This window comes from Lepisma saccharinum, chromosome 6, assembly GCF_977018435.1.
Source record: "Lepisma saccharinum chromosome 6, izLepSacc3.1, whole genome shotgun sequence".
Lineage (NCBI taxonomy): Eukaryota > Metazoa > Arthropoda > Insecta > Zygentoma > Lepismatidae > Lepisma > Lepisma saccharinum.
In genome coordinates this window covers 36952910-37467907 of record NC_139234.1, presented here as the reverse complement: position 1 = coordinate 37467907, position 514998 = coordinate 36952910, and the positions used below count along the sequence as shown (strand labels likewise).

Here is a 514998-nt window from a genome sequence, read left to right as displayed (position 1 = left end):
TCTCCGCCAGAGATTAACGAACAATACCATGGACCGCCCAGGGGCTGAGAATTCTACAGATGCAGGCGCTTCGTCAGCCGGAAACGTTGATAAGGATCTAGGGAAAGATCAGTCGGCAACAGGGTTGCCAGTTCCAGAAAATATGGACGTACAGGCCATGTTCTCTCAGCTAATCAGTTATCTCCAAGCCAGAGATGAAGAAAGAGAACAGAAGAGGAAGAGAGAAGAAGAAGAAAGGCGGAAGATAGAGGCTGCCGAAAGGAGAGAAGAAGAAGAAAGATTGGATCGCCGTTTCCAAGCACTGCTATCCAAAATTGACCCAATGGAGGAGAAAGTACTTCAGTCGGAGAAGGATTGCGAAAAGGGGCATCAAGAGACTAGCAACAAGGTAGTCACAATGGAGACGACGTCCAGTGATGCGAACCCAACCCCTTTGCTCGTCGCAGCAGACGTGACCGACCAGCTGACCTGTCAATCAGCACCAACTTCCTTGGATCGCCAAGCAGCGCGTGATGTCATCGGCCGGAGCGGGAGCTCGCCGAGCTTGAACGCTTTCGCCCAGCAGGAGACACGCAGTGTTTCCAACCCGGAGTCTAATACTCGCGGAATCTTCTCAAAGGTCAGCCTAGATCATTTTCAAACGTACAACCCCGATCACGACGAGACTTTACCGTCAATGTTCATAAGGGACTTCAAGGAAGATTGTTTATTGTACGGTGTCGATAGCCCAGACTGCTTGAGGCTAATGCGAAAATTACTCAAAGGGAGTGCAAGGATCTGGCTCGAGCACCGGAATCCACTATTTAATAGCTTTGAAGAGTTTGAACAAGCATTTCTGCAACAATTTCAAGGTCGCCAGCTAGTAGAACGCAAAATCACTTTGCTTAGAAATCGCAGGTTTGATGAGAGCCAGAAAATCACCTATAAACAATTCTTTTGGCAGCGAGTGAGTGATTTCCACGCCCTGAAGCCCGGAATTGAGCCAGTTGAAATGTTAGCCGCAATACGCGCAATGTTTCCGCATTATGTGCAACGTCAGCTAACCGGAGACGCACTTTCCAACCTGGACACGATGTCGATGATTCTTTGCGATTTGGACGCGCTGGAGCAAGAGAAACGAGCATCCTGGGAAAACAAGAATCAGAGAAGAAAGTTTGTAGATTTTGATGAAGGAAGGCAAGGGGGATTCCCAAAAGTAAACTTGGCGACAAACAATAGTCGGAGACAGAACTCTGGGAGGAACAATAGAGAAGCTTATCCCCAGCGAGGCCAGTACAGCAATCACCGCCCACAACAACAACACTTCAGAGATGATAGAGATGGAGAAAACGCGAGATGGCAACACTGCCGGGGTCAAAACAACCCGAGTCAAGTTGAGAGGAATCGTGCTGTGAATGCGGTTAGAACAGTCGTGTCCCCACAGACTGGTGCTAATTTACTCGAATGGAATAGACCGTCTACTAGCCGTAACTTGGACTCACTCCCCCCGGATTACCAACCCGGACGAAGTAGACTGAGGCAAGAACAGCGATGTCTGGAGCAGACAACCGATATTCAAGGCCCGACGGGAGACTAGAAGACTCCTTTGTCAGTCCGGCTCATGTCAAAGGAGACACTGAAGAAAATATTGCACTAGAGCCACCCCGATTGTAAAGTAAACAATAGGAAAATTAGAGATTATTTTTTATATATTAAAAGGCAAAAAATGTAGACCTTTCTTATATTTAATGCAAGAAGTATGCAAACATATGTGTGAGAGGGAACAAATTGCAAATCAAATATTTACTTATATCTTATTTAGATTATTATTCAGTATTCATTTATTATGTATAAAACTACAGGGTGTATCCAAAGTTAGTAGGTATGTGGTAATATACGTTGAGATTTCCATGTTAAAATGTACTTTATATTGTATTCTTGTATACTTTATCATATTCGTTTATATTCTCATAATTATAGTACAATTGCAGAAAGTATAACTTCATTCTAATGTTGAGTTAAAAGTCATACAGTCCAGGGTTCGAGTCCCTATTCAGACGCCTAAGTGTGCGGTCACTAACAAATATCATTAATATGTGGTATGAATTTTTTCCTGTCACTCGCAAGTTCGCTCTGAAAAAAATTCATAATTAAAAGCAGGGGAATGTTATAACGGTCAAATATTGAGTGACAAGTAATTAATCTAATTGCCCGTTAGTAGGAATTAATTGCAATTGGTATTATTAATATCCGTCGCGAATACAGGTGTCTAGCGAACTGTCTTAGCCAACACTAGATTGCTCAACCACCGTTTTTCGCCCGAATTCGGATTTACATGCATTCTTATGGGAATAACAAGAAAAATGCAACTTCTAAACCAATGGACCGAATTTGATGAGATTTCAACCAGCGGAAGACCACATCATGAAAGTACTGATTCCAAGATTTGAGCCTAATCAGAACAGAACTACGGGAGTTATGAATTATTAAAGATTCATCGCTGAATTGAAAGGGAGAAGCTACCCTACTGAGATGCCTTTGCTTTTCGTGACTGACTACAATGGAGGAAGAGTTAGCCTAATCTCTGCGCGAGGGGCTGCTACCAAAGGTTAAGGACCGGAGTGAGCATTGACCAGGATAGGAGGACAACGGTCAAAGCACCAGAAACAATAAACAAGCACCTGATCATAGAGGGTAGCGCGTCACTACGTTCAAATCTGGAATAAAAGGGATGATTTGAAACAGTTTTACACAGTTTGCCTACAATCGCCACCGGAGTGTGAGCTACGCGCGACCGAGCTGCGAGTTGCAAGCAGACTCGAGGTCTGGATTTGTTTTTCCTCGAGTGAGTGTTTCAGAGCCATGGAGTAGAGCAGAATAGAACCAGGGGGTCCTTCTCCCCCTCGCCGTCAACGCATCCGTGCACATACGTGTGGTTATGTGAGAATAACGCCAGACACGTCCACCTGTGTCAATCGTCCGAAACAACGTCTAAAGTAGTGAAAGTTGATAATATTTGATATCCATGTGAAACCGCGAATGGCTCATCGCGTATGTTCGTCTCATCGTCCAAGTCACGTATCTGTACTTACGAGTGACCGCGAAGAACTGACCTATTATTGCGCAAGTTGTCGTATGGAGTCGACAGTGTGCGTGTACCGTCCTGGACGTCCCTGCGAAGTGAACGAGTGAAGCCAGGATCCGATGAGGCCAGATGGAGCTGCCGACTGATCCACTTTCGCCAACCAGGATAACCGCGAGGTGCAACAATGGAGCGTGGAGGCCTTCCAAAACTGTAGGACCACTTTCACCCAACCCAGGTCAGAGGGAATGCAGCGAAGGTAAGATCCAACCATGTGCGTGTGAGAGAAAGATGACGACTATCTACCGCGAATCTGCGTAAATCAAATCATTGCATAACTTAAATCAGTGCTATGGCAACCCTAGACATCTGTTTTCCGGCGGAGTAATCAAATGTTAAAGATGAGAGTTTATGTTAACAGCAAACAATAGCTCATTGAATTATATTTATACCTTCAGAAAAGATAGAAGGGGTTCGCACAAGGAACAATTATTCAATTTATACTTAAAATCCTAAACGATAAATTGTAAAAGGCAATGTAGCCAAGACATAGCAAGAGTATGATCAAAGTAGTAATTAATCTAACCTTTGTAATTGTCATATTGTCGCCATATGCCATGGAATGAGAGTATGAATGTGAGATCGAGTGAAAGAGGGCAAGATGTAATGTGTATTTATCTGTGCTTTAATATATGTGTATATTCAGAAACACCGTAGTATTATGTAACGTCATTTCAGGTATTTAAAATCATATCCTCCTAGGTTTATTCTCGGTAACTCCGACTGTTAGGCACTTATCCTGACCGTATTATATTTCATGTAATGTTTAATTCGCCCAGCAGGTGAGGCGAGAGATTCTTCGTTGTTGCGTTGCTAAGCTCAGCTCAGTTGAGTTAGTTGAGTTAATTAGTTTATTTATTAAATTAGCAGACCGTGACAAAATAGTTGATGACCATTTTTGTGGCTCCAAGAGTTCTTACCTTTGTAAAAGAAATTATATACTATTAGAAAGAGAGTTGTACAAGGGGGGGTTTCGACGTGTGGTGCTTGCCTGGGCGCTAAGTACAAATTGGGTGCCGAACAAACAAAACAGATAAAAATAGAAAAGCATTAACGTCGTGGTGCCCTGTGAAATTACTGGCACCCTATTAAATTAAAGTTATTGTCAGTTTGTAAACATATAGCTTTAGTAAAAAAAAATATTTCTCTTTGTATCTAGTCGGTTCCCTGACATAATGACATGTTTAATTTTATTCAACTTTTCAGAGGAAGCAAAGGAAGTGTAAGCAGGCCCGTAGCTAGAGGGGGCAGGGGGCAACTGCCCCCTGAGAACCTGCTTTGCCCCCTGTGAAAAATACAGAACAACTGGAATTCTCACTAATCTTTACAATTACTCTAGCAACATAAAGACACTTATTGATTTTGTGATTTATGAAGGTGTGGGGGATTCAGTATAATGTCGTATCAGGATTGGGGAGCAAAAATTTCCTTTCTAGTAATAGTGATTCATGTGGTAAAGAGAGGGAGTGGATATTTGATTTTTGTTACTTAGCGTTGCTTTTCTGCCACTTATAGCTAATCGCAACAATGAATGATGACGTGAAATTGATGAAGAGACACTCGTAATCAGTGCTGCAACCAACGGGCCGCAAAGGGCATTGTCCCCCCCCACCACCACCATCCCGACCTTGGGCGGAAGTCCATTCTAGGGGAAGCAAACATGAAGTAAAAAAAAACAAGACTACGAGAATCTAAGAATAGCAGGACAATTGGATACTCATGATGGAATTAGTTTTTACGAGTTCCTTGCATTTTTCTTCGAGACGGCCAAGGGCATTTGCAAGGGGCAATTGCCCCCTTCTCGATTTCAAATTTTATGCAAATAAAAATACATTTCGTAAAATTTTCTTGCTCGCTTCGCTCGCAATTTCTTCTATGCTTATAGTCCAAGTTCAGAGCCATAGCTATGGGGCGGTGGGAGTCGGCCCTGGGAGCCAAACGATCTATATGAAAAAAAAATGTTAAAGAGAATGCCATGGCGCCCCGTAAAATTATTTTCGCCCTATTAAAACAATTTCTTTCTATGAAACTTAATATGAAATATTAATGATGACACTGTAATCCAAGAAGTCATTGAACAATCAAGGTATTCCTATTTATTTGGCAGGTTTGATTGATTGATTTAGTGTTTTAAGTCCACTTTATGCACAGTAAGGCTAATTGGGACTGGACCTACAGTTTAAAGTTGGATCCGAACCACTATGTGCCTCTACCGGGTATCGAACCCGGGACCCCTTGATTACAAGGCGACGATGCTACCACTGCGCCATCGGGGAGGCCCTATTGTTTGGCAGGTGTCAAAACATGTATTCAACTCAGTAGCGGCTCGTGCCTAAAATAACAGGTGATGAAGTACATTTATAGGCAATGAAAAACAAATAGTAAGTGTCAGTGCCCCCCCCCCACAATTTAAAACGTCTTTTTTCTCTTCATCCGTCCATCTGGAAAATGGTGTCTGCAACAAACTACACACCAAGTCATTTACTGGGTTCATTGTACAAACCACAGCTCAACACATGAACACAACACACGATAGGAAACGCGAAACACACACGCGGAAGAAGATCTCGCGAGAACGCAACGATTTTGCCACAACCACTAGATGCAATGTTTTCTGTCGACGAGAGAACTGCTGCACCTAGATGGCGACACCCGTTCAATTCCAACGCTAGGTGACGTCACCGTTGCCATGACAACCGGCTAAAGTCTTCCGCAACCTGGCGGCGTCTGCTCTTGGTTTGTTTATGCTACGACGAACTCTTCACGTGCGTAGCGCCGAGCGGCGTATTATTTGAGTATTATCGTGTGCGTTCTGCTGGGAAATAGTTTAATTTAACAAGCAAATAAAAAATGTCAATATTAATTTGAAAATTAGGTGAAAATATCTGCACTTGTTGCACTTGGCCAGCCGCCACTGATTCAACTATAATATAATACAATTCACACAGTATTTTGCAAAATGGTTAACGTAACCATTAGGCAAACATTGTCTGTAGTGATGCAAGAGTCTCCCCTTTGAAGGAAATAGAGTCCGTTGTGGACTAAGGGACCCATGTTTTAGCAAGTACAAAAAAAAAAATGTATTACAAATTTTTACACAATTCATCAAAGTGTAGATAAAATGTAACCATTATTATTTAATTAATTCGATTTTTCTTGCATAACACAACACAATGGTGTTGTTGGATTCTCGTTAGATTCCTTTGTGCGGAAAAATCTTGCATACTGGAAACTAGAGGAGTAGATGGTATCCGCGCCAAGGACAATTAGTGCATGGGTGTTAATTAATTTGCATATAATTAAGAACTAATTTGCATAATATGAATAAATTAGCATATCATTAGAATACTTTACATTTATGTATTTGCATGTTTATAACTTTTTATGAATATATAATTATTTATTTTATGAAAAATATGTATATAGAAGGTAATTAGAGGTACTAAACGCTATGCATATGGTTTTATATTCATTACTGCAAAGTATGTAATGTATCAATCGATAATAATTAATGTTTATAATATTGAAAATAAGTTTTCTATGGTTTATGTACCGCTATGAACGGTGGTAATGGCTGTAGGTACAGGTTCAATTACGATTGGGGACGGTCCCGGTACTCGAACCCGCGATATGTAACGTTATTAATTAGTACTATGTAATAATGTATGTTATTATGGTATGAAACACGGTGGTGCAACACGCTAGACAGAAGACGGTGAACTCCGCGCTCCGCGCTGAGGGTAGACGAGAAAGGAATTTGGGAGATGTGCGGTCAAGGTCAAATGACGTCACAACGTCAGGACAAAGAAGGAACCCGATTGACCAATCAGAGAACGCGTCGGTAGATTTTCAGAACCGGTTTTTTCAAGGTTAACCAGTACGCAAGAACAGGGGAAAGCTATGCAATGCTGTAGGGCAGGGGAGGGATTCAACCAGACAACAAAGGATGTCTGGAAATACGCAGCAAGGGTCAAATCTCTGAAGCTATGCGGTTTCCGCCGCCAATTAATATTCCGCTCAGGTTTGCCTTCAAGGCACAGGACGCTTTAGCGCAGGTTTTTTTATCTGTACTATGAAGAAGGGAGAGCTATTAGGGACGGGGCCTACAGTTTTCACCATTTTCTTTTATCACGGGGTAACGAACCTAGGACCCTTTGATTATTGATTTAGGTAGTAAATGTATGTTACTGTGTGCTATTTAACTTAATTTTGAGTTTATTTTTTACCAAACTTTGACTTTATGTCAAACATTTTCACAGCTTATCCTTATTTTTACAAAACTAACACTGTTTGTAATATTCAGGCAACATTTTTTATTAAATGTTGGACTCGCAAAGAGATTTTTTCAACTTTTAACTTATTATTTTACAATTTTATGTTAATTTTTTACCAAAATAACACTATTTGTACTATTCAGGCAACATTTTTTCATTAAATTTTGGATTCACAAAGACATTTTTTTCAACTTTTAACTTATTATTTTACAACTTTATGTTAATTTTTTACCAAAATAACACTATTTATACTATTCAGGCAACATTTTTTCATTAATTTTGGATTCACAAAGACATTTTTTATACGTTTAACTTATTATTTTACAACTTTATATTAATTTTTTACCAAAATAACACTATTTGTACTATTCAAGCAACATTTTTTATTAAATTTTGGACTCACAGACATTTTTTTTTCTACGTTTAACTTATTATTTTACAACTTTATATTAATTTTTTACCAAAATAACACTATTTGTACTAATCAGGCAACATTTTTTATTAAATTTTGGACTCACAAAGACATTTTTTTCTACGTTTAACTTATTATTTTACAACTTTATATTAATTTTTTACCAAAATAACACTATTTGTACTAATCAGGCAACATTTTTTATTAAATTTTGTATTTACAAAGAGATTTTTTCAACTTTTAATTTATTATTTACAAGTTTAGGCTTATTTTTTATCAAAATAACACAATTCTATCTGTTCAGGAAAGACTTTTAAGTTACATTTTCGACACACAAAGTGTGTGTTCTCAACTTCTATCTGTTTATTTCACAAGTTTAGGCTTATTATTACCAAAATAATACAATTCATTCTGTTCAGGAAAGACTTTTAGTCGCATTTTCGACACACAGAGTGTGTGATCTCAACTTCTATCTGTTTATTTCACAAGTTTAGGCTTATTATTACCAAAATAATACAATTCAATCTGTTCAGGAAAGACTTTTAGTCGCATTTTCGACACACAAAGTGTGTGTTCTCAACTTCTATCTGTTTATTTCACAAGTTTAGGCTTATTATTACTCAAATAACACAATTCTATCTGTTCAGGAAAGATTTTTAGTTACATTTTCGACACACAAAGTGTGTGTTCTCAACTTTTATCTGTTTATTTTACAAGTTTAGCCTAATATTTACTCAAATGACACGATTTGAACGTGTTTTTTATTACATTTTGGACTCTCAAAAACACACACACACACACACACACACACACACACACACACACACACACACACACACACACACACACACACACACACACACACACAGAGAGAGAGAGAGAGAGAGAAAGAGAGAGAGAGAGAGAGAGAGAGAGAGATTTTTTCCAAGTTTAGGTTTCTTTCCACTCAAATAACACAATTTAGATGTGTTTTGAATTATATTTTGGATGCAAAAGTATGTTTTGACAAGTTCTACCCTTTTATTTTACAAGTTTAGGATTTTTATTACTCAAATAACACAATTTAATCCAGTCAGGAAGGATTTGTTATTATATTTTGGATGCACAAAGAGATGTTTTCAACTTTTTTACTGATTTTTTGCAGGGTATGTATTAATTTGTATTTATTTTGTTTCGTATCATATATACATTTACAAATTTTTAATTTAGAGTTTAGTATTTATTTAATTTTTTTTTCAAAAACACTAAAGAAAAAGTACTTTTAGCTAAAATGTAAGCCACAGAATATATTATTATTATTATTATTATTATTATTATTAGGGTTTACTGATTTCCACTATGCTATTTTTGGTTCTGTATTTCTATATGTATTTATTTAGGTCAGGTTACGCCTGCTACGTAGGAAAGTTTGTTTATTTTAGAGTTTGCTGAGTATTTTGTTACTTTTATACTAGGTAAAGTTTTCTAAATATATCAGGAAGGGCTCCATCCATATACTTTTGTTTTTGCTGTTTGGAGATGATGTGATCAGCATCACTCTCCATCTGCTTTTTATTTTATGTACCCAATATTATTTTGAGGCTTAGTGAATTCTAGAGCCTATTTATGCAGGAGAGAGGGCTTGAAAATTTTCATTTCAGATAACCCACAACTATTTGTCAGAGTATTTTAAAGGATATTTTATATTTATTATGTGCTACTAGAATATCAAAGCTTGCTTAATTTTTATGTCTGTAACGCTGTTATTGTATTTCTAGCTAAGCCTTACTGGATAAAGTACACGAAATGTTTATCATTTCGACTATTTACTTTTATACGAGGCCAAATTTTTAGTGTAACGAAAATTATTGTGTGTCTATAAAGACTGAAATCCCTTTACCGAGGGGTCCATAACTGGACGTTTACCAACATTGTTTTTTTTAAAAAATATATATATAACCATTTATCAATATATTCTCAATTCACAGGACAAGACGAAGTTCACAGACGACTGACTATATGGACCATAGGTCCACTTGCTAAACTTTTTTTCTATGCTAGAAGAATAATTTAGCCTTATAGCCTTTTTCAAGGTATTTTTGAAGTATTACTGGTGTTTTGGGTGCATCAACACTTGGGTTATTTCCATTTGGTTTATTATACGAGGCTACAATCACTATCTGAACACTGAAATCCTCAGATTGAAACTAAAAGCTTAGGCTGTAACTAGGGACTTAGTATGTATATCGACAATTTATAGGACAACACGAACCTTACAAAGGATGGTAGGTGACGTAGGACCAGACGCCAGAGCTTTGTTAATCTGCAAGAAGCATTTACAGCTAATATTACGAGGAAATGAGGTTGATTTTTACTGTTTCACAAGGAGGCTATTTTTTACACAACCAATATTTGCTTTTTCAAGTAACTACATGTACCAGAAGTACTTACAGGCCAACTCTAACTAGACTTCGATTTATTCTATATCAGGTGCTAAATTTATAAAGAACTATGATTGTGTATATTTCTGAGGAAGTACGCAAAAGCAGATTACCCGATTAAAGTATCTGAAAAACAGATTTTTCTATGTAAGTATATTTTTATTGACAGATCAAACAGGAGGACTGCAAAATTCATTAAATGTAGTTCTATAGTATAGGTGGTTTCAGAGATATAAAAAAAACAAATATAAGATTTCGCTTTTTTTTGCTTCTGAGGCTAATCGCGACGCTAAGGGTAAATGGCGAGGAAATGTAACGGAGGAGAAACAGTCCCAAAAGTTATGGGCTGCATGTAAGTTAATACCACAGAGATATTACAGTAGGTGTAGGTTCTACCACCAGAACTTTTCTATCATAATAATAATGGTTATGCTGTACTGTTAGCTAAAGATGCTGATATTTGAGAAACTTAAAAGCTTATTTGCAAAATTTTAAGATAAATAATAATCTGTTAGACTGTAAACATATTTTATATCCATTCTGCGCAAGATCCGAAGACAAAATTTAAAAATTGTAATCGCCCAGACAGGGACTCGAACCCTGGACAGATAGGTTAAAAGCCTAACGCTATACCAACTAAGCTATCTGGGCACAAGGTATTCTTTTTTTGAAAAGTTAGTTATGTTAAGAAATATATTGAAACATTTGAGAACTCTTTTGGTCTGGTTCAACAGAGAAGGAGACAACATTTCCAAATTTTTACAGACTGGGTGTATTTTTCCACTATAGAGGCCTTCACTATATGTAATTCGAAACGCTAAAGTTCAGCTAGCTTCCAAAATTGAGGCAAAGATTGTGTTTGACGAGATTAACAAGTTACAATTATATCCAGTTACGGACAAATAAAGCTAAAACTCTCAGATTTACTGTACTAGCCAAGTTTTAGTAACATTTTCTTCACTTTAGTACAAATACCAAAGAAATAGGTATATTTTATTTATAATTTGACAAAATGTACTAGTATTTAATTCACAAAGTTAGGTAAAAACAGTATTTTTTAAAAAATATTGTTACTGCCTTCAAATTTTATGTTATTTAGCTACTAACAACTGGTTTACACTGTTTGGCATCCTTTAAATAGGAAAATAAGGAATTATTTGTTTAGTATTTTTACTACTTTATATTTATTTAAGAAAACAATTCTACAGTTTAACTTAATTTTTAACAAATTGTTACTAATTTATATATCAAAGTTATGTTATTTAGAGTGTATGAAGGCGTATAAAGTTAATATTTGCACTTATCAGCGCAACTAACAATTATATTTTACACACAAAAGATAATGTTTACAGTTAAATTACTTGAATCAGAGAATAATATTTTACAGTAATTGATTCATTCAGCACTAGTCAGTACTTTTATGCATCAGAAAGTTTTCTTAATTTTCTATTATGCATGCTATTTTGTGCTATTCTTAAAATGTATTTCTAAGGCAAACTGGTTTAAGTTTCTGCTTATAATGGAAAGTTGACATAGTTTTCGCACAATGCTTTGTACATTTGTTATATTCACTACTTACAATTCAAATATTATGCTTATTTAATGTATAACTAACTAACTCCCTAGCCTTCTTAAACCCGAAGGTTCATGGCTGCAGCAACACATGCCTCTCATCTGTTCCTGTCCTAAGCAAGATCTATATACTCCTTTCCATCCCTACCAATTTCCTTTAGGTCCATCTCTACATTATCCCTACATTTTGTTTTGGTCTTCCTATTGGTCTTTTACCATCAGGTTTCCCAACAAGAATCCTGTATATTTTTTTCCTCTCCCATTTGTACCACATGATCTACACATCTAAGTCTTCTTGATTTAATCATTCTAATAATATCTGGACATGAATACAAATTATGTACTTCCAAATTATGTAACCTTCTCCACTCATCTGTCTCCTCATCTGTTTTAGGTCCAAATATTTTCCTAAGGATTTTATTTTCAAATACTCTCAATTTATGTTCCTTTTTCAATGTAAGGGACCAAGTTTATTTACTGTATTTAACTTTTATTTTTTGTAATTAACAAAAATTAAAAGCTTATACTGTAGTTATTATATCTTTTTCTATCAGCTTATTTTGAAATTAATATTATTAGGTATAGTCTTTGATTTATAACTATATTGCTTTTTTTATCAATTTATCTAAGAGTACACGCAGACAAACACATGTGTACACACGTTTATGTAAATAGATATGCCTTTTTTCAATATTTTAGTATGAAGATTGCACTTTAGTTATTTAAGCAAGGGTAGGAAAGGTAGGATTTCTGAGAATTTGTTGCAGGATTTTGTTGTCCAAGTATAGATGAGAACTGAGCTGGGAGACTGTTTTGAACCTTTTCATGGTAGTTTGCATGTGAACTGTATGCAAATTGAGCACTATTGACTGTGCATGCTTCTAAGTTTTGCTGTTATTTTACATCAAGTCTGTGAGACTGTAGTCAGTTTTCCCTTTTCAAGTAGTTTTTATTGATTGTATTTGTATATGGTTTTGGGACTTAGCAGTTTTATGTTATGAGTCAGTTTGTTGTAGAATATTTTTACATGATTGTTTTGAGATATTGAGTGTCTGCTGTTTTACTTGTAATTATTTTCCTTCTTGTGTTGTGTATTTGACTATATTTTGTCCAAGTTCGTAGTATTTAGAATAATTGTTATTGACTTGTAGATGTAGGGAGTAATAATCCTTTGCAAGATGCCCTATACTTTAGTCTGAATATTATTCTTAGTGTTCACTTTTGAAGCCTTAGTATTCTGGTAGTATTATTAATGTAGAGGTAAATTAGGCTGAAACGTAGGCATTTTTTCTGATAAATTATACTCACTTAGTTGTTTCAGCAGGTAGAAGTTGCATGATGGTTTACTGCTGATGATGTTAATTTGCTCTTCTTATGTACTACGTATGATGTAGCTTACTTGAGTAACTGGAATTTTCTACTTATAAAAGGGTTGCTTGTCTATTTTATTCCTATGTTGTTGAGTTTGTCCATAAGCAAGCCATGTTTTTACTCTTGCCTTGGAAGAATCTAGATATATTGTGTTTGCAGTTTTATGTTTCTCTAAGGTTTCAGCTATGTAGTTTCTTAAACTGTGCTATGGGTGTGACTATTGATTTCTCTTTCTGGATGCCATGTTGGTTTCTGTGTATTCCTCTTGCTGCTTGAATTTGACTTAGGTTGTTTGCTTTTTTTCTTAGATCTTTATTTGTTCAGTATTTTTTATTTTTTAAATTTTCTTTTACATAAAAAAATTCAAAGTACATTGTTAAAGTCAAAGTGTGTTAAAATTCAATTTTTCAAAGTTAAAGTTTTAAAAATACAATTTTCTAAAATTAAAAGTTATAATACTATATTTTTGTTAGTAGAAGTTTTTATACTAGGGCAAATTATTTTGTTGTTAATGTAAAATTTGTTAGTTAATGTAAAATTAAGGTAATTAAAAATCAATTTTTCAAATTTAAAGTTTTAAAAATACAATTTTCTAAAATTAAAAGTTATAATAGTACATTTTTGTTTGTAGAAGTTTTTATACTAGAGTTAATTCATTTGTTGTTAACAATAAAAAATAAAAAATAATGAACAAATAAAGATCTAAGAAAAAAAGCAAACAACCTAAGTCAAATTCAAGCAGCAAGAGGAATACACAGAAACCAACATGGCATCCAGAAAGAGAAATCAATAGTCACACCCATAGCACAGTTTAAGAAACTACATAGCTGAAACCTTAGAGAAACATAAAACTGCAAACACAATATATCTAGATTCTTCCAAGGCATAGGATAGAGTAAAAACATGGCTTGCTTATGGACAAACTCAACAACATAGGAATAAAATAGACAAGCAACCCTTTTATAAGTAGAAAATTCCAGTTACTCAAGTAAGCTACATCATACTTAGTACATAAGAAGAGCAAATTAACATCATCAGCAGTAAACCATCATGCAACTTCTACCTGCTGAAACAACTAAGTGAGTATAATTTATCAGAAAAAATGCCTACGTTTCAGCCTAATTTACCTCTACATTAATAATACTACCAGAATACTAAGGCTTCAAAAGTGAACACTAAGAATAATATTCAGACTAAAGTATAGGGCATCTTGCAAAGGATTATTACTCCCTACATCTACAAGTCAATAACAATTATTCTAAATACTACGAACTTGGACAAAATATAGTCAAATACACAACACAAGAAGGAAAATAATTACAAGTAAAACAGCAGACACTCAATATCTCAAAACAATCATGTAAAAATATTCTACAACAAACTGACTCATAACATAAAACTGCTAAGTCCCAAAACCATATACAAATACAATCAATAAAAACTACTTGAAAAGGGAAAACTGACTACAGTCTCACAGACTTGATGTAAAATAACAGCAAAACTTAGAAGCATGCACAGTCAATAGTGCTCAATTTGCATACAGTTCACATGCAAACTACCATGAAAAGGTTCAAAACAGTCTCCCAGCTCAGTTCTCATCTATACTTGGACAACAAAATCCTGCAACAAATTCTCAGAAATCCTACCTTTCCTACCCTTGCTTAAATAACTAAAGTGCAATCTTCATACTAAAATATTGAAAAAAGGCATATCTATTTACATAAACGTGTGTACACATGTGTTTGTCTGCGTGTACTCTTAGATAAATTGATAAAAAAAGCAATATAGTTATAAATCAAAGACTATACCTAATAATATTAATTTCAAAATAAGCTGATAGAAAAAGATATAATAACTACAGTATAAGCTTTTAATTTTTGTTAATTACAAAAAATAAAAGTTAAATACAGTAAATAAACTTGGTCCCTTACATTGAAAAAGGAAAATTAAATTGAGAGTATTTGAAAATAAAATCCTTAGGAAAATATTTGGACCTAAAACAGATGAGGAGACAGATGAGTGGAGAAGGTTACATAATTTGGAAGTACATAATTTGTATTCATGTCCAGATATTATTAGAATGATTAAATCAAGAAGACTTAGATGTGTAGATCATGTGGTACAAATGGGAGAGGAAAAAAATATACAGGATTCTTGTTGGGAAACCTGATGGTAAAAGACCAATAGGAAGACCAAAACAAAATGTAGGGATAATGTAGAGATGGACCTAAAGGAAATTGGTAGGGATGGAAAGGAGTATATAGATCTTGCTTAGGACAGGAACAGATGAGAGGCATGTGTTGCTGCAGCCATGAACCTTCGGGTTTAAGAAGGCTAGAGAGTTAGTTAGTTATACATTAAATAAGCATAATATTTGAATTGTAAGTAGTGAATATAACAAATGTACAAAGCATTGTGCGAAAACTATGTCAACTTTCCATTATAAGCAGAAACTTAAACCAGTTTGCCTTAGAAATACATTTTAAGAATAGCACAAAATAGCATGCATAATAGAAAATTAAGAAAACTTTCTGATGCATAAAAGTACTGACTAGTGCTGAATGAATCAATTACTGTAAAATATTATTCTCTGATTCAAGTAATTTAACTGTAAACATTATCTTTTGTGTGTAAAATATAATTGTTAGTTGCGCTGATAAGTGCAAATATTAACTTTATACGCCTTCATACACTCTAAATAACATAACTTTGATATATAAATTAGTAACAATTTGTTAAAAATTAAGTTAAACTGTAGAATTGTTTTCTTAAATAAATATAAAGTAGTAAAAATACTAAACAAATAATTCCTTATTTTCCTATTTAAAGGATGCCAAACAGTGTAAACCAGTTGTTAGTGGCTAAATAACATAAAATTTGAAGGCAGTAACAATATTTTTTAAAAAATACTGTTTTTACCTAACTTTGTGAATTAAATACTAGTACATTTTGTCAAATTATAAATAAAATATACCTATTTCTTTGGTATTTGTACTAAAGTGAAGAAAATGTTACTAAAACTTGGCTAGTACAGTAAATCTGAGAGTTTTAGCTTTATTTGTCCGTAACTGGATATAATTGTAACTTGTTAATCTCGTCAAACACAATCTTTGCCTCAATTTTGGAAGCTAGCTGAACTTTAGCGTTTCGAATTACATATAGTGAAGGCCTCTATAGTGGAAAAATACACCCAGTCTGTAAAAATTTGGAAATGTTGTCTCCTTCTCTGTTGAACCAGACCAAAAGAGTTCTCAAATGTTTCAATATATTTCTTAACATAACTAACTTTTCAAAAAAAGAATACCTTGTGCCCAGATAGCTTAGTTGGTATAGCGTTAGGCTTTTAACCTATCTGTCCAGGGTTCGAGTCCCTGTCTGGGCGATTACAATTTTTAAATTTTGTCTTCGGATCTTGCGCAGAATGGATATAAAATATGTTTACAGTCTAACAGATTATTATTTATCTTAAAATTTTGCAAATAAGCTTTTAAGTTTCTCAAATATCAGCATCTTTAGCTAACAGTACAGCATAACCATTATTATTATGATAGAAAAGTTCTGGTGGTAGAACCTACACCTACTGTAATATCTCTGTGGTATTAACTTACATGCAGCCCATAACTTTTGGGACTGTTTCTCCTCCGTTACATTTCCTCGCCATTTACCCTTAGCGTCGCGATTAGCCTCAGAAGCAAAAAAAAGCGAAATCTTATATTTGTTTTTTTTATATCTCTGAAACCACCTATACTATAGAACTACATTTAATGAATTTTGCAGTCCTCCTGTTTGATCTGTCAATAAAAATATACTTACATAGAAAAATCTGTTTTTCAGATACTTTAATCGGGTAATCTGCTTTTGCGTACTTCCTCAGAAATATACACAATCATAGTTCTTTATAAATTTAGCACCTGATATAGAATAAATCGAAGTCTAGTTAGAGTTGGCCTGTAAGTACTTCTGGTACATGTAGTTACTTGAAAAAGCAAATATTGGTTGTGTAAAAAATAGCCTCCTTGTGAAACAGTAAAAATCAACCTCATTTCCTCGTAATATTAGCTGTAAATGCTTCTTGCAGATTAACAAAGCTCTGGCGTCTGGTCCTACGTCACCTACCATCCTTTGTAAGGTTCGTGTTGTCCTATAAATTGTCGATATACATACTAAGTCCCTAGTTACAGCCTAAGCTTTTAGTTTCAATCTGAGGATTTCAGTGTTCAGATAGTGATTGTAGCCTCGTATAATAAACCAAATGGAAATAACCCAAGTGTTGATGCACCCAAAACACCAGTAATACTTCAAAAATACCTTGAAAAAGGCTATAAGGCTAAATTATTCTTCTAGCATAGAAAAAAAGTTTAGCAAGTGGACCTATGGTCCATATAGTCAGTCGTCTGTGAACTTCGTCTTGTCCTGTGAATTGAGAATATATTGATAAATGGTTATATATATATTTTTTAAAAAAAACAATGTTGGTAAACGTCCAGTTATGGACCCCTCGGTAAAGGGATTTCAGTCTTTATAGACACACAATAATTTTCGTTACACTAAAAATTTGGCCTCGTATAAAAGTAAATAGTCGAAATGATAAACATTTCGTGTACTTTATCCAGTAAGGCTTAGCTAGAAATACAATAACAGCGTTACAGACATAAAAATTAAGCAAGCTTTGATATTCTAGTAGCACATAATAAATATAAAATATCCTTTAAAATACTCTGACAAATAGTTGTGGGTTATCTGAAATGAAAATTTTCAAGCCCTCTCTCCTGCATAAATAGGCTCTAGAATTCACTAAGCCTCAAAATAATATTGGGTACATAAAATAAAAAGCAGATGGAGAGTGATGCTGATCACATCATCTCCAAACAGCAAAAACAAAAGTATATGGATGGAGCCCTTCCTGATATATTTAGAAAACTTTACCTAGTATAAAAGTAACAAAATACTCAGCAAACTCTAAAATAAACAAACTTTCCTACGTAGCAGGCGTAACCTGACCTAAATAAATACATATAGAAATACAGAACCAAAAATAGCATAGTGGAAATCAGTAAACCCTAATAATAATAATAATAATAATAATAATAATAATAATAATAATAATAATAATATATTCTGTGGCTTACATTTTAGCTAAAAGTACTTTTTCTTTAGTGTTTTTGAAAAAAAAATTAAATAAATACTAAACTCTAAATTAAAAATTTGTAAATGTATATATGATACGAAACAAAATAAATACAAATTAATACATACCCTGCAAAAAATCAGTAAAAAAGTTGAAAACATCTCTTTGTGCATCCAAAATATAATAACAAATCCTTCCTGACTGGATTAAATTGTGTTATTTGAGTAATAAAAATCCTAAACTTGTAAAATAAAAGGGTAGAACTTGTCAAAACATACTTTTGCATCCAAAATATAATTCAAAACACATCTAAATTGTGTTATTTGAGTGGAAAGAAACCTAAACTTGGAAAAAATCTCTCTCTCTCTCTCTCTCTCTCTCTCTTTCTCTCTCTCTCTCTCTCTGTGTGTGTGTGTGTGTGTGTGTGTGTGTGTGTGTGTGTGTGTGTGTGTGTGTGTGTTTTTGAGAGTCCAAAATGTAATAAAAAACACGTTCAAATCGTGTCATTTGAGTAAATATTAGGCTAAACTTGTAAAATAAACAGATAAAAGTTGAGAACACACACTTTGTGTGTCGAAAATGTAACTAAAAATCTTTCCTGAACAGATAGAATTGTGTTATTTGAGTAATAATAAGCCTAAACTTGTGAAATAAACAGATAGAAGTTGAGAACACACACTTTGTGTGTCGAAAATGCGACTAAAAGTCTTTCCTGAACAGATTGAATTGTATTATTTTGGTAATAATAAGCCTAAACTTGTGAAATAAACAGATAGAAGTTGAGATCACACACTCTGTGTGTCGAAAATGCGACTAAAAGTCTTTCCTGAACAGAATGAATTGTATTATTTTGGTAATAATAAGCCTAAACTTGTGAAATAAACAGATAGAAGTTGAGAACACACACTTTGTGTGTCGAAAATGTAACTTAAAAGTCTTTCCTGAACAGATAGAATTGTGTTATTTTGATAAAAAATAAGCCTAAACTTGTAAATAATAAATTAAAAGTTGAAAAAATCTCTTTGTAAATACAAAATTTAATAAAAAATGTTGCCTGATTAGTACAAATAGTGTTATTTTGGTAAAAAATTAATATAAAGTTGTAAAATAATAAGTTAAACGTAGAAAAAAATGTCTTTGTGAGTCCAAAATTTAATAAAAAATGTTGCCTGATTAGTACAAATAGTGTTATTTTGGTAAAAAATTAATATAAAGTTGTAAAATAATAAGTTAAACGTAGAAAAAAAAATGTCTGTGAGTCCAAAATTTAATAAAAAATGTTGCTTGAATAGTACAAATAGTGTTATTTTGGTAAAAAATTAACTTAAAGTTGTAAAATAATAAGTTAAAAGTTGAAAAAATGTCTTTGTGAGTCCAAAATTTAATAAAAAATGTTGCCTGATTAGTACAAATAGTGTTATTTTGGTAAAAAATTAATATAAAGTTGTAAAATAATAAGTTAAACGTATAAAAAATGTCTTTGTGAATCCAAAATTAATGAAAAAATGTTGCCTGAATAGTATAAATAGTGTTATTTTGGTAAAAAATTAACATAAAGTTGTAAAATAATAAGTTAAAAGTTGAAAAAAATGTCTTTGTGAATCCAAAATTTAATGAAAAAATGTTGCCTGAATAGTACAAATAGTGTTATTTTGGTAAAAAATTAACATAAAATTGTAAAATAATAAGTTAAAAGTTGAAAAAATCTCTTTGCGAGTCCAACATTTAATAAAAAATGTTGCCTGAATATTACAAATAGTGTTATTTTTGTAAAAATAAGGATAAGCTGTGAAAATGTTTGACATAAAGTCAAAGTTTGGTAAAAAATAAACTCAAAATTAAGTTAAATAGCACACAGTAACATACATTTACTACCTAAATCAATAATCAAAGGGTCCTAGGTTCGTTACCCCGTGATAAAAGAAAATGGTGAAAACTGTAGGCCCCGTCCCTAATAGCTCTCCCTTCTTCATAGTACAGATAAAAAAACCTGCGCTAAAGCGTCCTGTGCCTTGAAGGCAAACCTGAGCGGAATATTAATTGGCGGCGGAAACCGCATAGCTTCAGAGATTTGACCCTTGCTGCGTATTTCCAGACATCCTTTGTTGTCTGGTTGAATCCCTCCCCTGCCCTACAGCATTGCATAGCTTTCCCCTGTTCTTGCGTACTGGTTAACCTTGAAAAAACCGGTTCTGAAAATCTACCGACGCGTTCTCTGATTGGTCAATCGGGTTCCTTCTTTGTCCTGACGTTGTGACGTCATTTGACCTTGACCGCACATCTCCCAAATTCCTTTCTCGTCTACCCTCAGCGCGGAGCGCGGAGTTCACCGTCTTCTGTCTAGCGTGTTGCACCACCGTGTTTCATACCATAATAACATACATTATTACATAGTACTAATTAATAACGTTACATATCGCGGGTTCGAGTACCGGGACCGTCCCCAATCGTAATTGAACCTGTACCTACAGCCATTACCACCGTTCATAGCGGTACATAAACCATAGAAAACTTATTTTCAATATTATAAACATTAATTATTATCGATTGATACATTACATACTTTGCAGTAATGAATATAAAACCATATGCATAGCGTTTAGTACCTCTAATTACCTTCTATATACATATTTTTCATAAAATAAATAATTATATATTCATAAAAAGTTATAAACATGCAAATACATAAATGTAAAGTATTCTAATGATATGCTAATTTATTCATATTATGCAAATTAGTTCTTAATTATATGCAAATTAATTAACACCCATGCACTAATTGTCCTTGGCGCGGATACCATCTACTTAGAGGAAATCATTATGCAGCATTATTTATAAAGGGCTCCCTTAATCAGTTCTGCAGAGAGGCCCATTAATCGTCTATTAACATTATCAACCTGTAAATATCAAGTAGATACAGTCCCTATTAGCCTATTTATGTTAAACTTTATATTCTTTGGCAATCTGGAAAGGTCATTATCGAAAAAATGCCATTTGATGTTGCTCGAAGTTGTTTTTTTGTCCGTTACAGTTTCAAGATATCATCCCATTTCTGTTACTTATCTCTTTTGGGGGAGGGGGCAAGTACCTCTGTGTACCCTGCTATATCTGCCAATGCGGCACAATATATTAAAAATGTGCCCCCTCTAGGATTGACTTTGCCCTCCCCCCTACAAAGAATTCCTGGCTACGGGCCTGAGTGTAACGAATTAAACATAAAATAAATTTAATTTACATTAAGTCATCTGACCATAGGCGCACCAGTGAGGGCACGACGGCGCTTAACACTGCCTGCTGGAAAACGTGGAGAGAGAAAATTTGTTTGGTTCATTGTGCTCTTTGTGTTGGATAGTGAAATAAATGCTATTCAATTTTTAAATAATTGAAAATAAAGCATTGCCTCAATTTAGAAGTGAAAAATTCCTTGCCTTCCTTTTGCAGTTAACATGCCATGCGTTTATTTGCACATGTTATTTCGTTTTCTTTTAAGGCAAAGGGGCACGTGACTCCTAATTCCCTAGTCTCTCTCATTTAGTATTTGAAAGATAAACTCTCAAAAGCGCCAAGCATATTTTTCAAAGTTTTGTAAGGGTATAATGCATATGCATATTATTAATTAAACATGCCGACAGTATCCCATGATGTCTACTCTTTACAATCTTGCTTTGCTCGTTCGGCGTCCTCTTTACCTCACCACATGCCCCCTGCCCCCTCCTGTTCTAACAGTTAAAAAATATGCATGTATAATTTTTAATAGTTCTATGTAGCGAGTGCGTTCCAAATTCTGCCGGTGTTTTCAAATCTCTGTTTAAACGATGATTCAAAAACTGAAATAAAGTAATGAAACTCGATATACGTATTTAGAGCATGGCCATGAAGACGTTAAAATATAGTGGGAAGTTGGGATGCACGTTTGATAGATACCTGATATTGCTTTTGAATGAAATCAGTCAAGGAATTTCACATTGAAGTCTTCAACGAACGAGCAAAGCAAGATTGTAAAGAGTAAACATCATGGGATACTGTCGCTATGTTTAACTAATAATATGCATAATCAGTTTGCAAAGAAATAGTTCTAAAAATTTCCTTGCTCGCTTCGTTGGCAGTGTCATAATTTACTTAAGTCATATTATATCTGTATTTATTACTACTACTTCAGACAGGCAAGTGTGCGCACACCAATGCAATGCATCCTCACTGATATTTCAATTGGGCACCCCCAAGTTGAACTCCGAGTTACACCTACGGCAAGAACGATACAAATACAGTTAAAATATTGCGCAAGTGTTCCTAATTTCTTTATAACTAGCTTAAGAATTGCATGAAATGATTCCTGGTAATAATATGTTAAAATTTTGTGTTTTTTAATGCCATTCCTTGTGTTTTGTCTAACGATTGATTAAATCAAGTCCTGAACATTATCAGAAGGAAAGCAATACTCGAAACGTTAAACGGAAATGTTAACATTAATCTATTTTCCATCTTTTTTCTTCTGAAATGTTACGTGAAGAGAAGGGAGGGGGGTTTTAATCTCTAGAAACATCCATGAACAAATTGAATTAGGTAAAGGTAAAGTGCTCCCCTGTGCATAGCACCACGCCATGAAGGCGGGCGAACATTTTTAAAACGGTCCAAAATATGCACTTAACTTCCCCAAACTTACACCCCCCCAAAATTTTCCAACACCCCCCCCCCAAGGGAAAAATCCTGGATAAACTCCTGGTCCACTCTCCCCCCCCCCCTATTCGCGGGGGTAAGGTGCACAGGAGCCGCGGGTTCCACTTATAGTAAGATGTTAGAAGTCACAAGGGCTGCGAACTTTAATAAACGTTGAGAGATGGCAGCACAAGTCTATAGAAATTTTGAGATGAAGCAACTGAACAAAAATATTGGGAAATGAGGTTATTAAAATTAGAAACAACTAACTCATCATAGTTTACTGTGGTATATCGAACAAATGATGCAAGGTAAGTGACGAGTGAGGGGTATAATTAAGAGTGCAAACATGAAAAAAGAAAAAAAAAACGTTGGTAGTTTACATTAAGTTTCTTCCGCCTTTAGGAGTTTCAATTTGGAAAATGATAGTACAGTCAACGGCAAAGATACTGGTAAGCAAATTGTCCACCGCTGTTTTCATTACTTTTTTTCTACATCCTGTGTTGTTTTAAGGAATGAAACTATGTTGGTTCGAAGCAGGAATTGTTCTCTGCTTATTGACGTCTTTATTTCAATTCATTGTCAACACATTGTGTAATTCAGACCGAATGAAAATGGTGGTGGACAATTCACCTACTGTTTCTTTCGCCGTTGGGCGTACATTTCCGTTGAGCGTGGGAAGCATAACAAAAAAATTACTTTTTACAATAAAATTAAACAAGAAATGCAAAAAAAATAATGGACAGTTGCAAGACGCTCGTGTAAAATAAAATCTTACAGAGTGTGTGTGTGTGCGTAAGTACTGCAGCACAATTCCAGAATATCTCAGAGTTCCAGTACAGTGTTGCCAGACCGGATCCGCATAAAAGAGCTAAGTTGCACCTTAAATGGAGCTAAAAATGACCGGGGGATATTACCATTAACTTTAAAGATTACAATCATTGTCATGCGTTTTCAACGTCTAGAATGTGCGCGGTACCAGCTTCTCAATAATCCACAGATGTTCGTATGAAATCGAAACTAAAGAATTCTTGAGAATAAATATTATGTCATCTTCACATCAGTCACGGGGCTAGAAAAAAGTGGCTGGGGAGGCAGGAGGGTTACAACGCAGCAAATATACTTCTAAATATTACATGTAAAATGTATATTCAGGGCAAAAGTTCATTGAATTATCTCCTCCTTCTTCTTGGACTCTGGAGGCCGGAGCCAGAGATGGCGCCATGGGGGGTGGGCGCTTCCAGTTCACAAGTTATTCTTGAATACTTGATTGATTGATTGAATTGGTGTTTTATTGTAAGTCCACTTTATGCACAGTAAGGCTAATCAGGACTGGACCTACAGTTTAATGTGGGATCCGAACTTCTATGTGCCTCCACCGGGTATCGAACCTGGGTCCCCTTGACCCTACCACTGCACCATGCACTTTTCAATACTTCAATTTGTATAGACACATTTTAAAACCAATAACATACATTGCATTATAGATCGTAAATTACATTAGACATCTCGTCACAAGTTAGCCACGAGATAGAAAAGCGACGTATAATAACCAAAGCAGCAGTGAAGGCGATTAGGGGGCAGTTGCCCCTCCTACTTTGTGCCACTTTCCCCCCGCATTATGCTAAACCTTATCTACAACAGTGGCGGATTAAAGACGTTCTCTTGGAGGGGCGGACACCCATTTCGGCGCCCCACTTCCGCCCCCTGAACTTTCGACGCCTAACACACTTTCTTCACAAACTACGGTCCTATCGCAACTATATAAAACGTTGGAGGCCCAGCCGTGTATCATGTTCTTGCGCCCCCCAACCAGCCATAGTATTTCTTGCGGTATGAGGGCTACAATTATGAATTGCAGGCTTATAATATTTTTAACTCAGAAAATCCACATCGTGTGGCTGGTGTTTATTGAAAGAAGTTTGTATTTTATAGCAAAACATGTAATGAATGTGTAGTTAACACATATCGAACAATCAAGATTCAAGAAATATGTATCGATATTAAATTCAGCGTATATTTGAAAAACTAAAACATTCGTTTGCGTGCTTTGGCATCGTAAAATTGTTACACAGTGTGTTCAACGTTTAGCCTGTGCTCATTGTTCAAAACGGATATGTTTGTTTATTTTTGCTGAGCAGCTGAGGAGTACTATTCCGCAGATAATATTTTATTGGCTGAAATTTGGAAAGCGCGCGTTTTGCAGAGGCCAAAGTCACGGGTAAAGTAAGGAAAATCAAACAAGCAGTAAATAAATCCGGAAAAGAGTGTAATAGTCATGTTCTAGGATGAAAGTAGTTTTGTTAATAGAGGCGTGCCAAAGGGTGCTTGATAGGAGTCATAACACCCCTTTGACCGAGTATTTCGAAAAAAAAGTACATACACCCTCTTTCGAAAATCCAGGGCACGCCACTGTTTAATATCTTCCATTGTATAGTGTCTGAATGTATTGGGTGTAAAAGATTAGAACTAACGTCGCTGGCAATGGCGGCGATTGGGTTCCAAAACTAGGGGGGGCAAGGTGCCAAAACTGGGGGCCAAGGACAGTACTGCATGACAAAGAAACGATTTTGTTAAAGCCCGCAAAGTCTCTATTCTGTCTTGCGGCACGTACGTTTAGTACAAGCCTGTGTTACTTAATAAGTGATATATTACTGATTTCTCCAATTTCATCTTTATTTAACTCTAGAACAAAAAAAGAAACGAATATTCATTCTAAATTTAAATTTTAAAAAAATCTGGATGGGGACCTGCGACCCAAAAGATTGAAGCACCGCTTGCATCTCCGGTTGTTATAGCATTGCATAAAATACTACAACGTTTCCTGAGCACACAAATCATTCTAAGTTGTTTAACTTCAATAAAATAAATACTGTAATAGATTTCTCCAAAATCACAATAAATTGATTTTTCATTACAATAGATGTGACTGTCGGGAACAGTGGGACAGCTTAACTTATGTCTTGTCCCAACAGGCAAGAAGAGCACTGGTGTGTCACCTTCCATGGATGATAATTTTTAGCTCTTGGGCATGTCATAAAAATGTCACAATGTTTGGTGTATTTCACTGCAACTTTGAAAAATTATCAATATCTTTAAAAAGAAGCCCTTGTGAGGGGAGCAGGAGAAGAATGATGGCCCCTCAAGCCTTTAATTTGCCCTTGCAGCAAGGTACTAAGTTTTATAGTTGTACTTCGCCTAAATATTTTTCATCATCGTCCCAGTGGCGCTGGGGGTACATGTCAGCTCCTAGTAATATTACACTAGTCATTCCATGCGAAATCAACACATATGTGCAATTACCAACCTGACCATCTCCGATTTTCATTAAATTTGGGGAGTTGAAACTATACATGGAACTTAGTAACTATGAAAATTTTTAGTTTCGTTTGTCTTGTAATTGTTAAATTATTCAAGGTGAAAGTTCGCATAAATTGCTCTTTTTGAGCGCGCTTAGTTATACAAAATGTGCTGTACCTCCGCCCCTATTTCACGTAGGAAGCTCAAATAAAGCTTATTGTACAGGGAATTGAACAATCTTTCCAGTGATATATAACAAGCCTATCTTTGGATACAAATATAATGTTGTCAAGTGACCTTGACCTTTGACCTTGAATATCTCAAAACATGCCATCACCAAAAATCGTAAGAAAAATATATTTGGTCCCTCATGCCATACTACAAAACATATCAAAAATAATTCTTGGACTGCGATGGGATCAGAAGATACAAAATAATATGTGTAACCTTGTGACTGATAAAAGCCTCATTACATGAACTATGACGAGTCAAAAGTCCTTTAACATCCCCTACAAAATGTAAAGGAGTTATCCTGGTCATGAAAGAAATAGGTTAGGCACAGGGAGATCTCTAGCTGTGTATGTCAAGCGCAGGTCCGGAATAATGTTGACCGCCATACTGAATTCAACGCAAAAATTTCAAAGGAAAGGGGGTGTCGCAACTGTCATTTGTCGCCCCAATTTTAGTCACTCGCTGCACTCGCCGTTAAGCTTCCTGCTACCCCATAACAGTAGTTCTTTGTAAAATACCACAATATTAGTTTTCTTTCATTTCAACCGTGCATTTTATTGAAGAAATAAAATAAGGCCATTGAGGGTCTGTCGCCCCTCGATTAGTGGGGCATCCTCTCCGTCCCCCTTTATTTCGCTCTTGTATGTTTCTTACTTGACACTGTGTGTGTTATATTTCATCCCAACTGTGTAAATTATTTATCAATATATGAAAGAATAAATTAAGTCCTCCGTGGAAGTCGCTCTCGACGCCCCCTCAAGGGCCTCGGATGGAGCGGTCGCTCCCTCCGCTCACCTTTAATTCACCCTTGATCTACAAAGGGAGGTAAAATGTCCTTGGTCCCCCAATTTTGGCACCTTGCCCTCGCAGTTTTGGAACCCAATCGCTGCCACTACCAAATTGTCATTATGAACACAAAAACCTGGCCGAATAGCTGGGAACGTAAGTAACCCGCCATAGTTATTCGTGTGGGAGTCAGATTAACTACACTCTTGACAACAATGATGTCTAAATCAGTCGACAGCAGAAACGTCGCGTTTTAAAGGACACGACAGCATGTTTTCCAAAACGCACGCCAATGCATAAAATGGTCCATTCGTTTCTATTGATTTACAAAACGGAATCTCTATCTTTTGCCGTCGACTGCAGAACTCGCGTGCATAAAAGGCAAGGAATTCCAGCAAGGGGGCAGCAGTATACTGTCCACCCAGGTAGAGTGAGATTATTTCCGTAACAGCTCTGGCCGTTCTGCGGTTGCACCTTGGGAGAGAGTCGTAACTCCCGACGCCTCCAATCAAGAAGTGAACCGCTGACGTCATCTCTACTCTGCGCCTATAGCTAACTCTATTGCTTACGCTATGCACTGCTCGTAGACTTGCTGGCTAGACTCGCGCAGTCAGCTGGAGATGTTCCGAATGCACTCGGACTATAAGAAAATTCTCACAAAGATTATAATTTGCATAGGTGTCCTCCGCCCACTGCATTTTTTCCATCCATACACGTATTCCCAACCTTTCCCCAAAATGGGCAAAGCACCCCCCCCAGCTAGGAATTTCCACTTGGAGCACTGGGGGGGAGTAAGATATCACATATTGCCCTTCAGTCATAAAACTCATATATTTACCTTTTTATCATTATTATTGTTATTTACAAATCACTAAATTGAAACTGAATTGAAAATACATTGGTGTTGTTAAGTTTAGATAGATAAATAGAATAGAAACTGGATTCCACTTGATTCCTTTCCATAAACATCTTGATGAACACTTCTTGGTCTTTTTGTACACTTCTCGATGCACAGATATCAAACAAGAATTATACTGCTGTCTTTCATGACACCCTTCATCCATATTTTCACGCTAGAATTTCACAATTCGAATTATATGAAGTTGTCCAGATATCTCAGGGGGGCACGCTCCCCCTGAGGTCTTTCTTGATAAAAGGGGTCGTACAGGGTGTCACCGCACAAATTGTCACAGAATAAACGTCATTAGGACAATAACTTTTCTTAATAAAGATTTTCTATTTGACGAGTCGTTTTAGATGCTACGAAGCCTCAAGAAAGCTAATTTCAAATGTACTGTATATGTAACCATGCAGTACAGGCTCACGAATGTTACTAATGAATTGATTTTGCAATTACGATAAACAAAATACAGGACTTGTCTGCAAATAATCAGGTAGATATTCGTTTGGTATGTCTGAATAAGCCCCATAGTAAAATAAATTCCGTTTAGGTAAATTTCTCAAATCAAAGTCTTGGACACAAAGTCTCGGTTCTACTGAAGTCTGTCTCGTATCGACAAGTCTCCAAAGCCCTGATCTCGTTCTCGTTTGATTCTTACAAGATCGTCTCGATCTTGTCTCCGTACCATCCTTAGTCATTCGTCTTTTGAGATATGAATGTCCCCGTGGGAATGTTTCCTATTTACTTCCCCACACGTTGTCACGAGACTCCCAAGGCCAGTGCGAACCGTAAGTGTCTTTACGCTCTATGCGGATGCAACGCGCAAGGTCATCGTTACAGAATGAAACAAAACACTTCCTTTTTCTGCTTGCTTTTGATTTGTTCTCAATATTGTCAAGAAGATTAAGACTGTGTCCGAAAGGTACAAAGTACAGACTTGAAATATGGTCTTGACGGAAGTGACGTCACCTAGTACAGTTCGAAAGCACCAAGTACAGTCATGGAAAAAAGTTCTTCCCCACAAGGCTTCAATAGGAGCAAGTAATGCAGGAGGGTAGGCAACACATATTGCACACTTCGATGATCGGGTGATTTTGCCTGTCTTAACACCGAGAAATGTGTTCCACGATTAGGTCAACATGACAGGAAAGCAAAGAGGGTCACGTGAGTATTGGTTACGTGGAGTGTTGTGCTTCTCCACGTCCCCAGTTCTTGATCCACATTGCAGAAAAAGTAGAGCTGCATGCAATATATGAAAATAGGTTGTTTTCAACTACACGCTTAATTATGATTTTTCCAATTGTAAATCTATCAGACGTGTCTCCCGATTTAGTCGGGACAGTCTTTTACTTTGAATTCCTGTTTGTCATAGGCGTAACTTGACGGGAGCAGAAAGGGCATTTGTAAATCCCCCCCAAAAAATCAGGTTTCTTAAAGCTGCTAAAACAGGAATTAAATACTATGATTTGACGCGTCCAAAAGAAGTATTATATTGAAAGATTTTTCCCAAATACGTAGATAGCAATTTAATACTTTGAAAGTGTCTCAGATTTGTTTATTGTCACAACTTAGTGTGGCACAGGTCTACTACAAAAGTGGAATTTCGTAACAGAAATATGAACCCACTCCTTTTATTTCGTAGCCGATTTCATCTTGAAACTGAAATTAAGAATATTAGTTAACAATGTCATTGGTAAACAATAAAAAAATGTGTTAGACCCAATTCTTTAATACCTTATCATAATCTTTATCGCAAGTTTAAATTTTGTTGTAAGTCCACTTTATGCAAAAAAAAAAAAAAGGTACAGTTCTCACCTGTGCTTGGCGCTACGCCATGAAGGCGTATAGGGGGTGTGGGGGTAACGCCCCACACTTTCTTGATTCGTTCGTGAGTGGGGGTGATGTGATCAGCATCACGCCGCCCCACACTTTCTTGATTCGTTTGTGAGTGGGGGTGATGTGATCAGCATCACGCCCCTGACCGCCTTTACCCCCAGGGTTTCCCCCAGGTACCCATGTCATTCGACGCTGGGTGGGCTCTGGGGCCGCTTCCAACGTTAGAAAAGTTCCCGGGCTTGAACCGGCCGGGAATCGAACCCGGGGCCTATAGCATGGTAGTCAGACGCGTTACCGACTGAGTCACCGGCACAGATAGACTAATCTGAAGTGCATGCAGTGTAAAGTGGGATCCGAACCACTATGTGCGATCACCTGGTATCGTACCCCAGACCCTTTGATTACAAGGCCTTACCACTACGCCATCAGTGAGGCGCACACAATCTTTGTATTTCGACCTTTTTTAAACCTATATGTATCATATAAGAGGTTGTTTAAAGTTGCTATGCCTCTATGGATTATATTTAGCCAGTATTCGAGCACATAGCGTCAGGTTTCATAGAATATAAGCTTATCTTCAATGTTTATGGTTTCCTGTCTGCAGTAGAAAAACTGGCAGGTTCCCATAGCTTTTCTTTCAATAGTCTTCCAATGGTTGCATATTCACTCACTCAAATTTGATTCATTCGTTTCGAACACAATCCCCGATGGCGCAGTGGGATCGTGGCCGCCTTGTAATTAAGGGATCCCGGGTTCGATACTCGGTGGAGGAACATAGTGGTTCGGATCCCCCTTTAAACTATAGGTCCATTCACGATTAGCCTAACAGGACATAAAGTGGACTTAAGACACCAAATCAAGCAACCAACACAATCCCGTTATTGTCCAGATTATCGAATCCAGAACCTTCGTCGCGAATAACATAAGCAGGAAGACAACGTGAAATAACCGAACAGAAACAGAACCTAAAACCTACATCGGATAGATTGAATTAAGTCGACGATACAGCACGGGTTCTGTAATGAAAAAGAATACGAAAGTTGAAGGACCTCTATACGCACCCACTTTTCCTCCACTCAATGGGGAAGATATCCTTCTAGCTGAGAAGCCTTTACGTAGGAGTGCCCTGAGGGAACTTCAAGGCCACGACGATAAAGTGTTCTACGTGCAATGACGGGACCAAAACATACGTCAGATAGCTGTGTTCCTCCTTATTTCGTACGCCATTGATAACAGGAACACGTGACCTCGTCTTTGGTAGAGCAGACGCCTGCTTGCTTGCCACCACCCTTTGGTTCAGTGACCTTCGCCCGTAGTCAGCAAGAGCGAATGACTCACAAGATACTTGTTCTCTGTGAGGCTACACGAGAATAGATATTTCGTTAGTGGCTGTAAGTATTGTTTCATCTGCAGTTATATCAGTTAACATTTCAATAGTTTCCTAATGGTTACGTTAGTAATAAACATGTAAATTAGTTCTCGAGAGTGAACGTTTTATCTATTTGGACGGGGGATTTTTATACAGCCTGCATGTATTATTTTTTCCTGAAACAAGAAGAAATTCGAAGACGCAAAAAGAGTTGTATAAGAGTAGTTAACAAAAGGAAAAAAGAAGAAGAAAACGAAAATGTAAATCCTGAAATAAATTATGGTAGAGATCGAGTGAATAACATTTTGTCATGGGGCCTCCTCGATGGCGTAATGATAACGTCGTCGCCTTGTAATCAGTGGATCTCGGGTTTGATACACGGTGGATGCACATAGTGGTTAGTATCCCACTTTAAACTGAAGGTCGAGTCCAGATTGGCATATCTGTGAACCAAACCAAAACTAAGAAAGAAATTGTCACAGTGTAAGAAAATTTCATGTTCAACCAGATACGAAACAAAAGGGAATAATATATTGCAGGTTGGAGTTCACATCTGTAGCATCTAACCAGCACAATGGACATTTCCACTCAATTTTTTTTACAACATTTTTAAAAACTACACCCTGGAAAAATGACCCCTGCAAGTTTTCGCGTTTCTCTGCGTCCAGTTTAAGGCAGAAACGAGACTTCCAAAGTTGAGAGGCTAGCGTTGCGCTGAAAACACGCCGCCGCCATGTTACTACGTCACTCCTTAGGGAGAGCTCATTTGTCGTCTGCTTCGAGCGTTCAGTTCCGGATGGGTAGCCCACGGTGAGCAAACACGTGCAGCAGTTTTACAAATCTGTACCGATTTAAAAATGGAAGAAGAACCGATAGGAGAAAGGAAAGCTATGCTTTGTAATGATCATTCTTCTATGAAATATCCGTGTTGCTCACGTGCAAGATAAATGAAAGGGTTCAGCTGCGCGTGTGTTCTCAGGCCATGCGAAAAATATTGCTTATAAAATTGGTTGCTGACCAGACACTCAAAACTATTTTTTAAACTTATATTTATTGATATTTACCGTAACCTATGTAGTGCAAAATAGGAATTTTCACATTCTTCACTTTATTTATAAAGCCTATTTAACTTTCTTTTCCATAAAGCAATTTCAGTTTGTGTTCCATTTCTGTTGCGCAAATTATGATCAAATATTTTTGTGCAGATAAGAGAAAATACACTGAGAAGATTACATTAGTTGCACAGTACATATCTATACTTAGTTTATGTATAATTATTACAAGGAAATAATGTATATAACCATGGGCTTATTTAAGTAGGATTCAACGGGTCCAACCCCCCTCTTTTTTTGGTTCACTAAAATTACCAGTTTCCTTGTTCTATCCGCTTGTTCATAAAAAATTCCTTCTGACTTATTTCATTCTCTTAAATTAGAGACGTATAGGACGGGATACGTATGGGAAGGAAATTTCGTAATTCCACACACCAGATGGGACTGCAGACCAATATCTGCAATTTCCTGATAGTTTCGGAATTTCTGCGGTAAGACACTGCATTGGGACTGTCAAATCAGTTATTTTCCCCCCTCGAATCATATTAAAGGAATTTGGTTCTTATAAACGTAGTGACACAACAGAAAAGTATCAATACTTCGTGACTACAAACACACAACTTTGTCAACTCAACATCCCCTCCCCCCATGCTCCCCAACAAGCTTCCGGCCAGCAGTGTCCTGGATTTTCACTTACGAAATGAAGCAACCCTAATCATTCCAAAAGTTGATCCATCCCCCCCCCCCGTGAACTATATATACGCCCATATGTATAACAATATCCCATACTGAAATGGTACGATATAATTATTTTGAATTTTGTACTGCGAAAAAAGCCGCCTCATCTCGTTACCCCGAACGCATTAATTGGTTGGTTCACAACTTCACCACTAAGGATCCTATCGAGACGAGACATGGCAGCCTTGGTCTCGTTCTCGTTGAGAGTTGTAAATGTCTGTCTCGTGTTTATTTGTAAATGTCTCATTGACAGTCTCGTCTCAATTTATAAACATCCGTCTCCGTTTGGGAGGGCAATTCTCGTTCTCGTCTCAAGTCTAGAAAAATATAGAATTAAAAACGTATGCAAAGACTTGTCATTATAAATACAAAAAAAAAACATTCTTAATATGTTTTTTATTAATTTTTTTTTGACTCCTCGTTTCGACGGTACAGCCCTCGGAAACTAAATATTATCCTGCTTATATATGCAAACCAAACTGCAGATTCAGAATTACCAGGAATGAACTGGCGTTGTAATTATTATACACAAAATTCATGATTTATCTGAGGAAGTCGCATGTTCCAGGTTTGACTCTCGACCTGGGCATGACTGTTTCCTTGTAAGAGACATTTCATTGAACTGGAAATTGTTACATGGGAGGATGTTTGCTCGAGACTTTGGGGACAGCTAGGGGGATGCTTCTATTGTTAATGTTAGTGTTGCTCACGAGACGAGACATGTTCCGTCTCGTCTCATAAAAGGAGATGGGACAAGTGAATGTTTTCGAAATGAGATGGGACAGAAGAAAAAGTTCGTCTCTTATCATGGCAGGTTGGGTGATACTTAGATTGTGCAGTTGGTGGTAGTGTGTGTGGGGGGTACTCCTGCACCCCGACTTCGAATACTGCTTGTAGTTATTTATCTTCATTGTAGCGATTAGCCAAAAGTTGGAAGAAATGTGATGTTAGAGATGATACATAATAAATTAACCATGCGTTCTCATCGTTCCGGTTAAACAAAGTGAACGGAAAAGTGACGTAAAAGTAGGCTAAATACAAAAATTTGCAATATATATATTAACTGAAGAAAACTGTCATTTACTGCAGGAGATTTAAAAACTCACCGTACTTTTTTATACCGTATCACCTCTTATATTGCAGAAATTGGCGTGTAAACCAGTGTGTTCTAAAAGTATTATCTTAAAATTTGGGAAGAAAATATTATGACGAAAATAATTGTAATTCCAGAAAAGGTATTCCTATAACATTAAGTTCTTGCCAGTCAGAACTAACCTATGTTATTCGCAATGAACAAGGCTGTTCACGTGTTCAGCCATTGACTGTTACAAGGTTTGCTTTGTCACCCTAATGGGAAAACCCTCTACCGAGTGGCTGAATTATAGTAAATACTACTATACTGCTAGGGCATAATTCATCTCCAAGAAATGGAGCACAGATTCTTGCACTGGAAGTTACAAGATACTTGTTTTACGCAGTAACAAGTGGCTTCGCTGTCGCTTTCGCGGCTCATGCTAAGTTGACGGGAGGAGCAGAAGCCCCGCCTGCACGCATTTCTAAGTGATGACGTCAGAGGACCTCCTGTCTGTGGAGAGAACGTTTTCAAATCCGTGACGTAGTAGGTGAATTTCAGCGGTGTTTGAAGGCGTGTTTCTCGAGAACCGAAACAAATATCGCCGAGATATTTTGCACATCTCATGTTTGTGTCATTATCTGTAAAATGAATGGATTTAAAACGTTTTTCATGTCAAAGTGGAAATGTCCATTATGAATCGCAACATATCGTATCAGATCCATTTTTATTATACATGTATGATAATATAAGAGAAGTAGAGGAAAGAGAAAACCAAGCGAAACACGGACGCCTTCTCCAGAATTTCAAATCTCGTTACATAAGGTTCTGGGTTGGAGTCCCGAACAGGCATGACTTTCTTGTTCTTGCCCTTTTATCTGCTTCATTTCATCATAATTCATCGTTATGGTTCACCTGCAGGGGAAGAATAATGACAATAATTGCCAATACAAAGCCAATGACAAACAGAACAACTCGATTACGGAGGTGCCAAGAAGATACGAGACTTGATAGTGTCTCCGTCTCTCGGTTTATCGAATTGAAAATTGCTCTCCCGTTCTCGGTCTCGATTAGTTAAATAAAGAAATCGAAAATGTATGTGAATGAATATACATGTATTTTATATATTCCGGTTTTGTAGGAGATTTCGTGAGAGATGAAATAAGTACTCTTCCATCGTATTTATTAGGGCCTCCCCGATGGCGCAGTGGTAGCGTCGTCGCCTTGTAATCCCGGGTTCGATACCTGGTGGAGGCACAAGTGGTTCGGATCCCACTTGAAACTGTAGGTCCAGTCTCGATTAGTCTTACTGTGCATAAAGTGGACTTAAAAAACACCAACTCAACAACCATCGTATTTATTTTTATAATTTTTATTCCCTGTTCGATGATCGCGACGATAAGGACGAGTGACCATTACATGAAATGGATGACGAAATAGTCAAACACCCCCGACAAGGACGGTACTCAAACCCGGAAACTTTGGCGACGATATCGAATGTCAATCACTTAATGAGCTTGACCACCGAACCTGCTTAATGTTGTTTCTGTCAGGTAATTCGTAATAATATCCCACATTCACTTCATGCTTCATAATTTATCTTATTGTTGTGATTAACCTGAATTCAAAGAATTAGTTGAAAGGCAAAAATGCAAGATTGAATGTCTCTGATGTTACTTCGTGCCGAATAATATGACGTGGTATTATGATATGAATTTATTAATCATATAATATGCCTATTCATTCCATTGGTTGATCCCAATTGAGCACACAAAATATGGTATAATGTCCACTCCATGGAGGAGTGGTTAGCACAGCGCGCTACGATGCCATGGGTTCCTGGTTAGAATCTCGACTTGGGCGTGGGTGTCCTTGGTAAGTGTCCCTTCACCAATTTCATCATAGCATCACTCATCTTCATCGTCGCTATTTGCCAAAAGTGAAAGAATAGCAAATCTAAATAACAAACATCCAATCAAATCGGACATCTCTACCGATTTAATTCTATACGGTACCGAATTCCCACTTTATTACTGCATCTTAAGTCATTTTACAGCATCTCAATTGTTTTCCGATTCGAAAACATTTGGAATGTTGTTTTGTGCAGTTGATTGTGCATTGTTTCGTTGTTTGGATTGTTTAATTAACGTCGCATTAATTAGTTTTAGACCAATCGTGACAGGGGGAAGCAAGAGCACAAAGGAAGCGAAAAAGACAAGGAAGAGACCACGGCTTTCTTTAAAGATAGCATCCCGTGAATACAACTCAAGTGACTGCAGAATATTATGAATAAAATTTATTTCGCTTTTTCCTTTTATTTCTGTTTCAGTTATTTTACTTCGCTTTTCTTCTACCACTCGCGTTACTCGTGTCGGTGAGGAAGAATTATAAACTCGTGAAATGGACGATGGTACAAAAAAATATATGCCTCTCCCGCGGTTCGAAACTGTCAGTACAAAATATTGTCTTATTTTTAAAATTTACGGTCAAATATGGTTTGTCACGTAGCAATTTTCGCTTATCTCTTTCTCAAGGGGTTCCATTGCCTCTCTGATGTCGTAGTGGTAACGTCTTCGCCATGTAATGAAAGGCTTCCGAATTCAATACCAAATAGAGAGGCATTTGGTTCGGATCCCATTTTAATCTGTAGGTCCAGTGCATGAACTGGACATAAAAATTAACGTGTGGCATGTGGTCTGTGATGAGAACCATCATTTCAGCGAACCTTCTTGACAATGACTCTAATATCACTTGAAAGAATAGTATTTCCTTACGAGTAGCTCTTGTCAAGAAACCAGTTCCTGAAATTTTCTTCTGGAGGCATCGTAGCACCCAGCTGTTTGTTGTGGCTGGGGCACGAGTCATGTGACTCATGCTATCAAAGCTCAATCCTTCCCGAGAACTCAGAATCACCAGGCAAACTTAAGCGAATATTTTGTTATTTGGGTTGCATAAACAACAGGCTTTAAGACGTTACGAAATTCTACGTCCCGTGGCCCAGGTATTTTTTTCTAAGACTGTACACAAGCAATCGAGACCACACCTCAGAGCACGGATCGTTGCAGACTTGGTCACGTGATTTCTGAACTCTTTATTCATTTGTGTGAAATCACGGCGGTAGAAATCCAGCAACATAGGTTGGAGTTCTTCTAATGTGTGGATATGTATGTATAAGAACATTTGAAAATGCTATGTGATTTCTATGGTGGAACAAGTGTTTAAAACGCGGGGAAAGCAACGTGTCCTCAGTTTTATCTACTAATCGTATTTGGCACTGCAGTTGAAGTGCAATTCGAAAGACTTTCAGTTCCAGTCCACGACTTTAAGACCGTTCTCGGAGGATGCTCGCTTCAAGTACGGTTTTGCACCTTTCGGACACGACCTTAGTAGATGTCTACAGCGCATTAACCGCGCCAAGTGCATTCTCCGAAGTTTGGTTATCCCGTATCCGAAAGTAATCCGGTTCCTGGCCATAAGTCCCGCAAAACTTTTGAGGTGGACGAGTTTTCTCTTTTGATTCTGTTAGGGCATGCCTAAAGAAATGAAAAAAAATCTTGGGTAGACATCTGGCATACCGGGTCCAAGTTTTCTAGGGGCCCATAAATTGAAGATGGCCCACGCTTCACACACCAACAAAAGAAATCGATCATAACTCCTTTAAAATTGGTTTTTGACAATTTTGCATAGAGAGATAATTTGTTCAGAATTGAAGACGGCGCAAAGTGCACGTACTTGAAGGCAGGCACGTAGCCAGGAGGGAGGGCTAAGGGGGCTGAAGCACCCTCCGAAATCAAAAAATGTCTCATTTAAATAGTGCATAGTGGTAATTAATTTTACTTCCCAAGCAGGACTAAACATCTTGTATAATAAGTTGTAATATACTGGGAAATTCATTTTTAAGACGTCTACCCAGGGGCGATTCCTCCATGTAGGAAATGAGGAACTTCCTACAGTTCATTTGTACTGATTTCCAGTTCTCTACATTTTAGGAGATTTTAATGTTCATTAAAAGTTAAGAGCGCAATGTGCGTACACTTGGTTTGTTATCATTCACTTGCTCCAGCTGCCGCTACTGAGGAACCTCGATCTTCCATCTACAGAGGGATGGGTAAGGGGTGTGGAACGGAGTGGAGGGGGTTGCTCGCTTATATGGTCCAGCGAGGAAGAAGCAGTCGCTTCCTCATTCAGTGATGCCAACCATCGAATTATGGTTCTAAACCTAGCATAATTTGAACTTCGTTACCACCTAGCACCCTGTGTTTGGCATAAGGGTAAAATCTAGCATCCTCTCTAAATGCGGGTTCCTGGGACACAGGTAAACCGAATTCAATTGATTGATTGATTGACTTGGTGTTTTAAGTCAACTCTATGCACAGTAAGGCTAATCGGGATTGGACCTACAGTTTTAAAGTGGGATCCGAACCACTGTGTGCCTCCACCAGGTATCGAACCCGGGACTCCGAATTCAGTGAAAGATACTTTGAGGAAATATATTTTTTAAAGTTATATCTTATTTGTAATTCTCCAACGGACTTGTTTGAAACAAAAGGAAGTATGACGACCAAAGGACAAGCTTATACAACCACATCCCGTTACATCCTCTTCCTTTCATCTTCTCTTTACCCCCTCCGATTTACCAAATGAACATTTTATGAATTGAAATCGGTAGAAAGTTGGAGGTCACAAATGAAATACGAGCCGCCGTTCCCAATCGTGAATTTTCTTTTTCAAGCACTATACTAGAATCCATTCAATTGGTTGGTTGATCCATTGCAATTCGTTTGATGTGCGAAATTCTCACATGTTGCTTAACTATAGTAAATAATGGATAAACCAAGTTCACAACACCAAAATAGCTCCATAAATTGAACTTAAAACTACATAATTAGTTGCGTTTAGCATAATTTAAGAGTTGAAAAAACAATATTCTTATCACAGGATTGACAAAACACACGGCAGGCTGGGACGACTCCACAAACGTCGAACCGCTGATAAACGTATTTATTGTACGTAATACGTTTATCTGTGGTTGATCCAATCAGCTTGGTCCACTCAAAAGTGGGTACAGTGTTGCAGCTAAATGCAATGGATAGTACAAGTGATACGTGTGACTTTTTAATTGAACACATTTTCAGTCTTCCCTCTGTCTGTTTACCATAACTTCCTACACCAAAAGCCACGAGTCGGCACTGCTTCTACCCCCACGTTTTCGCCTTTAGATGACAACTGCTCATAAGGGATGAGCCCTTCTCCCCACCGAAATAAAATTCTGGCTACGGGTCTGCTTGAAGTGAACATACTTCGAGAACAGTGGCGAAGTCTCATAAGAGACCCGGAGGCCAGGCATACCCTTGGTTTCTAAAGTGGGTGCCGTGACTAGCTTGCAGGTGCACCGCGAAATGTTCCAATATTTTCACTAAAATTATATGATTGTTTCAAATATGTGCTTATTTAGTAAAGTGTTTCCGGCTTGAACCGAGAGGCTGGCCTCATCTTGTCTATTATAGGCGTGTGCACCCCTGAAATTATATTTCCCCACATGATTCACACAGGATGTTATGGGACCAGCTGAGGCCCTCTCAGATGCCTCGCCTCACTGCATGCGAGTTACCGGGCAGGGATGGAAATTTGCTGTAATTATTGTAAGACCTAGATTTTCAGTTTTCTTGTATTAAGCGTCGTTTTAAGGAAACTGTAAATAGTAAAAGAGTCCGTAATGGACAAATGTAGGGCAGGGGTTCCCAAACTTTTTCGTCTCACGGCGTCGTTAGTGTTTCAAGATTTTCCCACGGTGCCCAAGTCAGAATTTATTTAACATTTGCAACGCTCTGTTAGTGTGTTTAGTTTGCTTGTCTTAAGTAAAAAATATATTTCAAATTCAGAAACATTTTATGTATGTTTTCATACATGAAAAGCTTGTTTCAAGCATGAATCATCAGTTATCAGTAGAGTATCACAATATGCTATCAGTAGGGTAACCAACTTTTGCAGTTGGTCATGAATTTAAGGGGGATTTCCAACTTTCAGCATTGAATTTACGGGAGACTTTGTAGTGAAAAATTGTATGCAGTGTGGCATCACTCCAGGAAATGTTCATGGATTGGATAATATTAAACAAAATAATTTACATTTTATGTAACAGGTCATAATACAGAATAAAAATTTACAAGTTTGCATGTTTCTTATTCCTAACCTATATGTATTTGTCCACTGATGCTGCAGAACCAAGCATCAATCAACTACTGCAAGATATGATATCACTTCCACCCATCAAAGGCTAAACGTGCAAGATTTTGCAGTCGATTTGAAGTCTTGTCTCTCCGAACTCATATTATATTGCAAAGGATTTAAATTTTGCAATCTTGATTGTTAATGAAATATGCAGGAGAAACAGAACCCAAGTAACCAAAAGTGGTTGGTAAAACGTTGGGCCAACCATACTGAAAATGGTTGGCCCAACATAAAAACATACCATTGGGCAATGGTAATTTTGGCCGTGGTTCCAACGTTGGCCCAATGAGTGGTTTTTACTTTGGGCCGACATATGGTTTTACGTTGGCCCAACATACTGAAAACTAAAGAATAGATTGGTTTGTGTTCTGATATATACATAATTTATTGTGTGGCCAAATGTAAACAATAGTACAAATTATTTATGAAAATAAAAATACACAGCACTTTCTCAGTCACATGGTATCATTGTTTTCAAGGCACCATACCTTCAAGTGGAAGCCCAAAAACTTTCTAGAGTTTACTTAGTTTTCCACTTTTCATGGAATTTAGTCTGCACATAGCATTGTTTAACCACTTTCACAATAGTACCTGTAAGAATGTTCTTGTTCTACTACAGCTAAAGAGACAAACGATAAGCAATCTTTCATCCATGGTGGCTGACAAAGGACTGGTGAGTGACTGCAAGTTAAAAATGGCTTCTACTTTCATTAAAAGTATATTATATTTCCAGTATGTGCTGTGACTGAAATATTTGAAAAGAAACACTGTTACATGTCACTTATTTTACACTACAATTTACAGCATACTCCTGAAAGATGTCTTAGCATGAAAACATTGTTTTTAAAACTGATTTTGACTCACTTTTCTATGGTTAGGCAAACGTTGGCAACTGCCGTTGGCCCAACGCAAGATCAACGTCCATTTGCCAACCTTTCCCACGTAAAAACTGACATTGGCCCAACGCTCATAGTTACTTGGGTAAGATGTCTCCAGACAAGATGTATGTGTAGCGTTGCAACGTTTTCTCGTTCTAGGAATTTTCAGGTGTTGTTCGGATGAGGGTGAAAGCGTGCTTTTGAAATCTTTCGATTTGTTGCTATCGCGGTATTCTGTGTTTTTGTTAGTTTCTCGATTTACTCGATGTTGCATTGTTGTTTTATTCTTGTATTTTATATATATTTTTCTTTTCGTTCATTCATTTATTATTTATTGTTGTGACCGTGCGTGAAGTGTATTTCTCTGGAATGCTACAAGAACAAGAATAAAAAAGGCAAATGTTTGCCCTAGGGTGAACAGAAAATTGTGTTAAATATGTATGCCTATTTCCGAGCACAGGAAGCAAGAGAGGGCATCGACTGCCACTTGAATGCTGTCTGAAGCGTTAAATTACATTAAAAACACCAAAGACGATTTAGGAGTTAACACACTTCAAGACTAACTTTTCAGGTATGTTGACAGATGCAAGAATATGTTACGTTTAAAAAATAACATTAAAGGTTACTGTACATTTTTTTTTTAAATGTGAAATTTTAATTCATATTCTTCATAAATCAGATGAAGGAAGGCCCGAAAAAAATTTCCCTCGTCTCCTCCATTTAGTTCAACAAGGCTGTTTAAAGGCCCACTTTATCCCCAGGTATGCTAATTGAGACTGCAGTGGAATCAGAACCATTGTCAATATGCTTCCATGGGAAATCAAATGTTCTACTCCTTGATTACAAGGTGACAAGTGTTAATCACTGCATTGTACTTTCTTTCTAATCCCTGTCCAAACTGCTTTGAACGTCAGTTGTGATGTGAAAATACCCTGATTGCTTGGTTAACTCACATTGAGGGATATTCTCTTTCACTATTAAGAATCATTCCTAATAGATATCATTTAATTAATAAATCTAGATGTGTGCATTTATAAAAAAAAGCAAATATTATCTATTGACCAAGTAAATTATAAAGACATGGGAGATTTGGTCCCTTTATTTGTCATCAGACAACTGCTTTATTTTTCTAATGTCTGTATCAGAAAGAAATAACGTCACGTAAATCAACCTATCCATACAGGAAAGTATCTGATAATGTGTTTTCCAAAAATAACATCAATAGATAGATCCTGTTCATCAAATGATCTCTAAAGTATGCAAAAATAGCTTTCTTCTAAGTACATTTGCCGTTATGCTCCAAAACATAATTTCTATGTCTAAATTAGAAAGTACATGCAACTATACGTAGAACCTTCTAAATGCACAGCACCTTGTACATTTTTAATTTACCGATTTTATTATCAGTGTTTTATACGAGGTGCAGCATAAATGAGTTGGCAACTTTAATTATATGTTAATACACTTTTTTTTTTTTTTTTACAGTAGACACAATTAGGTGCCAAAACTAGAGGGGAAAAAGGACAGTTTACTTTCTCTTGGTAGACATGGCTTAGCATTAAGAGGCCATAGTGCACAGGCAAAAGGTGGAGAGCCACTGCACCCTATACCTCCCCTAATCAGCAGCACTGATTTTTTGTAGTAAGATTGAAGCAATAGTATCTTATATTTTAGGAGCTATATTTTTCATATTTTAACAAAAACACATTGCTGCTTCTAAAAAAAAATCAGCCATAACAATATGAAACTCACCTCCCCCACTCTTATTCACATGTCTATGCCTAACCTTCCAGCGACACCATGTTTTGCCATTGTTCAAGAATGGTCAGTCCTGAAAACTTGGGACTGATCAAAATCTTTTAAATTACACTTCAACTACAGCAAATAATATGATCGCTAGATAAAACTTCAGAATGCATTGTTTTTCCCACGTTCTAAACACTTATTTTTCACCATAGAAATCACAGCATTTTAAAAAGGCCTTATACTTACATTTGCACAAACAATAGAAGAACTACAACCAACATCTGGCTTATATTTTAAAGGTGGTTTCAATTTCTATATTTATTTGTTAGAAATAGATCACTACAGTATCAACTGTTCGACTCCAATGGGCACACCGGCAGGCAGATAAACCAAGATATTTTATAGTTTGTTTACGGAAACTTGGCACTTCATTTCGTTCATACATATTTTGTGGTATCAAATGTTTCAATTGTTAACCCCTAATGGAGTATTGTGTGTGAATGGTCCCAGTTCAGAATACTTGGAAGGCATTGCAATTTATTTGTATCTTTGGTTGATTCTGAAATACCAGTGGTTCAAGAATCAAGATGTATATCGACTATTTGCTCTGTTGACGATTCTCGCACCATGACCATGCAGTCTAAGGCATCATGCTTTGGACTCTGGGTACAGAACATGCACAGGTTTGAGTCTGCTGCGGGAAGCGTAACAACTTTTCTCCTGAGATTTTCGGCCTGTGTGGGGCTACCCACCATCTTGAGGAAATTGCGGAGCCATGAAAGCAAATTAATACATTAAAAGAAAAGTACTCGCTTATCCGCAAAACTTGATTATTGATTTACATAATTGCAACCGTCATGGAGGTTCCATCATGCTGGTTGGTAGATCTCCCCTCTTGGCACATAGGAGTGAGCCCAGCAGTTGGTAGATAGGCCCTGATCCTCACAGGCTGTTTGACTTCTATTTGCAAATGGGTCTGCTGACCAAGATTATTCATATTGCAGGAAAATAGTACTAGATAGATTTTTGAGTTCACTAAATTATATATTTGAATTTCTAGTAGTTCCTGAGTAACCGTTAGGAATGAATTGTATTTCATTGTTTACTAGAAGTTATATTAATACACTAAGAGCAAGTACTCCTATACCTGATTTTTATTTTTTTCAGGAACCTGTGCTTTTGCTTGATGAGTTTTCATTGGGTATAGTTTTGTGGACAGCTGCTAGGTATTGTCATCTGCTTGTCTCCTGCTTCTGGGTACTAGCTGCTACAACAGAGTGTTCCTGATGCCAACCAAGAGGAACACATGATGTCCAAACAACAAAGGCTCGACAAGCAATAGCACAAGTTCCCAGGAGTATGGTGGCAGAGGCCACAGAATTATAGTAAATTGATAAATAAGTTTTGTGCATGAATGAGTACTTTTCTTTTAATCATGTCTTTTATACACTGAAAAAGATATACATTGACATGCCAATTGTGACGATGGATATCACATGTTCTTTCAACTTACACAACTTCATATTTACATTTTGAATACTTTGAAGATATCTCAAAATAAAAAAAATAATAATTGATTGTTGACACTGACTTATTTTACTGCAATAGACAAGACAGGCAGGCAAATTTGTATAATTTATAATCATTTAAATTAGCATGCGATATGTCTTGAAATTTATGGAAATGAAGAATTTCACATTAGCTGGTTTCCTGAGACATCGACAGGCAAATTCAGATCAATTGAAGCATTGCGGCAGTGGCGGTGCCAGGATTAATCATCTGGGGGTGCGGAATAAAATTTAGGGGGTGATGTTGAAAATAAAGAAAACTTAAAATATGCATGTATGTTTTAGCAGAGGCGCAACCACGAATTTTTGTCGGGGGGGGGGGGGGACAAGTACCAAGATAAACGTGCCAATAATAATAATGACATTATTATTATTACCAGTAGTAGTAGTAGTAGTATTAAATAAAGACGTTATTATCCTCGTAAATCACACAAAAAGGGGAGAAGTTGGTGCTAAAGCATTTGTGTTGGACAAACGAATTTAAATATTTTTTCGCACGTTCAATTTCACATTAACTAATAATTGAAAACAAGCACACAAACTGTATTTTTGAAAGACAGAAAATGCATGACGAATATAATTCTTTTTGTACATATGACATGTATAACTTTCATGTACAACATATGTTATACCAGTGATCAGAATGCTACATTTTTAAAGTAGCTTCACTACAACTACTCTTCCGAAATGTAGCTTCGCTACAGCTACATTTACCTAAAAGTATGTCGCTACGCTACTCCTCTTCGCTACTTTTGCATAAAAAAAAATGAAAACAACCATATGGGTATTAAAAAATCCCCTACTACTGGTAAATAGATTCTGTTATTTATTATCATGATTCCAGTCATTCGATAATTTTGATAGCAGTGTTACTTCAGTTACTTATTTTTACTATAGTTTTTGAGAATACCATACCTATGCAAGTGGCATATCAATTCAAATTTGATATTTGAATATTGCAATTAGGGTGTTACCCAAATTAATGATTACAACTATACACAAATAAAATTTGGTAGGATTACGTATTCATGTTCACATCAACATATTTTTCTTGAGAATAAATATTTCATTTTTTATAGACTGATATGAAGTCAGCATTTTGAATGAAAAGTACCTGGAGCTCTTTGACTTCAAAAAGGCCCCAGGTTCGATACCCAGTGGAGGCACATAGTGGTTAGGATCCAGTCTCGATCAGCTTATCTATGCATAAAATGGACTCAAAACAAAAACTAGGAAAGACGCCAAGTTGGGAGGATGAGATCCTCCTGCTCCTCTATTCCCCACACTGCTCATCATTCATCATTCTTCCTCGTTCTCACAATTAGCCGAAAGTGGCAGAAAGCGACTATAGATAAGAGAATAAATAAATAAACCATTCATCCTCATTGTCATGATTCAGAGAAGTGGAAGAATAGATGAGGACGTAAACAGAAGAGGACGAATGGGTGGTGGACTATATCAAAGCGTTTGAAGATTAATATGGAACAGGGATGTACCTATGAAATGCAAGAAGGTAATATATAACACATACTATGTGCCAATAATTATATATGGAGCAGAGACTTGAACAATGACATAGAGAGACAAAAAAAAAAAAAAAAAAGACGCAGGCAGTGGAGATGAAATTTTTAAGGAGTCTTTTGAGGAAGACTAGAAGGGATAGAATAAGAAATGAGGAGATCCGACAGACAGTGGGTGTAGTGAAGCTTCAGGAGAGAATAGATCAGGCACAGATGAGATGGTTCGGACACATGAAGAGGATGGATGCAGAAAGACTACCAGTAAGAGCTTACAATGCACAATGAGTGAGATTAAGGCCAAGGGGAAGACCAAGATGTCGGTGGAAAGAGCAGATAGTGGAGAGTGTTAGGAGAAGAGGACAAGATTGGAACACCTTGGAAAAAGAGGAGTGGGGAAAGACCAGGAAAAAATGGAGAGGCCTGACTTCTATGCCAATCCAGCCAGAGGCAGGAAATGGCGAAGGATGATGATGATGTCATGCTTAGCAAAAGTTACAGAAAAGTGATGCAAAAGTAGGAGAAATACATAAATTTGAAAACTATGTACATTAACTAAAGAAAATTGTCGTTTCTGCAGGAAAGTCAATAACTTGTACATACTTTTTGCAATATGATAAAATTATTGAGGAAACTGTCATGTAAACTTGAGTGTTCTAAACATATTGTAATTTTAAAATTTGTGAACAAATACTACCGCAAAAATAATTGTAATTCCAGAAACTCTATCATTCTTGTAACAATAATTTCTTGCTGGTGAGATCATGATCAATGCTGTTAACGTACTGAGCCATTTATTGATGGCACTATTCCCTTGTCAGTGAGGTGGAAAATCCATCGCTCGTTTTTGCACTGCAAGTTGTGTCTTACACAGCAATTAATGACATTTTGGTGTCTTCTTACACCATGACTATCCACAGGATTTGTTCCGGAGGTGACGCAAACGAGGAACTTTTTTCCAGTGGTGCAGCAAGCAAGGCATGTTTCTCCCCAAAATTGCGATGCAGGTAAAAAAACATAGCTATTATCAGGAATATATTCATATATGTCAGTTAGTTATCTGGATATCTGAATTATTCAGATACTAATTAAATAAATTATGCAGATATCTATAATCTACAATGTAGATAATCTGTATCTCCATGTAATACTAGAATGTCTTTATGAACCTCCTGCAAAATTAAGGGTTAGTGTCGATTTTTTCTGACGCTGTTGCCACATTCAAAATCCACCTCAAAATGCTGAGAAAAAATGTAGCTGTAGCGAAATTTTCGCTACAACTACAGGAATTTTGTAGCTCCGCTACCGCTACAACTACAATTTTCAAAATGTAGCGTCACTACAGCTACAGCTACAAATTTTGTAGCTAGCTCCAGTAGCGACACTACAAGTAGCTCGCTACTTCTGACCACTGTGTTTTACACATATGCAACATGGAGCGACAACAAAATAAGAGAATGCATATGCGACATGTTAACACTGTATTCAAAGTTTCTTTAATACACATATATAAAATATTATTTAAATGCATTACATAAGCAATTCATCTGCCTCGTAACAAACGAACAGCAAAAATGATATAAATCTCACAAATGGGCACGCTTCTTTTCATCCAAACAATTGTTCATGGATTTAAGACCAAACTGCTTAGCAATAACAGTGTGAAGTACATAGTTAGGCTCACTTCTCTCCCTGGTAATTTACAATCTATTACAGAATAGAATGATGATATTGTTCGCTTCGCTAGCAAGAAAATTTTTAGATCCATATTATTGCAAACTGAAAACAATATTAATTTAATATGTACCGCATTCTCTCTTTATAACGCTTTAATTTAGATTGTTCACCGCCCCTAGCTACCACTGTGAACTTTCACGAAATTACGAAAAATAAATTACTAAATGTATTCTTTATTTGCATAAAATTTGAAATCGAGGATGGCAATTGCCTCTCTGTGCCCCACCCCCTCTTTTGCCTTGAGGTGTCTTCCAGACGAAAAAATAAATACATGAAAAGTTGAACAATAATTCCATCTTGAGTATCATTTTGTCATGTACTCTTAAATTCTGCTAGCCTTGCCTTTTTTTTTTACATCAATTTTTGGCCCCTTGTCCCCCATAGAATTTTAATTTTGGACAAAGTTTGAGACCAACTTCATCTTTGTTAAAATCCCCTTCTGCCACGCTATCTATCCCCATCAACGAACTGTAACTTTGGGCTCCTCGGCCAAGCATGAAATGATACTTTACTAAACATGTTACGTGGAACATAGAGAATGTAAACGTACTAACAGGTAAATTACCCGTCACGATACAACTCGCATTAAATAGTTTCTCGAGTACGACCTGAAGAGTGATGATATCTTGAAAGCATCTGAAATTTTTACTCCAGTGCGACTTGGAGTAAAAAGGAACAGCAAGTAGGCGGACAATAAAACCGTTTAACAACAATGCCAAAAAAGAACTCACTGAGCTGTGGGCATATATCGGAAAACACAAAGGCTGCTTAAAACAAAAGAAGAAACCATTCTTAACAACAATACTGACGAAAGAAAAGACAACGGCCTCTGATCTTTATAGATTGCTGACAGTACAGGAAAATATATGCGGCTTCTCTTTCAATGCTTGGCTGTTGTATACAATAACAGTGGTCTCACTACAATACCTAACATTCAAGAGCTCAATATAACTATGACATATGACACTGCAAGAATTAATGTTTCAAACATAGATTTTGAATAGAGGGTGCAGAAGAAATTTAGGGGGTGTACATGCACCCCCTCGTGCCCCCCTGCATTGCGGATATTAGGGGCAAAGTCAACAAAGGTCGATTTTTCTTTTATCATTGTGTCACATACATTGGAGACTGAAGGAATTCATGCAACGTATGACAGGAGTCTGCCTTGCATATAATCTAATACACTGAAATTTGCTTGTGACAAGAACAGTGCATGATCTTTAGAATAGGACCGACATTTGGAAAACAGCAGATTCCTGCTACCCGAGTTTTGCAAGTTTGCCCTTAATATCAGCAACCTGTTAATTGTTCTCTCTCATGACAGACCAACTTGAAGGGGTGGACCAGTCATGTTAATTTATGTTGCTCTGATCTACATTTTTGAAGGGTTCTTTTACCCTCATTTTTTTTAGTTGTGTTGACTAGTGCTCTTAAATTAACCTGTGCATAAAGTAACACTTTTCTTCTACCTAGTGTAACAATATGTTTGCCAATTGAACTTTATATTTTAGCCAGCACAAGGTACTGTTCTATTATATCCTACAGAAGCATAATGATTTATGCTACAGGTGAGTGAGTGTGTACACATAAATACTTAAACAGTTCTGTCAAGTGCGTTCAGCACGTATGTTCAAAAAGAAAGATGAGATATTCTATGAAAGCAAGAAACTAACACCTGTACAAAGAAAAACACACAAGATTGTATGAAAACATAATATTATTAAGTTCATGTTCTGCTACATTGTTGTAAGAATCTGTAGCTACAATCTAGTTCCTATGAAGAATGGTATACAAAAAATCGAAATAGGATTGACTTCATTTGTAAATAAATATCAAAGAACTGCATGAATTGACTTAATTCCATATGTACATATTATCAACGTAGGCTGGGGAGAGTAGATTCAAGGGAATTTCACATTATTTTTCGTACTGTTTCAGTCTCATATCCAACACTTCTGGGAGTATTCTGAAGCTTCCCACAAAACGACCTTCCAAGAACACAACAGGAATTTTATGTTTGTACAAGTCAAAGTACTTTTGATTTTCTGGATGATCAATGTTAACCTCTTTTAGTTGAAATCTGTGTGCAAATGGAGCAAGAGAGATCTTTAATTCTTCACACAAGTGACAATCCGCTTTCGTATAGACGGTCAGGGTAGGTAATGTTTTCCATTTGGGTTCACCCCTACATAAAAGAAATATTCTTCAGTGTTATGCAACATGTTTATTATATATAATGTACAGCTGGTTAACAATTGTATACATAGAACTATTTAAAAAAACATCTCATCAGTCTTTCTATTGCCCACATTTTACAATATGAAGCAATTTACGGTTAAGCTATTATATGTACATAAGCAATTCTATGATAGAATTGGGAGATTCAATTGCACAGTGTACAAAATTAAAAAATCTATTAACAACAAATTCTCAAAAATATTTCATTCTTAACTTGGCAGTTAGAAAATTTCATTGAGCCCAAATATTACTTAAAATTTGTATAATTACCAACAAACAAACCATTCTGTATGAGTTACAAAAGTGGATTGAAACCTTAGCATTATCTTCGCAAGAACAAGTATATGGTACAAAGAAGCAGGAGTAACGTAACACGAGGCAGTAGTATGATGGGTATGAACAGGAAAAAAAATTACAAAAAACAAAATGTTATCACAAGAAGTACAGTTCTGCCACCGTTTATTGTGGATTTGCCATTTTTTTAAAAAAATATTCTGTCAAAACAAATACAAGCTTGCTCTTGTGCCTGTGCCTGACGGTTTCATACTTACAACTTTTCAATGACGACCGACGATGCGCCTCCTCCTCCATTGCAGATGGATGCCAATCCTTTCTCTCCAGGCTTCAAGGCATATACCAAGTGCACTAGGAGACGGGCCCCCGACATGCTGCGAAAAAGAATTCTTGAGTACTAAAGGGTGACATTTACTTCTCTCCGAAACACACATTCAATATCTAAGAGATCTCAGCCGGGTCGGTTCCAGATTATGCTTCGAAGCTTCCGAGAGCCACAGGGATACACTTTAATCACTGAAGATGAGAGTTATGGTAGTTCTCTAAAGTTCAGAAGCACATCCAGAACTGTCCTGTCTGATATGTCGAGAGAATCACTTCCATTATTGGTACCAGGAAAGCTTCCAAGAATTATTTCATACCTTCAATTTTTACTAAGGTGGTCAGACTGCAAATATGCATGGGCCCCTTCAGTCTAAAGTAAAACATTCATCGTGTGTGCACAAGGATCAGTCCAAGATGACACAATGAACGCCATTCAGAAAATGGCCCAGTTTGAGTGGAAAGTGTCGCTTCAATCTGAAAGCTCCCATAGAGCGTGAGACGTTGATATCATCTGGTTGGTTTACACTTTGGTGTGAAATCTTCCTGAGTGAGTAAGTAAGAGGTAGTAAAAATAAACATTGTACACCAATAATAGAATATGCACAGAACAGAAACTGACACCCTGTGTATCCGACACCCATGTCCAGATCAGGATTAGAACCTGGGACCCCTGGCATCACACCATGGCATGCTAACCACTCCACCACAGAGGTTGGTTTCTACATGAAGTTTCAGGCATAAATCGTAGGTTGAAGGTGTGCGAAGTGATTTTACCAAGGAAAAAAGGATTGTTAAGAATCAGAAATAGTACACTACAAGGTCCGCTGACCTGTGTTTCCAGCTTGCTTTGGATGGTCCGTTCATATCGTGCCTTTTGAGCAAGCCAAGGTGGTTGTAAAACCGTGACATCATACAAATGACAGATCGCTGGAAAAAGTTTCGAATACGCTAGTTTTAGCAAGGGAAACTTGTTTCTGTGTTCTTTCATTGCTCTTGTATTTGTGTCTATTTTTAGCCATTTTGTTGTGTTTTTCATATTGTAGTGTGAGTGATAATAATAATGTCTGATTGTGCTGTGAGTACATGTCGAAACTATCTCAGGAAAACTAAAAAATTTGATACTGTTTACCATAAATTTCTTCCAGACGAGAAGTTCCGAAAAATCTGGGAGAGCAAATGTTATCAAAAAGACAAATTTCAGGTTGCTAACTTGAGAATTTGTCCTTCACATTTTTCACCAGAATGTTACGAACGTGATTTAAAATCGGAATTATTAGGAATTACACCAAAGAAGAGACTGAAGAAAAATGCCATTCCTACATTGTTACTTCCAGTCACACATGTGCAGGTCAGTGACGACAACAGCATTCGTGCAAGACATGCAACGGCAAGATTTGCTAGGAAAAGGGTTCTATTTGAGGTAAGTGAACAATTATTTGTGAACAGTAGCGTGTCATCTCAAGAACAAAAGCCTTTATCTGTGTGTGTTGTCATTCGTTTGTTCAATAGAAAGTGAAGATATCGAAAACGCAAAACAACTGGAAGTCCTTCATGGGGAAAACGAAAAGCTAAAGACAGATATAAATAATTGTCACGAGGAAATCAAAAACCTTAACATCAATTTGCAAAAATGGCAAGAATGGCAAGCAAGGTATAAGAAGGTATTGCAGTCAAAAGTGGCTTTAAAAACAAGGGAGCGGAAGAAAGTGAAAACTATCGTGAACAAAAAAGTGAGACAAATTTTGAGCAAAACCTTTACTCCAGGGCAAATCAACATGTTAATTAAGGGGAAAAGAAAGCAGAGGTGGAAACAGGAAGATATAATTGAAATTTGTGCATCAAATTCATCGGGTGGAGGATGGATAGAAACTTTGTCACGGGGTGGCCTTGTGTCTCCTTCTCCTAATTGGATGCAAGTTATAAAAGAGTGTGAGGGAATATTCCGGCAGTTCCACGGAAAAACAATAAATCGGGGAGCAAAAGCAATAAGCAGTCTGTTGGAAATTCTGAAAAATAGGTTTCCCCATGAAGATCCAAATATGTTCAAGTTGTTTTCTAGAGAAATAAAATTTTTCCGAGTTCTATATCTGAACTGCAAGACACAAGAAATAAAAAGGAGAAATGCCATGAAAAGAGCGTTGCATGCTTTACAGTGCTGAAAATAGCAGACACGCAGAGAGTATCACCCTGATGAAGTCACAGAAACCCTGCCGAGGTTGTAAACACAGGGACTGACAAAAAGGCCTGTTATGACCAGAGATGTCCAGCCTCCAGATGCCCGGCCTCGGCCTCAGCCATGGCCTCCAGGAGCCTTGCGAGGCTGAGGCCATGTGAGGCCAAATGCCGACCTTGAGCTTGGGGGGTTGATGCCGTGCGAGGTCGGAGGTTGAGGCCGTGTGAGGCTGGAGGCCAACCTTGAGCTTGGAGGCTGAGGCCATGTGAGGCCGGAGGCAGAGTTGGAGGTCGGAGGTTGAGGCCATGTGAGGCTGAGTTGGAGGTCGGAGGCTGAGGCCATGTGAGGCCGAGATGGGAGTTCAGAGGCTGAGGGTGTGTGAGGTTGGAGGTGGGGCCTCGCAAGCAAATCAAATGAACAGCTCTCCCTACACGATAGCAGAATCCGATCTGCATTTCGCTTCCAATGAATTGTACTACGGGAATTTTTAAGAATTTTGTACTTTGTGAAACTGTCTTTGTCCTTCAGAAAGGAAGCCCGCCTTCTACCAGTTGTTGATATGAGCCATGCCAGAGGTGATTTTTGGCCTCGAGGGTAGGTTGCATTCCTTTATTTGGCATCTCGCTTGGCTCTCGGTGGCGTAGGGTGCAGTCTGTTCCTTTTTCTCTGTTTTACTTTTGTCAGATGTTATCTCGAGTCTATTCTGGAAAGAGTGTCCGTAACTTCTGGACTATCTAAAAACCACATCCAGATATTATACAGTCGTTGTCTCGTGTCTCCTGGAAAGGAAAGTATGCTCCTGCCCCCCCCCCCCCCCCCCCTCGGTAAGGAAACACGAGGATAGCAAGCAGACCATAACTGAGGTGCTTATGTTCTGAAAAAAGTGAAAATATAGTCATGTTCCATACCTCGTAAAATTCTATGTTAAATCTAACATGTTTATTAATATTGTGTAATCATTAGCCCCTTCTCTTAAAACACACAGGATTTCCCACGAACTGTAGAAGAAATTGACCAACTTTTTGTCAGTTCAGACCAGAAATGTCTAGCCTCATGAGGCCTGGCCACAATCTCAGCCTCGACCTCCATAAGCCTTGTGAGGCTGAGGCAATGTGTGAGGCTAGAGGCCAAGATGGAGATCGGAGGCTGAGGCCATGTGAGTCCGAGGCTTAGTTGGAGTTTGGAGGCTGCGGCCCTGTGAGGCCGAGTTGGAGGTCGGAGGCTATGGCCATGTAAGGCCGGAGGCCAAGATGGATCTCAGAGGCTGAGGCCATGTGAGGCCGGAGGCTGAAATGGAATTTGGAGGCTGAGTTGGAGGTTGGAGGCTGAGGCAGTGTGAGGTCAGAGGCCAACCTTTAACTCGGAGGTTGGGCCTCGTGAGGCCGAAGTCAAATGGCCATCTCTGGTTATGACCAGACATTCTAGAGTGGGGGAAAGTGGGCTTTGACAGACCTTGGTACACTATACATCAATATCTCTCCCACACCTTCCACCTCTCTTCTTACTAACATTATTTTAGAGCTGTACTTGGGTGTGTATGAACACACTTGAATAATTACAAGTATTTCAGGTCTTGCATGATTTTGTATTTTTTAATATTTTTTTTTATTCTAATATCAAAACACCTATTCCTGGAATGGAACTGAGAGCATACTAAATAGATTACTAAATTGGTCTCTGGTATAAATATGTTGAAAATTTGGTGGGGACAGGTTCAAATATGTCAATGGGTCCTCCATGGCCACACTTATGAAAGTACAAAATTTAACACAGACATGGGTTTGAATGTAGATTTTTAATGATTTCAATTCAATTAAATTTTTGGCCAAATATGGAATGATTGATTGATTTATTTTACTTTGCTTTTCTGCAATTTGTGGTTAATTGCCATGCCAAGACAAGGATGAATGGTGATAATATGAAATGTATGAAGGGAACATCACAAACACAAATGGACAGCACAGAGGGTTATACAGGCCGTGAGTGCAGACACCCAGAGTCCATATATGCCATGAATGGCTAATCAGGACTGGACCTACAGTTTAAAGTGAGGTTTGAACAACTATGTGCCTCCACCGGGTATTGAAACCAGTACTCCTTGATTCCAGCTAAATATTGGAAACTAACTTTGTCACATACACACGAAATATGCATCAGTGCATGCATGATGCATTACAGTAATCCTCTCACCAGAAAATACTTACCCTATTGGGTGTCCCAAACTGACAGCTCCTCCATGAACATTCACCTTGTTTGGATCCAGGCTGAGTTTCTTCATGATGGCCAATGCTACAACACTGAAGGCCTCATTGAACTCCCACAATGCAATGTCTTCCTTTTTTATGGCATAGAACTGCAGCAACTGTGCAAAATCATGAAAGAGGTATTTCAATCACTGAAGTTATGTAAGCAACATGCTTGCATCAAAATACATCAATGTACATTATGACATAAGATCAGAAAAATTATTTTTGTCGTTTCTTTCACAATACTTTATTGTCACTCACGAAGTTGCAAATTTAAGGTAGAGTAATTTACACTTAACCCCCTCTTCCCTCTCATGGACATGGCACTTGCCTAATGCTATATCCACTTGGGTGCTATATGCTTGGTAATGCAATGAACAAAAATATGTTTAGGCTAGGCAAGTTTACATATCCTGGCAACAACTTTCAGTCCAAGGTCTGAAGCATAACTCATGGTAACTATATTTTTTCTCAACATAAAACTATGGTACCACAATATTATTGGAATGTTCCAGAACATGACACCAGTAGGTTAGGTTTTTGTACGATAAATTTCAAATCTTTTCTTTCATCTGAACATTGCTTGAGTAACATAGCCTGGCGTCGGGCACACAATATGACCTATGTTGCCTCTACACCTCTTAACATAAAAAAACATGCTTCTTTGTGAACATGTCACAATTAACCCCATAAATCGATAAATACCCACACAGAACAGCGATACATATAAAAAATTATTGCAAGCGACTCCATAGAAGTCTTTTTTTATTGATGTTTCTATTTTACTTCACAAAAATAACTTTTATAAACTTTAGTAATTTTTACCCCGTACTAGTGTTCATGTAAAGGATCATTTTCTTGTTTAATGTTTAAAAAATATCTACAGGGACAAAGTTAATACCAAGTACCAAGTGCAAGGTTCGTGTCTTCTCGGATACCCTGTACATAATGTGTGATGGCTTTTCTTTTTCAACCCATTGCCTGCCACTAGCTGAGGAATGCTAATTTTTGTGTTGAAACTCTTTTATTTAACTAATTTCTGATTGGAAAAGAAATATTTATTACAAAAATCGAATTTCATATTATAGTAATTATTTTGTTGCTTGTTCCCATTACGGGAGCATTGGCGTGATATAGGACTAACACTAGACCATTACATTTCTAATAGGTTTACAGAGTTAACGAGATGTCTACAGAGGAATGATACTATACATAATGTACATACATGATATATGTAAAATGGTACTACACAGTTCACAAAATTGTACATAAGTCAAAATGTAATCTATTTATGAGAATGGAAACACCCAGAGCACATTTTATGTAACATCACGTTACACTTGATACATTTTGTTCTTGTGTTCTTTTTACACAATTTGCATCTGGATTGTTTATTTGCCGGGATCGGTGCAGTCTCCAAGCTGCAACAACAGCCATATTTAAAGTGTTGCTAAAGAAAGGCCACCAACACTTCTTTCCCTTGATTTTGACTCAGATAATGATCTAAGGAATCCACTCCTCCCATATGTTTGTTATAGGAATCTACCAAATGTGGCTGCTGAACATCAATTTTCTTATGCTGAGACTTGCAGTATCGTTTAGCAAACCCTACTGGATTTGTCGTATCATAATTTGATGCAAGGCATACTACATGATTATCATGCCACTTTATGACACAAATGTCTCCAGTAGAACACACATCAGAGGTTCCTCTTTCCTTTTTCTTCATTTCTTTAGTGTCAAGTAAAGGACACTCTCCCAAACGATTTTCTCTTGACTGTACCCGAAGCTCTGAAACATTTTGACTTCAGTCCCAATAATAGTTATGGGGATGTGAAGAAGTTATCGAAGAACAGTTGGTTGCACTCCTGTTTCTCAATGCACTCAATTAATTTCAACACAACCCTTGTGCCCAATGGAACATCACTTCTGTCTTCCTTTCCAACGTATGGCTGGAAATTGAAAGGATAACCATCTGATGAAGCCAAAACCCACAGTTTATATCCAAAACGGACAGGTTTCCCATGCGTAAACATTTTTGCTGAATATCATCCAGGGTAAGGTATCATTTCTTCATCTACACAAATATATTCTGAGAATGTGCCAAACTGTTGAAGTTTCTTGCGAAACAAATCCAAAAACATTCTCACTTTTGATAATTTGTCACTTTTATCAATACAATCATTGTTTGAAAGATGAAGATATTATTTTACATCACGAAATCTACCTCTTGACATACTATTGTGCACTAATGGAATTTTGCAGTCATCAGCTTTGCTCCAGTATAAATCTTCTTGTGGTATAGCGAGTGGTATCCACTGAAAAGAATGATCCCCAAAAACTTCTTCAGTTCACGAGCATCAATCTGAAAGTTGACATTGTTCTTTTGTTGTGCATATCGTAAGGTTTCATCTTGAAGATTTCGCAAAATTTCATCATCAAAATATCTCTTGAATAATTGATATGGTGTTTCGCAGCTTAGTTCCGGATGATTATCATTCAAATTTGGGTGACTTGCACCAGGAATGTGTAACACTTCACTTGCTTTTGTCCAATTTAGTTTCAGTTTCTTTCACCTTGGTACGTAGTCTTCATTTTCGAAACTTGTAATTTCATCTTCGGTGGTATGAACTAGAACTTCACCGGCAATGTCTGCAGGAACAGTGTCCAAAAGTTCATTATCATCAATGTCCTCTTCATCCGAAACAACTGCAGGCTCAGGAGGCAAACACACAATGTCTACATTAGATCCAACTTTATCACTGTCTAAAGAGTCCAAGTAGTCCAAGGCCTCTTGCGTAGTAAGAAACTTTCGAGGCATTGTCAAATTCAATCAACGCACAACAAACAAAAGTGCACTCGTCAAGAGTGGACAACAGAACAAAACAAGTCAGTCTGACACGAGAGAGCAACTTCTAGTGCCACAGGTTGGCGGTTCCAGTAAATTCACAATTCAAGCCAAAGCTCCCACTTTGGGAACAGGAAGGGAAAATGCTGCTTATAGCACATTACGCCAATGCTCCCATTCTGGGAACGATAGACAAATAGTCCCCCTTCTTTTACAATGGAATATTTTAGGAAATGTTTTCATTAAATAATGAAAATATGGATATATTGCTACAATTTCACTGACATAAGCAAAATGTGACGATACTATGGTTTAGTGGATTATTTTTTAAAAAATCAATGTGAAAAACAACTTTTCCCCAAAATTGAAAAAATATTATTTTTTAACCACAAGGACTTAAGAAGGTAATACAATTTTAATAGTTTATTTACTTCATATACAGTTGATATAAAATGAAAAAAATACATATTTCAATGCGTGTGAGAGAAAAAAAAATAAAATATGTTCCCATAATGGGAACATTGGCACCTAATGGGTTAAAGGTTTCTTCGGTAGCCTCTCCTTTGTTAAATAAAATTAAATCTTAAAAAGTTCAATGAAAATATAATGGAGGTCAGATGCCCCACAGTCTGAATGTGCTTCTTACTAAATTAAATGTTAGTTTTTAAATTAATACACACATTTTATTTATATAAATGCATTAGTGCAGACTGTAGACTGTACATGAACAGTGAACTTATTGGATTTTTTGAACTTATTGGATTTTTTTTATCCATTGTATAACTGATTCTTTTATGTTAATTTTTTTTTAACCATTGTTATAACTCTATCTTTAATCAAACAAAAAATAAATGTCTGATGAAAGGAGCATGTGTTCTCCTGCAATATGACAATACAAAAGTGTTTTTATGCTTGATAACCGTAGACTACAAGAGAAATAAGACTAGCAATTTTGGTCACCCAATTCTGAGAAATGGAGTTCATGCAACTTTCATTACATTTCACACAGGGTGAGGCATTTTTAAAACTAGTCAGTCACTGAGGCTTTTTGTGTGGTTTATGTTGAGCAACTTTTTTTTAAAAAGTATGAATTAATTAAAATTAGAAACAAAAGGACAGGTGTAATGGTTTATAAGTAACTTTAATTGTGTAACTACATTCACAAGATTTTATGTAGTGAAAATAATGAAAAAATAAGAGTATTCTTGCATCCATGTTAGTAACCAACATGGTCAGATGTATTATCTAAGAACAAACTTTCTTCACTTGCCTCAACACCAGATGTCCTGGGTTTGAAAACCAGTCTGGGCACAGGTATTCTTTGTAAGTGTCCCTTTATCAATTTCCCCATTCTTAAAGAAAAAGTTTCAATAAGTTAAAAATGTGTGACCTAGCAACACCTGAATATACCTTTTCAGAGTTCTTGATGTCTGTGAGAGGGATGCCACTGTACAACAGTGATGTCTGTGAGATATTTTCTGTTGTTTACATTGATTGTTATAACAGGCAATGTTTCCCAAACTTCTTATTTGCATTGTCAAAACAAATGAAGTAGGAAGAAAAACACTTGTACATTACATAGTTTGAGAATTCAGTTCTGAGATGTTTTAACAATAATTTGGCATAAAAACAATTAACCATCTCGAAATTGATTCAACAAACTGTGTAACTCACAATACAATCTACCTTCCAATTCATTTGGTCTGATAATGCGCAAAAGAAATTTGTGTAACTTACCTGTTATCAAATATTCAACTTGCTGTTTATGAATATACTGGATAATACAGTCAACTCTCAAGTCTACGACCTTTCCTATTTCCAAGGAAAAGAGTTGTTATATTGAAGGGGCTGTTAGTGGAATTTGGATCAATTTTGATATATATGCAAAAACTACATTAAAATTGTACATAGGTCATTTTTGAATGTCTCTCATGGTAAAATTACACATTACAATAATTAAATAATAATTTATTTTAATAGATAGACCTCTTGTGCTTCAAATGATATCTCATGGGTGCATATATGTTCAATTTGACAAAAATTTTCAAAAAACCTTAGCATCGATTGGTCTAATATGACAGCTGCACACTGGAAAATGATAAGTTCTTCTTAAATAAAACCATTATTTTAAGGGCATGCGGAACAGTCTCCACGGGGCTCCCCCCCCCCATGGCAGTGTTGCCAACTTAGCTCTCTTGGAGCCAGATCTGGCTCATTTGTGCACTCGTTTGGCTGTGAACTGGGGTGCCTGCGCTCGTGCCCCACTATGATGCCATCACTGGTTCCAGTCCACATAGACCAACTTTTGCCATGATTATACATTTTGCACGTGACGTGATATTGTTATATTGGCTGTGTATCCCCACACCCTCTTATATCCCCAGCTTTTTTTATAGTGCCGTGTTGACGTGAAATTGACATAATATTGTTATCAGGGAATACTTTATTTTGGATTTCATAAGACCATCCATGGATAATTGAGATGGTGAAAACTAAGAATAAATTGTCATCACTTTAGAGTTAACGTAGCAGCACCCCACCCCTTTGACAACTAACATTACCCTAGCAAGCACTTTATCCAGACTTAGTAAATCTAGCACCTTGATAATCAGTTTTAACGCCATTTAAGGTGAAATTTAGCTCTTTTATGCACATCAGGTTTTGCAAAACTGTCAGGATGGTCATAGAAGGAACGCATTGGGCTTATGGGAGTATTATTTTATTTGTTCTCTTGAGAATATCAAGCTTCCGATGGAATAGAAAAAGATATCAACGGGAAGAGAGCAGTTCGAAGATTCATTTCACCAGCGAAAAAGTCAAAACTTTCATTTGATTAGCCATAACTTGAAATTGAGGTTGATTCCCCAGAAGGAATACATGGGATTCCAAAAATTCTTATTCATCATATTTTTCAAACATCGTGTCCAGCTTAATAATCAACATAAAAAATGCTTCCACTTGCAACATGGAGAGAAATTCATGCTCTTGGATATAGCCAGGGTTTATTCTTTAGTAGTAGTGCCCATTCAGGTGATATTGAAATAAATGCACAATGGGTATATCTCCTCCCCTTAACAGTGAGTATCATCCCAATTATAATATCCCGCTTGTGCAGTTACGACCACTGATAACAGTCAAACTTTTCAGAAAAAAGGGACCACACATTATCCTAACATGACACTGGAGCAAATAACAAATGGCCAGTACATGGCCCAGGACCTATGTGGTTTGCCCAGCAAGCAAAGCCTTGGCTGCAAATGAGGTCGGAGATAGCATACATAAATATAGTATTCGGCAAATTTCCTTCAAATTTTTCATGGTTCCTGGGAAAAGGGCTGCTATTCACGGGCCCATAGGAGACAGAATCGACTGAATGTATTTGCTATAGCCTGACAAGTTAAGTCCCGATATGTGCAGATTGCTGTGGAGCACTTCCTATTACGTCAACCTCCTCACCACTCTTCTACTTACTGGAGTAGTGTAAAAGTATATAGGATAAATTCGAGAAAGTATGAGCCCCTCTCAGGCAGATTTGGCTACACTTTTAAAACTAGCTCAAGATGTGCATATGAGCTTATTGCTCAAGTGTGGTACTCTGTCTAACCTAAGATTTTTGTAAAAATGCCCTCGGGAATTTCCTGTGAAAGTATGACCCCCCTCAGATTAATTTGCCTACACTTACAAAAGCTACATCTGTGAGATTGTTGTCCATAAGCTTGTTAAAAATATGGCCCTTCTTGATATTGTTTTTGCTACACTTAAAACTAAGCCAAGATGCTCATAAGAGCTTATTGCCTCTAGTGTAATACTCTGTAAAGTGTAATCTTATTAGCTACATCTACACCCACACCCAAACACATACATATTTACTTCCGGTCCACTTCCGGTTTAAGTTCAGAGAATTAATGTTAACTCGAATATTTTAATTGGGCACCAGGCTCAACTTGTATATCTAGTATTAAGATAATGTAATTCTTCTAGAATTGCTCTGTGACTCTCTCATTTCTTACATCATAAACATATGATTTTTCACCTATAAGAATAACACTACATATAGTGTCATCATGGAATTCACAGATAATTTTAATGTTTGTCCTGTCATTAACCACAACTTGTTTTCTTTTTGAAGTGTTGATGACAAACATGGGTCTCTGTGCTTTGAATTCATCTGGTGTGTAATACATGTCAGTATTGCCAGTAGTGACCCTTTTGTATGCTGTAAATGCTTCATATAATTTAAGAAAATCATCCTTGGACATGTTTAAATTATAATTTTCTCTAGGAAACACCTCATTTCTGCCATTTTTAAGATATATGTTCTTGATGTTGCAGTTATCAAATTTACTTGAATTTTTTCCTGATTATTGTGTCTTCCAGTCTGAAACAGTACCACCACAAAATCTGGCATGTCATATTGTATACTGGAGAATGAGTTTGTAGCATCAAACTCATAATAGCTACCAGTGGCAGGCTTCTGCACACATTGATATGTATAAAATTGTAAAGGCACCTGTGGATTTTTTAGGATATCTGCTTTATATTTAAGAGCATAACTGGCTTCATATTCAACTACTGGCATTCTTAGCTCCATAGTCTGAATAAGGCACTTGCCCTCATCAGGTAGGGTATTAGGCAGAGCTTCCCCTGTAGAGTTTAATGTACTGTACCTCATCAAAGCATTATTATCATTGGCAGCTCTTCTAAATGTGATTCTTAAACCACCCTTCCACATAATATCTTTGTAATCTGAGAAGAATCCTGGCAACAGGCGCATGGGGAACAATAGTGTGTGGCTCTTGGATAATATTCTATCACCAGCCTCAAATCCACCTATTTTGTAGTAAGAAGCCTCGGTCTTGGATAATTTTAGTGTGGCCAAAGCTGTAGAGGTAATACCAGGGTAATCCACTCTGTTTATAACAACACCATGTTTTCTGATCTCAATTTCAGAGAACAGATGTGGCACAAAATTGTCTACCAATCTTATATTTGAATTTGCAGGATAATCTGTACCATCGAGCTTTACAACATCAAACTTGATGTATAGATCTGCTCTGTGGGGGTGTATAAAGCCATCCCCTACATCAAGATCAAACTCAATCTCTGTGTTGGGTTGATTTAAATTTGCAAAGGTCCTCCTGTTTGGGGGGAATGATTGTAGCTCATAACTCTCAATATTTTCCATTTTTTTTTGTATGTATTTTTATTTAAATATTAATCTCTATGATAGCAGTTGTTGTGGCTCCAGCAAAATCAACTAATTCTTCTTTTTCATTAGTGACCATCAATTCAATGTTATCTATTCTATTATGGCACACAGGAAAATATAATGTTGGTGATGGAGTGTAGATGATTGGCTCCATAAATTCAGAGTTAGGTTTGAATGTTGCAATGATGCGAGTTTGTTTGTGAGTGCCTATGCCATTTGATTTGGTGATCATACCCTCGGCCATATTACAGTGAATATTCAGAGTCTTTATGGCTAAGAATTTAGGTATATTAATAGCAGTGTGTTTAATGGCTGATTCAAGTTTTGTGTTGTTCTCAAAGCCTAACAGCTCTCCTATAGTACCCAGATCTACTGTCTCTGTAGCAGACACAATCTCTACTCTGTGAGTGACAGAATTTTGAGTTAACACTATACCTCTGGGTAACTGAGCATTTAGAGTAGACAGATTATATTGCCCTGGAGTGATAACAATTTTTTGATCACCAATTGCAATCTTGTTGTTGTGGTGTGTAATATTAGGGATCAAGTACATGCCATAAAATGCTCTGAGAGCTATTGTTTTGGGATACACTATATCATCATGTAATCTGAGCTTCAATATTGAATTTTGGCTGGTGAGATGGAATACTCCCATGATGCTTCAGATACCACAGGGCCTTTTGAAAATCTTCAATTGATGGTTTATTTATTTGAGACAGATATCTAAGAACATATAAACACAGATGTCCACAATTAACATCTTTGAAATTTTGAACACGGGCATTATTGTAATAAAGATTAGTTGATTTTAGATATTTTACTAAATTTTCAGGTGGAATACCTCCAAATGAATCAAACACAAATGCCTCATTGTTTAAATATTTAAGGTAACAAATCCAGTGAGTGCCCTGATTTTTGTACTTATCCAAATTAACTATGCCACACTCTTTGTTGAGTGGTTGTTCTGGCAAAGAATCAGACATGTACACACCTCTAAAATTTTTGATGCCCAGTGGCTTGATTAAAGCTTCAATATCTTGGTTTGTAAGCGGCTCTTGTTTTTTTTAAACTTATTCATGGCTCTCTTAACACCTTTGCCTTGTTTTTCCATAGCCAGATTATGGCGCTTCAATTCATCTAATTCTGCCTTATTCTTTTTGGCATCTATTACTGTTTTTGCTATAGCAGCTGATCCCCTAGCCAAGCTCCCAACAGCACCAAGTGCTGCTAAGATGGCCGGGATAGTAAATATGAAGCCACCCACATGTGATTTTTTTCTAGATTGCTGTAATTTTTTTAATTGAGGGGTACTAAGTAATAATTTCATACCATGGCCCTTGGCAAGACAAGAATTTTTTTAATTCCGCTGCTTTTTGGTTAAAAGACTATCAATAGTTTTAAGAGATTTAAGACCTGCATAAGGTATCTGATACATAACACCCTTGGCCTTCATCCTAGGTTTATTATATATATATTCACAACCCCCACCCCAGTTTTTGTTTGGTGTTCATAGCTATGGTGGTCTCCAATGCTGCTATTCTCTCACTTAAAGAAGCATCTTTGCTTACAAATCTACCAAATGCAGCCTCTTCTAATTTCTTGTCTGCAACATGTCGCCTATCAAGATCAGAATGTGTGTTGTATGCTATGTCATGGTCTCTACAAGCAGCATCTAGGGGATTAACACCAGGGTCCCCTCTCTTTAATCTATGGTCCAATTTTGTGCCTGGACCACAATACTGATAGCCTGGAATGTGTAGTTCAAAGGGCAGCTTGTTTATGATGTCATTAACCAGCCCCCGACCCTCAGAGATATTCCAAAATTTAGGTGGTAGAGTATTAATAATTTTTATAAGATATCCAATGCCCTTAGTGTCATTCACTATAAAATTAGACAATTTGGTGCTTATCATGTCCATAATTCCAACCTTTTCATTGTAAAAATTGTGGTTGCCAGCATTTTCTTTCCCAGCTATGACCAGCAACCTATCTACAAGTTTCCTGACGTCATCAACCCAGACAAATTCTTTAGGCAGGGTGTTGTATTGTTTGATTCCACTACCTGTCTTGATCTGTGACCATATGGGCTTGATTAAGTTGTTGTATTTTGCTCCACTGCTAGACTTGACTCTTTTTTGTGTGGGATCATTGTTCTGGTATAGAGCATCTGATTTTATTAATATTTCTTTGTAATGCTCATAATCTTGATCTGTATAGCTGCCAGGTCTCTTCCTAGTCATCAGTTCCCACAATCCAGGTGTGCCAGGGTACTTAACAAAAGCACCTCTTTCTCCAAGATGAGATTCTGAATATACAATTAGATCATCTCCCATAAATGTTACTCTAAAATTGCCAATTCTATGTATGATGCTACCATCACGCTCTGTGTCAGCATATAAGCCAAAGACCTCATCTTTGTTGTCTTTAGGTGTGCTTAAATATTTTTGAGCAAGAAGACCCAATTCAATAGGATCCTGAGTAGCTTCAATTCTTCGAGGAGCAACAGGACTAGGTGTATGAATACTAGAAAGTGGGGTGATTGGATAATCTAATATGTTCCTAGCAGCTACAGGTACAAGCTCTGTGATCAAATTTTGATTTTGCTCTGTAACAGTTTTGATATTTTTACCTAATTCACTAATAGCATCAATAATAGGCTGTTCTGTTTGCTTGTGTTGTTCATAGATTCCTCGGTTCTCTGATTTCCATCCTTTAAATCTTTTTACAAGATAATCTCTTAATTTAAGATCATCAATGATTGGCCTTTTCATGGTTATTTATATATGTTTCAATGTCTAGAAAATTGTTAATTTTATTTCTGTATTTACCACTATTGGGTTTCCTTGTCATATCAATTGTGACAAACCCATAGCTGTCCTGGTTCCAGCACCTACTGCAAAACTTGGAAAAATCATTGTAGCTCAAGTCCCCACCTACATATTCATCATGTATGTGTTTGAGGTTGGTATGATCTTGATGAAACACACATATGAAATTGCTGTTGTCTCGGATCAGCTGCTTCGGTATTTTAGAAAAAGTCTGTGCCAGGTAGAAGCAATCAATGTTTTTGTGTCGGTCCTGTGTAAAGAAATTTCTAACCTTGTTTTGATTATCCAGTATAATGTCATCAAACACAACAACAGAGTTATCAAGACATTCATGGAGTGGATTAACATCTAGTTCAAAAGTGGCTATATCCAGTCCATCATATAGCTTCATCAGCTGCTGATATTTTAATTGTTCCAAGCTCTTAGAGAAGACATACAAGTGCCTGTTTTCCCAGTCTAAGCAGTTGGGTGCCAATAAAAAATTATCAATCATTAGTGTAGTTTTACCACAAGCCGATGGCCCAACAATAAGACATCTAATATTATCAGGCAGCAGCTTGCCATTTCTCTTAATCTGCTGTTCAGGATCTGGCAGTCTCTTTATAACATCCCAGGTGTTCATAGTATCACTTTGTCTGCCTCGATCCGGCTGTGTTCTGGGAGTCCTAGCCATTTGACAAGTATCTTGTTGCCTTTTCTGCGGATGATTTTTTCTATAAGATATGTGTCAGGCTGCTTAGTTTTGTCGAGTTCTTCTTCATAAAACCTGCCTTTGAGAATTTCTCCTCGGTGATCTTTTATTATATATGTGTATCGGTTCCCAGGTTTAACTTGAACCACTGTAAATAATTCAGTGCTCCAGTTTCTTGTAAAGCCTCTTTTGAATAAGTGCTTATATTTGCTGATTCTTACTTGATCACCTACCTTGTATTTGGCTTTTCTTGTTCTTGGCCGGTATCTAGGATAATAAACAGTACTGATCAATTTTTGCTCATCAGATGAAGTTACCTCAGAGGGTTTCATGTTGATTGTGGAATGGACCGAGTTGTTATATCTATCTAAAAGTTCTGGTAGGATTGTAAGCCATTTATAATTACCCTGCAGTGTAAATTGTTTATACATATGATTTTTTAGGGTTTTGTTGAATCTTTCAACAATAGAGGCCTTGAGATCACTGTAACTCGAGTAATGTTGTATTGACTGGCTTTTAATAAATTGTTGGAACACAGAATTATAGAATTCTTTGCCATTATCTGTTTGCAAATAGCGCGGTGATCTTCCACTCTGATAGATGATTGTCCTGAAGGCTTCTGTAACACATTTTCCAGTCTTGGATTTGAGTGGCACAGCCCAGGCAAATTTTGAAAATGTATCTATGACAGTGAGTAGATACTTGTAGCCCTTGTTGATCTTGTCTAAGTTTTTCAGCTGTCCACTTGCCATTTCAACCAAGTCACACTGCCATAAATCATCTATGCCTTTTGTAACCACTGGCAGTCTCTTATAATTATGTCTGGCTTGTCTGTGTAATTCATCAACAATAATTTGTCTAGACATAGTATGTAAACAAGAATATTGCAACTATGGGGTGTTCAGCAGCTGATACTACAGGATTTTCTAAATATAATTTGTCCCCTATTTGTATATTAAATTCCAGAGAACCATCATCTTCAGCATAAGATGTTTCTAATGTATCGGGGCCTGTAAAATCCTCTAACTCTACACTGGTGACCTTTGCTTTGTTTTCAGCATTTGTTATTGATAAGGTAGGGTAGTGGTGTGCCTGTGGTTGTAGCCAATATTTGATCTTGATTGGTCTCAGTGTGCCCCCGACAAAAAACTGGTAATAAAATTGTGCAGGGGACAGCATATATATTTTGCCACCTGGTGTAAATGGTGAATCATATTCTTTGTTGGGGATACTTTACAATTCAAGAATTACTGTATGTTTAGGATTCTCGATTAGGCCAGTTATTTCTCTTTCTGCTGTAAGCAATCTACTTGTTACAGATTCAAGGTGCCCATTGATAGTACTAACAACATCATCATGGCCTGGCTTGATTTTTATGTCCACAGCAAATTTTTTGTATTGTTGGACAATCTCTTGAAGCTGTGTGGCAAAAACAGACAGAGCATTTGCTTGGTTGCATTCTATGCTTCCTAGCTGTTGCTTGATATTAGCTACAATTTGCTGTAAATTTTCAACAACTGCCAATTTTGAATTTTGAGCTGTAAGATCATGGACTTGTCTTCTGATATCCTCAAACAAGGCATGCAATTCATTAATATGTTGATTAGTTGGTAGAGTGGCCACTGTCTGAGTGAGTTGTTTGATCTCTGTCTGGATATTCTTGATATCTTCTGATTTCAATATGCGATTCACAGCTCTCTTAATATTTTTAAGTTCCTGTGATGTAGGCAGATTTGATACAGTATTCTGCAAAGATTCAAGTGCCAACTTCACATTATTTAATTCAGAAGCATCAGCCACACTTTGCATAGCATCTTGAAGCAGAGCTATGTCTGCCTGAGTAGGTGTTGATTGTTGTAAAATTTCAAGCTTTATTTGGATATCATCGATCAAGTGATGAAAATGAGATAGCTCAGATTCAGTGTTGAGGTTTTCAAGTTTGGTGATTTGTTGCTGGACACTGACAAGAGTGTCTACAATACCAGGCAGGCGAGATTCTTGTACATTTGTCAGATCAATTTGCACTGCTGCTATGGTACCTTCAAGATGAGTTATGGTACTCTGAATTTTTCCAAAATCTTCATATGTTTCAAGTTGCAGCTTGATGTTGGCAACACTCAGAGTTATAGCACTCAAAGCATCAGAAGATGGTAGGTTGTTCATAAAATTTTCAAGTGTCTCAATTTTTTCTTTAACCTCAGCTATGGCATTGTTCAGAGGGTCCAGATTAGGTATCTGTAGTGATTGAATCTGTTCCTTTAGAGTGGAAATTACTAGATCAAAATCTTCTTGTGATTTTATGCTTTTGACAATTGTTTGGAACTGTGTCTGGACATTATTAATCTGTTCTTCTAATTGTTGTTTCAATTGCTCAGAGTTGTTAGCCTGAGTCTTACATTTGGCTTGAAGAGCTGCTACAGCTTCCTCTAAACTTTGAAAATTATCCAATGTTGCTAAGTCAGTATATTTCTGAAGCAGCAATTTGAGTTCTGAATCAATTTTAAGAAGAGGGTCCATGCATTGTGATTGTAAATTTGTAATTTCTAGTTGAAGACTGGCATTCAGTGTGGTTTGTAAAGCTTGTAAATCACTTCTTAATTTTTTGACTCTGAAATCAAGCATCAGAATCTCATCACTGTGATCTTCATGCCTTGTATGGCCAAATATATCATTAGGCATTTTGATTTAGTGGTTATTTATTATTGAATATCTAATTCTTAATTCTATAAAAAAAGGTATAAGCTTGTCATAGAATCCTGGGACCTCAATATATAAACAATCACCAGCAGAAACAGTATATACAGTGCCAGAAACCATGTTTCAGTGCTTAATTCTATAAATATTTCTCCCTACTGAAATCTTGACATTACCCTTGGGAGTTGTAATAAATTGTAATTGACCACCTACAGGTAATTGGTAATGATTTAAATTATTGTTAAATATGTACAATGTTTTACCTGTTTCATCATCAACATCTGTAAGTATGCTGTTCAGATGAATAATTAACAAAGCACTTAGTTTAGATATTATATCAGAAGAGGGTGCTGGTGTTGGCAGGTCCATAATAGCCTGTTTTTTGAACCCAAATAAGTTCATAGGCATGTTTATTTATTTCAAATCATGCTCTGTAATTGGGCATTGATTACCACTTTTCAAATCACAATGACCCCATCGTAGAGTATGTATGCCACATGATAAAATGCATCTCTTATCATCATGTGGGTCCAGAGCCACTTTTCTTACAACATTTGTAGTCAACAAGTGATCCTCACTCTGAATTCTGTTTTCCGATGTTCTGATTAAACTCTGGGTTTTGAGACAATTTTTGTAATCTTTAAATTGGAGCTCTTTGTCAACAGTTACTCTGCCAATGCCCTTGGCCTTTTTGGCAACAACACCACTACATGTTTCAAAACTATACATCTTGGCCCTTAACCCAGCAAATGCCACAATAACATCACCAAGTGTCTCATCTTTTAACTTGCCAGGCACCTTTTTGTTGTGGGGTTGAATCTTTGTATGTTCACTGGTATCAAAATATTCAAGCAATGCAGGCTGGGACATATCTTGATAAACATCTTCTGTCTGAATATCAAGAATAAAGCTATCTGTGTCCATGTACATCAGTTTTACACAATCACCATAAAAAGGCTTGAGCACATCATAATAGAGCTCCAGCATGTGTAATTTGGCCAATTCTAATATCACAGCCCCTACATAAATAGGCTTATCAAACTTAATCTTTGTTTTTTTCATGTTGAAAAGTGCCATATTCTCATCATAAATTCTTCTATAATTGAAATTAGGCTTTGCAATCAATTTTTTGCTCCGGCTGGGGTCAGTAATTAATTTAACATCAATATGTTTTCTGACATTTTCTATGGTTTTGCCATACACTGAATTTACCATCAATTTAAACAAGGTCTTATCAAATTGGCTCATTGCAGATGTTCGAAGCTCTGTGTTTGTATCAATATATGGCTTCAACCATCTTGAGTGCCTGAACCTCAAAACTTTGCCAACTTTGGTCACTTGAACACCATGTTTCATCAGGAACTGGAGGTTTTTATAATATATGACATAACCCTGTTTTGGCTCTAGAGTCATCATTAGCTGCTTCTGTTTAGAGCCAGGTGAGCACTCAACCTCAGGAATTGGGGGCAGATCAGAAAATGTTGTGCAAATTATCAGGAATTGTCAGATCAACCTCTAAGAACAGGCCATAGTTACTGTCATCAAAATCCTTAAGATCTTCAATATTGAAATCTTCAACCCACTCAAGCCCTGCATATGGCAGTTTATCCATCATAGCATAACCATACAGGCTGTTGGCATCTACATACAGTATATAATTTGATGGCAGTGCTGGATCATAATTGAGAATATACTTGTTATTTGCTCTGGCATATCTCTGAGAACATTGCACCATGCCTCCTCTTATACATTGTTCCATAAACAGATACATATCTTGATCTTGGATCAGATCCAATTGCATTTTAGTGTTTAAAAACATTGCAGACCATGCTAGGCCTGGAGCACTGTAGAAATACATTGGATCCAGCTTATAATTTTCCATGGAAGATTTTCTAAATGCCTGAAGTATATCAGCTAAGAGAGTGACATCAAGTTTTAAATATGCCTTGTGATAATCACCAAATGTCTGGCATTTTAAATTGTTCCACATCAACTGGGCATGGTGATAATCATCATCAGTGATTCCAGATGCCCTGAGTTTGCTGTAGAACTCTTGTTGTGGTGGCAGAGAACACTCATCAAATTTAGAAAAACCTGTAACATAATCATATGGGTATACACCCTTCCGCCTACTTAATTTCAGGTCCTGATTTGGAAACAAAGCACATGTGATTTTGAATTGATCATCAGATAATTGACTGGCCAGTGTAGCCAGGCTAGCGGACAGAATTCTGTAGGAATCAAGAAATCTTAAGTGAATGGGAACACTATTAACTTTAATTATCTTGCTAATAGCAATATATTTCTCATCATTTTCTGCTAAAATATTTAAATTCTGCTTGTCAAACCCCTCGTACCTGATCAAATGATGAAAATCATAATTGGATGCACCATGGCAAAATATAGGGACAAATTTTGGTCTCTGGATCTTAATATTACAGCTATTACACAGGGCCATTTTGAATTTACCATCTGTATGAGAATGGTGTTTCACCTTGATATTTGTATCTGAAAATTCAGAATCACATGCCGGGCATTTTTCTGCATTGTTGAAATCTTCAATCTGATCCTCTGTTAAAGGCAACATGGGTTTTGATTTTAATAAGACATTAGATGCTATGTTATGGCACTCATTTTCTATTCTATGTGCAAATTCTTTGATGGCATCTGGTCCCATGTATAAATATTCTTCACTAACAACACCATCCTGTACAACAACATAATAAAAACTAGAAGGTTCATGTAACTGGTATGATGTAATTGAAGATTCATCAGGATCTGGGCTGCAGAATGCAAGGGGTTTGAGGTTTGATTCAAAATCACAGACTATATATGCTGGGTGTTCCAACAAGGCTTCAAATTTTTTGAATTTGGCATTTTCACTTGGATTAGGCATCACCATATGAACAGGTTTATGATTGCCACAATATTTCAGATGCTCAATTAACTTGTTTTTAGCAATTTCTGCATTCACTTCACTAATCCCATTTATTATTTTTTTACCATCAAATACAGTCAAACATCTTCTACACAACTTGAATATTGTATTAGATTTGTCTAGTTGTTTTCTGACTAAAGCTTCAAGACTGTGTATCAGAGTGTAATGGTGTGTGCCATCCTCTTCAATTAAGAGCAGATCAATCGGAACAGCAGAATCATCATCAAGTGTACTGATTCTGAGAGGTGCTATCAAGCAATTGCCACGGCCAGTAGAACAAATAAATACATTAATAGATAATTGTTTACCATTGATATCCCTGGCCTTTTTTTCAAATTTATCAATATTCTGAACAGACATTGGATATTCTAAGCCCTCCATAGCTTCATCAAAATTGTGTTCATATTGTTTATAATAAGTTATTCTTTGAGGATTCCTTAAAACTGGATACAAAGCAGCTAAAATACACCACAGAAAACATTTCTCATCATTATTTTCTATGTTAACCACGGCTCTTTTGTTTTTAATATTGGTAGGTAATGGCAGATATGTAGATCCTTGTAATGGGTTGAATTCAGAAATATTAACATAGAGCTTGTGTGGAGATCCGCATAGGCTCCATCCTGATTCTTTTGCTGCAAATTCAGAGTGTTTAATATTCAATTGCTCTATCAAACTGCTTATTATTTTGTCTAAATTTGCATTTGAATATACAGCTACAGTTTCTGTTATGTGGGGTTGTGTACATTTTGTGCCAGTTGGTTTCTTATATTGTGTAAACAATTTGAGGGACAGCTTATAAGAGCCATTTTGTGCATTTAGAATTGCCTGCACATTAGAATTTATACTGTTCAAAAAATTCTTAATGTCACATCTTGGCTCTGATACAAAACAGTGATCCCTAAGTTGGCCATTAAAACTGCTATGGATGGGTTCATAGCGTGGCTGCTTTGCCGGTCTAGCATTAACAGGTGTTTCAAGCCTCCTTTTCAGACCAGATGTAGATGGTTGTGGGGGCAATGTTGATGACTGTGCAGAACAAGTACCCATATGTTTATATTCCATGCTATATTTTCTATGGCATTTAGAGCATATTTTAGTGGGAGTTCTGCATTTGTCTGGATTACAATTCTTTTGGTGCTTAGCCCAATTGGGGCTGGATATATTCTTATTGCATTGATTACAATATTTTTGATTTGGCATTTTTGTTGTTTATTACATAAAATTTCTTGGGATTCAAATCAAAACTCTATGCTTAATAAAAAATATTAGTTGGGTTCAGCAGTGTGCTTTGTATATTTAGTGTATATACTTAGTGTCTTAATATTTTTGGCTTTGTTGTTGGTTTATTATATACAATTTCTTGGGGTTCAAATCAAAACTCTATACTTAATAAACCTATGATAGGTTGTAAAGCTGATAGCCTACATGCACAAACGTAGAATAAGTATTGATCTACTGAAGCACTGACCTATCACAATTGCATGTCTGCACAGGCATATCGTGGTGTGCATGGAAAGGCAATGACCTAATACCATGTGTCATGTATTGATCTTGTATAACAAACTAGGGCAGATATAAACCCTTTGTTCAATATATTAGAAAATTCTGTATATTAAATCAAACAAACCTATAATTCAATTTATACAAATCTGCTATATTTTTCTGTTTTTTAAAAAAATAAGAGGAGCACTGCAACAACACATCTGTACTCCTCAGTCACTCTCACAATACTAACTGATATGTAATGCAAAAGCTCTTGCATCATAATTTGTTGCACAACATAATGCAAAAGCTCTTGCATCATAATTTGTTGTATAATATTGGGTAATAATTTGTTGTACAACATGATACAATGGCTTAGTTTTAAGTGTAGGCAAAACAATATCAAGAGGGCCATATTTTTAACAAGCTTATGGACAACAATCTCACAGATGTAGCTTTTGTAAGTGTCGGCAAATTAATCTGAGGGGGGTCATACTTTCACAGGAAATTCCCGAGGGCATTTTTACAAAAATCTTGGGTTAGACAGAGTACCACACTTGAGCAATAAGCTCATATGCACATCTTGAGCTAGTTTTAAGTGTAGCCAAATCTGCCTGAGAGGGGCTCATACTTTCTCGAGTTTATCCTATATACTTTTACACTACTTACTGGTAGTGAGAGTACCAGTGGTGCCAACTCAGCAAAATTAAGCTAAAACAAATATGACAAACGATTTTCACTGTTTAGCGTGACGGTGCATGCAGGCTCCTATTATATCAGTGGTTCATTTTATTTCATCCGGCCTTTGAAAATGCGTGCCGTGCGCCGATCGTAAACTGTAGTATTTTTTATGCACGTGCGTGAAGGTTTATAACAAAGAGAAACTACAGGGCGAATGACTTGATTTTCTGAATGCGACATCCAGGGAGTCGTAACGTACCCAATTTGCGATACACGGTACGTTCCATTTTGTAGGAGGAAGAGTATGGTTCAGCTGCTGGTACCCATGTAATGTAACGAAATGCAATATGTTATAGACTGACGTTACAGAGAACGTAACAAAATGTATTATGGTAGATATTAACGTTATAAAGGAACGGAACGAAATGAGCACATTGGAACATAACGTAATATGCAATATGGTATATACTACCGTTACAAGGAGCGTAGTAACGAAATGCAATATGGCATATACTAGCGTTACAAAAACGTAACGAAATACAACATGGTAGTAAATAACGGTACATAGGAACGTAATGAATGCAATCCTCTGTAACGGAATGAAGTGAAAGGCAATATGGTTAATTAACGTTACATAGGAATGTAGCAAAATGGAAACCACTGTAGCGGAACGGAACAAAATGCAGTTGGGTACATACCATCTGCATAAGGAACATAAATAAATTCAGTATGGTAGATGTTAACGTTACAAGGAAAGAACAATTCACAAATGTTAGCTAGTAACGTTATAGGTGCGTGACGAATATAATCTATTTAACATCAAGGAAGAAAAAGGAATAGCCCAAATCTCTTACCTTTCTTTTGAACATTGCGAAAAATAACTCAGTATATCGTATGGGATTAATGTGAAATAGCCGTTAAAAATATGGTTGTTTGTAAAAAAATGAATTTCAACCAGGGTTGTTAAAGGGTCAGGAATTTTAAATCATTTCAATTCCGATTCAGCAGGGAATATTAGCAAGCATAAATGGATCTGGACCGTAAAGAGCCTTTTTATGTTTGAAGTATTTCAATTCGTTCCAGGAACCTCTTCTCCGGATCAATTGAAATACGGCACAGGGACCTTCTTTCCGGATCAATTTAAAGACGGTCTAAGTTCCACATTGAAATGAAAGAATACGCAACTTGGACCAAATTTAAATTGTGCGATAAAAATGATCCCGGTCTTGTTGCAGAACCCAATAGAAGAACCCATTAGAATTTATGGGTTCGTGGACGTTTAACAACCCAGATTTGATATTAAATTACATTTTTGGCTCGAAATTGAATAAAGCTTCCAACTAGAGTAGAAATGAGTAGCAATAAGCGTGCGAACGAGGTGCAAGGGGGGGAATGCCCCCCCCTAAGCATGGTCATCTGTCGATATTTTAGAAGCAGGGAAATATGCCATGGGGCATATTAACCTGATAATAGTGTTTCCCCCTCAAGAAACACCACTTGTATTCGAAATTATCTCATTCCTGGATCCTCATTATAATAATTAATGTAAATTACTTTGACAAATCAAATTATACGTGTGAAATATATACTTTTAGCTGACATTCGTTTTCTAAAGGGGAGAGGTGGCCATCCTCGCCCCCCTTCCAGATTTCCATGCCCCTTTATTATTATACTTTAATCCAGAAATTTATGGTAGAGGAATCATATCGCCGGTTATTAAACGATATTGTACTCTTGAAGAAAATAAAGTATTTTGAAGCCGATGAAAGTTCACAAAGCAACAACGGTCCGCCGTTGCAGTGGCACAACCACAGGGGGCAGGGGAGATTATCCCTCAAACTTGTACAGAAATCGATTCTAGGAGGTAAGGAAGGCAAACATTGGACTATAGAAAGAAAGGTTGTAGAATCTAAGAGTAGCAAGACAAAAGGATACTCAAGATGGATTTAGTTTTCACGTCTTTCGTGCACTATTTCTTCCAGACGGCCAAGAGCACCTGCAAGGGGGCACAGAGGGGCAATTGCCCCCTCTCGATTTCTATCTTTATACAAATTTAAATAAAGTTATATATACTTGGACAGTTGCTGCTGCTTACGGTGTAAGTTTTGCTCGTGTAAGATAATAAATAGATTTATTATTATTTTTTGAAGCCGCACCGTTCATTTATAAACACACTGTATATGAGTCATTGTGAATTCGAGTTAATTTAAACATTTTGCTTTGTTGCGAGATTATCTATTAGGATAAAATTTGGATATAAATAATCTAAGTAGAGAAAATGCAACTTGTATATCAAAATTGCCTTGTCCATCTGATCTCCGAAAGTAGTGTTAGCACGTCACATTTCAAGTATGTGATTGATTGATTTGGTGTTTTGAGTCCACTTTATGCACAGTAAGGCTAATCAGGACTGGACCTACAGTTTGAAGTGGAATCTGAACCACTTGTGCCTCCACTGGGTATCGAACCCGGGACCCCTTGATTACTAGGCGGCGACGATGCAACCACTGCGCCATCGGGGAGGCCATTTCAAGTATAGTCCATGATTGTATTTAGTATATGAACGAGATGTGTCCCTCTTCTCAAACAATACGTGGCTTGTCCCCACCGAACGAAGTGTGTCACTTATAAATTAAGTTTCCGAAAGCAGGCATTATGCATGAACAGAATAAAAAATATAAGTCAGTTCGTGGCCGGGAGTTATTGACGCCCCCCCCAACCTATCCGCTTTAGGTTCCGGGTTCGAGTCTTGGTCTGTAAATATCTTTTTTAGGTGTCTCTTCATCAATTTAATCTATTTATCATCCATCTTCATAGTTTCGATTAATTATAAAAGTGACATCAAAGCAAAGCAAAATAAGAACAAATAAAAATAATTGCAAAATGACTACAATGTCAGAACTACATTTGAATAATAAAATGTGAGCAAACAGGTATTTGGGTAGAATTGTGTAGACAGACAGCATGCTCCCGAAAGTTGTCAATCCACGTGTAGGTAGCATGACCTTCGATACCGGGGTTGCGCTTTTCCAGGAAAGTTTTCTCGACCCTACTCAAGCGTCTTATCAAGAATGCCTCGGTGTTCTCAGCATTGCCAACTTATTTTCCGTCGGAAAAATCTTTTTCCTCCTATTTAATCTGCGGTTGGCTGTACAATACAGCATATTAAACAAGATACAACAACTGAATTACGGCGAAGTAGGTTATAAACCCTGCGTGCTCAAGAGATGCTTCGATAAGGCACCTGAATTGTTTCGAGCTGAACCAGGCAATGGGCGATGTTTATTCCCCAAGGCCATTCCGTAAAACCAATGCCACAAGAAGTTTTCTGTGTGGATTTGAGAGCATGAAATGGTAGGTCGATGATAGTACTACAAGACGTCAAGTGGATTTTTTTTTCTGTTTTGTTATTTTATATAGCTTTACTACGTATATAGTTTGAATAACTAATCAATCATTTGATGAGCAGACAAACACGAAGAAGCCGATCCCGTGGCAAATTAGTTAGCGTAATACACTGCGAAGTCTAATGTCGGATTAGAAAATATGGATGGGTCATTTGTCTTTATACCACTTCCATCACCTATCACATCCTTTATCATCGCGGTTAACCGAAAGTGGTAGACGCGAAATAAAAATAGAACCTTTGCATGAATGTCCGAAAGAGAGGCAAGGGCACGACCCACCTGGAAAATGAAAGTCAACCAAAAATTATATATATCGCGCAATTGCATTTTAGCTATAATAATATATGTTAATTATTGCATGAACATGATAACTTCAAATTAAAGCAATGGTTTTTGAGGAGACAACACTGTTATGGGGGAACATGCACCTTGTTTGCCCCCCTGAAAAAAACTACCTTGCTTGCCCCTCCCTAGAAAAAAAACCCTGCAGACGTCCATGAACCTTTAGTATCGACTTCGGAGTATAATGTATAGCGCGGCAATAGACCGCGACAGCCTCTTATTTGCCAGGAAATATCAACACGAGAACAGGGATAGGAATTCCTCTTATTTTAGATTTTCTCAAACTAATTTCAAGTATGTGGTGAAAATGCCTTCTATTTAGTATGAAAATCGTGGTTTTTAGTTTGAATGTTTTTTTCCTAGAGACGATATGAGGCGTTGCGGATACCAAGGGCGAACTCAACAAACGTACATTGTGAGGGAAATGCGTTTTAAGTTGTCAGGCACAGTTCGAGCTCCACAAAAACTTGGTAACAGTAGATCGGAATGTTTCATGCGTGATTTTCAAAGTTTTCATGGAGTTCGCACTGTGTCTGGCAACTTGAAATTCATTTCCCTCACAATGCACTTTGTTGAGTTCGCCCTTCGTATCCGCAACGCCTCATATTTTAAATTACTTTGAAGCATTTTGGACCATTTTTATTTTTATAAGCAACTGCATTAATTATACATATGGTAGAATGATTTAAACATGAAACTCATTGTTTCTTCCAATGATTAACTGTTCTCTTTGCCTTTCATTACGCTAGGTCACTCAGCCGCTATCTTTGTTGTGAGCCTAGATTAAGTGTGACTGTAGCTTATCCTCTATGCTTTCTTCATACAGCATGGTTGTGGACTACATGTTTCACATCTTAACACAACTTCTTTCAAACATCGCTCATGAAATGTATTTCAGCTATCGTCCTACTGGAATCAGAGGAACGTAACTACAAAAATGCTGTTTTCAGTTTTGTTAGAAAAAATCCTCTGAAGAATATTTGGAGTAAATCGACATTTTTCCACTTTTAATTCTTATCTGTAAGGCGGAGTCACGTTTAAGAGTCATATTGCTAAGAATACATTATATCCTCTCCTATAAATTTGATAAATTGGAGTTAAGTCCCTCTGGTCCTCACACACGCTATCAGCTCCTATTTTCCAAAATTTGGCACGTTAGGTATTACGCCAGATGTGTCATTTGGGTATGATACATACTTATTATATGCCTGTGGAGATTCGAACAGTGTTCTCGGCTTGCGAGCCAGGTTATATCGGCGTCAGCGTCCAACGTTTGGAGCGCGTACATTGATTGCTCTAAGCAGGATGCTCTCTACCTTATGATGGGAGCAATGGATGCGCTCAAAACATTGGACGCTAACGCCGATTTAAACTGGCTCGCAAGCCGAGCGAGAACACTTCGCCAGGAAAGCTAAATTTTACCCATGAAGATTATTGTCCGTGGCCTGCAAGCAAGGTTCTTGTATGTGTGACTTTTCTGTTTCTCAGACTACGTGTGACTACCTACAAATTATGTGAAACAATAACAAACAACTTCCCGACCGATTTCCAAGGCTCGTTCCACCCTAGCTACAAACTACCACTTAGATCACTGCATGCACGAGTGAGTAGTGGTATTCGCGTGTCTTCCCTTTAATGCAAAACCACAATTTGCTCCACAGCATGCTAAGATATTCGAAAGCAATACTTGTGTGTTAATTTAAATTTTGCCCTGTTCATTCATCTACGTATACAGTATTTACTACTTCCAAATTTGTGTGTCTGTCTTGAGTTTGCATTCTCGTGGCTGCTGCCATATTGCGTAGATGAAAGAAAAACACACTCAATATACCAAAATTGCTTGTATGTAGACATCAGACGATAAGAGATGAAACAATTGCAGCCTACAATTTCCCTCAACCAACTACAATTACTATCTGAGTATGAGAAACAACTTGCATTCTAGCCGGGTTCGATTCCTGGTGGAGGTACAATGGTTCATTTCCCACTTTAAACTGTAGGTTCACTCCCAATTAGCCTATCTGTGCATACAAATGAACTTAAAACAAGACAAACTTTCATTCTAACCTCAGGCACTTGTGGGAGCTGCTTAGAAGTAGTAGTGTTGCTGGCATGGTGGACTTCGGTTCTTACTTTTGCTTTTAACAGATAGATATGACAAAGTTATAATGGAATTGTGTTATCTCCATTACAGAACAACTACCTAATCTCATTCAATTCCAGTGTTCTATCTGGTAGATAGATATATCAACCTTTGCAATGATGTAAACTTTCAGTGCAATGGCGACAAAGGTCCAATAACTATAATGTCAAACATAAAAGGTTTCCTGACAAAATGAAAAACGGACAGATCATTTACATTTTCAATGGACATGTTGAAAAAAGACTAATATTCATTTTTTTCATTTCTTTTTTAGCGTAGATAAAAGGAAGTCATTTGAAAAAAAAGTGGGAATATAATCAAGATGTCCATCAGCTATTCATTGATTTCAAAAAAGCATATGATTCGGTCAAAAGAGATAAATTATATAATATATTAGTCGAGTTTGGAATACCTAAGAAGCTTGTTAATATGATAAAAGTATGCAACAGTGAAACAGAAAGTAAAATTCGTGTGGGTATTAATGTGTCTGACAAATTTACAATTCATGATGGGTTAAAACAAGCAGATGCATTATATCCATTGCTCTTTAATTTTGCCTTAGAATACGCTGTTAGGAAGGTAAAAGAAACTAATGAAGGACTAAAATTAAATGTTGTGACTCAGTTGTTAGCATATGCAGATGATGTAGACTTATTAGGGGATGATATAAATACAATTAAGAATAATGCTAAAATATTTTTCAAAACTGCTAAAGAGATAGGTTTGGAAGTTAACAAAGAGAAAACTAAATATATGCTTACAGGCCGAAACCAAGTGTTAGGTAATAATCTAAATCTAATTATTGATAACAACTCGTTTGAACCAGTTTCCAAATTCAAATACTTAGGAGTAATACTAACAAATGAAAATTATATTAATATAATAAAAAGTAGGCTTAATTCAGGAAATGAATGTTACTTCTCTCTTCATAAACTTTTGTCTTCTCATTTAATAACTAAGAAACTAAAAGTTAAAATATTCCAAACATTAATTTTGCCTGTAGTATTATATGGGTGTGAAACTTGGTCCCTTATATTGAAAGAGGAACATAAATTGAGAGTATTTGAAAATAAGATTCTTAGGAAAATATTTGGACCTAAAAGAGATGAAGACACAGGTAAGTGGAGAAGGTTACATAATTTAGAACTACATAATTTGTATTCATGTCCAGATGTTATTAGAATAATTAAATCAAGAAGACTTAGGTGGGCAGGCCATATGGCACGAATGGGAGAGGAAAGAGGAGTTTACAGGATTCTTGTTGGGAAACCTGATGGTAAGAGACCTATAGGAAGGTCAAGACGAAGATGGAGGAACAACGTTGAGATGGACCTAAAGGAAATCGGTAGGGATGGAAAAGAAGAAGGCCTGTGTTGCTGCAGCCATGAACCTTCGGGTTTAAGAAGGCTAGAGAGTTAGTTAGTTTAAAAGGAAGTAGCTAAAAATGAGTAAATAAAAAAAATATTACGTGGCACAGTGGTTAGCACAGCGCGCTACGACGCCAGGGGTCCAGGTTTCGAATCCCGACCTGCACATGAGTGTTCTCTTTGAGAGTCCCTTCATCAGTTTCAGCATTCGTCGCTCATACTCATCTTCGCTTTCTGAACCACCAGATTACCATTTCGGGTGTACAACACATGGCGTAGCGTATCGCGTCCGAATTCCAGGAACAGGCAGCTTACGGTTACCTGACCAAGTAGCGTTTCGTCCAAGGGCTACCATCCTAATAGTGTTTAATGAAGCAAACTCTTGCTAACACTCTTAAATGCTCCATCCAAGAATTTTTTTTTGTTGTTTTAATATTTCTTTCCCTCTGGAAATTGCAAATCTCACCTTCATACTTGTCAGATAGTAAGAAAGTGTTGCCATCTGCCATGACTAAATAGATCCAAGTTCACTTCCTCTCGACGATTTGTTTTGATTTGATTTGATTTGTTGTTTTAAGTCCACTTTATGCACATTAAGGCTAATCAGGATTGGACCTACAGTTTAAAGTTGGATCCGAACCACTTGTGCCTCTACCAGGTATCGAACCCGGGACCTCTCTCTCGACAATTTGTCTCAGTCTGCACTCCCTGCGCTGCACTCCGCTGTCTATGCAATGTAGTTTTAAAAGTTGTAAACTGAGGTATCCTTGTCACCAATTCCACCGCTGCCACCGGTTAGTCAAGGTGTGACTCATCATCAGCCAGGCTCGGACGAAACGCAACTCATTAAACCGTCGCGGACGAACTGTAGCATGTTTCTACGAATTTCGCTTTCGGACAAACTACAACTCGGACGAAACGCTACTGCGACGCTGCATGTGCCGGGGACAAAATTGCCCCAAACGATTAAGACGCACAACATGCGCCACGGACAATAGAAACAGCCTGCAGCAAGTTCCTGGGGCATGCGCACTAGAGTAGAAACAGACGACGCGACTACAATCTGTGGTCCAACAAGATTTAATAACAATGCAAAATCACTTGCAGTCATTCTTACAAAGTTTTCGTATCTACTTTGAAGACGTAAGTCTCTCATTAACGAGTTATACGCTCCTTCCGAATTTCTTTTCGCTAGAAAACTTCTAATCCACCATCTAGGTCATTTTCGCCTCTTTTTTTTTTTTTTTAGAAGTTCATGGTACGCGCCTGCCATAACCACAAAACCCGCCATAGTTGTATTGTTCATGTTTACACAATTTAAATCACCACCAAATTATTACAATACAAGAGAAGAAACACTGACTACTCTAAAGCACAATGGAACAACGCTACAATCAAGTCCTGCACTCCGGTGTTGTTGCGGGCGTATTTTGCAGAAGTAGTTTTGAATTGGAAACAGTGCACTAAATGATGCGCAACATGCGCCGGCACATGTTGCGCGTCGTGGGTCTGGAACTTGTCAGAATGGAAACCTAGATTAACAGAAACAGAAGGCTTTCACGATTTGTCTGAATATTAAAGTGATCTCATTTTTCACATCCAAACATAAATAACTATTTTCAGATTTGAAAACGTAACAGGGGTGTAAGGGATGACCTTCCACATATTACACCCAATCCTCCACTTCATTCCACGTAGTACACTCAATCCTCAACTTCATTCCACGTAGTACACCCTGGACTGCTTTTTGCAGACTAACGAGACTCTGGCGACTGGCCCTATGGCCAGTATAATTCTGTGTGTTCCCCTGCTATCTGTCATGTGTGCTGAGTGCCTCTTTACAGCCTCAGCTTTTAACCTAAGTCAGAATATTTTAATATTTCAGTTATGCGACATTACAGTTATGTTATTTGTTATGGTAAGGGGCTGCACCCCGTATAACGTGGCGGGTGCAAAATAGCCTAAGTGCTGACGCACCTAAAATTTAAAAAAAGTTACATATAACTTTAAGAAATGCGTATAAATATTTCACCATCATTTATATTTATGTACATGTTGTTATTTTTCAAATATTGTGAAGAAATGCAGCAAAATGCTACGTATTCGATTACTAATGTGAGCCACTGTATATGTTATGTTTTTATTTCATGAACAATGTATGGTCAAACATTACTTTGCAGAGCTCCGTGGCGGAGTGGTTAGCACAGTGCAATACGACGCCACAGGTCACGAGTTCGGATCCCAGCCTGTGCATTATTTTCTTTGTGATGTCCTTTCATCAATTTTGTCATTTCATCACCCATCCTCGTCTTCGCGATTAGCCAAAAGTGGCATAAAACCAAAGTTAAATATAACAAATCAAAATCAAACATTACTTGGCATGACAAGAATGGATAGATTATTTTGAAGCTGCTGTTATTAAAAGCAAATTGTATGTAGCTTTCCTAGACAGAAGTTTCACACACAGAAACTGATTGATTGGATAACGGCTGCGGATTCCTACTCGAGCAGAAAATATATATATTTCCATTTATTACTTACAACAATAGCAGACTGATTTCCTGCTAAATCAAAGAAAACTTGCATTCACAGTTACAAATTGACGTGTTGAATGAACTTAACTACAGATTTCTCTCACTCCAATTCTGATTAATCAAACAGCATACCACAACGTGGGTCATTATATATTTCCAACTTACTCTCGAGTTCCTCAACTAAAAATAAATTGACTGCGAGACAAAAACTCCTCTCCGATAACACATTATGTGCAGATTATACGTAAGCTGAAATTCCATCATAATAATAATTTGAATTCTTCAAGTAGTAGCTACAAATATAAATTTTCATACATATTTTCTTAGCAAAATATGAAGTTCCTCACTTCACAAGGATAACATATACACAGTATTTCACAAGAGTTTTTAGTTCAAGCTAGTCGCAGGCCTAATATGAATATAAACATCACTTCATTACTTAGTTAAAAGAAAAGTGCCAGGCAATCAGAATTCGAGGGTATGCCTGAAATTATTTGTAGTATCTCATGTATCAAGGGGGCTTTTTAAGAAAAATGAAGGATACATACCACATGCTTTGGTCAATTCATAGTAGAAACGTAATTATACTGCATGTTGCAACTGAAACCGTAGCCTCGAAGGCCGAAGTCGTTTAGTGATCCACTCATACACTCGGTACCAAACATTTCAAGTTCGAGTAGACATCTGGGCATGGCTGTTTTTTTTTTTTTTTTTTTTTTTTTTTTTTTTTTTTTTTTTTTTGTAAGCATCCCTTCATAGATTTAATATGATCATCATTCACCTTCATCGTCGCGATTATCTACAAGTGGCAGAAAAGCTATATAAAACATGAATAATACAACAGTATAACAAACAAAATAGGATAAAAGGATGAACTGAGTTAATGATAGGAAGTTTTATAAAATTACTGTTTCTTGAAGAATCTTGTCCTTTGTTCCGATTGTATTTCTCAGTCACACGTTGCTAAATGTCCATGTCGACTGCCATTCTTGCGTTCTTGAAAATTACTTTCTTGTCTGTCTATGCTCTTCTTTCAAACGTGGTAGGTAGGTGGGCGTTCTGTCTGTTTCTACACCAAAAAGTTTAATGCACCTCCTGTCCAAGAAGACAAGAATTACTCAAAGTAATTTTCAAAATTGTAAGTGGATGAGGGCCTTTGTAAATGATAAAATATACTGTCCTTTTATTAACTTAGATTTGAGAATCACTTTCCATACAATTCTTGCCTTCTTGAGAGTCCAATGGCCCTGTCTAGCTACAGACCAGTTGCACAAACGCGGTTTCGTTTGTTTCGTACAACAATTCCATCTAACATTTCGTTTCTACGTATTTTCTACTTGCCAAAAGTGCCTTTCATATCGCCCCAAGGCGTTGTCTACTCGGATGCTTTGTGTTCGAAGGTCACGTGTACAAAGTTTCAGTATTCAGATTTTCCGTGGTGCTGCTGCTATCAGTTCTGTTCGCCTTCTCAAGGTCGCACAGCAAGCAATTATTTTTCGTCTTCCGATAGGAGAAAGCTTGCCTCTCGATTAGGTAGACGAACGCGTGGTACGGATGATTTTTTGGCTCGACCATGGTTGGTCCTTTATGTTTCGTCCTTCAGCAGCTTAATCTAAGCACGAATCATTCTCATCGCCAAACAACTGTATTTTTTTTAAAAAAAATGATGTAACACATGTAAACAGAGAGAGATAGATAGATAGATATAAACGCTTTCCCTCAACAAACGATTGTTTTTTCTATCGTATAAAGTGAACGCACATGTTAAAATTCATCTTGCATAAATAATCAAATTAGAACAAATTCACATAACGCGATTAAGTATGCAGAAAATAAATATATGTGTGATAAATACATAGTTAATAAGTAAATTCCAATAACCAGAACTTTTGTCACGCCAAATCTTGTTTACGGATGTTTTCAAACGTTTTGTTTTACAATTTAATTTTTTCACTGACATCCAAAACGAAAATACGTATTATAACTTAGTGACTTTCAAGGGGTCAAAATACTGTAATGTTAGTATGCTGCCGATCGTAATTATGAGGCTTCTTCGAAAATGCCTTCGATAACGGTATTTACTATTCGTAACGGATATGTGTATCACTTTTCCGAAACAGACTTTTGTGGAGGAAAAGAACTGTAACGTTACAAAAGTAACGAGCACAATTATACGAGAGACCTATGTTATTCTCTCTGGAACACGGCATCGGACACGGTATTTAACATCGGAACGTCTGTATGATACCAGCTATAAATAACGTTGTTGCTTTGAAAAAAAGAAGTGTAACGTTTTTACAGTCGTGACGTCAATTAAGTTACTGGTTAATTGTAACGTTACTATCACTTTCCACATACACTAAAGTTACTAGTTAATACGTGATGAACCTCTTTCTTACCCTGTAACGTTACTGGTTGCCGGCAATGGATGTAACGTTAAAGTGTCACGTGAAGACCTACTCCTTTAGAGATCAGTTATGGTTCGGTACCGTTATGCACCCCTGTAACGTAATGTTCATATACCTGAGGTAACGTTTCTGTTCACGAAAAAAGTTATTCTGTTTCTGGTTGTAACGTAACGGAAACCGTAATTGAAAATACCGTTCCATTTCGTTACGTTACGACTCCCTGGCGACATTGAGCAGTGGTCTGTTTTGTTTTTTTTTAAACGTGGGGTGGTGGTTCATTTGTTTATCGTACAAAAATCACTACGAGAAGGCAATCTGATAACACGCTTGCCTGTGTTCTTTTCTAAAGCATTGAAATGTTCATGCTTTTTACTCTTGGCTGAAAGATTCTTACTTTGAAAGAGATGGACTTATGGACGAGCGTGTAGATGAACTCATAATTAGACTTGGTGAAGCCGATTCAGACACGGACACAGATTCATCGGTAGACACAGACTCGGATGAGTGGGAAAGTGAAACTGAAGAAGGAGAACTGGAAAACATTTAGGAGGTGAGCTCAGTTCTATCGTTTATATATTTTTCATTTTTCTATCGTTTTATTTTATACATTTCTTATGCTGGTAAGAAATATATCCCTAATACAACTTAATTCATTTAAGGTTTAAAGGGAAAATATCAAAATGTATTTAGAATTTAGCATAATCAATAGGTAGCTTAGGTGAGGGGATACTAATTCATGCCTTTCACATTCAAATTTCGTTGAAAATTCTCAGACGATTCCACTCCCTCCAGGTTGCAACACTGCAAACCAACGTCCCTGCAGACAATGGAGTGGGGAAATGTGATGTGAGGTGCGCAAACAATGGATTGCAGCGTCTTGTTTTTAAACTTGTCAAGTTAAAGTACAGGAGTCAAGACAGTTTCTTGAGTCAAAAAATTAATGTCAACTTACTTGTTCGACTGAAACAGCTGGTGCAATTGGAAAATCTATTGGATCCACAGCGGCATCATTGAAGGCTACTATTCGAGCTAAAGGTATGAGATTGTGTGCTCTAATGCTGGAGCCAGTCATCAAGACCAAAGCTGCAGCCCCGTCATTCAGTGTAGATGCATTTCCTGCTGTGATTGTGCCTTCTTTCTGCAAATAAAGGTTACATGAAGCAAATACTTCTACGAGAAACACTTAATTTTGTACAAAGAATGTTAACACACATGCTATCATGACACTTATTTTTTTCTGTAAAGCTTGATGAAATAAAGAACGCTGAATTCCATGCACAACAATTTGTTAACGGTAATGAGTATCCGTTAACAAATTGTGGCCGCGGTGGCTCAGTCGGTAACGCGTCTGACTACCATGCTCAAGGTCCCGGGTTCGATCCCCGGCCGGTTCAAATCCGGGAACTTTTCTAACGGTGAAAGCGGCCCCGGCGCCCACCCAGCGTCGAATAACATGGGTACCTGGGGGAAACCCTGGGGGGTAAAGGCGGTCAGGGGCGTGATGCTGATCACATCACCCCCACTCACGACCGGATCAAGAAAGTGTGGGGCGTTACCCCCACACCCCCTATACGCCTTCATGGCGTGGTGCTATGCACAGGGGAACACTTTACCTTTTACCTTTAATGAGTATCACAGAAATTCTTACATTGGGTGTCGTGTGGTCCATCAGTGTCTCTACATTTTCGTAAAAGCACAATTTCCTGACTTTTCCAGGTTTTCCATATCAAGAACCAAACATTTCCAGACTAAAGCTATTAGAGTAATTCATGCACAGGGTCTCCGAGAATGAATGATTTCATAGGGTCTCTGTGAAGTATGTGCTATGTGCAATGGATTGAAAGTGCTTCTATTTTGTCCAGTCTCTCAAAAATATCAAAAATATTACAAACAAGATTAGTATCAGCTTCGCGGATAAAAGTGAGTACTAGTTTCTCCGTATTTATATACTACCGCGTGTCTCTCTTTCCCCAATTATGAATAAGATTAGTAAGTTTCAATATGTGCCATTAACAACACGACACGCATCATAGCGATATTCAGTCTTTCTCCACACTTTGGCAAGAACGTCTGGAGTAACATTTGAAATTGCTTGCCTGATTCTTTCCTTGAGATGGTCAAGATTATCAATTTTCATTTTTGAGAATGGGTCCACTTCTGCCAATCTACCGTTCTGGGAATCGACGATTCAACTCTTCTCGCACATCTTGTTGACAAGAGGATCTGTTACTCGAATCTTTCATTTCCATTTTCTCAATTTGAGGAAACACAACGTTCTGTAGCATGTTGATGTACGCAGTGGAGTTGATGTTAGTTTCAACAAAAAAGAAAGCGCCAAAAATCTTGCTGAAAATTAGGCTGCACCAGACGTTGACCTTAAGAAAATCTCAAATGTGTTTGTGTGTTCCATGTCAATATTCAGAGCCCCAAATTTGGCAATTGTGCAGATTTACACAACTGCTCACATGGAATGTGACATCATCCGAGAAGATGATATTTTCAAGAAATTCTGGTTCATCGTCAAGTCTCTGTAGCATGCTAACAGCGAATTTAATGATAAATTTAAGAACAGTGACTATTATGAAGACAACAATGACAGAAAATAAAAATGCATGAAAGCAATCTCTTTCAGTGCCTGAATAAAATAAAAGCACTTTCAATGCATTACACACAATATATACTTCACAGAGATCCCATGAAACCCCACCATTCATTTTCGGTGACCCTGTATTTAAACATTGTGTAAGAAGTCACTGTCTTTTTGCTAACACCACATTTATAATTCCACTTAGCCAAGTTTTTAGAATATTCACTTCACATGTAAAAGTGATAACAAGAAGGGAACCTGAACAACAATTGACTGTTGGGAAGGAGTACCAGGGGCGAACTTTTACGTAATACTTGCTTCGCACATATTGACTTATGGTTAACATTTTCTTTTAAATAAAAAAAATAACAATTCTGCCATAAATAATGCATAATTATAGTAAAATTTAGTAATAGTGTCTGTATTAATCCTAATAATCAAACACAACTCAAAATTGCAAAAGGAAGTGGGCAATTCTAATAGCCATATACTGTAGTGCATGAAAATAGTTCAAAACATGACCCCATTGCTTCTACCAGCAATACTCAGTATAGTGTACTACTACAAAATGTTGATTTTTCCAAACAGACATTTCCAGAAAAAGTAAATTCCTTGACATTTCCAGATTTTCCAGACCGGTAAACACCCTGTCAATGCATCAAGTACATTAACACAGTTGTTACCTGGCTTTCTACACCTGGTCTGTTACTACTACTTTGTGTATCCTCAAGATGCTGAGTCACCATCAAAATTTTGGAGCTCGCATTAGAGATGGAACCTATGAGTTTTCTAAACGTGAGACTACTAACCAATCAGCTATGCAGAAGCCCTAACACGAAATAAACAATATTCTAATTAACTTGGACAGGATGGCCACTTTAGGACCATGATAAAATCCAAGTATAATTACCAGTTTTCAAGGTGAACTTTCCAAAAATTCAAGGGTACAAGCAGATTTTTTTTTTATATATTTCAACACCTTCGGTATTACTGCCTCTCACCACCCACACACAAATATATTAACAATATAAAGGGTCTGCGAGATTTCAATGCATTCAGAAATTCTAATTCAATTAAACAGTACATATATTTACAATATTTAATTCAAGGTACGGAGTTTACATTTGCCATTTCAAATACTCAAGACTCCAAATACATCTTCAAACACAAATCAGAAACGTTACGGAATATACTAATCTACGAAAAATTGTTAGTGGTATCAACATTTCAAGCTCGAATTTACCTATTCAACTTCAAGACATCTCTCAATAATCTTCTGTCTGTTAGATAGATTGTTCTGGAAAGAACATTAACAAAGTAAATGGATTGAGAGAATTCAGTTTTATTTTCCACAAGGCTTCTTCTTTTATTTTCCTTTCTTGATAAAAATAAAAGCTAAACTGTGAAACACTTGCCTCGAAGCACTTGTAAATGTACAAGTTCATTTGGATTAATAAAAGTTGTAGTTTTTCAGGTCTACGGAGAAAAATTAACATAGAATCCACGCGTAATTTCCGGAATGCAAGGAATTTCCGGTGAGTAGTCAACCTCTTGGAAGATTTGCTTTCAATTTAATATGATCCACACTGCATAGAAACAAATTCTAGCTTGTTCTGTTTAGATATGGTTCTAACTAAAGTGAAACTGACTACTATCAGATTTAGCATTGACTTCAAGGTGCAGAAAAAAAGATGATTTGTCATCAGCTTCCTAGCCCTAGTAATAAGAGATGTATGAATTGCATTAATTCCACAAGAAATCAAATACAACATATAACGAGCATACACACCTGAAAAACTGGTTGCAGTTGTGGAAATTTATTAAAGTCAACTCTTTTATATTCTTCATCCTCCTTCACAACAACTTCCTTTCCTGAAAAAAAATCCAATACGGTAACCGTCTGTTATTACAATACAGGATACAAATTTTTGGTTAGATCAATGTAACTCTCATATTTAAACACTTGGGCAACATTTATGTAAATATAGTGGAATGCCAACTTTACATTCCCCAGTTTAACATAACATTTTCCTGCATTATACATTCATGGTCCCAGTAGAGCAAAATGATATACAATTTTCCCAGATTTCATTTCCCTGCATTTTAAGTTCTTTGAATTTGGCACCCTGAAAAAAAGCAAAATCAAGGTTCCACTGGAATTTATAAGAATGTACCAATTCAGAATTTTTAGACAGCATGCATATTTATGAATGCGTTTTATGAAATTATTTACAAACTTTTTGATGAATATGTCCCTCTAAAGCAAAATAGCAAAAGGAAATATCCATGCTGGTTTAATAAAAGTATTATCAAAATGATTAACACCAAGCAGTACCACCATAAGAAATGGAAACAACAGATAGGAAATAGGTAATATCATTACCATAAATTTAGTGAATTACGTGCAGAAATTAGGGAAGAAATAGATTATGCTTATAAGTGATACATTGCGAACTTCGAGCTAAGCATTCAAAAACATAGCTTCCTGTTTTGGTTATATATTAAAAACAAAAGGTGAAATATTAAGTTTTTGCGCAGTCCTTTCAATCAGTATATAAGAATTCCCCACCGAAAAATACTCCAATAAACATGGCACACGAGACCTTGAACATTCTAAATCTTACAGAAATCAGTATTTTGGACGTAGAAAATGCAATTAAGAAATTAAAACCTAAGAAATCGGTAGGACCCGATAAATTACCATCCTATGTGATCAAAGGATGTGAAGAAATTATAAAATACCCACTCTTTTTAATTTTTAAACCTACGCTCGAATATGCATCCGTGGTATGGAATACAGACACGATAAAACATATTAAGGGGATCGAGAGAGTTCAGAAGAAATTTCTTCGCTACATAAACTTCAAAATACAGAAAATATATCCTACATTTGAGCACAATCTTGTTTCAGAGTTTCGCTTCACAAAGATACAAGAACAATGAACACTTCATGCAAATATACTCCTGTGGAAATTAATAAATAACGACACTGACGCAACGAATCTCTTATCAAAAGTCGGACTTTGGGTTCCCTTACTGAGAACGACACACAAAAATGATATATTTTTAACAAATCAGGCTAGAACAGACATACTAAAAAATTTACCCATACATAGGATGTGCAAAAGTTATAACAGTCTAGTAGCTAGGAACAAAAACATAGACATATTTTCTATGAACCTAAAGGAATTTCGATGAATATCCTCAATACATTTAATGATTTAAGACAGTAGACGTAATCAGTTACAAAACTATATAGTAATCAATTTATATCCTTGTACTTATTCTATTTTATATCTACATTATTTTATATTGTATTGTATCTTGCATCTTTACCGAATGTATTGTATTGAACAATTATATCAGCTAAGTTTATTATAATTATTATGAATCAGTACAATGCCAGATTTAAAGAATGCTGTAATTGGGCTTCTGCCTGTTGTTGTTCTCAATAAATAAATAAATAAATAAATAAATATTACAGCTTATTGTTACTAATATGACAGTATAATATTCTGTAAGAAAAAGATAAACATTCTGAATAGTCATGAAATAATACACTCACTTCTGTATGACATGTTGATTTTTCTTTTAAAAAGGATATTATGTATTCATTTTTTTAAATAAAAAGTTTACATGAATCATAAAAACAATATCAAATAAATGACAAGTGTCAATCTGCTACAGACAGACAATCTAAATTAAACTTCAAAACTAAGGCAGCCATGTTAAACATACAGCCCTAAACAGTTTTTATTGGTCCCATGTACATTATGTATCTTATGAGCTAGCTTGCAATAATGCTTTTTAATGACTATTATTGAAGAAAGCCATGACTAAACAGGATATTCCCTGAAGATGAGAGCAACGTATGCGCTCGAAACGTTGGAAGCTAACGCTGATTTAACCTGGCTGGTAACACAAGAACACCTGTTCAAATCACGTCGCCAGGAAAGCTACACTTCCTAGTTTAGGACACATTAGTAGTCTATTTCTGTTCACAATAGTAAGGCTTATAATTAGAATTACATGTTAAGCCTATTTCAAATCTAGCCTCATGGTGGTTTGACTAACCACCTCCAGCATCTCCACTATTCCAACTCACACTCCTACCCCACCAAAAAAGCCATCCCATTTTCCCTAGCTCTCAGAGGCCAACGCCTCAACTCATCCCCCCATCCTACCAAAACTACAACCTATGTCTGCACCAAGCCCTAACCAACCGTGATTACCCCTCTACCCTCAACAACAAACAAATTACAAGAGCCACCTCCCACAACTGCACCAAACAACCCAAAACCAACCCTCCAGCTCTGATCACCCAATACCACCCCCACATTACGAAAATCACATACCCTCCACTCCCTCCCTCCCATCCTGCACAGTAATCCTGACACCAGGGACATCTTTCGGGATAAACCTTGGGTCATATTCGGTCGCACCCCTTCTCATCACCTTCCCCATCATCCTGATTCCCACCACTGCAGGTGAGTTCACCCTAAAGGCACCTACCATTCATCCAACCTCATTTACAAATATATATATTTGGTCTAGGAATTAATTCGTGCGCCTGAACAAGAGATGGCGTAACGAGCGTATCGCCCCACAGTTCCGTGTAGCCACACATGCGTTGAAAACTCCTGTCAGCACGCATCGTTCGTAGTATAGGGCAGTTGATTGACGTGTCAACAACAGCATTTTGTAGTCAACTGAACATGGCGCAGTTCGTGCCAGATAAAGTGTTTTTGCGGGGTGTTCTGCTTCATTACTTTAACATGCAGAAAAGTGCTACCGAAAGTCATCGTATTTTGGTGGAAGTGTATGGTGACCATGCGCTAGCTGAGCGAACGTGTCAGAAGTGGTTTGCACGGTTTAGAAGTGGTGATTTCGGCCTGGAAGACCAAGAGCGACCTGGACAGCCAAAAAAATTTGAAGACGAAGAATGGAGAGCATTGCTCGATCAGGATTCGTGTCAAACGCAGGAAGAACTTGCAGAAGCATTAGGCGTTGATCAAACAACAGTTTCTAAATGCCTCAAAGCCATGGGAATGATTTAAAAGATGTCACATTGGGTTCCACATGAATTGAAAGACAGAGAATTGAAAGACAGAGACGTTGAAAGACGAAAAACCATTTGCGAATTGCTGCTTCAAAGACAGAAAAGAAAGGGGTTTTTGCATCGCATTGTTACTGGCAATGAGAAGTGGATCCATTACGAGAACCCGAAACGAAAAAAGGCCTGGGTGAAGCCAGGTGAACCAGGTCCGTCACAACCGAAACGAGATATTCACTGTGCAAAGGTTATGCTGTGCATATGGTGGAATATGAAAGGTGTGGTGTACTATGAGCTGCTGCAACCGGGTAAAACTATTAATGGAGAATGTTATCGACGACAATTAATGTGTTTGAAGCAAGCTCTGGCCAGGAAACTACCAGAATGGGAGAACAGACATGATAAACTTATTTTTCAACATGATAACGCTCGCCCACATGTCGCAAAACCGGTCAAAACCTATTTAGAAAATGTCGGATGGGAAGTTTTACCCCACCCGCTGTATTCACCAGACGTTGCTCCTTCGGACTACTACTTGTTTGATTGCATGAATAACGATTTGATTGGACAGCGGTTCACTTCTTCAGAAGATATCAAAAAATGGGTCTCTGACTGGATCGCTTCAAAGGATGAGGACTTCTTTCGCCACGGAATCCGTAACTTGCCTGACAGATGGGCGAAAGTGGTGGCTCGCGATGGACAATATTTTTCTTAAGTATTTATGTATTTTGTGTTTGAACTGCAGCTTCAATGTGTGCGTGACAACCTCACGAATTAATTCCTAGACTAAATATATATATATATATATATATATATATATATATATATACACACACACACACACACACAAATAATGAAGGAGACAGTAAACACTTAGTGTGGTAAGTGTTTACTGTCTCCTTCATTATTTGTATTTATCCGCCCTTCTGGCACCATTTCAACCCTATTGCTGTGTTATATATATATATATATATATATATATATATATATATATATATATATATAATGGATAAAAGCAAGGAGGGCCAAAAGGGCTAAGTAAAAATCAAAGAAGGTAAAAGGAAACACTCACCGGACAGTAGAAAAATTCAAAATATTCGCTAATTTCATAGCATCATCGGTGTGAGGAGAAATAGACGGAACCGGAAGTTGGGGCACTGCAGAGTTGCCAGGTCCCCATTGAAGAAGAAGCGGTGCGTAGAACGAAAAAACAACAACACTGTTTCGTCACCAGGCTCGTCATAAACTGTGAGTGTGTAGGAAGAGTTGGGAGGGCGGGAGGGACGGGATGGTTTGGGAGGGAAGGTGGGTGAGGGATGGGCATTACTGGGTGGCCTTGTTCAGGCCAGGTGGAGTGATTGCACTCATGGCCGATATATAGGCCCTCTCCCATCTTTTGCGAACAGAGGTGTTGGCTGGTTTGGGTAGGAGATGGATGATCGCTACCCGGAAGCAGTCATTGAAACTGATGTTGTGGTGGTTGGTGTGGACGGTGACAGTGAAGTCCAGGTTGTGGGTGGAGGAGCGGTGGTTACTGATGCGGAGGTTGAGGGCCGTTGATGTTTCCCCCAGGTAAAATCAACACAGATGTTGCAGGTGAGGATGTAGATAAGGTTGGAGGCATGGCGGCAGGTCCCTTTGGAATGGATGGTAAATTTGCCAGTGGCCGTGTGCACCTGGAGGGTGTGAGAAGTGATGAGGATGAGGCAGGTCTTGCACCTGGGGCGGTTGCATTTATGGGCGGGGGGTTGTTGGATGTGTGGTGAAGGAGTGTTGTGGACCAGGATGTTTTGGTATGTATGTGTGTGTGTGTGTGTGTGTGTATATATATATATATATATATATATATATATATATATATATATATATATATATATATATAAAATACAAAATAGTTGAAGTGATTTTATTAAGTGTCAGATTTTATTTAATTATTGCTTTCTATTAACAATGATCAATAAGATTTCACACTTTATTAGTGCTGTATTCGAGTTTTATCTTCATTTTGTACATGTTACTATAAGGCTCGTATTTAGAATTATTTTTAAGGGGAGGGGGTAGATCAGAATATGTGGAAGACAGAGAAGATCAGAAATGATGTGAAGTTTACTGAATTAGGTTATTTTACATTGTTTTTCAGCAAAGCTGGTCTAATCGTAACGATGAGTATGAGCGATGATATGATGAAATTGATACTGCTGGTAGCCTTGAATCAATGGTTATACAACTGAAACTACTCAATATTGCAAACTGCAGACTTCTCGAACCTGCCTCTTTACACAAAAAACCCATTCATTTATGCAAGAACAAAATTGATTTTTTTACAAATTTGAAAAAATCATTGATGCTATGTTTTGTGGCTTCTTATAGATTTACATTTAAATATTTCATGGTTCGAGGGGGGGAGCCATGCCCCCCCCCCCACGGGTATGGGCCTGACCGAGTCACGGTATGTTCCCAAAGTCAATTACATATATCCCAGAAGCCATTAAAGGGAAAAGAAAAAGCTACACAGTAAATAGAAACCTCTCCTACATGTAACATTCTCTTGCATATTTTCAGATTTACCTTTCTTTGATAATTTCACTTCCACGAGTTCGTCATTAATAGCTTTACTTCCATACGCTTCTGCACTTCTTTTGTAGCTCTGAACAGCGTAAGTATCTTGATCTGCACGTGTTAGTCCAAACTTTTTAGCTGTATTCTCTGCACATATACCCATGTGAATATTGTTGTACACATCTGTCAGCCCATCGGCAACAATGCCATCCTGAAAATTACATTATCATACATTAGAATATAGATCACATTGAATTTCAAAATGTAAGTTACACACAGTCATGGAAATATTACCAACACTAATACAAGTTTTGCTTATATGACTAACATACATTATACTGCCCATTTACTACACAACTACAATCAAATACACTAATTGACATTCTAAAGCAACATATGAAATAATAGTAATTGGGGAAAATAAACTGCTAAAGCTTCCTTAGTTTACGTGCCATGTTGATTTCCATAGTGCTATATATTATCTGCAATCACTAATATCAGTCATGGATAATGACTCCAGGGTGGAAAGCTCAGGACCAATGTTAGTAACTTCATTTATCATGCCATTTTTATGTTGTAAATTGTTTTTGGACAAAATCATGTTCATCGTGTGTTTGTTTTTACTAAAGGAATATGTTTCTTGATGATTTGTTTTTTATGAGCATTGAGTCTTTTGTTATTTCTAACATTATTCTGCCATGTACTATTGTATCGATATTGTTCAAATAATTCAAGGCCAAACACACAATTGGAAAAACTTGAAAATGGTTAGTGAAAATGTTTTTTGTATACTTGTCAGATTTAAGCGAGATTTAAAGGCAAAAATGAATATAAAAGAAGTTATGTACATCTATCCATTTGATCCATGCTTTTCCAGTTGTTACAATAAATAATAGCATCACTAGATAAGATTTTCACAAACCATCTGCAAAATTTTGTCCACAGGGCCACTCTTAATGCAACATGTATGTTATAGCACGGTAGCGTGAGTTGCCTGTGCACCACGAGGCTCCCAAAGTAAAGAAACATGTGAATTAAATATGCTTCACAAGGTCCTGGGAGTACAACTAGCATGAGTTAAATATAACTCACGTGGCAGTTAACATGTTAAATGCGTAATGAAAAAAAAAACTTTACTTGAGCAAATTAGAGAGAAGGATGTAAAACTTACATTTACTGACTTTACCAATCATTTTCAACCCCTGAACAATGAAAAACTGTATTGTGTTTTAATGTAAGTACAGTATATTGCTTTTACACAGTTCACATATATTTGCTATTCAATTCAATTTATCTGCAGCACAAGTTGCTAAGTGAAAAAAAAAGGTATATGAGTAAATCTAAATATTCCAACATATTACTTTATGTATATAAAGGTAATAAGACACAAATTATTAACAACTGGTTTTTACTAGCAACCAGTGCACACATTGAAAGAAAAAGAGGGCACAAATAAATAAAATAAAAACATTAACTCACTGAAGGAATGTATAAAACATTCAAACTCAATGCAATTAGTTGCCATCATCTTAACAACAGACTTCATGTCTGATCAACCTGTAATTGTGGAAGGGTGCTCTCATACAGCGGAGAGATAAGTGGTACTGTAGCATGCTAAGAGGGACAGAAAGGATGGATCAAGTGATGCAGGAGGCTTCACCGATAGCACGGATGCATTAAGCTTGCACCACACAGGATCACTTGCTGCATCCACAAATGCGAGTTGGTGTACCTCCCCACATTCTTTACTGTTTGCATAAGACAGTAACTATTTTGGTTTGAAAACATTTGATGTTATCAACTTACCACGTCTTGAAAATGTATTATTCTATCCATAATTATGAAAATTAAACAATGCGAGACATTTTAGATGCTGTGTCTGCCTTGGATGAATGAAGGGAAAAACGAATGTCTTCAATCGGTGGAAAAAAAATATGAGGGGCATACTGAAAGTAATGCGCAACAATTTTTAAAAAAACAGAATTCATCAATACATGCAAACAAAGTAAATCACCACAAAATATAGACTTTACTGAACGCGTCGAGGTAGTGTGACATCATTAGCTTTGATCACGTGAGCTCAGTCAGTTGTTTAAAAATGGCCGACAGTGATGTTTCATTTCGATAACATGAGGAGATTGAATTCCTTGTTAAAGAGGGAATTCCTGCTGCTAAAATTCAGAATAGATTTCAGCGTGACTCCACAGAATGCAACATGGAAAGCCGAGGGGTGCATTCTGGTTGAATTTCTTGAAACTGGACAAACCATAAATTCTTGCCGTTACATCTAAACACTTCACAAGCTCCGCCGTGCATTGCGGAATAAACATCCTGGAAAGTAAATAATTCACACCCGCACTCTGCAGTGTATGCGAGCAGCTGGAACGGAGTTCTATCATAAGGGTATTTTGAAGCTTCCACAAAGGTGGGGAAAATGCATGCAAAGAAATGGAGACTGTTGGAAAGTAATGAAAAGTCTGTAGATTGTGATGAAGCATGTTTATCTTTAATAAAACCAAAACTTGGTTCATGAAAAATTGTTGCTCATTACCTTCAGCATGACCCTTGTAGATACGTAGATATTATCACATTTCACTTCATTTACATTTTGAGAAAAAATAACAAACTTTATCACTACTCTAATTTCAACATATTACTATTTACTGATGAAATAATATGTAGCATGATTACACCATACAAGACTGCGAGTTGTTCTATCTAGTCAAAATTTTATGATTCTATGAAGAAATACAATGTGTTGATACATATACTATAGTGCATACCACATAAAATAGAAGTTTGTTGAGGAAAAATACATGAGATTGCTAAACATGCATGGAATAAAATCCCTCCAAAAATATGAAAGTAGAAAGCCTTTGTAGCTCTCACACAAGCAGAATATGGGGTTCCTGTAAATATTCCAGCACCTACTCAAGAAATAGGTGGCTCATACTAAAACATGGCCATAAAGAGAGGTAAATCTACAAAGATGTGATCCTAAACTGAGCAGATGAAATGTTTTATTAATTTTCTTTATTTTACTTTGCTTTTTCCCACTTTTGGCTAATTGCAAAGGTCAAAATGAGTGATGATGTAATGAAGGGTCACTCCCAAAGAACACCCATGCCCAGGCCAGGATTCAAACCTGAGACTCCTGCTGTTATAGCATGCTGTGCTAACACTGCACCACGGAGGTCGCTACATCATGTTTGGGTTTTACTGGAACACTGCTTACATCAAGATGAAGCTGCTAAAATATTGGTGTATCAGGGTGCCTTTTTTTGGTGACCATTTACATTACAATTCATTACCAAAAAACTGGAAATATAGATATTTCCTGTGCAATGCATTTAAGTATATTTTAATAAGAATTCAGGAAAGTATACTTCTATAGATAATAACCTCATGCATAAGCCAACAGAAGCTTTCCTGCAAGGAAATTCTGACATCTACTTTACCATACTGCGATCCTGTCTAGCGGAACCTACTGGCAACAAGATCCCTACTTAAATTATAATATTTGTTTTACCACGGAGGAGTCCTGTGAGGTAGAACCTACAGATAAGCCGACGCCTCCGTAGGGGGTTGCGCCACGTTTCAAGTAGTATGGAACGTTGGACATTGATTCCATTCCCCCTGCCACCATCACTTGCTGATGGCCACACATCAAGCTCTGGGCTGCCATCATCACCGCTTTCATTCCCGAGGCGCAAACTTTGTTTACTGTCGTGCAAGGAGTTGAGTTGGACAGACCTGAAATTAAAAGAGAGAGAAATTTGCTTCAACAGGAAAGGAAGGGTCTAAAATTACTGACAAAAAAAATCAAATACTGACAAATTTATTTGTAACCTAGTGATAAATTAGTACCAAAAACCCTCCGATACCATTTAAAGATATGTTATCTGGCCTCCATATCTTTTTAGTCAGTCTTTACATTTTGAACATAAAACTGTTCTTTATACAGGGTTATTCAATTCATGTTAGTTGTCATCCTCCGTGGCCGTGCGATCTAAGGCACCTTGCTTTGGACGGTGGCTGCAGGACGGCATGGGTTCGATCCCGGATTCAGGCTCCGGGAATTTTCAGCCTGTGTATAGGGCCGGTGGCAACCCACCCATGTGAGGAAATTGGGGAGCTGGGGATACGTCGGGCAGACTCCACTGACTATTCCAATCCTGGTTGAAGATCTCCACTCTTCGAGGTGACGAAGGAAAGCGTGGGAGGGAGACTGGTACATAAGCCAAGGCCCTTCATGGGCTGTTACGCACAGGATTATTTTTTTTATATTCAAATTTAGTTACCTACAAATAAAGCTGATTAACTCAAAGTATTATTCCATTTGATTCAAATGGGGTTCTAAATATGCACCATGCCATGAAGTTTCATTTCTATGCTGCCAGAGGTCAGACTCTGTTACAGGTGACTACGTGACCAATAAACTAGTTGACATGAGTCTTACAGTGGTGCACAATTTATATTCGGTCCACATTGGGCACTGTTTAATTTCAATACCAAATTTGGACAGTATTTAAATTGATCCGGAAAAAAGGTTGCGGGTCCAAATTGGAATACTTTAATGATAAAAAGTTATTTGCAGTCCAGAAACAATTTACGCTTTCTGATTTTCTCTCCTGCACCGGAATTGAATTTATTTACAATTCCTGAACCTTTAACAACCCAGATTTTAAGCTAGCTAGGCTACCTGTGAAGTGTGAAAACCAGAAAATGCAATATAAAGTAAAATCAAAAGTCTATTAAGACATGTGATTAAAACAGGCCATTACAGTGAGAAGTATGGTGATTCACAGCTGTCGGCAAACCTGCTAAGTCATCTATGACAGATAATGAACACTTTCTACACTATGAAGCAGAAAAGTGAGTTGATGGGGTGGGTGTGCATATTTTATACACCCTTTGGGGAAATGCAAGCCGTACACCGGGGTGCCTACTTTTACCAAGCTGGATTGGTTGATGGGGGAGAAAAAGAGGCAGTGTGTTCGAGTGGTAGCTACCGAACAGTGTCTCCAACTTGTACAGTTTGTTGCCACATTGAGGATAGTCAACGGTTAAAAACCCATGGCCTTGCTTGTTGTATGGATTGGGATGCTAATGCCTACTATGTATCAAGCTAAATGTTATAAGAATTGTATGCTAACATAAGCATAACATAAAGATAATCATGTTATTTTTTTAAGCAGACGAAGTCTAAATCATTTATACCCAATTTTTTCCTGTTAATAGATAAAATATTGAGAAAAATTGCAAATGTAATATGTAATTCATAGGAAAATACATATCTTGGAAAGTATGTAATTAAAAATATTTTTTCAAGAGGAAAAGTTTTCTAAATCATTCCATTCTAACACTGCCATATAAAAAAAAGGATTTTTACTAATCAACGTACATCAGCACATCTGGTCTGTACATGAAAATATTGAGGTGTGAATTAGGAGTTCTGGGGTAGGTTACAGGAAATCAAATAATTCTGAATGTTTATAATTGTGGACCCAATGCTTTTCTCTATTCAGTCATGGCAATATTTAGAAGGGTTTTTTTAGGGTCCAACCCCACCACCCCGAAATTTCTGGCATGTTGGATTAATAGTAGTTCAGAAACCAAAATTTGTAACACATTTTCAAAAATTTTTTTAAAGCTTCAAAAAAATACAACTGGAAGACAATTCTAAGACAATCGGGCTAGAATTTTCCAACATTTGCAATTCCTGAAACTTGAGCAAAAACCAGTTCATCATTTATTGCAAGTTACAAAATAGCAGAACGTTTGATATTTTTTATTGTTAAGAACAGAAATAAAGATCATCTAGTTAGTATTGAATAATGAAATAAAAACTGCCTCAAGATTGAAAAATTCAGGTTACAGCACAAGCACCAGGTTATGTTCTTTCTTTTTTAATTTTTTACCATTTAATTCAAAGAATAACTGGTTGCACAGTTTTAAAAATGAAAAAATAAGTTTTATATGACTGGTCAAACAACAAACTTTATGACTAAAATTTCCCTCCAACTTTTTAAGCTTTTTGTTGAAAGTGCCAAAAATTTAATGACAAAATAACTATGCATTTCAGTACACACTGCATGAAACATAAAGAAAGAAAAAAAATTGCTGCATATTCACTCATCTGATAGACCGAGTAGGAAAGTCCCTTCATGGACAAAATAACAGCAATAATGATAATTAATTTTGGAATAAATTGTTTTATTATGAAATTTTATAATTGTTAAATTTTTCCTGGCTACGGCCATGTGTTCAACCATTTAGTATGTTGACATTACAATTCAATCTACATACCAGCAAACAATGCAGCTTGTCGGGCTGGAGCTTGACCTGCACCTGCCTGTAACACATTCCCCATGTAAACTTCTTCGATGTGTTTCTTCGGAAGTCCAGATCTTTGAACTGCTGCCTGTCGTAAAAAAATATATTTCATTATTCTTGTATTGACACTAGAGTTAAAAAGACAAATCTATTTTAAACACAGAGTACTGCCAATACTCTTACCAATGCAGACACTTAGATATTGTAAGAAATTTATACAGGGTGTCATTTTAATGGCACCCACGGACTACGGAAATGTGTAAAGGACATCAAAACAAACAACTTTTCTCAGTAACATTTTTCTCGGTGGTGCGTCGTTTCGGCGCTACAGTCGTTAAAAAAAGCCTGTTTTGCTGCCTGAATGCTGGCAACCACACACAACATTTGATTGCATTTGTGACGTCATATCCCGTCGTGAAGCGATGCGTTAAAGGGTTGCCAGGAACACACATATTCTGTGAAAAATGGCATAGCTACAATCAGCCACATTATGTACTGTAAAACAAAACGAGAAAACACGTTCTGTAACCTAACAGGAAGTAAACAAACGATACGAAAAATGGTAGAAAGATAATAGAATACAAGTGCAAGTGGTCATATCGAATTTTGTCTCAGCTTACATGTCAAATATTTGCAAATTTAGTTACCAAGTTGTCATCTACAATTTAGTCTTATCCACTTTGTCCTTTTGATACTAGTTGTCTGTGACACACTGAACAGATGACAAAATAGAAATGAAAGAACTCAAAATTTCAAAGGCAAGCAACACATAGGTTAATATAATGTATATTCAGGGTATTATGAGGCAAGTGGCAAAAATGGTTGAAAATACAGGGATATAAGTAGTAGTAATACAAGCTCTCCGACGACTGTGTTTATCTATGCACGGGATACACATGTAATAGTTTGCAACTGTGAACAGGACAGTATATTCGCTAGTGATTCATCATTAGATTGTTACTGTGGCTGTACAGCGGGATCCAAAAGTATTGCTCAGCAAATTGTCCATGACTATTTTCGTTGGTTTTTATCCTCATCCCACGTATTTTTAAGGACTATATTTTTACGTATACTGGTTCAGAGGTTGTAACCAGATTGTTTGGTGTTTTGTGTCAGTACTTGAAGCTCTCATGGCATAAAACAAAGGGAGTAAACGGGGTGATGGACAATTTGCTTGGTAATACTTAATGACCCCACTGTACGTGTCTTAGCCGTAATGTAACAACGTAAACCTCGGATACTTCTCTTATCAGCACAAACGTACCACATGGCATCTGGACACAAACCTGTAGATATCAACCTTGCAACGAGATTTGTAAATATTTGCCATGTAACTGGGCGTAAACAGCCACATGTAAGCTGTAAGTCCAATGAAATGTATTGTTGTTGATATTTGATATGTAGGTTGAGACAAAATCCAATATTGACACTTCATTTTCAATACGTATTTTTACCATTCTCATATCGTTGGTTCACTTCCCCCTTCCCCGGAGATGACTGCTGATCTTCTGACTGGTAGGCTATGATGTTCGGTCTTCTGGACGGGTTTCTCGCTTCGTTTTACAGCTAATAATGTGGTTGGTAGTTTGTCATTTTTCACAAAATTTGCGTGTTACTTGCAACCCTTCCGTATGCTGTTTCGCAGCAGGAAATGACGTCACAGATGCGATCAAATGTTGTGTTGGGTTGCCAGCATCCAGGCGGCAAAACGGTCTTTTTTGAATGGCTGTGGCGTTGAATCGACGCACCAACGAGAAAAATGTTACTGAGAAAAGTTGTTTGTTTTGATGTCCTCTATACGAATCTGTGGTCCGTGGGCGCCATTAAAATGACACCCTGTATAATTTACTTCCATTTTCAATAACCCCAACCATCTGAAATTTGCCTTCATTCAATCAGAAGTAAACAGACTCTGTATGTTGTAAACTTTTCAATTCATAACTGGCATGTATTTCTAAGTTAAGACCAGGGGTAGAAAATTTTCACGTCGCCCTCCCCCCCCCCTCCCCAATTTTCAAATTCACATCCAAATTATTATGGAAATTTCCATACTTTTTCTAAATAAAGAGTACAGTAGTGTTTTGTGTTTTCTGGATCACATGTATCATACAATCAGAATAATAAATTTTTTCCCTGTTGATAGCAGAATTTGAAAATCTGCAGCGATATGGTAGAGTCAGTCATATATTAGAATGTCTTGCATAGTTATTCATGCTGTCCTGTTTCTAGGGTAAAGGTATCTAGGTATATTTACACATTTGCTGAACTTCAAGTGTATTTTAAGGACTGCAATCAGCACTTCCGTCCCACACCGTGCGTTCTAAGGTGCCATGCTTTGGGCTTGCATAGGCATGAGTGTCCTGGGGAAGCGCAACAACTTCTCCTGAGATTTCGGCCTGTGTATGAAACCGGTTACAGCCCACCATCGTTAGGAAATTTGGGAGCTACAAATGAGTAGCATAACCCGGTCATGAAAACCTATCCCCGCGTTCATGTTGGAACGCTACACTCGATGGCATTACAATCTCCTGGTAATCGAGGTGTTCCGTGTTTGATTTTCGATACACAAAGGTTCAGATACCAGTTTATACAATAAGTCAGTTCCAATTAGACTGTCTGAGCATAAAGTAGGCTTTGGTGGCATTTAGGGTTAGGCACAAGACTCATATTTTAACAGTTTGATTAAAGCAAATAAAAAAATATACCAGGTGTATAAGCTTAAATCTGCTGTTTGCTCATAGATGGCGTTAGTGAGCGTATGAAGCTACCATGAGCACGCCATACCTGGTGTTTTTATGAGTTGGACATCTGCCAACACAAATCAGTGCACATCGTTAGCACGTGCAGACAACAACAGACAGTGTTCCTGTGGTAAGCATGTCTAGTTTTGTGCCAGAAAAAGAGCATATGCGGGAAGCTCTGCTTTTCTGCTTCCATTTGAAGAAATCGGCTGCCGAATCGCATCGAATGCTTGTGGAGGCCTATGGTGACAGTGCTGTATCGGAAACAACGTGCAGGGATTGGTTTCGTCGGTTCAAAGACGGCAATTTTGACCTGAGCGACAAGAAGCGTGAAAATCGGCCCAGGAAGGTTGAGGACCATCAATTGCAGGCTCTTTTGGACGAGGACGATACCCAAACGCAAAAGATGCTTGCCGAGCAATTGGGTGTTACTCAAGCAGCCATTTCCATGCGTCTACGTGCCATGGGAAAGGTTCAAAAGATCGGAAAATGGGTGCCGCATGAATTGACCGATCGGCAGCTGGAGAGACGCCAAAACACATGCGAAATCTTGCTTGCCAGACAAAAAAGAAAGTCTTTCCTGCATCGGATTGTGACTGGTGATGAAAAGTGGATATATTTCGAGAATCCTAAACGCAAGAAATCGTGGGTTGATCCCGGCCAACCATCAACATCTTCCTCGAGACCAAATCGCTTCGGCCGGAAGACGATGCTGTGTGTTTGGTGGGATCAACAGGGCATCGTCTACTTTGAGCTGTTGAAACCTGGTGAAACTGTCACTGCCCACCGCTACCACCAACAACTGATCAAATTGCACCGTGCTCTGTGTGACAAAAGACCGGATTATCAAGAAAGACATGACAAGCTGATTTTCCTCCACGACAACGCCCCATCACACACGTCAAGACTGGTCCAAAACTACTTGGAGACACGCAACTGGGAGGTGCTACCCCATCCCGCCTATTCACCAGACCTGGCCCCTTCCGACTACCATCTGTTTTCGTCGATGGGCCACGCCCTCGCTGAGCAGCACTTCGATTCGTATGCAGACGTCCGAAAATGGCTTGATGAGTGGTTTGCCTCGAAAGAGAAGGACTTTTTTTGGCGTGGTATCCACAAATTGCCCGAGAGATGGGCAAAATGTGTAGCTCGCGAGGGCAAGTACTTTGAATAAATTTCTTGTTGCTTTCTATGAACAAACCATGTGTTTTTCTGACTACAAAACAGCAGATTTAAGCTTATACACCTGGTATGTAAATATACATTTTTCAGTTTCTAATACTGCATATATGAACCTACTATGGAAATGTTTATTGAGTTTGTTAATGAAACTATAATACAACATTTCAGTAACTTTTCTTCCAGTGGAAATGAAACATTTTGTATGTACTCTATAATTGTAACTTAAAATATCAGCTGTCATGTTTATTTACAGTTTAATGATAATGACACTATTTATGGTTTAACATGATTAGTGTTTTGTATATTTTTCTACACAAATTGCTTACACTTTTTGCCTATAAAAATTATTGAATTTTAAATCAAGAAAAATTTAACTGTGTTTACAGTTTACATATTCATGTGAGCTTCACCCCATCATTACATATATTTTGTTCCTTTCTTAGAGCCTAATAAACAGTATTAAATGATTATGAGATTAATATATTTTCACTAAAAGTGATTCTGATATCTACAAAATCCTGATGTACGTACATTATTCTATAAATTATTTATTTCAAGTGATTTAAATCAACCCATCTTGCTTAACACTGTTGATTAAATATAACTACCCTTAAAATACGAGGGGGTACCAAAAAAAAAAAAAAACGGAATGGTGCTGCGCTGGGTGGAGCATCCATAGTACGAATTTTTCCCGCTAGGCAAGCATCGAGCAACTCATTGTGAGTTCAGTACACTCAGTGGCTTCGCGGGGGAAGGTTGTCTCTGGTCACGGTAATTGTTTTTCGTAAAAGCAGTTTAGCTCGCACCTCGTTTTTTGTGATGGCAGATGTAAGACAACAGCATGCGGCTGTGAAATTTTGTTTCCTGCTCGGGCAAAAAGGTGGCAGAAACTGTTGTGATATTGAACACAGCTTACAAGGACAGCGCTATGGGGAAAACTCAAGTGTACGAGTAGTTTTCTCGCTTCAAAAAAGGTGACATGTTGATTGTTGACAAACCTCGTTCTGGACGTCCGTCAACTTCCAGAACGGGCGAAAATGTCGACAAAATTTGTGAACTTCTGCTCAAAGACGGACGATGGACCATTGAAAAGCTGGGGACGTTATCTGGACAATCTTGGAGCTCGGTTCAGCAAATTTTAACAGAAGATTTGGGAATGAGAAGGGTCGCTGCGAAATTTGTGCCACCACGACAATGCACCTGTGCTACTCACCTGACCTCAATCTGTGCGACTGTTTTTTGTTTCCCCGAATGAAGAGGGACATGAAGGGACAGCAATTTGACAACATAGAAGAGGTGAAGAAAAAACTAGGAAGGAGCTGTCAGCCATCACAACAGATGAGTTTCCAAGAATGGAATCACAGATTGGACAAATGTATTAAGTGTCATGGAGAGTACTTTGAAGGTGATAAGGTTGTTTTGTAAAAAAAACATGGCTTTTAAAAAAAAATCTGGTTTCTTTTGGGTACACCCTCGTACTTTCCCAGATTTATAGCTATAAGTGAACAATTTTGTGTCAAGGGTAGGACAGACGAAACACTGCCTGTTTACTTAATCTCTGTGAATTGTCAAATGATGAAAAATAAATTATTTAACACAAAGAAAGAAGGTAATTGACCTTTGAATATTCTAGTTGAGGGGGAATTTATTTGTTCTTTGGTGTCACGGGTGGGACACAATTGAAAAAAAAAATAAAGGAAATCAAAAAGTTATAATAAACGAACAATATGTAAAATACCTTCTACCCTAATTATGTATAATACTCGAATTTTTATGTAAATGACAAATTTAGATTCTTCACCCACAAGATACGATAAGTTATAACATTGCATTTAATTTCAAAACTGAGATTCAGGGACATTTTGAATGACCCACATATATGCACATATTTTGTTTCTTTTTTAGTACATAATTATCCGTGCCCTATTAATAACAGAACACCAAATGTCAACAGTATCAGTGATGCAAATGCAGCACATCACTTACGGCATGAATAACTCGCTGTCAAAGTTACTTACATCTATGGCAATGGAACCAAGACGAGGAGCCGAGACGGTAGCAAGAGAGCCACAGAAGGAACCAATAGGTGTACGAGCTGCTCCAACAACGTAAACATCATCCTTTTGTATACTGCTGCTGTAACCTCTAATATACAGGCACAAAACCTACAAATACAGAAATGTTTCATCAACCAACCAACAAACTACAAACTCATATTTTCAGGAATGTTCAACTACAAATCTACTCTTCATGGCATTTTGTAGGTTTGGTTCGTATTACTCACAATTCCAGAATATAAAGGACGTTAAAAAATTTAATGTTAAAAACTGTACTTACGTATGCGAGTATGTTGTTCCTATTTTCCTTTCTTTAGAACTACGTTTGGGAGACTAACTATCCCCTTCTTCAGGTTCGTATGAAAAAAAACTAGGTACTTAACATAGTACCACGTCGAAATGTAATATAAGGATTGTGGACAATGGTTGGTGTGGATACATCAAAATATTATATCCCCGCCCCAGATGTATTTTAAAAAGCTCGTCGTTCACTAAAAACTTGCACAATTAACCTATTCTCATGTTAAAAACATTAAAAAACTAAAAACAAGTGTGTATCACTATATACAGTTGAGAAGAAAAAGCCATACCTGCAAGTTGTATATAGTGATACACACAGGTTTTTTAAAGTTTTTTAACGTTTTTAACATGAGAATACGTCAATTGTGCAAGTTTTTAGTGAATGACAAGCTTTTGAAAATACGTCTGGGGCGTAATGTATCCACACCAACCATTGTCCACGATCCTTTTATTACATTTCGACGTGGTACTATGTTAAGAACCTAGTTTTTTCATTTGAATCTGAAGAAGGGGATAGTTAGTCTCCGAAATGTAGTTCTAAAGAAAAGAAAATAGGAACAACATACTTGCATACGTAAGTACAGTTTTTAACATTAATTTTTTTAACATCCTTTATATTCTACTCTTCATCCACCATAATAATGAAGTCAATGGAAATAAATACAGGTGGCCTGTAAGAGACCCACTGGCTAATCCAAAAGCACCTATTGCATAGGCATACTACTTCACTAAACTACTATAGTGAAGTAATGCAGCCAGGGCCGGATTAAGGTGGGTGCTATTGATGCTGCAGCATTAGGCCCATTCCTGAAATAGGCCCAGATGAAAACAGACGAGAATTTTCTGAAAGCTGAACAGTTTTCTTTTGTTATATTAACCTAAAAATAAACCTTAGAATGAAATTTGAGCCTCAATTTCGGACGCCTAGACACACAGTTACTCTTATTCTTTGCGCTGTGACATAACTATAACGTCGTTGTGTTTATTGTTCACTGAAGATTTCAAGCATCAGGCCCAATTTCGTCTTAATCCGGCCCTGAATGCAGCCTTACTTTAGAACCACATGTGGACATTCAATATGAATAAGCTATATTGCTGACAGAGTATGTCACACGTGCTTTTTTTCCTTCCCTAACTTTTGTCAAAAATTCATTTCTAAAGCACATTACATGCATTTAAAATCAACACATACCATGTAAAAATTTCTATATTTGAGCACACATCATTCTTCAACGTGACAATGTAAACTTCCAACTAGTTTTGTGTTGGACTACTTCTAATGAAGCTAGATTGATTTCTCTCAAAGATAGAACACAACATGCTATCTTCTGGAAATATTGAATTGGTGTTTTAAGTCCACCTTATGCACAGAAAGGCTAATCGGGACTCGACCTACAGTTTAAAGTGGGAACCACTATGTGCTTCCACCAGGTATTGAACCTGGGACACCTAGTCTACAAGGAAATAATGTTACCACTATGCCATCGGGGAGGCACCTTCCAGAAATAATGGTCTGGTAATCTTCCTAAGTCAATTGGTGCTGGTGCCCCTTCATACACTCTCAACAATGTGGAAAATGTAACTTAGATCATAAAGATAAAGTCCCATACGAATTTTGTGTTGTTTTTAGATTGCTGAGAGTTATAGTGAGGTAATAAATACTTTTATGTGACAGTATTTATACCACCATGACTTGTTGCCAACCCTGTGCAATATGAGCTACATGTGGAGAATTATATATTATGTCCTGGGAATTTATTGGAAAGCAAGTTTTACATAGTTATGTTCCAGTTCATATTATACAAGAATCAGGTGTTGAAAGGTGCATCTTGCTGTGAAGTCAATGATCATACTATTGCATCAAATTTTCCTAGTGTCGTGTTGCTACTCTCCCATGTTACCTGGTAGACTGGCGGTAAACCAACTTTTATCATGTGCCAAAAAATTTGAAGTAGTCAGACTTTGCTTGCATTGCTGTTTTATTTGTATTATATCTAATTAATATGTAATAAATATAAAAAAGGAAAGTTAAAAATTTGTACTTACGTATGTGAGTATAGTGCTCTTATTGTAGAACGACGTTTCAGAGATTGACTATCTCTTTCCTCAGGTTCGTATAAAAACTAAGTACTTGGCATAGTACTGCGTCAAAAATGTAAAATGAGGATTGTGGTTAAGGGTTGGTTAGGGTACATTTAAAATATTAAGTTTTTGCTATTAGAAGTACGTAAAAACCAAGCCGTTCCCTAATAAAACTTGTACAGTAGACCTATTCACAGGTAAAAAAGTTAAAAAAGTTAAAAATCTAAAAAACCTGCATAAATCGCAATGCAACCTGCAGGTTTGGCCTTTCCTACCCAACGTCGTTCTACAATAAGAGCACTATACTCACATACGTAAGTACAAATTTTTAACTTTCCTTTTTTATATTCTGGATTTGTGAGTAACACGCGACAAACCTATAAAAAATAATATGTAATAAATATACACACTAAAAAGTTACAGTAAACCAGGTCAAATTTTCAGGATACGCTACTGGTTTCTACCATTCCAGCAGGTGATTTCCATGTGTGCTTGTCTGGTAGTGTACAGAACTGGAATCTGCAGTGAGAAGTGACTGCAAAAGTACCAGATTGTTCGTAGTTTTATGAAATTTAGTTAGGAGTGTTATGTTGGTGGTATTTCTACATGCATTTCAGCTCATATATGTGCACACAACAGTAATTAATTTTAAAAAGTGATGAACGTATTCTGATATGAGGAATATCATATGCACAGGGCACAGTTTCAGACTAAAATATCCTGGGCCCAAGTCCTGATTGTTTAATCCAAATTAATCATGGTGCACAGGCATTTTATGCCTGGTTTGACTTCTATTTATATCTGTCAACAAATACTTGGAGCAGGGCTCGATATTGAAACTTTCACGAAACTGAATGCTTTGAATGAAATTCCTTTCTTTAGAGTTCATACAGATAGGAGTAGCTAATTCTACAAGATGTTTCCTATTCTCATTCAATTTTTTGAGTGTAAAGCAAGAGGTATACAGAACAAATTTAGTGAACTAAAAACCACCTCAGATAAAACTTCCGGAACCATTTCAAGTTATGTCAAGGATATTATGTTTCATGTTATTTCAAGCTATGTTAACTGCTGAATATTTGTTTGCCACTCCAGGCCATAATGCAAATGTTGAGCGAGTATTTTCATTAATATCTGTACAATGGACTCATGAGAGTAATATATTTATCATAGAGTCAACTGATTTATTATGATGTTAAAGCGATTGACTGTTCACAGTTTAGTGACTAAATTTTGAGAATAATTGGTTCCTCTGAGCAGAACAACTGGAAACATGTGTAGTAAGAAGTGTATTGTTTAGTATTCATTACAAGTTTAGGCATTTTGTATGTAAGAAATCATGAAACAATCATTTAGAAAAAGAACAACTGAAAATGTGTCAATTTTACATCATTTGCAAACATGTAAAGTTATGTGTATTATTATTTACTGCAAACGATTTGTGCCTACATTTTAGGACAGCATGTGCTACTTTTCCCCTATAGCAGTGGTTCCTAAAATCTGCGCCATGGTGCCCTGCCTGGCTTACAGGGGTGCCACAAAATGTTCGGTACTAATTTACTATTCCACAAACAGATTTCTTCATTTTTACACAAGAAACTACTTACGGTAATAAGTTCCTGTAGCATTGTCTAACATCTGGAAGGTGTTTTCTGTCATGTGGGAATGTATCATAGCGGAAATTCATTATTTTTGTTGAAAATCAATTCTCCGACGCACACTAGCCTTTGGCGCGTACACTTTCATAGATTATCGCATGTCCAGCTCGTGTTTTGTCTATTGCAGGGTTTCCAAACATGACATTGTTTTCCGAAAAGATGACACGTCGTGGATGCATGGTGAAATTCATACCGGGTGTGGAAGATCCAGTGGATTTTGTAATTGGGTACTTGAAAAATGGGTAGCCCCACAAACCATTGACGGATAGCCCCACGAACCATTTCTGGCAAGGTTAGGTTAGGTTAGGCAAGCATAGTTCGTAAAATAATGCGAAGCAGCTTAAAAAAATCCACTTGAGTATTTTTTGGGTTACGAAGGTTGGAAACACTGCATCAACACAACACAAGCACAACGATCTACGAAGATGTACGCGCCATACTGTGTCTTACGGAAGCGAAAACAATTTATTAAACACTCAGAACTGTTACCATCTATTGGTTATATGTGCTTTCCAAAAATTCAAATAATATCTGCTAATATAATTTTTCTTTGAAAAAAAAAGGACATATTTTTTTGTGTACAGCTAACCACATACCCCAGTCGATTCTTACGGGAACCCAAGTGATAATCATGCAAAGGTAATTATGGAGCTATTTAAAATGTGTTGTGGTGTATTTTATTTATGATCATCCATCTATCTTTCGTTAAAACAAACTCTTATTAGATTATATTTTCGGTTATTATTAATAAAAAAAATGGGAAAGACTTAATATGACCGGACCCCTCGACGATTTTCTTCATATTTGACATACTCACTAATTGAGGCCTCCTAATCACGAATCTGAAATTAAAAGTTTTCAACGTTTAGAAATTGCAAAATAAGCGAAAATAAGGCATTAGTTTTCGGAATGGTAACCTTGATTTTCGCGAAATTTTTTGTTTCACAAAGAAATATATATATTCCTGATACTACCATGACACCAAATTTTAACTATGTTTGCCTAACCTAACCACACGTCAATGGTTCATGGGGCTAGTGCCAATGGTTCGTGGGCCTAGCGTCAATGGTTCGCAATTATTTTGCAATTTCTAGATCCTGGTACTACCACGACACCAAATTTTGGTAACAGTTCGTTATATTGGAGATACGTTAAAATTGGATATTTTGTGTTTCTCATGGTTTGTACTTACGAATTGTGTATTGCGGAACATAGTTCAAGGTGCCATTATGCTTATTACACGAAAACAAACTCAATTTGTCACATTCAGAGTGCTTTCTTTTTTTTGTTCCTTTCTTCGCTTCCGGAACACACAATATGGTGGGCACATCTTGACTCACGTTGTGGGTATGCAGTGTTTCAACCTTTTTCACCAAAAAATACCTACTATCGTGTTGGTCACCGGTGGAAATTATACACTATGCACGGTAGCTAACGGACAGCCCCACGAACCAATCACAGGTAGCCCCATGAACCATTTCCATAAGGTTAGGTTAAGTTAAGTTGGGTTAGGCAAGCATAGTAAAAAAAAAAAAGGAGTTTGAAACACTGACAGTGGGTTACGTCATCGAAAGTGCAGAGCATGCAGTTCACGTAGTGAAAGCAATGGCAATTGTGAGTCGGTGAGTTATATTTCTTGAAAAATACATGATTTCCCGGTCAAATAGATTCCACGATGAAAGAAAATACCTCGATGAACGTTAGAAACCTTAGAGAAACTCATTTCCGTGAGTAGTTCCTTGTGTAAAAATGAAGAAATGTGTCTCTGATATAACGAACTGTTACCCAAATATTAACTATATTTGCCAAACCTATCCAAAACTAACCTAACCACACGTCAATGGTTCGCAATTATTTTGCAACTTCTAGACGTTTCCGACAAATTTTAACTTCAGATTCGTCATTTGCAGGCCTCATTTAGTAAGTATGTCAAATATGAAGAAAATCGGAGAGGGGTCCGGCCATCTTAAGTCATACCAAAAAATGCCACTACACTTGCATACAGTAAAGAACAAAAAGGCTGGTTATAACATAGGCCTTGAAGCATTACAACCCCCTTTCTTAGCTCCATGATTACAACAGAGTAACTAAATTGGGTATGGCAATTAATTTTGTTAGAATTCCCCAATATCGGAAATAATTTATTATTGTCCTCACATCAAAATATTAACTTTTGTTCCAGGTAGTATGGTGTGAAGTACAAATGTTATTCTTCCATTTTCCCAAAGGTTTAAGGGACTCTGTTCCAGGTAACAGGATGTGAAGTAGAAAATTATATTTTTCACGGCAAGACGTGTGGCGTACTTGGTTTTGTAAAAACGCATTAACCTGAGAGCACACGACATTTTAAAGTGCAAGGCTACGAAGCAGAAATAAAGTAATTTCAGTTCTTCAAAAAACGTGTTGTTACTATTATACATGAAAATTAACAAACTTAAAGATAAAAAAAAAAGAAGTAAAGTGCGCTACTGTGCTTAGCACCACGGCATGAAAGCGTATAGGGGGTGTGGGGGTAACGCACCACACTTTCTTGATCCGGTCTTGAGTGGGGGTGATGTGATCAGCATCACGCCCCTGACCGCCATTACCCCCTAGGGTTTCCCCCAGGTACGCATGTAATTCGACGATGGGTGGGCGGCGGGGCCGCTCCCAACGTTCCCCCATACTATAATAGTACCTTAGAACAGTTCCCGGATTTGAACCGGCCGGGGATCGAACCTGGGACCTTTAGCATGGTTGTCAGACGTGCGTTACCGACTGAGCCACCGCGCCCACTTAAAGATAGAATACAAAAATCAGCAAATGTGTACATGGAAAAAAAGAATTCAAAGCTGTATTACAAATGTACAGTTTCTTCTAATGACGCGCCATGAAATTTGAAACACAGTAGAAACTTATGGCATACTAGCAACATTATAAATATTACCTTATTTACCCTTTTCCTCCTAAATAACATCACTACCCCCTTCATTTTGTTCTCGCTCCTAAACTTCTGTGATCTACCCTTAGCTCTGCCCCTTCGTTTCGTTGGTCCCGACACGTGAATTTCGATAGTTTCTCAATCCCTGACCTTGACTTGAATGCACCAGTGTTGCCACAATATGAGGGCACAATTTCCCTTTCCAAGGGGCAAACTTTCCCTTTTTGGACCAAATTTTCCCTTCACCTAAGCAAATTATATAATAATAATAATAATTAGTAGTAGTAGTAGTAGTAGTAGTAGCGGCATTATAAGTAGTGGTGGTGAAAGCAGAAGTAGTACGTAGTACAAGTATTCTGTTGAATTCGTTATTCTTTTGAATAAAATATATTTTTTAAAAATTTCAAATTTCAGTTTCATCACTTCCTGACCAGATATCCTGGTCAGGAATCCATTTAATAATAATAATAATAATAATAATAATAATAATAATAATAATAATAAAAATTCTTTATTCAGCGGGCGAGGTTCAGCCAAGGGCTGCTCTGCCACTTAACCCTTGTCAATATGATAATACATATGAGATGATATAAACTTATGGAGCAGTAAGCTAAACGTAAAATAATAATAATAAAAAATGAAGAAAGAAAAAAATACATAGGAATTAGTTGGATACAAAAAAAAGTGTAACTAGAAATACAAAAGACAATAGTAATAATAATACAACAATACAATTCCTCATAGTGAGTGACTTGATACCTTTAGTATGTGCCCCGACTCTGCCATTGTTCCATTAACAGCAGATCTTTTATTTTACCTTTGAAATATAACGGGTTGTTTACACTAGCGATATTTGCAGGCAATGCATTCCATGCTTTGGGGGCCGAAAAGGAGAAGGATGATTTGTAGGCCGTGGTAGAGTGATGGGGTAAATCGAAGTTGTTCCGCTTACAGGTAACATACTGATGAATTTCCCTACGGGAATGCATCTTCTCAAACAGGTACTGCGGTTTACCTTCTGTCAGTATGCGGCGTATAAAACAGAGATAGTGCAACTTCCTTCTGTTTGCCATGGTAAGAACCTGATTACTATTTAAGAATGGAAGAATATGATCGGATCTTTTGGCTTGAAAAATGTATCGGAAGCACGCATTTTGCACCATTTGTATTTTTTACTGAGCTTTTGCGAGAGTTGCGGGCCGTAAACATTATCACAATAGTCGAACAATGGGTAGATTAACGCTTGGATGAGTCTTAGTTTGCATTCCGCAGGGAGGAAGTCACGGAAACGATTCAGATTCCTAAGTGTTCCATAAGCTTTCTTACATTGCGTCTTTACATGTTCTGCCCAATCAAATATTTCGTCAAAAATCAGACCAAGATTTTTAGCAGTGTTATTCCTGACAATGGACAAATTGTTTATTTTGAGCTCGATCTTAATGGGCCCGTTCCGAAAGTCGCACGAGTTTAACGCGTTAAACGAGTTATGGTAACTGGCCGTTCCATAAGTGCTTCCGTGCGTTTCGTGAGTTTCATTATGCTGTCCCAAAAGTCGCATTCCGTGCGTTTCGTGCAAGAACGAGATTCACCAAACGCACGGGCCAGGATGCTGGTTTGTTCCGTGAAAATCGTCTGCTCCTTGCAGACAAAGCGCGTGCTGATGGATTCAAACTGCACTACTTCGGAAAATGTATTATAATTTTAACAGATAGCGATATGAAGCAACATGCACAAGATAAGTATGCCTTGACCGTTCTTAGAATGTGATTAAAATGAGTAACAGTGGCCATAATAAGAGTTTATTTTTGCCATAAGGACATCCCTTCCGCTGACGCCATGCGGAAACTTTCTCTAAACAAAACGCTGCGCCTGCGCTTTCGCCTAGCGTGTCCCATAAGTCTGTTAAATAATTGGTTTCACCAGATTCACGAGCCCAGTTATTTTCGTTGAATGCGTTCGTTTCGTTAAGACTTTCGGAACGCACCCAATATTTTTAATTAACGACCTTGAATAATTTGAACCAATGATCATGAAAGTGGATTTTTCTGGATTTATTTTAAGACCGTTAGATACACACCAGTTACTGACGATGTTCAAGTCAGAATTTAGTGACTGAAGCTTATGTTCCAACGAATCGTAATGATCTGAGAAATATAACTGGGTATCGTCTGCGTAAAAATGTGGAGTGAAGAATCTTATGACTTGGTGCAAATCTGCAGTGTAAAGGGTGAAGAGGAGGGGGCCTAATATCGATCCTTGCGGCACGCCTGCTTTCAGCGTTATAGGTTGAGACACGTGAGATGGTGAATTATGTAATACGACCCTTTGACGTCTGTTAAATAGATATGTTTGAAACCAGTTTAATGTTGAAGGAGAAAACTTGTAATATTTAAGTTTGGCTAATAATAAATCATGCTGCACAGTGTCAAAAGCCTTACTGAGATCCAGAAGTACTAAAATAGTGACTTGCTGTTTATCAATGGCATAGAGAATATCATCCACAACTTTAGCAAGAGCAGTGGCTGTGCTGTGTTTCTCACGAAATCCGGATTGCAGCGGGGGCAGTAAATTATTCGTGTTAACGTAGTTTAACGTCTGCGAATGTACTATTTTCTCGAGTACTTTAGATAGCACAGGCAAAAGACTGATAGGCCTAAAGTCATTGTAAGAAGTGACGATCTGCTTTTTCTGAAGTGGCAGGATTCGTGCTTCTTTCCACATTTCAGGAAAGACGCCACTGGAAAGAGAGGAGTTAATGACATGCGTTAGCGGAGATAAAACATAAGGCAAAGAAAGTTTGAGCATTTTAGTGCTGATACCATCTACTCCAAAACTATTTGAACGTATGCTATAAATAGTTTTATGTACATCTTTTTCAGTTACCTCAGTAAACTTAAAATATTGTTCAGCGGTGGAACAGGTTTTGTTCTCGAAATGCTTTATTTGCTGAGCCTTAAGTGGAGGAGGAATTTCAGATTCATTGCAAATTTTACCAAAATGGTCATTAACAGCATCTAAATCTTCAGTGGTACTTATGAGCGAGAATGTATTATCGTGAGACTTTTTGTTGTTAACAATACCCAATTGTTTCAACTCATTCCATGTTTCTCTCCGGTTTAAATTTTTTCCGCCAAATTTGAAGGTAAGGTAACATTTCTTTTCTTGTCTTATGACAGTTGTTGTAAAGTTCCGGAGTTCTTTATATTGTTGCCAGTCGCTTGGATTGTTCGAACGTTTGAACTTTCGTAGCGCGTTATCTCTGATTCACATCGTTAATCCTCATCCTTACTATTTATCCAAAGATGCATAAAAGCAACGTACAATACACTTAAGGGAGCAGAAGCAAGTAGGAATAGCAAAATAAATAAATAACATAAAAATGTGGATATCAAAATCGAAATTAACACAAACTGTAACAATGCAGTCAGATGACCTTAAAATTTCCCTGCAACTGTGGTATTTTTCATCGAAATTCCCTTTTCCCTTTTGGGTCAAATTTCGGTCCGAATTTCCCTGCAAAATAGAAATTTCCCTTCATGTGTAAACACTGGAATGCAAACAGATGTAATCATGCAGTGTTACCATCTCTAGTGGTTTTGGCACGGTTGCCACACTGTCTAGTTCAAGATCCAGCGTCGACTGCCAAATCAACACAGATATGTGCAATTTCCAACCTGACCATTTCCGATATTCATAAAATTTGGGGAGTTGAAACTATGCATGGAACTTAGTAACTATGAAAATTTTGAGTCAAGTGAGTCTTGTAACTTTAAAATTATTCAAGATCAAAGTTCGCATAAATTGCCCTTTTTGAGCCCGCTTAGCTATATTAAATGTGCTGTACCTCCACCCATATTACGCCTAGCAAGCTCAAATAAAGCTTATTGTACAGGGAATTGAACAATCTTTCCAGTGATATGTAACAAGCCTGCCAGTAGTGCAGGTGCACGGGTTGAACGTCCTCTTGTGGTGAGCTGAAGTGGTGAGCTCGCCTTAATGGATTTCTCTTGTAAGGCACGAGCTCTATTTGATGGTGCAGTGTTGCCAGCTTCTTACTTGAAAAAATCACCAAGGTTTTTGGGGCAACCTAACCTAAAACAAGGAGCTGGCAACTTTTTTCTCGCAGTGTTACCAGCTTCTCACTCAAAAAAAAATCACCAAGGTTTTTGGGGTAACCTAACCTAAAGCAAGGAGCAGGCAACTTTTTTCTCGCAGTGTTGGCAACACTACACCCGAAAGTAAAGCTCTGTGGGGCTTGCTTTAATGGTTTGCTCTTGTAAGGCATAACCCCCCCACCTATTTTCGGACACAGTATTACCAACATCTTACTCAAAAAAAATCACCAAGGTTTTTGGTCTAACGTAACCTAAAGCAAGGTTGCCAACCTACTGGTATTTTTGCCATAGCTTTTTACAAAAAAGAGAGAGAAGAGAGGGAGGGAAGAGTTAAACAACCGACAGCCTACCTACAGCTTTTTTTTGTCTAACCTAGCCTAAAGCAAGGGGCTGGCAACTTTGCTTGAGGCTTGCCTTACAGCGCATAAAGCAATTTTTGCCAACCTACATATACTAAACAAGGAAAGCGGGCACTGCCGTAAAAGAGAGAGAGGGATGGATGGATGGTAGCGCAGTATGTGTGTGCGTGTGTGTGTGTATAATATGTAGCATTATTAACTAGAGTGTGTTGGCAACTCGCTTATAACTAAAAAAATAGAGATGCCAATATTGCTGTAAGATAAAGAGAGAGACTAAGCTGGCAACAGTGGTGAGCGAATACGTATTATTTCCAAGTCCCGAGCGCCAATGTATATCATGATTTTTGCAAACCTCTCTCGCGGCAACGATGCGCCACACACACACGTACGTACTTTTTTTTATTTCTGTATTTTTATCTACTGAAGTCACTGAAGGGCAAGCTGAAAATCTGTAGTCAACTCAACCATGTAAAAACTTTGGGTGGGTGACTGCGGGAAGCCATCAATCACAGCCTATCTACAATTTTCATCGACTGTTGGGGGTGACTGACAGGATAAGCTGAAAATCTGTGGTCAACTCAACTGTGTTGTGTGGAAACTTGGGCGGGTAACTATGGGAAACCATCAATCACACAACAGGAAGCTGTCAATCGCCTGGGGTGTGACTGCAGGAAGCTGTCCATCGAGTTGATGGTATCATTACTCGACAAAAATCAAGATTATTTGTTACTGCCGGAAACTGTGCAAATTCTCAGCTTTTGCGACGGCTATGTGATTGACAGCTTCCTGCAGTCGCACCCAGACTGTGCGATAAACTCAACGATATTTTTTTTCCTGGATTGCACTAAAGGGCACACAAGATTCAAATCTACTGGGTGACTACAGGAAGCAATCACTCACACAGCTGTCATAAATTGTGCACGAAACAAGTTCTACTTGTTTCCGGTAGAATACAGCTGGGCGTCAACGATTTTTTTTCTAGGAAAGGGCGTTCACGCATAGCTCGAACCAACCTTGAAAGTTTAGCTGCCGGCAGGTATAAGTTTCTATTAGAAACCTCGCGCACATCAGTTGCAGTCGAGTATTGCTACTAGATAGTCGTATAAAAGTGTTTGCTATATCAAGTGGAATATCAAGTGTAATAGAAACCGAATTAGTTTGGTCTGTCAGGTGAGTACCATATCAGCATAAGTTATATACACACAAGTAGCTTGACCAGCTATAAAACTAAAATTTACGCAATTATACTACTGTTTCGTGTGTGTTAAATTGCTAGCAGCTTTTTGTAGGTAAGTTTTGTTTTTTTTTTATTATTTTTTACATGTGTGTGTGTTAATAATAATTGCAAGTGGTGTCAGTGAACAGAAAGTGTTGTCTTCATTAAACAACGAAATTATGCTAAACAAAAAATATGAGCATATATAACATGCGCTTAAAAAAACTATTCTTCATTGCGAATAACATAACTGTTAGTTATGATCATGTTAGTTTACTTATAGTGGATAGTATTGACGCGTGTACACTGGGTTGGATTTGATGTTTTAAGTCTATTTTATGTACAGTAAGGTTAATCGGGACTGGACCTACAGTTTCAAAAAACCACTTATACGGATATTAAACTTTCAATTACAAAACTATTACAGTACTATTGCAGAGGCTAGTGGAAGTACTGATAGATTTGATGTTTTAAGTCTATTTTATGCACGTAAGGTTAATCGGGACTGGACCTACAGTTTCAAAACCACTTGTGCGGATATCAAACTTTCAATTACAAAACTATTACAGTACTATTGCAGAGGCTAGTGGAAGTACTGATAGATTTGATGTTTTAAGTCCATTTTATGCACGTAAGGTTAATCGGGACTGGACCTACAGTTTCAAAAACCACTTGTGCGGATATCAAACTTTCAATTACAAAACTATTACAGTACTATTGCAGAGGCTAGTGGAAGTACTGATAGATTTGATGTTTTAAGTCTATTTTATGCACGTAAGGTTAATCGGGACTGGACCTACAGTTTCAAAAACCACTTGTGCGGATATCGAACTTTTGATTACAATGCTACCACTACACCATTGCAAAAACTAATGGAAGTACATAGTTATTCGAATCTAATTTATTTAAAATATTTAGTTTTTTTTTTTTTATGCAGGCTTATTAATTTTTAAACCTAATGTTAAATAAAATCCGACAATTATATCCAAATATACTTATGGCTACAACGAGCATTCGCAAAAAATGGCTTGAGATTTTTTTTGCTACGTAAACAAAATGGTCGACATGCCAAATATGAACAGGCTATATAGATTTGAGAGATGGATAGGAAGAAATTAATTAAAATTTAATTTCATGATTACAACACGAACTTAATGATTGATTGATTTAGTTTATTTTAACTTCGCATTTTGTGCCTCTTAGCTAATTTGCGAAGATTGGGGATGAGTGATGAAATGGACATTCACAAACAACCAAGCCCGACCAGGATTCGAACCCGGGACTCCTGGCGTCGCAGCGCGATGTGCTAACTACTCGGCCACAGGGTCGAACAAATGTTGGTATATACATAGACCAAAGTTACATGGTTCTAGGCCCCACAGGAGCCGAGAAAATCAATGTCTTGGAAAATGTCTTAAGACAAATATCTCAATCTTTAAGAAAGTCGACTTCCGGTATCTCAAGATGTTACTTCCGGTCTGTCAAGAAAATTTTCTTAAGACAAAAATCTTAAGACGTTTTCCAAGACATTGATTTTCTCGGCTCCTAATTGAGCTAGGATGATGATTTTAGGTTTGTTGGATAGGATTCGACGAGAACTATTCGACTAGCAAATAAAATCGTTTCTACCCCCTCAAGTTTCGGAAATACAGACAATTTTCTATTTTTTTGAGAAACTTGATTTGCTGGCTTAGTTTTTACTCTAATTCGAAAATTTTAATAGCATTCGATACAAAATTAGAAGTACTCTACAACTTATTGGAGGGATGATGACTACTGCCTGCTGTTTTCGAGTTATTTTGGATTAAAATTTCAAGATGTAATTTCTAAGATGTTTTGTAATTTATCAACTATGGGTTGTAGGAAAACGATTCTTGCTCTATCTGCTATCGCTCGACGAATACTATAAACATAAATAATGCTTATGGTTTGATTTTTTAAAATGTCGAGCGGAAAATAACCATGTTTTCTGAAATTATGATTTATACTTCATACGCCAAGAGGGCTGAGGGTTAGAAAAAAAGATTGTTTGGTAGAATTATGCACACATAATATTTTCGTGATTTCTATACACAAGCTTAACTATTTTTTTTTCAATTATTTACAGGATTCATTAAGAAGCAAGAAGTAGCATAAATAGCACACTCCCATCAAACCCAACACTATTGTGAATTATTGCACAGTATTTATTTTGTGGCACTCCACTATATATATATAATAACATACCCACAAATATTTTCAACAAGATGCAATCTGAGAAAAGTTGCCCTGTGTGCAAGATAGCCATATCAAGCGCACATTTTGCAAGACATTGTCGTACCTGCGCACCTGGTAAGCGTGTAACCGCTAAAAAACCATGTCCCAGGTGCGGTATACCTATTACCATTAATAATTTGAAGAGGCATATAACATCATGCAAAGTTGTCGTCGGAGCACCTGTTCCCCAACCGTCGACCAGCTCGACCAAGAGGAAAGCGGAAGCCGACTCGCCACCATCCGCCAAACGCGTCAAGCCTGTGGCGAAAGCTAACCAGACTGCTTTCGAGCGGTTGTTAGAGGACTTTGTCATCACTTCGGAGGGCTCATGCGACGTGCGTAGCTTTTTGGAGAACGTGCAAGCCAAAATCATTTCCATCCTCGGCGATGCACTGGCTACGTACTCCACCAAATTCTACGCATCGCTACGTTGCCAGTACAAGAAGCCGTCTGATGAAATTTACAGCTTCTGCCACAACACTAAGGCGAAGACGCTGCATCTGGCGGATGTTGACAACCTCGAGGTCATCTACAACCAGTTTGCCGATGAGCTGGTGGCAAAACAAGAAGAACATCAAGCTAAAGGCTCGGGGGGTTCGCTGTGTGGCGAGCCTCACGAACTGTGCGTCAAACTTTGCAAGTTCATACCTCTCTCCGCCTCCAGCTACGTCCCCTTACCACCAACCATTGCGGCAAAGAAGGCTGTCCTGAACATTCAAAACAGTGACGCCAAGTGCTTTCTCTGGTCGGTGCTTGCAGCGTTGCACCCAGTTGAGCCAAAAAATAATCCAAAACGTGTTGGCCACTACCTACCCTATGAGGCAGAGCTGGAAGTTGCGATGGCTGGGATCGACTACCCGGTAGAGGTCCCGGATATTCGAAAGTTTGAGGCCCGTACACACAACCCTCGGTTGGCCATCAATGTTTACGGTCTCACTGACGAAAATGCGGTGTACCCCATCCGGGTGAGTGACGTAAACGTTGATGGTGCGCAGGAAATCCATCTCCTACTTATCAAGGACGAGACCCATCACCACTACACTCTTATCCGTTCCCTCTCCCGGTTGGTGTCGAGCCAGCGGAGCAAAGACAAAACCCACGTCGAGGTGTGTCGCAGGTGCTTGTCAACTTTTGGCAATCAAAAACAGCAGGACTACCAGCGCATCAGAGGTCCCAACATCGCTGCAGAGAAGCTCGCCAGCCACAAGATCTACTGCAATGCCAACGAGCCGGGTGTGACAGTCTTGCCCAAACCTGGCACCGTGGAGCGTTTCCACATGCACGGTGCCATGGTGGAGCACCCCGCTATCATCATCGCGGATTTCGAGGCCTTCCTCAAACCCCTGTCCACTTGCGATCCCGACCCTGAAGTTTCTTCCACCACCCCTTACCAACTCCACGAGGCTTCGAGTTATGCATACGTTGTGGTGCGACGTGACCAGCACATTGCCCCCGAGCCCTACGTGTATCGCGGTCCCGACGCAGCCAAACACTTCCTCGAGAGGATGGTTGTCGAGGCCAACGAGATAGGGAAGGTACTGTTGGCCCCCAAATCTATACTCCCACTGTCCCCCGACGATCAACGTAGACACGACGAGGCCATCGCTTGCCCTGTCTGCGTCAAGGAGTACACCACCAACAACCGTAAAGTCCAACACCATGATCACTTTAACGGTAGGTATGTTGGTCCTTGGTGCAACGGATGCAACCTCATGGCCCGGGACCCGCGATTTATCCCTGTGTTTTTTCACAATGGCTCGGGATACGACTTCCACCACCTCGTCAAGCATCTTGGGTACGACGACATGCGAATCAACGTCCTGGCGCAGAACGAGGAGCGTTACATTAGCTTGAGCAAGTGGGTGCGAATTTCAGGATCACACTCCACCGTCGAGCTTCGCTTCCTCGACTCCCTGAGGTTCCTCCCGGCCAGCCTCGATGCTCTCGCAGGGAAGCTTAGCGACGAGCAAATGTTCATTACCTCCGGAAATTTTCCGAACTTGGACGCCGGCCTCTTCAAGCGTAAGGGAGTCTATCCCTACGAATACGTCACAGACCCTTCCAAGTTCGCGGAGACGACGCTACCTCCCCAGGCGAAGTTCTACAGTCAGCTGCGAGGGTCGAACATCACCGACGAGGAATATCACCACGCCCAGTCCATGTGGCGCGAGCTGGGCTGTCGAACTCTCGGGGACTACCACGACGCCTACCTCAGACTTGACGTGACGCTCCTCGCCGACGTGTTCCAGACGTTCCGTGCGACCGCAATGAAGATCTACAAGCTGGACCCCGCCTACTTCTACAGTCTCCCCGGACTGGCGTGGTCAGCCATGTTTCTGGTGACGAAGATCAAGCTGGAGCTTCTTTCGAACGTGGACATGATGCTGTTTGTGGAACGCGCCGTGCGGGGTGGAATGGTCCAGGTGTCGCAGCGACACTCGCGCGCCAACAATCACCACATGGCCACCGGCTACGACCCCTCACAACCGTCCAGCTACATCATGTACACGGACGTCAATAACCTCTACGGACACTCCATGATGCAGCCACTCCCTTTTAGAGGCTTCGAGTGGGCTGACCCTTCCAACTTCGACGTCGAAAGCTTCGACGATTCGGAACATGGGTTCTTCGCCGAGGTGGACCTTGAGTTCTCCGAGAAGCTGCAGGATTTGTTCTGCGATCTTCCCCCTGCACCCGAGTTCAAGTGTCCACCCGATTCCAACCAGAAGAAGCTCGTCATGGATTTCGAGCCCAAAGAGCGTTATGTCCTGCACTACCAGAATCTCCGGTGGTTGATGCAGCGAGGGGTCACGGTCCGCGCAGTTCACCGCATCCTCAAGTTCGAGCATTCTCCATGGTTGAAGCCATATATTGAAGTCAACACCAAACACCGCACCGCAGCCACGTCCGAGCTTGATAAGGATTTCTTCAAGCTTATGAACAATGCGGTGTTTGGCAAAACTATGGAGAATGTACGGAATCGCATGGACATAAAATTGGTAACGAGGAAAGCACAATGTCGCAGGCTCGTAGCGAACCCGTTATTCAAATCGAGGACCATTTATAACGAGCAGCTTGCTCTGGTGCATATGAGGAAGGGTGAGGTAAAACTCGACAAGCCAATTTATGTTGGTGCCTCAGTATTAGACCTGAGCAAGCTGCACATGTTCGAGACGTACTACGACATATTACGTCCACATTATAGCCACAACATCTCGCTTCTCTACACGGACACGGACAGCTTGGTGTACCACGTCCACTCAGCCGATGCATACGGGGATATAGTCACGGCACCAGCTTTGCTTAACCTCTTCGACACCTCGGGCTATCCCCAGCCGAACCAGTACGGCATCCTGCCCCGAAACAAAAAAGTGCCTGGCAAACTCAAAGACGAGAAGAACGGTGATGTAATTCTCGAGTTTGCAGGTCTTCGCGCCAAGGCCTATGCCATCAAAGCCGAGGGCAGCGTTACCAAGAAGGCCAAGGGTGTCGGCAGACAGGTGGTTCGGGAGCATCTCGCATTCGAGGACTTCGTCGATTGCCTCAAGACCAGGTCGTCGGTTCTAAGAGAAGAACAGCGCATCCAGAGCGTCGACCATATCATCACCACAAACAAAGTTAGAAAAATTGCCCTGGATCCCGATGACGATAAGAGGTGCGTCCTCGAGTGTGGTATTCACACATTGCCGTGGGGGCACTATCGCTTAGCAGAAAGCAAAACCTGCAACATATGTCCATCTTCAACAGAAGATTCATAAAACAAAACAAAACAAAAAAAAAACACTTTGACTGTCATTACAAAAAACTTTGACCGTATTCTTAAATAACCAGCATGCCTATGAATTTGTTCGGTTTCAAAAAACAGATCATTATGGAAACCATACCAGATCATGAAGTCTTACCTTCCGTGTTACCTAAACTCAACGGTCTGTTGATCATTCACCTCAACAGCATTTGGACGAAACTGAATGACGATGTGGGCAAGATGTTTTATGTTTTTAATAACAATTTACATTTCTACGAAATTCCGATCGACGGGAAACTTCAAATCACCGTGAATCCGGAAAACGCAGGCGAAATCAAAATTTCTACCGGCAAGAACATTTTTCGAATCAAGCACGACAAGATGCTTTCTAACATTACGTACGATGTGTCCGCAGGAGATTATCTTTACATGGAACTTCTCGGAGATTACGACAAACTTATTCCTCTCTTCGTAGAATTACGAATCGTCTATCCTATTATAAATAACCGTTAACAAAATGCCTAACGACATTTTCGGCAACACCAAGCGTGTAGACCACGCAGAAGAGATTCTCATGTTGGACATTCGAGTTAAGAAGTTGAGGACCGATTTGATTGCTTTGCAGGAAACCTTAAACAAAAGTTTAGAGTCGGAAATCGCTACGCTCCAAACGCAATGTCTCGACCCCATTCTGAAAATCGATTCCGAACTGAAAACGCTCATAAAAAATTATGTCGACGTACCTTCTTACGACAGCGTTCAAAATATACAGTTGAGCGTGGATTCGCTTCAAAATGATTTGGCCAAATTACAGCAATTTCAATCGAAAAATGAAGATTTGGAAAAATTGAAACTCGAAATCGAAGAACGAACTTCCGCAATAGAAAAGAATTTCTCTGAACTTCAAACCGTGGTGAACGATATAGACGCAGAACGCTTGCATGTCGTCGTTTCCAAATTACAAGAAGAATTCACCAGCACGTTGGAAGAAATTAAATCCAAGTTGCAGACTTTGGAAGATACAATGACGAACCTACCATCGTCGGACGAACTGCAGGTCATCGGTAAAAGCGTCGCGAACATAAAAATTCAATTGGAGGCCTATCAAGATTTCGAACACATTCAAACCACCATCGCTACGCTTCAGGCGTCCTTGGAGTTGATCAACGAAGAAATTAAAAATATTCACGCTGAAGCGAGCGCGTTGACGAGTATTCAGGACACGTTAAGCACAGTTCAGCATAAAATCGAATATTTGGAAAATTTGAACGTCGAAACGAATCTCGCTCATTTTCATCACGTACTGGACAACATACAGGGTGACTTGGAATCGTTACGGACGAGCGTGCCTTCGAGCGAAGATTTGGAAAAATTGAAAACGGCGGTGACGGCACTATCCGATTCGAGCGACATCAAAAGTTCATTGAGCGATCTCGAGAGTAAAGTGGCCAATCTCCCCACCTCCAAAGAATTACACGCTTTGAAAAGAAACATATCTCGAATGCTGAAACGACTGGAAACGGAAACGGCGAACGTGGAACAGATTCGAGACGAAATTAGTTCGCTGGTGTCGACGCTGCCCACTTCGCAGAGCGTCGCCGACCTTCACACGCAGTTTACAGAGATGCGAAGCATCGTGAACGATCTTACCGAGAAGAGCTCGAAATTGAATCAAGTCGAGAACCTTCAGAACATTGTCGTCAACATCAGAGATCAAGTTGGAGTGCTGGAATCCACGCAGGAATCGACGCTGGCCTCTTTCGGTGCCAAGTTGCAAGAACTCAACGAAAACTACAAGCAGTTGAACGTGGAAGTGAAAATCAAACCATCGTTTTCTACCGTAACGGATACCATAGTCGAGCATTTGCTCCCCATCGAAAATAAACTCGGGCAAGTTCACAGTAATCTGCTCGGCGTCGACACTAAATTCGCTAAACTGCATTTTCTGCAAGCCATCGAAATCAACAGCGTACCCAATCAACAGAGAATCTCCACGTTCGTCGAAGGTAACAAACTGTACATGTTGCATCCTTATCATCCGTACTACAAGTTTCTCCTCGATGGCACGATTCAGATAAACGAATTTTCGTACTGGTCTCACGGTAGAAAAGCTAGCGTTCCTACCATGACTTTGATATCGAATCGTGGTGTCCAGAAAGCAGGAAACATTCCTCTGGCACGTTGGAACGAAACGCGCAACATATATGAAATACACGAAGACGAAGATCTCACCGTTTTCGACGTGAGTGCCGGCGATAAGCTGATCATTCAAAACACGAGCGAAGTGCCACCCTCTTTGAATCCCATCACGCTGGTGCTTCTCTTGAAACGTAATCTCTAAAAAATGTCTAGGCAAGCCATCGTTGAAGAATTGCATAAACCTGCACGCCGTAACTACGAACGTTTGGCTGTGGTAACCAAGGGCATCGACGACCTCTGGCAAAGCGACCTCGTGGAGATGAGTAGCGGCAATTTGAAAAACGTGCATAAATTGAACAAGGGCAACAAGTATCTTCTCACCGTCATAGACACGTTTTCGAAATTCGCATGGGCTCTACCTTTGAAGGCGAAAACGGGAACATGCGTCACGGAAGCATTCAAGACAATTTTTCGCGAAAGCGGCGGCAGACGACCACGGTTTTTGCAAACGGACAACGGTAAAGAATTTTACAACGCCGTATTCCAAAAGTTTATTCAAAAACACAAGATTCGACATTATTCGAGCTTCAGTCATATCAAAGCCAGCATCGTGGAAAGATTCAATCGAACCTTGAAAACACACATGTGGAAACGATTCACGCTTCGGGGAAATTACAAATGGGTCGACATCCTGCCGGAACTCGTCGACACCTATAATGATACAGTACACAGAACGATAGGCATGAAGCCAGCCGACGTTACGAAATCTGACGAGCAGCGTTTAATTTCTACCGTTTACTGTCCAAAGTACACACCCACGACAAAAAAAGCTAAATACAAAATTGGAGACCAGGTGAGGGTCAGCAAATTCAAACGCACCTTCGAGAAGGGATTCACAAAAAATTGGAGCACGGAACTTTTTACGGTGGTTCGAGTTTTACCCGGAAACCGACACACGTATATAATAAAAGATAGTAGCGGCGAGATTTTGAAAGGAAGATTTTACGAAGAGGAACTCTCTAAAACGAAACACCCCGACACGTACCTCATCGAGAAAGTATTGCGTAGGAAAGGTGACAAACTGTTTGTCAAATGGCTGGGACTTCCGGAAAAGAGTTGGATCGACGCGGACGAAGTGATCTTGTGAGTACGTGGAACGTGGTGAAGCGTCTACCGGATCCGGAAAGTCAAACGAAGAAAAAGAACGGCGAGTTGCTTCCCGACAGCATCCGCTGTCTGATCGTAGGTCCTTCGGGGTGTGGGAAAACGACACTGCTCGTGGACAATTTTCTCCTCGCACCGAATTGGTTAAATTGGAAGAACAGGCACCTGTACGTGTTCTCGAAAAGTTTGGAGCAATCCAAATACCAGCAACTGATGAAACTGTACGATGGTCTGGACATTGCAACGTTCGCCTCGGAAATAAAACCACTCGACGATTGTCGTGAAAATTCAGTCGTTGTGTTCGACGACGCCATCCTGGAAAATCAAAATGAAATTCGCAACTTTTTCACGCAAGGTCGTCACAAAGGAATGGATTGCTTCTACCTAGCTCAAACGTTTTCCAAAATTCCAAAACAGTTAGTGCGCGACAACGCCAATTTCATATGTTTGTTTCGTCAAGATCACACCAACCTCAAGCACGCGTACGATGACTACGTAGGCGGAGACATGAACTACAATCAATTTTCGGAAGGCTGCTCTACTTGCTGGAACGGTGACGATTTCGGATTTGCGACGATCGACATGACGAGAAAACCCAACGACGGAAAATACAGAAACAAAATCAACGACTTTCTAAACGTTGCAACGTTGTGAGAAACGACGTGTATAAATAACGTCATGACGAAACGAAAAATCGAAGACGAAAATCTCAAGCTTCGCGATTACCTCGCGAAACGCTTCAAAGGTTGGAAATCCGAGAATCGCGGATTCTACGAAGAGAAGAAACGTCAGGATCAACCTGTGATCGATGCCATCAGCAGTCTAGGTAAAGAAATTAAAAGTGTCACGGAACAAAATAAAAATTTGATTAATGAACTCGTACCGCTCGCAGCTAAAAGTTACGCCGTACCCACGCCCATTTCGAGCATTCCTTCGACGCCGTTCGAACTGAAGGATGCACCGGCACGACGTCGAGCCATAGGCAGCACGTCGTCGTCTTCGGATAAAATCGAGTTGGGACCTTTGGCACGAGACTACCTGAGCACGGGGAAATTCGACAAGGATGAAGTGTTCGGATTGTATCCCAGCATGGAAACCAGCGAAGGCGGCGGTGTGGTGTGGAAGATTGGGAAATCGAAGGTGACCTTCGAAGGCAACGACATTAAAGTCAATTTAGGCGACAAGGATAGTTGGAACAGGTATCCGGGTACGGTGGGACTGTGGGAACTCGTCGCCAAAAAGCAGCCGAAAGATTACACCGACGAAGATTACCAGAGTTACAAGGAAATTCTGATCATGACGGATGCCTTGTACCAGAACAACGACGCCTCGCAGAATAGGGTGAAATCGAGCAGCGGCGAGAAGTACAGGAATCTCATCAAACCGATTTGGAACCAGGTCAAAACAGGCAGCGGCGTCAAACGCTACAACACGCTACCCAAAGAATTCGTTTGGGTGGACGACGTTAGGAAACTCGTGGACCGATTGTTGGTGATAGCCGGCGAAGAGAATGCAGGCAACCGTAATTTCTACAACGAGAAGGTTGGCATCGTGGACATGATCAGCACGAAACTTTCCAACTTCATCGTGAACGACGACAAGGGCATAGGTTACCTGATCAAAATCATCAACACGCTGCCTCCGAAATTCTGGAACGTGGCCGAAGGAAAGGGACTCGTGAACGACATCATCAACAAGTTACCTTTCGAGATGCATCTACCTGGCTACCAGTACTGCGGACCGGGTACCAAACTCGAGAAAAGATTGGAGAGAGGAGACATGGGTGTGAATCCGTTTGACGCGGCATGCAAATATCACGACATCGCCTACAACACCACGCAGACGGATCTGGACGCACGTCACGAAGCAGACAAAAAATTGGAACATGCAGCTTTCGAAAGGTTCGTGAGCAGAGACGCATCGTTGGGTGAACGGGTCGCCGCACTGGGTACCTCCATCGCCATGAACACAAAACAAAAATTGGGGTGGGGTATATAAATAACATCCAGTAAAAAAAACAACATGGCTTGCATAACTGATTTGCCGCACGAACTACTATCTAAAATATTCAAAAAGGTAGTTAACGGAGATGTTAATAAACTTGTGATCATAGCTAAAACGACGCCGGCATTTCACATGGGATGCGAAATAGTTCTCAAGGACCGTCTTCGGGAGATCAGTGGAATGAGGTGCGGTGATCTCGACACTCTTCTGTCGGCCGCGGGGGAGAAATTGAACGAGAGGTTGGACGAACTGTACGAGGCGAGGCAGGGGAGAAGACGGGACACCGATGATTGGAGAAAATCTAAGCAGGAGACGGAAGAAATCATCACGCACATCATCGCGTTTTCGGAAGCACGAACTTTCTTCCTCTGTTAAAAAAATATTCGATACAAAAAAAAATCTCGTGAAAATATATATATATAAATAACACACATCGTGAATAAAAATTAAATTTCTCTCTAACACCCTGAAAATTTTTCTTTGATATGACGAGTGAAAAAATGAGTGACCTCCAAGCATTAAAACAAATGCTAAATTTATCAGTCGAGTATGTAAAAATTCTGGAATTGGAAGTCGACAAACCTTACACGATAACTTCCGGTTCAATCGTTTCTACCCAGTATGGTCCCAAGGTGCGTCTGTTGCTCAACGGACAATACAGCCTATTTTTACCAGATCGATACGCTATCATGTTATCCGACGAGAAGCTAGCTATCTTAATCGAGAACAAAACTCGAATCGTGTACAAGGGGACAAAGGAACTTCTTGGTAAGAAAACAAAGCATGTAAGAGAATTTGTGAAACGGGGCTACGCGGAGTATATATAAAATAACATCCATTGAAAAAAAATCTCAGAACATTTATATATAAATAACATACCGTGAAAAAATAACACATAGAGCATCAACATGAAGCCCAAGGGTGTCGTGTACCAGATACCATATTCGAATCTAAAAAATCTAGGTGCCCTCGATGGGTTACTCACCAAGAAACAACGCGAGAAGAAACGTTCTTGCTTGTCGAAAGGACACGGAATGAAATTGCTGCCCAGCACACCTCAATTGAGACGCTTGCAGCGTTCGCGGAAACAGCAAAAGATCGGAGGTTTCATATTCAGCATCCCGGCCATACTGGCAGCATTGGGGGCCGTTGGAAGTTTGGCTGGCGGAAGTGCCGCCATCGCGAAAACCGTCATCGACTCGAAGAAGAACAAGGCGGAATTGGAAGAACAGAAACGTCACAACCTGGCCATGGAGAAGAAAGGGGGCAAGGGCGTGATGAAGAAATATAAAAAAAAGAAACAAAAGCACTCACCAACCGAGACATTGAATCTCTGATCGAACCGTTACAAATCAAACACTTCAGAGGAGTTTTCATGTCCGACTCGTTACCTTCAACCGCTAAAAGAAGAGAATGCGGAGTAGTCAACTTGGACGGTCAAGAAAATCCAGGCACGCATTGGATATGTTACCACAAAAACGATAATGATAAAGCATTCGTTTTCGATTCTTTCGGAGGTGTTCCACCTGCAAATTTAGTTCATTATCTGAAAACAAACAAAACCTCCATATACTACAACGACGAACGCATTCAAGATTTCGGAGACGTGAACTGCGGTCATCTCTGCCTCTCCGTGCTCGCGTTTCTCTCTAAAATAAATAACCCTACGGTCGAAGATTTCCAGAAAGCATTGTGGAACCTCAAACAGCATCACTAGGATGGGCGTGTTCCATCTCACGAGCGAATCTTCAATCTTGAAACTCACGCTGCACGACGACATCGTCTATCCTAAATCCGTGGCTCTGCGTGCATTCTACAGCATGTACCTCATACCTAATGTTACGCAGCACAACAACAAAATTAGCGTCGGAAGCGAACACATCGTCGTCACGCCAGGACAATACAATCTTTCCACTTTGCAAGCTCAATTACCCAAAGGCACATACCTTTCTCAAAATTCGGTCACGCACAGAGTGGAAATCCTATCCGCGACGGAGACCGTGGACCTGGGCACCATGGGAGAACTTTTAGGTTTCGAGAACAACACCAAACTCGAAGCTGGCATCAAGCACGTAGCAACCAACATTCCTAAATTTTTGGCCATAGAGACTCTGAACGTACACTGTAACGTGGCCGAAGGTATGATCACGAAATCTTCGGACGGATTGTTAGGAAGTCACAAGCAGACGGGAATCATAGCCACTTTCAAACCAAGTTCCGAGTTCATGGAACCGATCATCTACACGCCCTCTTCGCCGATCTATTTTCCAGTATGTCGCAACCGCATAGACGACATAGAGTTGGTGGTGACGAACGAGAAAGGAGACGTGGTGGATTTCGCAGGTGCAACAACTACTGCCATCGTGGAGATCAACGTATAATAAATAACCATACATGTAAAATGGAGCAAATCGAAAGTTACGAATTGCAATCTTTCCCTCCCAACCGTCGCACGTTCGCCAATCTCAACGAGGCGAACAGGGAGATCGAATACGACGTGGACGTAGGCGATGGGTTCGTTCATCCTCACAGAGCGGACCTCTACCTTCAATTCGACGTGGTGAAGAAGGAAAGCGGAGACGCGTTTCCCGCAGCAGCAAACTTGATACTCGTGGACAACTTCGTGCCTCACCTGTTCTCGCAGGTGGAGGTGAGGAAACACAACACCGTCATCGACAGAATAGATTATCCAGGCATCACGTCGACGGCAGTGGGAACGTTGAAATTATCCAAAACGGACGCAGCGTACTACCAGGCCGGGGGATTCGAAGCCGGGACCAAAATATCGACGAAAAGTCACACGGTGCTCTTTCCCATGCGTCTGCTGCCTGGTTTCTTCTCGGACTACAAGGAGATCATGTGGAAGGGAGGACTGAGGGTCACGTTTCGAAGAGCGGCCAACGACAACGACGCACTGATGCGATACGCTACTTTGGGTCCGGACGGCACCACGCCGATAGCCAACACTTTACCCGAAGCGGCGAAATGCGTCATCCGGAGCATGGAATTGAGAATGCCGGTGGTGGAATACGAAACGAACTACGCCCTCAAGTACAAAGCGGAGATCTTGAAAAGTCCGCAGGTGTTGATTCACTTTCACGGTTACCAGTGCGTGCAGAAGATGGCGTCGGGAAGTCACATGGAATTCGACGTGACGACGCAGTTCAACAACATACAGTTCGACATGCCAGATTTCGTCGTAGTGCTTTTTCAGACCGGGCGCGATAACAATCAGGAGAAAGATTCCAGCAAGTTCGACGACTGCAAAATCAAGAACGTTTATCTGAAGAATGGACGTAACGAAGTGTTCCCGCGCGAGAATTACAACCTCGACGTGACCAAAGACGATTACCTCAAACTTTACGAAGCGTTTTCGGCTTACAAACGCGTGACCGAGGGAAGCGTGGACATGTACTACACGCCCAGCGAATTCAAAGCCCGGAGACCCATGACCGTCATCAACACATCTAAGAGGAAGAAGGTTGTGGTCAACGATCGAACCAACATCAAGGTCGTCTGCGAGTTCCACGATGCCTTGCCCGAGGATACCCTATGCAGTGTCATCCTGATTGCAGAGAAGTCCTTCGCCTACGACGTGAAGAACAAGAGGGTCACAGAGCAGTTTTAACAAGTTTTTTAACATCTTTTCTTGCATAATAAGAAATTTTCTGCACTAGCACAATCAGTTACAATAGCACAATACGAATTTCACTAGTTCAGATCAGTTACAAATCTCAATTTCATTAGCTATCAGCTACAATATCTTTTTGCACTATAGCACGAGACAATCAGAAAATTTGCACAAAAAAATTTGTTGTTTTTTACACGTGAAAATTAACAATAAAATTTTTTTTATCGTTTCAGATGCTGTCGAAACATCAAAAACATATACACACACACTAGAAAATAAGCATGCAACTTTATTTGTAACACACACACATACATTCTCCATCTTCATCAAGAAAATATTATAATAAACATAATTATTTTTATCTATCTCATAATAAAACTCTATATCCAAAAAATATCACAACATCAAATAACACTAGAGTCGTTAGTACACGTTGCATGCATTACGGAGGTCCTCTGTAGGGTTTCATGGAAGTTTGGGGGAAAAAAAAAACACGTGAAACTCTACAGAGGTGCGGTAATCTATAACCGCAGCCATTAGAAAACTTTTACATTTTTGGTTGGGCACCACGCACCCTGGCGAGGTTATAGGGGCCAGGCATCCTAAAAACAACAATTATTATTTGTTTGTTTGTTTGTGTTACAATACATATGCGCGCGCGTGCGCGTGTGTATGTGTGTGCGTGCGTGTGTGTGTGTGTGTGCGCGGCACGTCGTTCCACCGAGAGAGAGAGGTTTACAAAGGTCGCGATATACGGAGTTGGAAAATTACGATATGGCGCATTCGCTCGTTACTGTTGCCAGCCATAAATCTCTCTCTCTCTCTCTCTTTATCTTACAGCAATATTGGCATCTCTATTTTTTTAGTTATAAGCGAGTTGCCAACACACTCTAGTTAATAATGCTACATATTATACACACACACACGCACACACATACTGCGCTACCATCCATCCATCCCTCTCTCTCTTTTACGGCAGTGCCCGCTTTCCTTGTTTAGTATATGTAGGTTGGCAAAAATTGCTTTATGCGCTGTAAGGCAAGCCTCAAGCAAAGTTGCCAGCCCCTTGCTTTAGGCTAGGTTAGACAAAAAAAAGCTGTAGGTAGGCTGTCGGTTGTTTAACTCTTCCCTCCCTCTCTTCTCTCTCTTTTTTGTAAAAAGCTATGGCAAAAATACCAGTAGGTTGGCAACCTTGCTTTAGGTTACGTTAGACCAAAAACCTTGGTGATTTTTTTTTGAGTAAGATGTTGGTAATACTGTGTCCGAAAATAGGGGGGGGGGGTTATGCCTTACAAGAGCAAACCATTAAAGCAAGCCCCACAGAGCTTTACTTTCGGGTGTAGTGTTGCCAACACTGCGAGAAAAAAGTTGCCTGCTCCTTGCTTTAGGTTAGGTTACCCCAAAAACCTTGGTGATTTTTTTTTGAGTGAGAAGCTGGTAACACTGCGAGAAAAAAGTTGCCAGCTCCTTGTTTTAGGTTAGGTTGCCCCAAAAACCTTGGTGATTTTTTCAAGTAAGAAGCTAGCAACACTGCACCATCAAATAGAGCTCGTGCCTTACAAGAGAAATCCATTAAGGCGAGCTCACCACTTCAGCTCACCACAAGAGGACGTTCAACCCGTGCACCTGCACTACTCCTGCCGTTGGATAAAAATATAATTTTGTCACGTGACGTTGACCTTTGACCTTGAATATCTCAAAACTTGGAAAAACTTTCGCCGCTTCATTTCTCGTGAAATTCTAGCCTGATTTGATATATCACATCACCCCCTTCCCTTTGAAATTTTTGCGTTGAATTCACTATGGCGGTCAACAATATGCTGGACCTGTGCTTGACACACACAGCTAGCGATCTCCCTGTGCCTAACCTATTTCTTTTATGAAAAGGATAACTCCTTTATATTTTGTAGGGGGTGTTAACGGACTTTTGACTCGTCATAGTTCATGTAATGAGGCTTTTATCAGTCACATAGTTACACACATTATTGTGTATCTTCTGATCCCATTGCAGTCCCAGAATGATTTTTCGATATATTTTAGAGTATGGCATGAGGAACCAGAGGAACCAAATATATTATTTTCACGATTTTTGATGATGAGATGTTTTGAGATATTCAAGGTCAAAGGTCAAGGTCACGTGACAAAATTATATTTTTATCCAATGGTAGGCTTATTATATATCACTGGAAAACTTGTTCAATTCCCTGTACAATAAGCTTGATTTGAGCTTCCTAGGCGAAATAGGGGCGGAGTTACAGCATATTTAGTATAGCTAAGCGGGCTCTACAAGACGCACTTGACTCAAAATTTTCATAGTTACTAAGTTCCATGCATAGTTTCACTTCCCCAAATTTCATGAAAATCGGAATTGGTCAGGTTGTGGGCTGTGTTGATTTCACATGGAATGACTCATAGGTGATTTTTCTGTCATTACTCATTCTGTCCTGTAATGGTCGCGATTAACATAAGTTTTAACCAGTTTTAAAACCATAAAAAAAGGTCAAATGGAACAGATTTCTATTTTTTAATAGTGGATCTTCAGCTAATTAGTAAAGAATATTCAAAGGTGGTTCAAGAAAACTGACACTACAACATGTCAGTTGTTGTCAGTGGTGTTGTGCCTAAGGTGGAGGGGTTGGTCGGGGCAGCCGGGTGCCCATGATGCACTCCGCCGAAAAAAGGTAGACCATTCCCCCCCGCTCCCTTAATGCCGAATTATTTACTCAAATTATTATGTTCAGACAAAATTTGCGGAACAATATAATACAGACATATATAAACAATATATGTTTACTTTAGGTATTGCTTACAATGTAGACATTTAGATAGGTATGGGCCTCCCCGATGGCGCAGTGGTAGCGTCGTCGCCTTGTAATCAAGGGGTCCCGGGTTCGATCCCTGTGGAGTTACATAGTGCTTCGGATCCCACTTTAAACTGTAGCTCCAGGAAGTGGCGCAGGAACGTTTTTCATTTGGAGAGGTACAAAATTCATCCTCCCCTCCCATATATATATACACACTCACATACTACTTCACAGGTACGTATCTAGAAATACATTTCAGGGGGTCCAACCAAGTGTCGTAATAATAATAAATAATTATATTAAATTAAAATATTAATTAATTAAATATGTACATTAATGAATATTGTATTGTTATTAATACATGAATAGGTAAAAGATAGTAAAAGAATACAAATATAACATCACGTATTCATTATCTAGCTTACGTGTAGTTAAAAAAGATCGCCAAGATTTGCATACAAACGACTGCCCTGGCAGGGAATTTAATGTCAAATAGAAAAAGAATTGAATATTTATTGAATAACAAGAAAGGAGTTATAGATCCAATTATCAAAAAGTAAAATTCCTGAATAATATTGTATGGATATTATCATTAGTAGTGTGTGTGCATAAATCTTTGTAACCCTTCAAAGCCGTATGAGCCAAATTCCTTGCCTTTCAATAAGTTCAGCGGAAATAACCATCGATCATATAACAAATGCTAAACAATAATATTTTGATAATTTACATTTACTACTTGTTAAGTCTTTCGGGGGCGAGGACCGGACCCCCTGGACACCCCCCCCTCCAATACGTCCTTGATACCTAGGTATAATGTGAAGCCATGAGAAATATTCTATTTTAGAACAGAACACACGAATGTCCTGTTATTTAATGTAAAATTTGCATAAATATTTTTTATTTTTTTCTTAGGATTTGTTTTTTTTAAAGACAGATTTTAAAATCAGATAACAATTTTGAAACATATAAAGCCCTGGACCTCATTCTGGGCTTATTTGGATTTCAGTGAACGGGAAATCAGAAGCTCGAAATGTGAAAATTGCGAACAAAGATACATCTATTCATTTTAATGCAGATTGAGATTAAAAGGCGTGAGGAGAATCTTGAGCCACCTCAACCAGGAATAATCATCTCCCACCCACTGGATATAGAAACCACATTATTGAATATATCATATTTATAGAGTTCCACTTCAGTTCAGTTCATGCTAATTTTAAAAGTCCCATAGATACGCATAAAAATATCTTTAAACAATTTATGGCAGATGTGTACCACATCCAATGCCTTTTAGAAGCCATGTATTTGGTATTTTCTCAGACATCTATATGGCGTTGTATTAAAAAAGAAAAGAAAAAACTGAGTTGAGATGGTTCCCGATCAACTCGGTAAGAAGTCTAACTTTGAAATATCTGTGAAATATTTGACAAAGCATTTATTTCTTAAATAATTAGCTGTACGTAATGACGCTCTTCATTCAAGTGCTGAAAGTAATATCATTCGGTAAATTTACAAAACCGAAATCCTTCACATATCATAGGAAGCAAGGAAAGCCATACGCTCAAAAGTTTTTTGTTTGTTTGTTTGTTTGCAATCTTTGGTGGACAATATGAAGAGCCGGCCAAGGTTTCTTTTCGTATGTAGTGGTATTAAATGCAGATTAGTATGTTTATGCACAAAGAGCACTAAATTTGGCGTAATGTTGGTTGTTCCTAGCTGTCATGGGTCTATAGTATAAAAATTTAGATATTTACACCACGCTCGTATGTGTCCTCTTGTTGCTACTTGCGAGTAGGTGTAATTCAACGCCGGGAGTTGGAATCGGAAAAACTCACCAACTTTCAAAGAAGAAAACATGCGAGTGAGCGCATTATATTTATTATTATACACTATGGCCTATCCGATAACCTACTATTAACATATGTTTTCTTTGTATTAAGCAGACCCCCCCCGTATTTTTGTTCTTTTTGTTTTGTGTTACAACGATTTTAAATTATAATTCCTGCAAATAAAAAAAAGCTGGAAGTTGCGAGAGATGAAACAGAATATAGGCTAAAATATTTTTTGTAATAACTATTCTTCTCGATAAATGTGTATGTATAAAATAGAGAACTATATTTACTAGCCATGAGGAAAAGTATGATATATCGCATAAAAAAAGGAGTCAGTTATTAATAACAACTAGGTCATTCCACGTTTGATCGACCAAGGCCTCCAGGTCATAGTTTTTTTGATTTGGATGAAATTTGGCATGATGATTCAACCATGTCTGGAAGGCTTATATTCCAAACATTAGGTTCCTCGGAGAAATAGTTATAGAGTTATAGCCTGTGGAAGAAGGTGGTGCGCAAAAGAAAATGACACAAATCTGAGAAATGAGCCTCAGAGCTAACTTCAGGACTCAATAACTTTGGAACTATTGATCACAGCCTAGTGATCTTTACACACCAAACAAACTTCAAACCAAGGAACTCACGTATTGTATCGAAATACCCTCAGCTTTTTACGTTAGCAATTAGAATACTCCAAAATATGCCTCAAAAAGCCTTACATGTCAAAATATGCATATTTTGTGTGCCTGCTGTTTACAACTGAGTAGTTGTATTTGTGGTGGGATAAACCCGAGAAAGTATGAACCCCCCCTCAAGCAGATTTGCTATACTTAAAACAAGCTTAACATGAGCATATGAGCTTTTTGCTCAAGTGTGAAACCCCGTATAATCCAAGATTTTTGTGAAAATGCCCTCGGGAATTTCTCAGAAAGTATGACCCCCTCAGATTGATTTGTTTATACTTACAAAAGGCACTTCTGAGAGATTGTTGTCCATAAATTTGTTAAAAATATGCCCCTCTTGTGGCCACACTTAAAACTAGGCCACCCACACACACACACACACACACACACACATACACACACACACACACACACACACACACACACATATTTATTTCTGGTTTAAGTTCAATTGAGCACCAGGCTCAATTTGCATATCTAGTATTAAAACAATGTAATTCTTCTAGAATTGCTCTGTGACTCTCTCATTTCTTACATCATAAACATATGATTTTTCCCCTATGAGAATGACACTACATATGGTGTCATCGGGTAATGTCTCGTGGAATTCACAGATAATTTTAATGTTTGTTCTGTCATTAACCACAACTTGTTTTCTTTTTGAAGTGTTGATTACAAACATGGGTCTCTGTGTCTTGAATTCATCTGGTGTGTAATACATGTCTGTACTGCCAGTAGTGACCCTCTTGAAAGCCGAAAATGCCTCATATAATTTGAGGAAATCATCCTTGGAAATGTCTAAATTATAATTTTCTCTAGGAAAGACCTCATTTCTGCCATTTTTAAGATATATGTTCTTGATGTTGCAGTTATCAAATTTACTTGAATTTTTTTCCTGATTGTTGTGTCTTCCAGTCTGAAACAGTACCACCACAAAATCAGGCATGTCATATTGAATACTGGAGAATGAATTTGTAGCATCAAATTCATAATATGTGCCAGATGCGGGCTTCTGTACACATTGATATGTATAAAATTGCAGAGGAATCTGTGGATTTTTTATTATATCAGCTTTGTATTTAAGAGCGTAACTGGCCTCATATTCAACAACAGGGATTCTTAGCTCCATAGTCTGAATAATGCACTTGCCTGCATCTGGTAAGGTATTAGGCAGAGCTTCTCCTGTAGAGTTTAATGTGCTGTACCTCATCAATGCATTATTATCATTTGCAGCTCTTCTAAATGTGATTCTTAACCCGCCCTTCCACATAATATCTTTGTAATCTGAGAAGAATCCTGGCAACAGGCGCATAGGGAACAGCACTGTATGATTCTTAGATAATATCTTATCACCAGCTTCAAATCCACCGATTTTGTAGTATGATGCTTCGGTTTTGGATAATTTTAGTGTGGCCAAAGCTGTGGAGGTAATGCCGGGATAATCCACTCTGTTTATAACAACACCATGTTTTCTGATCTCAATTTCAGAGAACAGATGCGGCACAAAATTGTCCACCAATCTTATATTTGAATTTGCCGGATAATCTGTACCATCGAGCTTTACAACATCAAATTTGATGTATAGATCTGCTCTGTGGGGGTGTATAAAGCCGTCCCCTACATCAAGATCAACCTCAATTTCTGTGTTGGGTTGATTTAAATTTGCAAATGTCCTCCTGTTTGGAGGGAATGATTGTAGCTCATAACTCTCAATATTTTCCATTGTATGTATTTTTATTTAAATGTTAATCTCTATGATTGCAGTTGTTGTGGCTCCAGCAAAATCAACTAATTCTTCTTTTTCATTAGTGACCATCAACTCGATGTAATCTATTCTATTATGGCACACAGGAAAATATAATGTTGGGGATGGATTGTAGATGATGGGCTCCATGAATTCGGAATTAGGTTTGAATGTTGCAATGATGCCAGTTTGTTTGTGAGTGCCTATGCCATTTGATTTGGTGATCATACCCTCAGCCACATTACAGTGAATATTCAGAGTCTCTATGGCTAAGAATTTAGGTATATTCATAGCAGTGTGTTTGATGCCTGCTTCGAGTTTTGTGTTGTTCTCAAAGCCTAACAGCTCTCCTATAGTACCCAGATCCACTGTTTCTGTGGCAGATACAATTTCTACTCTGTGAGTGACAGAATTTTGACTTAACACCACACCTCTGGGTAATTGAGCATTTAAAGTGGATAGATTATACTGCCCTGGAGTGATGACAATTTTTTGATCCCCTACTGCAATTTTGTTGTTGTGGTGTGTAATATTAGGGATTAGGTACATGCCGTAAAATGCCCTGAGAGCTATTGTTTTGGGATACACTATATCATCATGCAATTTGAGTTTCAATATTGAATTTTGGCTGGTGAGATGGAATACCCCCATGATGTTTCAGATACCACAAGGCCTTTTGAAAATTTTCAATTGATGGTTTATTTATTTGAGACATATATCTGAGAACAGATAAACACAAATGTCCGCAATTAACATCTTTGAAGTTTTGAACACGGGCATTATTGTAATAAAGATTAGCTGAATTTAGATATTTTACTAAATTTTCAGGTGGAACACCTCCAAATGAATCAAACACAAATGCCTCATTGTTTAAATATTTCAGATAACAAATCCAGTGAGTGCCCTGATTTTTGTACTCATCCAAATTAACAATGCCACACTCTTTGTTGAGTGGTTGTTCTGGTAAAGAATCAGACATGTACACACCTCTAAAATGTTTGATGCCCAGTGGCTTGATTAAAGCTTCAATATCTTGGTTTGTAAGCGGCTCTTGTTTTTTTTAAACTTACTCATGGCTCTCTTAACACCTTTGCCTTTTTTCTCCATGGCCAGGTTATGGCGCTTCTGCTCATCTAATTCTGCCCTATTTTTCTTGGCATCTATTACTGTTTTTGCTATGGCAGCTGATCCCCCAGCCAAGCTCCCCACAGCCCCGAGAGCAGCTAAGATGGCAGGGATGGTAAATATGAATCCCCCTGTATGCAATTTTTTTCTTGATTGCTGTAATTTTTTTAATTGGGGGGTACTAAGCAACAATTTCATACCATGTCCCTTTGCAAGACAAGAATATTTTTTCTTGCGCTGCTTTTTGGTCAAGAGACTGTCAATAGTTTTAAGAGATTTGAGACCTGCATAAGGTATTTGATACATAACACCCTTGGCCTTCATTGTAGGTTTATTATATACATATTCACAACCCGCACCCCAGTTTTTGTTTGGTGCTCATAGCTATGGTGGTTCCCAATGCTGCTATTTTTTCACTCAAAGAAGCATCTTTGCTTACAAATCTACCAAATGCAGCCTCTTCTAATTTCTTGTCTGCAACATGTCTCTTGTCAAGATCAGTATCTGTGTTGTATGCTATGTCATGGTCTCTACAAGCAGCATCTAGAGGATTTACACCAGGATCCCCTCTGTTTAATCTATGATCCAGTTTTGTGCCTGGACCACAATACTGATAGCCTGGAATGTGTAGTTCAAATGGCAGCTTGTTTATAATGTCATTAACCAACCCCCGACCCTCAGAAACATTCCAAAATTTGGGGGGTAGAGTATTAATAATTTTTATGAGATATCCAATCCCCTTAGGGGCATTCACTATAAAATTAGACAATTTTGTGCTTATCATGTCCATAATTCCAACCTTTTCATTGTAAAAATTGTTGTTGCCAGCATTTTCCTCCCCAGCTATCACCAGCAACCTATCTACAAGTTTCCTGACATCATCAACCCACACAAATTCTTTAGGCAGGGTGTTGTAATGTTTGATTCCACTGCCAGTCTTGATCTGTGACCATATGGGCTTGATCAAATTATTGTATTTTGCCCCACTGCTAGACTTGACTCTTTTTTGTGTGGGATCATTGTTCTGGTATAGAGCATCTGATTTTATTAATATTTCTTTGTAATGTTCATAATCTTGATCTGTATAGCTGCCAGGCCTTTTCCGAGTCATCAGTTCCCACAACCCAGGTGTGCCGGGATATTTAACAAAACCACCTTTTTCTCCGAGACGAGATTCTGAATAAACAATCAGATCATCTCCCATAAAGGTTACTCTGAAATTGCCAATCCTATGTATGATGCTGCCATCAAGCTCTGTGTCGGCATATAAGCCAAAGACCTCATCTTTGTTGTCTTTAGGTGTGGTTAAATATTTTTGAGCAAGAAGACCCAATTCAATAGGATCCTGTGTAGCCTCAATTCTTCTAGGAGCAACAGGACTAGGTGTATGAATACTGGAAAGTGGGGTGAATGGATAATCTAATATGTTCCTAGCAGCTACAGGTACAAGCTCTGTGATCAAATCTTGATTTTGCTCTGTAACAGTTTTGATATTCTTACCTAAATTATTAATAGCATCAATTACAGGCTGTTCTGTTTGTTTGTGTTTTTCATAAATTCCACGGTTCTCTGATTTCCATCCCTTAAATCTTTTTACAAGATAATCTCTTAACTTAAGATCATCAATTATTGGTCGTTTCATGGTTATTTATATATGTTTCAACGTCTAGAAAATCGTTGATTTTATTTCTGTATTTGCCAGTATTAGGTGTTCTTGTCATATCAATTGTGACAAACCCATAACTGTCCTGGTTCCAGCACCTGCTGCAAAATTTAGAAAAATCATTGTAGCTCAAGTCCCCACCTACATATTCATCATGTATGTGTTTGAGGTTGGTATGATCTTGATGAAACACACATATAAAATTGCTGTTGTCTCGGATCAGTTGCTTGGGTATTTTTGAAAAAGTCTGTGCCAGGTAGAAACAATCAATGTTTTTGTGTCGCCCCTGTGTAAAAAAATTTCTAACCTTGTTTTGATTATCCAATATAATGTCATCAAACACAACAACAGAATTATCGAGACATTCATGGAGTGGCTTAACATCTGGTTCAAAAGTGGCAATATCTAATCCATCATATAGCTTCATCAGCTGCTGATATTTTAATTGTTCCAAGCTCTTAGAGAAGATATACAAGTGCCTGTTTTTCCAGTCTAACCAGTTGGGTGCCAATAAAAAATTATCAATCATTAGTGTAGTTTTACCACAAGCTGATGGCCCAACAATAAGACACCTAATATTTTCAGGCAGCAAGTTGCCATTTCTCTTATTCTGTTGTTCAGGTTCTGGCAGCCTTTTTATAACATCCCAGGTGCTCATATTATCACTTTGTCTGCATCGATCCAGCTGTTTTCCGGATGACCTAGCCATTTGACAAATAACTTGTTGCCTTTTCTGCGGATGATTTTTTCTATGAGATATGTGTCAGGCTGTTTAGTTTTGCTGAGCTCTTGTTCATAAAACCTGCCTTTGAGAATTTCTCCTCTGTGATCTTTTATTATATATGTGTTAAGGGTCCCGGGTTTAACTTGAACAACTGTAAATAATTCAGTACTCCAGTTTCTTGTAAAGCCTCTCTTGAATAAGTGCTTATATTTGCTGATTCTTACTTGATCACCCACCCTGTATTTGGCCTTTCTTGTTGTTGGCTGGTATCTAGGATAATAAACAGTGCTGATCAATTTTTGCTCATCAGATGAAGTTACTTCAGAGGGTTTCATGTTGATTGTGGAATGGACCGAGTTGTTATATTTTTGTAGAAGTTCTGGAAGAATATTAATCCATTTATAATTACCTTGGAGGGTAAATTGTTTATACATAAGATTTTTTAAGGTTCTGTTGAATCTCTCTACAATTGAGGCCTTGAGATCACTGTAACTCGAGTAATGTTTTATTGCCTGGCTTTTAATAAATTGTTGGAACACTGAATTATAAAATTCTTTGCCATTATCTGTTTGCAAATAGCGCGGTGATCTTCCACTCTGATTGATGATTGTCCTGAAGGCTTCTGTAACACATGTTCCAGTCTTGGATTTGAGTGGCACAGCCCAGGCAAATTTTGAAAATGTGTCTATCACAGTGAGTAGATACTTGTAGCCCTTGTTGATTTTGTCTAAGTTTTTCAACTGTCCACTTGCCATTTCAATCAAGTCGCTTTGCCATAAATCATCTATGCCCTTTGTGACTACTGGGAGTCTCTTAAAATGATGTCTGGCTTGTCTGTGTAATTCATCAACAATAATTTGTCTAGACATAATATGTAAACAAGAATATTGCAACTATGGGGTGTTCAGCAGCTGAGACTGCAGGATTTTCTAAATATAATTTGTCCCCTATTTGTATTTTAAATTCCAAAGTGCCATCATCTTCAGTATAGGCTGTTTCTAATGTATTGGGGTCTGTAAAATCCTCTAATTCTACACTGGTGATTTTCACTTTGTTATCAGCATTTGTTATTGATAAGGTAGGGTAGTGGTGTGCCTGTGGCTGATGCCAATATTTGATCTTGATTGGTCTCAGTGTGCCCCCAACAAAAAACTGGTAATAAAATTGTGCAGGGGACAGCATATATATTTTACCACCTGGTGTAAATGGTGAATCATATTCTTTGTTGGGGATGCTGTACAATTCAAGAATTACTGTATGTTTTGGATTCTCGATTATGCCTGTTATTTCCTTTTCTGCTGTAAGCAATCTGCTTGTTACAGATTCAAGATGCTCATTGATGGTCCTAACAACATCATCATGGCCTGGCTTGATTTTTATGTCCACAATAAGTTTCTTGTATTGTTGCACAATCTCTTGAAGCTGGGTGGCAAAAACAGACAGAGCATTTGCTTGATTGGATTCCATGGTCCCTAGCTGTTGCTTGATATTAGCTACAATTTGTTGCAAATTTTCAACAACTGCCAATTTTGAATTTTGAGCAGTAAGATCATGGACCTGTCTTCTGATATCCTCAAACAGGGCATGCAGTTCATTAATATGTTGATTGGTTGGTAGAGTGGCCACTGTCTGAGTGAGATGTTTGATCTCTGCCTGGATATTCTTGATATCTTCTGATTTCAATATCCTATTCACTGCCCTCTTAATATTTTTAAGTTCCTGTGATGTGGGAAGATTTGATACTGTATTTTGTAAAAATTCAAGTGCCAATTTTACATTGTTTAATTCAGAAGCATCAGCCACATTTTGCATAGCATTTTGGAGCAGGGCTATATCTGCCTGAGTGGGTGTGGATTGTTGTAAAATTTCAAGCTTTGTTTGGATATCATCGATCAAGTGATGAAAATGTGACAGCTCAGATTCAGTATTGAGGTTTTCAAGCTTTGTGATTTGTTGCTGGACACTGACAAGTGTATCTACAATACCGGGCAGGCGAGTTTCTTGTACATTTGCCAAATCATTTTGCACTGCTGCTATGGTACCCTCAAGATGGGTTATGGTACTTTGAATTTTTCCAAAATCTTCATATGTTTCAAGTTGCAGCTTAATATTTGCTACACTCCGAGTTATTGCACTCAAAGCATCAGAAGATGGCAAATTGTTCATAAAATTTTCAAGTGTCTCAATTTTTTCTTTAACCTCGGCTATGGCATTGTGCAGAGGATCCAAATTAGGTATTTGGAGTGATTGAATCTGTTCTTTTAGAGTGGAAATGACTAGATCAAAATCTTCCTGTGATTTTATGCTTTTGACAATTGTTTGGAGCTGTGTCTGGACATTATTTATCTGCTCTTCCAATTGCTGTTTCAATTGTTCGGAGTTGGTGGCCTGGGTCTTAAATTTGGCTTGAAGAGCTGCTACAGCTTCTTCTAAACTTTGAAAATTATCTAATGTTGCCAAATCAGTATATTTTTGAAGCAGCACTTTGAGTTCGGAATCAATTTTAAGAAGAGGGTCCATGCATTGTGATTGTAAATTTGTAATTTCTAATTGAAGACTGGCATTGAGTGTGGTTTGTAAAGCTTGTAAATCACTTCTTAATTTTTTCACTCTGACATCAAGCATCAGAATCTCATCACTGTGATCTTCATGTCTTGTATGGCCAAATATATCATTAGGCATTTTCTTTTAATGGTTATTTATTATAGAATATCTGATTCTTAATTCTATAAAAAAGGGTATAAGCTTGTCATAAGATCCAGGGACCTCAATATATAAGCAGTCACCAGCAGAAACAGTATATACAGTGCCAGAAACCATGTTTGAGTGCTTAATTCTATAAATATTTCTCCCTACTGAAATCTTGACATCACCCTCAGGGGTTGTAATAAATTGCAATTGACCACCTACAGGTAATTGGTAATGATTTAAATTATTGTTAAATATGTACAATGTTTTGCCTGTTTCATCATCATTATCTGTAAATATGCTGTTCAGATGAATAATTAACAAGCCACTCAGTTTAGACAGCATATCAGAAGAGGGTTGTGGTGTCGGCAGGTCCATAATAGCCTGTTTTTTGAACCCAAATAAGTTCATAGGCATGTTTATTTATTTCAAATCATGCTCTGTAATTGGGCATTGATTCCCATTTTTCAAATCACAATGCCCCCAAGGTAAAGTATGTATGTCACATGGTAAAATGCATCTCTTATCATCATGTGGGTCCAGGGCCACTTTTCTTACAACATTTGAAGTCAACAAGTGATCCTCACTCTGAATTCTATTTTCTGATGTTCTTATTGAATTCTGGGATTTGATGCAATTTTTATAATCTTCAAATTGGAGATCTTTGTCAACAGTTACTCTGCCAATGCCCTTGGCTTTTTTGGCAACAGCCCCACTACATGTTTTAAAACTGTACACCTTGGCACTTAACCCAGCAAATTCCACAATAACATCACCAAGTGTCTCATCTTTTAATTTGCCAGGCACCTTTTTGTTGTGGTGGTGTTGAATCTTTGTATGTTCACTGGTATCAAAGTATTGAAACAATTCAGGCTGTGACATATCTTGATAAACATCTTCTGTTTGAATATCAAGAATAAAACTATCCGTGTCCATGTACAATAATTTTACACGATCACCATAAAAAGGTTTCAGCACGTCATAATACAATGTTAACATATGTAATTTGGACGATTCCAATATCACAGCCCCTACATAAATAGGTTTATCAAATTTGATCTTTGTTTTCATCATGTTGAAAAGTGCCATGTGCTCATCATAAATTCTTCTGTAATTGAAGTTGGGCTTTGCAACCAATTTTTTGCTCAGGCTGGGGTCAGTAATTATTTTAACATCGGTATGTTTCCTGACATTTTCAATTGTTTTGCCATACACTGAATTCACCATCAATTTAAACAATGCCTTATCAAATTGGCTCTTTGCAGATGTTCGAAGCTCCGTGTTTGTATCAATGTATGGTTTCAACCATTCTGAGTGCCTGAACCTTAAGACTTTGCCAACTTTGGTTACTTGGACACCATGTTTCATCAGGAACTGGAGGTTTTTGTAATATGTGACATATCCCTGTTTCGGCTCCAGAGTCATCATGAGCTTCTTCTGTTTAGAGCCAGGTGAGCACTGAACCTCGGAAATTGGGGGCAGATCAGAAAATTTATTGTGCAAATGATCTGGAATTATCAGATCAACCTCTAAGAACAGGCCATAGTCACTGTCATCAAAATCCTTAAGATCTTCAATATTGAAATCTTCAACCCATTCAAGCCCTGAATATGGCAATTTATCCATCATGGCATGACCATAGAGGCTGTTTGCATCTACATACAGTATATAATTTGACGGCCGTGCTGGATCATAATCAGGCAGCATAATATGCTTGTTATTTGCTCTGGCATATCTCTGGGAACATTGCACCATCCCCCCTCTTATACCTTTCTCCATAAACAGATACATATCTTGATTGTGGATCAGATCCAATTGCTTTTTGGTATTGAAAAACGTTGCGGCCCATGCTAGGCTCGGGGCACTGTAAAAATACACTGGGTCAAGTTTATAATTTTGCATAGAAGATTTTCTGAATGCCTGCAATATATCAGCTAAGAGGGTCACATCAAGTTTTAAATATGCCTTGTGATAATCACCAAATGTCTTGCATTTTAAATCGTTCCACACCAACTGGGCATGGTGATAATCTTCATCAGTGATTCCAGATCCTCTGATTTTGCTGTAAAACTCTTGTTGTGGTGGCAGGGAACACTCATCAAATTTAGAAAAATCTGTGACATAGTCATATGGATATACACCCTTCCGCCTAATTAATTTCAGGTCCTGATTTGGAAACGAGGCACGTGTGATTTTGAATCGATCATCAGGTAATTGATTTGCCAGTGTAGGCAGGCTAGCAGATAAAAATCTGTAAGAATCAAGAAATCTTAATTGAATAGAAACACCATCAACTTTAATTATCTTGCTAATAGATATATATTTTTCATCATTTTCAGCTAAAATGTTTAAATTCTGCTTGTCAAACCCCTCGTATCTAATCAGATGATGGAAATCATAATTGGATGCTCCATGGCAAAATATGGGGATAAATCTTGGTCTCTTGATCTTAATATTGCAGCTATTACACAGGGCCATTAAGAATTTACCATCTGTATGAGAATGGTGTTTCACCTTGATATTTATATCTGAAAATTCAGAATCACATACCGGGCATTTTTCTGCATTGTTGAAATCTTCAATCTGTTCCTCTGTTAAAGGCAACATAGGCTTTGATTTTAATAAGATGTTAGATGCTATGTCACGGCACTCATTTTCTATTCTTTGTGCAAATTCTTTGACGGCATTTGGTCCCGTGTATAAGCACAGCTCACTAGCTACACCACCCTGTACAACCATATAATAAAAACTGGAAGGTTCATGTAACTGATATGGTGTAGTTGAGGATTCTTCGGGATCTGGATTGCAGAATGCAAGAGATTTGAGGTTCGATTCAAAATCATAGACAATAAATACTGGGTGTTCCAACAAGGCTTCATACTTTTTGAATTTGCAATTTTCACTTGGATTGGGCATCACCATATGAACAGGTTTATGGTTCCCACAGTATTTCAGATGCTCAATTAACTTGTTTTTAGCAATTTCTGCACTCTCTTCACAAACACCATTCACCATTTTTCTACCATCAAATACAGTTAAGCATCTTCTGCACAACTTAAATATTTTTTTATATTTGTCTAGTTGTGTTCTCACTAAAGCTTCAAGATTATGTATCAGAGTGTAATGATATGTGCCATCCCCTTCAATTAAGAGCAGATCAATCGGAATTGCAGATTCATCATCAAGTGTACTGATTCTGAGAGGTGCTATCGGGCAATTGCCAGTGGAACAAATAAATACATTAATAGATAATTGTTTGCCATTGATGTGCCTGGCCTTTTTTTCAAATTTATCAATATTCTGAACTGACATTGGATATTCCAAACCCTCTATTGCATCGTCAAAAATATGTTCATGCTGTTTGTAATAACTTATTCTCTCAGGATGCCTTGAAACTAGAAACAAAGCAGCTAATATACACCACAGAAAACATTTCTGGTCGGTATTTTCTATATTAACCACGGCTCTTTTGTTTTTGATATTAGCAGGTAATGGCAGATATGTAGATCCTTGTAATGGGCAGAATTCAGAAATATTAACATATAACTTGTGTGATGAACCGCATAGGCTCCATCCAGACTCTTTTGCAGCAAATTCAGAGTGTTTGATATTTAATTGATCTATCAAATTGCCTATTATTGTGTCTGAATTTGAATTTGAATATACAGGTACAGTTTCTGTTATGTGGGGCTGTGTAAATTTTGTGCTATTTGGCTTCTTATATTGTACAAACAATTTAAGGGAGAGCTTATAAGAACCATTTTGTGCATTTAGAATTGCCTGGAGATTAGAATTTATACTGTTCAAGAAATTCTCAATGCCGCATCTTGGCTCTGATACAAACCGATAATCCCTAAGTTGGGCATTAAAACTGCTACGGATGGGTTCATAGCGTGGCTGCTTTGCTGCTCTGGCATTAAGAGGTGCTTCGTGCCTTCTTTTCAGACCAGATGCGGATGGTTGTGTTGATGACTGTACAGAGCAAGTATCTTTATGTTTATATGTAAAATATTCCATGTTATATTTTCTATGGCATTTGGGGCAAATTTTTGTGGGAGTTCTGTATTTGTCCGGGTTACAAATCTTTTGGTGCTTCGCCCAATTGGGGCTGGATATATTTTTATTGCATTGATTACAATATTTTTGATTCGGCATTTTTGTTGTTGTTTATTATATACAATTTCCTGGGTTTCAATTCAAAACTTTATACTGAATAAAAAATATCAGTTGGGGTTCAGCACTGTACTTTGTGTGTGTATGTATATATGTGTATATACACTTAATATTTTTGGCTTTGGTATTTATATACAATTTCTTGGGGTTCAAATCAAAATTCTATACTGGATCAGTTGAGTTCAGTGCAGACAAAAAAACTGCATAGCTCTATGTCAATTAGTTCTTGAGATTTTGTATTTAGGAACCACTTTGGCCCCCCTGCCAAAAATTGGCTTTTATTGTATCAGTGTATATTGTCTCTATGACCTTACTTGGGTTATTCCGCCAAATTATATGCTTCAAGTCTCCTATACTTTGGTGGAGCCTGTTCAGGTTCTATCCCCCACTTGTGGGTTCCACTGCCGATCCAGCAATGGTGAAGAATCTGCACTGTGCCCTGGCTTTTATAGTTTTGTCGGACCAATCAAAACCTTGCTTGCTTTAGCCAATCAAAACTTTGTTTGTTTTAGCTAAGCAAAATTTCTGTTTATTAATTGTCCAATCTTGTCTATTCTTGTTCTGTCTTGTTAAATCTTGTCTGCACTGGTTCTAACCTGTAATATTGTGTCCTGCCTTGTTGAATCTTGTCTATTCTTGTCCTGTCTTGTTGAATCTTGTTCTGTCTTGTCCAATCTTGTCTATTCTTGTTCTGTCTTGTTAAATCTTGTCTGCACTGGTTCTAACCTGTAATATTGTGTCCTGCCTTGTTGAATCTTGTCTATTCTTGTCCTGTCTTGTTGAATCTTGTTCTGTCTTGTCCAATCTTGTCTATTCTTGTTCTGTCTTGTTAAATCTTGTCTGCACTGGTTCTAACCTGTAATATTGTGTCCTGCCTTGTTGAATCTTGTCTATTCTTGTCCTGTCTTGTTGAATCTTGTTCTGTCTTGTCCAATCTTGTCTATTCTTGTTCTGTCTTGTTAAATCTTGTCTGCACTGGTTCTAACCTGTAATATTGTGTCCTGCCTTGTTGAATCTTGTCTATTCTTGTCCTGTCTTGTTGAATCTTGTTTATTTTTGTTCTGTCTTGTCCAATCTTGTCTGCAAGTAAATATGTATGGATGTGGGTGGGTGTAGGGGTGGGTGTGGGGGTATGTTGGGGGTGGGGGTGGGTGGGGGTATGTTGGGGGTGCATTCAGAAACATGAGCTATTCTCTAACATTTTTGCCGAAGTACTTTCTTCTGAATGTATTCCGTTTTTCTGCTGAGCGTACATGCAATCCAGACTGCAGCGCCTCCCCAGCGAGGCGAGCGGAATTGTCTGGAACTAATCAATTTTGTAAAGGATCGCTGCTCCAAATATTGATCGACACGCCGGTGCTGGGCTCGAAATGAACTGCTCGCAGTGCTGTTGCTTCAAGTGCCGCTCCGCGGGAATCTGAGAAACTCCCCCGAATATTGATCCGTGTAGAGGAGCTGCGCCATGGCCAATTCCTCTACACGGAAAATGCAAAATATCCCAGTTTCAATTCAATCCATTTATCTGGATTGAAGAAACCAACAATTCACATATCCCCATACCGCCGTATCTTGCCCTATTGGTACCTCTTTTGCTGGTGTGCAATTTTCTTGAAGAGGCAATTTTATTGAACAAACCTAATAGAACAAGATACGGCGGTATGAGAAATATGTAAATTAAAGATATTTTAGTAATATACGACGTCTTAAGAAAGGCATTTTCAGCTCCAAAGTACTTTGTTTATTGCTTCCTACCATTCCCTATTACTGGCAAAAGAAGTTAAAAATATTGACATAATGAAAAAAATTGACTTGTTCCCAAGTGTTCACCGAGTTCAGGCATTTGCACATAGATGGCTCTGTTGTTGTTGCTTATTTTTTGGAATATCTCTAAAACAGGCAAATTTTGTTTACTGTTTTCTACAATTGGCAGTACTGACATGTATTAGACACCATATGTAGTGTCATTCTCATAGGTGAAAAATCATATATTTATGATGTAAGAAATGAGAGAGTCACAGAGCAATTCTAGAAGAATTACATTGTTTTAATACTAGATATGCAAATTGAGCCTGGTGCTCAATTGAACTTAAACCAGAAATAAATATGTGTGTGTGTGTGTGTGTGTGTGTGTGTGTGTGTGTGTGTGTATGTGTGTGTGTGTGTGTGTGTGTGGGTGGCCTAGTTTTAAGTGTGGCCACAAGAGGGGCATATTTTTAACAAATTTATGGACAACAATCTCTCAGAAGTGCCTTTTGTAAGTATAAACAAATCAATCTGAGGGGGTCATACTTTCTGAGAAATTCCCGAGGGCATTTTCACAAAAATCTTGGATTATACGGGGTTTCACACTTGAGCAAAAAGCTCATATGCTCATGTTAAGCTTGTTTTAAGTATAGCAAATCTGCTTGAGGGGGGGTTCATACTTTCTCGGGTTTATCCCACCACAAATACAACTACTCAACTGTAATCCACCCAGAAAGGTGGCATTAATTTTTCTAGTAAGTAGTAACCCTGATGTGAGCTCAGTATGCACGCATTATATTGCCTCGATATCTGTCACCCAGTCCATAGTATATGTAACTGAATATGCAAGAAATTGGAAAATCACCGGGAGATAGGGGATTTTCGAAATGGTGTGGCACAGAAGCGACAAGAGATATCCAAGCCAAGTTGGATACACTACATAATCAGACCTTCCTCTAATGTGTCTCAAAATTTCAACTTGTTATTGCAAGGCACTAGTGCACAGTAAAGGTAGACCCATTAACGACCAGCGCGTTTTTAGCGGGAAGTTTAAAATTGCGGAAGATTTGAAAAAAATATGAATCAGTAACTACGAATGCTAGAGATACAAATTATAGCTCGTTTCTTTCAGTACAGTCCAAGCTACACGACCATTGTTGGAAAAACCCCAATTTTCACTCACCAAAGAGAAGAAGAAGAAGACGAAAATTAAAAAATCGTATTTTTTACAAAGTATTTAATTTCATAGGCAACGCCTGGACGTAAGGTTCCAAACAGTTCCTACATATTGTCCGATGCGTATTTCATTCTTGTAACAAGAATTGCGCATTTACTGATGACACTTTCTTAGAAAAATATTTTCTTATACAAAAGCCGTGCTATTTTAAAGTGAAATTCCAAATTCCAAAATTGTTATCTCGAGAACTATGAATCCTAGAGTTAAAAATTATATCTAATTTTCTTCAGTACACTAGACTATACGCCTATGATCGAATAAACTTAATTTTCATTTATCAAGGAGAAGAAGAAGACGAAAGTTAAATAAAACAATATTTTTACGAAATTTTAATTTCATCGGGCCCCGACGTAGGCAACGCCGGAACGTGAAGGTTAGAAACGGAAACTGCATTTTGCCGGATATGTGTTTCATTCTTGTGGTAGGAATTGGGCACTTGCTTCTGATATTGTCGGAGAATAAAATATAATTTGTAATGTAAAAGCAGTATTTATTTTCGGGGGAATAGCGTCCATTCCCCCCTTCCCCCAGCACACACAAAATATATCCCGAATCAAGTAAAAGTTTACTAATTACTAGTAGGATGCTTCACGACTCTTTGTGTAGCACTCAAAACATTTATTTCCGAGCATTGCCAGCGTCGCAGTATGCTCCAAAAGTCGAAAAAATCTAAAGTCCGCCCGGCCAAAGAATGGACTTGAGGAAACCCAGCCTTTCTGCCTCCAGTTAAAGGGGGGGGGGGGGAAGCGGTGTTGCTACCGTTTGCTGGTTTGCTACACGCCTGATTTTTGTCCAGTCGTACACGACACCTTTTCCTGTCAACATACCTCCTTCGCTCGCATTTCAGGGAGAGGCACGAAATCGGAGACCCATTCGCTTGCTGCGCTGCGGCAACCATAATTAGGCTTCTCCGTGCTTGGCCTTGTTAAGAGTGCCACCTGTTTCGAAAACTACTCAAAACGAAAAATTTGGCAACACCGAATACCACGAGAAATCGCCCTCATCACGGACACTTGACAAAGCGGATTGGTTCAGCGGTTCACGTGACCGTTCCTGGCTTTCGACAGAAAATACAAAAATATAATTTCGAAGTCCATTATTTGGCCGGAGCTACTGTAATGTGACATACAGTACGTATTTCAAGGCTCGGCCAAGGATAATGTATATGAGGATAACCCAGTCCCATAAGCCATGGCGAACGCGGAAATCAGTTACTTTACAACATTTCCGTTGGAGACAGAAGTGACTAGCGCCATCTAACCTCTTGGACGAAAACTAACAGCTCCAAAATGATAGACAATTAGTAGGATCTATCCTGACAAGGTTAGCAATATGTCCATGACCAAAGTTTAACTCATAAAATGATTGTATAAATTCAAGAGATTTACACTATAAAGTATAGCCTATTTGTATTGCATTCTGTGTAGTACTGCGTTACGTCGTGTATATTCAAGCACATGGAACATTTAAATAAAGCTATTGTAAAGGTTCTAGACTTTCATCATTGTTGACGTATTTCACTACTCTCAAAGTTGGTTATTGACTTACCTGTGGTAACGCACCGGGGACCAAGTAATGAGTTTTTGTTACAAGTAGGTTTCATAGGGATGGCCAGATCCGGATCCTGGCGGATCCGAAATCCGGATCCGGTTGGTTCCGGATCCTTGGGTTCCGGATCCTAAAATTTTTCGGATCCGGATCCGCGGATCCGGAATTTTCAGATCCGGATCCGGATCCGGATCCGGTACTTTTGGATCCGGTTCCAGAACTTTCGGATCCGGATCCGGTATTTTTGGATCCGTATCCAGAACTTTCGGATCTGGATCCAGAATTTTTGGATCCGGATCCGTTTTGCCATCCCACATGCGCTTCTTGGGAATGTAAGAATGTGCTTATAACATATTGTTACCCGCTAATATACATACATACATATATATATATATATATATATATATATATATATATATATATATATATATATATATATATATATATATAGTGTGTGTGCGTGCGCGCGCGTGTAATTAATTAATACACTTACAAGGGAGGTCTAAGTCTCCCCCTCCGATTTGCATGAAACTTGGCAGGTGTGTCTCAAATGTCAATTTGAATTTGAATTTGAAGTTAAAATTTTGGGAGCGTCAGCACTTAGGCTATTTTGCTCCCGTCACATTATACGGGGTCCAGCCCCTTATCTTTACAAAGAACAACTCTAACGCTGCATCAGTAAAATCTTAAAAGCGTAAAATGTTCTGACTTTCGTTAAAAGCTGAGGCTGTAAAGGGGCACTCAGCACACACAATGACAAGAAAACAGGATAACACACACAAAATTATACTGGCCAGAGTGCCAGTCGCCAGAGCCTCGTTCGTCTGCAAAACGCAGTCCAGGGTGTACTAACGTGGAAGTGAGGTTGACAGTTGGGTGTACTACGTGGAAAATCACCCCTTACACCCCTCTCCCCCCTCAAATGTCAAGATGAGGAGAAATTGAAGTGGGGATCTGACCCCGAAACCACCCTAAATATGGCATAGGAAGAAACAGGGGGCATAGGGCCCCTCTATACACCTGCGAAGTTTCATGAAAATCGGAGGGGGACGCAGGGGTCAGATCCCCACTTCAATTTGTCCTCATCTTGACAATTGAGTGGGTTTTGCTGAAACAAAAAAACACGTATTTCTTCCTTTGGGCCCCACTATACACCTGCCAAGTTTCATGGAAATCGGAGGGGGACACATAGGTCAAATGCCCACTTAAATTTGTCCTCATATTGACATTTGAAGGGGGGTTGCCCCCTAAAACTGTTTTTTAGCCGAAACTTAACAAACACGTATTTCTTCATTTGGGCCCGTTTATACACACACCTGCCAAGTATAATGGAAATTGGAGGGGGACACAGGGGTCAGATCCTCACTTCAATTTATCCTCATCTTGACATTTGAGGGGGTTTTGCCCTGTAAACCCGTTTTTTAGCTGAAACAAAAAAACACGTATTTCTTCCATTGGGCCCCACTATACACCTGCCAAGTTTCATGGAAATCGGAGGGACACAGGGGTCAGATCCTCACTTCAATTTGTCCTCATCTTGACATTTGAGGGGGTTTTGCCCCCTAAAACCGTTTTTTAGGTGAAACAAAAAAAAAAGTATTTCTTGCTTTGGGCCCGTTTATACACACACCTGCCAAGTATCATGGAAATCGGAGGGGCACAGTGATCAGATCCTCACTTCAATTTGTCCTCATCTCGACATTTGAGGGGGTTTTGCCCCCTAAAACCGTTTTTAGCTGAAACGAAAAGACACGTATTTCTTCCGTTGGGCCCCACTATACACCTGCCAAGTTTCATGGAAATCGGAGGGACGCAGGGGCCAGATCCTCACTTCAATTTGTTTTCATCTTGACATTTGAGGGGGTCTTGCCCCCTAAAACAGTTTTTTAGGTGAAACAAAAAAACACGTATTTCTTCATTTGGGCCCCACTATACGCCTGCCAAGTTTCATGGAAATTGGAGGGGGACACTTAGATAACCTCCCTTGTTAGTCTTACACTTTGTAATTATATAACACTGCATATATTATAATGTTCTATTTAAATTTGTAAAACTGTAACTGTAGAACAATTGTATAATTTTTGTATAACTTTTCTATCTTGTTATATGTGTTAAAGGTTTCATCCAGGAATGGAATGTCTCACATTTATGTGTGTTTTCATTTCCAATACATTGGAATGAATACATATTCGTTTCAATGGCGTTTAGAAAATCACCTCTGACATTTTATGTTAAACAAGTAAGATTTTTTTGTGCACGAGTGTGTTAGCCGATGCGTAGCAAAGTATTTTAGGAACAACACTTGAAAAAAATTCTTGTAGGACTAACTAATGAAAAACTTCTTTGTAATCGAAGGTCATAATACCTTTTAAGGTGTGGTAATATTATAATGGGATTGAGATATGAAACTCTCGGATCCGGATCCAGATCCGAAACTTTCAGACCCGGATCCGGATCCGAAATTTTTGGATCCGGAACTCTCGGATCCGGATCCAGATCCGTAACTTTCGGATCCGGATCCAGATCCGTAACTTTTGGATCCGGATCCGGATCAAAATGGATCCGGATTTTTCGGATCCGGATCCGTTTGGCCATCCCTAGTTTCAATCAGCCCTGGCCCATATCCATGGTAACGGTTGAAGTTTTTGCGTGCGATGACGTTTAACCGGCCAAGTGAATGCATCACTTCAATGTGAAGTCACGTGGAATGACAGAACGACAGTGCTGCAGTATGCAGATATTAAACACCAGAACAAGAACAATGTCTATACGAGGATGTGTACTACAGGCTGTGGAAAAGGAGATGCGATAGCCACTAACGCCGCTGGGCGGGAACTTTACGTCACATCCCATGAAGATGTTCTGAGCTGATTATGTCCTTTGCGATTAGTCCACTCAGAATTAGTTCACTTCATCAAATGATTTACTAAATCTCATAAATTTACATTGTCGAGTTCATTATTTGTGTTCTTTTTGGTTTAGGTTCAACATCTCCGAAGAGAAAAAGATGCTTATTTCTTTGTTTTCCTTGTCCCTGTACATCCAGGGTCAAGGAAGTCAGTAATAAGGTGTGTTATATACAGTGTACACCTATAGATTGAATTGTATCATCTGTGATTGGTCATTTATCTATTTTATCACTTCTTCATCATCTCCATTGACTTAAATGGCCGGAAGAGCAAAGTAAATTTATCAAATATAAATACAAACACATACCGTTTAATAAATAACCAAAATAGAATGAAAAATTAGCAGTTTGTATTTTCATTGCTTTATGTGAATATGTAGGGAAAAATGAGAGAAAATTGTACACCAATGGCAAAAGAAATGGTAGGCGAATTGCCCATCACCATTTTCCTCCAAGTCTGTTTTCCCCAATCTGTTGATCACAAATTGAAATAAGCAGAGGACAACATCTGCTTTCCATTATTTAAAACAACACAGGATGTAGAAGAAAAAAAATGAAAATAGCGATGGACAATTTGCCTACTATTATCTATCTCTTCAAGAAAAAAAATGCATCTAAATTTAGAACCACTGTATGTTACGCGCTCCCTTGCCCGGGAAAACAAATGCTACCACTACCTAGATAGAGGCGGCAAAATCTCCCTCGGACAAGCGAAATAGCGTTACGGTCCAGGTTAAGTTCGTGTGCAGGAACCGGTGACCGACAGTGCATAGTGATAAGCCATATCGAATAAAAACAAAGACATATGTACTTTCAAATTACCACCTCTTTACCTGTAGCCGGGAAGCGGCTAGCTGTATACCTGAAAATCACGGGTAGCGACATGTATACGAAAATGATATAGCCCAATATTAACATGAAAATAAAAAGTATATTCTATTCATAACCAACAAAAATGGAATTATTACAGGTCCCCACACTTGCACTCTCACATTCTCTCTCAGATTCAATCCTCATGGGGTCATCGACACAAGAAATTATACATGACATGTACAGGTTTTATGACGACAAGCCCTAATTATTGCATTCTCAATTAATTTTATCTTACTTTTTGTCTAATCAGGTCATTTGTGATTTTGCTCCAGTGCTACTTAAATCATAGCCAGCCCTTACTTAAGTTCACCTTTTGTTTCTAAAAAAGAAACTAGTCGGCGCGGTGACAATACATTACTTGACCAGTATAAACAAAGGCGTCTCAACGGCAATTACATTCACATGGGCGGACGTTTTCCTTTTACAAGACCTCACGTGGTTCCACACATAACAAATAACCTCCGTTGAGTGGCGCAAACATATACTCTCTAGCAGGCGGGACTTAAACACTTCGCCGCGACGAGCAATTCACATTACCAGGCAAATACTTTAACAAATAATCACATATGCGACCGGACATAGCTAGCAGCGACACAGCGCTGACACATAAAAATGAACAAACCTCAAGTAGAATATGCAATTAAGCGGGCGGCGCTTTACTCTAATAGTACGCACTTTAAACAAATACAAAGGAGCACAAACAACAATGAATTTAAGATCATAAAAAAATATCACAAGGAATACGAAAAATTGACCTGAGACGAATAGATTACAAATGACAAGCGCGACGGGAGTTTGGTATGAAGTTCGAGTTGAGTGGGCGTTTTCAAAATGTCGACGGATTTCAAGGGCGTTCTCTAAATCAATCGGGCCGTCACGTGTTAAGGTTCACACAGATGAATACTTTACCATCTCTCAGCTTCCGGGGTGCATCCTGGCGTCTTTATGGGCGATTGAAAACACATAGTATCCACGCGAAAGGTTTCCTGGGTCGTGACGATGAAGATGCAAAAAGGGTTCAAACACCTAGTTCCCCGGCTCCTCTTCCTCTCGGGATCGGTGGATCTCCGTGGTATGGCGCGGTTCGGACGTCGCATCTGAGCGGTCGTTGTTGGCGTCGTCGGCGTCGTCGGGGCGTCAACATCTCTCTCTACGTCTCTCTGTCGCGGCTGGTAGGCGTCGTCGGCGTCGTCGGGGCGTCAACATCTCTCTCTACGTCTCTCTGTCGCGGCTGGTAGGCGTCGTCGGGTCGTCAACGTGGCGGATGGTAGGCATCGTCGGCGTATCAATAGGGCGGCGTTCGACGTTCTCTCTCTCTCCATGGCGGCGGATAGGCATCATCGGCGTAGCTTCTTCTGACATCGGGCGAATCGACGTAACGCCCCCATCTCTCTTCTTCCTCTATCCCGCCATAGTTTCCGGTGTTCCTCGTTTCTCAAAAATTATAAATGGCGTAAGGTGATCACGGAAACACGGTTTCGCTTCAACTTCCCCCAGCGGTTGAGGTAGGCGCACTCGTGTAGACTTACTGCCTATCACACACACTGGTGTTCGCACAACACAACAAAGTCCACTGTACACGAAAGGTAGCACGAAGGTGCTCTCGTTCCAAGGATCGCGGCAAAACTGTATATGGAGAGGTAGCACGGAGCTGCTCTCGCTACAAGGATCGCGGTAAGACTGTGTGTCGAAAAACCATGTCCTTCGTTTTATTTAGATTTTGAAAAACGACGCTAGGCGTTCGTTGAAGCGACGCTTCCGAAGAGGTCAGTCCACTTTGCTCTATTGTCTCCCAAGTGGGACGAGCCGTGCTCGAAGTTGAGTTTGCGCGGATTAAGCTTCAGCCTCGCTGTCGCCCATAGCTCAATTGCAACCGGTGTCCACAAACTGATCAATTACAACCGATTTGATCTGGCGTCCGTAATTGTTGCTTGATCGCGACGAAACTCCACACATCCGTCCTTGCACACATGCCGCTGCGCTGGTATAACTTTCACGTGAATCTGACCGCTGGAAACCGAGATATTTAAATGTTTGTCATTACGGTCGAATTTCTTAAGCTTTAGACGCATAACGTGACCCTTCAGGTGCTCACCCTTAAGACACGTGAACGTCTCGTTCCTCCCGTCGGCTTGGCAAAAATCAAATATGTATTCTTACAACTTAAAACTCTCAACGCTTTGAATCAACACATTTTTTTACCGCTATGGACAATAATAATAATAATAATAATAATAATAATAATAATAATAATAATGATGTCGGTAAATCTGACTGTCACACCATGCTATAGAACTTGCTAATGTAACATTTGTTTTATAGAAGATTATTTGTGTCACATTTTCCATTAATGGACATTAGCTTTAAAAATTTTCCTTATTATTACAAAATACACTACATTACTTCTTAACCTTCTTAAAGTATTATTGTTTTTACTAATTTAATATATATAACTAGATTATAGGTTAATTTCCTTGTATTCAAAATTAGACATTAATATTATTGACATATCCCATATCATAGTGAAACTTATACTTGTATGATCAAGTGAATGGAAATCAATGAATTAATCTTTGTAGTTGGCTGTACGCCTTTAATTTTGTTTTAAATTAATGTTTCAAGAAAACTATATTTCTCCCCTGAAGGAAAAAGTATTGACGGATTGAAAGTATTCCAGTCAAAATGTATGTGTCTTTACTCTTTACAATTCGTTTAACTCCATTACATGCCCGGCCATGAGTAATTATGTTTAGGAACGCACAATTCCTCCACCTTTCTCCAATTCATATTTCATATGATTGTTAAGGTCCACTGCTGCGAGGCTTCATATCGCAAATTATTCACGCTATCTATTGTCACGATTAATACTACTGTTCATTTTCATTAATTTCTACATAATTCCCACATAGGTATGAGGATGAGTTTAAATAAATATACTTTGTATCATCTTAAACTTAACATCTGACATGCAAATGAATGATACTATCATATCATTGCTTCAAATGTTCAAGTTATGAAATATCAAATTTATTGCTTATTTGCACGGCATAAATATATCATTAGCGGATGAGAATGTGAATATATTTTACATTTTCTAACAATTAACAGTTTGTCAGAAACATAAGTGGAATGCAAGTATCATCATTTGTTAAAATGAAAACAAGCAAACATGACACAGTGAATTTGTCTTTGTTGTAAAATGTATTTAATGAAATCATCGTTCATCCTCATCGTCGAGCGTAAACTAAAGCAGGGGCGTAAGGGTTAAGGAGTCTATAGAGCAGAAGTTTAAAATGTATTATACAAATTAGTAATAGTATTTTAAATATTTGTGGCAACGTATTCAATTCACTGAAGTATTCTTAAAAATGTATACTTCTATGTAAGACCATTACAGACACAGTAATATTTATTGCATAGAACGTATAAGCGATATTAAAAAATAAATTACTTCTGCAACTGAATTCTACCTTATGGCCAAGTTACAAAGCAAAAATTAAACCATTAAGCTAAACTCCCACAGCTGATCAAAACCTAATTACGGCTTTGCAGTAACACAACTTAGCTTTGAACAAAAATTTGTGTATATTTTGTGCTTATAAAATTTCGACACGGAAGTTGTAGTATTAATCATTTTACACATCGGAAAGAAGCCACACTTGGTTTCTACTGCAGAAATTAAAGACTACACATCAAAAGGTGGAAAAAATGTGCCCTTGCATGTTAACCTGAGACTGTAGTGGCGTGCCCAGGATTATCGAAAGGGAGGGGTTACGTACAATATTTTTGGTAGTCATCCCTCATTTTGCCATCTTTTCCTACATTTGACGCTTTTTTTTTTTTTTTTTTTAGGAATACTGGGCCAAGGGGGGGTTGGGTTATAACCCCCACCAACTCCCTCTAGGGCACGCCACTGCCTGATAGAGAATGAAATATTTCTTCATGCCAAGTTTGCGTGAAAGCAAAGTTGAACAGTATTACATTTCATGTTAAGCAGACTTTGATATATTCGCGGAAACATGTTGTGCACTGAAGAAAAAAATACAAGTGCGTAGCCTAGTGTAAATATAGCGTACATAAATGCTCATTTGAACTTTTCTTTTCTGGTATGCACAGTATATTATCTTCAACGTACTTGGAAGATGTATCTTGTGCTGAACTAAAATAAATAATAATAACAAGTGGTGTGCGGTATCTCGAAAAGTCGGGACCGGGAACGGACAGAAAAATTCCGTCCCGATCCTGACTTCAGCAAATGACTTCCCTACTTTTCTGAATCCCGAGCAATCGGGAAATACCGAATGGTCATTTTAAAACGGTATTAATTCTTGACGTTTTATACATTGCAAGTGTCTGGAACTTATCGGAAATTGTTAGTTTTCATTCCAGAAATGTAAAGACAATCACTTAAGGTGAAAGTGACGTGTAGAATTTGAGATTTCCAGAGCCTCGGGAAATTTCGGAAATTTCCCGTCCCGAAAATTTCCCGACTAGTCGAGAAATTATGAATATTTCCCGTCCCGAATGTCGGGATTTTAAAAAAAAATACCGTTCCGATCAATAATATTCTGTCCCCATGGGCGTCCGGAAGGGGGGGCAAGGGGGGGCCGTGGCCCCCCCCTGGAAAATGAAAGTCAACTAAAAAATATTTATTTCACACATATAATTTCATTTTAGCCGCAATAATATGTGTTAATTATTGTATGAACACCATAAATTCAAATTTCAGCAATGTTTTTTAGGGAACAACACTATTTTTGGGGAAAATTTGCCTTCGTTTGCCCCCCCCTGGAAAAAATACCTTCCTTGCCCCTCCCTGGAAAAAATCCTGCGGACGTCCATGTCTGTCCCGCATAACAATAAGTACCCACCGATATTTATTTTCAATTTGTCTGAAGCCACAAAATGTGTGTTCAGTTTCTGGCATGTTTCCTATCTGCATAGTGCAACACTAGCGCATAGATTTGGAATTCATTTCATGGATAAATTCACCTCTTACCGTCGTTTCGTCATCACGAGTAAACAACGGATTGGCCCAACCTATACTTTTAATAACCTTGGGTTAAACCACCATCACTATTAAAAATAGTTACAAAACATTGTCAAAAATTAATGTTCCTTTCCCTATTAATATGACTTCAATGTTGTATGCTCCAGATATTAGAATTGGATATGTTATACTTGCTTTTTTGAGAAAAGCTGATATAAAATTGTAATATATTTTTGTTACTGAATGAGTTAATGTAGTTATATAAAATTGTATTTAAGAGCGTTTATGAACTTTGTGTGTAAAATTTATATTAAAAATGTATCTTATGTAATTATAATGTATGCTGGGCATAAACAGCCACCTGTAAGCTGTAAGTCCAATAAATATTAGTTGAGTTGAGTTATTAAAAATAGAGGTTTGCAAAAAGGGCTTAATCACTTTAAATGGACCTTCATGACTAACGCATGGATAATAAACCTTTTCCTGGTCCCACAAAAATAGCCAATAATTAGGTTGGAGAGTTCAATGAAATAACCGATCTCTAATTACGCACTGGTAATGATTAGGGTCAGTGATTCAGTTTGACCACATGAGTGTTAGTTTTCAATTAGGCATGAAGAACGAATCTAAATTGTTATTGGGAAATGAGGAACACGTACCCTACTTGAAAAATCTCGATAGTTTACCTGAAAGAGAATGTGAATACAATTTCATAACTTTTGCTCCTTACATTATCATTCCTACTGATTACTTAGTTTAATATATTTTATTATTAGATCTATTATACAATTAACTGCTTACTACTTACGTTAGTTTTTCTTTAATCTTCACACCTTTTATCCTTATTAGTATTTACTAATACTCTGCCATCTGTTGGTGATATTCATAAAAAGGTAAAAAAAAGGTAAATGTAAAGTGTTCCCCTGTGCTTAGCACCACGCCATGAAGGCGTATAGGGGGTGTGGGGGTAACGCCCCACACTTTCTTGATCCGGTCGTGAGTGGGGGTGATGTGATCAGCATCACGCCCCTGACCGCCTTTACCCCCCAGGGTTTCCCCCAGGTACCCATGTTATTCGACGCTGGGTAGGCGCCGGGACCGCTTCCACCGTTATAAAAGTTCCCGGATTTGAACCGGCCGGGATCGAACCCGGGACCTTTAGCATGGTAGTCAGATGCGTTACCGACTGAGCCACCGCGGCCACTATATATATTATATTCATAAACGTGACCTATCCTCTTTTGTGCAACTTATCGTCAACAGCAATTCCACATGTCATTAGAATGACGTTTCGTTCGCACCTCTTCAATGTCAAATATTTTCGGTGGAGGCCTCAGGGACGATTCCTCCATGTAGGAAGTGAGGAACTTCCTACAGTTTATTTACACTTATTTCCAGTCTTCTACTTTTTTAGGAGTTTAATATGCGTTATAAAACTATGAGCGTAATGTGCGTTATAAATTTATGAGCGCAATGTGCGTACATTTGACTAAGTTCGCTACTGTTCGCTATCACTCGCTTACTCCAGCTGACAGCCAAAGACGACAGTCTTCCCTCTTCCCTGCTGCTGAGGAACCTCGATCTTCCACCTACAGCGGGATGGGCGAGTGGTGTTGAAGGGTGCGGGAGGGCGTTGCTCGGTTTAATGGCCAGCGAGGAATGATCGAGGGTTTCCTCATCAGTGATACCAACTCTAGCATTATGAATCTATATAGGGTGACCAGACACATACATTCAAAAATGAGGACAGAGCATGGAGAAAAAGGAGTGTAGTACCTTCTTGAAACTAAATCAGAATGATCTAAATCTCTGATAAATAACTGGAAGAACAATCTGGAAATATTTTCGTTTATTTCAACGCAGCGGCACAGCCAGAAATCTTTTTTGTTCCTTACCCTTTGTGATTTTGCTTGAAACATTTTTAATAAGGTTACATATAATATACAGCTATTTAAAAAAATACTGTTTTTGGGGAATTGTTAAAGGACTCTTTTGGACTTTGAGGTGGATGCGCCTTCTGCACCTAAGATACGCCTGGTTGCGCCAGGCCAAGATTCAGTGTAAGAGTTGCTACCATTAGCCTTCTAATACTAATAGTGAGTAATATACTCAAACAAACTTATCACTGCAATTATGGGGGTTGAACCGGACCTCTAGAGTGGTAACCTAACATCCTACAAAGTCAATTGCTATCTGGTACGAAGAAATGGCCGCGGTCTCCTGTCTTGAGAAATAAAGCTGCGATAGGACTCTATTCAATGAAAATTTCTCTCAATTAAATGCCGCTTGGAAGGACTGAACGCCCCCCCCCAAAAAAGTTGCCACAGACACAATGTTTAATTTTGGTGTTATTGCACCTCAATATCATTATCCATAATTTTAACGCTGCCATTTATTTTTGATAGACCATTGATCATAAAATATATTTCAAAGACTTTTTCATGAAACAAGAACCGTTTTATTAATAGATCACCAGTGCTCGAATTTGCATAAGCATCCTCCTCCACCTATATACCCTGTCCCAGGTATATCTGGAGCAAGGCTGCGCATAGCGGCAGAGAAGGGAGGCGAAATCGACTGGCCGGAGCGAAGCAGTGCACGCAATGCTGGTAACTGCAGTATCTCCCCCTCCCCTCTCCACGCAACCCACTTCCTCTCACGTGTTCATTGGTGGACCAGTCTCGTGTCACTAATTGCACAGACTTGTTTTCGTTCGCCTGCTCCAGAATTATTAGGGACAGAGTCTTCAAGCTGATACATACAAGGATCCTTCCTTCTATCCCAACAAGAAAATTCGCAGCTAGGAATTTTCACTTCGCACACTGCAAATCACAGAAATCTTAACACATTGGAAAATAGAAACTAGTTCGACAGAAATGTCCACAAAATTTCAATACATAAGAACAATGAACTTCACAAAATTACACAAAATAATGGACAGATTTAACTCATTAGCTGTATACGCTGCGTGACAGAGGAGGGGATAATGGCTCTCAGAGCAAAGGAATAATTGTCCCTGGGCTCCACCTCTTACTGAATTTTTGGGCCCCTTTCAAGTAAAACGTATCAGGTGTAGACAATGTGGGAAATTTATTTCAGCTCTTATTTCAATATGAAAAAGCTTCGGGCCTCCTTGAAAATGTTTAATGTCAAGTTACATTTTTAATATCACGTGTAACATTAATATTAGTGGTAAAAGGTCATGAATTACCAAATTTGATGTTTATTGTGTAGCAATAATAAGGAATCGACTGGTTGATCAACTGAATCTCAATACACTACGTTTACGACAAACTGCGTAGCTATAACGATATGAGATGAGGGATAGTTTCCTATCGATTACTATCTACGGAGCAAATAAGTTAATTCTGCATTTCGGAGGGAACTCATATGACAAGTTACCCGGACCCCTCCTGCTGAGAAAATGCACCACTGCTTATTATCGCAGACGTCGTCACATGATGTTACTGGGAACCAGATTTCTGTTTCGCAAATCGACTTTGTTTTTTGTTTTTTTGTAAGCGACACTAACTGTGGAATTTCTGCTGTTATATAACATTTCAGAACCACATAGCGGGGCCCCTACACCTCGGGGCTCCCCGCATTGCGAGGGTGGCAGCTACGTCACTGGAACGGGTGTGTGTGCGCACTTGCCTGTCTGAAGTAGTAGCAATAAATACAGGTATTACATGGCTCTGAAATAGACCACGACACTGCGAGCGAAGCGAGCAAGAAAGTTTTTAGAACTATTTCTTTGCAAACTGATTATGCATATTATTAATTAAACATAGCGACAGTATCCCATGATGTTTACTCTTTACAATCTTGCTTTGCTCGGTCGGCGTCCTCTTTACCTCTGCACATGCCCTTTGCCCTTTCCTGTTCTATACCGCGTTTGTTAGAACCTGTCCCGTTTCCCGCGCTAGCGATCGCTCGACAGTTTTGGTGCCAATGAGAAACGAGAAAAAAGTCGTCTGCTGGGCAGCGAAGAGAGAATGGAAGCCAGAAGAGAGGCGCTTACGTAGACGCTGCTGCCACGTTGCGTATTTTAATTTGCTGCCTGGCTTTGGCTTTCCCCAGCACGGAGTTCAGGCGGTCTTCAGCAGCAACACCGCTTGGTTTATGCTAGAAAAGCCAGGAATCAGCTAGCGCGGGAAGCGGGACAGGTTGTAACAAACACGGTATAGCTTCAGTTAGAAAATATGCATATATATAATTTTAACAGTTCTATGTTGGGAGTGAGTTCCAAATTCTGCTGGTGTTTTCAAATCTCTGTTTAAACAATGATTCACATACTGAAATAAAGTAATAAAACTCTATATATTTAGAGCATGGCCATGAAGACTTTAAAATATAATGGGATGTTGGGATGCCCGTTTGATGGATACCTGGTATTGCTTTTGAACGAAATCGGTCAAGGAATTTCATATTAAAGTCTTACAAAACTTTGGAAAATACGCTTGGCGTTGTTGTTGAGTTTATCTTTCAAATACTAAATGAGAGACTCTAGGGAATTAGGAGCCATGTGCCTCTTTGCCTTAAAAGAAAACGATATAATATGTAAGTATATGTCATATAAATGCATAACATGTTAGCTGCAAAGGGAAGGCAAGGAATTTTGACTTCTAAATTGTTGTAATGCTTTATTTTCAATTATTTAAAAATTGAATAGCATTTATTTCACTTTCCAACACAAAGAGCACAATGAACCAACCAATTACCTCTCTCTACGTTTTCCAGCAGGCAGTGGCAAGTGCCATCGTGCCCCCACTGGTGCGCCTATGGTCAGATATAAATTTGGGACTTAATGTACATTAAATTACTTTTATGTTTAATTCCTTACACTTCCTTTTCTTCCTCTGAAAAGTTGGATAAAATTAAAGATGTCTTTGTCAGGAAACCGACTAGATAAAAAGAGGAATAAATTTTTTACTAAAGCTATATCTTTGCAAACTGACAATAACTTTAGTTTAATAGGGTGCCAGTAATTTCACAGGGCACCACGACGTTAACAATTTATTATTTTTATCTGTTTTGCTTGTTCGGCACTCCATTTGTCCTTAGCGGTCAGCCAAGCACCTCACGTGGCCCCTCCCTTTTACAACTCTCTCTCTAATAGTATATAATATCTTTTACAAAGATAAGAACTCTTGGAGCCACAAAAATGGTCATCAAAAATGGTGGGGTCATAACCCCATTTGACCAAGTACTCCTTAAAAAAAGAACGTCAAAGACAGAAAAGATGACAAAATGAGGACGGACCACCAAAAATAGTATGTGTAACCCATCTCCCTTTCGAAAATCCTGAGCAGATCACTCTTTATTTCGGACACATTTTTTAAAATCAATTCATCAAAAGTTTTTATCGTTTCGTATTGGAGACTGAAGTAAGATGCGTTCTTCCTGCAGGTTTGGATATTAGCCTTTAGGATTCTGTCGCCTGCCTTCGCAAAGCCCTATTTTTCCATCCTTGTGACTTTGATCTTTAAGAACTAGGAAGATTTCAAAAGAAAAGGGGGGCCTCCCCGATGGCGCAGTGGTAGCGTTGTCGCCTTGTAATCAAAGGGTCCCGGGGTCGATACACGGTGAATGCATATAGTGGTTCAGACCCCACTTTGTCGTCCCAACTATCCTTAGTGCATGAAGTGGACTTAAAACACCAAATCAATCAATCAAATCAAGACAGAAGGGGCACGCGATACATGTCGTTTGGAACGAGTCAATCAACCTAACTTTATCTAGTGTAAACAGAAAAATTTCCTGCGGGGATCGAGCCCCTTAATCCCCACTTTGGGTACGTGCTATTTACAATAACAGGGTTACAGAACATTCTCCGTCTTGCCTCGATAATTATTTATCTCGTTAAATGATCTTCACATTATTCAAGAAGCCAAAAACCTAATTTTATCTAGTGTAAAAAGAAAAAAAATCTGGTGGGTGGGGGCTCGAGCCACCTGATCTCTACCTTTGATACACACTATTAACAATATTATGGTTATAGAACATTCTCCGTCTTGTTTCGATAATTAGTTCTCTCAAATTATCAACACATTATTCAACAAGCCAAAAAGCCAATTTTATCTAGCGTAATCAGAAAAAAATCCTGTGTGTGTGTGTGGGGGGGGGGCTCACGCCCTCTGATCCCCACCTTGGATACATGCTATTAACAATAACAGGCTTATAGAACATTCTCCGTCTTGCCTCGATAATTCTCTCTCCTTAAATTGTCGTCACATTATTCAAGAAACCAAAAATCTAATTACATCTAGTGTGAGCTGAAAAATTTTCGGGGGGGGGGGGTGCTGTACCCTACCTTGGATACATGCTTTTATCAATAATAGGGTTACAGAATATTCTCCATCTGGCCTCGACAATTATTTCTCTCCTTAAATTATCGTTACATTATTTCATTTCACACCACAAGAAACTAAAAACCTCATTTTATCTAGTGTAAACCTAAAACTTTCTGGGGGGGGGGCTCGAGCCCCTAATCCCCCCTTGGATACGTGCCTGACTCAGTCTGCAAAGTGGTCTTGTTCAGCTCCCAGATGTCTTAAATGAAGATCCTTATGCGTTCTCTATGCAGCACATTTGCTATGGTCCATGCTAAACTCTTTCCAAAAAAGGGTGGACATTTACCGGATTTCTAAAAAATCCGCCCGGACGCCGAACAGACACCTAAAATGGAGGACATGTCCGGATAAAAGAGGACATCTGGTCACCCTAGTTCCATACCTAGCATAATTTGAACTTCGCTGGCATCTAGCAGCCTGTGTTTGGCAAGTGATCTTAACGCGCGTCCTTGGGAAATGGATAAATTTAATTCAAAGGAAGATACTTTAAGGAAAGAGCAAATATATTTTATATCTTATTTGTACTTGTTACTTATGGGGACTTGTTTCAAACAAGAGAGAGTATGCCGACTAAAATACAAGCTCAGTGGCGTGCCTAGGATTTTCGAAAGCGAGGGGTTATGTACACTTTTTCTGGAAGTCATCCCTCATTTTGCCATCTTTTCCTACCTTTGACGTTCTTTTTTTAGGAATACTACTAGGCCAAGGGGGAGGGGGGGTTATAACCCATAACAACCCCCCTTGGGCATGCCACTGTACAAGCTATTACAATCAGATGCCGGTCCATCCTCTTGTTTTAATCTTTTCTTATTTCTCCCCAATTATGAAATGAACATTTTAAAGGAAATCTGTAGAAAGTTGGAGGTCACCAAGAAACATACTGGTCGCCGTTCCCAATCGTCGTGTAAGTTTGGGGATGTTACGAGTAAGTGCATATTTTGGATTGTTTTTAAAATGTTCGCCCTAATTCAATTGGTTCATAGCTGTTTCCAGAGATTAATCCCCCTCCCTTTCCTTCATGTAAAATTTCAGAAGAAAAAATATGTCAAATCCAGGAAAAGGTGGATAATAGATTTTTTTTCATAATGCTAATATTTCAGTCTAATGTTTCGAGTATTGCTTTCCGATAATGCTCAGTACTTTATTTAATCAAAATTTACACAAAACACAAGAGATAACATTGAAAAACAACATATTATTACCAGGAATCATTTCATGCAATTCTTAAGCTAGTTATAAATAAATTAGGAATACTTGCGCAATACTTTTTAACTGCATTTGTATGGTTCTTGTCATAGGTGTAACTCGGGAGTTCATTTTTAGGGGTGTCCAATTCATCGATGAAATATCAGTGAGAATGCATTGCATGGGTGTGTGCGCGTTTGCCTGTCTGAAGTAGTAATAAGTACAGATATCATTTGACTCTTAAATAAATTACCACACTGCGAGCGAAGCGAGGAAGACATTTTTTAGAACTATTTCTTTGCAAACTGATAATGCATATTATTAATTAAACATAGCGACAATGCTTTCCTACGTTACAGTTAGATGCAATACCAAACGGGCTCTACTTGTTTACTTGTTTGAAAAGTACAATCGTTTAATATCCTCCATTCGCCGGACCCTGTGGTATTCCTCTTTTTTTAAAAAAAGAAAAAAAAAGTGGTTAGCACATCTCGCTGCGACGCCAAGGGTCCCAGGTTCGAATCCCGCTCGGGCTTGGTTGTTTGTGAATGTCCATTCATCAATTTCATCATTTCATCACTCACCCCCATCTTCGCAAATTAGCCAAGAGGCACAAAACGCGAAGTAAAATAAACTAAATCAATTAATCAATCAATACTTTCATTTCACAGTATCCCACGATGTTTACTCTTTACAATCTTGCTTTGCTCGTTCGGTGTCCTCTTTACCTCTGCACATACCCCCTGTCCCCTCATGTTCTAGCTTCCGTTACAAAATATGCGTATATATAATTTTAATAGTTCTATGTTGCGAGTGAGTTCCAAATTCTGCTGGTATTTTCAAATCTCTGTTTAAGCCAAAATTCACAAACTGAAGTTAAGAAATGAAACTCTCTATATATTTAGGGCATGGCCATGAAGATTAAAATATAATATGGTGAGAAGTTGGGATGCACGTTTGATAGATACCTGGTATTGCTTTTGAACGAACTCAGTCAAGGAATTTCATATTGAAGTCAGGACAGGAACAATAAAAAGTTAAGTAACAAATTTCAAGAACTAATAAGAATGACTTTCAAATTTCATTTTGTTATTTAAAGACAACTTTTGAATCAAGAAATAATTAGTTTCGAAAATTAATGATACAATTTTGACTAAGTGGCAACTTGTGTTGTCCTGATATTTAATATCAATGACATCTTATCGTATCTGATGGACACACTACAGCATTTTCAAATTAATTCATATAAATTAAAATAAAACTGCATGTCCAACAGCTTTCTAATGGCCAAGGCCTGCCAGAGTCAGGACAATGTTAAATTTAAAAATATATAAATGGAAATTAAAAAATAACAATTACACTGGTAAAATAACAACCACAACAATTTTAGTTAACTCAAGGATTTTTCTCATGATGCTTTTATGAGTATTTTCTTCCCCAGATTCTACATTTATAAAATTATTCCAAAGTGAGGAAATAATGTCAGAACATTTGTTACACATATATAGAACTCAAAGGGAGAGTGCCCAGAAAGACATTTATGAAAATAGAAGAAATAGGAACCACTCAGCAGACACAAGAGGATTTTACAAGCTTTGCAGCAATGGGCCACATCAACAGTGTATATGGAACCATGTTATTACACACACACACACACACACACGTGTGGTTAATATTTATCAAGATTTTTCAGTATTATAACAGTATTTAAAGAAAAATGTCAATAATTATACTTCGGCATGCCAAATTTTCATGATGGAAATTAAAATTCTGGAACTGCAACTTACATTATTTAAAATGATATTTTCTTCTTCAAATAATATATTGCCACATTTAATAAACACATCTTGGCTGTGATTAGTTACTATAACAAAACAAGTTGAACTGACCTCTCGAAATGAAAGAAAATATAGTTTTCTTTATTAAAAGACTGTGCACAGAATACAGAAACAAAACATATGAACGAATATGTCTTTGATTATTTCATAGGATATACACTTATAAGAACACATAGACATGTATAAATTATAGGTGTAACATTAAAAGACTTAAAGAATTTATACAGATGCTATTAAAATGAAAAAATATGAATTTATTATACAATGGTGAAGATTAAAATATATTATACACCATGAAACAATTGTCCTTATTTCTTCGTAAACAGAAAAATAAAACTATCCAGTACAGGATGAAGATCATTATTACAAATGATACACATTATGTACAGATTTTAGCAGGACTGTGTTTGAAGGAGTGCAATCTTTGTCATTTGCAGGTCGAAACTAAATATAGAATTTATATATCTTGATGGTTCTATAGTTACTGGAGAATTTTCAAATACCATATTGGATTCTAACATTAAATTTAGTATAATGATCCTCAATTTCTATCTCACAACAAGGCAAACCATCCATTTTCTCTAACATAAATTATAGTTGAATGTAAGTATATAAGGTATATTTACACACACACACTCACATGTACATTAATCGATATGATTTCTCCTAAACCAGACTTCAATTCCACTAGAAACTTTTTCACTGATTAATGGCCAAAACAAATTTATAATGCCAGTTAGTTGAGGAGATATTTTTCACTATTAAGAATTCTGGCACCATGGAGTATTCTGTCCATAAATAGTTGAGAACAAAAAAAAAATTGATGGAAATTATTTTAATGCATATATGAATCTTTATGTTACCTCATAGAACAACATGAAGTTTGATCTCATGGAGGTGTCAGACACATTTCGCATCACAGTACCCAGTAGTGTTTCCAATTCTTTTAATTACATCTTTTTCCATCCTTGTTTCACATAAATCCACAGTGAGTTTAGTTAATATGAAATTGAAAATTATAAATAAATTTGAATTGTTCATGTACCATTATCACACCCACTTCATACTCTCCATGATCCGGTACCAGTAGGTGGCCGAGAGCCCCTGTGAGCTCTTGAACCAGTGAATGGCAGTGACCTAACAGCACCCTGTGAATTAGTTGGACTAGGAACATTCATGCTGTTATTTTGCCTGCTTGTTCCCTCATTTAGACGAGCAAGTACTGCATCTCTTGGGGAGACTGCTGAACCCTGTCTGTTAACATCGGGATACTTGGCTTCAATTGAACTCAAAAGACTTTGGTAATTGTCATTGTTTGTGTCCTTTGCTAATGCTGCATAAACCACATCATAGAGCATCTGCAAGATATTCAGTTCCAGAGCTTTCCCTTTATATCGAAGGCAAATATTCTGTAATAGAATTCGAATAACAAGTTAATTACAACAATAATATATTCTTATGAATGTAGCTGTAGTATACTATATGTTCAGTGGTGATACTGGGGGGGGGGGGGGGGAAGGGGAGAGGCTGAGTAACAGATGAGGTGAGATTGCACAAAAATTCTCAGAAGTTCAATAGTACAGAATATGCCACTATATAATGATAGTAGCAAAATATTTTTCTCTAAAACTTGGGGAGATATGGGGCTTGCTTGGTTCCTCTTTAATGTCACAACTGTATATGACATTGGAAATGATTATGAGTGCAGAATTATTCTATGTTCTCAAGCTACATTATAATGCAAGATTTATTTTTGTAGGAATTTACAGCAGCTGAATAATTATGTCTGTTAATGGGTAATCAGAAATTCCGAAATTTTATCTATATGTGTCAGATGTGATCAACTGAAACTTCATTTGCTCTTTGTCATTGAGGTGAGATCACAAGGTATCATGTGACAGTCACTTTGTAAAGCATAATAGAGAACAGTTTGGTTTTAGACAGTGGAAGGGTAAAGGTGCATGGCACCTATAAACATCGATAGAGTTATTCTGAATTTGTCAAAATGTAACCAGTGCAATCCATTGCCAAATTCATGCTTAAAGACCGTATGGTGAACATGCAGATCGTGAAGATGTTACAGCAAGCCATAAAGAATAAACACACTAGAATTCTTCCTTGTGAGGTGATTGTTCTTCATTAAAATGCCCATTTGTATGCTGCCAAAAATATTTGGGAAACTGGACAGCTCTGGACAACCAACTTATAGTCCCGATTTTTCCAAATGTGAATTTAATTTGGTTGGACCCAAGAAAGCTCTAAGCAGACAGTATGTGATGCTTTCCACCTATCTGAATGTATATGGAAAATTTTGAGGAGACCTGTATTACTGTATATTTAAACAGTATTCCTTCTATGTTTTGTTATCTTGTTGTTGTACATTCTAAATAAATGGACAAATCATCTTTTTCATTTCTCATAACTGAAGAGACTTGAACTTTTAATGATAAAAACTGTCACATAAACATGCTCTATTGAGCATATGCAGAAGATAGTCAAAAACATCTGATTAGGTGAAGAAAACCTTCCCTCGGGCTATCGACCAGGTGAGTTGTGTAAAATATTTCAAGCTTTGAGAGCTAACATCACTCTTATATTCAGGGTACAAGTTCAGTCCTGAGCATCAACCTGGGGTATGTGTATTCATGGAGAGGGGTTCCTGATGAAGTTGGTGGACCAATTGGGTACCGTGTCTGCTGCATCTGCACTGCTGGTTGACTATCACTATTAGGCTGGGTTCAGTTTGAGCTCCGTGTCGTGATTGAGATTCTCTTTTTCCCCATGAATGGCTATTGCTTCTTTGATGATGCGGTCCCAGTAGTTTGAAGATTTGGCTATAATTTCTGTGTTGCTGAAATCTGGTCTATGTCCCTCGTCATCGCACTTTCAGAAAATTTATATTCGAAAGCATTTGCTTTTGTAGTAGATGAATGAGCTCTAAAACCATACAGAGCATTTGTGAATAAATTATTATTTGAGAAATGTTTATCTAGTTAAATATGAACATAGAGCCCAGTCAACACACTAACGTTGTTGCCACAACGTTGTATGAATGTTGTATTTATGATGAATGTTGTATGTAGGGGAACAACGTTGACGCATCAACGTTACAAAAAAACATGGCCGAGTCTGCTGCCACGCATGTGTCAGCAGTAAGATTAAGCGTCAAATTTGCTGCTGCCACGTAATTCGTCTGCTAAGAGTATGTTACAAATCTTAAGAACTGATTAAGACGAGAGAAATGCAAGTTTATGATTAGTGGGAATGAATGTACTGGCAATTCAGAATCTTTTTCTTTAGAAAGCATTAGCGATATTATTTTAATGCTAACAGAACCTAACCTAACTACGAGAGCATTTAGGTTTATTATTAGAAGAATGCTGAGGGACCTAATCTTAAAACATTTTTGTGAAAGAAATCGCTACAACTTCACAGTATGTGTTACAGACGTAATTGCATACATAGCATGATGAAATCACGATAAAACAAAGACCGACTCTACTGCCACGCACATCTTTTTTGAGATTCCAGCTGAAAAAGAACGTGGCAGCAGACACTGCCAAAAAACATTCCACTGAATACGCTTTAGTTTGGATGATCACCACCATGAGCACCACAAGCGTCAGATCGGAGTGTTTTGTTTAATCTGAATTTGTGTGTGCACTGACCACCAAACCTTATATTTCCTACAGCGTACACTAGATGGCAGTGCGACTCAAATGCAAAACAAACATAACTTTTAGTAACACAAATAAGGATACTTTCGATTGTAATTAGTGAAAAAATGTATTTTATTATCCTTCGAAAGATGTGTGAATATTGAAGTTGTAAGGAAGATCAGAAAATGAAATGTGTTGAATACAAGTGAAACTCCCATGATAAATATTTTTATTCCAGACTATATAATCAGGAGCTAAGTACTGCAAAAAAAAAAAAAAAAAAAAAAAAAAAATACGCCTTGCTGCGAAGGGATATCTAGCTCGAACGACAGTTTTCAGGTGGCAACAACTAGGTTGTAGCCCCAAACTTTCAACGGTGGAGCTCTGGTCACAGTACTTAGAGGTATCAATACTGCTTATTTTGAAGCAAACCGTGTTTTGCAACACGTGCTTGTACAGGAGCAACCTGTGTTTGCCACCCGGTTATATCTGGAGCAAACTGTGCACGCAATTCTCGTTTGCAGCACTTTGTACTCTGCTTAATTAGAAGCAAACTGTGCTACAATCCTCGTTTGCAGCACTTTGTTCTACACTTATTTTGCACTCTTGTTTATTTTGAAGCAAATTGTTCTACAACTCTCGTTTGCAGCACTTTGTTCTTTACTTATTTTGCACTTAGTTTATTTTGAAGCAAACTGTGCTACAATCCTCGTTTGCAGCACATTATAATCAGCTTATTTTGAAGCAAACAGTGTTTGCAATTCTCGTTTGCAACACTTGTAACTCTGTTTCTCATTGTTGTTTCCGCCTTGTTGATTTTAAGATAAGTATTGGTAGGTCTCCTCCCTTTGTTCACCATGCATAAAGGGCTTCCCCAACAAGTTGGGGGTGCACACGCTCGAGACAGGAACATACAAAAACAAAACCGAGGAAATTCAAGAAGCACCTCAGCTGATTCAAAGACAGCTAGGGATCGCTCTCGATCCCCTCTCCAACAACAAAAGAAGCAAAAATACCACGAACAAACACGCAATCCAAAGTTAAATCCCAGAGATACCACACAAATTGATGGCCGAACTGAAGAAAATTCCACTGTCTACAACTTCCTACTACAAAATTACGACCCAAGTACAGAACTCCTAAGTTGCTCCTTCAACAGTTACAAAAATACCTCCCCAGAGCACAAGTAGAACAAATTATATTCACCAGAAATGGCATCATTATAAAATCCAGAGATCCGCAATTTCTATGCACTTTGAGAAACAAAGTTTCGTTAGAAATTTTTGGACCACAGGCTGCTCTATCCCAACTGACACCCAAAACTGCCAAACAATCACCACCCCCAAACAAACCACCTCACATGTCAGTCGTTATTAAAGGCGTAGATCCAGAACTCGCTGACCAAGAAGTATTAGAAGAACTACGTTTGGAAGGGCATGAAGTTATAAAATGCGTTCGAATCCAAAACAACAACGGACCAACTTACCTGATGCGAGTAATAACAGATTGTTCCAGCACAATCGATCGCTTACTTCATGAAGGGGCTTATATATATCGCCAACGACACAGGGTTGAACCATCGCATTCAAGGGCACCTCTTCCGTTACGATGTGAACGCTGCCAGAAATACAACGTCCACACTACGGCAAATTGCCCCGAAACACCTATCTGTGGCTATTGTTCTGGCCAACACACGACTAAAGAGTGCACAAATCTGAATGCACCACCCAAATGTAACACGTGCAAACAGGCTCAACCCTCAGATAGTTACCGTTGTGCTGCACGCCCAAACCCCGAAGCCTCACGCCCTGACCTAACTGTACCATTAAGAACTATGGACTCTACAACTCCACCACAGAACTCTCTGAAACAACCAGTGACTGTTGAATATCTACTTAGATTTCAAACATTAACCCTACAAAATATCCACCCATTTCTACGCCAACATATATTACAACAGATAGTACAGACAGCTAAGACTCTTTTTCGTGTCCACCTGTTCGCTACATATTCTGGTCCACATGTACATTTTCAAATTGTACCACTGGAAACTGAAGTTTAGAAACCTAACTGTTATTTATATAATTATGGCGGGCTATATACAATATAATTTCCTATTTATGAACATCCGTTCTCTACCGAAACATAAAGCTATATTCCAGGAACTTCTCCTGGAAGAAGACATTCATTTCTTTGCACTGAATGAAACCCGTATCCCCAAAGCCACACCCCTTTACATACCCAGGTATTCCTTGCTACATACACCTGGTCCTACAACGGCGCAACGATTATGTGGTGGAGTAGCCCTAGGGATCAAGCCAAAATTTCCCTATAGAACAAATATATTACCACCTCAATTTCCATACCAAGAATATTCTATTGCCACACTTTATCTCAAAAATATAAATGTGACATTGGCTACTGTATATATACGACCCACTAGCCCTCTACCTACAGACTTCTTTCTTTATATCGCTTCTACATACTGTCACTACTTCATACTAGCTGATATTAATATACATAGTCGAACAAATGCAGAACGAACAACTTTCCACACTACCATCGATAACAATACTACAGGTATATTTCAAGATTTACCATCTGCAACTCGTCCAGAGAGTAACACAACCCCCGATGTAGTTTTTGTGTCACCTTCCTTAGCTGACAAAATTAACATAGAAGTCCTTGCACCGATAGGAAGTGATCATGCACCAATTAAAATAACTCTACCAGTGCACCACTATACTCAACACAAACAGGTTCCTCCAAAGCAGATCTACGATTATAACAGAGCAAATTGGGAAGGTTATCGAGACGATCTCTCCACTGTCTTTCAAAATCTCACCCCTCCAACGAACTCTGACGAATTAGATAAGGCTGCAGAAAACATCACGTCAGAAGTCAAACAAGCAGCAAGCACACATATACCACAGACAACTGTGAACAGATTTAAACCTAAACTACCACCTAAATACCTTCATCTAGTGACTGCATCACGTCGTGCCTATCGGGAATACGTACAAACAAGGAATCCTGAATGTCTGCGAGTTCACCGTCAATGGATAAGAACTGTCCATAACTACATAAAGGCACACAAACAACGTCAGTGGATCGACACTTGCAATCACCTTGATGCTGAAAGTCATCCTAGCAAATTCTGGAAACGATTTCACATGCTTACAGGAAAACATACAAGTACTACGTATCCTCTTCTCTCACAACAACAAGCTCTTACAAATGATTACGAAAAGGCAACTGAATTTGCACAGATTCTCCAAGACACATTTACTCCTCCGCTTCCGCTTGCTCCTAATAGCAGATTAGAATCTCAAATAACAAGGAAGGTACATCCTGAAAATAGACAACTGCAACCCAGTTCTCATCATGCTATCAACGCAAATCACCCTCTTACGACTTTAATTACCACAGATGATATAACAAACGCAGTCCGCAACAAAAGAAACACTGCCCCAGGGTTTGATTCTATCACATATGTCTTGATAAAGAAAGCTCCACTAGCAATGTTGTCATTTCTCGCCTTGATATACAACTTAATCCTTCGCACTGGATATTACCCTGTCGAATGGAAAGTGTCGAAGGTACTCATGTTTCCGAAACCTGATAAAGATCGTACAGACCCAAAATGCTATAGACCTATACAACTAACATCAACACTCAGCAAAATCCTTGAAAAAATTTTAGTCCCCCGATTACACTCTCACTTATTGTTAAATAATTTTCTCCCGATACACCAAGCCGGATTTAGGCTACACTTTAGCGTCTTGGATAACCTACTAAGACTCTCAAATCGAATCTACAACCAGTACAATACATCTAAACCCTCTTGTTTAATACTATTCGATCTTGAAAAGGCATTCGATAAAGTGTGGCACACCGGCCTCATATATAAACTGCATAAGTTTCGCCTTCCTTTCTGTTACATTCGATTAATTTTCAACTTTCTTACCAACCGAATGGCATATGTAACAATAAATAACAATCTGTCTCACCCTATCTTCTTGAACGCCGGAGTACCGCAAGGATCGGTAGTATCTCCATTGCTCTACTTACTTTATGTCGCAGATATGGCAACATTCTCTCAGGTGTCAACATACCAATACGCTGATGATACAGCTCTACTGGCTTGTGGTTCTACAATTCAAGCAATAAATCGCATTATGCAACCAGCTATTAATGTTTTTCAACGATGGTGCGACACTTGGAGACTCACCATCAATAGCGCAAAAACTCAAGCCATAATATTTCTTCCTACCGGATGTCGCTCACGGGTACAAAGAAATCCAAGTATGTTAGATCTTAAGATCCGTGGCACACGCATAATTCCTACCAACAGCGTCAAATATCTTGGTGTCATATTTGACACAAAACTAATATGGACACCACACCTGCAGAACATCAAAAAGAAAGCCAAAAACAGACTACAGCTGATGAAGAGACTTGTCGGCACGAATTGGGGACTTCAAGCAAACATCCTCCTAAATACCTATCTGGCCTTTCTTCGGCCCGTACTTACGTATGGACATACAGCATGGCTCTCAGCAGAGGACTCGTTCTATGAACGACTACAAATCATAGAGAGACATGCATGTCGACTGGCATACAGAATCAAACTACCAAGTCCAACTCGACTCTTATACACACGAATAAGTTTTCCACATATAACACTTCACCTAGAGGCACTGCGAAAAGAATATATAAATAACAGGATGGACAAAGAACACCCACTACTGGTTCACACAATCCGTGAAGATGCAATACACGACTGTTACCCGTACAGATTGTATACTCCATTACAACATCTTTTAACTCTGTATACTCTGACCATCGGGCCCAGACATCCTGATTATGAACTTGTAACGGTCGGATTGACCATTACTGGTTTTGGTATATTGTAATAATTAATTGCTGGCCAGCTACGAGGGTAGGGTTAAGTAATATGCTTCCATGAGTGTACTTTTATGTTATTATTGCATGTAAGTGTATATTATTGAATTGTGCTTTGCTGGATGTTAGATTCCCCTGTTTCTTACCTCCCCGGTTGGGGGAGCTAGCAGTCTTTCAAGAGACCGTTGTAGTGGAATTTTCCAACGCTACGGGGTCCACGTCCACGGACGTTTACCCCGGCTATAAAAAGAGCCAGTGGGCTTCAGCAAAAAAACAGTGTTTCCCCATTGATCGACGAAAGAGGAACGTCTCCTCAAGTTTAGTCCACTTTTGGTGGCTAGACTGGATAAAATACTGTAGCATCTGGTTATGCCAGCCCCTGTTGCTGTCCCAAGTCCCCCTTTAGAAAAAGCTTTGATTATATGGATATTTCCGAATTTGATTAATTGATGCCCAAAAGAAAGAGAGAAGGCGTAAGAAAACGCATTTGTAACGGAATATCATTTAAGCTGAGGATAGGCCCACCGAGATAGTTTTGCTAACTCGGTGGTAAGGGAAGTGCCGATGGTTATGCCATAGGTGCGCAATTATATTATTAGAGATTAGGTAATTTGGTCTATGCAAGACACTCATGGAAACGCTCTGTAAAATATGTATATATATAACTACGTATAATAAACCAATATATCCTACGAGAATGTTATGATTTCAAGAACTACGGTACTGTCCATTTAACCAGTTGTATATTCACTTGCTGTATATGTGTAAACGAACCAGGGACATAAAAATATAAATTGTTATGTGAAACCCCCCTTTTGTAATTCCGGCGCAAATATAATCTGCTCGCTTGGCACCCAGGGTGAGGTGAAAGGAGAGATTGAGGGATGAAAGTAGGAAGTAATCCATAGGGCCGGATAGAAACGAGGGATAGGGGGGACGACACTTTCACATATGGGGGCTCTATTGTCCAGGATATATCTTGTTGTATAAATTGTCGTCAGGTCTATAGGTTTGAAAGATAGACGGACTGACGGACGGATAGATTTTTTTTTATTTTTACAACGAAGATTGTACAGAAGTGAATGTTATTACGTAGTGGAAAAAGTAAAGTAGAAAAAATGGCAGTACAAATTGATAGAGATTTGCTTGGACAGCTATTGGGTAATGAGGATATAAGCGATAAATCTCAGGAGGAAATTATTAGGGACTTAAATAATCTTGCTTTATCGCGCACTGATCAGCAGAGTGCTAAGGAAGAGGAGAAAAAAGTTCAGAAAATTCTCGAGAAGTCAAATTTACCGATTCCAGTCTTCACAGGGAGCGATGACAAGATTTCGCCGCATGATTATTTGCAGGAATTGCGGAATTATAAAGATGTCATGGGCATTTCGGAGAAGTCATTGTTTGACAAGATTCTTCCGTTCTCGCTAAGGAGGGCTGCAGGGGATTGGTTTAGATTTTCACGCCCGTTTGAAGATTTCAAGAGCTTTGAAAATGCTTTGTTAGAAGAATATTATTCTGTAGACTATAAGAATGAAATTGACCGTTTGATTCTGAATCGCTTCCAAATGAGAGAAGAATCTCTTGTATTGTTTATTCGTCGAATGAGAAAACTGTTTTCTATGAGGCAAAAAGAGACAGACGAATGTGAAGTAATAGAACATATTCTATCTCATGCACACCCTAGTTTCCGAAGGCATTTGTATGGAATGCAATTTCAGACTTTGAAGGAATTGGAATCTGAAGCAGCCATTGTTCAGAGAAGGTTGTATTCAGAAAGGCTTTATTTTTCACCGCTCGCCGGTGAGACGGAATTATCATTTTCTGAAGTTTGCAACACTGAAGAGGACACCTCACGAAGAACAGGAGGAAAACATTTGGCTTTGTCCGCGAGGACAAGCGAGGGGGGAACCGAGAGTGACCAGCTACCCTTATGCTCTCTGAATCCAAGTTTAGGAAAAAGGATCAAGGGCTGTGAAACAACCGCGTTTCTAAGAAGGGGTATTGGCGGTGACACGACCGTAGGGCAAAAGAGACCCTCTTTTGATGCAAGTTTTGGGCAAGCGGGGGCCAATAAAAATTCTGCAAAGATAATTTGTTGGGGCTGCCGTTGTGAGGGCCATAAACTTCAGGAATGTCAACAGACCAATAAAAGGAACCAACCCGCTGGAAAGGGAGGTCAGCAGCGTCCCCAAATAAACCTTCTGTCACCCGCCGGGAGAAAACGCAGAAACAAAGGCCGTTTTTTGAATGGAGAAAGCTGTTTTCAGCAAGACCTCGAACCTCTCATTCAATGTAAGATTAACAAGAAACGCTTTGTATTATTTGCAGATACGGGAGCTTCAGCTTCTACGCTAAGTTTGGAAACAGCCAAGTTGTTAGAGAGGGATGGGAATAAATTCATGAAGACGAGAAAATGGAACATTTCATTAGCTGTGGGCAGCGTTACATCAGCTGGCGAGATGTATGCTACTGTTTGTATTAATAACATGAAATTTAAGCATAAATTTATCATCCTTGAGAATTGTTTCCGTGACATAATCGTTGGAAGGGATTTTTTGAGGCAGAGTGGGATAATTTTGCACATTGAGGAGAACGGATGGTCGTTCAAAGATAGCGACGTGATTTACACGTTCTCGAAGCGTGCATGTAAACGAGAATTCGCTGTTACAGTTATGCAGAGAAATAACGTGGTACAGGAAAGGAATAACTCGTCAGATCACTCGCGCCTGGATGGATGCAACACACATGCACAAGAGAATAGCGGGAAGTCTACGAATGAGGATACGGGCCAATTAGTGGATTCCCAAGGACTCGAAGTTCAGAAGACTGCAAACGCTGGTGCATTATGCTCTCTGAAAATCTCGAAAGAGGTAAAGAGAAAACGGAGGAAGGGAATAAAAAGGGAATGCAAATTTCCTCGAAAAAATTCCATTTCTACGGACAAGAAGAACCATGCATTATCATTTTTGCCTTTTGCTTTAGAGGACAATGAAAATGATGAATTACTGGTTTCTGAGAGGCTACAAAAAACTTCATCGCTTGTTTCAGAGCAAATGAGAGACAGTTTGTTATCTCATATAATGAAACAACTGAAGGGAAAGCATTTCTCTGGGAGTAGGAAGTATAAGGAGAAAGTTGCTAAGTTGGCCAATCTGTCGTTTTTGGATGAGGAGGGAGTTTTGTGCAGGAGGATAGACTGCAAGCAAGATTCTAAGGGAACAGCCAAGATATGGGTCCCGTTGAGTTTGAAATCTCAAATATTGACGTCACATCACGATTCTGAATTTGCAGGGCACAATGGGAAGCAGAAAACTTTGTCGAAAATCAAGGAGAAATATTCGTGGCTTGGAATGACACGAGATATCGCTCGCTACGTCAGAAGTTGCGTTCCCTGTACTGTTTCCAGCAAAAGGAAGACAGAAGAAGTGAGACTGAAATATAAGAAAACGAGCCCAGCCTTACTTCAGATGTTCCCGGATGAAGAGAACGAGATCAAACGTAAGCCATGTAAATTTCGCATTGGAGACAAGGTGTGGCTGAAAGAGCACACTACATCTGGTAGATTGCGTGGCGTTAATGGTGAACTTGAAACGGAACACTCAGGTCCATGTTTAATGTCTGGAAGGATTAAAGAAGATACTTTCAGGGCAAAGAATGGGAAGGATTGTCCGATTGTGGAAGGTGAACCAGGCCAGTTGTCCAGCCATAAACCACCAGCTTTTGCTGTGAGGTGGAGGGACGGAAAACAGCCAAGGGGAGCCACGCGACAACTCCTAATGGGGGTTAGAAAGACTACCGTCGGGCCGCCTAGCCAGCAATCCCAGCTGTCATAATAGTCGACCGCGGATCTTCTTTTTATTTTTTAATTTTTTTTTATTTAGTTTTCATTTGTATATAACTTACCCCTATTTTCTTCATTTTCACAACACTGTTTATTTATTTGCGTGTCTCCAAGTTGTAAACAGAAAGACACATTGTGTATTTAGGTTCGAGAGTCGAACCAGGACTCGGTTGAGAGTCGAACCAGGACTCGGTTGAGAGTCGAACCAGGACTCGGTTGAGAGTCGAACCAGGACTCGGTTGAGAGTCGAACCAGGACTCGGTCAGGAGTCGAACCAGGACTCGGTTGAGACTCGAAGCCAAGGACTCGGTTGAGACTCGAAGCCAAGGACTCGGTTGAGAGTCGAAGCCAAGGACTCGGTCAGGAGTCGAAGCCAAGGACTCGGTCAGGAGTCGAAACCAAGGACTCGGTCAGGAGTCGAAGCCAAGGACTCGGTCGGGAGTCGAACCAGGGACTCAGTCGGGAGTCGAACCAAGAACCAGAGAAACCAACTTCAAGGAAGTTGCTGTCAGGAAGACTTCATCCTAGAGAGGATACTTCAGTGGCGGACTTCACAAGGAGGAGGAAGCTTGGTGCATCTGTGAACATTGTGGACAATGTGATAAAGTGAATGAACTAGTGACTATTTCATTTTTCAGATACTCTGAGAACAGGTGAATACTTTAGTGGGTATTGTGTAATTGTGTTGGATGATTTTGTAAATATGGTAATCTTGTTTTGAGTGTATTGTTTTTTCTTGTTCCTCTTGAAGGGGGGAACTATGTAACGGTCGGATTGACCATTACTGGTTTTGGTATATTGTAATAATTAATTGCTGGCCAGCTACGAGGGTAGGGTTAAGTAATATGCTTCCATGAGTGTACTTTTATGTTATTATTGCATGTAAGTGTATATTATTGAATTGTGCTTTGCTGGATGTTAGATTCCCCTGTTTCTTACCTCCCCGGTTGGGGGAGCTAGCAGTCTTTCAAGAGACCGTTGTAGTGGAATTTTCCAACGCTACGGGGTCCACGTCCACGGACGTTTACCCCGGCTATAAAAAGAGCCAGTGGGCTTTAGCAAAAAAACAGTGTTTCCCCATTGATCGACGAAAGAGGAACGTCTCCTCAAGTTTAGTCCACTTTTGGTGGCTAGACTGGATAAAATACTGTAGCATCTGGTTATGCCAGCCCCTGTTGCTGTCCCAAGTCCCCCTTTAGAAAAAGCTTTGATTATATGGATATTTCCGAATTTGATTAATTGATGCCCAAAAGAAAGAGAGAAGGCGTAAGAAAACGCATTTGTAACGGAATATCATTTAAGCTGAGGATAGGCCCACCGAGATAGTTTTGCTAACTCGGTGGTAAGGGAAGTGCCGATGGTTATGCCATAGGTGCGCAACTATATTATTAGAGATTAGGTAATTTGGTCTATGCAAGACTCTCATGGAAACGCTCTGTAAAATATGTATATATATAACTACGTATAATAAACCAATATATCCTACGAGAATGTTATGATTTCAAGAACTACGGTACTGTCCATTTAACCAGTTGTATATTCACTTGCTGTATATGTGTAAACGAACCAGGGACATAAAAATATAAATTGTTATGTGAAACCCCCCTTTTGTAATTCCGGCGCAAATATAATCTGCTCGCTTGGCACCCAGGGTGAGGTGAAAGGAGAGATTGAGGGATGAAAGTAGGAAGTAATCCATAGGGCCGGATAGAAACGAGGGATAGGGGGGCCGACACTTTCACAAACTATACACCATTCATCATCCACCACAATTACGACCACATTTATACCCTTCATATTGCAACTAATAATCAAACTACAAGAAAGGGTATTTATTTACTAACATAAGAATGAAAGTAGGGTGTTATATAATATAGCAATGAAATCCAAGGTCATTTCAAGACTAGGTTAGTGTTCATTTCATAATCCCAAAAATAGAAAAAGTGCACTTAGCCTATCTATTATTATTATTATTATATATTTAAAAGTATCTAGCACGTACCGAAGAGAGGGACATAACCCTCTAAACGGATGAACGGGGAAAAAAAAAACCTGCAAAAATAAACTGATTACCAGGTGTAGTTAGAGATTGGTTAATTCATCACAATCTCCAGACTAACAATTGCCTATTGTGGTGGAGCAGGAAAAGTTTTTGTAATATGTAAAGAGAAAATGTAACGTTACAAACATGAGTTTTTCCTGTTACGCATATGTATTATATACAAAAATGGCTTGGCAAGATTGCTAATAAGATTAGCTTACCACGTGAAATAACCATATTTTAAATATGCATTGCATTGTTATATTCATAAATTACACAGGCAGCAAGGTAATGTTGCAAAAAAGTTGTGGCAACGTTAACCCCTGACATACCTAAACGTTGCTACATATAATGTTCAGTATATGTTGTGACAATGTTGTCAACCAACGTTGCAGCAACGTTGAAAAAAAAATACCCTTAAACGTTGACACAACGTTTTCACAATGTTGTATCAACATACATTCAACGTTGTAACAACGTTAGGTACTTGGACCGGACTTATCTCCTTTATGATACATTGGATCAACAACTGAGATTATGCCTGGGTTAGCAAGAACCTACTGCACTTCATTGTGTGATTTTCTTTGTGAACTTATATGTAGTCACATAATACATGTGGTATCCTTGAACAAAACCTATTTTCGGTCAATTACATAATTATCTTGATATCCATTGTACTTAAAAGGAACGCTTTTCTCTATTTACTAAATTTTCAATCAACATTGTAAGGAATTATGATAATAATTCATATTCAACAATTATGGAAAATGAATTAGTTCACCTTATTTAAACATTTATTTTCTTTCCAATAGTATTCTGATGCATAGGTGTCAAATTTTCATGAGGTAACGACTGTGCTATTTGATATTTCAATCCACTTGATCATATGAGTACAAATAGCACTATGATATGGGATAGGTCAATTATATGTATAGTTCTGAGGACAAAGGTACACATACTTAAGCATATTAAAAAGTATCAAAGAGTATAAAATAACATAATATAAAAAATAGAAGAAAAATCAAAGGTTATGTATATTAATGAAAAATATAAACCAAGTACTCCTCTGTGCTGTAAAACAAATACTTCATTAGCAAGATCTTTAATGTAATTTTAAATTTAGTTGGATTATGATTCTTGAATTCCTCTGGCAGTTTGTTATAAAGTTTTACACCTTGAAATCCTAGACCATTATGTGTTTTGGATGTGTAGACAGTAGAAAGGTGGAGTGGAGAGAGTTATGCATACGAGTGCTGTATTTATGTATGTCTGGATTTTTTAGAAGATTTCAGAATTTGTATGAATAAAGTAAAATGTTTCTAATATGTACAAGCATGGAAGAGGTAATATTTGAAATTCATTGAAAATTTGTTTCGTTGGGCTTGAGAGAGATACATTTTCATAATTTTTAATATCTGTTTTTGCCAAATAAAAATTTTCTGCATTTTGGGTGAACTGTCCTTAAATCATTTAAAGATAAAACATTTCTCAGAATTCTCATCATGTAGCAGAGCCTGTTTAACCTTTGAGTTAAAATAGTAATTTGCATGTCCCAAGACAGGTTTGTGTCTATCCATACTCCTAAGAATTTTATTGCATTGCTTTGTTTGATGACTTCATTGTTAATAATTACATTTAAGTTTTTTGTTTGTTTTACTGGATTAAAATTTATTAGAACTATTTTATTAGCATTCAGGGAAAGGTTGTTGTTTAGCCAAGTGTTTAGTTGTGTCATTGTCAAAATGGAATTCCTTTGAAGTTACTCATGTTCCAGGCTTTTTACTATGATGTTTGTATCATCTGCAAAAGTATTGTTTGAGACTCTGATAAAGTTTCTGGAAGATAATTTATGTATAGTAAAAATATAACTGGTCCTAGAATTTAACCTTGCGGTACACCTGATTTGAGGAACAATTTGTCTGATTTGATTTTGTTAATATCTACATACTGACATCTGTCTTTTAAATAAGTATTAATTCTGGAACAATTTTCTATACCTAGAGTATTAACTCCTGAACACCAAACACTTCACATATCACATACCTTAAGTGAAGGGAAACTAGATGAATGGTCCATAGCTATCTTCCATTGTTTCATAACATCATCCTGTCGATCTCCCAACATCAACAAATGAAGTCCAAGTAAACAACGAACTTGCACTTGCTCCTTAACTTCCAAAAATAAGTTGAGCATGTCTTCATAATCAGAGAGAGGATCATACAAAGGATTCATTTTGCCCTTAAGATTAATCCAACTTAGATATGCAGTAAATACATGTTTATCCTTTGCAACTTCATAATACTTCATTGCTTCTTCATAATTTCTTTCAACCATTTCATAATATTGACCTGCTACATGGTTTACAAGGGCGTTATTTCGTGACAAATCTAATGCCTTGATAACACAATGTTTTGCTTTGTCATAGTCTCTGAATTCAGAAGGAAGTTTAAAGAATCCTTCAGCACATCTTGCATATGTGTTTCCACAGTTACCAGCACAATGAAATGCTTCTTCAAATTTTGCTTTTGCTTTTGTATTATACTCATTAGCAGCAGCTCTGTTATTCCTGTAACCTCTACCAGCATTTTTGTAGGTTTCTGCTAACAATACCTTGTATTGGGGCTGGTTTTCCTTGCTGTATTGTGCTGCTCTTTCAAAGCATTCGAGTTCTTCATTAGAAGGTGGTGTTAGATTATTTTCAAATCTTCTGAGTCTGAACAAAACTTTCCCCTCAAGATAATGCCACTCGGCTTCTCCATACTCTAGATATTTGGCTTTTCTAGCAAATTCAAGTGCTATCTTCCAACAACTTGGCCCATATTCCAAATACACAGCGCTTCGTAAACCATGCACTACTGCTTTGTTAGCATCATCAAGATCTGCAAATGACTGAAGACTATCTACTGTTGATAATTCTCCCAAAATATACATTCTTGAAGCAAGTAAGGTGTGTTTCAGTCCTTTTGCATGTGTAGAAATGAATTCATTTGGCGATTCCTGTAATATATTAAGGCATTCTTCTATTTTAGATAAAGCAGCTTGATTTTCACCCTTTCTGGCATTCTCATAAGATAAAATTATCTTAAATATGAGCTTCGTCCACTGTACATCGTAATTGTTATCACATTCATTCTCCTTTGTTGAAATCAGAGAAATGATGTCATCTGGGGAGCTCTGTATACCTGCTTTTTCAGGTTTCCAGTCAAATATGGTTTCCCGTTGATAGAAGTTACTTGCTGAACTCATCTTGATTATCCTGGAAAGAAAAAAAGAAAAATGCATATTTTGATTACAATTTTTCTGAAGTTGATCATTGCTCTAAAAAATATATAATTTTTTTATTTCTGGTTCAGCAGGTATAGAGATGAAAATCTAAAAACCATGAAACAATAAATATCACAATTTGCAAAATACCATATATTAGATATGTAATTGACTTATTGTGGTAAAAACTGAGTTACCTTGTAGCCAAAAAATAGACACAGCATGAAACAAATTAAACATTTAGCATCAAAGTTTCAACATGAGACCTGACATGAGAAAGAGGGAGCTAATTTTCTAACTGTTTCTTGCTGTGCCTGTTTTTTGTTTTCTGGCTACAAAGTAAGTTGGATTTCACCAAGATTATTCCAGCAAGTGGAATTTAAAAAAAGAAACAACATGAATTATTGGTTGGAAATAATAATTGTGGCTGATGATGATGAACATTAATTGAGTAGGAAATTTTTCCTGACCAGGACACTCATTTTTTCAATTAATATTCAAAAAAGCAAAATTACATTATTTTTATAATTTCATATTTTAAGTCGTTTTCTTTTAAAACAAAAATATATATTAAATGCAGGTGCAGTTCACCCTATAGCACACAAAAACAGTATACCCCCGGTAATGGATAGTATTCACTTTGGGAATGAACAATAAAAAAGTAGCTTTATTTTTTCACAACTTTTTACTAAAATTTCTTAATAAGTCATGTATTTGTGTCCATAGCATGACAAATTCGTTTGCTGAGGAGAAACCATAAAGGTACAGTTTCACAGTTGAACCCACAGCAGTGGCGGCTGGTGGTCTGGGTCTCTGGGTGTGCACGTTGGCCTCGTGTCCAGAAGTGTTGTTACTCCCACCCAATTACTCCTGCCCATTTCTGCTAATCGTATTTGCAATCAAAATTATGATGCACCTTTCCCTGATAATAAGATGATAGCAGAGTTATATTTCATGAAAATTTATAAAAATAAGTTTTATTACAAATTTGAAATACCGCAGTGATTTCTTTAATGCATTACAAGAGAAGATGTGTTGTTTGGTCTCTTTCATGACCTATAGAAAATTCAGCACTCGATGCCCTCACAAAATCACTCACAATGCTATACTGATAAACTCTTATGGTTTGTAAGGGATAATAATATCGCCAGTACTTTGTGTAATTACCGTGTTTTATTAATGTATATTATCTTTCTTCAGTGTAAATATGCCCCATCAGAAACCCAAGTTTAATGCCACATAAACATTTCATCGTACACTTTAGTTAATTACAATTCTTAATGTACTTATTAAATTTAGTCATTGTCATAAGGATCATCGAAACCCTAATCAAATGCAACTAGTTCTTGCCAGCACCTTTACAAAAATTATGTCCAATCTGTGACATAAAAGTACAAGTTACAAATTGCAATGAATAAAGAATTGGATTGACTGTTTTGTGACAAAAATACAGATAAAACTTTGATTATTTAAAATTTTCGTTGAACTTCCAAATACAAGTCAGAGTGTCTAAATGGCACCAATTCCTCTACAACATTGTGAATGTTTTTAATTCAAACCCCTGACATTTTATAAAACTATTTTTCCAGCACCTGTATCAACGTATTCCACTCATCGCATCTGGCCTTGCATGGTTGAATGCACTCGTTACTACATGCCACGCCCTCTCCCTTTCCTTTACCGCCCTTCCCTCATTCAGATTTCAATGCTATGCTCAGAACCGCATGAGATGAGAGAGATCGAAATTTCCTTTGATGAGAAAAAAAATCCCTCAATTTGTAATGAAGCATGGGTTGTTCTCAACTCCGTCACATGACAAGGAGTGGAAAGATTGCAACACTACATGCAGAAGACTGTAGGTACTATGCCTCAATTCTTGGTGTGAAGCGAGTCCGAGAGTCCATTGATCCAAATCATAAGAGCCTTTCTGCTTTCTCTACTTGCCGTCGAACAAGGTGCCATTTCGGTATGCACCTGTGTACACTTCGCAATTTTGTTCATGCACATTGGACGCGAGTTAGATAGAAAAGCTGATGTAACGAAGTAAATGGAAGGTGATGTGCTCGGGAACATTTGATGTTTTGAAGAAATGACCTTCAATGAATAAATATAATAAGAATTAATTCCATTGCACATTTATTTGGATGTGCACATGCGAGTGCGTAAATAGACAGCAGCCGCTACTGACCCACAGGCAGTGCTGTAGTCCCAAAGTATTCTCAGGTTATATAAGCACTAAGTTTTGTGAAACTTTAGGTAGGGACCATGTTTCCATTAACTTTGCATTATGTTTCCATTAACTTTGGATAATGTTTCCATTAAATAAGATAGCTGAAATCATTTAACTTATAGAAAACATATCATTGGTGATAGCATAGTGATGATGATGATATTCCCAACCATACCTGACATAAAAGAGGTTTAGTGAGGGTATTCTTAAAATAAAGAAAAACGTGAAACAAGTATTTTAATGAAACAAGTATTATAAATAAAAACTCCAGTAATCAAAAGTAGAAGTTATATGCATTAATGAACCTTACCATATACCCTCAACTACAGCCCTGCCCACAGGACAACTCCTAACTATGGTGACAAACATTGGATGGCAAGCAAAAGCTTACGTTGGCCGTAATAAAAGACACACAGATGGATACTACAAAATGTTCTTCTGCATAAATTGGCATGCATAGTCTGAATGCTAACAGAAGCTCCAGCAGAACATACTTTCTCACTTAGTGTTGCCTTGTGGGCCTCAAGTTTGATGACGATACACAACATATTCAATCTTATTTTGCATCACTTTAGTGCCAAATTTCTTCGAATAATTGCAAGATAGCGGTGGGGATATATGGGTAGCAATGAGAGAAAGCTGGAATTAGAGATGACGAATTAAAGTAAAAGAGATACATTAGCAAAATAACTCATTCAGATGGTTTGCCTTAAAGGTCGATACACTTCCGGTGAACAAAAGTAAAAGGTAAAAGGATGGCTTGATCTTATACAAGAAAGGATGATGTTACTAACCCTGTTAGCATCTCAAGTTCATTAGTGGCTAGTTGGCTAGTTTTTGAAAAATATTAAATGATGCATTGAGTGAAACAAGAGGTGGACTGTGCTAAGGTGACATCATTCGATGCAGTGTAGCTGTTGCTGTTTGTGCAGGTAAGAAGAATGTGCTAGAAATGGATGTAATTAGCATAAACAAACTTCTTGTTCATTGAAAGGAAAAGGGATATAAAGCATGTGCCAGTCAGGCCATCCCAAATGTGAAGAAATTTGTCTTTTGTCTCATTTGAATCAAAGGGGAGGGGGAAGTTCGATTTCTTGCATGTGAACATTTCATTGGTTGCAAATCATCTTAAAGAATTGTAGGCCCGTTCTGATTAGTCAATCTTACTTGTACATACTTTACAATTGTTGTTTTATTCATTATAATTTGGCAGTGATGTGTACTGAGGAGTAGCTAGTCTAGCAGATATAGATCAATCAATCTCACGTCTCTAATTATTTTCAAATCACAATATATATTGTCTTGAAGCCTCAGTTCATATGCAACACTTCTTTCCATGCGCTTCTTGTCCCTCGATGTGATCAGCTGGCAAGGCTGGATACCCTAGCCGGGGAAGATTTATGCCTGCGTAACGATCCGTAGTGTCTTTTAAGTATTATGGACAGCGAACTCCAACTTCCAGTCATTCAACCATCGTTTTCCAATCAGGAAATATTCAGAAACATCACAAAAATGCAATGTCAGACAGCACTGAAGCTCTTCCTGGTCATCAGAAGTTTTCATAAAACTCACCACTTTAAGGTTCATCATAAGATGGAGAAAGACATTTTGAACCTGACTGTCTAAGTCCCATGAAATTCCGTCACCTACAGCCGGAGTAATCGTTCCTTGAAGAAACAAGGGAAACATCACCTTTCATTTCCTTCCGCCTGTTTTTTTTTCGTTGCCACCGTGTTGATGCAGCTGAGTTGTTGTGTCTAGGGAAAACCGTGGGTGTTGAATTCCCCTCGATATAAACAATGGCCCTTCATTGTTCTGGGCGTTCTCGAACATTGAAAGTCTGGGTCACTTTGAGTTCAGCGTTTTCGTAGCAAGGCCTGTGTAAAATTATTCGCTTATCGTTCACAGTTTGTGAAAAGATTAAATACAGCCCTTTCGTGCAATAGTGTGTTTTCCGTCTTCTTTTTTTTTTTATTTTAAATAATGTCATTCTCGAAACCTGGCACCAGGAGTACAGGCACAAGGGAGAAATTATTTTTAAAGTGAATTCGTACTTCAAGGAATTGACATCGGAAGAAGTACGTGCTGAAACAGTGTTTTCACATAGTAGAGAACTTACATCTACCACAGAAATCGGTGAACCCCTATTTACATCTCCTGGGAAGCATGCCAGAAAACAGAAAAGTGTTACTAGCTTAGATGACTTCGGAAAAGATGTACTCCGTCGTACAATATTTGAAATGTATGACAACGGCGAATATCCTTCTATCAAGAAACTTGTGCGTGCGTCGTGAGGGAAAGAATTAATTACACTGGTTCCTCTACTTCTATGGGGTTTATACTAAAACGCTTGGGCTTCAAATATAAAATAAACAACGATGGACGTAAATTTCTGTTAGAAAGGGGTGATATAGTTGCCGCGAGAATTAAATTTTTGAGAACAATGCACAACATGAGAGCGGCTGGTGATAATCTTCGCACATCGAAAAGCTTCAGGAAGAGGATTTTCATAATGAAGTGGCCCGAGACAGCATAGTGCAAAATCTAATCATTGACTTCCAGGAGAGTGACTCGGAAATGAATGAAATCACAGAGACCGAGGAAGACGACGAGAGCGGTGATGAATAAATACCTTCAAGCTTCTTTCAGGTATGGGTTTCTCGTATATGCTACAGTGATATGATATTATAATCCTGTGTAGAAATATTCATTATATTATTTCACTGTACTCATAGTCATATATACTGTGCATGCATTATCAAAATAATGGACACATCGCGAATTTTCTGTCCTACCCTTGCGCTAGCAGTTAGTTTGGCAACAGCGCAGTAGCACTGGCTGGGTATTATCCGAACTCATGTTCCTTCTAAAAGCGTACGCCGTATAGAGTTGACGAGCTGCATCTTTGCGGGTGAACCCTGCCCAAGCCCAGCTGCGCGGTAGCAAGGGGGAGGAGCTACCGGCTGTGCGTCATTGCCTTGCGTTCTGTCCTCGCTGTCGACCACCCAAAGGGCGAGTAGGTGGCAAATACATACACGTATCTCTCTCACACTCTGCGCGGAGTAGCCAAGGACACCCGCAAAGATACAGCTCGTCAACTCTAATATCAAGCAAGAAATCGACTTTGTACCGTGTTTGCGGATATTCGACAAGTTTCGTCATACTGAAACTACCGCTTCTTTCGATTTCGGACCTGTACAGTATTGCCTACCTTTGGATCGTCTATATCTAAATTTGATGCCATTCTTTCGCATCAACTATATAAGTACAGTTGTGCGATTAGAGGGGGCAGTTCCCCCCAACCTCCCCAACATCTCCCCACTTGTGCCTCCGCACTATGCTAAACCTTATCTACAAAAAGGAAATATACTATCTTCCTCCCCACCAGTTTTGACACCTTGCCCTCCCCCCCTGTTTTTGGAACCCAGTCGCCGCCACTGACTAAGTAACTGCAATTTTTCATCACATCTTCTTATTTCAAAGTGCTCTGATATATTTGTAAGAAATCTTACAGCATCTATCACATCGAGAATAATGTTTTGTAGATATTTGCTCACTACATTTATGTGGAGTAAAATTGAGTCTATTTCGAACAAGTTTTATCTGTAATATTATTACTTCCAAGTTTTCAATAGGCTTATTTTTTCTTCTCTTCCAATTTTGCCGCCCTAGAAATTTGCTGCTCTGGGCGGCGGCACGGTTTGCCCCCCCTTCCGCCGGCCACCTCATAGAGCCCCACACATTCTCGATCTCGGCCATTTTGTAGCTGATGTGATCAGCACCACGCTCCGGCAGCCTTTAGTTCCCAGGGTTGCTCCCAGGTATAGTGGAACCACAATCAAAAAAATTTGCGCAGACCCTCGACTCCTGTGGCCGTATTCCCTCTGGGAGGGGAGAGGCAGAGTGGAGCATGCTTTCTTATGACCCGAGCTGAACGCAGTAAGGGTAAGGTGCGCGGAGACGTTTCGTCGAAGGTTCTTTCCTTGTGATCGCTCTATACCCACTGATTTGTTGATGGATGAGCCCTGGAGCCGCTTTATAGGAACAGCCTGAGTGGGTAAGGGACGTGTGGCATACTATACACGCTACGCCGGACCACATAACCAAAATTTTTCAGAGGTCTGAAAAATTCAGAGAATATTGTTCCTTAGTCTCAAGTACAAGTGTCCTACATGATAACGATTTAAACGTTATTACAATTAATTTATATATTTCGTATTATTACCTAGGAGCAATAGGAAGAACATGCTGAAGGTTAAAGCCAATAATTATGGGAGGCTAAAATTTCTAAATTTGTGTTTCGTTTCATTTCCGCTTCGTTTCAACGTTCTTAATTGCATAACTACTAGGTGTGTTCAGTATCTACGAAAGATGCAATTTTTAATCATATCCAAAAGCGTTATCTATCATGATTATCTTTTGTTTACTTTCATTGAGTATTGACACTGTAGTGAATTTACACGGTTTCATGTCAAATAATATTTTCACTTCATGGTTTCATTTTATAATTAAACGAATAGTGCATATTAATTATTTTTGATTCAAATATTTGAACCACATTTTTACGTAGTACTTCGTTTAAAATATGATTTCAGTAATTTTGGATATTTTAAAGTATGCTAAAACAATTCACGAAGTCAAGAAAAATCAAAATAGTTGCTTCATAGCAATCACCAGCGTCTTGTAAACTTATAATAAACCGTACAAAAAACATTATTTTTATCTGACCCGGAACCTGAGGAGAGGCGCAACCACGATTTTTGTCTGGGGGAGGGGGCAAGTACCAGGATAAACGTAGCACTAATAATAATAATAATAATAATAATAATAATAATAACAATAATAATAATAATAATAATAATAGTAGTAATAATGATGATAATAATAATAATAATAATGTTATTATTATAACATTATTATGATTGATTTGCTTTATTTTACTTTGCTTCTTGTGCCACTTTTGGCTAATTTGCGAAGATGCGGATGAGTGATTATATGATGAAATTGATTAATGGACACTCAAAAACATCCATGCCCAAGCCGGGATTCGAACCCGAGACCAACATTATTATTATTATTATTAGTAGTAGTAGTAGTAGTAGCCTACTAGTAGTAATAATAGTAGTAGTAGTAGTAGTAGCAGCAGCGGTAGTATCAAAGACGTTATTACCCTCGTAAACTATGCAAAAAGTGGGTAGAAGTTGGTGCTAAAGCGTTCAACAAACAATTTGAATTATTTTTCAACAAGTTCAATTTCACATTAATAATGGAAAACAAGCACGCAAACTTATTTCTTAAAGGGAGAAAATGATTGATAAATGCATTCCAAATATAATTCTTTTTTACATTAACATGTATAAGTTTCATGCACGATATATGTTTCAGATATATGCAACATGGAAATTTAGAATGCATTACAGAGAAGAATGATATTTTGCAGGCTGTAATCAATATTGATTTAATAGGGCGCACATATTTTCACGAGACGCCAATGCATTCTCTATTTTACAACTTTTGTGCCTCGCCGATGGTGTAGTGGTAAGATCGTGGCCTTGTACTGAAGGGGTCCCGGGTTCGATTAGCTACGGTTCTGGTCTTGATAAGACCAAGAAAACAGGCATTTTCATTTCCATAAAATTTGAAGTTGCGAGGGGTAATTGCCCCCGGAAGGTACACTTGGCCGTCAATGTTTGCCCCCCCCCCCCGTGGCCCCCTAGAACTCATTTCTTTCCAAGGTTGGTGGGGCAATGCCCCCTGCCCCTCCTGTGGTTGCGCCACTGGACTCGAGCTGCCCCTCTCTAGGGCCAGCTGGAAAGTCGATTGTCGCTTTCTCGGCACATCGATACATCTAGCAACCCGTCGTTAGAGTTGGCAACTCTGTCGGCAGAGAGAAGGAGCTGTTGGTTTTTGCAGGTTCAGACACGCATAGAGCATAGCTTTGTTATTATCAACAGATTGCACACACATGGTGCAATCGTCCCGCTCACATGACAGGAAACTAACTGCACGTGAGTGAACCAGAGGCGTGTGATCGATTTACTGTCACCTCACAATGTTATGAACAATGAAAAAAGTAAATAAAAAGGCTCCACTTTCGAGTTGCGATCTGTGCATCCTCATTTCGTAATCGGCGATACAAAAGCAAAACTAAAACAAGATACTTAATAAAGAGGCCGTGGTACGATGGGTGTCTGAAGAGATGGGGACCAATCCGTTCACCCCCCTGGAAATGGGCTTCGTTCATTTCAAGTTACCAAAGAAAGCAGAAATATTGTTATTTTTATTGTTAATAACAAGAATAAAGTTCCCGCAAATAGTATCCCAACAGTACAACCAATGTTAAAAATGCATTACATCAAATTAATGAGTGTGAAATGGAAGACGTAGGGGAAAGTGGGGGAATTGCGACCACCTAAGCGAGATTTTAAAAATCTCAAAAACTGTACGCAGTGAAACAAAAAGAAAATGTGGGCCTGAAAAAGCAATGTTTGTAGTACATCTCTGAGTATTACTTTCCTCCCTGTCGTTAATAGTTATTTCTGTAAACGTCAAAAAGTAACAATGTGCGTGTGAGCGCAATTGCCCTATTAGTAGGGTAATGGCACTCAGTACTCATCCTAAAAGTAAATCAATACCATTTTTGTACTTTACAGAAACTATATCTTTAAGTACTTATATTTATTAATATGCAGATACAAATTAAATTGAGCACAATTTTGCACAAAAGTGCACAAATGGGACGCTTATTATGAGAAACGTCTCTGCACCCTTCATGTACCCATTACAAACAGCGTGAGCGTCATTACCCGATAGGTGCCATATTATGATGTTTGTTTCTCGTCTCATGAAGAACCTCAAATGTTTACTTTATAATAATTAAGAAATAAACAGGAGATACTATTATTATATCTGTAAAATTTTCAAGACTGTAGCTTAAACGTTCCGTCTACTTACCTTGCACTTTTTTCCTTCCAAATTTCATAACAAAATATGACGAATTCGTTTTTCGCACCCTGCTTCTTAAAAGTCAACTCCACATCTGCCGCCTTTTGTTTGGTGCCTCGTAGTACTGGGTTCTAGATGTCAGCACGCAGGCACGTATCCAGGAATTCCTTTCGGGGGGGGCTGAACACAATTTTTTTAAGGGGTATGGTTAGAATCTCACAATTATATGTTTAAGATCAGTGGTGGCAATTTTGGTTCCAAAACCGGGGGGGGGGGGGGGGTTGCACGGAAAGTTTACTTTCTCTTGTTAGACAAGGTTTAGGATTAAGAGGCCATAGTATGGAGGCAAAAAATGGAGAGCAACTATCCCCTAAATCGTCACCACTGTTTAAGCCTGTGATTTTTGTGTGCCGGAACCATCTTAGTATGTATGTTCGTCCATTTCTTCTCATCAAACATCAAAACATCTGTGTACCAGGTAACCAAAAGTGTTTTTACGAAGCTGTTACACATGCACGGAATGGACAATCAATCCACTCGACAACACGAGATTCAAACTGTGTGCTGCGAACTGGACGCAGACAGTTTTCGAATATTTCTCTGATTCGAGCCTGAACACCACTAATGGGAGGACATCCCATGTTTGCAGCTCTTTTAAAAACCGAAACCCACCAAATTGTTCATATTCAGGCCTAAGCACTCGCCAGTGTTCAAAATTGTCTGTCACAGCTTCCGCAGTCTTGTCATATATCGGCACGAAACAAAGGAAGTATTCTATAGAATACAGCTGGATCGCGAAACAATTATTGCACAGTGAAAACCCTTCCGTTCTCAACACATGTAATGTTTCTTCTCCCAATATGATCAAATGCTTACTCATTTAGGTATCTTCAGTGACGTGCCCAAGGGAGGGTTGGTGGGGTCATAACCCCATTTGACACAGTCCTTAAAAAAAGAAGTCAAAAACAGGAAAATATGGCAAAATGAGGACTGACCACCAAAAATAGTATGCGTAACCCCTCTCCCTGCCGAAAATCGTTGGCACGCCACTCTTCATCTCGGACACATTTTTAAAAATCAACTAACCAGAAGTTTATATAATTTCGTATTAGAGACTGAAGTAAAGCACCTTTAACACGATCAAATAAATCATAAACAAGTCCTTGAATTGAACGCTTAAAAGAAAATGATGTCATAGACAACGTCATTTTTCTCATTGGATCCAAAGTTTGGTAAAGAATTTCTATTTAGGAATGGTTCTAATTAACGCGTATTTATATCCTCAGTATATTCTAGAACGTTGTTCAGATAAACGATTTATAAATATTGCCAGTAGTTCGACTCCACTTATTCAAGAACATTTCCTCTCGCGCCTTCCAGAGATTAAAAATTACAACGAATCGCTCTACGTGTGGCGATACCTATGATGTGCAGCTTCCAAATGCTGACAAGTCTCTAAATAGTGCTCAAGTTTGCTGCGACAATACTGAAAGTTCAAGAAAAGGTTATTATCTAATATTATCAACAACAGGGTTATAGAACATTCTCCGTCTTGCCTTGATAAGTACTTCTCCCCTTAAATTATCGTCACATTATTCAAAAAGCAAAAATTCTAATTTAATCTAATGTAAACAGAAATATTTCCTGAAGGTGTGTGTGGTGGGGGGGGGTCTCGAGCCCCGGTTTCCCACCTTGAATACGCGCTATTAACAATAACAGGGTTATAGAACATTCTTCGTCTTGCCTCGATAATTGTATCTCCTTAAATTATCGTCACATTATTCAAGAACACAAGAACCTAATTTTATCTAGTGTAAACTGAAAAATTTCATTTTCTGGGGAGGGGGGCTCGAGCCATCTGATCCCCACCTTGGATACGCGCTAGTAACAATAACAGGGTTATAGAACATTCTCCGCCTTTTCTCCATAATTATTTCTCTCAAATTATTATCACATTATTGAAGAAGTCAAAATCCTAATTTTATTTAATGTAAACAGAAAAAATCCTGTAGGTGGGGGGGGGGCTCGAGCTCCCTGATTCCTACCTTGGATAAGCGCTATTAATAATAAGAGGGTTATTCTTCCTCTTGCCTCGACAATAATTTCTCCTTAAATTATTGTCATATTATTCAAAAAGACAAATATCTAATTTTATCTAGTGTAAACTGAAACATTTCCTGGGGGGGGTCGAGCCACCTGATCCCCACCTTGGATACGCGCTAGTAACAATAACAGGGTTATAGAACATTGTCCGCCTTTTCTCCATAATTATTTCTCTCAAATTATTATCACATTATTCAAGAAGCCTAAATCCTAATTTTATGTAGTGTAAACAGAATCGCTAAGATCAAAGGGAAGGGGGAGGCTCGAGCCCTCAGATTTCCACCTGGGATACGCACTATTAACAATAACAAGGATACAGAACATTCTCCGTATTGCCTCGATAATTATTTCTCTCCTTAAATTATCGTCACATTATCTTATTTCACACCACAAGAAACCAAAAACCTCATTTTATCTAGTGTAAACCGAAAACTTTCGGGGGGGCTCGAGCCCCCTAAGCCCCCTCCTTGGATACGTGCTTGTCAGCACGGGTTACTCTTCAATAACACCCTCCGTAACGACTACAGAGGGGTGATCGCCATTGCCCGCTGAGCGCCATTCCCCCACCTTCCCCTACGGTTCATATTCTATTTCACCAGTTAATCCAAAGACTACATGCTTCAACAATTTAAAAAAAATCCAAAGAACAAAGTTTTGTGTGAGGAATCGCACAGAAACTTTTATGACTAAAATTTCCCTCTAATTTTTGTAGCTTTTTCTTGAACGTAGTGTGTAAAAGTTAATAACTAAATATAATTGCTATATTAGATTTGATTTGATTTGATTTTTGTTGTCTGTGGTCGCATTTATGATGTATTTGGCTAATCGCGACGATGATGATGAAATTGATGTAGGGACTCTCACACAACACGCATGCCCAGGCCGGGGATCGAACGGGGACCACTGGCGTCGTAGTGCGTTGTGCTAACCATTCCGCCACGGAGGTCGGCATAGTCTCATGCATATTATTAATATTCACCACATAATATATTAACGACACACTCTCATACATAGAATTTCTGTGCCATATTAATTTTTCATTAACATGTAGCAGGAGTTAATGTAGAACAACAACAGAATAAATTCTTTGATTTTAACAAGATAAGACATGGACGACGAAGTGTGGTGTCACGGGCCAATATTTATTTAGTAAAAAAAAATACTTTTCCGAATACTGGAAAGAGGCAATTATTACATTTATATTTAAGTTAGTGCAACAACGATTACCATAACTACAAATATTGTGATGTACATGCAAAGTTTTCTTTTCAAAAAACCGATACTTCTCATTTTAAAAAGCAGAGTTAAATTTCCTGTAAGCCACTGAAAATACGGGTTTATTAGGCAGTCAACATAATCATTATAACATGGGGTGTCCCAATATTTTTACAGACACACGCTAATCTCTCAGCCCTGAATGAAATAATAATAGTTGTGCAATGTGCATGTAAAACGTCACTGGTGACACTTACCTTCTTTTGTATACGCCTATTGATTATTCCGTTGGCGGTCACTTTCCTTGTGATAATGTTAACACTTATCAACGTAAAGCGAACAGTTTTCAGAAATAAAATCTTATAGCATTCACTACGAGATAGTTCAAATCCATTCGTCACCAGAACTTTCGATGTCTCTCCCAGTGTGTAGAATGCACTTTCATGGATAGGGCAGACAGCGTGCGCAGTCTGCGCGCTGCGACACGTATAGACTCTTTCCGGACATTCCCGATATCTCGTGAGATTGGACGAGGGGAATTTCCCGCTAGTTCAAATTATTACCCTTTCGCTCGCTACAAAAAATAAAGAAATCATACACGGACAGAAACAATGAACTTCTTAAATATGGGAAAATATGACCCTTTTGTAATTATAGTATTGGGTTGGTGCGAATGAAATGTCCGTTTTGACGTCTTGTGGGAAACTCACCTCAACAACACAACACAGGGATTGACTGAGGTTACAAGTCTAACGTCATAAACTCTGCATACGTCCAGCAAACAGGCTGGAGCACCCAGACAGTCAGGAGGCAGTGTGTTGCTGAACAGGGTCGACTGAAAGTCCACCTTGGAGAACACACAATTGCGAGTGATTTGTCTTTACGAATTCAAACTGGTACATTCTGCTCAGCAAGCCGCCAAAAACATTAACAGTGCATTTGGGCCAGGATTGGCAAATGAACACACCATTCGCCGCAGGTTTGTCAAATTTCATTCCGGTGACACAGCATTGCAAAATGAGCCCCGTGGCCATCGACCAACATCATGTTCGGATGAGCTCCTCAGGAACGCAGTGGAAGCGGACCCTCGGAAAAGTGTTCGTGCCATTGCAGACGAGTTAGGCATACACCATGCCACTGTCGTTCGGTGGCTCCGTGCGATCGGTGAAGTGAAAAAGTTAGACTCATGGGTACCACATGATTTTCACCGGTCAACAAGACTCGCCGTCTGGAGGTGTGCAGTTCTCTGAGTGTAAGGAATAACCGGGATGGTTTCTTGCATCAGATTGTCACTTCAGATGGAAAATGGATCTGCTGTGATAATCGTAAACGATCAGGACAATGGTTGGATCGTGATCAACGTCCAGGGCAGTTTCCGAAATCACCTCTCCACCCACGGAAGGTGTTTTTGCTGGTATGGTGGTCTATGGTGGATGTGATCCATCATGTCTTTCTCAGACAAAGTGAAACCATCAATGCAGATCGTTACAGTGCTGATTCTCACGTTCTTTTGTAAATTACTTTCGGAATCTCCCAATATTAATATGTCATCGGCGAAGGCACAATGGTTTATATATATTGGTTTTAAAAACCTATACCCCAGCTTGAATTTCTGTATCTTCCCATTGCATGATTTAATAACATCATCCATTAAGGTGATAAAGAGGAGTGGGCTAAGGATACATCCTTGTTTAAGGCTCCTTCATACATTTGACGAAAGTCGAATCTGAGGAAGAAGAAGAAAAAAGGAGGGTCATGTGGGTTGGTTTTTGCGTGGCTTACTCTGTAACGTATCTCGGACGTAACCGAGTACGTCACGAGATTGGCAGTCTTCACAGTTTGCTTGGGTCTCAGCTTCTACTTCCTCGTAGAGCTCCGACACAGTAAATAGTCCCTAACGAACATACACAAGTTATGTTAAAGAAACAGCGAAATGATTTTAAAAAAGTATAAAAGATCACCTACACATGGAAACAGATCTTCATATGAGATCGTTGAAGATAGGCATTTGCTGTTTACTGTTCACGGCTGACGGGAGGGCAGTTAGGGGGGGGGGAGTACCTGAGGAGAAACAAACACAATCGCTTGCAAGGGACGAAGGACGAAAATTTGTTTGTTGTGAAGCAGTTGACCGACCATCTGGCGCGCAGGCGAGCGAAGAAAGCAAACATGAATTATCGTTCTTTTAACACGTAACGAATTTTTCATGGATAGTAAATCCGTAATTTGATGACAAAAGATTCTCAAACATTCATGAAATGGAAGATAGTAAACACAGCCGCGCTTTCATGTCTTGAATCTTGGATATATAATTATGTGGGAGAGGCAGGGAGGGGAAAAGGCACTTTCTCTCTCTCTCTCTCTCTCTCTCTCTCTCTCTTTCTCTCTCCCTCTCTCTCTTTAATCTTCCATAAAGAGCAATGAAAGAAAAATCGAAAACTGTTCCTGTTTTGTACCTACAGTTCCTAAATAGAAATTACAATTTTTGTAACTATAATTGGCGTACGCAGAATTTTGTCGCGAGGTATTTCAAGTTTGTTGAGATTTTAGAATTTATAGTAATAATAACAATACATTGTTTTTTGATTGATTGATTGATTTGCTTTATTTTACTTCGCCTTTATGCCACTTTTGGCTAATGTAGTGATGATATGATGAATGAACATTCACATACAGTGGCGCAGGAACGGAGTGGGGGGTACAGGGGTACATTGTACCCCCAAATTTTTAAAGGGGGTACTGTACCCTAGTAAATCGAGTTGTAGCCCCTTTTGGTAATTTTACAGCAGACGGAAGGTACTATTTCAATTCACCCAATAAAAAAGTGTATATTGTTTATAATTTATGAGCATTATCTTTCTTACCACAGAAATTCAATCCATTGCAAACTTATTCTACTACATTGTGCTTGCTACTAGTTAGTTCATTGACCTGTGTTCTTGGTAACCTCCTTAAGGAGATGAAAATTGTTTAAAATGTGTGTGGAACGATGGAACCATATTTGCTCTCAGAAAATCATGCTGCAGACGAATGCTAAAGAAGTGGTCTCGTCGATTCGAAGATAAGATACAAATCTTCATCAGAAGAGTATATGACTGACTCCATTTTCTTTTGAATGTTTAAAATGTAATTTTTCGAAACGAAATATTTACACAAACGAGACGAGACACGACAGACCAACTTGGGGGGTACAATGTACTCCTGTACCTCACCCATATTTTTCATAACTTTGTAATATGGTGTACGGAAAACTATACTTAAACCTATATTTTAAGATATTTTTTTGGAAATAGAGTCCCGATTAGCCTATTTGAGCATGAAGTGAATCTAGAATAAGTTTTAATAACTTCAGAGTGGAAACCGAAACAAAAATAAGCACAAACAAGAACGAGAAGGACCTCACCACACAGGAGATGAGATGAGGCTGTGACAATTCTCGACTCATCGCATAGCGATATCACTCCTAGGTGAAATTATTTTTTTCCTAGACATTTAAACAGGATGCAACTTTATCAGGGGGACTTATTTTTACCTATGTATTAGGGTATACTTATAATTGGATATTAATTGCTTATAATCTAATTGTGATATCGAATGCAACACAAACACAAAGCCATTTTAAGTTAAACCCTAAAGTCAAACTGTACATTACATTAGTCAGATGAATGAACGACATAAATGAGATTCACTGCAGGTTCTATTGGTATATTTTGGATTGGATGGATTCACAAGGTGTTTGATTAATTTATTTTATTTATTTTACTTCGCATTTCTGTCACTTTTGGCTAATCGCGAAGATGAGGATGAGTGATGATATGATGAAATTGATATACACTCACAAATAACATCCATGCCCAGGCCGGGATTCAAACCTGGGTCCTCTGACGTCATAGCGCGCTATTCTAACCCCCATCGTCACGGAGGCCGGCGAGGTGGGAATGCGTTTTGGATTTTCTCTGTAGATGCGAAAATTTTTAACTGTGACGCGCACATGCTTTTGCTTACATTAAAGTTTACCTTTTCACATAAACGAGAAATTGACATGTCACCCAAAAAAACACGCATGCACCTGCATTTAATACCATTACATACGAAAATAAACCTTGGCCTGCTCTTCATATTGTCCACCAAGGATTGAAAAGAAGAAAAAAAGTCTTGAGCAAATAACTTTCCTAGTTTCCTTTGAGATCTGAAGGATTTCAGTTTTGTATATGTAATGATAAAGTGCTTGTAGAGTGTCATTAGGTACAGCTAATTGTAATTATATAAGAAATAAATGCTTTGTCAAATGTTTCACAAATATTTCAAACTTAGGCTTCTTACGAGTTGATCGGGAACCATCTCAACTCGAGTTTTATTTTCTTTTTTAATACAACGCCCTGTAGGTGTCTGAGAAAATACCAAATACATGGCTTCTCAAAGGCATTGGATGTGGTACACATCTGCCATAAATTGTTTAAGATATTTTTATGCGTAGCTATGGCACTTTAAAATTAGAATGAAAAGAACTGAAGTGGAACTCCATAAGTATTATATATTTAATAATGTAATTTCTATATCCATTGGGTGGGAGATGATTATTTCTGGTTGGGGTGGCCCAAGATCCTCCTCATCCCCTTTAATCTCAACCTGCATTAAAATGAATATATGTATCTTTGTTCGCAATTTTCACAGTTAAAACTCCGGATTTTCCGTTTCGTTAAATTAAAACAAACCCCGAACGAGGTCCAGAGCTTTATATGTTTCAGAATTTTTATCTGGTTTTAAAATCTGTTGTTTTTTTTAAATTCTAAGAAAACAAAGAAAAATATATTTATGCAAAATATGCATTAAATAACACGAATGTGTGTGTTGTTCTAAAATATAATATTTCACATTATACTTAGATATCAAGGACGTATTGAACGGGGGGTTCCTGATCCCCCTCCCCGAAAGACTTAACAAGTAGTAAAAGTAAATAATCTAAATGTTGTTTAGCTTTTGTTCGATGATTATTTCCGCTGAATTTATTGGAAGCAAGGAATTTGACGCATACAGCTTTGAAGGGTTCCAAACATTTATGGACACTACTAATATCATCCATAAAATATTAATCAGGAACTTTACTTTTCATTAATTGGATCCAACTCCTTTTTGGTTATTTAATAAATATGCAATTATTTTTCTATTTGACATTAAATTCCTTGCCAGGGCAGTTGTTTTTATGCAAATCTTGTCGATCTTAACTATACGTAAGCTAGATAATGAATACGTGCTGTTATATCTATATTATTTTACTATATTTTACCTATTCATGTAATAATAATAATAATTCATTATTAATTAATTTACATATTTAATTAATATTTTAATTTAATTAAATATAATAATTATTATTATTATTGTGACACTTGGTTTGAAGTAGTATGTGTGTGTGCGTGTGTGTGTGTGTGTGTGTGTGTGTGTGTATATATATATATATATATATATATATGGGGGAGGGTGAATTTTGTACCCCCCCAAATGCAAAACGTTCCTGCGCCACTGCTCACATACAACGATACCCAGGCTAGGATTCGAACCCGGGACCCCTGGCGTCGTAGCGCGATGTGTTAACCACTCCGCCACGGGAGCCGGCAATACATTCTTTTTATTATAACATTTATTAACAATAGTAATCTAATAATATGAACTGTTTATATTTTCGTGTGACACTAGTTAGTTTAAAACAGAGCACGAATTAAACATTTCTTCAGTTTGCCCAGTCAGTGATCACAACAGGTTCATTGAATGGACAGTGTTCCATAAGATATACACATATCATTCTGATCATGTACAATTAACTACACGTATGCTAAAATTGTAGTTTTACAACTTTGCTTTTACAACGAACAACGCTCACACTGGAAGAGCAAAGTTGTGCGCTACTGAATTAGTAGTCTTTCTGTATTATTTTCTGCAGATAAAGTTTATTTCGTGGTGAAGAGTAATGAATGGGATGATGAGAACAGACATTGCCATCTACATTGCAGGGAACGGAGTAGACTGGTTTTTCTCGAGGTACATTTATTTTTCTTGCTTAAGTAACAGTTTCTTATGTATATATACCGGGTGGGCCAGACTCAATTAGGCAGCTTTTGATTAGATGTTATTTTTATTTTTTCTTCATTTTATTTTTATTGACAAATGTTAACAATTCCAACGGCTACAAAATTGTTACAAAAATGGAATCACACACACATAAGTCATTGATTTTTAAGATAGTGGTCGACCTGGGCACCATCTAAGTCAACACAGGCTTGTAGACGCAAAGCAACATTTTCACACGCCTTCCTACACATGTTAACCTGAACATTCTTGAACTCCTGAACAATTACCTCACGCATATGTTGCTCACTGTCAATGGGATTAGCGTACACCTTGTGTTTGAGGTAACCCCAATGGAAAAAGTCTGGTGGGTTGATGTCGGGTGATCGGGCTGGCCAGTCCACAGGCCCTCGACGGCCAATCCAGCGATCAACCTCGTTCACAGCATACCGTATGATGCAGCCATCTATTGACAAAAAATGTACTTTCCAATTTTTTCCGTATGCTGTTGGATTTATTGGTTACTAATGTTCGAAAACTGCCTAATTGAATCTGGCCCACCCTGTATACTATTCCAATCTTTGCTTATTTGAAGTACAAATAACAAGAAAAGAAAAAAAATCTGACAAACAGATAAAAAATTACTGGGCTACAAAAAATAAAGAAATCATACACGGACAGAAACAATGAACTTCTTAAATATTCATGAACAGCAGTGCACGTAGATACACTATGTAATACAATAAGAACAAATACATGACAACGAAATTCTCACAATAATTGGAAAGCGCCCTGTGTTTCTGTACATTACGTTACATAAGCTAATAATACTTTGCGAACAATTTATATGACAAAATCAGTCTCAAAGGTAAACATATTCTCTGTTGCTATACAAAACGCCTCCTGTGCACTGCAATACATAAAAAAGATCAAATTCATGAAGAAATTAGCCTCTAAATAATTACTATAGTAAAATCTGTTGCTGTACGTTATGTGTAGGCCTCCCAGAAATAACTACTTCCAACTATGCCACAAACAGTGCATACGTTACCTACAAAGGTTACCTCGTTTAGAAAGATTCTCCTTCTTGATCAGTTTGCCGGTGTTTTTTTTTTATTCCCTTCTATTTTGGGCTTGGATTATTCTCGTGGGATTTCGGATCTGCATTGAACATGTGTGCCGTGGATAGACAAGTTTTGGTAGTAGACACTCAACATAGAATTGTTGTAGCTGCGTTTCCATATTCTTCTTCCAGAACTGATCATCTATCTGGATGTATTCTATTTTAACACCTTTCTGTGTCCACAGACCAAAGATACAGTACCTTCTTCCGTGTAATAATTACTATTACCCTACACGTGGTAATAGTAATTATCTGTGGTGTTCACGATATTGGCGTTAAGCTCTTCGTCAAATTTTCAGAAAGTTACTTTCTTCGTCTTGATGGCATGTGCAGGTGTTACATGTTTGACAGAAAAGGGACACTTAATTTCGATAATTGCATAACGAAATAAATGTTAGATACAGTGAAGTTTCAGATAGATATTGTATACATATTGTTATGAGTTGTAGTATGCATAAACCTTCTTTGTAATATCATTCAAAGCCGTGCTATCCCAATATAATCCTTGCTTTCCAATAAGTCCAGTCTCTTCAGATAAAGCTAACAACCATCATATACAACAAATGCTAAACGAGTATTGTTATTATTTTATTACTTGGTAATCTTTTCGTTTGGGGGAGGGGGTCCAGACGCCCTAAATAAATCCTTTATGTCTTTCAAAGCCTTATGATCTCAATCCTAATCATTGCCTTCCAAAATATTCAGAGTAAAAATAGTAGTACTTGATAAGTATTTCGGGTGCTATACTTCAAAGCCGTATTATATTTATAGCTATAATCCTTCCCTCCAATACGCGTTCAGAGGAAATTATCCATCGAATATGCAAAAATTGCTAAAGGAGTATATTTACATTATTTAATTTTAGTACTTCATAATCCTTTCGGGGGGTCCGCACCCCCAGCAAACTTGTTCTACGTATTATAGCGTAATATTTGCCAAGGACACCGGTTTAATTGAATTACTCAAAATAACGTTACTGGTTTACGTACGTACAATGTAAACGTCTAATGGAAACCGATAAATACTTCCCCATTTGATGATGTAGGAAACGGATAGGTATTATTTATATTTCATTCTGAACCCTTCCACAATACGTGAACGTCTGTGTAGTTATTTTGCCGGCGATTTTGTAGCACTTGAAACTTCATTGTTCTCGGAGCCCACATCTTACGTCAAACACACTTGCTGCCGTCACCCATATTTTGCAATTGAACACGTCCAGTTGACGCACGCACACTTCCCCCTGTCTCTCGCGATCGTGTTTTGTCTTCGAGCTATTTTGTTGTATCCCTCCGCGTTCTACTGTGGGTGGAGTTTAGAACGCTTCTAACTATCTGCACGAGATGTCGCCACAGTGCAGGGACACTTTTGCGTATTGCAAGGGTTTCGTTTTCCTCGAACAGTATCAAAATAGGAAAACTGACTTCTACAGTGATGATGTTAATGTCAAGTACAATGAACATTGCATGGCCCCAACAAAACAGTTTTGCATAAGCTTGTGTGGTTAACGAGATAATTGCATATGAAAATTACGGTTTTTCCCATTTTTATGCCCAATTTACTTATTAAGCAGGGTCTTTTTTTAAATTTCTGCTTTGTAGGAAATACGCAGCCATATTTTCTGAAGGATACAAAACAAACCCCGAGATCCTATCTTTGCTCGTAACTGAAAAATCTGTTTAAAACGGAACGGCTGCACTGCGCGTTTTCGTCAATGTACTATAGTCTCAAATTCTTGAGACTCTGCATTGCAGGTGCGGACATAGTTTCTACATTTCTTATACAGACTCTGCGTTGCTGTAATTAATTGATTGCTAACCTTTCTTTGTTTTAGTATTTTCCATATTTCATCCCTCGGAATGGTGTCGAAGGCTTTCTCTAGATCTATGAAAGCCATATGTGCCTCTTTTCCATATCTCATCAGTTTTTCACTGATCTGTCTGATGGTAAATATGAGGTCTTGTGTGCTTCTTCCTGGTCGGAATCCGCACTGTGCCTCGTCTAGCTGTGGCTCTACTACTTTCCTTATTCTATCTTCTAGTATCCTCGCATATACTTTCCCCGGCACACTCAATAGTGATATCCCACGATGGTTTTTGCAGTCTCTATTATCTCCTTTTTTAAATATTGGCACAATGACACTACACTCCCATTCAGCTGGTATCTTCTTTGCTTTCCAAATTAGATTAATAATCTTGAGTAGTATGTCTTGACCACTTTTGCCCATGAATTTAAGCATCTCAGGTGCTATCTGGTCATGTCCTGCCGCTTTGCCTAGTTTCATTTTCTTTAGTGCTCTTTTTAGCTCCTCCATAGTTATTTCTTCTTCAGTTTCTCCCTCCTCTTGGTGTTGCTGTTTTTGTTCCTCAGTCTGTTCTTTCTCATTTTCTCCAATTTCCATATTTCCTCCAAGCAGTTCTTGGAAATATTCTTTCCACCGCTCCATAATGTCATTTTCACTTCGGAGGAGGTTACCACTTTTGTCTTTTATGAACTTAAGAGGACATTGCTTCTCTGTTCGCATCGATTTTAATACTTTGTAGAACAGCTTTTGGTTATTTTGTAGGTTTCCTTCCATTGCTTCTCCAAATTTTTCCCATGACTGTTGTTTTGCATCTTTCACTATATTCTTCACTACTAATCTTTGATGTTTATAAGCTTCATAGTCACTTAAATGTTTTGTGAGTAGGTATTTTTTCCACCGTTGCTTCTTTTCCTTTACCATTTCTTTTATCTCTTCCGTCCACCATGCTGTTCTTCTCTGTTGTTGCTTTCCGCTGGACTTTCCGCAGATTTCGGCCGCTGCTTCTAAGATTGCCTCTTTATATAAACTCCATATTTCTTCCAGTTTATCTTCTCTCATAGTGGGCCATTCCAATGTTTCCACCCTTTGTTTCACAGCCTCTTGATAGTCTTTTTGTCTTGCCTCTTCTCTCAATTTATATACCTTTATTCTTTCTTTAGGTTTCCTTTTGTTATCCCCAGGGTCATTGGTCTTGATATTAACATGTAACTGCATAATTACTAAATAGTGGTCACTTCCAATCTCGTAACCTCTATATGCTCTTGCATCTAAGATAAATCTCCACTGTTTCCTCTGTGTCAATATGGAGTCAATAATAGATTTTTCCTTTCGGCTGGGGACTTCTCTTGTATATCTATGTGTTTCTTTATGTGGGAACATTGTGTTCGTAATTACAAAATCATTTCCTGCACACATATCTAGTAATCTTCTCCCATTATTATTCTGGTGCGTCTCGCCGTATAAAAGAGGGGTATGAAGATAAACGATAAAAAGACTCAGACCATGATGATGGCACGACAGCCAAATATACATCAGATTGCTTTGAATAATGGAACGACATTAGAACAGACTACAGATTTTAAATACCTCGGGGTTATAGTGCAGCAAGATGGTAGAATAGATGGTGAAATTATAGCTCGATCCCAAGCCTCAGGGAGACTCTTTAATGCGCTAAAGAGAAATTTCCTAAATAATCCATTAGTGACCAAAAATACGAAAATCCGTGTGTATAAAGTGATATATTTACCTACATTACTTTATGGTAGTGAAACCTGGACATTGACAAATAAACATAGGAGTAAAATACAGGCTTCAGAAATGAGATTTCTCCGCAAAATAGAAGGGAAAACAAGAAGAGACAAAATTAGGAATCAGACCATTAGAGCTAGCCTGGGCGTATTACCAGTGCTTGAAAGAATCGAACAGAACCAGTTACGATGGTTTGGGCACATACAAAGAATGGAAGACTCCAGAATAGCTAAACAAGCCTTGAATGCAAAGATGCAAGGAGCAAGACCACGCGGGAAACCCAGAAGAACATGGGAAGAAGATGTGAAGGCAGCTGTAGAGGCTAGAGGAGGAGAGTGGAGGAGAGCAAAGGAGCTGGCCCGAGACAGAATCCGATGGAAGACCCTCTGGGAAACCTCAACACCGCAAGGTAGAAGAGGATCGACTAAGTAAGTAAGTAAGTACAGTGCTGAACTGCATGAAATGCACAGCAAACTTGTCCGCAAGCATCCAGCAATGGCCCACAGATATGGTGTCCTCGTGTTGCACGACATGTCGCCCACATGTCGCGCAAAGGACGGTGCAGGCTCTCCATGAGGTGCAATATGAAACCCTTCCTCATTCAGCATATTCTCCCGACCTCTCTTACACTGACTACCATCTCTTCCGACATCTCGATCACTTCCTGACAGGGAAGACCTTCGCTGATGATCGGGCGGTGCAACATGCCGTTGAGGAGATCTTTGCGTCGCAGACTCCAGACGTCTTTCGCCATGGAATCCAATTGTTGGCTGAGCGATGACAAAAGTGTGTGGCTCCAGACGGCAACTATTTTGATTAACCAGGCATTGTAGTTTTGATTATTTTGGCCTTTGGCAATGACGCACCTGGGCCGGACATTTCATTCGCACCAACCCAATATATTTTAATCTTTCTAAAGGTATCTCTGGTATACCTAAACCGAAAGGTTCGTTGCCGATGCAGCATGAATCTTCTATCTGCACCCTTCCTCGACAAGATTAATCTACAGGCAGGGTTAGCACAGCGCACTACAACGCCAGGAGTCCTGGGTTCGATTCCAGACCTGGGCCTGGGTGTTCTTTGTGAGTGACATTTCATCAATCTCATCATGCCATCACTCCTCCTCATCTACGCGATTAGCCAAAAGTATCAGAAAAGCTAATTAAAATAAACAAGTTCAATCAGTCAATCAAGATCAATCTATTCTTGACCAACCATACCGAATTTCCTTCAGGTCTATCTCGGTATTGAAAACATATCTTCGTCTTGGCCGTACAACAGGTCTCTTACCACGAATGTTTGTCTGGGGGGGGGGGGGCAAGTACCAGGATAAACGTACCAATAATAATAATAATAATAATAATAATAATAGCTAATAATAATAATAAGTTTAATAATAATAATGCTAATAATAATAATGTTATTATTATAACCTTCTTCTTCTTATTATTATTATTATTATTGATTTGCTTTATTTTACTTCGCTTTTTGTGCCATTTTTGGCTAATTTCTGAAGATGGGGATGAGTGATGATAAAATGAAATTGATGAATGGACACTCACAAACATCCATTATTATTATTATTATTAGTAGTAGTAGTAGTAGTAGTAGTAGTAGTAGTATCAAAGACGTTATTACCCTCGTAAATTATGCAAAAAGGGGGTACAAGTTGGTGCTAAAGCATTTGCGTTCGAACAAACGATTTGAATTATTTTTCAACAGGTTCAATTTCACATTAATAATGGAAAACAAGCACACAAACTATTTTTGAAAGACAGAAAATGCTTGATAAATGCATTCCAAATATATATTTTTTTACATTAACATGTATAACTTTCATGCAAGATATATGTTTTACATTTATTATATGCAACATGGAGCGACGTGGACACTAAATTTTGTACGTATTCAAAGTTTCTTTAATATATATTTTATACAACATACATTGTTTAAATACATTACACAACCAATTCATCCATGTCACAATAAACCAACAGCAAAAATTACATAAATTGTCTCTCAAATGTGCACGTTCCCTTTCTTCCCTTTCCTCAAAACAATTGTTCATGCATTTACAACAAAATCAATTAAGACAAGTCTTATTTCTCTGTCTGGATATTTACAATGCAGTACAGAGAACAATGAAATATTGCGAGCAAGAAAATTTTACGAAAAGTATTTTTATTTACATAAATTTGAAGTTGTGGGCGGTAATTGCCCCCTGCAGATACAACTGGCCGTCAATGTTTGCCCCCCTTGCCCTCCTAGAACTCATTTCAGTCCAAGGTTTGGGGGCAGTGCCCTCTGCCCCCCTGTGGTTGAGCCACTGCAGGAATCCCTGAAATGATGTTCTAAGACAAGGACTGGTGCCTTCATATGGACCCTGTCTGGGAGTGTATATATAAGATGATGTTTTGTAACTTTCATCAATTGATTGTGAAGTTTCGTTTGAAGAAGACCATGTTAGAGGATGGAAACGTTACGTTTTTATGTATATTTTTTATACTATAAAAGTTTGTCTTGGTCAGCATTTTAATGTTTTATTAACATGGAAACAAGGCTTAACAGTGTTACAATACTTTAAATGTATAACTGTACACAATTCGGAAGATTTGTCAATGCATTTTGTAACATTGCATTAAAAGTAATTAAACGACATCCATACAAAGTTGAACGTCGTGGTAGATGCGAAAGCAGGCACTATTCTCCCCATTTTGCTCCTTGGAAATCGATCTTCAGTAAGAAAATAGCTATGGATTAGCTTTTGTTTCGCGTTTGACGTGATATGTCTCGTTATGGTAAATAGAAAAAGAATGTTAAAGTTGGTGAGGCAGGATACATATAAAAAATCAATAAAAATAATATGTGAGTAGCAATTGAGTCACTGTTGCGGAGATTACAGGTATTGCGAGGATTGCTAGTATCTATACGAATTGTGGCGTAGCAACATATCGCAAACCCCTGGGCAAGATTAAAATGCGATTCCCCATCCGTTCTTTAATCTGTGCTTGGTAACATACATTTGACACCTTTCGTTGGTAACGAGGGGTTATTCGTCACCTCAGAGGTTTCGTATACAATTCAAATATGATATACATGCCAGTTCTTTCCCTACGCATTAAGGCACTGGCGTACGCAGGATTTTTTCGGGGGGTCTGAATTTGTAATATTAGATGGTCCATAGCTGCGTTCAGTGGTGCAGGAACGTTTTTCATTTGGGGGTACAAAATTCAACCTCCATTATATATGGGGAGGGTAAAGGTAAAAAAAGGTAAAGTGCTCCCCTGTGCATAGCACCACGCTATGAAGACGTATAGGGGGTGTGAGGGTAACGCCCCACAGTTTCTTGATCCGGTCATGAGTGGGGGTGATGTGATCAGCATCACGCCCCTGACCGACTTTACCCCCCAGGGTTTCCCCCAGGTACCCATGTTATTCGACGCTGGGTGTGTGCCGGGGCCGCTTCCATCGTTAGAAAAGTTCCCGGATTTGAACCGGCCCGGGACCTTTAGCATGGTAGTCAGACGCGTTACCGACTGAGCCACCGCGGCCACGGCGGGAGGGGCCGTGGGAAATTCACTTCCAGAATAGCACACACAGATTTCCTGTATCTTAGTGGAAAAGTTATATAAATAAATTTTATTTCTTTATTTTTTTTTAGAATTTATGGTTTTAAAAACCAGACAATTTCGAAACATATAAAGCTCTAGACCTTGTTCTAGGCTCATTTCGAATGTGATGAAAGGGAAAATCAGAGGAAAGTAGCGAGCATTCTATTCATTTGAAGTTGGGATTACGCGATTAGAATGGCCGCCACAAAGTCCGGACCTAAATCCGATAGAGCACGTCTGGGATCAACTGAAACGACATATCAGAAACCGGGCAATAGTTCCAGAAACCATTGAAGAGCTAAGAAGAATGGGAGCAATTGGACCAAGAAGTGATTGCCAACCTTATTCAAAGTATGCCACGGCGGTTACAAGGTGTAATTGATGCCCGGGGAGGTAACACCCGCTACAAGATAGCTTATATACCCCACCAGTACCGGTGGGAATCAGTGAGAGTATGGGCATCTGTATCGGGGCTCAACCCTAATATACAGCGTAAGTCAAAATGATGTTCCCGATTTCAGTGTCTATTTATTTCATTGTAATGATACGTAAATTGCTGAGATTACACACACTGATTGAAAATCTCAAAAAGTTTTTCCTGGCATCTAATAAATGTTATATGTGCGATCCACGTGTTACACGACACACACATAGTCTATAATCAAATTCCTGCAACACTCTTCCTAGCATGCCAGGGTCCACGTCAAGACTTAATGAAATGGCCACCACGATCCCCAGATCTCAACCCATGTAATTTTTCCTATGGGGTTTCATCAATGATCGAGTTTTTGTTTCACCACTTACTACAACAATGGTGAAATTGCGCGAGCGCATCACTGCAGTCATAGCCGACGAGGACCCTGACATGCTAGGAAGGGTGTGTCGCGTAACTGGTGGATCGCACATAAAACATTTATAATATGCCAAGAAAAACACTTTTTGAGTTTTTCAATCTGCGTGTGTAATCTCAGTCATTTACGTACCATTACAATGAAATAAATAGACATTGAAATCGGGAACATAATTTTGACTTACGCTGTATATACACGCACACACACACACATACAAACCAATCTTGGGGAGGGAGCAAGATAGTATTTTACCGTCACCCAGCCGCACACTAAAACATCTAGACTGCATAATTTAATGACTCTTCAAGCCAACAGAAAGAAGTAGCCTGTATAACAATGGTTCATAAACAGAACAGTTGCAATGAAGTATCGAATCTGTCTCAATTTTCCTTTGAGATCACTGGCGTACGCAGGATTTTTTTTTCGGAGTGGACGGAACTGTAAAGTTGAATATTACATAGCTTTGCTTCTGGGGAGGGAATGGATATAGTGAAAAATATTTCATAATTACTAATTTTTAACCTTCGTTGTAAAAGTTTTCGAAAGACAAAAACGATATTCGGAGGTCACTTTAATGGGAATTTACATTTACCACTTTGTTTTACCCTAGTTCTTTACTCCTTTCAGTGGAAAATTTCGGGAGGGTCAAGCAAGGTATTTTTTCGGGGGGGGGGCAAAGGAGGCATATTTGTCCCCATAAAAGTGATGGCCCCCTTAAGAAACTCTTCTTCAGTCTGGAATTTTCATGTTTCTTCAACGTCCTTATAGTAATTACTGCGACTGAAATGAAATTATGTGTGAAATATATATATTTTTAAGTGGACATTTATTTTTCAGGGGTGGTCCTGCCTTTCCGGATGTCCATGCTCCCCTTGCGTACGCCAGTGTTTGAGATAGACCACATTTTGTAAACTTTATATCCATACTTATTAGGGCTGAGCCGATGCCGATGTGTTGATATCGGCCGATACCAGTGGTATCTGCATCAGAAGGAATTGGAATTTATTTATAGATACCAAGCGGATACTTTTCCAGCGGTTTGGTCTTTCATGGGATCCAGAAAATTGTCGCTGCCCATGCCCCCGCTAGAAAAGTGCCCCCTGCTTGCTTACCCACACCTTCCCGAAACATATTTTGACTATCTTAGTGATATCATTATTAATACAATACTCTGTACATTAACTCTCGAACTTATGAACATTTTTGTGAACTCCTGCCCCCTTCTACAAGATGCAGAATCCCGCCTCATTTCAAGTTGTTTTTTCTAGAGTTGCCACTGCAGAGAAGAGAACACTGGCGTACAGTTCCTGGTGCAACATTTTTCATCAACTTTCGTATTTATCAAGTACTAAATAGTAAAAGCAATTAAAGTAACATACACTCAGAAAGATGTTATAAAAATCAAGAAGCTGTAAGGTTCGAAGAAAGGAGGGGTGCAGAGATGAAGAGAGAGAGAGAGAGAGAGAGAGAGAGAGAGAGAGAGAGAGAGAGAGAGAGAGAGAGAGAGAGAGAGAGAGAGAGAGAGAAGAGAGAAGAGAGATAATTAAATTTTTAGTTCTATTGTATCTAACCTTCAGGTCAAATAAAGAAATACTACAAGAGAACTTGTTTTTCATTAATTTCATTACATCAAATGACTGAATTAATCAGATATTTTTATAGTGTGAATATTGTGCTATTTACCTTTTTATATTTAAAGTAACATTATATAAGTTATTTTTTAAATATATAATTTTAAATTAATCTTTAGGTCATTTTTTTAGATTTCCCTTCATTAACATCCAAGCCCTATTTACGAATGTTAAATTCGAAAGTGAGGGCCCCTCCCTGTGATGTCCTTCACGCTACTGTAGTTGAAGTTTGTTTTAAGTTCACTTCATATGAAGTTTGGCTAATCGGTATTGGATCTACAGTTTACAGTGGAATCCGAACCAATATGAACCTCCACCACATATCGAACCCGGGACCCTTCCATTGCAATGTGATGACAGATCGCTGTGATATCAGAGAGAGACTATCTGTAGGTCATCTACGAAATCACATGAATACATAAACTTTTCAGAAAATTCTCGAATATTACAGTGTTTGCCCAGTTGTCATGTTCTTGATTATTTTATTACAAAATTAATGAAAAATGTTACCAAACCAATGAAAGGGCTTGCTCTTTGAACCTTTCCCTTAACTTCAATCATTGTATGGAAATAAACCAGTTTAGTGATTTATTTTCAGTTGCTTATTCTTAGTGTTAGATCAATTGTGTCAATGGTGAAGATCGAACAAAATATGGAAAAGTAAGAATGAGAAGTGCAAGGATCATGATATTTTTAAATGTACCATCCCAGAATTAACTTGGACTCCCACTAAAGAAAGGTAAATGGAAATGTGATTGAATTGTATTAGTTAAAAAATAAATCCATCATAGATTATAGAAATAGATCAGTTCTCAACACAATGTTCATGCTTTAAAAGACAAACACTGTTCGTAATTCCTATTTAAAGTTATATAATCTTTTCATCACAAAACTGAATTGAAACTACAAATCAAACAATCAATCAATGATTTCATTTATGCTACTTAGCGTCGCTGACACATTTGTATAATCGCGAAGATGATACAATGCAATTAATGAAGAGACAAACACAAATAACACCCATGCCGAGGACGGGATTCGAACCCGGAACTCCTGGTGTTGTAGCGTGCAGTGATAACCACTCCCCCGCGGTTGGTTGATTTGGTGTTTTAAGTCCACTTTATGTACGTACATAAAAGCTAATCGGGACTGGACATACAGTTTAAGGTGGGATCCGAATCACTATCTGCCTCCACCAGGTACCGATCCGGGGCCACTTGCACTCCCCCACGGAGGTCGGCAGACAACAAACATGAGTGGAAAGTTCCAACTATTCGGATACGTGGGTATCGATAAAGCAAACTGCATTCTTCCTCAGCGGTAAATTTCAAATGGAGTTTTGAAACACCATATTTGAATATGATTAACGTTTTTCCAAAAAAATTGCATTGCTTAATTTCCCTAATTTCTCCATCTCACGATCTCGTTATTGAAAGATCCGGGCTCGAGCCCTGGTCTGTGCATGAGTATTCCTTTGTAACCACTCTTTACCCGTTTAATTTAATCAACATTCATCATCATGGCAGAAGTTAAGTAAAGTGATGGAAAAGCAAAGCTAAAGAAAGGAAAAATAAAATACAAATAATTTTCTCCCAGTGCTCTGCAGGGCACTCTGAAATCAGGAGTCCCGAGTTCTCTGTTTATGATTGGCCCTCGTAACTTCCATAAGCTTATTAGCTACTTATCGCCAGTGTGGTATTTGTAGGGGGATGGGGGGAATTCCCCCCTTTGGATACTTGTGTCCCCCTCTCTGCTTGATAAATTTTATCCCTGGGGGGATGATACTTGGGGGGAAACAATAAATGATTGGCAATTTACTTAATTTTTCTCACTTCGCCATTTAATTGGTACATTTTCTGTCAGACAACTGGAAGCTCTAATAGGCGAACACGGATGTGGCCTGCTCAATTCCTGGAATTGTCACACAAGTGGCTAGGGTTGAAGACCACCTCCCCTCTTCCCTTTTCTTTGTCCACGGAATTTGGCAGGAAAATGCCACCACAATCAATGTGAAAGTTACAAATGAGTTTCAGTTGTCACGTGACTCGAACTTGTCACCACAGAACGTCTTTATTTGTATCAGAGGAACAATAGTACACGAAGATAGCCTACATGAAATTTTTGACATGAGAGGGATAACCCTTTACGAAGTCATTCTTTGAAGAACAAGTGTGCTCTTTTCTAGAACAATGAACTAGATTTCTTCTTGAAGCTAGAATGTTAGTGGAAAAAAGTTAGCATTACGAGTTCCAGACTATGCAATATCAAGAATCTGCCTTCAAAACGAACGAAATCTGGTTGCGGTGAAGGCTGTGTTGGTCAAAGGATGGGTTCTGAAAATTTGCAAGTGGATCTGCACAAGAAGGCAGGAGTATTAAAGTGGTGAGTTCCTTTTGATTGTTGGTTGCCTGTGAAAAATTTAACAAATGAAAAATTACACTGCCATGGCTTGATGTATCTACTGATATTACACATACATTATCTTTCAACATCACTGAATTATAACACATGAGCCGGTCCCCGTGGCGGAGTGGTTAGCACATTGTGCTACGATGCCAAGGGTCCCGGGTTGGAATCCCGACCTAGGCATGGGTGTTTGTGAGTGTCCATTCATCAATTTCATTATATCATCACTCATCCTCCTCTTTGCAATTAGCCAAAAGTGTCAGAGAAGTGAAATAAACTAAACTAAATAAATCAATCAATCAATCAAACTAAGTCACATTGGCGAGTTGGAATGTGGTATCCTTTGTTGGAAATATTTTTTCAGTTTGAGCATGCTTTGTAAGTTGGTAGTTTTGTAATTTTGCAGCAAGCTTAACACATTTATAAAATTTCATGACTAAAAGTACGGAAGAATTGATATTGAATTCATTCTCTTGATCAGTTCCGTAACAACAATTGATTATGAAATTACGTACACAATAATAGGGAGTTAGATATATAATAGTGGTAATCGCTGTTGTCTTGTATTCAAGGAGCCCCAGACTAATTAGCCATACCTTGGTGGGGGCAAACGCCCACTTAACATTTTCTTAGAATTAACAAGCTAATGTAACTTGTGTTAATCTCCTAGAACCTGAGAAGCAAGTTAATGAGTAATTTTTATGATTTTGCAAATGTAACCGTAATTTAGCAAGGTAGCTATGGGTTTTATTTTTATGGGGTAGAAAACTTTGATTCTATCCCTCCTAAAGTTATGTCCAAGTTCGATTCAGATCCCCAAAAGTTAGGTCCAGACTATAGATTTCTGGGGATGGATGTCAAATCTCATTTCAAAAATTGTAGGCCCAGTCCCGATTAGTTGTTTTGATCATAAATTGGACTTGGCCTTTTCTTTCTGTCAAGATACAATCATGGACGTCCGCAGGATTTTTTTCAAGGAGGGGCAAGCAAGGTAATTTTTTTCAAGGGGGGGCAAAGGAAACGGATTTTCCTCAAAAATAGTGATGCCCTCTCAAAAAACACTATTTCAATCTGAAATTATCATGTTTCTTCAACGAATTTATAATAATTAACATAAATTACTGTGATTGAAATGAAATTATGTGTGAAATATATAATTTTTAGGTACACATTCATTTTCCAGGGGGCCCCCCTTCCGGACGCCCATGGATACAATTATAAATCAGCAATATTTAGCAATTATTTAAAATATGAGTAGTGTAAAATACCATAGGATGAGGACAAAAATTATACAAATGAAGAGCTCATATGATTAAACAGATTGATTTGGCTATACTTAAAACAATGTCAAGATGTCTATATGAATCAATTGGCCAAGTGTGGACACAGTTAAATCTAAAGAATCTTGAGCCCTAGTGTACAAATGAAGAATCACACAGTGTACAAATGAAGAAACCTCAACAGATTGATTTGGCCATGTGTGCAAAAGCTGAATCTGTGAGATTGTTGTCTGTGAGCCTGCTAAACATATCTAATACAATACAGGATTACCTTGGACAAAGGCAGGCTGCAAATTGAACTGTTACCTGCTTTCTTCCTAATCTTTGATCAGTTTATTGCCCGGGGCAGTAATTACTTAGCTCAGAAATACATTAGTCTGTCAGACAGTTATGATCGGAGAGATAAATTATGCACGCTTGGGGGCTTTCATATGCTGGCACGCATGGGGGAAAATCTACACATAAAAATAAGCTGAAAAGGGGCATTATTGATATTTCTGTGCAATTCTAGGGAAAAAACCTTCGCATGATAGCATGCAGGCCTGACACATGCCATTGACTCCAATTCACCGGAAGGGCATGAAACTTTAATTGATATTTCTGTGTAATAGGGGAAATTCTTACTAAAAGGACATTACTCCTTTGCATGACAGCATGTAGACCTGGTTCCAATTCCAGAAGGCTTTGCTCTGAAATAATATATACACACGTGAGACTTTGAGAATATTCACTGCAAGTCTTTGACTGTATTTAGCTGATATCCAGCTCATAGCCCCTGGGTCTGATACTCAGTAGAGCGTGGGCATAGCCCCATGGCTTATATGCCTTGTAATCAAGAGGCTCCTGGGTCTGATACTCAGTAGAGCGTGGGCATAGCCCCATGGCTTATATGCCTTGTAATCAAGAGCTCCCGGGTTTGATACCAGGTAGAGTGTGTAGGCCTCCCTGATAGCAAAGTGTTGGTATTATTGCCTTGTAATCAAGAGGCTCCCGGGTTTGAGGCCTGGTAGAGTGTGTGAGATTGAAATACATGTGGCAGAATAATATCCCCACACGTGAGACTTTGAGAATATTCACTGCAGATTTAAAGTCCAACTTTGACTGTATTTAGCTGATATCCAGCTGATAGCTCCCGGGTTTGATACCTGGGAAAGTGTGTTATACAACAGCATAATAGAGCAAAAAACTACTCTATATTGGGGATCACCAGAGCCTAGTTATTGCTGTTGTCTGGGTATAAAAGCACCAGCTCAGCCACTAACTGCTGTTATAATTGTTTTGGCATACTATCCATAGTTCTGTTTTTTTGGACCAAGAAATTTTATATAAATAAACAATAAAAATGCCAAACTTGAAATATTGCAATCAGTGTAATAAAAATATAACTAGTTCTAATTGGGCTAGGCACCGGCATAATTGTGATCCTAAGAAATGCAGAACACCCACAAAAATATGCCCAAGATGCCATAAAATATTAAGCAAAGCATATTACAATAGGTATAAGTGTACTTGTTATGTACAGTCATCAACATTGCTTTCACAGCCATCTACATCTGGTCTTAAAAGGAAGCTTGAAACACCTGTTAATGCTAGAGCAGCAAAGCAGCCACGCTATAGCAGTTTTAATGGCCAACTTAGGGATCACTGTTTTGAATCAGAGCCAAGATGTGACATTAAGAATTTTTTCAACAGTATAAATCCTGATGTGCAGGCAATTCTAAGTGCACACAATGGCTCTTATAAGCTGTCCCTCAAATTGTTTACACAATATAAGAAACCAAATGGCACAAAATTTACACAGCCCCACATAACAGAAACTGTAGCTGTATATTCAAATGCAAATTTAGACAAAATAATAAGCAGCTTTGTATCCAGTTTTAAGGCATCCTGAGAGAATAACTTATTATAAACAATATGAACACAATTTTGATGATGCTATGGAGGGCTTAGAATATCCAATGTCTGTTCAGAATATTGATAAATTTGGAAAAAAAAGGCCAGGGATATCAATGGTAAACACTTATCTATTAATGTATTTAATTGAAGGGGATGACACAAACCATTACACTCTGATACACAGTCTTGAAGCTTTAGTCAGAAAACAACTAGACAACTCTAAGACAATATTCAAGTTGTGTAGAAGATGTTTAACTGTATTTGATGGTCAAAAAAAAAAAAAAAAATGGGGTTCGGGAAAAAAATGCAGAAATTGCTAAAAACAAGTAAATTGAACATTTAAAATACTGTGGCAATCATAAACCTGTTCATATGGTGATGCCTAAGCCAAATGAAAATGCCAAATTCAAAAAATTTGAAGCCTTGTTGGAACACCCAGCATATATAGTCTGTGATTTTGAATCAAACCTCAAACCCCTTGCATTCTGCAGCCCAGATCCTGATGAATCTTCAATTACATCATACCAGTTACATGAGCCTTCTAGTTTTTATTATGTTGTTGTACAGGATGGTGTTGTTAGTGAAGAATATTTATACATGGGACCAGATGCCATCAAAGAATTTGCACATAGAATAGAAAATGAATGCCATTATATAGCATCTAATGTCTTATTAAAATCAAAACCTATGTTGCCTTTAACAGAGGATCAGATTGAAGATTTCAACAATGCAGAAACATGCCCGGTATGTGATTCTGAATTTTCAGATACAAATATCAAGGTGCATCACCATTCTCATACAGATGGTAAATTCAAAATGCCCCTGTGTAATAGCTGTAATATTAAGATCCAGAGACCAAAATTTGTCCCTATATTTTGCCATGGTGCATCTAATTATGATTTTCATCATCTGATCAGGTACGAGGGGTTTGACAAGCAGAATTTAAATATTTTAGCAGAAAATGATGAGAAATATATAGCTATTAGCAAGATAATTAAAGTTAATGGTGTTCACATTCACTTAAGATTTCTTGATTCCTACAGACTTCTGTCCGCTAGCTTGGCTACACTGGCCAGTCAATTATCTGATGATCAATTCAAAATCACATGTGCTATGTTTCCAAATCAGGAGCTGAAATTAATTAGGCGGAAGGGTGTATATCCATATGACTATGTTACAGATTTTTCTAAATTTGATGAGTGTTCTCTGCCACCACAACAAGCATTCTACAGTAAACTCAGGGCATCTGGAATTACTGATGATGATTATCACCATGCCCAGTTGATGTGGAACAATTTAAAATGCCAGACTTTTGGTGATTATCATAAGGCATATTTAAAACTTGATGTGACTCTCATAGCTGATATACTTCAGGCATTTAGAAAATCTTCCATGGAAAATTATAAACTGGATCCAATGTATTTCTACAGTGCACCAGGCCTATCATGGTCTGCAATGTTTTTAAACACTAAAATGCAATTGGATCTGATCCAAGATCAAGATATGTATCTGTTTATGGAGCAATGTATAAGAGGAGGCATGGTGCAATGTTCTCAGAGATATGCCAGAGCAAATAACAAACATATTCCCAATTATGATCCAGCACTGCCATCAAATTATATACTTTATGTGGATGCCAACAGCCTGTATGGCTATGCTATGATGGATAAACTGCCATATGCAGGGCTTGAGTGGGTTGAAGATTTCAACATTGAGGATCTTCAGGACTTTGATGACAGTGACTACAGCCTGTTCTTAGAGCTTGATCTGACAATTCCTGATGATTTACACAACAAATTTTCTGATCTGCCCCCAATTCCTGAGGTTAAGTGTTCACCTGGCTCTAAACAGAAGAAGCTCATGATGACTCTAGAGCCAAAACAGGGTTATGTCATATATTATAAAAACCTCCAGTTCCTGATGCATCATGGTGTTCAAGTAACCAAAGTTGGCAAAGTTTTGAGGTTCAGGCACTCAAGATGTTTGAAACCATACATTGATACAAACACAGAGCTTCGAACATCTGCAGTAAGCAAATTTGATAAGACCCTGTTTAAATTGATGGTAAATTCAGTGTATGGCAAAACCATAGAAAATGTCAGAAAACATATTGATGTTAAATTAATTACTGACCCCAGCCAGAGCAAAAAATTGATAGCAAAGCCTAATTTCAACTACAGAAGAATTTATGATGAAAATATGGCACTCTTCAACATGAAAAAAACAAAGATTAAGTTTGATAAGCCTATTTATGAAGGGGCTGTGATATTGGAATTGGCCAAATTACACATGCTAAAGCTCTATTATGATGTGCTCAAGCCTTTTTATGGTGATTGTGTAAAACTGATGTACATGGACACAGATAGTTTTATTCTTGATATTCAGACAGAAGATGTTTATCAAGATATGACACAGCCAGCATTGCTTGAATATTTTGATACCAGTGAACATACAAAGATTCAACCCCACAACAAAAAGGTGCCTGGCAAGTTAAAAGATGAGACACTTGGTTATGTTATTGTGGCATTTGCTGGGTTAAGGGCCAAGATGTACAGTTTTGAAACATGTAGTGGTGCTGTTGCCAAAAAGGCCAAGGGCATTGGTAGAGTAACTGTGGACAAAGAGCTCCAATTTAAAAATTATGAAGATTTCCTCAAATCACAAAGTTTAATGAGAACATCAGAATGTAGAATTCAGAGTGTGGATCATTTGTTGACTACACAAGTTTTAAGAAAAATTGCTCTGGACCCACATGATGATAAGAGATGTATTTTGTCATGTGGCATACATACTCTACCATGGGGTCATTGTGATTTGAAAAGTGGTAATCAATGCCCAATTACAGAGCATGATTTGAAATAAATAAACATGCCAATGAACTTATTTGGGTTCAAAAAACAGGCTATTATGGACCTGCCCACACCAGCACCCTCTTCTGATATACAATCTATGATATCTAAACTAAGTGGTTTGTTAATTATTCATCTGAACAGCATACTTACAGATGTTGATGATAAAACAGGTAAAACATTGTACATATTTAACAATAATTTAAATCATTACCAATTACCTGTAGGTGGGCAATTACAATTTATTACAACTCCCGAGGGTAATGTCAAGGTTTCAATAGGGAGAAATATTTATAGAATTAAGCACTCAAACATGGTTTCTGGCACTGTATATACTGTTTCTGCTGGTGATTGTTTATATATTGAGGTCCCGGGATCCTATGACAAGCTTATACCTTTTTTTATAGAATTAAGAATTAGATATTTTATAATAAATAACCACTAAAACAAAAATGCCTAATGATATATTTGGCCATACAAGGCATGAAGATCACAGTGATGAGATTCTGATGCTTGATGGCAGAGTTAAAAAATTAAGAAGTGATTTACAAGCTTTACAAACCACACTCAATGCCAGTCTTCAACTAGAAATTACAAATTTACAATCACAATGCATGGACCCTCTTCTTAAAATTGACTCAGAACTCAAATTGCTGCTTCAAAAATATACTGACTTGGCTACATTAGATAATTTTCAAAGTTTAGAGGAGGCTGTAGCAGCTCTTCAAGCCAAATTTAAGACTCAGGCTACCAACTCTGAGCAACTGAAGCAATAATTGGAAGAGCAGATAAATAATGTCCAGACACAGCTCCAAACAATTGTCAAAAGCATAAAGTCACAAGAAGATTTTGATCTAGTAATTTCCACTCTAAAGGAACAGATTCAATCACTACAGATACCTAATCTGGACCCCTTGAACAATGCCATAGCCGAGGTTAAAGAAAAAATTGAGACATTTGAAAATTTTATGAACAACTTGCCATCTTCTGATGCTTTGAGTGCTATAACTCGTAGTGTTGCCAACATCAAGCTGCAACTTGAAACATATGAAGAATTTGGAAAAATTCAGAGTACCATAAGCCACCTTGAGGGTACAATAGCAGCAGTGCAAAGTGATCTGACAAATGTACAAGAATCTCTAGAATCTCGCCTGCCTGGTATTGTAGACACCCTTGTCAGTGTCCAGCAACAGATCACAAAACTTGAAAACCTCAACACTGAATCTGAGCTATCTCATTTTCATCACTTGATCGATGATATCCAAACAAAGCTTGAAATTTTACAACAATCCACACCTACTCAGGCAGACATAGCTCTGCTTCAAGATGCTATGCGTAGTGTGGCTGATGCTTCTGAATTAAATGATGTGAAATTGGCACTTGAATCTTTGCAGAATACTGTAGCAAATCTGCCCACACCACAGGAACTTAAAAATATTAAGAGAGCTGTAAATGGCATATTGAAATCAGAAGATATCAAGAATATCCAGACAGAGATCAAACAACTTACTCAGACAGTGGCCACTCTACCAACCAATCAACATATTAATGAACTGCATGCCCTGTTTGAGGATATTAGAAGACAAGTCCATGATCTTACTGCTCAAAATTCAAAATTAGCTGTTGTTGAAAATCTACAGCAAATTGTAGCCAACATCAAACAACAGCTAGGGACTATGGAATCCAACCAAGCAAATGCTTTGTCTGTTTTTGCCACGCAGCTTCAAGAAATTGTGCAACAATACAAGAAACTTGCTGTGGACATAAGAATTAAACCAGGGCACGATGAGATTGTTAGGACTATCAATGAGCACCTTGAATCTGTAACAAGTAGATTGCTTACAGCAGAAAAAGAAATAACTCGCCTAATCGAGAATCCTAAACATACAGTAATCCTTGAATTGTAGAGTATCCCCAACAAAGAATATGATTCACCATTTACACCAGGTGGCAAAATATATATGCTGTCCCCTGCACAATTTTATTACCAGTTTTTTGTTGGGGGCACACTCAGACCAATCAAGATCAAATATTGGCTACAACCACAGGCACACCACTACCCTACCTTATCAATAACCAATGCTGACAACAAACCAAAGGTCACCAGTGTAGAGTTAGAGGATTTTACAGACCCCATTAGAAACATCTTATGCTGAAGATGATGGTTCTCTGGAATTTAATATACAAATAGGGGACAAATTATATTTAGAAAATCCTGTAGTATCAGCTGCTGAACACCCTATAGTTGCAATATTCTTGTTTGCATACTATGTCTAGACAAATTATTGTTGATGAATTACACAGACAAGCCAGACATAATTATAAGAGACTGCCAGTGGTTACAAAAGACATAGATGATTTATGGCAGTGTGACTTGGTTGAGATGGCAAGTGGACAGCTGAAAAACTTAGACAAGATCAACAAGGGCTACAAGTATCTACTCACTGTCATAGACACATTTTCAAAATATGCCTGGGCTGTGCCACTCAAATCCAAGACTGGAAAATGTGTTACAGAAGCCTTCAGGACAATCATCAATCAGAGTGGAAGATCACCGCGCTATTTGCAAACAGATAATGGCAAAGAATTTTATAATTCTGTGTTCCAACAATTTATTAAAAGCCAGTCAATACAACATTATTCGAGTTACAGTGATCTCAAGGCCTCAATTGTAGAGAGATTCAACAAAACTCTAAAAAATCTTATGTATAAACAATTTACACTTCAAGGTAATTATAAATGGCTTAATATTCTTCCAGAACTTCTACATAAATATAACAACTCGGTCCATTCCACAATCAACATGAAACCCTCTGAAGTAACTTCATCTGATGAGCAAAAATTGATCAGGACTGTTTATTATCCTAGATACCAGCCAACAACAAGAAAAGCCAAATACAAGGTGGGTGATCAAGTAAGAATCAGCAAATATAAGTACTTATTCAAAAGAGGCTTTACAAGAAACTGAATTATTTACAGTGGTTCAAATTAAACCTGGGACCCTTAACACTTATACAATAAAAGACCACCGAGGAGAAATTCTCAAAGGCAGGTTTTATGAAGAAGAACTCAGCAAAACTAAACAGCCTGACACATATCTGATAGAGAAAATCATCCGCAGAAAAGGCAACAAGATACTTGTCAAATGGCTAGGACTCCCAGAACACAGCTGGATCGAGGCAGACAAAGTGATACTATGAACACCTGGGATGTTATAAAGAGACTACCAGATCCTGAACAGCAGATTAAGAGAAATGGAAAGCTGCTGCCTGATAATATTAGATGTCTTATTGTTGGGCCATCGGCTTGTGGTAAAACTACACTAATGATTGATAATTTTTTATTGGCACCCAACTGGTTAGACTGGAAAAACAGGCACTTGTATGTTTTCTCTAAGAGCTTGGAACAATTAAAATGTCAGCAGCTGATGAAGCTATATCATGGACTGGATATAGCCACTTTTGAATCAGATGTTAAGCCACTCCAGGATTGTCTTGATAACTCTGTTGTTGTGTTTGATGACATTATACTGGATAATCAAAACAAGGTTAGAAATTTCTTTACACAGGGCCGACACAAAAACATAGATTGCTTCTACCTGGCACAGACTTTTTCTAAAATACCGAAGCAGCTGATCCGAGACAACAGCAATTTTATATGTGTGTTTCATCAAGATCATACCAACCTCAAACACATACATGATGAATATGTAGGTGGTGACTTGAGCTACAATGATTTTTCCAAGTTTTGCAGTAGGTGATGGAACCAGGACAGCTATGGGTTTGTCACAATTGATATGACAAGGAAACCCAATAGTGGTAAATATAGAAATAAAATCAACAATTTTCTAGACATTGAGACATATATAAATAACCATGAAAAGGCCAATCATTGATGATCTTAAATTAAGAGATTATCTTGTAAAAAGATTTAAGGGATGGAAATCAGAGAACCGAGGAATTTATGAACAACACAAACAAACAGAACAGCCTATTATTGATGTTATTAGTGAATTAGGTAAAAATATCAAAACTGTTACAGAGCAAAATCAAAATTTGATCACTGAGCTTGTGCCAGTAGCTGCTAGGAACATATTAGATTATCCAATCACCCCACTTTCTAGTATTCATACACCTAGTCCTGATCCTCCTCGAAGAATTGAAGCTACTCAGGATCCTATTGAATTGGGTCTTCTTGCTCAAAAATATTTAAGCACACCTAAAGACAACAAAGATGAGGTGTTTGGTTTATATGCTGACACAGAGCATGATGGTAGCATCATACATAGAATTGGCAATTTCAGAGTAACATTTATGGGAGATGATCTCATTGTATATTCAGAATCTCATCTTGGAGAAAGAGGTGCTTTTGTTAAGTAACCTGGCACACCTGGATTGTGGGAACTGATGACTCGGAAGAGACCTGGCAACTATACAGATCAAGATTATGAGCATTACAAAGAAATATTAATAAAATCAGATGCTCTATACCAGAACAATGATCCCACACAAAAAAGAGTCAAGTCTAGCAGTGGAGTAAAATACAATAACTTAATCAAGCCCATATGGTCACAGATCAAGACAGGTAGTGGGATCAAACAATACAACACCTTGCCTAAAGAATTTGTGTGGGTTGATGATGTCAGGAAACTTGTAGATAGATTGCTGGTGATAGCTGGGGAGGAAAATGCTGGCAACCGCAATTTTTACAATGAAAAGGTTGGAATTATGGACATGATAAGCACCAAATTGTCTAATTTTATAGTGAATGACACTAAGGGGATTGGATATCTTATAAAAATTATTAATACTCTACTACCTAAATTTTGGAATATCTCTGAGGGTCGGGGGCTGGTTAATGACATTATAAACAAGCTGCCATTTGAACTACACATTCCAGGCTATCAGTATTGTGGTCCAGGCACAAAATTGGACCATAGATTAAACAGAGGTGACCCTGGTGTTAATCCCCTAGATGCTGCTTGTAGAGACCATGACATAGCATACAACACACATTCTGATTTTCATAGGCGACATGTTGCAGACAAGAAATTAGAAGAGGCTGCATTTGGTAGATTTGTAAGCAAAGATGCTTCTTTAAGTGAGAGAATAGCAGCATTGGGGACCACCATAGCTATGAACACCAAACAAAAACTGGGGTGGGGGTTGTGATAAATTAAATAAATTTAAGCCTCTTAATTAAGCTATGTAATCCCAGAATATATATATATAATAAACCTAGGATGAAGGCCAAGGGTGTTATGTATCAGATACCTTATGCAGGTCTTAAATCTCTTAAAACTATTGATAGCCTTCTAACCAAAAAGCAGCGCAAGAAAAAAAATTCTTGTCTTGCCAAGGGCCATGGTATGAAATTATTACTTAGTACCCCTCAATTAAAAAAATACAGCATTCCAGGAAAAAATTGCATACAGGGGGCTTCATATTTAGTATCCCGGCCATCTTAGCAGCACTTGGTGCTGTTGGGAGCTTGGCTGGGGGATCAGCTGCTATAGCAAAAACAGTAATAGATGCCAAAAAGAATAAGGCAGAATTAGATGAATTGAAGCGCCATAATCTGGCCATGGAAAAACAAGGCAAAGGTCTTAAGAAAGCCATGAATAAGTTAAAAAAAAACAAGAGCCGCTTACAAACCAAGATATTGAAGCTTTAATCAAACCACTGGGCATCAAAAATTTTAGAGGTGTATACATGTCTGATTCTCTACCAGAACAACCACTCAACAAAGAGTGTGGCATAGTTAATTTGGATAAGTACAAAAATCAGGGCACTCACTGGATCTCTTATCTTAAATATTTAAACAATGAGGCATTTGTGTTTGATTCATTTGGAGGTATTCCACCTGAAAATTTAGTAAAATATCTAAAATCAACTAATCTTTATTACAATAATGCCCGTGTTCAAAACTTCAAAGATGTTAATTGTGGACATATGTGTTTATCTGTTCTTAGATACCTGTCTCAAATAAATAAACCATCAATTGAAGATTTTCAAAAGGCCTTGTGGTATCTGAAGCATCATGGGAGTATTCCATCTCACCAGCCAAAATTCAATATTGAAACTTAGATTACATGATGATATAGTGTATCCCAAAACAATAGCTCTCAGAGCATTTTATGGCATGTACTTGATCCCTAATATTACACACCACAACAACAAGATTGCAGTTGGCGATCAAAAAATTGTCATCACTCCAGGGCAATATAATCTGTCTACTCTAAATGCTCAATTACCCAGAGGTATAGTATTAACTCAAAATTCTGTCACTCACAGAGTAGAGATTGTGTCTGCTACAGAAACAGTGGATCTGGGTACTATAGGAGAGCTGTTAGGCTTTGAGAACAACACAAAACTTAAACCAGCCATTAAACACACTGCTATTAATATACCTAAATTCTTAGCCATAGAGACTCTGAATATTCACTGTAACGTGGCCGAGGATATGATTACCAAATCAAATGGCATAGGCACTCACAAACAAACTGGGATCATTGCAACATTCAAACCTAACTCTGAATTTATGGAGCCCATCATCTATACTCCATCACCAACATTATATTTTCCTGTGTGCCATAATAGAATAGATTACATTGAGTTGATGGTCACTAATGAAAAAGAAGAATTGGTTGATTTTGCTGGAGCCACAACATCTGCTATCATAGAAATTAATATTTAAATAAAAATACATACAAAAAAATGGAAAATATTGAGAGTTATGAGCTACAATCATTCCCCCAAACCGGAGGACCTTTGCAAATTTAAATCAACCCAACACAGAGATTGAGGTTGATCTTGATGTAGGAGATGGCTTTATACACCCCCACAGAGCAGATCTGTACATCAAATTTGATGTTGTAAAGCTCGATGGTACAGATTATCCGGCTAACTCAAATATAAGATTGGTAGACAATTTTGTGCCACATCTGTTCTCTGAAATTGAGATCAGAAAACATGGTGTTGTTATAAACAGAGTAGATTACCCTGGTATTACTTCTACAGCTTTGGCCACACTAAAATTATCCAAGACCGAGGCCTCATACTACAAAATAGGTGGATTTGAGGCTGGTGATAAAATAATATCTAAGAGCCACACAGTATTGTTGCCTATGCGCCTTTTGCCTGGATTCTTCTCAGATTACAAAGATATTATGTGGAAGGGTGGTTTAAGAATTACATTTAGAAGGGCTGCCAATGATAATAATACTTTGATGAGGTACAGTACATTAAACTCTACAGGGGAAGCTCTGCCTAATACCCTACCTGATGAGGGCAAGTGCCTTATTCAGACTATGGAGCTAAGAATTCCAGTTGTTGAATATGAAGCCAGTTATGCTCTTAAATACAAAGCAGATATCCTAAAAAATCCACAGGTGCCTTTACAATTTTATACATATCAATGTGTGCAGAAGCCTGCCACTGGTAGCTATTATGAATTTGATGCTACAAACTCATTCTCCAGTATACAATATGACATGCCAGATTTTGTGGTGGTACTGTTTCAGACTGGAAGACACAATAATCAGGAAAAAAATTCAAGTAAGTTTGATAGCTGCAACATCAAGAACATATATCTTAAAAATGGCAGAAGTGAGGTGTTCCCCAGAGAAAATTTTAATTTAAACATGTCCAAGGATGATTTCCTCAAATTATACGAGGCATTTACAGCATACAAAAGGGTTACAACCGGGAATACAGACATGTATTACTCACCAGATGAATTCAAAACACAGAGACCCATGTTTGTCATCAACACTTCAAAAAGGGAACAAGTTGTGGTTAATGACAGGACAAACATTAAAATTATCTGTGAATTCCACGATACACTCCCTGATGACACTATATGTAGTGTTATTTTTATAGGTGAAAAATCATATATTTATGATGTAAGAAATGAGAGAGTCACAGAGCAATTTTGGAAGGCCTCTGCATATTACATTGTCTTAGTACTAGATATGCAAGTTGGGCCTGGTGTCCAATTAAAATATTGAGCATATTCCAGGTAACATATTAATTCTCTGAACTTAAACCGGAAGTAGACCGGAAGTGGACCGGAAGTAAATATATGTGGGTGCATGGGTGTGGGTAGCTCTTATGAACATTTTTGGGTTAGTTTTAAGTGTAGCCTTAACAATATCAAGAAGACTATATCTTTAGCAGGCTCACAGACAACAATCTCACAGATTCAGCTTTTGCACACATGGCCAAATCAATCTGTTGAGGTTTCTTCATTTGTACACTGTGTGATTCTTCATTTGTACACTAGGGCTCAAGATTCTTTAGATTTAACTGTGTCCACACTTGGCCAATTGATTCATATAGACATCTTGACATTGTTTTAAGTATAGCCAAATCAATCTGTTTAATCATATGAGCTCTTCATTTGTACACTGTGTGATTCTTCATTTGGCTCAAGATTCTTTAGATTTAACTGTGTCCACACTTGGCCAATTGATTCATATAGACATCTTGACATTGTTTTAAGTATAGCCAAATCAATCTGTTTAATCATATGAGCTCTTCATTTGTATGATTTTTGTCCTCATCCTATGGTATTTTACACTACTAATATGTTTTGTTTAAAGCTCTTTTTTTTTTTTAAATAAAAGAAAAGTTGAGTGGCATAAAATGAACTGTAGATTGACCCTATTTACCACTTAAAATTGTCCACATACTCCCGCCCCCTGCAACCCTGCTCCTCTAGCGGCCACAAACATTTGTGTATATACGTATATAGCTACACACAAAGCATATACATCATTATCTCATGCTCTCTCTAGACAGTCCGTCGAATTTTCCACCTCTGGAAATTTCTTAAAATACCACACTGCTTATAGCGATTAAAGTTATACAGCCAGAAAAAGCAATGGGAGGTGGCAAAAAATCAATATATTAGAGGAGATAAACAGGTAACAAAACACACTTTTTCTACTTTCTTCAATTATAATCATTTGGCTTTTGGAGTTCTGCGATACATTTTTCATTCCAAATTATTTCATTATTCACTGCAGAGTACAAGCAAGAATGCATGCTCATCACGGGTTCGAATCCCGGCCTGGATTGTTCTTTGTGAGGTCCCTACATCAATGTCATATTATCACTCATCCTCATTTTCGCGATAACCAAATATGGCAGAAAAGTGAAGTAAAATAATCCAAACCAACAACAACAATAATTAGAACACGCGTTTTCTTGCCCAAATTAATACATCCGTATTTATGACTGTTTAGCTTACCCATTTTTTTTAATTGGAGGCCAAAATATTAGTATATTTAAATAAAACACTACTGAAACGAGAGCGAGAGAGAGCGTGAGCAAATATTTGATATTTAATCATTATATATTCCATATTTGAAAAAAAAATAGAAAAGAAACTATAACATTTTTGTCTGCACATAATACAAGTACGACTTTCCCATTCATATACAAATAAAACTACATCCCATATTATACATACAAAGTACTGCAGAAAATTTTTCCCAGAGTTCTTTAGAGGATTTTCAAAGTAATCGAAGGAAAGCCAATCCCCTATCTGTCCTATTGCAGATAGACTGGAGGACCTGAAGGAACTGGCTTTCAACCATAGGAGCGGGGGCGAGGGGTCAAGGAAGGTGGAGGCTGAAATCTTCCCTTTCCTTTCTGGCGGCTGTTTCTACCTGGAACTGGTGAAGCGGAGGAAGAGCGAGCTAGGCCAGCTTTGGCCGCTGATCACATCGAGGGACGAGAAGCGCGTGGAAAAAAATGTTGCATATGAACTGTGGCTTCAAGACAATAAATATTGTGATTTGAAAATAATTAGAGACGTGAGATTGATTGATCTATCTCTGCTAGACTAGCTACTGCTCAGTGCACGTCACTGCTTCTATTTAACTGATTAGACATTTACTAGAGATATAAACGAACAACAAATAATGGTACTAGTTTTATTCTATGGTTTTATTTATTCTTTCAATTTGAATATATTCGATAAATTTCCTATTTAGTTTTCTTCAGCACAGTCCTTTGTGTGCACACACACAAAGTAATACAAGAACTGAGACAAAATATGACATGTTATAAAGCAAGTTTACTTAAAAACGAAAGTCATAATTATGTACAAACTTGAAATAATGCAATTTACTGATCAGCCCACAAAATTGATATGAGAAACAATGATAATTAATATATGAGATATTTCTTCATTACTATTTAAGCCTATAGTTAAAATAAAATATCCGAGTTAGTATGAATTTCACACAGTGTTGTTATTATTTTTGGTAAAATGTATACAATTCAATTGTTTGTATTAGAAGGTAAATGAACATACATAATTAGAATTTTGGTGCTAATAAAAAATATAACTATACTGAAACAAATTTACACACTGACTAAATCCTGTCTAAGAATTATATCACTGTAGATACTATTTAAAGATGCACCTTTATATTAATATAATTAATTAACACTTGTCTTATATTTTTATATTTTTCAATTTTCTTTGAATTTAAAAATGTAAAACTGCAGAATGAAAATGAAAGAAAGAGAATCAGTGCATATCACATTGAAAACTTTCATCATGTATGAGAGACTACGACAAACATTTTGTGGTGATAATATCATGATTATGATTTCATATTGCAATAATATGAAAGATAAAATTTTTAGAAACCATACATAAACATTTTAGTAATGTTTAAAATAAAATGTAACCAACAACTCCAGGCAGGTAATATTTTGTTTCTGTGACTTTACTTCCGCCATGATCCTTCAGTGGTAGGTGCTCGACAAGTGGTGGTTGTTGTAGACCTTGTGCTAGCTCTTGCACTGATAAGTTGCTTTAATGTGCTACCAAATTGTGAATTAGAGGGTCCTCTATGGTAAAGTTTTGGTGTTATTTTTTTCTGAATGTCCTTTGAATTTGGTCTGCTTCTTGCTTCTCCTACAAGAGCAAGAACATTATCTCTTGAAGAAATAGGTGGGTCTTGTTTCTCAATTTCAGGATACCGAACTTCAATACAGGTCAATATTTCCTGATAACTGTTAATGTATTTCTGTTTTGCAGAAGCTATAGCTGTGCGAACCTCATCGTAAAGCATCTGGAGGATGTTGTAGTCCAAATCTCTTCTTTTGTATGGAAGATATATTTTCTGAAATATAATTGTAACATGATTTTAATAACAGTAATAAAATATATAAAACACACAATTTTATAAGCAAATTTCCAATATACCAGAGGGAAAAATATTAGATGGTTGAACTGAGGTTCTCTGGTGCAGCACAAGGAAAACCAGAGAGAGTGAGACTAAAAATCACTGGTTTGCACACATAATGTGGCAAAGCTCGCCCTGCAGTGTTACCTTGTCCATAGACAGGCATCAGCCCTGATCTTTCCAATAAATATTGGTGCCTTTTTTATGTAATGTATATTACAATGAATGACTGTTAATCAGAAAATACTGTCATATAATTCACGAATTCAGTTGTGATAAGGCATCAATAAGACAGTGAAAATTCTGACAACCACCTAAATTGGTGCCTGTGATTGTACATATAAATTTATATAAAAGGTTATCTGTTTTGTAAATTAGTTTGCATATTTTAATTGAAAAAGTTCACAGTAAAAGCTCTCAAAACTTTGTTAACCATTTTGAAATTTAAATAAATCTTTTATCCACTCTCCCTTTTTATGCTTCCAAACCTTGTTAGATTTAAAGATTTGAAGATATAATTTTTGAATCAGATATATAAAGGATTGTCCAATTAAGTGATAATGTTAGAAAAGTTGAGGTGTCTATTCTAGGATAGCTCTGTTGCATTATTGTGTATACAACAATAAATGAAATTCAAAATAACAAAATTTCTTACACTGAATTAAACAAACAAGACAAACAACAAAGATAACTTTTGGTGCCAGTCAAATAGTAAGAGGCCATAGAGTGTTTGACACTATCTTAGTAAGATTCTCAAGAGTGGAAGATCCAGGTATGTTAGGAGAGAAAAGAGCTATAAAAACTGACATAGAGAGTGAAACCACAATCTTTGGGACATTTTACTCTTTTATTTGCTTTTATGCTCAAATAGGTTAATTGGGCCCACACCTACAGTTTAAAGTGGGATCCAAATCATTATGCTATATGTCCCCACTGGGAATCCAACACTACTGAAAATTCAGTTCAGTTAGATAATTTATTTTTTCAATCCTTTCAAAAAGGTTATTAAAACCAAATTTTACATTCTGTACATCACATGTAAGCAATTTTATTAATAATGCAAGAACTTTCTCTAGTAGTTCCTACCTTCAGTGAAGAATCAGTTGAAAGATCCATAGCCATCTTCCACTGCTTGATGACATCATCCTGCCTATCTCCCATGACCAAAAAATGAAGCCCAAGTAAACAATGAATGTGTACTTGATCTTTAACTGTCAATAAGAAGCCAAGCATGTCTTCATAATCAGATGTAGGATCATATGTAGAGTCCATTCTGAACTTCATATTAATGTATCCAATAGATGCTTCATATACATGTTTGTTCCTGGCAACATCATAGTATTTCAGTGCTTCTTCAAAATTCATTTCAATTGTTTCATAATATATAGCGGCTATTAAGTTTACAAAGGCACTGTTTTCTGATAAAATCAATGCCTTTTTAACACAAATTTTGGCTTTCACAATATCCTGAAATGGGAAAGGAAGCTTGAAGAATGCAAGAGCACATCGTGCATATGTGTTGCCACAGTTACCTACATGTTGATAAGTTTCTTCAAGTATTTCTTTTACTTTTATATTAAATTTTCTACAAGTTGCTTCATTATTTCGATAACATCTAGCAGCGTTTCTGTAAGTTTCTGCCAACAGTACTTTGTATGCCACCTGGTTTTGTTTGCTGCATGTTGCAGCTCTCTCAAAACATTCCAGTTCCTCTCTGGAAGGCATGGCTAATCTGTTCTCTAATTTTCGGATTCGGAAGAATACTTTTCCTTCAATATAATGCCACTCTGGTTCTTCATACTCTAATTCTCTGGCGTTTCTTGTAAACTCAAGTGCTTTCGTCCAGGAAGCAGGCCCATATTCCACGTACACAGCACTTCGCAAACCATACACTACTGCTTTGTTAGCATCATTAAGATCTGTAAACAAGTGAAGTCCATCTGTTGTTGTTGCTTCTCCCATTATTATCAAAATGCAAATTCTTGAGGCCATGAAGGTATGTTTCAGGCCTTCCACGTGTGTTGAAATAAATTTGTTTTGTGGTTCTTGCAAGGCACTTAAGCATTCTTCAATTTGATTTATTGCAATTTGGTATTCATCCTTTCTGGCATGCTCATATGACAAAATTGTCTTACATATCAATTTCGTCCATTGTTCATCATAATCGCCTTCACAGTCACCCAGTTTCATTGAAATCAGTGAAATAAATTCATCTTGTGAATTATTTCGATAGTCCGTTCTGTCTGGTTTCCAGGTAAATATGGTTTCTATTTCAGATGTAAATTGTGATAAACTCATCTGGATATCCTGTCAAGATAAAAATATATTTCGCTCGCATTATATTTTCCAAGTTTACATTACATTGGCCAAACAACACTTCCAATTATTGAATAAAATATGAAACATCTAAAACCTCATTTTGACACTTCCAATTTTGGTTTATAGTGCAATAATAAAAGATAAACAACATGAACATAAACCAGCTGACCAGGACAAGAATGCTTGCCAAAACTTCATCTTAACTCAACTTAACTATGATGACACTGCCATGCACTCAGTTGCCTCAGACTCACCATACACCCAAAACTTATTCTAATGGATGATACAAAATTTGAATGTAATTATAGAGATATGAAGATGAGGATGAAACAAAGGAATAAGGCTATGGTAAAGAATTTAATTTTGATTTTAACATGTTTGCAGGACAATCACAAACACATTTTAGTTATTTTTACACAGCATTTCTCCTCAGAGCATTTCCCCTGTGATAACCCCAGTATCATATGAAGATATATTTATTTATTTCTCATTTGCGAGCCGGATGACTGCATACACTACATACATATTTTGTACAGTTGTGGAATATATTTTTTGAATAATAATAATCTTCATAGAAAGAAATTTCAATATATACAGTTAGTTCAATTCAGAGGAGCAACCATGAATTTTTGTTTTGGGGGAAGGAGGCAAGTACCAGGATAAAAACGTACTGATAATAATAATAATAATTATTATTATTATTACTATTATTATTATCATTAGTAGTAGTAGCATCAAAGACGTTATTACACACAAAGGGGGTAGAAGTCGGTGCTAAAGCATTTGGTTCCAACAAACTATTTGAAATATTTCACATTAACTAATAATGGAAAACAAGCTCACAAACTGTTTTTGAAAGACAGAAAATGCATGATAATTACATACTGAAAATAATTATTTTTGTACCGTAGGATCCATGAGTATTACCGTGCAACTTGTCCACCACCATGGTCGTGCACTTTATTTGACCCAATAAGAGCTTCAAGAATTAAAAAGAAAACTCAAAACAAGCTGTTGACAAGTTCTGCACCAGCATACATAAAAATCCATTGCTTAAAAACACATGGGATGCAAAATAAAAATTAATGAAACTAGTCATGGGCAATTTGCATGGTAATTCTTATGGATACCACTGTACATATAACATTCATAACTTTCACGTATAATACATGAACACACTCAGGATGCCTCCCCACGGTGGTAGCGTCATTGCCTTGTAACCAAAGGGGTCCCGGGTTCGATACCGGCACATAGTGGTTCGGATCCCATTTTATACTGTAGGTCCTGTCCCGATTAGCCTTACTGTGCATAAAGTGGACTTAAAACACCAAATCAATCAATCAATATGTTTTACACATGCAATGTGGAGCGACGTAAAATAAGAAAATACATGAGCACTTCATTGTGTACGCGCATATTCAAAGTTTCTATAATACATTCTATATTATTTAAATACATTACATAATCAATTTATTCACCTCATATTAAACCAACCAACAAAAATTACATAAATTGTCTCTCTGGGATCTTTACCTTACCAATCTTTTTCCTTTTAGTTTTTCGGTGCCTGGGATGACCGCCGATGTCGCATTATTCTGAAAGTTAACTTGTTTTTATTGAAGTAATATTTAAATTCCTTGAACCCAACCTCGTATCAATGGGTACCTGGAAGCAACCCCGGGGGCTACAGGGTAAAGACATCCGGGCGTGAAGCTGATCAAATCATCCCAATTATGGCCGAGATCAAGAATCTGTGGAGCTCTCCCTCCACATCACCCCATATGCAGTGACGGCGCCAGACTGAAATAAGTGGGAGGGGGCTACAGATTTCGGAGCCAAATTCTCGGGGATCTAACTAATACCGGCTTAATACTTTAGTATGGTATTATTATAATTGTGACATATGTTACAGTCAGATCCAAAGATAAATCACAGAGATGTTGCATTTTGTTCCATCTTTTAGGCAGGAGTTTCTTATTTCAAATAAATTACAAAAATTATATTGATTTCTATTCCTAAGCCATTATTGAGTGAAACAATGTCACAAACTTACTATCATGGGCGTCAGGAGGGGGGTCGAACGTGTCGGTCGACCCCCACCCCCCTTGGAAATTGACATCGTTCATTTAAAGATATAAGAAAGCCGAAAGCTTGTTACTCTTACTGTTAAGAACAGAAATAAAGTTCATTTAGTTAGTATTCGAACAGAATAATCGAAGTAAAAATGCATTGAATCGAAACATTGAGTGAAAAAGGCAGAAACAATGTCATATTCTACCATTTCATCCAAATAACAAATGGTACCACGGTTTTCAAAATTCAAATAATTACAGTTATAGGTGAGAGGTCACACAACAAACTTTATGAAAAAAAGAATTCCCCCCTTACATTTTTAGAGCTTTTTCTTGAACGAGAGGTGCAAAAGTTAATATCAAACTGCAATTCAGATACTAACTGCTTAAAATGCAAAGGAAATAATGGAAAATAGTTGTGCTGGTATTCATTCGTTTGGTGGATCGAGTCTCCTCATTTACATAATAAAATTTATTTTTATTAGTTTATAATATTTATTATTGTATAATAACATTTATAACCGTAGTAATAACACTTATTATTTTTCTACTACTCAACTTATATCATTTGCCCGACTCCCCCCGCAAAAATTTCTGGCGACGCCCATGCTTACTATTCATATGAACGGTACAAAATACACCATAAAAACACTCATTATCAACTCGTTGGATGTTTATATATACAAAAATGGCTTAGGAGACAGTAAACACTTACCACCATTGCAGAAGAGTTTGATATTTCGAGGCTATAGGCTCATTGTCACATAAAGTATGGAAGTAACCTTTTTGCACATTTGCAAAATGAGAAAATGAATAAGCTACGATAAGATAGTGTGTTTATATGAGCAGCTACAACCTTGTTCAAATCCAAAGATTTTGCAAGCTCTTTCTATCAAAGAACAGAATAGATAGAGAGAGATTGCCAACTCGATTGCAAAGGTAACACTTGATTTGCAGCAAGCACTAGTTGATGGAGGTATTCGCATTTCAATAACACAAGGCATATACAGTTCGTAAAAGCAATTTGGAATGATTCAACCGCTGCAAGTAGCTGTTGCAGGATCTTTATTTTGAGTACCTTTCTGCTTCATAGTGTGCCATACATCTAAATTGTCCAAATCACAACAGTAAAGATTGTAGAATTTCATGCTTCAGAAAATCGACACTAACTTAATAAAGTAGGCATCAAATAAACAATACCACCCTTGAATAGAAAGTGTGTTCATGATACTATTTTCTCTTCCATGAAATATATTACGACTGGAATTCAGAACTTAGAGCTAAAAATGGGGAGGATGCGGAAATGCCGTCCACTTAGACATCCCAATGCCACTACAAATTCACGTCCACTAGTAGACAAATACATTGGCATAAATGCTTGCATCTCTTGCACTTGGCATTTTGAATAGAGAAAACAACTGTTGAAGGTTTTATTTCAGAATATATTATGCATAAATACTGGTAAGAATTGGATCAATAGTTTTAGATGTGCTTCAAAGATTGATTATCTTGCATGGAATCAAATTTGGCCACTATGGCAGTACTGCAGAAATTATTTTCTAACCTCACAAATGATAAGTAATTAACATATAGGACTAGGATTGTGAGCAAAAAACAAATTGCTCAAGCGTGCTGATTTTCGCACCGTATTGCAATGATTACTTGATTTGTATCAAGGTCCCACGAGACGGGACGAGACGGCTCCTGAAAAGTCTCGTCTCGTCTCGAAAAAATATAAACAAAATAACTAATCAATTGCAAATATTTATTTATATAAAGCATTTTCTTTGGAAACCCAAAACAGTTTCTATTACATGAATAAAGATCTCTAAGATTCCCCCTCGAAAAATCCTAATTCGTCACACGTTGTCCGTAACGAATTTGCCCAGACTTTAGCCTCGTGTCCCAGCTTTCTTAACTTGCAAAATCCCTGTATCTTTCTATTGACATTTCCTCACAATACCTTAAATCTGGCAACTATCTGCTACCCCAAGAGCTCGCTTCAATTCATCCTTGCGCAGGACGATCCGTAGGTATCCTGTTCCAGCCATACTGGCGACAATCGTCATAAAATTTCTCGCCCAAACAGACCCTTCTTTCATTTGCGACCCTGTTCTACAAATCCACATCAGTCTCGAGTGCTGGTTGCAAACTCCAAAGATTTCGCACTAAAAACATAGGTAAAGGCAAAGTTCCAAGTGCACATAACACATTGCCATGAAGGCATATTTACGGGATGTGGGGGAAAGGTTATTTTGGAGGCGAAGTGATCAGCATCACACTCCGGCCGCTTTTGCTCCTCTCCAGGATTGCCCCCAAGCACCCATTGATATGAGGCTGTTGAGCCCCGGATCTGCTTTATGCGGGGACAATGCGGAATAATTCCGACCTTTATTCACCAACTCCGGGACTCGAACCCGGGTCTCCCGCCCGCCTGGCATTCAGACGCCCTAACGACTACACCACCGCGGCTCTAAAAACCTAGTTAAAAGCTAGTGCAATTAGATACTCTGCTTCGACGTAACGAACATAAAATTGCCTGAAGTCATAGGAGTAAGAAGCGACATGCGACAGCAACAAGTGTTGCTTTGTCGCTTGCGTGTCGTTCGTACTGGGCCGTTTTTTAATAGCTTGCATTGTGTCGCCTCTGTCTGTTGGTAGTGAATTCACAGTGAAAGCTTGCTTATAGACTAAGGGAGATTTCACATCGAAGCGACACGCGACCCGTTTACACGTGTCGCTTCAGGATTTCACAAATCATGCGGACTGCCATGCTACTACGCTGTGAAACGTTGCTGTTGATTGGCTCGTTCCAAAGCAACATGTGTCGCTTGTCGCTCCGGTCTTAAATCTCCCTAAAGGATCGTGTCGCTTGTTGATTTGGTGCGAAAACCCTGTGTCGCTTGTCGACTGTCGCTTCAACCTGAAAGCTATCTTGTGGAAATTTCGCAACTAAGTGACAAGCGACGCGTATAATTCACACCCAAGCGACAAGCGACACAATCGCCTTCAGTCTGAAGGAAAACATTCACCGAAGCGACAAGAGACACGTGCAGATTTTCGTGTGTCTTCTGTTCGAAAGGTTGCACTGACTACTGAAAGTTCGCTTCCAAGCGACTCGTGTCGCTTGTCGCCTGTAACTTTGGTGTGAAGAAATCTTCCTCACAGGAAACTCTTCGAACCGAAGCTGCACGTCTCGCTTGTCGCTTGCTTGTTGTTCTGCTTAGGCCGTTTTCTGGATACCATGTATAGTCGCGAGGGTTGTTATCCGCGCATGCGCGATGAATGCTTGCTTATAAACTGAAGTGTCCCCGTCGTTCGTTGCTTCAGTGTGATACTTCTGTGTCGCTTGTCACATTGAACAAGCCACAGGAAGAAGCGACAAGCAACATGTTTCGCTTGGATACGAACCCTCAGTAAACGTAACCTTCCGAACCGAAGCACCACGTGTCTCTTGTCGCTTGCGTGTCGCTCAAACTGGGTCGTTTTCTTAATATCGAGCGTAGAATCGCCTCGATCTGTTAGTACTGCCCGTGCGGTGAATACTTTTATCATAGACGGAACGGAAGGGGATCCTGTCGCTTGTCACTTCTGTGTAAACCCCCGTGTGACTTGTCGCCTGTCGCGTGTTCCTTCCGTCTGAAAGCTCCCTGCGTGTACGATGGATAAAGAATAGAAGGGAGCTAGAAAAGCAAGGCTGATTCTATACATCATCTAGCTATTGATAATCAGCACACTTTATAGTCATGTTCTTATGATTAAGGAATCATATTTATTCTCACTATAACTAAAGTGAGCAAACTGCTTACAGGTTTAACCCATTTTCGAGAATAATATTTTGTGATGTCTCCCAGTTATAACTTTTGTTGGCATAATATCCTGCATTACTTTTACGAGACGAGACGAGACGGGTCGAGACGAGACAGAACCCTTCGAGACGAGACACGAGACGGGACAAACGAATATTTTCGAGACTGGCAAACAGAAAAGAAACAACGCTCATTTAGATTTTAAACGTAGTCCTACTAATAAAAATTCAGTGGCGCAACCACGTGGGTGGGGGGCAGGGGGAATTGCCATCCCCAAACTTCGACGGAAGTCAATTCTAGGGGAGGCAAGGGGGGCAAACATTGACGACCAAGGACACCTGCAAAAGGGGGGGGGGGGCACAGAGGAGAATTGCCCTCTTCGATTTTAAATTTTATGCAAATAAAAGTACATTTCGTAAAAGTTTTTGCTCACTTCGCTCGCAAAGCCTGCTTTTCTCAGTTTCGTCAAGTTCAGAGCCGTAGCTAGGTGGCGGCGCGAGTCGGCCATGATCTAAATGAAAAAAAGTTGTGAAAGAGAGAATGCCTTGGCGCCCCGTGATATTATGTGCGCCCTATTAGGGGAAAATAGGGGGGATAAAGGGGGGCAAACATTGACGGTCAACGGCACCTGCAGGGGCTGCACAGCACAGAGGAGCAATTGCCCCCTTCGATTTCAAATGTATTCCATATTAAATTAAAATATATTTCGTAAAGTTTTCTTTCTCGCTTCGCTCGGAAAGCCTACTTATCTCGGTATCGTCAGGTTCCGTGCCGTAGCTAGAGGGCGGCGGGAGTCGGCCATGGTTGACGAGCGATCTAAATGAAAAAAGTTGAAAAAGATGAAAATATTAGCATGTTATATATGTTGTCTTATTTTATGTCACTCCACGTTGCATATGTGTAAAACATATGTTGTAAATGAAAGTTATACATGCTATATGTACACAATAACTATCTTCGGAATGCATTTATCATTCATTTACTGCCATTCAAAAATACTGTTTGTGTGCTTGTTTTCCATTATTAGCTAATATGAAATTGAGGGTGTTGAACAAATATTTCGAATAGTTTGTTCCAAACAAATGCTTTAGTACTGATTTTATCCCCTCTTTGCGTAATTTATGAGGATAATAACGTTCTTTGTACTACTACTACTACCACTACCACTAGTAATAATAATAATAATAATAATAATGTCATTATTATTATTATTATTATTATTGTTGGTGGTGGTGGTACGTTTATCCTGGTACTTGCCCCCTCCAGACAAGAATTCGTGGTTGCGCCTCTGCACCTGTTAGGCCTATTCTGAAATGTAGTGATACGATTTATAGACGCTAATAATTGTACATACACATTTAGCTGCCCTTCCCCTTGATCTCAGAACGCATCATAATAAAGTAACTTGCGATCTAACCAAACTAGAAAATGTACTTGGACATTGTACTAGCCCAAATGAAATTTTATAATGAAAACGCATATTTCTTCTTTTTAAGTTTTTGTTCGAAATGGGTCTACCCTACTACAAAAATCTAGGGGGTGACAGGGGGGGGTTGATAACTGTTTTGAGGGGCTTCACCCCCCTGCCCCCTATAGCGCCGTCCCGGCCCATATGCCTTCAAGGCATGTGTGCACAAGCACAATGGGTACCTTTACCTTTACATTAGCTCTATGTATGACAATGGACGTCCGGAAGGGGGGGGCAAGGGGGGGCCACGTCCCTCTGAAAAATGATTGAACCAAAAATTATATATTTCATACATATAATTTCATTTCAGTCAGAATATTTATTTTGAATATTTCAGATACTGCACAGATGGACATTTTTACACTGAAATTGTGAAAAATGAAAATAGTAAAATAAAACATAAAACTTACAAAATAACACAAAAATGAACAAATATTAGCAAAGAATAAGTAAAAGATGGCACTATTTGATATTATTTTCAAGAATTTATTTTGATGGAAGGAAGCCCAAAAGGCATACTCCGAGGAAAATATATCAATACTTGATGAGAGGTCACTTTTAATTATTGAAATGACGTTGCAGGAATATGATAACTTCAAATTGAAGCAATATATTTGGAGGGGACACCACTAATATTGAGGAAAATTTGCCTTGCTCGCTCCTCCCCCCCCCCCCCCTCGCCATGGAAAACTATTCCTAGCTTGTCCTTCCCTGGAAAATTGTGTATGACCTTCGCAACACAGCTCTTGTGCAAGCGTTTAATAAGTGAGTGACTAGACTAAGCCCCGCGACAGGTTAAGTTTCGAGAACGGCGCTCAGCATCTCCGGCGCGAGTCTTGCTTTAACCGCCGAGCTGTTCATATCACAGACAGCGGGAAAATCAGCAGTATTGCAGTGGAACTACATTCTGCGCTCCTGTTTGGGTCTTCATATGCGAGAAGTTGCTGCAAACTTAATTTGTCGCGGGGCATAGAAGTCTTCGATTAAAATCATACCATAGTAGGGACGTGAAGATTTCGTTTTAACGATAACACCGAAAAGTTGAGGAAATCAAAATAAAGCGTTTAAAATGTATTTGGGTAGGTAAAGGAGGCAAGTCCTCGGTGTTTCGGAATCGTGAAATAACGCGAATTATGCCATTTTTCAGAATAATACCGAATTTTGCACTTTAAAGCGAAAAACGCCGCGAAATATGCAATATATACTGGGGATAACATTTCTTCTGTTCAAAAAGAACTACCTGAAACTATGAGATCTGTCATTTCTAGTCTAGCTGATGACAGTTCGATTCAAATCACGCTTCATTTATTGCAGTTTCGGGCAGACGATGCTGACAAGAGTTTAACCTCATCCTGAAATATAATTCGTTTGGGGGGGGGGGGGATTTTCCCAGAAGGGAAGTTTCGTAGGAACGGGAAAATTTTCTGGGAGCAGCATCTGTTTTGTTGCATGTGTTAGGGGGAATGTATGTGTGTGTACACTAAATGGTATATTGAGGCCGCAGAGATTTTTTCGCATTGTTGGGGAAATATGATGCGTCTGATTGTGTTCAAAGATTTGGGTGTTTTCATTCAATAAACATTTCATATTTAGTGTCTGATGTGATGAACTAGTTTTCCAAATGGAAGAAATTAGGTCATTTCTCACAAAGCAATATATATATATATATATATATATATATATATATATATATATATATATATATATATATATAGCATTAAAACTAAAATTTGTCTCAATTTTCCAGAACTACAACAATGTGAAAATCTTAAGTCTAGAAGAAACAGTAAAAATACATGTAATAATAACACCGAATTTTGCTCTAAACCGCAAGAAGTAACATCGAGTTGTAGTAAAAAATAATATCGAAATTGAGGGGAAAATAAAAACGAAAACTTTACATCCCTATCTATTAGCCAACTATAATAAGCACATAAAATAATGTTAAGTATTACTTGGTAATTAGTTGTGTATATATTGTCCATTTCACAATAGCTAGATGTAATGTAGGGATAGGTGTGTGCACGGGAGGAGGGGGGAGAGCCAATAAATTTGATCTCAGTGTTTTAGAAACTCTGTAATGATTACTTTCAAAGCAGGGTGGGTCGGGATATCCCTTCATTCCTTTATACATTTAGTGTAATTTTAGGCTTAATTATATACATGCCATGATACGGAAATGGACTCCATTAAAGGAAAACCAAATGTAAAAAGAAAAAAAAAACCTCGGTTCTACTTAAACTAAAACATTATCTCTATACTCTGGCTTGTGAATAGAATGCATATATATTTACACTAAACATATTTTTACAGCGAATTCAAAACAACTTCATTTCCAATGTAGGTGCAATTTATTCTGCAAACTAAAGTAGGCCTATTAACAAGGAATTTGCTATGGAACGAAGTGTGATGGACTGATGGTCCAATTACATATAATAAATCATACCGTTCCCCTTCTCTTTGATGCTTGGAACTTTTTTCGGCTTGAAAATGCTTCAGTTTTCTTGTAAGAGTGTAATATTGTTTTTAAAAAACGATTTGTCTACACCAAATTTCTACGTGAAAATATTAGTAGGCAACTGCTCCTTCCTTGCCCCTGTGCGCATATCTATAATTGTTCTTATATCGGAAAAGCAAGTGCATTTTGGGAGAGACTTCTACATTAGCCGGTACACAATCGAAAATATGACAAAACAGTTTTCCCTTGAAATGCATAGTTATTAACTTTTTAAGAAGGTTTCACACCGAAGCGACAAGTGACACGCGAAACGTAGACTTGTGAGGCCTGTCGTGCCAAACATTGCTGTCGCGTGACGCTTCGGTCTGAAATCTCTCTTACACAACTCGTTCAAGAAAAATCTTTTAAGTTAAGGAGGATACTTTAGTCAAAGTTTAGGTACGATTATATACGTTTTGTAACCTCTTACGCACTTATTTTTGGAATTTTGATACTTGGCTCTAGTCGGGGGTAAAATAAAGCGTTCTGTTTCGTGAAAATATCCATTTTGAGCCCTGGGACCAGGGTAGAAACATGGCTAGCATGGTTGGAAGTAAGGGGGGTGGGGTGGGGGAGAAGCTCACATCGCCAGGGTAAACATTTTATCTTGATTCGTCCAAATCGTCCCTGCCGGGTGAGTGGAGATCCCTGTCATCACTCCTACTAATTTACAGCCTGCTCGTAACCACACAAGAACACTGGAGTTATTTCTGCCTACTGGGTTGGAAACAGTGTGTGTGTGTGCAGGCAGCAGCAGTCAAAACAACGAGGCTCTGATAAAATGATATTCAGTCTAAACAATGGAAGTGGTTCAGCTCACGTCGTCGTAGCATGCCTGCCCTGAAAGAAGAATTCGTTGGAGTGTCACGAACACTCCTTGGCGATAAACGTGTCACCACGTGATACACAGGGTAGGAAATTATTGAAGAATGGTGAGGGAAAGGCGAATCTTATTTTACCTTTACACCCCATAAACACACACACACACACACATACAAATGAATTACTACATGATGTACAGGCACGCGTCCAGGAATTCCTTTCGGGGGGACTGTACACCATTTTTTAAAGGGGTATAGATGGAACCTCACAATTGTATGTTTAAGGCCAGTGGTGGCAATTGGGTTCCAAAACACGGGTAGGGGGGGGGGGGGTGCAAGGAAAGTTTCCTTTCTCTTGGTAGGCCATAGTGTGATAGTGTGGAGGCAAAAAAATGGGGAGCAACTATCCTCTAAATCATCGCCACTGTTTAAGGCTGTGAAAACGTGAAATCGGAACATTTTACACAATCCATTCGACAATGCGAAATTCAAACTGTGTGCTGGGAACTGGACGCAGACAGTTCTCGAATATTTCTCTCTGATTCGAGCCTGAACACCACTAATGTGTCTTGTCCTCCCATGTTTGCAGCTCTTACAAAGCCGAAACCCACCAAATTGTTCATATTCAGGACTAAGCACTCGCAAGTGTTCAAAATTGTCTGTTGAGTGTGTGTCGAACCCATGAGTGTGTGTCGAACCCATTAGGCTTAAACTAAAGTAAATTTTTATGCCATGAAATTCTCGGACTGCATACACGAAATTTGGTCCTGGCACAACTAAATAATCACTCAAAACTTTGATTTTCAGTTGATCTGTGCAGCTTATTTCTTATTTAATAAACCGCTCCAATACCCGGTACTGCCGAAATATTCACTTTAGAGAGAGAGACCTTCGATCTCTTCGGCCCTCGACCCGAACTACTCGTAGCACTACACTGAAGCTCCGGACGTTCCGCTGTCGTCAATGTCTTCAGCTTTGGCTCCGAACTGGAACTAGTAGTAGACTTCGTTACTTTACGGTATTTAGTCCTTTTCATTTTCGAATCACTGGATCTTATAAAGCCACCAATGGACACTGACTGATCACTACTCGACTGTATGAATTGTCACACTTACCTCTGAAGTCTAAACCGATTCTGTTGTACAGATCAACCGGGAAATTGAAGCCGCGTATTTATATCCTCATTATATTCTAGAACGTTCCGCAGATAAAACGAGTCGTAAATATATGCCAGCAGTTCGACTCCTCTTATTCAAGAACGTTCCCTCTCGCACCTTCCACAGAATAAAAATTTCAACGAATCGCCCTACGTGCTACGTGGCAGTACCTTTGTTGTGCACTTTCCAAATGCTGACAAGTTTCTACATAGCGCTCAAGTTCGCTGCGACAACACTGATAGCGCAAGGAAAGTTTACGTAGAATATTATCAACAGGGTTATTGAACATTCTCCGTCTTGCCTTGATAAGTATTTCTCTTCTCAAATTATTGTCACATTATTCAAAAAGACAAAAACCTAATTTTATCTAGTGTAAACTGAAAACATTCCTGGGGAAGGGGGGCTCGAGCCACCTGATGCCCATCTTGGATACGCGCTATTAACAATAACAGGGTTATAGAACATTCTCCATCTTGTCTCGATAATTATTTATCTCAAATTATCATCATTCATCACATTATTTAAGAAGCCAAAAGCCCACGTAATTTTATCTAGTGTAAACAAAAAACAATTTCCTGAAGAGGGGGGGGGGGGCTCGAGCCCCTGATCCCCACCTTGGATACGTGCTATTAACAATAATAGGGTTATAGAACATTCTCCGTCTTGTTTCGATAATTATTTATCTCCTTGAATCATAGTCACATTATTCAAGAAGTCAAAAACCTAATTTTATCAGTGTAAACTGAAAAATTTCCTGGGGGAGAGGGGGGGAGGCTCGAGTCATCTTATCCTCACCTTGGATACGCGGTATTAACAATAACAGGGTTATAGAACATTCTCCGTCTTGCTTCGATAATTACTATCTCTCTCAAAGTATCATCACATTATTCAAGAAGCCAAAAACCTAATTTTATCTAGCATAAACTGAAAAATTTTTGAAGGGTGGGGGGCTCGAGCCCCCTGATTTCTACCTTGGATACGAGCTATTAACAATAACAGGGTTATAGAATATTCTCGGGCTACTGGACGCGCGCAGATTCGAGTCTCCTGGGGGAAGCGTAACACCTTTTCTCCTGAGATTTCGGCCTGTATATGGGACCGGTGGCCACTGATCATCGTGAGGAATTTGGGAAGGTACGAATAAGTAGCGTAACCCGGTCATGAAAACCTACAACAACGACTAGGGGTTCGTCGTGCTGACCACACGCCTGGTTGGATGATCTCCCACCTCGGGTGAGTGACAGTGAGTAGGATGAGGTGGGAGTGAGGGCCAGCAGTCGGTAGGGAGGAACGAGCCCTCAATGAGCTGTTGTACCCCACGGGTTATTATTATTATGTTTACTGGGTGATTCAAAAGCCCCTTAACATCCCCTATAAAATGCTGGGCATAAACTGGTCATGATAGAAACAGGTTAGGAGCGTTCTGGCACTGTTTTATCACACCTGGAAGGAAAATGAGACATTTGTTACAATCATGCAGTTATAACGTCTTTCTGATTAAAGATAGGTTGAAAAAAGCCTTCACCATTGCATTTCTCGTGAAATTCTAGCCTTATCTATCACATCACCCCCTTCCTCTTCAAAAATGTTGAGTTGAATTCAGTATGGCAGCCACTAATATGCATTGTTATTGGTGTAAATCTGTTCGTGGTCTCTTGAGAGAGAGAGCGAGAGAGAGAGAGAGCGAGAGAGCGAGAGAGCGAGAGAGAGAGAGAGAGAGAGAGAGAGAGAAAACATGCAAACCCCTTAAACACACACAGAGACAGATATTATCCTACATTATTTGTGTGTTTTTTATATTATCCTTAGTAAAGTATATTCTAATTTAAAACTAATTGTTTATCTTTGTTGTTATGACAAAAACTCTCCTCCAGGATTTTTTTTATGGAAGGGGGGAATTTTTAGGAAAAGAGGATTGGTGGGGGAAATCCCCTTATGGACCCCTAACAGAATTTCGCACCTTGGCTATACGTAATTTCAACATTTCAATGTAGTTGTTCTATAAACTGCCCACTTATTGTCTTAACATACTCAGGTTATCAATTTGTGGGCTTAACCTGTTGGGAACGTAATTAATTTTTGCTCAAAGTGGGAATTTCTGAAGAATATGCTGGTCTCGAAGCCTGTAACTGGCCGATCTTCGGTGTTATGTAATATTGTATCTTAAGGAATTCGTTAATACAATATTGCCATGTGCTTAAAAAGGATAAACTTTACGAAACCGCTGCTTGGACAGTCACCAAATGTGCTATGCGCTTCAAATAAGGGGTAACGTGCAACGAATTTCGTCGACAAGCGGCGTGCTTCCAGGAGCTAAGCGTGCCGCGTTTTAGCGACACAATAGCCTCTTGAAGGTACTTTTACTTTACAATACTTTGCAAGGACAGTTTACTTTCCCTTGGTAGATAAAGTTTAGCCTAGTGCGGGGGCAAAAGTGGCAAAAAGTCGGGGGGGGGGGGGGTTAGTGTTGCCCACGAGACGAGACTTTGTTCTGTCTCGTCTCGTCTCGTAGAAATGCTGTCCCGTCTCGACTCGTTTTGTCTCATCTCGTCTCGTAAAAATTGTGCAGGATATTAGACCAACAAAAGTTATAACTGGGAGACATCACAAAACATTATTCTCGAAAATGGGTTAAACCTGTAATCACTTTGCTCACTGTAGCTATAGTGAGAATAAATGAAGACTAAAATTGGTAAACACTGTAAGTGCCACAATAATTCAAACACCGTTTTCCACGTTAAACTGTGAAATGTGCCATGCTTTATAATGTGTTAAACGTGAAATGTGGCTGGTAGCCCTCTAAGTAGTTCAAAGGGCGTGTAAAGAGGTGTGCACGTTCTTACGAGCGGAACGATGCGATTTTCCAACACTTTCGCTTTTGGCACTTACAACGTTTACCACTTTTAGTCCTCAAATATGATTCCTTAATCATAAGAACATGAGTATATCAAATAAAGTTTGTTGATTTATCAATAGCTAGATAGAATAGAATCTGCGTGGCTTTTCTAGCTCCCATCCACTCTTTATCCATCGTACACGCAGGGAGCTTTCAGACAGAAGGAACACGACAGGGGACAAGCCACACGGGGGTTTTACACGCGAAACATGTTGCTTGTCGCTTCTCTCCTGTGGCTTGTTCAATGTGACAAGCGACACGGAAGTATCACACTGAAGCAATGAACGACAGGGACACTTCAGTTTATAAGCAAGCATTCATCGCGCATGCGCGGATAACAACCCTCGCGACTATACATGGTATCCAGAAAACGGCCTAAGCAGAACAACAAGCAAGCGACAAGCGAGACGTGCAGCTTCGGTTCGAAGAGTTTCCTGTGAGGAAGATTTCTTCACACCAAAGTTACAGGCGACAAGCGACACGAGTCGTTTGGAAACGAACTTTCTGTAGTCAATGCAACCTTTCGACCAGACACACGAAAAGTTGCACGTGTCTCTTGTAGCCTCGGTCCGTTGTTCACGGATGCGGGGTGAATGCTTTCCTTCAGACTGAAGGGAATTGAGTCGCTTGGGTGTGAATTATACGTGTCGCTTGTCGCTTAGTTGCGAAATTTCCACAAGATAGCTTTCCGGTTGAAGCGAGAGTCGACAAGCGACACAGGGTTTTCGCACCAAAGCAACAAGCGACACGCTCCTTTAGGGACATTTCAGACCGGAGCAACAAGCGACAAGCGACACATGTTGCTTTGGAACGAGCCAATCAACAGCAACGTTTCACAGCGTAAGAGCATGGCAGGCCGCACAAACCTGCGTTCGATTGGTGAAATCCTGAATCGACACGTGTTACGGGTCGCGTGTTGCTTCCATGTGAAATCTATCTTAGTCTATAAGCAAGCTTTCACTGTGAATTCACTACCAACAGAGGCGACACAATGCACGCTATTAAAAAACGTCCCAGTCCGAACGACACGCAAGCGACAAAGCAACACGTGCAGCTTGCCGGTCTAGTCGCTTCCGTTCGGAAGGTTGCATTTATTAGGCTACTGTGGGTTCATTTCCAAGCGACACTTGTTGCTGTCGCATGTCGCTTATTACTCCTATGACTTCAGGCAATTTTATGTTCGTTACGTCAAAGCAGAGTATCTAATTGCACTAGCTTTTAACTAGGTTTTTAGAGCCGCGGTGGTGTAGTCGTTAGGGCGTCTGAATGCCAGGCGGGCGGGAGACCCGGGTTCGATTCCCGGAGTGTGTGAATAAAGGTCGGAATTATTCCGCATTGTCCCTGTGGCCGAGTGGTTGCACATCGCGCTGCGACGGCAAGGGTCCCGGATTCGAATCCCGCTCGGGCTTGTTTGTTTGTGAATGTCCATTCATCAATTTCATCATTTCATCACTTATCCCCATCTTCGCAAATTAGCCAAGAGCAACAAAACGCGAAGTAAAATAAACTAAATCAATCTATATTCCACATTGTCTCCGCATAAAGCAGCTCCGGGGATCAACAGCTTCATTTCATTTCAATGGGTGCATGGGGGCAATCCTGGAGGGCAAAAGCGGCCGGAGTGTGATGCTGATCACTTCGGCTCCAAAATGACCTTTCCCCACATCCCGTAAATGTTTTTTCATGGCACTGTGTTATGTGCAATTGGAACTTTACCTTTAGCTAGGTTTTTAGTGCGAAATCTTTGGAGTTCGTAACCAGCACTCGAGGCTGCTGTGGATTTTGAGAAGAGGGTCGCAAATGAAAGAAGGGTCTGTTTGGGTGAGAAATTTTATGACGAGTGTCGCCAGTATAGTTGAAACAGGGTCGTAGTAAACAATGGCAGTGACTAACTCCGGATCATTTGGGCAAGGATGAATGGAAGAGAGATTTACGTGCTGAGGAAATTTCAGTAGGAAGATACAGGGATTTTGCAAGCAAATCATTGCTAAACTTGACATGCGTTTCATACAAGATTCAGTTGTCAAAGAAAGTAGCGCTTTCTTACAAGATTCAGCATATTTCTTGAATTATGAGACAGCTGTACCTTTTACAATTGTTTATTCTTCTGATACATTGCCCTGAAAGCTGAAATGCATATTTTGTTCAAAACTCTTCAAAGGTGAAGCAAAAGTAGTGCACCTAATGGATTTCGTCGATTTTCTAGCAAAGTATAAATTGGCATTTCATGAGGTTCACAAACTATTATAGCTGTAATCTCTGTAACAATCCCAAGTTCCAGTGTAGCGTGTGGTTGAACCTTTTCGTGTTTGAAACCTTTGAAAAGTCTTGCGCACCAGATTGCTGCCAAGATGCCTCATTTGGCTATCCTTTCTTCTCAGGACGAAGAATGTGAACTCTTTTAGAGGTACTGCAGGTATTGGATGCTTTCTCCAAAGCACACGCGAATACGAGAATTGCACTTCGGTTCGCCAAATGACTTTATTTGTTTCTAATACTTAAGAAAATAATTTTCTTCCAATGTCATCTTTATTTTGCAAGAAAATTAAACTCTTCCAAACAATTAACTTTCGTCTAGGCTCCTACGTAGCCAAATACTTAGAGCTCTCGCCTTTCGTGCAAGTGGTTCAGGGTTTGATTCCCTGTGGAGAACCCCCAAAATTTCGACGTTGAGTATAATTATAAGGAGTTACTTGAAAAGACGAAGAAGCGGACTCTCGTCTCGAAAGCCATAAAACAATGGCGATGAGACTAGATATGCTGACACCTAATGATTTGATTTGGTTTGTTATTTAGCGTCGCTTCTCTTCCACTTTTGGCTAATCGCGACGATGAGGATGACATGATTAAATTGTTGAATACCCATCCCTAGGTGAGGATTCGACTCCTGGCGGTGTTACCCAATCAAAAAGCTACTCTGCCAGGCCCAGGCTTTTAGAGGGATGCAACGCCGTGGAGTCTTAGATTTTTAGACCATTTTCACCTGCCTCTCAATACTGGCATAGCCACTAGAAACAACACAACGCAGGGCAGACCTCATGAATTAAAATAGTTAAATATGAATAAATTTTAAGCTTATATCTTGCTTGTGTTTTCAGGCCTTACATCATTGTAAGCCTGCATTAATACACTTTGCAGGCTGCTTTGGATCGAAGAGAGCTTGCAAATGGACGGGCCCTTTACATGTGTTCGAGCAGTGTAACTGTAACCCCGTTACTTTTTCCCTCCCCAACTTTCCCCTAGCGCCGTCACTGCTGCAGTTGAATTTTTATATGATTTCATCAACGACAATATTTAAAATTTCCACTATTGGTTAATAAAACCTTGTTTGGATCACTTAATAACAGCGTGAATAACTAAATGCTTTTTTCTTTTCTTTATGGGACGTGGGCCCCGCAAATCTTTGATACCCATCCATGGATCCCCCCCCACACACACACAAAATGAAATAAATAATTGCGCCGCAACTGATGAATTTACACCTGAGAAAACAACATTTGATTGGGCAGTTTGTAAACCTAAATAAGACTGATTCTTCTTACCTGCTGTGCGATTTTTCTTCAATTCACTTTCAGTCTAGAGCAGAGGAACGTTCTGTCAAAAACCTAGGATACAACTACGTCCAGGAAAAGTCTCAAATTGCCAGCATGCATCTGAGCTGAGAGTTATCTTAGTCTTATGCAAGGGACTTTTTCTTGCAGTGTTGCTAAAACACCGTTTCATAAAGTCACTAACTTGTTATCCAAGATAATCACGTGGTTCTTGCTTGGTGGTTTAATTTAGGTCAAGCAGGCCTCATTCCATGAAAACATTTTCCAGTGACGGCGCCAGAGGGGCTGTTGCCCACAGTAAGAAAGAGAGACTCGATAAATAAATGCTCTTTTAGCTCAATACCTATGTCTTTTTATGGTATTTGGTTGCATATTAAATGTGATCCAGGGCTCGAAATGGATTCATTCACGAAGCGGAACGCTTTACTTGTTTACGTGGCGTTGTATTCCTTATTTCAAAGCTCTGATTGCTCAGTTTAGTATAAAAAATATGGAAAGCATGCCGCAAGAAAGATTTGATTTGAATTTGATTTCAGATGCCCAGCTCACATTATACCGTCAGGTTAATCAGGGAAAATATAAAATATGAAAGTATTAAAGGAAAAAGAATGACCATAAAAATAGATTCAGACGCCATCACATAGAAAGGAAGCCTGTGATAACATGTAACTATTAAAGAATATTAAACATTTATTTCACACTGAAAGGAAAAATGTAGTGAAATGCCAGAAAAATTATACGAACCGGAACGGTCCGTAGCCATGTCTGACCAGACGGAACGAATAGGTTCCATTTAGGGGCTATCCATCTACGAGTAAACAAAAACATATTGAACGGCACAATCGATTGTGGAACTGTAGCACAGCAACTTCCGGTTCACGGTGGCCGGGTAATTCAAGCGCGTACTTGTGGCCTTTCTTCTCGTTTTGTATGTCGGATGAAACGGATCATATAAAAGCACTTGACGACGAGGAGAATAAGAGATATCAGGGCAAAGTAGAGATCTTTCGATATCAATTGGATGAGCAAGTAGGAAGTAATACGGCGTAATTCCAGGATGAAATCCATTTGCTGACCGTCGTTGTATTTGGCGATATTTGTACCCTACATATTTAATAAAAAGTAATTTTTCCTACACAGCGAGAGCGCTTAAAGCATGCAAATCTTTGGATGCATACATTTATATTTTAAGTGAAAAAGTCCGAGATGTACGAACATATAAAAAGCGGAAAAAGGAGCTTTTTTCTTCTTTCTTCAGTCAGGGCGAGTCAGAGGTATGCGGCAATGCACACTTGCTGGTTTCGTTCCGGTTTGAATGCAGATATACAAAACGCTCATTATAATTGTAAGTCAATTTTCTGCTATTTGTGTTAGACATGACGATGAAAATGGAATAATGAAGTGGAAAAATTAATGATGGGACAAACACAATGACACACCATTGACTGACCAGTGTTCAAACCTAGGACCTCTTCTCTATCAATGTTGAAGAGATTTCCATTGCAAAAGACGAAAATTATTAATAGTATCCGCACTTAGTTTTCTGGTTACACAAAAAATTATTTCCTCTGGTTGGTTACACATTTTTTTATTTTATTATTATTTTTTTTTTGTTTACACAAAAATTTAATACAGTTCGTGTGTTCTTCAAGAACGTAACGTATAACCTAGCTGACTATGACCATAGACATATTCTATGTCTATAGCATGCCAATTGACCAAGCAACTTGTACAAGTTGGTTGTACTATTATACAGAAAAGTAAAAGTTATCTCTGTAGATGGGGATGTCATTTTGTAAATATTTGTATATTTTCTGACTGTATTTGTGGATTAGGCTTAGTCATTCTAGTAATATACAAGTAGCTGGTGCAGAAGATTAACCCACGACATGACCCACCGAATTTCCTTTGTGCGCTTCGCCCACCGAACTTCCCTTGTGCGCTTCGCTCACGTGCGTCTCGTCCACGGAATCTTCGTCTTAGCCCAGTCTCATTTTTCTCATTGTGTATACATTATACATGGTCTAATCCAGCAACATAGAGGCACCATAATGAATAAATAAATTGTCTCTGAAATGTGCTGCGCTCCTTTTTGCACCAACAATTGTGTCCATGCATTTAAGGCAAAATTGTTTAGCAGCAAGATCCTGAAGTACTTGGTAATTTACAATGCATTACAGAAAACAACACAATTGCGAGCGAAGCGAGCAAGAAAATATTTAGATCCAAATTTTTGCAAACTGAAAACAATATTGATTTAATATGGCAGAAAATATTTCATGGACCGCCATGTCATTCTTTTACATTTTTTTCATTTCGGCGCCCAGGACCAATTCCCGCCGCCCCTAACTACGGCTCTGAACTTGTCAAGACTGTAAGCAAAGCAAATATTGCGATCGAAGCGAGCAAAAAAATTACGAAATGTACTTTTATTTGTACAATATTTGATATCAAGGGGGGTCAGTTGCCCCTATGTGCCCCTGCAGGTGGAAGAAATAATGCAAGAAAGACGTAAAAACAAATTCCATCTTGAGTTTTTCTCCTGCTACTCTTAGATTCTACTAGCCTTGCTTTCTTTTACCTCAATGTTTGCCCCCTAGAATTTATTTCCGTCCAAGGTTGGGGAGGGGCAATAATAGTATAATGTCGTTTAATAACGGCAATAAGATTCCTCTCCACTAAATTTCTAGGTGAAAGTATAATAATATAGGGACATAGACGTCTGGAAGGGGGGACAAGAATGGCCACACCTCCTCCTTAGAAACCGAATGTCAACCTAAAAGTATATATTTCACACATATGATTTGATTTCAGTCATGGTAATTTGCGATAATTTCAAATTCAAGTGGTGTTTTTTGAGGGGGAACACTATTATCGGGGTAATATGCCCTATGAAAAAATACCTTGCTTGTCCCTCCGTGGAAAAATGACGTCCATGATTAGAGGGGGGAGGGCAATTACCCCCTTTCCCCCCGTACGCACGCCTATGTCTTGGCCTCACAACGAATACGCGGCCGAACGTACCACCGACAAAACGTACTTAATACCACCTGCCGGCTACCTGCGAAGGGTCTTCTAATGAGACTAGAAATATTTGCGATGCGACAAAACGTACAACTTGATGGTTTTGCTGATTTCCATCACACTTTATCCACGCTTTGGACTGGCAAATTACTATATAATGCATATATAACTATTTTGGCGTGTTTAAAATCAGCTGTGGTTAGGTTGTCGTCCACATTTTCTCTTTTGTTTTATCTTTTCGTCTCTTTTTCGCTTTTCGTGTCAGTTATGTCAGTTCTAACATAACCTAGCCTAACCTAACCTATCCTAACCTCACCTAACCTAACCTACCCTAACCTAACCTACCCTAACCTAACCTAACCTACCCTAACCTTTGTCGTGTAGGTTGCCTCGAGTATCGTTGTAAATCTTGGTAATTGGCGTGTCTTCCTCTCGATCCCCTTTCTTCGCCTCTTGCATACGCTTCTTCACATCTAACTGAGCATCATTCGGGACTCCAGAAACGTGATCACAAGACGGGCCACTAACCACTTTATTCTCTTTTGATTTTAAGTTCAAGCGTTTTCCTTGACGTGGTACGTTTTGTCGCGGAGTAAATATCTTGAAGGTAGGTGTTTATCTGAGTGGTACGTTTCGTCGCGAGAACCCAAGTGGTACGTTTTGTTGCTGGTACGTTCTGTCGGGATACCCTCACAACAGGTCTCTTACCATCAGGTTTCCCAACAACGATACTGTAAACCTTTCAATTCTCACCCGTGCAAGCTACATGATCTACCAACGCAGTCTTATTAATTTAATTGTACTAATTATATCAGGGGGTGCAGTTGCGTATCCAGGGGAGCACACGCTACCCCTGTGAACCAGTTATTGTAAGCGATTTGTTTATGTTGATGTGCGAGAGAACCGAGCGATACTGCGGCGAATAGGGGGGAGGCGAGTGCCCCTGCACTATGCTAGACCTTATCTACAAAGGGAAATATACTGTCTTTGATCCTCCCCCCCAGTTTTGGCACCTTGCCCCCCCCCTCTATTTTGGGACCCAATCGCTGCCACTGCTAAAGCATGTTACTCACTGAGACGGAGAAACACGGCAACAGAACTTATGTTGTCTGCTTCTATTGAAATCAAATAGTGTAACGCCCACTACAGCGAAACGCTCGGAACGGAAGCACCGAATTTCCGTGCCAGAAACCTACAGGTTTCTAGGGTGGAAATTTTCCGTTGGCCGCCTCTCCAAATGCCCTCTCGTGTAATTCCGCGTCCCTTCGTTTAGCTCCGACAGGCGTCATTCTCCTCCCCGCTGTAGCCGAGCTTGGAAAATGTTCCGCCCGGCGGCGTGGTTCAGAGCGTGGCGGCGCGTTTCCGACGTTTCGGTCGGACTTAAGCTTATTATTGAGTGTAGAGTGTAGTGGTGTTTTGAAAATCAGAATCGGTCGAAATCAAGAAATGCGTGTTGGTTGAGCGTTTTGATGAATCATTATGTATGCATATATTGTTGCAGTAACTCCACTATGAGAGTTACAAATATTCTGAGTGTTGATCAAGTTAAAAGTATTACTTAAAAAGAGTACACTGGATAGACGTTGTATAATATTTATAGCATGTACATCTTTTTACAATTTTGTTATGTAAATACTATTGTGTTAACGATATATGTTGTAATCATTCTATTGAATATACTTTATTCTCTGTTTTCATCAGTCCGAGGTTCAGGAATTGAATTGAAAATGTAGACTCGCGATTATCCGAGCTAATTGGGACCGAGACTACCTCGAATACGGAATGATTACATAACAGTAACTTCAAATGAAATAGGTTAGCTGTAATTGGTAAAAAGCCAAAAATGCCAAAATTTCCGATTTGTTTAAAGAAACAACACAAAAACCGGCTTTTTATTGGAAAAAAACCGTCCAATCAAAAAAGCTGGCTTTTTTGCAACTCTCGCCATAACATATTTTGTACACTCCCCCCCACCTCTCGGTAGTCTGATTCTTGGATACACCAAAGTATGTGCCTCCTCAGGGAATGCAACCATGAAAACTGATCACAAAGCAACAGCCTTAACTATTACACCCTCCTGGAAGAATAGAATCAAACTGTTGGACAAATATTTTAGAACAGATTATGTTAACAGAATTGTTAAATAGTTTTTGATTCAGTCAACTATTTCCTGTCACAGTTATTTCTGGAGCAAGGGTGCGCATAAAATCACAGAATGGGAGGAAATAGCAGAGCAAAGCAGAACATGCTGATGTAAAGGCTAATAACTGCAGACGCTTGCCCCCCTCCAGGCAATCCATTTCTCTCTCGGGTGGTGGAGCCATCTCACGTTACTACTTGCGCAGAGACTTGTTTTTGTTCACTTGCTCCAGAGATAGTTGGGGCAGTATCAAGCAATACAAATTGAATGTTACAATGGATTACTACTAGGAGAGAAAAATATTTAATTTTTAATACATATATTTTTAAACATAACCTGAAAATCCTAATAAAACCCAGTTTTGCCCTGGATTTATTGGGTTTTATGTATCTTAAAAAAACCGGGCAAAATGCTGCTACTGTACATACATGTTCATGAAAATTAATTGCCCTAATTACTTGGTATGGAAAATTTTTGTTCTTGGTCTGGAAAACCTGGAAAAATCAGGGAATTTTGTTTTCACAAAATAGTCATGTGCCTCTTTGCCTTAAAAGAAAATGAAGTAACATGTGCAAATAAACGCATGGCATGTTGGCTGCAATGGGAAGGCAAGGAATTTTCACTTCTAAATTGAGATAATGCTTTATTTTCAATTATTTAAAAATTGAAAGCATTTATTTCACTTTCCAACACAAAGAGCACAATGAACCAAACATTTTCTTTTCTCTCCACATTTTCCAGCAGGCAGTGGCAAGTGCCGTCATGCCCTCACCTGTGCGCATTGCAGCGATCCTGCTAGATCATTACAAAGTTACGCATATGTTCTTTTTATCATCATTGTTGAATAGTATTGCGTAATCTTATCTGCTCTGTTATCGCTTCTGCATAGGATTTCACTGCTATGCTTGGTAGAGAAAGAAGTTCTACCATATCTCACTAGGGAGCGTTACTGTTCTCATAGTTCATTGTTAACCTGTATAGATGGCACTCAATGTTGCGCTGCGTTCAGAATTGTATATAAGCAGCAACGAGGCCCCAGCCAGTGGGTTCTGTGTTGACTCTTCGAAGACCCTTGGTTGAGCTCTGCTCCCGCAAATAGCCCAGCATTGCAAGCACATGGGTGCTTAGTGATACAAGAGGGCTTTTTACGGTGTGGCCTACTCTGGTAGATTATACGAGTGATAGCAATATTTCTCGGCCTACCAGGTAGATTATATGAAGGGTGATATTCATCGATAGTTAATTTTCATTAAGGGTAAAATAAGCAGTTGTTAATTACTGTCTTTAGTTTAGCTTTATTAAATTATTAATTAAAGTAAATAACATTAACTAAGCCTTATCTATTATGAGCTTATAATAAATTTCTTTTGCTTGTTGATATTACTCTTTGGTTAATAGGAAGGCAGATTTAAATGTTCCTTGAGTCGCTAAATTGATGCCCTATTGTCCCCTATGTCAACACAGTTGTATTCCAATGCCCTAAAAGAAAAATAAGGTCCCTTACCCCCTCCCCTCTGGTTTCTTTAAAGAGGAAAAATTGAATGGTCCCTGTCCTCCCTCTCCAAGATGCAAGCAGAGGAGCTTCGAACCTGGAACTTCAGGAACGACAAAGTGCAGTGAGATCATATCAGAAGATATTGTGAATTTGTTATATGCGGATATCTACATTTAACCCCATTGTAATAAACTTATTAAGTCGAAGCGAACTATCATTACGTATACCAGAACAGTGGCGTACGCAAGGGGGGGTTACGGGGTTTAACCCCCCCCCCTTGAGCTTGTGAAATATTATGAAAAATGCTGTGGAAAAATTTTCAATGGCCAATTTACCACAGTCAAAGATCTGGGACAATACTATTACTATTACTACATCTACTACTACCACTAATAATAATAATAATTTGAATTATTATTTCCATGTAGCATGGAGAAAAGCACCGCATTCCAAGCACACGCGTCTTTCAGAGTGATGCCTTTAAAATAAGCACAAGTTTTTGAAAGTGAAATATGAGGGTAACTATGATTTAAAAGAGAAATAAAATGTTTTGTATTTCAGTTGCAACAATGTTCAATACTCTGGCGTACGCAGTTTTTTTTGGGGGGGGGAGGGGCCGGAATAGTAAATGTGGATAACACATGGCTTCGTTTTGGAGGGCAGGATGCATAATAAAATATTTCGTATTTTTGGAGCTTTTCAGTCTATTAAAATTGTATTCAAAGACAAAAATGGTAATCGGGACTCACTTTAAAAGAGGTTTCGTAATAAGTTAGCAGCCTCCCCTTAATATTATACCTTTGATTTTTTAAAGTTTTTAACGGATTTTTATTTGAAAATTCTGATTTTCTCAAAATTTTGGTAGGGGCTGTAGCATCATCGGTAGAGGCATGCATATTTCGTTTTTGACAAAAAGAAAACGAAATTTGAAATAACACATTGCAATGTTAATTCTAAAGGTTTCTGAAAGGTGTGAGGAGCATTTTCCTACCCTGTTTTGTCACGAAATGATGCGAAATGAACTGCAAAATGCGAAATAGACTCTTAAACACGAAATTTACCGTTTATATACCGACGCGACACTTTCTGAAGTCTGAAGTATCCTGTGTATTATGCAATTCACGGAAAATTGATTAATTTTGCTGTAAATATTTGAAAAGCAAAAATGGACTCCTCTATACAGGAATAAACTTAATATTCTGGTAATGATTTAATGTGCTATTAGAAGGGATATGTTTATTTTGTGTAATAGTGCGATTATATTCACATTTTTAAAACCAAAATGTAATTTTATATACCGCTTTTTCACCGCTATAACAGCGAAATTTCATTTCATTTACAGCTTTTGAACCCGAAATTGACTCTGTTTTTATACTGAAATTTTGCTTTTTTATTTACCAAAAGTATGTGCCTCTAACCATCGGCCATGCCTCTACGTACGCCAGTGTTCAACGAACATGTATTTTTTTTTGTGTGAACAATGAGAATTAACTAAAGAAAGTTCTTGGTTCGTTGTTAGAGGCTAATGTATAGACAAAGGCTAGCCGGACAAGAATACAGTCACCAGTCTGCCTTCCCATTGTATTATTTACCGCTGCACGTTTGAATGTCTCTCTTTAAAATGTCTCACCTTGTTGACTAGAGAATTATTCAAACGACAATAAGCTTAGCTATTGGAAAATGTTTTGTTGGTAAGAACAGTGAGACAATCCAGATGTGAATTATCGGGGACATTTATGCGGGGAAGAAGCTGGAAAAATTCCAACCAATTTCGGGAATCAAATCCGGATCTCCCGCGTGATTGTCAGATGCTGTACCGACCAGACCACCGCAGCTTCTTGGATGAGTTCCGTCCTTTAATTATTTCAATTTATTTTAATATATTTTCTTGTTTTATGGATTTTCTTCACCCTTAAAATGTCTCACCTCGTTGACCAGACAAAAAACAAAAACAAAAACAAAAAAAATGCTCCCAGGATTTGATAAAAATTGAATGATTAGAAAGTAATTTCTTTCTATTGTTTTCATAAATGGTATATTTATGTAGATCTCTACTACATAATAGTAGTAGTGGTATTAGTAGTATTATTAGTAGTAATTCAGCTAATTAATTAATTATAAATATTATTAATTAATTGTTATTATTATTATTTAATTAAAGTATAATAAATCAAAGGTAATGTGAATTTGGAGAAAGTTTTAGAAATAACCCCCCCCTTTGACGAAATCCTGCCTACGCTACTGTACCAGAACCCTGAGTGTATAAGATCACCATCTCCGGCTACAATAGAGTTAACATCATGGGTAAATCTGAATATTGATGACCGTCACAACGTCGAACCCGGTATGTTGCAGTTATTAACGCTGGTCAAGTGCGTTTCAGATATATTGTGTTTGCCACGTCGAAGCCGGAGCGTTTCAGATAGTGGGACCTGTTTCTGATTTTTACCGCCACTGCAACGTGGGCGTGTGTGGGTCATATCAGCCTATGGTCAGATATAAATTTGGGACTTAATGTATTTTTTTTTCCTTTGCTTCCTCTGAAAAGTTGGAAAAAATAAAATGTCATTATGTCAGGGAACTGACTAGATAAAAAGAGGAAGGCAATTTTTACTAAATCTATATCTTTTTAAACTGACAATAACTTTAATTTAATAGGGTGCCAGTAATTTCACAGTGCACCACGACGTTAACACTTTTCTATTTTTATCTGTTTTGCTTGTTCAGCAACCCATTTGTCCTTAGCACCCAGGCAACCACCCTACGTGGACCCCCCTATCTTTCACAACTCTCTTTCTAATGTATAATTTCTTTTACAAAGTTAAGAACTCTTAGAGCCACAAAAATGGTCACATACATCAACTGTAAACGTGAATGAATACTTGTCATTTTATATCGAATACTTGGATTAGTAAATTTTATATTGGTACTTATGAATATCTGTTGGAAGAACTTATACCTACACACAGTGTCACTGCTTTTCTAATCACCAATTTCGGTTTATTTCTGTCTGGTTTCATTTTCGTTTTCAAAATCCCTTTTCTTCAACCACTTTTGTAGTAAAGTATCAGACATTGTTAGACTAAGCAGAACGACAGCACATGAGACTGACCTAAGTCACTTGACTAATCTTTTCTCTACCACTCCAATATCATCCATCTCGCCCAAGTTGCATAATTCACTACAAGGAGTCGAACTTGCATCTTTGAATTTCTTCCTTTACTTTTATCGTACATTTTTCATATGAAAGAATCGAAAGGAAAATGCAACAAAATGTAAATGTCATTGACTCAGGGGTTGAATTTACAAATCTGTAATGTATTTAAGAAATACATATTTAGGTATTCAAACGCTGAACTGTCAACACTGTGTGTGGTATGTTCTCCCAGGAAGGAGGGCGAGAGGTCAGTTTGACATTTTCCAGATGGCAGTGTCCCTTCTTTGGAGCTGACCGAAGCCTTGTCAAGGGGGCTGGTGTTACCTGGAAAATTACGATGCTGCACATTTCACCCACCCTACTTCCTTGACACTTTGGTTTTAATTGATCGAAAGGTCCATTTGACTACTCTTCTTGTAGAGCTACAAATCATTCCTTTCTGTTAATGTTGAAGTATTGTCATTCTATTGTCGATATAAAAATTCATATTTACACCACCCCCCTACAGGGGTGGTTCCACTTTTCTGCTTGGGGTGGGGTGTTCGTCAAAATTTGGGAGGGTGTTAGGGGTGTGTAGATAAGTCACTGTTTAAGTCCACAGGGTGGGTATAGTTTTAGCTCGTGTTAAGCAATGAATTAATGTTGGTTTGTGTTAAAAATTGAATAATGAAGTTTTTAACAGAGATATTTTATTTTCTTGTTTGAGGCCTGTCTTCAATTTTTTTTAAAGAAAAGTTGAGGGCATATCTCCGTTTTAAATTATGGGTAAATATAGGCCTATGTGCTGAAGTGCCCATAATATTAAAATTATTGAATCAATCAATCTTCCAAAACTGCTCAGCAGAAAATCCATCTTTTCCTTTGGCTCAGGTGCTAACAGCCCTAAACCTTGCCTGCGTAACCTAACAAGGAAAGCATTTAGGACTCTTCATACCTACATCATATGATACATTAGCAGTAGCACTTCTTACTGGAACACATTCTGGTATTTTTACAACTCCATCCATAGTGTGCAGAAGAAAAAAACACTAGTTGCCCGCATGAAAATAAATGCATACCGGGATGAGCGTGATGTACACCAACAAGTAAAGGATGTTTGCATCAGTGTAACAGACAAGCCCAGGTCATAGATCAGGCACATGTGCAGTTTAAAACCTGGTGAATATAGCTGAATCACCTGGTGAAGCCAGTTAATAAGTTAACTTAAACATAGGAATGATAATAATAATGACCCATGGTGCAACAGCCCAAGAGGGTAAGGGCCTACCTAGCAACTGCCAGCTTCACTCCCACATGCATCTGCAGAGGTGGGCTGTGTGATCAGCACAATGATCCTTCAGTCGTTGTAGGTTTCTATGAACGGGTTATGCTACTCATTCATATCACCCCAATTTTTTTCATGATGGTGGGTGGCAACTGGTCCCATATACAGGCCAAAACTCTCAGGAGAAAAGTGGTTACATTTCCTAGAGGAGACTTGAACCAGTGGGTAACCCGAGCCCAAAGCCTGACAACTTACACTACACAGCCACAGTGCATGACTGGAACAATAACAAGTTAAGTAACAAATTTCAAGAACTAATAGGAATGACTTTGAAATTTCATTTTGTTATTTAAAGACAACTTTTTAATCAAGAAATAATTAGTTTTGAAAATTAATGGTACAATTTTCAGTAGGTGATCAAACGAGGGCAACTTGTGTTGTCCTGAAATTTAATATCAATGACATCTCACTGTATCTGATGAGTAGACTTCGCATTTTAGGTTTTTAACCTATTTTTTCCTTTGCAGGTAAATAAGAAATAACAAGTTATGTCATCGTTTCATTAAAAAATGCAACAACTGACTAAGTTTTATAGTGCCTAAAATAACCTATTTTGCTTGTTAGTACCTATTTTAGGTTTAAGTGCCTAAATTAAATCTTTTTTTAGGTTTTTATAATTTTTTTAGGCTTTACAGGATTTTTATACCTCACAGAGGTATTTACTAGGTTTGGTGGTGAAATAATTCAAAGACTGGCGTGTTTGAAACATGTCGATTTCCCTCCCTCCAAGTCTATGATGTTTATCAAAGCTTTAAAGGAAACCAAAATATCTGACGTCACTGTTACCTGCCGACAGTGGCGGCAAAAGGGGACAGTTCCCTCCTACTTTTTACCCCTGCACTATAGACTGTTAATGCTAATCCTTGCCTACTAAGAAAAGCAAACTGTCCTTGCCCCCCCCCCCTCCTCCTCATTCTCAATTTTGGCATCCAATCGTCTCAACTGCCTGCACCGTCCTAAGTGCTAATTTCTGATCTGTGTGGCCTTGCTCACTTTCGCGTCAGTTTGGTCCTTTTTGGCATTCAAGCTTTGCGAAGTAATATTTCAGCATTCAAATTAGCACTACTGACTATATTTCTGTTGAAAGATAATTTTCAGCACATAAAATGATCCTCACAGACAAAAGGTGGAGTTTGAGTGTGGATAACGCAAAAAGTTTCATGGTGGTCACTAGAACCATGATAAAATTCAAGTATAATTCCTGTTTATCGAGGTGAGTTTTCCAAAAATTCAAGAATACAAGCAGATGTTTTCGCTATTCCAACCTTAGGTAGTACCGACTTTCACCCTCCCTTCCACACACAAAATTATTGACAATATAAAGGGTTTGTATGATTCCAATGTATCAAAAAATTTACCTAATTAACTTCAAGATATATATATATATATATATTATTTTGTAATAATCTTCCGCTTGTCAGATAAATTGTTCTGTAAAAGATATTAACAAAGTAAACGGATTGAGAAAACTTTGTTTTATTTTGTGTGTAGCTTTCTTTTCGATCCTCAAAAAAATGAATGAAATAAAAGCTAAACTGAGAGAAACTTGCCTCAGGACATTTATAAACATATATAAATTTAATGGGATAAGGATTAATAAAAGTTGCAATTTTTCACGTCTACGGAGAAAAAAAATGGAAAACATTTGCTTGTACCTTATTTCATGTCTTGCCAAAATTCATGAATAATTTCCAGAGCCAATAATTCACGCATAATTTCCGGTGCCAATAATTGACGTGTAATTCCCAGAATTCAAGGAATTCCAAGTGACTAGCCACCCTGATATTGTGCAGCAAATTATACATATGTAATTAATTTTTCATATCAACAAGTAACTTTTTCTAACAGCACAAGTGCAGCATTATAATAATTTGTAGATAATTTTGAAAACTATATAAAGAAATTAAAATCTGTTTACAAAATTAATATTTGGTTATTACGGTTCTTGTGAAATTTTGTTTTTAACGATTGTATATAATCAGTATTTTTCAGGAATTTTGTAACAAATTAAGTCTTTTTGCAACCTTTTTCAGGATTTTTCGAACCTAATTTAAGGTTTTTAGAACCTATTTTCGGATTTTTAGAACCTATTTTCAGATTTTTAGAGCCTATTTTCAGATTTTTAGAGCTATTTTCGGATTTTTAGAACCTATTTTCAGATTTTTAGAGCCTATTTTCAGATTTTTAGAGCTATTTTCGGATTTTTAGAACCTATTTTCAGATTTTTAGAGCCTATTTTCGGATATTTAGAGCCTATTTTCAGATTTTTAGAGCTATTTTCGGATTTTTAGAACCTATTTTCAGATTTTTAGAGCCTATTTTCGGATTTTTAGAGCCTATTTTCGGATTTTTAGAACCTATTTTCAGATTTTTAGAGCCTATTTTCAGATTTTTAGAGCCTATTTTCGGATTTTTAGAACCTATTTTCAGATTTTAGAGCCTATTTTCGGATTTTTAGAACCTATTTTCAGATTTTTAGAGCCTATTTTAGGATTTTTAGAACCTATTTTCAGATTTTTAGAGCCTATTTTAGGAATCTAAAAGCACACTTTTTAAGACCTAAAAATCCGAGGTCTACTGATGAGAACACACTACAGCATTTTCAAATTCATTCATATATATATTTAAATAGAACTACATGTTCAACAGTTTTCTAATGGCCAGAGCAGCTTTTCAATTGGGCGATGCAATGTTACATTCTGGCTTTTGAACTTGAGCCCGTTACTTCTTATTTTCTAGTAGCTCCCCAATTGTCCTCAGGATGCTGGGTCAGTGCCGAAATCTTGAGGGCTCCCAATCGAAACCGTGATCACATGCACCAAAGGCGACAGCACTAACAATTTGGCTACACAGAAACGCAACTACGTATATACATGGTTGCCAAAAGGCCATCTTTTTTTTAATGGAATTTTTTTCCAGATAGAAAGTCAGCTTTATGGGGGAAAGTGAAAATTTTTGCTTTTTACCAAATTTTTACCTTTGGAACTAGCTATATAATTTTATGTGATGTAGGTAGCAGCCAAAAGACACATATTGTCAATTTCTTATACTTACTAATTTGTAAATTGTGTATGTGCCTATTTAGTGGCTTAGTGGTAAGACTGGTCTTTTAATCAAGGGGTACCAGGTTTGATTCTCAATGGACACATATTGCATAGTGATTCGAATTCCATTTTAAAACTGTAGGTCCAGTTCTAATTAGCCTATCTGAGCATGAAATGAACTTTAAAAAAAAAAAAATCATGTGTTTATGCCGTGGATGGCAGAAAAAAATGAAGCACATGTTAATATTAAACTATTATGTGTTTCAGGACAATTAAAAACTATACTATTCATAATACATATGCATTTGTTAGCAGGGAATATGGCCAGAATCATCCTCCAATAATTCAGAGATAGTGGGACAAGGGGGACATATTGTCTTTTGCTAGCAGCTATACCGTTATTGCAATTTGTAAATAATAGAGTTCATCATTTTCAGATTGTTACAAAAGATGGAGAATATCCACTTGTATCAAGCAGTCTACAGTGGAACACAGAAAATATTGTTGTTGGTTTCAGTCAGTAGAATTTTCGCAGGGGTGCACCCAAGATGATTCCAGGATGCAGGTTGCATCCACATAACTTTAGGAGGGGAATTTCCTGTAATGGAAATGTGACTGAATAGTTGATTCAGTATTAGACAGAAGTTGAATATGTCACATTTATTACTTATTCTTGTTAATATCAATAACCCATGGTGCAAAAACCCGTGCAGGCCAAGGACTATCTACTGACTGCCAACCTGACTCCCACATGCCTAAGCAGAGGTGAATGATCATTCAACCAGTTACAGGGTGATGTCTGGTCAGCACGACGAATCCCCAGTCATTGTATGCTATATATGACCGGGTTACACTACTCTTTCATAACTCTCCAATTTCCTCACGATGGTGGATGACCATATATAGGCCAAAATCCCAGGATTACGCTTGCTCTCAGGAAACTCAAACCTGTGTGCATACCTTAATCCGAGCCTAAAGCCTGCATGGGCTTTGAACTGCATGGCCACAGTGCGGGACTACCAGTATTCTTGTTTATAGCAACTTAAAAAGTCCCAAAGGAATCATGTATTATTTAGGACGAAAATATCCAGCTTTTACGTATCACTATTTAGTTGTAAAATGTCGAGGCTACTCCAAGGGGAGATTAAGCATTAAAACTAGAAGGCTACCATAGCCAGCTTATGCATATCAATTTATTCTTGAGGTATTTAAAGGTAATCAAGAATTAAAGTTAATGGGAGGGAGGTACATCCAATGTTGGGATATTATATCATATGTAGTTGTAAATCATCATAAGTACCTCATGGGGGATTGAGCATTCAAGTTAATGGGAGGGAGGTACATCCAATGTTGGGATATTAATATCTTTCCGTCAGTATTTTTGGTTTGAAAAGACATCTTTCCTGTCCCAGTGGAATCAGGTCCATGAAATGGAAATATGAAGAAATGTAATAACCATCAAAATCGATGTAATTTATCTGGGTTAACTGTCTAGTGAATCAATTTGTTTTTGGCAGGGTATAAGAAATGAATCATCACACCCTCATTCTTTTCCTCGACCATATTCTTATTCAAATTTATCTTTGTATTATTGTTGAACTTATATATTTTGAAGTTGCGTTAACCAGAAGGAAATATGTGCTTTTGTTTGAAGCATCTCCCTATCTCCATCAATAAAAAATCTCAACCAGATAACAATGATTGTCATGATTAATCGGAGAAAAGTTCATGCATTTTCAGACTTTACAGTGGTTACAATATATTTTTGTGGGGGTATTAGGTTTGAACAAATTTAGGGGAAACTACTTCCAGCATTTTGGGAGAAGGAGGGTATAGGCACCCCTGGGTTAAATTAACCCAAATTTTTGAAAGAGGCAACAATAAAGTAAAGGAATCTTGATAAGGAAGAGTGATGTTGTTTAGTCCCAAGAACTATACAAATGTGTACAGTATTTTCACAACCAACATTGCTTTCAACCTTTTTTTTTAAGAGATTTTGTTGTGAAATTACCATTCCTGAAAACTCAGTTTTCCTCCCCCATGAGGTCTAATTTTTATTAGTAGTTAGTAAGTGCAAAGTTAATGCACAAGATGTACTTGTCTCAATGCCTGGCCAAGTGCCCTTTTGCAGTTTCCATTCATTAAATGAGGATTTTTCAATTTTATCACTTTTACAACTATTTAATAATAATTTCTTATTTTGTTCCAATTATTATTTCTCATTTGATTTATTATAAAATATTTGCTAATTTTAGAGACCCGCACGTAACACGTTTCACGGTTTTCATTAGTATATCCTACATTTTCTGATGAAACTCAGTTGTATTGGTTTCTCTTTCACTTGGAATTTCTCCATTGTATTTCAATGTCTTACTTCTAATGTATGATATTCAGCGAATAACATTCCCCACAATTCATTGAACGAAATCATGCTCCGCTGCCATATTTCGGGCAAACAGATCAGATCCTGTATTTAAAACATGACAGGTAAGCATTGTATGTATGATCTTTTGCCTAGGTGATCCAATATATGATTATCATGATGTGAAGAATGTGTGTGTAAAGTATTGCAAATTTCTTGCTGTAAGAAGGCTTCTGATATGCTTTCTTTAACACGTGTGAATCTGTTTGCCCAAGTTGATACCGTTTCTTACCAAAGTGCACGGCGGGATGATGTCAAGTTGAATATCATCCACTTACTTCATTTATACATGTAATGGTTATTTATACACTTCTCACAATTAATCCAAAAGTCAGGACAATGTTAAATTTAAAAAATATATAAATGGAAAATTATAAAATTATTCGAAAGTGGGGAAATAATGTCAGAACATTTGTTACACATATATAGAACTCAAAGGGAGAGTGCCCAGAAAGACTTTTATGAAAATATAGAAGAAATAGGAACCACTCAGCAGACAGAAGATTTTACAAGCTTTTGCAGCAATGGGCCACATCAACAGTGTATATGGAACCATGTTATTACACACACACACATGTGGTTAATATTTATCAAGATTTTTCAGTATTGTAACAATATTTAAAGAAAAATGTCAATAATTATACTTCTGACATGCCAAATCTTCATGATGGAGATGAAAATTCTGGAACAGCATCTTACATTATTTAATATGATATTTTCTTCTTCAAATAATATATTGCCACATTTAATAAACACAGCTTAGCTGTGGTTAGTTACTGTAACAAAACAAGTTGAACTGACTTTTCTCGAAATGGAAAAGAATATAGTTTTCTTTATTAGAACACTGTGCACAGAATACTGAACAAAACATATGAACGAATATGTTTTTGATTATTTCATAGGATATATACTTGTAAGAACACACAGACATGTATAAATTATAGGTGTAACATTAAAAAAATTACAGAATTTATTCAAATGCTAATCAAGTGAAAAATATGAATTTATTATACAATGGTGAAGATTAAATTACATCATGCATCATCAAACAAATGTCCTTATTTCTTTGTAAACAGAAAAATAAAAAACTATGCAGTACAGGATGAAGATCATTATTACAAATGATACACAATATGAACAGATTTTAGCAGGACTGTGTTTGAAAGAGGGCAATCTTTGTCACTTGCGGGTGGAAAACTAAATATAGAATTTATATCTCGATGGTTCAATAGTTACTCGAAAATTTTCAAATACCATATTGAATTCTAACATTAAATTTAGTGTAATGATCCTCAATTTCTATCTCACAACAAGGCAAACCAGACATTTTTTCTAGCATAAATTATAGTTGAATGTAAGTATATAAGGTATATTTACACACACACTCACATGCACATTAATCGATATGATTTCTCCTAAAAGCAGACTTCTATTCCACTAGAAACTTCTTCTCTGAGTATTTGGATTTATAATATCAATTAGTTGAAAATTATAATTAAATTTGAGTTGTTCATATACCATTATCACATCCACTTCATACTCTCCATGATCCGGCACCAGTAGGTGCCCGAGAGCCCCTGTGAGCTCTTGATCCAGTTAATGGCAGTGACCTAACAGCATCCTGTGAATTAGTTAGACTAGGAACATTCATTCTGTTATATTGCCTGTTTGTTCCCTTATTTAGACGAGCAAGTACTGCATCTCTTGGGGAGACTGCTGAACCCTGTCTGTTAACATCGGGATACTTGGCTTCAATTGAACTCCGAAGACTTTGGTATTTGTCATTGTTTGTGTCCTTTGCTAATGCTGCATAAACCACGTCATAGAGCATCTGCAAGATATTCAGTTCCAGAGTTTTTCCTTTATATAGAAGGCAAATATTCTGTAATAGAATTCAAATAGCAAATTAATTACAACAATAATATATTTATTCATAATTGGGAAAAAAGAGACACGGTAGTACATAAATACGGAGAAATTAGTACTCACTTTATCCACAAAACTGTTTTTTCTTCTTCGTTCTATTAATTTCAGTGGCCACTGCCACCATCCTCGATGGAACTTGCTGTACTGTTGCTTGGTATGTGTCTTTTGTTTGTAGTTCTTCGGCTGCCGCTAGGTGCGCTGTTGTTAACTGTGCATTTGGGTGCATGTCATCTGCTATTTCCAGGCGATAACTGTTGTAGTAGGGGAATCCAAGTGTGGTGCACTTGTCCGCTATCGATGTTTAGCTCGTGAGGGAAATGCATTATGGCATGAGTTTCCTTGATTTTGGTGTCTATGAGCGTGTGGGCAGTGTGTTTGACTTGAACCTTTTGAATTTTATGGCTATTGTATTTGATATGTTTAGCAAGATCAGTAGTGGGTTGGGCTTTTTTCGCATCTGTTAGGTGCTGTTTGATTCTTTCATTGACAGATCTGATTGACCTGCCGATGTAATGTGCCTTGCATTGACACTCTGCATCGTATACACCCGGGTTATCAAGGAGAGAGAGAGGAAGTACCGTTTGTGTGAACAAGCTAAATAGCATCATCCTTTCCAGGCTCAACTTCACCGTAGAACAAGAAAAACATGGTAAAATCAACTTCCTGGACATCACCATCATTCTTTAACAAATTCACAACCAATGTCTACAGAAAACCGGATGCAGGCAACCAGTACATACATGCTCTCTCTAGTCATCCCCACAAGCAAAAAGCTAATGGGTGGCTGAACTTTTATCGAACAGCCTACTGTTGCAGAATAGAGGATCTACGAGAGGAGATAGCCACCATCACTGAAATAGCCCTGAAACATGGCTACACAGAAGGACAACTTTCCACTTGGTGGAGTAAAGTGGAAATACAGGTCAGACACCCTAACCAACCACAATCAACCCAACCACAAAAAACCCCAGCCACAATCAACCTCCAGTGGCCAATATAAATGGTTTGCCTTCCCTTACCATCCCACCACTTCCAACCACATATCTAAAGCCCTTCTCCCATATGGCATCAAAGTAGCGCACAACCCCAATTCCAGAATAGCTGATAAACTGAACAAACACAAACGGTACTTCCTCTCTCCCCTTGATAACCCGGTTGTATACAATGCAGAGTGTGAATGCAAGGCACATTACATCGGCAGGTCCATCAAATCTGTCAACAAAAGAATCCAATAGCACCTAACAGATGGGGAAAAAGTCCAACCCACCACTGATCTTGATAAACATATCAAATACAATAGCCATAAAATTCAAATGGTTCAAGTCAAACACACTGCCCACATGCTCGTAGACACCAAAATCAAGGAAACACATGCCATAATGCATTCCCACATGAGCTAAACATCGATAGTGGACAAGCGCACCACACTTGGATTCCCCTACTAGAACAGTTATCGCCTGGAAATAGCAGACGACACGGACCCAAATGCACAGTTAACAACAGCGCACCTAGTGGCAGCCAAAGAACTACAAACAAAAGATGCACGCCAGACAACAGTACAGCAAGTTTCATCGAGGATGGTGGCAGCGGCCACTGAAATTAATAGATCGAAGAAGAAAGAACAGTTTTGCAGATAAGGTGAGTACCAATTTCTCTGTATTTATAATAATATATTCTTATGAATGTAGCTGTAGTATACTATATGTTCAGTGATGATACCATAGGGGGGAGGGAGCAAGGGGAGAGGCAGAGTAACATATGAGGTGAGATCGCACAAAAATTCTCAAAAGTTCAATAGTACAGAATATGCCACCATATAATGATAGCCAAAATGTTTTTGTCTATAACTTGGGGAGATATGGTTTCTCTTTAACGTCACAACTGTATATGACATTGGAAATGATTATGAGTGCAGAATTATTCTATATTCTCAAGCTACATTATATTGCAAGATTTATTTTTGTATGAATTTGCAGCAGCTGAATAATTATGTCTGTTAATGGGTAATCAGAAATTCCGAAATTTTATCTACCAGATGTGATCAACTGAAACTTCATTTGCTCTTTGCCATTGAGGTGAGATCACAAGGTATCATGTGATAGTCACCTTGTAAAGCATAATCAAGAACAGTTTGGTTTTAGAAAGTGGAAGGGTAAAGGTGCATGGCACTTATAAATATGGATAGAGTTATTCTGAATTTGCCAAAATGTAACCAGCGTAATACATTGCCAAATTCATGTTTAAAGATCGTATGGTGAACATGCAGATTGTCAAGATGTTACAGCAAGCCATAAAGAATAAACAGCCTAGAATACTTCCTTGTGGAGTGATTGCCCATTTCTATGCTGCCAAAAATATTTAGGATACATTAATTAATTATGAAAAGTGGACACCTCTGGACCATCCAACTTACAGTCCGATTTTTTCAAATGTGAATTTAATTTGGTTGGACCCAAGAAAGCTCTAAGCTTTCACACAATGGGATGCCTTTCTGAATGTATATGGAAAATTTTGAAGAGACCTGTATTACTGTATATTTAAACAGCATTCCTTCTATGTTTTGTTATCTTGTTGTTGCACATTCTAAATTAATGGATAAATCACCTTGGTCATTTCTCATAACTGAAGAGACTTGAACTTTTAATGATAAAAACTGTCGCATAAACATGCTCTTTTGAGCATATGCAGAAGCTAGTAAAAAACATCTGATTAGGTGAAGAAAAGATTATCTCGAGCTATCGACCAGGTGAGTTGTGTAAAATGTTTCAAGCTCTTGAGAGCTAACGTCACTCTCATATTCAGGGTAGAAGTGCAGTACTGAGCATCAACCTGGGGTATGCATATTCATGGAGAGGGGTTCCCAATGAAGTTGGTGGACCAATCGAGTACCGTGTTCGCTGCATCTGCACTGCTGGTTGACTATCACTAGTAGGCTGGGTCCAGTTCGAGCCCCGTGTCGCAATTGAGATTCTCTTTTTCTCCATGAATTGAATTGCTTCTTTGATGATGCGGTCCCAGTAGTTTGAAGATTTGGCTAAAATTTCTGTCTTGCTGAAATCTGGTCTATGTCCCACGTCATCAAACTTTCAGAAAATTTAGATTCGAAAGCATTTGCTTTTGTAGTAGATGAATGAGCTCTAAAACCATACAGAGTATTTGTGAATAAATTATTATTTGAAAAATGTTTACCTAGCTAAATATGAACGTAGTGTTCTCGTATAATTACTTGGACCAGACTTATCTCCTTTATGATCATTGGATCAACAACTGAGATTATGCCTGGGTTAGCAAGAACTACTGCACTTGATTGTGTGATTTTCTTTGTGAACTTATATGTGGTGACTTCATATGTGGTATCCTTGAACAAAACGTATTTTCGGTGAACTACATAATTATCATTGCAATGCAGTTAGCCTTGAAATATCTTAAGTTTTTCTTGACATCTATTGTTCTTAAAAGGAACGCTTTTCTCTTTTTACTCATTCTTGAACAAAAAAGTATTACAAATAAATCTTCAATCAACATTGTAAGGAATTATGATAATAATTCATATTCAACAATTATGAAAAATGAATTAGTTCACCTTATTTAAACAATTCTTTTCTTTCCAATAGTATTTTGATCCAAAGTGTCAAATTTTCATGAGGTAACAACTGTGGTATTAACTCTACATCAATTTTCTACCATGCGTCCATTTCGATCTGCAGCCGAGAGATCGGGAGAAGCGTGGTGGGCGGCACTGACGGAGATGCCGACATTTGCGGCCTGAAATGCCCGCTTATTTTTATGGACATATAAAGACATTTATATAAATATTGCAAAACGAGCACTAACCTGTGTTATAAGAGTATGGTTTTAATTTTAGTAGCTTAGTGACTGTATGTGCCGATGATTTTGACACGCCCACCTCTTGTGAAACACGGCGTAGAGGTTTGTTTGGAGAACGTTCTAACGCTGCACCAATATCATCGAGTTTTGCTTCGGTTAGAATCCGTCGTTTTTGCTTAGGTGTTTTAAAATTTAACGATACAGTTTCTCGTAATTTAAGGACAAGATGTCTAACCGTATCTCTGTGTGGAGTTGAAACGCATGGGAATTTCTGTACAAATTACCTACGCACGTCTCGACACGAGTTTCTTTTCATGTAGGTACGTGTCATACATAAAAAAATCTTTGTTCTAACGTGAATCTTGCGGCTGGCATTCCAATCGTCTCACTGACACATCACACATACACACTACAATAACACAAACAAGTAACTGCAAGTAACCAAGAATAACACTCTTGCGCACAGTACGAAATTAACACGCTCTTGGTTTACATTGCTTGCCACTATATTTACAACTCTGTCTTCATCTAGTCGCGAAGGAACAAAAAACTCGAGCTCGGAGATTTCGGATTGCAAGGAAGCTCACGAACACTATTGACTTTTAACGGTTTCTTCTACAGCGTAATCTTGATACAGTGTTGCACATTCAAAACCTCCAAACGATCCCCATCGGCACAAAACTCTTTCAAGGATATAAACTTAAGCAGGACGTTACTGGTCAAAACTATGATTAAAATGTTTTATTATCTGTGGCTCTTAACATCGTTTCTAAAGCGTACTTATTTGTGCATATAAGAGCAGAACTTGGATGAATTACAGAAGAACTTTTGCGTGTTATAACACAGGTTAGTGATCGTTTTGCAATATTTATATAAATGTCTGCATATGTCTATAAAAATAAGCGAGCATTACAGGCCGCAAATATCGGCATCTCCGTCAGCGCCGCCCGCCACGCTTCTCCCGATCTCTCGGCTGCAGATCGAAATGAACGCACGGTATTAGCGTATTAACTCCTAAACACAAAACACTTCACATGTTACATACCTTAAGTGAAGGGGAACTAGATGAATGGTCCATAGCTATCTTCCATTGTTTCATAACATCATCCTGTCGATCTCCCAACATCAACAAATGAAGTCCAAGTAAACAACGAACTTGCACTTGCTCTTTAACTTCCAAAAATGAGTCAAGCATGTCTTCATAATCAGAGAGAGGATCATACAAAGTATCCATTTTGCCCTTAAGATTAATCCAAGCTAGATATGCAGTAAATATATGTTTATCCTTTGCAACTTCATAATACCTCATTGCTTCTTCATAATTTCTTTCAACTACTTCATAATATTGACCTGCTACATGGTTTACAAGGCCATTATTTCTTGACAAAGTTAATGCCTTGATAACACAATGTTTTGCTTTGTCATAGTCTCTGAATTCAGAAGGAAGTTTAAAGAATCCTTCAGCACATCTTGCATATGTGTTTCCACAGTTACCAGCACAATGAAATGCTGCTTCAAATTTTGATTTTGCTTTTGTATTATGATCTTTAGCTGCTGCTTCGTTCTTCCAGTAATGTTTAGCAGCATTTCTGTAGGTTTCTGCTAACAATACCTTGTATTGGGGCTGGTTTTCCTTGCTGTATTGTGCTGCTCTTTCAAAGCATTCAAGTTCTTCATTAGAAGCTGGTGTTAGTTTATTTTCAAATCTTCTGCTTCTGAACAAAACTTTCCCCTCAAGATAATGCCACTCAGCTTCTCCATCCTCTAGATTTTTGGCTTTTCTAGCAAATTCAAGTGCTATCTTCCAACAACTTGGTCCATATTCCAAATACACAGCGCTTCGTAAACCATACACTACTGCTTTGTTAACATCATCAAGATCTGCAAATGACTGAAGACTATCTACTGTTGATACTTCTCCCAAAATAGAAATTCTTGAAGCAAGTAAGGTGTGTTTCAGTCCTTTTGAATGTGTAGAAATGAATTCATTTGGCGATTCCTGTAATATATTAAGGCATTCTTCTATTTTAGATAAAGCAGCTTGATTTTCACCCTTTCTGGCATTCTCATAAGATAAAATTATCTTAAATATTAGCTTCGTCCATTGTTCATCATAATTGTTATCACATTCATTCTCCTTTCTTGAAATCAGAGAAATGATGTCATCTGGGGAGTTCTGTATACCTGCTTTTTCAGGTTTCCAGCCAAATATGGTTTCCTGTTGACAGAAGTTACTTGAGAGGCTCATCTTGACTGCCCTGGAAAGAAAAGAAGAAAAATGTGTATTTTGATTACCATCCTTCTGCAGTTTGTCATTGCTCTAAATAAATATAATGTTTATTCCAGCAGTGAAAACGAGTTCCCTAGTGAATGCTGGCAGAGGCCACCGAAATTAATAGAACCTCTACAAGCAAGTTTTCGCGTATAAATATTAGTAACTTTCTTACGTCTTTTTATTATATTTTTATATTTCTGGTTCTCTGGTATAATAAAAATCTAAAAAAAACTATGAAACAACAAATATCACAAGCTGTAATACGTATACCATATATTAAATATGGCATTGACATACAGTGATAAATACCAACTTACCTTGTAGTCAGAAAAAAAAAAAAACAGGTACAGAACAAAACACATTAAAAACTTAGCTTCAAGGTTTCAACCTGAGACCTGACATGAGAAAGAGGGAGCTAACTTTCTAACTCGTTTCTTCAGTGCCTGCTTTTCGTTTTCTGGCTACAAAGTAAGTTTGATTTCACCAAGATTATTCCAGCACGTGCAATTTTTAAAAAGATACTGAATTATTTGTTGGCAACAGTGGCGGTGATTAGGGGGGCGCAAGGCCACGTTTTGCCACTTTTCCCCTGCACTATGCTAAACCTTATCTACAAAGGGAAATATACTGTCTTTGCCCCCCAGTTTTGGCATCTTTCCCCCCTGGTTTTGGAACCCAATCGCCGCCAATGGTTGGCAAGAATAATTGTAACTGAAGGAGGCATATACATTATGAACATTAATTGAGTAGGAAAATTTTCCTGACTAGCACACTCATTTTTTTCAATTAATATTAAAAATCGCAAAATTATATTATGTTTATAATTTCATATTTTGTCAAGTTTTTTTAAAAAAACAAAAATATATACATTGAATGCAGGTGCAGTTCACCCAATAGCAAACACAAGCAGTAAACCCCCTGTAATGGATAGTATTCACTTCAGGAATGAACAATAAAAAATAGCTTTATCTCTTCACAATATTTTACTAACATTTCTTCATAACAAGTCATGTACTTGTGGCCATAATATGACAAATTCATGCAGGTACAGTTTCACAGTTAAACCCACAGGCTGTTCTGGAGTCCCGAAATATTCACAGGTTATATATACGCTAAGTTTGTGAAACTTTAGATAGGGACAATGTTTCCATTAACTTTGGCTTATGTTTGCATGAAATGCATAAAAGGATGAAATAATTTAACTTCTAGAAAACAAGCCATTGATGGTAGAATAGTGATGATGATATAAGGAAAATATGAAACAAGTATTAAAATTAAAAATTCCAGTAATCAAAATTAGAAGTTGTATGCATTAATGATAACCTTTGTAGTATACCCTCGACTACAGCTCTGCCCAGTGCCAACAACCAACTATGGTTAAAACATTGGATGGCAGGCAGAAGCCTATATTGGCCATAATAGAAGACACGCAGATGGATACTACAAAAGGATCATCTGCAAGAAATTGGCATGCATTGCCTGAATGCTAACAGAAGCTCCTGCAGAAGATACTTTCTAACTTAGTGTTGCCTTGCGGGCCTCAAGTTTGAAGGCGATACATGGCATATTCAATCTTATTTTGTATCACTTTAGTGCCAAATTTATTCGAAAATTGCAAGATAGTGGATAGATGGTTAGCAATGAGAGAAAGTTGGAATTAGAGACAATGGAAAAGTAGATACATGAGCAAAATAATTTATTCAGGCATTCAGATGGTTTCCCTTAAAGGTGGAAACAATTCTGGTGAACAAAAGTAAAAGAATGGCTTGATCTTAGACAAGAATGGATGATGTGACTAACGCTGTTAGCATCTCAAGTTCATTAGTTTTTGAAGTGCTTGGCTAGTTTTTGGAAAATATTAAATGATGCGTTGAGTGAAGCAAGAGGATAACTGCTTAGGTGACATCATATGAAGGAGTGTAGCTGTTCCTGTTTGTGCAGGTTAAGAAATGACTGCTAGAAATGGATAAACAAACGTCCTGTTTGTTGAAAGGAAATGGGATACAAAGCGTGTGCTGGTCAACCCATCCCAAATGTGAACAAGTTATCTCATTTGAATCAAGGGGTCGGAGGTTCGATTTCCAGTGCGTGCACATTTAATTGATTTAGAATCCTATTTAACAATTGTAGGTCCAGTTCTGATTAGTCATTTTTCACCTGTATGTAGTTTACAATTGTTGTTTTATTCATTACAATTCGGATTGTATGAAATAACTCTTACTGTTGAGATATCTAAGCCCATGTACAGTGTATGAAAGGAATGGTTCTTTCTATCCAATGCCTGCCGCAAAGACTTTCCAGTTCAAATTCTGTCATTGTTAACTCCACATAATCTATTTCTTAAATCAAAATTTTGCACATAAGTGATACTGTCTGCTAAATTTCTGGGATTATACAAAGTTTCCGGAGCACAGAGAGAACATTGTGGTGCCACTACACCTCGCTCACCCCCTTCTGCCTTTGCAGGGCTGTGTGGGGTGTCAGCTACTCCACTGGTGGTGCTAACGATTGACACTGAAGACATTGGAAAGCATGTGTTTGTACTCGTTTCATGAGGTTCATGTTTTAAAATCTAATTGAACATATTGGGGGCTAAAATTCATACCTGGTAGTGGTGGCGCCTCAATTTCTGTTGCCGGTGGACCATTGATGGTTGTCAAAGTTTTGAGTGGACCTGTCATAAAATACAAATGTATTTTGATATTCACATTGCTAAAATGTGTTCCAAATGAGGAAGGTTCCAATCATATTCATCATAATCTACACATTAGTATGAAATGTTAATAGGATATTATCCATTGTCTAGTGCTTTAATCTATGCTTATTAAAGGACTACACAATGGATAATGCCTAATTAACATTGCAAAGTATTGAAGAACCATTGTCACTAACATTCAGAGAAATATTATCTACACAGTCATTTAATTTTCATCATAAAATTTACCCATTACATTTTGACAGTGTGGGTCAGCAGGTGAGGTGGCCAGCCTAATTTTTTGTGGGCCATGCACCACTCAGGTCCACTTTTAGCATCTCCCCTGAATCTTGGGTCTATTGGAGTGGATGTAACTCCCATTAATTTGCACCTTGCTCTTGCATGGTCAAACAAAGTTGCTATTTACATTTGACTTTCGATATTTTTTTTCTTTCTTCTTGGCGTTTTGCTTTCAACTTGGTAAGTTAAGGAATATTAAATATTGTCAACATACGGGATAGCAGAAATGTTTTAATTAATGTTGGTGTTTATTGCATTTTTTTAATTTACTGTTGCTATTCTGCTGCTGTTGGTTATTCAAAATTATATGGATATGTGATGACCATACTCTGTTCAAGGAGTCTGTATGAGCAAGTGAACAAAAACAAGTCCTCTGCACAAGCAGGACTTGAGAGGGCTCAATCATAACTTGTGAGAGGGAAAGGTATTGCTTAGAGCGAGCAACACAACTACAGCCACCAATCCTTTGCAGTAGCACATACTGCTTCTCTCTGCCAGCAGTGACGGTGCCAGCCTGAAATAAGTGGGGGGGGGGGGGGCTAAAGATTTCGGAGTCAAATTCTCGGGCTGACTTATACAAGCTAAAAGATATTTACGTAAAACTTTTCTACAGTATATTTTATCTGTGAGATATTTTACAGTTAGATCCAAAGATAAATCACTGCATTTTGTTCCATCACACACAAAAGTACTTTTAGGAACGGATCTTTCATGTCAAGTAAAATGCAATAATTCTATTGTTGTCTCTTCCAAAGCCATTTTTGAGTGGAATAATATCACAGACTTACTAATTACTATTCATATAAACAGTACAAAATATGTCATGAAAGCTAAGGATAAACGTATAAATATAAACATAACACTATTTCTATGTAAAGGGTTTGAGTACTTTTTTTTCTTTTGCTAAAATGAGAAAATGAACCACATCAAGAAATAGGATAAGATACTTCTTCTTCTTCTTCTTTCTAGTAATGAACAAAGTTGCATCAGTGGTACAGCATCATAGGCTTTTTCCACATCGATAAATAAACTATAACAATAGGAATTCATAACAATGTTATTTTGAGTTACAGCGTTGAGAATTGCAATGGCATCTTGACTACTATGTTGTAATCTGAAACCAATTTGCATAGGGGGAAAGAATCGTTGTTTTTCTAAAGTCCACATAAGACGTTTTTGTAGCGTGCGTTCGAATAATTTTTCCAATACTGAAATTAGGACTATTGGTCTGTAGGAACGGGCATTTGATGGTGGTTTATTCGACTTTAATATAGGAATTACTACATGTGTTTTCCATTCTGAAGGCATACTACCCCCGGTAGCCTATATGTTTTATTGTATATAGCGACTAAAATATCAAATCCCCTTTTAGGTAAGCTTTTTATAGCTTGGTATGGAATTCCATCCGTTTCTGGTGCTGAATTTTTAACTCTATGTAGTATATTATGTAATTCTATGACAGTCACAGCTGGAAACTCTTTTGTAAAAGTTTGTTGTGGAACCAGAGGAGGTTGATATTCTATATTTACTGAAGGAGGCGCAATCATGGAGAAAAATTCATTTTGCCAGGTTACATCAATTGTCTGTTTCCTGCTTAGTTTCGGGTGTCTTAAGGAATTAAATTTTTTCCAGACGAGTTTTATAGGTTCAGCATTTCCTAGAGAGTTACAATAATTTATCCAGGCTTTTTTTTTGGCTTTTTTGAAAGCTTTTTTGGCAAGAGCCTGACTTCTCTTCCAGGCAATTTTGTGGGTAATTGTGGGTCTGCTAGCAAATGTTTTCTCATCACGTTTACGATTCTGTTTAGCAGTCTCATTCTGGTGTCCACCAATATAATTGTGGGAATCTATGTGTATCTTGCCCTTTTGAACGTATACCTACGATAACGTTAAGATACGTATATTTTCATGAGCAGCTACAACCTTGTCTTATCCGAAGATAAGAGAAAATAGAAAGAGCACTCAACCTCTCGTTACCAATTCGATTGTGAAGATAACACCTGATTTGCTGCAAACAGTCGTTGATGGGTATGGGCGTCGGCAGGGGAGGGTCCAACAGGTCGGTCGACCCCCCTGAACATTTCCATCTACTTTCTTTCGATTTATGGCAATTTATAGACGAAGCACTTTATTTAACCTCATTTTGCGTCATTGTTTAAAAAATGGTCTTGACTCTTGAGATATCAAATTTGGTACGAAACTTTCATAATTTGCAACACTGAAACTCTGTTAATTTGTAACTTTCACACGTTCCGAGGCTTCTGCGTTTGTTGCTGATACTGCTACTAATGTTAGAAGTAACTATTATGTAATCTTGGTTGTAACAAGTACTATATTATTCATATAATAAACTTATTGGTTGCTAAAATAAAATAAACTAAAACTGCTACTGCTACGAATGCTGCTAGTAATAATAATAAGAATAACATAATTTAAAATACCAATAATGCAATAATTTTAAAAATGAATCCCTCCTTGACAAACTTCTGCATACGCCACTGGTCTGTATCACAATATTTTTGAGGGGAGGGGTGTCCTCAACATCTTCGATTCGACCCCCCCCCCCAGGAAAATTTCTGGCAACGCCCATGATGAAGGGGGTATCTATGCACATTTCAATAACACAAAACTTGTAAAGTTCGTAAGAGGCAGTTTTTAATTTTCAACCATTACAAGGAGGTGCTTTCTACCTCATAGTGTGTCATAACTCTAAATGGTCCAAATCACAACAACAGGGAGCGGCAAAAGATTGTAGCTTTTCGTGCTTCAGAAAAGTGGCACTAACTTAATAAAGTAAGCATGAAATAAACAACACCACCCTTGAATAGAAAATGCGTTAATGATTTTATTTACTCTGCTGTCATATCTTACGTTTTCTTGTTCAACGACTGAAATTCAGAAGTTAGGGCTAAAAATGGGGAGGATACGAGAAATACCCTCAACATAGGAGGTGCCACTCTCAAGGAACAAACATATTTTAATTACAAATTCACTTCCATTAGGAGGCAAATATATTGACATAAAAGCAATTGATAGGGTTGCAACCCTTGCACCGAGCATTTTGATTAGTGAAAATAACTGCTGAAGATTATAATTTTATTTCAGAATATATTATGCATAAATACTGATCCGAATTGGATCAAAGATTGATTCTCCTGCACGGATACCACTATGATGGTACTGCAGAAATTGCTTTCTAACCTCACAAATGATAATTAATTAAGATGTACGACTACGACTGCGAGCAATAAAATTGCCCAAGCATGCCGTTTTTTACGCACCGTAATGCAATGGTTAGTTGATTGGATTTGTATTAAGGTCCACAATATGCACAGAGACCTATAGTTTCTAGTGAAATCCCAACCGAACCACTTAAATGAAATGTTATATCTCGACCGGGGATGAAAGCCAGGACCCCTTGATATCAGGTTTACAGCAAGACTATCGGGGCTGGGAGCCCAATTTTATTGTTAGCATTTAAGAATCAGGTAGTTTGTGTACTCTTCGATTCTTTATCATCGTATTTGTCCCTGTCGAATATTTGCAGCGATAAGAATAGATATAGCGACGAAACCAATGAGAGAACATCGCTAACACTCGTGCAATTCTCGGTACTCCGATGTGGAACTAACAAACAGAAAAGAAACATATATGATCAAAAATGAAAAATATATGATCAATGGCCACTGTTATCCAGGCATATCTGCAGCTGTTCTCCCCCTATTTAATTTTACAACATCATAAATAAGGTAACCTTGCGATCTAACCGAACTAGAAAATGTATTTGAACATTGAAGTTGTCCCAATGGAAGTTTTATAATGGAAAGTGTAAACTTCTACTCTTTAAGTTTTCGATCGAAATGCATCTACCGTATTACAAAAATCTAGGGGGCTACAGGGGGGAGGGGCTGAGACCAGTTTTGGGGGGCTTGAGCCCCCTAGCCCCACTGTAGCGCCGTCCCTGTCTGCTAGTTGCTTTCTTCCCTTCTCTACAGTTATACACAGCGTTGCTTCACAGACTTGCGGAACATTTTGCTAATTTGCGAAGATGGGGATGAGTGAGGATGTGGTGAAATTGATGATGGATACTCACAAACATCCATGCTCAGGCCGGGCTTCGAATCCGGGACCCCTGGCGTCGTAACGCGATGCGCTAACCACTACACCACGGGGGGGGGGGGGCGGCAGACTCCTGGAAATTGATGAATGGACACTCACAAACAATGCCCAGACCAGAACTCAAACCCTGGAACTTAAGGCTCCTTCATACATTTGACGAAAGTCGAATCTGAGGAAGAAGAAGAAAAAAGGAGGGTCATATGGGTTGGTTTTTGCGTGGCTTACTCTGTACGTATCTCTGACGTAACAGAGTACGTCACGAGATTGGCAGTCTTCACAGTTCTCTTGGGTCTCAGCTTCTACTGCCTCGTAGAGCTCCGACGCAGTAAATAGTCCCTAACGAACCTACACAAGTTATGTTAAAGAAACAGCGAAATGATTTTAAAAAAGTATAAAAGATTACCTACACATGGAAACAGATCTTCATATGAGATCGTTGAAGGTAGTCATTCGTTGTTTACTGTTCGCGGCTGACGGGAGAGCAGTTGGGGTGGGGTGGGGTACCTGAGGGGAAACTTACACAATCGCTTGCAAGGGTGGAAGGAGGAGAATTTGTTTGTTGTGAAGCAGTTGACAATCTGGCGGGCAGGCGAGCGAAGAAAGCACATGAATTATCGTTCTTTTAACACGTAACGAATTTTTCATGGATAGTAAAACCGTAATTTGATGACAAAAGATTCTTAAAACATTTATGAAATGGAAGATAGTAATCACAGCCGCGCTTTCATGTCTTGAATCTTGGCTATATCATTATGTGGGAGAGGCAGGAAGGGGAAAAGGCACTTTCTCTCTCTCTCTCTCTCTCTCTCTCTCTTTCTCTTTCTCTTTTTAATCTTCCATAAAGAGCAATGAAAGGAATACCGAAAACTGTTCCTATTTTGTACCTACAGTTCCTAAATAGAAATTACAATTTTTGTAACTATAATTGGCTTACGCAGAATTTTGTCGCGAGGTGTTTCAAGTTTGTTTAGATTTTAGTATTTATAGTAATAAAAACAATACATTGTTTTTTGATTGATTGATTGATTTGCTTCGCCTTTTGTTCCACTTTTGGCTAATTTGCGAAGATGGTGATGAGTGGTGATATGATGAAATTGATGAATGAACACTCACATACAACCATGCCCAGGCCAGGATTCCAACCCGGGACCCCTGGCGTCGTAGCGCGATGTGCTAACCACTCCGCCACGGGGACCGGCAATACATTATTTTTATTATAACATTTATTAACAATAGTAATCTAGTAATATGAACTGTTTATATTTTCGCTGGATGTGACACTAATTAGTTTAAAACAGAGCACGAATTAAACATTTCTTCAGCTTGCCCAGTCAGTGATCACAACAGGTTCATTGACCAGACCAGACCAAACATACTCTTTTTAAGAGTATTATACTCTTTTAGAGGTTCATATACTCTATACTCTTTTCAATTTGCAAAAATCCCCAAATATACTCTTTTCCTTGCTATTTAATTTCATTCATTATTTTACGCGTAAAAATGCCTTAAAATCCACAGAACGGAAAACGTCAAGATGTCAACAAACTGAAGTATTTACTCCTTGACTCAAGACTTTCCTATGAACAATTTCAAGAGTCATTTTCATATTCCATCAACAAGCAAAACATATTTCAAATTCATTGGAATTTAATGATAATGATTAGGGCTGAGCCGATACCATTTTGAACCGATTCTCTTATCAATTCCCACCGATAGTGTAAAATAAAAAGGAAGTTTTAATTTTGCATAATTTTCAGGATAAGTAAGACTGTCAAGAAGTCGCACGGGATTTTTGCGGACCCCGTGAAAGACCAAAATGCCGGAAAGTATCGGCTGGTATCGGTAGCTGAATCCCAACCGATACTTTCCGATACCGATACATCGGCATCGGTATCGGCTCAGCCCTAATAATGATATTTTTGAAACTTACTGTGTAATTTCAAAAGCCGTTGAAAAACATCTTGAAGATTGGGGGGAAAGAAAAGAATCAATGATGTGGAGGTGGAGGTCAGTGTGCAAAGATTTAGTACAGGCTGGGTCAAATTTAAAAGTGATTGTGCCTCTTATAAAATTCTTGTTTACTCTGCCTGGTACAAATGTTGGTTGTGAAAGACTCTTCAGTGTTATTAAAACTTATTGGCGAGAGGAAAAAAGTACACTCCTGGTGTCAACACTCGAACAAGTAATGAAAGTGAAATTCAATGTGGACATGACCTGTGAAGAGTTTGGACTGGCAATAAAGGACGACTTAAACATACTCAAGAAAGCAAAATTATCCCAGAAGTATGAACGATGGTGTCATTGGTGAGAAAGTATTTGAAATTAGCTAATTACATTGGACCCATAAAATTTAAATCTGTAGAGTGTAGGCCTATTTTATAGGAGCTATAATAGAAGCAATAACAAATAGCCACCCTTATTTTAGTTTTCTTTTTGTTTTGTGCATGCACACCTTCAACCTATAGACTATACTCTTTTTGGTCAACAAATATCTGGTCATCGAATGCTGTGATATTTCATCTGGGTGTTTGTTTGTGTAGTTTTATTTTCGCTCGCTGTGTTGTGTTCGTGATAGCTCTTACACCTCGTAATAAACCGTTTCGAAGTGGAACAAAGAAAATTCTGCACAATCAATGGCATATCCAGAAATGTTTCGGGGGGGGGGGTATGAACGAAATGTCTACAAATAATAATAATAATAATAATATTTTAATTGAATTAAAGTAATACTAATTTCAATATATAAATTAATATATTATTATTACGTGACTAGGTAAAGAGGCAAACAGTGTATATTCATTCTGTAGTTTACCTGTAGTTAAAAGTAGAAACATTTACATAAGAACAAGTGCCTCGCAATTAAATTAATGTAAAATAGAAGAAGAATTGAATACTATTGCATAACGAAATAAATGTTAGATACAGTGAAGTTTCTGATTAATATTGTATACATATTGTTATGAGTTGTAGTATGCATAAACCTTCTTTCTAATATCATTCAAAGCCGTACGATCCCAATATAATCCTTGCCATCCAATAAATTCACTAATGCTAAACGAGTATTGTTATTATTTTATTACTTGGTAATCTTTTCGTTTGCCCTAAATAAATACTTTATGTCTTTCAAAGCCGTATGATGTCAATCCTAATCATTGCCTTCCAATATATTCAGAGTAAAAATAGTAGTACTTGATAAGTATTTCAGGTGCTGTACTTCAAAGCCGTATTATATTTATAGCTATAATCCTTCCATTCCAATACGCGTTCAGAGGAAATTATCCATCGAATATGAAAAAATTGCTAAAGGAGTATATTTACATTATTTAATTTTAGTACTGCATAGTCCTTTCGGTGAGGGTCCGGACCCCCAGCAAACTTGTTCTACGTATTATAGCGTAATATTTGCCAAGGAGACAGATTTAATTGAATTACTCAAAATAACGTTACTGGTTTACGTACGTACAATGTAAACGTCTAATGGAAAGCGATAAATAAACGGATAGGTATTATTCATTCTGAACCCTTCCACAATACGTGAACGTCTGTGTAGTTATTTTGCCGGCGATTTTGTAGCGCTTGAAACTTCATTGTTGTTTCTGCAGCAGACGATTTTCTCGGAGCCCACATCTTACGCCAAATACACTTTCTGCCGTCACCCATATTTTGCAATTGAACACGTCCAGTTGACGCATGCACACTTCCCTGCCACTTGCGATCGTGTTTTGTCTTCACGAGCTATTTTGTTGTATTCCTCCGCGTTCTACTGTGGGTGGGGTTTATAACGCTTCTATCTGCACGAGGTGTCGCCACAGTGCAGGGACACTTTTGCGTATTGCAAGGGTTTCGTTTTCCTCAAACAGTCTCAAAATAGGAAAACTGACTTCTACAGTGATGATGTTAATGTCAAGTACAATGAACATTGCACGTCCCCAACAAAACAGTTTTCCATAAGCTTGTGTGGTTAACGAGATAATTGCATGTGAAAATTACGGTTTTCCCCATTTTTATGCCCAATTTACTTATTAAGCAGGGTATTTTTTAAAATTTCTGCTTTGTAGGAATCACGCAGCCATATTTTCTGAAGGATAGAAAACAAACCCACCTAGCCGGTGATCAATTAATGGATGATTTCCTTCATATAAATGTTGATATGAAAGGAGATTTAATCATAAAAGATAAAATTCGCTGTGCATGTAGCACTGTATCATGAAGGCACATTTAGGGGATGTGGGGGTAGGGCCCCACACATTCTCGATCCCGGACATGTTGGAGGTGATGTTATCAGCACCACGCTCCGACCGCCTTTACCCCCCCCTCCCCGGTACCCATTGATTTGAGGCTGGGTGAGCCCTGGAGCCGCTTTATGCAGGGAAAAGGCCGGAAAATTCCGACCTTTGATTTGATTGTTGTTTATCATCTCTTTTCAGTCACTTTTGGCTAATTGCGACAATGAGGATGAGTGATGATATGATTTAATTCATCAATTGCCACTCAAAAAGAACATCCATGCTCAGGCTGGCTGGACCCGAGGACCTCTGACATTCAACCACTCCACCACTGAAGTGTTTTCCTTCTCATGTATTTCCTTTTTCATTTCTCTCTTTTTTGCACATAGCACAGTGGTTCGGATCCCACTTTAAACTGTAGGTCCAGTCCCGATTAGCCTTCCTGTGCATAAAGTGAACTTAAAACAACAAATCAACCAACCAACTTCCAATTTATGGCTTATTTTGCGGAGAACAAGTGTGGACATTACGCAGATTAATTTGTTTTGAATCTAATTTTGAGTGTAATTTGCATTTTAAGGTTGAAGTTCAATACATTTCCGAACAATATCCCCTCATTTTGAAATTAACTTCAAGAGTATCGAAGAAATTCTCTTTGTTAAGGTTTGCCTCAGACTCATCATCTCGAAAATCAAGTCCCTGAATAGTAAGAAACCGCGATGCCTCCACAACAACTGACATGTATTGTCGGATCTCTTGGATCACCTTTGGTTCCGGGTTCGATACCCGGTGGAGGCACTTTAAACTGTAGGTCCAGTCCCGATTAGCCTTACTGCGCATAAAGTGGACTTAAACACCAAATCTTGAATCACCTTTGAATGTCTTTTGCTAATTAGCGTTGTCACTAACGACTCACGCCCACGATTAGTATAATTTGCCCGTTCTACAGATGATGTTTTGTGGTCCTCAGAATGTTCGTGATGTTTTAAGACCATCTACATTCAACGCCTTTTTCCAGTTCTTAAAACTGGTTAAAACAGGTTAATCGCGACGATTACAGGACATAAATGAACGAGGAATCGCCTATGATCAGGTCGGCGCTCGAATCTTGAACGAAAGTCACGCACACACACATATATATATACTAAAACAAATTATATTTGTTAGTCAAGTTGGTATTATAAGCTGTAAAAGTGATATCATGCAGAATACACCACTTATAAGAGGTGATAATCGTCATACTCTTAGAAATGAACTCTCTTATTATTCGATATTTCATTAACTTCAGTTTTGGGGGGTGGGTGAAGTATCTGACTGGGGGGGCAACCCCCCTGCCCCCTCTGGCGTCGTCACTGCTGGTCACCCTACCATAACCAAAATTTTTCAGAGGTCTGAGATTCTTGTGCCTTAGTCTGAAGTATGTGTCCCATATGATTACGATTTAGCTTAAATGTTATTACAATTAATTTATATATTTCGTATTATTACCTAGGAGCAATAGGAAGAACATGCTGAAGGTTAAAGCCAAGAATTATGGCAGGCTAAAATTTCTAAATTTGTGTTTTTTATTTTGATCCGATGTGCCACTGGTGCGACGTTCATTATATCGAATTACAAAACTAGTTGCCTTCAATGTCTATGAAAGTTGCAATTTTTAATCACATCGAAAAACGTTCTCTATCATGATTCTCTTTTCTTTACTTTCATTGAATGAATATTGGCACTGTAATGAATTTACATTGTTTCATGTAAAATAATATTTTCACTTCAAGATTTCATTCCGTAATTAAACGAATAGTGCATATTAATTATTTTTGATTGAAATATTTGAACATGATTTTTACGTAGTACTTCGTTTAGGATATGATTTCAGTAATTTTGGATGTTTTATTTAAAGTATGTCAAAACAATCCACGAAGTCAATAAAAATCAAATTACGAGTAGTTGCCTAATTGGAAACATCAGCATCCTATAAACTCATAATAAAGTATGCAAAAACAATTATTTTGATCTGACGCGGGCCCCGTTCAGTGCATGTATCTGAATGGAATTTTAGTTTGTTTTGGTCGATACTGTAAACCGGGGAAGATATGAAAATTATTCAGATTAGTTGGTTAAAACAACTAATTAGCCAGAAAATCGATTGTCGCTTATTCGGCTCCAACTGGCATTACACATCCATAGATGTAGCGAATCCTCGATAGAGTTGGCAATTCTGTCGGTTTTTGCAGGTTCAGACACGCATAGCGCGTAGCTTTTTTTATTTCAAGAGATTGCATATACATGGTGCAATCTTCTCGCCCACATGACAGGAAACTGGATATGAGTGAATCAGAGGCGTGTGAGAACGTATGATCGATTTACTTATCACGTAACAATGTTAGGAGCACTGAAAAAAATAAAAAATAAAGTTCCAGTTTCGATTGATTTAGTTTATTTTACTTCGCGTTTTGTACCTGTTGACTAATTTGCGAAGATGGGTACGAGTGATGAAATGGATGAATGAACATTCACACACAACCAAGCCCAAGCGGGATTCGAACCCGGGACTCTTGGCGTCGCAGCGCGATGTGCTAACCACTCGGCCACAGGGTCCGGCGGTTCCAGTTTCGAGTCGTGATTTGTGAATGCCCCCTCATCATTTTCAGTTAAACATCATTCATACTCATTTCCATTATCAGCGAAACAAAAGCAAAACTAAAATAGGAAGCATGGATGGGAGGGGTCGAATCAGTCCGTCCGCCCCCCTGGAAATGGGCTTCGTTCATTTCAAGTTACAAAAGAAAGCAGAAAGCTTGTTTATTTTTATTGCTAATAACAGAATTAGTATTCAAACAATAGCCTATAAGCAAAGTAGAAAATGCATTAGACCAAAATATTGAGTGTAAAATGCAAGATCCAGTTAAACTAAAATTCATGTTTCCATATTCTATCATTTAATCCAAAGAATAAATGGTTCCTCAATTTTCAAAAATCCAAAGATTACAGTTTTGTCTGAGGGATAAAACAGGAAATTTTATTACTAAAATGTCTAGCCTTTAATTGAACGTAGTGTGTAAATATAATTGCTATATTTGATTTTTGTTGTTTAGCATCGCATTTCTGTCACATTTGGCTAATCGAGACGATGAGAATGAGTGATGATATGATGAAATTGATGTAGGACACTCACAAAACACCCATGCCTCCCAGGCCGGGATTCGAATCGGGACCACTAGCGTCCTAACGCGTTGTGCTAACCATCGTCACGGAGGTCGGCATTGTCTCCAATATATTAATTAATAATATTCATCACATAATACGTAGAATTTCTTTGCCAGCAGTTGTTAAATAAATGAATATATATATATATATATATATATATATATATATATATATATATATATATATATATAATGGAACAACAATAGAATATATTCATTGATTTCAACAAGATATGACATGAACAACGAAGTGTGGAGTCACGGGCTAATTGTTATTTAGTTGAAAAAAATACGCTTAATATTTTTTCGAATAATTGAAAGAAGCAATTATTATATTTTTGCAACAACGACAGCCATAACTAAAAAGGTTTAAAAGATTTTGATGCACATGCAAAGTTTTATTAAAAAAAAAAATAACACCAATAATTTTGATTTTTAAAAAAAATTAGTAAAATTTCCTGTAAGACACTGAAAATTGGCGAATCTCTCAGCCCTGTCTTAAATTAAAGTTGTGCAATGTGCATGTAAACCGTCACTGATGACACTTACCTTCTTATATATATTGATTATTCCGCTGGCGAACGGTCACTTTCCTTGTGATAATGTTTACACTTATCAACGTAAAACGGAACAGTTTCAGAAACAAAATGTTATTAGCATTCGCAATGACATCAGTTCGCTTCAAATTTGCAACCCACCCGTCACCAGAACTTTATGGTCTCTCTCTCTCTGCGTGGAATGAACTTTGATAGATAGATATAGATAGCGTGCGCAGGATGTGCGCTGCGACACATACGAGTCTTTCCGGACATTCCCGATATCTCGTCAAATTACATGAAGGGAATTTCCCGCTAGTTCAAATTATTGCCCTTTCGCTTGCGAAAAAAATCCCATAAACTTCATGATTGTAATGATCTTATTGATGAAAGTCTATGGGATTGTTACAACCCCATGACTGTACAGTGGCATAGGCGTGCGCACGGGGGGGGGGGGGCAAGGATGACAGTTGCCCCCCCCTAATCGTGGGCATCCTCAGATTTTTTTTTCAACGGAGAGATAAGCAAGGTATTTTTCCATGGAGTATATTACCCCGATAATAGTGTTAGCCCCTCAAAAAACACCACTTGAATTTGAAATTATCGCATTAATGTAAATTACTATGACTGAAATCGTTATTATTATTATTATTTCGTAGTATATCTAACTGCTTAATATTGTGTTAGTGGAAATGTTTAGCATTCATTTGAAAACTCTTAACATCGAATGGTCTCTGGACAAAATTATTTTAAAATGTTTATCAGCATTCTCAAGATGTAATAAACAGTGGTCTGAATTACTAATCGGCACTGTTACGTCAGTTGAGTGTACGATAGTTGGATCATCCACCCACCTCCGTGTCAGAGTGTTTTGCACAGCGCGACAAGACGACAGAGATCTCTGATTCGAATCCCGGCGTGAGAACGGGTGTTCTTTGTGAGTGTTTCTTCTTCAATATCATCACTCATATTCATATTCGCCTTTAACCAAAAGTGGTAGAAAAGCGAAGTAAAATAAACCAAATCAATCAGTAGTTGGATCGCCCACAACAATGACGTCTACTGTTGTGCAGAGGCGCTTGTGATTCAGGTAGGTTTTCTAATGACCTGCGTCATGCCGAAAGGTATAAAAAAGGTGTAAAACACCAGAGTTCAAAACATTTGTTGCATAGTGAGGCATCTACTTTTCTAGCTAGAACTTGCATGGATGATGTTTTATTGAAAACTCAGCTGACTTCAGGCAAATAAACAATGCCTGTGGCGACTAATTCCATAAGTAAATTATGAAGCAAAAAAGGGCCGACCCTTCCTTCGGACTTGGCGTTCCCACCCGAAATGCCCATGCTACGCCACTGCTCAATATGGAATTAGTTTTCACGTCATTCTTGCATTATTTCTTCCAGACGGCCAAGAGCACCTGCAGGGTGACGCAAAGGGAAATTGGCCCCCTCGATATCAAATTTTATACAAATAAAAATACATTTCCTAAAATATTCATGCTCGCTTCGCTCGCAGTTTCTGCCTTTCTCACCGTGTTGTAAAGTTCAGAGCTGTAGCTAGGGGGCGGCGGGATTTGTCCCTGGACGCCGAACGGTCTAAATGAAGAAAATTGTAAAGGAGAATGCCATGGCGCCCCATGAATTTTTTGTGCCATATTAAATCAATGCTGTTTTCAGTTTGCAATTACCAGAGAGAAATGTTATAACTACTAAGTACTTCAGACTCTTGCTGCTAAACAGTTTTGTCTTAAATGTATGAACACAATTGTTTGGAGGGAAGGAAACACGGCACATTTCGGATACAATTTATTTATTCGTTGTGGTGCCTCAATACAATGAAACTAAAACAATGAGATAAAATGAGGTTTTTCTTCATCAAGGCTTTTGCACCCCTAATCAGAGGGTTTGCGCACGCCTATGCTCAGTGGTGGCGATTGGATTCCAAAACCGGTGGGGGGGGGCAAGGTGTCAAAACGGGGGGGAGAAGACAGTATAATCCCTTTGTAGATAAGGTTTAGCATAGTGCGGGGGCAACTGCCCCCTTCCTCACCTCCACTGATTGAAAGGATGTCTGGCCAAGCCAAGTCCCGCGGTGCGGGGACTGTCTTTTTGGCAGTGACCCGCTGTTTTACCTACGAAAGCATTTGCAGTCAAACAGCCAATTATATCTCCCGATTCCCATTCACAGCGCAGAACGGTTATTTTGACAAAATAGTGCTTCCCTGCTGGCTGCTTCGGGGAGGAGGAATTCTAAGGTTGCCGCTTGTTGCTTAAACAAGGGGTCAGCGGTAGACCTAATCGGCTGTTCGACCGCAAGTTTGCTCGTAGGTAAAGGCGGAAACAGCGGGTGACGGCCATAAAAGTGGTCCCCGCGCCGGTTGTTAGCGTTGCCGTACTCTAGCTCCCTGGTGCCTCCCTGATGGCGCAGTGGTAGCCAGTGTTTCTTTCAGAAAATTTGCTCCGGGCGGGGGGGCATTTCAGAGAACTGGGAGGGCGTTGTGAATCTCATCTGCGAAATACAACATATGTGTGTTTAACATTGAGAATTACCAGTGGTCGTTCGTGGTTCGTCAAGGAACTTGACGCTGAGCGTTACAGGTGGGAAATGACGTACAGTAACAAAAATAAAGTAGGATTGGGAGACCTAAGTATACTTAGTAATTCAATGTGGAAAGAGATTGATTATTCTTTTTATTTGTCTCTGTTTCTTTTCATTAGTCTGTTGTCTAACATTTACAAATATGATCTTGTGCAATTAGCATTACAACAGTAAATAGTAAATTATCACCTACTTTTACATTTAATCATACAGAACAAATTCCACAATGGTGAACCAGGAAAAATATTACAATTAAACTCAATAGAATACATCATGCAAAGCTTAAGATGGCATGAAGAATATACAGCAATCTTATCCTGCCAACTTTCTTCGTGGCATATAAGTCTACTGTTTTCTCCAGAAAATGATCAGTTGGAATCTTAGGTCCCTCAAATAGCATGCAATGCATTAAAGTTCCTGGTAGCATTCTACTTCTTGTCCTAGTTAGCATTCTATTCATAGCACTGAAAGACCTTTCTACGCCGGCTGTCGTTACGGGAATGGTTAGAAGGACTTCACAGAGTTTTTTCAACTCGCAATATCCCACGTCAGCTTCTAAGAGTTTCAACAATGGATTGTCAGCTTCTGCATATATTCCATTATCAAGCATCGACTTGACAAAAAAATTGTAGGACTTGAGGTCAGCAAGAACGCCTTGCACCTTAAGCATGGGCCAATTAGCACAAAACCTTTTGACTTCGGTGTCTTGCAAGTCTACTACTGACTGAAAGGTTTCAAATTGACTTGCGAATCTCATGGTATCAACAGATTGATCGTTGAACCTGTTTTCCATTTCTGCAATTTCACTTTCCGCGTATCCCTTCATCCCACAGAAAGTTTTCCTAGCATCTTCAACAGCAACCAGGTGCGCTTCAGATCCGATATTCTTCAGTTCGGTCCGAATATTTTTTGCAGATACTGTTGATTTTTTCACACTGATTAGGAATATCCTGCAAATGCAATTTGGTTGAAGTAATTAGAGGGATGACTTTGGCCAGACTCAAGTCCTTATTTTGCAAAGCGTTGCTGAGGATAGAAAGTGCACAGAGGATTTCATTCATCACATTACAAGTAATAATGAAACTTTCATTCGGGATGGGAGAGAGGAGATAAGGCTAGTGTGGTTGCCAGTTTTATTCTGCTTCTTCTGTAAGATTGGACAAGTGTAGGCGTTGTTATTTACAGAGGGAAATATAAAGGCAAGACTATTCGCCACACAAAGTAATGCGGTCCGATGCAAGGGAAACAACAGTAGCAGAAAAGTTTTATACTTTGGTTTTGTTGTACAATTTTGTTCTGGGGGGGCGGTAGATTCCCTGTGCCTGAAAGAAACACTGGTGGTAGCGTCGTCGCCTTGTAATCAAGTGGTCTCGGGTTCGGTACCCGGTGGAGGCACAAGTGGTTTGGATCCCACTTTAAACTGTAGGTCCAGTCCCGATTAGCCTTACTGTGCATAAAGTGGACTTAACACAACAAATCAATCAATCAATCTAGCTCCTCGAAGCGACCAGCAGGAAAACAGGATTTTGTCGAAATAACCGTTCTGCGCTGTGTATGGGAGCCGGAAGATAGCGTGGCCGGGGTATAAACCGAGTGAGAGGGTGTACGGTAGGGTGGGTCGAAAAAATCGATTTTTCGAGTATCGAATTCTAATAGGGCTCAAAAGTTGCGTATTTGCATGCTAATCAACGGAAAAATATTGAAAAAAATCATACGTTTGACTTCAGTTCGCGCAAAGGGCCTAAAGTTTGGAAAAAATGACCAAAAAGCAACAAATTTTACCTTTACGCTCAAAATATACAGGTAACGTTTCTTGGCTTTTAATAGCGTCTAAGTACTTCATTTTTGATGCGTGATAATAGAAGAATTATTTTGAAAAATCACAGTCTTCATTTTGAGTTAGCGCATTAGGGCTAAAATTTCCGAACTTTCGTGAAAAATCAGGATTTTACCGCTTTGCAAATGTGCGCAGTATTTTACTACTCGTAAATGTAATAAATGAGATAACTATTGAGTGTTATTTATGTTTGCAATCCTGTTCGAATGTGTTTGCACAGTAAGGAAGGCTAATCGGGACTGGACCTACAGTTTAAAGTGGGATCCGAACCACTATGTGCCTCAACCAGGGACCGGCCCATAGTAAGAAAGGGAATATATACTTTGATGGTAGAAAAGATAATTCTATCTTTCAAGAAAAAATAGGAGCTAAAATATACCCAAGAGTAAGGAAAGAGGAGCACATTGCGTTATTCGTGAGCCTGGTGGGTCGGTCACGTCACATTAATGAACTGGAAGCGATTGGTTGTGATGGCACAGCAACAAACACAGGGTGAGAAATGGTGTTATCTACAACATAGAGGTTAAAATACAGCGCCCATTGCAGTGGTTCATTTGTTTACTTCACTTCCAAGAGCAACCATTCAGACATATATTTGAATACTTGGACGGAAAGACGACGGGACCCGCGTCATTGTCTGAGAAAATCTGCAAACAACTGCCTGATTGTGAGAAATTACCCGTTATATATTTCGAAGCAATTGAATTAGATGAAATCAATGTAAATAAAACTGATTATAGTAAAGGCCTACAGTACCTTCTGGATATTGTCAGAGCAATCCAGACAGGACAATGTGCTCCAGATCTGGCTGTAAGAGATCCTGGACCTCTTAGTCACTCCCGATGGCTGAATGTGCAAACCGGGTCTTGGTTGTTGGGGTGGGTGGCCAGTTGGCACTGAACATTTTGGTCAACATTGTGAGTGTGATAAAGTGTCATAAGACGAGTAAATGTAAAAAAATCTTTCTTTACATTGCAATTGATATACTTAAAAATAATTCTCTCCTTACTTATCTAGGGTATCTCATTGAGTGGAACGAGTGAAAACTCTCAGCATTGAAGTTCCTTGGGTAAGAATTCTTCAAGTGAATCATTTTACATATATCAACAAGCCAGTGTCCTGCATACGGAGTTTTGTTCAGATTGGCACATCGGAGAACAAAATATTATCATGTGGGCTCTTGTTGGGTACCAATTCGGGACCACTTGCACTCCCACGGAGGTCGGCCGACAACAAAGATGAGTGGAAAGCTCTAACTATTCGGTTACGTGGGTATCGGTAAAGCAAACTGCATTCTTCCTCAGTGGTAATTTTTAATTGGATTGAAAGACCATCTTTGTATATGATTAACGTTTTTTTAAAAAACGTTGCATTGCTTGATTTTCCTAATTTCTCCATCTCACGATCTCGATAATGAAGGATCCGGGCTCTAGCCCTGGCCTGTGCATGAGTGTTTCTTTGTATCCACCCTTCACCCGTCTAATTTAATCAACGTTCATCGTCATGGCAGAAGTTAGGTAAAGTGATGGAAGAGCAACGCTAAAAAAAAAAAAAATCCTCCCAGTGCATCTGCAGGTCACTGTGAAATCAGGAGTCCAGAGTTCTCTGTTCACTATTGTCTCTCATAACTTCCATAAGCTCATTAGCTACGTATGACGATTAAATCTATAACTACAGCTAGAAAAAGTGATGGGAGGTGACAAAATTCAATATATTAGTAACAAGACACACTTGTTTGAAGTTTCTTCAATAATATTCATTTGGCTTTTTGAGTTCTGGGATACATTTTTCATCCAAATTATTTCATTATTCACTGCAGAGTACAACACAAAGGAACAAGAATGCGCGTTCTTTGTAAGGTCCCTTCATCAATTTCATCATATCATCACTCATCCTCATTTTTCGCAATAACCAAATGCGACAGAAAAACGAAGTAAAATAAACCAAACCAACAACAACAATTTGAACGCGCGTTCTCTTGCCCAAATAAATACTTCCGTATTTATGACTGTTTAGCTTACTCATTTTTTTAATGGAGGCCAATAGATTAGTATATTTAAATAAAACACTACTAAAAGGAGAGAAACAAGAAAAGAAGGCATAACATTTTTGTCTGCACATAATACCTTCTCATTTCATTAATAATTAAACTACATCCCATATTATTGTACAACGTGTAAAAAGTTGTGGTGTAAATACATAAAACATAAGTACTGCAAAAAATTTTCCTCCGATGAGCTGTTTCTACCTGGAACCGGTGAGGCGGAGGAAGAGCCAGCTAAAGTAGCTGGAAGGAGCTTGCCCGCTTAATCGTACCGAGGAACGAGAAGCGCGTGAAAAAAAGTGTTACATATGAACTGTGGCTTCAACAAGACAATAAATATTGTGATTTGAAAATAATTAGAGATGTGAGATTGATTGATCTATCTCTGCTAGACTCAGGGCCGACGCTAGTAATTTTGATGCCGCTCCCTTTCAACCCCCCACCGTCATTACGCAGCAACAGGAAATTGAAAATCAATATATTCCTAAGTAAAGCATCAAACTATAAAATAAATAATGAGACTTGTTACGCTATTTCAATAATATTAAGCACAAAAGGATATCTCGCTCGACCACAGTTAAACTTTAAAAAATGCGACACAAATTTCATATAATTATTATATTTTATGAAAACTCTCTCTCTCTTAAAGGTAACAAGTATTAGGAAAGAAATGAACGCTTGACTTCATATGTTTACCGTTGTAGATCCGTGATATATGAATGGATTTTTAAAATAATTACATGTAATATTCCCGGATCTCCCGCGTGGGAGATCTAAAGTATGAATTCTTTCCTGCGTTGTCCCCGCATAAAGCGGCTCTGGGGTTCACCCAGTCTCAAATAAATGATGTCTGTCAACCTGTAGTAGCACCATTTTGAATTCGAAAACTTCCTATGCCAGGATGATCTATGGGTTTTGTATAGTTTTGAACAACCTTTAAAAAGTTTTGAATCCGATTCAGTTTTTCGTAATAACGAATTCAAAAATGCTACTACAGGTTGACGCCTCAGTAGCACTTTCACCAAATTCAACGGAAACGATGCCATTTCGTAGTCTAGGTTATGTATCGTTTTGAACAACCTCCAGAAAGTTTTGAATCCGAAGGACAACTTCAAAAATCTAAATTCAAAAATGCTTCTATAGCAGCACTTGTTTTGAATTCGAAAAATTCCTATGCCAGGATGATCTATGGGTTTTGTATAGTTTTGAACAACCTTTAAAAAGTTTTGAATCCGATTCAGTTTTTCGTAATAACGAATTCAAAAATGCTACTACAGGTTGACGCCTCAGTAGCACTTTCACCAAATTCAACGGAAACGATGCCATTTCGTAGTCTAGGTTATGTATCGTTTTGAACAACCTCCAGAAAGTTTTGAATCCGAAGGACAACTTCAAAAATCTAAATTCAAAAATGCTTCTATAGCAGCACTTGTTTTGAATTCGAAAAATTCCTATGCCAGGATGATCTATGGGTTTTGTATAGTTTTGAACAACCTTTAAAAAGTTTTGAATCCGATTCAGTTTTTCGTAATAACGAATTCAAAAATGCTACTACAGGTTGACGCCTCAGTAGCACTTTCACCAAATTCAACGGAAACGATGCCATTTCGTAGTCTAGGTTATGTATCGTTTTGAACAACCTTCAGAAAGATTTGAATCCGAAGGACAACTTCAAAAATGCTACTATAGCAGCACTTGTTTTGAATTCGAAAAATTCCTATGCCAGGATGATCTATGGGTTTTGTATAGTTTTGAACAACCATTAAAAAGTTTTGAATCCGATTCAGTTTTTCGTAATAACGAATTCAAAAATGCTACTACAGGTTGACGCCTCAGTAGCACTTTCACCAAATTCAACGGAAACGATGCCATTTCGTAGTCTAGGTTATGTATCGTTTTGAACAACCTTCAGAAAGATTTGAATCCGAAGGACAACTACAAAAATTCAAATTCAAAAATGCTACTATAGCAGCACTTGTTTTGAATTCGAAAAATTCCTATGCCAGGATGATCTGTGGGTTTTGTATAGTTTTGAACAACCTTTAAAAAGTTTTGAATCCGATTCAGTTTTTCGTAATAACGAATTCAAAAATGCTACTACAGGTTGACGCCTCAGTAGCACTTTCACCAAATTCAACGGAAACGATGCCATTTCGTAGTCTAGGTTATGTATCGTTTTGAACAACCTCCAGAAAGTTTTGAATCCGAAGGACAACTTCAAAAATCTAAATTCAAAAATGCTTCTATAGCAGCACTTGTTTTGAATTCGAAAAATTCCTATGCCAGGATGATCTATGGGTTTTGTATAGTTTTGAACAACCATTAAAAAGTTTTGAATCCGATTCAGTTTTTCGTAATAACGAATTCAAAAATGCTACTACAGGTTGACGCCTCAGTAGCACTTTCACCAAATTCAACGGAAACGATGCCATTTCGTAGTCTAGGTTATGTATCGTTTTGAACAACCTTCAGAAAGATTTGAATCCGAAGGACAACTAAAAAAATTCAAATTCAAAAATGCTACTATAGCAGCACTTGTTTTGAATTCGAAAAATTCCTATGCCAGGATGATCTGTGGGTTTTGTATAGTTTTGAACAACCTTTAAAAAGTTTTGAATCCGATTCAGTTTTTCGTAATAACGAATTCAAAAATGCTACTACAGGTTGACGCCTCAGTAGCACTTTCACCAAATTCAACGGAAACGATGCCATTTCGTAGTCTAGGTTATGTATCGTTTTGAACAACCTCCAGAAAGTTTTGAATCCGAAGGACAACTTCAAAAATCTAAATTCAAAAATGCTTCTATAGCAGCACTTGTTTTGAATTCGAAAAATTCCTATGCCAGGATGATCTATGGGTTTTGTATAGTTTTGAACAACCATTAAAAAGTTTTGAATCCGATTCAGTTTTTCGTAATAACGAATTCAAAAATGCTACTACAGGTTGACGCCTCAGTAGCACTTTCACCAAATTCAACGGAAACGATGCCATTTCGTAGTCTAGGTTATGTATCGTTTTGAACAACCTCCAGAAAGTTTTGAATCCGAAGGACAACTTCAAAAATCTAAATTCAAAAATGCTACTATAGCAGCACATGTTTTGAATTCGAAAAATTCCTATGCCAGGATGATCTATGGGTTTTGTATAGTTTTGAACAACCTTTAAAAAGTTTTGAATCCGATTCTCTTAAAAGAAGAGAACGCCAGGTTAAATGATCAAGTATCCTACCTTGAGTCCCAATCTAAAAGGAACAACCTCGTTTTTTACAACGTCCAGGAGGAAGAACGGGAAACATGGGAGAGGACTGAGGAAATACTATGCCAAGTGATAGAAAAGAATACAGGCATCGCGCTAGGAGGAAATTCGTTCGAGAGGGTCCATCGCTTTGGCTCAAGAAGAGGCTGCCGTCCGATTGTAGCCAAGTTTCTCTCGTTCAAAGACAGGACGAAAATACTGATGAAATCTAAAAGTTTCAAACAGTGCGGTGTAGCGGTTTCGGAGCATTACTCTGATCGTGTGCGTCAGATTAGAAACGAGCTAAAACCTCATCTCGAAGAAGCCAGGAAGTGCGGTGACAGTGCGTTCCTTCGTTACGATCATCTCTTTGTTAACGGTGTGCGTTATTCCTTGCAACAGTGCGAAGAATATGCAAGATCGCGTTCCGTTGAAAGAAATATGGCAACGCAGGAAATTCCTGGAAATGCATCTGTGAATGAGAATATAAGTGTCGAACGTGAATCACGAGTGTCTGCTGCTATCCCCACCCCCACCCCACGTCACCCCCGGCTATCGAACTGCGAGGATTCCAGGATGCAGCTGAGGAACCGAAACAAGTGAGTCCTGTGGAGTGGGAGATCGGGACAAAGGGGAGGTAAGAATCCGTCGAGCAGTGACCTAGCTTTAGAAACTATCTCTATATTTCATAGCAACGTTCAAGGGTTGACATCAAAAGCGTCAGAGTTAGATATATTTTTCGAGGAACAAAAAGAAAACAACAATGAAATTACTATTTTTTGTTGCACTGAACACTGGTTAGCGAAAGATGAAACAAAGTTTAATTATATTGATAATTTATGTATTGCATCTAGTTACAGTAGGCAAAATATAATAAGAGGCGGGTCTTTAATTTTCACTCAGAATGAACTTAAAAGTAACGTAGTTGAAATAAAACAAGCTGTTGAGTTCTCTGTATAACAAGACTTCGAATGCGCAGCAATTGAAATAGCTATTTACAACTTATGCATAATATCAATATATAGAACGCCTAGTGGAAACATGGATGTCTTCTTAAATAAGTTAACATTATTACTAAATCTCGTAACAAAAAGCTCCAAAAAGAATATTGTTGTTTGTGGAGATTTTAACATTGATGTAGCTAAAGACACTGCAGAAAAAAATAGTTTCAAATAGTTTTCTGGATGTAATGAACTTTTTTAGTCTGTTTCATACAATTACAACTCCAACTAGAATCACCAAAACAACAAAAAGTACAATAGACAATATTTTTACCAATATAAACGTTAATAAATATTCAGTAGAAACTTGCATAGGTTTTTCTGACCATGATTCTCAGCTTATTAAGGTAAACGTAATAGAAGACAAGCGAAATCATAAACCACGCGCAAAATTCAGATTTGTCAGACCCACAAACAATGATGAGAACATTTCAAAATTCAGAAAAGCGCTTAAATCAGAAACATGGGATTTTATAAACAATATGGCAGTACACGTAAACGAGAAATTCGAAAAATTTCTTGATACTGTAAGATACCATTTTAATAAATGTTTTCCCATAAAAAAAGCACGAGTTCACAACAAAAACAATTGCCTATGGATAACCAAGAAAATTAAAAATCTTAGCAAATTAAAGCGATCATTGCATAAACAGAGTAAAAAAACTAAATATGCTGACCAAGGCAGTAATTTATTTTATTAAAAAACATAAACTAACGTAACGTTTCAACCTTCTAGCAAGGTCTTCTTCAGACTCTGTATCAAGAAGAACAGCAGCCATACTGAAGAAAGAAATGGGAAAACAAGGAAAAGTAGATAATTTGAGTCAAAAAGAAAGGGAAGGGATGAAGAAAATCAAAACAAGAAATGATGTGGTGATAGAGCAGGCAGATAAAGGTGGAGCAATTGTGGTGATGGAAAGAGAATGGTACGAGAGGAAGTTTGAAGACCTAAAAGAAAATGGATATGAGGAGATTTGTGGAACAGGAGAAGAACAAACTATAAAAGAAAGAATCATTAAAGACTGTAGGAGGAGTGGATTCAGGAAATGCATAAAGGAGACAGGAAGACTACCAAGTTTGAAAGGCTTTCCAAAGATACACAAAGAGGAGATAAAGTTAAGACCAGTAATGAACTGCAGAAACAATATTTTGGAACCCTTAGAAAAGAAATTAAAGAAAGTTATTGACGTGTTAGTAACACAGCAAGAAAGCAGAGCAGTTAAGAACAGTGAACAAGTAGTAGACCTCATAAAAGGACTTAAGTTAAATGAGATGAAGACGACAATGTTTAGCTTAGACGTGAAAAGTATGTTCCCGAGCATCAAGAGGGGACACGTTTTGGACATTATTAAAAAGAGAATGGGACAAGAAATTATAGGAGAATGGGATAGTGAAAGGGTAGTGAAGGCGCTGGAAACCATTTGGAATAACGGTTACAGTATAATGGGAGATAAAATAATGTTAATGAGTGAAGGACTAAATATAGGTTCCAGTCTAAGCCCAGCATTGGCTGAATTGGTTATGAATGAATGGGAAAAGAAAGTGATAGAAAAGGGAGGTGACAAAATGATTCTGTTTTGCAGATATGTGGACGACTGTTTTGGCATATGGAAGGGAACGAAGAGGCAGCTTGACATTTTTGCCAAAGAAATTCAAGATGAAGAAAGAGGGATATTATTGGAACTTGAAATAGAAGAACAAGACAAGTTAAGCTATCTAGATATATTGATGAAAAGGAAAAGAGGACAAGAAATTGAAACCGCTTGGCATCAGAAGAAGTGTGCAGCAGGGGTATTCTGCCACAAAAGAAGTGATGTAAGTGAGTTGACAAAAATAAATTTTATAAAGAATATGGAGGACAGAATCAAGAAAATATGCATGAAAGAATGTGAAAAAGAAGGGAAAATAAATAGCCTATGGAAACAGCTGGAAAAGAATGGCTATGAGAAGCAGGATAGACTGGACATAAACAGAAGAAGTAAGAAAACGGGCAGGGGAGAATTGGAAGAGAAAGAAAAAGAGGAGAGAAGGTTTGGAATAAGGAGTATGGGGAAGACCACAGAAAAGATATGCAAAGTGCTTAGGAAAGCAGGAATTAAAACTTACAGGAAGGGAGGGAGAAGCATCTTAGGAATAGCGAGGAATGCTAACAAGAAAAAGGAAAACAGAGAAGAGGAAGAAGAAGGGATTATCTACGAAGTAAAATGTAAAGAATGTCAGAGTGTGTACATAGGAGAAACGAAAAAAAGGCTGAAAGACAGGTTGAAACAACATAGGGATGATGTACGACTTAAGAGAGAGAGAAATGCAATATTTAAACACACGAGAGAAACAGGACATGACATAGAGTGGGATGAGGCTAAGCAGATAGGAAGGGAGAAGAGAATGCTAGTGAGAAAATGGAAGGAAGCCAAGGAAATAGAGAAGAAAGGCGAAGAAGACACAATGAACTGGAATGGGGGACTGAAGTTAAACAAAGAATGGAAGAAGATGTTGGAAAGAGTGGAAAGGACAAGAGAAAAAGAGGAGAGGAGAAGGAAGAAAAATGAAGGGAAAAGAGCGTGAGATTAAAAAGTCCAACCACATTCTATATGGAAGTGATTGTGTTTAGCCTTTTAGGTGAAAGTAAAGTTGGAAAGTGAAAGTCATCTGCTAGAAAGTTCTAAACAACTTTCTAAATAGTCTGGAGGGAGTAATGTTTGTGTATATATATTGCCCTTCTTGTTGTATCTGGTTACTTTTGTACTTGATACAGAGTCTGAAGAAGACCTTGCTAGAAGGTTGAAACGTTACGTTAGTTTATGTTTTTTAATAAAATAAATTACTGCCTTGGTCAGCATATTTAGTTTTTCATAATCATGGAAACAAGGCTTAATGGAGTTATAAACAGAGTAAATATACAAACAGCCCTACCCTTAAAGATCATTACAAACAGTTCAACAAAAATTACAAGAAAACATTAAAACATTGCAAACAATTATATGTTGATAAAAAGTTGAATAATTCAGAAAACAAAACTGCAGAACTATGGAAAATAGTTAATCATATTAAAGGGTAAAAAAACGAACACGAATCAAGATATCATATTAGAAACAGGTAATGTAATAGAGACAGATCCGCAAAAAATAGCTAATACCTTTAATAATTATTTTGTTAATGTAGCACTTAACCTGCAACGTAACATCAGCGTAACGGACACATACAAAGAAAAGTTAAATAACGTCAAAAGATCTTTCACGCATTCTTTTTATATGACCCCTACTACAGACGAAGAAATTTCCAACATAATTCGAAATATGAAAAACAAAAAGTCAACAGGGCTAGACTCAATGCCGATTAACGTGATCAAAGAGGTTTGCACGTACATTAAGGAGCCCTTGCCTAAATTAATTAACGACTGTATGGAAAATGGCAGCTTCCCAGATTGTCTAAAAATATCAAAAGTAATACCCTTGTATAAGAAAGGAAATAAAATAAAAATTGAAAACTACAGACCAATTTCCTTATTGTCAATTTTTTCAAAAATTTTCGAAAAATTAATCTATAACACTGGGCAACAAAAAAAAATATTTGGAAAATCGTCTAGGGTTTTTCAGCTGAATTAGACTAATTTTGATGCCCTGAGTCCGAAAATGACCTTGGTTTTGCTCAATCAGGTCAGGATTTTTTTCTACAGAAATTTCAAAAAAATCTGTTTTTCGTAAGAAAATCTAATTTCTGCTGATAAACCCCTGACAATTTTTTCCGTTTCCCTCAAGAAATAAAAGTCAACGTATCCAAATTAATTCATTATTTATTTACTACATTAAATTTGATAAGCATAATCATAATATAATAAGAATGAGCGTTACATGACACAAAAGTTCAGAGTTCAAGGCAGATATCGGCGTTTCTTCGATTTCCGTGTGTGAGCAGCTGCTGGGTTGTCTCTCTTCAGCGACCAGCAGTAGTCCGCCAGCATGACTGCGTCCCACCTCCCCTGGTACCTCTCCTCCATTTGGCGCATGTCCTGATGGAACCTTTCTCCCTGCTCGTCGCTCATCGCCCCAAGGTTTTCAGGAAACCAGTCCATGTGTGAGAACAGGAAGTGCATATTTATACTCATCAAACACCCGAGTTTTTGGAAGGCCTCTATCATGCTGCTGATGAGTGTGGCGTGGTTTGGTGCCTTCGTGTTCCCCAGGAAGTTGTTCACCACCTGCACAAACGATTTCCAGGCGGCGCACTCAAGCGTGTTCATGGAGTTTTGGAACTCAGTGTCCTGTATGAGCTGCCGTATCTGTGGGCCATCAAAAATGCCGGCCTTGAGCTTCTCAATGGTCAGTCGAGGAAATGCTCGGCACATGTAGTTGAAGCACCTCCCATCCTTGTCCAGAGCGCGCGTGAACTGTTTCATTAACCCAAGCTTCATGTGTAGCGGTGGGATCAATATCTTCTCCCGGTCAACAAGAGGTTCGTTTATGATGTTTCTCGCCCCAGGTACTAACTGCTCTCGCGCCGGCCACTCTTTCTTTACATAGTGCTGGACTCTGTCTCGACTGTCCCACATACATATAAAGCATGGGTACTTCGTGAACCCGGACTGCTGACCTAGTAGAAAGTTCACCATCTTGAAGTCGACGCAGATCATCCATTGGTGCTGCTTATATTGGATTTTGTCAAGCACATACTTCACTGCTTCATATTTCTCTTTGAGAGTTGTGGAGTGCGCAAGAGGGATTGAGGCGAACTGGTTCCCGTTGTGGAGGAGCACACAATTCAAAGAGCGCTTGCAGCTGTCAATGAAGAGTCGCCAATCTGTCGGATCGTATGTAGGAGTGCCAAGTTTATGAAGAAGACCGGCGACATCTCGGCAGTACACGAGGTCTTCCCCCTGGCAGAAGTAGCCCATGTACTCCTCATGCCTTCTACGGAAGAAAGTGATACGCGCGTCCTCGCCAAGTAAATTTTTCTCTTTGAGTCTGGAGGCCAACAGCTCGGAGGAAGTCTTCGACAAGCTGAGATCCCGAACCACATCATTCAGCTCACATTGTGAAAAGGGCTGCGGACCATCTTGTGTTTCATACTCCTGTTCTGTATCTCCTACGTCCTCTGAAGTGGTGGCCTCGTCGTCGGTGTGAGGAAGCTGTGGGAACGCTGGTACAGGTATTTCTTCGCAGTGAGCAACTGGACGGCGGGCAGATGGAAGGTCGGGGTACTGGAGGATGTGCCGATTCTTCCGGTTGATGCCAGTAGTATTGATGGCGCAGAAGTAACAATCCGATGCATGGTCAAGCGGCTCCCTCCAAACCATCGGAATCCCAAACTTCAGTGAAGTTTTGGCGCCCTTAGTCCACCGCCTGAGGTATTCCACGCACGTCTTGCACACCGTGTGCGGTGCCCAGGACTTATCTTGGTCACCTAGCTTGACTTTAAAGTACGCCTGGTATGCGTGCTTCACGAATCTTGTGATGTTCTTCCTGTCCGCTGACAGCGTGTATTCTCCGCAGATGTAGCAGAAAACGTCAGGATTATTCCTGCATGAACGTCGCGCCGAAGCCATCTGAAAATAATAAATAATATTATATTATTATAATATATATATATAAATTAAGTGGTGTGAAAGTAATTAAAAAATATTATATTATAATATTATAAAATATATATATAAATTAAGTGGTGTGAAAGTAATTAAAAAATATAGGACACTTCGACCCCTGCTGTAGCTCGAAAGATTGACCTGATTGAGCAAAACCAAGGTCATTTTCGGACTCAGGGCATCAAAATTAGTCTAATTCAGCTGAGAAACCCTGGACGATTTTTTGCCTGTTACCCAGGATAATAAAGTATGCAGAAGATAAAAAGATACTCATAAAGCAACAAAATGGGTTTGTGAAATCGAAAACAACAAAAAATGCCATTTTTGATGTAATTGATAATATTCTTTCCGCCATAAACAAAACGTATTCTGTTGTTGCAATTTTTTGTGATTTATCAAAAGCGTTTGACTGTGTGAATCATCACTTGCTACTAGAGAAATTAAAATACTACGGAATCCGCGGTGTATCAAACAAATTAATAGAATCCTATTTATCGAATAGAAAACAGAGCGTTGCAATAAATAGCATATCCAATAATGGGACTCAAACAACATATTACTCCGAATTGAAAGATGTGGTTATTGGAATCCCCCAAGGATCGATACTAGGACCCCTGTTGTTTTTATTGTTCATAAATGACCTTCCAGCAAATGTTGATACCGCCCAAATTACTCTTTTCGCTGATGATACTACGGCTTTGGTAGATTCTGTTAACGATGTAACATTAATTCAAAAAACGGAAGAAGCTCTTACTGAACTACAAAGCTGGTTTGCAGCAAACAAACTTTCTATGAACAACGAAAAAACTAATATAATAAAATTTGGTGTATCTAGAGCCAAAAACTCTTCTATTAAGCAATATAATTTCACAGTAGGGCATGCCGTTATAACAGCTACTAACAATACAAAATTTCTTGGAATATTTATAGACGAGTGTCTAAACTGGAAAGTTCACATAGATCATTTATGCAAGAGGCTAAACACCGTATGTTACCAATTAAGAACCTTAAAAAATAGTTTCAATACAGTATGTTTGCTAAATATCTATTTCTCAAACTTCGAAAGTATTTTGAGGTATGGTATCCAATTTTGGGGAAACTCGGCTCAATCGCAGAGGATTTTTAAAATTCAAAAAAGAGCATTGCGTATTTTGGCAAATGCACATAAAACTGATACATGTAAACCGCTTTTCAAAAAATTACGTATATTAACACTTCCAAGTCTGTACATACTTGAAACACTTACTTTCATACACGAAACAAAATCGAACTATCCAAGGAACATAGACACTCACGATTACAATACCAGACAAAAAGATAACTTCCACATTCCCAAAGTGCGGCTAACTGCATTCCAAACAGGACCTTTTTACTCAGGCATCCAGTTATACAATATATTACCAAAAAGTTACAAAAATTTTGAGAGAACCACAATCTTTAAAAGTAAAGTGAAAAAATTGTTATTGGAATCGTAACAATCCCTAAGATTGTATGTTTATTTTATTAAGTCTCTCTGAACGCTTCATGTTGACCAGGGCATTCACTTGTTTTTCTCAGCTGTCTCAAGCCTCTTAGGCATGTTTACAATGCATTGTGTTGTGCCATGCAAACCTCCTGAGCATTCAGGAAACAGGTAACACTTCTGGGTTTGGTGTCAGCGGTTTGCATGGTAGCAATTATAATAAACACGATTCGGCGATTCGGCATCGAGGAAGAGCTCGATGGCCAGGGAATATAGAGGTGAGACAAGCTGGGAAGGGACTGGACTTTGGGAATTGAGTTGGTAGAGAGAGGAGGTCAGCAAGACAGGAGGTCGATAGTGGAAGCACGCTTTGGTCAACACTTAGAGAGAAGCTCACAGAGGACTTCGCTATTTTCGATTCAGCTCAGAGACTTCAGTTAGACAGGTAATTATCCTACACCCAGCCATGATACAGGTTCAACGGTTCACAAAATCCAACGAGTTGCCATTGTCTTTTCAGTAGTTTAATTCCTTTGTGTTATTTGTACCTTTCGCATGCCAAGCAATAACTCGTCATGTCAATGACGAGTGGTCTCATCAAGAGGATGAATGATGAGTAGTTTACATCACCCCATCAGTTAACTGGTTCAGATCCCTTCATTCTATAGAATGACACGTGGATGGAGGTGCTTAGGGCTTTCATCCATTTTTTCGGAAATGCGATGAGAAAATAGCATGACACGTGGTGGAGTGCTTGAGGCCTTTTCATTTTTCGGAAATGAAAAGAATTGCAGTTAATGTTAACCAGTTTAAATGTAACCCCCTAGCTAAATTTTGACACGTGGTGGATTTGCTAGGGCTTCTCATGCATTTTTTCGGAAATGCGATGAGAAAAGAGTTTGTAACCAGTTTAGGATTATTCCCCACCCCAAATTTTGACATGTAGTGGAGTGCTAGTTTATTACCCACCTCAAAATTTTGCTCATTTATTTAGTTTTGTTAGTATGTTCTTGCCATATTTTATTTTGAAAATACATAGGGCTTAAAGCTTTTGCATTAATGGGGGGGAGAAGAATTTATATATGCCATGATAGATGTTTAGTCTAACATGAGGATGAATTTGATTAAATTTATCGACTTCAAGTTTGGGTCGGTAATCAGCGAAATGTAGAATGCAAAGGAACCTGCGCCCTAGCTCCGTCGCGGTTACCCGCGTCGGGCTGGCGCTATGGTATCAGGAGCGTCCGGCAGTCCGCGTGGCGGAAGGTTCGATGTCGGATTTTAGGGAGGCCCATGTCATCAAAAATGTGGCCGGCCCAGGGATGTCCGTGGACGATTCCCTATCAATCTGCTCCTGGTAGCTCTGTGGTTCACTCACAAACCCGGTACCATGGTTATGACAAATTCCCACCTGAGAAATTTTTACCATCCAGAATTTTAAATAAGGAATAAGGAAAAGGCATTTAGATTTGAAGATTTCTTGCATTGACAGTGATTTTAGAATTTTTTTTTACATAATCTTGAATACGAAAATTATTACAACGTTGGTTATGAGGATGCAGTAAGCTATAGTAAACAGTAAACGATTTTTACCCTTAACATTTTAATTAATTAACAACGTGGATTAAAAGTGGATTTTAAAGTTATTTATGAATGAGGAAAATAAATTAGTGCCACCGAGTTAGAGTCAATCGGCACTATGGTGTATTTTAACGAGTCATGGCACAGAGTATGCTTGTTCCAGTCAATATTTTGTTATTGTTATTATTATTAATTGAAATTTCTTAAAAGTTTAATTTAAATTTGGTTTAAAACTGACCGTAACTTGTAAAGGATTTAGAATGCTTGAACTATGACTGCTAAGATTTTTGCAACGAGGATATTACATTTTTATACATATATAGTTTTGGGAACGAATAAGGCCCCGAGGACCACTCATTTATATTCTTAATGACTGAAGTCTCCTAGCACCTCATGAAGGGAGCTTAGATTAAGGAGATAGTCAAGTTTATACGAGATAGTCACTTGCCTTACGTTACCTTAACTTACGCATACATTGCCTGAAAATTTTAATTCATGTTAATATGTAAAGAAACGAAACGCTAATTATATTCCTCGACACGCTGTACAATTATGTCCGCTATTACGCCAGGCGTATATAGTTAGAGTGGCGTACCGTGATTTAGGATATAAACCGCCCGATTAATTAAAAGTTCTAGTTGAGAAGTAATAGATGTATAAATAGGCTGCAGTGACGAGAGATGTCCGTACACAGGTAAGCAGTAGTGACGAGAATGAGTCCGTACACAGATATACATATACTTATATGCTTTAAGCAAAGTTAGGCACAGCCAACTTATTTTGAATAACTAGAAGAGAATTAGGAGAGCATCACACGGCGTGGACGTTTCTCACATATTAACGAGATTTTTTTTTTGTTTTGTTAGTATATATTTATATATTTTTTTTTCTCCTGTCCGAAACAATGTTTCGTTTGACAGTTGAATATTTATCCTTAGCACGTTGTAGCTTCGAATGTTAAAAACTTTAAAATGCAGATTGTTTTAAAAGTTTAAATATAAATATTGCAAGTTTGCTCCAAGTTACGTCATTTATTAAAGTGAAACAGGTCTAATATATTAAATTCACTTGCATGACATAATAATAATAATAATTTATCATAGAATAGCACTAATAATATTAAAGATTAAAAGCAGACTTATTATTTAATAATGTGCTTTAGGCACAAAAGTTTTTGCAGTATGTAACAATACTAGCTCAGCGAATACGTCACTAGAATTTTATAGTTACTCTTCAGAAGAAGGTATATGATTATATTAGCAAAGTTTATATTTAAGCGCCAATTATGAGAATATTTATATTATATGAATATGTAGACGTCGACGTCAAGATTTTATTGCGCTCCAGTTACAAGTATTTTCCTTCGGATATTGGATAGCTACCGATAATCCTGGAAATCCATTCTGCCATCGCAGAATGATTATGATTAAACCACAACGGTTTTAGTTTAAAGCTTTGCCACAATAATATGCTAAGCATATTTTAGAATGAGTAGAGAGAATTAAAGATTCTTCAAGTTTTAGTGATGTTAGTATTTTAATGCATTTAAAGATCGCATTAATAATAATTATTATTTTATTTCAGGTAGTCAGGAGTAAATCAGTTTCAATTTTTTCCTTACCTTGTACCTCAGTACGGTTCGATTGATTTCAAAGTATTTAAACATAAAGTTAACACCTGAAAAATAAGATAAGTCAAACAGTGCTAATAAATTTAGGAAATAAATTATATTAAATAAATAAATTACGCAGATAATTTGAGCCTAGAGTCAGAAATAATTAAAAGTTGAGTTAAAATATTTACTAATTAGACTAGGCAGGCTTAAAGTACGTATTAGTTTTGAAGAACTGTTTGTTTTGATTGCCTAAGCAACATGAAAATCATTGCGATTTTAGTTATTTTAAACGGATTTCTTCCATACGTCAAAGCTTATAATTTTATTTATCTGTTGAACAAGTCCTTTGACTATCCTTATAATATAATTACAATTTTATTATTAACAACATTTATTATTAGTATTTTTATAATTTTCATAATCTGTTATTTTCAATGTCAACGCAAGAAATTTATTATTTATGACCATGAGTGTACCAACGAATTACAGTTAAGCAAACTTAATGATTCACCGTCCATTGATCGGATTTACGACGATGTTGCACCGATTGTTGAAGTGGTACCATTGAAAACAATAAATCCACCACTGCCGCCACCACTGCCTCAGTCCATTATTATTCAACCCAGGGTACAACAAGAAGTTCAAGATGTATCCAGAAATAGTTTAGTCACTAAAGACGACAGTATAGATTTGCCGAAGAATATTTTATCCGTTAAAGATAGAGTTCAGACATTTGCCGTAAGCAAGGATCCTAATTTTGTTCAAAACAGTCGCAAAATGGAAAGTGAATTGCCTATTTCATCCTGTGTTCAGCCAGCTGTAAAAGTTAAAGAGTTATTTGCGAATCAGTCACCAGTAAAAGCCGAGAAAGTTTCAAGTGTTACTTTAAAAGCAGAAAGTAAGCCAAATTTTCAGGTTCCCGAACCTGTTGTATCGTTCACAGATCATATTTTCTACGACTTCACGTTCGCCTAGAATTTTTATATTAATTACGTTTTAAATTTTAAGTATAATTCATTTTTTACGTTTGATTGTACCTTATGCTAGGTTTATTAGTCATTTAGTTTGCTAACAGCTTCCCAACTGTTGTTATTACGAGCGCGGAAGTGTTCAAGTAAACACGCTGTCGCAAGCACAACGAAGTTTTTTTTTTTTCTATCCCATTTATTACGTCATTTCAAAGACCTTGACTTTATTTCGAACTCCCGCAGCGCTTACTAAACCTTGTTCGTAGTAAGTTAAAGTTTTGTAAACTTTAACGCATCATGCTGGTGGTCAGCGAATCATGGCGTTGCATTTTCTTTCTCCGCACCTTTGCTTGTTGCCCAAAGCAACGATTTTTCGTTCGCTATCCCGAACGGAACCCGAACTTCCCCGAAGTCGCCGATCACGCCTGTCGCTGTAGAGAAATCAGTTCAGTCCTTCCAAGCGACTACGAAGAATACAACTTTGCACAATTTAGAATGTCTGGTATCAGCGAATTCCTTTTCCGCACTCAAGCTCTCTTCCGAGTACCTTGAACACGCTGGAAGTCAGAAAACACTTACCATAGGCTTTACATATTTTTCGCATTAGTAGCGGTCGTCCATTAAAATTTTAGGGGATCAGTTTAGTTACGCATATAGCCATCAGAAGTTGATTTTTACGATAGAAGTTCATGTAAACAATGTTAGGGATATTTTGTTCTATATAGATAACTTTTGCCATAAAACGTCGCATTTATGCACTTCAGACTAATCACGACCAATAATTTTACAAAGGAACAACAAGACGAATTTTTTTTTGCGTTTTTCTCGCAAAATTTTCCCGTTTTTCATAGAGATATTTATAGTAAGTAAATTTTTTGGGAAATCGACGTACATTTGGTTTAAATCAGGATAAAGATAAACGAAATTTCGATAAAATCAGGGAAATTTTACAAAAGGGCAATTTTAACACTTTATGCACTTAGAGTAATCGAAATTGTTAGCAACATGCCAAGGCTCAGCCTCGGTGATTAGCACAGGCATGTGCAGCAAAAGTCGCCATGGCATCGTTAGCCTTTCCAAATTTAAACAGTGTGGTTTACCACAAATGTTATTACTTGAGAATTTATTATTATTAGGAAATTTAGCTCACTTACCCAATTTGCACCTTATTCGACAATGCAGCAATAAATTCATTACTTCTTACTGATTAACTTCATGTTAATGTTAGTACAGTAGGTAATAACTATTAATTTGTATTTATATTCTAATATATTGCATAACTATTCTCTATCTATTTTTTTTGGACATACCTAAGGAATTGACACACTATTCTTATATGAGTCAAGTATACCTTTCCGCGGCGGGTCTGTTTACACGACCAAGTGATTTGAGGTATACGGCGGACTCAAGAAGTTTTGAGTGGATACATTTCTTTTGTTTAAAGGAAATTTGAAATTGAGAAAGTTTTTCATTATTTTTATTGTGTTTCAAATTTGAATTTCACCTTTTAATTCCCTGATGCTATATTTGTTACCACCTGGAGTTTCAACGAAACTCAGAAGTAGCATTTAGAACATGCTTGCAACACTTATCTTTGTTTATTAATTTTACATTTTGTAATTTTGAAGTGAAATCTATTACTGACCATAAATTATTTCAGTTTATCAGAACACGTAATGGTATTTTAATATCAGGTTCAGGTCAGTTTATTGTCATTCAGAATTTGAATAATAATTTGAACACGCACAGATCAGTTCAGCTTACCGAAGGCCAATCTTTATTTTTTAATTATCAGGATTTTTCGCAAATTATTGTGGATCAACAAATTTTACACACAAGAATTTTAGCTTTCGAACAAGTCAAAATGCAGGAAATTGAATTACTACTTAATATTCCCAAGAATTTATCTGATTTCACTATTCCCCAATGGACTTCGCTTGAACTTGCTTTAAAGCAACTTAATCAATCAATTAGTAAGAACATTTCATTTCAAGAATTAGTTTTAAACCCTTTGCCTATGTCTATATTAGTTTTTGTTATTTGGAATGTGTTATTAACAGCAACCCTAGGATATTATTTTTATAAGCATCATCAGCTTGCGAAACAGATTAATTCAGAGCAGCGCAGTAATAATTAATAGGTTAAGGCAACACATTAATCATGGACATTAATATTTTAATTACGGTTGGATATTTTATTTAAATTTTCCTTATTTATTTTCAAAGAGTTATGGCAATTATTTTATATATTTATTTAATTTATTTTATTTTGATGAGACAATTTAATTTAATTGTAAAGAAAAGGCAGTGGAAATTAGTTGGTTTTGTGTACATGCATACTTGAATTATATATACCCATCCTATTGCAATTTCCTTTCTTTGTCATAATTTTTCCTTTTAACCTAACCTGTCTATACGGAGCGCCATGGACAAGCAATACCTACACCATCCATGGGCATTTTTCATGACGGACATCCGCAAGCAGTCTATTACCAGGCAGAAAGACTGATTACCATTCTACGAGGGTGACATGCAGACATTTTAAGTACTATTTCAAGAAGAGACTCGTCACCACCAATTTGAGGGAGACATGCAGACATTTCTAATTACTACACGGAGACCATCTTACAGGAAGGATGTAATCAACCATACATTTCCCAGTTTAGCGGACTACACATTATCCACAGCACCTAGTGATGAAGCTAGATAAAATTCCCCTCCACACTGTTTGCAGTTAAAACAACAACTTTTCCCCATTTCCCAAGTTCTACGGGTAATTTACCACATTTTTACATTGCCCCATGCAGTCAAGACGACAAGCAATCCAGAGAGAAGAAGCAGCATAGCAAACGTATTTTCTACAAACAGCAGTTCTGGTCAAAAACAATAATTACAGAATTGTGCTACAGTGTTTCTACACATACACATGCGAGCTCCTATCATGTGTATCTATTTGGTCATTTAACATGCATTATGGGAAACAGTACTTTTCCATAGTCCTTATATACATTTTCAGTTTTGTGTCATGCATAAGAACTAGTTTTATATGCATGCAAGTTTACATCATACTACAAGGAAGCGACAAGCACCAGTGGTGTCAATTGACCAGTGCAATTAGTGCATAATTTTTTTTTAAGATGAAATTTTGCACTTTGAATAATAAACGGACATGCAAGCAATAAAAAACATAATTCCAGCACTTTCGAACATTTTAGAAAGCATGCTTTAGTGACAATATTTTATGCATATGTTTGTCGCATGCAGGTATTATTGTTATTTTTTTCCCTCTTCTCACCAACATGGAATATTGAAAGCGACACATTTGTTCGCAGAACATTTATTTGATATTTAAATTCAAGCACATAGTTTTGTCACTTGGAAGATTATTAATTTTGTGTGCAGTCATACAAAGGTATTCACCACGCCATAGATGTGTATACAGTGTACAGTGTAAACGTAGAAAAGAAAATTGAACGCTATAATTAAGTTTTACCAGCGACAGTTTTCAGTGTAACTCACTATATGCATTTGAATATTGTATAATAATACATTGGAATGTGCAACACAGCCATGCAAGTTCATATATTCAACGATTTTAGGAGTGCACTGGCTACGCAGTTCGTAAAACATACGCACTTTGATATGATCAGATTTTCACACGGACAAAACAGTGAGAAGTGACAATGTTTTACATGCTTACTTACGTGTATTTACTTGTGCACCTTTTTAAGGTTTTTCTATTTATTTGAAGAGTCCATATCGAGGGGCAATATAAATAAACATTGTGAATTTCGTTCCATCTTGCAAGACGCTCCAGCCGTTGGCCTCGCGGGAGACACAGAGTCGTTACCGCGAGGCGAGGCATCACAGACTCTTGACTAGGAGCAGGCTGATGAGCAATTATACATAATACACATTACGTACACGCACATGTGATACATTAAGAGTTTTCTCGCTTAACGACATGAACTTTTGTGATTTCTAGTCTTATAATAGTATATATTATTGTTTTTTACATCGTACAAACATACGAATTTGTTAGTATTAAGGGTATTATTTATTATAAAGTTTAGGGAATGAAAAAATTTCTTTCCTTCAGGATGCGGTGAACAACAGACACTTATGGTGTATTTCTTTTGTATATTTGGGTTTTTTAAGAAAATATATGGAATTGGCGAACCTGAGTCATGTCAAGCTTTGCGATTTGACTTTTAAATTTTCAAAGGAGAAAATTTTTCCTAGGAGGCGCGAACGTAACAATCCCTAAGATTGTATGTTTATTTTATTAAGTCTCTCTGAACGCTTCATGTTGACCAGGGCATTCACTTGTTTTTCTCAGCTGTCTCAAGCCTCTTAGGCATGTTTACAATGCATTGTGTTGTGCCATGCAAACCTCCTGAGCATTCAGGAAACAGGTAACACTTCTGGGTTTGGTGTCAGCGGTTTGCATGGTAGCAATTATAATAAACACGATTCGGCGATTCGGCATCGAGGAAGAGCTCGATGGCCAGGGAATATAGAGGTGAGACAAGCTGGGAAGGGACTGGACTTTGGGAATTGAGTTGGTAGAGAGAGGAGGTCAGCAAGACAGGAGGTCGATAGTGGAAGCACGCTTTGGTCAACACTTAGAGAGAAGCTCACAGAGGACTTCGCTATTTTCGATTCAGCTCAGAGACTTCAGTTAGACAGGTAATTATCCTACACCCAGCCATGATACAGGTTCAACGGTTCACAAAATCCAACGAGTTGCCATTGTCTTTTCAGTAGTTTAATTCCTTTGTGTTATTTGTACCTTTCGCATGCCAAGCAATAACTCGTCATGTCAATGACGAGTGGTCTCATCAAGAGGATGAATGATGAGTAGTTTACATCACCCCATCAGTTAACTGGTTCAGATCCCTTCATTCAATAGCATGACACGGAATACACATTATATTCAGTTCAAGAATTTCAAGAATTAACTAACTTTATAAAATAAATTTAGATTGTATACACTATATAACATGTACTCTTAACAGTTGGGCTGAAAAGTTCATAGGCTGACTCAGAGATGGCGTTACTAGAATTAAATCCATGTGATTTTTACTTAGTACTAACCTTCAAAAGATACGTGTATAAATTTCACAGCTGCCGGATAATTAGTTCGTGAGATATAGCATTGTGAGAAGCAGCTTTTGTTATTGTGAAAAAATGGATAAAAAAGAATTTCGTGTGTTAATAAAGCATTGCTTTTTGGCGAAAAAAAATACTGTTGAAGCCAAAGCTTGGCTTGATAAACGTTATTCGGACTCTGCACCAGGAAAATCAACCGTTGAGAAGTGGTTTGCTAAATTTAAACGAGGCGAAATGAGCATCGAAGACGATGCACGCAGTGGACGCCCCAAAGAGGCTGTTACCGACGAAAACATCAAAAAAGTCCACAAAATAATTTTAAATGATCGTAAAGTGAAGTTGATCGAGATAGCTGAGACTTTAAAAATATCAAAGGAACGTGTTGGACATATTGTGCATGAATATTTGAACATGCGAAAGCTGTGTGCAAAATGGGTGCCGCGCGTGCTCACAATCGACAATGCACCGTGTCACAAATCAATGAAAACGATGGCAAAATTATATGAATTAGACTACGAATTGCTTCCCCATCCACCATATTCTCCAGATCTGGCCCCCAGTGACTTTTTCCTGTTTGCAGACCTTAAAAGAATGCTCGCTGGAAAGAAATTTAGCACTGATGAAGAGGTAATCGCCGAAACTGAGGCCTATTTTGAGGCTAAAGAGAAATCGTACAATAAAAATGGCATCGAAAAATTGTATGACCGCTATAACCGTTGTATCGCCCTCAAAGGCAACTATATTGAATAATAAAATCGAATTTTGTCAAAAAAATATTTTTTACTATGTTAGCCTACGAACTTTTCAGCCCAACTGTTACAGCACTAGTTCACTTCAACAAATAATAGTAGTACAATCAACCCGGTTCACGGACCGAAAGTGAGGCTCGGTGAGGCTCGCCTTAATGGATTTGTCTCGTAAGGCATGAGCCTCATTTGATGGCAGTGTTGCCAGCTGCTTACTCGAAAAAATCACCAAGGTTTTTTTTTGGGTCTAACGTAGCCTCAAGCAAGGAGCTGGCAATTTTGCTTGAGGCTCGTCTTAATGGATTTTTTTTGTAAGGCATAAGCCTTATTTTCTCGCAGTGTTGCTAATATTTTACTCGAAAAAAATCACCAAGGTTTTTTTTTGGGGGGGGGGAAACCTAGCCTAAAACAAGGAGCTGGCAATCTTGCTTGAGGCTTGGCTTACAGTGCATAAAGCAATTTTTGCCAACCTACTGGTACTTTTACCATGGTTTTTTACAAAAAAAAAAGAGAGAGGGAAGAGAGAGGGAAGAGTTAAACAACCGACAGCTGCCAACACCCACTCTAACCTAACCTACTCTAACCTAACCTAACCTAACCTAACCTAACCTAACCTAACCTACTCTAACCTAACCTAACCTAACCTAACCTAACCTACTCTAACCTAACCTAACCTAACCTAACCTAACCTAACCTAACCTAACCTAAAGCAAGGAGCTGGCAATCTTGCTTGAGGCTTGGTTTACAGTGCATAAAGCAATTTTTGCCAACCTACTAGTACTTTTGCCATGATTTTTTACAAAAAAAAGAGAGAGGAGAGAGAGAGAGAGGGAAGAGTTAAACAACCGACAGCTGCCAACACCCACCCTAACCTAACCTAACCTAACCTAACCTAACCTAACCTAACCTAACCCACCCTAACCTAACCTAACCTAACCTAACCTAACCTAACCTAAAGCAAGGAGCTGGCAATCTTGCTTGAGGCTTGTCTTACAGTGCATAAAGCAAGGAGCTGACAATCTTGCTTGAGGCTTGGTTTACAGTGCATAAAGCAATTTGCCAACCTACTGGTATTTTTGCCATGGCTTTTTACAAAAAAAAGAGAGGGAAGAGAGAGAGAAGAGTTAAACAACCGACAGCCCACCTACAGTTTTTTTGTCTAACCTAACCTAAAGCAAGAAGCTGGCAACTTTGCTTGAGGCTTGCGTTACAGTGCATAAAGCAATTTTTACCAACCTACATATACTAAACAAGAAGATTGGTTAGGTTAGGTTAGGTTAGGTTAGGTTAGGTTAGGCAACAAATATATATACTGCCGTAAAAGAGATGGATGGGTGGATGGTAATATAGTATGTGTGTGCGTGTGTGCGTATAATATGTGGCATTATTAACTAGAGTGTGTTGGCAGTTTACTTGCAACTAAAAAAAATAGAGATGCCAATTTTGCTGTAAGATAAAGAGAGAGAGATTTATGGCTGGCAACAGTGGTGAGCGATGTCCTCCCTCTTCTGTGCAATATGATATTATGATGTTACCGTAGTTTTTGACGAGGATTACGAGTTAACTAAAAAACCTGCAACTAGAGAGAGTTGCCAGCACACACACGCTATTGTAAGAGAGATGGATGACTGGGAGGGGGACAGCATTTCTGGCTATTCAGCAGGTCTGGCAACTGTTGAGAAATAGTGACGTCAGTTAACAGCATTGGTAGCAGTGATGCGATGCGATGCATTAACTTGTGAATTTTCGAACTCGTAAAATAATGTGGCTGAAATATAGGGGGAAGAATGGCTATTCACAGTGGCGGATGTACTTCCTGTTTTTTCAAAAGCTAACAATAATGATGGAATTTCATGCTGACGCATTTATTTCGTTCAAAAATTCGCGTTCAGCACAGATGATGCTATGTAATTTTCACATCAGCTCAGCCAACTGTTGAGAAATAATGACGTCAGGTAACAGCATTGGTGGGGGTGACGTGATGAATTTACGAAAGTAGGAAAATGACAGTGCTAAAAATTGAAGTATAGAACTATTTTCTAGAGCATACACATGATGCTTAGGTTACAACAGCTGTTAACATCAGGTCTGGCAACTGTTGAGAAATTGTGACGTCAGTTAACAGCATTGGTAGCAGTGATGCGATGCGATGTATTAACTTGTGAATTTTCGAACTCGTAAAATGATGTGGCAGAAATGTAGAGGGAGAGAATGTTCTAGACTGGATTTCTACTAGTCCACGTTGTTAACCTACATATTACTCCTCGACTAATAAACTAGAAGCTCGAGGGGCATCAGGTCTTATTTTTATTGTGAGCTGCAAGAAGAAGGATTGAAATTAACTAACGTGAGTAAATTTGTTTGTTAGCTTGCATGAGTTGGCTTTGTGTTATATAAATAGGGTAGTGTTGCTTCTGTGAGTTGATTCTGTAATAACCAAACAAATGTAAAGGAATTGTAGATAAAAGGTAAAACTCTCTACAAAAACCAAACAATTCTTAAGCATATTGTGGAAGGAATATATATACTCGCAAAGCAAGAAAAAAGAAGAGAGATAGAGTATACGAGTTTTAAGTGTGTTGCATGTATCTTTTTTTTTTCTTGCTTTTTATATATATATTTATTACATATTACTATATACACCAAGCATATGCAAAATAGCAATATGCAGGGGTGTAAGAGGACGATTTTCTGGTAAGATGCCCAACAGTTAACCTCACTTCCACGTAGTACACCCAGGACTGTAGAGTAACGAGGCTCTGGCGTCTGGCAGACCAGTATAATTTTGCGTGTGTTAGCCTGTTGTTTTTTTTGTGTTTTTGATATTTAGTGGAGGTACATAGTGTTTCGAATTTTATTATTATTTAGTTTTATACACAGAAAAGATATTAAACATAAAATTAAATAAAATAATATCTAATTATGTTTTTTTATCACAACAAGCATTCACAAAAAAATAACAATAATGTGGTTTAAAGTTTTTTAACGTAATTGCTACGTAAACAAAATGGCCGACTTGCAATGAGTGTGTCAAAGTTTTTTTAAGCCTAATTGCTACGTAAACAAAATGGCCGACTTGCAATGACTGTGTCAAATATGAATAGATTGAGAGATGGAAAGAGAAGTTAAATATGCTTAAATAAAGTGCTCCTCTGTGCATAGCACCATACCATAAAAGCATATAGGAAAACTGCCATGTTTAATGCATGAAACTTAAATATGCATATAAAATTAAAATATTTGGTGCTGACCACATCACACATTGCTGATTTTGCATTGTACTTTCCTATATTCACATATGCGTAGTAAAACTAATAGGGACTAGGTTTTTAGTTTTTTAAAATAGGATCCGAACCACTATGTACTTTTATCAGGTTCGAACCTAGGACCTCTTGATTACAAGGCAACAACACAACCACCACACTTTCGAACCCTAATGAATATGTAGGAAAAAACAACGGTATATACATAATCCAAAATTGCGTGGTTCTAGGCCCCATAGGAACCGAGAAAATCAATGTCTTGGGAAAACGTCTTAAGATATTTGTCTTAATCTTTAAGAAAGTCGACTTCCGGTCTGTCAAGATGTTACTTCCGGTCTGTCAAGAAAATTTTCTTAAGACAAAAATCTTAAGACGTTTTCCAAGACATTGATTTTCTCGGCTCCTAATTGAGCTAGGATGATGATTTTAGGTTTGTTGGATAGGATTCGGCGAAAACTATTCGACTAGCAAATAAAATCGATTCCACCCCCTCAAGTTTTGGAAATACAGACAATTTTTTTATTTTTTGAGAAACTTGATTTGCCGGCTTAGTTTTTACCCTATTTCGAAAATTTTAATGAGATTTGATAAAAAATTGAATGTACTCTACAACCTATTGGAAACATAATGATTAGTGCTTACTGTTTTCGAGTTATTTTAAATTTAAATTTCAAGATGTAATTTCTAAGTTGTTTTGTAACTCGTAAACTATGGGTCGTAGAAAACCCATTCTTGTTTTATCTGCTATTGCCCGACAAATACTATAAACACAAATAATGTTTATTGTTTGATTTAAAAAAATCGAAAATAATTTTGTTTTCTGAAAATAAAAATGTGTGTATGGAAAAAAAATACGATTATATCAGCCGAAATAATAGAATATATATAAACAAGTATATTTTCATAGTTTCACACCTCTACTAGATTGGTGGAAAAATATACTAATGGGCAATAAAATCTGAAGAAGATTCGTGTCTAGCAAAAAAATAAACTAAATAGAATTACACATGCATACAATATTTATTGTGCTTTTTTTTCTATCTACATATTTTTCTTATATTTTTTTTTAAATTTTTTTACAGGGTTTATTAAAGCACACATTTGAGGAAAACAAAATTTTTCTCGTAAGGCATTTTTTCGTAAACACTCTACCACCAACAGATCGCATATAAATAAACATACCCCCCAAAAAAATGCGATCCATGAAAAGTTGCCCTGTGTGCAAAATAAGCATATCAAGCAGAAATTTTGCAAGACATTGTCGTACCTGCGTGCCAGGCAAGCATTTGGCTGCCACCGAACTGTGTTCCGGATGCAATAAACGCTTCACAATTGCGTATGTCAAGAAGCATAAGCTTAATTGTCTAAGCGAAAATACATCTGGGGCCCAGCCTTCGACCTCCACCAAAAGGAAGGCAGAAGCAGCCTCCATCAATGCACCATCCGCCAAACGTGTCAAGCCTGGGGCGAAAGCGAACCGGACTGCTTTCGAGCGGTTGTTAGAGGACTTCGTCCTCACTTCGGAGGGCTTATGCGACGTGCGTAGCTTTTTAGAGGAGAAGCGAGCAGAGATAATTTCCATCCTCGGTGATGCGCTTGCAACGCACTCCACCAAATTCTACGCATCGCTACGTTGCCAGTACAAGAAGCCGTCCGATGAAATTTACAGCTTCTGCCACAACACCAAGGCGAAGACGCTGCATCTGGCGGATGTCGACAACCTCGAGGTCATCTACAACCAGTTTGCCGAGGAGCTGGTGGTTAAACAAGAAGAACATGAAGCTGAGGGCTCGGGGGGTTCGCTGTGTGGGGGGCCTCACGAACTGTGCGTCAAACTTTGCAAGTTCGTGCCTCTCTCCGCCTCCAGCTACGTCCCCTTACCACCTTCCATCGCGGCAAAGAAGGCCGTTCTGAACATTCAGAACAGTGACGCCAAGTGCTTCGTATGGTGTGTGCTTGCAGCTTTGCACCCTGTCCACTGGAAAAACCAACCAAAACGCGTTAACCACTACCTACCCTACGAGTCGGAGCTGGAAGTTGCTATGGCTGGGATCGACTATCCCGTAGAGGTCCGGGACATTCAAAAGTTCGAGGCTCGTGCGCGGTTGGCTATCAACGTTTATGGCCTCACTGACAAAAATGTGGTGTACCCTATCCGGGTGAGCGACGTAGACGACGATGGTGTGCAGGAAATTCACCTTCTGCTCATCAAGGACGAAACTCATCACCACTACACCCTTATTCGCTCCCTCTCTAGACTTGTTTCGAGCCAACGGAGCAGTGATAGTCACCACGTCGAGGTGTGTTGCAGGTGCATGTCAATGTTCGACGGACAGGATCAACGCAATTACCAACATGTTCGAGGCTCCAACATCGCTGCCGAGAAGCTCGCTAACCACAAGTTCTACTGTAGTAACAACGAGCCGGGTGTGGCAGTCTTGCCCAAACCTGGCACCGTGGAGCGTTTCCGCATGCACGGTGCCATGGTGGAGCATCCCGCTATCATCATCGCGGATTTCGAGGCCTTTCTCAAACCCCTGTCCACTTGCGATCCAGATCCCGAAGTTTCCTCCACCACCCCTTACCAACTCCACGAGGCATCCAGTTTCGCATACGTTGTGGTGCGACGTGACCAGCACATCGCCCCCGAGCCCTACGTGTACCGTGGCCCCGACGCAGCCAAACACTTCCTCGAGAGGATGGTTGTCGAGGCCAACGAGATAGGGAAGATACTGTTGGCCCCCAAGTCTATGCTCCCACTGTCCCCCGACGATCAACGTAGACACGACGAGGCCATCGCTTGCCCTGTCTGCGTCAAGAAGTACACCGCCAACAACCGTAAAGTCCAACACCACGATCACTTTAACGGTAGGTATGTTGGTCCTTGGTGCAACGGATGCAACCTCATGGCCCGGGACCCGCGCTTCATCCCTGTGTTTTTTCACAATGGCTCGGGATACGACTTCCACCACCTCGTCAAGCATCTTGGGTACGACGACATGCGAATCAACGTCCTGGCGCAGAACGAGGAGCGTTACATTAGTGTGAGCAAGTGGGTGCGAATCTCAGGATCACACTCTACCGTCGAGCTTCGCTTCCTCGACTCCCTGAGGTTCCTCCCGGCCAGCCTCGATGCTCTCGCAGGGAAGCTTAGCGACGAGCAAATGCTCATCACCTCAGCAAACTTTCCGAACTTGGACGCCGGCCTCTTCAAGCGTAAGGGGGTCTATCCCTACGAATACATCACAGACCCTTCCAAGTTCGCGGAGACGTCGCTACCTCCCCAGGCGAAGTTCTACAGTCAGCTACGAGGCTCGAACATCACCGACGAAGAATATCACCATGCCCAGTCCATGTGGCGCGAGCTGGGCTGTCGAACTCTCGGGGACTACCACGACGCCTACCTCAGACTTGATGTGACGCTTCTCGCCGACGTGTTCCAGACGTTCCGTGCGACCGCAATGAAAATCTACCAGCTGGACCCCGCCTACTTCTACAGTCTCCCCGGACTGGCGTGGTCAGCCATGTTTCTGGTGACGAAGATCGAGCTGGAGCTTCTTTCGGACGTGGACATGGTGCTGTTTGTGGAACGTGCCGTGCGGGGTGGCATGGTCCAGGTGTCGCAACGGTACGCGCGCGCCAACAACCATCACATGGCCACCGGCTACGACCCCTCACAACCGTCCAGCTACATCATGCACACGGACGTGAATAACTTGTACGGACACTCCATGATGCAGCCACTCTCCTTTAGAGGGTTCGAGTGGACCGACCCCTCCAACTTCAACATCGAAAGCTTCGACGATTCAGAACATGGGTTCTTCGCCGAGGTTGATCTGCAATTCTCCGAGAAGCTGCAGGATTTGTTCAACGATCTCTCCCCTGCACCCGAGTTCAAGTGCCCACCCAATTCCAACCAGAAGAAGCTCATCATGGATTTCGAGCCCAAGAAGAATTACGTCCTACACTACCAGAATCTCCGGTGGTTGATGCAGCAAGGGGTCACGGTCCACGCAGTTCACCGCATCCTCAAGTTCGAGCATTCTCCGTGGTTGCGTCCATATATTGAAGTCAACACGAAACACCGCACCGCAGCCACGTCCGAGCTTGATAAGGATTTCTTCAAGCTTATGAACAATGCGGTGTTCGGGAAAACCATGGAGAATGTACGGAATCGTGTAGATGTGAGGCTAATATCAAACAAAGCACAATGTCGCAGGCTCGTAGCAAACCCGTTATTCAAATCGAGGACCATTTATAACGAACAGCTTGCTCTGGTGCATATGAGGAAGAGCGAGGTGAAGCTTAACAAGCCAATTTATGTCGGCGCCTCAGTATTAGACCTGAGCAAGCTGCACATGTTTCATATATATTATGGGATACTACGCCAGCACTATAACGACAATATTAGCCTACTCTACATAGACACGGACAGTTTAATATACCACGTTCGCACAGCCGACGCGTACAAGGATATGGCCACGGTTCCATCTTTGGTTAACCTTTTCGACACCTCAAACTATCCCCAGCCGAACCGATTCGGCATCCGGGCTCTCAACAAAATGGTGGTCGGCAAACTCAAAGACGAGAAGAAAGGTGATTTGGTTCTCGAGGATGCCGGTCTTTGCTCCAAAACCTATGCCATCAAAGCCGAGGGCAGCGTTACCAAGAAGGCCAAGGGTGTCGGCAGACAGGTGGTTCGGGAGGATCTCACATTCGAGGACTTCTTCGATTGCCTCAAGACCAGGTCGCCGGTTCTAAGAGCAGAACAGCGCATCCAGAGCGTCGACCATGTGTTGACCACAAACAAAGTTAGAAAAATTGCGCTAAATCCTGATGACAATAAGAAGTGCATCCTCGAGTGTGGTATTCACGTATTGACGTGGGGGTACTATCGCTTAGCAAAAAGCAAAACCTGCAACATATGTCCATCTTCAACAGAAGATTCATAAAAAACAAAACAAAACAAAAAAAACACTTTGACTGTTATTACAAAAAACTTTGACCGTATTCTTAAATAACCAGCATGCCTATGAATTTGTTCGGTTTCAAAAAACAGATCATTATGGAAACCATACCAGATCATGAAGTCTTACCTTCCGTGTTACCTAAACTCAACGGTCTGTTGATCATTCACCTCAACAGCATTTGGACGAAACTGAATGACGATGTGGGCAAGATGTTTTATGTTTTTAATAACAATTTACATTTCTACGAAATTCCGATCGACGGGAAACTTCAAATTACCGTGAATCCGGTGAACGCAGGCGAAATCAAAATTTCTACCGGCAAGAACATTTTTCGAATCAAGCACGACAAGATGCTTTCTAACATTACGTACGATGTGTCTGCCGGAGATTACCTGTACGTGGAACTCCTCGGAGATTACGACAAACTCATTCCTCTTTTTGTAGAATTACGAATCGTTTATCCTATTATAAATAACCGTTAATCAAAAATGCCTAACGACATTTTCGGCAACACCAAGCGTGTAGACCATGCAGAAGAGATTCTCATGTTGGACATTCGAGTTAAGAAGTTGAGGACCGATTTGATCGCTTTGCAGGAAACCTTAAACAAAAGTTTAGAGTCGGAAATCGCTACGCTCCAAACGCAATGTCTCGACCCCATTCTGAAAATCGATTCCGAACTGAAAACGCTCATAAAAAATTATGTCGACGTACCTTCTTACGACAACGTTCAAAATATACAGTTGAGCGTGGATTCGCTTCAAAATGATTTGGCCAAATTACAGCAATTTCAATCGAAAAATGAAGATTTGGAAAAATTGAAACTCGAAATCGAAGAACGAACTTCCGCAATAGAAAAGAATTTCTCTGAACTTCAAACCGTTGTGAACGATATTGATGTAGAACGCTTGCACGTTGTTGTTTCCAAATTACAAGAAGAATTCACCGGCACGTTGGAAGAAATTAAATCCAAGTTGCAGACTTTGGAAGATACCATGACGAACCTACCATCGTCGGACGAACTGCAGGTTATCGGTAAAAGCGTCGCGAACATAAAAATTCAATTGGAGGCCTATCGAGATTTCGAACACATTCAAACCACCATCGCTACGCTTCAGGCGTCTCTGGAATTGATCAACGAAGAAATTAAAAATATTCACGCTGAAGCGAGAGCGTTGACGAGCATTCAAGACACGTTGAGCACGGTTCAGCAGAAGATCGAATATTTAGAAAATTTGAACGTCGAAACGAATCTCGCTCATTTTCATCACGTACTCGACAACATACAGGGTGACTTGGAATCGTTACGGACGAGCGTGCCTTCGAGCGAAGATTTGGAAAAATTGAAAACGGCGGTGACGGCACTATCCGAATCGAGCGACATCAAAAGTTCGTTGAGCGATCTCGAGAGTAAAGTGGCCAATCTCCCCACCTCCAAAGAATTGCACGCTTTGAAAAGAAACATATCACGTATGCTGAAACGACTGGAAACGGAAACGGCGAACGTGGAACAGATTCGAGACGAAATTAGTTTGCTGGTGTCGACGCTGCCCACTTCGCAGAGCGTCGCCGACCTTCACACGCAGTTTACAGAGATGCGAAGCATCGTGAACGATCTTACCGAGAAGAGCTCGAAATTGAATCAAGTCGAGAACCTTCAGAACATCGTCGTCAACGTCAGAGATCAAGTCGGAGTGCTGGAATCCACGCAGGAATCGACGCTGGCCTCTTTCGGTGCCAAGTTGCAAGAACTCAACGAAAACTACAAGCAGTTGAACGTGGAAGTGAAAATCAAACCGTCGTTTTCTACCGTAACGGATACCATCATCGAGCATTTGCTGCCCATCGAAAATAAACTCGGACAAGTTCACAGTAATCTCGTCACCTTCGACACTAAATTCGCCAAATTGTTCACCTTGCAAGCCATCGAAATCAACAGCGTTCCCAATCAACAGAGAATCTCCACGTTCGTCGAAGGTAACAAACTGTACATGTGACATCCTTATCATCCGTACTACAAGTTTCTCCTCGATGGCACGATTCAGATAAACGAATTTTCGTACTGGTCTCACGGTAGAAAAGCTAGCGTTCCCACCATGACCTTGATATCGAATCGTGGTGTCCAGAAAGCGGGAAACATTCCTCTGGCACGTTGGAACGAAACGCGCAACATATATGAAATACACGAAGACGAAGATCTCACCGTTTTCGACGTGAGTGCCGGCGATAAGCTGATCATTCAAAACAGGAGCGAGGTGCCACCCTCTTTGAATCCCATCACGCTTGTGCTTCTCTTGAAACGTAATCTCTAAACAAAAAAATGTCTAGGCAGGCCATCGTCGAAGAATTGCATAAACCTGCACGCCGCAACTACGAACGTTTGGCTGTGGTAACCAAGGGCATCGACGACCTCTGGCAAAGCGACCTCGTGGAGATGAGCAGCGGCAATTTGAAAAACGTACATAAATGGAACAAGGGTAACAAGTACCTTCCCACCGTCATAGACACGTTTTCGAAATTCGCATGGGCTCTACCTTTGAAGGCGAAAACGGGATCGCGCGTCGCGGAAGCATTCAAATTAATTTTTCGCGAAAGCGGCGGCAGACGACCTCGGTTTCTGCAAACGGACAACGGTAGAATTTTACAACGCCGTATTCCAAAAGTTTATTCAAAAACATGGCATTCGACATTATTCGACCTTCAGTCACATCAAAGCCAGCATCGTGGAAAGATTCAATCGAACCTTGAAAACACACATGTGGAAACGATTCACGCTTCGGGGAAATTACAAATGGGTCGACATCCTGCCGGAACTCGTCGACACCTGTAATCACACGGTACACAGAACGATAGGCATGAAGCCAGCCGACGTTACCAAGTCCGACGAGCAGCGTTTAATTTCTACAGTTTACTGTCCAAAGTACACACCCACGACAAAAAAAGCTAAATACAAAATTGGAGACCAGGTGAGGATCAGCAAATTCAAACGCACCTTCGAGAAGGGGTTCACAAAAAATTGGAGCACGGAACTTTTTACGGTGGTTCGAGTTCTACCCGGAAACCGACACACGTATATAATAAAAGATAGTAGCGGCGAGATTTTGAAAGGAAGATTTTACGAAGAGGAACACTCTAAAACGAAACACCCCGACACGTACCTCATCGAGAAAATATTGCGTAGGAAAGGTGACAAACTGTTTGTCAAATGGCTGGGACTTCCGGAAAAGAGTTGGATCGACGCGGACGAAGTGATCTTGTGAGTACGTGGAACGTGGTGAAGCGTCTACCGGATCCGGAAAGTCAAACGAAGAAAAAGAACGGCAAGTTGCTTCCCGACAGCATCCGCTGTCTGATCGTAGGTCCTTCGGGGTGTGGGAAAACGACACTGCTCGTGGACAATTTTCTCCTCGCACCGAATTGGTTAGATTGGAAGAACAGGCACCTGTACGTGTTCTCGAAAAGTTTGGAGCAATCCAAATACCAGCAACTGATGAAACTGTACGATGGTCTGGACATTGCAACGTTCGCCTCGGAAATAAAACCACTCGACGATTGTCGTGAGAATTCAGTTGTTGTGTTCGACGACGCCATCCTGGAAAATCAAAATGAAATTCGCAACTTTTTCACGCAAGGTCGTCACAAAGGAATGGATTGTTTCTACCTAGCTCAAACGTTTTCCAAAATTCCAAAACAGTTAGTGCGCGACAACGCTAATTTCATATGTTTGTTTCGTCAAGATCACACCAACCTCAAGCATGCGTACGATGACTACGTAGGCGGAGACATGAACTACAATCAATTTTCGGAACGCTGCTGTTCTACTTGCTGGAACGGTGACGATTTCGGATTCGCTACGATCGACATGACGAGGAAACCCAACGACGGAAAATACAGAAACAAAATCAACGATTTTCTAAACGTTGCAACGTTGTGAGAAACGACGTGTATAAATAACGTCATGACGAAACGAAAAATCGAAGACGAAAATCTCAAGTTGCGAAAATACCTCGCGAAACGCTTCAAAGGTTGGAAATCCGAGAATCGCGGATTCTACGAAGAGAAGAAACGTGAGGATCAACCCGTGATCGATGCCATCAGCAGTCTAGGTAAAGAAATTAAAAGTGTCACGGAACAAAATAAAAATTTGATCAACGAACTCGTACCGCTCGCAGCTAAAAGTTACGCCGTACCCACACCTATTTCGAGCATTCCTTCGACGCCGTTCGAACTGAAGGATGCACCGGCGCGACGTCGAGCCATTGGTAGCACGTCGTCTTCGGATAAGATCGAGTTGGGACCTTTGGCACGAGACTACCTGAGCACGGGGAAATTCGACAAGGATGAAGTGTTCGGATTGTATCCCAGCATGGAAACCAGCGAAGGCGGCGGTGTGGTGTGGAAGATTGGGAAATCGAAGGTGACCTTCGAAGGCAACGACATTAAAGTCAATTTAGGCGACAAGGATAGTTGGAACAGGTATCCGGGTACGGTGGGACTGTGGGAACTCGTCGCCAAAAAGCAGCCGAAAGATTACACCGACGAAGATTACCAGAGTTACAAGGAAATTCTGATCATGACGGATGCCTTGTACCAAAACAACGACGCCTCGCAGAATAGGGTGAAATCGAGCAGCGGCGAGAAGTACAGGAATCTCATCAAACCGATTTGGAACCAGGTCAAAACAGGCAGCGGCGTCAAACGCTACAACACGTTACCCAAAGAATTCGTTTGGGTGGACGACGTTAGGAAACTCGTGGACCGATTGTTGGTGATAGCCGGCGAAGAGAATGCAGGCAACCGTAATTTCTACAACGAGAAGGTTGGCATCGTGGACATGATCAGCACGAAACTTTCCAACTTCATCGTGAACGACGACAAGGGCATAGGTTACCTGATCAAAATCATCAACACGCTGCCTCCGAAATTTTGGAACGTGGCCGAAGGAAAGGGGCTCGTGAACGACATCATCAACAAGTTACCTTTCGAGATGCATCTACCTGGCTACCAGTACTGCGGACCGGGTACCAAACTCGAGAAAAGATTGGAGAGAGGAGACAAGGGTGTGAATCCGTTGGATGCCGCATGCAAAGATCACGACATCGCCTACAACACCACGCAGACGGATCTGGACGCACGTCACGAAGCAGACAAAAAATTGGAACATGCAACTTTCGAAAGGTTCGTGAGCAGAGACGCATCGCTGGGAGAACGGGTCGCCGCACTGGGTACCACCATCGCCATGAACACGAAACAAAAATTGGGGTGGGGTATATAAATAACATACCGTAAAAAAACTACACAAGAAAAAATCTCAGAATATATATATAAATAACATACCGTGAAAATAACACATAGAGCGTCAACATGAAGCCCAAGGGTGTCGTGTACCAGATACCATACTCCAATCTGAAAAATCTAGGTGCCCTCGATGGGTTACTCACCAAGAAACAACGCGAGAAGAAACGTTCTTGCTTGAGCAAAGGACACGGAATGAAATTGCTGCTCAGCACACCTCAATTGAGACGCTTGCAGCGTTCGCGGAAACAGCAAAAGGTCGGAGGTTTCATATTCAGCATCCCGGCCATCCTGGCAGCATTGGGGGCCGTTGGAAGTTTGGCTGGCGGAAGTGCCGCCATCGCGAAAACCGTCATCGACTCGAAGAAGAACAAAGCAGAATTGGAAGAACAGAAACGTCACAACCTGGCCATGGAGAAGAAAAAGGGGAAGGGCGTGATGAGAAAGTTTAAAAAAAAGAAACAGAAGCACTCACCAACCGAGACATTGAATCTCTGATCGAACCGTTACAAATCAAATACTTCAGAGGAGTTTTCATGTCCGACTCGCTACCTTCAAGCGTTAAAAGAAGAGAATGCGGAGTAGTCAACTTGGACGGTCAAGAAAATCCAGGCACGCATTGGATATGTTACCACAAAAACGACAATGATAAAGCATTCGTTTTCGATTCTTTCGGAGGTGTTCCACCTACAAATTTAATTCATTATCTGAAAACGAACAAAACCTCTATATACTACAACGACGAACGCATTCAAAATTTCGGAGACGTGAACTGCGGCCATCTCTGCCTCTCCGTGCTTGCGTTTCTCTCTGAAATAAATAACCCTACGATCGAGGATTTCCAGAAAGCATTGTGGAACCTCAAACAGCATCACTAGGATGGGCGTGTTCCATCTCACGAGCGAATCTTCAATCTTGAAACTCACGCTGCACGACGACATCGTCTATCCTAAATCCGTGGCTCTGCGTGCATTCTACAGCATGTACCTCATACCTAACGTCACGCAGCAGAACAACAAAATTAGCGTCGGAAGCGAACACATCGTCGTCACGCCAGGACAATACAATCTTTCCACTTTGCAAGCTCAGTTACCCAAAGGCACATACCTTTCTCAAAATTCGGTCACGCACAGAGTGGAAATCCTATCCGCGACGGAGACCGTGGACCTGGGCACCATGGGAGAACTTTTAGGTTTCGAGAACAACACAAAACTCGAAGCTGGCATCAAGCACGTAGCAACCAACATTCCTAAATTCTTGGCCATAGAGACTCTGAACGTACACTGTAACGTGGCCGAAGGTATGATCACGAAATCTTCGGACGGATTATTAGGAAGTCACAAGCAGACGGGAATCATAGCCACTTTCAAACCAAGTTCCGAGTTCATGGAACCGATCATCTACACGCCCTCTTCGCCGATCTATTTTCCAGTATGCCACAACCGCATAGACGACATAGAGTTGGTGGTGACGAACGAGAAAGGAGACGTGGTGGATTTCGCAGGTGCCACTACGACGGCCATCGTGGAGATCAACGTATAATAAATAACCATACATGTAAAATGGAGCAAATCGAAAGTTACGAATTGCAATCTTTCCCTCCCAACCGTCGCACGTTCGCCAATCTGAACGAGGCGAACAGGGAGATCGAATACGACGTGGACGTAGGCGACGGGTTCGTTCATCCTCACAGAGCGGACCTCTACCTTCAATTCGACGTGGTGAAGAAAGAAAGCGGAGACGCGTTTCCCGCAGCAGCAAACTTGATACTCGTGGACAACTTCGTGCCTCACCTGTTCTCGCAGGTGGAGGTGAGGAAACACAACACCGTCATCGACAGAATAGATTATCCAGGCATCACGTCGACGGCGGTGGGAACGTTGAAATTATCCAAAACAGACGCAGCATACTATCAGGCCGGGGGATTCGAAGCCGGGACCAAAATATCGACGAGAAGTCACACGGTGCTCTTTCCCATGCGTCTGCTTCCGGGATTCTTCTCGGACTACAAGGAGATCATGTGGAAGGGAGGACTGAGGATCACGTTTCGAAGAGCGGCCAACGACAACGACGCACTGATGCGATACGCTACTTTGGGTCCGGACGGCACCACGCCGATAGCCAACACTTTACCCGAAGCAGCGAAATGCGTCATCCGGAGCATGGAATTGAGAATACCGGTGGTGGAATACGAAACAAACTACGCCCTCAAATACAAAGCGGAGATCTTGAAAAATCCGCAGGTGCCGATTCACTTTCACGGTTACCAGTGCGTGCAGAAGGTGGCATCGGGAAGTCACATGGAATTCGACGTGACGACGCAGTTCAACAACATACAGTTCGACATGCCAGATTTCGTCGTAGTGCTTTTTCAGACCGGGAGGGACAAGAATCAGGAAAAAGATTCCAGCAAGTTCGACGACTGCAAGATCAAGAACGTTTATCTGAAGAATGGACGCAACGAAGTGTTCCCGCGCGAGAATTACAACCTCGACGTGACCAAAAACGATTACCTCAAACTTTACGAAGCGTTCTCGGCTTACAAACGCGTGACCGAGGGAAGCGTGGACATGTACTACACGCCCAGCGAGTTCAAAGCACGGAGACCCATGACCGTCATCAACACATCTAAGAGAAAGAAGGTTGTGGTCAACGATCGAACCAACATCAAGGTCGTCTGCGAGTTCCACGATGCCTTGCCCGAGGATACCCTATGCAGTGTCATCCTGATTGCAGAGAAGTCCTTCGCCTACGACGTGAAGAACGAGAGGGTCACAGAGCAGTTTTAACAAGTTTTTTAACATCTTTTCTTGCACAATAAGAAATTTTTTGTACTAGCACAATCAGTTACAATAGCACAATACGAATTTCACTAGTTCAGATCAGTTACAAATGTCAATTTCATTAGTTATCAGTTACAATATCTTTTTTGCACTATAGCACGAGAGACAATCAGAAAATTTGCACAAAAAAATTTGTTGCTGTTTTTACACGTGAAAATTAACAATAAAATTTCTTTTTTATCGTTTCAGATGCTGTCGAAACATCAAAAACACATACACACACACTAGAAAAAAAAGCATGCAACTTTATTTGTAACACACACATATTCTCCATCTTCATCAAGAAAATATTATAATAAACATAATTATTTTTATCTATATCTCACAATAAAAACTCTATATCCAAAAATATCACAACATCAAATAACACTAGAGTCGTTAGTACACGTTGCATGCATTACGGAGGTCCTCTGTAGGGTTTCATGGAAGTTTGGGGAAAAAAAAACACGTGAAACCCTACAGAGGTGCGGTTATCTAGAGCCGCAGCCGTTAGAACCTTTTTGGGTTGGGCACCACGCACCCTGGCGGGGTTAGGGGCCAGGTATCCTAAAAAACAACAATTATTATTTTGTTTGTTTGTTTGTGTCACAATACATAAGCGCGCACGCGTGTGTGGCACATCGTTTCCCCGAGAGAAGTTTACAAAAGTCACAATATATAAACATTGGCCTCTCTCTTTTTTTTTGGAACTTGGAAAAAATTTACAATAAGAGGACATCGCTCACCACTGTTGCCAGCCATAAATCTCTCTCTCTTTATCTTACAGCAAAATTGGCATCTCTATTTTTTTTAGTTGCAAGTAAATTGCCAACACACTCTAGTTAATAATGCTACATATTATACGCACACACGCACACACATACTATATTACCATCCACCCATCCATCTCTTTTACGGCAGTATATATATTTGTTGCCTAACCTAACCTAACCTAACCTAACCTAACCTAACCTAACCTATCTTCTTGTTTAGTATATGTAGGTTGGCAAAAATTGCTTTATGCACTGTAACGCAAGCCTCAAGCAAAGTTGCCAGCTTCTTGCTTTAGGTTAGGTTAGACAAAAAAACTGTAGGTGGGCTGTCGGTTGTTTAACTCTTCTCTCTCTCTTCCCTCTCTTTTTTTTTTGTAAAAAGCCATGGCAAAAATACCAGTAGGTTGGCAAATTGCTTTATGCACTGTAAACCAAGCCTCAAGCAAGATTGTCAGCTCCTTGCTTTATGCACTGTAAGACAAGCCTCAAGCAAGATTGCCAGCTCCTTGCTTTAGGTTAGGTTAGGTTAGGTTAGGTTAGGGTGGGTTAGGTTAGGTTAGGTTAGGTTAGGTTAGGGTGGGTGTTGGCAGCTGTCGGTTGTTTAACTCTTCCCTCTCTCTCTCTCCTCTCTCTTTTTTTTGTAAAAAATCATGGCAAAAGTACTAGTAGGTTGGCAAAAATTGCTTTATGCACTGTAAACCAAGCCTCAAGCAAGATTGCCAGCTCCTTGCTTTAGGTTAGGTTAGGTTAGGTTAGGTTAGGTTAGGTTAGGTTAGGTTAGGTTAGGTTAGGTTAGAGTAGGTTAGGTTAGAGTGGGTGTTGGCAGCTGTCGGTTGTTTAACTCTTCCCTCTCTCTTCCCTCTCTCTTTTTTTTTGTAAAAAACCATGGTAAAAGTACCAGTAGGTTGGGAAAAATTGCTTTATGCACTGTAAGCCAAGCCTCAAGCAAGATTGCCAGCTCCTTGTTTTAGGCTAGGTTTCCCCCCCCCAAAAAAAAAACCTTGGTGATTTTTTTCGAGTAAAATATTAGCAACACTGCGAGAAAATAAGGCTTATGCCTTACAAAAAAAATCCATTAAGGCGAGCCTCAAGCAAAATTGCCAGCTCCTTGCTTGAGGCTACGTTAGACCCAAAAAAAAACCTTGGTGATTTTTTCGAGTAAGCAGCTGGCAACACTGCCATCAAATGAGGCTCATGCCTTACGAGACAAATCCATTAAGGCGAGCCTCACCGAGCCTCACTTTCGGTCCGTGAACCGGGTTGATTGTACTACTAATAATTTGTCATTGTGTGTTTTACTATTATATTATGTTATATTATTATTAAAAAAATTGCCAAATTGATGTGCGATGTCAACATGTCTTTTGTAATGTACATGCACCAATGCCCCCAGGGGTACTATCGGTGTGAAAATTGCTCAATAAACTCAATAAACTCAGTTTTTCGTAATAACGAATTCAAAAATGCTACTACAGGTTGACGCCTCAGTAGCACTTTCACCAAATTCAACGGAAACGATGCCAGTTCGTAGTCTAGGTTATGTATCGTTTTGAACAACCTTCAGAAAGTTTTGAATCCGAAGGACAACTTCAAAAATGCTACTATAGCAGCACTTGTTGTAAATTCGATAAATTCCTAAACGAATATGATCTATGGATTTTGTATTGTTTCGAGCAACCTTTGAAAGATTTTGAATCCCAATCGGTGTTTCAAAATGACGAATTCAAAAACGCTTCTTCAAATTTGCAACTCACGATAAGTTTCAACAAATTCTACCGTTGAATTTTCCATTTCTTAATACACTCAGGACTGTGCATTTTACACTAGAAATTGTTTCACCTTAACACGTAATATTGAAGTTGATAGTGCCTTAGAAAAGGGGCCACGCCTTATAATTTTGTCCGGATTGCAGGAGCGAAATACTGATAAAATAATGTGGACAGATATAATGTTTATGAGTTTTACAAGCACGTATTCTCTGGCCCTCTTACTCTCATTCTCTCTCCTATTTTTTTTTGTTTTTCTTTCGCCTTTTCTCTTTGCTGCTGCATCACTTCTTATTTACCCTTTTCCACCATTGTCCTTTGCTTGTAATCCAACCACATCGCGCTAAGTCGCCAGGTGTCCCAGGTTCGAATCCTGGAATGGGCAAGGATGTTTGGAGTGTCCATTCATCAATTTCATCACATCATCACTCATCCCCATCTTCGCAAGTTAGCCAAAAGTGGCACAAATAGCGAAGCAAAATAAAGCAAATCAATCAATCAATCAATTGTATTACAGCCCTCTCTTCCGCTTTCACCGTTTTTCTAATGTTCTTGTTAACTGTCTCATTTTTAGTATCTCTATCCATTCCAATCTAGAAAGAATTAGGGAAGGGACTCGATGTTGTCACCTGTTGTAAAGCAGCTTGTCTACCATTCCTATCTCTCCTGTTTCAATCTTCACATACCGTATTCTCGCGTCTATAAGCCGCACTTTTTTCCCCCGAAAAGTGGACCAAAAAATGGGGTGCGGCTTATACACGCGAATGATAAGAAAAGCATGTGCGGCTTATACACGCGAATGATAAGAAAAGCATGTGCGGCTTATACACGCGAATGAAAGAAAGTGCAGCTACTGCTAGGATACTAAAATACTTATGTTGATTTGTTATCTTTATCACATAACGGATTCATTAACAGCAAATCCAACAACAATGCATCTGTAGCAGGCTTTGCAACAATATGATATCTTATCTTTAAATATTTTTTCCAACAATATGATAATATCTTATCTTTGAACACGAATCATCCTTACTGTAGTATTGATCTGGAAACCATTCAGTAAAGTGAAGTTGTTAAAGAAGGTTGTGGGCCTGAGGTCAAGCTTGGTACTATCAAAGGGAGGATGTCTGGCAGATGAATCAGCTACGATGCTCATTTTAAACTTCAAGCGATACGATATGCTGAAGGAAACGGCAACAGATCTGCAGCGCGATATTACGATGTGGACGAGTCTAACATTCGTCGATGGAGAAATCAGAAGGAACAACTTGCTGCAACAAGTGGCAAGAGAAAGACATTTCGTGGAAAAGGAGCCAAATTTCCACAGGTAGAAGAAGAAGTTTTGGCCTTTGTAAATGAGAGAAGAAGTGCTGGCTATGCTGTAACCGTAGACATGATACGTTTTCAAGCTCGTGAAGTAGCTTCAAAGTTAGACATCAGTCGTCAAGCTTTCCGAGCTAGTGCGGGATGGTGTTCACGTTTTATGCGTAGGAAAAGTTTATCGCTTCGCCGTAGGACAACAATTGCGCAACATTTCCCTGCAGACTTTGATCAGAAAATTGTTAAATTTCACAAATACGTGATTCGAATGCGAAAGTCCAATGATTATAGCTTGTCTCAGATCGGCAACGCGGACGAAACACCTATTTACTGGGACATGCCTATGTCCAGCACAGTTGCACCGGGAGGCTCGCACACCGTATCGATCAAGACCACGGGTGGAGAGAAACAACGATGCACTGTAATGTTGGGTGTTCTCGCGGATGGAAGGAAACTGCCACCGTATGTTGTGCTGAAGCGTAAGAATGTGCCAAAGGAGGCATTTCCGCCGGGTATTATCATACGTGCCCAGCAGAAAGGATGGATGGAAGAAGAACTGCTATTGGACTGGATAGACAAAGTGTGGAATAGAAGGTCTGGTGCATATTGCTGAAGCAAAAGAGTTTGCTGGAGTGGGACAGCTTTCGTGGTCACCTAACAGACAGAATACAGACAAAATTGCAACAGTTGAAAACGGATGTAGCTGTGATTCCTGGGGGTCTAACGTCTGTACTGCAGCCCCTAGACGTTTGTGTAATTCGCTCGTTTAAAGCTGCGTTCCGGCGTCTGTATAATGACTGGATTAGTGCAGGAAACCACGAGCTTACAGCAACAGGAAAGCTCAAACGTCCGACTGTCAACCAAGTGTGTGAATGGATTCTGGCAGCATGGGAAAGTGTAAAGTCGGAGACAATTGTGAAGGGTTTTCTGAAGTGCGGCATATCCAATGCCCTAGATGGTACCCAGGATGAAATGTTGTGGGATGATGATGTTAGTGATGAAGATGACAATACCTCTTGTGCAGAAAATATTTCAACGAGTAGCAGCAACGACAGTGAATAAGGGCTTTGAGGACTCAAACTGAATGATACGGTATTAATATGCAGATCATTGCGCTAAAATAAAGGTTAAAATACTTTTAAAATACTTACTTGAAATTGGCTACTTACGCAAAAAAAGAAGAAAAAAGTCAATCGTGCGGCTTATACACGAGAAATTTTATTTTCCTGAAATCTAAGGCCAAAAAAGTGGGTGCGGCTTATACACGCGTGCGGCTAATAGACGCGAGAATACGGTAATCTCCCTATTTCTCTCCCTCTTGAGTTTCCCTAGCTCCGGTCTCCGTGGCGGGATGCATAGCGCGTTTCTCGGTTTTGAATCTCGGCCTGGGAATAGGTGTCCCTTCAATCAATTTCATCTTAGCATCAATCATCTTCATCTTCGCGATTAGCCATAAGTGGCAGAAAACCGAAACAAAATAAAATAAATCAAATGAAAGTTTCCTAGCCTTCATTGTATCCCTGTCCATGTATTTGATTTGCTCGCTGTGGACTTTTCTCTTTAAGTTATACTAGTATATTAGGTGAACCAAGCAAATTACATTAATTGATATGAATTATTTGTATCATTTAGATTATTATACTGGCTTTGAGTCCAGGTGTCAAAGGTTTGTTAGTCCGCAAAATGCAGTCTAGGGTGTACTAAGTTAGCATTTAGGGAACAGATTAGAATATATTTTTTAATTCATGCGACAATTATGAAAAATATGGAAAATTTTCTTTACAAGTGCAAGTGACACCCAAGTTATACTATAGCCGTCCGTAGGAGAGGAGCAAGGTTTCACACTTCATGGATGGAAGCAAACGAGCAGCAAAACATTTTGAAATATAATTTTAGCGTTTTATATTCTGAAAGCAACTTATGCCAAAATTCGAAGTTTACAGTTGCACCCTTAGTTACTACTACTAACAAAAGGAAATGCCTTGTTTATTTCTTGCTATACAAAACAATGTTGTGTGTGCCGTATATTTTCAAGGCTGATGACAAAGATTGACAATAGGGTTCTTGCGTGTCAAATCATCACAACTCCCAGCCCTAGCATCTAAGATTTTCATAAAGTTTGGTAGAATGGTAGAGGACATGAAATATCTTACATGTGTAAAATATTAGCCCTCAATGATACACGGTGTTCCTGCAGCAGGGATGGCAACTTCATAAAAAATGTCAAATTTATTCTTACAAGGCCAACAAAAGATATCATGACTTTTCTTCTAATTATGGTGTAACTTTCATCTTGGGCTTGTTTTGGAACTAAGGGAGCATAGGTTTCGTAAAAAGTAGTCTTACATAAAAAAATTTAAGTTTCTTTACAAGCTCACATGATGTGACCTTTGACTTCGAATACCTAGCAAAGCGGATCTTCAATTTTGGTGGGAATAAGGTATGTTATACAGTTAAGTGTAATGTCTGTTTGGTGTACGTTTCATTTAGGGGTTGATTTGAGAACAGGTATAAAACAAATCTGACAGTAGTATATGCTACATTGAGTGAAACACCTTAGAACTTAGTCTAGTAATGTCGCCTGGGCAACTAATTGCAACAGAAATGAAACTAACTGCCTCCATAGTAAAAAAAATGTGACGAATCCGATTTTGAAGAGTTTACAACTCTCTAATCTGTAACTTCGACGACATCTTGAAAAAGGGCGCCAAGATTTAACGTTGAAAATTTTAAAAAAGATTATCTCGAAAACGGTGAATTGTGCAATAAAAAACTGAAGATAACCAAAATTAAAGAGCAGACCATTTGATAACTTATGGTTTTTGTTTGATAAAGTTATCTTATATCTTAATTGAATTAGAAAGCTCCAATTATTTACTTTAATTTGGGAATTAGAGTAAATGTTGATTTCTTTATTTGATATATTTTACTTCATTTTGTGCCAGTTTTTGGCTAATTGCGAAGATGAAAGATGATATGATGAAATTGATGAATGGACATTCATAAACATCCATGCCCAGTCCAGGATTCGAACCCGGGACCCCTGGACCTCTGACGTCGTAGTGCAATTTGCTAACTACTCCCCCAAGGGGCCCGACTACAGTAAAAGTTTGTTTGTGACATAAATAACAGCAAATATGTAACAAACTATGTAAAATATGTCCTGAAGACACTGAACAAAATAAATATATATATATATAATATTCTGGATATATTTGTGTTGAATGCAGATACATAACATTCAGATGAGCGTCAACGTGTGTTTTATAGCGACATGTTAGTACCTCGTTTATGTGAAAATGTGAAGTTTAATGTAAGCGAAAGCATGTTATATATTATCGCATTTACAAAGAAAATCTAAATCACACTGCCAACACACTCAAAGACTTTGTGAATCCAATCGAAATTGTAACAATATCTACAGCTGAATGTGAAAGCGGGGTCAATGTTATGAATCTAGCTTTATAGACTGGGACAATTATCGAAAATTCTGACTGTAGGAATCATTTTTGAGGAAAAGCGGCCAAACAACATTTTCTGAATGTATTTGATGTGCTGATTACGAATATTTTGTTTGCCACTCTCGATTTTGGTGTAATATGCTTCAAATCGCTAAAAAACAAAATGGCGGCCATACGAAATGAGTTCCTATTAACTTTTGAGGGAGCAGAAAGAAAATAGTGATCTTGGTGTCAAACATTATGTTTTTGGGCATGCTGAATCGAAATATTATGTTTTCCAATCTGAAATTTTAAGCTATGTGCTACAAATCGCTAAAAAACAAAATGGCGGCCATACGTAATGAGTTCCTATTAACTTTTGAAGGAGCAGAACGAAAATAGTGATCTTGGTGTCAAACATTATGTTTTTGGGTATGCTGAATCCAAATATTATGTTTTATAATCTGAAATTTTAAGCTGTTTGTTCCAAATCGCTAAAAAACAAAATGGCGGCTACGTGCATCCATGCAATGTTTCGTATCCATACTTTTGAACTAGGAATAAAACAGTGTAACAGTATGTTTTTAATACAGAAAAAAGGTATAGAACATTTCTGAAGTAAAGATGCAAAATAATAATATTATTCAAAGCATAAGACCATATTGAAATATTAACAGTACCAGTGTATGATAAATCCGCACGTTATCCTTATTCAACCTTATTTTTCCCACAAAAATAGTATAACATTTTTCTAGTCACGGATATTCATGCACTCCTTAGTGCCAGTATCTGCACATTTGCAAGTTGCAGTACATACAAGCTGTCCTTTCCTGCAGGAAGATGTAGCGGATATACAACCACCCAAACATCCACAGGTGTCAATGTCGTAGCAGGGTTGTGGAATTGGTGGCAGCGATTTAAGATTTGGAACGAGCAGGCCATTAACCATTTTTCATCCCAAGATAGTAGGTGGTGGTAACACAGGTTTTGGTATGACCGACTGCCTCCACACCATGGCTTGATAGTGGAACCTTTGTACATGTAACCGTAGTGCATCGGTAAGGGAGGGGGGCCAGTGCTTGTGGTGTTTTTCCTTTGCTGAACAGCTTTACTCTGGCTTCATCACACCGCTTGCATCCGGTACACCATACAACTTGCATATGAACTTCTCTGCTTTGTGTGTTGTTTCTTGTTTCAATTCGTCAACACCAAGATTTAGTAGATCATTATTATTAGTGTTTAATATTTTCCATGCTGTCTTCTTACTGATCCCAGCAATGTAGGATACTGTGTCGCATCCTGTTATGGCGTGGAATGGGATGAGAGTTTCGAAGACAGGATCCGTAAATGAAAGCTTCTGCCTGACTTCATGTACTGGAATGTATTTTTTTTAATGTTCCTGCTCGCAACCACAATTTCGTACATCTAATCTTGTGAAATAACGCTACCAATTGCACTAATACATCTGCATCACGTGCTGAGACAACAATGTTATCAGCACCAGAATTAAGACAGTGAACTATAGTGCAGGAGGCCTTAGAAAGAGCGTTTCGCCGGCTAACAGCAGACGTCGCTCGCACACTATTGCCGATACTCTCGTGTCGTCTGCTACTATTGTAGGGACGCGATAAGAAGCGGCGTGCAATCAGAACGCAGAACGGCAGAACGTGACCAAATTCTGTCTCCTCTTTGGTTGCCATGTGGCTGGGGGGTTTCTACGTTGCCACGTTCGCACAAACACACGGACAGGCTAGTCAGCTGTTGGCAAGCTCGGGCATTCTGGCAAGCATGAAACATTTTATCTTCCTGCTCTACACAGCAACCGAAAACCTTCACTGAAATAACCTTTGTTGTGTTTTTATTATGGTACATTGCAAGCATCAGCTACCGGCATCTTTTTACTTATGTTGTATCGTATCACAATTACCAACAAAAGAAAATGCGTCTTGTGTTATGAACAACACTGTGGCAAATCGTTCTCCTTTGATTTCATGCCGCCTCTCTTTGCCTTCTTTGTCACGCCGCGATTGTTGAAGCTTCAGAACGTACAAATGAAATGTATTTCTTGGAAATTAGGGCAAATTAATTACGTATAAACAAATTACGTTCAACTTCGTTTCGTTAACACGTTTTGAAATTATATTTTGAGGAACCTACAAAAATTCACCTCCAAAACAGAATTTTACAGAACTGAGTGAGTTACTGTATTACGGAGATGAATTTATCAAGAACAAATCAATTGTGTGTGAATTGATTGATTGAGTTGGTGTTTTAAAGTCCACTTTATGCACACTACGGCTAATCTGGAAGTGGGATCCGAACCACTATGTGCCTCGACAGGGTATCAAACCCAGGACTACTTGATTACAAGGCGACAAGACTTACCCTACCACTGTGCCATCGGGGAGGCACATGTGGGTGTGTGAAGTGAGATAATTTGGGAGCTATGAGAATACAGGCTCTGGCAATACAGAGTTCAATAAATTACAACGAAACGCTTCGCAATTGCTCGATTTCCTTAACATTAATGATACATTTGGTACATGTGTTATTAATGCTTTGAGGCTACCTGTATGTAAAAACATAAAAAATGAATGAAAGAACAGAAGTAGTAGTTAAAGAATCAGTTGTTTTTGCTTACCGGCTACCATTGCAGTGGCGCTATCCCAAGATCATCTTCATTGTTGGTTAGTAAAGGAACATCTTCATCTGAGCTACTACTGTCACTGCTGTCTTCCCGCCCAAGTGAAATTACAAAATCCTCAATTTCCTGCTCTTGAACTCCCTCCTTTTCCCATGCTTCGGAAATAATCTTCCTTGTGTGTTCTATAGCAGAACGCCACCTATCTGCCGTCACATCCCCGATAGCCTGTTCTGTCAATTGCAAAATTTTAGACGGTGTAAAAGGTGGCAAAGTGTTCCTTTGTGCTACCAGCCCTTTGACCTGTGCCCAAATAAGTTCGATTGCATTGTACATACAATGATAAGGCGGGAGACGGACCACCGTATGTCCCGCTTCTGCAAGCTTGTCTATTCGATATATGGCGAACTGGGGTTTGTGTAACATAAGGAGCAGCAGTAGTTCAGCCTTCCTCATGTTTCTGTGGGCTCGCGAGAATCCTGAAGTAGGTCAATCCGGCAACAGCGCGTCGCTACCAGAGTGGGTGGTCCCACGCCGCTTGCTAGCGCGTCCCGACAATAAGCCAAACAAACAGGCCTAGGTAGCAAGAGGCAGAGGTCACTCACCCTTCCAGAAGGGTGCAGCGAGCTAGCTGTGGCAACGGGGCTCGCTCATTCGCAGACGTGATTGGTTCTCGCAGACACACCCCCATATTGTCGTCTGCTGTAAGCCCGCGAAGCGATCTTTCTAAGGCCTCCTGCACTATACAATGCGCGTGTCTGCCTCTTCGTGGTTTGCCTGCAATCCTTCAATAGACAAATCACGATTGTTTGTTCGCACGTCATCCTCTTTGTGAAATCCACCGGAAACCACAAATATGTTGTCTTCAGGAGCATTGTTGATCAAATGATTAGAGAGAAAACTGGATACATCTTTTTTATTCTCAGAGTTAGCAAGAAAGTCACTGAATTTGTTGGGGATTGGCACGGATCCATTTTCTATTACTCTCCTTACTAAATTAGCATGTTTCAAGCGCCTATCCCTTGTTCCAGCCTTGATTGAAGTTGCGTTATACCGATCAAAGGTGACATCAATCCTTTTAAAGCTTCTTCCCATAGAAAGAACAAGGTTAAGAAATACATCTGCCAGTTGACCAAAGTTTAAAACTCCTGCAGGCTTTCCAATTGCCACAACTAATTCTTGACCATCTACTATAAGGCATGACGCAGACGGAATTGATATATCAGGTGGACAAATTACATCCTTAGTCATCACATCAGCTAGAATGGCTTTGTTTCCTGTTCTCAGACTTCCGTTTGTGTTGGCAAGGGAGATTGGAATTGGCATTAGTTCATGACCCAAAATGCGATTTAGATCCACATTACGACCTGCCTCATAGGCAGTTACGAGGCGCTGGAGAATATTTCTGTCAGTTTTCAAAATGGTTTCCTTGCCACTTACTACCAATTTAACTTCATAGAGGGACTTGAAGGTCTTTGCATTTCACTTATGTAGAGGATCACTTAACTTGACTTGTGTGTGACTTTTACCAGGGGCCATCATCCTTTCCTTCAGGAAGGTGTCTAGCTTTACCTGGCCCAGTGTTTCGGCTTTGAGGAGAGTATCTTGAATATCTGAAGTAGCTAAATCCTTTCTTTGTGGCAATGTTCTGGAGGAACTGATAAGAAACATCTTAAGATGATGGCTCACAGGTGCGGGTCTTTTCAAATTTATAAGTGGATCCATCGTTCTGTGTTTCTATCATTCTGAAATAAAGTAAAAAAAGAAAAAAAATGTATCACAGGTTTAGTCATTTTGTGGTTCTTTTGTTTAAAAAAGAGGAAAAAAATTACAACAATTTTCAAACATGTCAGATTGGAAAACATAATATTCGGATTCAGCATACCCAAAAACATGTTTGACACCAAGATCACTATTTTCTTTCTGCTCCTTCAAAAGTTATTTGGAGCTCATTTCGTATAGCCGCCATTTTGTTTTTTAGCGATTTGGAGCACATAGCTTAAACTTTCAGATTGGAAAACATAATATTTGGATTCAGCACGCCCAAAAACATATTGTATGACACCAAGATCACTATTTTCTTTCTGCTCCCTCAAAAGTTATTTGGAGCTCATTTCGTATGGCCGCTATTTTGGTTTTTTAGCGATTTGGAGCACATAGCTTAAAATTTCAGATTGGAAAACATAATATTTGGATTCAGCATACCCAAAAACATATTGTTTGACACCAAGATCACTATTTTCTTTCTGCTCCTTCAAAAGTTATTAGGACCTCATTTCGTATTGCCGCCATTTTGTTTTTTAGCGATTTGGAGCACATAGCTTCAAGTTTCAGATTACAAAACATAATATTGGGATTCAGCATACCCAAAAACATAATGTTTGACACCATGATCACTATTTTGTTTCTGTTCCTTCAAACGTTATTTGGAGATCATTTCGTAAGGCCGCCATTTTGTTCTTTAGCGATTTGAAGCACATAACATCAAAATCGAGAGTGGCAAACAACATATTCGTAATCAGCACATCAATTAGATTCAGAAAATGTTGTTTGCCCGCTTTTCCTCAAAAATGCTTCCTACACTTTTTACAGCCACATTTCTGAGAATTTGCACCAGGCTATTATCAGATGAGAGAAATCAATAGAACAGTTTCGTTTTATAAAGTCCAAGGATCTCAGTGCCCTTCACACAGCAACTGGTTAACCATCAGACCTGCAGGAACAGTCCCATTCATTTGTCTAATCAGCAGATTTATATGATTTTTCCTATAGTTTGATTTTAGAATTTAACTTTGAATGTTTATAGTTTGATTTTAGAATTTAACTTTAAATTGTGTTAATTTGTGTTCCATGTGATAACAAAACTAGATTTTAAGCAATTAACATGGAATTAATAGCACACTTAATTTATAGATAAAAGAGATAGTGCATGCGAGGTTTCAATTAATAGAAACCTGTGTGTCTTGGAAACTACTGGCACACACCTACAAGCTTACTCAGATAGTAAACTCACAACCTATTCGAAATATTATCGAGATGAGACGAGTCGAGACTTGTCACAATCTCGTTTCGTCTTGTGTATGGTGAGGCCCTTCTCCTTGTTTGTGTTTGTTCTCGTCTGAGTTTATACTCAGAAGTTTGTTAAAGCAATCTAATCGGGACTGAACCAGGCGATTAAATTGAAATAGAAATACCTATCTGCAAATAATTTATCTGATAAAAGTATGTGACCTTTTTAATTCATTTATATATGCATACAATGAGGAAAATATCAATTCTTCTTAGTGATGGAATACAAAAAGTTACAATATATATAATTTCATAGGTAGTAAATTCCTACAATATCTTTTGTGTGAATTGTGTAAGTACGGTATTTACTTTCGGAAAATTATTTTTAAAAAAATCTGAGGGAAAGAAGGCCTGCAGCACAGTCTTCTGAAACAAATTTACATCTTATCAAGAAATCGACGCAGTGCGGTATCTACAAGTCTTGCCCCCCCCCCCGCAAAATATTACCAAAGGTTACCCCCCTACCTCCACCCACCTACACACACCCACCCAACTCATTTCTTTTTAAATGGGAAGGGGGTTATGTGATCGTATATAGTACACTGTTTTCTCACACCTGGAAAATGATGCATTTGTTACAATCATGCAGTCATATTTTTTTCCTGATTAAAGATAGGTTGAAGAAACCTTCACCTCTGCATTTCTCGTAAAATTCTAGCCAGATTTGATTCTAGTCTGACTGCCACGCGGGAGACCCAGGGTGGGTGATCTAAGGTCGAAATTCTTCCGGCTTTGTCCCCGTAGAAAGCGACTCTAGGGCCCACCCAACCTCAAATCAAATGGAATCTGGCCGGGGGGTAAAGGCAACCGCAGCATGGTGCTGATCACATCATCTCCAAGATGGCCGACATCGAAAATCTGTGAGGCCATATTCCCTAAATGTGCCTTCATAGCACGGTGCTATATGCACAGGGAATATAACTTTTCTTTTACCTGTATATATTGTATTCGTTTCTGTACCCCTGAGTAACTAAGTTTGTATTTTTTCCATAGCCTATGCATATATTAACCCTCCACTATGACAATGGCTGAGGGCCTCCTAAAGGCTTGCTTGTCTCCGCCCCCCCTTGCACTGCGGGGTTTTGCGGCTTGTAGATCCGGCACTGAATCGACGTAATATCCTGTATCTACACTTCTTCATATTACACCATTACACACCCATTTTAAACAATTTTCATTTCTTTAAAAAATGTTTACAAGAGCGCAGATAAAGTGAACTAACTACCACAATATTGTTGAATATGTTCACAGTGCTTTGAATTATTTTAAAGAAGAAGGTAATGTTTGTAAACAATATACACTTTAAATGTAAATTAGAAGTGTTCCATAGGACAACAGTCTCCCCTACCGAACTTTTTATTCTGCTATTGCGGGCGAGAATCTGAAATTTCTAAAATAATGTTTTTAAAATCCCACAGAGGATGTTCTTTGAATTCAACAATACGTTTTAACGAAAACTTAAGAGAAACATTCCTAACATTCCTAAGACTAAGAACATATTTATCTTGGGTTCAATCTCAATAACGACACCTTCGATACCATTGTTTAAAGGCGATAAGTGTATCGAGGCAATTTGAAAAACAAGAAACGAAAGTACTTTCTAATCAGCTGAATAATGACCACTGCATTCTGTTTGATACAGTTACTTAATTCAATTCAGCCTATAGAATTTTTCCACGTTCCTTTAGTACAGCCAGATATACTTTTTAGGCGTACATTTGACATGCAAAGTGGACCAATTGTAGTAAATATTAACAGGACGACATTTTTGTATTTCTATAGAGTGCAGGAAGATATACGGTAAAATACGAACACGAGCGGGCGCACATACCAATACAAAGAAATCCCTAAAATAGAAGTTTCAGACCTGGAGACAAAAATACAGTGTGATTGCCATTTATGTAAAGGCGTTGAAAGGTTTCAACTCTGCCGCGTTAAACTTCTCTTTTATTTTTTGATACTAGGTGTGAGTTGTAGAACAATTCAACTTATTGACTCATATAGTATATCCAATGATGACAAATCTAAACCACTACCGCAATAGTCCACCACTCGGTCTCAAATTACGACCCAATTGTTAACAGCGATGTATTGTTAGATCGATAGTTACTTATAGTTTTGAGACAGACAATACAATCATACAGAATCGAAAACATTTCCCCCAAAAAAGTTTCCAAACGGAAGAAGGTAAGTCGTTATTCTGTTAATGTGTTACGTGCTACCGTGACTGCAAGGTGGTGTTAATTGTTCTCCAGAAACACGTGCATTAGCACTGCGCCGGACTGGGGCTGCCAAGAGGTCGGAGGCAATTTTTCTCAACAGGTCGCCGATTGCCAGGAGTTGACAAAAACGTGGGGACAAAAATGTGTTTTTGGAAAGGCATTGAGAGGGCGTACCAGGATTTTGGCGGGTGTCCCGGTGGGCCAGTCTGGGCCTGCATTAGCACCAGTATGAAAATGGAAACATGTCCGTTCCTTGTAGACTAAAAGGTGGGGCTAGAAAAAGGGTTGTTTTGTAATTCTTCTTGAAAGCAGTATTTCTTCAAATTAGAACTCGGAAGCACTTCAAGACGGACAGACGTAGCTACTCCTATTTGGATGGATCGAGAGAACTTTGAGAAGTGAAGGACAGTACTGAACACAGGAAAATCAGAAGTTAAATCAATTTTATATTTAATTTACAGGGTGTCGCAAAACAACTTCAACAACGCTTGGGTGCTGGTAGATATCATAAAAACAAGTAACTTTACCTAATATACTTTTCCTTGAAAGCGCTTAGTTTCTGCGCTACAAGCTCTTAAAATCTATCCTGTATGTATGCAACCCAACACAGGAAACAACCGCTCTGACATAACTTCCAGGGGAACGCGGCAGGGTTGCCACTAGTGTCACTTGGCAGTCTTACCTGAGCTAAATTCAAAAGAATAATGTTATTTGTGATGTTGTAAGTAGTATTTACAGTACTTACAAACTTACCAATGCAAAGGATTTCAAATAAATGAGGACTGAAATTGAAGAGTGTTGATTCTAATAAGTACTGTAAATATGTAATTCTTACAACATCGCAAATATCATTACTCTTTTGTATTTAACTCAAGTAAGACTGCCAAGTGACGCTAGTGGCAACCCTGCCGCGCTCCCCTGGATGTTAAGTCAGAGCGATCGTTTCCTGTGGTGGGTTGCATACATACAAAATAGATTCTAAACGCTAAAATTACATTTCAAAAAGTTTTGCTGCTCGTTTGCTTCCATCCATGAAGTGTAAAACCTTGCTCCTCTCCTACGGACGGCTATAGTATAACTTGGGTGTCACTTGCACTTGTAAAGAAAATTTTCCATATTTTTCATAATTGTCGCATGAATTAAACAATATATTCTAATCTGTTCCCTAAATACTAACTTAGTACACCCTAGACTGCACTTTGCGGACTAACAAATCTTTGACATCTGGACTCAAAGCCAGTATAATAATCTAAATGATACAAATCGTTCGTATCAATTAATGTAATTTGCTTGGTTCACCTAATATACTAGTATAACTTAAAGAGAAAAGTCCACAGCGAGCAAATCAAATACATGGACAGGGATACAATGAAGGCTAGGAAACTTTCATTTGATTTATTTTATTTTGTTTCGGTTTTCTGCCACTTATGGCTAATCGCGAAGATGAAGATGAGTGATGCTAAGATGAAATTGATTGAAGGGACACCTATTCCCAGGCCGGGATTCAAAACCGAGAAACGCGCTATGCATTCCGCCACGGAGACCGGAGCTAGGGAAACTCAAGAGGGAGAGAAATAGGGAGATTATGTGAAGATTGAAACAGGAGAGATAGGAATGGTAGACAAGCTGCTTTACAACAGGTGACAACATCGAGTCCCTTCCCTAATTCTTTCTAGATTGGAATGGATAGAGATACTAAAAATGAGACAGTTAACAAGAACATTAGAAAAACGGTGAAAGCGGAAGAGAGGGCTGTAATACAATTGATTGATTGATTGATTTGCTTTATTTTGCTTCGCTATTTGTGCCACTTTTGGCTAACTTGCGAAGATGGGGATGAGTGATGATGTGATGAAATTGATGAATGGACACTCCAAACATCCTTGCCCATTCCAGGATTCGAACCTGGGACACCTGGTGACTTAGCGCGATGTGGTTGGATTACAAGCAGAGGACAATGGTGGAAAAGGGTAAATAAGAAGTGATGCAGCAGCAAAGAGAAAAGGCGAAAGAAAAACAAAAAAAATAGGAGAGAGAATGAGAGTAAGAGGGCCAGAGAATACGTGCTTGTAAAACTCATAAACATTATATCTGTCCACATTATTTTATCAGTATTTCGCTCCTGCAATCCGGACAAAATTATAAGGCGTGGCCCCTTTTCTAAGGTACTATCAACTTCAATATTACGTGTTAAGTTGAAACATTTTCTAGTGTAAAATGCACAATCCTGAGTGTATTAAGAAATGGAAAATTCAACGTTAGAATTTGTTGAAACTTATCGTGAGTTGCAAATTTGAAGAAGCGTTTTTGAATTCGTCATTTTGAAACACCGATTGGGATTCAAAACCTTTCAAAGGTTGTTCGAAACAATACAAAATCCATAGATCATATTCGTTTAGGAATTTATCGAATTTAAAACAAGTGCTGCTATAGTAGCATTTTTGAATTTGAATTTTTGAAGTTGTCCTTCGGATTCAAAACTTTATAAAGGTTGCTCAAACTGATACATAACCTAGACTACGAAATGGCATCGTTTCCGTTGAATTTGGTGAAAGTGCTACTGAGGCGTCAACCTGTAGTAGCATTTTTGAATTCGTTATTACGAAAAACTGAATCGGATTCAAAACTTTTTAAAGGTTGTTCAAAACTATACAAAACCCATAGATCATCCTGGCATAGGAATTTTTCGAATTCAAAACAAGTGCTGCTATAGTAGCATTTTTGAATTTGAATTTTTGAAGTTGTCCTTCGGATTCAAAACTTTCTGGAGGTTGTTCAAAACGATACATAACCTAGACTACGAAATGGCATCGTTTCCGTTGAATTTGGTGAAAGTGCTACTGAGGCGTCAACCTGTAGTAGCATTTTTGAATTCGTTATTACGAAAAACTGAATCGGATTCAAAACTTTTTAAAGGTTGTTCAAAACTATACAAAACCCATAGATCATCCTGGCATAGGAATTTTTCGAATTCAAAACAAGTGCTGCTATAGTAGCATTTTTGAATTTGAATTTTTGAAGTTGTCCTTCGGATTCAAAACTTTCTGGAGGTTGTTCAAAACGATACATAACCTAGACTACGAAATGGCATCGTTTCCGTTGAATTTGGTGAAAGTGCTACTGAGGCGTCAACCTGTAGTAGCATTTTTGAATTCGTTATTACGAAAAACTGAATCGGATTCAAAACTTTTTAAAGGTTGTTCAAAACTATACAAAACCCATAGATCATCATGGTATAGGAATTTTTCGAATTCAAAATGGTGCTACTACAGGTTGACAAACATAAATAAATGGGTACTTGGAGGCAACCCTGGGAAGTAAAGGCGGCCGTAGAGTGGTTCTGATCACATTACCTCCAGAATGGCCGAGATCGAGAATGTGTGTGGCCCTAACCCCACATTCTCTAAATGTGCCTTCATGGCATTGTGCTACATGCAAGGTGAACTTCACCTTTACCTTTGCATGTAATATTCTATTTCGTATAATGCTATCTTGCATAAAATGGAAACAAGCGTGTTTCAGACATGGCTGACGGAAGATAGTATTTTTATTAGCATTAATTTTAAGAAAAGAAAACTTCGTTCGCCACTTGCCACGGTTATCGACAAAGTTAATAAAATTCGAAGTGCAACATTCACATTAGGTGCAAAATCATGACCCTTTATCAGTTTAAGGTTTCCTTTGGTGTAAATGTTTTAAATTTAGCCGAAAGCACTTTTAATTCAGTAGCCTTCATGTGTTAACATTCTGGCAAGTTTTCTATACTTTTCAGAGAAAAGATCAGATGGCATTTCTTTATGCTTACTAATATCATAAAATAAATTGAAAATGCACTATGATGATTAAGCTGCTGAAATCTTTCTCTTAGAGCTAAAATAATTGTGTAGGTCCTGGAAATAAAAATCAACTTTGTACCGTTTTTGTGGATCTTCAACAGTTTCATCATACTGAAGCTGCTTCTTCTTTCGATTTCGGCCCTGTACAGTGTTGCCTATCTTTGGATCATCTATATCTAAATTCGATGCCAATTCTTTCTCATCGACTGGGACTCACAGGTCGCCAGGCTGCCAAGTGGCGTCTAAGAAACTTTGAAATCATTTCATCACTCCTGCTTTTTTCAAAGCGCTGATATGTTTCGAAGAAATCATCTAACACATCGTAGATTAATGTTTTGAAGATATTTGCTTATTACATTACGTGGAGTAAAAAGTCATACCAGATAACTAGTGAGCCAAGGAATGTAAAGCCACACAACTGGTTTGCAATACACTGAGCCTTGTGTGCGACCATTTGGACAGTTTTATTGTTGGCAATTACTTGAAGGAGCGCATCATAGACCTCTCCCACTTGATATCTCAATGGAGTTAAGGCATCGAATCTGCTTTCCCACCTTGTAGCATTCAGTGGTTTTAGGCTACGGCCAGACGAGCGATATTTACTGCCAGAATTCTGCCGTAAATGTCGCAACTACAATTATCGCAAGTGGGTGGTCACACGGTAGCTGTAAATGTCGCTCTACTCTGCGTTAAATATAGCAACAAAATTTCTGCCCCGGCCAGACGAGCGACATTTACTACGAAAAGCATTGTGTTCAAAACGTGTCTTGAGTTTGCTGAAAGAAATTGCTCCATTCATAGTGGCATGTAACAATGAATTGCCAGTCGAAAGCAGCTCTGTGCTTGCTTCTGATTCGTCGTCGTCGGCAAAAGTGTAAGAGACAGTGGTGGATTCATCCTATTATTAGTGAAAGATCGTACAAAGGAAAGTTTGTGCTTCTTCATAGGAAACTGAAAGACTATCCAGATAAGTTTTTTGAATATTATAGAATGTCTACAAGCTCCTTTGAACTGCTACTTGCAACTGTGAGTGGTAGCCAGAAAAGAGAAGGTACAGTTATGAGGGACTGCATAAGTGTGGAAGAGAAACTCGCAGTTACATTACGGTAAGTTTAGTTTAATATTACTGAAAGTAAAAAGGTAATACATACTACACAGACATTGATAAAACTAGAACATAACAAGATAAAATGTTCTCTACAAATCAAAGAAAGATAACACTGACTCTGATTCAACATCTGATTCAACGGTAGTTCTGGATGATGATGATGTGCATGAAGTTTGGGGAAGCAAATTTGTAGGGGAAACTGCTTGAAATGAACCCCTGCGTTCAGCAGCATCATCGTAAGACTTGAGCAACTGCATGACCTTTATCTGAAATTCTAATTTATCTGAAGGATGTAGTGTTTTCACAGTTGGTAGCAATGATAATAGAAACATTTTGTCAGGATCATTTTCATGTGGGTCGGGCCAGTTTTTTCCAAGAACGTCCAACAATTCCCTCTCAAATGAATCTCCAGATCTCCTCTTTAGTTTGGCAGGTACAGCTTTAAAGTGTTCCGTCGAAGAGGTGGCATTGCTGGTATTGGTCTGCGAGAGTTCTTCCTCTGTTCTGTGGTCAATTTGGACATCAGTTTGATCCATGTTTCCGGACGTCCTGCAGAACAATATTGAAAAGAAAAACATTCATGTTACAAAAGCATAATACAGAAGAACAGATCAAGAGACAGGCGGGGCATAAGTGTCCAGTCATCAATTTCATCATATCATCACTCATTCCCATCATCGATAATGCAGTGTAATGCAAGGAGTGAAAATATAAACGCAGTCCATCAGGTTCGTTCCCAAACAACATTAAATAAAGGAACGTATTATTCCATGTCGTGAACACGAGACATTACTTCCGACAATCTTCATATCGTATTTTTCTTTAGCATCACTGCTCAATTTACAGAGATGTATACTCGTGACTGGCATACAAGCCGAAAAATTGCAATGTTGGTTGAGTTGTCTAGTCACATGGCGCATGATGGTCAGACATGGAGGGCTTGCTTCAGTGCTTCTTCAATAGGATCGTTACAACCCAGCAGTGTCCGTGACTGTACATACATACAACTTTGTTAGGTCCAGAACCTCCACCCCATCCTCCCGCTCTCCAACAAGTTTCTGATCAGCTGCGTCTCTGATTTTCACATATGAAATATAGCAACCCTAATCATACCAAAAGTTAACTCCCCCCCTTACGTGAACTATATATACGCCCATGCTTCAAGGAAACAAACGCAAACTGCTGATTTGAAATTTATATATTAATGTACTGGAATGTAAAACAAAATCTATGTCCAACAACAGTTTAGTGTAGTAATTAAATAAGGTAGTACTTACTGCCTAGATTGCAAAGTCGGAAGAAGAAAACACATTTGTTTGTGGTAAACGTAAGGTTTCCTTGTAGTCGCACCACTGCCACTACGTCCATCTTGTGATTTCACAGATCTTGTAAATGCATCTTTCAAGCTTTTCCAACGTTTTTGAACCTCCTTACCTAAATTAATCATAACATTCATGAGGAAAATTCGAACTCTGTTCACACAATTGTTACAAGCAAAATTCTATGTCACAAATGTAACTTTAAAGGTACAAACATTTCAAAACTAGTGGCGTCTCCTGTGTACGTAACTAAATAAACAATTAAACCTGTAAATGATCAGTCATGTCTTTGAAAACGCTTCTCAAATCACTAGTTTCTACAGTTGGCATGTGGCGAAAGTACAGTAACAAAGCTATTTGGATTTTAGTTTGAGCATGTATTTTATATTGCGTTAACCTAATAAAATCGCCACTAGCTTTGAGATGGTTATAGCTACAATATACCACATGACAGTGTCTGAAAACAATTTATGCATAATTGTAACTGAAAGCAACTCTGTAAACACAACGAACATACTCATCTCAGTTTAAATCACAGGACATCAACTAGATGGTACTTACACATTTGTTTTTACAATTAAATTATTCTATATTTAAGATCACTTCCTGCTTTTTTTCAGATACCTGGGTTCTGGATGCTCTTTCCGGACATTGCATTTCGATTTTCTAATTGGTCGTGCCACAATTGCTGACATTGTCAGAGAAACCTGTGTAGCCATATGGCATGGTCTTCATGCTGAATACATGAAACAACCGTCTGTGGAGGACTGGCTTCAGATTAGCCACAAGTTCGAAAGCAGAGCTAATTTTCCGCATTGTGTTGGCGCTATTGACGGCAAACACATCAGGGTTATTAAACCCTGGAACAGTGGGAGCGAGGTCTTCAATTACAAGAAGTTTTTCTCCATAGTACTAATGGCAGTAGCTGATTCTGAGTATTGCTTCACGTACATAAATGTTGGAGCTTATGGAAAAGAAAGTGATTCAAATGTATTAAAGACTACAGATTTGGGGGAACAAATCTATTCTAACACATTATCTTTACCAGAGCCCAAGACATTTTCAAGTGAACATGCAGGTGATCCAATTCCATATGTGTTTGTAGCTGATGAGGCCTTCGCACTCTGCTCAAGTTTGCTGAGGCCATATCCTAACAAAAACCTAACACCTGAAAAGAAGATATTCAATTATCGACTTACCAGAGCAAGAAGATTTGTTGAATGTGCATTTGGCATATTAGCAAATAAATGGCGGCTGTTCCATCGCCCCATTGATGTTAGTCCGGAGTTTGCCGATTGTATTATCAAAGCATGCTGTGTACTACACAATTTTGTTAGGAAGAGAGATGGGTACAACTTTGAGGATACACTTTCATGTCCACTAGAGAGTATACCTGCTCAGGGAACAAGAGGAAATAAAAGTGGTGTTCGGATGAGAGATGCTTTCACTACCTATTTTTGTTCTGATCAAGGATCACTTCCCTGGCAAAACGATTGCTTGTAAAGCTGTTCTCAAAATGTTCAAAACTTTTTCTATACTATGCTCCCCCACCCCTGCATGGAACACACCATTGGCATTGGCTGTAATTATTTACTTTCGTTTAACCCACTTATGAGCATAGTAATACATTATACTATGTTTTCATTTACTATCAATATCATTTCATTTCGTCTTGTTCATTGCAATGTTTGTAGTAAACAAAAATCCTAACCTGCTAATTGACGTAATAGTGTAAAAAAATAATAACTATGTACTTTGTATTTTCAATACATTTTGATTCGTTTCAAGTACTTACCTATGTCGTTTCTTTCTTCAGAGGTCATATCTCCCCACTTCTCACCAACCACATCCATTGTCACTTTCATCCACGCATCCATCTTCATGTTTCTGTTCTTGTAGTCCTCACAATTCGTGTCAAACAAACAGGGATACTTTTGGACTTCAATTATTACATGTTCACTGTCAATATAATCCATAGTTGTACAGTTCGACAGTTAAATTACCGCAGTAAATGTGGCAGCTACAAATATCGCTACGCGTGGCCACGCTCACGCGACAAATACTGCGGAAAAAATGGGTCCCGGCGCATTCCTTCGCGACACGACCTTGAAGACGCGCCAAACTGGCTACAATTACTGCTGCTTCTGGCCACTCCCATTTACGACCTAAGGGTGCATTTCTTCAGCTACATTTACGGCAGAATTCTGGCAGTAAATATCGCTCGTCTGGCCGTAGCCTTAAAGTGAGACTGCTGATATGTTCCTTCAAAACGGTGGGTTGGCATATATTAACTTGCAACTTATATAATATAATATTATAACTTTCAAGTTTTCAATAGGTTTATTTTTTTCTTCTCTTCAAATTTTGCCGCCCTGAAAATTTGACGCTCTGGGCGACCCTGGCTAAACTAGCTACTCCTCAGTCCACGTCACTGTATACATACACTACAAATTACCAAAATACCAAGATTAGATAATTTTCTTATGGAAGTGTTTTTTAATGATCTGGATAAATTCCTCTTTCTTAGAAAACACTTAAATCTTTTTTCACAACTCGTGACTTCACCCTTGTCAACATCATGTGAATTTTATCTAAAATTCCTTAGAAATGATAAAATTTTTACTATTTATCATTGGAATTATGCCCATTTAATCAGAAGAGATCCATAGCTGATAAGAAATGCTTGAAAATATTTACTTTGAGTCATGGTCGTTTGATCAGATGGCCTAATATATTGCTAATAGCTTGACTCAAGTTCTTCAACAAAAAATTCCTTGGGTAAGAATTCTTTAGGTGAATCATCTTAGTTAAATACATCAACAAGCCATTGCCTGTACACTGTAGACTTTCTATAATATTTAAAGCAGGTTCATTTTCTTACAATTTTGTTACATAAATACTATTGTATTAACGATTCTCTGTATGTTGTAATAATTCTACTGAACAAACCTTTAAGCTGGTTTTGGAAAGTACTTCTATTTATTTTATACTTCTTACTTGCTTGCATTTCAGATATGCTGTCTATAATACCTGCTATACCCTTGGCAAAGATTACTATTTGTAAATGCCAGGGTAGATTTCAAATGTTGCCTCCCCTAGGCCAGTGTAAAAATGGCACCCCTCATAGATTTGTTTTGGGGAAGGATTTGTGGATTGTGGATGTACTACAGGTATGTATGAGTAGGTATTGTTTTGTTAGAAAGTATGGACTGTCACATCATGAGGCTAATCTCAGGTGTATTCGTACTACAATGCATAATAATAATAAATAAAACACAAATAAAATAAGCAAAAGGAAGCATCTGGATCATGTTATATGATGGAGGAGTATTGCCATAACACACTTTTCTGTTGCCGGCCTCCATGGCAGAATGGTTAGCACATCATGCTACGATGCCAGGGGTTCCAGGTTTGAATCGTGGCCTGGGCATGGATGTTTGTGAGTGTCCATTCATCAATTTCATCATATCATCATTCATCCCCATCCCCATCTTTGCAAATTAACTAAAAGTGGCACAAAACGCGAAGTAAAATAAATCGAATCAATCAATCACACTTTTCTGTTCCTTTCTGCATGGGCCGTTAGTGAAAGTTCATTGTGAATACTATAGCACACATAAACAATAATGATGCCAAAGGGTTGGACCAGCCTCCGAAAGTCCACTCTACTGCCCCAGCTAACAGCAGACAGGAAATTAACATATGCCTCCATAAAATATCCTCCACTTTGTCTACACACATACTTTCTATTATTATCAGAATATGTGTGTGTGTGTGTGTGTGTGTGTTAGGGATATTATCTTTTACTTAAATGCCACTGCTTAGGCAAATTGTTGGTGTTAAACCAGCATTGTGACTATAGAATCTAGTAGAAAGTAAAGTCTTGGGAGTCAGATATATATATAGAATGGTGGTGGACTCGATTTCCTGACTTTTTTCATAGTGAGGGCCCTTACATACAATTTCAGTTGTAACTTTTTAGGCCAAGTTATGTATTGGTTAGTTATATACAGTGGCCGTGAAGTCTTTCCAACATTACAAAGGTTTATTACAAATAAACTATTACAGTTACAACTGCATGACTTATGACAAAAGAAAGATAAACTCATAAAGTTTTCCCCCTTTTGTCCTATAAAGAGGCTGAGTTGATAAAGGAGGTGCTGCAATCTGGAACTGAAAATGGCATCAGTGTAGAAGAAATCAGCATGACGAGGGCAATCATTTCATTTCAAGGCTTGCACTATCTGCACTTTATATGCATACAAGTGAAGTTGCTTGTGTAAAATTCTTTGCACTATGGAATTCTGAGTTCACAAGATGCATGATGGAAGGAAGGGCTCCGTAGAAACTTTCTCTACATCCTCACCCAGCTGCAATTTTCTATTGGTTCAAATTGAAATTTCAATTGGATTGAATTGGTTTCAATTGGAATGAATCGGATGTCTAATACAGCTATCAGAGTGTATTGGTTTCAATCGGGATCTCAACTGAAACCAATTGGAAAATAAAGACGATTTCCAATTGGTGAATTGTATCCAATTGTAAGTTTGCATAAATTGTAGAATAAATATGTTATAAATTCATTTATTGACTCGAAGCATAGGTAGATTAATTCTTAACACCAGTATCCTGTAATTTAGAAGTTCTTTGGAAAAACAACACACTTGATCTGAATGTCTTCTGAAATCTAATGCATGCTACTGAAGTCAGATTTATCATAATAAATACCTAAGAAGAACACTTTCTTAAGAACCAACTCAACCTCAAAGCAGCTAGTAGTTGGAATAAATGTTCACATTAGTTCTTGTTTTTTTTCAATATGGAATTCCTATGGTTAATCTTATGTGTATGTAACGCAATTGGAAAAATGAGCAATCTTTTGACAACTAAGTTGATCTTGACAGTGTTTTGTTTGTTCATCACCTTTTCAAGTGTTGTGGGTCAGATTCTTTGTTTAACCTAATTTTTTGCTGTTTTTGCATGTATAAAGGAAGAACAACATGTTAATTTATGAATGAACCAGCATGTTTTTGATTTTCTGTAAGTGTGTTAAACACAATGAAGCTACAGAGTCAAAAACGTTCATTTGAAAAATTCTTGTATGTGAAAGTTTTTTCTAAGTTACAAATTCCACATGCTTTACCAGAGATTTATTTTAGTTGTTTTATATGATTTCTCCATTGCATTTACAGTTGTATAGATAAGAATTTTTCATAAGCAATATATTGAAAACATTAAAATACCTTCCAATAGAAACTAATTCATTACAATTGACCAGTGGTCAGAAGTAGCGAGCTACTTGTAGCGTCGCTACTGTAGCTAGCTACAAAATTTGTAGCTGTAGCTGTAGCGACGCTACATTTTGAAAATTGTAGTTGTAGCGGTAGCGAAGCTACAAAATTTCTGTAGTTGTAGCGAAAATTTCGCTACAGCTACATTTTTTCTCAGCATTTGGAGATGAATTTTGAATGTGGCAACAGCGTCAGAAAAAATCGACAATAACCCTTAATTTTGCAGGAGGTTCATAAAGACAGTCTATTACATGGAGATACAGATTATCTAGACTGTAGATTATAGATATCTGCGTAATTTATTTAATTAGTATCTGAATAATTCACATATCCAGATAACTAACTGACATATATGAATATATTCCTGCTAACAGCTACGTTTTTTTAAGCTGCATCGCTATTTTGGGGAGAAACATGCCTCGTTTGCTGCACCACTGGAAAAAAGTGCCTCGTTTGCGTCACCCCCGGAACAAATCCTGTTGATATCCATGGTGTAAGAGACACCAAAATGTCATTAATTGCTGTGTAAGACGCAACTTGCAGTACAGAAACGAGCGATGGATTTTCCACTGCACTGACAAAGGAATAGTGCCAGCAATAAATGGCTCAGTACGCTAACAGCATTGATCATCGTCAGTATATAGGATCTCGCCACCAATAAATTATTGTTACAAGAATGATAAGAGTTTCTGGAATTACAATTATTTTTGCGATAGTATTTGTTCAAAAATTTAAGTTGTTTTAAGTCCACTTTATGCACGGTAAGGTTAATCGGACTGGACCTACAGTTTAAAGTGGGATCCGAACCACTATGTGCCTCCACCGGGTATCGAACCCAGGACCCCTTGAATACAAGGCGATGACGTTACCACTGCTCCATCGGGGAGGTCTTTCTTTAGTTAATATACATAGTTTTCAAATTTATATATTTCTCCCACTTTTGCGTCACTTTTCTGTAACTTTTGCTAATCATGACATCATCATCCTTCGCCGTTTCCTGCCTCTGGCTGGGTCAGCATAGAAGTCAAGCCTCTCTATTTTTCTGGTCTCCCACCACTCCTCTCTTTCCACAGTGTTCCAATCTTGTCCTCTTCTCCTAACACTCTCCACTATCTGCTCGTTCCACTGACATCTTGGTCTCCCCCTTGGCCTTATTCCCACTCCTTGTGCATGGTAAGCTCTTACTGGTAGTCTTTCTGCACCCATCCTCTTCATGTGTCCGAACCACCTTTTCTGTGCCTGATCTATCCTGTCATGAAGCTTCACCACACCCACTGTCTGTCGGATCTCCTCATTCCTTATTCTATCGCTTCTAGTCTTCCTCAAAAAACTCCTTAAAAATTTAATCTTCACTGCCTGCATCTTTTCTTTGTCTCTCTATGGCATTGTCAAAGTCTCTGCTCCATATGTAATTATTGGCACATAGTATGTGTTATATATTACCTTCTTGCATTTCATAGGTACATCCCTGTTCCATATTAATCTTCGAACACTTTGATATAGTCCACCATCCATTTATCCTCTTCTGTTTACCTCCTCATCTATTCTTCCACTTCTCTCAATTATGAAATGAAGGATAAATGGTTTATTTAATTATTCTCTTATCTATAGTCGCTTTCTGCCACTTTCGGCTAATTGTGAGAACGAGGAAGAATGATGAATGATGAGCAGTGTGGGGAATGGAGAATCTCATTCTCCCAACTTGGCGTTTTTCCTAGTTTTCGTTTTGGGTCCATTTTATGCATAGATAAGCTGATCGAGACTGAATCCTAACCACTATGTGCCTCCGCTGAGTATCGAACCTGGGGCCCTTTTGTAGTCAAAGGGCTCCAGGTACTTTTCCTTCAAAATGCTGACTTCATATCAGTCTATAAAAAATGAAATATTTATTCTAAAGAAAAATATGTTGATGTGAACATAAATACGTAATCCTACCAAATTTTATTTGTGTATAGTTGTAATCATTAATTTGGGTAACACCCTAATTGCAATATTCATATATCAAATTTGAATTGATATGCCACTTGCATAGGTATGGTATTCTCAAAAACTATAGTAAAAATCAGTAACTGAAGTAACACTGCTATCAAAATTATCGAATTACTGGAATCATGATAATAAATAACAGAATCTATTTACCAGTAGGGGATTTTTTAATACCCATATGGTTGTTTTCTTTTTTTTATGCAGAAGTAGCGCAAAAAATAGCGAAGTAGCGAGTAGCGAACAGGAGTAGCGTAGCGAGCTACTTTTTGGTAAATGTAGTTGTAGCTGTAGCGAAGCTACATTTTGGAAGAGTAGCTGTAGCTGTAGCGAAGCTACTTTTAAAATGTAGCGTTCTGATCACTGCAATTGACCAATCGTTTCCAATAGAGTGTCTAAAAGCTCATATTGGCTATCGAAACTTATTGGAAAAATTTCCAGCTTTGCAAACACACACTTCACTGATGGATGGTTATCATGTTTGTGGATGGGAAAGCACACTTCTTGACTCCTTAAACTTGCCATACCATGCAATAATACTTTGTAATCAGGTGGTGATCGTCTATATTCAATCCTAAATTTTCACTGTACAGCAATTGCTGATTTGGTCCCGTGATACCATAAAACACATTGAGCTTCCTCCTGCACTGATGCCATTTTCAGTTCCAGCGATTACAGTGCCTCCTATACAAAGTCAACCTCTAGAACAAAGGGTGAAAAAAAATATTATGAGTTTCTTTCTTTTGCCACTAGCCATGCAGCTGTAACTGTAGTAGTTTCTTTGTAATGTTGGAAAGACTTTATGGCCACCTTGTATTATTTATATTTATACAACATTTGAAATGTAATTTTTTTTGTTGATGTTGTCATTTTTGTGGTCCCAGTGGAGGCTCCTTTGCAGTTAGAGGCATGGGACTGAAGCCTTCGTGCCCCACCCTCATATATTAAGGTCTGGCAGACATCATTGTGTAATTTGTACTTACAAGCAAATCTGCCTGTCCAGCTTATTAAAAAAATGGGTGGAGACACACATTTGTGAAGTTATTGTGCCACCAACAGAGCCAAATGCGATTGTTGATTAGTCTTCGAAGTTCATTGATAGTAGACAACAAGAGTAGCTTTCTCTGTTCAATGATTGTCTTAAACAATTTCCAACTTGAATTGTGGCATTCTTGTCCCAGCAACATTTAACCAGATTCTTATTTTATTCCCCCAAAGAAATAATACCATGCAAACAGGCCCAGATTTATATTTATGGAGACAAGGGGCTAACAATATGGCAAGGGCTCCTGAAGGGCAAAACTTTAGGACAAATTATGTCAGATGGTTATAGGTTTACATATAAACACGCAACATGTTTTGTAAGTTGTATGGGACCGCATATAGGTTAAATGTATATACTATATCGACCGCTGGGTGAAGGATATTGAATGTAACGTGCTGGATATTCTAGGTTATCAAGGGGATTTAAACTGAAAATTTTTCCTGCCTATGGCCATGTTTGGGTGGGCCCAGGATCCACCTTATGCTGGACAAAGCCAGAAGACTTCCAACCTTAAATCACCCACCGCCGGTTTCCCGCATGGCAGTCAGACGAGAATCAAATGAGGCTAGCATTTCACGAGAAATTAAGTGGTGAAGGTTTCTTCAACCTATCTTTAATCAGGAAACAGTTATGACTGCATGATTGTAACAAATGTATCATTTTCGAACAGGGAATTAAAAAGTTGGAACGGGAATTTTAGTAAAAAATAAAACATTCAAATGCTGACCAAGGCAGATTTTTGTATAAAAAATACACTAAAACGTAACGTTTCCACCCCTCTAACAGAGTGTTCTTCTGACATAATTTGCCTGAATTATGTGTCAAATATATACTATGTCGGCCGGTTTGACTACCTCCGACCACAGAAAGTGCACTACTGCATGCTGTTCCTTGATGGTGCATTCATGGAGTGGTGCGTCCATACATGTGAACTTTTTGCTCCCCGGCACTTGACTGAATGGGGCAGTGATGGATACTAATACTTCCACGCCACTCCAAGTATAGCTTGGAAGACACCAATGTGGTTCCCCCTAAGCCTAACCTGTGTCTATCATGACCAATTGTACCAAGTCTAACTCCTATACTTTTATAGGGAGTGTTAAGGGACATTTGAATCACTCTGTAGTAGGCCCTTATATGTGACTTGGTCAACATGAGATCATGAATTACACACACACACACACACACACACACACACCCACACACACACACACCCACACACACACACACACACATACATATTATGTATGTGTTATATATGTATATATGTGTGTGTAAAGGTAAGTAGGTGGAGAAGGCCTTTGGTAATATTTTGCGGGGGGGGGGGGGGGGCAAGATTTGTAGATCCAGTAATGGGTAACGCAAACTATCGTGTGAACTAATGTAAAGTAGTATTCAATGTAACTTTGCCCAAACTTTTAAATTAAAAACACAAATGAAGAATAAACTTGCATAAATTTATTTCCAGAAAGCGTAACACATTTAATGTGCACTGTTAAAACATGAAAGTCAAGAATAATGTAAGATTTTATGCAGTTAAAATTGAAAGTTCATAATTTTAGAGACAGACAGAAAATGCATGCTCGACCAGGATTCAAAACTGGTTCTCTAGGATAATATACTACAGCATTTGCATTGCATGCCAGAGACTTGACTTCAAGTCCTGGTTGAGTTTGCATTTTCTACGAATATAAGCCGCACCCTAAAATTTGAAGGAAAAAAAATGATTCCCAAATATAAGCCGAGGGAAGAAAAGAAGAAAATACTGGTAACCATTTACCAGCAGATTCAGGGAAATATAATTAGGTAGATACATATTTTATTTGAATGCCGACAGTTTTTACAATGCCCAGTTAGAAACAACAGTGCTATTGTTCCAGTTAGAAAAAACAATGCTATTGTTCCAGTTAGAAACAACAATGCTATTGTTGGATAACATTATGTTATCTACAATGCGGCCAGTTTCTACAACACTATTGTTGCATTATCATTATTTCAAAATGAGAAATCAGCACATTTTTAACAGCATATGATTTGACGGAATGTCATAATTGTTTTTAAGGTCGCGAATATAAGACGCATCCTAATTTTTCACAATTGTAATTTGGATAAAATGTGCAGCTTATATTTGGGCCAATACAGTATAATATAAAAATATGCAAGTGCATAATCGTGAAAATGTACTGTGCCTTTTACATAGAACCTTTATATGTATGGTATGAAACCTACAGTTCTTATACTTTGTACATCATTTCAACATGATCATAATTTGAAATACACACACACACACAATATATATACTGTATATATGTCTGTGTGGGAGTGTGAAGACTGACACAAAGAAAGTATCACAGATATTTTTTTACACAGGCAACACAATATTATTTCCTAAGTAACATGTGGGATTAAAATCCCTGACCATGTTCATACCACAACTCTGCCATATGCATTTACTTAATGTGAGCATGATGAGGGAGCAACCAAATCACACAATTGCTCTAATAATGATTATCATTATTTTGTAGAATAGTCATCTAAAATCATTTTCTCCACATCATGGCATTAAAAGGCTGTTCGCTTCTGGATGGAAAAATCCCTGGGGTGACTACACTGAAAGTAATAAGAAGAGCACAAAGTTTAATTTAATTATATATTTTAACAGTAAAGTAAATTTGTTCCCCACTGCACAATGTCATGAAGGAATATTGGAGACATGGAAAAGATAGAGAGCTAATTACATTTTTCTATTTTGAGTCACTTTTTTGTCAATTTTGGCACAGTGAAAAGGAAGAAGGATGCTTGCATGAAGTTTATGAAGAAATACTCACAAAGGCACTCATATTTCCTGGCTGAGAATCGAACCCCAAATGTTTGGTGGCAACATGCAGCCAAGGCATTTATAGTAATATAATCAATAGAAAATAGGCAGTTTTGAGAAACTTTACAAGACAATATCTAACGCATTACTTCAATATTAGTAAAGTTGTTAATTAATTCAGGCAGTAATAAAAAAGATGTATAAAGTGTGCAGAAGACAGGAGGGACACATAATTACGAACAGCTGATGTGCTACTGTAATCAATATACCAGAAAGTGAGATATTGGTATTGACGTGAAGTTTTCATTTTAACGATAACACCAAAATGTTGAGGAAAGCAAAATAAAATGTTTAAAATGTATTTGTGCAGGTAAAGGAGGCAAGTTTTCGGTGTTCCGGAATCACAAAATAACGCAAATTATGCCATTTTTCATAATAACACTGAGTTTTACACTTTAACATGAAAAGTGCCACGAAATATGCAATATAAACTTGGGATAACACTTCTTCTGTTCAAAAAGAACTACATGAAGCGCTATTAGATCTGTCATTTGTAGTTTAGCGGGTGATAGTTCGAGTCGAGTTCGATTCAAAAGATATTGTCACGCTTCATTTATTGCAGTTTGGCACAGACATGACTTACAGTGTTCAACCTCGTCCTGAACTAGAATTTGCTCAGGTGGTGTGTGTGGGGAGGGGGGAGATCTTCCCAGAAGGGAAATTTCGTAGGATGGGGAAAATTTTCAGGAAGAAGACCTGTTATGTTTCGGGGGTTGGGCATGTATGTGTGTACACAAAACAGTATTTTGAGGTCGCAGAGGGATGCTTTGGCATTTTTAGTGTAATGTAATGTGTATGATTGTGTTTAAAAATTTGGATGTTTTCATTCAATCAACATTTCACATTTAGTTTTGCAAATGGAGGAAATTTGGTAATTTCTCACGAAGGTAAGCCACAATTTTTTATATTAAAAGTAAAACTTGTCCCAATTTTCCAGAGATGAAACAATGTGAAAATGTTAAGCATAGAAGGAACAATAAAATGCATGAAAAAATAACACCGAATTTGCCCTAAACTGCGAAAAATAACACCGAATTGCAATAAAAAATAACATAAAAATTTAGGGGAAAATAAAACGAAAACTTCACATCCCTAGATATTAGTGATGTTTTAATATATATAATACCTATTAATATACATCTAACCATCACAGTAACATTCATAAGAATATTTATTCAGATTCTGATTGTGACCACACGGGCAACTGGTAAGTTTTTCAGGCCAAGCTATAATGATATCACTTCCTGGTCTTGCGTAGTTCTAATTTGGAATGTTTATGACCAGATGATACGAGTTATATGTTGTGGCATTACTCTCAGTCTACACAGACATGTCATTTTGATGACAGTCTGATAACAACTGCATAACCATTTTCTGAAAACATATTTTATTCCTCTGCACACTAAATTCGTATTGTGTCTGTTTTCTGTTTTCTGTTTTGATTCTTCAATAGTAATTTTATTTGACTTGACTCCATTCAATTTTCACGGCTACTATTTCTGGCTAAAGGAACTTTGAAATCTCATATTTGTCATGAATGAAGAACAGCGGTTCCGACCATGGTTTGCCAAATCAAATGATGAGAAAAGAGAAGTCCTGGGTAGAGTGTTTGATTGTCATGGCCCAGAAGGTAATTTTGCTGATGAGTCATTGACAAGTGATAATGAAAGCAACATGGATCTATCTCCTTATGATGATAAATGTATTTTTACTTCTTTTCTTTCCTCAATATATTGGGCAGGATAAAACTATGAATTGTGTATTTCTATTGTCAACAATAAATTGTTGAATTTATTACTAATGTTTTGCAAATTAGTTAACATCAAAAGTAAATTCCAAATAAAATTATGAACATTGTTATGCTTTTCTTGATAACTTGCCTCTCATAATAGATAATCAGTAATATTGCAATACAAGAATATAATTTTGTTATTACATAATAAATAAGAAAAATGTAAGTTAAATATTAGGCAATACACATTTATAAACTATTTTCAATATGATTAATGTTAAAAGATATTCGAAAAATGAAGAAAAAACAATAAAATTCATATGTGAGCTCACCACACCATACCAACTGCATTACTATGGAACACATATACCAACGGAGGGTTAATGAAACAACATGTTAAGATATATATCTCCATATATACTTAATGTGCTCAAAGTTAGCTAAAGCTTAAGTCCATTTTATGCACAGATAGGCTAAGCAACACTAGACCTACGGTTTAGAGTGGGATCCAAACTATTATGTGTCTCCACTAGGGACTGAACCCAACATCCTTTGAATAACTTAATTTAATAAACATGACCGGAAGCCTGCCAAGCTAAGAACTACAAGTTTCAATGTGCATGGTGAGAGTGGTCACCTGGCTTACCACAACAATTCTAATTTATTGTGTATATTTATTATGTGTTAATTAGATATAATGGAAATAAAACACCAATGCAGGAAAAACCAAAAACAGAAATCCAACAACTTTAAATTTTGCAGCAAATTCTACATTTAGGTGGTGGACATATTAATATGAACACCCAAATGAAAACAGGTCCCAATTCATCGTTGAAGTACAACCACACTATCTGGTACAGAAGTCTGTCACCTAGTGACCATGAAGGTAGAGGTATCAGTTTATCAGCATCAGTGATATGGGTTGTATATGAACATTCTACTACCAGTCAAATGCCGTTATGTCTCACCTCTCAGACTTTCAAAATGGACTTGTAGTCCTCCATGGGGAAATTACATCAGAGGAATATCACAGCATTCTGGGCGAACATCTTCATCCTATGATCCAGACTGTATTCTCTGGATAATGACATGTGTTTCAAGATGACAATGCCCTATTCACACTCCTCGGTGCATCAAAGCACGGTCCAATGAGCATAAAGATGAAATGGAACATCTCATCTGGTCCCCTCAGTTGCTTGATCTTAACATAATTGAACATTTGTGGAGTATTTTGAATGTCAAAGTGTTTGCTAGGTTGATTGATTCATTGATTCTTTTATTTCCATCCACTTGATCATACAAGTACAAATTACACCATGATATGGGACAGGTCAATAACATTAATGTGTAATTTTGAATACACAGAAATTAACCTATATTTATATGTATTTAAATAGTCAAAAAACAATAGTGCAGAAAATTTAAAAAACAATAATACAGAAAAATTTAAAAACAATAATGTAATAATAATATTAAGAAAGTTTTTTTTAGTGTAATGCCCATTAATGGAAAAAATAACCTAAATATAATCTTTTGTACAATAAAACAAATGTTTCATTAACAAGCTCTTTACTGTGTTTCTAAATTTAGATGGATTTTGATGCTTGTAATCCTCTGGCAACTTGTTATATAATTTTACACCCTGAAATCCTGTACCACTTTGTGTTTTGGATGTGCGAACAGTTGAAAGGTGGAGTGAGTTATGCATGAGTGTATATCAATATTTTTTGAAAATATCAGAATTTCTATGAATAAAACACAATGCTTCTTGTATGTACACACATGGAAGAGGTAATATTTGAAATTCGCTGAAATTTGTATTGTTGGACTTGAGAGAGATACATTTTTCATTATTTTTAATATCTGTTTGAATTAAATTAGTGATATGCAGGGGTGTAGTGGTGCCAGGGTGCCACTCTGGTACTTTTTTTTTAACCCCTGGGACCGCCCTGGTTCTTTATTTTTGTAACAACTATTTTTTCCTTTAAAAGTCTTCCTTAAATATATGTAGGCCTATATCGAAAACATATTAACTGATATAATAAAATACACTACTCTGTTATGAATAGCCAGTAAAGCAACCATTATTTAGGCGAAAGAATCAATCAGCTGGCTGCATTGTGTCGACAATGGAAGTTAAGACCAATGCCACCAGCATTTTTCCTCTCAACAATGGATTTTAGTTGCGATAAGATGATGAAGCATAAAAAGGGAGAATTTGTGGCTGACTCTCACTTGCGTCTGTTCTTTTGTTCTTAGCATTTGCATTGTGAGTTTCGAGGTGATTAAAACGTCGTGTTCTGATTTTCCCTCTATATGGTCTGAGCAACAGTGGTTGGAGCATAAGCAAAATCATACATGGTTGATAGCAAGAAATGGGTATTTAGGGTGTGATGAGTGTTGCTCCGTAGGTTATTTACAGCCTGATAAAAGTCAGGGATTATCATTAAGTAAGGAATGGGTTAAGTGTCAAGTTTCATTTAATGGCACAAATAAAGAACAACAGTTGAAGTCTTTAAGAACAAAAATTTTGGCCCACCTGCTTTCTGTATCACATCAGAAGGTAACACAAATTCTTGCTGCATCTAAAAAACAGAAATTTTAAAATGCTACTTTAAAACAAGAAGAGCATTTGATTGATGCGACAGAAAAGATCTTCAATACTTCATACTATTTAGCTAAGAAGGATAGACCATTCAGTGATCATAAGGATCTAATCAATTTGCAAAGAAAAAACGGTCTTCATGTAGGGTTAACTCTTCATTCTCATTATAGTCATTATAGTAGTACCAAAATAATTAAACACATATCATCTGAAATGAAGAAGAGGTTAACATTGAAGTTAAGTTTTGAAGACAATAAATTTTCTCTCCTATTAGATGAATTTAACACGATTAATAAATAAAAAAATATGAGGTTTACATATAAAGCTTTAAATATACAGGGTGTTCCAAAATGATTATCGGTGTTTTAATTAAGTGTATATTCTATTACATATGCAATACAGAAATGAAACATACCTTAAAAGGAAGGGTAACTCAAACAGTTTTTTTTGTCACAAGTTACAAGTGCTCAATGTGGCAGTGACGTGCACTGAGGAGTAGCTAGTCTAGCAGAGATAGATCAATCAATCTCACATCTCGAATTATATTCAAATCAAAGGTAAAGAAGGTAAAGTGTTCCCCTGTGCATAGCACCACGCCATGAAGGCGTATAGGGGGTGTGGGGGTAACGCCCCACACTTTCTTGATCCGGTCGTGACTGGGGGTGATGTGATCAGCATCACGCCCCTGACCGCCTTTACCCCCCAGGGTTTCCCCCAGGTACCCATGTTATTCGACGCTGGGTGGGCGCCGGAGCCGCTTTCACCGTTAGAAAAGTTCCCGGATTTGAACCGGCCGGGGATCGAACCCGGGACCTTGAGCATGGTAGTCAGACGCGTTACCGACTGAGCCACCGCGGCCACATTATATTCAAATCACAATATTTATTGTCTTGTTAAAGCCACCACAGCTCGTACGCAACACTTTCTTTTCCACGCGCCTCTCGTCCATCGGTGTTCTCCGCGGGCAAAGCTGGCTGGATACCCTAGCTCGCTCTTCTTGCGCCAGACCAGTTTTCAGGTAGAAACGGCCGGCCCAAGGAAAAGGAAGATTTCTACCTCTACCTCTCTTGTCCCCTCGCCCCCCGCTGCAATGGTTGAAAGCCCAGGCTTTCAGGTCCCCCAGTCTATCTCCTATAGGACAGATAGGGGATTGGTTTCTCATAGATTTTTTTGTAAATCCTGTAAAGAACTCAGGGTAAAATTTTCTGCAGTACTTATGTTCTCTATATTTACACAACCTTTTACACGTTGTACAATATGTGCGTATGTATAATATGGGATGTAGTTTTATTATTTATGAAATGGGAACGTGTTATATGCAGACAATGATGTTATGCTTTCTTTCTTTTTTCTTTTTCAAATATGGAATATATAATGATTAAATTACAAATATATGCTCAGGCTCTATCTGACTCTCGTTTTAGTAGTGTTTTATTTAAATATACTACTCTTGGTCTCTAACAGTCATAAATACGGATGTATTTATTTGGGCAAGAGAACGCGTGTTCATATTGTTGTTGGTTTGGTTTATTTTACTTCGCTTTTCTGCCACATTTGGTTATCGCGAAAATGAGGATTGAGTGATAATATGATGAAATTGGTTAAGGGACCTCATATGAACAATCTAGGCCAGGATTCGAACCCGTGATGAGTGCGCATTCTTGTCCTATGTGTTGCAGTGAATAATGAAATAATTTGGAATAAAAAATGTATCTCAGAACTCAAAAAGTCAAATGAATATCATTGAAGAAACTACAAAAAAGTGTGTTGTGTTTTGTTACCTGTCACCAAATCAACCAAGCGTGGGGGACTGGTTATCATAGCACGCTACGACACCAGGATTTCCGGGTTCGAACCCCGACCCAGGCATGGGCGTTCCCTGTGCTCGTCCCTTCATCAATTTCATCGTATCTTCACAATTAACCAAATGTGACAAAAAAGCGACGCTAAGTAACAAAAATGAAATCAAATCATTGATTGATTGCTCAATTTAATTCATTTTACTTCGCTTTTCCGCCACCTTTGGTACAACAAAATAGATGAAGGAACACACACAAAGAACACAAATGGCCAATCCGAGATTCGAACCCAGGATCTCTGGCTTAGAGTCCAATCAAATAGTTTTTTACTTTCGAATGTGGGTGGGGTTACGTGTACTTTTTTCTAGTACTCATTCATAATTTTGCAATCTTTTCCTGTTATTGACATTCTCCTTTTTTGTAGGAATACTGGCCCTAAAAGGGGGGGGTTACCCACACCAACCCCCCTCCCCTTGAGCACGCCACTGACTGCTACCCCAAGTGTCGACGTCACCGCACGTCACTGCAATGTGGGATCCCCTTGAGACATGGCACACATCTAGTCTGTAGGCAATTTCTTCCCACACTGAAGCTAGCATGTCTGGTGTAACAGACTCCACAGGTGCATCAATCCTGCGTCGCAATTCAGGGAGGTCGGCAGGTAGCGGTGGCACGTATACACTATCCTTTACACACACCCACAAGAAGAAATCGCAGGGGGTGAGGTCGGGAAATCTTGGGGGCCATTGCAGAAGAGCCACGTCATCCTCACAATGACGACCGATCCATCGTTGGGGAAAAACAACATTCAACCAATTTTGTACTTCATGATGAAGATGAGGGGGATGCTATTTTTTGCTCACGATCCAGTTGAGGGTAGAACCATTGCTGGAGCATGTCCAAATAAGCAGTAACAGTGATAGTGTTTTCCACAAAGAAGAAAGGTCCATACACTTGTTCTTTGGATAGAGCACAAAAGACATTCACTTTTGGCGAATCCCTCATGTGCTGCACTCTTTTGGTGTGGATTTTCAGACCCCCCCCCCAAATACGCACATTATGCGTATTCACTCGTCCACTAAGATGAAATGAGGCTTCATCACTAAAGATCACACGTGTAAGAAAATCATCTTCCATGTCCAGCACATTTTCACAGAAGTTGGCACGGGTCACATTATCTTCAAGCTTTAGGGCCTGTAACAGATGTAAACGGTATGGCCTCATGTGCAGCCTCTACCGTAACACCCTCCAAACAGTCGTAGACGGCATTGATAGTTCTTGACTCGCCCGTCTTTCAGATTTCCTGGGACTCCGACCGAAACTTGCTCTGACCTGTTCCACTTGCTCATCTGGTAGACGTGGTCTTCCGGAGCTCTTCCCTTTGCACAAGCATCCCGTATTCTTAAATTGGTTGTACCATCTTCGGATACTGTTATCCGATGGGGGATCACATCCATATTCCCGCCGAAAAGCACGTTGCACTCCAATTGCTGGGTTACACCCTGCGAATTCCAAGACACAGAAGGCTTTACGCTCAGGAGTCATCTCCATCTTTACTACTAGCGCCGTGCTGCGGCGGAGTTACGAAACATCACCTGCGAAGTAGAAACAAAAACTGTTTGAGTTACCTTTCGTTTTAAGGTATGTTTCATTTCTGTAATGTATATGTAATAGAAGATACACTTCATTGAAACCCCGATATTCATTTTGGAACACCCTGTATTGTTCTTATTTTTTGCTCCTACAATTATTACTTTAACCTTTGATTTATCCTCTATTTCGTAGTTTTTTAATTATTAATATGCAAGTTGCATATCAAAATGTTCTTGAATTTTTATAAACCAAATTGGAATTCGAAATTTGCTTCATTATGGGAGAAATTGGAAGGTTACGATAATATTTATTCAATTTATGAAATACTGTACAGTGAATATGTCTCGAAACAGGCACGTTAGTGACAGGAAGATGTCTATTATGAGAAAACATTGAAGGGAATGGACCACTCTGGTACTATTTATTTTACCACTACACCGCTGGTGATATGTATATCCCAAGACCAGGGGTGGTCCATGAATTTTACAGCAAAAGAAGCACATGCTGTATGAAATTCAAACAAGCATTATTATTATTATTATTATTATTATTATTATTATTATTATTATTATTATTATTATTATTATTATTATTATTATTATTATTCTCTCTCCTTTATGAGTTCTTCTATCACTAGATTGCAGAATCCACCTTCATTTTCATTTCAGTTTTCAGCTTCTTCTCAATTGCTGCCCTTGGGTATTCTGCAGTAACTGTTAACCCTTCAAGCCGGGAGTTAAATACCCACCAGCTGCTGCGAGAGGCGGTAATTTTAAATCACCAAAACAGCAATTTTTTCATAATGTCACAAAATTGAACATATCTTAAAAACCATTTGCTCAATTACAATGAAATTTTCAGGACTTGTAAACCAGACTTCACTCTACACAAAAATGTATAAATAATGATATTTATGCTATAATAACAAAAATAATAATAAAAATAAAAACTTACATGTTGCGCTTACAAAGTACTCCTTCTGTCTTGTGTTCTTGTTAGTTTAGAAGTCCAACGTTGTGTGGTACAGTTTAAAACATGCTTCGAAACACAGTCCTACTTCACAATCTGAACACCAATAAATACTTTTGAACTATACCCATAAGCATAAATATTCCCAGAAGAAGATATATTTCTTGCATGGTAACTGGTTGCCATTTGCGAATTCGTGAACGTGCTTTCAATGTGCTTTCAATGTGCATGGTTGAATATAAGTTAGTTTCTCTGACAATGAGTTCTACAACTTCTTTGTCAAATAATAACAAAAATGCATCAAGGACATTATTGACTGCCTTTTGGGGACCGCACAATCCACAAAATGCAAGTTTATTTGCTTTGAAAGAGTCGTTACCTTCTTTCCAGTTCCAGGTTACATTCGATGATGCAACAGGTGAGGATGTAAAGCCATCTAATTCGCTTTCACTATCACTGACACTATCTACTTGCTGTTCTGCATAGTTTACTTCGCTTTCACTTGTAGATAGAAATGAATAAATTGAACCTTCACTGTCACGTTCCTCTAAAAGCGCACAAATTTTGTCCGCTTTGATGCCCTTTACCTGCTCGTGCGACACCATTTCTCAGCTTTTTTTTAAGTAATAAACTGATGCAATCTCACATAATTTCATGTAATTGGAAGGAAAACCAACATATGGCAGCACATTGCAGTCTACTCTTGAGTTACATGCATTTTCGTTCATGTGGGAAAACAGCAGATGGCAGAATATGCATCATTTCGTCACTACCACACGGGACGTATACGTGTACGTCGAACTGCCTCTAGAAGCACTATGAGGGTCCGTACACGTGTACGTTGAACCGGCCTGAGGGGTTAATTTGGCGAAGTACTGATAAAGACACTAGCACTAGACACTGGAATTGTTGAAAACAAACATACGTAACTTGAGAGAAAACAGAAGATGAGGAAGTGCTTTTCTAAAAATAAAAGAAAACTTCTTGTACGCCCTTCTAGATATACTAATCTGAGGATTAAGTGACACTTATTTCTCTTCTGAGTCGACTGAAGACAAAATGTTGACTATTAACTTAATTTAAAAAAACAGAGAGTGTCAGAAAAACTTTTTTCTCGTTCTTTTTATCTAGTTGTAAAATCTTTAACTTCTCATTTTGATACCTGGTCTCCAGTTTCCGCTGTTGACCATGTTGCAAGTCTATTCTCATAGTTTCAAATGGTGCCAGAAAATTTTCAGTGTGGATGTGAGTTTGGAATGCTTTAAGTAAATCGTTCATGTCATCGAAACCTGAACTGCTCCACACACCCTCTTTATTTGAAGGCCTCTTGGATAGCATAGTGGTAATGTCGTAGCCTTTTAATGAAGAGGTCTCGAGTTCGATACCCGGTGGACAGTGGCAGCAATTAGGGGGGAGCGCAGTAGCACCCCCCACTTTTTTGCACTTTTGCCCTGCACTATGCTAAACCTTATCTACAAAGGGAAATAAACTGTCCTTGCCCCCAGGTTTTGGAACCCAATCGCCACCACTGCTGGTGGAGACACACAGTGATTCGGTTCCCACTTTCAGTTGTAGGTCCAGTCCCGATTAGCCTATCTGTGTATAAAGTGGACTTCTAAGAAAAACACATTTGAAAATAGAACGCAAAGCCAACATCAGAGTTTTAATGCTCTTCTGCAACCAAACTATTATTCCATGTTGGTCTGGATTAAAATGAACACGTCATTGTCGATACCCAGTGGAAGCACATAGTGGTTCAGATCCTACTTTAAACTGTAGGCCCAGTCCCAATTAGCATTATAGTGCATAATGTGTACTTAAAAACTCAATTCAATTCAATAAAATGAACACTTTCTTTCTTTATGACACTCTGTAGAGTTTGAAATCAGGCATTCAAAACTTCTCAATCTCAGGCCCTGGACGAAGAGTGTTTCCAGCACTTGCCTACACCCTCCCCCACACCATCAGCTAGCTGCCGCAAGATGCGGAATGAGTTCTGTGGATTCATTCTCTTCAAGTCAATTGAAGCGCAGTGGCCATGAAATTCATGGGACAACTCACAATACAACGAAGAAAAAATATTACAATATAAATATTTTTTAGGCACATATAACTCGTAAGAAACTGTGAGGCTGGAATGAGTCATGGTCGTGCGTTCCCTATGCCGAAGATCTACAAAGAATAACGAGGCATGGAGCAAAGTGTCACGAAATATGCCGAGGGTGAGTGACATATGAATGAGGAGATACCTCTCGTGGCTTTTACAACAACCCTTAGAAGAAGGTAATGTTATGTGACTACGTAAGAATAGTTTGAATGAAACTGAAATATAAATTGACAACAAACAACGTGCACAGTTAATAAATTAGCATGTGTTCTTCTTGATAAGGGAATGGCTCATTCTCTTCATTCAACAGAATAACAGCCCATGCATTTTCATGAAAATTTTATTGCATTGTATTTTTGGACTACCACATTCTTAATAACTACATTTTTAACTTTTACTTTGTTTTACTGGATTAAAATTCATTAGAACAGTTTTACCAACATTCAGGGAGAGCTTTTCATCCTTGTTCCTTACGTGTTTAATTGCTTTGTCATTGAAATAAGAGTTCTTTTGAAACTGCTCATATTCCATGCTTTTTAAGACGACATTTGTATCATCTGCAAAAAGTATTGTTTGAAACACTGATAAAGTTTCTAATAAATTATTTATGTAAAGATTGAATTGAACCTTGTGGACGTTGTGGTACACCTGATTTAAGGGCTAGTTTAATTGATTTTATCCTGATAATATCTATATACTGACACCTATCATTTAAATAGAAGGCAAACTAGTTTCTTGCTAAACCTCTTTTTTCATATTGGTCTTTATCTAGCGAAATTTCATGCTGTAGTAAATCAAAAGCTTTAGTAAAATTTAAAAAATATTCCATACACATGCATTTTTCATTCATCAATTTTAGTATGTTATTTTATTTGTATATTCAAAAATGGCATTAGATATTGATTTTTTTATCCAAATTGGTGTTTTGATAAAATTTTATATTTTTCCAAAAAAACTTACTAACCTATTTAACATAATTACTTTAGACAAGACCAATTCAAGCATTCTTTGTTACCCTTCTTAAATAATGGTCTCACCTCTGCTATCTTGTAGTCACTAGGAATAATACCTGCTTTTAGAGACATGTTACAAATACTTACTAGGGTATTGTACAAAACTATTTGCACCTTTTTTTAAGTAGGAAACTTGAAACCAGGCGCGGTTGGCCCTATAGCGCACAGGATCAGTGAACCCCCAGTAATATACGATAATCACCTCGAGAATGAACAGTAAACAATATCTTTACATTTTCACATTATTTCGCTAAAATTTCTACACAATAAGTCATGTATTTGTGTCCGTAACACAGCGAACTCTCTTGCTGAGAAGAAGAAACCGCGAATCGGCCGCCCTGATACAGACCCTCAGTTGAACCCCCACAGCACAGCTCGTGCCATTGTGAAAGCTTCGTGCGGGAGCAGAAGCTCGAGGAGCGAATAGGGCAAAATACATGGAAGATGATATTGCAGAACCTATGTCTCCACCCAACGGTCATGCGCAGTTCGTTCCCTCGCAGAAGCCGCGGGACAAGGCTCCGTTCTCGCTGCTTCCTCCCTTCCAGTGTTGATGTGTGTGGTTCAAGTTTGAAGCGCACACATGACATATTCAATCTTCTCTTGTATCACTTTTGCACCGAACATCTTGGAATAAATGCAAGATTGTGGCAGAGATGGATGAGTGGAAACAAATAAAAGCTGGAATTAGATGCGATGAATTAAAATAAAGGAGATACATTACCAAAATACCTTATGCATGCATTCAGAGGTTTTTCCTTAAAGGTGGAAACACTTCGGGTTCGCGAAAGAGAAAGAATGGGGCGAAGACGTGACTCGCTATCGCTCGGTGTCAAAGTCTCAAGTTTTTTAGTTTTTGAAGTGCTTGGATACTTCTTGGAAAGTATTAAATGATGCTGCGAGTGAAGCGAGGGATGGACTTTATCTAGGTTATGTCATTTGATGCAGTGTAGGCGTTGCTGTCCGCGCAGGTAAGAAATGACTGATAGAAATGCACATAATTAACGTAAACAAACTTCCTTGTCCACTGAAAAAAAAGCGTGTGCTGGTCGACCAGCCCAAAATTTGAATAAAGCTGTCTCGTATCAATGAAAGGGTCTCAGGTTCGATTTCTAGTATACACATGCCATTAGTTGCTATTTCCCTCTAATAAATGTAGGATAGTCGGCATGGACGTCCGGAAGGGAAAAAGGGGGCCGCCCCCATGGAAATTGAATGTCAACCAAAAATTATATATTACACGCATATAATTTACTTTCAGTCACAGTAATTTTTGGTAATTATTATAAAAGCGTTGCAGTAACTTCAGACTGAAGGAGTGGTTTTTTCCCCCTCCTGGGGAAAAAAATATATTCCTTGCCCCTACTTGAGGACATCCATGATTTTCCAACAAAACCCCACTTTTTTCATAAAGGCACAATTTATTGTAGTTTCAGCCCTAAATTTATTCGCACACCCCTACTACAAAACCTTATACTCCCAGATGAAAAAATTCTGGACAAATCTTTTAAGCCCTCCCCCCATCCTTTTGTTAGGCGAAGAAAGTCTATTTGCGGAAACTGAATATGTGTCACATGACTTCAGTGAACCCCCGGGTACATAATGCACGAGCCGCACCTGCTTGAAACTTCATCTGGTTCTGAAGAATGCTTATCTTTCAATATTTATATTACTTTCCCAAGTTCTCTCTCAGTTATTGGGGTGAAAAACATCATGTTCACATTTCTGGGAGTGTTTAAATATGTCTTTAATGCGAGTTTAGCATTTTTTTAAAAAAAATTTAAGGTGTTAGGAATGTTTACATAATATATATGTGTGTGTGTGTGTGTGTGTGTGTGTGTGTGTGTGTGTGTGTGTGTTTGTCACATTTCTGAACTAGAGACAGCTTTGCATGAGCAATGGATGTGTATTCCCTTGAACATTGTGCATAACCTGCATTTGTCCACCCTACATCGGATAGATGCTGTAATTTCAGCCAAGGGTGGAGCAACTTCCTACGAATAAATATTTTTGTGTTGTATCAGGGTGTTCATATTTTTTTATCCACCATGTAAAAAGAAATGGTTTACCTGTGGTTTACCATTTTCCACTTTGAGCACTGAAATATGCATATATTGACTGCACCTCAATTCCATAGATCATAAGAAAAATATAAATTTTCTTGCTTCCATCACAACATAAGACCAATGTTGTCTCTATTAACCAACTAACATGCAAACTAACTCTTGCTGGTTCTAACTTACAGTAGATAAGCTGAGCATGCAACCAACCTCATTCAAGTAAAAAATCTCATTTTGATCATTACCGAATAAATATCTTTATTTGCTTTACGTGGGAGATACTCTTTTCTCGAACTTTCATTAACCTAGAAGAACACTGTCCATTAATTTTTCTCTTAAACTGTAAGTACATAGGCCTAACTTGGCAGAGGCAAGGGAGAGGAGGGGGCACTCATCCCCAATTTTCTGGTTTTGAAAATTTACAGGTTAATGGTACTTTTGTTAAACTCCTGGAACCTGAGGAGCAAAGTAATGACTAATTGTTATGACTGCAAATTTAACAGTTATTTATCAAAATAGTCCAGGATGATATTTTTATGAGCTTGTAAACTTTTCGATTCTGCCTCCCCAAAGTTAACTCCCATGTTACGCCTATGTGTAAGAACATTATCAGTGACAGAATTGTTGATGAAAGTTGCAGACTATTTATAGAAACATTGCAAGATTGATTACAAGGTTACTGGAAACTACCAAGATTTATTTTTGTTCTCGTTTTCTCCATGATCCTTTACCAGTTGGTGCTTGAGAACTGCTACGGGTCATTGATCCAGAAAATGTTTGTAATTGACTGACTCCTTGTGATTTACTTCGTTGCTGTCGTGTTCTTTCTCTGCTTCTTGTGACTTCCATATTTTGATGGTCCGGAATACTATCTTTTTTATTAACCTCAGGATATTTGCTTTCAATTGATCTCAAAATTCCTTCATATTGGGTCATAATGGCAAGAGTCTCATTAAAGAGCATTTGCAAGATGTTTAACTTATACCACCTTTCTTTGTAAAAAAGAGATACATTCTGTAATGAAATTAGAAGAGAGCACTATATTGACAACAACAACAACAAATATTCTAAGATATACGTAGCAGTAACAAATGAAAAGCACAGTATAAGTTTCTAACTTGAACAGCCAGACAGTCCAATCAGGATTCCATAAATTACCTTGACCTTGGTGAAGGAGGGGTGCAAGTGTGCAACTTGTCCCAGGCTCCAATGAAGTACATGTAAAATTAATATCTTCCAATCCATAAGACACTTAGAAAGTCAACATCAATATCATCACTATCAGTGAAGTGCAGTGACCTCAGCACTTGGAGTAACAATGGGTTATGGGTAAATCTTTAAAGCATTGCACATGCACCCCACACAACACATACAGGACAGTGTTGTTTTAATACAGATGAAATAACTTCCTAGTTTTAATGGAAGTAATAGTTTGGCATGAAACCTGAATTTTATTTATCTGTGTCTGCAAATAGTTAAATAACCAAGTACAAACTTTAGACGTATACTTCAGGTAACTGAAAATGTGGTTATGTAGCTTTTGATTTTCTTCACACAGTTGCTACACTTGCGCACAAACACATGTATGATGCAAGGATCATGGGTGCACCAATGGGGGGTTATGGGAAGTCCTACCAATAATAACTAACTAACTAACTCTGTAGCCTTCTTAAACCCGAATGTTCATGGATGCAGCAACACAGGCCTTCCATCTGTCCCTATCCTGAGCAAGATCTATATACTCTTTTCCATCCCTACCAATTTCCTTTAGGTCCATCTCAATGTTATCCCTCCATCTTTATCCTACCAATAATGGCATTCAAAATAATGTTTCAGCAGTCTAACTCTCCTACAAAGTTTTCTGGTTGTGCCTCTGTACATAAGCACATACACACACATGGACATTAAAGGAATTTTAAGAAAGTGTATTGTGCTACATCACATATAAAAATAAAGTGTAAAATTTGGGGTGTAAGGGTCATTCTCAAAACAAGGGGTAGAAACCTTGTCCAGCAGTCATAAAAATGGTTTTAAATAAATTTACACTTTTCTTCAATAGGAGTTAATTTAGTCATTAGTTGCGAAATTCATCAGCTTAATTTCTTCCAGAAATAAGTTTTCTTCTTTTCAGAATTTTATTCAGAATATGTCAATTTTCCACTCCGTGGACTGTCCTCAATCAAAATTTATGGATGTAGATTATTTTAATATTTTTTTCTTTAGACAAGTTAAGATTTAATGTATTGCAATTAAGTAATTAATCACCTTAGAATGTCCTATGAACATCAAAAAATAATCTTATGAAAATCTTAGTTCAGTAAAATATCAAAATGTAATGTTCCAGGGAAAATTGTCCACTCCGTGGACAATGGTTAAAAGTTTTTTAAAAAATCCACAAGCTGTAAGACTGTTCACTACACATCAGGAAATTGGAGGGAATGGAAGCCATTGTGATTTCAAGTGGCAGTGGTGGCTCTAAGTAGAGAGCCACCGTGCCATGCCTCTACCCTCAGAAAAAGCACGTGCTTCACCAGGGGATTTTTTACTTTAATATTTCTAAAAAATCACACGGAAAATCTATCAGTATAAGAATTTCAGATATAATTCAGTTTCTTGTATTGAATTTTAAAAATTGTAGATCCACAGTTCATTTAGCAGATAATCATATTTTAGTTGTTAGTAACACAGATTGTTGATGTATTTTCTGCATGCTGGGGTTGCAAATTATAAAAGCAAGGCGAGAATACCGTGTTTGACTCGGTGTCTCTAATTGTTCAGTGTTTTCCTTTTTAGTGAAGTAAAAGTGTCCGATAGTGTGTGAAAGGAAGGGTAGTGAGTGAAGATGAGTCAGATTAGAGTATTATTACATACACCATTTTCCAAGGTACTATACAATATTAAATTAAAAGTTAAACAATTTGGTCGTCCCACGCCAGATTTAAACATCAATTCTATTTAAAAAACCGTAAAGGTGACAGGCATCGAATTTATAATAGTCGCATTTATTTCCTAGAAACTCTGGCCGACCTCCGTGCACAGCATGCTACGATGCCAGGGATCACGGGTTCGAATCCTGGTCTGGGCATGGGTGTTCTTTGTGAGTGTTCACTCATCCTTATCTTCACGATTAGCCAAGTATTACAAATGCAAAGTAAAATAAACCAATCTTAGGAACTCTAAATCTTTGACTGCATTTTTAATAAACAAAGTTTCATTTAAATTACCTCTTTCATTAGATTTTTATGACATATGCTAGCAAAGATTTTTTCGATTTCTTGATCACGTTGGCACTACCCAGAATACTAACTGCCAGCCACCACTGGTTAGAGGTGCTTGTCTTGCTCTTTGTGTGAGATTTTTGGGATTAAGTTCTGATATCCAAACTTTGTTGAGATCAAGTGTTCACTGCGTGGACATGCTTCTCAAGGTGAGAAATTTTGCCAATCATTAAATATTATGAATTTAGTGATAAACGTTAAGTGCTGAACTCACCTGAAAATTTATGTTTGCTTAACTTGTATTTCCATGAAGTAATACAATAAAAGAAAAATAATGTCCTCTCCGTGGATGTCCATTTCATGGACAGAGATGCTCACGGATATCAAAAAGAAATTCTGATTAAAAAGAAATAAAGTTCAAATCTTCTTTTCACCAAGGAAAATGTTATACAGAAAATGTTTGGTTGCTTAAAAGGAAAGAAAAACCCACAGATATCCATTCCAAGGACTTTAAAATCTACTGTACGGAGATGAAAGTGCAGTGACAAATGTGCACTCGGTGGACAATTATACCTATTCCGTAGACTAGAAAAATTTGCCATTTTTAATTTTCTAAAGAACTAGGAGCAAATGATCTTGGCAAAATTTAGCATTTGATTAGGTTCTTTAAGGACAGAATATATAATTAGTTTTATAAATTTTCAACAATGTCAAATTTTTGTTAAATCATTTCCTCATTTCTACCCCCTTTTTTTTGTATTTGAGAATGACCTGTTAAAATATTTCAATCACTGCCCCAAGTTCCTTGGACAAAATGAAGGGAATCAAGAGAAATCAATCCTCTATTAATCCCTATAGGTGATAGACTAGGGTACTTGAAATCACATTCTTTTAAGTGGGAATTGACTGATATTCATCAAGTAAAATATGAATTAATAAAAAAAAAAATTAAAAAAAGTGCAGAATTAATCTTAGCAGTGGCCCATGGGTTTCAGGTGAGGGAGTTGGGAAATAGAAATCTCCTTCTTTCGGTGGCAATTTCTACCTGGAACCAGTCCAATAATGGAAAAAGCTGCTAGAGTATATCTTCAAAAATGGAAGATTTTATCTTGCCAGATGAGTTAAAGGAGAAAGAGAAGGTCAGTGCCACCAGAAGGAGGAGGGGAGGGAAGACAAGAAGAGTAGGTTACAGGATGGAGGGGAGGGGGAGAAACAGCCAGTTGTAAGGAACACCTGCAAGGAAAAAAACAGTTTACCTAGGAGGAAATAAGGACACACATTCTTTCCTTAGAAGTGTAGAGTGACTAGCCATGTAAGGTTTTATTTTTGTATGTATATCTTAGTGTAGCTTGAGAAAGTTCTGGGAAACCAGAACGAAACTTCGCAGATAAAACTCAATAAAAACCACTAAAAATAACTGTGTTAGATTATTTTGCATGTCTTTCCTTCCTGACGGCTGATTGTACCAAGGGGGTGAGAAGCATGTGAGGGAGCGTGTAGCACATGAACTGTGGCTTCAATAAGACAATAAATATTGTGATTTGAAAATAATAAGACATGAGATCGATTGCTCTAACTGCTAGACTTCCTACTCCTCACTGCACGTCACTGATCACTATAATTTGTTCAAATGTGAGCTCAAACAAACCTGACCAGAAAGCCCGGCACTTGACATTTAAACACAAAACATTTAATTAACATAGAGTTAGGTGTCGGTTGTTTATGTAAGATATGTTCAATGTCATTAACTGGTAATTGCAAGTTCAGCCAAAGACAAATAAAGCAATAGCCAACTTAGAAAATCTGTTAATCCACCATTATTTTTTTTAACTGTGCATCTACATGATTTATTATAGAGCAACTATGATAAATAGGGGTTCAGAATACTTCTAACCCTCCCCCATTCACCACTGAAGATAATGCAGAAGTATCTATTGTGCAAACATTTATCAACATACAGTTTTTTGTAGAAAGTGTAAAAACTTTGGGGGGGGGGGGGTTGTGATGCCCAGTATCCCCTAATTATGTATAAAGCTTCTCTGATTGATAAAATATAAGTTGTAATTACTACTTTAATAATATAAAACTCAATGCACTCAATATTTTTAATATATTTTTTCTTGAGATCTCACTTGACAATATTCTTACCTATGTAAAGTATAGAGAAATTTAAAAAAAATCAAGATTCTATATTTATTATTATATTTCTTACCTGAAGTAATGAGCAATCAGATGAAATGTTCACTGCACTGTGCCAGTGTTTGATGACATCATGTTGCCTGTTTCCCATGATTAGAAAATTATATCCCAGTACACAATTGATATATATTTGTTCCTTAGGCTCCAAAAAATATGTCAACATATGTTCATAATCAGATGTAGGATCATAAGAAGGATCCATTTTGATTTTTAGATTAATCCAACCGAGATATGCCTCATATACGTGCTGGTCTTTGGCAATTACATAATACTTCTCTGCCTCTTCATAATTATTTTCAACGAATTCATAATACTGTCCAGCTATGTGGTTTGCTACCGCATTGCTTCCTGAAAATTCTAATGCTCTTTCAATACAAACCTTTGCTTTCTGATTGTCTTTGAATTCACCATGAAGTTTCATGAATCCATTGGCACATCGTGCATAAGTATTGCCACAGCGGCCTGCATTTTTGTATGCTTCGTCAAAATTTTCTTTTGCTTTTCTATTAAATTCTATGGCAGTCTGTTTCCTTTGTTGGTTATACTTAGCAGCATTTCTATAAGTTTCTGCTAACAGTACCTTGTATTGTGGTTGATTTTGATGACTGTACTCTGCAGCTCTTTCCAAACATTCCAGTTCTTCTGGTGAAGGCTCTGCTTCTTTACTTTCAAATCTTCTCTTTCTGAAATAAGCTTTCCCCTTTAGAAAATGCCACTCAGGTTCTTCACATGCAAGATCTTTAGCTTTTGTAGCAAATTCAAGTGCAATTTGCCAATTGATAGGTCCATATTCAAAATACACAGCACTTCGTAGACCATACACTACTGATTTGTTAGCATTGTCAAGATCTGCAAAGGGCTGAAAATCTTCGGTTGTTGCTGCTGGATCCATTATGGTCAAAATGCATTTTCTGGAAGCCATTAAGGTATATTGCAGTCCATCTTTATACATTGAAACAAATTCATTTGTTGACTCTTGTAATATATTAAGGCATTCATTTATTTCATTTAATGCATTTTGATATTCATATTTTCTGACATTTTCATATGACAGGATTGACTTAAATATAATTTTGGTCCATTCTTCATCATAATTGCCATCACATTCCTTCATTTTATTTGAAATTATTGAAATTATATCTTCTGGAGAATTGAGTGGAGGGGATCTTTCTGGTTTCCACAGAAATATTGTTTCCACGTCATTTGGAAAATCCATCTTGACTTTCTGGAGGAAAACGAACAAAAAAGCATACATAATAAATGAATAAATATTGAATGAATTTAAATATTAGTTCCATAAAAACAGTTTAGCTTTGTTGCATAAAAAACTTCTAAGTTTCTCAAAATGAGATAATGGATGGGGAAAAAATGAATAGAGTTAGCAGTGGAAATGTGATTGTCTGGGAAAGAGTTCACTGTGAGAGAATGAATTGCTTATTATTCATCTTAATGATTTACTGCAAATATACTATCTACCAAAAGGTAACTGTGCACCTGCCTGAAATGTTTGTCTGTGAATACCTGGTGGTGCCATCTCTTTCTGCTATTACAACAGCCAACCGATGAGGCATGCTCTCAACTAGGTTGTGGTGGACATCCTCTGGAATGTTCCGCCATCTCCAAACTTCGGTCATTATTGTCTCGGTACCACTGCACAGTAGCAGCAGAATCATGGCAACTGACATTGTTATCCTGGTAGTAACAGGGATCTACTCTATAAAAACGCTGCAACTTTGGGAGAACCTCATTGTGTAGAATTGTACAGTTCATAATGCCACAAACATACTCCAGTGGTTCCACACTGTAGTACGTGAATCACATCCATGCCATATTGTCACCACCAACAAATTTCCTTGTGGGCAGTATGTACTTCTGTAGAAGATGTTCCCGGGTATCCTCCACACTCATACTCGCTCCTCGGACCGTAAGTTCGAACTTCGACTCCTCACTTCACAGAACCAATTTCCACTGTTTAAGTGTCCAGTTGCTAAGGTTCAAACACCACCAGAGACTTCCAGCTTTATTGGTCTTCTTGATATGGGACTTATGTACTGCTGCTCTGTCTGAATCTCTATGCTGGTGGGCCCCTGGTTGCAATTTTCCAATGGAAACAGATACTCCTATTGTTGTGCCAACCTTCTGTCTGATGGTGGACATCAGCTGTTTCCGGTTTTTGACAATTTCACGTTTCAGGGTTCGGACATCTCTGTTGGTCATAATATTTAATCGCCTGAAATGTTAGCCATTCCTACAACGTCCCTAAACCTTCCTATGCATGAACAATGTCACAGTTGACGTGGCCATGTTTGTCTTAGCGACTGTTGCCTTGCTGGACAACCTGCTGAGGGCTCACTAAAACACCCCAATACACAGTTCAGGTCACATAATGGCCTCAGAGGTCAAATAAGCTACTTTCACGGGGTGCCAAATTACTTCTGGGTAGATAGTGTATTTAAATATAATTACTTATAAGAGGAGTAGCATGCATGTAATCGGTGTTACCGCAGGTAACAGCAAAATGTAAAGAATTGAAAAATTGTTTCATTGCCGTCGAGTCGATATTGCATAGAACATTTTTTCTGCAGCCGACAGAAGCACAGAGGAAGGCCTTTGCGCTACCCTGAAGAGGTGACAAGAGGAGAGGGTGCCAATGCAAGGGAAGACCGGGGGAAGACTTTGGGGCAAAGTGTGCTACAGGGTTGTTCACATGCCTTTTTTGAGGGGCTCAGTTAACGGCCAGGCCTGTTGTCACATTGGATTGGCAGAAAAGAGCTAAATCCCACCTAAAATGGGCATACTATTTCTGTGAAGCAACTACAGGTAAACTGCAAAGCCAAGGCTGGGTTTAACTACAACTTAGACCAGTTAGGTAATAGACGAAAAGATAATTCCTTGGTGCGATTTGCGATTTGGACAAACCTTGCTCCAAAATACTAATATGTACAGCTGGGGCCAGTGGCGATTCCTCCATGTAGGAAGTGAGGAACTTCCTACAGTTTCATTTATACTTATTTCCAGTTTTCTACTTTTTAAGAGTTTAATGAGCGTTATAAAATTTTGAGCGCAATCAAGGTTCGCTACTCGACTGTCAAGAGTCAATGTGCTAGCTATCACCTGCTCGTTAAAGATCTGTTGCCCAAAGACGTTTGCCTGCCGCTGAGGAACTTTTCTCGTCATCCTACAGGCAGATGGCTGAGGGGAAGTGCAAGGGAGGGTACGCGGGGGATTGCCCAGTTATACGGTCCGCGAGGAAGGTCCCGTGGGTTCCTCAACAGTGATGCCAACTCTAGCATAATTGTTCTAAACCTAGCAAAATTTGAACTTTGTTGGCACCTAGCACTCAGTGTTCGGCATAATTGAAAATCCAGCATCATCTCAAAAACGGGCGTCCCTGGGAAAAAGAGAAATTTAATTCTAATGAAGATATTTTGTTTTGAGGAAATATTTATTTTTAAGAAAATATCCAGATCTTGTTTGTACTTCTCTAGCGGACTTGTTTCAAACAAAAGGATGTATGCCGACCAAGGGACAAGCTTTTACAAGCCCTGATCCATCCTCTTGTCTTAATCTTCTCTTCATCTTCCCCGATTTAACAAGGGAGGAACATTTCATAAAAGGAAATCGGTATAAAGAGTTGGAGGTCACAAATAAAACAAACTGACGCCGTTACCAGTCATGCAATTTTCTTCAACTTTTTTCAAGCACTATGCTAAACCCATTTTATTGAATGGTCGAAATTCCTAATGTTGCTTAACTACAATAAATAATGAATAACGCAGTTCACAACTCCAAAATAGAAAAATAAAATTGAACTTAAAACTACTACAATCATCAGAAAGTGATGATAATAAATTAATAATAATTGTATAATAATAACAATAAACCCTAGAATAATTTTATCACATTTAGCGTAATTTATGAGTTGAAACAGCACCTTTTCTTATCAGGAGGTTGGTATTGGCAAAGCTGTTCTTAATCCACAAATGACAGGCAGGGAGGGCCTGCAGCTAACATTACAAATCCAATGGCTAATCCAAGGTACAGGCGATACATGATACATGTCACTGTGTAATTGAACGCATTTTTGAAAACTTCCCTCGGTCTGTTTACCATAACTTCCAACACCTCAAAAATTCCACGAGTCGCCACTGGTTGGGGCGCGTCAAGTATCTGAGCGCTGAGCGAGCAAGGTGATCGCTCAGCTACTTGATGGCCAAGTAAGCGTTGCTCGGAAAATCGGGTATATCCCGTCCGACTCTCTAATTGCCACTAATCGAAAACGACGATCCTGTCTCATCGTAGGTACTAAACTAAAATGTACAGTTCACAAAAGTTTCACCCCCAACAGGGGCGCCGACTTGTCAAAATTATTGGGGGGGGGGCCTCTGATCACTGAAATAAATTAATGAATGACTCCCTCCCTCCCTTTCTTAAGTTTTGGCCTCAGTGTTCGGAATCTCGTAAAAGCCCATGAATTCCTCACAAATATTTAAATTTTCATTTACAGTTCGAATGCAAAATGTCAATTGTTCACGGATGGATATGTCACAAGTTTCGTCAACCATAATAGCAAAATATTCCCGACTGTTAATATCTGCTACCACGGAGCGCAAGACAGATCTCCCTAATATATGAATGATCTCGTTCTGAATGTCATGTGAGAGCCATTTGTAGCCCGAACGTCCCATCCACTCTCCTAGTTCATGCACATCACTTTTTAGTAAAAATGTTAACAATACTCATAATTATATACTTAGTATATAGTACTAAGTCATGTGTTTTGCTTTCTCTGGTGAGAGCCCCCCCAAAGTTGATGGTTTAGCGGTCTCAGCCCCCCAAAGTTGATGGTCTAGAACATTTCAAATGTGTATTTAAAGTTAAATTCATGTGGCGCAATTCAGAGTAAACTTTACAAGAGAAGCAAAATAATACATTACATTCTCTTAAGCAAAATTATTTGGGGGGCTCTGCCCCCCCATCGTTAACATTGGGGGCTCGAGCTCCACCAAGCCCCATGGAGTCGGCGCCTATGCCCCAACCAATCAATAATAAGGTCCCGGCGGAAAAATGGAAAAGCATTCCAATTAGAATACATTTCCAGAAATTTCGCACTTTACGCACTTGTTTTCCACAATATGGGGACGCAAATGACATGTTGTCGAAGAGATTTTTTTTGTGGTGAATACTTGCAAGTTTCAACTTATTTGTACCAGCCGATCCTGCAATAGAATTTTCGGAATCCTGTTTTTCAGCGTATGGCGGAAGGGGTCCCGAGTTCGATACCCGGTGGAGGCACATAGTGGTTCGGATCCCACTTTAAACTGTAAGTCCAGTCTCGATTAACCTTACTGTGCATAAAGTGGACTTAAAACACCAACTCTACTCAGCGTATGGCGGTTTACAATTACATTTTTTTTCACTGCCAGCTTAATAGAATGTTGTTGCATGATCGTTGCATGAGATGAGACTGTTATGTTCGAGTAGTGTTAATTAGGGGCCTGGTTACAGATGTTCGATTTCCGAACTTCCCGAAATTTTGGAATATATATAGGCCTACAGGCTTCCCCCCCCAAATGGGGGGACAGCAGTGATATACCGTTGAAGAGTGGTCTTTACCTGAAAATATCATGGGATTTGTTTACATAGGGCCGATGTTACAATCGAATTTCCCTACTGAGATTAATACAAAGTTTTTTTACGAGCCTGTACGTTAGTATTATTTTTTCCCCAAGACGTATTAACTATTTTTAACGTGAATTTGCACTATTGTAGGAACTACATACTACATTTTTTTTCTGTATTACGATTTCAATTTTTATATAACCTATAACGTTCATTACTGTGAGGGAATAAGTAAAATAAAGCAAATCAATCAGTGATGAAGGGACACTCACAGAGGACATCCATGCACAGACCGAGATTCGAACCTAGCGTCATATCACGCTGTACTAATCACTTCGCCGCTGAGGTTGGCGAGCAGATATTTCTGTAATATTATAATTGGTCTCTTTGGGGCTAAATATTTCCTTTTACATTGTAGGTAACTGTCTATTAAAATTAAGCCTGCTCGTTGAATATGGTATTCGAAGTTCGGGCGTAGGATAATTTACGTAAATCAGCCTATTCCCAAGGCTCGAACAAACATCTCCTCTGAATTTTCGCTTTAAGCAGAAAAACTTTTAAGAATTCAATTGCCTAAATAAGTAAATGAATTTATGGATTGCTGTACGTATCACTTCTGAAAAGTTATTTAATATATTGAAGGAAATTGAAGGTTTATAACTGTCGTAAATGCAACATTTCCGTCGTCTGAGCTTGAATCAGAGACAAATATGAGTGTCTCTTCCATTGTAGGAATTTTAATTTTCTTTTTTCCACTACCAATAGTGGTGCTCCATGTGTGCCCAGATTGAAGCATTTTATTTGGGGGAAAAAAGTAACCAAAGTCACTTCAAGACCACGGTTTTACTCCTAATCTTCCCTATCCTACTATAGAGCAACACATTCTAATCCCTGTCAATAGATCTAAACAACCCGTATTTGTAAATACTTGGCATTATATCTTATCGAAAAAGGAATAACAAAATCTATAGCATTTCTATGGCACAATGTGAAATGTGGGAAAACAACATAATTCCACGAGAGGGTAGGCTGCAAGCATAGACATGAGGCAAACGAACAGATACTCGCATATCTCTGCAGCGAAGAAGCAGTACAGTCGAAAAGGAAGCACGAAAGCGGAACCATGACTTTAGATTTTGAAAACCCTATTCTTTCATAGAGCATGCAGAAAGTAACAAAAACACGAAAATATTCTATGAGAACTTTGGGAAATTTTACGCAAGAAGCGCTTGCGATGTTTAATTCACAGTGAAAACATAACTAATATTAAATTAGTCACAATAGCTCACAGATGTGCACTTATGTTCTCAGTCTAATTATTATATTACTATTATATTCTTACTTTTGTAATGTAGTATTATGTTACACGAATAGTGAGTTGACAATAAATTGTACTTACCTACTCCTCGCTTTTGAACACTCGACTTCTGGTATTTTGTGTCTTATTCACATGAGGAAATGAACACTGGAAGAAATTAGAGATTGTTTTATGGGAAATACATCCCACTTCTCAGGTTCGAAATTCAATATTATCGATGTATTGAACAAACTGTTTCACGTGACTTTCCTTAACACTTATATCACTAAAGGTTGCAAAGTTTTAAGCGGCGAAACTATTTGAAAACTATATCTGCTTCACTTTTTATCTGTAGAGCAGTTTTGTCTGCTTGGAGTGGACTCTCAGGGAACTTTGGTTTCTGATAGTGAGTGCCCTTCCACGATTAGAGGGTACACTGATAACTAAGGGTTGTCGCAATGGAGAAGAAATTAGTGTAGAATGACGGGTCCTGGATGTGTTTTCCTAGCTGAACTCTAGATAGTAAACTAGTCCTTTATATATGTGTTTGTATTTCTCAAGATATTGACTTCCAGAACACTTTCTGCTTGCTTGCAGCACAGACTCTGTGTTACACGTACGCGCGTTGCGCTCATATATGTAACGATTCTGGACTTCCCCGATTTCATACGAGACACAAAGAGTACCGTAAATTTATTTCCGTTTTAGTATAACAAAAAATATCCAATAATACTTTTAATGTATAACTGTACACAATCCGAAAGTTTTGTAGATGTGTTTTGTAACAGTACATTACAAAGTATTTAAATCGACATCAATACAAAGTTGAACGTCGTGGTAGATGCGAAACCAGGTACAATTTTCCCCATTTTGCTCCTCGGAAATAGATTCTCAGGAAGGGACTTAAATTATGGATTAGTTCTCGTTTTGCGCTTGACGTCATATGTCACATTATGGCAAATAGCAAAAGTGTGTTAGTTGGTGAGGCAGGAGAAATATTAAAAATCAATAAAAAAAATAATATCTGAGTAGCAATGGCACGTCACTGTTGCGAACATTACAAGTATTGCGAAAATAGCAAGTAATGCTTCTGCGCACGCGCACACACACACACAAACAAACCAATCTCAAGGGGGGGGGGGTGCAAGATAATATTTTACCTTGACCCAGTCCCGCACTAAAAAAAATCTAGACTGCATCATTTAATATTTATCATTTCGTTACGACTCTTCAAGCCAACAGCAAGAAGTAGCCTGTATGATACCTATACGCCGCAGGAATTTACCGATCCTGTCTCAATTTTCCTTTAAGGTCACTGGCGTTCGCAGGATTTTTTTCGGAGGGGACTGGAATTGGAAAGATGAATATTTCATAGTGGCCGCGGTGGCTCAGTCGGTAACTCGTCTGACTACCGATCCCCGGCCGGTTCAAATCCGGGAACTTTTCTAACGATGGAAGCGGCCCCGGCGCCCACCCAGCGTCGAATAACATGCGTACCTGGGGGTAAAGGCGGTCAGGGGCGTGGTGCTGATCACATCACCACCACTCACGACCAGAACAAGAAAGTGTGGGGCGTTACCCCCACACCCCATATACGCCTGCATGGCGTAATGCTAAGCACAGGGGAACACTTTACCTTTTTTTTAATATTTCATAATTATAATTTCATAATATTTCAAAATAAAATAAGTAGTACCGGAACGCGATAACGTCAATCGCTATTTAATATTCGCAATTCATTTGCACGTACTTATAACTAATTTGCACGTACTTAGAACTAATTCGCATGTACTTAGAATTCATTTGCACGTACTTAGAATACTTTACATTTATGTATTTGCATGTTTATAACTTTTTATGAATATATATTTATTTATTTTATGAAAAATATGTATATAGAAGGTAATTAGAGGTACTAAACGCTATGCATATGTTTTTATATTCATTACTGCAAAGTATGTAATGTATAAAATGTTAATATTAATGTTTATAGTATTGAAAATAAGAGTTTACGGTTTATGAACCGCTATGAAAGGTGGTAATGGTACGAAAGAAGACGGTCCCGGTACTCGAACCCGCGATATGTAACGTTATTAATTAGTACTATGTTTTAATGTATGTTATTATGGTATGAAAGACGGTGGTTTCACACGCCAGACAGAATACTGTCTCCGAATCTCGACTCGGCGGTGAAGGTAGACAGAGAGAATGAATTAATATTCCGCGCAGGTAGAGGAGAAAGGAATTTAGGGAGTGTGCGTTCAAGGTCAAATGACGTCACAACGTCAGAACAAAGAAGGAATCTGATTCACCAATCAGAGAACGCGTCGGTAGGTTTTCAGAACCGGTTTTTTCAAGGTTAACCAGTACGCAAGAACAGGGGAAAGCTATGCAATACTGTAGGCCAGGGGAGGGATTCAACCAGACAACAAAGGATGTCTGGAAATGCACAGCAAGGGTCAAATCTCTGAAGCTATGCGGTTTCCGCCGCCAATTAATATTCCGCTCAGGGTTGCCCCAAGGCACAGGACGCTTTAGCGCGGGTTTGGGGCTAGAACGCTTGCATGTCAGAACAGGTTTTTGTCTAAGTAAGCCAAGTTTGCCCAGAACACAAGAAAAAATAATTTTTGGATACCGAACTAGATTGGAGCGAGAACTTTAATTTGAACAAGGAGAACGAAGCGTAAGGGTTTATTATCTGTACTAGGAAGAAGGGAGAGCTATCAGGGACTGGGCCTACAGTTTTCACTATTTGCTTTTATCACGGGGTAACAAATCTAGGACCCTTTGATTATTGATTTAGGTAGTAAATTTATGTTACTGTGTGCTATTTAACATAACATTGAGTTTATTTTTTTACCAAACTTTGACTTTATGTCAAATCTTTTACAAGTTTTTATGTATTTTTACCAAAATAACACTATTTATACTATTCAGGCAACATTTTTTATTAAATGTTGGACTCGCAAAGACATTTTTTCAACTTTTAACTTATTATTTTACAATTTTATGTTAATTTTTTACCAAAATAACACTATTTGTACTATTCAGGCAACATTTTTTATTAAATTTTGCACTCACAAAGACATTTTTCAACTTTTAACTTATTATTTTACAACTTTATATTAATTTTTTACCAAAATAACACTATTTGTACTATTCAAGCAACATTTTTTATTAAATTTTGTACTCACGAAAAACATTTTTCAATTTTTAACTTATTATTTTACAATTTTATGTTAATTTTTTTACCAAAATAACACTATTTGTACTATTCAGGCAACATTTTTTATTAAATTTTGGACTCGCAAAGACATTTTTTCAACTTTTAACTTATTATTTTACAATTTTATGTTAATTTTTTACCAAAATAACACTATTTGTACTATTCAGGCAACATTTTTTTATTAAATTTTGCACTCACAAAAAACATTTTTCAATTTTTAACTTATTATTTTACAACTTTATGTTAATTTTTACCAAAATAATACAATTCAATCTGTTCAGGAAAGATTTTTAGTCGCATTTTTGACACACAGAGTGTGTGATCTCAACTTCTATCTGTTTATTTCACAAGTTTAGGCTTATTATTACCAAAATAATACAATTCAATCTGTTCAGGAAAGACTTTTAGTCGCATTTTCGACACACAAAGTGTGTGTTCTCAACTTCTATCTGTTTATTTCACAAGTTTAGGCTTATTATTACTCAAATAACACAATTCTATCTGTTCAGGAAAGATTTTTAGTTACATTTTCGACACACAAAGTGTGTGTTCTCAACTTTTATTTGTTTATTTTACAAGTTTAGCCTAATATTTACTCAAATGACACTATTTATATTATTCAGGCACTATTTTTATTACATTTTGGACACACACGCACTCTCACACACACACACACACACCTACACACACACACACACACACACACACACACAGAGAGAGAGAGAGAGAGAGAGATTTTTCCAAGTTTACTCAAATAACACAATTTAAATGTGTTTTGAATTATATTTTGTACACATGAAGTGTGTTTCGTCAAGTTTTACCCTTTTATTTTACAAGTTTAGGCTTAATATTACTCAAATAACACAATTTAATCTAGTCAGGAAGGATTTGTTATTATATTTTGGATGCACAAAGAGATGTTTTCAACTTTTTTACTGATTTTTTGCAGGGTACGTATTAATTTTTATTTATTTTGTTTTGTATTATATATACATTTACAAATTTTTAACTTAGAGTTTAGTATTTATTTAAATTTTTTCAAAAACACTAAAAAAAAGTACTTTTAGCTAAAATGTAAGCCATAGAATATATTATTATTATTATTATTATTAGGGTTTACTGATTTCCACTATGCTATTTTTGGTTCTGTATTTCTATATGTATTTATTTAGGGCAGGTTACGCCTGCCACGTAGGAAAGTTTGTTTATTTTAGAGTTTGCTGAGTATTTTGTTACTTTTATACTAGGTAATGTTTCCTAAATATATCAGGTAGGGCTCCATCCATATACTTTTGTTTTTGCTATTTTGGAGATGTGATCAGCATCACTCTCCATCTGCTTTTTATTTTATGTACCCAATATTATTTTGAGGCTTAGTGAATTCTAGAGCCTATTTATGCAGGAGAGAGGAGAGAGGACTTGAAAATTTTGATCTCAGACAACCCACAACTATTTGTCAGAGTATTTTAAAGGATATTTTATACTTATTATGTGCCACTAGAATATCAAAGCTTGCTTAATTTTTATGTCTGTAACGCATTTATTGTATTTCTAGCTAAGGCTTACTGGATAAAGTACACGAAATGTTTAACATTTCAACTATTTGCTTTTATACGAGGGCAATTTTTTAGTGTAACGAAAATTATGATGTGTCTATGAGGTCTGAAACCCCTTTACCGAGGGTCCATATTTGGACGCTTACTAATATTGTTTTTTCCCCTTACATATAACAATTTAACAATATAATTATAATACGAAGTTAACAGACGGCTTAGGGGCCTAGGTCCACTTTCCAAACTTTTTTACTATTCTAGAAGAATTATTTAGCTTTATAGCCTTTTTCAAGGTATTTTTGAAGTATTACTGGCTTCTTTGGGTGCATCAACACTTGGGTTATTTCCATTTGGTTTATTATACGAGGTTTATTTTTTACTCTAAGATCAATATATGTCTCCGAGGACTAAAATACATTTATTGAAGCTAAAAGCTTAGGCTGTAACTAGGGACTTAGCATGTATATCGACAATTTATAGGACAACACGAACCTTACAAAGGATTATAGGTGACGTACGACCACACGCCAGAGCTTTGTTAATCTGCAAGAAGCAGTTGCAACTAATGCTATGAGGATATAATGTTAATTTTTCATTGTTTCACAAGGAGGCTATTTTTTACACAACCAATATTTGCTTTTTCAAGTAACTACATGTACCAGAAGCACACATGCCAACACTAACTAGATTTTGATTTATACTATCTCAGGTGCTAAATGTATCAAGAACACTGATTGTATATATTTTTGAGAATCCAACTATATCAGGATTTTTCTATGTAAGTATATTTTTATTGACTGGCTTATTTAACAGATCAAACAGAAAGACGGCAAAATTCACTAAATGTAGGTGATTGCATGAAAATAACTAGATCAAGGGGTGACCAACAGTGAGCTGAATGTATATATAGAGGGTTGCGCTCTATTATTCTCACCTTCGCTGGATTGGCGAAGGAACGCACTTGTGGGCGGTAGAACCTGAACGGGCTCCACCATGGCATCGGAGACTCGAAGCAGATGTTTTGGAGGATGAACCCAAGTAGGGTCATAGGCGCTACGACCAATTTGGTCATTGCTTTTTATATGAGGAACCAATTTGGCCCACTCCCAAAATTAACTTAGATTGCTTATAACTTATGAAATTTGAAGTCTGCACAAGATCCGATGACAAAATCTAAAATTGTAACAACCCTGCCAGGGACTTGAACCCTGGACAGATAGGTTAAAAGCCTAGCGCTATACAAACTAAGCTACCTGCATTTTTAAAAAGTTAGTTATGTTAAGAAATATATTGAAACACCTGAGAACACTCTTGGTCTGGTTCGACAGAGAAGGAGACAACATTTCCAAATTTTTACAGACTGGGTGTATTTTTCCACTATAGAGGCCTTCACTATATGTAATTCGAAACGCTAAAGTTCAGCTAGCTTCCAAAATTGAGGTAAAGATTGTGTTTGGCGAGATTAACAAGTTACAATTATATCCAGTTACGGACAAATAAAGCTAAAAGTCTCAGATTTGCTGTACTAGCCAAGTTTTAGTAACATTTTCTTCACTTTAGTACAAATATCAAAGAAATAGGTATATTTTATTTATAATTTGACAAAATGTACTAGTATTTAATTCACAAAGTTAGGTAAAAAACAGTATTTTTTAAATGCCTTCAAATGTTATGTTATTTAGCCACTAACAACTGGTTTACACTGTTTGGCATCCTTTAAATAGGAAAAGAAGGAATTATTTGTTTAGTATTTTTATATTTATTTAAGAAAACAATTCTACAGTTTAACTTAATTTTAACAAATTGTTACTAATTTATATATCAAAGTTATGTTATTTAGAGTGTATGAAGGCGTATAAAGTTAATATTTGTACTTATCAGTTCAACTTACAATTATATTTTACACACAAAAAATAATGTTTACAGTTAAATTACTTGAATCAGAGAATAATATTTTACAGTAATTGATTCATTCAGCAGTAGTCAGTACTTTTATGCATCAGAAAGTTTTCTTAATTTTCTATTACGCATGCTATTTTGGGCTATTCTTAAAATGTATTTCTAGGGCAAACTGGTTTAATTTTCTGCTTATAATGCAAAGTTGACAGTTTTCGCAAAATGCATTGTACATTTGTTATATTCTCTACTTACAATCCAAATATTATGCTTATTTAATGTATAACTAACTAACTCTCTAGCCTTCTTAAACCCGAATGTTCATGGCTGCAGCAACACATGCCTTTCATCTGTCCCTGTCCTGAGCAAGATCTATATACTCCTTTCCTTCCCTACCAATTTCCTTTAGGTCCATCTCTACATTATCCCTCCATCTTTGTTTTGGTCTTCCTATTGATCTTTTACCATCAGGTTTCCCAACAAGAATCCTGTATACTCTTCTTTCCTCTCCCATTCGTACCACATGATCTACACACCTAAGTCTTCTTGATTTAATCATTCTAATAATATCTGGACATGAATACAAATTATGTACTTCTAATTTATGTAACCTTCTCCACTCATCTGTCTCCTCATCTGTTTTAGGCCCAAATATTTTCCTAAGGATTTTATTTTCAAATACTCTCAATTTATGTTCCTTTTTCAATGTAAGGGACCAGGTTTATTTACTGAATTTAACTTTCATTTTTTGTAATTAACAAAAATTAAAAGCTTATACTGTAGTTATTATATCTTTTTCTATCAGCTTATTTTGAAATTAATATTATTAGTTATAGTCTTTGATTTATAACTATATTGCTTTTTTATCAATTTATCTAAGAGTACACGCAGACAAACACATGTGTACACACGTTTATGTAAATAGATATGCCTTTTTTCAATATTTTAGTATGAAGATTGCACTTTAGCTATTTAAGCAAGGGTAGGAAAGGTAGGATTTCTGAGAATTTGTTGCAGGATTTTGTTGTCCAAGTATAGATGAGAACTGAGCTGGGAGACTGTTTTGAACATTTTCATGATAGTTTGCATGTGAACTGTATGCAAATTGAGCACTATTGACTGTGCATGCTTCTAAGTTTTGCTGTTATTTTACATCAAGTCTATGAGACTGTAGTCAGTTTTCCCTTTTCAAGTAGTTTTTATTGATTGTATTTGTATATGTTTTGGGGACTTAGCAGTTTTATGTTATGAGGCAGTTTGTTGTAGAATATTTTTACCGGATTGTTTTGAGATATTGAGTGTCTGCTGTTTTACTTGTAATTATTTTCCTTCTTGTGTTGTGTATTTGACTATATTTTGTCCAAGTTCGTAGTATTTAGAATAATTGTTATTGACTTGTAGATGTAGGGAGTAATAATCCTTTGCAAGATGCTTTATAATTTAGTCTGAACATTATTCTTAGTGTTCACTTTTGAAGCCTTAGTATTCTGGTAGTATTATTAATGTAGAGGTAAATTAGGCTGAAATGTAGGCATTTTTCTGATACATTATACTCACTTAGTTGTTTCAGCAGGTAGAAGTTGCATGATGGTTTACTGCTGATGATGTTAATTTGCTCTTCTTATGTACTACGTATGATGTAGCTTACTTGAGTAATTGGAATTTTCTACTGAAAAAAGGATTGCTTGTCTATTTTATTCCTATGTTGTTGAGTTTGTCCATAAGCAAGCCATGTTTTTACTCTATCCTATGCCTTGGAAGAATCTAGATATATTGTGTTTGCAGTTTTATGTTTCTCTAAGGTTTCAGCTATGTAGTTTTTTAAACTGTGCTATGGGTGTGACTATTGATTTCTCTTTCTGGATGCCATGTTGGTTTCTGTGTATTCCTCTTGCTGCTTGAATTTGACTTAGGTTGTTTGCTTTTTTTCTTAGATCTTTATATGTTTATTTGTTCAGTATTTTTTATTTTTTTGAATTTTAATTATTTTAATTTTACATTAACTAACAAATTTTACTTTAACAACAAAATAATTTACTCTAGTAAAAAAACAACTTCTACTAACAAAAATGTACTATTATAACTTTTAATTTTAGAAAATTGTATTTTTAAAGCTTTAACTTTGAAAAATTGATGTTTAATTACTTTAATTTTACATTAACTAACAAATTTTACATTAACAACAAAATAATTTGCCCTAGTATAAAAACTTCTGCTAACAAAAATATACTATTATAACTTTTGATTTTAGAAAATTGTATTTTTAAAATTTTAACTTTGAAAAATTGAATTTTAACACACTTTGACTTTAACAATGTACTTTGATTTTTTTATGTAAAAGAATATTAAAAAAATAAAAAATACTGAACAAATAAACATATAAAGATCTAAGAAAAAAAGCAAACAACCTAAGTCAAATTCAAGCAGCAAGAGGAATACACAGAAACCAACATGGCATCCAGAAAGAGAAATCAATAGTCACACCCATAGCACAGTTTAAAAAACTACATAGCTGAAACCTTAGAGAAACATAAAACTGCAAACACAATATATCTAGATTCTTCCAAGGCATAGGATAGAGTAAAAACATGGCTTGCTTATGGACAAACTCAACAACATAGGAATAAAATAGACAAGCAATCCTTTTTTCAGTAGAAAATTCCAATTACTCAAGTAAGCTACATCATACGTAGTACATAAGAAGAGCAAATTAACATCATCAGCAGTAAACCATCATGCAACTTCTACCTGCTGAAACAACTAAGTGAGTATAATGTATCAGAAAAATGCCTACATTTCAGCCTAATTTACCTCTACATTAATAATACTACCAGAATACTAAGGCTTCAAAAGTGAACACTAAGAATAATGTTCAGACTAAATTATAAAGCATCTTGCAAAGGATTATTACTCCCTACATCTACAAGTCAATAACAATTATTCTAAATACTACGAACTTGGACAAAATATAGTCAAATACACAACACAAGAAGGAAAATAATTACAAGTAAAACAGCAGACACTCAATATCTCAAAACAATCCGGTAAAAATATTCTACAACAAACTGCCTCATAACATAAAACTGCTAAGTCCCCAAAACATATACAAATACAATCAATAAAAACTACTTGAAAAGGGAAAACTGACTACAGTCTCATAGACTTGATGTAAAATAACAGCAAAACTTAGAAGCATGCACAGTCAATAGTGCTCAATTTGCATACAGTTCACATGCAAACTATCATGAAAATGTTCAAAACAGTCTCCCAGCTCAGTTCTCATCTATACTTGGACAACAAAATCCTGCAACAAATTCTCAGAAATCCTACCTTTCCTACCCTTGCTTAAATAGCTAAAGTGCAATCTTCATACTAAAATATTGAAAAAAGGCATATCTATTTACATAAACGTGTGTACACATGTGTTTGTCTGCGTGTACTCTTAGATAAATTGATAAAAAAGCAATATAGTTATAAATCAAAGACTATAACTAATAATATTAATTTCAAAATAAGCTGATAGAAAAAGATATAATAACTACAGTATAAGCTTTTAATTTTTGTTAATTACAAAAAATGAAAGTTAAATTCAGTAAATAAACCTGGTCCCTTACATTGAAAAAGGAACATAAATTGAGAGTATTTGAAAATAAAATCCTTAGGAAAATATTTGGGCCTAAAACAGATGAGGAGACAGATGAGTGGAGAAGGTTACATAAATTAGAAGTACATAATTTGTATTCATGTCCAGATATTATTAGAATGATTAAATCAAGAAGACTTAGGTGTGTAGATCATGTGGTACGAATGGGAGAGGAAAGAAGAGTATACAGGATTCTTGTTGGGAAACCTGATGGTAAAAGATCAATAGGAAGACCAAAACAAAGATGGAGGGATAATGTAGAGATGGACCTAAAGGAAATTGGTAGGGAAGGAAAGGAGTATATAGATCTTGCTCAGGACAGGGACAGATGAAAGGCATGTGTTGCTGCAGCCATGAACATTCGGGTTTAAGAAGGCTAGAGAGTTAGTTAGTTATACATTAAATAAGCATAATATTTGGATTGTAAGTAGAGAATATAACAAATGTACAATGCATTTTGCGAAAACTGTCAACTTTGCATTATAAGCAGAAAATTAAACCAGTTTGCCCTAGAAATACATTTTAAGAATAGCCCAAAATAGCATGCGTAATAGAAAATTAAGAAAACTTTCTGATGCATAAAAGTACTGACTACTGCTGAATGAATCAATTACTGTAAAATATTATTCTCTGATTCAAGTAATTTAACTGTAAACATTATTTTTTGTGTGTAAAATATAATTGTAAGTTGAACTGATAAGTACAAATATTAACTTTATACGCCTTCATACACTCTAAATAACATAACTTTGATATATAAATTAGTAACAATTTGTTAAAATTAAGTTAAACTGTAGAATTGTTTTCTTAAATAAATATAAAAATACTAAACAAATAATTCCTTCTTTTCCTATTTAAAGGATGCCAAACAGTGTAAACCAGTTGTTAGTGGCTAAATAACATAACATTTGAAGGCATTTAAAAAATACTGTTTTTTACCTAACTTTGTGAATTAAATACTAGTACATTTTGTCAAATTATAAATAAAATATACCTATTTCTTTGATATTTGTACTAAAGTGAAGAAAATGTTACTAAAACTTGGCTAGTACAGCAAATCTGAGACTTTTAGCTTTATTTGTCCGTAACTGGATATAATTGTAACTTGTTAATCTCGCCAAACACAATCTTTACCTCAATTTTGGAAGCTAGCTGAACTTTAGCGTTTCGAATTACATATAGTGAAGGCCTCTATAGTGGAAAAATACACCCAGTCTGTAAAAATTTGGAAATGTTGTCTCCTTCTCTGTCGAACCAGACCAAGAGTGTTCTCAGGTGTTTCAATATATTTCTTAACATAACTAACTTTTTAAAAATGCAGGTAGCTTAGTTTGTATAGCGCTAGGCTTTTAACCTATCTGTCCAGGGTTCAAGTCCCTGGCAGGGTTGTTACAATTTTAGATTTTGTCATCGGATCTTGTGCAGACTTCAAATTTCATAAGTTATAAGCAATCTAAGTTAATTTTGGGAGTGGGCCAAATTGGTTCCTCATATAAAAAGCAATGACCAAATTGGTCGTAGCGCCTATGACCCTACTTGGGTTCATCCTCCAAAACATCTGCTTCGAGTCTCCGATGCCATGGTGGAGCCCGTTCAGGTTCTACCGCCCACAAGTGCGTTCCTTCGCCAATCCAGCGAAGGTGAGAATAATAGAGCGCAACCCTCTATATATACATTCAGCTCACTGTTGGTCACCCCTTGATCTAGTTATTTTCATGCAATCACCTACATTTAGTGAATTTTGCCGTCTTTCTGTTTGATCTGTTAAATAAGCCAGTCAATAAAAATATACTTACATAGAAAAATCCTGATATAGTTGGATTCTCAAAAATATATACAATCAGTGTTCTTGATACATTTAGCACCTGAGATAGTATAAATCAAAATCTAGTTAGTGTTGGCATGTGTGCTTCTGGTACATGTAGTTACTTGAAAAAGCAAATATTGGTTGTGTGAAAAATAGCCTCCTTGTGAAACAATGAAAAATTAACATTATATCCTCATAGCATTAGTTGCAACTGCTTCTTGCAGATTAACAAAGCTCTGGCGTGTGGTCGTACGTCACCTATAATCCTTTGTAAGGTTCGTGTTGTCCTATAAATTGTCGATATACATGCTAAGTCCCTAGTTACAGCCTAAGCTTTTAGCTTCAATAAATGTATTTTAGTCCTCGGAGACATATATTGATCTTAGAGTAAAAAATAAACCTCGTATAATAAACCAAATGGAAATAACCCAAGTGTTGATGCACCCAAAGAAGCCAGTAATACTTCAAAAATACCTTGAAAAAGGCTATAAAGCTAAATAATTCTTCTAGAATAGTAAAAAAGTTTGGAAAGTGGACCTAGGCCCCTAAGCCGTCTGTTAACTTCGTATTATAATTATATTGTTAAATTGTTATATGTAAGGGGAAAAAACAATATTAGTAAGCGTCCAAATATGGACCCTCGGTAAAGGGGTTTCAGACCTCATAGACACATCATAATTTTCGTTACACTAAAAAATTGCCCTCGTATAAAAGCAAATAGTTGAAATGTTAAACATTTCGTGTACTTTATCCAGTAAGCCTTAGCTAGAAATACAATAAATGCGTTACAGACATAAAAATTAAGCAAGCTTTGATATTCTAGTGGCACATAATAAGTATAAAATATCCTTTAAAATACTCTGACAAATAGTTGTGGGTTGTCTGAGATCAAAATTTTCAAGTCCTCTCTCCTCTCTCCTGCATAAATAGGCTCTAGAATTCACTAAGCCTCAAAATAATATTGGGTACATAAAATAAAAAGCAGATGGAGAGTGATGCTGATCACATCTCCAAAATAACAAAAACAAAAGTATATGGATGGAGCCCTACCTGATATATTTAGGAAACATTACCTAGTATAAAAGTAACAAAATACTCAGCAAACTCTAAAATAAACAAACTTTCCTACGTGGCAGGCGTAACCTGCCCTAAATAAATACATATAGAAATACAGAACCAAAAATAGCATAGTGGAAATCAGTAAACCCTAATAATAATAATAATAATAATATATTCTATGGCTTACATTTTAGCTAAAAGTACTTTTTTTTAGTGTTTTTGAAAAAATTTAAATAAATACTAAACTCTAAGTTAAAAATTTGTAAATGTATATATAATACAAAACAAAATAAATAAAAATTAATACGTACCCTGCAAAAAATCAGTAAAAAAGTTGAAAACATCTCTTTGTGCATCCAAAATATAATAACAAATCCTTCCTGACTAGATTAAATTGTGTTATTTGAGTAATATTAAGCCTAAACTTGTAAAATAAAAGGGTAAAACTTGACGAAACACACTTCATGTGTACAAAATATAATTCAAAACACATTTAAATTGTGTTATTTGAGTAAACTTGGAAAAATCTCTCTCTCTCTCTCTCTCTCTCTCTGTGTGTGTGTGTGTGTGTGTGTGTGTGTGTGTGTGTGTGTGTGTGTGTATGTGTGTGTGTGTGTGAGAGAGTGCGTGTGTGTCCAAAATGTAATAAAAATGGTGCCTGAATAATATAAATAGTGTCATTTGAGTAAATATTAGGCTAAACTTGTAAAATAAACAAATAAAAGTTGAGAACACACACTTTGTGTGTCGAAAATGTAACTAAAAATCTTTCCTGAACAGATAGAATTATGTTATTTGAGTAATAATAAGCCTAAACTTGTGAAATAAACAGATAGAAGTTGAGAACACACACTTTGTGTGTCGAAAATGCGACTAAAAGTCTTTCCTGAACAGATTGAATTGTATTATTTTGGTAATAATAAGCCTAAACTTGTGAAATAAACAGATAGAAGTTGAGATCACACACTCTGTGTGTCAAAAATGCGACTAAAAATCTTTCCTGAACAGATTGAATTGTATTATTTTGGTAAAAATTAACATAAAGTTGTAAAATAATAAGTTAAAAATTGAAAAATGTTTTTTGTGAGTGCAAAATTTAATAAAAAAATGTTGCCTGAATAGTACAAATAGTGTTATTTTGGAAAAAAATTAACATAAAATTGTAAAATAATAAGTTAAAAGTTGAAAAAATGTCTTTGCGAGTTAAAAATTTAATAAAAAATGTTGCCTGAATAGTACAAATAGTGTTATTTTGGTAAAAAAATTAACATAAAATTGTAAAATAATAAGTTAAAAATTGAAAAATGTTTTTCGTGAGTGCAAAATTTAATAAAAAATGTTGCTTGAATAGTACAAATAGTGTTATTTTGGTAAAAAATTAACATAAAGTTGTAAAATAATAAGTTAAAAGTTGAAAAATGTCTTTGTGAGTGCAAAATTTAATAAAAATTGTTGCCTGAATAGTACAAATAGTGTTATTTTGGTAAAAAAATTAACATAAAATTGTAAAATAATAAGTTAAAAGTTGAAAAAATGTCTTTGCGAGTCCAACATTTAATAAAAAATGTTGCCTGAATAGTATAAATAGTGTTATTTTGGTAAAAATACATAAAAACTTGTAAAAGATTTGACATAAAGTCAAAGTTTGGTAAAAAAATAAACTCAATGTTATGTTAAATAGCACACAGTAACATAAATTTACTACCTAAATCAATAATCAAAGGGTCCTAGATTTGTTACCCCGTGATAAAAGCAAATAGTGAAAACTGTAGGCCCAGTCCCTGATAGCTCTCCCTTCTTCCTAGTACAGATAATAAACCCTTACGCTTCGTTCTCCTTGTTCAAATTAAAGTTCTCGCTCCAATCTAGTTCGGTATCCAAAAATTATTTTTTCTTGTGTTCTGGGCAAACTTGGCTTACTTAGACAAAAACCTGTTCTGACATGCAAGCGTTCTAGCCCCAAACCCGCGCTAAAGCGTCCTGTGCCTTGGGGCAACCCTGAGCGGAATATTAATTGGCGGCGGAAACCGCATAGCTTCAGAGATTTGACCCTTGCTGTGCATTTCCAGACATCCTTTGTTGTCTGGTTGAATCCCTCCCCTGGCCTACAGTATTGCATAGCTTTCCCCTGTTCTTGCGTACTGGTTAACCTTGAAAAAACCGGTTCTGAAAACCTACCGACGCGTTCTCTGATTGGTGAATCAGATTCCTTCTTTGTTCTGACGTTGTGACGTCATTTGACCTTGAACGCACACTCCCTAAATTCCTTTCTCCTCTACCTGCGCGGAATATTAATTCATTCTCTCTGTCTACCTTCACCGCCGAGTCGAGATTCGGAGACAGTATTCTGTCTGGCGTGTGAAACCACCGTCTTTCATACCATAATAACATACATTAAAACATAGTACTAATTAATAACGTTACATATCGCGGGTTCGAGTACCGGGACCGTCTTCTTTCGTACCATTACCACCTTTCATAGCGGTTCATAAACCGTAAACTCTTATTTTCAATACTATAAACATTAATATTAACATTTTATACATTACATACTTTGCAGTAATGAATATAAAAACATATGCATAGCGTTTAGTACCTCTAATTACCTTCTATATACATATTTTTCATAAAATAAATAAATATATATTCATAAAAAGTTATAAACATGCAAATACATAAATGTAAAGTATTCTAAGTACGTGCAAATGAATTCTAAGTACATGCGAATTAGTTCTAAGTACGTGCAAATTAGTTATAAGTACGTGCAAATGAATTGCGAATATTAAATAGCGATTGACGTTATCGCGTTCCGATACTACTAAAATATTTCATAATAACAATTTTTTACCTTCGTTTCAAAAGTTGTTTAAAGACAAACATGCTAACCAGGGGTCATTCTAACGGGAGTTTAGTTTACATTTACCACTTTGGTCTTACCAGAGTTCTTTAATTCTTTGAAAATTTTTTTGTTTTCCTCAAAATTTCGGGAGGGGTGTTGCCTCATCAGCTCCCCTTTACTTTGCGTAGGTGTTTGAGATAGACCACATTTTGTAAGAATGTCCCTCCTTCTTGAAAATGACACTAAACTTTAAATTAGGGCTGAGCCGGCGGTATCGGCATCGGTGAGTATCGGTTGACTTTCTTTTACCGATACCATCCGATACCAAAGATTTTCAGTGGCTAGAAGAGCGGCAAAGGCAACAGCTTGTCTCAACATTTGTCCTTTCTAAAAGTTCGTTCACCCTTCCTTGTGACAGATTGGGAGACCAGGGCAAGAAGTTCCATAGATTTTCATAGAAACACTGGATCATAAACCCCTACCATCCTGAGAAGCAGATGGCAAGATCAAAGTCATGGACAAGTGAAAGCTGAACCCAAATGTGGCCATGCATGTAACTGCTTAGTTAACGCTGTGGGAAATAAACCATTCATTGCCAATGGGCCTGGTCAAAGCACACTATTGTAGGTTCCAGCACCCACGTTGTTTACATTAAATTGCAAGTTAATTTTCATCTTAAACTCAGAAATCATGTCTGAACATGATAATTGAATAATCAGTGCTGTAAAAGTAAGATTTTTGAAAAGACGATCGTCAATAACAGAAAAGATATCGGAACTCAAAAAGCTTTAAAATTTGCACAGTACTTGTTTACGTCACTTGCAATTTTCACAATTTAAGTGATCTATTGTTGAGAATCCGGTAAAGAATAATACATAATAATTTCGCGGGACTGTACTTTTATTTTTATAGTTGTTTTCAATAACTGACTATCATGGTCGTAAGATAGGTGGATGTTTTTAAACCCCAGCCGCACTAATGCCGGGTCAGGTAGTTGCGGAGTTCTTGGAAAAGAGGGATGAAGGTCACTGTTCAATGTGACGTCAGCGGCGTAGAGCATGATGGGAAATCTGGCCAAAACCATGGGCCGGCAAGCGGGCAAGTCATGGCAAGCGTGAAGAGATTATCCGATATGCCATCTGGTGAGATTTTCAGGAACCACTCCTCGAAGGACACTTCGCTGTGTTGAAGCCGTTTAAAGCATCAAGAACATGCAAAAAAGTAATGTCTACTGTTCAGTTTTTTGCTCTAAATTGTTTTGTGGGTCAGGACCATCCCGTGGAATCAACAAAATAAAATTTGTAAATAAATCAGGGAAAACAGAACTGATTGGCATAACTAGGGTTACCAGACGTCCGGTTTTTCCCGGACATATCCTACATTTTAGCCTTATGTCTGGCGTCCGGGAGGAATTTGGAAAATATCATAAATGTCCTACATTTTGAGCGTCACATAATATTAATTAGGAATATACGTGAGAGAAAAAAATCATACAAATTACAAGTCTAGGGACTGCGCTTCCTAACTCAATAGTGAAATTTATTTTGATTCAGTCATTGCCCAAAAACAAAAAAGTTTATCCTGCTATTAAACAAACGGGAAAACGGAAGCAATTAATGAATAAAGTTTTGGGACCACTTTCTGATAACGTCACTGTTCAATGCCTGAGCAGAATTTCTTGCCTTATGGTTTATACTGATGGAACAAAGTGTTGCCCATTCTTATTCAATATTCAATATAATTTGATTGTAAAGCAGGGGCATAGAGAACAAAGTTATTCAGGGTGTTTGCCAGTCAATATAGTCATGGAAGTCAATAAATAGTAAAGAAATCAACAAACAGGTCAAGAAGTCAATAAAAAGGCAATAAATTATTCTTGTGGTCAAGAATTCTTCCTATTATGACTGATTGATTGATTTAGTTTATTTTACTTAACTTTTTTCTGTCCCTTTGGCTAATCGCGAAGATGAATGGTGGTAAGATGAAGGGACAGTCACAAACATATAGGGACAACCGACACAAGCCCCACATGAGATTATACTGGCTGAGAGGGTGAGAGTCCAGACGCCAAAGCCTCGCTTGTCTGCCAAACACAGTTCAGGATGCATTTATACGAAAAAGCAGATCTAATTCTCTTCTTAAATTCAACTTCAGTTTTTATTTTAACTGGCCCCTTGGTAGGGGTTTTCATTAAATAAATAGTTATTTTGTTAATTACTGATTTCCAACTTTACCTAAGTAGGGGTCGAATAAATAAACCTTAAGAAAAACGGAAAAAAAGGTCTAGAAAAGTCCAGAAAAAGTCAAGAATTCTGGATGTGTTATTTTGGTAAACTACCCAAGATGAAACTTCTGGGACCATTTTAAATTACGGTAATTGCTGAATATTTCTTTGCCATTACAGGTTATAATTCAATTATTGAGGGAGTACTTTCATTACCATCAGCACAACAGACTCACGAGAGAAATTATTTTTCATAAAGTCTGTAAAATGTATGGCATAATTTCAAAGACTTTGACTGTCCACTCTAACATAAATATAGTTTGACTAAACCTGAAATTTTGATAAAAATTGTCTTCTCTGAGAAGTAGGCTACTTAAATCATGTAGTAACAGGTGCATTGATTAGTATGATTGCAAGGTTTGAAATTTTTGTACTTAAAAATACATGAAGAATTCATTTCTTTAAAACTGAAAAGTGTCATTTTTCAACTACTTTCTAACGTGTTCTATAGATATATATTATTTATTGAGAATGTTTTGTGTCCTACATTTTGACTTAATGTCCAAAATTTGGGACAGTATGTCCTACATTTTCCTTACAGCGATCTGGTAATCCTAGGCATAACTGAAATGCGGCAAGGAAATTACGAAGAATGCACGAGTTTGTTCACTTTATTTTCCGAAAGATGATTTTATTACCATGAAAGTAAGTTTTAAATTGTTCTTTATGAATAAAACATTTTTTTCGAAAACAATGTATTAAAACCCCTCAGCTCTACAGCCCATGGCTTACCTACCGACTGCTGGTCTCCCTCCCACACTGTTCCGTCGTCACCTGTTATAGCGTGGAGGTCTCAGACCCGTATTGGGGTGACGGGTGATCAGCCCGACGAACCCCCAGCCGTTATTGTAGGTCTTCTTGACCAGGTTTCGCTCACTCACTCGGAGCTCCCCAATTTCCTCACGATGGTGGGTTGCCACCGGCCCTATACGTAGGCCGAATAAATTCCGACCAGAGCCGGATTCGAACCTACGCCGTCCCGCAGCGAACGGTCTCAAGACGAGTGAACGCCGCCTTAACCCGCTCGACTACGGAGGAGGAGTATTTGGAACAGGTGCAAGTCGATTATGTGCGAAGATGAAAATAGTTTGAGAATTAATTAATGTCTGTAATCGTAAAGGTAAGTCAGAAAAAGGAAATTGACATGCTAATGTTGCTGTTACATTCAGTAAGTTAATTTTCAGTGAAGACTGAAGATAGCCTCAATGATATTGTTGTTGTTATTATTATCCTGTATTGTTATTAAACCAACCTGTCTTTGGGGAAAGAATTGGAACGACATGTTTACATCTTTCTCCTGCTCAAGCTTTGCAATACAGGTGAATTGCTTCATTTTCTAATCATTTCTGAGCCCCCCCCCCCCCCCGTTACAACCGAGGTGCAGATGAAACAGCACTGCTTTGAAGAACCCGTGCGATAACATTAGTTTCGTCTGCGTTTTCTGTGTTATTTTTGCCTATCATAATTAAATGCTTCGCTCTCAGCACAGCTTCACCTTCGTTATAGTTCCTGCGATTCACATAGCATTCGCAATTTTTAAAAATATCGCGTAATTTAAACGATCCTTCCATACCAGCAATGACAACACGCTGCTATTACGTACTACTATTCTATGCTACTACTGAATGTAAACAAACATTTATCCTACATAGAGAGTCGTCGTCGCCTTCTAATCAAGGGGTCCCGGGTTCGATACCCGGTGGAGGCACAAGTGGTTCGGATCCCACTTTAAACTGTAGGTCCAGTCCCGATTAGCCTTACTGTGCATAAAGTGGACTTAAAACACCAAATCAATCAATCAATCAATCAATTAATCCTACATAGAGCGGCCATATTGGAGGCGACACTAGCGCTCAAGTGGTAATTTTAATCGCGAATATTCATTGGCGTGAAGCGAAACAAAATGACCCAATGTTTATTAGCATTCTTCTAATAAAGACCTAAATGCTCTCGTAGTTAGGTTAGGTTCTGTTAGCATTAAAATAATATCGCTAAATGCTTTCTAAAAGAAAAGTTTCTAAATTACCTGTACATTCATTCCCACTAATAATAAACTTGCATTTGTCTCGTCTTCGTAGACGAATTACGTGGCAGGAGCAAATTTGACGCTTATTCTTACCATATAATAGCTATGTTCTTACTGCTGACACGCGCGTGGCAGCAGACTCTGCCTTCTAAATACGCAAACGGCTCAGCCAAGATGAGAAAGTCTCTCTGGTGCTGCTGTCCTGTGATCAACTTGTTTGTTCGAGGGTTGGGTCGGGTGGGAGGCAGTGGCGGCTGGCCAAGTGCAACAAGTGCAGATGTTTTCACCTAATTTTGAAATTAATATTGACATTTTTCATTTCCTTGTTAAATTAAACTATTTCACAGCAGAACGCACACGATAATACTCAAATAATACGCCGCTCGGCGCTACGCACGTGAAGAGTTCGTCGTAGCTTAAACAAACCAAGAGCAGACGCCGCCAGGTTGCGGAAGACTTTAGCCGGTTGTCATGGCAACGGTGACGTCACCTACCGTTGGAATTGAATGGGTGTCGCCATCTACGTGCAGCAGTTCTCTCGTCAACAGAAAACATTGCATCCAGTGGTTGTGGCAAAATCGTTGCGTTCTCGCGAGATCTTGTTCCGCGTGTGTGTTTCGCGTTTCCTATCGTGTGTTGTGTTCATGTGTTGAGCTGTGGTTTGTACAATGAACTCAGTAAATGACTTAGTGTGTAATTTGTTGCAGACACCATTTTCCAGATGGACGGATGAAGACAAAAAAGACGTTTTAAATTGTGGGGGGGCCACTGACACTTACTATTTGTTTTTCATTGCCTATAAATGTACTTCTTCACCTGTTATTTTAGGCACGAGCCGCTACTGGTGGGAGGTGGGGGGTTAGCAAGGACTGCTCGACTTCTGACACCCTTTCAATGTTGCCAAACTTACATAGGACGAAAGGTCATTGAGTACGAGTGCGTCTGTTGTGTATGTTGTTTGTACCGAAATAAAGGGCAAAACCGTACATAGTGAGAGCAGAGGTGATTTCCGATGTTGTTAAATTTTTTGACAACGAAGCAAGAGAAGGATGTTACACGTTTCCGGTCAATCAAGCTACAAAGCGTGCGGCGGCTGCAGTTCGAATGTCGGACACTTTCATAAAGAAAATTAGAAAGGAAGAAAATTCCGGGGGGAAATTTACGACACCAGGGAAGCACAGGTCTGCCGAAAAGCGTAGAATTGTTGTGGACGACTTTGACAAGTGTTTAATTCGAAGAACTATTGGTAATTTTTATACGATTGAACATGAAGTGCCAACAGTAAAAAAAGTGCTTTCGAAATTAAGGAAAGAAAGAAATTTTCGGGGTAGTCGTGAAACTCTTCGCAACATCATTTGCAATGACTTAGGATTTCGTTTCCGAAAGTGCAAAAACGTGAGAAGTGCTTTGGTGGAAAGGAGTGACATCGTGTCCAATCGAACAAGTTTTCTGAGGGCATTGATGCGAAATGAGAAGAGTGACGTGAAAATGCCAGTTATATACTTAGATGAAACATGGATCCACGAGAACTACACGGTGAAAAAGTGTTGGCAGGGTGAAGGCAGTGTACATGGTGCTTTATCAAATACCAGTGTTGGAAGAAGGGTGATCATCCTTCACGCCGGGAGTGAAAACGGTTTCGTACCAAACTGTCTACTTATGTTCAAAGCTAAACAGAAAACCGGAGATTATCATGGAGAAATGAATGCTGAAAATTTTGAACGATGGTTTGAAAGTCAATTATTACCAAATATTCCCTCCAACAGCATTATCGTCATGGACAATGCGCCTTACCATTCTGCTCAAGTCAACAAACCTCCCACAATAGGCAGCACTAAAGCTGCAATGCAGGACTGGTTGAAAGACAATTCAATTGAATTTTCAGATAACCTTCGAAAGGCTGAATTATATCAGCTAATCAAAACCAACAAAAGCCCCCGCAATATCGGGTCGACACTCTTGCAGCAGAAAACAGCCACACCGTTCTTCGTCTTCCACCTTATCATTGCGATCTAAACCCTATTGAGTATGTTTGGGGTATAATAAAGGGTCGTATTGCATCAAAAAATGTGGATCGTAATTTGGGCAGAGTACTGTAAGTTGCAAGAGAAGAATTTCAGAACTTTCCCAAAGAAGAATGGAAAAGGTCTTGCGAAAAAGTAAAGGCGAAACAAGAGGAATATTGGGTCCAGGACGGAATTATTGAAGTAGAAGTTGACAAGTTGGTAATCGAAGACTGCTCGGAGGATGAAAGTCACATTAGAGCGGTGAGGATTCGGATTCAGACGAGAATGGTTCGGATTCAGACGAGAGTGGAAGTGCCATTGAGGTTGATAATGACAGTCAGGTGAATGTTAGTGACGAGTCGGATTTGGGTTGCACTCCGCTGTAAATGGTAAGTTTACAAAAAAAAAAAATTCTTTAATAATTCTTGCAGCTTTCCTGCCTGCAAATATTGAAGAGGTTTTCTCGGGCAATCATCCTAGTGATTTCCGGAAAGGATTCCGAGCTTTCGAGAGCTAACGTCACTCACATCTTAAGGGATTAACTTCAATTCCTGAAGATGAGAATGATGTTAGCTCTCGAAAGCCTATCCGGAAATCACCTTCTTGATTGCCCGAGAAAACCTCTTCAAAAAATTCTTTCTTTTTAAAATGTAAGCTGTGTGTATGTTACCCCCACACCCCCTATACGCCTTCATGGCGTGGTGCTATGCACAGGGGAACACTTTTACTTTTTTTAAGCTGTGTGTATGTTTGACGGGTTATTTATTTACATAAATATTGTTTATGCGAACCTTCCCCCCTAATTTATCTTAAGTTAGCACCTCTGGCCTGGTCCGCCCCAATCGCCGCCACTGTCTCTAAGGATATAATTATAATTAATAATTAAATTGAAGATAAAATCTATTTCTTAGATGGTAATATTTACTATCGCATAGTAAGAATCACAATCATTACAATAGATTTTATTGTTATTAATTATTTAAATCGGGAATAGTCACAAACGCTATCCATTCTTCTTCAACCACTGACCGCGCCACCCTGAACGTCGCGTCATGGTCGCGTTTTGCGGCAGGTCCGCCAGATTCCATATGTCAGAGAACAGCTGTGAGGCAACGTGGCAACAGCGTGCCATTTGAGAGCAGAGGAAGAGAAGGATTTCCCCCATATTCTGTTCTGCTGCCGTGGGACAGAAACAAGTGAGGGTGGATTTTAGGCCGCGTCCGAATCGGCAGCAGATGTCACCTAGAGCACCGTTCCATCCGGGGACTCAGCCAACCTCCGTTGTCCGAATTCGCGGCAGACGTGGAGTCGGAGGGGAGAGCCGAGAGGCGCGACAGATGCACGCTTGAACTCGCTGTGACCCTGCGCTTGGCAACCATATTCCAACTTTCACTTTGTACAGACAACATTTACTGAATAGACGATGTAAAACTCAGTGATACTTTAACATTTTATCGATAACACTAAATGCAGAAAAATTGTAAATGATGAAATAGCATGTTACATTAGTAGTAAATAGGTGGAAATCATTGTGATGTTTGTTTGGCGCCTGCCTTCTGCTTCCGTACGGTGCGCCTGCGCCCCAGAACGCGGTGGGTGACGTTCGGGCTGACACCTGGCGATAAAAGTGACAACCGTACTGCAAGGGGCCATGTAGATTCGGACGATTTGGACGTCACTTCGACGGCACGCGAGAGCAACGGGAGAGAACGGGGCGGAGCGCTTGCCAATCCGGACACGGCCTTAGTTCGCATATTTTCCGAGGGGTTTTCTCTTTTTAATTTTAAAAAAAGAAGAAAATCCCACGACCGCAATGGATAAGTACTGTGGCAAGTCGTGGGTCTCACTTATCGCATAACAATTGAGCAATCGAAAAAAAGCTTTTTTATTTTTAATCTAAATGCCTACGTTGTTAGATTAGGCTAGCTATGTTTAGTTCTCTTAGCCTAAATAATATTTTTTTTGTATTTATGCTAATGGAACCTTACCTAACAGGCCTAACCTAACCTCGCAACAATTTTTTATCTGACGTCAGAACACAAGGTAGCAAGACTGTTGTGCGAAGAGCTAGACCCAAACGCGTCGATTGTCAGACATGTGCACAGACTATTTGAAGGATAATGGGCGAGTCTTATCAGATCAGATGTTATTGTATTTATGTTTAAAGTTTGTGTGTTTTCTTCTGAGAATGTGATATTTATTGCAGAGTAGAAATTTTGAAATGGTAAGAACTGTGAATAAAGTTCGGCAATCTAAATGTCACATACGTATATCGCTGAAGTTCAAAATTGTCTTACTCCGGTCAGTGTTTGATTTAGAACATACAGACCAAAACTTTACAAACCATCTTACATATTTTCGAAATTATAGGAGAAAATTTACTTGCTACAGAAGCAACTAACATGCTACAAAAAACCTATGTGTAAAGCAAAAATATTGCATTAAAAATCCTCATTTGATGTGGTTTCGTTATTGTAGTTGATGTTTGTTTTTTGCAGTCAAAATTTATTGGAGGAACATAATTTTTTAAATAATTTTACGTATTACCGCTTTGTTATGTAAAATAAGGTATATCATTGTTCCCAAATTAATTGAAGTTAGTTAGTTGTGTAATAATTATCGCGGATGAAGTGGTTCATCTTGTTGCCTGTCTTATCACTGAAATAAATGCACTTCATATTGCTCCTACAATAACAAAACCACGCCATTAAACCATAATATAAACATAGTATATTTGAAAGGTTAATTTGTTATACCAATGGAATACATGGGTAACATTATCGTATGAGGGAAACGGATTTCTTCATAATTTACAGGAGAAAGTACTTACGGAAATCATTTTCTTTAGCGTTGTGGAAGTTCCTGAATGTAGACTTGATCCATTTTAATGTAAATACGTGTTGTTTTCTGCGAAAATCTCTATGTGACACGCTGTTTCTGCTCCCGCCATTTGCTTTCTGCACGAGAGTGCAATGTTCCGTGTGTTAAGATGATGCAACCCCGTAGCCAGTGTTTCAGCCTTGCCGTGTTTTCTCTAGAACATGACGTGTCGAATATTTTTTTTTTTAACTATGCTTGTGCCTAACCTTACGAAGAATTATTTTTGGGGCTAACGTGAATGGTTTTTGGGGCTAACGTCAATGGTTTGTGAGGCTAACGTCAATGGTTTGCGACGTATTAGCATAATTTCAAATCCGGGCACGAAAGTAGATATTTTCCGGTGAACGAGGTTGCAACACTGCATAAATCGACAAAACACTCTCAGAACACCCCCTAAACCAGTATGCTATCATGGCCATAATGTGTTACAGATTCGAAACAACAAGTAACAGTAAGTACTCGTAAATAGAAGAAATAGACATTATCTTAGTTAGAAATGCATTATTTCACCGTAAGAAATGTTCCACATTTGAAAATAACACGTTAGCAATGTACAGAAGTCCGAAATATATGATTCGTAGGTGTTTCCCTCATACGATAATAGTACCGAATACATGATTTACAAATTCTCAATTAACATGATGCACTGCAATTGAAAATTTCTCACTTGGAACAGGGTTTTGTATGTTTTAAAACAATTTAAACTTGCTAAACATACATCTTTTTTATATTTACGAAAGTGTTAAATGTTTTGGTATAATTTAACAATACAGGGAATTTCTCCAATTTGTTTGAAATTTCGGATACTTACTAATTTGGGTCTCCTAATCACGAATCTGCACTTAAAATTTGGCGCTCACGTATAGAAATTCCTGAATTATGGCTAGCCCCATGGACCATTGGCGCTAGCCCCACGAGCCATTGGCACGTGGTTAGGTTAGGAAACATAGTTAAATTTTAGGGTCGTAGTAATATCAGGAATATATATATTTCGTTCTTTAAGTATTCGAAATGGAAAATCTTGCGATAAATAATGAGCAATTGTACATTGTTGGTTGCCATGACTGACCCTCTCATTTTGCAAGTTTGACACGTGAGCGCCAAATTTTATCTTCAGATTCGTGATTAGGAGCCCTAATTTAGTGAGTGTGCCGAATTTCAAACAAAATGGAGAAATTCCCGGTATTGTAAAATCGCCCCAATGTTTTAAACAATTTTGCTTCAATTGCACATTTTCTGAATGAAACTTTTTTGGGCATGAGATTACAATACCGGACCACTCTCCAATTTCTATAAAGTTTCGTCTACTTTCTAATTTCGGTGTCCTGATGATGTATCTGTAGTTCATATTTGGCTGTCACTTGTTAAAATTGTATATTTACGTGTAGAACTTGTAAAATAACCTTGCGATTTACCATGGCGATTGTCCCAACACAGCAATTCAGAACCATCTTTCTTTCGCAATTCGTTAATGGTCTTCCTTTACGCACAATAATCTTGCTGACGTCAGGCGAGGAATGCCTACGAGGTTAGGTTAGGTTCCATTAGCATAAATACAAAGAAAAATGAATATTTTAGCTAAGAGAACTATACCTTGTCTTGCCTGTTGATTTCTACATGTTTGGAAAATGGCATCTTCCGTGGAGCTATTGTTCTTATCGTAGGGTTACATTACGTTAAGAAAACTTAGTTTTTTCTCGATTTCCATACTTGACTGCCAATTATTACATGCAGATTCGTGATTAGGAGTTCACATTTAGTGAGTAGGCGAAATTTCATAGAAATTTGAGAGTGGTCCGGTATTATAAACTCGTTCCCTTTTTTGTGTGTGTTAATTCCAAAACATTCATTGAAATATGGTGTACATCAGTATGCATTCTAAGATCAACGTCAGGCCCGTAGTTAGAATTGATCTCCAGGGGGGGGCTTTGTAAACCAAGTCCGTTTTTAAAAAAAAATATTAAATGAAGGTAAGTTGTGTGGGGGGGAACTCGTTCATTTAAATGAAGGTAAATTATGCGTGTGGGGGGGGGGCACTCATTCATTTATAAATATCATATACTACACAAATGCTACATTTTTCTACATCTTTTAAAACATCTCTTGAAGTGTTAATTGGCTGATACTGAAATTATCCCTTACACACCCCATACTATTTTAGATGATACAGATATGTATATCACACACAAAAATCGCACAATATTTAATTACAGTGCCTACAGTATATTCCACCCCCGGCCGAAGCAATTAAACTTACATCAAAGTCACAGATTTCTGTCTAAACGGGAGGTTGCAACAGGGGCAGTGAAGGTACAGATATATAAGCTCCACTTTCTGAAGTCTAGAGAATATTCTAAATACTTGCAGCTACTTCTGCTCATAAACAAAATGAGCGAATGTAATAGATACTGTTCATATTCTGTTGATGTATCCTTAATGTTGTGTTGTCTACATTTTCACTCTTCACTGCAAACAAAGTATGCAAAATAACTAACTAACTCTCTAGCCTTCTTAAGCCCGAAGGTTCATGGCTGCAGCAACACAGGCCTTCCATCTGTCCCTATCTTGTGCAAGATCTATATACTCTTTTCCATCCCTACCGATTTCCCTTAGGTCCATCTCGACGTTGTCCCTCCATCTTCGTCTTGGCCTTCCTACAGGTCTCTTACCATCAGGTTTCCCAACAAGAATCCTGTAAACTCCTCTTTCCTCTCCCATTCGTGCCACATGGCCTGCCCACCTAAGTCTTCTTGATTTAATTATTCTAATAGTATCTGGACATGAATACAAATTATGTAGTTCTAAATTATGTAACCTTCTCCACTCACCTGTCTCCTCATCCCTTTTAGGTCCAAATATTTTCCTAAGGATCCTATTTTCAAATACTCTCAATTTATGTTCCTCTTTCAATGTAAGGGACCAAGTTTCACATCCATATAATACTACAGGCAAAATTACTGTTTTGTATATTTTAACTTTTAGTTTCTTAGATATTAAACGAGAAGACAAAAGTTTATGAAGAGAGAAGTAACATGCATTTCCTGAATTAAGCCTACTTTTTATTTCCTCTTTAATATAATTTTCATTTGTTAATATTACTCCTAAGTATTTGAATTTGGAAACTGTTTCAAACGAGTTGTTATCAATAATTAGATTTTGATTATTACCTAACACTTGGTTTTGGCCTGTAAGCATATATTTAGTTTTCTCTTTGTTAACTTCCAAACCTATCTCTTTAGCAGTTTTGAAAAATATTTTAGCATTATTCTTAATTGTATTCACATCATCCCCCAGTAAGTCTACATCATCTGCATATGCTAACAACTGAGTCACACCATTTAATTTTTTAGTTTCTTTTACCTTCCTAACAGCATATTCTAAGGCAAAATTAAAGAGCAATGGAGATAATGCATCTCCTTGTTTTAACCCATCATGAATTGTAAATTTGTCAGACATATTAATACCCACACGAATTTTACTTTCTGTTTCACTGGTGCATATTTTTATCATACTAACAAGCTTCTTAGGTATTCCAAACTCTACTAATATATTATATAATTTATCTCTTTTGACCGAATCATATGCTTTTTTGAAATCAATGAATAGCTGATGGACATTTTGATTATATTCCCACTTTTTTTCAAGTGTCTGTCTGATGTGAAAAATTTGATCTGTAGTTGATCTGTTACGTTTAAATCCACATTGATAATCACCTATAATTTCATTAGCATATGGGGTTAGTCTTGTTAAAAGAATGTTAGATAATATTTTATATGTTGTTGAGAGTAGAGAAATTCCACGGTAATTATTGCAGTTCATTTTATCACCTTTTTTAAACACAGGAACAATTATGGATTCTTTCCACTGTTGAGGGATTTCTTCTTTATTCCATATTAAACAAATTAATTTATGAATTTGACATATTAATGAATTTCCACCATATTTAATTAACTCAGCTGGTATTAAATCAATGCCAGGTGCTTTGTTATTCTTTAGCCTTTTAATAGCATCTTTAACTTCAGTCAAGTTAGGTTCTGGAACTAAAGGTTCTGCTGTGTGTACTTCATTCACTTCTAATTTATCTCCTACATGGACATTTAAAAGGTCATTAAAGTAGTTCTTCCATCTGTTTAGAATATCGCTTGGGTCAGCTAGAAAATCACCGTCTTTATCTTTTATCAAGTTTACTTTAGGTTGCCATCCCTTTCTAAACTCATTTACACCTTTATATAAATCTCTGATATTTTTATTTTTGCTGTTTGTTTCAATTTCGTTAAATTTGCTTTTCAAGTAATCTCTTTTTTTACTTCTAAACGTGCGGTTAACTTCTCGCTTTATTCTATTATAATTGTTTAGATTTGTATCATCAGAGTTATTTAACCACCTAAGTCTAGCCTGATTTCTTATTTCTATTAGATTATGACATTCATTATCAAACCATGGCTTACTTTTTCTCGGTTTATGGTATCCTATACTTTCTTTAGCTGCTGATTCTATTGCATTACGTATGTGCTCCCAATTCTTATTTACGTCTGTTTCATTTATATTTTCATCATCATTTAAATCCTGCAAAACATCAAATGTATTTGACAGTTTAATTTGGTAATCTTTCTTAATTCTTTCATCAGTAAACTTTCCTGTATCAAATTTTAGAACTTTTAGATTTTGTTGGTTATGATTTATCACTGAGAGTCTTTCTCTTAACCTTTTGAGTCCCAAGGCCATTTTCACAAGTAAGCCTCTCGGTCCCGAGCCGATTTTGAGTAAAATGCAGAGTTTCAATTAAATGAGTGTAGATCGGAGACTAATTGCCCTAGAGAGATGAGTGATATACCGTTGTACGCGGAATGAACCAGAGATTCAGACTATATGAAATTTATGCAAATTCGGCATTATATGGAGGGGGAAAGGGGGGAAATCCCCTGAAAATACTTTTTTAAAAATGGGGTTTCACCCCCCCCCCCCCCGAAGAAAAGGATTTGAAAAGTTCAAAATGCACATAGAAATTATCGCTGGCATGTAAGGAACACAAAAATATTTGCATTATTATCATATGACCAATGTAACTTGAGTTGTACATCCCAAAAAGGAATGGTCGGCACACCACTGATTCAAGCTTCAAAATGCAGCGGTACCTTGAAATGACTTTAGCTCAGAGACTATTTGCCCTGGAGATATGAACTATATACCGTTGTACGCAGAATGAATCACAGATTCAGACGATATATAATTTATGCACCTTCGGCGTATATATGGAGGGGGAAAGGGGGGAAATCCCCTGAAAATACTTTTTTAAAAAATGGAGTTTTGCCCCCCTCCGCCCCCCCGAAAAAAACAATATGAAAAGTTCAAAATGCACATAGAAATGGCATGTAAGGAACACAAAGATATATGTGCATCATTGTATTATGACCAATGTACCGCCAAAAGGAATGGTGGGCACGCCACTGATTCAAGCTTCAAAATGTAGCGGTACCTTGAAATGACTATAGCTCAGAAACTAAATGCCCTAGAGATATGAAAGATATACCGTTGTACGCAGAATGAATCAGACGATATATAATATATGCACATTAGGCGTACATATGGAGGGGTAAAGGGGGGAAATCCCCTCAAAAATACTTTTCTTAAAAAAATTGCGTTTCCCCCCGCATCCCCCCCAAAAAATTTCAAAATGCACAAAATGCAAAATTTATGCAAATTTGGCGTATATATGGAGGGGGAAGGGAGAAAAACTCCAAAAATTATTTTTAAAAATTGTTGAAATGTTTGAAATTTATATTTTCCCTTGAAAACAGAAGTCCCTTTTCCCGCCTTTTCACCTCCATTTTCATGAAGAAAAAATAAGGTGCAAGAAACATTTCTGTTAAATACATGTGTTAGGAACAATATAAAAGAAAAAAATCGAAATTCTAGCCAAAAATAGAAAAGTTATAACGTAAAAACTACGACCTTGACACAGCGTCTCGATCGAGATGCTTGGGACCGTGAGGGTTACAGTTGGGTATCTCGTTCGAGACGCTTGGGATCCAAAAGGTTAATTTAGCAATTACTAAATAATGGTCACTGGCACAGTCAGCACCTCTATGTGTACGAATGTCAATTATACTAGTATGCCTTCTCTTATCAATGAGAATATGATCTATCTGATTATGAGTTTTACCATCTGGAGAAGACCAGGTATATTTATGGATATCTTTATGTTTAAAAGTGGTACTTTTCACAATTAAATTCTTTGAGGTTGCAAAAGTAATCAATCTTATACCATTATCATTACTTAATTCATGAAGACTTTCTTTACCAATTGTGGGTTTAAATGTCTCTTCTTTGCCAATCTGTGCATTACAGTCACCTAACAGAATTTTCATATCATACTGAGAAAATTTATCAAAGACCTGTTCTAACTCTGTATAAAAATCATCTTTAGTATTATCATCTTTATCTTCCGTTGGCGCATGTATGTTTATTAAAATAATTTTACACCACCTACCCTGTAAAACTGCATATGATATCCTATCATTAATAAATTCTACTGTTTTAAGAGCTGAGATAATTCTATTATTTATGAAAAAGCCTGTTCCAAAATTATGATTTTCAGTACCACCATAGAAAAAAGTATAATTTTTAGTTTTACAATTCCCTTCTCCTGGCCACCTAACTTCCTGGACAGCTACTACATCTAATTTATACTTGACTATCTCATTAACTGTACACTGAAATGCCCCAGGCCGGTAAAGGCTCAGAACATTCCAGGTGCCTAATTTAATATCCTTATTCCTAACGTAGATCTTATCCTTAGTCCAGGGACCTCCCAAAGTAGTCCCCACCCGGAGATCCGAACGGGGGACTATTTTACCTCCGGAATATTTTACCTTGGGAACATCCATGGCCTTATATTGCTGATTCTTGACATGGCTTTTAACAGTGCAGAGTTGTCAGCTCTACGCCTAACCCCCAATATGAATGGAGGAACTACTACAGAAGACAAACACAAACACATTAGACAGCATAACTACTACACAAGACATACACAAACACATCACAACTATAACACAATATATGCAAAGTATGCAAAATAGTTTACCTAATGTCAAGGGGGGCTGAGCCCCCCCTGGACCCTGCCTGGCTACGGGCCTGGCTGGCGTATATCACCATTACTGTAGTGTTCAAAAGTTCTGTTCATTTGTAAGAATTTTGAAATGATTTGACATTGTGATTAAAAATACATACCTTGATAATAATTATGAAAATGTATCATTAAAGGAACAACAGTAAGGAAAGGATCTCAAGTACTCCATGCTTCATTGTTAAGAAAAGTTAAATACTGGGTAACAGTGCGATCTCCGCCGGATGGATTTCTTCATTTTTACAGAAGAAACTACTTACAGAAATGAGTTTCTGTAGCATTCTGAAACTTCGTGGAGGTATTTTTTTCCATCGTGGAATCTATTTGACCGAGAATTCATGTATTTTTCAAGAAAAGTATCTCTCCGACGCACAATGACCATTGCTTCATCTACTTGAGCTGAATTTTCCATATGTTTCATGATGTAACCCCCTGTCAGTGTTTCCAACCACGCCGTTGTTTTGCAAGAAGTGAAGGTGATTTTTTTTTCAGAACTGTATCACATTGTTGTATGAACAACATTTTAACTATGCTTGCCTAACCTAACCTTGCCGGAAATGGTTCGTGGCGCTATCCGTGAATGTTTTTTGGAGCTATATGCATCAATGGTTTGTCCGGCTATTCAGGTATTTTTCGGTTACGAAGGTTGGGAACACTGCATACCCACATGATGCACGATGCGACTCAAGCTGTACCCACCATATTGTATGTTACAGAAGCGAAAAAACGAAGAACAATAATTACTGTTAATGTAAAAAATTGAAATTATTTTCGTGAAAAAAGCAAAATGCCACCTTAAAGAATCTTTCGCAATGCAGAATAGGTAAGTACGAATGTTAAAAATGACGAAATAAACAAGTGAGAGGTGTTCGGTGGAGATCGCACTGGTACCAAATACTGGTGTAGGCTTACATGTATAACACAAAATAAAAAAAAAATCCATGCATCAAGGAAACTAATTCTCTTAGAACATTCCGATGCAGTTTTGGCTCCAACTGTCCTTTGCCATTTTTATCATTTTTTGACTGCAGTCATAAACCTTTCCCAGTCAGCCAACTTAAAAACAAACACACAAAAAGAATCTCATCACCATGATGAGGCATCTACCGTGGTTGTTTGAACAGCTCAATGAACTCTGTACTCATGTGCAAGTTTTCATTGAAACAGTGATGTGCTTGGTACAGAGGAGAATTTCCCTGTTCATAGGAAAATTCTACATTGGGAACAATGGTTTCACAACATTGATAGGTAAAGTTGCATGAAGACTGGCTGCCTTCATTGCACACACTGCCTTCTTTGCATTAGCTAACCTTGTGACTTCATCAAAAGAGGAGTGCAAGGTTGCCAAGTCTTAAAAGATCTGGTTGTCAACTCCATCATCATCATAATGAAATGAACAATTTGATGCATACTTTACAATCAACGTTTCTTCTGTATTTTAATCTATATACCTCGGGTTTCATAGATATCCTAGAATATTCACCCTTGGTATACATGTGTCATGTGAGAAAGGGGTTACTTCATCTTCTCAAAGCACATTTTATGCTCTGGTATGAGGGTCACTATTTATATTTTGAGCCTTGGCAACACTGATTGACGTTAGGTGCGATTTGACGTTTGCACGGAATCGTCTGGCATTATTGACCATAACGTACTTCATATGTTTTGTCAATAGCTTGATTTGTGTTGTTTATGTTGCCTTGGAGATTGCGCGACAACAATAAAATGGAATTAACTCGTGAACATTTTCGGGGTGTAAGGGGTACCTTCCACGTAGACGCCCAAAAGTCAACCTCACTTCCACGTAGTGCACCCTGGACTAAAGACTAACGAGGCTCTGGCGACTGGCACTATGGCCAGTATAATTTTGTGTGTGTTGTCCTGTTTTTTGTCCTTGTGTGTGCTGAGTGCCCATTTACAGCCTCAGCTTTTAACATAAGTCAGAACATTTTAAGATTTTTAATTATTCAACGTTAGAGTTGTTATTTGTAATGATAAGGGGCTGGCCCCCGTATAATGTGACGGGAGCAAAATAGCCTAAGTGCTGACGCTCCCAAAATTTTAACTTCAAATTCAAATTCAAATTCGTGAACATTTTCGTGCGATGATTTTTTTAATGATTTTCGACGTGGATCATCAAGACAAGAGTGCATCGATCAACTTACTTCCACATTTGGCGATGAAGCCCCATCCTTTGCCACTGTGAAACGCTGGTATAACGAATTTAATCATGGCCGTCATTCGCTCGCCGACGAGATTCGCGAAGGTCATCCAAAATCAGTTGTTGTTCAAGAAAACATTGATGCTGTGCAAAACCTAATACTGCAAGATCGTCATGTGACATACTGTGAGATTGAGGCAACCATAGGCATTAGTTCCACTAGCATATGTAAAATATTACATGATCATTTAGCTGTGAGAAAGGTATGTTCTCGTTGGATCCCACACAATTTGACAAAAAATCAAAAAGACGCTTGCGTCAATTGGTGCAAACAAATGCTCAATAAATACAATCGTGGTGCTTCAAAAGACATATATAAGATTGTAACAGGTGACGAATCATGGATATATGCATATGAGCCGGAACATAAACAGCAGTCGACTGTATGGGTGTTTCAAGATGAATCCAATCCAACAAAAGTTGTTCGCACTCGAAGCACATCGAAACAAATGGTCATCTGTTTTTTCGGGAAAACTGGTCATGTGGAAACTGTGCCTTTAGAGGAACGTAGAACGGTCAACTGTGAATGGTACACAACAATTTGTTTGCCAGAGGTCTTCGGTCAAATACGGAAAACAAACAAACACCGTCGGATCATTCTTCATCAAGTCAATGCCAGCTGTCACACATCTCGTCTAACAACCGACTTTATGAACAGTCAAAAAATCGAATTGATGGGTCATCTGCCGTACAGTCCTGATTTGGCACCCAGTGACTTCTTCTTGTTCCCGAATGTCAAGAATAAATTGTGTGAACAACGATTTTCGTCGGCGGAAGATGCCATTGATGCGTTCAAAAACCATATTATGGAGGTGTCTCAAGAAGATTGGAAAAACTGCTTTGACAAATGGTTCGAACGAATGCAAAAGTGTATTGACCATAAAGGAGAATACTTCGAAAAACAATAAAGCAGTTTTCAATGCCAAATTCCTGTTTTTTCATTGTTAGGCTCAAAATATAAATAGTGACCCTCGTATGTTAATTGGGATTGGACCTACATTTCAAAGTGGCATCTGTAAAAGTTTGCTGGAGCCAATGACCGACCATACACCCTTGAAAATTTCAAGCTTTTTTCTTTTAAATTTAATTGACATATGTTAGTGTTTTCATGAAACATAAAATTTATTATGATATGTGGTAACCTAAATAACTGAGATATTTAGCCTTGGAAGTGTTTTTCTCATATTCTGGAGAAGGTTCTTTTTTTTAGATGAAATGTTGCATGCGCAAAAATAAATTTAAAGAAAAGGGCAGAAATTCTGACTATATTAAACCTAACAACGGAAAATTACTAACACTCACGACCAAATAAAACAACCGCATCATCAAGAAATATACCTTCAAAATATGCATTTCCTGCTGTGTATTGAGTATAGAAAAAAGGATATTCATGAATCTGTCAATATCTGCGTGACCAGCTTGTGTCCAATTTGTTATACACTGGAGAACATGTACCAGGGATAGAAAAACTTATATAATTCAGGCGCCAGCCTTTGGGTGGGAGGGGAAGAGGGCAACTATGGTCTAAGAAATCCATGAATCCAACTCACATAAAGCTACATATTTTGAAATATGATCTTAAAACATTTAATTTATTAATTAATACAAGTTTGGATTAAAAGTAATTAATTCTTGTGCCAAGTAGACTTTCTAAAGAAGGCTCTACCAGTAACAGCATGAATAACTAATTATACGTACATTCTAATATGTGGCCGACTGTACCATATTGCTGCAGTCTTTAATATTCGACTAGCCACAGCGAAAAAAATTTTAATAGCATGTTTATCATTTTGATTTAATGACACACAATGATACAGAACATATAAACATTAAAAAACACATAGTGTACTGGTTATTTTTTAAAAAAATTAATGAAAATTTTCATAAGTGACCATGAATTATTAAATACAATATTAGAACTGATTTTGAAAATTCAGGTGACTGGGTGCCCTGTTTTTTTCTACCCTTGATTTCCATCATGTAAGAAAAACAAAAACAACACAAAACTAAACAAACATATGCAACAGTATAAAAAACAACAACTTCTAACTTAATCTTTCGGGATGCGTGAAATGCAGTTTTCTGGTTTTGTCCTATGGAATCTTTGATATTATTTTTAATGTGTGAACTAGGATGCAAATATTATGTAGTACCTTCTCATTAGTGAAGGCAGATTAATTTTTTTTCTTTTTTTCAGAAATATATGAGAGGTGAATGCTTAAAGATTGCACCATAGAGGAAATACAATGGCTTCTGGAACAATGCAAGACATGTGTATTGAAGCTAAGAGACTTCAAACTTTCAGTAGTTGGCCAACTAACGTTGCTGTTGACCCACACCGCATAGCAAAGGCAGGTTTCTTTAGTACTGGGAATGGCCTTGAGGTACAATGCTTTGCATGTGGTGGCAGAATCAGCTCATGGAATTATGGGGATCAAGTTATGGCTAAGCATAGAAATCTGAATGCATTATGTCCCTTTGTGAAAGATTCCAGACAGTCGGGTAACGTGCCTATTCTCAAGATGTCACCAACCAGTCCAACCCAGTACATGGGAGGTGACGCTAGTGCTCCAGGCTGTTCGAGAAGTGCCAGTACACCATCTGTATCTCAGGCTGGACAGCCACAGCAAATCCGAAATGTAAAACTTGTTAGCAAGGCCGAATTGTATCATAGAGAAGGCGACCGCCTAAGCTCCTTTGCAAATTGGCCGATTCCATTCATAAAACCACAAGATCTTGCTAGGGCTGGATTTTACTACATGCAAGAAGAGGACAAAGTTCAGTGTGCGTTCTGCTCAGGGATCGTCGGACGTTGGGAGAGAGGTGATGACCCAATTACAGAACACAAACGTCACTTTCCGAGTTGTTCATATCTGAACATGGTGATATGTTCAGTACAACGTGATGTGGAGATGAAAGCAAATAAATGCCCAGAGAAAGAGAGACAGAAGAATTTTCCTGCTGCATTGGAGAGACGTAAGTAGTTGGTCGTGCAGGAGGTATTTAATATACTTTATATATTTTCAGGCTCTTTTGTGAATGCATTCTATTTTTGAATGTCAGTTTTCCTTTTGTTTTTACTTCCAATAGTTTTGATTTTTAATTGGTGTAATGTATAGTGTGTGAAGGGTCCATGTTACGTACTTTCTGCTGTGGACCAATCAAAAAATATCATTCCGAGCCAAAGACAAATACAGATGAATTTTTAGACCCAAGTTCCTTTTGGTTTACGAATGCAATTTTTACATGATTGAATTTCGATTTACAACTGTTAACACATACTATGGAGTTTTACTGATTTACTTAAGTTTTTGTTCAATATATGCTTTTGTAGTTAGGTTAGGCAGCCAGGTTTGGTTCTCTTAGCATTAAAATAAAGTCTCTAAATGTATTCTACTAAGCTTCCGATTACTTCTACATTAATTCCCACTAGTCTATGATACTTACAGTCACTTGTCAACGGAAAATACATTGTCCATGGAAAGCATGCATGTTTGCCTAAGGTACCTTTTAAGTTGTTTTTTTCAACATAAATAACTTTTTCGAAATCTGACAGTGCTCATTACGTTAAGGAAGGTTCAAATTTCGTGTGACAATGATTGCCAAAATTATACGATAATTAGTCTTCCTGCTAGGAGAATTTGAAAAAATCATAAAACAATCTGAACTGTTACCAATTTTCATATAAATTGTAACGATTATGTTTCAAAATTAGTGTTGAGTGACCAACTCACAACCTTGCCATTGGGTTCAAGCTGTAACCCTGGTATCAATTTCATATAATCATTTTCATCTATGGCATTGCAACGAGACTAAAAAGGTCAAAAACTATGTAAAACAAAAAATTCAAATATGAACAGAATATCAATCTCACAAGGAGAGGACACAGCTTGGGAAATTGAGTTTGAGATGGGATAGGGTACCCAATAGGCATTGGTATCCTAAGGTACTAGCATCCACTAGCCAACCATTTCTGAGAAAAGCCACTTCAAAGTTTCAAAATTTTCCAAGCGCATCTCATGGTAGTGTGTGCCAAAGGTTCTGGGTTTGGTTGCTCTTACCTTTTTTTATTCACTCTAGCAACTGTTTATTACATTTTATTACGTGTTATATTTGACAAAAAAAATATGTATAGCGAAGAGTACACATTTTCATTTCTTGATAAAATGTACAAGAAACAAAACACAAGGAAACTATTCATATTACATTTTTTTTGTACTAGTCCAGAGTGGTAATTAATGTAAAAGAATCAATGACAAATTTTAAAATTTCAATAAATTCATTAAATATTTGCTTTTACTGCAGTTGCGACCCAAAAAGATATAGGTGTTATCATAGATGAAAAACTGAACTTTAAGGAAAACATCACAGCTACAAGTAAAAGTGCAATGCACCTCTTAGGCCTCCTCTGCAGATTAACTGAAATTGATACTCCAACTTCTCGTAGCTTATTTTTCAAGTCATTCATTTCTCCAATTCTTGAATACTGCTCTCCAGTCTGGGCCAATACAAATACTTCTAACTTGGATTTCGTCCTCAGCTTCTTTACCACCATTGTTTCATAGAATTCCTTCTGTGCAGCATATTCAGAAACCTGACATCCTGGCTATTTTGAACATTCAATGACTGCAGACCCAATGCGATAAGGCTGATATGAAGTTTTTCTATAAAATCATCAATGGAAAATTAAGGTCTGAATTTCTACTTACAGAATTCAGTTTTCAGAGTTTCCTCTCGATCGACCCGAAACACTCAATTGTTCCACAACTCTACCGCTAGGCTTTCCCTTATACAGCGCTCCCTGTTCCACAGGCTGCCCCAGTTCTATAACAAACTACCCACAAACATCAACATTTTTGCCCCTGAAAGTATTTTCCAATCTTCTCTAAGAATGAATATGTAAATCTTTTGTTTGATTCCTTGTTTATGTCTTATCATGTTTATATTTACCTTTTTTTTGTTTTTACCAAAAAACATCTTGACTTGTTCTTGTTGATTTATTTTAGAGTTTTCAGTGTAAAATGGCCTTACAAGTGCTGTATCTCAAACTTGGAATAAATAAATAAATTATAGAAGGTAGGGGCAATCTAACGGGAATTGAACCAAGAACCCAGGTACACAACCACCTGGCCATATGGCAGTTGGATAATATCTTCACCTAATGGAAAACTTCGAAACTTTGAATGCAGCCGAAATTGAGGCAATAAGCAATTAGCAGTAACACCCATGCTTAAACCAGGACTCCAACCAGAACAGGAATTGATCACTGACGCAGCAAGTTATATATATCACAGAGAAATACAATGTACAATATACAAATATATGTACAATGATGTAGTTGAAGTGTTAGAAACTGGAAAATTTTGCATGGTTTATGAAGATTATGCTATTGATGGATGTTTGGTTTTAACTTGTAGAGACGTGTTATAGTGAAGAATGTGTGGCTTAATGGGGTTCTATTAGTATCAGATATCTCAGGTAATTGTGATTTCCACACCCTGAGACAACATTTTGCATTACATTAAACATTGAAATTTGTCGATAACTGTAGAACTGCCCCACCAAATTATTACTTTTTGTGTGAAACGAACTTATCATAATTGTGATTTGATCAATTATGTGTGACCTTAGGTCCCTGGTCTAGCCAACTCATGAAGAAAAACTTTTCCAATATCTGATGCGTTATTTCCTTGTTATTAATTTATTTATTTCTGTTTTAGATGTAGAAACATTTAATAATGAACAGTTAGCAACAGTAGCAGCAGAAGATTCAAGTGCTAAGGAACTGGGTATTCAGAGTCATAAAGGTCCAAGGCATCCAAGGTATGCAACATTTGAATCCAGATTGCGAACGTTCACAGAATGGCCGTCAACAACTGTAGAGCAAACACCAGAAGAAATGGCACAGGCTGGTTTTTACTATGTTGGTAAGAATTTTTAACTTTTTATGCAGCAGATGTATCACATTGGTTGCATGATTCACTGATTGAATGCAAAAAATTAAACTAACTCTCTAGCCTTCTTAAACCCGAAGGTTCATGGCTGCAGCAACACAGGCCTTCCATCTGTCCCTATCTTGAGCAAGATCTATATATTCTTTTCCATCCCTACCGATTTCCTTTAGGTCCATCTCAACGTTGTCCCTCCATCTTCGTCTTGGCCTTCCTACAGGTCTCTTACCATCTGGTTTCCCAACAAGAATCCTGTAAACTCCTCTTTCCTCTCCCATTCGTGCCACATGGCCTGCCCACCTAAGTCTTCTTGATTTAATTATTCTAATAATATCTGGACATGAGTACAAATTATGTAGTTCTAAATTATGTAACCTTCTCCACTCACCTCTCCCCTCATCCCTTTTAGGTCCAAATATTTTCCTAAGGATCTTATTTTCAAATACTCTCAATTTATGTTCCTCTTTCAATGTAAGGGACCAAGTTTCACACCCATATAATACTACAGGCAAAATTACTGTTTTGTATATCTTAACTTTTAGTTTTTTAGATATTAAACGAGAAGACAAAAGTTTTTGAAGAGAGAAGTAACATGCATTTCCTGAATTAAGCCTACTTTTTATTTCCTCTTTAATGTAATTTTCATTTGTTAATATTACTCCTAAGTATTTGAATTTGGAAACTGGTTCAAACGAGTTGTTATCAATAATTAGATTTTGATTATTACCTAACACATGGTTTCGGCCTGTAAGCATATATTTAGTTTTCTCTTTGTTAACTTCCAAACCTATCTCTTTAGCAGTTTTGAAAAATAAAAAAAAAGGTAAAGTGTTCCCCTGTGCATAGCACCACGCCATGAAGGCGTATAGGGGGTGTGGGGGTAACGCCCCACACTTTCTTGATCCGGTCGTGAGTGGGGGTGATGTGATCAGCATCACGCCCCTGACCGCCTTTACCCCCCAGGGTTTCCCCCAGGTACCCATGTTATTCGATGCTGGGTAGCCGCCGGGGCCGCTTCCACCGTTAGAAAAGTTCCCGGATTTGAACCGGCCGGGGATCGAACCCGGGACCTTGAGCATGGTAGTCAGATGTGTTACCGACTGAGCCACCGCGGCCACCAGTTTTGAAAAATACTTTAGCATTATTCTTAATTGTATTCACATCATCCCCCAGTAAGTCTACATCATCTGCATATGCTAACAACTGAGTCACATCATTTAATTTTAATTTTAGTCCTTCGTTAGTTTCTTTTACCTTCCTTAAAGCATATTCTAAGGCAAAATTAAAGAGCAATGGAGATAATGCATCTCCTTGTTTTAACCCATCATGAATTGTAAATTTGTCAGACATATTATTACCCACACGAATTTTACTTTCTGTTTCACTGGTGCATATTTTTATCATACTAACAAGCTTCTTAGGTATTCCAAATTTGACTAATATATTATATAATTTATCTCTTTTCACCGAATCATATGCTTTTTTGAAATCAATGAATAGCTGATGGACATTTTGATTATATTCCCACTTTTTTTCAAGTGTCTGTCTGATGTGAAAAATTTGATCTGTAGTTGATCTGTTACGTTTAAATCCACATTGATAATCACCTATAATTTCATTAGCGTATGGGGTTAGTCTTGTTAAAAGAATATTAGATAATATTTTGTATGTTGTTGAGAGTAGAGAAATTCCACGGTAATTATTGCAGTTCATTTTATCACCTTTTTTAAACACAGGAACAATTATGGATTCTTTCCACTGTTGAGGGATTTCTTCTTTATTCCATATTAAACAAATTAATTTATGAATTTGACATATTAATGAATTTCCACCATATTTAATTAACTCAGCTGGTATTAAATCAATGCCAGGTGCTTTGTTATTCTTTAGCCTTTTAATAGCATCTTTAACTTCAGTCAAGTTAGGTTCTGGAACTAAAGGTTCTGCTGTGTGTACTTCATTTACTTCTGATTTATCTCCTACGTGCACATTTAAAAGGTCATTAAAGTAGTTCTTCCATCTATTTAGAATATCGCTTGGGTCAGCTAGCAAATCACCGTCTTTATCTTTTATCAAGTTTACTTTAGGTTGCCACCCCTTTCTAAATTCATTTACACCTTTATATAAATCTCTGATATTTTTATTTTTGCTGTTTGTTTCAATTTCGTTAATTTTGCTTTTCAAGTAATCTCTTTTTTTACTTCTAAACGTGCGGTTAACTTCTCGCTTTATTCTATTATAATTGTTTAATTGTATTTTAACAAATAATGATGTCGCTCAACTTCAGGCTGATCTCGATAGAATGACATATTGGTGCAAGATTAATGAAATGGAAATTAACTTGAAAAAGTGTAAAGTTTTAAGATGTACTAAGAAAGTTCATTATATAGTCTCCAACTATTTTATTTATGAAAATAAAATCCAAGTGTGCGACAGTCATAAAGACTTAGGAATAGTAATAGACTCCTCTCTCATATTTGATGAGCACATTTCAGAAATTTGCAAAAGAGCAAAGAGAATGCTTGGTTATATATTTTTCTCATGGAAAGTTTTTAAAAAGGAAGATACCTTAATATTCCTGTATAAAACAATAGTTCGTCCTATTCTTGAATATGCAAATGAATTATGGTTTCTGACTGCAACCAGTCACCTTCAAAAAGTTGAATCAGTTCAAAAACTTTTTATCAGGTTATTATGCACAAAGTTTAAAAAAAATTACTATGACCAACATTACTCTGAATGGTTATCACAGTTGAATATGTTTTCCTTAGAAGAAAGAAGAAAAATGAAAAGATTAAATTTTGTAGAGAAGATATTAAATTTCCAAGTTGACAGTGAATACTTTTTGAATAATATAGCTTATAAAATTCCCAGATATTCACATAGGTATATCTCAATTCTCACATGCCTAAACAAGGCAAGAGGTTTAGTAGCAGATCTTGTTGAAACCTACAATTTTAATTTATGTTGATGTATAAAATTGTAGGATCTACTGTTTTATTTTATAATTATGTATTCAATTTTTTTAATTTTGTATAACATAGTGGTTGTTTAATCGTTATCATCACTTCAATAAATATGATCATTATTATTATTAGAACAATACACAGTTAATTGCACAATATTATATGACAATAAACAATTTTTAGTATCAGAGATATAATAGATCTCATTGAAAACTGTAACTTGAAGTGTAAATATGCTAACTTGTTATGTTATGTTATTCTGCAGCTTATGTATTTTATTCGTGTAACTTTGTACTTTTGTATTTGACTTAGTGCTGTATTAGGTTTCATACTGTGCTCAACACTTAAAATAAACTATTATTATTATTTGTATCATCAGAGTTATTTAACCACCTAAGTCTAGCCTGATTTCTTATTTCTATTAGATTATGACATTCATTATCAAACCATGGCTTACTTTTTCTTGGTTTATGGTATCCTATACTTTCTTTAGCTGCTGATTCTATTGCATTACGTATGTGCTGCCAATTCTTATTTACGTCTGTTTCATTTATATTTTCATCATCATTTAAATCCTGCAAAACATCAAATCTATTTGACAGTTTAATTTGGTAATCTTTCTTAATTCTTTCATCAGTAAACTTTCCTGTATCAAATTTTAGAACTTTTAGATTTTGTTGTTTATGATTTATCACTGAGAGTCTTTCTCTTAATTTAGCAATTACTAAATAATGGTCACTGGCACAGTCAGCACCTCTATGTGTACGAACGTCAATTATACTAGTATGCCTTCTCTTATCAATGAGAATATGATCTATCTGATTATGAGTTTTACCATCTGGAGAAGACCAGGTATATTTATGGATTGAATGCAAGGCAAGTGGAAAGTCTTTGCACTTTCCTCTTATTTTGAACACATTCAAGAAATTAGCTTACTTTAAAGCACACACAGTAGGGTATCTGATGATGGATCAAATAAGTTGTTAGTGAAATTGTTCATCTTCGTGCCCCTACCCTTGCTTCAAGTTTCAAAATTGCACTAAATTGAGGAAATTTTTCCTGGCGTTTGGTGGCACGTTGTGCGTGCACTGTAACTGGTCATTCATGCATAAGTTGATTTCTTTCATCTGATTTAGGCCATTTGGTGTGCTGGTGCCGGTGATGAATTAAGTGCAACTACCAAAAACATTGATAAAAAGATCTTGGTGCCAGAGACAGTGAAAGACCAGCCAGTAGTGCCATGGATGCAAAATAATATAACAGTTATTTTTAATGGTTTTTATTTTTTCTGCGACATTTCATCCTGGTTTCCCATAACTTTTTCAGGCTTACCCTAATACAAGGGTTGGATAAAAAGTAATGGCAACACTGCTGTCCAGTGAAAGGGGCGAGTCACAGCGCCACAACCGTTTCGTGGTTGATAATGGAATGTGAGACGAGGAAGTATAGTGAGTGGGGTGCCATTGTATGTTATTCAGTCAAAAACAGCAGTGCTCTGAAGCAGAGGACGAGAGTGCAAGCGCCCTAACAATATGTTTAGGCAAGAAGAACAACGTCTCTTAGGCAGACGGTCAACGCAGCCTACTACTGCACCTTCCTGCAACGCCACCTTCGTCTCGCATTAAGAAGGAAGCGACGGCACGTTCTGGCACGGTGTCCCATCATCCTGCTTGACAATGCAAAGTGTCACGCTGCGAACACTGTGACGGTGCTCCTGCGTAACTGGTAGTGGGAGGTACCGGAACATCCGCCGTATTCACCGGCACGAGACTGTGTGATTACGACCTTTTTGACAAAATGAAGGAACCACTGGGCGGGAAGCACTACGACACGCGCGAAGCCATCATACGTGCTATAGGGTGGTCACCGCGGGACATCGACAGAGATGAACGCGCTGACGGTGTACGACGCCTTCCGTACGTGTGGCAGAAGGTTGTAGAGATGGGGGGACGATTACATTGAAGGAATGTAACACGTGCTCCTCTGCCAATACAGTCAAGTAGCAATTATACCAGTGTTGCCATTACTTTTTATCCAACCCTTGTATATACATACAACACACAACGTCACATGGCTAGTCACTCTACACTTCTAAGGAAGTGCCAGGAATCAGGTGGCTGGGTGTGAGCACTGTACAGGTGGGGATGCGGGTCTCCCCTCACCTTCCTCGTCCTCCTATTATGCCATGCTAGTTCCGTCCATCAGCCATTGTATTCTTTAGCTGCTGCTCTTTGTGCAGATCTCTGCTTTGCCTATTCCCACCAACCAGGGGTCCACACCAAGGACACGTCTGCTCATCAAGGACCACCTGTGCCCAAGCACTTCTTAATTTTCAAATTCTGATTTTGTTCTTAATTTAATTATAGATTGTCTGGCTGATGGTGCTTTGGGCCTCTTCTCCTATCCTTACATCTGCAGCTGCAACGTATCCATATTGATTCGCTCTACTGCTTGTGTATGCCATGGCACTTGTGGGGCTTCTACACACACTTCAGAGTTTATGAAATATTGCAACTTCTTATCATACACACTGGCGAGAAGTGGAGGCAACATTATTTTACAGTACTGTCAATCAAAGGAGGGATTTTGAACTATCTCAATTATTGAGATTTTCTTGCCTCATCTCTGGCTACATACCACATCTCTTGTGTCTTGTTCTAAAAGGCATTCTTTCATTTGAACAAAATAAGAGACTGTTATAATATTCAGTATTTACATAAGTTACGTGACTGAAAACAGGTAGAAAGATAGTAATTTCGTTCAATACATTTGGCCTCCTTCCCCTGTCTTCTTAAGCACTTCCTTCAAATGGAGTAAATTTTGATTCCTGTCTTTTAACAGTAGAAGAAATTTTCTCCTGAAGTATGGGCTTTCATCTGAAAGTTACCTGATAGAGCTAACAAGGTTAAATAAACAGTCTAAAGCTACCTCCTGCTGATTCACATGGATTGTTGTGACAGTTGTGCTTTTAGTGATGACTTCATGTAAGTTAAGATTTTAATGACCTTTAGCATTTTCTGTCACACATTTCCAGTTTTTGAATTCTCTAACAACAAATGCCATGTCGATATCTGTGCATAAAGTGGACTTTTTCTCGTGTAGTAAAATCTGGTCTACAAACTACCTTTTGTTTTTATGCTAATGATGTAATATAGAATTCCAATAGACAAAAGTTTGATTAGAATGCCACAGTGTTTCCACAAGAAACAATGAAAGAGTGTGTAGCCGAGAGAAATCATTTTTCATCTTAGAACATTTTTTTTTCCTGAAATCTGAAGAAAAGGCCAGATTTAAAAACAAATTAACTTTTTGACATTTGCAACCAATCAATTTTAGTTTCTGCTTGAGTTTTAGGGCCACGTTGCACTACTCCACTGTTTCTCAACTGCTGATCCGCAGCCTGGTAACGGACTCTGGCAACAATTACACTGAGTTTCATTAGCTCCAGTGGTTGACAGATAATTTAATCTGAATAATTATATTTGCCATCTTTGTAGAATTTGTGGAAATCAAGCAAATATTATTCTTGAATAGTATCATAAGTGGAGTAAAATTTAGTGTAGAATTCAGGGGTTATTGAGAAGTAGCTGGTTACTGCATTGGATTTGTAGAAAAATCACAGGCCTGTTGTAGGTTTGATCCTCTTAAACAGGCAGAAAGAAATTTGTTCACCTGAAGACAAGAGAAGAGATTGTGTAAGAATAAGTATAGTCAAGAGCACTACATAAGGAATAAATTGTACCCATTGCATGCTAAATTAACCACTCTATAGGAATTTTAATATTTTATATTTTAGGACTAAATGACCACGTGAGATGTTTTCACTGCGATGGAGGCCTGAGGCACTGGGAACCAGGAGACCATCCATGGCAGGAACATGCAAGGTGGTTTCCAAACTGTGGTTTTGTTGCATTAGTAAAAGGAGAAGACTTCACAAAACAGGCCATTATTGAAAGGCCACCTATTATGCCAGAGGAGGTGAGGATGTTCAGAGAATGTAGAATTTTTAATGTGTGCTGGCGAGTAGGTGAAAATTAGTGTGTAATGTAGGACTCAAATGATACAGAAGATTCTAATTTTTTGTTTGGATTCCAACTTCACTTTAAGAAATACTATATACTTTGGATCCTTTAGGTGTACAAGCATCCAAGGATTAGTGTATTTGACCTTGAACCTGCATTATTAGAGTCAGTAGCACGGTTTAAATGTAATCAGAAGTACCAGCTGTACTTGTGCAAACTCAAAATGTTCTCAAGATCGTGTAAAATACCAACCAACAGTTTTGTGGCATCCAGATATCCAGATAATGGTTCAAAATGTGTTCATTTCATTAATTAGGTTCAATGTTAATAATTTTAGGTAATCTACGAATTTCTGTGCCTTAACCTTGAACAGAGGAGAGCCTCTCGTGCCTGTTACTTTTCGGACATTCACTTTTCAAACTTGTTGGGACGTACAAAAAAATCATAGCGAGATAACTATTTGTTGCAGAATGATGAAATCAGTTTTTTATTCTTGCAGAATGACTGAACTCTTCGCGAAGGTGATTTTTTGACCTCCCAGTAATCGAAGTTAGAGAGATGAAAATTGAAATTTTACACAAAATTTACACCTTCCAAAATACAAAGAGTTTTGAAAGGATGTACTTAAAATAAAACATAAAACTCGTCTAAGCTTTCAAATATGAATGGATCATTATATTTTTTTACCAATATCCATAAAGTACCAATAAAAAAGTAACCAATATTCTACAGATCCGATATAAGAACACAAATTTTCTGTGAATAATATAAATAGTTCATTGACCTTCTTACTTAATGTGTGTAATCAAGTGACTGCAGTGGGCCTTCCCTTTGATAGAGAACTGTGTCAGACCCTAGTAATGCATGGGGCCCTGATTTCAATCACCAGTAGAAGCACATTGCACAGTGGTTCAGATCCCACTTTAAACTGATTAGCCTCTGAGCGTAAAGTGGACTTAAAATGGACTTTGAGAACTGTGTGTTTAGACATTTGCTTTACAAAAGTAGACTTTGTGAATTTTATTCATAAAAATAATAATTATCAAATGCAGAATTTTGCACTAACTTACAGGCTATTATCAGTAATTTTACTCATAAACCAATATTGGCTGATACCTGTAGAGGAGTACTGATAACTCTATCGATCCTTACTTTTAATAATTTTATGAGATGGTGCTGTGATAAAAAAATAATTTATAATGTGTTGATCATTGTTTGTAGATGGAAAGGCCTCAGCAAAGAAAAGAAAGACCTGTAGTGTCTGCACCACAACAGCCTGCTGGCCATCGAATCAGAGGTGTTACTGAAGAGGAGTTGCAGGGTCTAATGAATACATCCTCAGCTGTGGTACGTACATACAATGTGGACAAATGTAGTTTAAATGGTCATTAGAATATATCCAGAAGAGAGTAGCATGGAGTGTGGTAGTACTTCAGAAATGGGAATTATAAGAAATGTTCTTAGAGGGACTTGCGTACGTGATTAGTTTGTTATTGATCAGTGTGTTTTCCTTCTTGAATAACATCTTCTCTACCTTCCCAATGTAACTTTTGTCAATACCGTGTTGATGTTAAATGTGCCATCTTTCCACTTGTTCTGGAACTCCCATTTCTTTCTTTCTTTCAGTCTGCTTGTAGTTGGACTCCGCTTGTGTCTTTCACTCTGTCCTTAATGGTAAGCTTGAATTTGGAATAAATTGCCCAAAGGAACATTCATACACTAAAAGACAATTTGAAAATAGGGTTGAGCCGATACCAATGCTGATGTATCGGTAACAGCCAATATCATTGGGATCAGATCCGGCCGTCATCCCCTTGTAGTCAAGGGTTCCCAGGCTCGATACCCGGTGGAGGCACTTTGCACAGTGGTTCGGATCCCACTTTAAACTGTATGTCCAGTCCCGATTAGCCTTACTGTGCATAAAGTTGACTTAAAACACCAACTCAATCAATCAGATACAGCATTTGGATCATTCATGGGGTTCAGAAAAGCGCTGCATGGTATTTTGGCAGAGTAATCATCCTGGAAGTTTATGCAAAATTTGAGGTTTCCACTGGTTTTGCACCAATATAATGTGAAAAACTGTGTTTTGTGATTCACGATAGGTATTTTATTCATAATTCATATTCTGATGTAATTTTTGAATTTTTTTAAAGCAGAACTCTGATAAATTTATGCTTATAATTGGGATTGTATACACACTCAATAATATTCATCAATACTTTGAACAGCTTTTAATTATTACAATTTTCAAGCATTGTTATCGGAATCTGCGGGAATCATTAAGAGTATCGGTAACAATACGGGTATCAGTATAATATTATTGGCTCAGCCCTCTTTGAAACCTTTCACTCTTTGGAGGAGAATGCAGAAGTATTCTCTCTTCTTATAAGAAGTGAAAGATACCAATATTTCCACAGATGTCATTTTAGTGTATGACTGCATTATCAGTTTATCCCTTACCCTTTTGTGAATATGATGCACGAAATATGAATATTATGTAATGGATACAACAGTCTTCTTAACAGAGTATAGGTCCTCCCTGATGGCATTGTGGTAAGACTTTTGCCTTGTAAACAAGGGAGTCCAGGTTGGATCTCCAGTGAAGGCACATTATACAGTGGTTCAGATCCTATTTGAAATTGTAGATTGCATTCCAATTTGTCTACCTGAACATAAAATGTACTTAAAACAGACCTAACATAGAATAGCAGTTAATATACCTATTAAGTTAATAATTTTAATTGACACACACATTCATCATGTTTATTCATATGAAGTTTTCCTTTACATTCACTCTAAAATTCTACAAAAAATACCATGCCCAATTCTTGAGTATTTTGGATGATAATTTACAAATTTACATTACATCCTCTTTTAAATTTCTCCCCTTACTTATATCCATCAGTTTGTATTTATTTTTGTGCTTCCATTTAAAAACTGTATTCACATACTAGTGAGCAGAAGACACTGTATATTATATGTAGACCTTGAATTTTAGGTTTTTAACCTATTTATTCCTTTGTAAGTACCGTAAATAAGAAATAACAAGTTACATCAACGTTTAATTTAAAAACTCAACAACTGGTGAAGTTTTATAGTGCCTAAAATAACCTATTTTGCTCATTATAACCTATTTTAGGTTTTAAGTGCCTAAATCAAACTTTTTTTTAGGTTTTTATAGATTTTTTCAGGTTTTTCAGGATTTTTATATCACACAGAGGTATTCGCTCGGTTTGGTACCGAAAAAATTCATTCACTAACATGTTTGGAACATACTTTCAGTCAATTTCCCTCCCTCCTAAATCCATAATGTTTTTTTCAAAGCTCTAAGCAAAGCAAATTGTCTGGCACCATTGTTAGTCTATCTGCACAGTTCAAAGTACAAACTTGTGATCCGTGTGGTTTTGCTCACTTTCGCATCAGTTCAGTACATCCTGGCATTCATGCCTTGCAAAGTAACGTTTCAGCATTCAAATTTGCCTCACTATGTTATTGTTGAAAGATCATTTTCAGCATTTGAGATGATCCACACAGACAAAAGCAGAGTTTGACTGTGGATAACATGAAAAAGATTGTTATGTATTCAGGGTGGCCACTCTAGGATAAAATTCAACTATAATTCCCGGTTTTCAAGGCAAACTTTCAAAAAATTCAAGAGTACAAGCAGATGTTTTTCAGCCTCGCCTCTCACCAACCACACAATACAAACAAATATATTAACAATATAAAAGGTCTGTGCAATTCCTATGTATCCAATAATTCTAATTCAATTATACGGTATACATATTAAAAATATTTAATTTAAGGTGCAGAGTTTACATTGGCCATATCAATACATCTATAAACACAAATCACAAATGTTAAAAACTTGCCTCAGGGTATTAATAAATAAGTATAATTGATTGATTGATTGATTGATTTGATGTTTTAAGTCCACTTTATGCACAGTAAGGCTAATCGGGACTAGACCTACAGTTTAAAGTGGGATCCGAACCTGGGACCCCTTGATTACAAGGCTACGACTCTACCACTGCACCATCGGGTAGGCCTAAATAAGTATAAATTTAATGAGATCTGGATTAATGAAAGCTTGAATTTTTCACGTAATGGAGAAAAATTCATGCAGAATTCCCTGAATTCAAGGAATTCTTGATGAGTTGCCACCCTGGTATTGTGCAGCCAATTATACAAGGGTCGTTCAAGGTTGACCGGGACTTTTATTTCTAGACAGGAAATATACATACATAGAAGCACCAAACTGTCAGTTTTTCAAAGTATTCCCCCTGAACATCCAGACACCGTTGCCGTCGTTGTGGAAGTTCCTTGATGCCTTTGGCGTAGAAAATAGTAGGTTGGTGTCGTAACCACTGCAGGACAGCGTTCTTGAGTTCCTCATCTGTCTGGAAGTGCGTCTCACCCAAATGCTCTTTAAGTGGCCCAAACAAGTGGAAATCACTGAGGCATAAATCTGGACTGTAAGGACTGTGTGGTAAAACCTCCCAGTGCACGCTGGCCAGTGTTGTTTGAGTCAAATGGACCGTGTGGGGCCTGGCATTGTCATGGAGAAGAATGACGTGTTTCGACAACATTCCAGGTCTTTTCTTCCAAACAGCCCCACGTACAGCACCGTAAAGCAGTGTTGAGTAATACTTGGCATTAATTGTGGCACCCTTCTCCACAAAATCCACATGGATAACACCTTTCATGTTCCAGAAGACTGTTCCCAAAATCTTACTGGCAGACGGCAGCGCTTTGCTTTTCTTGGGTGGAGGGGAACTTTTATGACACCATTCGTACACTCTTGCCCGTGACAGTGTTTGTTCACCATACTGTGCTTGCAGTCTACGCCAAGTTTGAGCAGGTTTCACCTTCTCCTTCACGAGAAATTTCATTATACACCGCTGTTCCACAGCAACAGATACACTTCTTGTCGCCATCTTTGTTTACAGTACTGCGCATGCGCCAAATGTGTCGCAAAGGATCATGGTTACTCGCAAGGAATCATGGTCTGTCCTGCCCTAGTAATGCAGCGCTACATTGATTCATTAATATTTTACGCATGAAAGTCCTGGTCAACCTTGAACGACCCTTGTACATGCGTAATTGATTCTTCATATCAACAAAATAACTCTTGCTAATGACACAAGTATAGTATAACAATAATGTGTGGATAATTTTGAAAATGATGTATGCAATGAAAATTAGGTTAGAAAATTAATAATTGGTTGTTAATATACCTATTAAGATTTCTTACGGTTCTCTTTAACAATTATACCTAATCAGTATTTGTCAGGAATTTTGAACAGTTTTCAGTTTTTTAAGCTACTTCAAGATTTTTCGAGCCTACTTTAAGATTTTTAGAATCCATTTTGGGATTTTTAGAACCCATTTTTGGATTTTTAGGACCTATTTTCGGATTTTTAGAACCTATTTTGCGATTTTTAGATCCTATTTTTGGAACCTAAAAGCACAATTTTTAGGACCTAAAAATCGAGGTCTAGTTATATGATAGAGATTTGACTGCATTGTCTTGTTGAACTGAATTTTTAATTTTCCTACTGAATCAGGTAATAAACATCAGTACTCTTGCCAAATCAATCTTCCTTTCCATATCTGCATTTTTTTAATCAACCTGTATCAAAAAGCTTGTCAAGGTTTGGAAATGGTTTATTTTCATATCACTTACTTGATCTATAGATGCACAAAAGATATATGGAACAGTGTGAGTTTATTAAACATACTGTACAAGTGCTGGTTGTCAACACCTTCTGTCCAGATTTTCTTAGACTGAATGAAAACGATTCTCATTCTCCTGACGCAGGCAGTTGTTCCAAACTTTTTCCTTCACAAAGCCATCTGGATCTTTAGTTGTTGTTGTCAGATGAGTGATTGCTTTGAAATTGCCTCCAGAATGCAGGCTGAACAGAAATAACTATCCACACTTTGGAAAGTGCAGTAAGCAGGACACTTTCTGCCATCCTGCATGACACTCTCACATGACAGAGAGGCAACATCTGTGGTGCATGTGAAAATAAACTTTTGCACCTACTGTTTTGTTTCATCTCAGATACATACTTGTGTTGGCTTTCAAAGCCATACTGGCTGTGTGAAACTCCCACAAGCTTTATTATGAGGAGGGTTTATTATGGTATTAGCTTAAAGTAGCATATTATTTTATTTTGAAATATGCCAATAAATTATTTCTGTTCAAGTGTGGTATAAAATCTGTGTTCAACATGTAGGATTATTGTGCATAAATAAGTGTTGCTGTGTGATGTATGGTATTGAAGGGGTATCTGTTGTGATGACATTACTATTATCAGTGTGGGGCATCAGACCAACGTAGCTCATTATGGACAGGAAGTGAAGTGATCACCAGTGGCATTTCGGTAGAATCTTAACCCCTTAAGTGTGGAATTTTCTGATCAAGTTGCTAATGGAAAATGTAGTTTTTTAGCAGAATTCCGTGGAATAAAATTAACTGAAACAAAAAAAAAACAACAGTGTTTTCCCGCCTTCTTCTTTTATGCAGTATTTTTTTTTTTACTACAACTACCATAATTTACCCTAACGTGAATGTTATGTTCACAACATCTGGGTGAATGTACCACCATAGTTGAATCTAGTCCAAGCAAACACAGAAGTGTGTATGTATGTGTGTGTGTGTGGAGAAAGGAAACACTCACCAGACAGTAAAAAAAATTTGAATTTTCGCAGACTTTATCGCTACATCTTCAGTGTTAGGAGAAAGACTGAACCGGAAGTTGGAGATCTGCAGAGTTGCCAGGTCTCAATCGAAGAAGATGTAGTGCATAAAACAGGAAAAACACTGTTCCGTCACCAGGCTCATCGAAAACTGTGAATGGGAGGGTGCAATAGGGTGGGTAAGATGGGTTGGGGAGGGGGTGGGATAAGGTGGGGAGTTGTGGGATAAGGTGGATGGCCTTGTTCAGATCAGGTGGAGTGGTTTCACTCATGGCCAGGGAGTCGTAACGTAACGAAATGGAACGGTATTTTCAATTACGGTTTCCGTTAAGTTACAACCAGAAACAGAATAACTTTTCTCGTGAACAGAAACGTTACCTCAGGTATATGAACATTACGTTACAGGTGTGCATAACGGTACCGAAGCATAACTGATCTCTAAAGGAGTAGCTCTTCACGTGACACTTTAACGTTACATCCATTGCCGGCAACCAGTAACGTTACAGGGTAAGAAAAAGGTTCGTCACGTATTGACTAGTAACTTTAGTGTGTGTGGAAAGTGATAGTAACGTTACATTTAACCAGTAACTTAATTGAGGTCACGGCTGTAAAAACGTTACACTCCTTTTTTCAAAGCAACAACGTTATTTATAGCTGGTATGATACAGACGTTCCGATGTGCAATACCGTGTCCGATGCCGTGTTCCGGAGAGAATAACATAGGTCTCTCGTATAATTGTGCTCGTTACTTTTGTAACGTTACAGTTCTTTTCCTCCACAAAAGTCTGTTTCGAAAAAGTGATACACATATCCGTTACGAATAGCAAATACCGTTATCGAAGGCATTTTCGAAGAAGCCTCATAATTATGATCGGCAGCATACTAACATTACAGTACTTTGACCCCTCGAAAGTCACTAAGTTATAATACGTATTTTCGTTTTGGATGTCAGTGAAAAAATTAAATTGTAAAACAGAACGTTTGAAAACATCCGTAAACAAGATTCGGCGTGACAAAAGTTCTGGTTATTGGAATTTACTTATTAACTATGTATTTATCACAAATATATTTCTTTTCTGCATACTTAATCGCTTTATGTGAATTTGTTCTAAATTGATTATTTATGCTAGATGAATTTTAACATGTACGTTCACTTTATACGATAGCAAAGCAAACGTTTGTTGAGGGAAAACGTTTATATCTATCTATCTATCTCTCTCTCTCTCTGTTTACATGTATTACATCATTTTTTATAAAAAAATTACAGTTGTTTGGCGATGAGAATGATTCGTGCTTAGATTAAGTTGCTGAAGGACGAAACATAAAGGACCAACCATGGTCGAGCCAAAAAATCATCCGTGCCACGTGTTCGTCCACCTAAGCGAGAGACAAGCTTTCTCCTATCGGAAGACGAAAAATAATTGCTTGTTGCGCGACCTTGAGAAGGCGAACCGAACTGATAGCAGCAGCACCATGCAAAATCGGAAAATCTGAATCCTGAAACTTTGTACACGTGACCTTCGATCACGAAGCATCCGAGTAGACAACGCCTTGGGGCTATATGAAAGGCACTTTTGGCAAGTAGAAAATGCGTAGAAACGAAATGTTAGATGGAATTGTTGTACGAAACAAACGAAACCGCGTTTGTGCAACTGGTCTGTAGCTAGACAGGGCCATTGGACTCTCAAGAAGGCAAGAATTGTATGGAAAGTGATTCTCAAAACCAAGCGAATAAAAGGACAGTATATTTTATCATTTACAAGGGCCCTCATCCGCTTACAATTTTGAAAATTACTTTCAGTAATTCTTGTCTTCTTGGACAGGAGGTGCATTAAACTTTTTGGTGTAGAAACAGACAGAACGCCCGCCTACCTACCACGTTTGAAAGAAGGGCATAGACAGACAAGAAAGTAATTGTCAAGAACGCAAGAACGGCAGTCGACATGGACATTGAGCAACGTGTGACTGAGAAATACAATCGGAACAAAGGACAAGATTATTCAAGAAACAGTAATTTTATAAAACTTCCTATCATTAACTCAAACTCAGTTCATCCTTTGATCCTCTTTTGTTTGTTATACTTTTGTATTATTCATGTTTTATATCGCTTTTCTGCCACTTGTAGATAATCGTGACAATGAAGATGAATGATGATCATATTAAATCTATGAAGGGATGCTTACAAAAAAAAACCCAGCCATGCCCAGATGTCTACTCGAACTTGAAATGTTTGGTACCGAGTGTATGAGTGGATCACTAAACGACTTCGGCCTTCGAGGCTACGGTTTCAGTTACAACATGCAGTATAATTACGTTTCTACTACTCTGAATTGACCAAAGCATGTAGTATGTATCCTTCATTTTACTTAAAAAGCCCCCTTGATACATGAGATACTACAAATAATTTCAGGCATACCCTCGAATTCTGATTGCCTGGCACTTTTTTTTTTTAACTAAGTAATGAAGTGACGTTTATATTCATATTAGGCCTGCGACTAGCTCGAACTAAAAACTCTTGTGAAATACTGTGTATATGTTATCCTTGTGAAGTGAGGAACTTCATATTTTGCTAAGAAAATATGTATGAAAAATTATATTTGTAGCTACTACTTGAAGAATTCAAATTATTATTATGATGGAATTTCAACTTACGTATACTCTGCATATAATGTGTTATCGGAGAGGAGTTTTTGTCTCGCAGTCAATTTATTTTTAGTTGAGGAACTCGAGAGTAAGTTCGAACTAGATAATGACCCACGTTGTGGTGTGCTGTTCGATTAATCAGAATTGGAGTGAGAGAAATTTGTAGTTTACTTCATTCAACATGTCAATTTGTAACTGTGAATGCAAGTTTTCTTTGATTTAGCAGGAAATCAGTCTGCTATTGTTGTAAGTAATAAATGGAAATATATATATTTTCTGCTCGAGTAGGAACCCGCAGCCGTTATCCAATCAATCAGTTTCTGTGTGTGAAACTTCTGTCTAGGAAAGCTACATACAATTTGCTTTTAATAACAGCAGCTTCAAAATAACCTATCCATTCTTGTCATGCCAAGTAATGTTTGATTTTGATTTGTTATATTTAACTTTGGTATTATGCCACTTTTGACTAATCGCGAAGACGAGGATGGGTGATGAAATGACAAATTTGATGAAAGGACATCACAAAAAAAATAATGCACAGGCTGTGATCCGAACTCGGAACCTGTGGCGTCGTATTGCACTGTGCTAACCACTCCGCCACGGAGCTCTGCAAAGTAATGTTTGACCATACATTGTTCATGAAATAAAAACATAACATATACAGTGGCTCACATTAATAATCAAATACGTAGCATCTTGCTGCATTTCTTCACAATATTTGAAAATTAACAACATGTACATAAATATAAACGATGGTGAAATATTTATACGCATTTCTTAAAGTTATATGTAACTTTTTTTTAATTTTGGGTGCGTCAGCACTTAGGCTGTTTTGCACCCGCCACGTTATACGGGGTGCAGCCCCTTACGATAACAAATAACATAACTGTAATGTCGCATAACTGAAATATTAAAATATTCTGACAGGTTAAAAGCTGAGGCTGTAAAGAGGCACTCAGCGCATATGACAGAAAGCAGGAGAACACACAGAATGATACTAGCCATAGGGCCAGTCGCCAGAGTCTCGTTAGTCTGCAAAGAGCAGTCCAGGGTGTACTACGTGGAATGAAGTTGAGGATTGGGTGTACTACGTGGAAGGTCACCCCTTACACCCCTGTTACGGTTTCAAATCTGAGAATAGTTATTTATGTTTTGGTGTGAAAGAAGAGATCACTTTAATATTCAGACAAATCGTGAAAGCCTTCTGTTTCTGTTAAGCTACGTTTCCATTCAGACAAGTTCCAGACTCATGACGTGCAACATGTGCCGGCGCATGTTGCGCGTCATTTAGTGTACTCGTACTGCTTCCAATTCAAAACTACTTCTTCAAAATACGTCCGCAACAACACTGGAGTGCAGGATCGCAGTGTAGCGTTGTGCAGTGCTTTAGAGTAGTCAGTGTTCCTTCTCTTGTATTGTAATAATTTGGTGGTGATTTAACTTGGGTAAAGATGAACAATAAAGCTATGGCGGGTTTGTTGGTTATGGCAGGCGCGTATCATGAATTTCTAAAAAAAGAGGCGAAAACAACCTAGATGGTGGATTAGAAGTTTTCTAGCAAAAAATTAACTCGTTGATGAGAGACTTACGTCTTCAAAGTGGATACGAAAACTTTGTAAGAATGACTGCAAGTGATTTTGCATTGTTATTAAATCTTGTTGGACCACAGATTGTAGTCGCGTCGTCTGTTTCTACTCTAGTTCGTATGCCCCAGGAACTTGCTGCAGGCTGTTTCCATTGTCCGCCGCGCACGTTGTGCGTCTTAATCGTTTGGGGCAATTTTGTCCCTGGCACTTGCGCCGCGGCATGTTGCAGACAGTTTCCATTTCAACAAATGCTTGGCACATGCAGCGTCGCATGCCGCGTGTCATGTTGCGCGGTAAAATTTGTGGTAATAGAAACGAGACTTTACATAGTTCTTTTATCGGTCAACTACAGTGCGGGGAAGAAACAATTCATGCTATTTCCTAACTACGTCTGTTACCAGTAGCTCCATTGCCCTTGACTGAAGTACGAGAAAAATGGGTAACAAAAACAAAAATACAACATTTGACGAACTGCATCTATTTATTTTTACCTAACCAAAGGGTGCAGGTACAGGGAAATTAAAAATGTTAAGTACATGTAAGAGTACCGTGGGTGACGCAATAAAACAAAATGAAAAGGAAAATGAGGTAGATTCCGTATCTCAGAAAATTCAACCAAGAGAAATAGGAGAACGAAATGAACGAGCTTCAGTATGAAAAATAAAGACCCTTTCCTCACCCCCATCCCCTTCCCAAACCAAGGGCTCCGAAAGCAGCAGTGCAACTTGGAGCAGGCACTGGGACTGCTGTACGTTCAGTAGCGTTTGGTCCGAAAGCGAAATTCCTAGAAAAATGCCACAGTTCGTCCGCGACGGTTTAATGAGTTGCATTTCGCCCGAGCCTGGCTGATGATGAGTCATACCTTGACTAACTGGTGGCAGCGGTGGAATTAGTGACTAGGATACCTCAGTTAACAACTTTTAAAACTACATTGCATAGACAGCGGAGTGTAGCGCAGGAGTGCAGACTCAGTCAAATCGTCGAGAGAGGGGTCCCGGGTTCGATACCCGGTGGAGGCACAAGTGGTTCGGATCCCACTTTAAATTGTAGGTCCAGTCCCGATTAGCCTTACTGTGCATAAAGGGGACTTAAAACAACAAATAAAATCGTTGAGAGGAAGTGAACTTGGATCCAGAAATTTTAGTCATGGCAGTCAACACTACTACTTCTAAGCATCTCCCATAAGTGACTGAGGTTAGAATGAAAGTTTGTCTTGTTTTAAGTTCACTTGTATGCACAGATAGGCTAATTGGGAGTGGGCCTACAGTTCAAAGTGGAATTCGAATCACAGGAATCGAACCCGGCTAGAATGCAAGTGTTTTCTCATACTCACATGGGAAGTTGTTTATGTTATTGTTTCACATAATTTGTAGGTAGTCACACGTGGTCTGAGAAACAGAAAAGTCACACATAGCCTACGCATAATTCTCTCGAGGCAGTTTGTTGCAAGAACTTTGCTTGCAGGCCACGGACAATAACTTTCATGGGTAAAAAAGTGTCCCATCATAAGGTAGAGAGCATCCTGCTTAGAGCAATGTATGCGCTCCAAACGTTGGACGCTGACGCCGATATAACCTGGCTCGCAAGCCGAGAACACTGTTCGAATCTCCACAGGCATATAACAAAAATGCATCATACCCAAATGACACATCTGGCGTAATACCTAACGTGCCAAATGTTGGAAAATAGGGGCTGATAGCGTGTGTGAGAACCAGAGCGACTTAACTCTAATTTATCAAATTAATAGGAGAGGAAATAATGTATTCTTAGGAATATGACTCTTAAACGTGACTCCGCCTTACAGATAAGAATTAGAAGTGGAAAATGTCGATTTTCTCCAAATACTCTTCAGAGGATTTTTTTTTAACGAAACTGAAAACAGAATTTTTGTAGTTACGTTCCTCTGATTCCCGTAGGACGATAGGTGAAATACATTTCATGAGCGATGTTTCAAAGAAGTTGTGTTAAGATGTCAAACATGTAGCCGACAGCCATGTTGTATGAAGAAAGCATATAGGATAAGCTCCAATCACACTTAATCTAGGCTCACAACAAAGATAGCGGCTGAGTGACCTAGCGTAATGAAAGGCAAAGAAAACAGTCAATCATTGGAAAAAACAATTAGTTTCATGTTTAAGATCATTCTATCAATTAATGCAGTTGCTTATAAAAATAAAAAATGGTCCAAAATGCTTCAAAGTAATTGAAAATATGAGGCATTGCGGATACGAAGGGCGAACTCAACAAAGTACATTGTGATGGAAATGCGTTTCAAGTTGCCAGGCACAGTGCAAACTCCATAAAATCTTTGAAAATCACGCACGAAACATTCCGATCTACAGTTACCAAGTTTTTGTGGAGCTCGAATTGTGCCTGACAACTTGAAACGCATTTCCCTCACAATGCACTTTGTTGAGTTCGCCCTTCGTATCCGCAGTGCTTCATATCGTCTCTGGAAAAACCCAGAAAATTAATACGCCCATTCAAATTTAAAACCTTTATTTGCATACTAAATAGAAAGAATTTTCACCAGATACTTGAAATTAGTTTGAGAAAATCTAAAATAAGAGGAATTCCTATCCCTGTTCTCGTGTTGATATTTCCTGGCAAATACTCTGTAAGAGGCTGTCGCGGTATATTGCCGCTCTATACATTGAAGAATCAATGCTTTATAGTCCGAAGTCGATACTAAAGGTTCATGGACGTCTGCAGGATTTTTTCCAAAGAGGGGCAAGCAAGGTAGTTTTTCCGGGGGGAGGGAGGCAAACAAGGTGCATAACAGTGTTGTCTCCTCAAAAAACATTGCTTTAATTTGAAGTTATCATATTCATCTTATTTGAAAATAAGATCCTTAGGAAAATATTTGGACCTAAAAGGGATGAGGAGATAATTAGAATAAATAAATCAAGAAGACTTAGGTGGGCAGGCCATGTGGCACGGATGGGAGAGGAAAGAGGAGTTTATAGGATTCTTGTTGGGAAACCTGATGGTAAGAGACCTTTAGGAAGGTTAAGACGAAGATGGAGGGACAACGTTGAGATAGACCTAAAGGAAATCGGTAGGGATGGAAAAGAGTATATAGATCTTGCTCAGGATAGGGACAGATGGAAGGCCTGTGTTCTGCAGCCATGAACCTTCGGGTTTAAGAAGGCTAGAGAGTTAGTTAGTTAGCTAGTTATGTTCATGCAATAATTAACATATATTATTGCAGCTGAAATGGAATTGTGTGAGATATATATATAATTTTTGGTTGACTTTCATTTTCCAGGTGGGTCGTGCACCCCCCCCCCCCCCCCCCTTGCCTCTCTTTCGGACTTCCATGCAAAGGTTCTATTTTTATTTCGCGTCTACCACTTTCGGTTAATCGCGATGATAAAGGATGTGATAGGTGATGGAAGTGGTATAAAGACAATGACCCAACCCATCCATATTTTCTAGTCCAGGCTCTAATCCGACATCTCCCGGGTTCGAATCCCGGTCGGTCTTGGTTGTTTGTGAATGTCCATTCATCAATTTCATCATTTCATCACTCATCCCCATCTTCGCAAATTAGCCTAGAGGCACAAAACGCGAAGTAAAATAAACTAAATCAATCAATCTAATCCGACATTAGACTTCGCAGTTTATTACGCTAACCAATTTGCCACGGGATCGGCTTCTTCGTGTTTGTCTGCTTATGACATGATTAATTAGTTATTCAAACTATATAGGTAGGAAAGCTATATAAAATAACGAAACAGAAAAATAAATCCACTTGACGTCTTGTAGTACTATCATTAACCTACAATTTCATGCTCACAAATCCACACAGAAAACTTCTTGTGGCATTAGTTTTACAGAATGGCCTTGGGGAATAAACATCGCCCATTTCCTGCTTCAGCTCGAAACAATTCAGGTGCCTTATCGAAGCTGCTCTTGAGCACGCAGGGTTTCTAACCTACTTCGCCGTAATTCAGTTGTTGTATCTTGATTAATATGCTGTATTGTAGAGTCAACCGCAGATTAAATAGGAGAAAAAAGATTTTCCCGACGGAAAATAAGTTAGTAATGCTGCAAACACCGAGGCATTCTTGATAAGACGCTTGAGGAGCGTCGAGCAAACTTTCCTGAAAAAGCACAACCCCAGTATCGAAGGTCATGCTACACGTGGATTGGCAACTTTCGGGAGCATGCTGTCTGTCTACACAATTCTACCCAAATACCTGTTTGAAAATGAATCTCCTGTCCGCATTTTATTTTTCAAATGTACTTCTGACATTGTAATCATTTTGCAATTATTTTTATTTGTTCTTATTTTGCTTCGCTTTTATGTGACTTTTATAATTAATCGAAACTATGAAGATGGATGATAATTAGATTAAATTAATGAAGAGACACCTAAAAAAGATATTTACAGACCAGGACTCGAACCCGGAACCTAAAGCGGATAGGTTGTGGGGAAAACCGTCAATAACTCCCGCCACGAACTTACTTATAATTTTTGTAATTTCTCACGAGTATATTTTGTTCTGTTCATGCATAATACCTGCTTTCGGAAACTTAATTTATAAGTGACACACTTATAGGGACAAGCCACGTATTGTTTGAATGGAGGGACACATCTCGTTCATATACTACTAGATACAATCATGGACTATACTTGAAATGGCCTCCCCGATGGCGCAGTGGTAGCGTCATCGCCTTGTAATGAAGGGGTCCCGGGTTAGATACCCGGTGGAGGCGCAAGTGATTGGGATTTCACTTTAAACTGTAGGTCCAGTCCTGATTAGCCTAACTGTGCATAAAGTGGACTCAAATCAATCAATCATATATGATGGAAGTTAAGAAAAAGATAAAAATTTTAGAAGAGATACTGTGAACAAGTCGAATTGGAGAGAGATTGTATTTTGTCTTTTGTCTTTGTTAAATGTATTTCATGTAGTTTATATAACATGAAGTTATAAGTTAAATAAATGTTGTTTTGTTCGTTAACGTTTGGCCTAATTGAAGATTATTACAATATACTTGAAATGTGACGTGCTAAACACTACTTTCGGAGATCAGTTGGACATGGCAATTTTGATATACAAGTTGGATTTTTCTCTACTTAGATTCATTATGTCCAAATTTTATCCTAATAGATAATCTCCCAACAACGCAAAATGTTTTAATTGACTCGAATTCACAATGACTCATATACAGTGTGTTTATAAATGAACGGTGGGGTTTCAAAAATTAATAATACATCTATATATTACCTTACACGGGCAAAACGTACACCGTAAGCAGCAGCAACTGTCCAAGTTTATATAACTTTATTTATATTTGTATAAAGATAGAAATCAAGAGGGGGCAATTGCTCCTCTGTGCCTCCTTGCAGGTGCTCTTGACCGTCTGGAAGAAATAGTGCACGACAGACGTGAAAACTAAATCCATCTTCAGTACCCTTTTGTCTTGCTACTCTTAGATTCTGTAACCTTTCTTTCTATAGTTCAATGTTTGCCCCCTAACCCCCTAGAATTGATTTCCGTACAAGTTTGAGAGCTAATCTCCCCTGCACCCTGTGGTTGCGCCACTGCACCTTCTTCCGCCGTTGTTGCTTTGTGAACTTTCATCTGCTTGAAAATACTTAATTTTCTTCAAGAGCATAATATCGTTTAATAACCGGTGATAAGATTCCTCAACCCTAAATTTCTGGATTAAAGTATAATAATATAGGAGCATGGAAATCTGAAAGGGGGCGAGGATGGCCACATCTCCCCTTTAGAAAACGAATGTCAGCTAAAAGTATATATTTCACGCGTATAATTTGATCCCAGTCATAGGGCCTCCCCCATGGCGCAGTGGTAGCGTCATTGCCTTGTAATCAAGGGGTCCCGGGTTCGATACCGGGTGGAGGTACAAGTGGTTCGGATCCCACTTTAAACTGTAGGTCCAGTCCCGATTAGCCTTACTGTGCATAAAGTGGACTTATAACACCAACTCAAACTCAACACCAACTTGATCCCAGTCATAGTAATGTACATTAATTATTATAATGGGAATGCAGGAATGCGATAATTTCGAATTCAAGTGGTGTTTCTTGAGGGGGCAACACTATTATCTGGTTAATATGCCCCATGGAAAAATACCTTGCTTGTCCCTGCGTCGAAAATATCGGCAGACGTCAATGATTAGGGGGTGGGGCATGTGCCCCCCCCCCCCTTTGCACCCCGTGCGCACGTCTATGACTACTCATTTCTACACTAGTTGGAAGCTGTATTCAATTTCGAGCCAAAAATGTAATTTTCAAATCAGGATTGTTAAACGTCCACGAACCCATAAATTCTAATGGGTTCTATTGGGTTCCGCAACAACACCGGAACCTTCTTTATCGCACAGTTTTAATTCGGTCCAAGTTGCGTATTCTTTCATTTCAATATGGAACTTAGACAGTCTTTAAATTGATCCGGAAAGAAGGTCCCTGTGCCGTATTTCAATTGATCCGGAGAAAAGGTTCCTGGAACGAATTGAAATATTTTAAACATAAAAAGGCTCTTTACGGTCCAGATCCATTTATGCTTGCTAATATTCCCTGCTGAACCGGAATTGAATTGATTTAAAATTCCTGACCCTTTATCAACCCTGGTTGAAATTCATTTTTTTACAAACAACCATATTTTTAACGGCTATTACACATTAATCCCATACGATATACTGAAAGGTAAGAGACTTGGGCTATTCCTTTTTCTTCCTTGATGTTAAATAGATTATATTCGTCACGCGCCTATAACGTTACTACCTAACATTTGTGAATTGTTCTTTCCTTGTAACGTTAACATCTAACATACTGAATTTATTTACGTTCCTTATGCAGATGGTATGTACCCAACTGCATTTTGTTCCGTTCCGCTACAGTGGTTTACATTTTGTTACATTCCTATGTAACGTTAATTAACCATATTGCCTTTCACTTCGTTCCGTTACGGAGGATTGCATTCATTACGTTCCTATGTACCGTTATTTACTACCATGTTGCATTTCGTTACGTTTTTTTGTAACGCTAGTATATACCACAATGCATTTCGTTACTACGTTCCTTGTATCCTTGTAACGGTAGTATATACCATATTGCATATTACGTTATGTTCCAATGTGCTCATTTCGTTCCGTTCCTTTATAACGTTAATATCTACCATAATACATTTTGTTACGTTCCTTGTAACGTCACTCTATAAGATATTGCATTTCGTTACGTTACATGGGTACCAGCAGTTGAACCATACTCTTCCTCCTACAAAATGGAACGTACCGTGTAACGCAAATTGGGTACGTTACGACTCCCTGCTCATGGCTATTATATAAGCCCTCTCACATCTTTTGTGAACAGAGGTGTTTGCAGGTTTGGGTAAGAGATGGATGATCGCTACCCAAAAGCAGTCTTTGAAAGGGATATTGTGGTGGTTGGTATGGTAACCCCTTAAGGGGTTATGGTTGGTAAAGTCCAGGTTGTGGGTGGAGGAGCGGTGGTTATTGCCACACTTCAAACCTGATCTACATTCTCACCTGCAACATCTGTGGTGATTTTTACCTGGGGGAAACATCAACTGCCCTCAACCTCCACATCAATAACCAAATACTGCAATGCCGGTTCCAGTTGAAAGTGCCTTATTTTGGAATATATAGCATATCTATATGGCATAGTCCATATCAATTCAGGCAGGCAAAGAAAAAATCTTACCTTCATAGTCTCAGATGTTATTGAATTAAACATATGTTAAAATTCAGGACAAAGTAAGAAACCTGTATTTTTTGTTTTGTCCAAAAGAATTCCTGGCCAGAGATACAGGCTGCCACAGATGGCATCTCAGGCGTCATTTCTCACGTGCAATTCAGCAAAATATTAAAATGCTCCATCTCTGGAAGGTTCAAGATATTTTGTTGATGTTTTTCTTATTTGAAAGAGAATAATTTTCTGATTAAAATGATAACCTCCGTTTGGAAATATGTTCAAGTTCTCTTGCTGTAGCCTTCTATTTTTTTTTTGAAATATCAAAAATATTTTTTTATTTCAAAAATGCCAATCCCAAAAATTTTAATTTTTTACTGTTGATCAGTACCATATAGTACTACATTCCCTGAAAAGGAGAACTTCCACTTTTAAGTTTAACAGGTTTTATAAACAATTGAAAATTTTGCCATACATTAAACCAGTTTCCATTAACACATTCTCACATATTGGTCCCATGAAATCAAAATCTAGTCTTATTTGACATGGCCAGTTCTCAGCAATATCACAGTGAAGCACTAAACATAGTTGTTTAGCCTTTACACATCCCTTCACTTCTGCAATGTGTTGTTGTTGCAATTTCTTCAGATGTTGGTGTGTTTACGCTTTCGCTGTGCATTTCCCAAGTTCGTCAATGAAGGTATCAATGGCAACAGTTTTCTTAATGAGTTTATTTTCCTCCCATGTTGCATATGTAACTTCCGAAGAGTCATCTGCTATGTTTTCCAGACCAAGTGTCTGTAAGGCAAGTCCTCCCTTTCCAGGCAAGTCACCACATTCCTGAAACAAACAGGTCTCTCACTCTACATAACAGACTATTAACGACTTCACACGTCCAACCAAGGTGTCATATGTCGCGCCTTCAAGTAAGTTCTTCAAAGTTACCACGCAAAGTTCAAAATTGGCACAATACACACAAACAGACATCTCTAGGTGGGTGTGGATCCATCACTTAGGTCGTAGTGCATAAAATTTTGTTCCAATGTGGAATACCGAATGTTCCTTCTTATATATGGTGAAAGTTTCTTTAATACTGCAGGTCATGTATTTTTTCACTTTCACCACTTTTTCTCCTGCAACTATAGTGATAGTGTCTTTCTGTTAGCGCTCTGGTGAGAACAGTCCCATTTATCTTCCAGATAAAATGACTGCGCAATTTGAACGTGCTTGATTCACAGGATGACCATAATAGGGATCCGGTTTTCCAAACACTCCTTTTGCAGACCTCACATTTCTTGTTTTGTCCACCGTGTATTTTGTTGCAGATGGAATGTGGTGCAAAATTTGTATTTTAGAATGGGACACTAGGATAATTGTTAGAACTTGCACCTTTTTTCATTGTAGGATTCACACGATTCAGCAGCTGAATTGATGTTTGATATAATTCTCGGCAAGTTGCACAAGCTTCTTTTGGTTCATTTTCTTCTGCAGATGGAATTTCTACTTTGAATAGCTTGGTCAGTTTTGTTTTGGTGTACTCACCCATCACCCACAGTTGGATCAAAAATTTGGTGAACTGCTCTCTTTGTTTGCCTGTTGACAACTGAACTGTGAATTCATGTGTCCTCTCTTTTATATACTAGGCCAAACACACATAATTATCTGGATGGTTCCAGAATGTTCTAGAAGGTTCTGTTACATTCTGGAATAATGTGAATGGTTTCAGGTTGTTCTAGAAGGTTCTGTTACATTCTGGAATTATCTGGAAGCTTCCACATTGTTCCAGAAGACCTTTAATATTTGGAAGGTTCTATGTAAAGAAGATCCAGAAGAATAAAACCATTTCACCAGTTCCAACTTTGTTTAATTTATCGTTTTTATTCCATCACATTGGTTCAAGAGTTGAATTTTTTTAAAAAAAAATATGTAAAATTCCAGAACCAAAGTGGTGTGTTCTCCTTTTCAGGATATCCTTAGATAAACAACTGTAAAATTCTCAGAATTTTTGAGATTAGTGTTTTTGAGACAAAAAGTTTCAAAAAAACTGCAATATAGAAATTAGCCACGGAAATTAAAACATGAACATTGTTTATAAAACCTGTTGAACTCATAAGTGGAAGTTCTCCTTTTCAGGGAATGTAGTATTGTATGGTAGTGATATATATATATATATATATATATATATATATATATATATATATATATATATATAAAGGGAGATTGGTATTTTTGATGAAAAAAATGTTTTTTTTTATTTTTTTAAAAAAAATTAAGAAGACTACAGCAAGAGAAGTTGGACACATATTTCCAAATGGAGGTTATCATTTTAATCACAAAATTATTCTCTTTCAAATAAAAAAAAATGCAACAAAATATCTTGAACCGTTCCAGAGATAGAGCATTTTAATACTTTGCTGAAAGTTGCACATGAGAAATGACCCCCTTGGCACCATTTGTGGTGGCCTGTATCTCGGGCCAGGAATTTTTTTGGACAAAACCAAAAATACGTGTTTCTTCCTTGTCCTGAATTTTAACATATGTTTCATTCAATAACATCTGAGACTATGAAGGTAACCCCCTGCCTGAATTGATATGGACTATGCCATACCATACATGACTCTTTTCTGTACCATATTTTGGAATAGGAGTGTATTCTTTTAAGTGGATAGGTGAACTATGACTTTTCTTTTATGTTCATGTAATATCAATTTGTTAGGAACCTCATATCAAGAGAACTGATATGAATTTTAACTGTCCTGGTACTGGACTCGAGTTACATGAATTTAACAGCTTATTTTATGCACAATTTTGTTTTCCAACCACAGTCTCCCTGAAAATATATGGCTGTTGCTGTCAATTGACACTTTTGTGTTGTAACAACCTGATTGACTTTGAATTGGATCATTACAACCCTGAAGTGTCTGTGACTGCACCAGCACTCAACAAAATGGCTGGTTCACGTTCAAATTCCATCCTCTCTGAAAATATACATTTCTAGTTCCTTTAAAGGAACTCCTGAAGTATTATTTTTTCACTCACTCCAATGGTTCCACAGAAAACATCAGGACAGTATTCAACTAACTGTAGCTGCATGGGTTATGAGTTGTCTAGCCTGCTCAAGTATTTTGATTTTTACCTGATAAACGATGGTTTCATGTACTGACAAAGCATGTTTATCCCAAAGAAGGGAAACAGGGTTACAGTCAAGATATTTTGCAATTTCTTTTGTTACATCTGCTGGATTAATTAATCTTTGTTTTGTAGGCTGCTCTCCAAATTGGATTGGATGCATCCAGAATCAAGATGGCACTTCGTCAGAAAATGGAACAAACAGGCCTACCATTTGCTTCAACTGATGCTCTAATTGAAGCAGCATTAGACGTACAAATGGAAGAAGATACCAGGGACGTAGATGATGGGTGAGTAATTATTTGTAATATAGTTTAAACTTTAACAGTTGGAGCCTTACTCATCTGGAAAGCTTCTGCGGACGATACCTTTTCAAGCACGTGCTTGTCAAACTCACCCTGAATTTTTTTTAAAAATTGTAGCTCGAAAACTAATTGTTGTAGAGAGATGAAATTGGCTTTGTTTTCTTAGAGGCAGGACTTTTAGCAGAGGTAAAATTTAAAAAATTGGCATATGGCATTCCCCTGTCGTCACCCACCCTCCCCCTTCAACAGACCTAAGTAAATGAAAAATGTAGTATGTAGCAGTTGTAAATTCTTACAACCATGCAATGTTTTATTGAAAAAAAGACTGATACTTCTTGGCTAAAAAGTGTTGCCAGCTTACAGAACAATTTCCGGAATTTTGCTTCTAGCATTGGCTCTATGGACATTGGATAGATCAAATTTGGAAGGAAGCATGACCAAAGACCACTTTTTGAGGATATATAATGCCTGTGCACAACATTAAACATAATTCATGTTAAAGGGAATAAAAAACGCAGTTGATAATTAGAATACGTGCATGAGTACTAAAATTAATCAAACATTTACAAGTAAGTTTCGTGGAAATAATTTCAGTGCTTACGTACATATTCTAATTAAACATAATTAAAATTACGGCGTTTGAAATTTTGTGTAATTTTGGAAAATTTCCAACTTTGGACTTTTATCCTCCCAACTCCCTTTGACATTACTACTAATAAACAAAAAAAGATACATTTGAAATATCGTGTGTAGTTTTCAAGGAATGGCATGTTAATTGCAGGCTAAGCTGAATGCCGGTGGTTGTATACATGTGTACCAGTCGACCACTGAAGGTGAAGTTGTTTTCACGGATTTTATTTATTTAAAAAAAAGTAATTTTAAATTGAACTGAGCATAATTTGCAAAATCAAATCATCAGCTCACTCATGGTGGGCCTTGGTTGGCCTCTTTAATCCCTTAAGTGTTGAATTAATTGCACATTGTGATATGCTATCCACACTTAAGGGGTTGAGAGTCTCCCGTCAGCATTCCTTGTCAAGAATTTTTCTTCTTGAGCTCCTAAGTCATAGCACTTTTTAAGTCTTACTCGACAGAGTATATCCAGCCAATCTTCTTACCTTCTTCTACCATCAGGTCTTATAAATGTTAACTTGTTGCATACTGAGCTCTCTGCCAGTTGATAGATGTGTCGTAGCCATCTCAGTCTTCGAATTTAATTTATTTCGCTGCTTCTGTGCCTGAAAAGATTTGAACAGTTCGTAATTATTCCTTACTCTCCAGGTGCTTTTCTCACATACTGGACCATTCATGGTATTGGAGAATTTTTTTGAACAAAGAATAACTGAACCAAGTATTAATATTTAATTGTTATTAAATATAATACCTCTTATTTTCATATACATCTTCAAATTAGTAACCCTAAAACATCTTGAAATCATGGAACACCAAACTTTTGACTCAAAATAAGCATTTAGTTAGTTTTCAGTGTCTTTGTCATTTTGAAAACTTATCTTTAAATGCTTGTTTTTCATATTCTTCAAAAATAGAAGTCTGAAGGTGCTGTATCCAGTGAAGAAGATGTGTATTTCATAGATTTTCCATCTGAGCTATGGCAATTTTATTCTGTGTCATTTTTTAACAATGAGTTGGACAATTATCTTATAATTTGGCACACACACAGGAGATAGACTACAGAGAAATTTAAGTGAAAATGCAGTTTGTAAAACCCCAGGAGTCCTGGTTGAGCCTGCATTTTTCACTTTAATTTTTATGGACCTGGGAAATTTGCATAGAGAAAAAATATGTACATAATTCGATTAATTTCGGTCATCACTGTCACCATCCACATTGGTGCTTGTAGTGGTCCACTTCGCAGGCTTTCAGTCTGAGCTGTTAATACCAATTGCCCCTAGGTGGGCTGCTGCTTTGTTTTTACTTGCTTAAGTAGCAAAAGCCAAAAGCCATTATCAATGTTTAGTTCGTGGGGGAAATGAATAATGGCATGTGTGTCCTTGATTCACTGAAATTAATCGAAATATACAAGTACGTGGATACGTAAGCATGTTTCACATGTATAAAGTCCCGTAACATGAATATAAATGTATTCTTAATACATTACAATTTGACCATAGCTACCAGACTTTGTTGTAAATTAGTGTATAATTGCCAATATTGAAAAATATTAATTTTAAGAAATACTATTTTTGGTAAAATTAGAGGATACCTCATATTGCATATGCACACTCCAGCTTGTATGTAATTCTAAAATTTATATATTTAAGTATTTCATCTTTTCAGTTATATATCATCAGGAGCATGTAATCCAGGATCTTCACAGAATGCAATTCGTTGGATTGATGATGAACATTTGTCCGCAAGCGATACCACCGATGATGAGGAAGATGAAGCAAGTGAAGTAGGTGGAGGAGAGGGGTATGATGAAGGGGATGTAGGGCTAAGGAATTCAGATCTTGAAGAAGAACGAATGGTTACTAGCACTTCGACAGAAGATCCTTCCCAAGTCATTGCAGAAGTCATTGCAGAAGAGTAAGATTTAATTTATAATTATTTTTTTTAACCCCAGAGGGTACAGTGGGATGCACAAGTATTGCTCTTCAAATTGGCCACATTATTTTCATTAATTTTATTCTTCCATCTAATGTGTTTTTAAGGAATGGGCAACATAACTCACTGCTGGTGCAGAAGTTGCCAGGGGTTTGTTTGGCATTTTGTTTCAATCCTTGAAGCTCCTGTTGCATAAAACGAAGAGAATAAGCATGGTGATGGAAAAAAATTGTTGGTAATATTTATGCATCCCACTGTACTTATAATTGAAGTGATATTGAAGCACTTGCATTTTACAAATAATTCAGAGACATACATTATCCTGCATAATTATCTTCCCACTTTATCTACAAATTTTCATTGTCTCATTAATGCAGTATTATTTTCTTGTAGTTTACGGTTATCACAAGCATAAGAAAACAGTTTTTCGTTGTGACGTTTCAGGAGAACACACGCTCCCTTCATCAGACATTTATTTTTATCTTGACTAAAGATACAGTTATAACAATGTTTAGCAATTTTTTAAACAAAAAGAATCCATTATATAATGGATGTAGTCAATGATACATTATTGCAGTGATCAGAACGCTACATTTTATAAGTAGCTTCGCTACAACTGCAACTACTCTTCCAAAATGTAGCTTCGCTACAGCTACAGCTACAACTACATTTACCAAAAAGTATCTCGCTACGCTACTCCTGTTCGCTACTCACTACTTCGCTACTTTTGCGCTACTTCTGTATTAAAAACTTAAACAACTACATGGCTATTCAAGAGAAGCCCTAGTATGATAGTTGGAATAAGATAAAAATGTGATATATAGCAATTGAATCTTCTTAACTTAAACAGAATGTTATTTGGGGGATGGCGGATATTTGCTCGAACCTTGAGGATAGCTGGGAGATGCTTCTAATGGTATAAATGAGAAACAGGTGGAACAATGCTTTACGTAAGTTTTTCTGTTGGAAATACTTCCCCGAAGACAAAGTGAAAATTGTAATTGTCACCTTGTATTCAAAGGGCCCCAGGTTCGATACCCGGTGGATCAGCTGATTTGTGCATAAATTGGACTCAAAACAAACACTAGGAAAGACTCCTAGTTGGGAAGATGGGATCCTCCTGCTCCTCCATTCCTCACTCTGCTCATCATTCTTCCCCATTCTCACAATTAGCCAAAAGTGGCAGAAAACGGCCATAGATAAGAAAATAACTAAATAAATAATGCATCCTCATTGCCATGATTAGAAAAAGTTACAGAAAAGTTACGCAAAAGTAGGAAAAATACATAAATTTGAAAACTGTGTATTTTAACAAAAAAAATGTCATTTCTGCAGGAAAGTCAATAACTTGTACGTTCTTTTTACAATATGATAAAATATATTGAGGAAACTGATGTGTAAACCCGACTGTTCTAAACATATTGTAATTTTAAAATTTGTGAACAAACATTATGACCAAAATAATTGTAATTCCAGAAACACTATCGTTCTTGTAACAATAATTTCTTGCCGGTGTGATCCTATACACTGACAACGATCAATGCTGTTAATGAACTGAATCATTGATTGCTGGCACTATTGCTTTGTCAGATTAGTAGAAAATGGATCACCCGTTTTTGCACTGTAACTTGGGTTTTACACAGTAATTATCGATATTTTGCTGTCTGTTACGCCAACGATATCCACAGGATATGTTCCAGGGGTGGCACAAACGGGGCATTTTTTCCTGGCGGCGTAGCAAATGAGGCATGATCCTCCCCAAAATAGCGTTGCAGCTAAAATAAATGGCTATTAGCCGGAATATATTCATATATGCCAGTTAGTTAGTTATCTGGATATTAGAATTATTCAGATGCTAATGAAATAAATTATGCAAATATTTATAATCTGCGATATAAAGATATTCATAATCTAGATTATCTGTATTTGTATGTAATGGACTTTGTATTTTTGAGTCTCCTGCAAAAGTAAGCAATAATGTCATTTATTTTTGACGCCGTTACCACATTCAAAAATTACCTCAAAATGCTGAGAAAAAAATGTAGCTGTAGCGAAATTTTAGCTACAACTACAGGGATTTTGTAGCTTCGCTACCGCTACAACTACAATTTAAGAAATGTAGTGCTGCTACAGCTACCGCTACAAATTTTGTAGCTAGGTACAGTAGCGATGCTACAAGTAGCATGCTACTTCCGACCACTGCATTGTTGTAATATAGCAACCTAACTGTGAAAAGAAGCAGTCTGTTATTTTTATTTCAGATAAAAAAAATTTGATCACATTATTTTTTTTATTTAAAATTGTGAATCCCAAATATCATCAGGTAATTCAAAGTCACCATTGTTTTCACCAAGTTTCTTGATGTTTTCTGTTACATTAAATTCTAAAGATGTTTTCTGTTACATTAAATTTTAAAGATGTTTTTTGTTACATTAATTTTTAAAGATGTTTTCTGTTACATTAAATTTTAAAGATGGTGGCTTACTCCATTTGTGAAAGAGAAAACTCCATACTGGATCTATGTTACGATTTTTATTATTTAATTTATTCCAGTGTTCTTCTGCAATGAACGAAGCTTCCCAGACATTCAACTCTGTGTTTCCCGTCAATCTTTTTAAAACCCTTCTCTTTTTAATCAAATGTTTCTCTTCGATGATGTGAGCTGACAAACCTGTTCTTGGGTTTAGATTTATAATGTCTAAATCGTGTTCGTGCCATCTTATTGCCATTTTCCTTGCTGTTTGTCCTACATAATCCTTTGAACATGAATATATTCCTGTGGTTTCCACATCCAGTAGAGAGTTTCTCAATTTGAATTCATTAAATGTACATTCCAAATTATTTGGTGATCTAAAAACAATTCTGAAATTAAATCTTCTAAAAATTTTTGCAATTTTATGTGAGAATCCCTTGTGGAATGTAATGCAAACAATTTTCTTTTCAACAGATTTTTCATCTTTGTCTGTGTTTCTCTTTTAGTTTTCTTGCGACTTTTTGATTTGGTTTATTCTGTTAGTGTGAAAGCCATTTTTTTTGCTGTATTAAAAAGCCTTTCTTCTTCATTTTTGATATCCTTATTATTAGAACATAGTCTTTGTGCTCTCAAAAAAAATATATATATATATATATTATCCATTGCTATACGAGAATGTTCTGAATTGGCATGGATGTACTTTTCCCCTGCTAATTTTTTCGTATGGACTGATGTTTGAATTGTTGTCAGTTGTCTTACTTTTCAGATCAAGGAAAGAAATTACATTGTCAGGGTGGCGACAGACCTGGAAAACCGGGAAATGTCAGGGAATTTGAGGTGTCAAAAAAAGTCAGGGAATTTCGTCTTCATTGACTTTTTTTTATTATTTATTTATTTAAAGATATCGTTATGGAACTCTGTACGGGAACAGGAAATCTCGTTCGTAAGTTTCGGCCTCAACTTTCAGGCCCCTTTTATGCGCAACACAACCACGGCGCCAGAAACCAGTGATGGCAGGAGGAGGGAGGGAGGGAGAGCGAGAGAGAAAGATAGAGAGATAGATAGATAGATATATTTCTCTCGCCCGGGCTTCTCGGTGGGAATTTTAAATTCGAACACTCTTTGGAGGAAAATTGTTATAACTCAGGTGCTATTGAAGCAATCTACTTCGGGTAACTTTTGTTTTGCAGCTAAAACATCAGAGCAAATCTGGAGTTTGCCTCTTCTTCTCCCTCTATTTGGGAAGAAGGAAGAGAATGAAACATTTTTCATGTTCTTGGGTGCCATAAAAGTTGAATAATAATCCAAAATGTGAAACTCTGTTCGGAAATGTGGCATGGATATGTTGCGGAGAGGGGGGTGAGGGGGGAGGTTTGTCATCAATATGAATTTCCCAGGCTTGCTCCAGACCTGTGTCAGAGTTTCAACCCAAACATAAGAGTATGAAGGTCCAAAAAGCACATTAATTTCGTAATCAGCACCAAGATACCATATGGTATCATCGGGCCAGTACGACCTTACTCTGGTTACGGTTAAGCCTCTAAATATTACGTGGAAAATGCATTGAATTATCATTTGTCAACAGATGAAGGGGATAAGAGTGGGTGGCACCGTCTGATAGTTGTCGGACGTCGTAGTAAGGCATTTTGTTGGGCAAACTGAAGGAACATGGAAACAAAAAGGTTCCATTGATACATACGATTTTTGTTGAATATCGCCAACTGACAAAGTATCTCACTACAACATGCGACAGAAATTGCATGGACTGCAACATCCAACAGAAATCGCATGCATAAACAAGAAGAGCTTTAGACTGCAAATATGCTGCTGGAATTTTATTATTCTTCTGGCTCACTTCACCTTATTTAATGTAGCAGTGCTTACGAAGGTTTTCTTTCATCAGCCTGACGTATTACTGGTTTCGCACAAGTTAACATATGTTTACAATGACATTGCACTATTCTTAGATATCAAGAAGAATCGAACCAAACAGGATGTATATTGAATATTATCACGAAAATTTGCATTGGTGAACACTATAAAAATTGGCAAGTGCATGCTCTTAACCTCAAATTTACTGCAACACTAGTATTGCAATGGAATTAAGGCCACTCTCTGTCCTGTCTGTTTAAACTCGTGAGAGATGGTCATTAATTTCTCACTGAGTAAGGTTAATGTTCAATATTATGAAATAAAATACTAATAATAAATACGTAAATATTTTAATATTATATTTACTCGAATCATTCAATCATAAATGCAAATCACTTTCTTCAAGAATTGACTTTTCTCTGCCAGCCCTGCTAAATTTTCACTTTCCATCTACTGATTTATACGAGGGGTGGCCAGGAAGTAGTTTCCGATTAGTAGGGAGGGACATTGATTTTTCGCAAACGCCAAAACCGTGAAAAATGGTAATTGCTGCGAAGTTATGTTTAGGAATGTGCAGTAATGTGTGGACATATTTTTCACTCGTTCGAAATATCGAAATAATGCGAATTTGGCATAAAATGTGAATTGTTGCCGTTTTTAGCATTTTTTAAAGGAAATGTCCTAAAACAACGAACAATTTCATGAAATCCAACATTCTTGTCTTTTCTAGGCCATGTTTTTGTACATAGAACATGCAAGTTTTCCAACATTTTACTCAAGAGTAAACTATAGAGTTATACGTACCTGGAATAATTCCGACAGCCACATTAAATCATGTATTTCCCACGATTTTTTCAACTTCTATCAAAACCATTTGCATCACAGAGCAAAGTGGCTGGGTTCTAACAGGAGATCGAGTGCGTATCTACCGTCACACGGGAGCCACATCTTCGTATTTGTCGCACGAGATATGTTTTGAATTACCAAGCTAAGTGCGCACCATCGGCATGTGTAATAATGGAACTAAGTCGTTACGGCGTCTGACTACTATGCAAGAGACCCAGGGTAGATCCCCTGCGGGGGAGAACTGGGATGTTGTGCACCTATTCAAACTGCTCCGGCACCCACCCAGCATCATATGAAGCTGGTACCTTGAGGAAACTTTGAGGGATAAAGGAAGCCAAGAGCGTGGTGCTGATCACATCACCCCCACCTTCAGCTGTGATCAAGAAAGTGTGGGGCCCTAACTCCACACCCCTATACACCTTCATGGAAAAGTGCACTTTACTTTTACTTCCTCAAAAATCTGTTCCAACATATCAAACTGTCACGAAAATACGTAGACCATGTGACCTACAATTTAAAATAATAGTTTAAAAGCACAATGGAGTATTAAGTTTCAGTATATTTGGCAGATAAATGTTCTAAAACAAAAATGCAAATTTTGGGAAACATAACACTAACAAGTCAAAAAAAGATAATGCCAATTTTTGGTGCCATAATATATCAGTATCTGTCACGTGAGATTGATTGATTTAAATTTTTTGGGTGCATCGCCACTTATGGTCATTATGCACCCTTCAGTATATACAGGGAAAATTCCTTTATCTAAAATCCTTACCTTAAAATTAAAAAAGAGGTATCGAAAATAATTTTCCCAAAATAACTTTCAAGATATCAAACTCTCTCGAAGAGGCGTAAGCCATGTGACTTACAATTTGAAACAGTAGTTTAAAAACACCATGAAGGTATAATTTCAGATATTTGCTAGAAAATGCGCTAAAATGAAAATGTGAATTTTGGGAAAAATAACACCGTATAGTAATAAATAAAAAATAAGAAAATACACCAATTTGAAAAAAAATAAAATATCAAGGGCCCTACTGATTAGACATAAATAAAACATGAATGTCAATTGTAATTTATTGCATTAGTAACAGTGAGTCCTAACCTAATTTTCGGCATAATCACCACCGTTGTTCTGGTATTTGTCGTAGCATGACACTAAATTTTGTATGCCCATGGTATATTTGTCTGACAACAAAGACTGGAATTATCTCTACCGCAGTGTAGCTGTCAAATCCTTGCCCTACCAGAAACCTCTTCAGTTAAACAAAGAGATGAAAGTCGGTACGTTCAAGGCCAGGGCTGTACAGGGAATGGTCCAAGGTCTCTCACCTGAAGTGATGCAAAGGGCCTGTGTGTACTCAGCTGTATGGGGTTGTGCACATTCGATTTGCCTTCCGTGAATTGTCTGCACCATCGTCTGACCATACTATCACTCACGACATCCGGTCTGCACATCTCACATGATTGCTGGTGGCTCTGTGCCAAATTCTGAGCATGCAATGTAGGCTACATCGCAGTCGGTGGGAGACTGTATGAGAGCTGCAATCTTTAACCTATAACTGTCCTAAAACGGCTGCATTGCAACTGTACCAGATTACAGCTACATGCCACTTCATCCTGCCTGCATGTGTGTGTGTCGCTCTCCGACCACTAGTGCTGGGTATAGGCACCATTGGAGCTTTTTTCAGGATGCCCCTCGTATATGAACTTTCAAATGCTTTTATTATTGGAGTGTTCCTGTTTTAATGTGTGGTTAGCTAAATCAGGTACCTATAAAATGCAATTCAATAATTCCTTGCGTTAAATTTCTAATACCTACATACCCTTTTTGTCAGCATGTTGTCAGTTTCACAGTACTTCACTTGAATATACTGTACTGAAGCAGAAATCCCATTGATAATGTAAGGAAATATAATACTTTGTTTTGTTCGATTCAATTGTTTCACTTATATGCAAGAGTTAAGTTGTTTGCTTTACAGAAAAGAGAGAAGTAGCTTTATGCATTGAAAAATGAGTCCGCACTCTTGGTTCTTGCAAGCAGAGGGTTCCAAACCTCAGTGGAAATACCGAGCTTGTATAAGGAGACTGATAAATTACAAATTGTATTTCTTAATCAATCGCTCTTCACTCTTATCTCATTTAGTCGTAACTTTAAAAATAATCAAGTATTTTATTTTAAACTTACTACGTATGACAAAATTCCGTAATCCTTCCCTAGCTTGTGAATTGTAAAAAATTTTCCAAATTCACTATTTTGCAGTTTGAATTCAAATCATAGAGAATAGAGAAATTGAGTCCATTTCTTTGAAGATAATATTTTTACTTAACAAAACCATACGTGGATGTGTATTAGTTTATTATTTCCATTTGCAAAAACATCGATTTTGTTTAGTTTGTAATTGTCAGGGGAAAATGTAAATTTTGTCATGGAAAACCTGGAAAAGTCAGGGTATTTCATTTCTGCTTGTTTGTAGCCACCCTGATTATTATTCATGGGTTTACAAGTGAATTTTATGTGACGATGTGATTCATTTAACAATTTAAATACGTCCAAGATGGTGTTTTCATTTTTAGCAATAATTAGCACATCATCTACATACCTAATGTAGAGTATGATATCCGCACTTATCTGATTAACAATTGGAGATTCTATGTAATGAAGGAAAATGCTGGAGATGATTCTGGATACTGGGTTTCCCACTGATAGACAATTACTTTGCTGATAGATTTTGCCATCAAATATAAAGTAATTGTAATTTGCACATACAGTAAACCATTGAACCATTTCCCATGCTTCTACCGGGTTAACCTTCATCTCAATAGGCTATCTGTGTAATGCATCTGTAGCATTGGGACACTTGGATATAAATTTTCAACATCAAAAGTTGCAATACGATACTCATTATTCCAAACAATATTGTTTAGTTTCTGTTTCACTTCATATGCAATTTTAAGACTGAATGGTGTTTGTTGTTTAATTATAGCAAGCCTTTCAACTAAATATTTGGATAGTTTGTACACAGGATGTGTGAAAGTTGCAATGATAGGTCATATTGGATTTCCCTGTTTGTGAGTTTTTGGTAGTCCAAAGGCAATCGGCAGGGTTGAATTTTTGACAATGAGTTTCTTCACTTCTCTTGGTATAGTGATACTGCTTTCAATTACTTTCTTTACCTCATTTATTATTTTAGTTATAGGGTTTTGAGAGCTTTCTGTGAAATTGTTTGCTTTGAAACATTCTTCTATTTTTTTTTATAGTCCTTAAATCAGGTTTGTCAGCTCATCATCGAAGAGAAGGGTTTTAAAAAGATTCACGGGAAACATAGAGTTGAATGTCTGGGAAGCTTCGTTCATTGCAGAAGAACACTGGAATAAATTAAATAATGAAAATGTTAACATAGATCCAGTATGGCTTTGTTTTTTTTTCACAAGTGGAGTAAGCCACCATCTCTAAAATTTAATGTAACAGAAAACATCAAGAAACTTGGTGAAAACAATGATGACTTTGAATTACCTGATGATATTTGGGATTCATAATTTTAAATAAAAAATAATGTGATCAAACATTTTTTATCTGAAATAAAAATAAAACAGACTACTTCTTTTCACAATTAGGTTGCTATATTACAACAACGTATCATTGACAATATCCATTATATAATGGATTCTTTTTGTTTAAAAAATTGCTAACCATTGTTATAACTGTATCTTTAGTCAAGATAAAAATAAAAGTCTGATGAAGGGAGCGTGTGTTCTCCTGAAACGTCACAACGAAAAACTGTGTTCTTATGCTTGTAATAACCGTAAACTACAAGAAAATAATTCTACAATGCAAGCAATGCGTACATACAAGAAAAAATACAGTATTGTTAGTTAAAACACACTCATCATCTTCCAACATGGGTGATAAATCGCTGGGAAGCTTAAAACATTGTTGGAGGAAATTAAAATTGGCACATTCGAGTAGTATGTGCCTAACATTTAAAATTACATTACAGACATGCCACAAAGAAGGGTCCAGCCATCGTAGTAAATGACACAATTCATAACTCATTTGTAGAATACTACAAGGTTTCCGAAAAGTCACACAACCAAGACTTTGAACGTATATAACTTTTGTACAAAAAGCAATAGTGACGTGAAACTTATACTGGTATTGATTTTGTGTATGTGAATATTTTTGAAACATTAAGCAAGGATATCATGCTCTACATGAACGTTCAGTATGCAGATAAAGTTACTAAGATGTTTTAGTATGATGTAAAAACAAACATGGATAAAAGGCAATTGTGGAGTCAATTGCAAAAATTTTCGATGTGTATCGATGGTCTCTGTGGATATTTATCAAATGGATAAATTTTTTACGCACCTAACTACCTAACCTGCCTATCTTTTTGTACAATAAAGTGCAGCCCTTCTGTCATCTGAGCATTGATTGAATAACAGTCAGATGTTGGGTATACCTGATACTATCCTCTGACATGACCAGTGTTGTCTGTATACCTTGTCATTTTTAAAAAGAAAAACATACCTTTTTTTTAATATACCATAATGAACCCCATAAATCGTCTGTAAAAATATCATTATTTTATGAATTTATCAATCATCGGTACTCATTGAGAATTTTTGCAATCAATTTGATTTTTTTTTGTTTAATGTTCAAATTAATATCCACATAGACAAAGTTAATACCTAGTATAAATTTCATGTTGCTACTACTTTTTGTACAAAAGTTATGCACATTCAAAGTCTCAGTTGCGTAACTTTTGACACCCAATACAAATGAGTTATGTATGCTTTTTCACAAACTAAATTCTAGTCAGCATCACCAAATTCTTTTGTTTGTTCTAACACATCCTCAACCATATGAAAATGTTACCAATGCATCTCAGGATACATTCCCATATTCTTGAATAAATAAAAGTATAGAACCATGCTGCATATAGTCGACGTGCTAGCTACGTTAACGACCGGCTGGCTTTGAAGTCGACGGAGTTCGCCCACCAGCTGCAACAATCACATTCAATGCACAGTGTTGCCACACATCTACTCTATGCCACCTTGTCCCTCCGCGCACACCACCTTCCCACGGTCTCCATATTGAAGTTGCAAAGTATGGCAACAGTGTATCCGCAGTCATGTGACTGAGACTCCACGTGGAGTAGATGAGCAGAATGACAGCTGCGCCCATTGGCTCAAGGACTGCACGTGGAGTAGATGAGCAGAATTACAGCTGCGCCCATTGACTGAAGGTTGAGTGTCATAGGATGATAACAACTCGCCTGCTATTTATCCCTACCAATGTTTGTGGCGGCGGATTCTTTAGTTCTTCGATGTTAACGAAGTAAATGCATGAACTATGCAAGATTGGATCAACCAAGTGTAGAGCGAGAATATCAGCTCTATGGTTGGTTAACCAAGTGATTTGATGAGAAACTCAGTGTGTGTAACATTTGTCAGTTACTGTAATTTACATGAAGTTTCAACTTACAGAAGTACCCACCAAGCCCCCGCATCATGGCCAGATCTCCTCAGTGGTGAAGTTGGCCAGCCATATGGAGAAAATGAGCAGAAAGCAGAAAATGGGCCAGCATCTGCTCCCTTCAATCTTGCTCATGAACTTTCAGCAGATAAAAATGTTTTGAGACCTATTGCAGGTAGGAGTTATTTTTGTCTTCATTGTACATTTCATAGTTTTATGTAATGATGTGAAAAGCAGGAAATTCATTGTATTCACTGATATTTTTTGAACCTGTTCCAGTGTTAGTATTTAATGAATTCAACCTCTATGATAATTTAATAGAGACGTAGTGTTCTCAGCATATAAATAATTTTATTTGTGCATTGTAAATGTCCTCAGGGATTTTGGTATGGTATGTATAAGAAATGAATCAAACAACTATCGAAATATAAAGTGACCCAGAAAAAGAGACAGTTGCTCAACTATTTTTAAGAATTCTATTTGTGTCACATGTATTGCTACTGGGATATGTTGATAATTTGAAATAGACCTACTTCGATTTCTAATATTATTTGTTTCAGCATTTTCATTTTGTCATACATACTCCTTTTTTGCCACAACAGAGCTTTGGTAAAATCATTCTTTTCAGTACAGTTCAGCCTGCAATATCAGTACTATGTAACCATTCTTTATTTTTTCCTTAATGCTGAAAGTAGGCATTTTTTTTTATGTTCATCCGTTAAGCAACTTTATTTCAGAAATGGAAGCATTAAGAGTTCTTTGATTTTGCTGTTGGAGGGACATAAATGAGTGAAAGCTACAAACTTAATTACGGTGGTTCGAACAAGGTCATAAATTCACCAATTATTGTACATTCTCTGTGTTACCAATTGTTAATGTAATCAGCAGCCCCAACTATTTACTCAGGGTTGCTCGCAGGTACCCATTCATCAGATGCTGTGTGAGCCTCAGGGCTTCTCATGCAAGGTCATTCATGGTAGTTCTGGTTGGACCTCTGTAGCTCATTTATCATCTTAATCAATTAAATGAATGAATTTGTTTATTTTTTTTTTGTGTTTCTGCCACTTTGGCTAATTGCGAAGATGGTGATAAGATGGATGAATGGTGATTAGATAAATGAAGGGATAATCACAAACACATATAGACAGCACACAACAAAGTCCCCTAGAGGATTATACTGGCTATGGGTCCAGATGCTAGAGACTTGTTAGTGTGCAAAATGCAGTCCAGGGTGTACTACTTGCACGTGGCAGTAAGGTTGACATTTGGGTGTTTTGCAAAGTTCCACCCCTAACACCCCATTTATCATCTTGATGATGTTCAGACACACACACATATGTGATGAATAAAAAAAAGTATCAAAACTTTGGTACATAAGCAAATTCTGGGTTCAAATTTGATATATGAGAGATTTCAGTGGTAATGTGGTAGATAAAACTCCCAATTTGATTTGGAAACTTCAACTCTTATGATACAAGATAAAAATTTCCATCCTAATAGGTATATTCAGAGAAACTTGTACTCACTTTATCCGCGAACCTGTTTTTTCTTCTTTGTTCTATCAATTTTGGTGGCCACTGCCATCATCCTCGTTGGAACTTGTTGTTGTACTGTTGCCTGGCAGGCTTCTATTGTTTGTAGTTGTCAGTCTGCCTCTAGGTGCACTGTTGTCTACTCTGCGTCCTCTGCTATTTCCCAGCATTAACTGCTGTAGTAGGGGAATCCAAGCGTGGTGTGCCTGTCCACTGTCGATGTTTAGCTCATGTGGGAAGTGCATTATGGCATGTGTTTCCTTGATTTTGGTGTCTACGAGTGTGTGCTTGACTTGTACCTTTTGGATTTTATGGCTATTGTATTTTATGTGTTTAGCAAGGCCAGTAGTGGGTTGGACTTTTTTTTGCATCTGCAAGGTGGTGTTGGATTCTTTCATTGACAGATCTGATGGATCTGCCGATGTAATGTGCCTTGCACTCGAAGTCTGCATCGTGTACACCTGAAGAAGAGATACTCCACACTCCAGAACTGCAATACATTCAATATGGAAGGTATGCAGACGACACAATAGTCATACAAAAAGGCAGAAGAGCTCAACCTTCTAGTGAAAAACTAAACAGCATCCACCCTAGGCTCAACTTCACTGTGGAACAAGAAAAACATGTCAGGATCAACTTCCTGGATGTCACCGTCAGCCGCACACTCAACAAATTCATAACCACTGTCTACAGAAAACCAGTTGCAGGCAACCAGTACATACATGCTCTTTCCAGTCATCCCCCTAAACAAAAAGGTAATGCATGGCTGAACTTTTATCGAAGAGCCTTCTACTGTTGCAGAGAAGAAGATCTGCGAGAAGAGATTGCCACCATTACTGAAATAGCACTGAAACATAGCTACATAGAAACCCATTTTTCCACTTGCTTCAGTAAAGCAGAAATACAGGTCAGGCACCCTACCCAGCCACATATAACAGCATATCCAAAGCCCTTCTCCCCTATGACATCAAAGTAGCACACAAACCAAATGCTAAAATAGCTGATAAACTGAACAAACACAAACTGTACTTCCTCTTCCTCCTTGATAACCCAGTTGTTATGTGCAAGGCACATTACATCGGCAGATCCATCAGATCTGTCAATGAAAGAATCCAACAACACCTAGCGGATGCAAAAGAAAAGCCCAACCCACTACTGCCCTTGCTAAATACATCAAATACAATAGCCATAAAATCCAAAAGGTACAAGTCAAGCACACACTCGTAGACACCAAAATCAAGGTAACTCATGCCATAATGCACTTCCCACATGAGCTAAACATCGATAGCAGACAGGCACACCACGTTTGCATTCCCCTACTACAGCAGTTAATGCCGGGAAATAGCAGACGAACAGTTGATAACAGCACATGTAGAGGCAGACTGAGAACTACAAACAATAGAAGCATGCCAGGCAACAGTACAACAACAAGTTCCAATGAGGATGATGGCAGTGGCCACCAAAATTGATAGAACAAAGAAGATAAAACAGGTTCGCGGATGAAGTGATTACTGGTTTCTCTGTATTTATGTACTACCGCATCACTCATTTCCTAATTATGAACTAATAGGTATGTTCATAAACTTTACGTATGTGAGAGTGAACATCACACTCATCTTCAGGGCCCGCTGGAGGCACATAGTGGTTCATGTCCTACTTTACGAGGGTTGTTCGGAAAGTTCTAAGAATCGGTCAGAGATAGCGTTGCAATCTGAACAAAAGCATGCATATTAGAAGGCCATATCTGTTCTGAACATGCAGGAAAAATTTCATTGCCACTCTTCCAATAGTCTGGTTTACATAGGTACGTGAACTAGCAAAAGTGCAAGTGACGTGACAACATGGAACAAAATGAAGTTTATGTGGTCAAGTTTCTGGTGAAGAAGGAATTAAATGTGACAGCCATCAGAGCTGAATTGGACACATTGTTGGGAGACTCTGCCCCATAATTTGCCACTGTTAGCAAGTGGACGATGCTGTTCAAGCTTGGACGGGACAGCGTTGAAGATGACTCCCGTAGCAGACATCTGCCAACCGCCATCACACCAGAAACAATCGATAAAGTCCATGTTATGGTGCTGGCTGACCAAAGATTGAAAGTGCGGGAGGTAGCTCATGAAGTGGACATCTCAGTGGACCGAGTACACCACATTCTCACTGAAGAGTTGTGCATGAGGAAGCTTTCGGCGAGATGAGTGCCGTGCCTGCTCACACCGGAGCAAAAAAGCATTCCACCAGGACAACGTGCCCGTCAATCACCCATGGGCACAGGCTGGAAACTTGACAAACTTCGCTTCCAAGTACTACCCCCCCTACTCTCCTGATCTTGCCCCCAGTGACTTCCACCTGTTCCCAAACCTGAAGTAGTTTTTGGGTAGTAAGAAATTTCAGTCCAATGAAGAAGTCATCTCCACAGTGACAGGCTATTTTGCAGACCTGGGCGAATCCACATATTCTGCTGGTGTCAAGGCATGGAAGACCGTTGGCAGAAGCGTAGACAAATAACCAAGGGAGATTCAGTATCTCTTGGTTAAATTCTGTGGTCTTCGTCCACTAGCGACATCTATCCATTGGTACGATGAACTACTCTCCCAACCAACCATACATTGTTTCCTTTTTTCAATGATAGATGGCAGTCTGTTAAAAAAACCAGAAACGGGATGTAAAATGTGAATTTTTATTAGATCAATCAGGCCAAATATATGCACAACGCGTTACCAATCTTCTGTTCTGACGTCACCACGGAAAGCTTTCATTGTAACGCTAAATGATTAATTTTTTAGGTTTAGTTTTCTTAGTATAGATAATACATTTGCAGGGTATTTATGCTAAGAGACCAATCGTACCAATCGTAAAGGATCTAAACTAACAACGTAGTCACACTACCTCTGACGTCAAAACACAAAGTTGGTAGCACGTTGTGCAATAAAAAGAGGCCCTAGAACAAAAGGCAAACAAGCCTTCACTGCCATCTAGCATGTCAGTAGAGAAGCAACCTGACCAATAACTCTTGTGCCAATGGTTAGATGTCGCTAACGTCGCAAAGCCACAAGTACGGGCATATGAGTCTCACCCCATTGGGCAGAAGTGAAGGAAGAACCTTTGAGAAGATTATGTTGAAAAATAAAACCTCAATCACTTTGATATTGTGTTTCTTTCTATCCGATTCTTAGAACTTTCTGAACAGTCCTTGTACACTATAGTTTCAGGCCCGACCCTGTGGCCGAGTGGTTAGCACATCGTGCTGCGACGCCAAGGGTCCCGGGTTCGAATCCCGGTCGGGCTTGGTTGTTTGTGAATGTCCATTCATCAATTTCATCACTCATCCCCATCTTCGCAAATTAGCCAAGAGGCACAAAACGCGAAGTAAAATAAACTAAATCAATCAATCAATCAACTATAGTTTCAGTTCAGATTAGCCTTTCAGTGCCTAAAGTGGACTTAAAAACTAACTCAAATTCATCTTCAGGGATTGAAAATGAGAGTGACATTAGCGCTCGGAAGCAGATTTCAATCCCTGAAGATGAAGAGTGACGTTAGCTTGGAAGCATATCCACAACTGACCTGGTTCACATCCTGAGAGAATCTCCTAGTCATTTGCCACCAGGAATGTGTCAAGAATTATTTCGTGGAGCATTGAAGAATTTTGTTTGTCATACCACATTTTTCTGCAAAAATGGCTTGTTCCTGGATTTGCACAACTTTCAGGATAATCCAGACTTGGGAAAGGGTTGTATTAACAAGTAGATTTTTGAATTTAAGAGTTTGTTTTGGAAATAATTTCATATGTGACATCCTTTGTTTTAAATCGCATAAAACGAACATTAGATGTTTGTAATCTCATAGTTCATGTTTCTGTTAAAAAGTAAATATGCATGTCCCTAATAATACTAATAATAGTTTTGATAGTAGTGATGACAACAAATGGAAGTAGGAGTACCTGGGTCCTCTCTGATGGTGATTTTTTGACCTTGTAATCAAGGGGGGTCCTAAGTTTGATACCCAGTGGAGGCACATAGTGATTTGGATCAGAACCTAAACTGTAGGTCCAATCCCAATGCACCACCACCTGTTTCTCCAAAATTTGTCTATAGTAAATATTTCAGTCATAGTATGCTTTTTTTTTTTTTACCTCGAAGTAAAAACAACATAAAATGAATGAGTTCCCTTTGTTTGCAGGTGTGTCTTTAGAAGAAGAAAACAGGAGACTTAAAGAAGCTAAACTGTGTAAAATATGCATGGATGAAGAAGTTGGTGTTGTATTTCTGCCATGTGGTCACCTCATAACATGCGTCCAGTGTGCCCCAATTTTGAAAGACTGTCCCATGTGCAGGCAACCCATCAAAGCATCTGTGAGAGCTTTTCTCTCTTAACTGTTTACATAGATTTGTGTCTACCATATGTGCACAAGTAGTGCACCTAAATTGTGAAATATGCACTAGAAACTCTGTGTTGTTGATGCTTGTGTTGTGTGTTGTGGTGCTACATTTAAGCATTTATTCAGTTACCTTAGAAGAATGTTTCCATCAATTGTGGAGATTTTGCAAGAGAAGCAAGTGAAGAAAACCAATCGATTTTGTGCCTCTTGAAATGAAGTGATAACTTTGTTGTTGTAGACAAAGTAAGTAAATCTATTTTGGTTAATTGATATTAAGTCACTACAGAAATGTAATACATCACATGCCAGTAAAAGGTTGATAGAATTTTATCTATAAAATCGTGATTACAACTAGGGTATTCAATTACTGTAAAGCAGTGAATTAAAAACTTTACCACATTTAATTCAAGATATTTTTGTACGAGTTCATAATTTTAATGTTTGGCAAGATGCCAGACAAATATGGAACTATATTCTCTGATAATTCCACTATACGTATTTCATGATACTCTTGCTGGTGACAAGTAATAAATCAAGGTAGTCTAGTTCTAGTAGATTTCAGACAGAAGCGACATGCAAAAGTGGAGATTTATACCGAAGTGACAAATGACAAGGGAAGCAGGCCCCTTTTATCCATAAGCAAGCATTCACTGCACATGTGCGAACAACAGACCAAAACGATGTGATGAGAAAACAGCCCAGTTTGAATGACATGCAAGTGACACATGTAGCTTGTTGTGCCGCTTTGGTTTGAAAGGTTGCATTGATTACAGAGGGTTTGCTTCCAAGCAATGTACGTCACTTTGGTCTAAATGCTTCCTCTGCCATGAGGGAAAAGGACTACCACTTAGCTGTATCATTAATCTCCATGGGAAAAGCTGACCGTGACGGAGTGGTTTGCACAGCTTGCTATGATGCTAGGGATCCCAGGTCCAAATCCCATCCTGGGCATTGTTGTTATTTCTGAATCTCTTCATCATTTCATCACTCATCCTCATCGTTACAATTAGCCTAAGGTGACAGAAAAGCAACTCGAAATAACACAATTCAAATCAAATCTCCACGTGGAAAACAAACTGCTTACTTTACAAAACCAGAGTATATGAATTACCTTTACATTTATAACAATAATCAAATGGCAGATTATTGCAGATCCTCCCTGATGTTGTAATCAAGGACTCCCAAGTGCAATCCCTGCGCTAGATCAGAATTCCATTTCAAACTGCAGGTTCAGTTCCAATGAGCCCCTTAAGCATTAAAGGGACTTAAAACTAACTGTAACTTATGAGTCATTCCATGCCAAATCATGTGCAATTTCCAACCTGACCATCTCCGATTTTCATGAAATTTGGGGAGTTGAAACTATGCATGGAACTTAGTAACTATAAAAATTTTGAGTCTCGTGCGTCTTGTAATTGTTCAATTATTCAAGGTCAAAGTTCGCATAAATTGCCCTTTTTGATCCCGCTTAGCTATACTAAATGTGCGCTAACTCCACCCCTATTTTGCCTAGGAAACTCATATAAAGCTTATTGTACAGGGAATTGAACAAGCTTTCCGGTGATATATAACAAGCCTACCATTGGATAAAAATTAATTTTGTCACGTGACCTTGACCTTTGACTTTGAATATCTCAAAATGCGTCATCATCAAAAATCGTGAAAATAATATATTTGGTTCCTCATGCCATACTCTTAAAATATATCGAAAAATCATTCTGGGATGGCAAGGTCAAGGTCTCGTGACAAAATTATATTTTTATCCAATGGTAGGCTTGTTATATATCACTGGGAAACTTGTTCAATTCCCTGTACAATAAGCTTTATTTGAGCTTCCTAGGCAAAATAGGGGCGGAGTTGCAGCATATTTAGTATAGCTAAGCGGGCTCAAAAAGGAGAATTTATGCAAACTTTGACCTTGAATAATTTAACAATTACAAGACACACGAGACTCAAAATTTTCATAGTTACTAAGTTCCATGCATAGTTTCACTTCCCATAATTTCATGAAAATGCGAGTTGGTCAGGTTGTGGGCTGTGTTGATTTCACATGGAATGACTCTCATAGAATCTTCATGAATTTTGCCATATAATTACATACACTTTACTGGAACTATTAAAGTGTAACTACCATCATACTGATATGACCTTATCAGCCAGTACTGCTACAGTACCAGCAGCCCCCCGTGGCAGAGAGGTTAGCACATCGTGCTACGACGTCAGCGGTTCCAGGTTCGAATCCTGGCCTGGGCATGGATATTTGTGAGGGTCCATTCATCAATTTCATCATGCCATCACTCATCCCCATCTTCGCAAATTAGCCAAAAGTGGCACAAAAAGCACAGTAAAATAAAGCAAATCAAGCAATGCTACAATACCATCATCAGTATACAAGACTATTCACAAGGAATGCAAGGGTTTAAAAAATTGCCTAATACAGTACACTTGAGATGAGAATAGAATTTTATTGCTCCGTTTGCACTAGCAACCATGTGATGCCACTCAGTTTGCAATTGTGTTACATTACAGGCCATCCTTACAGTATAAACATACCTTTAAAGGTAGCCTTCTAACATGTGTGTTAATTGAATGAAATCTGTGGAAAGACATCCAATATCCAATGCCTTTGGATATTTTCCTGGCAAGGATTAACATAATTTATGCTCAGATAGGTTAATTAGGACAGGACATGCTCAGGTAGGTTAATTAGGACAGGACCTACAGTGGAACTGAACTACTAAAATTGCCCCCTTCCACCCTCCCTGCCAAATCATACACATATACACATGATATAGAAAGGAGAGATTATAATTTGTAAAATTGATGATTAATCCTTGAACACCAGCCCCATCCCTTCACCACAACCACCACCATCTCTTAGGAAAAAGTTCCGACATCTCTGCTTGTGCTTGACTTGTACATAAGAAATGCAACACCAGCATTCATTCTCACTAATTTTTAGTTCCTCCATAAGAGGGAGTGATTGAGAACTTCATGCTACAAAGCCAAGTACTCCACTCTGTTGTGGCACACCTATATTACCTCATTCCTCTCCAAAGAACAACACATTTGTTTGTTTATCCCAGTAAAAACTATAATTCAAACATCAGACTTACATATTTAGATGTCAGTATCATCGATGTAGATATTATTGATATTTCTGATACTCAGTTGTTCCGCAACACTCCACTTCCTGCTTCTGGCCGGAAAAACCCAAATAAACAACTAAATAGGCTCGATAGTCCTGGATTCCCATCCCGTTCCTCACCAGAGCGCTCGGAACCAAAGAATCAATCACAGGCAAGAACTTGCTGAATTTATGTTGCAGGGTGATTGCTGAAAACTCGCAGAAATGGGCTTTATACATTTATTTACAATCAACAAAACAAGTCTCTGATTCTTCCAATAATTCTCTAATTTACATTACATTTCTCAAACTTGAGCCCCACGGCAGAACTGCCAAGTGGAAGCTAGCATCGACAGAACCACCTCGGGATGCTCTTTCTCATGGGAGGCCACTGGAGACCAAAGATCACTCTCCCTTCTGCTATCCGGTTCATAAACACACTCTGTCCTGTCCTCTGTCAGAGGCCATATTTATACTTCCTCCCTCGTCGCATTGGGGAGGGCTGAAAGTTCAAATCTTATTGGCTCTTTAAAACTACACAGAACCATGGAAGAAACCCAAGCATACAGAATCATACAAAAACACAAAAAAGAAACAAAAAACAAATACTGTTTGTAACACAGTATATCGACTTGATATTCAATCAATATTGCGGAGTCCAATGAACATCGCCCTATAAAATTATTTAGATCAGCGGCTGCTCAAGGGGGAGAGCCGCCGTGCCATGGCACTACCCTCAGAAGAAATGCATACCTCGCCAAAAGTATTGTTAAATTAATACATTGATAGTTTACAGACTAGAAGATTCGAATCTTGCAATCAGTCAAGCTGACGTAACGACTGCCCAACCTCCTCACTGCATCGCCAGCTGTTTCGTATCCTCGCAAAGCAGCAGTCCGAGCTGCCCAAGAGCTGGCATAACCAAGTTGACACGTGTGCAGAGGGTTGAAGAAGTCTCAGCAGGAATCATATCCACCATGAGCCAGGAACAAGGTGGCAGGGGGTGAGGTTAGCCAATAAGACACCAGCCGAGCCTGGCACGGCGAGGGAACTTTCGCAGTGTTGACACAGTTGCCACCTTCAGAGATAAGTTGCTAAATACAACTGATTTGTAAGACCTGTTTGGAAAGTAATTCGTGAGAAGGGTACTCTACTTTTCTGCCTACTTTTGGAAACGAACGTAGTATTTTTCCAAATTTAAATGAACATTTTGATAATAGATAGATGCGCCTAGAAGGCCATCCAGACTTTTTTTAAAATATAAAAGTTAAAAATCCTATCATGATGCAAGTTTCCTTTGGCATTTCGACAATTTCTTTTACAACAAATGTCTAGGATATTTTTGACATCCAGTTGGAATACGTGTGCATGAGGGAGGAGAAGGTGAGAGGATTTGTTTTTCCCTTCCTCTTGTAATTGTTGTGTTTTAGGAAAGTGTCCTGTAGTGTATAAAGATAGGTCAGTGAGTGAAGATGAATCGGATTAGTGCATTATTACTTAAACAGGCACTGTTTTCCACGTTACCAAATGAGGATAAACATCTTGGCCACTTGCGCAACCTCAAGTAGGTGAGGGGGGGGGGGGTTGGCATTGCGGATTTTTTTTTTTTTATCATAGTTGCTGATTTAGATCAAAAGTTTCTGCATCAGTTTTTGTATTTTTGTTTGAAAATGGAATTTTAAGAACAGTCAATTTCCATCTGATCCAGTCAGGGCCGCTGCTAAGAATGTGTGATGTGTGCCACCACACAGGGCCTCACGTTTCTAAAATCTGTGTTTGGTGTTAATGAAGCAACTATTCATATACGTACAAGAGCAATCATTTTTGAATGGGAGGAAAGAAAAATAAAGAAACCTACATCAGGATCATTCCATGTAAAATGAACAAGGTCCTCAACCCTACATTTTTGATCGATTTAAAATTTGTCATACTGAACAGGCCACCTGAGGTAAGAACCTGTGAAAAGTTGCAGATCCATACTTTTTTTGCTCATAATGGTAAGCAAGTTACTAATATTTATGTGCGAAAACTTACTTATAGGGATTCTATTAATTTTGGTGGCCTCTGCCACCATCTGCTGAGGAACTCATTGCTTGACTACTGGGTTGACTTCCGGTTCCTGTTGTTTCCCCGTGTGCCGCTAGGAGGGCTAGCGTAGCCAGGTTGTCTGCTGTGTGTGGTGGTGGGTTTAAGTTGTTGCAACAGTTGTTGCCAAACGTGATGCGCCTGCCCACTGTCAATGTTATGATCTTGTGGAAAGTGCATAATTCCGTGCGTCTCCGATTTTGGAGTCAATCAGTGTATGTGCTGTATGCCTGACCGAAACTTTTTTGATGTTGTGTGTGTTGAACCTTAGGTGCCTCGCTAGTCCGGAAGTGGGTTGGGATTTTTTTGCATTGGATAGGTGCTGCTGTATACGCTCATTTATGGTTCTGATAGATCTGCCAATGTAATATGAATTGCACTCACACTGGACATCGTATAGTCCTGGGTTGTCCAGGAGTGAGTGGAAATATCGCTTATGTTTGTTTAGGGTGCTGGTTATTTTCGTCACCGGTTTGTGTGCTAGTTGGATGTCATACTGTTTCAGAGTCTTGGCTAGGCAGTTGGATGTGGTGTGGTAGTACTGGAAGGCGATCCATTTCACTTTGTTGTTGCTCGTTGGATGGTAATGGTTAGGCTGTTGAACCAACCTGCTTCTCAGCTTTGCTACTCCCTGTTGAAAGTTGATGCACTGTGTTCCCGTTCTTAAGTCCTGTGTCTGTAACTATGGTGCGGATAAATATTAGTAACTTCCTTATGTTTTATTATTATCAACCACATCTTTTTTTCCCCGAACATGAATAAATGAAAGTAATGATCTTGTTAATTTTAAATTGCAATATTTTGGTAAGCAGTAGATTAAAGCAATTGTTTGGTAACCTATTGAAGCGATTCCGATGCCGTTGAAAAGGTCTTGAACTGCTCTTTCACAAGATATATTATTTGAATATGTCAGCAGAATTTTTTTTGAAGGTGATTGATTAAATTTGGGTAGTCATTTTCTCAAAAACTCGACTTATTGAAAATAATAATAAATAAACTGGACTGTCGTTCCTTTCCCTAGAAATTAACACTGTTCATTGAAAAAGGCTCAATGCTTGGTATTTTTATTGTTAATAGCAGAAATTAAGTTCAATTAGCCAGTATTAAACAGAATAACCAAAGTGAATATTGCATTCAATCGAAAAAAATTGACTAAAATACAGGAACTGGGTTATTTTTTCATATTCTATTATGTTTAAACCAAAGAATAAATGGTTCCACAGTTTTTGAAATTTCAGAACTTAGATTTGTACACAGTTTGACAATTAAGTAATGAGTCATTGTCAAATGAAAAGGAAACAAAATATTTTCGCATTGCTTGTTTATTATTCAAAATTCATCCATCCTGCATTAATACAGCAATTGGCATGATTGTCCAACGATTGAAAATACATCTGCAAGTCTTCATGTGGTATGACTTGAAGATTGGGCATTGCAACCTGTTGGATGCAGAGGCGAGGCATCCGGTCATCGGGAGATGCGGCGATGACCAAGAAAAGTAATAAAAATATTGCATTTTAAATATTTTAGAGAAGAAGTAAAAAAAATAAGTCAGAATATTCGCCTATTTGTGCGAATGAAACAGCTTTCGCCAAGTTTCCTATTGAAGGCAATGGTGTTGGACAGTCAAGCTAATCGCAGAATGGTGCGAATCTCTCTGGTCTCAGCCGGTGCCGAGAACAACCAAACGCTTCCGAACAGGCAGAGACCTTACGGCAAGGACCAATGTCTCTACTTCCCCTCACGCTTGAAGGGCTGGGTCACGAGAGGCACTTTTTTCAGCACCATCCTCATGTTTACAGCCATGACAGGATTTCTCTGGAGTCATCAAGATTCTTCTGAGTGTCCAGTGTCGTGCTCAAGGGGGTTTGGTGAGGGTCATAATCCCTGATTAGGCTCAATATTCTGTAAAAAGAAAAAAAAATGTCAAATGCAGGAAAAGATGGCAAAATGAGGAATGACTACTAAAAAGTACACCTAACATGCCCTTCGAAAATCCTGGGCAAACCACTTCGAATGTCTGCTAGTTCCACTTGTTAAGAGGAAAAGCACATATTGAACGATATGAAATCTGCTTTTCATTATCAAAACAACAATTTGCGGCGGACTATAAAGATTCTTACCTTTCAATGTGACAATTGAGGCATTTGCATTTCAGTTTCGACCTAGAGAGAAAGAAAAAAATGTTGTTTTTTGGTATTGGCATACAGTATTTTCTTTCAAGTTTATCATTTTTAATGTTATTAGCAGTATTATTAAAGTTATTAACACTATACGTATAAACTAACAATTCATAAAATCAGTATCAGCAAGAAAATACGTTTGTACAATCGTTTAAAATTAGCCAAGAAAATAAATATTAAAATAAAATAAGCTGTGCTGTAGCCTTTATGTTTATATGATGATATTAAAATACACATTTCATATATTTTTTATTTTAAAAATGCCTTCTCTATCGTAAGGTACTTCTTTTATGAATCTTTTTTAAAAAATCGAAATGCACGAATATAAGAGCAAAGAAAGAACACAAAAATAGGTTTTCCTTGCTAAAACTAAACATTCTCCAGTGACCTTTCTTCTCTATGTCGTCACAGTTTTACAACCACTCCGGCTTACCAAAAAGGGGTGTTATGTGCAGACCTTATGACGTGGGCGAGAAACACCAGTCAAGTTAACGGACCTTGCATTTAACATGTGGTGGTTTTGTTTTGTGCCTTCGTGTTGTGTATTATCCATCGAGAAAAAACTCTTGTAGTTTGTAAGAGAAAATGAAGAATTCTACGACACAGTCATTCACAAATTCGCCACGAAAAGAAGGAGGCTCAAGTTTATATACAAGTAAGGTACGACGTTCTGTATTAATTAAATGCCTATTTTACTTTGTAATTTGTGCATGTCAATTTTTTATATTTAATTGCAGGAATACAAATTAATCATATTTAATAATTCTCATCGTATGGGATAGAATTATGTGTCTTTTTAAGTTGTAAGGTCTGTGGTATGATCATTGGATATTGGCAATGACCTTGGCATTTATCACAGATAAATATTATGCCCCCCCTCCCCGTACATTGGAAGATCGACCCTGACGTTTAGCAAATCTTGAGATGACTACATAAAAATGTCACGCTTCGCCACTGGTTGGATGTTCCTGTGTTTATCAAAGGTGAGTAATTTCATAAGCAGCTTTACTTCTGGGAACAAGAAATAATCACAAGGTGATAAATCTGGACAGTGGAGAGGATGATCCAACACACACTTGTTGTTGGACTAGGAATACCTCGACAACCACTGCTCGCAGGTACCGTGCATTATTGTGGAGCAGTAACAAACTAGCCAGTTCACAATACTAAGGCCAGGCATGGTCATAACACTATGATAGTAATAGCCAATTACAGTTTCACCCTCTGGAAGAAATACATGATGAATAATGCATTTGCTGTCGAAAAAAACAGCATTTTTGTGCCACTTGGTAAATTTAGTGACTTACATTCTGCAATTTGTTCTTTCATAGGAAGACCATAGTGAAAAAGCTCTTCCAAGTTCATGAGGTGTTGCCAGGTTGGAGATTATGGACCACACTACACCATGAACTTGTTACTTCATGGATAGAATCCACACGTGGGGCAACAAGAAACCAGTCTCATTATTTAATTGTCAAACTATGTATGTGAGAGATCACACAACATAAACTTTACAAGTAAAATTCCACCCCAACTTTTAAAGTATTGTTTTCAACGAGATGTGTCAAAGTTAATAACAGAATAAGCATGCATTTCAGTGCACTAACTGTTGGAAATTAAAAAATAATGAAAAACATTAGTGTGGATATTCACTAATCTTCTGGATTAAGTCGAGTCTTCCCAAGGCATAATAATAAGTTTGAAATAAAATTGGTGTATTTTATCAATTTTTTAATAGTTATTATAGTACATTGCGAGGGGTAAGTAAGGTGAGTTTACCAATAACTTGTTACATTCCGTTCAGGCATAGTACTGCTCATGTGCATAGACTCCCCGCGTCCCTTGCACAGACACCATTTGGAGCCACGTTATCGGTGTGTGTGCACTTCGTACTCTGTGATTGCAATGTTTAATACAATTGAGCGGCCTGCTGACTGTGAGATACGGTCCGTGATTCAGTTCTTGGCAGCAGCAGACATTCAACGCCGGATATGTGAAGTGTACAGCCCCAATGCAATGAGTGATAGCAAAGTACAGAAATGGGTGAGAAGTTCAGGGACAGGCTGGAGAATGTGCATGACGAGCCGCACTCAGGTCAGCCATCTGTAATCAGCGACGATTTGATGCATGCAGTAGATGCCAAAATCCATGAAAACAGGATTCACAATCTCCATGCTGTCATTGGAATTTCTGCAAGTGTGAATGTCAGTGCTGTACAAAATCGTGTCTGAAACCTTGTACTTCAGGAAATTGTGCTCTCAATGGGTTCCGAAGATACTTTCAGAGGAATACCAAAATAACAGATTGGCCAATGCTCCGACAGTTTTTAGCCATTACCAGGAGGAAGGTGTTGAATTGTTGAACCGCATTGTCAGATGAAATGAGACATAGGTGTCCCACTTCCCACTTGACTCCTGAATGCAAGCAGCAGTCGATTGGGTGGCATAAGCAGGATTTTAATTCGGAGGGGGCTGAAATTGTAAAGGTGGATATTACATTCCCTGGGGGGATAACACAAATATTGTACAATTACTAGGGTTGAGCTGAGCCGATACTCATGCCAATGAGTTTCTCACTGATGCTGATGCCTGAAAAAAGAAATATTCAAAATGTTGATTAATTTTGTGTGTAAATAACTATCTCCAATTATATGCATCAATTTATTATCAAGAATTACATCAGAATATTAAAATACCTCTTATGTAATCACAAAAATACTGTTTTCCCACATAATAATAGTGCAAAATTAAATTGGAATTTTGTATAATTTCCAGTATAATTAGACTGCAAAATTGCCTGCAGCATTTTGCAGGCTCCGCAAAAGACCAAAATACCGGAAAAGTATTGCGCAGTATGTAAATATAATCCAACTGATACTTTCCAATGCCGATACCAATTCATGGGCTTTGCTCAGTGGCGTCGCGTGCGGTTCGCATACGAGTGTTCACAATAATGTTTTTGTAATGAATGCAGATTTACTCCTCTCCCTTGTAACTTCATCTTCAATTGAAAAAGTGAGAATAACAGTTAAATTTATTTTCAACAATTTCCCACCAAAATCACACTATATTTGAAGTAATAGAAGAAGGACCTAGAGGAAATTATCCCTCTCCCCCTTGAAATCCGACAGGTTTAGCGAGTTCTCGCTAAAGTTTGCAATTATGTAGCACAGTCCTATCCGAGTCCCCCTACAAAGGCCTTGTATATGCTGCACTCTGATGCTGAATGTAAGAAGTATTGCCTCTTGCATCAGTGTTCGCACAGCGAAGTGAACATCTTCGGGGTATAGTGGCCAACAGCCCTTTATCTGTCAGCTCTATGCAACACGCAGAGCAATTATGTTCTCTCTCTCTCTCTCTCTCTCTCTCTCTCTCTCTCTCTCTCTCGCACGCACGCACGCACACACACACACAACTTCAAACCAAGAGTCACAATAATAATAATTATTATTATTATTATATTTAATTAAATTAAAATGTAAATGAATTAATAATGAATTATTATTATTATTACATGGATAGGTAAAATATAGTAAAATAATATAGATATAACAGCACGTATTCATTATCTAGCTTACGTGTAGTTAAGATCGCCAAGATTTGCATAAAAACAACTGCCCTGGCAAGGAATTTTATGTCAAATAGAAAAAATAATTTAATATTTATTGAATAACAAAAAAGGAGTTGGATCCAATTAATGAAAAGTAAAGTTCCTGATTAATATTTTATGGATTATATTAGTAGTGTGCATAAACCTTTGGAACCCTTCAAAGCCGTATGCGCCAACTTCCTTGCCTTCCAATAAGTTCAACGGAAATAGCCATCGATTATATAACAAATGCTAAACAATATTTTGATTATTTACTTTTACTACTTGGTAAGTCTCGGGGAGGGGGATCAGGAACCCCCCCTTAAATACGTCCTTGATATCTAGGTATAATGTGAAGCCGTGGGAAATATTATGTTTTAGAACACACACGAATGTCCTGTTATTTAATGCATATTTTGCATAAATATTTTTTTCTTTGTTTTTCTTATAATTAAAAAAAAAACAGATTTTAAAACCAGATAAAAATTCTGAAACATATAAAGCTCTGGACCTCGTTCTGGGTTTATTTGAATTTAACGGAACGGAAAATCAGGAGTTTGAAATGTAAAAATTGCGAACAAAGATGCATGTATTCATTTTAATGCAGGTTGAGATTAAAGGGGTTGAGGAGGATCTTGAGCCACCCCAACCAGAAATAATCATCTCCCACCCACTGGATATAGAAACCACATGTATAATACTTATGGAGTTCCACTTCAGTTCTTTTCATTCTAATTTTAAAGTCCCATAGCTACGCAAAAATGTCTTTAAACAATTTATGTCAGATGTGTACCACATCCAATGCCTTTTAGAAGTCATGTATTTGGTATTTTCTCAGACATCTATAGGGCGTTGTATTGAAAAAAAAAAAAACTCGAGTTGAGATGGTTCCCGATCAACTCGTAAAAAGTCTAACTTTGAAATATTTGTGAAACATTTGACAAAGCATGTATTTGTTATATAATTAGCTGTACCTAATGACACTCTTCAAGCACTTTATCATTACATATACAAAACCGAAATCCTTCAGATCTCAGAGGAAACAAGGAAAGTCATACACTCAAGACTTTATTTTTTCTTTTCAATCGTTGGTGGACAATATGAAGAGCCGGCCAAGGTTTCTTTTCGTATGTAGTGGTATTAAATGCAGATACATGCGTGTGTTTTTGGGTGACATGTCAATTTCTCGTTTATGTGAAAAGGTAAACTTTAATCTAAGCAAAAGCATGTGCGCGTCACAGTTTAAAGATTTTCGCATCTACAAATAAAATCCAAAACACATTCCCACCTCACCAGCCTCCGTGGCGGAGGGGTTAGCATAGCGCGCATTGACGTCAGAGGTCCCAGGTTCGAATCCAGGTCTGGGCATGGGTGTTATTTGTGAGTGTACATCAATTTCATCATATCATCACTCTTCCTCATCTTCGCGATTAGCCAAAAGAGGCAGAAATGCGAAGTAAAATAAACTAAATAAATCAATCAGACATCACTCAAAGACCTTGTGAATCCATCCAATCCAAAATATACCAATAGAACCTGCAGCGAATCTCATGTATGTCGTTCATTCATCTGACTAATGTAATTTTCTTACAGTTTGACTTTAGGGTTTAACTTAAAATGGCGTTGTGTTTGTGTTACATTCGATATCACAATTAGATTATAACAGGGGCGGCCGCTCATAAGGACGATACGGACGCCGCACTGCCGTGTGTAATCACAAGTGAACAAACATTACTTTAACATTTATATATTATCTTTTACATTGTCTGAATTACAAATATTCCGTTGCTTATAGATCGTTGGTTAGTCGGTTCTGTATTCATTCTTCCGCGACAATTGCGAAGTTTGCATTTTCAGGCGCTGCCGCGAGGGGTAAGAGGCGAGGGAACTGGCGGAATAACAAGCGCGGGATCTGTGGCTGGGAATGGGCTGGGAGGACGGAGGGTTTGTCGTCCGAAACCAACCCCCTAGGCAAAACTGGCCCTCTCTCCGGAGAACGGTAAACAATGAAGAGTTGCCAGAAGCAATGAAGTTAACACAAGAAGGAAAATTACCAACCGTCGAAAGAAATCATTCTGTATTCCATAGAGCAATAAATAATGCAATTTCCAATGAGGAAAGAAAATATCGGTAACTGAAAAAAGTACAGACAGGTGCTTGATATTTGTTATATACCGTCGCTTTCTGCTACTTTTTCGGTAATCACGACGATAATTAAATGATGGAAGGGCACTCACAAAGAACACCCATGTCCAGGCCGGGATTCGAACCCAGGAACCATGGCTTTGCAATGCTGCATGCTAGCCACGGAAGTCGGCTACAGCTTCGTGTTACTCACAAAATTAGATTTAATTACATGTTTTGATTAGCACGTTTTGAAAAACCCCTGATAGTGTGACAAAGTTTCACAATTTCTTTTCGATCCGGCTGTTAAATAAATTAGAAACTAGTCATCTAAACTAACCAAAAGCCGCTACAGAAACCTGTGTACTACGAATTTCTGAAAATTTCGCAAAATTGTCTGGCAACCCCGAGGCAATAAAATGACTGCATGGGAAGACGATAGCATTGGCACTTGTTGCAAAGAGAATACTCGATTCTCTTTGCTTGTTGTTTCTTCGTTTTCCATGGAAAAGTGAAGCTTTTTCGGTAGTGTGCTGTAGTTGTGCGTTTGTTGCGATGAGCTATGTGGAGAACTTGTTGGTGCGAAGTTTTTTTTCCCAGAAGTCTAGATGAATAAAATAAACATAAAAAACCTAGGCCTAGACCAAATTTGAATCTAGAACAAGCATGTCTGAAGAAGATTTCTGGTAAGTTTGAAGTTTTTACTGTAGAGCTTGAGCTTCTGGTAACGCAGATATCACCTTTCCAGTGAGATATTTACTTTGCTGCCATATTTCATATATCAATTAGTCATGTTGGACAGGAAACGTTTTTTGTGTAACATTTTTACTAGAAATTTTCACGTTCAATGCACGTAAATATTCGTCGTTGTGCTTATCAATTTTCCCGTCTGTTAAGTTAAAAAACAAACAACTAAATCTGTTAGAACTCTATTTCTTCTTCCATCTTTCGTAATCTTCGCATTACTGTTAAATAATTATTAATTTATCATAATATGTGCAAACGTGCAAAGCATGATATTCGGTAAAGACGAATATATCAATTTCTTATCATGTTGGCTGTTATATACGAAATTAATCAATTAAACTCACATTACAAGTAGAGCAAATTTGTGAGCTGTCGCCCCTCCACTTTGGTTCACCACGAGCCGCCACTGGATTATAAGCAATTAATGTCCAATTATAAGTATACCCTAATACATAGGTAAAAATAAGTCTCCCTGATAAAGTCGCTTCCACTCTGAAGTTATTAAAATTTATTCTAGATTCACTTCATGTTCAAATAGGCTAATCGGGACTCTATTTTAAAATGAAATCTTAAAATATAAGATTTTATTTAAGTATAGTTTTCCGTACACCATCTTACAAAGTTATGAAAAATATGGGTACAGGAGTACATTGTACCCCCCAAGTTGGTCTGTCGTGTCTCGTCTCGTTCGTGTAAATATTTCGTTTCGGGAAATTACATTTTAAACATTCAAAAGAAAATGGAGTCAGTCATATACTCTTCTGATGAAGATTTGTATCTTATCTTCGAATCGACGCGACCACTTCTTTAGCAAAGTGTACCCTCCTTACGCAAAGGAGCATTCGTCTGCAGCATGATTTTCTGAGAGCAAATATGGTTCCATCGTTCCACACACATTTTAAACAATTTTCATCTCCTTAAGGAGGTTACCAAGAACACAGGTTAATGAATTAACTAGTAGCAAGCACAATGTAGTAGAATAAGTTTGCAATGGATTGAATTTCTGTGGTAAGAAAGATAATGCTCATAAGTTATAAACAATATACACTTTTTTTATCGGGTGAATTGAAAATATGTTCTTTTAACAGTAGCAGCTTCCGTCTGCTGTCAAATTACCAAAGGGGGGTACAACTGTATTTACGGATTTACGGGGGTACAGTACCCCCTTCAAAAATTTGGGGGTACAATGTATCCCATCCCTGTACCCCCCCCCCCCCCGTTCCTGCGCCACTGATGGCCATCACTCAAGACCACCCCTAAAATCGTTCATCATAATCCTCCCAAAATAATTTGGATGAATACGTAATAATTTATGTCATTTGAATGAAATAACATGTTAAACTTTCCATACTTTTTAATTGTTCGATTTTCGAAAAAAAAACTTAAAGCTATAGCACATTGATTGGTTAAATGTAGTAAATTAAATTATGTAAATATGCATGTAAATAGTGTTCGTGAGTGGGTTTATAAAACACACAATTTGAATATTTAACACAAATTGTTACACAACTTAAGGTAAAGATAGAAAATTCAAGCTTTGCAAACTAAATAACATGCTCCGCTCCAGTCCAGCCGTATGACCGATTCAATTATTGTTTCGCCGCGAGACATTACAGAACCCGAGCTAGAAATTCATAGGCCGTGTCCGAAAGGTGCAAGACCGTACTTGAAGCGAGCATCCTCCGAGTATGGTCTTGGTGCGGTCTTCAAGTCGTGGACTGAAAGTGAAAGTCTTTTGAATTGCACTTCGACTGCAGCGCCAAATACGATCAGTAGATAAAACTTAGTACTCGTTGTTTTCCCCACGGTTTAAACACTTGTTTTTCACCATAGAAATCACATTGCATTTTCAAATGTTCGTACACATACATTTCTACACATTATAAGAACTTTAACCAAGAACTTGCTGGCCCATAACGTATATTTAACCTGTATTGCTGGCTTTCTACCTTCGTGATTTTAAACAAATGAACAACGAGTGTGGAAATCACGTGACCTAGTCAGCTCCCGTCTGTACTGCAAGCTGTGCACTTGCGTACTTCTGTTCTTGGCGCTTTCGAACTGTACTAGGTGATGTCACTTCCGCTAAGACCATACTTCAAGTCCGTACTTTATACCTTTCGGACAGAGCCTCAAGCTCAGGGCAATAACATAATACGGTTTATCTTTCAAAGAAAACTGCCCCCCCCCCCCCCAAGTTTTCTTGGGGTAAATATATTTTAGTAACCCATAACAATAATTACGTGGATTTTATCTTCAGTGCAAATGTGCGGATTCGATATGTTTTGGCTCCAAATGATGCACCCAGTGCCGTGCCCAGGATTTTCGAAAGGGAGGGGTTATGTATAGTTTTTGTTTGTAGTCAGCTTTCATTTTGTCATATTTTCCTACCTTTGACTTTCTTTTTTTTAGGAATACTGGGCGAAAGGGGGTTATAAAACCCATCAATCCCTCCTTGGGCACGCCACTGGCGTGGACCTGCTTTAAATTAAGCAGTATACTGACACTAAGCATCATGTCTTAAGAAGTGGTATTATTAATGAATATAGAGAATATCGCTTATGTCTTGTAATGCAGCTATAGGATAAAACTTCACATAGACTTCACTAATGTGCCAAACACGCATTCACGCAACACATTAATGCGAGCGAAGCGAGCAAGAACATTTGTACATCCATTTCTTTGCAGGTTTATAAGAATTTTAATTTAATGGGGTGTCAATACCTCCTTAGGAATAGGATCCCAAGATATTTAGTCTTTTCCAGATTCTCATGTGGCACGTTCCGGGTCGAAAACAGTGGCGTACGCAAGGGGGAGGGGTTACCGGGTATACCCACCCTTGAGCTTTTGAAATATTATGGAAAATGCTGTAGAAAAAATTAAAAATGGCTAATTTATCACAGTCAAAGATCTGCGACAGTAATAATAATAATAATAATAATAATAATAATTTGAATTATTATTCCCATGCAGAATGAAGAAAAACACAACATTCCAAACACAATCTAAGCAGCTGCAAAGTTCAATTTTGCAATTTTTTTGCAAAAAGTCGCGCACTGACTCTCACGAGAATTGTGAAAATTCCTTGCTTCGTCACAGTGTGCCGACCTTATTGCAAACATTCTTCCCGGTATTAATTTTGCATCCCCTTGTGAACTCTCAAGTGATGCTGAGTCTACATCCACATCATTAAATAATGTTGATGAAGTGCTTTGTGAGTCACCTAGAAGTGATTAATGTGTTGGAATGCCTATAAACTTACTTTTGAACGAAAACATAGATTCAGTGGAATTTAGCAACATATATTCTCGCGCTTCATCATCATCCTGGGTGAGTTCCATAGGCAAAGGTAATGCAAATTTCCCCGTGCATATAGCACTGTGCCATGAAGGCACACATAGTGGTGTGGTGGTCCCCACACATTCTCGATCTTGGCCATTTTGCAGGTGATGTGATCTGCACCATGCTCCGGCAGCCTTTATCCCCCAGGGTTGCTCTCAGGTACCCATTGATATGAGGCTGGGTGCGGAGACAAGGCTGGATAAATTCCAACCAATTCCGGGAATCGAACCCGGATCTCCCACGAGGTTGTCAGACTAGACCACCGCGGCTCCTTGAATGAGTTACATATTTTGATTATTTCAATAAATTTAATATATTTGCTTGTTTTTATGGATTTTCTTCACACTTAAAATGTCTCACCTATCATATACAAATAACCGTTGACTAGACAATTATTTCGTAACAAAGAAACAAAAAAAAAGTAATTTTGTTCTATTGCTTATATATATATACTTATGTAGATCTCTACTACTTAATAATAGTAGTGATATAAGTAGTAACAGCAGCTGCATTAGTAGTACCTATTATTAGTAGTAATTAAACTAATTAATTAATTATAAGTATTATTAATTAATTAATATTAATTAATTAATTAAAATATAATAACACAATGGTAATGTGAATTTGTAGAAAGTTTTCGAAATAACACCCCCACCTTGATGAAATCTTGCGTACGCTACTGGTCGAAAACATGTGGATACCATATCGCTAAATACAGTCTCCAAAATTTCATGCTCGAGCTCTTTCTCCACTACAGAAATCCCTTGACAATCTTAAAATTTGACACCTTATCAAGATTCCTAACCCCTCCTCCCCCCCTTGAATGTAATACTCAATCCTACCACCAAGATTTCCATGCCATTTTTAGACTTACTGTTGATATTGCCTCAAAAAAAATTTTTAAAAAAAATCAAAATAAAAAAAAAATCTCAGTCTCCACACCAGAATTTTCGCAACAGTATAAGACAATAGTAATACACAAGAATTCGATATCCCCCTCAATTTAATGCTCATACCCGTCATAATCTAAGACCTAGAATTGGATACTGTCTTCCCCAAAGTTTAATTCCGAATCCCCCTAGAACACACCCACGTGTCAATTAAGGCCTAATATGTAGGAGTTAGATATTTCTCCCCCCTGTCGATAATACCCTTAAATATTTTCTTTTCTTCATCTAATGGATTAAATATGGTGCATATAAGGTGTAAAATTTTTAGCCTACATGTATTTTGGAAAAATATATAAATGATGAATTTTATTAATTGAAGGGAACAACCCCCCCCCAAATCTCCATAGGACATGCGCCGTAACCCCCCCCCCCCCCGTAGGCACCCCTGCTGTTTCCACAAGTTCTAGGCCAAGTTATAGTAACCAAATTGGATAATTGACCTTTCTTGGTAGGCACGAATATGTAAAATATCAGCATATGCCATGAAAACTTATGAAATTGAATTTTATTACTCCATATAAACCATATACATTGGTATTTGGAGGGTTCAGTACAATTCGGACAAAACAAATATACAAAATTTCTGTAATTTACAATTTAAGTATTCACTAACGCTATAATATGCCTGATTTAATAATAGTTTTTTTGTTCAATTTGTTTTTGAACCTTGTCATATTTTCCGCTTTTATATCATTATTGAATATTTGAATTGCCATCTGTTAGCATGGGGAAGTATGTCTTTAGAAGCTGTCTATTTCGGGTGTTATATGTATGTTCTATTGAGCTTCGTGGCGTAATAATTTTCCTCGTATGTAATGCCATTTACTACATGAACAGTGAAGGGAGGGTTAATATTTTGTATTTCTTAAACAATGTTTTGCACGATTCCCTAGGCTTTATTCCAGTTGTGGAAAACCACCCTGCTCCTGTCTTCAGTGGCGTGCCCAGGATTTTCGAAAGGGAGGGGTTATGTATACTTTTTCCTGGTAGTCAGCCCTCATTTTGTCATATTTTCCTACCTTTGACGTTCCTTTTTTTAGGAATACTGGGCGAAAGGGGGTTATAACCCCCATCAACCCCTCCCCCTTTGGATACGCCACTGCCTGTCTTAACTCGGTGAAGTTGGTCCGTTGCAGAATGGTGTTCTT

The 514998-nt window shown here is 38.0% G+C and overlaps 5 protein-coding genes across 9 annotated transcripts; 1 reads left to right on the top strand and 4 right to left on the bottom strand.

The window, feature by feature from the left end:
- Window positions 1–49675: 49675 nt before the first annotated feature.
- Window positions 49676–116395, bottom strand: Acat1 (Acetyl-CoA acetyltransferase 1). 4 transcript variants are annotated; one of them, XM_083123783.1, is made up of 10 exons: window positions 116257–116395; window positions 109243–109389; window positions 103275–103389; window positions 100495–100718; window positions 96975–97176; window positions 91143–91225; window positions 87719–87904; window positions 55150–55307; window positions 50706–50822; window positions 49676–50101 (listed from the first exon to the last, which is right to left on the bottom strand). In XM_083123783.1, exons 1-10 carry the CDS (start codon window positions 116290–116292, stop codon window positions 49834–49836), a joined length of 1536 nt encoding a protein of 511 aa, XP_082979909.1. In that variant the 5' UTR covers window positions 116293–116395; the 3' UTR covers window positions 49676–49833. The 4 variants fall into 4 exon arrangements, with proteins under 4 accessions (XP_082979909.1, XP_082979908.1, XP_082979910.1 ...); XM_083123782.1 differs by having other exon boundaries at window positions 49677–50101; window positions 116248–116395; XM_083123784.1 differs by having other exon boundaries at window positions 49678–50101; window positions 100525–100718; window positions 116248–116395.
- Window positions 116396–167639: 51244 nt separating this feature from the next.
- On the top strand, window positions 167640–496100 carry Diap2 (Death-associated inhibitor of apoptosis 2). The gene is made up of 10 exons (XM_083123774.1): window positions 167640–167673; window positions 431446–431553; window positions 443754–444532; window positions 447277–447483; window positions 454270–454451; window positions 455717–455842; window positions 476384–476538; window positions 478852–479100; window positions 489806–489969; window positions 495506–496100. The coding sequence occupies exons 3-10, from the start codon at window positions 443803–443805 to the stop codon at window positions 495697–495699; spliced, it is 2007 nt and encodes a 668-aa protein (XP_082979900.1). The 5' UTR covers window positions 167640–167673; window positions 431446–431553; window positions 443754–443802; the 3' UTR covers window positions 495700–496100.
- On the bottom strand, window positions 176360–207618 carry LOC145988693 (uncharacterized). The gene is made up of 3 exons (XM_083123773.1): window positions 207442–207618; window positions 193471–194683; window positions 176360–178387 (listed from the first exon to the last, which is right to left on the bottom strand). Exons 2-3 carry the CDS (start codon window positions 194671–194673, stop codon window positions 178040–178042), a joined length of 1551 nt encoding a protein of 516 aa, XP_082979899.1. The 5' UTR covers window positions 194674–194683; window positions 207442–207618; the 3' UTR covers window positions 176360–178039.
- On the bottom strand, window positions 281725–304138 carry LOC145989319 (uncharacterized). 2 transcript variants are annotated; one of them, XM_083124652.1, is made up of 3 exons: window positions 291487–291540; window positions 287652–288864; window positions 281725–282734 (listed from the first exon to the last, which is right to left on the bottom strand). In XM_083124652.1, exons 2-3 carry the CDS (start codon window positions 288852–288854, stop codon window positions 282387–282389), a joined length of 1551 nt encoding a protein of 516 aa, XP_082980778.1. In that variant the 5' UTR covers window positions 288855–288864; window positions 291487–291540; the 3' UTR covers window positions 281725–282386. The 2 variants fall into 2 exon arrangements, with proteins under 2 accessions (XP_082980778.1, XP_082980777.1); XM_083124651.1 differs by lacking the exon at window positions 291487–291540 and adding an exon at window positions 303973–304138 and having other exon boundaries at window positions 281726–282734.
- LOC145989318 (uncharacterized) lies at window positions 395056–407489 on the bottom strand. The gene is made up of 3 exons (XM_083124650.1): window positions 407093–407489; window positions 400085–401296; window positions 395056–395668 (listed from the first exon to the last, which is right to left on the bottom strand). Exons 2-3 carry the CDS (start codon window positions 401285–401287, stop codon window positions 395351–395353), a joined length of 1521 nt encoding a protein of 506 aa, XP_082980776.1. The 5' UTR covers window positions 401288–401296; window positions 407093–407489; the 3' UTR covers window positions 395056–395350.
- Window positions 496101–514998: the final 18898 nt, after the last annotated feature.

Coding starts and splice junctions, on each gene's coding strand:
- LOC145989319 (XM_083124651.1), bottom strand. CDS start 288,854: ATGAGCCTCTCAAGTAACTTCTGTCAACAGGAAACCATATTTGGCTGG. Junction 282,735..287,651: donor CTAGTTCCCCTTCACTTAAG/GTATGTAACATG, acceptor ATTCTATTACAG/AATATTTGCCTTCTATATAA.
- Acat1 (XM_083123782.1), bottom strand. CDS start 116,292: ATGAAGGGGGTAGTGATGTTATTTAGGAGGAAAAGGGTAAATAAG. Junction 50,823..55,149: donor AGTTTGGGACACCCAATAGG/GTAAGTATTTTC, acceptor TCTTTTTCGCAG/CATGTCGGGGGCCCGTCTCC. Junction 50,102..50,705: donor TCGGTCGTCATTGAAAAGTT/GTAAGTATGAAA, acceptor TCTTTTATGTAG/GGGTGAACCCAAATGGAAAA.
- LOC145989318 (XM_083124650.1), bottom strand. CDS start 401,287: ATGGATTTTCCAAATGACGTGGAAACAATATTTCTGTGGAAACCAGAA. Junction 395,669..400,084: donor CTGATTGCTCATTACTTCAG/GTAAGAAATATA, acceptor ATTTCATTACAG/AATGTATCTCTTTTTTACAA.
- LOC145988693 (XM_083123773.1), bottom strand. CDS start 194,673: ATGAGTTCAGCAAGTAACTTCTATCAACGGGAAACCATATTTGACTGG. Junction 178,388..193,470: donor CTAGTTTCCCTTCACTTAAG/GTATGTGATATG, acceptor ATTCTATTACAG/AATATTTGCCTTCGATATAA.
- Diap2 (XM_083123774.1), top strand. CDS start 443,803: ATGGCTTCTGGAACAATGCAAGACATGTGTATTGAAGCTAAGAGACTT. Junction 447,484..454,269: donor GGCTGGTTTTTACTATGTTG/GTAAGAATTTTT, acceptor TTTATATTTTAG/GACTAAATGACCACGTGAGA. Junction 489,970..495,505: donor TGTTTTGAGACCTATTGCAG/GTAGGAGTTATT, acceptor CTTTGTTTGCAG/GTGTGTCTTTAGAAGAAGAA.